General features: G+C 42.3%; 4 protein-coding genes, 1 long non-coding RNA gene and 1 other non-coding gene across 37 annotated transcripts; 2 read left to right on the forward strand and 4 right to left on the reverse strand.

The window, feature by feature from the left end:
• Window positions 1–3,187: 3,187 nt before the first annotated feature.
• Window positions 3,188–99,826, reverse strand: zmynd8 (zinc finger, MYND-type containing 8). Of its 25 annotated transcripts, none has more exons than XM_078236753.1 (21): window positions 99,702–99,786; window positions 84,824–84,900; window positions 76,712–76,857; window positions 54,996–55,139; window positions 54,192–54,305; window positions 52,808–52,900; window positions 47,874–47,961; window positions 42,577–42,632; window positions 41,849–41,926; window positions 39,655–39,770; window positions 37,266–37,756; window positions 36,144–36,293; window positions 35,088–35,240; window positions 30,892–31,443; window positions 27,763–28,131; window positions 26,986–27,182; window positions 22,105–22,185; window positions 21,927–22,005; window positions 18,936–19,175; window positions 18,046–18,203; window positions 3,188–4,178 (listed from the first exon to the last, which is right to left on the reverse strand). In XM_078236753.1, the coding sequence occupies exons 1-21, from the start codon at window positions 99,713–99,715 to the stop codon at window positions 4,077–4,079; spliced, it is 3,498 nt and encodes a 1,165-aa protein (XP_078092879.1). In that variant the 5' UTR covers window positions 99,716–99,786; the 3' UTR covers window positions 3,188–4,076. The 25 variants fall into 25 exon arrangements, with proteins under 25 accessions (XP_078092879.1, XP_078092878.1, XP_078092875.1 ...); XM_078236752.1 differs by having other exon boundaries at window positions 42,577–42,647; XM_078236749.1 differs by having other exon boundaries at window positions 47,877–47,961; window positions 54,996–55,214.
• A 10,776-nt stretch (window positions 99,827–110,602) lies between these two features.
• LOC144508774 (U2 spliceosomal RNA) lies at window positions 110,603–110,785 on the reverse strand. The gene has a single exon (XR_013500338.1). It is a non-coding gene; the product is annotated as a U2 spliceosomal RNA (small nuclear RNA).
• Window positions 110,786–150,545: 39,760 nt separating this feature from the next.
• LOC144508604 (translocating chain-associated membrane protein 1-like 1) lies at window positions 150,546–212,248 on the forward strand. Its single transcript, XM_078236783.1, has 11 exons — window positions 150,546–150,881; window positions 185,438–185,501; window positions 192,024–192,142; window positions 194,240–194,356; window positions 194,446–194,504; window positions 197,454–197,538; window positions 201,003–201,073; window positions 202,552–202,656; window positions 205,308–205,451; window positions 205,817–205,974; window positions 208,738–212,248. The coding sequence occupies exons 1-11, from the start codon at window positions 150,762–150,764 to the stop codon at window positions 208,809–208,811; spliced, it is 1,116 nt and encodes a 371-aa protein (XP_078092909.1). The 5' UTR covers window positions 150,546–150,761; the 3' UTR covers window positions 208,812–212,248.
• LOC144508605 (uncharacterized) lies at window positions 199,007–219,740 on the reverse strand. Its single transcript, XR_013500306.1, has 3 exons — window positions 219,649–219,740; window positions 201,732–201,829; window positions 199,007–199,340 (listed from the first exon to the last, which is right to left on the reverse strand). It is a non-coding gene; the product is annotated as an uncharacterized LOC144508605 (long non-coding RNA).
• LOC144508603 (nuclear receptor coactivator 3-like) lies at window positions 219,655–430,632 on the forward strand. Of its 8 annotated transcripts, none has more exons than XM_078236776.1 (23): window positions 219,655–220,771; window positions 291,772–291,892; window positions 348,699–348,774; window positions 374,780–374,887; window positions 378,559–378,731; window positions 382,619–382,719; window positions 382,980–383,154; window positions 386,375–386,560; window positions 391,114–391,218; window positions 392,740–392,880; window positions 394,751–394,898; window positions 397,422–398,733; window positions 402,587–402,758; window positions 405,340–405,540; window positions 408,434–408,664; window positions 412,887–413,016; window positions 414,103–414,274; window positions 415,585–415,890; window positions 417,772–417,873; window positions 418,946–419,147; window positions 421,550–421,724; window positions 422,564–422,750; window positions 424,573–430,632. In XM_078236776.1, the coding sequence occupies exons 4-23, from the start codon at window positions 374,799–374,801 to the stop codon at window positions 424,582–424,584; spliced, it is 4,320 nt and encodes a 1,439-aa protein (XP_078092902.1). In that variant the 5' UTR covers window positions 219,655–220,771; window positions 291,772–291,892; window positions 348,699–348,774; window positions 374,780–374,798; the 3' UTR covers window positions 424,585–430,632. The 8 variants fall into 8 exon arrangements, with proteins under 8 accessions (XP_078092902.1, XP_078092900.1, XP_078092906.1 ...); XM_078236774.1 differs by lacking the exon at window positions 219,655–220,771 and adding an exon at window positions 224,759–224,873; XM_078236779.1 differs by lacking the exon at window positions 219,655–220,771 and adding an exon at window positions 224,888–224,905.
• Window positions 430,633–441,018: 10,386 nt separating this feature from the next.
• On the reverse strand, window positions 441,019–444,939 carry ocstamp (osteoclast stimulatory transmembrane protein). Its single transcript, XM_078236078.1, has 2 exons — window positions 443,908–444,939; window positions 441,019–441,618 (listed from the first exon to the last, which is right to left on the reverse strand). The coding sequence occupies exons 1-2, from the start codon at window positions 444,937–444,939 to the stop codon at window positions 441,019–441,021; spliced, it is 1,632 nt and encodes a 543-aa protein (XP_078092204.1).
• Window positions 444,940–576,716: the final 131,777 nt, after the last annotated feature.

The raw sequence follows: 576,716 nt of genomic DNA on the forward strand, positions 1-576,716 counted from the left end.
TTCAATTGTGCAAGGTTTGGTAAGACCACATCTGGAATACAGTGCGCAGTTTGTGCTTGCAAATTGGAACCGCATAAAATCTGGTGTGATGATGTTGGGGCTCAAACCCAATGTCAACATGCTGGTTTCACGTCTCCTGGTAGGTGGGCGGATGCCAGAATCTGATGATCACCCGCCATTTAAAAACAAGTTTCCAGAGGTCCTGGGAACCCAATTGAAATAATCTTGAAAAATGAAAGTCCTGTAAAAATTGAGAAATGCACTCTTCTTAAAAGATTTTACTGGTCACCTGTCCCCATCCCACCTCTGTATAAACTGGAAGTGCGCGTGTTGAAGGTGGGATAGAGCCATGTTTGAAATTTTAACTTCTCACCTGACCCAAACACACCCACACTTGGCATCCAGAAACCTGAAATTAAAACAGAAAACGGCAAAAACATTCAGCAGGCCAGGGAGCAGCAGTGGAAGGAGAAAAGGAGTTAATGTTTCAGGAATGGATAAAAAGGTCATTGACCAGAATCGTTAGCTCAGGTGGGATTTTCCTCCCTCTCTGATGTGTGTTTTGCGGTGGTGGGAAGCGGCATGCCACTCACAAGTGGAGGGATCTTCTAGTCCTGCCTTTGTCAATGGGGTTTTTATTGAAAGCATCCTTCACTGCTGGGAAACCCGTGGTGCCATCTGCAGGACCACAAGGTCCTGCCAGCGTGGATGGCAGTAAAATTTTGGGGCATTTTTCTCTCTCCACATATGCTGCCTCTCCTGTTGATTCTTCCTTACAAATATTCATCCGTCCCTGTTTAGTTACCATCCTAGTTTGCAACTGGCTATTAATGTACAGCAGCTGAAATGGTACATTTAATACTTCTGAACCTTAGAGATCGGTGGCACTTTTCTTTCACTAAAAAGGATAGGATTCAACTTAAAAACTTTTCTTCCCATCCATTTTTTCCATTTGTCCATTTTCTGTGTTCTAGACACAACTGGTGAATGATAGACATTTCATTTCCTCCATATCATAATCCATTATAAATATCCAACGAGCTTTTCGTTGGGTGGCACGGTAACACAGTGGTTAGCACTGCTGCTTCCAGGGTCCCGGGTTCGATTCCCGGCTTGGGTCACTGTCTGTGTGGAGTTTGCACATTCTCCTCGTGTCTGCGTGGATTTCCTCCGGGTGCTCCGGTTTCCTCCCACAGTCCAAAGATGTGCGGGTTAGGTTGATTGGCCAGGTTAAAAATTGCCCCTTAGAGTCCTGGGATGTGTAGGTTAGAGGGATTAGCGGGTAAATATGTGGGGGTAGGGCCTGGGCGGGATTGTGGTCGGTGCAGACTCGATGGGCCGAATGGCCTCCTTCTGCACTGTAGGGTTTCTATGATTTTCATAACAAGAAAATCTTTGTCCAATTCAACTATAAACAAGTCAACCATTCCTATATGGGGCGGCACAGTGGTCAGCACTGCTGCTTCACAGCGCCAGGGACCCAGGTTCGATTCCCGGCTTGGGTCACTGTCTGTGTGGAGTCTGCACGTTCTCCCCGTGTCTGTGGGAGTCCCCTCCAGGTGCTCCAGTTTCCTCCCACATTCTAAAAGACGTGCTGGTTAGGTGCATTGACCCAAATAGGCGCCGAACTGTGGTGACTAGGGAAATTACACAGTAACTTCATTGCAGCCTTACTTGCGACTAATAAATCAACTTTAAAACTTTATTCATGGAAGATGCAGTCTCATGAAATATAGAATTGGTGATAAAATAGCCCATTTTCACTCAATCCACTAAACTGCACCTGCACCCCCTCCCCCTGCCATACTCCAAAACATTAGGACAGCACAGTGGCACAGTGGTTAGCACTGTTGCTTCACAGTGCCTGGTACCTGGGTTCAATTCCATCCTCAGGAAACTAGCTATGTGGAGTTTGCATATTCTCCCTGTATTTGCGTGGGTTTCCTCCCACAGTCCAAATATACACAGGTTAGATAGAATGGCCATGCTAAATTGCCACTTAGTGTCAGAGAGATTTGTAGGGTAAATACGTGGGGTTACGAGGATAAGGCCTGGGTGGAATTGTTGTCGGTGTAATCTCGATGGCCAGAATAGCCTTTTTCTGCACTGTAGGAATTCTATGATTAGAGAGCAAAGCAATACATTATTTTACTTGCATAATTTATGCAAATGTATTATGGTAAAATTATGAAATATTTGTGATGCAATTATATTTACAAGATTTGAAAAGAACTGCTTTAGATTCAGTACTTTTTTTTTTAGAGCAACAGCCCCACCATCTGTTAAGAAAGTGACATTACAAACTTAACTGCCATTTTTGCTATGAGCCTTTAATTTTCTTTTTTATCATAGAATCCCTACAGTGCTGAAGTGGCCATTCAACCCATCGAGTTTGCACTGACTCTCTGACAGACTATCTTACCCAGGCCCTCTCCCTCTGTCTATCGCTGTAACCCCACACATCTACCATAGCTAATCCATCCAACCTACACGTCTTGGGACACTAAAGGGCAATTAAGCATTGCCAATCCACCCAACCTGTACACCTTTGGACTGTGGGAGGAAACCGGAGCACCCGGAGGAAACCCACGCAGACACAGGGAGAACGCACAAACTCCACATAGGCAGGCACCCAAGGTCGGAATTGAACCCAGGTCCCTGGAGCTGTGAGGCAGCAGTGCTAACCACTGTGCCACCATTTCGAAGAACTTTTTTTTTTTTTTTACAGACAACTGACTTATGTCCACTTGATGGTAGCACAAGCCAAGTGTCAAATAATACAAGTTTTCCTGAGCTCCACAGAGAGTTAAATGCCTCTCAACTCCAGTGGCAAAATGGGCCAGTGTCCAATTCTGGGTCAGGAACAGGACGGCCTGGCTCAGTTTGTATTGGGATGGAAGTGAGGGACAGGGGTGGAGGGGTGCAGCACAGAACTGAACGCACGCCCAGCCCCAATGCCGGCTCCGACACATTTGAAAATCCAGCCCACGGTTTTCACTCTGCATGGAACAGCAAGAAGCCCACACGTTTAAAAAGCCAGGAACACAAAACCAATTCTCCAATCTGTTCACCAGTCCAGCATTGACGCACTTTTCTACCGTGGCATCAGGTATTTATAGATTCACAAAATACCTACGAGGCAGCAATAGAAAAGAGATACCAGCCATTGATTTTTTTTTCTATTTTTAATATAAACTTTGTACAAAGAAATGTGAAAAAATACCTCCGTATGCTAAAAGCAATTTTGTTTCACAAGTTAGGCTGGCAAGTCATGTCCTCAAAAAACAATGGTAAATTTACTATAGTGTCAATTTTTTTCTATTTTTTATTTTAACAACATTTACCCATCAGGACTGGTTGAAAACTGTACAAACTGCTTATTTTATAAACCAGAATGAAAAATAAAAAAAACAAAAATATACACATCAGAAAAGCACTGGAATCATTCTGAACACAAAGGATCATCTCATATACACACAAACTCCTTGTGTTCAAATGTCACACATACCAAGAGCAAACAATTGCTAGCTAACAAGTGGAGAAGAGGGAAAAAAAATGAGCAGCGAGATTTACCTCCCCACTTTGTACTCCTTCATTAGAAATGCCAAGACTTACCTCCCATTTCATGCTTTTTACGTCACTGGGTTTCACAGACTCCTACATATAAATATTATATGCTGTGGTCCAACTACTCAAGGCTTTTTTTGTGTTGCATGCTGTGCACATTCCCCAATTCACTACATTTTCAGAAACTAGAGTCTAGAATCGTCCATTAAACCACATTAAAGGAAAATACAAAGGGGATGAAGATTTAGAATTGACAACTTCCTTTAAAAGGCTTGCAGAATGTGATCATATTCCGAAGACTTCAGCTTGAAACTTTTTTTGTTGTTTTTTTTAATGCTAGGCAAGAATGTAGTGTCACAGAAACTCTGTATATTATGTACAAAGCAGATACACAATTAATTTATCCACTCAGGACTGGCGAGCTAGGGCAGTATTCACAAGGTCCCCATGCAAAGTTTTGCTCCATTACGCTGCCTTCTTCAAAAGTCCTTCCATAAGGAATGTGGCTTTCAGGCTCTGCGGGTTTGGACAGGCAGTGTGGTCTGGGTGCACGGGACTTCTGGCTGCACAGTGACTGCTCCAACTGCTGGATTCACCACGACTGGCATATTCTGTGGGTGGAAGACAAAACAGAATTGAAGTGTATGGGAGTTAATCCTGGACTTAAATAGTTAGTGCATTCCACAACTTGGCAACATTTTAAAAAAATACAATCAGGACCATTTGTGTGGAGACATCAGGAATGTGCTTGCTCCAGCTCATTGATCTCCAGCAATTACAGCTCAAAGTGGGTGCCAGCAATGTTACCTGCTATTGCCCCAAATCTCCCACATGCTGTGCTGCAACGCTAGATAGACCTCACTCTGTACGCGGGTGCACCAGCTATTGGCCAATCAATCGGCACGGTGGCCCAGTGGTTAGCACTGCTGCCTCACAGCGCCAGTGATCCAGGTTCAATTCCCAGCTTGGGTCACTGTCTGTGCGGAGTCTGCATGTTCTCCCCGTGTCTGCGGGGGATTTCTTGGGTGCTCCGGTTTCCTCACACAGTCCGAAAGACGTGCTGGTTAGGTGCATTGGCCATGCTAAATTCTCCCTCAGTGTACCCGAACAGGCGTTGGAGAGTGGCAACTGGGGGATTTTCACAGTAACTTCATTGCAGTGTTATTGTAAGCTTACTTGTGGCAATAATAAATAAACTTTACTTTAATCAGAAGGCAAAGACGGGCACTACAATCAGATAAAACATTGAAATACAACGGTGGATATGGTAACTGCCAAAACAAACAAATCACATTACATGTGCCAGTTTCACATTAAAATAAAACCTATTGGGAAAGTCAATAACCTAAATCTGAAAGGTGTAGAAACATCCCAGACTTTAAAGTATGTAGTGTGCACTCCCCTTTCTTACCCAGTTCTCCCACAACAGATAGAAATAAATTAATCACTTTGATATGCAGAAGCAAATGTCAATATTATTTTGACAAGATTCAAGGAAAAGCAAATTGCAGTAGCCAGAGCTATGCAGTTATATCCCTTACTAAAATTACACTCCAAACTAATGATGGACATGGCTTAAAGGCTAAAAGACATAGATCATTCGATTAGTATGTGCTTAAAACTGGCACTTTTAAAATCTCAGCCTAGTCCAAGTTAAAATTTCAAAATAAATTAAAATACAATTGATATTTCATTTAAAACATCAAATGAAGTGATAAGTGAAAAATGTGACTAAAATCTTCCACCTATTCATTGTCATAATATGTAACTGAAACCCAGTGACGTAAAAAGCATGATATGGGAGGTAAGTCTTGGCTACAGCATAGCTGACTTCCTCCTAATATGACTGCAGACTGTGGAAGGATAGCACAGTAAACGGGCAGCACGGTGGCACAGTGGTTAGCACTGCTGCCTCACAGCACCAGGAACCCGGGTTCAATTCCAGCCATGAGTAACTGTCTGTGTGCACATTCTCCCCATGTCTGCATGGGCTTCCTCCAGATGCTCCCACAGTCCAAAGATGTGCAGGTTAGGTCGATTGGTCATGCTAAATTGCCCCTTAAGAGTCCCAAGATATATAGGTTAGGGGGATTGGCGGGGTAAATACATGGGGCTATGGCTATAGGGCCGGGTGGGATGCTCTGTTGGAATGTTGGTGCAAACTCAATGGGCCGAATGGCCTCCTTCTGCACTGTTGGGATTCTATGAAATGTAAACCATTTTTCTGCCACGTCTTAATTTGACTGCAAGAGGAAGGACAGTGCCCTGTATATCTGTGATGTGGAGATGCCGATGTTGGACTGGGGTAGGCGCAGTAAGTAGTCTCACAACACCAGGTTAAAGCCCAACAGATGTATTTGGTAGCACAAGCTTTCGGAGCGCTGCTCCTTCATCCTGATGAAGGGGCAGCGCTCTGAAAGCTCGTGCTACCAAATAAACCTGTTGGGCTTTAACTTGGTGTTGTGGGATTTCTTACTCTCTATCTCTGTGGCAGTAAATTTTAAACCTCAGTTATTCCGCACAAAATGGTACACTAAGTGGAGCATTAAGTGTGATGCAAATAGCCCCAGCATTGTATTTCTTGTTTGCATTGTTCTTAAATTGGCAAAAGCAAAATTCTGCTTTGAGCATAAGCCCACCCCACACCCCCACCCCAACAGCCCCAAAACCAGCTAGAAACTTGAGGCAGATAAAAATTATTCCTTTTGCATTCACCCCACCCTCTAAAGCAACATGCAAATATCCACTATCACTACAAACAAAAGCCATTGAAGGCAAGGAGAGCCTCTCTCCTACATATCAACTGGACACACTCAGAAATCAGGAAATTAAGGATATCAATATAAAAAGAGAAAATTACAAAAATGAAAATGAATCTGAAGTTACTGTGCAAGCTCGGAGTGCCATCCTCTTCATTTCTTATTTCCCCCCTCCACACAAACCGTACACCCTCCAAAGTTGGGTTAACTACCATGATTACGATCTTCCTCAAATGGAAATAGCTTGAACATAGAAAATGGAAGCAGGAATAGGCCATTCGGCCCTTTGAGCCTGCTCCGCCATTCATTTTGATCATGACTAATCATTCCCTCTTCCAAATCATTAATATACAACGTGAACAATTGGGGTCCTAGCACAGATCCCTGCGGAACCCCATTAGTCACTGACTGCCAATCAGAAAAAGACCCATTTATGCCAACCCTTTGCTTCCTATCAGCTAACCAGCTTTCTATACATCTCAAGACATTACCTGCAATCCCATATGCTTTACTTTACACAGTATCTGTATGTGAGACCTTGTCGAAAGCCTTCTGAAAGTCTAAATAAACTGCATCCACTGGTTCTCCTCGGTCAACTCTACTAGTTACATCCTCAAAAAATTCCAATAGATTCATCAAGCATGATTTCCCTTTTGTAAATTCATGCCGACTTTGAGTGATTATACCACTGCCTTCCAAATGCCGAGTTATAAAATCCTTGATAACAGACTCTAGCAACTTCCCCAGTACCGACATTAGTCTCACTGGTCTATAGTTCCTTGCTTTCATTCTACCTCCCTTTTTGAATAGTGGGCTTACATTGGCTTCCAATCTGTAGGAACCAGTCCAGAGTCCAAAGAATTTTGAAAAATAACACCGATGGATCTACCATTTCCAGAGACACTTCCTTTAGTACTCTGGGATGAAGATTATCAAGACCTGGAGATTTATCCACCTTCAATCCCATCAATTTCCCAAAACCATTTCTCTACTAATGCTGATTTCCTTCAGCTCCTCACTAAAACTTGTTTCTCTCGAAACTTCTGATACATGTCTTCCTTTGTGAAGGCTGAAGCAATGAATAAAGTACAAATTTAATTCCTCGGCCATTTCTTTATTCCTTGTTACTGTCTGTAAGGGGCCTACGTTCGTTTTTGACAATCTTTTTCTCTTTACATACCTATAGAATCTTTTACAGTCAGTTTTTATGTTCCCCACTAGCTTATTTTCATACTCTATTTTTCCCTTCTTAATCAATCCCTTGGTCCTCCATTGTTGAATTTTAAACTGCTGCTAATCCTCAGGCCTATTGCTTTTTCTTGCCAATTTGTATGCTTCTCCCTGGAATCTGATACAATCTCTAATTTCCCTTGTAAGCCATGGTTTGGTCACAATTCCCTTTCCACTCTTGTGCCAAATAGCAATAAACAACTTCTGGAGTTCACCTATTCGTTCCTTTCAGTAATGTTTCCCAGTCCATCATGGCCAATTCATATTTCATACCATCATAGTTATCTTTATTGAGATTCAGGACCTGGTCTCAGAATTATCTACATCACTATCCACCTTGACAAAGAATTCTACAATATTATGATCACTCGTCCCCAAGGGTTCTCTCACAACTAGATTGCCAACTAATCTTTTCTCATTGCACAACACCCAGTCCAAGATGGCCTTCTCCCTTGTTGGTTCCTCAACGTATTGCTCCAGGAAACCATCCCATATGCACTCCAGAAATTCTCCTCTATTGTACTGTGACTAATTTAACTCTCCCGAACTATGCAGATTAAAGTCGCCTATAATCACAGATGTTGCTTTAACATGTGCATTTCTGATTTCCTGTCCGATGCTTTTCACAACATTGCCACTACATCTACCCTCATCCTAAGACAAGGATAAAACTGCACAAATATCTTTTCTTCTCAAGTTTGTTTCACTATCATTTCCACTTCTCAAATACTGATGCAAAGCAAATAGACCAAGGAGGTAATAGCACTAATTAGTAGCCAAAAGGCCATGATGAGCTTTGGATGCAAACGGGGTAATAGGATCACTGCATCGGAAATACATCTTATCTATAAGGCATCAGTCTGTAAGCAAAATAAGGGCAGGAAGGAAGAGAGAAAGGGAGTGAGCAAGTGTCAGGGAACATGTACAGGGAAAATTGAGACTCATTCACAATGCAGCACCCTCACTTACAACTAATGCTCTCCGTAAGCTTCATAGCTCAGCAGCAACCCGAAAATCCCTGCTTAAGCATGCAAAAGTCTGTCCCTTTACATTACCATGTGTGCAATCACGCCAAATAAATCATCCATGCACTCCAAAAATAAATGAGAAGGTGCATAGCTTAAAACATGCTCAGCATAGGAAACAAAGTGAAAGAAAATAAATGACACATTCTTCCACTCAGCAACCCAAAATGACAATCATTTCTCTCTCCACAAAGCAGCTGAATGTTACCAGCACTTTTTCTGTTCAGATTTCCAGCATTTGCTTTTTCAAATTCCCCTGTTTCTCTCAAAACTCAAATAAATGTACTTTATTTTCAATTTAAGATGAATCCTGCCACATGGCATTACTTCCAATGCTACTTTTCACTTTAGAAGAATCACTAAGATGATATTTCCCTATCACATCCCCATGTGAGGTATTGTAGACCAGAGCGTGGGGCATATTGAAGTAGTATGTGTGCCAAGAATTGCTTGTTTTGGAACTATTTGGCTTACCTAAAGACGAATTTCAACTGTGTCGGTAAACTGAATCCTCTGGACATTCTCTGCGCAGAAAGAGAGTTCTACAGTGACACCCGAACACCACTAATCATCAACAATAGGTGCAATCTGCAATAGGTGTTAGCATTCATGTCGAGAGGGCTAGAATACATAGAACATAGAACATAGAACATTACAGCGCAGAACAGGCCCTTCGGCCCACGATGTTGCACCGACCAGTTAAAAAAAAAACTGTGACCCTCCAACCTAAACCAATTTCTTTTCGTCCATGAACCTATCTACGGATCTCTTAAACGCCCCCAAACTAGGCGCATTTACTACTGATGCTGGCAGGGCATTCCAATCCCTCACCACCCTCTGGGTAAAGAACCTACCCCTGACATCGGTTCTATAACTACCCCCCCTCAATTTAAAGCCATGCCCCCTCGTGCTGGATTTCTCCATCAGAGGAAAAAGGCTATCACTATCCACCCTATCTAAACCTCTAATCATCTTATATGTTTCAATAAGATCCCCTCTTAGCCGCCGCCTTTCCAGCGAAAACAATCCCAAATCCCTCAGCCTCTCCTCATAGGATCTCCCCTCCATACCAGGCAACATCCTGGTAAACCTCCTCTGCACCCTCTCCAAAGCCTCCACATCCTTCCTGTAATGTGGGGACCAGAACTGCACACAGTACTCCAAGTGCGGCCGCACCAGAGTTGTGTACAAGAGCAGGGATGTACTTCTGAGGCTGTATAAGACCATAAGACCATAAGACATAGGAGCGGAAGTAAGGCCATTCGGCCCATCGAGTCCACTCCACCATTCAATCATGGTTGATTTCAACTCCATTTACCCGCTCTCTCCCCATAGATAAGACCATAAGGCTCTGGTCAGACCCCATTTGGAGTATTGTGAGCAGTTTTGCACACCATATCTAAGGAAGGATATGCTGGTCTTGGAAAGGGTCCAGAGGAGGTTCACAAGAATGATCCCTGGAATGAAGAGCTTGTCGTATGAGAAACGGTTGAGGACTCTGGGTCTGTACTTGTTGGAGTTTAGAAGGATGAGGGGGGATCTTATTGAAACTTACAGGATACTGCGAGGCCTGGATAGAGAGGATGTGGAGAGGATGCTTCCACTAGTAGGAAAAACTAGAACCGGAGGGCACAACCTCAGGCTAAAGGGACCGTCCTTTAAAACACAGATGAGGAGGAATTTCTTCAGCCAGAGAGTGGTTAACCTGTGGAACTCTTTGCGCAGAAGGCTGTGGAGGCCAGGTCATTGAGTGTCTTTAAGACAGAGATAGATAGATTCTTGATTGATAAAGGGATCAGGGGTTATGGGGAAAAGGGAGGAGAATGGGGATGAGAAAAAAATCAGCCATGATTGAATGGCGGAGCTGACTCGATGGGACAAATGGCCTAATTCTGCTCCTATGTCTTATGGTCTAATGCCTCAGAGTCGAACTTTAAGTGCACTTTTGAGCAAAGAAATATTAAAATGGGAAAAGTAGCAGCATCTAAATCACTCTTGCCAAACAGAGCTTGGCTCCTAACTGCAATGTTTTACTACTGAGGTGGTGATGAGAATGCTGCAAAAATGTGCAGGAGAATAGGTGCACGAACAGCCGGATGTTGGCATCCCTCAGAACTCCACTGACAGTTTCACAATAATAAAGCCCTGCCTTTGCTTCTACTGTCTTGGATTTAAACAAAGCACAATTAGGAAGAAAGTACATTAGAAAAGGGAATAGCGAAATAGTTTTCACTCAAATCAAAGCTTGCAGAAAGAGAAGTTTTCTTTCATGTTGAAAGGAAACAATATTGCCAGCCCCATGTTAACAGTTTGTATAACGATTATAATTATTAACTTTTAATGAGCGTTAATGGAAAATGGTTCTCAACTAAGCATTAAACGCAATTTTACTTCTAACTAATTTGGTGGAAAAGTCAGGAGGGTGCACAATTGATTTACTGCACTCACATTACCCTCCAAGTAGTCAGGTTGGTATGATGGGTTGCATAGTTTGCCAGAACACTGAGTATGTTTAAATGAGCCCATTAGAAGGCAGGAAGGATCTGCATCGCCTGAAAGTTCACAAAAAGCTGGAACAGCGACTGGATGGGTAGTGAGGTTTTACTGAATTATTCCAAGATACAAGGATGTTGTGTCGAACCAAAGGAAAACTGTGCTGTTTGAATATCACTGCCCAGTCTGACTTAGTCTGTTTGAACCCTCAGCCAGTGGGGTATATTGAAATAGAATTAAATAGGTGATATTGGCTGGGATTCCCTGGGCCCACTGGCCCCTCGTGGGAATCTCGACGGCTCATTGAATCAGGTGGCGGGCCTAAATGGGGATTCCCGTTGGACAGCAAACCTGTCGCGATGCACCCCCCGGCCCCAACGAAGGCTCCTGCCCAGCCATTGATTATGCAAGACTGCTCATTGTAGTGCTCTTAGCAGGCTGGCAGCCCGATTCAGCAGCCTCCTGACTTCCACCAGACACCCAGTGGACTTCCCACTAGGGGGGAAGCTTTGGTGCAGGTCCTGACAAACTTGGACTAGGTGTCTTGTACACCAAGGGGTGAGAGTCAAGGAGTGCTGTGCCCATGTTTCCCTCTACCACTTCCAGACTGCAGAGAGAGGGTCCCACAAGGAAGCTGGGGGTTGGGTGGGCTTGGACTGGGGCAGAAGTCCAAGTGGCGGAAGTGGCCTTGGATCTCCCCCCGGGATGGGAGTCTAGTGGCTGCACTTGTCTCATAACCCAGAACTGCTGAGTTTTGATGGTCAATTTCACTGGGGAGTACCCTTTTAAGTTGTCAGTATCTGGTGTCTACATCCTTTGAAGTGGTTAGATTGACAGGTATGGTTAATTTATCTAGCAAAGAGCATGGTTGTTTTTCTTTCCCTTCATGGTTGAATGCATCTCAAGTGCAGCCTTTGTTCCTAACCAGAATGTTTCTAAACAGCCTTGGATCGTTTACAAGGTTTAACTTCCTCTTTTCTAAGCACAATGTTTACAAAGCACTCTAGATGCATCAAAGCACTTCAAAGGGGTTTCATTGCAGCTGTGAGAAAGCAAGGGGATCTCCTGTAATCCAGACAGGTCATTTCTATAAGTGCACTTTAAAGAGGGCTTTTAACACTGGGGCCAATCCTTATTGTGGAATGGATTGCTGTGGCGCTTTTGAAGGCTTCCAGGTGTCCAAGGGGCATGGATATCAAAGTGACCAGGGCACTTCAAAGGCTTTAAAGGACAGAGACAATAATGAATATCTTATTCTAGAATGGTGTCTGAAATCACCATCCTGAAGTGATATCCAGGATAACAAAGTCAAGTGCAGCCACTAGCCCCCCCATCCTGGTGGAAAGTCACAAGGTCAACAAGGTCACGAGGTCACCCAACCCCAGGTCCCTTGGGGGACCTTCCCACTGCAGCCTGGTAACGGCAGAGAGGCACAACATTTACCTACCTGGAGTACAAGGCACCAGGTCAGGGCGTCACAGCCAGGGACAGTGCAAGGTTGGCACTGAAGGTCCTGATGGAGGTCGTGAGGGGGCATCATCTAGCAGTGTCTAACTGTGAGGGGGTTTGAGTTACCCTCATGCCTACGTGACGGGGGTTACCCGTTTTTGCAGTGGTGGGGTGGAGGAGAACCCTTCTGAGCTGAGAGGTTGGGGTTCTGCCCTTGCCAGCCGGTGGGGGGGTGGGGGGGGAGCCTGTCTGTCAACACAGAGATTGGGGCGCCCTTTCTCTGTAAAGCTGGCCTGGCCGCTATGATTCCTGGTATGGATAAATTGAAATGGTTAAGGTGGGCGAATACCACCTGACAGACACTGCTAATGCCAGCATGAAACATTTCGGTTTACTGCTGGTGTGAGTACTTCGAGTGCAAATGGGAGAATTGCACCCATCATGTTACACTCTCCATTTGCCAATGTCTGTTTAGCTCAACCAGCTCCTATCTGCAGTGTCAGTACAAAGAACAAAGTACTACAGAGAGAACCTTAAAAGCACTATTCTATGAGTATCCATAAAAACAGGTTTGAATGTTTTGCTATTATTTAGGAGAGCAGTTTTCACGTAGGATAAAGTGCATTTAAATCAATGAACTTTCTTCTTCAGCTAGAAACTCACTTTTTGGACCGCTGGAAATTTAGAAATTCTGTAAAAACTTTAGCAAGTTTATTTTAATTCTGCTTTTTCATTTTGATTAACAACCATGATTTCCTGATTCTCCTGCTGTTCATGTTTCTTCATTCGTCGAATAGCTACCTAATTAGACTCTTAAATCAGACAGTAGAATCATGGAATCTCTACAGTGCAGGAGGCCATTCAGCCCATCGGGTCTGCACCAACTCTTGAACAGAAGCCCTATTCCCGTAACCCCACATAGTTACCCCGCTAATCCCCTAACCTACATATCTTGGAACACTAAGGGGCAATTTAGCATGGCCAAACCATCTAACCAACACATCTTTGGAGCGTGGGAGGAAACCGGAGCACCCAGAGGAAATCCACACAGGCACGGGGAAAACGTGCAAATGCCACACTGACAGTCACCCAAGGTTAGAATCGAACCCGGGTCCCTGGCCCTGTGAGGCAGGAGTACTTACCACTGTGCCACCGTGCTGCCCATATTGCTATATGCTCTCAACAATAATTGCTAATATTTCATTTTTCTCTAGAAGAGTGTGTGATTGTCTTCAAAGTCTGCAGATCTTCATGCTTGTCATATCACTCTGAAGTGGCCTTGATGATTTTGATTTGCCCTTCAGAATCTACAGCAGAATTGGACTGCAAAGTTACTATTTTGTTTGAAACTATATACCATTAATAAATCTCCTGTGACTCAGCTCCAGGTTAGTTGCAGGAAATGGCGTGGGGGCCATTTTCAACTCATCACTGGATTATAAAATTGGCATCGCAGTTTGGGCACCAGTAACAGATCAGCCAATTTTCTTTCCTGTTGAAAATTACTCCTGTATGTTTTTTTTTTAAAGCTATGTTTATTGCAACAAGCCGCAATTATAGTGGATCTGGGTGACACAGCAGACTTCAGTGGTGGAAGTATTTAAAAGCAGCAATTTCATGGCCCAAAATGGAAATGGACGCCCTGAGTCAAACTTCATTCCAATGAAAATAACACAATCAAGTGTTACCTCTTGGTGGTATCACCGTGGCACCAGGAAATAGGCAGGACCAGTAAGAAAATATACAGAATTTACTGCTCCACACAATTTATGCTTCTTTCTTTACATATGGAGAACTCAGGCTTGGGGAAGGGGAAGAGAAATCAATGATGCAGAGTGTTAATACACTGTCCTTGACTTTTAGAACCTAGCTGTATTCCAGCTCAGACTGCAAGAACAAAATATTCATAGAATCAGAGAATCCCTATAGTGCAGGAGGCCATTCGGCCCATCGAGTCTGCACCGACCACAATCCCACCCAGGCCCTATTCCCATAACTCCACATATTTACCCTGCTAATCCCCCTGACACAAAGGTCAATTTAGCATGGCCAATTAACCTAACCTGCACATCTTTGGACTGTGGGAGGAAACCGGAGCACCCGGAGGAAACCCATGCAGACACGGGGAGAATGTGCAAACTCCACACAGACAGCGAGCCGAGGCCGGAATTGAACCCGGGTCCCTGACACTGTGAGGCAGCAGTGCTAACCACTGTGCCGCCCGTATTATTTTTCTCTTTCTGCTATAAGGTCCATATTTATCTGTCAGTGGCAACTGTACAGTGCTCAACATTTTCTTACATCAGTCGCTGAAAGTAAGCATGCAGGTACAGCAGGCAGTAAAGAAAGCAAATGGTATGTTGGCCTTCATAGTGAGAGGACTTGAGTGTAGGAATAGGGATGTTTTACTGCAATTGTACAGGGCATTGGTGAGGCCACACTTGGAGTATTGTATGCAGTTTTGGTGTCCTTACCAGAGGAAAGATGTCCTTGCTATAGAAAGAGTTCAGCGAAGGTTTACCAGGCTGATCCTGGGATGATAGCAGGTCTGTCATATTAGGCAAGACTAAGTCAGTTAGGATTACATTCATTGGAGTTTAGAAGAGTGAGAGGGGATCTCATAGAAACTTAGAAAATTCTAACAGGGTTAGACAGGGTAGATTCAGAAAGAATGTTCTTGATGGTGGGGGGAGTCCAGAATTAGGGGTCATAGTTTGAGGATAAGGGTTAAACCTTTTAGAACTGAGGTGAGGAGAAATTTTCTTCACCCAGAGTGGTGAATGTGTGGAATTCGCTACCACAGAAAGTGGTTGAGGCCAAAACAGTGTGTGATTTCAAGAAGAAATTAGATATAGCTCTTGGGGCTAAAGGGACCAAGGGGTATGCGGGGGGGGGGGGGGGGGGGGGGGGATCAGGATATCGAATTTGATGATCAGCCATGATCAAAATGAATGGCAGAGCAGGCTCAAAGGGCCAAATCGCCTACTCCTGCTTCTATTTTCTATGTTTCTGTTCATGACGCTGACAGCTTTTTACTGAGTTTTTGAGCGTACAATAACTACTGAGCCAATTCAGTGTGGGGCCCTCTATAGGACATCTGTGTGCAAGGCAGACAACAATGTGTCACTGCTTATTGAGGCAAAGAGAGCCCTTCAGTGTAAATTCATGCGCAGAAGGCAAAATAAAGAGGAATAAAGATAGATGGGATAGAGTGATAAAAGGGGCAGAACAACAACTCATTTTTACAGTGTTTGTAACATATTAAGACATCCCAGAGTGCTTCACAGGAGCATTAAAAAGCAAAGTCTGACACCAAACTAGGCAAAGTGAAACCAGGGCAGATGGCCATAAGCTTTATCAAAGAGGTAGGTCTTAAGGATTGTCTTAAAGGAGAAAAGAGAGGTAGAAAGGTTAAGTTTAGGAAGACTTAGAAGGAAAAAAATGTAATTTTTAAAATAACCTCCAACTATAATTACAATTACGTTTGTATATTTTCAGTGCCAGAGAGATTCATAAATTGCACTTAATCGCACGCACTAACTTTTGTTAGCAAATTTAGTGTGCATCTTGTGGGATGAGCACCACAACACAACTTCACGCCCCTCGAGTTTTAATGCCAAGCCTACCAGTGAGTTATTAATGTAGCAAAGCTTTTAGAGAAACAGGGCAACTGGGGCAGCAATTCCAGATTTCACCATGTTACTGCACATGTCCAGATGCTGGAATTTGTTGCCCAATTTATTGCGTAATAATGGTGAGCATTGATCATCACACTGTTAGCATCTCAAATCAAGGCCACTAATTTAAAGTAAGCCCAACTTGACACAGAGAGGCCAAACGATAGCTACTGCGGAAAATAAGGAAAAATATTCCCTACCAGTGCCATGCGGGAAACACGAGAGATCAGGAAAGACAAATATTACAGGTAGAGTAGAGGGAGTTTAACCCTGCAACTTGTCCCTGACACTGGTAAGGACAACAAATGGTTGCGTTCCTCAGGACAAAATTCCTTAATTGCAATTATTACAAAATCAACCAAAAAAGATATCCATATCTTCTGATCAATCAGTTATGACAGAAAGGGCAGGTGGCCAGCTGAAAATTAGTACAGCTCAGTTGATTTGCCTACGAACCTTTCCTCCTGCTCTGTTGGCAAGCTCCAGGCTTCCGCTTTGATGAGATGATTGAAACCGGAAACTTACCAGTTGGAGAATATTTGCATCGCTATACATAAGAACTGCTTTATATTGGTTATTTGACAATTTGAAAGTGACTCAGCTAGCTAGGGTAGTTCTACTGGAGGTACAAGTGCAAAGTCCAAAGGTGAAGGCAGGATTAGACTCAGCTGATAGATCCCTGATGATACAGTCGTGTAGTTTTCTGACCTTCACTTGCGTAGTTTACATATGTATAATGACCACTTAATCAAGGCATTGTAGAGATCTGAGCAAACAAACTACAGCAGGGAAGCAATAACTTCAAGAGAAGAAGGGAAGAGACAAAAACTGACTGGGCCAAGGAAAAGAACGCAGATATAGAATCCAAGTGAAATCTAGCCACTGCTCGCCATATAGGCCGGAATTTACCAGCCGTTCACACCGGCAGGGTACTCCGGTCCCATCGGCAGCACACTTCCACCCACAGGTTTCCTGCCGGTGTGGCGTGTCATGGCGGGACCGGACAATCCGCTGCTAGCAAACAGGGGCCACGGCTCACCAGCAGGAAACACGCAGCTGGGAGGCCGGAGAGTCTCGCCCATAGGGCAGGATTTTGCGGGCCTCGCTCATCCCGAAACTGTAAAATCCCACCCGAGGTCAACGGATCTTTCCATGGTCCGCCCCTTGCCCACTCCAATTCCTGTGGCGGGCAGGACGGTAAAATTCCTGCCATAATGTCAGAATTTAGTCCATTTCTAAAGTAATGCTTGAGAAGACCCATGCGCTGATTAAGCAATTTGGCCTTTGTCTGTCTAAACTGGAGTTGAATGAAGATTCGCATCAAGTTTCGACAAGTTGAGTCCTTGAGATTGAGGACAGGTATTACTATCTTGTTCAAAACTCATAAGAGCTAATCAGCTTAAATGCAACTGTGTCAATTTGGAAAGTTAACATTGCAGCATTGGCTTCCATGTGAATCCATGTAACAGAAAAGATTGTGACAGGCAAATAAAGTAGTGATGGTTTTAAGACTGCAATGCAAAACAAGATGATCAGAAGTACGTGATGCTGATAAAAAAAAAATCAGAAAATCATTTCAAAATGGTCCATAGATTTTATATCTCCAGCTACCCTCTAACAGGAAGTTAAACTGAACTAGCATTGCCATTGTTGATTACTAGTGAATTCGGTTTAGTCGTACACTGGTCCATAAAAATGATAGGTTTTGCCAAGTAAAAACTGCGGTTGTTTCACTTAACTGAGTGGCAAATAGTTTTGAAAATAAAAATGACATTCAATGAATACCATGAGTTCTACAGGCCTGAAGAAAGGTTCTGTAGACTAAAGTAACTGGGCACTACTTACTGTAACATTTTCCTTGCTTTTATCTGTGCTGGGGTCCTTGTCATTTTGGCCGGTTTTGTTCTCCGATGGTGACTGCTGGACCGCAGGAGCTTGCTGTGCATTCTTATTTAACGTATCGGAGCTCACTTCTGATTCAGTTTCCTGCTGAGTTGCAGTGGCTACAATCAAAAGGTAAATCTGTTAAAGCTGAACTAATGTGCCGACTTCACAATTTAAAGGCAACCCCGGTGAGGTGCCAACTGTTTTATTTAAGTTTGTTCCCATCTTACAGACTGAGCATCAACAGCAAAGAGTGAATAGAGCAGGGTACTTATTTTATAATGGATAAGATGTATTCAATGAAAGATTATTGTCCAGTATTCTTTGTACTTGGGGCTTTACAGACAACACAATCTTCTATGCCTTAGGCTGCTTGCACTTTAAAAGCAATGCATCCCCATTTATATTATTGAAACTATTGCAATAATGATGGCAGAGAAAGAATTCTGCACTTGTACGTTTTCGAGAAGGAGTTAGATATAGCTCTTGGGGTGAAGGGGATCAAAGGATATGGGGAAAAGGCAGGATCAGGTTATTGAATTGGATGATCAGCCATGATCATAATGAATGGTGGAGCAGGCTCGAAGGGCCGAATGGCCTACTCCTGCTCCTATTTTCCAATGTTTCCCTTTTTAAAATCAGATTCCATGTAACATTGTGGCAAAAATAATACACAATTCTTGACCTGCTTCAAAAGGATCAAGGCATGTTGATTTTTTTTTGTTGAATATATTTTCTTGAAAAAGGTATATGCTGCATCTATATTCAGTGTTAAAGTGAGGCAATTCAGGCAGAATGCAATGTCAAGGCTGAAAAACTCAAGTCTGTCTCTAAGTTATGACATTAAGTACCTGACTGAGTACAAGACTTCATGTGCTCTGGCCAGTGTGCCTGCTGGCAAGGGTAGTCACAGTAACTGGTGTTCCAGCAACAGTAGAAGATGGCCTCCTTCCTGCAGTTTGCACACCACTGCTTCTTCTTGGTTTCATCAACAGCCTGCTGCTTCTCTGCCTCCATCTGCTTTTTCATCTCTGTAACCATACGATCCTTTTCCTGTTCAAGACTCTGACGCATCTCTGCCATCGTTAGCTCTAAGACACACAACCAGAAACTATTTTGAGAAAATGATCACAGTTCATTTGCCAACAATGGATTAAAGGAGAACAGTATTTTTTTTTAAGAAATACAACATTTTAAGATTCTGAGACAAAGCGAGATACTAAAACCTTTAATGGCATCTCAATGCTCCAGCTTTCTGCATTTGTGCTTTCAAGTTGCTTATCAAAAGCAACCTGGAATATAAATGTTGGACAGAACTTCCCCTTCAAAGAGAAATGAAACTCTTCTGTACACCAGTCGCAAGCTATGTTACAGTTCTTGACTAGAGACGTTTCTGTACAAATTCTGATCCTGAACTATCCTCTGACTAAAATAGAAGAATACAAAGGGTATAGATAGCTCTGGAAAGTGCATAATGTTTTAGCAAAGTGTAAAGAAGTTGCACACTTGTAATAACAGCACTACACAGATATCATGGCATGGGGTGGCATGGCTAAAGTTTACTCCAAATTAATTTCATTTAGATTGAGGCTTGGCTTTTTATGGTCCGAACTTAAAGAGTTGATGTGTCATGAGCCTGGGAGCCCATCTATCACAGAACATTAACTGTATCCCTGAGGTAGACTTGAAATCCTTTGAAAAAATTTATTCACTAGGCTTAAAACAATCAAAAGTAATCTAGTTTTACAAGATTACACCCATTATTCCCAGTCCACTTGGTTACAATGATTCATAAAACAAAATGGAAAGCACCTGCCTGTATCACACTGCAGGAGGTGAGGAAAGAAGATGTGGCATATTAAAATCAATCTCTACATTGCAAAATTATAGAAAGGAGATTTACACTGACTCTCTACAAAAGCTGCTGCTAATTTCAATGTATTTTATATAAAGGAGGTGCCTGGCAGAGGCTAGATACTTCCCAATAGAGAAGGAAATCCATTTCTTAATCCTCCCTCACCTTCTGTTGGCCAAGTTTGGAAGGAGACTGACAGTGTAGGCTATCTACCTGGGCCTATCTCCCCAAGGGTGTTGCACAATGTAAAAAACCCAAGCAAACAGGAAGGAAGAAAACATGATGGGCGGAACTTTCCCATCCCACCTGCCACGGGAATCATAGTGAGTGGGACACAGACCATGCAAAGCTCCGTTGACCTCGGGTGGGATTTTCTGGCCTTGGGGTGAGCGCGGCTGGAAAATTCCACCCAGTAGCTTTTCAATTGAGAAATAAAAATCAAGCAGCTGATCCATGATGCCAACTGTTAGGAAAATAAAGATAGTTTTGTGGGATATATGTAATGATAAACTTAAGAAATAAGGTATAATTTTAAGCAGGTTTAATTTAATGTGCTGCCCCTGGAAGAGATCTATAGTTAGATTTATGCTGGACAGAAGTGTTTGTATGTGTTTGTATGGATTGGTTAAGTTCCAACTGTGATTCTATTGTGCTTAGAGAGAGTTATGGCATGAAGAATAAATATAATAACAGCAGCATTGCTTAGCAACAGGAGGCCCACTACCCAGAGGGGAGAGATTTCTTTTTTTCTTTAGTTTTAGCTAGAAGCCAGAGCAGTTGGAGACAGATCACTGAGGAGTGAGCAGCTCTCAACTCTGCCAGGAGAAGCTGGACAGAATAAGGGACGATGCAGGCTTCCTAAGAAACAAAATACAGTTCAGGCAGCAAGGGAACTGGGACAGAAAGAAGGTTTCAGACAACTGAAGTTAAGTGAACAGAGAATAAAATATTGTCCCGAAGAAGTCAAGGAAGAGTAAACAAAGTACTCGGAGTTAAAGAGACAATTTCATTAACTAGATTTAAGGTGGGGAGCAGATATCAGAGACAGCTAAAATGTTTAATAGCATTTTAATAAGAGTCTGGAAATTGAAAGTCAAAGCAATTGTAAACTGTTTGAGCAGCAGTCAAGACAAAGAAATCCTAAAGGGTTTGGTGCAAGTCCGAGACCGGATTCGTTGTTAAAAATGGAGCAGAAGCTTTGTTTAAAAGTATAATTTGAAAAACCTGGCCTGGATTTCGGAATGCAACCTGCTAATGGAAAGCATTATTATGAGACAAGATTTTTAAAGTGTGTTTTGGGAGTGAAGTTTGAAAACTCTTGTATGACAATCATTTGGTGGGATTCTGAGGAGAAATCTGCAGACACTAACTTGGGTTCAGAGCAGAGCATGTTTGACCACAGCCAGTCTATGTGCTTTAAAAAGGATTTTGTGCCTTAATGCGACCATTGTAGCTTCAAATGCACTTTATCATCCGTGTTAATCTTAAAACCTGTGTCCATTTGTGTATTATAGTCAATTTTTTCACGTTTAATAAGTATTCTTTGTTGAAACTAATTAGTCGTCCTAGGACTCTTCACGTTGATAAAAAAAATAAAAGTTACGATCTTTTGAGCCAGGGTTCCATTCGAAGATCTTCCCGATCAGTTAGAACATCAACTGGGATTGTTACACAACAAATTAATCATTTACCCAGTTATCTTTTTGGAGGGAAATCTTATTCTCAAAAATAACCTTGAATCTCAAAATAGCCCATAACTTGCTAGTCCCAACCTTGCATGTGCCATTAGGGAAGGACACTAAACCAAGGCCTCAAGGTATCTCATGAGCAACCAGTTCACTTTGGGTTCCTAATTTCAGATGGTGTAGCTAATAAATATGTTTCTGCATAACACTGGCCATGATAATGAAGTATAGCGTAGAAAAGGTAAAAGAAAATAATACTTTTTCAACAGAGAAAAAGGAGCAGGCTGACTCATGACATTTACCAAGATTATGTTTCATCTCAGCTAGTTCCTGCTGATGCAACCACTGCAGTTTATCAATTTCAATTTTCATTCGTCGTATCTGCCAGATGACAAAATAAACAGTCAATTCACATCAGTTGGCTGTTGACTTTGAACATTATTTAACAGTGAGACTTCAATTTGAACATAAATGACTAACCTCTGCTATTGTGCTTCCAGAACTATTTCTGGAAAGATCATTGTAGATTTCAGTCATTGTTCCTTTTATCGCTTCCATCATCTAAACAGTAACAGTTGTATGGATTAATAATGAAAACTAGGCTCTTTGATACCGACCACTTTGCATTATCAGATTTTCTGACATGAAATTTTGTCCGATCACAAATAAAGTATTGTTCATTATCTTCAACAGGAGTTCAGATTTTACAACTCGTGTCAATTCTGCTCTCTTGACAGCTGGGCATCCCTTAACATTTATACCTTACAGCAATCATTCTTGTGCAAACCTGCCAGATACAGAGGCCAGCAAAGAAAGCTCTGTAGCTAAAGTAGACTCTTGGTAAGAAATTATTTTTCATGTAAAGACTCATACTTTTCACATATTTAACAAGAAGCAAAAACACATGGACAATGTGTGTGGGTAAACAGAGTCCATCAAGGAGAAAATCTGTTTAAGTACTTCCGACAAGTAATAAAACAACCTTGATTTTACTGTTTTGAAGATACATTGCTACATTGAGAACTATAAATCCAGCTAAAATGTATGCCCTCTTTCCATTTTACACCTAGTCATACCAACTGACACAAGAACAGCTTCTTCCCTGCTGCCATCAGACTTTTGAATGGATCTACCGTGCATTAAGTTGAATTTTCTCTACACCCTAGCTATAAATGTAACACTACATTCTGCACTCTTTCGTTTCCTTCTCTATGAATGGTATGCTTTGTCTGTATAGCGTGCAAGAAACAAAACTTTTCACTCTATGCTAACACATGTGATAATAATAAATCAAATCAAATCAATCCGCCTTTGCTTGTAGTGTATGTTAACAGTCTACAGTATGATTTTATACCAATTTCGTGGTGCGTGCCCAATGGTTTAAAAAAAAGTTCATTGTTTGCCCTGTTAAACCTGATTATTTGATTATTTCAGGTATAAAATCATCTTTCAGTTGTCAGCCTGGGGTAATTAATAATGGAAAACAAGGGAAAGGTGTAAGCATTGAACAGGTATTTTGAATCTGTCTTCACTGTAGAAGACGCAAAAAAAACGCAAGAGTTTAGGGCGGCACAGTAGTTGGCACTGCTACCTCACAGTGCCAGGGACCTCGGTTCGATTCCGGCCTTGGGCGACTATCTTTGCATGTTCTCCTGTGGGTTTCCTCCGGGTGCTCCAGTTTCCTCCCACACTCCAAAGATGTGCGGGTTAGGTTAATTGGCCATGCTAAATTGCCCCTTAGTGTCAGGGGGATTAGTGGGGTATATACATAGGGTTACAGGGATAGAGCCTGGGTGGGATTGTTGTTGGTGCAGGCTCGATGGGCTGAATGGCCTCCTTCTGCACTGTAGGGAATCTATGATTCGATGAAGAATACTTGAAAATCATGAGGTTGAAAAGAGGAATGTAAAAATTCACAATCACCAAGAAAAACTCTTTTAACGAAAAGCTGACAAGACCCTGGGCCTGATGGCCTGCACCAGCATGTTTTAAAATGGCCTCAGAGATAGTAGATGGTAATTATTGTGATCTTCCAAAATTGGAAATTCATAAACATAACACTGTTTTTCAAGAAAGGAGGAAGGCAGAAAGCAAGTAACTACAGGCCAGTTAGCTTCATATCTGTGTTAGAGAAAATGCTAGAATCCCTTATTAAGGATGTAATAGCAATTTAGTAAAATTATACAACAATCAGGGAAGATCATGTTTGACTAATTTGGTGGAATTCTTTGAGAACATTACATGTGAAGTGGACAATGGGGAACCTGTGGATCTGGTGTATCTGGGTTTCCAGAAGGCATTTGACAAGGTGCCGCACCAAAGACTGCTACATAAGATAAAGGTGCACGGTGTTACAGGTAATGTATTAGCATGGATAGAGGGTTGGTTAACTAACAGAAAGCGAAGAGTGGGGGTAAATGAGTGTTTTTCTGGTTGGCGATCAGTGACTAGTGGTGTGCCTCAGGGATCAGTGTTGGGACTGCAATTGTTTACGATTTACATAGATGATTTGGAGTTGGAGACCAAGTGTGGTGTGTCAAAATTCACAGATGACACTAAGATGGGTGGCAGAGCAAAGTGTGCAGAGGGAGCTAACAGTCTGCAAAGGGATGTAGATAGTCTAAGTGAGTGGGCGAGGGTCTGGCAGATGGAGTACAATGTTGGTAAATGTGAGGTCATCCATTTTGGTAGGAATAACAGCAAAATTGACTGTTATTTAAATGGTAAAAAATTGCCGCATGCTGCTGTGCAGAGGGACCTGGGTGTCCTTGTGCAGGAATCTCAAGGAGTTGGTTTGCAGGTAATTAAGGCGGCAAATGGAATTTTGTCCTTCATTGCTGGAGGGATGGAGTTTAAAAACAGCAAGATTATGTTGCAGCTGTATAAGGTGCTGGTGAGGCCACATCTGGAGTACTGTGTACAGTTTTGGTCTCCTTACTTGAGAAAGGATATACTGGCACTGGAGGGGGTGCAGAGGAGATTCACTGGGTTGATTCCAGAGTTGAGAGGGTTGGCTTATGAGGAGAGACTGAGTGGACTGGGGCTATACTCATTGGAATTCAGAAGACTGAGGGAAGATCTTATAGAAACATATAAGATTATGAAGGGAATAGATAAGACAGAAGCAGGGAAGTTGTTTCCACTGGCGGGTGAAACTAGAACTAGGGAGTATAGCCTCAAAATAAGGGGGAGCAGATTTAGGACTGAGTTGAGGAGGAACTTCTTCACACAAAGGATTGTGAATCTGTGGAATTCCCTGCCCAATGAAGCAGTTGAGGCTACCTCATTGAATGTTTTTAAGGCAAGGATAGATAAATTTTTGAACAGTAAAGGAATTAAGGGTTATGGTGAGCGGGTGGGTAAGTAGAGCTGAGTCCACAAAAAGATCATAGAATCATAGTACAGTGCAGAAAGAGGCTATTCGGCCCATCGAGTCTGCACCAGACACAATCCCACCCAGGCCCTATCCCCATATCCCTACATATTTACCCACCAATCCCTCTAACCTATGCATCCTGGGACATGAAGGGGCAATTTAGAATGGCCAATCAACCTGCCCGCACATCTTTGGACAGTGGGAGGAAACCGGAGCACCCGGAGGAAACCCACGCAGACACAGGGAGAATGTGCAAACTCCACACAGACAGTGACCCGAGCCGGGATTCGAACCCAGGTCCCTGGAGCTATGAATCAGCAGTGCTAACCACTGTGCTACCGTGCCGCCCTGATCAGCCATGATCTTATTGAATGGCGGAGCAGGCTCGAGGGGCCAGATAGCCTACTCCTGCTCCTAGTTCTTATGTTCTTATAAGACTTTGTGAAAGGAATATGGTGTATAACTATTTTATTAGAGCTCTTTGAGGAAGTGACAAGCAACATGGATAATGGGGAACCTGTAGATGTAGTACACTTGGATTTCCAAAAACCATTCAAAAGATGCCGCATCAAAGATTACTATTTAAAGCTCATAGTGTAGGGGGTAATGTATCAGCATGGATAGAGGATTGGTTAGTTAACAGGAAGCAGACAGTAGGGATTTTCAGGCTGGCAAGCTGTACTTAGTGGAGTGTCACAGAGATCTGTACTGGGGCCTCAACTATATAACCTATATCAATGACTTAGATGAAGGGATCAAATGTATGGTAACTAAATTTGCTGATGACACAAAGATGAGTCGGACAGTATATTGTCAAGAGGGACGTAAGGGGTCGAGAAAGGAGTTTAGAAAGATTGAGTGGGCAAAAATTTGGCAGATGAAATATAATATGAGAAAATGTGCACTTGTCCACTTTGACAAGAAGAATAGAAAATATTATTTAAACGGAGAAAGACTGCAAAGCTCTATAGTACAGAGATGTGGGTGCCTTGGTACATGAGTCACAAAAAGTTAGCATGCATGTACAGCAAGGTGATTAGGAAGGCAAAAGGAATATTATCATTTATTGCAAGGGGAAAATCAAGTATTCAAGTCGGGAAATGCTGCTACAGCTGTACAGAGCCTTGTTAAGGCCACATCTTAAGTAGCGTGTGCAGTTTTGGTCCCCTTACTTAAAAAAGGATACAAATGCATTAGAAACAGTTCAGACAAGGTTCACTCGACTGATTCCTGGGATGAACGGATTAGCATATGAGGAAATGTTGAGCAGATTTGGCCTATACCCATTGGAGTTTAGAAGAACAAGAAGCGATTTTATTGAAACATAAAAAATCCCGAGGGGACTCGATAGAGTAGATGCTGAGAAGATGTTTCCTCTTGCGGGATAGTCTAGAACCAGAGGGCATAGTTTTAAAAATAGGTATCTCCCATTAAAGGCTGAGATTAGGAGAATTTATTTTCCCCAGTGGGTCATCATTCTGTGAAATTTTCTTCCCCATTGAGGAGTGCAGGCTGGGTCACTGAATATATTAAAGGCTGAGGTATATTGATTCTTGACCGAGAGAGCCAAGGATTATGGGGGGCAGACAGCTAAGTGGAGTTGAGGCAATAATCGGATCAATAATCACAAATTTATTGAATGGCAGAGCAGACTTGAGGGGCTAAATGGCCTGTTCCTCCTCCTAATCCTTGGGTTCTCCCGTAAGACATGACAAAATTTAGGCTATGAAAGAACAAAGGAAAATCAGGGATGATCATATGAAAACTTTTTAAATTTCCTGTGGTTGGGAATCTAAGGACTATAGGACATGAGCACAATGGGAGATTTGGGACAAACAGCAAGGGGCATAAATAGATTTGGCTGGAGAACAGTCAGATGGGACTTCGAATCACATGAAGAATATGCACGGATTGCTTCCATGTTGTAATTTCTAAGCAATTCTATTCAGCAAACCTATTCAGTTAAAGTGAGTAACAAAACATACCTTGTTTGTATATTTAGTAAGATCAGCAGCAACATCAGCAGACGGAGTAGCTATAGGCAAATCAGTACTGTAGACTGAATTGGAAGCGGAGTTTACAGTTGTTGAACCGCTGCCTGCCGCAGATGTCGAAGAACTGCTTGTAACCAAAGTGATGGAGGACGTTGAAGTTGCCAAAGTTGCCTCTTTCTGCTGCACAGCTGTAATTAGAAAGTTAAAGTGGGTATGAGGCTTGAGTCGCTGTCCTCAAATCTGGTGCATGCATACATGATTAAAGTTATAGAATTCTAAAAACTCAACACCTAACCAAGGCACCCCTCTGGTACAAAATCAGCTCAGGCCATTTCAGATGCCACAGTAATTGTGAATGTAAAGGCTGTACTTTCATGTTTGTTACAGAACAGAAAAATAACAGAAGGCTGTCATTCCTGTGATGAGAAGGGAGACTGGCAGATTTCAATGAGCTGTATTGTGTATTGTTGGCACCTCCAGTCTTTTGGGACTTTAGTTTCTACCAAAAGCTGGTGGTACAACCCTAAGTCATCTAAGGCAATGTCAATGAGCTTAGCTCCCATTGCAGATTCCTTTCAGTTTCTTAAAATGGCACTGCTGTGCATCAATCTGAACTGGGTTACTACGACTGGCCACCCTAAGACTTGATTTACCTCCCTTAATACAAAAGCAAATTTTAAATTAAATTTTCAATAGTAATAAAACAACCAACCTAATTCTGTGTTGGACTCTGCTAGAATTAGAGTTAGATACTCAAAATATTTATACCTTTCACAGCCAACCTGGTCTGGTATCGTGTTCCTGTGGTTTGAGACTGCTGTTGCTGCGGTGCTTGCACTTGCTGCTGCTGTCTTTGTACCTTCTGCATGTGCCATTTCTGGGAGGAGGTCTGAAACTTTGTCGAGGGATTCCACACCACTGCACGCTGAACAGCTGGAACAGTTTCCTTTGGCAATAGAGGCCGTTGTTTTTTAACTGGACTATTGCTAACAGCAACAGCTGGAACTGTGGCAGTAGACACAACACTGGCAGACGTTGTAATACTGGCTGAAGGGGTCTGGCTTGGGAGACTGGGGACTGAAGAAGCAACCTCACCTTTTGGTTGACTGGACACAGTTGAAGTGGGTGATGCTTTACCTATATACATAATTAGCAATATTATACTTTCCCTTAACTGTTGAACAGGATAATCAGCAGTTAGATCCACATCTCTCTGATTATCTTTATCAAATTCTCTAAAAGGAAGGCAGGAAAGTTAGCACGGGGGGGCACTGTTTTTGTCTAAAGTACCCCCCCACCCATCCCACCAACTAGTTTATATTGAAAATATGTACTCTTCAAAAATCTGGTTTGAATTTTTTCTGAACCAACAGGTTTGAAGTCAAGTCTCGAGCCACGGCTACTGCAGTTTAAAGGGGTCCAAATCAAGACTCACAAGAAAACTCTATGTTCCTGCACCCTGAAGCAGGTTCACAGAATCAGAGAATTCTTACAGCACACGAGGCAGCCACTTGGCCTTGTGGCCGGAATTTTGCTGTCCACAGGAATTGGAGCGGGCGAGGGGCGGACAATGGGAAGGTCTGTTGACCTTGGGCAGGATTTTACGGTTTTGGGACGAGCGAGGCCGTAAAACCCCGCCCATCGTGTCTGCAGTAGCTCTCTGAATGAACATTTCACTTCGTGCCATTTTCCTGCCTTCTCCCCATAATCCTGCACATTCTTCATTTTCAGATAACAGTCTAATGCCGTTTTGAATGCCTCAGTTGAACCTGCCTCCATCAAAATCTCAGCCAGTGCCTTCCTCCTGCCTTCTCCCCATAATCCTGCACATTCTTCATTTTTGAAAAACAGTCTAGCTCCCGTCTGAATGCCTCGATTGATTCTGCCTCCACCACACTCTCAGGCAATGTATTCCAGACCATAACCACTCACTGTGTGAAAAAGATTTCTTATATTGTTTTTGCTTCTTTTAACAAGTACTTTAAATCTGTGTCCTCTCATTCTCAATCCTTCCATGAGTAGGAACAGTTCCTCCCCATCTACTCTGCCCACTCCCCTAATGATTTTGAATACCTCTATCAAATCTCCAGTCAGCCTTCATTTTCTCAGGAAAACATTCCAACTTCCTCAAAATACCCTTACAGCTGAAGTTTCTCATTCCTAGAACCATTCTTGTGAATATTTTCTGCACTCTCTCCAATGCTTTCACCTCCATGCTAAGTGCAGCACCAAGAACTGAACGCAATACTCTAGTTGAGACTGAAATAGTGTCATATGCAATTTCAACATAACATCCTTACTCTTGTAATCCAAGCCCCTAGTAATAAAGCCCAGGACACAATGCTTTACTAACCGCACTCTCAACCTGTCCTACCACCTTCAATGACTTATGCGCATCTACACCCAGGTCCCTCCGCTTCCCTTTAGAATTGCACCATTTATTTTATATTGTTTCCCCACATTGTTCCTACCAAAATGAATCACGTCACATTTCTCTGCATTAAATATAAGCCACCCATTCCATCAACTTGTATATGCCCTTTTGAAGTTCCTCACAGTTCACAATGCTTCCAAGTTTCATATCATCTGCAAATTTTGAAACTGTGCCTTGCACACCAAGATCTAGGAGGGTTTGTGGCAAAGGTTAGCATCCCTGGCTCTGAGCCAGAACCTCCAGGTTCAATTGCCACCCCAGGACTTGATGGCCAAGGAAGGTGCATTCATAATGCGGCCAAACAGGTTGAGTATCAACTTGCAAAATCTTTCCAACATGCCACTGGCTGGCAATAAGAGCAGGAGAGACTGCTGATCAGCCACGCTTGATGCAGAGTGGTACCCCTCAAGCAATGAAGCTCCAGCGACAAGCTAGCGACCTGTTCCAGGTAAAACTCACAACGGAAACAGATGAAAGTCTGTCTTGTGCAGGAAGAGAAACAATACCAAGATCTAGCTCACTAATATACATCAGGAAAAGCAAGGGCCCTAACAACTGACTTCTGGGGAATCTCACTACAAACCTTTCACCAGCCCTGAAAAACATCCATTGACCACTCCTCTTTGTCTCACATCAGTCAATTTTGTATCCTAGTTTCTAATGGCCCTTTTTTTTCCCGCCATGAGTTATAATTTTCCTCACAAGTCTGTGAAGCAGCACTGTATGAAATACCTTTTGGAAGTCCATGTACACAACATCAGCAGCATTGTCCTCATCATCCCACTCTATTACCACTTCAAATCCCCAGTAATTTAGTTAAACATGACTTTCCCTTTTAAAAAATCCATACTGGCTTTCCTTTCTAAATGCTAAGTACTTGAACACAGAGCGTTTTAGTTCAACTGCAAAAATTAACATTTAAAGCAAAGATTCCAGACTATATTTCTGAAAGAAAATCTTTTTCACTTAGGAGGTGGAAAATACTTTGAATAAGAAAATGCATCCTTCCCAAGATTGTGGTATTTCTTCATTTCAAAGCATTATACCATGGGAATGAAATCTACACCAACAAATTTAATATCGCATTCAGCCATTCTGAAGTTTCCACTATGGTGCCACTTTCCAGACAGTCTGAATATACAAAGATCATTACTTGGTAATTTGAAATTTAAAATAAAATACACTCCAAATCTCAATGTGTTTCCACTTTTGTTAATTACAGTCGGATGATCCCATTGCATCTCCTACATGTTAATCATGTTACAGATGGCTTTAAATGGTTCTATAAACCAAACTAGTTGGCTTTCCAAAGTGGAAATTTTGAACAGGTCTCATCCATGGCATTTTAATATTAAAAGCTACCCAAAGTCTAGCCTTGAAATAGTAAGCATACCATTACTGGTCACCCACCAGATAAGAGAAAACGTTACAATATAAAGAAAACAAAAGTTTAAGATACGTACATTCTGTATTTGATGGAGCTGGTGATTCCTTCAAAGTCGGCGTTGGGGTTTGATCCTTTTTGCTCTTCTCCCCTTTCTTGCTTTCTCGTACAGCCTCCTTACTTTCATCTCCCAGATCTATAACCAGTTCATTCTCAGAATCAGAATCAGAGTCCAGTCCCAAGTGCACTGTTGGCGAGTCAGTCTCATCTTTATTCCCTAGTTTCTCTTTTACTGCCTGATGCAGATTTTTCATTTTCTCAACAAGTTCTTTGTCAGGGTCCCCGTTTGCCTTTTCCTGTCCAGATGCCTCACTTTTACCCACAGCAGAACTCGGACTGGTTTCTTGCTTTACTTCACCATGAGCCACTACCTGTTTCGGCTTCTTTTTCACAAAGGGTGAGTCCTTCTCGCTCCTGGCACCTTCCTTTTCCTCTCCCTCTTCTTGTCCGTTATTTAGTTTGGGCCCTTCGTCACTGGCATATTCGCTTTCAGAGGTGTCCGATTTTTCTGAATCCTCAGAGTCACTATGTTCGGCTCCTGCATCAACATCTTCCGCGATTTCATTTATTCCTTGGGACAACAACACATCCAATTTTCATACAGTACTAAAATCAACATCTGGAATAATGTCAATCAAGTCTCAAAATAAATGCCTACAAACTTCAAATGCTGATCAGAAACATTGCAATAGATGAATATCCCTACACATGTTCTAATGTCCTTTAGGGAAGGAAAATCTGCCATCCTTCCCTGGTCTGGGTTCCAGATTTCAGATCCACACCAATGTGGTTGACTCTTAAATGCCCTCTGAAATGCATGACATTTAGGGATAAGAAATCAATGCTGGGCCCAGCCATTCCATGAATGAAAAAAAAATATTGGGAACATTTCCTACTCACTAATGTACAATGCAATAATGTGCAACATGTCAAAACTAGTCAATGGAACGCAATGATATGATGTGTACAACAAAAATGGCATGATTTTACCCTGTTAAAAGCAAATTACTCCAGATGCTGGAATCTGAAACAAAAACAGAAAATGCTGGAAAATCTCAGCAGGTCTGACAGCATCTGTGGAGAGAGAATAGAGCCAATGTTTCAAGTCTGGATGACCCTTCTCTGTGCTTGGTAATGCTTATAAAGAGCAGCACAATTTAAATATTGCCAATTAAATTTATTTCACTTCAAAATCTGCAAAGGAGGGTGCAAAAGAGAGGAAAGAGCAAATCTCTAAATCAGGAGATGAAATGGCATTACATCATAAGAATTTGCAACAGCCAAGTAAGTGGCTAAAATCAGATTACCTACACAACCACTCCCCATTAAAATCCCTCCAGCCTTTCTGCTTTTGTTTAACCATAACATATCCCAAACTTTGTGTAATGGCTTTATTCAGTTCCAGATTTGTCCCGCCTGTGGCTTTCAGGGCAGAATCAATGTTGATATGTACTAACAGACTATTGATTATCACATCTTGATGTCAATATGTACCAATAGACAATTGATTATAACCTTACAGCAATTACCATCACCATCGAATAATAATCAAAATTTTATCAGTGAATATAATCTAACACAGATTAAGTTGTGTTTGTAGGCGTTGGGGGAGCATCATAACTAACCATAAGGAATATAGCTAATGGGGTAACAAATGAGAATTTAATGCATGAAAGAATAGATTCTACAATTAAAGAAAGCAGAAAACTGTGAGGGACTCAGACCTCACACTGTAGATTGTTAAATATTTATCAGTATGCTTATGACTATTTCTAAATTGTTTTTAAAAAACTGAACAAAGATCCTTAAAACGGCTGAAACTGTATCTGTCTGCGACCCCAGAACAAAAGTAGCCACTTTGCAGTTTTGGAAATCTCACACCTCGTTATCTCTAATGAGCTACTAATAATCACCTGGGGACAGCATAGCCCAACTTCAAAGGGAGCTACATTGAAGGCCTTTAGTATTTGGTAATCCAGGCTGGCCAGCAGAGACGGAATGTCTCCTAAGACAATGACCGCTCAAACATTCCTTTTAACCCATAATGGCTAAGACATGTTCAGCCTGGAACAGAGAACCAATTTCCAAACACTCGATAAACATCTTTGGTGAAGACAATATTGCCTTGCAAAGCTGAAAAGCTCAGTCTGTTGTTTAACATCTGACCCAGGTTGGACACCTGGCTCCATCTACCCTGTTTGAGTTGGACGTTCTGCACCATCACCTACAAGACTGATTCAGAACTGCATTTCTATCTCATCATGCTAAGTCAAAACCACCACGAAAGTGAATTCTACAACATCAGATTTCAGCCTGCTGACTTCTTTGAAGGAATACCTCATTAGACTTTGATTCTAGACTCTGGAACCCATGTCAAACAACAATTATTTCCTCTGTGGTCTCCAAACTGTAAATCTTTCTTTTCCCTATCCCCCTCATTATTGTCGGAAGGTGAGGGAGATGCTGTGAACCCCATTTTCAGTACATGCAAATAAACTAACCCATCAAATTCATCCTATCTTGAGTTTGCTGTGGGGTTATCAATTCAAAATTGGTTCGCACCAAAACCAAGGGTTTGGGAAATATGCCAGCACTTACAAAGAGGGAAATGAAATAAAACACATTTCTGTTTATGGAAAATCTCAGCAGGTCTGATAGCATCTGTGGGGAGAGAATAGAGTCAACGTTTCGTGATGAAGGGTCATCTAGACTTGAAACGTGGGCGCCATTCTCTCCTCACAGATGCTGTCAGACGTGCTAAGATTTTCCAGCATTTTCTGGTTGTGTTTCAGATTCCAGCATCCACTGTATTTTGCTTTTATTTTTCTGTTTATGGACGTGTGGTGCAAGAAAAAAATTAGTGTTGTTTAAATTTTGATCGCAATAAGACAAATATTGAAGACAGCCCTTTCAACAAGTTAAGACTCCAGTGTTCAAATGAATGAGGGGCTGTGTTGCATACAAATATTTCCAGTTCATCTCCTGAAGGTATGGCTTCTTGTTGTGCAAATACCCACTGGCGATGCAAATATTTCAGCTTTTCTGTTAGGTTAACGTATATGTGCTTCAGCAAGCTGTTTGGTCATGGAAGGATCATTTTGTTTTTCTCATCACATGTCATACCTTTGCAGCAGTTGTCACTGGACATTATCAGGAGCAGGAACTCCAGCTACCTTTTCCCAAGGTGGGATAAGTGTAGCCCTGGTTCAAATCAGTTAATAGCACCAACTGCTGACTAAAATATACATTTTCTGGGCTGCATGGCTTTATACCCAGTACTGTACTGTAACATTAATGTGATTGGATGTTACATGAGAATAGGGCACATAATGCTCATGGTAAAACATGCTGAATGTTTTATTCAACTAGCTATCAATAAACCTTCAGCACACATTAAATACATTTGCACTGAACAGATTACAAATAAAACAGGCAAGAGTAAATTTGCAACTGAAATGGAAATGAAAATATTTTTAAGTTACATCTTAAGGCTGGCAATTTAAGGGGCAGCATGGTGGCACAGTGGTTAGCTCTGCTGCCTCACAGCACCAGGGACCCGGGTTCAATTCCAGCCTTGGGTCACTGGCTGTGTGGAGTTTGCACATTCTCCCCATGTCTGCGTGGGTTTCCTCCGGATGCTCCGGTTTCCTCCCAAGGTCCAAAGATGTGTGGGCCATGGTAAATTGCCCCTAGTGTCAGGGGGATTAGCAAGGTAAATGAGGGTTACGGGAATAGGGCCTGGGTTGGATTGTGGTCGGTACAGACTCGAAGGGCCGAATGGTCTCCTTCTGCACTGTGGGGATTCTATGATTCTATGAACTTCAGTAGTGGAGTGCTGGGCAGCCATCCATAATGAGAGCAAGTACAAATCCTTGACTCAGAAATCATTCCTCTGGAACTTCCTTTCAGTGCATGGATTTCGACAGTTCATGTTTAGAATGTTAAACCATTCATTAGTGCGCATTTCCCCATTTTGACAAAAAGGTGTGGGGAAATACTAACGCCACATACCTCAACCAATTAAACAGGATGGTGAGCAAAATACTGACTCTCATACCTTCCTAACCAATAACTGTGGAAGGAGATATTTTCAAAACTCATGAAGTCCAGGCTATGTGCTTACTGTCCTTCCTCCCTCCCCCTAACTCCCAGACAAAAAAAAAGCAAATTTACTAACGCTTTCTTGAAATGGACAAAATTTGATTAAATCCTCACCTAGTTGTGCTTTACAACTTTCTATCGTCTTGTCGAGGTTAAGTAGGAAGCTGCTCCGAACCGGTTGCTTCTTTGGCGAGGTGAGGAGCACCGGAGTTGACTGTAACACAGCTTCGCTGAGCTCTTTTAGATCCATCTCTGCTTTACTGCGATCTATTGCAGTGAAAAGAAAGAGCAAAACATTAGTGAGGAGGCAGGATCAATTTTGTGTTCGTGACATCTGAAAAGACAGATAGGTGAGCAAAGTCAATACGCTACAATGGCACAATACATTAAGGTACCAAAATGATGCACATTAGGGATATTATGAACACAAGGAGCTTGCTAACTGACACAAAAGTGAAATGCTGTGGATGCTTGAAATTGGAAATAAAAACAGAAAATGCTGGAAATACTCTGCAGGTCTGGCAGCATCATTGGAGAGAGAAACGCAAGGTCTCTGACTTTCAGCAGAATCCTGATGTACTGATGAAAGGTCACAGACCTGAAGCATTAACTCTGCTTCTCTCTCTCTCCACAAACACTGCCTGACCTGTTGAGTTTGCCAACCATGAGAGTGCTTAAACCAATAAAAAGAACCCAAACAAAAACTGGCGTCTCATTACTGGAATGGAAATGAAAAGCAATGGTGCTGAAGACATAAAACAAGCAAATTTGCAAAACAATAGATAAAGGGAGAAGGTAAGTTTCCACATTGAACTGAACCAATATATGCTCGATATATAAAAATCTTTCTGGCTTGGTGTACTTTATGACTTCCAAAATACAATAAAAATTCTATGAAATAACTGGGGCTGTGTGCTATTGGGAACTAATTTACTAAATCATAACATTGGTCTCTATGTTAAAAAGGACAATATATCTATATCCCTCCCAAAGAAATTGCACTCCTTGCTCCACTTCCTCCTTCACCACTTTCCAGGGCATGCCGCACACCCTTGGACAATCTCATCAAACATGCATACACACCCCTCCCGCCCAGCCTCTTTGTCTCACTGCACTTTGACCAAAAACACCACAAAACCAATGGAAGAACATTTTGTGGTCACAACTAACCAAGGTTTAGGTTAAGGATGCTGCCCGTAGGAGGGGTTTTCAAAGTCCTTTCTGCTTTAGCAGCAATGGGAGTGGAGGACTGAGGAGAGAAGGGTTTTGGGCTGCCCGACACACTGCCAGCTTGACTCGTCTTCACAGATCCAGGAGAAGCTGAAAGAGGAAACAAACTGGATCAATGTGGAACTGGCGGAGAATTCCAGGTTTTGAACAAAGTTTGCAACCTGCGCCACAACTGAGCATAAAGTCAGTATGAGGATAAATGTCTGTTACCCAATAACTGCACACAGTGTACAGTCAGTCAATGAGCAGAATATTCTGTTTAACCACCGAATATGGAATCCATCAAACCTATGAGGGACCCCCGCATAACTCTTGACTTCCTTCAACCTCACAAGATAAATTCCATATTCAATGACAAGCCATCAAATATCCCCACATTTCCTTTTGTTCATTTAGAATAACAATGATGCATTAGTCTCTTAATTAAGTTTCTGAACCAAATTCTCAAGATGTTTGGCAACTCTGCTAACAAAACAGAAGGCCCTGCTACTTAAAAGGTGATCTTTTAGATGTTGGCAACACTGGCATATCCTCTTCAATACAGTATTCACCATTCAAATGAAAGTGACGTGAAAAAGTACTATTTAAAACCTAAGAGCATCTATTTTTAAAGCTTTTCACTTCACTACGGCTGCACAAGCTCTCTGGAATGCCTGCTAACACTGGCCAGCATGAATTATTCCTGCTTCCCAATGATATTAAGAGGGATGCAGTCACATATATCACAATTCACTACATGAATAACACCATTGTGACTTTTGTTCAGGTATCACCCCCTCTGCTGTACTATAAATGTCTGCAAAACAGAAGAGGCCTTCTTCAATGAAGGACAACCAAGAGCAGGCTTACTACCAAGCTGTATTATGCAAATAGAATGAACTGTATAGAAATGAGCTTACGTCAATGAAATCCCACATGCTGGGGCCAAAGAAGTTAAATCCCTCCCATCGGGTGCTTTCACGTAGCTTTAGCAAAAAAAAGCCAATTTATGTCCTCGCCTCTCCCTCTTCCCCTCCCTCACCCACTCACCCGGGGAGACAGTTAAGTTGGGGGGAATCATACCTGTGCTCCTGTCAATAAAATCCATGGACTCCTCACTTGCACTGAAGTGACTGGAAGCTGCTTTCATACTCTTTTCTGCAGGTTCAGTTTCTAGATCAGAACCAGTGTGCACCGAAGAGTTTGTACTCATGGGCGAGCGGGGCATGTCCGTTAGTGAAATTCTCCGACTGGGACCGCTGATTAACATGGACTTGCTGAGGACTATTTTCGGCGATGCTGTCATGTCAAAGTTTAATTTCATTTTCTCATATTTATCAGGTTTGGCAGTCCCAGCTGCTGGATTCTGGGGATCTTTTAACATCTGGAATTGGTTGTTGGGAGTGTATGGTGACCGGAAAGGTGCATAATTGAATACCCCAAACTTTTTACGAATGTTCTCCACATAAACCTCCATTTCTTGCATTGCACTGTTGAAGATGCTTTTTGTCTTTTTCACAGAGAAGGGAATTTCTTTTGACATGAGGTAGCAGTTGTTTATTGGAACCCATGCCCTGCATTTCGAAGAGAAAATGTATTTATTAAAATGTGAAATTAAAATACTTTGCTTTGCTGCAAGGACTAATGTTGTTCCTGTATTATTTCCGGTTTTATCAGCTCCACCTCCAAATAACAAAAATATCTTACTTATGAAAGCATAAAGATGACCTTCTCACAGATCACTATCCGCATTTACTTTTGATTCAACTGCCGAAGTATGCGGAAAAATCCTGCAGGCAGATCCTGCGAGCAACTGTATCATTTTCTCCCACCTGCTACCCTCACGCTCCAAATGGTTAAACTACTCAGTCCCCAAAAACAAGAGATTGTTTATAAGCTGCTTGTATAAGATGATCTTGTTGGCTCATTCTGCCAGTTGCTCGGTGTGGCGAGCTGGTACAAGATCAGGTGAGAGGCCAAAAAATTGGCGAGGGAGGAGGATGGGGGCGCCTGTGCAATAGTGCCCCTATAGCTCAGCAACCAGCTTCTCGGTGAGATTAGGCTCCACCCCACCCCTTACTGGCACAAATCGCACCTTGGCACTTTTTTTTGGACGAAGTGCCATAAGATTGCATTTTTCAACTCTCCGAAAAAAAACGAGTCAGAAACTCTCCCATTTTCTCGCTCACTCAGCACTTGGAATTATTTTGGTAAGGTCGCCCCCATTGATTTTTTTTTAAAAAAAGGAGCACCTGGCCACTGTTGTAAGTTGACATATTGGCCTTGGTTTTCTGAGTATAAAGCCAACAGCAACCCATTAGGTGGGTGCGTTCCTTACAGTTACAACCAGCTACTTGGTATATTGGCATGATAACAATGTAGCAGGGAGAAAGTTTTTAAAATGCTGTTAAACTAATAGCTTCTTGTGCGGTGCCCTTAAATTTATTTGTTCCAGTGGTTACCAGCACAAGTAACAGTTCTGTAATGAATGGCGCTTTACCAGAATGCTGTGTTCTCGCCAGGATACAACCCAAATTTAGAAAAAAAATGATATAAAATATACTGCTATTTATTTTCCCCCATTTTAAGTGAGCACAGTACAAATATTTCACAATCCTAGCCTTAACATTTCACTGAAATTATGGATCAAACTACTAACAAATACTGAAGCTCCAGATGAGCATTTCATGGCATACACAGTGTTGCATTCTGTAGCTTTCCGCTACAGCTATGAACGTTTTATTAAATGGGGACGCTGTCCACCAAGGGAACCAGCTAAATCATTGCTTCTGGTATAAACTGGTACAAAGAACAGTACAGTACAGGAACAGGCCCTTCGGCCCTCCAAGCCTGCGTTGATCACGTTGTACTATCTAGACCAACTACTTGTATCCCTCTATTCCCTGTCTGTTCATGTGTCTATCCAGATTAAATGTCGCTCACATATCTGCCTCAATCACCCCACTTGGCAGTGCATTCCAGGCCCCCACCACCCTCTGTGTAAAAAAACTTCCCCCGCACATCTCTATTGAACCTTTCCACCCTTACCTTGAACTTGTGCCCCCTTGTAATTGTAATTTCTGCCCTGGGAAAAAGATTCCAACTGTTCACCCTATCTATACCCCTCAAAATTTTATAAACTTCTATCAGGTCGCCCCCTCAGCCTCCATCTTTCCAGGAAGAACAATCCCAGTTTATTCAATCTCTTTTCATAGCTTATACCCTCCATACCAGGCAACATCCTGGTAAACCTTTTCTGTACTCTCTCCAAAGCCTCCATGTCCTTCTGGTAGTGTGGTGACCAGAATTGGACACAGTATTCCAAATGTGGCCTAACCAACGTTTTATACAACTGTAACATAATTTCCCAACTTTTGTACTTGATGCCCCATCCGATGAAGGCAAACATGGTACATAGGAATCTTGTTTAAACAAAAAAAACAAATTATCACAATTAAAGATTAATTCTCACCTGTCATGCTGCCCAAAGAAACGTGCATCAACTTGTCCATCCTTGTCCCGCAGAGCTTTTGCAGGCCAAAAGGGAAAGCCTTTAAGCTTAGCCCAGACAAGTGGGTGTGGGTTACTCTGTATATAAAAAAAGGAACAAGCAACAGGATGGATCTATAAATCTTGCCACACAAGAACAGAAAAATCATTTGAAGATCTCCGCAGTGCTGAACAGAAATTAGAACAGGAGTGTTGCTCATTTTCAATGCAAACAATCCCAACGGAAACAGATTAAGAACAGCAATCATTACATAACTTGTCAACGGAATACAGCAGCATCACAAAGTGCCTGTGCACCATCATTGCCCATCTTCGAGCATGGATAGTACTTTGAGAAGCAATTCAATCAACACACCCAGTATATTTACTGAGAACTGGGAACAATTTACTGGCTCTCGTCTTGAATTCAGAGTTGCTATACTTCATGGTGAGAGGGAACTGAAGTATGTGGCCCTGTTGTATTCAATCTAAATTACCGCAACAAAGTGATTGGTCTCAAAAGTGGGGTGGGAGGAAGGGGATTGGAAATTAAGCACAGCCAGCTTTTGCTTTGAAAATATTATTGGAATACTGATAAAGGTCAACTGCAAAACTCAATATTGTACTTTTTTGAAATAGACACTATATATTTTGAACACAAGGTGGCAGTATATCACAATTTCACAGTGCAGCAGCACTTCAAGAAGCAATCACCCTTTGCCTATCCCACTAGACAAAAGACAAATGACTAAATTTGCTGAAGATGGAGATTTGAAGAAGATAAATGATAGGCACAGTCTTCATGGAAGGCGGGGAATAGAAAGTAGGAAATTCACAAGCCTTGAACAAAGTTAGAAATTGGAACGCTAGCAAAAAAAGGATAATGGTTATATAGGGCAGAATCTGTGCCCTTACCTGTGAGAAGTTTGGTGGACCCATGGAGGCCTTCCCACCCTGCCAACAGTTGAGGCCCTTAAGTGGCCAATTAATGTCCATATCAGGGCCTTACCCTGATGCCGCTGGCATTAACCCAACAAATGGCTGGAGGGCTCACAAAGCAGGGAGCATGACAACCAAACCCTGGCTTATTTGCTCAATGCCGCCTGGGGATGGTGCGCGGGGGGGGGGGGGGGGGGGGTCACAAGGATGAGGTCTCTTGCTCAAATGGCACTCAATGCCATCAGGATGTTGGGGCGAGTTGTTGAAAGACAGTCCCTGTCCCTTGCTGTGAAACCCGCTCCCACCATTTTACAGAAAGCAACATAAACATCAGGACATACAAATAGGATTACGGTAGGACCAAAATATCAAGGAAACTTCCCAAATGTTAAATTAAAAACCTTAAATAGAGAAATTTGACATTCCACAAATATAAAATTAGTTTTTTGTTTATAAATAGAGTGGATTTTCAGCAATAATTGTTGCTTAGTATGCCATTAGAAGCCCAATTACACATCTCAACAAGGCATAACTTTAATCAGGCTGTGCACAGTGAGATTAAAAACTGACAGTTCGGATAAATTCAAAAGATTTTTATGGATTTCCATCTTCAAGGTCACACTCCAATGAAAAGCAAAGAATCACTGACACATACTTTCAAATTTCCACATTTAACAACACATGCGGGTGCCGGAAATGGCTGCCAGTTTCTCAATTGTAATGATGGCAAATGCCGACAATTCCACTATTATAACTACAAAATCCAGATCAATGTGTTATTGTGTGGGATATGTGAACTTCACATAATGCGTTCTGTTGAAAAGCTGACAGGCGTAACTGTTCTACCTTTCTGAATCAATTAAGACTGTTCTTCAGAAAATCCACAGGCCAATTGGAGATCAAACCGGTTTTAAGTGCAACTTCTGAAGTCAGCTGGCAGGCATGTTCAGCTGCTGGCAAGTTGTTGACTCGGTTGTGGAACTGGCTTTCTTTTCTTTTAATGCCGAAAGCCAAAGTGCACTTGGCTGCATTTTCAAACACACATGCCTGATGACTAAGATATAGCTGAATATTTCAGGGTCCTAAAAATAACTAGTACTTAACTGACAGTCAAGATTCTTAAGAACTTAGAAAACAAAAACAGAGAATTAAGCTAAAGCTCAAGTTATCAGCATTCTGCTACCATGAACACTTCGTGGAGTTTGTTATTTACAGTTTATCAGGAAACTTCAACTTACACAAGGCTCACAGAACCAGTTGTCTCTTTTCTGGCATGCTGCCAAGTAACATTCTGGACAAACTTCAATCTCATTCATCTATTTTTTTTTTAAAAAGAAAAGCATAATATGTTGGAATTACTGACTTTAATATAACCAAAGGTACAATAGACACATAAATGCGAAAAATCTGAAAGACAGAAAATGAGCAGTGTCTGAAAGAGAGAGAAGAGAACTAGATTCTTGATAAGAATCTAATAAAAAAAGGTTAGTCTAACCTTTCTCTTTCAGATGCTTAAAAGACCTGAACGATATGCCTAGCTTAAGTTTATTTATTAGTGTCACAAGTAGGCTTGTATTAACACTGCAATGAAGTTACTGTGAAAATCCTCCAGTCACCACACTCCGGCGCCTGTTCGGGTACACTGAGGGAGAATTTAGCATGGCCAATGCACCTAACCAGCACGTCTTTCGGACTGTGGGAGGAAACCAGAGCACCCGGAGGAAACCCACGCAGACACGGGAAGAATGTGCAGACTGCACACAGACAGTCACCCACCCGGGAATCAAATCCAACACTGTGAGGCAGCAGTGCTGACCACTGTGCTACCATGCTGCCCACTTATTTTGATTTCATGTTTAATACAGTATGCTTTAATACAGAGTAACACATCCTTCTGCACTGTTTTTATTACAATACTGAGGCAGAAGCTGTGTTAAGGCTATACAGCCGTCTTGTTCATACTTACTTCATGTTCGCAGATTTTAATGATCACCTTTGCTGTTGCCGTTAGTTTGTGATTGGCTGTAATACAAAAACCTATTATTGACTTTAAAAACAGAACACTGGATTGCTAACATTTCATCCAATAACAATGTTAATCTAACAACAGTGTATTGCACATTTCTACTAGTTTACTTGGCTAAGTGGCAGCACACTTGTCTCTGAATCAGAAGGTCACATCTCAAGGCCTGGCCTCGAGTCCAATCTATATGGACACTTCAGTGCAGGATTGACAGGGTGCTACATTGTCAGGAATGCCAACTTTTAGATGAGATCAACGACTTTTCTACCCGTTTGAGTAAACAAAAAATATCCCGTGGCACTTTTTCAAGGATCAGTAAGGAGGTCTCCAAATGTTTTCCTTCTTCTGGGCTGCATTATGGTGTTGAAGTTTTTCCATCATTCCTCAGACTCAGTGGTAAGAGTACCATAAAAAGACAAATTACATTTTCAAAATTACATGCGTCATAGATTAGAAATGCACACGACTAATTTACATTGCTTCCATAAAAGTACAGCTAGAAGCAAACATGGAAAACATAGCAGATTCATCAAAAACTCCTGACTTTATTGACACCCTTAAGATATCAGTGTCCATATGATTACACCAGGGCAGCAGTTTTATTGAACTGCCACTTTCAAGTAAAGTAGTTTATTTATTAGTCACAAGTAGGCTTACTTACACTGTAATGAAGTTACTGTGAAAATGCCCTAGTTGCCACACTCCGGCACCTGTTCAGGTACACTGAGGGAGAATTTAGCTTGGCCAATTCACCTAACCAGCACATTTTTTGGATTGCGGGAGGAAACCAGAGCACCCGGAGGAAACCCACGCATAGGGAGAACGTGCAAACCCGAGCCAGGAATCAAACCCAGGTCCCTGGCGCTGTGAGGCAGCAGTGCTAACCACTGTGCCACCATGCCGCCCCCAAGGAATTAAAGGAGAAAAATATAGTTCATCAGCTTAGGTGAGTTTATCTTTCAAATAGTTGAGATATATAGGGCACAAAGTTCCTTAATTTGATCCCCAATCTACATTGTTAGTTTCTCAGGGCAACACTGAATTAAACTGAACATTCCTGTGCAAAAAGAAGAAAAGAGTTTACATCCACTCAGTCATTAACCATTAATTCTTAACCCTTATTGGAAAGTGCATGTGGGGGAATTGGTGAGGACAGGATCAGATAAAGCATATTTTGCCTCTTGCAATTAATTATTCTTTATTCAACCTTTGCTGACAAGAGCAGTATTTATGGCCCATCCCTCATTGCCTTTGAGAAGGTGGTGGTGAACTGCCTTCTTGAACTGCTGTTGTCCATGTGTTGAAGGTGTTCCCACAAAACTGGTAGGTAGGGAGCTCGAAGAGTTTGACTCTGCATCAGTGAAGAAATGGGAAAATATATGCCCAAGTTAGCATGATGGGTGGATTGGAGAAGGACTTGGAAAAGATAGTGCTCTCGTGCTATTGCTGCCCTATTTCTTCTATGTGGTGGAAGTCATGGAGGTGCTGCTAAGAAGCATAGGTGAGCTGCTGCAGTAGATCCTGTAAGTAATACACTTCGCCAGTGGAGGAAATTCATTGATGGAGGGGCTCAATCAAGCAGGTTGATTTATCTTGGGTAGTGACCAGCTTCAAGAGTTATTGGAGCAGCAGGAGCATTCCATCACACTCCTCACTTACAGGCAAAGGAGAACTTGCATTCATAGTTTCTTCTTAGCTGTACAGAGTCTTTCAGAAGTTGGAAGGTGAGCCACTTGCCACAGAATAGCTAGTGATAGCATTAATATCATTGGTCCAGTTCAGTTTCTGGTCAACAGTGAACTCCAGCACATTGACCTTTGGAGACTTAGTGGTGGCTATGGTATTGAATGTCATGGGAGGCCCGCCTATGGATTCTGTCATTGAAAATGTCCGTTGTCTGTGATGCACACATTACTTGCCACCTATCAGCCAAGTCTTGCTGCTCACGGACATAGACTAGTTCTTCAGATAATGAAGCAAAGTGGAGCTGAACACTGCTTTCATCAGCAACCTGATGTTATGACGGAGGACGGATTATTAATGAAGCTGAAAATAGTTGGGCCTAGGGTGTTGCCCTGAGAAACATCCAGAACAGTGATTTGAGCTGAAAGGCTTTCATAACTACAGTAAGAAGTCTCACAACACCAGGTTAAAGTCCAACAGGTTTATTTGGTAGCACAAGCCACTAGCTTTCAGAACGCTGCCCCTTCATCAGGTAATTGCTGACCTGATTCACTTACCTGATGAAGGGGCAGCACTCCGAAAGCTAGTGGCTTGTGCTACCAAATAAACTTGTTGGACTTTAACCTGGCGTTGTGAGACTTCTTAGTGTGTTTATCCCAGTCCAATGCAGGCATCTCCACATCAAGGCTTTCATAACCACAGCCTGCTCTCTTTGTGCCAGATGAGACAACAGCCACTGGAGAGTTACCCCCCTCTCCCTATTGTCATTGACTTCAGATTTCTTTGGCCCCCATGGTACCAGACTCGTCAAAAGCCACTTAGCTGTCAAGGGCAATGACTCTGGAATACAGCTGTGTCCCTGGTTGGACCAAGTTTGTATTAAGGGTTAGAGCAGAGTGGTTCTGGCAGAACACAACCTGGGCACTGAGCACACTGCTGGTGAAAAATTGCCAATTGATAGCATTGTTAATGACTTCTTCCATCACTTTGTTAATAATTGGGAGTAAGCTGATGGGGAAGTAACTGGTTATGACGGATTTGTCCTGCTTGAGCAGACAGGACATACCTGAACAATTTGTCGTACTGTTAGGCAGACACCAGTACTGTAGGTGTACTGAGATAGATCATCTATAAGTCCTGCTAGTTCTGGAGGACAGGTCTTCAGCACCACAATTGGTATACTGTCAGGTCTGTTTCTTTTGTTACGTCCAGAGTTAATGTCACATGAAGCTAACCCAATTGGCTGAAGACTTGTATCTGTGAGCTTAGGAACCAAAGTTCAAACATGATTAGCTTGGCAAAATATCAGAAGTATCTGGCAAGGAGTCAACTTGGCATGGAAGGGAAACATGGATCGGAAGAAAAATAGGTTGACTGTACATCTGTTATCTAACAAAGTGACCCACATTTTAAACCAACATAGTTCCCCTTCAGTCAAAGAACTGTATTCATAACAGTAAAGTATACACTTGCTGGTATCTCTCACAGTCCATTTGCAGTTTCTGTGACCATAGAATCTCTACAGTGCAGAAGGAGGCCGTTCGGCCCATTGAGCCTGCACTGACAATAATCCCACCCAGGCCCTATCCTCGTAACCCCACGTATTTATCCTGCTAGTCCTCCTGACAGTAAGGGGCAATTTAGCATGGCCAATCAATCTAACCTGCACATCTTTGGACTGTGGGAGGAAACCAGAGCACCCGGAGGAAACCCATGCAGGCATGGGGAGAATGTGGAAATTCCACACAGACAGTGAACCAAGGCCGGAATTGAATCCAGGTCCTGGAGCTGTGAGGCAGCGGTGCTCACCACTGTGCCACCGTGCTGCCCTGTAATGAAGTCACTGCGAAAATCCTCTAGTCGCCACTCCGGCACCTGTTCAGGTACATGGAGGGAAAATTTAGCATGGCCATTGCACGTAACCAGCATGACTTTGGGACTGTGGGAGGAAACCGGAGCACCCAAATGAAACTCACGCAGACATGGAGAGAACGTGTAGATTCCGCACAGACGGTGACCCACACCGGGAATCGAACGGGGCCCCTGGCGCTGTGAGGCAGCTGTGCTAACCACTGTGCCACCCTGGGGTGATGCAGCTCTTTACTAGTTCAGTGGGTAAATGTTTTAGATGTGTAGCATGCCCAAAACATTCCAGACTTAACCTTTAGTTTGTACCAAGGTAGCAGATCTCAACTAGAGCACTAGTCAGGCACTATAAAACTAGGGGCGGCACGGTAGCACAGTGGTTAGCACTGCTGCTTCACAGCTCCAGGGACCTGGGTTCGATTCCCGACTTGGGTCACTGTCTGTGCGGAGTCTGCACATTCTCCTCGTGTCTGCGTGGGTTTCCTCCGGATGTTCCGGTTTCCTCCCACAGTCCAAAGATGTGCGGGTTAGGTTGATTGGCCATGCTAAAATTGCCCCTTAGTGTCCTGAGATGTGTAGGTTAGAAGGATTAGCGGGTAAATAGGGATATGAGGGTAGGGTCTGGGTGGGATTGTGGTCGGTGCAGACTCGATGGGCCAAATGGCCTCTTTCTGCACTGTAGGGTTTCTATGATTTCTAGTGTCTTCATTTTCACTTGTCAATAGAGGCTAATGGAGAGAAAAAGAAACAGCAAGTGTTCCATTCCCGATCACACTTCAGTTTTCCCTGCTAGACAATAGCCACGTGTGGACAGTGAGCAGGGACAAGGTTGGGCTTAACTGCAATGCCTTCCAATGCTGAATAGCATAATCTTCACTGTCCTTTCTCTCTCACTCATTCAGAGAAGAACCCAGAGGTTTCCCAACACCAAATAAGGAGAAAATAGTCTGTAGCAGTCAATGAATTAATATTTTGAGCATAATTTCTCCTATGGTCACATCAGCAGAACTCACTCCTTTGGTTTGGACATATTTCATACCTCATGGAGACTGGAGTGGATAAGCTACATACAATACAGTATCATAGGAGGATGTTGTTTAATAAACCAATAACCAAGCTCAGAAACGCACTTTCGATGGTGTACATTTAGGGGTCTATAAGGTAAAGTTTTTATACAAATCCACAACAGTAGTTCAAATTGAGGTAATATCTGGGATGAAAACTCCACAATATTAGAGGAAATTATACACAACATGTATAGCTACAACTACCAGAGTTTTATTAGAAAGGTGGCACAAGAACAATGGAGGGCAGGAAAGTTCCAGATGTGGTGTTCGCTTCACATATAAAAATCACATATATTCAGCCATTTTTAACAAAGTGATTTTCTGCACCTTATTTTGTGGTCATCTTTAGTTCAGTTTATGCAAATGCCAAAAGGCAAAAGGGTCAAATCTTTGAGTATATGCAACTGTAAACTTATGTTCACTTTATGATGCTGAACTTCTCAACATTACTATAGTTTTTTCAAACTTATAATTATGAATTATACCACCAATCATATAAAACCAGGGTGTCCTTTTACTACAAGTGCCCATGAAGAACTGAAGACTAGAGTAGCTTTTAGCAGTACACATTGCTTAAAATGTTAGAGGGGAGCATGTTTCCTAGTAGCACATTAAAATATTTACCACCGTTATATATGATGCAGTTGTGCAATATCCACTTGACATCAGCAAGGAAAGCCTCAGTGCAACCGTACATCTTCTTCTTGACATTCTGAAAAAAAAACAGCAATACTCACTAGTGGCAAAAAAAATGGAGGAAAAACTTGCATTTATATAGCACTGTTCACAAACATCAGCCATCCCAAAGCAATTTACAGGCAATGAAGTACTTTTGAAGTGAAGTCACTGTTGTAATATAGGAATGTGACAGCCAATATGTCCACAGCAAACTCCCATAACCAGCATGATGATAATGACCAGGTAATCTGTTTTTGTGATGTTGATTGAGGGACAAATATTGGCCAGGGCAATGAAGATAGCTCTCCTGCTCTTCTTTAAAATAATGCTGTGGGACCTTTTACATCCACCCAAGAAGGCAGATGGGGCCTTGGTTTAACATCTCATCTGAAAAATGGTATCTCTGATACTCGGTCAGTACTGCACTGGAGCATCAGCCTAGAATTTTGTGCTCAAGCCCTGGAGTGGGACTTGAATCTGGTACCTTGCAACTCAGAGGCATATGTGTCGTTTTGTATCATATGACCACCACCTTGGAGAGTTCATACAATATAAACCATCTTTGATAAGAACGAGAATAAGGCCTGGGTGGGATTGTGGTCGGTGCAGGCTCAATGAGTTGAATGGCCTCCTTCTGCACTATAGGGATTCTATGATTTGGCCTCTATGTGCTGTAGCATTTCTATGGTCTCTTCTAATATAGCTGATGTTGACAGATTGATCGAGCAGTTGATCAACAAGAACATACTTCAAATTAGCTGGGGGATTTTACCAGCTAAGAGCACAGATTTGGATAGTTACCCAGATTTTCATATCGGAAAGTGAGGCAATCCAGCCTGTGTCAAAAAAAAATGAAGCAATTTGTCTCAAGATTCTGCATTCCAAATTCTTCAAAGGGCAATAACAGCTATCATCACTCGCAACTAATAAATTAGTAAATATTTTATAAATGTCACAATTACATAAATGGTTACAAATGAGCTTCATTCACACAAACCAAAACCCAATTTAACTTGAAACCTTGTTAAATTCAATGGTTTGTCTCTCGAAAAGTAGTTTGCTTGATGGAGACGGGATGCAAATATTCCAACATGCGTGGTTCTACCCCAGAAAGCCAGTTGAAGGATACAACTCGAGCCAACCTTTACACACACGATTATATATATTTTCATGGACTGATTTTACACTTATTTATGGAGTTACAATTTGTAAACATGCACTTCCTAACCCCAATCACCATAGTTTTAGACTGTATCTACTTATAGGGTTTGTGTAAATCCCCAGTTGCTGCCTGAAATAAGTCTGCAAAGGCAGAAGACCCTTCACCAAAATTCCTTTATTTACAAACTCCAACAGCAGTGCACAGAGTGCTAGCAGTTAGCAGTCTACCTCCGGGGGTGTCAGAGGAACTGACACTCCCAGTTAAGTACAAAGCAAAGACTCCCTGATTGGCCCATCATAGAACCATAGAAAATTACAGCTCAGAAACAGGCCCTTTGGCCCTTCTTATCTGTGCCGAACCATTTTTTGCCTAGTTCCACTGACCTGCACTTGGACCATATCCCTCCACACCCCTCTCATCCATGAACCCGTCCAAGTTTTTCTTAAATGTTAAAAGTGACCCCGCATTTACCACTTTATCCGGTAGCTCATTCCACACTCCCACCACTCTCTGCGTGAAGAAGCCCCCCCTAATAATAGAACCAATTGAATCAATTGGATCCTTAAATCAGGGAGTCCATACTCCAGTAGGCCAACCTCAATGGCCTGATCGAAGTCATTACACTGCCCACTGCCTAACTACAATTAATACAGAATTAACATGCTAGGTAAAGAAGAAAATCAAATTTGAGAGAAGTCAGTGAAGTGACCTTCGATTGATGAGCAATATTGGAGAACTTTAATCAAACTAAAAGCAGCCTCCATTCATTTTTAGTGTAATTTTATTTTAATCGTCAGGGATGTTTCAGTGCCCACTGGACAAGATATAGATGTTCAGGGAAAATTTGGTTATGCAGTCAGCAGAACTTCCATGCTTCTTTACATGTGGGATAGAGGAGCAAAATGATCTCGGGGTAGTAATGTAGGTACAGAAATAAAACTAAGTAATGGAGTAAATTTCTGGATGGATAGAAGTGAGAAGTTTCCTTTAAATGTTTAAACTTTGGTCAGACATACTTAAAATACAGTACTGCATACATTCCAGTTCTTCATATTACCAAAAGGATTTAGACATATTGAGGAAGGTGCAGAAAAGACTTACAAGGATGATGTCAGAAAAGAGATTATAACCATCAGGAAAAATTAAAATAAGCAAAATTCTGCAGATGCTGAAATCGGAAACAAGAAGAGAATGTTGGAAAAACTCAGCAAGTCTGGCAGCATCTGTAAGGGGAGAAAGCAGAGTTAACGTTTTGAGTCCTTTTGACTCTTCGTCAGAATTAAAGAAAGGAGCAATGTTTTAGATGTTAAAGTGTAGCTGTGAAAGATTGCAACAAAATGTCGCCACTTTTAAGAACAAAAGACACGCGACCTGGTGTTGTAGTGTGGGTTGCGGATGGTGTTGCATTAAGACAATACATAGGATATTTTTTTTAAAGGTGGAGACGGGTCACAATCCAGAGCTGCCAAATTTAATGTTGAGTCCCGAGGGCTGAACGTGCCCAACTGGTAGATGAGATGCTGCTCCTCCAGCTTGCACTGGGCTTCGCTGGAGCACTGCAGCAGGCCAATGATGGACATGTGGGCAGGAGAGCATGATAACGAATTAAAATGGTAAGCAACAAGAAGGTTGGGGGTCATGCTTGCGGACGGAGCGAAGGCGTTCCGTAAAGTGATCACCCAGTCTGCGTTTAGCCTCCCCAATGTAGAGACGGCCACATTGGCAGCAGCAACTACAACAGACCAAATTGAAGGAAGATTAAACTGCCTGGGGCTCTTGTCAATAGAAGAGAAGGCCAAGGAGGTCTTTAAAATCATGAAGGAACTTAATACACTGATCATAGAGAAGATGTTTCACTTGTGGGGAGTTCAAAATTTGGGGTAAAATAACCTAGTCAAAAAAAAGGACTTACATATATACAGCACCTAGCTCTATAAAATATATAATAAAAAAGCCGATTTTTTAAAAAAAAGATGTGGACCTTGCAGATGTTGATGTTCAGAGAGACTTGGGTGTGGCACAGTGATTGGGGTGGCATGGTGGCACAGTAGTTAGCTCTGCTGCCTCACAGCACCAGGGACCCGGGTTCAATTCCCAGCTTGGAAATCTGTGCGGAGTTTGCACGTTCTCCCCATGTCTGCGTGGGTTTCCTCCAGGTGCTCCGGTTTCCTCCCACAGTCCAAAGATGTGCAGGTTAGGTGAATCAACCATGCCAAATTCACCCGAACAGGTGCCGGAGTGTGGCGACTAGGGGATTTTCACAGTACTTTCATTGCAGCATTATTGGAAGCCTTCTTGTGACTAATAAATAAACTTTGCTTTAACATGGGACTGCAAGTACAATAAGCAATTAGGAAGGTAAATGGCACATTACTCTTTAGTACAAGGCGATTGGAGTACAAGAATAAAGGACTGGGCAGGGTGAGACCACACCTGAAGGTGTGTGTGCAGTTTTGGTCTCCATATTCAAGGAAAGGATGCTATTGGATTGAAAGCAGTAGAACAAAGACTCACTAGCCTGGTCCCTGGAGTAAGAGAGTCATTCTATGACGGCAAGTTGAATACTTTGGGCCTGTATTGTCTGCAGTTTAGAAGAATCAGAGGTGATTTCATGGAAACATACAAGGCTTCAAAGAGGCTTTCCTGGGTAGGCACAGAGGTTGCTCCACTGTCTAGGAAACCTAAAACACAGGAGCACAGTCTCAGGATAAGGGAACAATCATTTAGGACTGAGGTGAGGAGAAATTGCAGAGGATTGTGAATCTTTGGAGTTCTCAGGATTGTGGATGCTCCAATGTTGAATATGTTGAATGCTGGGATAGACAGACTTTTGGTCTCTCAGGAGTTCAATGGATATGGGGAGCAGGTAGGAAAGTGGAGCTGAAGCCACAAGTCAGCCAAAAAAGATTTCACCAAAAGCGGCTAAAAAAAAGTGCAACTAAAACAGGTGCAGAGAATCAAAATGTTTCAACTTTCACATGAAAATTAAAAATCAGTAAAGGCTGAAAAAAAGCACCATAACATTAGGACACCTGGCCTTGACAGATAATTGAGGAAGAAATGCTACCATGTTTATGAATGTACATTATTGTCATATTCAAACCCTGCCACTGGATGGCACCGGATAGAAGCAAAGTAAACTGTTAAAAATAAAATATACAAATGTACAGAATTTTGAAGCAAGGGTGCGGTTTTAGATAAAACCTGCATGAACATAAAAATTAAAATCGGGGTGGGGGGAAAGAGGGAGGGGGCAGTGGGACAATTAGACAAATAGGAGGAATAAACAAAACAGACGAAGAATCTGGCAGCACAATGGCACAGTGGTTAGCACTGCTGCCTCACAGCGCCGGGGACCCGGGTTCAATTCCAGCTTCGGGTGACTGTTTGTGTCGAGTTTACACGTTCTCCCCGTGTCTGCGTGGGTTTCCTCCGGTTGCTGCGGCTTCCTTCCACACTCCAAAGATGTGCGGGTTAGGTGGGTTGGCCATGCTAAGTTGCCCCATAGTGTCAGAGGGACTAGCAGGGTAAATGCGTAGGGTTACAGGGATAGGGCCTGGGTGGGATTGTTGTCGGTGCAGACTCAATGGGCCGAATGACCTCCTTCTGCACTGTAGGGATTCTATGATTCTAACAACCGAAGATGAACAGAACACCGACAAGAGAGCTACTGTCCAGTAGCAACACAAACCAAAAAAGTCTCACACTCCAGACTTACCTTTTCAAGTGTGCAAATGTCCATTGGATGAAAGATATATTCGGCATAATCAGGATGTTGTTCCAATGAAACTGGTTTCTGGAAGGGCTCAGTCTGTTAAAAGGCAGCACAGAATTTTAAGAAGCAATCAGGGAAATGGTCAGTGACAAAATACATGCTCAGATAAAATATTTAAAAATAGATAAGTTTCAGTTTCCTTTCAAAACAAGAGTTTGGTTTCATTTCCTCATAAAAACTGCAACATAACTGCTCCACAATTAAGGCAAATGATGAGTCATGGCATGACAAATCCCACAAATTACTACATTTAGCACAGTTTGCTGCCCAAGTGGTGCAATGTTCTAAATGGATCGGAGTAACAATAAATAATTGCCCTAACAAGAGTTGATAGTTCCATCATATAGAGGGTAAGATGACGGAGGCAGTATTAGCGCACAGTGCCGAGTATCATGGAGCAGGGATATTTATATACAGCTTTACGTTCCCCAAGCCACATGCAATGAGTGACGCCATACAATTAATGCAGCATCTCCCATTCGCAGCAAGACAGGAGTAAGACAAGAAATACAAATAAAATTGCAGTAGATAATCTCGGCTGGATGAGCCATGGTGACTCCATAGGAGACCAACTGAAAAAGCCACTGACAGGAGGCTTGGAACTGGCCATGTACCAATTCTCTTGATCAAAGGCACAGAAAAGGGTCCAGCAAAAAAAAAACTGGCAGATAAACATGTGAAAAGGGAAACCAAAATCACCCCAAGATATCATTGATCTCTGAAAACGTGGCATTTCTCTCAGTTTCCATTTGCAGCTTTGTGTGCGAGGAAGAAGCTGAGAGACATTTCACACTGTTTTTAGCTCTGCAACAGAGCTCCTGCCACGTTCGACAGCTGGAGATGGAGCTATTAAACAAAGCATGAAAAGAGGCCCACAGAGGTAGCAGATCTTCGTGCAAGTACTGCTGTCTCATGAAGGCACACTAAATATTGAAGTGTCTCATGTTTCGAGTGACTGGCAATTCTGACTTCTTTCTCGACACGAGCATCGAATAACCATGCCGATTATGTAGCTGTTGCAGCTTTTGACTTTTGCAAACCATTCTATTGACTATCAATGCACAAACATAAAGAGCGGCTTCAATTTGTCTTAATTCCAAATAAATATAAGGTGCGGTATGATTCATAATATTTAGCTGCATAAAGGTGAATTTTGGCCACACGTTTGGTTTTTCCCCCGCCCCTCCTATGGAACGTCATCTCACGACCATTTAAGAGCCTCAGCCAATTCAATCAGCTCAACTGGCATCAGCAGCACGTCACATGGGGAAGTCACGAGGGAGAAACAACACAGAGAGGAGCTCACAGCATTGCCATTTTTACTTACTCCTGGCTGCTTCATCTTCTGTAGTGCAAATTTCAGCAGATAAGACAACTGATCTATAGTGAGCATGGTCATAGCTTTACTCTGAGTCTCAATACATTCAGCAACCGTGATTTTCTGTGAAGCAAACAGATTTAAAATGATTTTTTTTTTAAAAAAACAAATCTGCTTACATTTAATTTGTTTTGGGGTACAAACTTCCAATCAGCTGCAGAACCACCTCAGCAGAATAAGAACACATCAACACTGGTCAAATGCAGCCTTCCAGGAAGCGCAATCTTAATCTTCAGACAGACGTTATTTTTATTCATGAATTGCACAACGGACTGAATGGCAAGGATACCAAACAAGGCCAAAGCCAGCAGATTTAACACCAAGATTTTGCATTAACCCTTTGAAAAACTTCTTGAATTATATATTTTCCAACTTTTAAAGCTACTGATTATAAAAGTGCAATTAGAGAAATTAATAAAACTACAAAACCATCAGCTTAGGAAAAGTAAATTGGAGAATTCTTTGATTAAAAGTCTATTTTTATTGCTCAAAGGGTTAATGATGTACATATGTTTTACCAAGGTTATAGAATGCTAATCACATTCTTAGCAACTCAGTCAGTTCCCTGTATCCATACCAGTTTGTGTTATTGATGAACCTTACCCCAGGAATAGTGGCTACATGCGTCTTTTAACCAGATTTATAACATATAATCAATATAAAAATCCCACTTTTTTAAAAAAATAAAAGAATGAATTTGAATGAATTCATGCCCATTTCCCTCACCATAGTTTTAACTATCTTTTACCATACCTCACATTCTGGACAGAACCAGTCCCCTTCCGGTTCAGCGTTCAGTTTTAAACACTTTGCATGGTAGACACGAGGACAGAGCTCGCAGCACAGAACCTGGCCCTCCCGGTGGCACACCCAGCAATAGAAGTCATTTCGACCATCCTGTGGTACAACATGAAGAAGGTCTTTGGTGAATGGCTGCTTCATAGAAGCAAAGGGACCACGTCTAAGTGTCAACTGAAATGGCAGGCAAGAGAAACAGGCTTGGTTTCAAAATGGGATGATCAGCAATTGTTAGGGTGCAAAAAAAATACCAGTTCTGTTAGGCTTCTCATCCCAAACACCAGATGGTTAAGGATGCAACAGTAACAACTGTCTAGTGACACAAGTTTGCCAGAATAGTATAAGATATTCAGGAGATGACAAATTAGTGACAAGCTTGTTTTTTTTATAAAAAAAGAAGCAAGTCGGTGATTCAGGCAATTGTGCTTTATACTTCCAAGACATGCATTTAATTTTCCATACATTAGTCTTGCAAGAAAAAGATTACAAAATAGAAAAAAAGTATTAAAAGTTGCAGATATTTGCACTATTAAGACAGAGAAAAAGCACAGAAGGCTATGTCCAATTGTATTTATTAATTTTAGCGTTCAGGAAAACTTGAGGAAAAAATTTGTAGATTTTTTTGTGAAAATGTAACAGAAACCCTTCCATCTGAATAAGCAATTTGATACCTAACAAGTACCGGTATTCTAATTACACTACATCAAGGTTAAGACATCTCACATCTACTGCATTTAACAATACTAAAAATATTTAAACCAACTAGATTTACTTAGCAATACTGTACCAATATTAGCAATGCATACTAACATGTACGTTCTATACAACATTACTTATGTCCTATTATCAGCAGTCATCAAAGCTACCACCATTTTGTTTTTTTTTAAAGAAACAGGTTTTCTGGTGATCTTCCTAGAAAACACCTGCTGGTCTTCAGCGCATGTTAATTATGGTTCCCCCTTCCAATTTTTGTTCATCTGGCAGCCAACCATTACTACACATACTATTAACCCCATTCAATTTAGTAGAGCTCAATGAGCTGTCAGTCAGATTCTCCGAGGCTCACAATTATTCTGCCATTTTAACAGCAATAATAAGTTAATATTGATCAAGCAAATAATCATACCAGAAAACCTAGTATCTAAATAGGGCATTTGAAAAACATTGCTCAAAATTCAAGACAGTACATTCAATGATATTATCCCAGAAGCTAGGGAGGTCTAGTGGTTCATTTGTAATATCCCTACCTCTGGGCCAGAAGATACAGGTTCAAGTCCCACTGTGGGACTTGATGACCATGGAAGGTGTGTGCAGAATGTGGCCAAATGGGTTCATTAGGAGCCTGTAAATTCTTCCACTATGCCTGATAGCAGGCATTCAAGAGCAGGAGAATTTTCTGGTCAGCTATACTGCAGAAGGCAACAGCAAGCCACTGCAGTACTTTGGCCAAGCATAATCATGGACCAATCTAATGGAAGCCCATAGTTGCCAACCACCCTATTGGGGCATGGTACCTGAAGAAGAGGATTCCAGAAGCCAACTGTAACCTCTAACATGCCACTGTCTATGCACGCACACCCACCGCCCCCCCCCCCAAACACCCACTCCAGCTACAAACTCACTACACAAGCCTCCCCCTGCTCTCTAAGTCCGAACCACGACTTTGCCTTTCTATTTGATCCTGAACTGAGCTTTAATTCAAGACACTTCTGTTCCCAATTTTAAAAAATTATTCTACCAGAACTCATGGCTATTTACTTGTCTTTCCCCTGGTAATAATCATCTTCACAATTCCACTACAGGTGGAGCCATGGTCAAAAACATATTATTTTTAATCTCCCCATCCCCACCCACAACTGAAATTATAAGTTAGTGTGCAGGAATGTTGTCGCACTGTTAGAGCTTCTGAACTTTATTGTATTTAGTTGGTGGTTCCAGTGCACTTGAAAATGCTCACTGTATAAACTCAAAAAAAGTTACTGAAGTATGAGAAATATTAAATATCCAATTAAGAGTAATTTCCAGAAAACACAACCGTGGTTGGCAAGAATGTAAACTAATTGAAGTTTTTTGAAATACAAACATGTCTGGTTTCCCAATTGTCATAATTTAACACCAGATGTGTTAAATTAACAAAACTGAAGAACACAGGCTTAACTTTCTTTGCAAGAACAGGGGAGAGTTAAAAGGAAGAGAAGAGGAAAGAGAAAGTTTTGTTTTATTAAATATATAATTATGCTATCGTCTGGCTCAGTTACAAAAGCAACAGAAAAACAGTTCTGCCATTTCAGGCTTAATAAAAACTAAATTTAGTCTGAATTATAAATTAATTGCTTTATATTGGCTGTAGTAAACCATGACTCTCCTATTTTCCCCAAACTTTCACTCTGCCTTTTTGTGTCGAAGTCCCATATTAAAGACATTGAAACTACATTTTAAATTGTTTTTCTCTCAACAACAATAATGCTCATGTAGTGTTCAAAAGGAAGGTACCGTGGTCTGCATAAAGAAATAACCTTTCCCAGCATGGAAAGAGAGGTTGATAAGTGTACAAGTGAAGGTGACAATTCTTATACATGGTGTACAAAGTAGGAAAACAACAAGGTGTGAGTGCTTGGGAAGCATTTTGGGGTTTTGCATGACAAAAGGGGGATAAGGAGAGTTGCAATTGCCTGTGTCACTGGTTCTCAGTCATCATCAAGTAACACCGTCCTTGGTGGTCGATGCTGTGTTGAGGGTATGGTCTCCGTTACCTTCCTGCCCTTCTTTCTTCTTCCATGCCTTCTTCATGCCCAGGGCTCTTCCCTTCTTGCAAGAGGTGCTGCCCCTCATCATCAAAGGTTCCAAAATCTGACAGTCATTTCCAGCTCGAGCCTTCTTTTTGGGCAGGTGACAGTCCAATGTCCTTGGCAGAGTTATTCCTTGCTCTTCTGCCCCTGCAATACTAGGGGGTTGACAATCCCCATTCAAGGACTAAGTACTAAAGCAAACCCCTCTTACACCTGTGCAGTATTAAGGCCAACCCCTTACCAAGTGCCCATTCTCCTTTGCTTTGCTGATTCTCCAATGGGTTGAGGTGATTCCCTGAACAGCCAAAACTGGCTTCCCCCACGGCGAATCCACCTGCCTTCAGCTGGTCAGTTTCTGAAGGCATCTGGCACTTTAAAAAGAATGATGCTGAAACTCTTGCATGTGCTAATTGGCCTTCAATTGGTGGAAGATTGGGACAAGATTTTAAATTTAAAAACTGTCTATATTGGTTTATGTTTGAAAGAAAAGCAACTCAAGAGCTATGTACCAAATCTCTTGATTTTTTAGACAGTGAGGTTAGCATTACTGTCCATATTTAATAAGCCAAACTTTTAAATTACCATGAGAATTGTTTACACTAAAAGAAATGCTGCAGTTACAGGCATATGTTTATAAGTAGATCTTCATGGATATGTAGAAACACGTGATGCAGATGATTGGGCTAGATCAGTGGAGGAAATCTTTTAGCCATATTTCTAACATGGAGAATGCTAAGGAAAATTCTGAAGTGAGAATTGGAACTACTCAACACCAAACAGATCCAGCTGATGAGTCACACAACTCCAGCTTTCCTCCCTATTTGGACTAAGCAAAATGGGTGCTCACACGAGTTTGCACAACCCTGTCCCATTCATTGTATTTATTGCAAGATATACAAGTTGCAATTACACAACAAATTCTGGGGCAATGACAAACCTGAACAGCAAAGCGTAGAGACAAGGTGAAAAGGCAGATACTCGGGTGAAACTAAAATGTATGTGGAATGACTAATTCTGCAAAACAGGTGTGACCAGATTAAAGCATTAATTTAATAGTCAGCCTTACAAACCATTTCAAAATGCTAATTTCACGTCTGTTCATCCTTTGGATTCACTAAAAAGATTTTGGTGTGTTTACTATTAAAAGCTCAGGTGGAGGTCATTCATGACGTTAAACAAGCCCTATTTTGTCTCAATATTTTGAAGCGATCAATAGAAAATGGTTTGTTTTGGAAATGTTTAATAATAAATTAATTTGCATACAGTCAGCAAAATGGACAGACAACTGGAGCTTGCTGGCAGACAGTCTCAGTAGATCCAGCAAATTGGAACTATTGCTCTTGTGCAAGTACCAGCATCTGTAGAGTATTCAAGTAGTTCAACTCAGCACAAACCAAGGATCAATCCTCAGACTACTTGGTTTGTGTGTTTTGGCTACATCAAGCAGCACATATATTCAGAAGAGTCAAGGTCACTTCATTTTTGTTGAGGCACTTGAGAGTGCATCTCAGATCTCAGTTGATAATTATATTGTCCACTGGGGAACAGACAAAAGGAAAGACTTGCATTTGTATTGCACCTCATCATGTCCAGAAGCATCAGTTATCCAGCTCAGCGAGTTTATCCTCACTTGGTTCCACTTTGACCTGTATGATTATAGCCAGAGCATCTGCATCAATGACTTTTCTTCCCAGCCTCAGACAGCGTGGGAGGCCCCAAGAATCCATTCTTGGCTCCCTCTTCTTCCTCAGTTACATGCTGTCCATAGTGATATTGAGGTCAACTTCCACATATATATTGGTGGAACTCAGTTGTACTTCCCACCATTTCTCTTCACCCCACTAATGCCTCTTTGGTCTAACATCCAGTCTACATGCTTCTGTTGCCACAAGCTCTGCCATGGACTTCAACTTCCTCTCTGATCACCTAGCTCAGGCTCCATGAGACATTTATAATCTTGTCATCCTATTTGAACAAAGGGGAGCTTCCAATCCAAATGTTTTCCATCACAAAACCTGCCTATTTCCACCTCTTTGTCTGCCTCCTCCTATATTTCAACCCATCCACTGCTGAAACCCTGATCCATGTCTAAGCCACCTTCAGATTGGGCTATTGCAATGCTTTATTGAGCACTATTCCATCTTCCAACTACTGTAAACTTCAACTGATCTATGCCACTATCTTATTTCACACCAGGTTCTGCTCACCTATCATCTCTCTCTACTCATTACATCGAATTCCAGAGCTCTTGGACGGGATTTTCCAGCCACATTCGCCCTGAAACCGGAAAATCCCGCCCGAGGTTAACAGACCTTTCCATGGTCCACCCCTCGTCCCCGATGATTCCCATGATGGGCAGGATAGCAAAATTCGCCCTCTTATGTTTCAAACACAACATTCAGCACCATTTGCAACTCCTCAGATACAAAGCAGTCTGTTTCACATGCATCAAATCTGAACAACTTCATGTTCCGCTAATAAGTGGCAAGTGTGGTGCCAAACAAGTGCCAGCCAGTGACTGTTGCCAACAAGATAGAGAATCTAACCATCTCCTCTTGACATTCAACAATATTGCCATATCTGAATCCTCCACTATCAACATCCTGGGGTTATGATTGACCAGAAACTGAACTGGATCAATCATATAAATACTGTGGCAACAAGAGCAGCTTAGAAGTAGGGAATTATGAAGCAAGTAACTCACTTCCTGATTCCCCAAAGCCTGTACATCATCTACAAGGCAAAACTTAGGTGTGTGATGGGATACTCTTCACTATTCTGGGTGAGTACTGTTCCAGCAACACTCCAGAGGCTTAATACCATCCAAGATAAAACAGCCCGCTTGATCAGCACCCCATCTACTACCCTAAACATTCCTTCCCTCCACCATCGGTGCAGTGTGTAACATCTACAAGAAGCACTGCAGCAACTCACCAAGGTTTTTGAGACAGCCATTTCCAAACCCATAATTTCTATCACCTAGAAAGACAAGGACAGCAGATTCATGGGAACACCACCACCTGCAATTTCCCCTCCAAATCACTCACAATCCTGACTTGGAACTATATCACTGTCCCAGCAAAATCCCTCGATAGTACTGTGGGTATGGGTGTACCTACACTGCATGGACTGTAGTTTTTCAAGGTGGCAGCTCATCACCATCTTCTCAGCAATTAGAGATGGATAATAAGTGTTGGCCTAGCCACATTAGACATTCCCATCAAAAAACATTTAAAACTTGAATATCCTGTGTGTTAGCTACATAAGCCTCACCATTCCTTATTTCCATAACCATCTCTAAACCATTTCATAAACTCCAGCCTCTTGTGCCTAACCCCACCCACTATCAGCAGCTTTGTCTTCTGCAAAGATACCAAGAACAGGAATTCCATAACTAAATCCTTCAGCCTCCCTCTCCTCCTTCATGACACTCCCTAAAACCTATTGATAATATGTCCTGTTTTGGCTTGACATCAATTTTTTCTCTTCACTCTTTTGTGAGGCATATTGAAACATTCTACTATATTAAAGGTATTATACATGTGCAAGTTATTGATAATGAAATGGCTGTTGATATCTTCAATGTTGGCTCTCTGGTAGCAAGTTTGCCCAGGCTAGAAGATGACAGATTCAAATGCCGATCTCAGTGGCACTAAGGTAACAGTGCCTCAGTATTACACTGATTCAGTCATGCACTTTCAGTCATTAAACCGAGGGCCCATATGACCACTCAGAAACATATAAAAGATCATTAGTGTCTCAATTTGAAGACCAGAGGAGCTCTTCCAAGTTCCAGGTCAATATTCATCCCTTGAATAACATAAAATCAGATAATATGATTGTTCATTGACTGCCACAGATTGGCTGCCACATCTCCTACATTGGCTGTAATGCACTTTGGGCAGCTGAGGTCATGAAAGACACTATGACAAATGCAAGCTCTTTCTTCCTTCCAGTAAGTATCACAAAACATATTGGGTGGTTAGTGGATTAGGTGTTTTATAAAAAGCTCAAAAATATATGTAACACTAGAAAAAGTGCAATATTATTTACATGCCAATTATGTGTTGATCTGCTATTTTTAATTATTAAGATATTTATATGATTTTGTCAAATAGAGAAAATTCTGATTGTTTCTTCCAACTTGTGTTTGTATGATTGATAGTGAACAGAGCTCACAGATGGATAGCAATAAAGAATACATTATGGTTTGATGTATTTTTAGTTTGATAGTAACTAAACTCAAATGACATTGTATCCAAACTAGAACTAATTCATCCTAAATCGACCAGAATATTTTAAAAATAAGTTAAAATGGAACAAAGGCAGCTGAAGCCAAAAAAAGTTTCTTTTCTTGTGCCTCCATTTTGCCTTTCAGCTAAGCATGATAACATACAGATCCTGCACTGTTTTTGTTTAACTGTATCCTGACCACAATGTTAAACATTTACCAAGTAAAAATATTAAACACCAGAAATACAGCTACAATATAGTTCCTGGAATGTATTATTAAAAATATACCATTCGCAGCAAAGCTGGAGATGGCAGATAACCAAACAAAGGGGAAAATGTTTAAGATTTTATTGGGGGGGGGTGGGTGAGGAAAATCTCATGATTGCATGATAGCTCATTGAACAACCCAATTATTTCAAAACTACTACAGAATTGGCTAAGATGCAGGTACAACACTTGGGTCTTGAGTTTAAAACATAAAGGCAAAACTGACATTGTTATTGCCCAGAGCAAGACAGAACAATGATTTGATGGAGAAACCTATAAATGCTCTATTGTTATCAGGATCACAATCCCGATGAAACCACAGTCACAGATGAATCTCTGCAACTTATCTAGGACATGACAATAAATTCAGAAGAAAACCTAATTGGAGACAAATCATTAGAAGTACAAAATAATAGTATTAAGAAGGCACTTGTAACCACATGTAAGGCAAGTGAAAAAAAACAACAAAAGCAGCTGAAGTAAGTGCAATATTTAGCACAGAAGAGGGAGAAAATAATGCCAGATATGAAGCCCAAGAAATTTAGGAACGCGTCTGAAATAGACCGCAAATGTTGTGGTCAAACAGCCTGTCTTGCTTAGATTTGAAACAGACCATTTCTCAGTCAAGTGTCTAAAGTCCAGAAATTGGGCCAAAGGCAAACAGTAGCAACATATTTCAGAGGAAGCTATTTGTGACCCAGATAAAGATCACATTCCCTCACAAGTTGTCGTTGGATCTGTAAAAGCCCAATATATCAACATGCCCTTAAACAAGCAAGTTAGATTTCAGCTAAACTGTGAACATTCTGAGAATACCTGAAACAGTTTTGTGATTCAAGCAACAGAGAACTTAAGGATTCTAACAATCCACTGCACTTGCTCAGCAAAGTCATAGACCAAGAGGTCCAGTGCTATCAGCCCCCACTCCTCCTTGCCCTAATTTGTGAAAAAACAAATAGTATATGTATCAAAATAGTGGCAAATGCATCTATACCTGTCCGAGGTGCTAGAACCATTCAACATATCAAACCTTGACAGTGAAGCACAAGGTCAAAGCTCATCAAAAGCTCAGAAAGTAAGATGCACTGGCCAGGCTAAAAGGCACTTTGCAGCGTCAAACGGTTCCCAACCACACAGAGGGTGGAATTTTTTTGCTCCCACCAACAGTGGGAATCGTGGCGGGCGGGGGAGCAAGATTTGCCAGGAGCCTAAAAATTCAAATTCCCAACATCGGGAAATTAATTTGGAATCTTATTTCCCCAACTATCACGGCAGTTCAAAGGTGGATCGAAATGTCCCACGGAGCTAGTCAGGAACATCACTTACAGCTCATGTAGGCCTACTCGGCCCATCGAGTCTGTACCGATCACAACCCCACACAGGTCCCATTCCCGCAACCCCACAAATTTACCCTGCTAATCCCCCTGACACTAGGGTCAACTTAGCATAGCCAATCAACCTAACCCACACATCTTGGGAGGAAACCAGAGCACCCGGAGGAAACGCAGACACGGGGAGAATGTGCAAACTCCACACAGACAGTGACCCAAGGCCGGAATTGAACCTGGGACCCTGGCACTGTGAGGCAGCAGTGCTAACCACTGTGCCGCCGTGCCGCCCAGAGTGGAACTTTTCCAGAGTGGAAAATTCCCAGTCACTGGCAAGGAAACTACTTCCAACTATAAAACAACAGGTCAAGAAGCATTTTAAATCAGTTTTGAGATGGAAAATTTAGTGTCTCAATGATTGGGTCTCTTCAAATGGTGGTAGTGTAAAAGATAATGAAGAAATGTGCGTCAATCCAAAATAATTTGAAGCCCTTGAACATTATTGTTGCTTACATGGAACCAATGATGATGTTCAGCCTGAACTAGCCAAAGCTTAATTGTTAATGTGCTTTGATGCTAAGAATGGGCTTTGTCATGAATATATATGTATGTATGTAGAGGGTCACGGTATAAAAATAAGGGTCACTCATTTAAGATAGATGAGGAGAATTTTTTCTCTCAGTATATCGTGAGTCTCTGGAACTCTCCTCCTCAAAAGGCACTGGAAGCAGAGTCTTTGAATATTTTAAGGCAGAGCTCGATAGTTTCTTGATTAACAAGGATGTGAAAGATTGTCGGCAGGAATGTGGAGTTGAAGTTACCAGCAGATCAGCCATGATCTTATTGAATGTTGGAACAGGCTTGAGGGGCAGAGTGGCCTTCTGCTGCTCCTAATTTGTATAAGAAAATGAGAGACTCTGAACCAGCTTTTTAGCGCTGTTTGGAAGTTATAAGGGCTTATGTCTTTTTCAATCTCACAGCTCCTGAGAAATGTCAAAGATGACTTCATGAACCACAGCTAAGGATAAAAAGAACTGCCAAAATAGTAGAGGAGATTTAGTCTATGATTCGGATAAATAGAACATAAGAAGGAAATGAGGCCAATAGAAGCAACATATTTGAGTCATGTTTGTCTGAAAATGAACAAAACTAGCTCCACTGACACTGAAGTGCAGCTCAAGGTAATTTCTCTAAGCAACAAATTTGATTCATTATTAGTTATCAGGGCAACCACCTCTCTTTCAGCCAAGTGAAGAAAGTCTATGTCACACAAATGTGTCACCATAAAAGAAGCAAGATGAACATCATCTCAACCATTAGCTTATGTTTTAACAACTCTAACTGAAACAGAAATAAATATCAGATTCGCAGAAGTTAGAGCACAAATTGGAAAAGAAAATAATGGAAAATGATCAATTTGGAACTAATTTGATATTTTTTTAAATCGGTATGCTCAAAAGATAACCAAGAATCAAGGTCCAATTTTAAAATTAAAAATTTGATTTTGTCTGAAAGAGGCAAAAATACATTTCCTGCTGATATACTCACTAGATGTACTCAACTTATGACTATCAATGCTAACACCAAGCAAGGTCATGTCAACTGACATACATTTGGGAGCCAAAATTTAAAAAAAGCAATACGCTATAATATTTACTTCTAAGCACAAAAGAAATTAAAATTCAGCAGGTTACTGGAGGAGATGATGCATCACACAATAGACCACCATTTACTTCAAGGGAATTCCAACAAATTTGGAGACCAATACATGTTCAGCAATGTCATCTGTTAACTGAAAAAATCCAGAGGAGAATGGTAAGGCAGAGAATAATATTGATTTATGATGCATTGCACACAGGCCCAGCATAATGCATACCAAGTGAATATCAAACAGCCCATCAGTTTAAGAGTATGAGAAGGAAGAATTCCAAGGAGAAATTAGATGTAACTCTTGGGCTAAAGGGATGGGGGGGGGGGGGGGGGGGGGGGGTGGAGAGGCAGGATCAGGATATTGAATTTGACAAACAACCATGATCAAAATGAATGGTGGAGCAGGCGCAAAGGGCCGAATGGCCTTCTCCTGCTTCTATTTTCTATGTATGTTTCTATGTAGTACTGCCCAGTGAACCAAGACATGGTGCAAGCCAACTTCTGAATCAGAAACTAGTAAATGCTGTTGGAGAATGTCCACTATAGAGTTCTACAAGAACAAAACAGTTCATTTTCATTAAGTATAAAAGCAAAGTTGTTTGAACTCAAGGCATTGGCAGAATTGCAGCAGCAAATAATTAATGCAAGATCCTAAAATATAACAATTGATGATGGAAAGATCTACAGCAGAAATCAAAGACACCTGCACAAGAGAAGACATATTTTTTGAAGCCAAGAGTGTCCAGTCATGCATACACAAGTAATGCTACATTAGCCAGTTTACTAGAAGTAACCTACAACCATAGAGCATAATCAACAAAACATTGAACAGTTCAGCACGTGGGATCTTCAATTGAAAATATTTCCATTATGTTCATTGGAAGCTGGCTTTCGATTTCAAATGGTTGTTGCTTGGCATGTGTGCATGTGTGAAGCCAGTATAGGTCAATGAGTGCAGGGGTGATAGGAAAACAGAACGGAGTGAGGAAAATGGGACATTGCGCAAGTTGAGGCGTGGGCAGCAGAACTTTGGATGACCTTGAGTTTATAGATGGGAGAACGTGGGAGACCAGCCAGGAGTGTGTTGGAATAGTTGAGTGTAGAGGTAAGAAAGGGATGGATGAAGGTTTCGACAACAGAAGAGCGAAGACAGGGGCAATGTCGAGCAAAGCACATCTCAGAAAAAAATATGACAGCAAGGTTACAAAAAGACTGGTTTAATCTGAGACTGTCACCAGAGAGAGGGGTGAAGTTGGGGGAATTGAATTAATGCTGAAACTGTTAATACTTTATAGTTGCTATTGATCTTGTTTATACAGTGCTCTTATTTAAAAACTTATCTTCTTCAGGCTAAAGAAATGTTGGGATTCGTGTAAATTTGTATCCATAATTCAAGTACAGGAAGTTCCCCATTTCCGATGACCCAGAGATCTATGTATGAACAGTCAAACAATCTACTTAAATCCAAATCCTTTCCAGTTTGTTACTGACTCAATTTATCACTAATATTTAAATGTCCAAAAATATATTTATTGCAAAGAAAATGTTCTATATTTTACATCATTTTGGAAATAATTTAGCAATAATAGATGATTAACCGCAGCAGATATCGCATATTTTGCTCTAAGAAATATTCTATATTTCAAGTTCCTTGTGCAACAGAATACCTGAGACTATTAAAAGGACAATGTCTCTCTGTACTCTGGATTGTTCTAGAATCAATTAATCAGATTGTTCCCTCATTCCATTGTACACAACCCCTCCTTCTTAACTGTATCCTTTACTCTGACCGACCGCAGGCGATGGGAGTCACAATAAGAACAATGAGTTTTGAACATTTTTTGATTTGATTTATTATTGTCACATGTATACAGTGAAAAGTATTGTTTCTTGGGTGCAATACAGACAAAGCAAACCATATACAGAGAAAGGAAAGGAGAGAGTGCAGAATGTAGTGTTACAGTCATAGCTAGGGTGTAGAGAAAGGTGAACTTAATGCAAGGTAGGTCCGTTCAAAACTCTGATGGCAGCAGGGAAGAAGCTGTTTTTGAGTCGGCTATTCGTGTCCTCAGACTTTTGTATCTTTTTCGCCAATGGAAGAAGGTGGAAGAGAGTATGTCCGGGGTGCGTGGGGTCCTTGATTATGCTGGCTGCTTTTCTGAGGCAGCAGGAAGTGTAGGCAGAGTCAATGGATGGGAGGCTGGTTTGCGTGATGGACTGGGTTTCGTTCATGACCCTTTGAAGTTTTTTGCAGTGTTGGGACAGACCAGGAGCCAAACGAAGCTGTGATACATCCAGAAAGATGCATCTGTAAAAGTTAGTAAGCGTTGTAGCAAACATGCCAAATTTCCTTCGCCTTAACATGTTCAATGATGATAGAATACACAACCCTCTGCAGTAAAGAATTCCAGATTCACAACCCTCTAAGTGAAGAGGAAAGGGCAGTCCATGTCACGTTGTTCAGGCCTCGACACATGTAGGCATTGAGTACTTCATTACCTGAAGTGCTGTGAAAGAGGTTTAACACTGTCCATTCATCACTGAACAGCCACACATCTGACCTTATGATGGAAGGAAGATCATTGATGAAGCAGCTGAAAATAGTTGGGCCTTGGAAACAGCCCTGAGCAATTCCTACAGTGATATTCTGGGAGTGAGAAGATTATCCTCCAATAATAACAATCATTTCCTGATGTCAATTGTGCAATTAATAGAATTGGCTGAAGACTGGACTGTGCATTGCTGGTATCGGTCAATGAACTGATAAACCACAAACCGATAGCCATTCTCTGGGGTTCCAGGTTCAAACCTCACGACGGTAGATGTTTAAACTCAAATTTGAATTCTAAAATAAACCTCCTGTGGCAGGCAAGGTTCAGCTGATTATTCTGGAGTCCGGGCAGCGGAGCATCAGACTTCCAAACAGCGTGTCCAGGGGTCCAGTCTCTGTCTGGTCGCTGTTTTGCATGCAAGTTATTCAATTCCCCTGAAGTCACAAACAATTGGAAACACAGGAGCAGGCTGATAAGGATCACCCTTTTGGCTCATCTAGCTGCTGATGATTGTGATTAATTGTCCACCACTGGATCTCCCATCTTCCATAAACCCAAATTCACCCAAATTCTGCTGCCCATTATCCTAGCTCACACCAAGTCCTGTTCACCTATAATCCATGCGCTGACTGACCTATATTGATTCCTGATTGAGCAGAGTCTCAAATTTAAAATTCTCATCCAGTTTTCAAATTCCTTCATAGGATCACACAATCATAGAAAGCTTATGGCACAGAAATAGGCCACTTGGTTCCATGGTACTGCACCTCCCCAACTCCTCCAGCCATTCAAGAAATCTGTACTCCTCCAGTTTTGGCCTTTTGAAAATTCCCAACTTAAATCACTTCACCTTTGGCTAAGCTCTGAATTTCCTCTTGCTTAAGCTGCACCCGACAACCTAGCTATTTAACAAAAGATTTTAGTCAAATCCCAAATTTTCTCTGCTAGTGTGACATCCAAAAAAGAAAATGTCAGTATTTTGGCCATTTGATCAAAGCTGTCAACCTACTTGAGGGAGAAGTGAAGGACAGAAGAAAGAGGCCTAGGTGTAATTGGATGTTGAACATCACAGAGTAGTTGCAGGCAAACTAGTGGATATGTGAGGATGGAACAAAACAAACGAGCAAGGCACACCAGGCCAGCCCGAGAGCAACTGCAGCAACACTCACAGGAAATGTCTCAGGACATTTTACTCCATTAACAAATATTAGAAGTTCAAGTTATTGCTATTTGGCAGAACTTGGGGCTGATCTGTTGGCTGTGGGATCACCCTGTCCGTAGCATGCTGTTTCTGCTGCTCAACTTGCATGTAGTCTTGCATTGTGGCTTCACAAAATTGGTACCTCATTTTCAGATGCATCTGATATTGAGCTTGGTACATTCTACATCTCACACTAAGTCAAGATTAAGGTCAAGGTCAACAACTTGGTGGTGATGGAGGACTGAAGGATGTGCTGGGCCATGAGGTTACAAAGATGTGGTATACGATTTTGCAGCTGATGATCCATGGGGTCACATGGATGTCTAATTGTGACATTAGATTTGGTGTTATATCTATCCCATTTAGCATGCTGGTAATGCCACACAAGATGACAGTGTCCTCAGTGTGAAGATAATGTGGGAGAAATTTGTTCACATAGTGGCACTAAGCAAATGTAGGTCAATTCGCCAGAGGCAGACATTGCCCTGGATTGCTATCCGCGTGACTTGTGGTACTGCCTGCCCTGGAAAATCAATGCAAGTCTGCCTAGAAGTGGGACTGCATGATTGAATTTCGTTTTTGGTAATATTCATGAAGGGAGAAATGGCACCAAGAACTCCATGTTCTTCTTTAAGTAGTGCAATGGGATCTTCTGGTACCAATTTAAAACAACTGGATTAGCAGACGGAACCTTAGCTCGTCCATTCATCCAAAAATATTGCATTGCCCAAAATGCAGCACTCTTTCAATAGTACATTATCGTGTCAACCGAGAGCCAAGGACAGCAAGGGAATAATGTACAAAGTGGAAACCCAGAAGCAAGCTGTGAAACTGAATTCAGTAATCTGGTTAATTGTGTGTCTGTGACAGAAAACAAAAATGACCACAAAAGCCATGAGATGGTGGCTGAAAGCTCACTAACGTCCTCCAGGGAATTGAATCTGACAACCTTTTGAACATGTATCACAGCCCAACACTATACGGTTGAATCAGTGCCCCGAGAGCAACAAATATTGTCTTGCCAGCATCATCGAGGGTTGGTAACCACAAGAATGAAAAGCGACATGTAGGAAAAAAGTCTTTTTACATGCAACTTGTGATCAGAATGCACTGCTTGAAAGAGGGGTGGAAAAATATTCAATAGTAACTTTCAAAAAGGGAATTAAATAAATATTTGAAGGAAGAATAATTATCAAGTTATTGAGAAAGACCAGATGAGTGGAGCTATTGCATTGGCTATGAAGCCAATTAAAAGCTCGAACAAAGAGCCTGCACAGAAATGATGGACTGAATGGCCTCTTTCTGTGATAATGGTCTTATTATTGTCAAGAATAAGACAAGATACATCTTGGTTGAAGTTGTGTGGTTCACTTACTATACATAACAAAATGAAAACCAAACAACAATCTTAAAAAGTGACAAGAAATCACAAGTTCAACTGATTCTTGCATCAGTTTGTTCAAAGGATAACATTTAGGTCCCAAGCAGAAGATAACGGGCAAACAAAATGCTTACTCCTCCAAGTTTTCGTCAAGACCCTGAGCAAAGTGAATGTTCACCTAATTAAAGTTTCTCATCACAGGAATACAGCAACAATTTTCGCCGTGCAAGATAATAGTTTCGATATTTCATTGTCTGATGATTAAAGTGTAGATGAGATCAGATAAAGGGCTACAGCCTTATTCTTGGGAGTCTGTACAGTCAAACTGTAGGATTGTTCATGAGACCCGAACAGAAGAGATTATGGGGTGGATTTTATGGCCTCCTCCATGCCATCAGGTGTGTTTCTGGTGGACGAGGGTGGGGTGTGGTGTGGTACATAAAATGTATCGGTAGCCTTCCCACTCCACCTGGTCCCCATAATATGGGGGTGGATAAGGCTGTTCTTAGACTTGTTGAGGTCCTCGAGTACAGACTCTAATGAAAGTATGTTTGGCAACATTAATGGTCTGTTTCTCTATCAGCATGTCTGATTAAACTTAAGAGAATTTATTAGTGTCAGGTGGTAAGTGATTGGTGAGTGAATGTTATGCAAAGGGATTATGGATAGATTAAATAAGTGGGCAAAAACTGAACAGATGGAGGATAATCTGAGGTTGTCCCCTTTGGTGGGAAGAATAGGAAAGCAGCATGTTATTTAAATGGAGAAAGATTGCAGAATGTTATGGTGCAGGGGGATCTAGTTATCCTTGTGCATTCATTATAAAAAGCCAACAGTAAAGTACAGCAAATAATTAGGAAGGTAAATGGAATACTATCTTTTATTGCAAAGGAGATGAAGTATAAAAGTAGGGATGTCATGCTGCAACTGTGCAGGACATTGATGAAACCACACCGAAAGGATTGCATACAGTTTTGGTCTCCTTACGCAAGATATGCTTGTATTGGAAGTCTTCCAAAAAATGAGTCATTAGATTGACTTCTGGGATGAAGGGGTTGTCTTGTGGGGAAATGTTGAGCTGGTTAGGTCCACACTCATTGTGGAGGTTAGAAGAACGAGGGGAGATCTTATTGAAATATGTAAAATTCTGAGGGAGCATGGCGGGGTAGATGCTGAGAGGGTGTATCCTCTCATCGGGGAATCTAGAACTTATGGCTCAAGTTTCAAAACAAGGGAGAGAGGTGAAGAGGAATTTCTTCTCTCAGAGGGTTGGTAATCTTTGGAATTCTCTAACCCAGAAAAGGGGTAGAGATCGAGTCACTGAATATATTCAAGGTCGAGCTAGATTTTTGATCCACAAGGAAATCAAGGATTATCAAGGGGCAGGAAAATGGAGTTAAGGCCACAGTCAGATCAACTATGGTCTTATTGAATGGCAGAGCAGCTCAAAGGGCCAAATGCCCTACTCCTATTCCCATTTTTGATGTTCATTCTTTGATTTGTTCCAGTTGCCTCTATCAAAATCTACTGTTGCAATCTGCTGATTGATTTCCCTGGGGTGGAGTTGAGTGCTGAAGACAATGTTTTCCAAATTTAAGATCACCTGTTTGCGGCCATTAGCTTCAGTAGGATCTCTGTTGAAATCCTCTAAAGCCATATTACAAACATCAAATCTCAAGCTCTTCCTGGATTTTGTGTCTTAGTACCATATTTGATGGTACATTTCCCCACAAAATTACAGCAGGAATAGGTGTGATATTTTCCAGAAGGACATCAGTACAAGGATTTTGTAATTTTGAAGCCAAAGTGGTCTGCCATACATATTAAATGAACAAAGATGATGACAAAATATTTCCATAAAAATTGGGTTGAAACTTTGTGCTAAAATGTTAAGTTGGAGATTTCTAAGTTTGGAGACATTTTACCAAAAATATTTGTTGTGCAAGATACTTAAAGTATGGATAAAATTTAACAAAGTAGCTTCGTCAAATAGTTCAGTGGATATTGAGCAACATTGGTCAATGTTCCACATTTGATCTCAGATTTAAAGAAAAATGTTTATGTTGGATCTCAGCCATGGCAACAAATTTATCTATCAGCCTTGATTCTGTTGTAGGAGTCTTACTGGAGTTAGAACGTTGAGGATACAAGGCAGACTCCTCTAGAACACAATCTAGGAAAATACTTCAGTGCAGTACTGGGGAAGTTTGTCAGTATTGCCTTCTTTCAGATGGGATGCTAAATTGGGGCTCTGACTGCCTGTTCAGTTGGAAGTAAAATATTCCATGTCACTATTCAAAGAGCAGCACAGGCGTTCTCCAACTGACCCAAGTGCCTAGCCAATATTTATTTCTCAAAAGATGCCACTAAACAAAAACAGTATTGCCACTTATCTCACGGCTGTTCATAGGACCTGACTACGTGTATACTGACTGACACATTTTCCCACATTACATAGAAACATAGAAGATAAGAGCAGGAGGAGGCCATTTGGCCCTTCGAGCCTGCTCCGCCATTCATTACGATCATGGCTGATCATCCAATTAAATAGCCTAATCCTGCTTTTTCCCCATAACCTTTGATCCCATTCGCCCCAAGTGCTATATCCAGCCGCCTCTTGAATACATTCAATGTTTTGGCATCAACTACTTCTTGTGGTAATGAGTTCCACAGGCTCTACACTCTTTGGGTGAAGAAATGTCTCCTCACCTCCGTCCTAAATGGTCTACCCTGAATCCTCAGATTGTGACCCCTGGTTCTGGACTTCCCCATCATTGGGAATATCCTCCTTGCATTTATATAATGCCAAAGAGCTTCATAACCATAAGCAAGTTCTTCATTTTTGATTTACCTCAGCTCCCCTGGGCTAGCAGGTGGGAAAAAAAATACTAAAGCCTACCATTCATCCTTGCTTAGCAGATATAATGTGACCAGTTCTGTAAAGTGTCCGTGCATGGATAGCTGACCACAAATGACAGATGATGGCATCCTATTAATACTCAATCTCTCAGGCCACACTTGCGGAATAAGTATTTCAGCAAGTTACAGTACAGGTAAAAAATTTGGCAAGGAGGTAAAAGAATCTAGTTGGTTTTTTTGTCACCGCGGGGCATTTAATTTTCACAGACATCACTGGACCAGAAATCTGAATAGAATCAAAGCTAAGAAGCTTAAATAAGATATTATAGAATGTCTAATGAAAGTGGAAATGAAGAAAAATGAATATAGGAACCCTGAAATAATTAATTCTTAAAATTTGTATATACAAATTTAGGTACAATAGCCAGACTCTGAAGTTTGAACAGAAAGCATGTCATTGAGATTACACTAATCAAGAATTAAACAGCCCAAAAGTGAAACAAGTCTCAAACAGCCACTAAGTTTTATTGCTGTTTAGTTGATGTGAAACTGTAAATTACAGTTGCTACAGATAAGATTTAGATTCAAAATTTGCAGGAGAAAATGATTACATTATGAATATGGCATCACATCCAGATCAAATCAGTAAATTACGCCAATGATGACTACTGGCTAATAGTAACAGAGTGATACTTCAGTGATTTTCTTTTTAAAGTGATAAGCATAGATTTGGAACAAATAAAGTCATCTTTGGTCTTATATCTCAAGCTCCAGGATTTCAGGCTAATACTGATACTGGATATGACCCCTTTTATTAATCAGAGGGGCAAATATATAGTTTAAGTTGTAATCACATTTCAGCAACAGGTTTCAGAAAAGCACCTGTGAAATATGATGCACAAACTAGCAGACTGGAATTATATTTGTGACCAGATCTAAATGATCAGCCACAAAGAAGCTTTGTATAGATAGCTTTGTGCAGAGTCCCGTTCTCCAACTATTAATTTTTATCCGCTCTTCTCTCATAACCAAGGACATCTCCATGAAAAAGTGCTAAGATTCTAGTCCACCCATCCAAATGAACCAACCAAGAACTTTTAATATGCAATTTTGCACTCAGATGCAGCCGGTTCAAAACTACTGGCATGAGTGTGCTTCATCACAGGGCCTCATACTGGTTAACTTGAGCATCAGATCAGAATAGGACACCCAAGCTTTGTGTTACTACCATGGCTTTTGGGTGAGCATTATCAGTGGAGTCTCAGTCTCAATTTAGAAAGAAACTAATTAATTGATGGACCACCTTCCAACATGTCACATGCATAGTGTTGTGTCTAAAGAACACAAACGGGTATGATAAACAGGTACAGCTTAGGAAATACTGAGAAAATTACCTCGCACCTTTACAAAAAGCAAGAAGATTAATGATTGCAGAACTAATAGCTAAAACAATTACAAGGACTGGTAAGCATGCCACTCTGACTTTTTAATGACAAGCAGAGGACAAAACATTACTAAATGTTAAACGTAACCAATTTAAAGCTGCATTACGCCATTTTGTAAAACAGTATCTTTTACCAGAATTAGACCAAAGAAAATTAATTAGATTTAGATTTGAAAGCCAATTAACAAGAACACAGCTGCCCAAATACCAAGGTATTTTGGAAGTCACTTGTGAGTCATTCAACAATGAAGAATAATGAGGTTCAACACACTGTATGTCTAAGGTCTTAGCTGCATCGTTATCAGACTATTTTTATATCTGTTTAAAGTATTTTATTTAAAAATGATATCTAGTATTACAGACTTAAAAAGTCAGTCGTACTTTGATATTCATAATCAATTTCTATTGCATTGATTTTTGTGAAAACACTGAAAAACTTGTTGCGGGCGACAAAATGAAGCAATTTAGCTGGCAACTGATCTTTGCAGAATTGCTCTTTTCTGACTTGTTGAAAGCTACAGGAACTTGTACCTTTTCCTTTATCACTCACAGGATCTTTAACATCTAAGTGACTCAGGGTTACAATTAAATCAAACTTTGATTTGTCAAGGCGAGACAAGCTAATAAACATTACTTTCACTAATCAAATGCCATTGCAGCAAAGCTATCAAAACACAAAAAACATTTATTGACACAAAGAATGGCTACAATTTTTCTAAACTTTGGGGATTATAAATCTACTGACATTTGAAGAGTTTAAATGTTACTGTGATAATTGCAGCATTTAAATAAATGAATAAATGAATACATTTTTGGGGCTTGAGTACTTACAATAAAGTCGGCTGTAAATTTAGATATTACAGTGCCAGAACCTACAGTATATTGTAAACTAGCAGCAGCCAATTTAATATTGCTTTAAAAACACTCATAATAATTATCAACTAGATAATTCAGATGTCATGGCTAGTTTCTAATTATGGAAAGTATTATGGAGAATACCAAGTTCAATACTAAGCTGAAAGATTGATGACAAAATTTCAATCTTTGTAAGAAGTGTACAGAACATGGGAGTCAATGTGGTGAATCATGAATTCAATACAAAGTGGTGGAAATGTCTGCAAAAACTTTAAAGTTAATTAGAAAAGGGGGTGCGTGCTTTCAGCCAGAATAGAGAAATGTTATTCACTGAGGAAAGAAGGAAGAGGCTATGAAAACCAGCATATGGTCCTGCAATTTTTCTGATCGTGGATTATCTATCCTCTTCCTTTTCTGTTGAAAAAGTTTCCTGCTTGTGTTTCTAGCCTTTGAAAATTTCAGCAAGTGACCTGCTCTTAAATTGGCAACTTTAGGGAGAAATTGCTGCACTTATTGAGTAATTAACAAACCCTTAAGGAGTAGAACAGTAGCTACAGTGCTCTTTTCACTAGATTTTATTTTAAATGGTTATTAATGACAATAAGAATAGTTAACAAATCCAAACGTGCAGCTAGATTATGCTGATGAATGCATTACATTTCTGATTTAATCATTTAATTTGTTGTGGTGAATAAACTCTCAAAACGTGCAATTGCTACAAAGACCTTTAAAGGAGAAATTTGCCAAGTCTCTGAGCAAAAGGGAATTTGTAGTTCTAGCAGGCAAGAGCTATTTAACTGTGGCTCTGATAAGTTATTAGCCACTATGATCTCCTAGAGCTTTGCTTGATCACTTTAGGGAATCTATCCTGTTAACCCACTCCTAGGACAATGGGTGGTTTAGGTGATTGAATGGCATACTAAATTTAAAATTAGGATTGATGGGCGTAGGTGGTCTTTTCTCATTCTTCTTCTCGTATGCATGTTCAAAATATTGTTTACGTTTTCTTCACCAATTTCAAAAGATCAACCATGAAATAACATTGGGATAATGCAGCTTGATTTTAAACATACCAAATGTCAAAACAAAGGCAGACTCTGGTGTTACTATACCTGCTCTTTACTCGAATTAGCTAAGCCAGGTTTTTTCTTCTTTTTAATAGGACTCAATGATTCATCTTGTGGGGAGTGCCCATTTGAGGATGGTTGAGGGCTAAGTTGCTTTCTTTTCAGTCCTGCACGTTCTGCAGAACCAGGATCTGAAAAATAAACTTAAATCATTACATACCAAGAAAATGGCGTACACTAGGACAAAGATATCTGTGCTGACAAACTTAGTGATATCCATTGTCACTAAGGAAAAGCAGCATCAGAAACTTGGTGAGAATCATACTTTTGAATGGTTTCTTTGTGGAGCCCTATTAAAGTCTCTTTAAATGTCCCATGTATTTTTGTACAACATGCGAACGGAAAACCATACAGGGCTTCTCACTTTCCTCTCACATCTTAAGATGCTAGCAGACGTATAAAACAAAGCTCAGGACACTCAAACAGTGGCAAGATCATTAGTGGAACATAGGAGCATTTAATTATTCACTTACTATTTCCCTTGTGCACAATAATATCTTGCTTGAATATCGCTAACTACAGTCATGGTTTCAAATATCCAGAGATGCAAGCGAAAAATTAATAAGTTACAAAGTGAAGTTAAACAATTTATTTTCACCTGAAGGGCAACAGATTGTGGACTAAGTTACCATGGAAGGTCAATGCAATGGTGTGGGCAACAGAAATAAGTTCAAAGGGCAGTTATATGACTAGAGAAAGGAATATCAAGAGAAGATCTAAAGAAGGTTGACCTTCAGAGAAAGGATGTGTTTATTTGGCCGAATTCCTTTTCCCGTTTGTAAACATTGAACTTGTGAAACGGTTGTCAACATTGGTCTTGATTTTGTGGTCAGTGGGAAACAAACTTGACAACATTTGTTATGCTTACAAATTTGTGAGCTTTTGAAATGGTAATCTACTGTTACTGCTGATACAGAATGGCACTCTCTACAGGGGATCTAGGACCTGTGCAAACAGGGCAAGCAATAGTGACTCTTTTCAACAAACCAAATTGATGAATCCTTACTGAGTCTAAACCAGGAAATGCAAGTTAGATTATTTAATGCGTTGTAAAATCGGTCATTGAAAGCAAAATATGTGAAAGAAAGATTGGACTTGAAAGAAGAACTAAAAGAGATGGAACGGAAACATTATCCAGCAATAATTGAAGGAATGAGAGCCCCAACCTGGAAAAAGTAAATTTAGAGGTGTTAGAGGAGTTTGTAGTCGTTAATTAAGAGCCATGCAATTAAAAATTCACAAACACCTGAATGGATAAGCCCTAAGTTTATACATGGTGTTTAAAGTACTGCAACTTTGCATTCAATGAGTGGAATTCTCCCATCTGGGACTAGGTCCTGTGACAGGGGCAGGGACAAGGAGTATTTCCTGCAATGGCCAATGGAAAACCACACCATATCTTCTATCCCCAGTGGAATTAATTACGTACTCGGGGGCAAATCCTGACTTTTACACGCCACATTGATTCAGGCACGTTTAGACTGGCACGTTTTTCCACTGGTGTCGTGGAGAATCATGCACAGAGAGAAGTTTCCAGTCAGGCTTTCATGTGCATCCAATTAGTGGGATGCAAATCGATTTCCCATTAGTCTCCAGGGAGATTCCCAATCTGCCATGCAGGCAGCATCGAAAGATCCCTCTTTAATTTCACATGGCATGAAATTGATTTTTGGATCTCCCGTCATATTGTACCACCCCCAACCTTGCCCGCCATTGATCCCAGTAGGGAGAATTCTGCCCAATGTGTCTGAATGCTAAGTTTATTGGTGAGGTACTGTTACGACAAAGCTGATAGGGGAGCTAGGAGAATTGGACAGCAACCTCCTGATTTTGCTTTGAATTGCACATGTGCTTGCAATTTCTGTCGAATTTACTCCTCAATAATGATGAGCATTGGTAATCTCACGTTTATTCCTACTGTAAAATCCAAGCCATGTGATTGATGTTCCAATAGACCTCCTAGTTAAGTCTCTCTTTTAGAATGCAATTAAACAATTAATAATGTGATTTAAACAGTGAGAGGGCATGCACCCAGAGAGCATTGTCTGGTTGCAAGAAAATGGTCCCAAGTAGCCCAAAGCATTCCCTCCTGAGGGTACTCATTTTACTCCTCAGCAAACCCAACAATGACTCAGCCAAATTTAGCAACTAATCCTGTTGTGGATCCCACCACACTGTAGGTCAGCATTTAAAACAGTCTGGGTCTTTGCTTTAAGTGTCTAAATCCATATTTAGGGAATTTTTGTGAATGTGAGGAAAAATGGCTTTCTATTTTGGGACAATAAACTATATTGGAGAGTGTTCATTGGGTCTAAAAACTACAATCCTCATTAAAGCAAAAAGTACTTCAATGTACCCATGGCCAGGCCAATGCTCATTACACAATTTATATGGCAATCTGTTTATACAAGACATAGAAAGTTTTAAATAGATCTCTTCTAAATAAATGCTGAAAACCACGCATTTTGTATCAAATTAGTGTCTTTTCTAACATTACCAATGCTAATGGCCAGTGGCGGAAAGAGCTTATTTAATTGGAGCAGCGTGTGCAGTTCTTGTCACCACGTTACAGGAAGGACATAACTGCTCTGGAGAGAGGACAGACGAGAATGTTGCCAGGGTTAGAAAAGTGTCACTACAAGGAGATTGGATAGCTTGGGATTATTTTCCTTACAACAAAGAAGGCTGAGGGGTGACTTGATCGAGGTGTACAAAATTATGAGGGGAAGAGATAGAGTGGACAGGATAAAATTGTTTCCCTTGGTGGAGAATTCTAGAAAAGGGAACATAGATTCAAGGTAGAGGGGACATGAGGAAGCACTTTTTTTTTTTTACGCAGAGGGTAGTGGGTATCTGGAATTCGCTGCCCGAGTTGGTGTTGGAGTCAGAGACCCTGAACCTGGATCTGCACCTTAGGTGCAATAAGCTACAAGGATATGGACTGGGTGGAGGAAGGTGGGATTAGACAGGGCACCTGGGTGTCCTCGGGCTGGCATGGACAAAATGGGCCAAATAGCCTCCTTCTGCACAATAAATTTTCCATGGTTCTAATATCAACTGCTATGATAAAACATGTTCAAAATCTTGCAATTCTCTCACCATCCTATTATGTATAAGCATTTTAATCCATACCACTTACAGCTCAACGTGACTGCAATTTTGCTTGAGGGAAAAAATCCTCAAACATATGGTATACCAATACAAAGTGCTAGGTGATGGATTTGGCAGAAGGGATAAAGAGAAACTATATGGATTTAATAGCATAGTTCTTTACAGCATGCAAGGACAGAGGGTCTTGGAGATTCACCATAGATTTTTGAAGGCAGCAGTGCATATTGAAATGGTATTTGACAAAACATATCGTATCTTCGACTTCATAAACACAGTAATCAAGTTTTATAGAAGAGTTATGTCAAACTTTTATAAAGCACTGGTTAGGTCACAACTAGAGTATTTCATCCAGTTCTGTTCACCACCCTTTTAGGAGGGATGTGATGGTCTTTGAGAGGGTGCGGAGAAGATTCACAGAATAGTTCCAGGAATGGGGGACTTTAGCCACAGGGTTAGGTTTGAGAAGCCTAGGAGATTGAGGAGAGATTTTATAGAGGTGCTGCAAGATTATGACAGGTTTAGATGAAGTAGACAAAAAAACTGTTCCTATTTGCTGACAATACAAAGATTAGTGGACACACATTTAAGGTTATGGCAAGAAATGCAAGGGGTGGTGTGTGTGTGTGTGTGCGCGTCTGGATGAGAGACAGAATTTTTGTGTACTTCAGTGACAATGATCTGGAAGCCATGATGTAGAGATGCCAGTGTTGGACTGGGGAGGGCACACTAAGAAGTCTCACAACAATGAAGTCTCACAACACCAGGTTAAAGTCCAACAGGTTTATTGGAATCACGAGCTTTCGGAGTGCTGCCCCTTCATCACTCACCTGATGAAGGAGTAGCGCCCTGAAAGCTTATGATTCCAAATAAACCTGTTGGACTCTAACCTGGTGTTGTGAAACTTCTTACAATGACCTGGAACTCATTGCCTACGATGATAGTGAAATCGGAGACAACTAATAATTGCAAAAGGAAATTGAATGGGCACTTGAGGGAAATAAACATGAAGAACTTCAGGGATAGAGAGGGGAATGCGCTTGATGGGAATTGCTCTATAGAGAGTTGGCAGAGATTTAATGGGCTAAATGGCCTCCTATTGTATCGCAATGACTCCACAAATCTATGACAAGTGAAACCAGTGACTTAGTTTAATGACCACTCATCTTTGGAACTGGGTTTAATCCAACCCAGAAATGAATGGTTAACTGACAACAGCACTGTCTCAAAGTGAAATGGATTGGTCAATTCTAAATCCAGTTTTTAGTCAAATATCATTGTATAAAATGGAAGAATTCCTTGGAAAGTAATGGGTCTTTAGCATCTGTTGAAGCCCTTTATGTGAGCAATACAATTAGATCAAAGTGTTTCATCTTAAGAATTTTCTTCAAGACCAACATTGCTTGGTTCATATAGAGTGCATCCCATCTTCCCAACTGAAAAGAGAAAATCTCCATCTTAAACCCCAATTATTTTAAAAAGGATCTGCCCGACTTTTGTGTACATGTGGCTTAGAAGTGCACCCACTGAAGAAAAATGGGTGTAACAGTTTCCTTCCTGCCAATATCTTTACTCGTGTTAAATGGCTAGATGACAGTTTCCATAAACAGACAGAATGACTGTAAAATGGAAATTTTTGTCTTTATTCTCCACTGTATTCAGATCAATAGGACACAAGATTTAATAACTAATCCCAATCACTGAGTGTTTCTCACTGAACAAGATTTAGAAGTAGACCATGCTCCTATCACGAGGTCAGTTAGCTCATTTGGCTAGATGCATAGTTCAGAATAATGCCAAAATTGTGGAGTTCAATTCCCATTCTGCCTGAAGTAGACTTGTGGCCTGCCTCCTTGCCCTGCCCTGCAGCAAAAATCATGGCTTATGCTGTGATTCATCAATCCTCGAATAATCAAGAATGCTATCTGGAGAAGAAATTATGATGTCTCCTATCATCTCAGAGAATGAATACATTGCAGCAAAACTATAGAAACTGCTATACAGTACACTTCTGTAATTGGTATCGGGGGAAATGGAAACCATCCACAAGGGGCTAGCATATCGTGTCAAAGTGAAAACACACAGGACATTCTGCTCAAAATGTGTGGCATTCTGGATCCAGAGCCCAGGTGCATTCTTGCCAGAACAGTGAACAACTGAAAATATTGCTTTGTCTTTTCAAAACAGCGCTATCAATCACTGGACACCATTATCTGAAGAATTATCCTATGAAATGTTGGTAAGATGTTTCAAAACACAGCAGCTGGATCTCAGTTGAAGCCCTTGGCACGAACAATAGAATTCACATTTTAGATCAAAGCACCTTCATCTTAATTATTTTCTTGATTCGCAACCTTGCTTGGTGCATCCTGTCTTCCAAACTGAAATGCAACAAAGCAGCAGCCTCCAGTTAAACCTGAGCTCTGTTAAACTATAGAAAATTAAAGACAAATGAGTCAAAATGCCAAAATTAATTCCACATAAACACTTCTCACCTTACAGGATACATAGTCTTATTTTGTTCCCAATTAAAAATACTAAAATGCATGCTGTGGATTAATCTTTATTATATATCCAGTGATTTACAAATGTAATGGGTATAAATAGGATGAGAAGACATGACGGAATATGAAACAGATCAAGTACAAATAATGCCCTTTTTTGAAGTCTGGAACTTTCTTAAAGCTTGTAGCGAGGTGTGTGAATCATTTCGAAGGCCAAATTTGAATGTCACTAAACAACCACCACAGCCTTAAATATTCTATTGCTGTAACTTCAGTGTTCAGATTTTGTATAAATAAACTTTCCATTTCCACGGCCAAAACTTACAGTAGGTAGCCTGGCTTTGTTTCATGTAGTTAGTACTTTCAGGCATTCAGCTGTTAAACATTCCAAAAATATCAGGGAAGTGAAGATAAGACGTTGAAATGGACCCTCAAATCTGCATTCAGAGAGCAAATTGGCCTGAATGGCATTCACAATTGAAAGGAAAAAAGCAACTTCAGGGGAAGATACTGATTGGAATTTGCCGACCTCGCCCGCAGCTGGGATCAACCGGTCCTGTTGCAGTGAACGGAGATTTGGCTGAACATCAAATTCTCCGTTCTTGCTGGCAGCAGTAGCTGGGCGCGCGAGACTGGGGAATTCTGACCACTATGTATTAGAAATGCTAAACACTTGCTCCAAGAGGTGACTCAATATATTTTTTTCAAAACAAAAACAAGGTCTCCAAACATTCCCAGTTTAAGTTAAAGTGGCCCACTCTAATATTCCAGATAATTCCAATCTATTCCATGTTATTCAACACAAGAAGAATGTACAGTCATGATAAACTAATTTTTAAAAAATATGTATTATTGGACCATGGGATGTGGGCATCAACAAGACCAGCATTTACTGAGAGTCTTAATTGAACCATTGCAGCCCGTATCATATAATCATAGAATTCCTACGTGCTGATAAAGGCCATTTGGTCCATTGAGCCTGCAAAGCTAAGAATCTCACCCAGGCCCTATCCCCGTAACCTCACATATTTACCCTGCAAATCTCTCTGACACCAAGGGGCAATTTAACATGGCCAATCACCAAACCCGCACATCTTTGAACTGAGGGAGAACACCGGAGCACTGGAGGAAACCCACGCAGACATGGGAGAATGTGCAAACACTACACAGTCACCCAAGGCTGGTATTGAACCTCGGTCCTGGTGCTGTAAGGCAGCAGTGATAACCACCGTGCCACCATACCGCCTCATATGGTGCAGGTACACCCATGGTAGAGTGCCGTTATGTAGGGAGCTCCAGGATTTTAGTCCAGCAACGATGAAGGACTGAAATATATTGCTAAGCCAGGATAGTTTGTGGTTTGAACCGAAAATGATGATGCTATTTCGATGTACATGTTGGCCTTGTTCTTTGAGGTAGTGGAGGTCATAGGGCTGGAGGCAACTGTTCAAGAAGCCTTGACAAATTGCTGCAGCACATTATAGATGGGACGTGCTGCAGCCATTGTGCATCAGTGACATTCAATCTTAAGAATGGAAGCAGCAGTAGACCATAGAACAGCTCTTGTCCCCTCCCCAGCCTATCTGATATTCAATAAGATCATGGCTAATTTTCTATCTAATCTTGCACTTTCCTCCCTGTTCCACGTACCCCTTGATCCCCAAAAACTATCAGTCTCAAGTCGTGGACATATTCAATGATGGAATATGTCAACTCATTGGAGTAGATTGAAAGCAGGCTATTTGACCCAATGGGGGGGCAATCTTACTGTTGCGCCATGCTGACCGATGGGCGGGATGAGCCAGTAAGATCATGAAAGAGCCGAAAAATCAGATTCCCGCCCAATTTCTCACCTCTCTTACTCGCACCGGATATCTGGCGAGGTCAGCCTCGTGCCCATTTCCAGCACGAGGCTTAATAATTTATTTAAATTTAAATCGATTTAGCATTGATTTAATGAGCCTGGGATGTTATTGTCCAGGCTCACTTGCCTCTCTGGCCTTGCTGGGAGATTCTGTCCAGCAAGAATCATAGCTGGTCCCAACAAAAAGGGACAGGTCAGGATGGCCTCACTGGTAGAACCGAAGGCCATTGAGGCCCCCCCCCCCCCCCGCCCCCCGAGTGGTCAGGGGCAAGAGTGGGGTGCCCCTTGGGAAGTGCCAGGCACCCTGAGAGTACCAAGTTGGCAAAGGCAGAGGTGAGCAGGGCCAGACTGGGGAACCCACTGCTACTCAACATTCGGGTTTGGTGGTGGGAGAGAGAGGGACCCGCTGCCACTCTGCATTCAGGATTGGTGGGGGGACGGATCTTAAGATCGACCCCAAAGTATCAGCACTTGCTGACAAATGGATAGCCAGCCTAATTCTACTTTCCAGCTCTTGGTCCATTGTTGTGCAGATAATGAGACTTAAGTGCACACCAAAGTATCCATCATTGTAGATGAAGAGGACAGACGCAAGATGCAAAGATTTTTTCTTTTACTCACCTCTTGATCTGGTTGAGATCTCCATCTCCTCCTCCTCTTCCTCCTCCTGCTCCTGTTTAGGCGGGTCTTCAGCCAAACTACATAAAGGAAGAACAAAAGAAGATACTTAATGAAGAATACTGCAAAAGAAACATGTTTTGAAAAATCAATTCAACCCATTGCATCTGTGCCAGTTCTTTATGAGAGCAACTCAATTTGTTCCATTCCCCTGCACTTTCCCCAAAGCCCTGCAAATTTTCTCTCGTCAAGCATTTATCCAATTTGTATTTGAAAGCCAGAATTGAATCTGCCTTCACCTCACTCTCAGACAATACATTCAAGATCCTAACCATTTGCTGCGGAAAAAAATTTCCTCATGGCGCCTCTGGTTCTTTTGCCAATTACCATTAGTCGGTGTCCTTTCGCCAACAAAAACAGTTTCTCCTATCTATTTTGTGCTCTATACGCACCCCTCTGGATTTTGATCACCATACCTCATTGAACACCACACTGCGAACAAATATTTGAGGAAGTATCCTTTTTATTTGAAACTGCTACCCTAAATCTACTTGACCTGGTGCCTGTAGCAAATATGGTCTATGCCAAGAAACAATATATCCATCCATTAGCTTCCATAGTTTCTTAGCCCTTTCCCCAAAAGGGACGTTTCAGCTCCTCCTTGCTCAGCCTCTCCCCAACAAAATGTAATACTTAACATTATCGTATTGTTGCACTTTGAGGAAATCTTCCAGTTTCAGGATAAGAATTTTGTTGATTTCAACGTGAAGTAGTTACAGTAAATTACAAAGGAAATTGCTCATCTAATTCACCTATCTGATCACACACCTGACAAGGGGGAGGCAGTGGTATTATCACTAGACTATTAATCCAGAAACCCAGCTAATGTTCTGGGGACCCGGGTTCGAATCCCACCATGGCAGGTGGTGGAATTTGAATTCAATAAAACAAATCTGGAATTAAGAATCTACTGATGACCATGAAACCATTGTAGATTGTTGGAAAAACCCATCTGGTTCACTAATGTCCTTTAGGGAAGGAAATCTGCTGACCTTACCTGGTCTGGCCTACGTGTGACTCTAGAGCCCCGGCAATGTGGTTGACTCTCAACTGCCCTCAGGCAATAAATGCAGGCCAGCCAGCAACACCCATGCCCCACAGATGAATTTTTTTTTAAATGATTAGTAGTCTGGTTACCAAATAGAGTGAACTAACTTTACTTCTAATGCATTGGAAAATATTACATTTGTCCATTTCCAATAGTGTGCTCAGCATTAACAGAAAACAGAAGTTCCTTAGTTTATCTGCAAATACTTGTTTTTACTGAAATTTGTCTTCTAGTTTTCACGGTGCCACTGTGATTAGTACTGCTGCCTCACAGGGACCCGAGATCAATTCCACCCTTGGATGACTGTGTGTGGAGCTTGCACATTCTCCCTGTATCTGCGTGGGTTTCCTCTGGGTGCTCCGGTTTCCTCCTACATTCAAAAGGTGTGAAGGTTAGATGCATTGGGCATGCTAAATTGCCCGTTAGTATCAGGGGGACTAGCTGGTGTAAATACGTGGGGTTATGGGGTAGGGCCTAGGTGGGATTGTGGTCAGTGCAGACTCGATGGTCTGAATGGCCTCCTTCTGCACTGTAGGATTCTATGACTCTCAGTATCAGTCAATACCTGAAAAAAATCAACCTTGAAATTGTTTGTTATGCTGTAGATAAGAGGAGAAAAAAAGGTTCATGGTTACCAAAGCCAGACAATTTTTTTTCCACATTTAAACTTGTATTAAGAATTGTGCAATGCAACCAGCCAAATAAATTAACAAATCAAGTTCAATACGCTTATGACCCTAGCAGCACTCATTTATTTCCCACATAAGAGTTCATCCACTTCTTTTCACTTTACCCACCAATGATGAATGGATCACTGATTTACTGCAAAAGTTTGAGATACTGCTTACAAGGTGGACTCCACACCTCAAAATTATGAGTATAGGGCAAAATTGAATGGATAACACACAATTCAGGTCAGTAAATAACTTAAGTACTTCACAAGATTTAAATGCTTTGAATGGGCTTTTGTGAATGGAGATTTTTTTAACATAGTAATATTTAGTCATATAGGGGAGAATTCTTCTGTCCCACCCACCACGGGAATCATAGCGGGTGGGGAGCAGACCACGCAAAGGTCCGTTGACCTCGGGTGGAATTTTCCAGTTTTGGGGCTAGCACGGCTGGAAAATCCCACCCATAGTTTTTATTTCATCTCAGCATGGCTCATGAGGTCTACCCATGGTGAAAACTGGGTGAGTTGGCATAGAGTGTGAAAGAGAAAAAGGTGAGATTGGTAGTCATAAGTTAGCAACAGAGGCTAGAAAGGAGCCACGGGGATGGGATTATTGGAGTAGATGTAGGCAATTAAGCCATCCCCCCCCCCCTCACCCCCCATCCTATTTCCCTTGATATCATTAGTATCCAGAAATCTAATCGATTTCTCTCTTGAACATGCTTAATATTTGAGCTTCCACAGCCCTCTGGGATACAGAATTCCAAAGATTCATCACCCTCTGAAGAAATTCCTCTTCGTCTCAGTCTTGAGTGGCACCACCCTTTTCAGTAGGTTTGATAACAAAAGATAAGTTTCTTCTAAGTTAGTTATTTATTAGTGTCACAAGTAGGCTTACATTTACACTGTAATGAAGTTACTGTGAAAATCCCCTAGTCGCCTCACTCCAGCGCCTGTTTGGGTACACCGAGGGAGAATTTAGCATGGCCAATGCACCTAACCAGCAGGACTGTGGGAGGAAACCGGAGCACTCGGAGGAAACCCCTGCAGATACAGGAGAATCTGCTGACTCTGCACAGTGACTCAATCCGGGAATTGAACCCGGTCCCTGGTGCTGTGAGTGCTAACTACTGTGCCACCAGTTATCTTAAGAATCACCTCCTTCAACACTCTGGGACGAAGCTCATCAGGTCCAGGGAATTTATCAATCTTCAAACAAATTAATTTTGAGTACTACCTCTTTATTAATACTAATTTATTTCAATTTCTCACTTTCACAAGTCACTTAAATCCCTGGTATTTCTGAAAGATTTTCTGCAGGACTGCACAACATAATGGTTTTGTTTCTCCATCATTTCCCACTTCACTATTATAAATTCTCCTGTCTCCACCTGTAATGGAACCACATTTGGCCTTGCTAACCTTTTCCTTTTCACAAACCTAAACAGGCTTTTATAATCCATTTTTATGTTTCCCACTAGCTTGTATTCATATTCTCTTTTCCTTTCATCACTTCCTTGGTTCTCCTTTACTAAATTCTAAATTGTTCCCCGCCCGCTACAATTCCCGTAGTGGGAGGGACAAAAAAATTCCCCCCTATATGGCTAAATATCAGTACGTCAAAAAATCTCCATTCACAATGGAGCTATCATTGTGGTCAATGGGCATGAAGTTAACATGCATGGGCAAGGGGTGGTGAGTATGTGGGATCAAGGCTCCATGACCTAATGTTTTAAAAAGCAACTGGGATGAAGTCCCAGAAAAAGGTGGGCCTTGTACACAGTCCGCTGCTGCACTGGACAGCCTTGTGGCCAGCTCTAAACTGCATCTGGGGGCATTGGACCAAACACCACCCTGCATCCATTCTGCAAGAAAGAAGCTCCCACCATTCACAGTACTTTCTCTCCGCTGAGGCGATGCAGCACTTGGAAGCAAAAATCCAAGCCCAAGTCTCCCAAAGTCCTATAAAGGTGCACTAGGTATCAGATTTTAACAGTTGTGCTGTTCACTGCCCAATTACATCTAAGAAGAAAGAGACTAGAGGTCAAGAGTAGCTAATTAGCATTTCTACCTAGTTGCCATGGGGAGGATGATAGGGGAAGATCAAGTTACAGGCTTCCCTGCAAAATCAATCAATATCACAGACAGCAGTTCTGTGTGGTCAGCAAAGAAATGATGCTTAGTGCACTATTAGAGCCAGATGCAGGAGGAAGATGGTCTCCAGGTGAAGTGACACATCCTGCATTCATCTGACGATTCATTCTCACCTAGGCAGGGAAATAAGAATCATTGAAACCTTTTTTAAAATTCATTTGTGGGACATGAGTGCTGCTGGCTGGCCAGCATTTACTGCTTATCTCTAGTTGCCCAAGGGCAGATGAGAGTCAACCACATTGCTGTACATTTGGATCTGTAAGCCAGACCAGGTAAGCATGATGTGGAGATGCCGGCGTTGGACTGGGGTAAACACAGTAAGAAGTCTCACAACACCAGGTTAAAGTCCAACAGGTTTATTTGGTAGCAAAAGCCACTAGCTTTCAGAGCGCTCGCTGCTCTTTTGTCAGGTAAGTGGGAGTTCTGTTCACAAACAGGGCATATAAAGACACAAACTCAATTTACAAAATAATGGTTGGAATGCGAGTCTTTACAGGTAATCAAGTCTTAAAGGTACAGACAATGTGAGTGGAGAGAGGGTTGAGCACAGGTTAAAGAGATGTGTATTGTCTCCAACCAGCACAGTTAGTGAGATTTTGCAAGCCGTGGGGGTTGCAGATAGTGCGACATGAACCCAAGATCCCGGTTGAGGCCGTCCTCATGTGTGCGCAACTTAGCTATCAGTCTCTGCTCAGCGACTCTGCGTCGTCGTGTGTCGTGAAGGCCGCCTTGGAGAATGCTTACCCAAAGATCAGAGGCCGAATGCTCGCTGAAGTGTTCCCCAACAGGAAGAGAGCACTCTTGCTTGGTGATTGTCGAGCGGTGTTCATTCATCCATTGTCGTAGCATCTGCATGGTCTCCCCAATGTACCATGCCTCAGGACATCCTTTCCTGCAGCATATCAGGTCGTCAACGTTGGCAGAGTTGTAAGAGTATGTACAGTGTACCTGGTGGATGGTGTTCTCACGTGAGATGATGGCATCCGTGTTGATGATCCGGCACATCTTGCAGAGGTTGCTGTGGCAGGGTTGTGTGGTGTTGTGGTCACTGTTCTCGTGAAGGCTGGGTAGTTTGCTGCGGACAATGGTCTGTTTGAGGTTGTGCAGTTGTTTGAAGGCAAGAAGGGGGGATGGCCTTGGCAAGATGTTCGTCTTCATCAATGACATGTTGAAGGCTCCGGAGAAGATGTCGTAGCTTCTCCGCTCCAGGGAAGTACTGGACGACAAACACGGGACACACCGGACAGAGTACCCTTCGTCGTCCAGTACTTACCCGGAGCAGAGAAGCTACGACATCTTCTCCGGAGCCTTCAACATGTCATTGATGAAGACGAACATCTTGCCAAGGCCATCCCCACATCTTGCCTTCAAAAATCCGCACAACCTCAAACAGACCATTGTCCGCAGCAAACTACCCAGCCTTCAGGAGAACAGTGACCACAACACCACACAACCCTGCCACAGCAACCTCTGCAAGATGTGCCGGATCATCGACACGGATGCCATCATCTCACGTGAGAACTCGGTACATACTGTTGCAACTTGGCCAACTTTGTCTACCTGATACGCTGCAGGAAAGGATGTCCCAAGGCATGGTACATTGGGGAGACCATGCAGACACTATGACAACGGATGAATGAACGCCGCTCGACAATCACCAGGCAAGAGTGTTCTCTTCCTGTTGGGGAACACTTCAGCGGTCACGGGCATTCGGCCTCTGATCTTCGGATAAGCGTTCTCCAAGGTGGCCTTCACGACACACGACAACGCAGAGTTGCTGAGCAGAGACTGATAGCCAAGTTCCACACACGAGGACGGCCTCAACCGGGATCTTGGGTTCATGTCACACTATCTGCAACCCCCACAACTTGCCTGGGCTTGCAAAATCTCACTAACTGTCCTGGTTGGAGATAATACACATCTCTTTAACCTGTGCTTAACCTTCTCTCCACTCATATTGGATTACCTGTAAAGACTCACATTCCAACCATTATTTGGTAAATTGAGTTTGTGTCTTTATATGCCGTTTGTGAACAGAACTCCCACTTAACTGACGGAGGAGCAGCACTCCGAACGCTAGTGGCTTTTGCTACCAAATAAACCTGTTGGACTTTAACCTGGTGTTGTGAGACTTCAGAGCAGGCAAGGACAGCAGACTTCCTTCTCGAAAGGATATTAGCGAATCAGGTGGGTTTTTCCGGCAATTGACAATGATTTCACGGTCATCGGTAGATTCTTAATTCCAGATATTTTTCATTGAATTCAAATTCCAACATCTGCCGTGGTAATATTTGAACCCAGGTCCTCAGAACATTAAACCAAAAGAGAAAATGCTGGAAAATCTCAGCAGGTCTGGCAGTGTCTGTAAGGAGAGAAAAGAGCTGACATTTCGAGTCCATATGACCCTTTGTCCCCAAAACATTAGCTGAATTTGTGGATTAATAGTCCAGCGATAATACCACTAGGCCATCACCTCTCAGTGAAACAGGGAGATGGGTACCCTTTGGAAGCTGAGAGCAACTTTGGACTGCTTGCTACAAAGGTTGTGATTCCATGGAGTATGTGATGTGTGGCAAGTATCTAAAGAGGAATATTCCTCTCTTTAAAGTAAAGGGTGACTACGGAAAAGTATTTTGTCAATAGTGCCTTTAGCCATTGTACACTAAAAGTTTTAAAATGTGAAATCTTGTGATGTCATTCTTTCAGTAAGTAACTGGAAGTTTGAATCCCTTTTTTAGAAAGTGATCAGTCTCTACCAAGATAACAACAAAATGCTGACACTCATTTTAAGGCTCACATACAAAGAATGACCATTTGGCCAAATGCTATTGAATTCATACTTCAGCATGAGCTAGTGCCCACAGGAGCAAGAAGAATGTTTCAGGGTGGTGGGAGGTGAAAGTAGACAGACAATGATTAAATAACAACCTGCAAAAATAGCAATTGCTTGGTGCTTATGCAGCAGGCTGCATTAGTGCTCAGTGCACTTGTTTACTTTTCTTGTATCTGTTCTTCTCACAACTGGAGTCTTCCATTGATTTTTCTCCCCAATCACAATGCTTTATAAATGATTCAAGTCTGTTATAAATACATCAACATAATAAATCGCCCCACTGGCAAAACCGAAATAACTATCTGTTGCTCTCTGGTTTTTCAGTTACCTTCAACTCGTGATATTTGACATGCCAAATGAGTTATAACATATCTCGTACATCTGCTGTATGAAGAATTGTGTGTAATTTTATTCTACAAAATGATGTAATGGAATACTTAAAACATTTATGGGCTACACAATAAAACAAACAATTCAGTCCATAATGGAGAAGCAGAAGAGACTTGCAAAGCAGTTTATAGGATTGCAAACAATATAAAATTAGCCAGACCCAGGAAACAAAACTTGCAGTTTATATCTGGGGTGGTGGAGGCAGGTGTTGCACTCAGAATGTGGACCTTGATTTAACCCACAATACTCCCTCATTTTAGTACCATGTACACAATTGTATGTTACATGCCCTACGTTGAATGGTTAGCACGGCACATGAATTATGTAAATCAACTGAATCTCAAATTATGGTCTAAACCCATTCTGACTGTCATTTGATTTGACAACACAGCAAATATAATTTTTTAAAAGGAATAAGTAGAAAACCTTCCATTACTTACCCTGCACAGACTACTTCCTTTTGCATCAAAACCGAGGTCTACGTTCATATTATAGAGGTTTGTGATGATAGCAAATAGATTACAACATCATGCAACCAGATGAATTCATTACAAAGATACTCTGTAGCAGACGATTGCTGGCTATTTACCACCGAACAATAATAGCATCAATACCTTATGTGCCTGCACAAACTCAGAAGGAAAGTGTATTCAAGGATTCATCTAAAATGCCTCAACAAAAAGAATGGCTTTATACAGGTCACCTTGCCTGCACTATCCACACAACCATATAAAATTCCCAATTAATAAGAAAATATTCCTTTGGTTTTAGAAATACTGAAGCTTAAGAATATAAATACTCATAACTAAATTGTTGTAGAATTAATTTCCCCCAGATTTCCCCCAGAATTAATTTTCCCCCAGAAAACATACAGAGATCCTGAATGCAGTCAGAAAGCTCAGTTTGCCCTGCGTACACCATTATCAACCATTTAATTGTTCTGTACACAATGTTTACAATATGTAGAGTCTAAAAATGGAACCTGGCACCGTCCGTCTGCTCCTATCTGTGTCTAAAATGGTGGCACTCTTCATAATCACTCTGGCAATTGTCAAGCCTGCAATCCTGCATAACAGAACCATTTAGGACATAATTAAGTCTATTAAATCAACAGAAAGTAACTGCATCAGACTGCACTGCAAGGCAGCCACTGAACTAAATGGAACCAATGCTTTTAATTCAGGAACTATTCCACAAAGAAGAAATACAAATACAAAACCAAACCTACATTACATTTGTATTAAATGCCATTTAGAATCCCAATGTTATTTATAGAAAATATTTTGATTGTAAACGGAATACGTGTAAAATTAATCTTTTTCATTACAGCTCTAAAAATGTAGCCCAGATCCTGACAACACGGCCATGACTCTCATTCAGTGGGCTTGAAATATTTAAAGAAAAAGCAGCTCTATTGTAGGTGCAGCAATGGCAGACTTGCTCAGACCGGTTTGAACCAGCTTTTTACCTTGGGCATGACATTTGCTTCTCCTAGACACTGAATTACATCAGTATTTTTATCAATTCAATTTTTTTTTGTGTTTTTGCTATAGTTATTGTAACAACAAAATAATGTAGCATAGAGCTGACAACACATCACTAAAGGAAGGTCCTGGGCACAAGAAGTTAATGCACTGGGCTCTCTGTTCTTGTCTCACAGCCTGAACAGCAGATCCCATCAGCATCAAATACAACATTGTTAACAAAAACTGCAGAAATTGCTTCCTTTTAGCCATGTAGGGTATGTTACATAAACGACAGCGAGTATCATACCTTCTTTTAAACACTAAAAACATATAAAGTTCTTCAGCTTGGCTGAATTTACCTTGTTTTGGTGGAACAAAGATGGAGGAAATTTCCAGAAGGCCTTTCTGAGTCCGGCTACAGCAATTGTCAATCTTTAACCTATTCTGTGCTGCTATTGGTTAAACACTACATGGTAGGATATGATTGGTTTGCAGCGAAAAGCTGTATAGCTGCTGCTACCTTGTTACGGACAGCATCTTTCTGCATTGCAGCCTAGATTGTAAGAGGAAAACATGCATACATAACATGCAGACAGACAAATACATGAGACGGATATTGAGGAGGGGGGGATTTAAAAGGCTGCCAAAAAAATTAAGCTCTTTTCAGTCCTCCACAGCCCTGCTTTGATGTGGCATTTGCAATGATGATTCTCATTACACTTTGTTGTTGCATGTAGGCCCTGCTAGTGCAGCCATTTTTACACTTTGTTAGAAATATTGAAAGGCAAAATAAGATTTGGGTAGGTCCAGTCAAAGAATCTTATTCTTGGTCAACTCGTGGTACAGGAGTTGATGTCATCATTTCAAAAGTTCTTTCTTCTGCAGCAAATTAAATGAGGCACGGGGGAGGAAAAGAGAAATAAGGCACATGAAAATGAAGCCAATTGCGACGTTTAACCTACTTAGGCAAGATATTTAATCTAGAGCTTCAGGCCCTGTAGCTGAGAGTGAACATTCAAGGTATTTTAAGTTTGAACACTGCAAGTTAGAGTAACCCAAAGTAACCATGCCAGTGTAAAAATGGTTTCTACCATTCTTTCAATAAATAAAAGTTTAGGCACTTGATAAATGAGCAAAGGAAACCATTCAAAAATCAAAAACTCTTTGATGCGGACTAACAACTTATTTAAATGACCTGTCCCTCCCAGGAGATTTTAACCAAATTCCTTTCATAGTATCTCAAAGAAAAGAAAAAGTGGTGGCTGCCGTGCACTATGAAGTCCACAAGCTTAAAAACTCACTGGCCAGGCGGTTTTGGGTGCACGATTTATTTTTCTTTGAATTTGCTTCACGTCCCCTCCCCCACTCTGCTGCAGACTGCCTGCTCAGCCTCCACTTGAATTTGGCTCGTATTTACCAAAGAGCTGTTTAGCACGTACTCCTTACTATTGTCTGGCTTCTGACCCAGTCACACAGACATAGATCAGGCCTCAAAAAGTGCAGAATTCCTCTTTTCCTCAGGCCCTCCCTTCCTTCTTCAATCTATAGGTTTTTTTAAAAACACAAGATTTATCACCACCTCCTGACCTTTCTGTTGGCCTACAGTGTGGGCTAAGCCCTCAAGTTTCATGATTTGTAAAGGAACAACTCTGTACACCAATAGTGCAGGCTTATCGGTTGGCATACTGGCCACCACGTTACAACTGTTAACCAGGCATCAGTGTATTATTGTAGCCTGGGAGATTTCTATTGCTACTGAGGCACAGAAAATTCTACAGATCATGCACACATTGATACGTGGCATTACATTTCCTCAAACACACTTTTGTGTAACATGAGTTCCTGCAATTGAAAATTTTTCAAATATTAAAAAGAGAACACACACACATTACAACACAAGTTTTTCACAATAGTTTGCAGTGGTGGTGGGGGAGTGTGGAGAAGAGAGATGGACAATCAAAATGTGAAGCAATTTCAGTGAAACCAAAAGCCTGGTCTAAGTTAACATTTTTCCAAGAAACTTTTGAAGTTGGGGACAGAGATAGCAATGCAACATAGTTCTTTGAGGGAATCTTCAGGATTAGGACACTGAAAGTTCCAATGCTGAAAGTTCCAACTCAAGGTGCAGAGGAATCGGAAAGGAATATTAATTCAGAGTTTGAGTGACAGAAGGTGAGGCATAAAGATCTCAGAAGATTGTATGGCTGAAGAAGGTTACAGAGAGAGGGGGGAGGGTGGAAGACGACAGAGGGATTTGAAGACAAAGGTGATCATTTTAAAATGAAAGTGTTCACAGGCAAGAAGCCGATGTATCTCAGGGTGATAGAGTGAATGGGGTTTGATGCATTTAGAATATAGACAGAGTTTTGGATGAATTCAAGTTTATGGTGATAGGACATGGGAAGGGCAGCCACGAGAGCATTGGAACCAAACAGCTGAGGTAACAAAGCCATGGTTGAGAGTTTCAGATGTGCTGAGGCAGGAGAGAGGCAAGTGATGTCACTGAGGTGGAAAGAATGAGGCTTGGTGCTGGAGTGGATATGTGGTTGGAAGCTCATCTCAAATTCAAATTGGATGGTGATGTTGCAATTGGTCTGGCTCAGTCTCCATAATGAGGGAGAGGGTTGTAATCAGTGGCTAAAATATTGAGATTTCGCAGGAATCAAAGGCAATGCTTTTATCCTTCCCAAAATTTAGTTGAGATAAATTTCTGCTCATCCACAACAATATCCAGACAAGTGGCAAGTAACATTTGTATCACACCAGGTGCCAGATAATGACTACCTCCCATGAGAGAGAATCTAACCATCACCCCTTTATATTCAATAACATTACCTACCCTCAATTGGACTAGCCATACAAATGCTGTTGCCACATGAGCAGGTCAGAGGCTAGGAATCCTGTAACTCACCTCCTGACTCCTAAAGCCTGTCCACCTTCTACAAGACACAAGTTGGAGTGTGGTGGAATACTCTCCAGTTGCCTGGATGATTGCAGCTCCAACAACACTTAGGAAGCTTGACACCATCCATGCCCACTTGATTGGCACTCCATCCACGAACATTCACTCCCTTCACCACTGACGTACAGTGGCAGCAGTGTGTACCATCTACAAGACACACTGCAGGAACTCACCAAGGATCCTTAGGCAGCACCTTCCAAAACCAACGACCACTACCATCTAGAAGGACAAAGGCAACAGACATATGGGAACACTATCACCTGGGAGTTCTCTTCCAAGCCACACTCTATCCTGATTTGGAACCATATTGCCATTCTCTCATTGTCACTGGGTCAAAATCCTGGAATGTTCTCCCTAACAGTACTGTGGGCGCACCTACACCACATGGACTGGAGGAGTTTAAGAAGGTAGCTCACCACCACCTTCAAGGGCAATTAAATGCTAGCCTAGCCAACAATGCCTGCAACACAATAATGTATTTAAAAAAGACAATGGTGAGATTAATCAAGTCAAAAGTTGCAAACAAGTCAAAAAGAACTATTCTTGAATGTCCACCATAGCCACATTCTCATAGGAAGCCACATGTGATTTTGCTCATGGTCATTTCAGTATTATGGCTGTTGATCAGAAACACTGAGTTGCCAGAAAGATGGCGTACATGTGAGAGATGTTACTCAGGACTTTGAGGCAGGAGATCCAAGCTGTGAGTAGAATTAAAAGCTTACTGAAAGGACTCAAACAAAAGTATAATGATGGAACTACACATGACGTCAGCAGCCCAGTAACTTGCCGAATAATTCGAAGCAAGAGCCTGCAGCCTTGCACTGTTACAGCAAATAATTTTATTGTATTCTCAAACTGCTATTGTCCAGTTCTAGTGATTGGATAGCAATCAAGTTAAGGATCGCTATTTGATGGTATACAGTGGCCTAATATAGCACCCTCACTGATGGCCCAGCTGAGATTAACTAACTCAGCAGACATCGGAAATAGAACCCATCTGGACCCTGCTTGTCTGAACGGCTCAGCACCCCAAACAATATATTAACTCACTGGCCACAGCAAGAGCCTACAGTTTTGAAAAAGGAAAGTGAAACCAGTATCGGGCAAGTGAAAAAATCTACAACCTTCTGAGATATGAGTCAATGCTTTATCAACCGCCAAAATTATTTACAGTAATCTTAAACATTGGGGGGGGGGGGAAGAAATATACCAGTAACTGGTTCACATTTTAATGTTCATTAAATTAAACATTTTCTTTATGCACAGCAGTTACGATTGAAGAAACCAAAAAAAACTAGGCACTGGCAAATCTTAGCTATTTATGCCACTTGGTTATAAAATCAATTATACAACTGAATGCGAGCATATATTTTAACTGACATACAGAAAGAATAGGACAGACCCAACTGAGAGGGGCAATTTCAGCACCCATTCACTCAACTGGCAGACATTTACAGCATCTTCCTTCCTTCAGCATTACACTATCAAAATGCTTAAAGCTCGCTTTGGCTCTTGGCTGATAATTATGCACATTTTAAGAACCAATAAGCATTAAAGAGAGAGGCTGGAAATGCAGTGCACATTGGCTGCACAGTGCCATAAAGTGACTCGCTACGTGATTGTCTCCACGATTCCCAACACCATTAACTCCTGATTACAGCTGCATTGCTGCAGGCACTGACATTTTTTAACAATCGTCTGTGCTTCTGCCCCCGCACAGGGGCAGCAAGGGGAAATCAGGAAGAGTGCCCTAACGTCTAATTCATTGCTACATATGCTTCCCTGCGTAGCTAAATGTAAAAAGGACTAGATAAAAATGAAGAACAAGAATATGGTTTTTGTAAAGGCACCCACTGTTCTGTATTTTAATGCTTTACGTTAGAATAAAAATAGTTTTAAGTGATTGTTGCAGTACAGTATTTAATTCAAATCAATTGGAAGAGGGCTGCAAAAAGCAGATTTCCTTGACATCTTGTATTCCTTCTGCACTCACACTTGCAGAACACTATGGTAACAAGTTAACTCTTTTTCTTCCCAGGCTACCCAAAATCCATTTGAACTGGGCTGTTCTCATTGTCGAGTGAAATAAAGCAGATTCAACAATTTAAAGCACTGAAGGTAACTATTACCAATTTATAGTGCCACTCTGTCCACCTGGCAACTATAGATCAAATCACAATACATAAGATATCAAATGTGATAGTTTCAGCCAGGTTGCCTGGGAAGAAGAGAAATTCTGCATTGTGTGATGTAGAGAAGCAATGGCAACATTCAGGGTGGATGGTTACAGGCCAGAACTTCCTACCCTCCCAATCAAGGAGAAAACCTTACTGATGCAGGATGCCACAGGGACAAGATCCTCAAGCATTCAAATTAACTACAGCTAATAGAGAGAAAATAAAACAGGAAAAAATAGTGCATTAATACAGTTTGCATTCACAAATAGAATAAATAATGTTCATAATTACTAAACAAAGCCATTGTGTCACTGAACACTAAAAATAGATGCATACACATCTGTATACCTCATTCTTGTGCTGTTGATTGCACATGTATGGATCTCAGTGTGTCTTTTCTGCACAAAGGTATTCATCACATACACAGGTACAAACAGCCTCCTTCTCTGAAAGCCTGGTTGTGGCTGTATACATCACATACTACACTATAATCAATCAGTCTCTAATTTAATCTCAAAATTACAGTGCATAAGTTATTTTCCAAGCTCACCCACTTACCCCTCCCCCATGAAAATTGCCATTTTGTTTTGCCACGCTAAAAGGGATATACTGAAATATATGCTTACAGAAGCAGATTTGCATTTAATTCTGTGACAGCGCAATCTGTATCCTACCTTCTTAGTGACGATGCTGATCTTGTTTGCAATTCAAACTAGCTAATGCCTGCTTTGACTCCCTGTAGGGCAGCAGCCTGCTTCTTCTATTTGCCCACCAACAGGCATGTGACTCAGCTACACAATAGGGCAAGCACCTTCAGTTAAAGAGAAGCTAGGCCACTATAATTGATTAGTGAGGATCAGAACAGTATGAACCAAAAGTCAATTCACCCTTCTTTAGGAATGTATTTAAAATACAGCTGATCACACTTTAAACAGAATCACTACTGAACAGGATGGCAGTAACATGTGACCAAGGGAAGCAAAAAGTAAAAACTACCATTGCAACTACTGAAAGTACTTGGTTTGCTAGTTTTTTAAAACAGCCAGATCATAAAAGTACATGTAAATAATCTTTAACACTTTAAAAGTACCTTAAAGAAACTGTTTGGTACTTACCTCTGTGGTTGCATTGTACTGTAACACAGGGTTAAGTCAATACTTAAAAAAACATGGTGGACAGTAACTCAGTACTCAGAGAAGGGCTTGGCACATAAGCTTGATGATCTGTCAGTCTCCAAAGTACCTCAACTGCAATTGGACACTCTAATTTACCACCATATAAAACTGAAGCTGATTGGCTAGAACACTTCCTGAATGGTTACTTCTGCAGAGCATTTGCAGACAGAAGCCATTCTGTGAAAAGAATTTGAATTCAAAGCTTGGCTCAGTTTCAGCAGTAGAGAGCAAAGATATCAAAGAAACCAAATATCAAGCTGTTGCTCTATTCTAAGCAGCTAGGATAATTACTGAATAGCCTACTTTCCTGTGGCAGCAGTACATTTTCAACAAATTACCTTATTGTTGTCCTTTTCCCTGAATGTAAAATGTGGAGCCATTGCATGTAAACAAGACAATTTCCCTGTGTCGGTCTAATGACTGGGATTCTTCAAGTGTTAAACATCAGAATATATAGAGTCATCTATGAAATAAGGCCATCGTTTTCTGCTGCTGTTTTTAAAATTGTTTTATTAAAACAAAATAATACACTTGAAGATCCACAATGAACAACAACTTGAATTTATATAGCTCTTGCATATAGAGAAATACTTCAAAACACTGCTTCACTGAAGTTAAATAAGAAAGACCCCACAGCCCACAGAGCCTGCTATTCAATACGAGCATGACTGATCTTGGGCTTCACTGTATTATCCCACCCAGTCCTCATATTCCTGAACTCCCTGTGAGACTCAAATATCAGTATATCCCAGCCTCCATTGTATTCAACAATGGAGCATCCAATAGCTCTAAAAGATTCATACCCTTTGAAGAAATGTTTTCTCACCCCAGTCCTAAATGATTGGCCCCTCATCCTGAGATGGTGCCTCTGTGTTTTAGATTCCCTGACCTGTAGAAACAATCTCTTAGCATCCACATATCAAGACTTCAGAATTTTGTAGGTTTCAGTGAGATTACTTCTCATTCTTCTAAACTCCAGAGAATACAAGACCAATCTATTCAGCGTCTCATCATAGGACAACCCACTAATCTCAGAGAAAAATTTAATGAACCTTCACTGTACCACCTCCAATGCAAGAATGTCCATTTTAAAATAATTTATGGCAAGTCAGCATCACTGGCTCGGCCAGCATTTATTGTCCATCCCTAGTTGCCCTTCAGAAAGATGTGATGAGCTACCTTCTTGAATCATCATAATTCCTGAGGTGGAGGTACACCCACAATGCTGCTGGGAAGGGAGTTCCAGGATTTTAACCCAGCAACAGTAAAGGAACGGCAATGTAGTTCCAAGTCAGGATGGTGAGTGGCTTGGGGGGGAATTTCCAGGCGGTGACGTTTCTATATCTGCTGCCCTTGTCTTCTGGAGGTAGTGGTTGTGGGTTTGGCAGATGTTGTATAAGGAGCCTTGGTGCACTCCTGCAGTGCATTTTGTAGATGTTATACATTGCTCACTGCGCATCAGTGGTGAGGGATGTGAATGTTTGTGGAAGGGATGCCAACCAAGCCTCTGACCTGTTCTTTGTTCTGGACTTTAACCTGGTGTTGTTAAACTTCTTACTGTGTTTACCCCAGTTCTGGACTTTAACCTGGTGTTGTTAAACTTCTTACTGTGTTTACCCCAGTCCAACACCGGCATCTCCACATCTGTTCTTTGTAGCCACAGTACTCATATGGTTAGTTCACATGAGTCTCTGGTTAATGATAAGCCCCCAGGATACTGATAGTGGGGATGGTAATGCTATTGAATATCAAGGGCTGGTAGATCTAAATCATTTAACCCTATCGCTGAAATTCTACTGCCTTGCCCGCCATGGAATGAGAGCGGGCGAGGGTTGGACAATGGAAATATCCGTTGACCTCGGGTGGGAATTTCTGGCTTCGCTTGAGCGAGGCCGTAAAATTCCGCCAACATGTCCTAACTTATCTGTCCTATTACAGATGCTTTGTGCATTCAGGTAAAGAATCTTTAATTTCATTTTTTACCTCTATTCTCTGCAATGACTTTATTCACTGACGAACATTTTTTGTTAAAATCTCTGTCCCTGCCTACCCCACTCTGATCATCTTTACCCACATCACTGTGCTGTTCCAATGTTACAACATTTCTCTTTGGATTTCTAAGTCTCCCCTCAACCAAAGCCTCCCCCACCTGAGTTAGTTTAAACCCTTGTCCACAGCCCTTCTTCCCACACCATGCTTTGAGCCACTCATTTAATTCTCTAATCTGTTTAACCCTATGCCAATTGGCAGGTTGCTTAGGTAACAATCCAGACATGATTACATTTGATTTTCTGCATTTTACTTTGGACCTTAACTCTTCCAGTTCTCTTAGCAGAACCTCATACCTGGCTCTAGCTATGTCATTGGTTCCCACATGGACCACGACAACTGGATCCACCTCTTCGCACTCCAAGTATCTCTCTAACGTGAGGTGATGTCCTTAACTTTGGCACCAGGCAGGCAACACAAGCTTCAGAGCTCCCTGCTGTGGCTGTAGAGATACTGAGGTAAAGAAAGACACATAAATGCCGAAAAGTTTTACCAAAAATGTGAGTTAAGGACAGCCTTGAAGGAAAAGATTGAGACTAGGATTTTCTGGTCCTGCTGCATGGCTGGCATCATCACGGGTGGAATGGGAAAATTTGGAGGGGGCCACACATCAAACTTTCCTGTCCCAGAAGCACCATTACTGGTGGAGATGGAAAATCCCACTCTGGGCTGGTGGGGCGCAGAGATTTAAGAACATAATTCCAGAGTATAAGTGCTGAAAACAGCTATGATGGGAGAAAGGGAAGATGATGTACAAGAAACAAGGGTCATAGGAACACAAGGCTCAGGAGGAGCTTACAGTGATAGGGAGGGGTCAAGGCTCTGAAGGGATGTAAGCATGAGAATAAAATATTTTTGTTTAAGGCTCTGTAAAACCAAGTGCCAAACAGGTTGGTATGAACAGAGCTGATGCATGAAACAGGACATGGTACAAGATGGAATAGAATAGAATCATAAAATCCTTACAGTGCAGAAGGAGGCCATTCAGCCCATCAAGCCTGCATTGACAACAATCCCATCCAGGCCTTATCCCTGTAATCCCACATATTTAACCTGCTAATCCCCCAACACTTTAGCAATTTAGCATGGTCGATTAACCTAGCCCGCACATTTTTGGAGTGTGGGAGGAAACCCACGGAAACATGGGGCGAACATGCAAACTCCATACAGTCACCCAAGGCTGGAATTGTATCTGGGTCCTTGACACTGTGAGGCAGCAGTGTTAACCACTGTGCCATTGTGCCACCCAAATATGATGTGGAAAGAGGATTAATGATCCAATTAGTGGGAAAACGGCATCATCATGTTGTTGATTGCACCTGGCACCTTTTACTGTATCTGGAATAAAAAATAGTTTCAAATACACCAAGGAATTACATACAATTCACAGCACAAAAAGTAGAATGGTGTTGATGCTCCTCACAAGCCTTCTCCCACTCTATTTATCTCATCTTACATCAGCAACATATCCCTTAGCAACAGATTGGGCCTTGGTTTGGTGTGGTGGAGAAAGAGAGTGCAATCAGGAGGGTTGGAGCAAGAAACAAGGGGTTGGTGGCAGGAGGAAGAGAATGGCAATTAGGAGTGGGTGAAAGATCAGGACCTGGTGAGGGAGAGGAAAGGAATGGCAGTTGGAAGGATGGAGACCAAGGAATTGAAGAATGTTCAAGGGAAGGCCACAGAAGTGGGGAGAGAGCCTGTGATTGGTTTGGACAAGGCTAGGAAAGTTTCCTTAGTTTGACAAGGTGGGGAGGGAGTACTCCTACTTTTCTTGACGCATAAAGAGTTCTATCAAAAGGATTTAACTCTGGATAAATCAACTCCTGCCTCCTTTTTACTGCCGGATTTCCCAAGCCTGAGAAACCTAGCCAGCAAGTGCAACGTTTAAATCAGGTCTCCATTTTCACTGTGGGAGACTATTTAAGTATGTTAATGAAGTGTTCCACCTATCGAGGGTGGGACACAAGTTTGGTAAGCTCCCTGCCACCTTAAAGATGGCAATTAAACGTCACACTCAATTTTGGTTGTGATTGCATTACTCATTTTAATTTTTAAATTAATGTTTTTCTTTTGGATTATTGTTCAATTTTTTAATGATTCTGATAAATCTCCTCTGTTCCGTTCCAAGTCCTTAGCATACTTCCTAAAGTGTGGTAGACAGAATTGGAAACAATACTCAAGTTGAAGCCTATTCAGTGATTTATGAAAGTTTAGAAGTTCTACCTTCTTACAAATGGGTTAAGTAATAATCTTGTTTTAAGCGGTGAATTTCCACTTTGAATCAGTTTCCTGCTAATCCACCAGTACCCATCACCCACACCAACCGCCCTCCCCCCACCTCCCCCCCCACCTCCCCCCAGCCGAAATGGGACCATTTCCTGTCAGGCTGGTCAAATCAATGGGAAATTCACAGTAGGGGATTTTCACAGTAACTTCATTGCAGTGTGAATGTAAGCCTACTTGTGACTCAATGTTAACAAAACGAAGGAAATTGTCATCGACTTCAGGAAGCATAAAGAAGAACATGCCCCTGTCTACATCAATGGGGATGAAGTAGAAAGGGTTGAGAGCTTCAAGTTTTTAGGTGTCCAGATCGCCAACAACCTTCCTGGGACCCCATGCCGACATTATAGTTAAGAAAGCTCACCAACACGTTTACTTTCTCAGAAGACTAAGAAAATTTGGCATGTCAGCTACAACTCTCACCAACTTTTACAGATGCACCATAGAAAGCATTCTTTCTGGTTGTATCACAGCTTGGTATGGCCCCTGCTCTGCCCAAGACCGCAAGGAACTACAAAAGATCGTGAATGTAGCCCAATCCATCACACAAACCAGCCTCCTATCCATTGACTCTGTCTACACTTCCCGCTGCCTCGGCAAAGCAGCCAGCATAATTAAGGACCCCACACACCCTGGACATTCTCACTTTCACCTTCTTCCTTCGGGAAAAAGATACAAAAGTCTGAGGTCACGTACCAACTGACTCAAGAACGGCTTCTTCCCTGCTGCTGTCAGACTTTTGAATGGACTTACATTGCATTAAGTTGATCTTTCTCTACACCCTAGCTATAACTGTAACACTACATCCTACACTCTCATTTCCTTCTCGATGAACGGTATGTTTTGTTGGTATAGCGCGCAAGAAACAATACTTTTCACTGTATGCTAATGCATGTGACAATAATAAATCAAATCAAATCAAAAAAATAAACTTTAACTTTTACTTTAAATTCATTCAGATTATAATGAGGCCTGCAGTTCTTTAAATTACAATCAAAACTTAACCATTGAAAACTGTGCTTGAGTTAAAATCAGGATCAAAGTCATGTGTTGCTAAATGCAATAGGTATCTGGTACCTTCCTATGCCATGTCTCGAATATAAATGATCAACTTTGGTGGTACAATTATGTTAATCCTTCTTTCTACCGTTAACAAAGACAAATATCCAAAAACTACAACTATAGCAGAATGACAGGCACCTTACATAGCTCTGCCATTTCCCATTCTTCTTCACATCATAAGATATCGAGATTTTTTATCAAATGAAAAGCTGAATAAACTATGCCAAGAATCAAACCCACAGCCTTCTAACCTCAGGGCCATGCTGAATCAACAGAATTTTTTTAAAAAGAGGGTAACTTATGAATACACATGATTCAATACATAGAATATGTGGCACTATTAAATTTTACTGGAATAAATTACACAGTGCATGAGTTTTTTTGATTTGTTCTGTGGTTGTTGCCATGACAATAATAAGAAGGACTGTTTTCACATTCATTTAGGTCTTGTGTGCTTAACACACTCATTGGCAGCACTGTGGTTGCTAAGGGAACATTTGTTTACCTTGGGATTTATTGTACAACATGGATAATTTTTTCACTTTAAGAATTCAGCATTTTCAGCACAGAAGGAAGATGTTAAAATCAAGCGATGGTGGAGTTAAACAGAACTGGTCCTGCTTTCAAATTGAAAAAATAATCCATTTTAAGTGGAATGTTCATGTAAGGCATAACAATCTTTGTTTAAGCTAACCCCACCCCCCCCCCCCCTCCCCCTTCTTCCCACCAAAGCATTTCCTCTGGCAAGGGAATTCAAAACACCAAGGGGGTCTAATCTTAAAATTACAACTCTACCAATTAGGAGTGAAATCAGGAAGCTTTTTTTTCAATACAATGGTTAGGGGAACTTGAATTCACTTCCTTAAAAGGCTGTGAATTCTGGGGCATTTGAAATTTTCAAAATTAAGATCTTTTAATTTACTAATTTAAGTTTAAATAGATAGCTGAAAAGTGAGTAAATTGAGTCGAGGTGCAGTCATGTTCTAACTGTACAGGCAAACAGCGTCAAGGGAATGTTTCACTCCTATTCCTATATTCACCGCAACACACCCAGCTGATCACTTACAGATTCCCAGCAGCAGTGAATGCCTCAACTGTTAGGAGTGTAAGAAATGTGTTCTCCAACAGTTCAATGGTTTTAAGCAATAAGTAGCTGAATCATTTAGACCAGGAAAATGTCAGAATCAATCTCTATTCTCTGCTGAATTAGTTGATCTCATTTCGGCAATGGTATTACAAAGTTACAAAGTATTTACAAGAACCAGCTCTATAACAGGTGTTTATGCGCCTCATGAGCCTTCATCCTCCTTCATCTAATCCCTACTGTTGTTTTCAGTGTCCCAACGTTATGGAAGAGAAAATGGAGTAGGATTTCTGGTCTTGTTTATCATACTTAAACTCTGGCGAGGACTGCACACATTTGGACATTAGGCAAGGACAGGAATGGAATTAAGCTGTACCAGGTATCAAAATTGGTGTTGAGTAATTATGTAGCAAATAGGCTGCCTCTAGTAACTTAAGATGTGTACAAAACAAAGTATTTAATTATTTAAATTGCTTACGGTAACTGTATTCAGAATAACCTGTCAGGCATTTGAATCAAATGGATACTCATTCTGTGAAACTATTTGTGGCATCATTAATTATGGCAGTAAAATTGAACTAAATAAGCTCAAATGCAGTCCTTTTTATACCATTTGAAATCATGCTGAAATAGTCCCAAGCTATGCAATTATCAAGTGTGGCTTCAGCATGGAATGAAGACTGCTGTAAACATGTTTCTTTGGTGAGACTTTTAAGGCCCCACTGGGGCTGGGAATGGTGATGAATGGACACAGAATTATACACTGATGGCATGTGTGCCATTCTTCAGCTTCATCCTGCCCCGTGATTATTTTCCTGGAGGCACAATGGGGGTGCTGTGCAACAGAAGAGAGGCTGTTGCCCACACTTTGTGGGCTTCTAACATCCATTTGAGACTGGTGCCAGGGTTCAGAGCCTGCAGAAAAAATCTTGTTCCTTGTCTTAATTAACTTCTGTTCCTTCCAACTGTATCTTGCATGCTTTCTGAAGTTGGCATTGACAATAGCAGAGGAAGTCATATTCTGACGGACTCCAAGCTGAGACTGCAATTCACAGTATGTGTGCTATATTTTGAGATACTTTCATAGATTATTGTTTCTGAACCAGAATGAGTCTTCTGCAAATGGTACTGAGTTTGGTTCAACAATACTGTCTCAAGTACACTGGCACTACTGAAAGAGGATTTCCTGACTGAGAACTAGTGCCAATCTCCAGTTGACTTAGGAAAGAACAAAATAAATAGGAGTAGGAGAAAGACATTTCTCCAGCTAATGCGATGGTTAGGAATACCATCAGCATCTAGGAACTGCAGCAGTTCAAGGAGAAGGTCCACAGTTACTCTCAGAGCAACTAGCATTGTTCAATGAATACAACTTTCCAGTATACAACCCCAGAAAGTAATTTGCAAAAAGGTTTGGTGCCAATGAACTAGCACTGAGGAAAGGAAAAAGGTTGTCAGATGATAAATACTGTTATGTCTTCAGTGACTCGACATTCTGAATAATATGGGGGATATGGCACAATTCCTTACCCAAAACCAAATTGGGAAGTTACACGATTGCCTTTAGGTGCAAGCATTTCATACAACGATCGTAAACATTTATTTATTGTGAATGGCTAGTGTTTATTGCACAGTATTTATAGACTTTGGCAGATACTGATACAGACTTGCTGACCCAGTAATGGAACCACTTAACCTGTTTTGAAGCAATGTAATTCCCCAGCAAGTCAAAAATGTGTCACATAACAAAAATCCAGCTGGGACACCTGGCCTCCACAGAATATATAATCTAAATTTGCCTGATAAACTTGTCTTTTTTTTATTTGTATCTGTATGGTTGTCAAAATAGAATGGGATTAATTGCTCACAGTTTTTCATGGGTGGTAGATGTATATACCAGCAATATGTAAAATGGCATAAGACGTTCCACAGCTCTTTCAATCACACATTTATGTTGTCACATTCTAAGCATAACAGCCCGATGGTGCGCCAAACTGCCACTGAACTATCTTCACTTATCAAGTGCAGCTTAATTCTTGTCTCCAAAGTCAAAATAAGGATAAGGACAATATATTGGTCTTATTGCTCTTAAAGCACTAGCACAGGAATAGACATCCTATGTGACTTTTAGTAAGTCTCAGGTGACTGCACTGTTGGATTCACTGAATAAAGTGTGTAGGAGCAGGTGAAGATAGCAAGGAAGGCAAAGGAAAGAACGAATCAGAGAGCCAGCTCAAGCCCTAGCTCTACCGAAGAGGAGATACAAATATTTTTCAGCGACCCAGTTTTTAAAAGAATGAGTGAATCACCAATTAATGCATGATTTAAATTGTCTTTAAGGATGCTTCCAAAGCATGTCAAATTGCATGATGTTGTCCAGCACACACGTGCTGTTCTCACACATGATATTAACAATCTGCAGTTAGCCCTAGAGCATGTGGTCACTTCAATATTTGTGCTGCTGAATGAACCCTGACTGCTCTCCCTCAATTTTGCTAATCCCTGAAAGGAATGCCGATGTTCTGAGCTGTAGCAGCCTTGCTACAACAGGCAGTGTTGTCTGAGGTTTGCAGGCCCACTTGCAGCAGCCTTAAAAAGTCAAAGAGTCTAAGCCAGCTTCCATGCTGAAGACTTTATGTTGTTCAAAGATTATCAACTCTGACAGAGGGTAATGATTTCTCTACAGGAATGTTCCCTTCTGTTTGCTCTCTCCCAGCTGCAGCTTTGTTTACTACTTCCTCCTCCTCCTCAAAGTGGGAGGCAATCAGAAAGAGCACAGAATAAACTACAGCTCCAGAAGCTTCTACGCTTCAGAACCAACAAGACGCGCTTTCAAGTCCTTTAATTTCAGAAAACACAGATGCTAGTGCAAGAAAAATGTTTCCAAAAGAGCTATCAGCTTGCACATGATCATCCCTTTAAAAAGTATTTCAAATGGCTGCCCCGATCATTGCACTGCCTGTGGTTAGTGGGCAGGAGCACTAAGTTGTGCTAGTCATAATGATGTCACTTGACACCAGTTTCAATTTATTCATTTGGTTCTTGCCTGTTTCAAACCGGAGTTCGGGCCTTCAGGATAAATGTCTCCACCCCTGAAAATCTGATTAGCTGTAAACGTATATGTGAGCAAGTCAAACAGCCATTTTGTCCTCTGCCTGTTGCAGCTCTATGTCAGAGTGCGAATGGGGCAAAGAGTCACAAATTATCCTAATTCTGTCTCAGATCACAAATATTTTGCCAGAGATGCTATTAAACTTCCAAACCTGTACTTGCGATGAAAAGGTGTAGAACCTAGCTCTTTACCAGACTTCCTCTGCATCTTTAACAGCTTCAGTTTCACTATACAAAAGCTTTGAAAGGGTATACGAAGGAGGAAAACAATTAATCAGGGTTCCTGCTGGAACATGTTACTGGTAGTAATTAACTGCGTGCAAGACTCATTCATGGAATCAGTTTTAATAGTCTCAATGCATTTCGTAACGTATGTCAGTGTGATGGGGATGAGTAAAGGAATTAAATACTAAAAATTCTAAAACCTTCCAGAAAGCAATTACTTTCATAGCACTCCCTGTAGACCAGGAGGAACAAAGAAACCTTCAGCCTCTCTTCTGTCAATTGCGGCCTCTCTCAAGCCACTGCTTTGATTGGCAACAACCCCCAACCCCCATTCTGAAGTGAACCCCACCAACATAGCTGATCAATTCCCTAATCTCAACTAAATGAGGCCTGTCCTAAGATTGCATTTACTAAGGGCTGTCACCAAGGTTGTCTGGCTGAAGCTTTGTTTGTTCTCCCAACAGATTGCTAGGTAGCCTTTCAAACTGGCCAGATTTTTATTTTTATTTTTATACTTTTCCAATTCAATCAAATCAAGTCCAATTCAGAGTCTCAACAAGTTGAGACATTTCCGATCCAAGCTGACAAGACAGGGTATGCAACCCTTTACCCTGTCTTGGGCCTGATCTACATGAGCCAAGCTGATTGGAGTAGGCAGACGTCTCCGCCCCCCCCCCAAGGCTTGATCTCATTTGCATCTTAGCCAAAAGGCCGAGATGCCGCTTTTAAAAATTGCTGCATATGAAAATGAAGCTTAAATGCAACCCAATGGCCACCACCAAGTGCAGCATCACCAGACCACACTTGATCTTAGCCAAAAGGCCAGATTTTGTTTTTGTACTTTTCCAATTCAATCGAATCAAATCCAATTCAGAGTCTCAACAAGTTGAGACATTTCCGATCCAGGCTGACAAGACAGGGCAAGCGATCAAATTACCCTGTCCTGGGCCTGATCGACATGAGCCAAGCTGATTGGAGGAGGGGGAGGTTTCCTCCTCCAAGGCTTGAGCTCATTTGCATCTTAGCCAAAAGGTCGAGATGCCACTTTTAAAAATTGCTTCATATGAAACATATGAAGCTTCAATGTAACCTAATGACCTCAACCAAGTGCAGCATCCAATCCATACTACACTTGATCTTAGCCAAAAGGCCGAGAAACTGATAAGAACAGATACTACACTTGATCTTAGCCAAAAGGCCGAGATACTGGATGGAAAGCAGAACAACCAAAACATAATAAGGTCCTGCTGTTAAATTTAGCAGCATCTCCTCATTCCTGCACCCTCCAAGTCATCGTGAGGTTATCATGTTGTTACAATAGTGAGTGCTCTTCTGGAGAGTCAAGGTTTATTTATGAAAATGAAGCTTAAATGCAACCCAATAGTGAGTGCTCTTCTGGAGAGTCAAGGTTTATTTATGAAAATGAAGCTTAAATGCAACCCAATGGCCACCACCAAGTGCAGCATCACCAGACCACACTTGATCTTGGGCAAATCTGATTTATTGTTGATGCAATGCTGAATAAGTTTTCTTTTGCACCTACTCAGATATCTAGATGCATACAGCTCCAACAACAGTCAAGAAACTTGACACCATCCAGAACAAAGCAGTTCACTTGATTGACATCCCATCCACCACTCTAAACATTCACAATCCAGGCACGTGGTGGCTGCAATATATGCACCATATACAAGATGCACTGGAACAACTCAACAAGACTTTTTCAACAGCATCTGCCAAAGATGTGACCTTTACCACCTAGAAAAGTATGGGCAGCAGGCACAAGAGAACAGCACCACCTCCAAAATCACCTCCAAGTCATACAGCAGCCTGACATGGGTAAATGTACTGGTTCCTTCATCACTGTTGGATCAAAATTCTGGAACTTCCAACCTAACAGCACTATTGGAGTACTTTCACCACATGGACTGCAGTGGTTCAAGAAGACACATCACTACCACCTTCTCCAAGGCAATTATGGATGGTAATATATGCTGGCCTTGCAGCAACACCCACATCCTATGCATGAACAAAACAAAACTCTTGCTATACATGACCTAAAAATATTGATGGATATTATGGTAAATGCCTCATTTTCAACTAATCTACTTATATATAGAAAAGCATGGACGCATGCCCTTTTACTGAAAATAAGTTGAAAAATCCTTGGTATCTACCCAATTCAATGTTTTATTCAAATACCATGAGACTTTAATAAATGTTTTTAAAAGTTCTGTTATTTTGAAGAAGTGAAGATTTACTGATATTTGGGCAAATCTGATTGATTAAAATGGGACAGTTTTATTGACCCTTTTGTTCTGTTGGACCTCTTATTCTGTCCTTCTTGAATCTTTAAAATTTCTAACAACTTTAGCATGGTTCATACTAGACCAACATACACAAACATGTTAATCAGGAGTATTGCAAAAAGGAAAATTTTGTGTGGAGCATTGTCAGAATAAACAGGAAGCATAATGCTAAATAATTATCTGGAAACCAGGGAAGTCATTAAGAAAGAGCTAACCATAAATAGTAACTGTGTGGGCTGAAAGGTCACTTTCCATTGTACTCAGTTGTTTTCTGCAGCTCAGTAATGGGGCTGGTAGTGCTGATAACTACATGCAGTCCACCCAAGATTCTAAAACGTAGGCTTCTGTGCCTGAATACACATTATGAAAAGGGCTTTCGATCAAACACGTACGAGGGCACTATTAAATTCATTCCAAAGGACCATCCACTGATGTTTCCTTCAGTTAAGGCTGGTAATTACTTACAAAAACAAAAAAAATGTTCCTGGTATATTTTTGGAAATAATAATTAGTTATTTGTCTTCCCTCACTTAAGGAAACATAATGGATGAGCCTGAGCCAATGCACTCACGATCGAAGGATGGATTGAAAAAATATTTTGAGACTTTTGATACAACAGGCAGCTTCAACAGTATAGAGAAATGTGGGGACTCTACCTCCAGGCAAATCAAGCTATCTTTCCAAAGAGTTAACTGATAGCTTTGTTACCTCCATTTGCAAATGAGAAAATTACAAAAATAAGTTTTCTCCGTCCATTTTTTCTCTCAGTAATTTTCTACTCTCCGATTATCGAAAGAGGACTTTGGCCACAGAATTGGGTTCTGTACCTCTACTGATGCAAGAGTGCTACAGACACTTTGAACTCTTAAAAATAATTGTCTGGGATGCATCTGGCCACTTCTGGCTCAGACTGTATTTTTTGTCCTATTTGACAGAGTGCTAGTTTGGATCGTGCATATGCCAGAAGCTTCCAGAGTTGGTGGATTGTGACATCAAAAGCCTCCAATGCTGATTTAATGGACAATCTGACTTTCACTACACAGGTTCAGTTTACACCCTCTCATAATCATTGCAGGAAGCAACACTAGGCATACCTAAAAATGAGGTGCCAGCCTGGTGAAGCTGCAGTACAAGAATACTTGCAAGCTAAACAGCGAAAGCAGCATGCAATAGACAGAGCTAAACAAACCCTCAACGAACAGATCAGATGTAAGGTCTGCCACATGCTCCATTTGTGAATATTGATGTACAATTAAACAACTAACTGGAGGAGGAGGCTCCATATATATCTCCATCCTCAATGATGGAGGAGCGCAGCACTTCTGTGCAAAAGACAAAACTAGAGCACTTGCAACAATTTTCATGAAGAAGTGCCGAGTGGATGATCCATCTCAGCCTCCTTCAGATGTTGCAGTGTCATAGATGCCAATCTTCAGTCAATTTGATTCACTCCACGTGATATCATGAAATGGCTGAAGGCACTGAATACTGAAAAGTCTATGGGCCCTGACAACATTCCATTAACAGTACTGATTACTTGTGCTCCAGAACTTGCCATGCCCCTCACCAAGCTGTTCCAGTACAGCTACAACATTGACGTTTACCCGGCAATGTGGAAAATTACCCAGGTATGTCCTGTCCACAAAAGCAGGACAATTCCAATCCGGCTAGTTAATGCCCCATCAATCTCCTTTCAATCATCAGTGAAGTGATGGAATAGGTCATGCAAAGTACTATCATACGGCACTTATTTAGCAATAACCTAGTAAATGATGTTCGGTTCCACCAGCCTTGGCTCAAATGTGGGCAAAAGAGCTGAACTTTAGAGGTGAGGTGAGAGTGACTGCCCTTGACATCAAGGCAGCATTCGACCAAGTATGGAATGAAGGAGCCCTAGCAATACTGGAGTCAGTGGGAATCAAGAGGAAAATTCTCCACTGGTAGTTGTTTGGAGATCAGTCATTTCAGTCTAAGGACATCCATGTGGGAGATCCTCAGGGTAGTGTGCTAGGCCCAACCATCTTCAGTTGTTTCATCAATGACATTCCCTCCATCATAGTGTCAGAAGTGGGAATGTTCGCTGATAATTGCACAATGTTTAACATGATTCACGACTCCTCAATAACTGAAGCAGTAACTGTGCCCATATCGAGCAATACCCGAACAATTTTCAGTCTTGGGCAGATAAAAGTTAAAGTTTATTTTATAATTTATTTATTAGTCACAAGTAAGGCTTACATTAACACTGCAATGAAGTTACTGTGAAATTCCCCTAGTCGCCACAGTGTGGCGCTTGTTCAGGTCAACTCACTGGCCAGCACGTCTTTCAAATGTGGGAGGAAACTGGAGCATGCGGAGGAAACCCACGCAGACATGGGGAGAATGTGCAAACTCCACACAGACAGTGACCCAAGCCGGGAATCGGACCTGGGACCCTGGCGCTGTGAAGCAGTAGAGCTAGCCACTGTGCTAGTATTATTCACACCACGTAAGTGACAGGCAATGACCATCTCCAACAAGAAATAATCTAACCATCTGCCCTTGACATTCAATGGGATTATCATTGATGAATCCCCACTATCAACATCATGGGGGTTACCAGTGATCAGAAAATGAACTGGACTAGTCATATAAATACTGTAGCGATAAGAGCAGGTCAGAAGTTGGGAATTCTGTGGAGAGAAACTCACCCCCTGACTCCTCAAATTCTTTCCACTGTTGACAAGGCACAAGTCAGGAGTGTTATGAAATATTGTCCACTTGCCTTGACAAGTGTAGCTTCAGCAGCACTCAAGAAGCACAACATCATCCAGGACAAAGAAGCCTGCTTGATGGGTACCTTTTCCACCATCTTCAACATCCATTTGCTCCACCAGTGCGTACCATTTATAAGATGCACTGCAACAACTCACCAAGGCTCCTTTGACAGCACCTTCCAAACCCACAACATCTTCGCCAAAAAGGATAAGAGCAGCACATGGATATGGAAACACCACTACTTGCAAGTTCCCCTCCAATCCACACAACTGACTTGGAACTATATCACATTCTTTCACTGTTGCTGGGTCAAATCCTGAAAGTCCATCTCTAACAGCACTGTGGATGTACCTACACCACATAGACTGCAGCTGTTTAAGAAGGTAGCTCACCACCAACTTCTCAAGGGCAATTAAGGATCGCAATAAAAATCTTGACCTATCCAGCGTGGATTTAAAAAAACTCACACCTTCCCCCGCCAGTAGTATTACCTAAAGGACTAGCCATCCAACTTCCAGGTAAAATGCTTTTAGCTTATTGTTGCTACTACAGAGTTAGTGGAAGCAATGTATTATGTTATAGGAAGAGCTTTGCTAACTTGTTAGTGTGTGAGATCTCATCCCCTCCCTAATCCAAGGCAATTAGGTCAATATAGCACTGATGCCACCTTCTCCAACTGTCTCAGCATAGACCAGGGACTGAACTTGCAACTTGTCTGATCTATATGACTTGGCGCTTTGGTAACATATTATAGGAACTCAGTTTAAACTTAAATGGGCCATTCAATAAGTTATATAAAGGTCTAACTTCCTCCAGTTGAAGCTAATTCCTCTGTAACCCGGCATTTGGAAAAGTAATTTTAAATTAAAAGTGCGGAACTGAAGGATGATGTTGAAATGAAGAGACACATCCTATTTGCACCTCTCTCTTATTTCACCTTCATTCTGCAGTCAGACATTGATAAATTATATTCCAAAGGAAACGCACAAATGGAATCTTTGCATATTTTCACTGCTACATAAAAACGCAGTCTTTATTGCTACTCGCTCAACAACTATTTCAGTTGATCATAAGACATACGTACATATTCCTAGGAGCAGGAGTAGGCCACTTGGCCCTTCAAGTCTGCTCCATTCAATAAGATCATGGGTGATCAGCTTGTAACTTCAACCCCACATTCCTGCCTACTGATTAACCTTTCACACCCTTGTTAATCAAGAATCTATCTCATTCTAGGCTATTCATGATGGCCTGCCCTCTCAAGCTTGAGGTGTGGTGATCCTCAGGTTAAATCACCACCAGTCAGCTCTCCCCCTCAAAAGGGACAGCAGCCTATGGCCCTCAGGGACTATGGCAACTTTACTTACCCTTCAGAATCTTAAAGGCTTCGATCAAGTCGCCTCATACTCTTCTAAATTCTAGTGAATATAAACCTAACTTCTTCAATCTTTCCTCATATGATAACCCGCCCATTTCTGGAATTGGTCCAATAAACTTTCTCTGAACAGTTTCTAACACTTTTGCGTCTTTTCTTAAATAAGGAAACCAATACTGTACACAATATTCCAGATGTAGTCTCATCAATGCCCTGAACAATTCAAGCATAACCTCCCTACTTTCCCCTCACAATAAACAATAACATGCTATTAGCATTCCCAATTAAGTGCTGTACCCGTGTACTAGTCTTTTTAAAGCATGAGGACACCCAGATCCCTCTGCACCTCAGGAATCCGCAATTTGTCATCATTTAGATAATAAGGTTCTTTGGTATTCTTCCTGCTTCACATTTTCCCACATTGTACTCTATTTGCTAGATTTTTACCCACTCACTTAACCTATTTGTGCCCTTGCGTGCTCTTCGCAATTTATATTCCTAACTGTCTTTGTTTCGTCAGCAAATTTATCAACCATACCTTCAGTCCCTTCGTCCAAGTCATTTATATAAATTATAAAATGTTGAGGCCCCAGTACTGATCCCTGTGGCACACCACTTGTCATATCCTACCAACTAGAAAAAGGCCCATTTATGCCAACACTCCGTTTTCTGTTAGTAATCAATCTTCAATCCATGCCAATATGTTACCCCTTTACCATGAGCTTTTATTTTACTCAATAACTTTTAATGTGGCACCTTATCAAATACCTTCTGGAAATCTATGCACAATACATCCACTGGTTCCCCTTTATCCATAGTACATGTGACTCCTTCAAAGAGCTCCAATAAATTGGTTAAACATGATTTTCCTTTCATAAAACCATGTTGACTCTGTCTGGTTGCCTCAAATTTTTCCAAGTGCCTTGTAACATCTTTATTTTTCCTATGACAGATGATATGCTAACTGGTCGAAAGTGTCCTGCTTTCTGTCTCCCTCCCTTTTTGAATAAAGGTAGTACATATACTATTTTCCAATCTAATGGAACCTTTTCCGAATCTAGGGAATTTTGGAAAATTAAAACAAATGCGTTACTTATCTCATTATCCATTTCTTAGGGTGAAGTCCATCTGGACCAGAGGATTTGTCAGCCCGCAGATGCAACAATTTGCTCAATACCATTTCCCCGGTGACTGTAATTTTCCTGAGTTTCTCCTTCCCTTCCACTTCCTGATTTACAGCTATTTCTGGGATATTACTGGTGTCCTCTATAGTAAAGCCAGACGAAAATTACCTGTTTAATTCATCTGCCTTGACCCTACTTTCCATTACCAATTCCCAGCTTTCTATTTGACCAATACTCACTTTGTTAACTCTTTCATCGTTTAAATATCAATGGAAACTTTTACTATCCACCTTTATATTACTGGCTAAATTTTTCTCATACTCTAATTTTTCTTTCCTTGTCAGTCTTTTTATATTCTTTCCAACCTTCTGACCTGCCAGTCATATATGCACAAATATATGCTTTTTCTTTAAGTGTAATACTGTTAGCCAGACCCAATGAGTTTTTTTTAGCATTCTCTGTTGTTTCAGATTCCAGCATCCACAATATTTTGCTTCTTTAAGAATCTAGTTACTTGATTACAAATGTGACACTCAAGCAGATAAACACACAAGCTGGTCATTTTCTGGCCTTGTGAGCCATCCGTAAACATTCAAGTGGCTACAAGACTAGATGCCTTGTGCCATCCCATGGTCATGTTGCACCACAAGCCAACTACTCAACCCACATCCGACAAAGCAAGAGAGGGACTGCTGACCAGAAGTCAGAGATCAGTGGGCAAAGAGATTGAGTGTTTTAAATGTGGCAAGTTTGCCCAAGGCAAATCAATGTGGTCTTCCAGCGTATTGGGTTAGTCTGGGACAGGTAGCTATTGACGTCACTGACTAATTTGTACAAGATCTAGGCCTCCACACACTTGAAGAAAGTCAAGGGGCTGTGGCAATTCGAGATTGGACACCTTAATGGTTTGGCTCCAAACTCCACTGAATGGAGAAAACAGTTGCAAAGAGCATGTCACAATTCCAGGGGTGTGACAGTCCAGGAAAGGATGCACAGTACAAAGAAAGAAGTAAGGGAAAAAGAACAGCATTTAAGCCACAGCCAAAGTCTCGGAAAAAAGTAGAGAGAAAACTCACCACTCATCCTGCAAAATGAATTTTAAAGAACAGTTGAAACCTATTATGAAAATGTAACTGCTTCATACCAAAGTATTTGCAACGATACCAACGATACAAGTCCAGTGATTTATTTCTCTATCTTAAGACATTACTGGATAGGATTTTCACTGCAGGCTTTGTGACTCCAACATCAGGGTCAGATAGTGACCAGGATCCTGCAATGTGTGGGGAACATTCAAGATTAATGAACTATGGCTGCTCTGAACTCTGTGACCTGACAAAAAAGATCTGAGCAAATGATATTGGCAGCATAGTTCCCCTAGATGGTTACCTCTTAATTGTTTAGTTATTTCAAGGTCTTACAATCATACTTCAGTGTTAAAATTGCCTCTGTCAGTGCTGTTGATGATTCAAGGAAGATTCTAAATCCGAAAACAACCAAACTATTTAAATAAGTGATCTGGCTGAGGCAACTACTGCTGCTATGAGGCAACAACAACCTAACTATTAGTCGTAGGTTGGGAGATTATCCAAGTTTACAACATGATACGACATTATGTCAAGATGCTTAGTGCTGTTAGGAGACTGTAAAATCTACTGTTTCACAAAATCAATAGATCATAGATGAATATCTGTTCAACTGCTGCAAAGTTTGCATACTTTTCAAGTTGATGTGGTCCTTTCCACAGGTTGTTTTGCAATAAAAAATAAAGCTCATTAAGTAAGATTAAAAGCATAGCCAATTTCACAACTGAAAAAGTGGCCAAAGCAAGTTATTTTCTGTGTAAACTAGCCCATTGATTTTAACTATTGCAGGAACTGAGCAGTCATCTTGTACCTAGTGTTTTTTTTCACAAAGGGCATTTTAAATGAATATTGACAGACTTTCATAAGCTCGGGATCTTCAGTTTCTCCAAAGTAGGAAAAGAAAATAAGCAAGTTAGTCAACCATTGTGTAGTCTTTTTGATTTGATTTATTATTGTCATATGTATTAGCATGCAGTGAAAAGTATTGTTTCTTGCGCGCTATACAGAGAGAGCATACCGTTCATAGAGAAGGAAATGAGAGGGTACAGAATGTAGTGTTACAGTCATGGCTAGGGTGTCGAGAAAGATCAACTTAATGCAAGGTAGGGTCCATTCAAAAGCCTAATGACAGCAGGGAAGAAGCTGTTTTGAGTCAGTTGGTACATGAGGTCAGATTTTTGCATCTTTTTCCCGAAGGAAGAAGGTAAAAGAGAGAATGTCCGGTGTGCGTGGGGTCTTTAATTATGCTGGCTGCTTTGCCGAGGCAGCGGGAAGTGTAGACAGAGTCAATGGATGGGAGGCTGGTTTGCATGATGGATTGGGCTATATTCACAATCTTTTGTAGTTTCCTGCGGTCTTGGGCAGAGCAGGAGCCATACCAAGCTGTGATACAACCAGAAAGAATGCTTTCTATGGTGCATATGTAAAAGTTGGTGAGAGTAGTAGCTGACATGCCAAATTTCCTTAGTCTTCTGAGAAAGTAGACGCATTGGTGGGCTTTCTTAACAATCGTACTGGCATGGGGGAACCATGACAGGTTGTTGGTGACCTGGGCAGCTGAAAACCTGAAGCTCTCAACCCTTTCTACTTTGTCCTAAACATCTCCTAGCTCTCAGCCCTAGAGAACTGGCCTACTCCATTAGTCACCAAGAAGTAAGGTGCCATTTGGGAAAGGGGATATTTTTAAAGTATATTTTTCTCTAAATCAGTTCCTTGTGTCATACACCCAACTTTAATACCACACATTAGGAGATTTCCTGACTTCTCCTCTGTGACTAACAATAGGCAGTGCATGTGAACAACTCAGTAAACTTTATGCCCAATTTTGTTTTGGTCAGTAGACAGTTCTAGCTGAAACTGGCACTCAATGTTGAATAGCTTAAGAATTAACCCATGTAGGCTGCTCCCTAATATCCTATGTGACAGAGCCAACTGTATGCTTTTCCCACTAATATCACTGACAAACTGATGTAACGATTGACAGGTGTCTGCCTATAAACAGAACTACTCTGATTACAGAAGACACAAGTGGGTATACTAAAGGAAAATGAAGAAAAAAAGTTTTAATGTGCTTCCAATTCTTTTGTTTCTGAAGAGATTAGTTTGTAGAATGAGCATCTTTACATTTGGCAATGAAGATTTTTTAAAAATAGTCTGACTATGAGTATCAGTTTACATTGAAGTTGAGAAAAGAAAAGAGTACTTAACAAGTACTTAACATCTCTTTGGATGGATAGATCCATTTCACTCCTCCATGGAGGACTGGACACAATGGGGGGAATTTTCCCATCTCACCCACCATGGGAATCGTAGTGGGCGTGGGGGGCTGGGGATGGGAATCGTAGCGGGCGTGGTGGGCTGGGGTTGGGGGTGGGGGGCGGGACGGTGGACCATGTAAAGTTCCGTTGACCTAGGGTGGAATTTTCCAGTTTTGGGGAAGCGCAGCTGGAAAATCCTGCCCAAGATGTAAAATGCCTTGGGTATCACTTCCAAGTGAAAGAAAAAGGGAAGGAGGCAAAGTGCAAGGCAATTTTCCTGAGTGTGCATGGAACCCAAACTTATAGTCTGATTCACAGTCTCACAGCCCCAAGCATGCCCAACACCAAATCATTCAGTGAGTCCATGGAATTGTTGAAATCACATTTTCAGCTTAAACCATCAGTCATATTCCACAGACTATGCTTCATGAAATCGATGTCTAGTCCTTTGTTTTAGAGACATTGAGGGAGAGATTATTGGGTAACCACTCCCCTGAATTTTGTAGGTATAAGGAGGCTGAGTGTTGTTTTGTCATAGGAGAGGCCCGAAATGTTAACTCTGTTTTCCTCCACAGATGTTGCCAGACTTCCTGAATTTATCCAGTACTTTCTGTTTTTATTTCACACCTCACTTCACATGTCCTTGCTTCATGGGCATATCACCTTAATCATACCGATAGGAAAAAAACTTAGGCGAATGGAAACCAGCAGAATGTGACAACTCTGCGCATGGGCAACAGTCAACAAAATGTCTCGTGGGCGCCACTCAGAATCCTAATGGGCCACATGTGCCCCCCCCTCCCCTGCGGACTACAGGTTGTCCACCACTATATTAACAAATACACAACCACTCAATGATGCAGCACAATGGAACACCAAACTCATATGACTCAAAACCACTGATGTAGGCATGTCAAAATGGAAAGCTATTAAATATTTATTTTGAAATTATTTAATTGTCAAAGCCTAGACATGGAAAGAGAGTCTGGATGCAATCATTTATTTCTTAAGAAATTTCATCTACAGTGTGAATTCATCCGTGTTGTAAAAACAATAGAAGGAAGGGTCCAGAAATTTTACTAACCATAAAAGTATTTTAAGAGAACTCTGTCTTCCATTGTATCAATGAGATTTTTGCCATTGTGCTATAGAGTCATAGAGTCATAGAGGTTTACAGCATGGAAACAGGCCCTTCGGCCCAACTTGTCCATGCCGCCTTTATTTTTTTTAAAACCCCAAAGCTAATCCCAATTGCCCGCATTTGGCCCATATCCCTCTATACCCATCGTACCCATGTAGCTATCTAAATGCTTTTTAAAAGATAAAATTGTACCCGCCTCTACTACTACCTCTGGTAGCTTGTTCCAGACACTCACCACACTCTGTGTGAAAAAATTTCCCCTCTGAACACTTTTGTATCTTTCCCCTCTCACCTTAAACCTATGCCCTCTAGTTTTAGACTCCCCTACCTTTGGGAAAAGATATTGACTATCTACCTTGTCTCTGCCCCTCATTATGTTATAGACCTCTATAAGGTCACCCCTCAGCCTCCTAGCAGGATGTGCTATTGAATTTCAAGACTGTTATGACTGGTCCCCAGGTGAGATCCCCTAAATTTGTCATCCTGGACCAGATCCCCCAACTTGTTAAATTCTGAATAGGGTACCCCCAAATTGTTATGCCCCTGGGTGAGGAGGGATGAACTATCTCCTTTTGTTTATTCAACTCCCTAGATTGGTCACAATAAGATCCCTTCCCTTCCAGATACTTTTTCCCAGTTCCAATGTATTAATTTTTTGAAAGGAGCCAACTTAACCAACATTTCTTGAATTAAGGAAAAAAGTGAGTTTATTAGCTACTAAACACGAGGAATATAATAAACACATGCACATATACTCACACAGATTAGAAACCAACCTAACCCGCACATTTTGTATATTCCTGGAAGCCAAAAATTTACAAACCAGTCTAGGATATAACTTACAGGATATAATTCCTGCTTAGCTGATAATCAGCTTCCATTATCTCCACAGGAGATGGCAGCTCACGTTTGCATGGCTTCTTCCTTTCAAATGTCTCTCTCTGAACAGGGTGTGATTCTCTCTCTCATCCACACCAAAGCAATTCAGTCAGTGGCCAAATTTAATTCTCAGAATGTACATCCTCAGCCATCTTTGACTTGTTTGTCCATTTTTTTAAAACATGTGTTTTATTTAAAAGTTCAATATGCCCATACATCATTTGGGGCTTTTCTCCATCACCATGACTAGACTCTTTACTATGTCCAAGTAGAAATGTGCAACTAGGAGAATTTGGCAAAAACAAATTACCCCAAACTACAAGAACTACTAATTGCACCTGGTCACAATTTACTATTTCCTTTGTAATCATGTTCCTACTCTTTACCCTCACACAATCAGTAATGGAACTAATTTATTTACAGCAATACCTTTAAGTCATAATTAAGTCATGGTGATGGAGAAAAGCCCCAAATGATGTATGGGCATATTGAACTTTTAAATAAAACACATGTTTTAAAAAAATGGACAAACAAGTCAAAGATGGCTGAGGATGTACATTCTGAGAATTAAATTTGGCCACTGACTGAATTGCTTTGGTGTGGATGAGAGAGAGAATGGACAGTTAAAGTGAATAGCAACATTCCATTAATTAGAAAATAAGTTATTAAAGCAATAAGGATAAACAAAAGGATAAATTGGCTTTTCAAAGCAAGGCACATATCCATCTGGTCTGACCTATCAGTTTTAAAATGGCAAAATATTTTGTGGTTAAAACGGTTGTTCAAAATAATGATTTTCGTTAGTATATTTGTATAATTTAGCAAAACGTGTATTTTCAACATCATAGTAAAGAAATCTTTCTTTCATGCTTAGGTTCAAAAGAATTTCCTAACCACACAGTTGTCAGTCAGATGTTCATATGCCGAATAGAGCTGGATTTTGTACCTGGCCAACAACTGTTGATCAAATCACCACACTGCCTATGCATATTAAACAAGCTTTTACCTGTTAGGACAAATATACCATAAATGATTGGCATGCTCAGCAGTAAACCACATTCTTTCATTCCTGCGTACATTCCTGGAGAGTTATTGAAAATCAGAGAAATTGGAGTAAAGTAACTAGCCCTTATCTAGCCTCCTTCCCAGTTGTTCATTTTCATAAAGCATTATCAGAGGATATTTCTGAGAATGGAATGTTTTTTTTATTATTCATTTTTCTATAGAAAATGCATTGTTGCACCCAATATTACATCCTGTGACAAAATTAGTTTTGATAGTTATTAAAATAGCCATGCCTGTAATGTGTACCGCAATGTGTTTTCAATGCTGTCCTTTCTTTTCTGGGACCTACAAGTTGAGCTCAGACTGCTGAGAGGAAAGCATCGAACAGTCCACCTTTTCTCAATGGCCCCACTCTCACCTTTAAGTAAGAATGTTGTAGGTTCAAAACTGATAACAAAAAATAGTACTGAGGAACTACAGTATTATTTCATCTTCTAGGAGATATATTAAATCAAGACCCAATCTCCCTTCTTAGGTGGACAAATAATAATCCACGGCACCATTTAAAAAATAGTGGAATTCCTCTGGCCTACAGGAACATTTATTCCTCAAACAACACCACTAAAATACATTAAATGATCACACCTTACTTCTATTTTGGTTCTTAAGTAGTCATACATTAGAGCCCCCATAAAATTTGAAACAGGTTGGGGAAGGGCAGGCAGATGGAAAGCAGCCCAGGTGCTGAATTTTGCCTTGCCTTTTTATTAGCTGGTGGAGGAGAACAGATTTTCACTCCATCTGACGAAGGGGCAGCACTCCGAAAGCTTATGGTATTTGCTACCAAATAAACCTGTTGTACTTTAACCTGGTGTTGTGAGACTTCTTACGGAGGGGATAAAATCCAGCCCATAGAATAGCATAGCAGAAAGCCATTGACCCATTGGGGTGATGGGTGCTTGAAACTCACAGCCTGAAAAAGTGGCAGATTCAGAAATCCCGATCATATTAAAAAGCACTTGGATATGCATTTGACGTGTCGTAGCCAACAGGGCTATGAAATAAGAACAGAACGTTGAAATTAGGCTGGATAGCTCTTTGTAGGCCAGCATGGACTGATAAATCAAATGACCTCCATCTGTGGCTTAAATATTTCTATGTTTCTATATATTCTTTCATCCCTGGAATCATTCTTTTAATCTATTTTGTGCTATCCTCGAAAACTTCATGTCCCTCCTAAAATTGTTCATAGAATCATAGAATCCCTACAGCGCAGAAAAAGGCCATTGGCCCATCAAGTCTGCATCAACAACAATCCCACCCAAGCTCTATCCTTGTAACCCCATACATTTAGCCTGCTAATCCCCCTGACATAGAGGGGCAATTTAGCATAACCAATCAACCTAACATCTTTGGACTCTGGGAGGAAACCAGAGCACCTGGAGGAAACCCATGGAGACATAGGGAGAACATACAAACGCCACACAGACAGTCGCCCGAAGCCGGAATTGAACCCCGGTCCCTGGAGCTGTGAGGCAGCAGTGTTAACCACTGTGCCACCCTTCTCCCTAAAGCAGAGAATGCTAAGAGAATGTTTAATATAAGTGTTTAAACTCATAAAGGGTTAGATAGAGTAAATGAAGAAAACTGCTTCCATTGGCTTTAATTTTAAGATTAAAGCACAGCTTTAATTTCATTGGCCAATGGAGTACAGGTAACATATGAACTTGAAACAGTGCTTTGCCCAATATGGTGACTGAAACAGAGTTAATAATTTTCAAAAGGGAATTGTATCGATTTTGAAGGATGAAAATTTGTGGGATATGGGGAAAAGTGGATTGAACAACTGGATTGTTCTTCAAAACAGCCAACACAGACTTGATCGTTGATGACTTCCTTCTATGCAGTACTATTTGATGGGCTGGATTTTATGTTCCCCTGCCAGTGGGTTTGGAGGCAAAGGGATTTGTAAAATCCATGGTGTGGACAGTCTGTTTGCCCACCCGCAGCATCTCAAACTGTATGGAAGGTGGTGGAGCCATCAGCCATCCTGGCCTCCCTTAGCCTAATTGAGGCCAATTAAGAACCTTATCCAGCTCTGCCACTATTGCACACAATACTCCAGCTGGGGCCCAACTAGAGTTTTTTTTTTACATGGTTAACATAATTTCCTGGTTTTTGCATTGCCTTTATTTATAAAGCCACAAATCACATATTTTTATTGACTGTTTTGTCAATCTGTCCTCCTTCTTCAAAGATCTGCGCACAAACACCCCCATCTCTTTGTTCTTGCACTTCCTTTAAATGTTTTGCTTTAGCTAATTGTATTATCTTTCCTCATTCTTCCCATCGAACTATGTCATCTCACGTTTCGCTGCATCAAGTTTCATCTGCCATGTGTCCAGCCATTCACCAACCTGTCCATGTCCTCTCAAAGTTTATTTACCATCTTCCTCACTGTTTATAGCATTTCCAAGTTTCATGTCATCTGGAAATTTTGAAATTGTATCTTGTACCGCCAAGAGATTCAAAATATGAAATAAAACCAGAAAATAATGCTGGAAATACTCAGCAGATCAGGCTGCATCTGTAAGTTCATCTAGCGGGTGCCACAAGGTCTAAAATCTGCTGGCATAATATCACATTACAATTCTCTCAATGGTGGCTGAATGATAGTTTGTTTTCCTGCTGGTAGGAGGTACAAACGCCATTTACATTCATTTCTATCTCATGAATGCTCATCAAAACAGCTGCCCACCTGCATCCCACTATGCCATTCAATCTTGCATTATGCTAGTGGACTTTTACATCAAACTCAATTGCTAATGAGTGGTGTGCACAAGGCAGTACCCAGTTCACCAGAGACTTCAGGATGAGTGCAACAACTCGCTGCCATTGTGCTGCGCTGCTCCTGATGTGCTGTTCACCACTGTGCCAGGGCAGACCGATTCCAGCCTCCATCTCCATGCCAAGCTGGTCTTCATGGACAGCACCATGCTACTGGACCCATGAACCTCATGGGTCCAGTTATTAAAGCAATACCGTGCCTGGGGTTCAGGACCGAGTGGAGGGAGGTTGGACCCCGACAAGGCTGCATGAAAAGCTCACAAACAAGGAGTCAAAGGGATACCACATTATTTAGTGGAAGGGGATGTACAAAGACTCCAGTTTTGGGTCGATGTCCAAGTGGGGCATGGGTGCCTCACAGATGATGGGCTTGGGAGGGGAGAGTGGTTAAATCAAGGAACAGACATCTTCTTGAGGCTGCTAGCCTTTTCCTTCTGGGTTGCTGACATCCTGTGTGCTCTGGTGATAACACGTGGGCTGGAGAGAGTGATGCGAGTGCGCTAGACTTAAACTATGGCACCAGGATCTTCAAAGCCACCAGCTGACGGTGGCGGGTGGACAAATTAGCTGCCGGTCTGCCAGGTGACTCCAAGGAAATGCACTTGTACATAATTGATGAGGTTCCGAGTGCAGAATCTGGCGCAGGATCCCGCCATTCTGTTCAGCAGGGCAGGCTTCGTCAGAGTTGTGCACCACTGAAACCATAGAAGAGTTAGAAACCATAGAAACCCTACAGTGCAGAAAGAGGCCATTTGGCCCATCGAGTTTGCACCGATCACAATCCTACCCAGACCCTACCCCTATATCCCTACATATTTACCTGCTAATCCCTCTAACCTACACATCTCAGGACACTAAGGGGCAAATTTAGCATGGCCAATCAACCTAACCCACACATCTTTGGACTGTGGGAGGAAACCGGAGCACCCGGAGGAAACCCACTGCACTTAGTCTCAAAATGGGAGAAGTCTGCCCAAAATTGTAAGGCCTCCGTTTGGTCAGTAAATTTTTAAGTTTTATTTTATGTAAGGGAATTTTTGAAAGTTTCCACTGTGGCCGGTATGAGTCATGCAGAGAAGTCCCAGGTTCAATTTTTTGTCATTGTTGACTTAGCTGAATTTAACTGTGGCTACAGCAAGAATATTTTTATTGTCTTTAGCGATGCTGCACTGTGGATGAATACCATTCTGACCAAGTTCCTGTTTCTGACAAGTACTTGAAAATGTCCACATGCGCATGTCAGGTTAGGATTCAGTACTGCTGCCACCCTATGGATGACAGCTGGCATTCAGTATCTGTGCTTCCAGGTGAATGGTGGCCATTCAGTGGAGTGGTGGAATTCAGTGTTGGTGAAGAATGAAATCAGAAGGAAACATTTTGTACAGTTATTTTTTAACTACTTCCCCTTTAGAAGTATATTTCACTTACACATTCAAATGTTATCCTGTTAATTAAGGAAATATCTAAAAGCATAGTAAACAAAAATCATACACACAACAGGCTTAGAATTTAATATAAAAATTTCTAAAAGTTACACAACTTTCATCCTTCTCCAATTGCACAAGCATTCTATTTTACCAACATTGAAAGCACCACCTTATGAATAATAACAGGATGTGTCAGGATAATGATGAAGTGTTACAATGCTGAAACTGGTCTTCATGACCAGCTGGATTGTGCTCTACAAAGCTGAAAAGTACAATACCACAGATGGCATCATAACTGGAAGCCAGGCTAGAAATGTTTTGTTACAAAAGCCCCAGGTGAGATTCCCCAAAAGTTGTTGATTGGGCAATTTGCCACCTTCCGGCTGGAACATTCCCCTGCAGAGGACATTTGAACGCTACCCCTGGACTCTCAGCCAGTCATGGCAAGAAAATGGCAGCATACAAACCAGCCCCGTGGTTTACTGAGGGAGAGCTCAGACGCTGCTGGACGCCGTGGAGGAGAAGCTGGCCATCCTGTAGCCTCCAGAGGGAAGATGACCCAGGAGCAGGGACTCCAATGCAGCCTCGGATGCAGTGGCTGTGGCAGTCAGTGCCCACGGTCTGACAAAGAGGACCAGCGGCCAACGCTGGAAGAGGATGAATGACCTCATTCAGGTTGCAAGGATGAGTGTCCATCTGTCTCTTCCTGGTATCGCTTCCGTCCGTCATTCCTGGAATGTTCACCTTGACCCACTCCCTGATACCCCGTGGCTGTCCAGAACCCAACCCCCAGCATCCTCCTCAAATCCCTCAGTGGGAGAGGAGAACTGAGCTCAGCGGAGGGGGCAGGAAAGTTAACATCACCCTCATTGTAGACTGGCTGTCTCTGCATATACATGAGCACAGACAAAGGGGATGTTTCACTTCATCTATCAACAAGACACAGCGGAATGTCCTTGCTAACAGCGCTGAAACTGTGATTAAGGCATTATTAAATGACTATTGTCTGAACGGACATTGCATCCATCCACCACTAAAGCTGATGACATTACCGATGGGATGCAAATAAACAGGTATTGTCTCGGGCCTACCTCTTTGCATCATATGTAAATAATTTACCGGTGTGCATGACTAGAAACAATTATCTTTACTAGAAGTTGTGCCCTATAAAAAAACTGACTGTACACAATTGAAGAGGGCAAACTGAAGGAGCCTTATGAATTCTTCAGTTCTCCTCCTTATCGATAAGAAGGGGATAAAGTATCCATCACTCGCGAACGCTGTGTCTGAAGATCTTTTTAGCTCCGACACTCCGGCACCCCCATACATACCTCCTGCCTGTCAAGGCATGGTGCCAAGCTACGCCACCCATTCACACTCCCCCTGCACTACCCCGGGCTCACCAGTCATCAAGCTGTCAATCATTCCCTTATGTCTCCACAGAAGAAGATGGCGCATAATCAAAGGGAACGAGTGGTGGAACCCCCACACTCTGGCTCCTGACTCTCTTCGAAGAGCAAGCAATGGAGCTCTCTGGGGAGGTACCTGAGAGGGCTGTGAGTGACTGTCAGGTTGGCATGAGTCACAGAAGTGAGGATCCACAAAACATTCATCCATTTAGACCATTCGCAAGTAAGTTAAAAGCTGCCCAGATACTCATCCTTTCCTTGCACTTGCGCAGAGCATGGGCAGAGGGATTCCAGAGGTTGGTTCTCTGAGTATGGACCATGGCTGCAGGCTTCGAGACCATGGCCCAGTCTCAGAGGGCAACTGCAGAGCAGCTCCAGAGCTTGGTCCAAACTCAAAGGGCTATCATTGAAAAGTCACAAACCATGGTGCAGACCCTGTTGGGTAGCACCAGGTAATGCAGAGGCTTCTGGAGCTCACTTCCTGACAGCACATCTCTCGAGCAGCTGGCTGAATTGGGTGCCACAGCTGTATCCAAAAGTTGGCCAGTGCACTGCAGGGCACCAAAAGCCATGGGGTGTGAAACACAGCTGACCACCTCCATCTCTGATGTACATCCTGGGAGGTAACTTAGACGTAGCTGGAAGCCACGGAAGATTAACAAGTTTTAGGGTCACCAAGAGGGCATAGGTGAAGATGGAACTTTAGTTAAGAGTAGAATGCACTATAAATAAAAGCAATTTAAAATTATTGCACTCCAGAGCAACGACTCCTCAGTCTGTGACCCATTCTTAATTAACACTTCAGCGGTCACGGGCATTCGGCCTCTGATCTTTGGGTAAGCGTTCTCCAAGGCGGCCTTCACGACACACGACAATGCAGAGTCGCTGAGCAGAGACTGATAGCCAAGTTCCGCACACATGAGGGGGCCTCAACCGGGATCTTGGGTTCATGTCACACAATCTGTAACCCCCATGACTTGCCTGGCCTTGCAAAATCTCACTAACTGTCCTGGCTGGAGACAATACACATCTCTTTAACCTGTGCTTAACCTTCTCTCCACTCACATTGTCTGTACCTTTAAGATTTGATTACCTGTAAAGACTCACATTCCAACCATTATTTTGTAAATTGAGTTTGTGTCTTTATATGCCCTGATTGTGAACTGAAATCCCACTCACCTGATGAAGGGGCAGCGCTCTGAAAGCTAGTGGCTTTTGCTACCAAATAAACCTGTTGGACTTTAACCTGGTGTTGTGAGACTTCTTACTGTGTTTACCCCAGTCCAACGCCGGCATCTCCACATCGTGACCCATCTTCCACAGGGAGCTTCGTACCCCCACCCATAGAGGCCTGGAGTGTCGTACAATGCTGCCCAACAAAGAGCTATCCAGCCTAATTTCAACGTTCAGTTCTTACTTCATAGTTCTGTTGGCTATGACACTTTAAATGTATATCCAAGTAATTGCAGTTTGGACTGAGGTGGGCACAGTAAGTAGTCTCACAACACCAGGTTAAAGTCCAACAGGTTTATTTGGTAGCACGGGCTTTTGGAGCGCTGCTCCTTCATCAGGCCCCACCCCTTTGGCCCGACTCACCTGATGAAGGAGCAACACTCCAAAAGCTTGTGCTACCAAATAAACCTGTTGGACTTTAACCTGGTGTTGCAGTTTGGAGAGAAGATGTTGGAACAGCACAGGTGGAAGATTTCCTTGTAGAATCCAGAGGAACACCCCAGCTTCACCTGACCCAAAAAGAAACCTTAAAAAATATAAAGTTAAACTTACGTGGGCCGCTTTCAGTTCCCAACTAGCTTCCATTGCCCAGAAAGTCACTACTGCTCCTCAGCCAAGCCCAAGGTAATGGGGGCGATTCTCCCAAAAAAATTCTAAGTGTCGAATTTGGGCAGAAACTGGAGTAAATCCTACTGGTTTTTTTCAGTGTGAATTTCAAAACGTATCTCCCACACTGTGCACTGCAGAGTGCACTAGCATGAACCAATCCAAAAATCAGGGGGTGGAGCCTATTCCCACTTGCGAGGTCATCAGCATAGCGCTGAGTGGGCCTCATACTCACTGCCGGTCTCCTGATCACTGGCTAGCTCGATCGCTGGCTAGCCCCGCATCACCAGCTGTGCGATCTCCCCCCCACAGCCCAATCGTTGGCCCCCCAAATATGCCCAGGCCAGCCTCAAACCCCCCGCCCCCAGCCCGCCTTGAGGTTCCCAGCCCCACACGATCCCGACCTCCCGATCCACCCCTCATACCCCCCCACCCCCCACACAGTCCCAACATTCTCCATGCAATCCCAACCCCCCCCAGCAGGCTGACCCATCCCCCCCACCCCGATGGCCAGCCCCAATCGCTGGCTTCCCGCTGTAACTCAGCCCGATTGCAGCCGGACCCCCACCCCCACTGATCACCCCCCCCCCATCAGACCCCACCAGCATTAGGCCCTGCCCCTTGGCACTACCTGATTCCTGATGGGCTGTGCCAAGATGTTGCCTGGGCATTGACACTTTGCCCCTTGGGTAGTGCCAGGGAGCCCAGGCTGGCACTGTCAAGGTGACAATGCCCAAGGGGCACCCCCTCAGTGCCCAACTCTCGGGGGGAGGCCTTGATTACCCCCCCATTCACTCCAGCAGGGTCGGGCCGTCAGCTCCCCACAAGGGGAGTTACACTAAGCCCTGCTGGAGTGAACCACTCCTGGAAGTGGGTGAGGACGATATCAGGTCCGGAAATTTCAGTCTTGGGCCGGCTAATAGGATGCAAATAATATTTAAATACTTATTTGAATACATTATACAGCTCCGCACCGATTTCTGGCACAGAGCTGACGGCGCTGGAAATCCGGCGCTGGGTGACACACAGAAGCCGTGGCATCCAGCCTTTGTAATGGCTTCCGCTCGAGTCTCCTAGCCCGCTGTGCTACAAATGCAATGCAACGTGATGGGAGAATCGCCCCCAATATTTTCAATCTGGCCCAATGATGGCATCAGATCCTGATCTGAAAATTGCAATCAACCAGACTCCCCCCCCCTGCCCCCGCTAGCCCTGATTATCATCATTTATGCTAACTTGAAATAGGGTTTTATGTCTTGTTAAAGCCTGCGTTACTTTTAAGAAAATGACAGTTTCAATAAGCTTACTTTAAATATACAACATACTCCTTCAATCTGAACATTAATTTGCTTTCTGAGAAAGAGTGTACAAATATTTCTTATTTGAGATTTTCCATCTAAAGCGGTCATCAAGTGCCTCTGGTTACTCATTAGCAAATTTTCTCACTAGGTAATTAGGTCACACTGCTGGATGATACACTCTAAACTGCAAGCAATCTATCTTTACATTTAAATTTCAAAGTATGAATTGTTCCTAATAACAAAACAGGCATTTTCTTTGCATTAATGGCCTCTGCACTCTGCTCGGAGACAAAATTAATTTGAAATGCATGAGGAATAATTGACTTTGTGCAATAGAGTGATTCGGCTGATAGCCAATTGACTGGCCTTTTGATATCTCTCTCCACGTTTATTTTCATTAAGTAAGTGAAAATAAAAATCAGCTGAACTATAAAATGGATTGCCAATATATTACCAGTCTTGCACAATTGCATTGTGTTAAAATTACCTCCATAGTATTTTTCCCTTATGTTGCAGCCAAAAGAAGTCTTCTGACAGAATTTAAAAGCTAGAGCAATATTTTTCAATTCTTTGAAAACTACATGTAAAGTAGAGAACAAGACAATGCAAATCTTTTCTGGGTTGGGTTGAATGGTGACAAAGGAAGGCCATTGTCTGTGATCTTTTGAACATGCTTCACAGGAAATCCAAACATGGAAACTGCAGTTGCAAATAGATGAGAACATGTAGATACAGTTTAATATACCATATTTCACTATTGAAACATTGCAATGACTGAAAATATTTCACACTTTTTAAATTAGTGTCACAAGTAGGCTTACATTAACACTGCAATGAAGTTACTATGAACATCCCCTCGTCGCCGCACTCCAGCACCTGTTCGAGTACACTGAGGGAGAATTTAGCATGGCCAATGTGCCTAACCAGCAGGTCTTTCAGACTTGTGGGAGGAAACCGGAGCACCTGGAGGAAACCCACGAAGACACAAGGAGAAGTCCGCACAGACAATGACTCTAGCCGGGAATTGAATCCGGGTCCCTGGCGCTGTGAGGCAGCAGCGCTACCCACTGTGCTACCCCTGAATCTGCTTGTGCCAACAGTGAAGCTGGGAAGGTGACACCTCAAAATGGCATATTTAATAGTCCACAAAATCAAAACATAACCATCAAAGATCAATTGATACAGTTCCCTTTTTTTATTGCAACAAAAACAATCAACTTAGACATATAAAACAGAAGATTCTGTTTGGTGGTGACAAATCCATGAATTGGAAGTAAAATGGTGCATTCGACTGAGTGTAATTTCCTGTTTTAAGTTAGAACTGTAACCCTTGCCAACACAAGATGATCACCAACAGTGCTTCTACACATGCACACTTGTCAGTGCATGTGCCAAATTCAATGACCTAATTTGAGGAGACATCAATTCACCCTAATACACAGTGAAAGCTTCCTTTCAGCAATCTTCAAACTTTAAATAATGAATCTTATTTTAATGTCCATGAAAGGGAGATATACAAGATGAGTTTGGACACTCTGAATTCAATCCTAAAACTATTCCTAATTTGGCACTCCCATAATCAGTAGCTTTCCTCAGTGAGGCCACAGAATGACTGGTGTAATGTTATACTGATGCAGTAGGGGGTTTTCCTTGGCTGGAGCAGAGGCATTCTGTTGAAAGAGTATAAGGAACTTTATTCTTTATCGTACAGTGCTATACTTGATCTACAAAGACTTCACAACTGTTGCCTGCCATGGGTAGAGTAGAAAAGAACCTCCGTTGAAAGTAATTTCTTCTTCCTCCTCTTCCTTAGGTTCCTTTGGTTGCTTGTGCCAAGTATCATTCCCCAACAGTGCAGAAAGCTCTCTGTTTCCAACGTTTTGCTATAACTAGTCTACGGGGAAAGAAAAACAATAGCATGCGTACACCCAGGCTCCAATTTGAACTTCCTGTCTACTTGGTGGAGGAAAATTTGCTGAACTTGGTTGTGGAGTCCCTACTTCTGTTCAATACCTGGCCTAGATGACCACTTGTGTATGGAAAATTCACAGAAATATTGCATCAGTCAAATTATACAGCATGTCAGCGTTCTTCACAAAAGTTTTATTAGTTAGTTTTTGCTATCCTTATTTAGGGCTGTTTCTTTTTACAAAAATACATAAATTTAAATTAAAGATTTAGGAGTACTCCTCTGAATATTTCCTTTAAACTATTTGTATTTACCATAATAAATAAATCGAACAAAAATACAATTTAAGAACTTTTATTTTTATACATACAGAAGAGTTTCAATAGCAGATGCGTTGGTTGTAATTTATCAAAATTCACCGGACTCTGGGGAAGTGCCGACTGATTGGAAAACAGCTAATGTGACACCACTGTTTAAAAAAGGAGGTAGACAAAAGGCGGATAACTACAGGCCAGTTAGCTTAACATCCGTAGTTGGGAAATTGCTGGAATCCATCATTAAAGAAGAAATAGCAGAACACCTGGAAAAAAATGGTTCGATCAAGCAGACGCAGCATGGATTCATGAAGGGAAAGTCGTGTTTGACGAATTTACTGGATTTTTATGAAGATGTAACGAGTGCAGTTGACAGAGGGGAACCGGTGGATGTGGTGTTTTTAGATTTCCAGAAGGCGTTCGATAAGGTGCCTCACAAAAGGTTGCTGCAGAAGATTAAGGTACACGGAATTGGGGGTAAAGTGTTAGCGTGGATTGAGGATTGGCTATCTAACAGGAAGCAGAGAGTTGGAATAAATGGGTGCTTTTCTGGTTGGCAGTTGGTGACTAGTGGCGTGCCGCAGGGATCGGTGCTGGGGCCTCAACTGTTTACCATATACATAGACGATCTGGAGGAGGGGACCGAGTGTAGGGTAACAAAGTTTGCGGATGACACAAAGATGAGTGGGAAAGCAAATTGCATGGAGGATGCAGAAAGTCTGCAGAGAGATTTGGATAGGCTAAGTGAGTGGGCGAGGATCTGGCAGATGGAGTATAACATTGACAAGTGTGAGGTTATCCACTTTGGAAGGAATAATAGTAAAATGGACTATTATTTAAATGGTGAAAAATTACAACATGCTACTGTGCAGAGGGACCTGGGGGTCCTTGTGCATGAATCGCAAAAACTCAGTTTGCAGATGCAGCAGGTGATCAAGAAGGCAAATGGAATGTTGGCATTTATCGCGAGGGGGATGGAGTATAAAAGCAGGGAGGTCTTGCTGCAATTGTACAAGGTACTGGTGAGGCCGCAACTAGAGTACTGTGTGCAATTTTGGTCCCCTTATTTGCGGAAGGACATGTTGGCCTTGGAGGGAGTACAGAGAAGGTTCACCAGGTTGATACCGGAGATGAGGGGGTTAGCTTATGAGGAGAGATTGAGTAGATTGGGCCTGTACTCGTTGGAGTTTAGAAGGCTGAGGGGAGATCTTATAGAGACATATAAGATAATGAAGGGGCTAGACAGGGTAGAGGCAGAGAGATTCTTTCCATTTAGAAAGGAAACAAGAACTAGAGCACACAGCCTCAAAATAAGGAGGAGTCAGTTTAGAACAGAGTTGAGGAGGAACTTCTTCTCTCAGAGGATAGTGAATCTCTGGAATTCTCTGCCCATTGAAGCAGTGGAGGCTACCTCGTTAAATATGTTTAAGTCACAGGTAGATAGATTTCTGATCAATAAGGGAATTAAGGGTTATGGGGAGCGGGTGGGTAAGTGGAACTAAACCACTATCAGATCAGCCATGATCTTATTGAATGGCGGGGCAGGCTTGAGGGGCTAGATGGCCTACTCCTGCTCCTATTTCTTATGTTCTTATGTTCTTAATAGGTAGTTTAAGTGACTGCTTTGATTTCTGTGCTGTTCATGTGCCAGAATGTTTATTGTCACCAAACAGTCCAAAAACAACAGGTTGTATCCATATGGCAACTTTAACATAGCAAATTATCCCAAGGCCACACAAAGAGCTATTATGACAGGTGACCAAAGCTTGGTCGAATTTTAAAGCAAATGGCCTCATGAAATTGTGTCTGGCTCATTTCTTTTTCATAAAATTATAGAATCCCTATAGTGCAGAAGGAGACCATTCGGCCCATTAGGCCTGCACTGACAACAATACCACCCAGGCCCTATTCCCATAACCTCACACATTTACCCTGCTAATTCCCCGACACTAAGGATGGGATTTTCCAGCCACACTTGCCCCAAGGCCAGAAATTCCCACCCGAGGTCAACAGACCTTTGCATGGTCTACCTTGCTTGCTACGATTCCCACGATTGGGGTGGGAATTTTGGAGCTTTCGGTAGCTGAAGGTATGGCCACCAAAGGTGCAGCAAAGAAAGTCACAAATTTTCTTTAGAGTACAAGGTACGAAAACTATGGAGTTTCAGCAAACAATCAGTTACCTTAAGATATGTTTATAAAGCTTAAGGAAAGCATAAATATGAGCAAAATTTGTGGTTTATTTACAAGATTATTTGTTTTTCTTCATTAGTCATATGAATCATATAAATGACAGGCAGAAAGAAAGCAAGTAATCCAGTCTGTCCCATTCACCTATGCTGTAAACTAAGCAAAACAACCTCCAATAGTCCTCACTCACCATGCACCATCTTGGGAGAGGCAAAAAATATATAAATGTAGGTCAATTTGGTGGACAAAGAATTCTGGGAAAATCCTCTCCAACCCTCAGTGGCAATCAAAAACAAATTTGTTTTTTGTCAATTCTCAGGATGTAGGCATTGCCTGGAAGGCCAGCATTTACTGTCCATCCCTAGTTGCCCTAAGAAAGTGACAGACTACCTTCCTGAAACACATTGCCGTGATTTATTACAACTTAGTGCTACATATAGTCAGACATATCAGGTTTCCTTTGTGAACCAACTAGGATTTTATGACACCCCAATTGTTTTAAAAAGCGTTTTTTTTCACAGATCCCAGCTTTTTATTTACGGATTTTTTAACTGAATACAAATTCTCAAACTGCCATCGTTCAGATTAAACTCACGTTCTCTGAATTACCAGTCAAGTAGCATAACCACTACATTACTGACCCAGGAGATAGCACAGTAAGAAGTCTCACAACACCAGGTTAAAGTCCAGACAGACATAGCAACAGAATGTTACCCAACACCCCACCTAGCTGCAGAGCTAACAGCTCTCTCCAGGAACTGACCTAGCTACCTTTGAATGTTTGAGACAATTTTGCATCCACTAAATTAGCTGGCAAAGGTAAATAGTACCCTTGGAAAAATTGCTGACATTTGACTTAATTTTACATTGTAGGAATGGTCCCTCTTTTAAATAATCTGTCCACATATAAACAGTTTACTCCCTTCATCGAACTGTCATCATTCTTCCTCAAAGTTTCTGACACCTGCACAGATCTTCATGTTATTTGAAAACTTGCTGATGGTACTTTCAATGTCTTCATCTAGAATATTGTTGTACCAGATCAGATTGCAAAGAAAAACGGCTCCAGCATCAATTTCTACATAATTCCATTCATAACTGTTTCATATGGATCTCCTACCATTAATAAAAATTGTGATAATCAACAAAATTGCATTTTTTCTGGTTGTATCACAGCTTGGTCTCGCTCTATCCAAGACCGCAAGAAAGTACAAAGGGTCGTGAACGAAGCCCAATCCATCTCTCAAACCGCCTCCCACCCATTGACACTGTCTACAATTCCTGCTGCCTCAGAAACGCAGCCAGCATAATTAAGGACCCCACGCAACCCAGACATTCTCTCTTCCACCTTCTTCCATCGAGAAAAAGATACAAAAATCTGAGGACATGTACTGACTGACTCAAGAACAGCTTCTTCCCTGCTGCCATCAGACTTTTGAATGGACCTACCTCACGTTAAGTTGATCTTTCTCTATACCCTAGCTATGACTGTAACACTACATTCTGCACTCTCCTTTCCTTCTCTATGAACGGTATGCTTTGTCTGTATAATGCGCAAGAAACAATACTTTTCACTATGTACTAATACATGTGACAATAATAAATCAAATCAAAAATCAAATTAAAAAATTCCATCATGATTATGATAAAGAACATGAACAAGAACTACTCTTATTAAAAGACTGGAGGGGAATAAAATCAAAGGATAGAGAAAAGGAATCAAATATTAAAAATTAGGAATGTTAACAGGCAACAATTCAGATGTAATATTGAAAACAATTTTAGTTGTGGCAACACAATTTGTTCATGAGTTTCAGAAGCTGGCATTTAATGGCCAATGTCTGACAAGTTGATTTCTGTTATCCTGTTTTTTTCTGTCTGATTTATTCTTGGGATTAAAAATCAACAGCAGAAATGTTTGCTTCTCAGGAAGCCCAGGCAATATTGGAAACCATTTCTCATAACTTTTTTTTAAGATATCCATATTGTAATGTCGGTGAAGAACAGTAGAGGGCAGACAGGCAGCCAAAGCACATTCATGCTCCTGCCTGTGCTGCTCTGGAAACATCCACAAGGGACATCAGTGACAAATACACCTTGATCATTCACTCACTGATGTTTCCACTTTGTGAAAAGCACCTGACCTTTATTTGGTGTCTTTCCAAGACAGCATGACCACTGTAATGCAGCATTTATGTAATACTCTTCAATATTCTGGTATTTTCATTTCTAATGATGTTTTTATATTTTCACAACTATTCACAAAGTAATTTTACAATATATTTTGACTCCTATCAATATAGAAAGATCTTCAAAATGTTGCTGATTTATGAAGAAAAGCAAAAAGTTATTCCCTGCAGCTCAATTTGATTCTTGGCTCTGCATTTTTTTTTGATCTAGCTAAAAGCATATTGAGAAGTAACAAGTAAATTATTTCCCCTGGAAGTGCCATAAGAGCAATAGGCAGTGACAGGCTCTCATTGCTAACAGTTGGAGTGATCAAACACTGTTATTCAACTCCAAATTTTCAGGTAAACATTCAAGGCTTGTCACTGTCAGTTTGTTAAGTGAGTGAAGTAAAATTCGAACGCATTGAAAATTAGAACGCTATTTGAATGGGCTTTGAATCACATTCGGGAGCAGAGGGACTTGTGTCAATCTTGTATGAAACGCTAGTTAGACCTCAGCTGGAATATTGCATATAGTTTTCAGAATCACAGAATCTTACAGTGCAGAAGGAGGCCAATCGGCCCATCAAGTCTGCACCGATCACAATCCCACCCAGGCCCTATCCCTATAACCCCATGCATTTACCCTAGCTAGCCTCCTGACACTAAGGGACAATTTAGCATGGCCAATCCACCCAACCTGCACATCTTTGGACTGGCCACCACATTTTAGGAAGGATGTGGAGGCATTGGAGAGAGCAGAAGAGACTTACAAAAATGGTTCTCAAAGATGAGAAACTTCTGTTGTGAAGATGGATTAGAGAAGTTGAGACTTATTTCCTTGGAGAAAAGAAAACTGAGCGGAAATTTGATGAAGTATTCTAAATCATGAGGGGCCTTGACAGAGCAGACAGGAGAAAACGGTTCCCACTCATGAAAGGCTCAAGAATGAGAAGGCACAAATTTAAAATATTTGATAAAAGAAGCACAAGCAATATGAGGAAAACTCTTTTCACACAGTGAGTGGTTAGTGTCTGGAGTGCACTGCCTGGCAGTGTGGTGGAGGCAGGTTCAATTGAGACATTCAAGATGGAATTAAATGATTATCTGAAAAATGCACAGGGTTACAGGGATAAGTCAGGAGAATGGCATGAGATAAAATGATCATTCAGAGAACTGGTGTAGGTATGATGGGCTGAATAGCCTTCTTCTGCACTGTAATAACTCTGCAATTATATTGTGATTTAAGTGACTGCTACACTCAAAACTTACATTATAGGCAACGTGTTTACATTATATGATTTAATATTATGACCTAATAGTACCTGCTCCTACTTTCCAGTTACTAGAACTTATTGATTTACCTGCCCACAATTTTTCAAACATAATTTTGAAAAATGCACCATGCTGTTATTCCTCCTAATGGAGAAATTGAACTCAATAAAAGATTTTGCTTGGAAAATATCTGGAATTTGACATGATTGACTTAAAGATTGAAAATTAGTTATAAAAACATAATTTTGAAACAATTATAAATTTCTAACCAGGAATAAAGAAGATTCATGAATCCTGTCCATTTCCTGTCTCATAAAAGTAAGGTATAATATGTTACATGCTCAGATGTGACCTGCACTTGAGTCATGGACACTCAGGTTTGTCACAGATGCAGAGTTGATGTCTGACGCAGCACTGACTGAAGTGGAGTTGTGTAATTGATGCTTTATATTTCAGCAGCTTTTCCTGATGTAATGCAGAACAGCATTGCTGGATATTCTGGAAATGTCTGGCGTTTCTCAATTGGAATCCAGGGTGAGCAGCCTCTGGTTTCTAAAAAAAAGCAAAAAAGGATAAAATTATATCTTTGGCAAAATAAGTAAAAAGGTAATTAACATAATATGTTAAAATCCATCATAAAGATTCAGAAACAACATAAGCATGTTTAGTTAAAAAATATATCATTAAATAAATGCTTGATGGGATCCAGAATGAAGTTAGTGGCATTGTGGATAATCAACTCCATTGCCGAATTAATATTAATGTATCCAATGGACTTTGGCCACAATGATTAAATACCGATCAGGCCAATTCAATCATTATAATTGACCAATCAGATCAAGATTGACATATGCTGATAAAGCCTCCAATCTCTTTCTATCAATTAATTTAGCAATAGCAGAATTTTTTGTTAAATGGTAGCTGAGGCAGCTACGTTCGCCACATTTAAGACTTACCTTGATAGACATATGAACAAACGGGGAATAGAGGGATCTAAGCGTTTGGTCTGGATAGGTAAACATGATCAGCACAGGCTTGGAGGGCCGAAAGGCCTGTTCCTGTGCTGTGTTTTTCTTTGTTCTTTGTTCTAAATGTTAGTCCAACAACACATGATTTGCACAGCAGCACCTTAAAAGTTTTGAGTAGTATGTCTAAAATGCTAAGTGCTTATTGAAGTATCATCAGCTGATGATTTACACATTTATGCATTCTGCTCACCAGACAATACTCCTTTTTGAAGTGAACTTCCTCCACAATGTGATGGGAGAAGTAAGTCAGAAACATTGGGGCTCAAGTAGGTGGGTGGGGGGAGGCAGTGCATCAAGACTCAAGTGAGTGAATAGTGAGCACTATCAGCCCGTAACAAATTCAAGAGATAAGTCCAGAGAGGCAGAGCTTTAGGACACAGATGGGTGCAGGCAGTGGAGGATTAGAACTCAAATGCTAAAGGTAGAGGATAGGGACTAGGGGGAGAGAGTGAAAGTGAAAGGCCTATGCACTGAGATCAGAGATTGGTAAAGGCGAGGCAGGGTTTCCAGGATTTAGCCTGCAAGCAATTCTGAACTTATATTAGAAGATGCTAATCTTTGTATTTACAACAATCATCAACTGGACGTTCAGGTGGACAATCATATCCAGCTTCCTCTTGATGTCACTACCATCATGAATGTCAATCTTCAGTCAATTCATTTCACTCTTCAGGATCAGAGTAGTGCACTGGCCACACCAAAGACTATGAGCTTGGAAAATATTCTGATTGTCATGTTGAACATATGCTTCAGAATTAGCCATGTCCCTAGCCAAGCTGTTTCTGTATTACTACAAAATTGGCATCTACCCCACAATATGGGATAATTGCCCAGGTCTGTTCTGCCCACAAAAAAGGAAAAATCTAACCCAGCCAATTAACAACCAAAATCGGCCTACTCACAATTATCAGTAAAGTGATGAAAGGAGTAATCAGCAGTGTTATCATGCGGTATTTACTCAAAAATTAACTGTTCATTGATGCTCAGTTTTGTTTCTACAAAAGAAGGGCTCTTGACCTCATTGATAGCCCTGGCTAAACATGGCCACAAGAACTGAATTCCAGAAATAACATGAGCGTTAACTTGCTTGACACCAAGGCAGCTTTTGACCAAGTGTGGTACTAGGGAGTCCTAGTAAAATTTAAGTTAGTAGGATCTGGGGGAAGACTCTCCAGTGGCCATCATCGTACCAAGGCCCAACCATCTCAACTGCTTCATCTCTGACCTTCCCTTCGTAAGGTCTGAGTGTTTGCTTAGAGGTCTGATTGTTTGCTTAGCTCCATTCTCAATCTCTTCAATAATGAAACAGTGTAATACCTTAATGTGCGCGGCAGCAAATTGCCAAATCTTAACAGCAGCACCTCCCAAACGCGTAACCTCCATTATTTAGAAGGACGCAGGTGCTTCGGAACATTATTACAATCAAATTCCCCTCCATATCACGCATCACCCCGACTTGGAAACACCTTTCATCGTTGCTGGGTAAAAAACATGTAACTTCCCACCAACAGCTTTGGAGGTACAACAACTTTACCTCAGGGACTGTAAACCCTCATAAAGGACCAGCACCACATTTTCAGGGCAACCAGGGATGGGCAACATATCCTGACCTTATCAGTGACATCAACATCCTCAAAATGAATTTTAAAAATATAAGCAAGTAATACAACAGCACTGTACCTTCCAGTATTTAAGTAAAAATAAGTTGTTTGAAAGAATGGTTAAAGAACTAAATTCTACGGATCATTGGAAATGAAAGGAACCACACAGGTACTTATACGATTAAATGATCGTTGACAACATTTATCACTGAAATTAAACTCCATGGTACTATTACAACCCCGTTGTATATAACCCTAAAAACCTACCAATGAGTGGCTTAAAGTGAGGACAATCTTAGTAGGCATCCATTCTGTAAAAGTAATCAATTGAAAATGCGCATATTTTCCCCTAACATTCATATGACCAGCACCGGGCATGGCTGCCATGAAATGAGGAAAGGCCTTCCTTACCCCCGAGTAATTTTATGTTCCAAGCTGCCCCCTGAAAAACCGTGGGAGGGGCCAAAAAATTCTCGGCTGAAGTCTCCAAAGCAGGACTGATGGCCTATGCAAAACTAGCTACAAAGTCTCAGCAGCCCTGTTGTAGTTGCACTTCTATTTCTGGTATGCCGATAGAATTTCACAGCCTGGGATTTGGAAGAAGCTATTCTTAGTTGAGTTCCATCCTTGGTGATTAATTAGTAAATCACACACCTAGATCTGTTATGACACATGTACAAATTGACAGCAGTATTGATTTGAACATTATATGTCACCCTGTAAGGCTGTGACGTGGAGACAAAGACAAAAAGCTTTTACAGTTTTAGTTTCAACAATCCCCGGGACTGTGCTAATGGCAATTTAAGCAACAGGTTATGGCAACTTGCTCAATTTTTCCTCCCTATTAGGAATACTCCACTTGGTACTTGTCACTTTGATAGCTCAGCCAAGACTGGGAAGTCTGTGAAAGGAGATGTCACTGGCACGTTCTCCAGCCAAGCTATTCTGGGCTGCAGTATGTTTATACAACAAGTAATGTTACACTCGTAGGCTACTTACACCATTGAATTCATTTATGTCACACCTTTAAATGTACAAAAATTCCTGAAAATAAATGACTGAGCAAATTGAAAAATGCAACATTTTTAAAAGAGCTTTTAAAGACCCTTTTAAAGAGATTTTAAACACCGAGCCCAGTTTTTTAAAGCAGACATATAGCCGTGTAATTATTTTCTCTCCAAACCATGCCAGTGCATCTTTCAGATGGCACAAATGTGTGAGGATAGTACAAAATAAGACTTTACAACATAAAAGTTTATTTTTGTTCAACAGTGTAATGACTCGGGAAGCTCGACTGGAAATGAACATAGTTTATTACAGAGTGCAAAATAAAACACGACTGTGGTATACACACACTAGTCCCTGCCTGCGACTACGTTTAGCAGGTTCAGTCCTGGGCCTGCCTTATAAAAAGATCAGGTAATAAGTTCTAGCTGGGCAGGCCACTACCTGTTACCAGGGGAACACATTCTCAATGAGCCCCACAGGGAGATCAATCAGTGATTCACCATGGATCTCATGGGGGTAATTACATCCCTCTCCCCCCTTCCGAGTTTGAGGGCTCCCCATTGCTCCCATGATGATGGGACTTTCTCCATCTCTTTGCCCGTGATCTCATCTCCAAGGCTTGTGGGGTATGGTTGGGAAGGAGGAGTGGGTGGGGGAAGGGTGGGGGGGGGAAGGGTGGGGGGACCGTGTAATGGATAGATGAATGCCTCTTCCACAAAGAGTGTCGAAGAGCCACCACAGGGGGCTCATTCTCATTGGCAACCTCTGACTGGATGTCCACCACTTCTGTCTTCATGTCTGAGCCAGAGTCTTCATTGTCCAGATGATGCTCTTGAATTTTTAAGAGGGTGGAATTTTCCACCTACGGACTGATGTGAAGGACACCAAAGTGGCATGTCCATAGAAACAGTTGTCTCTGCGGAGAGTTCCCTGTTACGGAGGTGATCTACATGCTTCTTGAAGGTCTTCTCCCTGGTTTTTACCTTATAAGACACAAGTCCTGTTTTTTCAAGAATAACTCCTGGAATCCACGGAGAGATGTCACTTAAACTCCTCACATTGTATCTCCTGGTTCGAAGTAACTATCCAGTTTCTGACCATCATGGACCCTTCTCTGGGTTTCGCGTTCTCTTCGACAGGGTGTAATCCATCCTTGTCAACTCTGTACCCAAAGTACGTTATCTCGTTAACCTGGAACACATTTTTCCCTTTTTAATTGGGTGCCAGCATCAGAAAAAAGCTGTAAACCCTCCTCCAAACTTTACAAATGTTCCTTTGCAGTAATTCCTGAGATTAAAATGTCATCCAGACAGACTGCCACTCTGGACACCCCTTGAAGGATGTTCTCCATCACTCTTTGAAAAATTACGCAGCCAAATACACCCAAAAGGGCAAAGGACTATACTCGTATAGTCCTTTCTGAGTATTTATGGTGACATATTTCCTGGATGATACCTAAGGTTCAATTGGATGTAGGCGTGGCTCATGTTTAATTTGGAAAATATGTGATTCTCAATGAGCTTGGCATACAAATCTTCTTATGCGTGGCATAGGATATCTGTGTAAGCAGGAAGCTCGGTTTACCATCAACTTATAATCCCCATAGAGATGGACCAAATTGTCAGGTTTTAAAACTGGAACTACTGGCATGCCCATTCAGCAGATTGTATAGGGCATAAAATGTCATGTTCCTCTAGATGTTCCAATTCATCCTCTACTTTGGCATGACCGGTCATGCCTTGAAGTATTTTGGTCGGGCCTCTGGCTCCACATAGATCTAGGTCCTTGTTCCTTTAATCTTCCCGAGGCCTTCTTGGAACACTTTGGGACACGTCCCAATAACTTTGTATAAATTGCCAGTACCCATTTTAAAGATCTGTTGTCAATCTAGGCAAATTTTCCATAGCCAATCCCTTCCCAAAAGACTGGTCATTGCAGCACTATTAGGCAGACTATCTGTTGCCCGTGCGTAACTGGGTTTACAGTGGTCCCAGCAATATGTAAGGGCTCCGTGGTTTATGTGGCCAGTGTATCTTTGGTGTCCCACAGGCTTAAAGAGAAGATACCCAATCGGAGTCACCTAAAGGTTTGCTCCCCAATAATAGATACGGCGGCTCCTATGTCGACCTCTATGTCTAGGGGGTGGCCATTTAACTTGGTTTAATCTTGATTGGAGCTACTTGGGTGCAGTGATGCAATTTAGCTGCATCAATTCCTCATTCTTGGGCTGATTTATTTATAAAGCCCCGCCCTAACGTGGCTTCACCCTTCAGCCTGGGCGGTACGCATTTTGCCTGTTTCAGTAGCCATGTCTGGGGCAGACCCTATGACTACAAGTGCAGCACAGATGTGCTCACTCCTCACTGTATTGTGGAGAGACGTCCCATCTAGTTCTGGAATCTCACGGCCGCCGACTCCAATCACCCTTTCTTGGCAAGAAATGGGAGAAATGAGCGTTATCCACTGGGGACTTGGCTCTGCGGCAGCGGGGGGTTGCACAAGCCTGTGGACAGTACTGTTTATGGACCCCTGAAGCTCCTGGGTCCCTTTTTATGCATTTTTGCGTAAAATCTGAGGTCCAGATTTGGTTCGGCCAATAGTTTCCTTTGGGTCGCAATATTATTAATTCCACATACGAAATGATCCCTTAATAATTCCCAAAGTGCTAACTCCTGCTCATAGTGTTCCACCAGTTTCTGCAATCTCATCAAGAATTCAGTGACTGGTTCCCCAGGGAGTCTAGTTTCTGCATTAAACCTGTAGTGTTGCAATATAACAGACAGTTTAGGGTCGAGGTGGTCGATATGATATCGTATCTACTAATTTGTCAAAGGATTTTGAATCCGGGACTGCTGGGTAGGTTCGACATTTTATGGTGCTGAAAGTCGGGACCCCGCAAGTGGTCATGAGGATGGCTTTGTTCGTTCCAGTTATCCCCTTCTATCCCGTTTGCCCAGAAGGAATATTGTATTTTTTCAGTGTTATGGGACCAATTGCTCCACAGCAGCATTATAAGTTTCCAGTTTCCCAAACTGCAGCATTTTCCATATCTCCCCTTCACTGTCTGACCGGATTTGTTGAAAGGCAAAGCAGTTCGAAATATTTTGTTCCTCATTGCCAATGTAAGGAATCCCGACTGGAAAGAAACCTAGTTCATTACAGAATGCAAAATAAAGTCGCTACCATGTTATACACACAGTAGTCCCTGTCTGGGACTATGTTCAGCAAGCCCAGTCCTGGGCCTGCCTTATAAAAGGCTCAGGTAATAAGTTCCAGCAGGGTAGGCCATTGCCTGTTACCAGGGGAACTCATACTCAGTGAGCCTCACAGGGAGATCAATCAGTGATTCCCCATGGACCACGTGGGGGTCATCACAAAAATAAATGAGTAGTCCCTGGTTAAATTATCACTTACAGATTGAGTTATTTACTTTTTAAGTATTCAGTAATTGTTCAGTGTAGCATCCATTAGCAATCAGAAAGTCCAATTTTTCACATCAGGTCACATTGCCCTAGATATTTTTGGTATCACAAGTCAAATCAGTTCTCACAAAATAGAAAGTTACATGTTTCAGCAAATAAAATAGTTACTTCTATGGAAATAAAGACAAAGTTTCACAATTTCATCTTGTACAATCATTTTGCAATACTGTTGCTATTAGCACAGATGTCAAAGTAAAATGGCTAAGTAAAACAAAGGATATGCTCCATCTGTCTGCAAAAGACATGGTTGTGTGTGTGAATATATGTAACTTCCAGCACGCGTACATGAGCCGCACTGACCTCAACTGATATTCTTAAATTGGTTCTGAGTTTCATCCTTAGCACCTCCAGGATTGTTATCAAGTGTTGTCCAATTGTGGAATCACAACTAATGCTGGACACTATGTTTTTGAATTTTTCAAGCACAGGCTGGTTGAGAACAGTCAGTACTTTGCCAGTTGTGAACAGCCAAAGGGAAGAGCTGTTTGAAATGATTCACTAGTCATTGGAATGTATGGCCTACATACCTGGCATTACACTGGCACTGAAATTCCTGTAATCCCCCGCATATATCCTGCTAATCCCCCGGACATATACATCGTGGGACATTAAGGGACAATTAGCATGGCCAGTCCATCTAACTTGCACAGAAGCCGGCATGATGTCATTTGTATCCTGTTAATGGGATATAAATTAAAGCTTGACCACATATCTCTCCCCCCCCCCCCCCCCCCTCCACCCCCCACCATGCCAGATTCTGCGCAGCACTGGCAGATGAAACACATTCAGAACAACGTGGTACGCTGATGTCGGGATTCATCTGAATCACACCTTGGGCTGCCTCTGGATTTTGGGATGGAGGACATCTGCAACTCTGGAATGTGGATCAACACAGCAGTGGGTTGGGATTGCATCTGGAACTGAACCTTCCAGATTAGGTGTATTGGAGGGGGTCCATCTTCCAGCCTCAGAATGTTCCTCGAACTGCATTTTTATTTTTAGGAGGTCTACCTTCTTTCTTCAATAGTGGGTCAGTGATCTTGGACGCCCTTTTAATATGGCACCCAGACATGATGCCGGACTATGTGCCATTCAGGCTTGTCCCGTCACTGAATGCAGTGGGAAACATGGGTGCATAATTAATGAGGTCAGAAGATTTGGCATGTTTTCCCACTGGTCAACACAGTGGGAAACACTCCACGTTTCTGAACCCGCCATGGCACTTAGTGTCAAAATGGAAGAATTCCACCCATAATGTCCAGCATTAGATTCAATTTTGTGATTGAACAACACTTGCTAAACAATCTAGATTTTGCTAAGAATTACACTGACAATCAATTTAAGATTATCAGTTAGGCTCGCAGTGTGGCTCACGTAAGTGTGCTAGAAGTTGCATACAGTCATGCACAGGGTGTTGTTCTTGGCTGACAGAAGGAATATGTCTGTGCAGTGTGCCTTTTTCAACCAAACAAAAGCTTAAGGCAACAGCCATTCCCTGGTCTATTCCCTATGGAAAAATCTTAATCAATCAGAGTTGAGCCGCCCGGTTTGAATTTGAACAAAACTTGGCAGTTAACTGTTCCCTGATGCATTCTCCACAGCAATGTCTCTACCAATGAGTCCACTTGCCGACCTGTCAACACTATGTTCTGATGCAGTATAAATTGTTGTTCCATTTACAATTGGTGTTGGGACAGCACTGCTGCCTCACAGCACCAGGGACCCAGGTTTGATTCCTGGCTTGGGTCACTATCTGTGCGGAGTCTGCATGTTCTCCCCATATCTGCATGGGTTTCCTGTGGGTGCTCCAGTTTCCTCCCACAGTCTGAAAGACATGCTGGTTAGATGCATTGGCCATACTAAATTCTCCCTCAGTGTATCCGAACAGATGCCAGAGTGTAGCGACTAGGGGATTTTCACAGTAACTTAACTTAATAGCAATGTTGATGTAAGCCTACTTGTCACACTAATAAGTAACTAAAATACACTTTTTGCAAACTGTCCTGATGAGTACAAGATAAAAAGTTCCAACAACATGTCTGGTTTTTCAGCAATACTCGAATTCTGTACTCCCAAATGACTAAAGGGCATAGTTTAATTTAAATGCAAGTTGTTTTAAAAAAAAAGTAAAAGTAGTATGGGCGGCACGGTTGCACAGTGGTTAGCACTGCTGCTTCACAGCTCCAGGGACCTGGGTTCGAATCCTGGCTCGGGTCGCTGTCTGTTTGGAGTTTGCACATTCTCCCTGTGTCTGCGTGGGTTTCCTCCGGGTGCCCCGGTTTCCTCCCACAGTCCAAAGATTTGCGGGCTAGGTTGATTGGCCATTCTAAATTGCCCCTTAGTGTCCCAGGGTGCATAGGTTAGAGGGGTTAGTGGGTAAATATGTAGGGATATGTGGATAGGGCCTGGGTGGGATTGTGGTTGGTGCAGACTCGATGGGCCGAATGGCCTCTTTCTGCACTGTAGGATTCTATGATTCTAGTGGATTGACTTTTGAATGAAATTTGTTCAGTTTGACTTAAGTTAGGGGATAAATAGGGGGGTTTTCCGCAGTAACTTCATTGCAGTGTTAATGTAAGCCTACTTGTGACAATAAATAAACTTAAAGAGATCCGTAGATAGGTTCATGGACGAAAAGAAATTGGTTTAGGTTGGAGGGTCACAGTTTTTTTTTAACTGGTCGGTGCAACATCGTGGGCCGAAGGGCCTGTTCTGCGCTGTAATGTTCTATGTTCTATGTAAAGTTAAACTTAATTTTATTTGAAAAAAGGGAGTGTCAAATTGAACAGAATAAAAACAAACATGGCTACAAAAAGAAAAGTCATGGGCATAATCTCATTGCTTTACATTGAATGTGGATGCCATAAATACCTATTAAATAAGATAGGCGCTTCCATCGGCAGCAAGAGGCAAACAACACCTTTCCTTGGTTGACAGTTGACACTTCAGCTGTTGGAGGTCCGCGCACGCGCAGAGGAGCGAGCTGTTATCTCGTTTCTCCCTCCTCCCCGCCTCCCCCCTTCGCGGCTGGGATCTCACCCCCCCCCCCTGATTGGCTGCCACAGGATTGAAACCGGCCGATCCGGTTGGCTGAGCCCCCTGTCAATCAGCGGAGGGGACGGGTCAACGGACCGTTGGTGAAGGGGGCGGGGCAGAGGCCGAGTGGCGCTCGGATTGGCCGGCCCGCCTGTCAATCTACGTGCGTGTGGGCGCAAGGAATGGGCGGGGCGTCAGCGTCGTGCGGTTGTGGGGAGTCGGGCAGCGAAGGAGGCGGCGGTTTGTCTTAACGTCCAGGAGCTTGGGGAGGGGGGAATGTTTATTTCTTTTTAATTCGGAGCCCTGGGTTTTTTTTTACCCACCCCCCCTCCCCTTTCAAAGTTTTGCCTTGTTTACCTTTTTGAGTTTGAAGAGAGAGAGGGAATTACAAAAAAAAAGTAATTTGAGTCGTCAGCCATCATGGGCCTGAGGAAGAAAAGCAAGAACCCTGCCGTCTTCAGTCATGAGTTCGTGATCCAGAACCATGCGGATATCGTGTCGTGCGTCGCAATGGTGATTCTGCTGGGGCTGATGTTCGAGGTAAAGGAGGGCTTGTGAAGAGGGTCAGATTTGAACAGCGGGATTCAGGTGGGGGTGCAGTATGGTCATCTCAGTTGAAATGGGCCAGTTGTGTGTGTGTGTATGTGTGTATATATATACACACACTCCCCAACATCTGCACGGTTTGGAGGGGGATTCACAAGAGGGGGTCTCTCTCACACACGCATTCATCCTCAAGGTCCTCTCTTGTAACCTGCTGTTCAGCACCAAGTGATGGCCACTCTGGTTGAACTTCATAACTGTATTTTGAACATGGGAAACTGTGTGTGTGTTACAGGTTGCATGTTTTATTGTCAATCAGCTTGAGTCGTACTCTTTACTGGCGTTTCAGCTTCAAAATTTAACTTCTGATCAATTCAGAATGTTCACTATAAAGAGTAGCATGGTGGTCAGCACAGCTGCCTCACAGTGCCAGGAACCAGCATTCGATTCCGGGCTTGGATCACTGCCTGTGTAGAGTCTGCATGTTTTCCCTGTGTTTGCATGGGTTTCATCCAGGTGCTCCAGTTTCCTCCCACAGTCTGAAAGATGTGCTGGTTAGGAGCATTGGCTGTGCTAAATTCTCCTTTAGTGTACCCAAACAGGTGGTGACTAGGGGATTTTATTATTGTCGCAAGTAGGCTTACATTAACACTGCAATGAAGTTACTGTGAAAATTCCCTGGTCGCCACTCTGGTTGGTGCCTGTTCTGGCACACTTGGACAGAATTTCACAGTAACGTCATTGCAGTGTTAATGTAAACCTACTTGTGATAAACTAAACTAAAGTGTTCAATGAAACTGAAGAATGCTCTATTATAATGAGCTTCTGTGTTTTTAGCTGTAAAAGTAAATAGTTTTACAACAAAGCATTTACATAGACAATTTGTCCCTTATTGAAGTTATATCATCTAATTTGTCGAGCGTTGTTGATAATGACAGCTTACAATTGCTCACAGGTTGTAAGTTTTCATATGTCTGCAACTCTTGTGAGAATATTTGCAACGCAACTGCCAACATATTGGCAGACAACCTCAGGGACGATTCCCTTTATGTTTTCTTCAGTAAGCTTGATAGAAATTGCTTCAAGCTGTACTGTGCCATTGTGAGTCATATTTTGTCATGGGTATCATGCCCTGAATATATCAGTTGAGATGCCAGACTTTTGACTATTAGTCTTTAGGCAATACTTGTGTCATTTGAATTTCTACCCAGGAACATTTGTCAGCATTTAGTTTATCATATAAGACTACCTGGAAGATATTCTGTTAGGCATTTAGTGCCCAGCCCACCTTTGCTGTGCTTTTATGATCATTGTCCCTGTGGTTGGCATCTTTGCTCCATTTAATTTTTGCAATTTTAATAAAACCACCCAGATGGATGAACTTTTAGTTTTCTATTGTAGTAGCTGAGAGATTAATCTTAGTGCCCTGTTTTATCCTGTCAGCTCTACATGAAAATAAACAATTATTGATCAATATTAGTTGACGTTTATACCGAATTTATTGGATCTAATTGTAGAGTTTTGCTTGTTAGAAACCACATTATGATTTGAATAGACAGTAATTGCAACCTAATCGGGGAATTCAGAATGCAATGGAAATCTTAATTTACAAATTAAGTTTAATGGTAGAAGGATCCTCTTGAAGTTATGCTAACTCTTAATATTTTATTTTGGGAGGTGGGAAGGAGGTGAGTAGTTTGTTAGGAATTGTTTCATATATTAGGTCATTGTCCTGAAACTCCTTTTCTAATAGCACTGTGGATGTATCTACACCACTTGAACTGCAATCAGCCAAGAAGGCAGCTCACCATCAACTGCTTAAGGGCAACTAGGGATGAGTAATATATGTGGCTTTGCCACTGACACACTCCTGTCAAGAAGAATTAAAATAAATACTAAAAAGCACAAACATTTTTGAAAAGAGATGCTAATATGTCATGTTCTTGCTCTTCTCATTTCTCAACTCACGTGGGTTATGGGGTGGCCACAGTTGAATGCTGATTGTCAACTTGGTTCAATGAATTATCTTTGAATAAGAAGGTCATGATCCTGAAGCTCTTTAACTTGAAGAATTTTTAACATGCAAGTGTGTGTGCTCTGACGAAGGGTCATCTAGACTAGAAACGTTGGCTCTACTCTCGCTCCTCAGATGCTGTCAGACCTGCTGAGATTTTCCAGCATTTTTCTGTTTTTGTTTCAGATTCCAGCATAAATATTTTGCATTATCTTGTGTGTGCATGATACTTTTACTGCGAAGAGCAGGGAGTTCTGCCAACATTTACCATCTGTCAGTTAACACACCAAAACAAATTAACTGGTCATTTGTTTATTTGCTTTTTCTGGAACCTTTATTGTGCGCACATCAGCTGTTGTGATTACCTAAAAACTTATGAAGTAACTTAATGACTGTAAAGTGGTTTTCGTATAAAATTCAAGTTCTCCATATAAATGCATATTCATTTTTGTTTGTAAATGGGCTACTTGAATTACTTACTATCAGGTGCTCACTTTTAATGAATGCATCTTAGTTATTTTAGTTCCTTGAGTTTTAAATCAATAGGAAGTTCAAAAATAGAGTCTATTCTAAGAGACAGGATGTGGGAAGTAGTCTTTGTAGCAATGTAGCACGGGTAGTTCCCAACACGCAAACTTCTTTTTGAGGATGTTATAAGATAAAATAATGGCATTTCCAATGATCTAACTCTTGATAAAGCCCTGTGTGAAAACTCAAATAACTTGAACTATAGAACTAGAATGATCATAGTACACCTAACTGCTGTGTAGTTTATTGGGGGGGATGAATTCTTGTTAAGTGAAGTCTAGCTTGAACTTGCATTGTTCATAGATTGTCTGGCTAAAATTTGTTGATGACATAAAGTACGGAGAGCAATAAAGTAAAGAATATAGATGCAGGCAAAGATTTGAATTGACTTTAAAATGAGTTAGACAAGTGGTACGTGTATATGCAAGGACACAAGCAATTGAGGGATGACTAAGAAAATTAGATTCGAAACTCGATCCACTTTTAGTTAAACACACCTACATTCAAATTCACTTGTGCCGGATTTTTCTCTCCTACTGGTGTTTTAGAATCATACACTACCCATTTCTGCTGATAATTGCAAACAGACTATGTTGATTGTATGTGCTGTAATTAGTATCTGGAGACTTGGTTTAGGCATTGCTGGCATGGCCAGCATTATTGTCCATTCCTGTTGGTTTGTGGAAAGTTTTTTTTTCAAAAATGCCCTTTTTGAACCTCTGCAGTCTTTGGTGAAATTGCTCTTTCAGTATTGTTGGGTAGGGAGTTCCAGCATTTTGATACAGCAGTGATGAAAGAATGGTGATATATTTCGAAGTCCGGATGGTATCTAACTTAAGGAACTGTCGCTATACCAGCTGCACATAGCCTATGTGGAGTTTGGGTGACTGCTGACGATGCTGTGGTAGGCTGTTGCAATGCAACAGGTGGTAGTAGTATCGCCTAGCAATGCTAGTGGTACTGGCATTGTGAGGTTAGTGGATGGGGTTCAGTTTTTTGACACTTGTTGCAACTGTATGTTGAAAATGTTCCACTACGTTTCTGACTAGTGCCTTGTAGATGGAAGGCTTTGGGAGTCCAGAAGTAGATTATTCACTGCAACATTCATAGTCTCTGCCCCACAGTATTTTAGTGGCTGGTCTGGTTGAGATTCTGTTGGATGTTGTTAATGGGGGATGCAGTGCTGGCAATATCATTAAAAATCAAGGGGAAATGGTATAGCTATTGGAGAAAGTTGCTTCTTGTGTCTATCATGGTCATAGTGACTCAGTTAATTAAAAACATAATACTTTGTATTAGTGGGACCATATTTGCTGTGTTCAGTTTGATCACTGCACAATAAGATATGCTGAGATTGGGAATGGTGCAAGTTCTGCACCATATTATGATCACAAAGGGCATGATTTATGAAATTTATATTAGGTCAAGGTTTGAATTTAAGAATGGAGACAATAAGTATATTATTTTGAAGCAGAAATTTGTGAAGTAAGTAGAAAGGGTCGAGAGCTTCAAGTTTTTAGGTGTCCAGATCACCAACCTGTCGTGGTCCCCCATGCCGACACTATAGTTAAGAAAGCCCACCAATGCCTCTACTTTCTCAGAAGACTAAGGAAATTTGGCATGTCAGCTACGACTACTCTCTCCAACTTTTACAGATGCACCATAGAAAGCATTCTTTCTGGTTGTATCATAGCTTGGTATGGCTCCTGCTCTGCCCAAGACTGCAAGGCACAACACAAATTTGTGAATGTAGCCCAATCCATCACGCAAACCAGCCTCCCATCCATTGACTCTGTCTACACTTCCCGCTGCCTCGGTAAAGCAGCCAGCATAATTAAGGACCCCACGCACCCTGGACACGCACTCTTCCACCTTCCTTCAGGAAAAAGATACAAATGTCTGAGGTCACGTACCAACCGAGTCAAGAACAGCTTCTTCCCTGCTGCATCAGACTTTTGAATGGACTTAGCTTGCATTAAGTTGATCTTTCTCTACACCCTAGCTATGACTATAACACTACATTCTGCACTCTCTCGTTCCCTTCTCTATGAACAGTATACTTTGCCTTTATAGCGCGCAAGAAACAATACTTTTCACTATATGTTAATACATGTGATAATAATAAATCAAATCAAAACATAAGTATGATCTTTTCTCAAAATGTCAATAAAACTTGCATTTTCTTCAATTTCTGGCAGTTGTTGCTCCTGCCTCAGTCTCTTATGATTTCCCCACTCTTTTCACTTTCTCACGTTATTTACTACGTTTTTTTCAGTTTATTCCATTCTGTTTGATTTCCTTCAAATTCCTGCTTTTTTTCCTGTGATTTGTCATTCATTTGTCTTCCACAGCATAAGCATAAAAAGCTATTTTCACAATTAAAAATACTTATTCATGTCAACAAAAATAAATCTTTGTATAACAAGAATTGTCTAGAATGTTGCCATGGTTCCTGAACTCATGAACCTGCCTCAACATCGTCAATCCCTTTTTAATGGCTACCTGTTGTATATTAGGGTCAACTTGCAAAATCAGACTTTAATGATTCACAACTTACAACACAGTAAAGGAATAGCCGGAAGTGCCGAGAATACTTTCCTCATCACTGATTCCAATATTTATAATGTGCAGCATTTTTGGAAACTTTTGGGTTGGACATGTGGAGTTTATAATGTTTTTTTACAGACATTTATTAGATGTAGGGACCATAATCTACATTTTGCCTGTGAATATTAGCGTGCAGCTTTTGATTAGAAAACTTCCAGTGGAAACTGGAATAACCATATTTATGTATTCTAATACTGTCGGCATAAATAAGCTAACTTCTGATTATCCACTCTTTATGACCAATCTACTTTACAATTTAAACTATAGAATGATATCATGGATCATATTTAAAATGCTGCTGTCTAACTCACTATACTGTACTGATGTTTTTCAAATAAGATATTGCTTCTCAAAATTGTTGTGGAATTTTTAGTGGGCAATTCAGATATATGTATTAGTAACTCTAGATAAAAGACTTGGGATCTGTTCTTTGTATAGAAAGATTTGGAATATTGCCAATTGAATCCACTTTTAAGAAGGGCAAAATGTAGGTTATAGCAGATTGTCTTATTTATTCTGGAAAGTTGACCTATTTTGCATTTTCTTTTGAACACCTTGTGCAACTATAACGATGGAGAAGGAAATATCCTCCAGGGAATTATTTTATAACTGTTGTCTTAGTGACCACACAAAAGAGCAAATTAGAAGATGTGAGTTCTTGCTGTGCACGGAGAAGTCAGTAGGATTCGCTCCCCTGTAATGATGATTGGTGATATCTGCTGGAAAATGTGTGCCTGTTGAATGCTTTATATGGTTAAGTAGGCTGCTGAAGTTTATTGTTTCGGTTGATAAAATGTTGCATTCTGGTGAGATGCTGATGTTTATGAAATGATACCCCAGCTAGAACGGGGCACTTGTGGTGGTGGAAATATGACCAGTAGTTTTTGCAAGTTACCTGTTGCATTGTGTAGTGACTTTGCAGGCTCCATTTTAGGGCACTGCTCACAGTCTTGACACTGCAATTTCAACATAAAATTAAAATTGCTTTTGAATATTGAGGTGAAATCTTTGGCTCTCAAGTGTTCAATTTTCATCTGTTAATGTGTAGAGCATTATCCAGATTCACACACAAGCTGTGGAACATTTTTCAATTTGAGTCTTAATTTATATCTGGGAAGATGATATTAAAGATACAGAATGTATTTTTCTCCAGTTGTCCAGAAAATGAAGAAAGAGTTGCCATGTCACTAAATTTGGTATTTCCATGCTGGGTTCACCTATCAACGTTACATTTTCTGAGAAGTTAAAAGTTGGGTTGCCATTTGTGAGAAACGGTGAAGTGCATGTTTTCAATTGGCTTGTGCAAATTCTGTTTTTCCCTTATCCACTGCAGGTAGTTGAAATGTGTTCCCTCCTCATTACAGTTACTAAAGATATCTCTGTACATGATGTCTATTTATATAACTATGTCTTGAATAGAATTACCTGAAAGGGTTTAAAAATTGTTGATGTTTTATGCACAAACATTTCACTCACTTGAAGTGTTCACCACTGGCCTTGCTTGTTGTTGATCCTTGGCCATGGTCCGCCACTGCTGAAAGGACTGGAGGTTATAGATTTCCTTTTTAATGAATAAAAACTTCCTTACTTTGAAATCTGATGAATTTAATGACATGGGATTCAGCCTTGGTGCATGCTCTTTCCACGTATGATGTACACAGATTGCCCCATGCAGGTAGCCATAGTAAGCCACCTTACTAAAGGTTGAACTAGGGTACTGATAGCTTGAGAAAGTCTTATGAACTCAAGTCTTAGGATTCTGAGAGCTCCTGACCAAAAATGTTGTTAGAGGCATTTGAAAAACCAATGCCGCTGTACAGGGAAACACTATTTTCTTGTAAAGTTTTGATTTTCTTTAATGCTTTATGATGACTGGGTGGCACAGTGGTTGGCATTGCTGCCTTACAGATCCAGGGACCTGGGTTGGGTCACTGTCTGTGTGGAGTTTGCATGTTCTCCCCGTGTCTGTGGGTTTCCTCCCACAGTCCAAAGATGTCTGGGTTAGGTGCATTGGCTGTGCTAAATTGCCACTTAGTGTCCCGGGGTACATAGGTTAGAGGGATGAGGGGGGGTAAATATGTGGGGATATGGGGATACGGCCTAGGTGGGATTGTTGTTGGTGCAGACTCGATGGGCTGAATGACCTCCTTCTGCACTGAATGATGACCCTATTTCCAATATTCGATCTACTGGTGGAACCAGGATGGCAGCCAAAAGGATTTTCATTCTATTTTGAGTCATTTGATTAGTTTTTATTGGTAGATTTGCAGGCTACTCATCCTTGATTTATCTTGTTTGTGCTCAGTAAGTCGTGATTGGAAGTATCACCCCTCCCCTGGTTTGTGGTTGATTTGTGTGTTTTTTACCTGTTAAATTGTGCATAACTATAAATTAAGAAAGCACAAATCCGATGCAAACATTGACACGTACTTTGCCTATCCCTTGACAAACCCATATTAGGTGCAACGTTTTGCATTATTAAGTCCGCAGTGTTAGCAGTAGATGTTTCCAAGTCACAGGCAAAGCCACATTCTGCCCTGCCTACTGAAACAGCATAATGTCTTCCATATTGGCCATCTATATTGCCTCTTCGAGTGAGCTTGGTAGCTCATGCCACATTTATGGGTAATTTTGCCCAATATCTGGTTTACCCCTAAACTTCACTATAAGAGTTTTAATGCATGTATTGAATTCCCTTCCTAACAATACTGGGTGCCCTACAACACATGGACTGCAGTAGTTCAAGAAGGCAGCTCATCTTCTGGGGGGAAATTAGGGATGGACAGTACATCCTGTCTTAGCCAGCAACGCCCACATCCCATGAATTTTAAAAAAAATTCTGACTGACCGAGATGAAAAAATAGTTTAAAGTAGAGGCCATATTGTTTAATGTTTTTTCATGAGCATTACAGAAGTTCTTGTAAAGTGCTTTTTCAAATGCCTTTCTTACAATTTTGACTTCTACATCAAAGTTTACAGTTTCAAAGAATGAGGAAGACTTTTTACAATATTTCACCAACTGTTCTTGGTGTCATAATGAGATTGCAGCTGCTAATATGTGCTGTGTGCCGAGTGATGCTTCCCTAGACTGTGTCCAAGATACTGACAGATGCAACACAAGACTTCATATTGTGTCCATTGCTGTCTAGAAGGATGTGAAGTCATGGGATGTCTGCCGCAGTAACTTTTTTTCAAAAACACCTCTAATGATTTCATTGCATGATCTCTTGGTGATGTGAGTAATGGAGAGTTGAAAGGTACAAGGTTGAGTCATGGGTCTGATAGATTATTTGGGGCAGAAGTTGCTACATTTGATCTTGTCGTCTGCTTGGAGAGGAAATCTCTTCTAGGATTTCACTTCTAGTCATTATCCAGGAAAATGTTCATGATTGTCCCATGGGTTTGTTGTTTAAGCATTCTGTTGATTGAGGGTGTGAAGACAGCTGGCTAAAGTAAACTGTGCAATAGGGTTAAGGGAAAGTCAGTAGAGATGCAATAGTAGACATTTGTGAAGATATTTCGTAACACTCAGCAAAGATACATTCCAGTGAGGACTAAGCGAAGGACGTAAATGTACAATTCTGCAAAAATTAGTGGATGTTTGGAAAGAATTTAAAAACCGGTTAAGAATGACTAAGACTAATGAGAGAGGAATTAGAGTATGAGCAAAAGCTATCTAGAAATATTAAAAATAGGTAGTTAAGAGTTTCTACAGATATTTAAAATGGAAAGAGTAATAAAGTGAATGTTGGCCCTCTATAGAGGGAGTCTGGGGAATTAATAATGGAAAATAAGGAAATAGCAGATGAATTGAACAAATATTTTGCATATGTTTTCATTGTAGTGGATGCTAAGAACATCCCAGAAATAAGTGTTTATCAAGAGGCAAAATAGGAGAAACTTAAAATAACATCCGAGGTATGTTCTTTACTCAGAGAGTGGTTGGGGTGTGGATGGACTGCCTGCAGTGATAGTGGAGTCAGACACTTTAGGAACATATAAGCGGTTATTGGATAGGTACATGGAGCACACCAGGATGATAGGGAGTGGGATAGCTTGATCTTGGTTTCAGATAAAGCTCGGCACAACATTGTGGGCCGAAGGGCCTGTTCTGTGCTGTACTGTTCTATGTTCTATAATCGCCAGGGAAAGAAATACTGAGAAAATTATTAGAACTAAAATCCAACAAGTCACCAGCTCCTGATTGACTTCATCCTAGAGTCTGAAAAGAAGTGACTGCTGAGATAGTCGATGCATTGGTTTCAATTTTCCAAAACTCTAGATTCTGGAAAGGTCCCATCGGATTGGAAAATAGCAAATGTGACTCTTCTATTCAAGAAAGGAGGAAATTACAGGCTGGTTAGCTTAATCTGTCATTTGGAAAATTCAACAATTTGCTTATTAAGGACATTATGGTGGGGTATTTAGAAAATTTCGATAGTGAGCAGAGTCATCAAGGATTAGGGACAGAGAAATCATGTTCAACCTTTTTGAGGAAGTAACCAGCAGGGTGGGCAAGAGGAATCTGTGGATGTGGTGAACTTTCATTTCCACAGTTTGGTCTCCTTTTCTTTAAGAAAGGACATAATTGCATTCAAAGCAGTTCAGATCAACTGATAGGATGAAGGGGTTATCTTGGGAGGAAAGATTGGATAGGTCGGGTCTATATCCATTGGAGTCTAGAAGAATGAATGGCAATCTCAATGAAACATAAGATCCTGAGAGGACTTGATAGGATGGATGCTATCTCCAATGAAGGAGACCTGGAGTTATGGGACACCATTTAAAAATAAGGGGTCTCCCATTTAAGACAGATGGTATTTTTCTGATGGTTGAGAATCTGTGGAATTCTCTTTCCCAGAGAGCAGTGTAGGCAGGGTAATTGAATATTTTTAAGGCTGAGTTAAATGCTTGATTGTCGAAAGTTGATGGGTTTAGTGGGTAAGAAAGAAAGTGGAATTCAGGCCATGGTCAGATCAGCCATGATCTTATTGAGTGGTTGAATAGGTTCGAGGGGCTGAATGGCTTGCTCCTGCTCACGATTTGTATGTATGTCAAAACTGTTATGTGAAAATCAGATTAAGTAAAAAAAAATTAACTCTGGGTAGAGACTTGCGTTCAAAATAAATATGACGTACAACTCCTAATTTTCGTTTGGTAGTAGATAACTTGAGTATTATGCTCTTGAAGCCTTTCACCTTGCACCTCATCAGGGCAGATTTGCAAGAATATCAATTGTAATGGGGACAATAATTTACAGTGCATGAGTGCTGATTGGTTGGCAAGTTGACCCTGATTGGTAGAGGTGTTGCCTTAGTGAATGCACCAGAGGCAGTTGACTGGTTTGAGTTGAAGCAAAAGCTTGCCAGGCAAGTTGGGTGTGGTGAAGGCACTTCCATGGGGACTGAGCCAGGGAATGCTGTCCATAAGACCATAAGACATAGGAGCGGAAGTAAGGCCATTCGGCCCATCGAGTCCACTCCACCATTCAATCATGGTTGATTTCAACTCCATTTACCCGCTCTCTCCCCATAGCCCTTAATTCCTCGAGAAATCAAGAATTTATCAATTTCTGTCTTGAAGACGCTCAACGTCTCGGCCTCCACAGCCCTCTGTGGCAATGAATTCCACAGACCCACCACTCTCTGGCTGAAGAAATTTCTCCTCATCTCTGTTCTAAAGTGACTCCCTTTTATTCTAAGGCTGTGCCCCCGCGTCCTAGTCTCCCCTGTTAATGGAAACAACTTCCCTACGTCCATCCTATCTAAGCCGTTCATTATCTTGTAAGTTTCTATCAGATCTCCCCTCAACCTCCTAAACTCCAATGAATATAATCCCACGATCCTCAGACGTTCATCGTATGTCAGGCCTACCATTCCTGGGATCATCCGTGTGAATCTCCGCTGGACCCGCTCCAGTGCCAGTATGTCCTTCCTGAGGTGTGGGGCCCAAAATTGCTCACAGTACTCCAAATGGGGCCTAACCAGTGCTTTATAAAGCCTCAGAAGTACATCCCTGCTTTTGTATTCCAAGCCTCTTGAGATAAATGACAACATTACATTTGCTTTCTTAATTACGGACTCAACCTGCAAGTTTACCTTTAGAGAATCCTGGACTAGGACTCCCAAGTCCCTTTGCACTTTAGCATTTGTTTAATTGAAAAAGATGCAGTGTGTGAATGTGCGCTTTATAATAGAACTTATCCATTTGTTTCTTTCAGTTTTAATATCAAATTTTAGACAGCTGTTTGTAAATGTGGACTGCAGTAATACTATTAGAACTCTGTCCTTTCACCTCCGTTGTTTGGATTAAAATCCAGTCAAGTCTGAAAAGCTTGAGGTTTTTATCACTGGGCTGCGTGGATCCTAAGAAAGTTGAGCAGTCATTCTTCTTCTTGCTAAGATTCCTGGGTCGTCTTCTAATGTCATAGAAATTGCAACACAATGCACGGAATGCTTGTGCAGGTTATTTTTTCCCTTCCTTTTACTCCCATAGTGAAACACCAAGCACCATCACTGTTCCCCCAATACCCCCAAGGAAAAAAATAATAATCCTCTTGTCCTGCTCCATAATCTATTTTTAAATACAAGCAATCCATTCCATGTTTGTGTGATAAACCACTTAACCTTTGCTCTTGTGCTTTATGCTAATGAAGTCTCTTGTTTCTGATTGTTTGCTGGTAACAATTAGCTACATAATTGCAACAAAGGGTTTGCATGCAACTTGTCCAAAAGAAACCAGTGGATTGTAAAGTCATAATTAGGATTCAAAAACAGCCATGTCAAGCTCATTTAAAAAAAAAGTTAATGCATCTCGTGATTGAATTACAGTCTGGGCCTCACTCCTTGGTGTCCTTAATGTGTACTGTTGCAGGAACAAAATGCTATAAGAAAGCCCCCATTGGTGTGAAATTATGGTTTTGATACTTTCTGGAATCTGCACCTTCATGGAACCTAACATGCTGGTTAGAAATCACAACATATTTTTGATATCCTCAAAGGTTATTAACTAAAAGTTCCATAAATAAACATTGAAAGCAAATGATCTTGGGTGCCAAATACATGCTGTAATCAAATCTTGGGCTGAGGTGATGATTATAAATAACCCGAGTCTTGCTCGGTCGCTTGATATAGTTTGACCCGCCCTATTAAATTGATATGCTTGTGATTCACTCTCAGGTATCCAGTTTTCTACTTTAGCGTAGAGGACTAGATGTCATAAAATGAGTTTTTTTAGCTTGTGTAATTGCGCCAGTACTTTTCCAAATTTCTTCTGTCCAGCTTGAAATAACCTCAAAATGAAGCCAGTGTGTAACTGAATATGAGCGGCAGGATTCAGCAGCTGTCACACGACGAACATATGCGCACAATTTAAATAGAGATGGGAGGAAATCAGTGCTAGCAGTGATTTCTGATCTAGTGTTTATATCAATATTGACATTACCATACCATTTTCTGGCTCTAATGCCCTATTCCTGAGGATATTCAGTTCACTGCCTTTCTCTTCTTCTGTTCCCTTCCAGACAGTGATATCTCCCTCCCTAATAGGAACTCAAGATGATCATGTGTTTTAAACAAAAACATTCCACAGATAAACCGTAATATTTGTTTGGCTTCAGTGGTAATGCTTCAGCCCCTGTTTTAAAAGATTGAGAGTTGAAGTTGCACTTCACAATCTAGGCTGACACTCCAGTATAATACTGAAGTGTATTATTGTGGGAGGTGCTGGTTCTTTGAAAGGTGTTAAAGCAAGCCATTTTCTACTGTAAGAAGTCTCACCACACCAGGTTACTTACTGTGCCTACCCCAGTCCAACACCGGCATCTCCGCATCAATTTCTACTGTGAAAGATTGCATGGCACAATAAAGATTAGGGATTTTCCAATGTATAAATTCCATCTGAAGACAATCAAAATCATTTAAATGGCCATTTGACTTGATGTTCAGATATCCTGTGGTGTTTTTGCTACGTAACCCTGCATTTCTGAATAGTTTGTATATGAAGTGTTTTGAAACGCTGAATGATTAGTTTTGGATTTCTCTATCAATTAGCTGCCACAGACAAGGTGGACCAAGCAGCCCTATTCTGTGTTTTTGTTTCCTATACTTTGGCACTAAAAGTGCAAATCTTTCTGCTTATGAAATTGTCCATTTGTAAATCTTGGCAAGCCTCAGTTGTTGAATATTTGTATACCTGTCCTGTTTACTATACATTTTAAACCAAATGAAAACTTCTTTATACTTGGGAATTTGAGTGCGAAATGATCATTACACAGGTATTGAGTTTTGATAGTGGGATCATATAAGGCCAATCATGCTTTACAGTATCAGATACAATGTAATGGGTAGTCCAACTGGCGCAATTTATCTGGTCATAAGCTTTTTATTCTCCAGATTGCAATTATAGGTATGTATGTGTATATTATGCATCTAAGACTCTTTAATATAAATCATACAAATTCCTGTGTCATACTTAAACCCCAATAACATTAACTTTCATGTACAACAAATTCACTGCACGATGGTAAGTGAATCTTGACATCTGTGTAGTAGGTGGGAACAAAAAACTGACCAGAGTTCAGAATGGCAATGGCAACCATTAATTTTTTTTTAAAAAGCCTTTGAAAGTGGAATAAATTTATAAGCATTTAAATTCTAGTCCATTTTTAAGAGTGTCTAATGAATAAATGCAAGTCAGTGAAGAGTTTATAAAAGATGCCGTAACACTGAATTTTCAAAAATACATTTTAAGGTGCCAGTAAATTGTTAATAAAAGTTGTTTTTAAAAGTTCCCTTGACTCCTTCCCACAAGCGAAGTACATGGTCACATTGGAACAAGGCTGTGTCACATGCACATGTAGGTGAAAAAACAGACTATTTAGCCTGTCTCCTTGCACTTTTGGTCATTTTTTCTGTTCTCAGTTCTCAGAGCGGTGTCTTTGATGTATCTTTGACCTGACTTATTTCATGACTGGTGTCCTTTAACCTGCAGATTGAACCTACTAAGTTCAGGTTGTATTCCTCAGCTACCCACTGGACAAACATTTTTAAAAGATGTATGTGACTTGCCGTTTTAAAAAAAAAATCCTTTCTTATGTAGGTTCTATTGACATTGGGATCTTGGGATGTCGTCATCGGAAAGGCCAGCCTTTATTGCCCATTCCTAATTTTCCTTAAGCAGATGGTGGTGAGCTGCCTTCTTGAATCGCTTCCGACTATGTAGTGTAGATTGACCACAGTGCAAAGTTCCAAGTCCAAGCACAATTCCAAGTCAGGGTAATGTGTATTTTGGAGGGGGCTGGCAGGTGATGTGCCCGTGCTTCTCTGCCATTGTCCTTCTGGGTGGTAGAGAATACAGGTTTGCAAGGTGCTATCAAAGAAGTTTTGATGAGATGCTGCAGTGCATCTTTTATATGGTATATTGTCCACTGGTGGTGGAGGAAATGAATCATTATGGTGGTGGATAGGGTACCTATCTAGTGAGCTGCTTTGTCCTGGATGTTGTTGATCATCTTGAGTGTGATTAGAGTCATTCAGACAAGTGGACAGCATTCCATCACATGCTTGACTTGTGCCTTTGTAGATGGTGGACAGGATTTGGAGAATCAGGAGGTCAGTTACTCGCTTTGGAATTCCCAGCCTCTGACCTGCCCTTGTAACTAGCGTGTTGCACTCATCAGCAAACATTTGGACTTCTAATCTTCCGTGCAACGCAAGCTGGCTGAACCTGGGACACTATTCTGAGGAATGCCTGTAGCAGTGCCTTGGCCTTTGGATGATTAGTCTCAAATAACCACAACCTTTGTGTGAGGTATAACTCCAACTTTGGAGAATCTTCTCCATGGTTCTCATTGAATTCAATCTTGTCAGGGCTTCTGATGCCACACTTGGTCAAATACTATCATGGTGTCAAGGGTGGTCAGTCTCACCTCACCTCTTGGAATTCAGCTCTTTTATCCATGTTTGGACAAAGGCGGGTGAGGTCTGGAGAAGATGGTGGAACCTAAACTGAGCGTCATTGAGCAGGTTGTTGCTGAGTAAATGCTGCTTGCTAGCACTGTCAGTGACACCTTTGATTACTTTTGAGAGTTGACTGGAACGGTAATTGGGCAGATTGGATTTGTCCTGCTTTCTGCTGTCAGGACATACCTGGGCAATTTGCCATATTGTCGGGTCGAGGCTACGCAATTGGATAATGAATACTTCATTCAAATAAAATTGAGGCAGGAAAAGTACTGTTCAAACATTGAAAATATTGTCACGCTCTCTTAATGGCACAGGGGAAATGTATTTCTTGTATAAGAGTACAAGAAATAGGAGCAGGGGTAGAACATTATGGCCTATCAAACCTGGTAAGGAGTCTAACAACAGGTTAAAGTCCAACAGGTTTATTTGGTAGCAAACGCCACTAGCTTTTGGAGCGCTGCTCCTTCGTCAGGTGAGTGGGAGATCTGATGTTTGCTGTTTATGAGCAGATCTCCCACTCACCTGACAAAGGAGCAGCGCTCCGAAAGCTAGTGGCGTTTGCTACCAAATAAACCTGTTGGACTTTAACCTGGTGTTGTTAGACTCCTTACTGTGTTTACCCCAGTCCAACGCCGGCATCCCCACATCATGACTATCAAACCTGCTCAGCCATTCAATGTGACCATGGCTGAACTTGGGCTTTAATTCCATTTCTCCCACCCACTCACCACGGGCGCAATCTTCCCCCAAAAATTCTAAACGTCTGAAAACGGGAGTGTTCCCCACTTTTTTTGAGCAAGTTTGGCACTGCAATTTTCCCACCTTCTGTCAGTTTTTCTGACAACGGAGATTTGCAGTGGAGGGGGGTTGGTGGAGGAGCCTAAGTCCACCAGCGAAGCCGGCGGCAGAGCACTCAGATGCTGTTGCACAGGGCACCCCAATCTATGTGAACTGGGAGACCTTTCTGGGCATGAAGCTGATCTTGCCAGTAAACAGGGCTGGGAAGCTTGCATGAGGCCAAATGGCATGAACCAGATTTTTGGCCTTGCATGCAATGTTACCAGCTTGCCTTGCTGGTCAACTGGTGTGGCAAGCTGGTAAGATCATGCTCCATATCCCTGAGAGTCCAGAAATCTGTCTATCCCAGCCTCATGTTTTCAACACTGGAACATCCACGACTCTCTGGGATAGGAAATTCCAAAGATTTACAGCACTTTGTGTGAAGAAATTTCTCCTCATCTTGGTCCTAAATGATTTGGTCCCCTATCCTGAGACCGGGCCCCTATCATAACATATCCCCTCAGAATTTTGTAGGTTTCAATTGATATTGCCTCTTGTTCTTCTAAACCTCAGAGAATACAAGTCCAATTTATTTTGCCTTCCATCACAGGACAGTCCCTTCATCCAAGGGACCAATCTAGCGAACCTTCACTGTGTGGCATCTAATGAAAGTATATCCTTTCTTCAATAAGGAGAGAAAACTACACACACTACTCCAGACGTGTACCCTGTACAATTGTAGCATGATCTCTTTATTCTTGCACTCCAGGGCCCTTGGAATAAAGGCTAACATGCCATTTGCCTTCCTAATTGCTTGCTGTATCAACATGCTAACGTTTCTGCATTCCTTGGACAAACACACCCAAGTCTCACTTACAAGTTTGTCACCTTCTTAAAAAAAATTCTGCTTTTCTATCCTCTTGATCGAAGTGAATAAACTTCACCTATTCATCTGCCATCTTGTTGCCTACTCATTTAACCCATCCATATGACTTTGCAGTGTGGCCTCCCCACAGGTTACCTTCCCATGTGGCTTGGTATCATCAGCAAACTTAAATATTCTCAAACCTAAATGACTTTTATCTAAGTCATTAATATAGATTGTAAATAGTTGAGGTCCCAGCACTGATTCTTGGCACCATGCCACTATTCACTGCCTGCTAACTTGGAAAAAGTCCTGTTTATGTCCACTCTCTGCTTTCTATCCATTATTTGATCTGTTAACCATACTGAAATACTTCCCCCAACTCGATGAGCACTTATCTTGTATATTAACCTTTTGTTTGGCACCTTATTGAATGCCGTTTGGAAACCTAATTATGCTACATCTACAGGTCCCCCTTTTATCTGCCCTACTGCATCCTCAAAAAATTCTAATAAAATAGGATTTTCCCTTAGTAAATGTATATGTTGATTTATACTGGTCATGCAATTTACATGTACAATCTATGATTTTTGGTTTCAACTGTTCAATTGATAGGTTGCTACAGTGAATTCACACCCCTGAGCGATTGAAGAAAGCATGGCCAAGAGCTCTTGCTTCTACTCGCTATCCAGTTGTCTTTGCCAGGAAATATATATGTATCAACAGGATCAGGCTTGACTATTGTTTTCCCATTTCCCATTGAAACAATCTATCTAAATTTACATGTGCAAATTAAGTATTTGAATGATGTACATGTGTCCTTGGGACCTTCAAGAGGAGGTGTGGAAACTGAAAAAGGATTGCATTTATGCTGTAATGAACAAGGTTCATTACAGCAACTGAACAACGAGGAACACTACAGACAGTTACCCGCAGATCCGACCAAAGAACACATCCGTCAACTCAGCAGACTGATCAAGACCTTTTGATCCGGACCTTCAGAGCACCCTCCGTGCTCTCATCCCACGTACTCCCCGTGTTGAAGATCTCTACTGCCTCCCGAAGATACACAAGGCAAACACACCTGGCCGTCCCATCGTTTCGGGCAATGGGACCCTGTGCAAGAACCTCTCTGGCTACGTTGAGGGCATCCTGAAACCCATTGTACAAAGAACATAGAAAGCCACAGCACAAACAGGCCCTTCGGCCCACAAGTTGCGCTGATCATATCCCTACCTCTAGGCCTATCTATAGCCCTCAATCCCATTAAATCCCATGTACTCATCCAGAAGTCTCTTAAAAGACCCCAACGAGTTTGCCTCCACCACCACCGACGTCAGCCGATTCCACTCACCCACCACCCTCTGAGTGAAAAACTTACCCCTGACATCTCCTCTGTACCTACCCCCCAGCACCTTAAACCTGTGTCCTCTCGTACCAACCATTTCAGCCCTTGGAAATAGCCTCTGAGAGTCTACCCTATCCAGACCTCTCAACATCTTGTAAACCTCTATCAGGTCACCTCTCATCCTTCGTCTCTCCAGGGAGAAGAGACCAAGCTCCCTCAACCTATCCTCATAAGGCATGCCCCCCAATCCAGGCAACATCCTTGTAAATCTTCTCTGCACCCTTTCAATGGCTTCAACATCTTTCCTGTAATGAGGTGACCAGAACTGCGCGCAGTACTCCAAGTGGGGTCTAACCAGGGTCCTATAAAGCTGCAGCATTATCTCCCGACTCCTAAACTCAATCCCTCGATTAATGAAGGCTAGTACGCCGTACGCCTTCTTGACCGCATCCTCCACCTGCGAGGCCGATTTAAGAGTCCTATGGACCCGGACCCCAAGGTCCTTCTGATCCTCTACACTGCTAAGAATGGTACCCTTCATATTATACTGCTGCTTCATCCCATTGGATCTGCCAAAATGGATCACCACACACTTATCCGGGTTGAAGTCCATCTGCCACTTCTCCGCCCAGTCTTGCATTCTATCTATGTCTCGCTGCAACTTCTGACATCCCTCCAAACTATCCACAACACCACCTACCTTGGTGTCGTCAGCAAACTTACCAACCCATCCCTCCACTTCCTCATCCAGGTCATTTATGAAAATGACAAACAGCAAGGGTCCCAGAACAGATCCCTGGGGCACTCCACTGGTCACTGACCTCCATGCAGAGAAAGACCCCTCCACAGCCACTCTCTGCCTTCTGCAGGCAAGCCAGTTCTGGATCCACAAGGCAACAGCCCCTTGGATCCCATGCCCTCTCACTTTCTCAAGAAGTCTTGCATGGGGGACCTTATCGAACGCCTTGCTGAAGTCCATATAGACCACATCCACCGCTCTTCCTTCGTCAATGTGTTTGGTCACATTTTTAAAGAACTCAACCAGGCTCAAAAGAACCCTCAGCTTTTGTCGCGACACTACGGACTTCCGACAGAAACTCAGCACATATGGAGCAGTTGAACCAGGAGCACTCCTCGTCACAATGGATGTCTCGGCACTCTACACCAGCATCCCCCACGACGATGGCATTGCTGCAACTGCCTCAGTACTTGATGCCGACAACTGCCAATCTCCAGATGCAATTTTACAACTCATCCGCTTCATCCTGGACCACAATGTCTTCACCTTCAACAACCAGTTCTTCATCCAGACACACGGAACAGTCATGGGGACCAAATTTGCACCTCAATATGCCAACATCTTCATGTACAGGTTCGAACAAGGTCTCTTCACCGCACAGGACCTTCAACTGATGCTATACACTAGATACATCGATGACATTTTCTTCCTTTGGACTCGTGGTGAAACAACTATATGATGACATCAAGTTCCATCCCACCATTAGACTCACCATGGACTACTCTCTGGAATCGGTTGCAATCTTGGACACGCATCTCCATCAAGGACGATCACCTCAGCACTTCACTGTACCGCAAGCCCATGGATAACCTCACGATGCTCCACTTCTCCAGCTTCCACCCTAAACAGGTTAAAGAAGCCATCCCCTACGGACAAGCCCTCCGTATACACAGGATCTGCTCGGATGAGGAGGATCACAAGAAACACCTCCAGACGCTGAAAGATGCCCTCATAAGAACAGGATATGGCGCTCGACTCATCGATCGACAGTTCCAACCCACCACAGTGAAAAACCGCACCGACCTCCTCAGAAGACGAACACTGGACAGGGCAGACAGAGTACCCTTCGTCGTCCAATACTTCCCCGGAGCGGAGAAGCTACGACATCTTCTCTGGAGCCTTCAACATGTCATTGATGAAGACTAACATCTCGCCAAGGCCATCCCCACACCTCCACTTCTTGCCGTCAAACAACCGCACAACCTCAGACCATTGTCCGCAGCAAACTACCCAGCCTTCAGGAGAACAGTGACCACGATACCACACAACCCTGCCACAGCAACCTCGACGTGCTGGATCATCGAGACGGATGCCATCATCTCACATGAGAACACCATCCACCAGGTACACGGTACATACTCTTGCAACTCGGCCAACGTTGTCTACCTGATATGCTGCAGGAAAGGATGTCTCGAGGCATGGTACATTGGGGAAACCATGCAGACGCTACGACAACAGATGAATGAACACCGCTCGACAATCACCAGGCAGGAGTGTTCTCTTCCTGTTGGGGAACACTTCAGCGGTCACGGGCATTTGGTCTCTGATCTTCGGGTAAGCGTTCTCCAAGGCGGCCTTCACGACACATGACAACGCAGAGTCGCTGAGCAAAGACTGATAGCCAGGTTCCGCACACATGAGGACGGCCTCAACCGGGATCTTGGGTTCATGTCACACTATCTGTAACCCCCACGACTTGCCTGGGCCTGCAAAATCTCACTAACTGTCCTGGCTGGAGACAATACACACCTCTTTAACCTGTGCTTAACCCCCTCTCCACTCACATTGTCTGTACCTTAAAGACTTGATTACCTGTAAAAACTCGCATTCCAATCATTATCTTGTAAATTGAGTTTGTGTCTTTATATGCCCTGTTTGTGAACAGAACTCCCACTCACCTGATGAAGGAGCAGTGCTCCGAAAGCTAATGGCTTGTGCTACCAAATAAATCTGTTGGACTTTAACCTGGTGTTGTGAGACTTCTTACTGTGTTTACCCCAGTCCAACGCCGACATCTCCACGTAATGAACAAAGCCATTAGAATGTTCAAGCCTGTGATTATTACCAAAATAGAGAATGTTTATTTGGGAAGGGAGGGCAAGAGCGAGAGAGCACAATCCTCCCAACAACTCATTTCCCCAACCTCCACCTACACCGCATGTGGCAGAGTCTGCAGATCATGCATTGGACTTATCAGCCCTTTCTGAACCGTCGAAGCAAGTCACCCTTGATCCCAAGGGCCTCCCTAAGATGAAGATTATTTCAATAGAATGAGTTAATTTTACAACAATCTGATGGAAAATATTACTCAATTTGTCTCTGTAGTTATTAACTGATGGAGGGTTGCCTATTTGTAGGTATGAACTTTCAATTGCCAGAGAGGCACTTGAGGGATCTCTCTGGGAGGTGAAAAGGGCCAAATGAAATAATTACTTTTGGTAAACTCCATCTCATCCCTTAATGAGTGTACACAGCTTCCATGAGGAGAGAATTTTACCGTGGGAATGAGCACAGCTTTTGTGTATCCTGTATGACGGTAATGGCAAACATTGTAAAACATATATAGATAATAGAGGTATCTGATTTTATGCTGATGTAGCTATTGCAAAAGGGAGTATGGTGACATCAAGGCTGTAAATGCAATCTGACATACAGGTGAGCTTGCAGCAACCAATTTGAAGCAAGATTGTAACTATTGTCCTTGCAAATGTTTCCAAGCTTGGTGACATTTTTGGAAATTATGGCTGGCAATGGTGTAAGAAAGTGTGATGTTGGATTGGCTGCTTGTCATACATCCTCTTGACTTTGCAATTGAGGAGTGTTTATAGCAGGTAACTGATCCAATATTCTCTGCTTCACATCTGCATTGAAGTTGAAACTTCCAGTGGATGTTCTTCAACTTTTACCTTTTCTGTGTGACGCTAATTCTGATATTACATTGCTTGTTTGTATCTCTGCTTTCCTCCTTTATTCGGTTCTTTTTATCAATGTCATGTCTATCTTACTAAACTCTGCACCAATTGCAAAAATACACTTTTTGGGAGCAAAAATGTCCATTTTGACAATTGAAAGTTATTAAGTCTGCACTGACTCTGACAGAGCATCTTGCCCAGGCCCTCTGCCCTGCCCTAACCCTGTAACCCCACACACCTCCCATGGCTGATCCATCTAACCTACACAGCTTGGGACACAAAGGGGCAATTTAGCATGGCCAATCCACCTAACCTGCACATCTTTGGACTGTGGGAGGAAACTGGAGTACCTGGAGGAAACCCATGCAGACACTAGAAGAATGTGCAAACTCGACACAGTCACCCAAGACCAGAATTGAGCCCAGGTCTCTGGAGCTGTGAGGCAGCAGTGCTAACCACTGTGCCACCTTCTCAAGGGCAATTGGGGATGGGTAATAAATGCTGGCCTAGTCTGTAATGCCCGCATCCTGTAAAATAATACATTAACAAAAATCTCAATCTTATGGCCAGGACTCCTCGTTTATTTACACTGCCACAATCTGACAAACTACCAGGAGAACAAAAGCTATATAGATTTGTTGTTTCTTGTTGAAGAAACTTGTGGATAATCTTTTGAAGGGTAATCAATTATTTCTTCAGCTGGATCAAAGAACTAAAGTGCAAACTATGACTAGTATGATTAACTCTCGAGGCCACTGTATCATCATGTCAGATTCCAACTGAACTGTTATGGTGCATTTAAGATCCACAGTGGTGCCACTTAATTATCTAAAAGATTAGAAATTACAGTACAGGGATCGAATTGACTTCAATGGAGTGATTAAACTATCACCCTTTTGAAAACAAAATCTATATATAATGGGCCATTATTTTCTGTAGGAGTGAATCCAATGGCATCAGCCATGAGATAGATGTGTCCTTGCCCATTTAAATCTGACTGTTTTGTGTAGCATGTTGCTGGAAGTGAAAACTAAAAACAACTGAGGGAAACGGGGTGTCTGGGACCTGAGCAAACAGGACAAGCAACTGTTTTTCTTCACCAGTTAGAATGGAGGTTTGTGAGATAAACAGTCTGAATTGAGAAGAACGTGTGAACTTGCCCACCCAATTCAACGTGAAATCGGAAAGAGAAACAGATTGAGGGGGAGGGAAAAGTTGGAGACAGAAATGAGAAATAATTTATTTAATTTTATATTTGTAAGTACTCCAAACTTAACTCCGCACTTGTAATTAATTTTTGATGCTTAAGTTCATTGGCAGTAATTAACAATGAGAACATTATTAAAAGAATCTCTTGACCAGTCAGTTGCTGCTTAACTCAGCATGTACGGACCTCAAAAGGCTCCACAATAGGCTCCTTGGCTCTTTTTTTTAAAGTGTGTTTTGAATGAGTTTAAAATCTTGCTTCATATATCACTTCAGACCAACATAACTTAGTGTGCAGAGTTTAGAATTTACTGCAAGTATACCAGCTTTCTGCTGCTCAGTGCCTTTCAATAGGGAGCCAGAGCAGGATGTTATTTTCACAAAGCTAATGACCAAGCAGTGCAACTTTTAGATTTGTGCTTTTAATTGTGTCTGCCTCGGCAAGAAAGTACAGTAGCAATAAATAAGTGTATAAAGAACAAAAATATGAAGGTATAAAATACCTTTATAAAATACTTCATAAAATACCAGCTGGAGTGTGGTGTTCAGTTCTGGCTATCATTCTTTTGGAAAGTTGTCAACCCCTTTGAGAAGATGCAGAGGTGATTTAGTAGGTTAATAACATTAGAAATGGGAGCTAGACAATGTCATACAGTTTCCTGAGGATGTATTACAATTCAGCAAGTTCAGAGTTGATGTTTTGCATCAACTCGTGTTCCTGCCCTATCCAGTGTCCTTTTGTTACTAGGTATGAACAGATAGGTAGAAAAGCTGGCATTCTCCTTCCAACGGCAAAGGTTGTGAGAAGATTCAAGGAGAGATGTTCAGTTTTGAAAGACCAAATAAGGAAAAACTGTCCCTATGACAGATGGTTGGTGACCAGATGACACAGATTTGAGGAAATTTGTAAAAGAATCAAAATCAGGCAAGGTTTATTCCGGTGTGCTATTATGACCTGATTTGCACTGTCTGAAGGGATGGCAGAAGCAGATGGAATAGTGACATTTAAAAGAGAATTAGATAAACACTCGAGGGGAAAACTTGAGGACTTTTGGGAAAGAGTAGGGGAACGTGACTAACTGGATAGCTCTATCAAAGAGCTGGCACAAAAGGCTAAATGGCTTCCTTGTGTGCCAAATCTATAAATTCCTGTTGCTGAAATATCATTAAGTTAAATATGCTTTTGAGCATAGCCTGATGTGACTCTAGATTGCTTGTTCATGTGGTGAATTAAGTAGCTTGAGATAAGCCTTGACGTTTGGGTTTCAGGCGCCTGTTTGGTATAAAATGTACTACATTTTGTTCTGCAGCCATGCACTGTTCATTGCTGCATATTTTATTTGGTATCAACAGCAGGATCATGCAACATGTTTATGTTTGCACTCATCATGCAAGTTAAATTCCGAAAGATCACTATTTCAGTATTTAATGCCCCCTTTTCCTGTCAGGTTGTGGTGAATAAACTCTAATTGGATATGACTACATTATTGTATGATACATTGTTATTACTGAGGAAAAACTAGTTTGATGACTGATTTAAGTGTTCCCACATAAGTTATGCAATACTTGAGCTCCTCTTTCAGTGTCTATCAGAAAATCACTGCTGTATATTCTTTAAAGCTTAGTGTAATCCAGTTGTGAAGGTCTAGTGCAGTAGCAAGGAGGATAGCTGATGTACGTAGGTGAGATGACATCCAAATAATTGTGTGTGTCACTGGAAGCACTCTGCAGGTCTCTGTCTAGGGAGAAACTGAATTAACATTTCAGATTGAGCATTCATCAAAACTTTCTTTGTTACTGTTTTTTAGGTTGTGTCCCTAAAAGTCCCTTTTTAATTCTGCGGATGCAAGATCTACTTTCCTTCCTTGAACTCTCCTCTTCCATCCATAAGTTGTACACCTGGAAAATGGTATCATGAACATGGAATCTGTTTTCAAATATGTGCCAGTGATGCTGAGTTTTATATCTTTTTTTTTCTGCTGTACCTTCCAGTTGCTGTCAGCATCAGGTTTTGGATCTGCCAGCACTAAGATTAAAGCCTTTATGTTCACCCCCATGTCAGAGACTCCATATCGTAGGCTCTGATCTTACCCCCTCCTTTCCAATTGAACCAAATGGCATGCAATCTTGATGCTCAACTACTTCATCCTCCACTGAGCTTGAAGAACTGCACCAAGAATGAGAGTATCCCTAGAGTGCAGAGGCTGTTCGGCCCATCAAGTCTGCACTCACTTTCCAAAAGAGCATCATACCTGACAGGAAAGGGAGGCATTAAATAGTGATTTTGCATGACTTATGTAAAAATAAACATGCTGCACGATCCTGCTATTGACACAAATAAAACATGTAGCTTCCAAAAGTCAAGAACACCACTTATTATCACAAATGTTATTTCTTCATTGGAGATTGGATTCCCACTATGCTGTGAGCCAATTGGATATCTCTAAATCTTGCATGCTCAAACTTAAATATCTTTCCCTATCAATCATTAAGTAGCAGCAAATATATATTAACAACTTATGTTTACGTAGCACCTTTTAATGTAGAAAGATACCCAAGGTGCTTAACGAGATTGTTAAAAATTTGCATTTATATGCTGCTTTTCATGACCACCACCCTTCACAAAGTGCTTAGCAATTAGCAATCTCACAATTGAGGAAACTTGGCACCTTAATTGTCAATGTCTTCTCTCTCAGGTGGATGACTTCAACATCCACCTGAGAGAGAGAATAACTTATCCAAAAGATGAAATCTCTGTGCAGTGCTCCCTTTGTCCTGCCCTGGTGTAGCCGCTTAGATAGTGTGCCCAAAATCACCACCATCTGACTCAGGCTAGAGTGCTATCAACAGAGCCACAGCTGACATTAAAATTTGACAGTCACACGAGAGATCCGAAGGGATCACGAGAACACATATTGTACTGTACACAATATAGAACAACTTGGACACAGCAGTTTAACATCTCATTACCCTCTTCAAATCCAATATTGCTCCAGTTTAAAAAAAGTCCAGGAAATAATCATCCCAGTAGAATTTTTTTCAGTTTGTTCATGTTATATTTAATGCTGCTTATCGATTGCTTGCCTGAACAAGTTTTCAAAACTAAACATAGAATTGAAGTACATAAAATATTCTCAAGTGATAATTCCAATCAATAGTGATTAGATAAAGATGCTATTTGACAAGTAATAGCGTAGATTCTGTGTTTCTGTACCTTTTTAAGATACAATGGCATGCTATTGGGAAACACTTTGAAATGGGCTGACATTCCAAACAGTATCTATGGTGCCTGCTGATATTCTGTTTTATAGTTGGGGTCCACAGACACCTGGGCATTTGTAGAGACTTTGCAGGGGATCTGCAACATAATGTGAACAGCACCTTTTTCTACTGTAGTGGAGGGGGTTGGGCATCCACCATTGACCATCCCATTTATTGGCAGTGTCCTGATGATACATGCCACACTATTGGTAGTGTGCCAGCAATATTGCAACATGGACAGACTGATAGACAGAGTGGGAGGGGAATAAAAGTACTAAAACGCTCAGCAGCTGTGCAGTGAATAGATTGGGATTGCAGGGTTACATCTGAAATGGTGCCAGTCTTCCCAACAGGAACCACTCCAAGAGCAGCAAGGAGGTGTTATGCAGCAAAGTATTCAACAGACATGTTACTGAAACTGAAGGGTTCCCTTTCAGCTGAAGGAAAGTGAAACATTTGCACATCAAACAGATCAATGTTCACTATAGTTGATTTCATGCAAATTCCTTTAGGGCATTCGGAAATATAAATGTGCAAAGCATTTATAATAGTATAATTCATATTGGCGTCTACGATCATTAATTCATTTGAAAAGGGACCTTGCAACCAAAGAGGTTTGAGAACCACTGGCATAGTTCACCATCCAAATGACTCTTGAATCAAAAGGTTGTGTGGTTTCAATGTGAATAGAGTATCTCTTGTAGTCATTTTAAGTTGAAGAACAAGCTTGGAATCCATACTTGATTGAAAGCTGCAGCAACATATTTACCAGGTTAATTTTCTATATTTGTCACCAATTGAAGGAGTTGATTGATCTGAAGAATGGTAATTTTGTCATTTAGCGCTTGCCTCACTTTTTTAGAAAAAGTTCTTGACATGTTAACACCCATTAGCTTGAATTTAATGTCAAAGTTACTGCATCACAAGCTGACAAAACCTTTCTTTCAAAAGGTATGGACATGGAAGATTTTCCCTATTTTTGGCAATTACCTTGAATATTCTAATATTGGCAGAAGTCCACATTAACCAACAATATCTTGCATGATAAGGGTGGCAAGGTGGCACAGTGGTTAGCACTGCTGCCTCACAGCGCCAGGGACCCAGGTTCAATTTCAGCCTTGGTCACTGTGGAGTTTGCATTTTCTCCCCGTGTCTGCGTGGGTTTTCTCTGGGTGCACCCGTTTCCTCCCACAGTCCAAAGGTGTGTGGGTTAGGTTGATTGGCCATGCTAAGATTGAACCTAGTGTCAGGGGGATTAGCAGGGTAAATGTGTGGGGTTATGGGATAGGACCTGGGGTGGGGACTGTGGTCAGTACAGACTTGATGGGCTGAATGGCCTCCTTCTGTACTGTCGGAATCCTATAACACGAGGTTATACCTAAATTTCCACCAAAGTTGGTTCTTTTACATGTTTTCTTGCAAAGGTCACGTGCCATTCCACTTATCAGTTTTAAAAGAGCTCCAGTATACAAATTTAAGAGTACTAATCTGGTTATAATCCCTTTCAATTCTTTGGTAGCTTTACTTTTGATAGAATCAAGGATCCAATGAAAGCACTATACAATTATTCGCCTGTAGAGCGAAAGCTCTTGGCTTCTGATAACCTTGTTTTGTGTGTAGGTTGACATGAGCCATTCTAATTTTGCTAGTCATTGGGGCTGTAACTTTTTCATTAGAATAATTCCAACAGGGTTAACTTCACAGCGAAATTGTCACAGGATATTGTCGGTTAGCATTTGGAGAAGCCTGCACGTTTTCTCTCTGCATTAGTGTTTTGATCCCTTGTAAAGGATATGCAACTGAGATACATTGCAGTTCCTTCACTATTAATTAGTACTGGAGAAGCATGTATGGATTGGAATATAATTAATAATAAAAAAAGATATTTGAACACAGTTGTTTTTGAAGTAAAGATACTGCTTAACCTTCCAAATCTGTATTTGGAATCTTTGTCATCAATGGGCAACTTTCTGATGTAAACTTTTATATCTGTTCAATTCTGAGAGATAATACTGTAGTCTAAATATGTGGATACCTGCTGATTAAAAAGAATGGGACCAGTTTTCTCATTTGTGGAAAGGTGTGGAAAAACCTTAAAAGGGCTGAAATACAATGGTGAGGCAGTTATGTCTCGGTTGTATAGAGCCCAATCTTAAGCACCTAGAGCAAAATAAATTGACTTGAGGGAGTATTAGAGTAGATTTGCCAGAATTACACTAGAGTTTAAGGCATAACATTATATAGCTAAACTCCACAACCTTGGCTTTAATTGCCTTGAATTTAGATTTGTTTTAAAATGTTTAAAATTACCAAAATATTCAATTGGATGCAGAAAAACTGGTTTTTGGATATAGATAAAGGGGCTGTAATCTTAAAATTGGAGCTAGGCAATTCAGGAGTGACATCAAGAATCATTTTTTTCAGAGAATAATGGGACTATGGGATTTGCTCCAAAGAGCTGTCGGTACTTTGTCAATTTGAAATATGAATAGGACAGGATGACTGGATAGAGCCAGCATTATTGAAGCTATATGTATGACTCAACCATTAATGTTAGATTGTTGCTAGACCTTGGATAGATTTGATGCTTCATTTAATTATGAAAGAGAACCACAGGTATTGTCTTATTACGTTGAGAGCCATGGATGGGTGTTCGCACATTTGAATATTTATTGAAGATTAGTTACTGAAGTAATTTTGTGACAAATGGGTTTAAATATCTTTAAAATTAGGCGGTGGCTTTGCATGTGATGTCAATTCATACCTGGAATTTCTAAGTGTTAAATTCTGCGGCTAGCAATGAGAATTTCCAGGTAGCATATGATGCATACCAGCAAGCCAGAGTATTCTGCAAGTGTTTTCTCTCCGACTCCTTGGCACAGTAAGAAGTTTCACAACACCAGGTTAAAGTCCAGCAGGTTTATTTGGTGCTACCCCATGTCCAACGCCGGCATCTCCACATCATGACTCCTTGGGTAATGCAATCATTCATCCAGATATCAGGCAGTAAAAACATTTGTTTGAAGAGAATGGGAGGTGAATCAGTGATGCTGAACTTGAGTCTGTAGTGTAAAATGCAAAAATATATTTACATTGAAGCATGAACTTATCTTTTATGGTTGTTCGCCGACTTAGTGTATTTCCAACTTTTTGTATTTTTAAATTTCCAATTTGCATCACTTGCAGTTGTATTTTACATTTGTACATCGACTGTCGGCTGTTTTTTCTGCTTTTTCTCCTGGTGCTAGTAAAACTCCACCCTGCAATTCTCTCAAACTGGTATGTTCTTACAATACACGCATTGTTATTCTTGTAATTCCTCCCCATAAGAAAAAATACAACCATTGTTATGGTTCCCATGTGACTTGATGGACAGTTTTTAGTTGCAAAGTTATTGGTCCCATATTTGCCTCCCTTAAATGGGACAACAGTTGTAGTGTTACAACTGGCTACAGTGGGGGAAAATCAGCTGTAATCCTTGCTACTTAAACTCTGTTCTTGATAATGGATGTGTGTTAGAACATAGAACATTACAGCAGACAATTGGATGGATTGGATGGGTGTGTTGGATCTTTAGGAAATGATTGGGTTCCACTCTGGCCTCCAAGCACTGTTCTGGACTTGCCTATAAAGTACTATTACTTGTATAATTGCACGCTGTGAGACTCAGCACTTTCAAAAAAGAGAAGACCTGAGAAAAAAACTGCAATTTTCTGTTGCTTTTTCCTACACTTTTGATTTTCCTTTTGATTCTTCAGTACTTTACCTGACTAGAAGTTCTTGATGTGTGAGCCTAATTAATGATTTGAAGCTATTCCACCACTATGGCATCACAGCTGAGCTCAATACTGCCTTCACCTGATAGCCAAATGTATGCCTCAGTAGATGCTATTGATATTAGCTGTGGAGCCTGAATTGCATTTTCTTATCTGGGAGCTGTTGAAGCCAGTTGCAGTATCCCATAATTTTCTACCTGAACATGACTAATTCAGCAGTCACCTCTTTATCAAAACTTAGATTTTTGTGGGTTGTATGGCTGTACTATCTCGGTGACTTAATATAATGAGCCATTGAAGAAGCCACTTTTTTTATTAAGCATTTTATTAAATAGCATATATATATATAATAGCAAATAGCATATATATAATAGCAAACACAGACCAATTTCTCTAAATTGCATCTAATTCAACTTGCCATTAATTTAAAAACGCTTTAATCATGAATTAAATCTTTTAATAATATCAGTAGATTCATATTTCTCCATGACTACTAACTGGTGACATTTGCGGTAAAAATTAAGTACCCTGCTTATGTTGCCTGTGAGTGTCTCAAAACCCCAATGGATAATTGAAACACTGGTTCTTAGTGGTGTATATTTGTTTGGAATTATGTGAGGAACCAGTCCAATTGTAGTGTAAACAATTGACAGAGTGAAAAACACACGACAAAGACTGGTGTACACTATGACACATCTATTAATAACCAAACATACTGTTTTATCTGAAATTGTTCCCAAAATATTTTCAAGTTCTATGAACTCAAACACCCGCTTTCCCAAACAACATCCAATTTAATGAAGTCAAAGCCAGCTATTATTTACCACAAAATGCAGCTTCGATGACCAAGTCTAGAAAAACGTCTTTTCCTAGCAAAGGCATGAAACTCTTTCTTTTGGAGGAGAATATCTACAATCTGCTGTGGCTCTAAATATTACATGGAACAGGTCTCTGTAGCTCTGGTCATAGATGGGACTGGTCTCTCTGAAGATTAGATGGGGATGGCCACTGTTGGATGGAAAACTAACCTGTTTTTGCAGTGAAGGTGCTCGTTATACCGTCAAGTCTCTTTGATATTCCATCTTATGGGTTTGACTGTCCACATCTCTCAAATTCCTTGCCTTTAGAAGTTATGATTTGCATAGTCCCACTGATTTCTGGGAAAGTTTTTCTGAGGCAATTTGCACCTCAATTTCTCTAAATGCTTTCTGATCTTGTTAATGGGCAAATTGGATCTCATTCTTTGAGATGCCTGCTAATCTTGTTACTTGTCTGTTATTTTGTTTTCATAAATTCACTTAACTTCCCAAATTCTGAACATAATGGTGAATTGTTGATTTCTTTGTGGAGGCATTCTCCGACTACCAGTTTGTCCAATATTTGTAAATGGTTTGCATGGGAGTAAATCATAGAATCCCTACAGTGCAGAAGGCGGCCATTCGGCCCATCGAGTATGCACTGACCGCAATCCCACCCAGGCGCTATCCCCTGAACCCTACATGTTTACTAGTCCCCCTGACAATAGGCAATTTAGCATGGCCAGTCAACCTAACCCGCACATCTTTGGACTGTGGGAGGAAACTCACGCAGACACAGGGGTAATGTGCAAACTCCAAACACAGACAGTGACCCAAGCCGGGAATCGAACCCGGGCCCTTGGTACTGTGAGACAGCAGTGCTAACCATTGTGCTATCGTGCCACCCCAAATCTCTGGTTCAAATGCTATTAATGTTGTCTGAACATTTGTGTAATTGCTTTTTCATCAATCCTACATTAAAACACCAGCTTTTAAAGTGAAGGGCAATATTTTGCATTGTGGTTAACCAAATTTATGTTTAGTCTGCAGCAGCCTTTCATCAATCTGAGGACCATTACCAGCTGAAATACCATGCACAAAACTAAAGATTATTTGATTACTGTTGATAAAATAGAGTAGATATATTCTGTGTATATTGCGATACCCTAACGAATATTCAAAATCTGAACTTAGAAATTTAAAAAGTATTGTGGAAGGACATAATTTCTGGTAAAGTATGTGTTCCATAAAACTAGTTGCGATATCCTTTGATTTTTAATTGTTGTCATTGGTTCATTGAAAATAAAATTGTTCTTGGGATACAGATGTCACACATCAGGCTCGCATTTATTGCAAATTCCCAGTTGCTGTTAGTGTTAATAGGTTGCCACCTCCTTGAATTTCTGCAGTCCTTGTGGTGATGTCTTTCTCACAATGCTATCAGATCGGGTGTTCCTTTCACCAAGCAATAAATAAAGAGCCCTTAATTTTTGGGGGAATGACGGGGTAAACGTGTAGGGTTACAAGGATAGGGTGGGGGATAGGGCCTGGGTAATATATTCTGTCATCAGTGCAGGCTCGATAGGCTGAAAGAGTCGGTGCAGGCTCGATAGGCTGAAAGAATCCCTACGCTGCAGAAGGAGGCCAGTGATTCTATATGTACATGTCAGAAAGGTTTGCATTTTGCTATATCTGCTCCATCTGAAGTGAATTATTTTAGTTTGTTTTGCAACTTTGGCTTTAGAATGGTCAAAATGTAGCATTGGCATCATCCAAATTCTTTTTCAATGCCATATCCTTTTCAGTTTGCTACCCACACTTTCTATACTCATGTTCTATCTGTTCTTGATACCGTGATGTTGCTGCCAATTAGTTCTGGTTGAATCTATCCTGCCTTATTGGCCAGCACATGCTTCAAAACTCGTTCTAAAACTCACCAAAAGAGAAAATGCTGGAAAACCTCAGCAGGTCTGGCAGCATCTGTAAGGAGAGAAAAGAGCTGATGTTTCGAATCCAGATGACCCTTGGTCAAAGCTTTAACAAAGGGTCATCTGGACTCGAAACATCAGTTCTTTTCTGTCCTTACAGAAATTGCTGGACCTGCTGAGATTTCCAGCATTTTCTCTTTTTTGGTTTCAGATTCCAGCATCCGCAGTAATTTGCTTTTATCGTTCCAATACTCTTACTGATTTGAAAACCTGCCTTGTTCTCTATTCTTGTAACCACATAGCTTCGACCCAGTTTCTTATTTCTTCCCAAAATCATCTTTGAAGATTGATCCTTGCATTCCAGACTGAAAAATTAGTTGACTAGTGTTAGCTGTGGTAGGCTCCCACCCTGAATATCTAAAAGTTCTATCTCTTAAGTCATTTTCACCCAGGCTTTCCCTTCCTCGAATTCTGATTCGGATGTATCCATGAAGGAAAACATGATGTAAAAGTTTGTCTACTATGTAATGTCTTAACGTTCTCTGAAATTAATCAGTCTAGTGCTCAAAAGTAGTGAATTAACTATTTGCGCAAATACGTACGTAATGCTCAAAATTGTTTGCATATTGCAGCTAATGTGCTTCACTGGTCTCACCAGAGTATGAAAGTCACTGAAGTACCAGATGGCCATAGGCTGCTCTCCTCCTTTTTGAGAGAGAGAGCTGACTGGTCATCATTTAACCGGAGAGTCACTAAACCTTAGGCGAGGGGCAAGGTTGAGGAGGCAGGGCCTTCATGAATAACCTCAGCTAGTATGGGAATAGAACCTGCGTTGTTGGCGTCACTGCATCATGAATCAGCCACCCAGTCAACTAAATATAAATAGCCTTTCTAAATAACCGTTTTTTAGAATAAAAATGTGCTGTTCTTATATTTGCGATTAACTGTCCTGCATCTTGTTTGCAAAATTAAATGCAATCGGTTTGTTCTATGTTTGCTTGCACCTGAAAACTGAAAGCAATTTCAATATGTTATTTGACTTTTGGAGGAAGTACCCATTATGTGACCATTCCTAAGTTCTTGTTTAGTGATTAATGCATAGACTGGCAATGTAGCCAAGCTGGAACATGATTCGGTACTTAAAATGTAACCAAGGAAATATAAGAGGAACATTTCTGCCCAAAATCAAACACAGACATTTAAGATTTGCAAATTTTCTTAACCAATAATCCTAAAACAGGGCAGTAACATCAAACATTGAGAAATGGAAACTAATAACTTTGCAACTAAAGGGGAAATATTGTTTTGTCCTTATCTTTGAATCACTGTTTTTCATCTGCTCCCCTGACTTTGAAAGCTGTTTCTTGTATAGATCAATTATTATCACCACCTTCCAGTTTGTAACCACCTTCACGGATGACCATAACCAGTTGTACCTTGAATTTATCTCTTTTGATGGCCCTCTCTTTATTCCTTTCTCCTTGGCTGGACATTTCTTTTTGCTCTGCTCACTGAATAGACTCTGAATCATTTGTAGAGGCTCTTTCCTGTTTACGAAGAGGAAATTGTGGGCACTGAAATCCACATGATGAAAAAAAAAATTAGACTTTGTTACTACAGTTTGAAAAAGGAAACTGTGTTGGAACGCAAAATGGAAACCAACAATTTGTTTTTTATGGAGACCTTCAATTTCATTGTTCAGTTGTATATTTTGTTTTAAATGCATATAAAATGGGTGAAGTCTAAACTCTTTGTATTTGCCTACAGGTCACAGCCAAGTTTGCCATCATGTTCATCACCGTACAGTACAATGTTACATACATCAATATAGGTAAGAGAGAGCTATTTAGCGTTAAAGTGAGTGTGGGGAAACATGCTTTGGGCCGTAGTCTTCTGCATCTCAAAATGGGGAAATTCTGAAGTAATGAGCAGCAACTATTAAGTTAGTGAACTTCATTGGATGAAATCCTTTAATGAATCACAATTTCTTTTATGGGAGGCAAGAACCAGTAAGCACTGAAAAAACAACTAATCAAAATTTTATTTGAAGAGGTTTTGAGCTAACCCAGTTTATGTTCATACTTCTAATGACAGGTTTTACATACATACACTAAGTGCATGCACTGAAATTATAAATCTCACTCCAGTTGTCTCTACACCGCAATGTCTGCAACAGTTATTTCCCCCAGAGACCTATTCTGGTGTCAAGGGCCTGCGACTTGGTCTTCAATGGCTTGGCTGGAAATCTTTTTGCATTTATTCTTTGTTATATTTATTTGAATACTTTTGGTCCTTCAGTTATCCGTGTGACTTTTTGTTTGTTTCTCTTCTGAAAACCTGCTTATGTCCTCTGATCTCACTCAGTTGCTTCTCCCACCCTGGCTCTGAGGGATATTTATACACAGCACACACACAACTAATCTTTACTGTGTGGTTTTGTGAAGTATGGTGTAATTATTGACAAGTTTGGATCATGTTTTTGAATTTTGTAATTTGGGTTTTGCCAAGCAATTTTATTGTTTGAACATCCATGACCATGCTTACACTAAGTTGAAGGATGTCTAGGACCAGGACATTATATTAAAACAAGAAGGTGTTTTGTTCTTGAAATGAATGTTGCAGGTCAGTTTGCAACAGAGAAGAGTCTGAACAGGTCTGTTAACAAGCTTGAAGGAGTGGGAAACAAGATGCTCTGAGACTTTTGGGCCAAAAAAATCAGCATTTTAAGAACTTCTTGCATTTATAGAGGGCCAAATGTAAGACTTGGAAAGTATAAATTGCTTGTATCATACAAATAATACGAAGTTTTAACAATTGAGAGATTTATACTTGGACTGTTCAATACTTTTAAGTAGTTTTAACTTGGCCCACTGCAGTTGTTGTGGAAATTGTAAATCAAAGATAATATATGAACATACAAATTAGGAGCAGGTGTCGATCAGTCAATTCTGTGAGCCTGCTCCGCCATTCAATCAGGGCATGGCTGGTCTAATTTTAACCTCAGCTTCACATTCCTGCCCTGAACTTCCATCCCTTTGCTTATCAAGAATCTATCTACTTCAGCCTTAGAGATATTCAAAGACTGCCTCAACCACTTTTTTGAGGAAGAGAATTGCGAAATCTCAACTCCAGAGGGAAAAAGAGACTCCTCGTCACTCAAGTGGGCAACCCTTATTTTGAAACAGTGATGCTCAGTCCTAGATTCCCCTACAAGAGGAAACATCATTTCCACGTCCACCATGTCAATACCCCTCAGGATCATCTTTGTTTCAATCAAGTCACCTCATATAGAATCCCTACAGTGCAGGAGAAGGCCCAGCAAACCTGCACCAACAACAGTCCCACCCAACCTTATCCTCAAAACCTAATGCATTATACCTACTAATCCCCATGACACTAAGGGGCAATTTAGCATGGCCAATCAATTTAACCTGCATATCTTTGGACCGTGGGAGGAAACTGGAGCACCTGGAGGAAATCCACGTAGACACAGGGAGAACGTGTAAGCTCGATACAGACAGTGACCCGAGGCCGGAATTGAACCCGGGTCCCTGGTGCTGTGAAGCAGCAGCGCTAACCACTGTGCCACCGTACCGCCTCTGTTGCTCTTCTAAAGTTTAGGCTTTCCTCAATACAATCCACCATTCCAAATATTAGTCCAGTAAACCTTCTATGAACTGTTTCCAATATATTTACGTATTTCCTTCAATAAGGAGACCAGTACTGTCCGCAGTACTCCAGATGTGGTCTCACCATTGCCCTGTATGACTGATGCATAACCCTTCTACTTTGGTATTCAATTCCCCTTGCAATAAACAATAACATTCTATCAGTGTTGCTCATTACTTGCTGCACTGCATACTAACTTTTGTGATTGCTCAGGTCGTAATCCAAAAATTCCCTTTAGAGGTTCAGTTGTTTAATTTAGTGCCTAGCTTCTCTTGCACTCTACGCAGAACCTCCTTTCCTAGTTTTTACTATGTTGTCGATACCGACATGAACCACAAGTGAATGCTCCAAGTTGTTGTTCAGCTGTGAGCAAATATTCCAAACCCTCGCACCAGGCAGGCAATGCAGTCGGCTGGACTCTTGCTCTTTGCTGCAGAAAGCACAATCCCCTACTATCACTACATGCCTTTTTCTTCCGACACCTGAATGGCTTCCTGTATCATGGTGCCATGATCAGCTTGCTCATTCACCATAAAGCTCCCATTTTCATCCAGATAAGCTGAGAGAACTTCAAACCTATTGAACAATTAGAGGCTGACACCCCTGCTCTCTCGGTCCGCTTACCTGCCTCACCTGAGGTCACACCCTTCTGTCCCTGATCATTGACCAAACCAGAAGATCCGATCCCAAAACATCCTATCCCAAGTGGCGTGACTGCCTTCTGGCACAAAGCATCCACTTAACTTGCCACCCCCTCCCTGATGTATCAGTGTCTGCAACTCAGCCTCCAGTTCAATGACTGAGCTACAAACACTGCAGATGTGTTTGTCCTGGATCACACTAGCATCCAGGAGCTCCCATGTGCAGCAGCCTTGACACATCACCCGTTCTGCCATTCTTGATGTTTTTTAATTGAGCTTAATTTTATTGTCAAAAGTATGCTTACATTAATACTGTAATGAAGTTGCTGTATTATTTCATTCACTTATTTGTCTCTTTTTAATATATTTTATTAACATTATCAACAGCTTGTCGACTGTTTTAAACCTTAGGATTGGAACAGACCAACTTAACAGCTCAGCAGATTCTTGCCAAATAGCTAGCTCCTTTCCCTGTAGTAGAGTAAGAACCAACTTCTTTTTGGGATGAGAAAGGTAGAAAAAGCTGAAGGAAACAGACCAACCTCCTCCCTTCGAACTCGCCCACTCCGAACTCTTGGATATGCAATCAGTTCCTCAGCTGCACTTGTTTTCCTTGCTGCAAACCTCCAATTGTCAGTCAGAAAAAAATTACCTCATTAGATGTGGCAGAATAAATTGACCCAGATTAGAGATAAAACATTGAGTTTCAACAGAGAAATATTTCAGGAAGTATATCACAGTGATGTTGTATGTGAGTCTTTTGATCTATTAGTTTTATTGAGCTGTTCAACATGCTTGCTAGTACCCTGGCTGCAGCTTGCATTTGTTTATGTTTAAGTTTTTTCAACTATGAAATACTCAGATTTCATTATTCAGCTCTGGAAATTTCCATGTAGTTTACTAGTAGATTTTCAAGATATTTATGGATATAGGTCAGAGTGGGTCAGTCAAGCGGGGAGTGGTAGAAGTAGAGAGACATGTTTAAATGTGGAATGTGAGGCCAAGGAGCAGAGCAGCTGGCAGCTGTAGTGGAATGGAGCAAAACATAAGGCCCATGTTCAAGCAGGCATGGAGCAAAGTTAGTGTCTTGTTACTTGTAAATTGAGCATGGCATAACCGAGGTCTCTGGGAGAACGAAAGCGTGTTTGTATGGAGCAAGGGGAGAGTAGCAGGGCGCTGTGTTTAATACAAGACATGTTTATGTTAATCGTACATTAACTGTAGGCAGATGGTGGACATTAACTAGGAGTTCACTTATGCCCATAAAAATAGTCTTAAACTGTGATGGTGAGGTTAGGAGTTGCTTGTTTATAATGTGTAACCCTTTAAACAAATGCTCATAAGAGCGTATAAAACATTGTCTTCAGTTATATCCTTCACCAACTCTCATTCTGGAACATGGTTTGGTAGCAGAGGATGGTTGGTTAAAGGCGAAGTCTTAAGAAAGATCTTCAGAAAATTATCACAGTAGCTACTGTGAAAAATAGCATGCAAATTGTCGGGATGATTTCTCTCTGATCTTGTATTCTGAACCACGTGACCAGTGGAAGAATTGAGTGGATGTGCACAAGTATTACGTCCCTACCAAAGACAAAAGAAGGTGTCATCTTGGTATTGTTAATTCCTGTAAGTAGTAAAATCAGGAAGGCTTTGTATGCCCATCAGTTGGATAGTTGAGAAGATTTGGACCTTGTATTAGTTCTTGGATGAAATTTTACAAGAAAGATGGTTTGTTAAATGCTTATGGGATATAGTCAGACTGATTCACACATGACAGGCTCCTGGTTCTAACTGGTGTTCAGATCTCTGGGATGGAGGCCCTATTGAATCAGATGCCTGCTACCTTTAAAATTCCTGGGGAATCTCCTTGTCTTCGTGGAACAAATGGGACATTCCATGATGATGCAGAATAGGACAGATTTTGAAATGGTCCGGATGGTGGACTCTGGAGTCAACACAATGGAAGGGTTAAAGACAGCAGATTGAGGATGCAAGCACTTTTAGTTGATCTGGCCAATAGAGCAGAAGACCAAACTGGAACATTCCAGAAATACTCAAACAGTTGGTGTGTGCTCCAAAGATGACAAAGTATCATACAGTGAGCTGTCCAAAGAGAAGAGGAAGGATCCTTGAAATAAAGTCAAAATATTGTGGATGCTAGAAATCTGAAATAAAACAGAAGTGCTGGAAAAATTCAGCAATCTGACAGTATCTGTGGAGAAACACAATGTTTTGCATCCTATAGATTCTTCTTTGAGCCTACTGCTGTTTCTTGGTTAGTAGTTAGTGTACCTGTTTGCCACATGCTCTATTTGTTGAGTATTGGTTTGTTGATAAATGGCTAAAATTTAATTACAAATTTGGGTGAATATCATTTCTCAGATGGGATACTTGAGAGGCTCAAGACTTGCATGTAGATTATACTTCTGGATACTTTGTTTATGCTTGCAGTGATTGATCAAGATTATATTTTCCATTTATTTTTACGTATGCAAGTTATCAGAAATGTTGTTCCAAACTTTTGAGGCATAGCATCAATTCTGAAAATCAAAAATGCTTTGAATTTCAAGCTTAGTATGGTTCCCTGACTATTATGATCTACGTTGTGCGTTTACAATCCTGACGTAAAACAACAGCATATCCTTTGATGTACCACAGTCAACACCACAGGCAGTCCCTTAGTTAACTATTTAAAAAAACTCATTCATTTAAAGACCAGTTATTTTTCATAATTAAGCTATTTTATACATTTGAGAATCAATCAAATCACATTTCCAAATGTAACTACCCTTCTGTCTCTCTAGGTGAGATTGCTACATGGAAAGATTTGTATTTTTATAGTGCTTTTGATGACCACCTGATGTCTTGAAGCACTTTACCTTGGCAAAGTGATAGTCTTCCCACCTTTGAGTCAGATGATAGTGGATCTGAATCCCACTTGAGAGACTTGAGCACATAATCTAGGCTAACATTTTAGTGCTCTACTGCAGGAGTTCTGTACTTGCCTTCAGATGAGACGTCTGTTCTGAGACTGTAAAATTATGATGTGGAGATGCCGGCGTTGGACTTGGGTAAACACAGTAAGAAGTCTCACAACACCAGGTTGAAGTCCAACAGATTTATTTGGTAGCGCAAGCCACTAGCTTTCGGAGCGCTGCTCCTTCAAACAGGGCATATAAAGACACAAACTCAATTTACAAAATAATGGTTGGAATGTGTATTCCAACCATTATTTTGTAAATTGAGTTTGTCTTTATATGCCCTGTTTGTGAACAGAACTCCCACTTGCCTGATGAAGGAGCAGCGCTCTGAAAGCTAGTGGCTTGCACTACTAAATAAACCTGTTGGACTTTAACCTGGTGTTGTGAGACTTCTTGCTGTAAAATAACCCATAGCATGCTATGTAGAAGAAATGCTTCCTGATAAAGATTTGTTCTTCAACCAACGTCACAAAAACAGATTGTCTTAGCATTATCACTTTGCTATTTATGCTTGTTGTGCACAGTTTGGCTACATTGCAACATTTCCTTTATTACAGCAATGACAATACTTCAAAAGTACTTAATTGGCATATAAAACTTTGGGCCTTCCTAATAAGGCTACAAATGACACTAAGTAAACGTCCTTTCTTTAGATGTAGCTTGTTACCAATGCAGCCATAACTGCAGTAAGAACAGAATGTGAGTCTCCTATTTAGGATTACTGTTATGACCTTAAATAGATATTACTTCCTGACAAAGCACTGATGCAACAAGCTAATATCATTTCAGAACTGTTATTAAATGTTGAGGCTCCTTGCTTGTTTTGTATATTAAGAGAATTCGGTTTCGGTATAGGGGTGAGTGCACCAAAATCATGGCACTCCTGATTTTCTGATGATTTAAAGTCAAGAAAAACTACACCTTAAATTGACACCCTGACCTCTGTTCTCGACACCTGTCACCTGTGGCTGTGTCAGGAGCAAGGTCTAGCATTTTTGCATTTATGATATTTATTGTAAAGTGTTACCTATGTATACTTGATGTTTATTTTCCACTCTACAGATGAGGGAACTGATTCCATCAGCTTCTACGAGTATGGCTTTAAAGACTTGGCCACCATATTTTTTTATATGTTGATAGCTATCATTCTACATGCTGTGATACAAGAGTATATTCTGGATGTAAGTGAAAAGCTTTTCTTTGCATATTTGTTTATAGTTCCCGGGGGGGGGGGGGGGGGGAGACTTGACCTTTTTGCTTTTTGCATGAGTGGCAGAGGCTGTGAACCTGAGAGTTGGCAGTGAGAAGATTGCCAGGGAGCATCAGATGACCCAGGTCACACGGCATGAAGCTACTTAAAATGAAACTCGACTGTTAGCTAGAATTACTTAAAATTAGGCAATTTAAGACTGGGCTTAACTGTATTAAGTCATGTACCTAGAACCCCTAATTCTAATGCGAGGCGCTCAGGCTTGTCATGCCTCAGCCTCATCAGTGCTGTCTGTCCGGGAGATACGTTCAAGGAGCTGAGAACCTCTCCCAACTCCAGGGGCCAGCAGTTAGAGTGGACGGCCTTCCTTATGACTGTTTAGTCCCAGTTTCTGTACAAGGGTCATCATTCTCTTTGTTATCGGCTGTGGCGCAGTGGGTGTCTCTCAACTGGGTTCAAAGGGCTCAAGTCCTATGCTAGAAATTTTAGCCCACTATCCAGGCTGAAACTCTTAGTAAAAGCAAAACACTGTGGATGCTGGAAATCTGAAATGCAAAGAGAAAATGCTGGATAAACTCAGCAGTTCTGGCAGCATCTGTGGAGAGAGAAACCCTGTCAATGTTTTGAGTCTAAATGACCCAAGGTCATTTACACTTGAAACATCAATTCCTCCTCCTCCTCCATTGCCAGGCCTGTTAAGTTTATCCAGCATTTTCTGTTTTTATTTTTGAAATTCTTGGTGCCTTACTGAGGGAGCATTCCACTGTCAAATGAAATTTTAAACATGCTTCTCAGGTGGATATAAGAGTACATGGCAGCCCTCGCAAGTGTTCTCCACAATGCACCTGTTATTATTTATCTTCACTGAGAAACTGATTATCTGGCCAGTATTACAGTGCTATTCATGTGTGCATGCAGAGTGCCTTACAACAGTAACTACACTTCAAAAAGTATTAAACTGGCTATAAAATACTTTGGGACATCCTGAGATCACTTTATAAAGGCAATTTTTTTTTGTGTATTCAATGCCCTTTTGTTCTCATGTTTGTCCATCATGCTAAAAGTGAATATTACATGCATATTTATTCCTCTGGTAATTGATAGATAGTAAACCTGAGGTGCTGGAAGAAAAATAATAGCCCTGTAGGGCTCCAACAGCTGTTTCTCGTATATATGTATATCTATAGTATATATTACTGTATAAAATAAGTCATTAAATTGCCCAGATTTCCTGTACTCAAAAGGAAAAGCCCAACCCAGTCAATAATTGGATAAAAGCAAATTACTGCGGATGCTGGAATCTGAAACCAAAAGAGAAAATGCTGGAAAATCTCAGCAGGTCTGGCAGCATCTGTAAGGAGAGAAAAGAGCTGATGTTTCGAGTCCAGATGACCCTTTGTCAAAGCTTTGTCGAGTCTGGACTCAAAACGTCAGCTCTTTTCTCTCCTTACAGATGCTACCAGACCTGCTGAGATTTTCCAGCATTTTCTCTTTTGGTCCCAGTCGATAATTGGATGACTTCAGCAACAGATTTCTTTTCCTTGGCTGCCGCTCATAGTCGGTATGGTTGGAAATTGATATAACAACTCGGGCCATTTACACAATATATCAAACTCAACCAGATCGGGCATCAGCTATAGGATTATTAATTTACATGACTCATGCAACTGTTTAGGTTTAGCCATTGCATATCTGTGATCTGCAACCACCTAGTTGTTGCCGCTACGAACAAAGAACTCAAAGGTGAACTAGATATTTCAGTTTTGCTGGATTGCTTCCAAAATGAGAGAGATACAGTTTCCATTAGTTGCTGATGGATTGACAATGGGGAGCACCTGAACTGTAGATTGAATGCACAAACCCAAGCTATATCGGCTCAGATGCAGTAGCATTACCATGTAATCAAAAGTACAAGAACTGTAGATATTCAGAAAGTATCTCTTTCATTTTTCCTACTAGGTTGGAGAATTGCATTGCTTTTAACCTGCATCTTAACCAACCAGGTTTACATTTTTAACTTGAGGTTGTAGAATAAATCTCTTAAATGTCATCCTTTTCATTTTTCCAGAAAATAAACAGACGGCTGCATTTGTCCAAAACGAAGCACAGTAAATTCAATGAATCTGGCCAGCTGGCTTTCTTCTATTTGTTCTCCTTTATCTGGGGAGGAAGCATCCTGACTGGAGTAAGAATGTATCAAATATTTCATGCTAGAGTTTATGCTCAATTATAATGGTTCAAATTTACTGATTTTTCTTTCCTTTTCCACCCCAGGAAAAATTTACAACAGATCCTACTCTTTTATGGGAAAGATATCCACATGCTCATATGTTGTAAGCACATCTTCCTCATCTTTAAATGGAAAGCAAATGATATAAGAATTGCTATTGTTGTTATGAAAGAAGAAAAATTGTATTAAAAGTCAACAGGACTTTTATTTCAGTTTAACTTTAAGGCTATATCCAGCCATTTCAGTGGCGTGAACGTCACAGTTTGCTGCTGTTTATGCTGGGGCTTGTTGCAGCATATCCACATGATAACAAAAACCAAGCCGCAGTTGGTGAACACTTCTGTTTTCACTTTGTGCTGCCAAAATGCAGCAAATACACCTTCCCTGATCCCCGAGTACAGTGTTCCCAAACTGGTTTCCTTAGAACCACCCAAGGGTTCCCCAGTAGGTATGGCTGTCTTAAGTTTGCGAAAAGCTGTCCTGGTTTGTCTAATGGAAGGTAGTTGTTCATTTTGTTGGCTGCTGATAGATGCACTAGACAACCTATCAGCAGCCAATGCAGTGAGAAGCCAGCCTCTGACTGGAAATGCTGGAAATAAGGTCAAAGTGAGATAGCAAGAGCGAAGCAGCATCACTCCGCCCATTAAAAAGGAAGAAAAGGTAAGGCTTAGGTACTTGTTGAGTAAGAGAACGTTTACATTATAAATGTATACCAGAACGAATTGGAATGTCTTTTAACTGTTTGTTTGTAGTGTATTTGCACTTAAACCACATAAGATTCATTGTTTTGTGTAACAAGTCTGGAATACAATATGAATGTTTCTTAGGGGTTCCGTCTGTACTCTTGGGAGGTCGAAGGGTTCCGTGGCTGGAAAAGCCTAGTAAATGACAAAGCCATTTGTTGCAGCACTTAAGCCATTTAGGTCAGATTTATAAATACCAGCCTTGATATTGTGATTGTACTAGGCAAGGTTATCTGAGAAGAGCAGTAGCTGAATTATCCAAGATAGAGCAGCTCCTACTGAGTGCAAAAATTTTCTTCATTGAGAAATTGGTGAATACCTGTATTTATTTTTCCTCTTCCATTTGTTAACCTGTCCTGAATTAACAAATGAAAAATAAGCATTCTTTTTTAACTTGGGAATTTCACACTGCATGTTCATCTAGTGATTGTTGCTGAAAGGTGCATGCATGGACATTAATTGAAAATTGTAGCAATGGTACTACCCACAGCTAAATGGCCTGTTGATTCCTTGTGGTCTTGGTGAATACATGAACATCACTTGGATGAAATGCTGGAGGGCTATGGGTGCCAATAGAATTGCACTTCAGTGAGAATTAGCATTTTTTTTGGAGATGAGGATAAGGAAAGTATTAAATAAACCTTGAGCAAACAAGAAAAGTAGTGTGTAAACCAGAATATGTCGTTACTTAATTTGATATGTATATCTGGAATTCAGGATTCTCATATGCAACTCCATGTTCAAGTACTTGCATTTCCTTCGTGTTCCAGATCTTTTTTTGCTCCTTTCAATAGATTTTTTTTCCCCCTGAAACCTTGGTTGAAGGACTCATTCATGGACACCATCTAACAGGTGTTTCAACTGAGAGGAAATGAATCTTTTGAAAATTTTGATTTAATATCATTGTAGCTGAACTTTACATATGTTATGTGCTGGGACCTTATTTCACTCTGAACACTTCCATGCCTTAAGTCTTTATAGACCTTTTAAATCTTTAACTTTATTTCCCTTACACTATTTTTGTTACCTTATTATAGCTTTTTTGGTTAGATCCAAGTACAGCTGCCTGCATTTTCTAATTTACAGCAATTAGTAGACAATCCCTCACAGCAGTTTCTTACCAACCAATGAATTTAGTTTTCCTGTGATGTCACTTTTTTTTTCAACAAGACCTGACTGCAAGATACTCTTCCCAGATTGCTTCATTGCTATGTTGACTGCAAGGCACTCTTCCTCGTGTGGAAGTGTCCTGTGTGGAACGAAAAAGCAAAACAGTTGTCTTATTGGATTCACAGTCCTAAACTGAGCTATCTGATCTGAGTTAGGAAGGCAATAGTGGTGCCATATTGGCATCACTCAGCTAAGAAAGGGAAAAAAGCACCCAACAGCACTATCTAATCATTCTGGGTAGGTGTGCCTGTGGCAACTTTGGTGAGGGTGGCACAGTGGTTAGCACAGCTGCCTCAGTGCCAGGGACCCGGGTTCAATTCCAGCCTTAGGTGACTGTGTGGTGTTTGCATGTGCTTCCTGCGTCCACGTGGGTTTTCTCTGGGTGCTCTGGTTTCCTCCCACAGTCCAAAGGTGTGCAGGTTAGATGGATTGGCCATGATAAATTGCCCCATTCGTGTCCCAGGATGTGTAGGTTAGGGGGATTCGTGGGATTTGAATGTTGGAGTTTGCTCAAGGAGCTGAATTCATGTGGCAAGATAGCACAGTGGTTAGCACTGCTGCCTCACAGCACCAGGGACCAGGGTTTGATTCCTGGTTGGGGTCACTGTCCGTGCAGAGTCTGCACGTTCACCCCGTGGCTGTGTGGATTTTCTCTCTCAGTCCAGTTTCCTCCCACAGTCTGAAAGACGTACTAGTTAGGTGCATTGGCCATGCTAAATTCTCCCTCCGTGTACCTGAACAGGCACCAGAGTGTAGCGACTAGGGGATTTTCACAGTAACTTCATTGCAGTGGTAAGGTAAACCTACTTGTGACACACATACACACATATATATATAATAAGTGAATTGCCTACTCTTGTTTGAGTGCTAGAATCAAGACTTTCAAGGGAGTGAATGAGAAAACAAACTTGAGGAGGAATAATCAGATTGTATACATATTCTGTTTGAAAGTGTGGTTGCCTCAAAATACATTTTCATTTGAAGAACTTCTGACCATTTTGAATCATGGTAGTCTGGAGGATTATGGGCGCAGAATTCTTTGTTTTTAAAACCAGATATATATTTTGCAAAACTGAAATGTGTGTAATTGTTGATTATATAACTGCTGTACTGTACACTCAACGTATTATTTGGTCCAGCTTTCAGGTGAAATTTTTCTACATTTGCCAGATTGCCTATTGGCTCCACGCATTACCAGAGCTCTATTTTCAGAAAGTTAGAAAGGTAATTGCATATCAGTTTGTTATTTACACTATCAAAAATGATCTAAATGTGTAAAACCAGATTTGTCAATAGAATTTTCATAGTGCAAGAAAAGCATGCCATAAGTGGAAACTCCATGTTGGAGTGGCTCAGTAACCTTTACGCTCATGGTGTTTGGATGTCTGAGGAACTGATCCTCCTTTAATGTTCAAAAGGAATGTTAAATTGTATGCCAATCCTACTGATCCCTCTGTCCAATTCATTGCTGGTGTGTAAACTCTTCCTCCCGTGATAAATATTGTCGAACCCACAAATGTATTAAAAAAAACTATCAGTGGTACGACTGCTTCTGAAGTCATGTTGCCATTTTGCTGCTTATCCAGAAATTTTAATACGACTTTCTTGGCAAGACTACTTCCCTTGTTCAGTGCACCATGATTATCCATTCTTGATAGTCTCAACTTCCACCTTATTAATTTACTTCTGTCCCTCAATTCATTTGACTCCTCTGCCCTTTATCTTCACCCATGACATCAACTTCTGACTCATAGCCAGCCCCTTGACCTCGCCATCTCATGCACTGTGGTGAATATTTATGACCACTTTGTCTCCTTTATCGTCCTTATCTCGCTGCCTATTTTATACTCTACTATTGTTAACCTCACAGTAAACAAAACTATTTTCCCAAGTCTGTCAATAATTTGATCGCCAAACTCCAATATCTCTCCCTCTATGGCTTTCAACAATCAATGCTGCTGTTGATCTGCAAAAAGATTATTTCTTTTCTGCCTTAAGTACCTTCCTCTTCCTTAAGATGTCAGATTTCACATGTATTCTGATGACATCAGATTTACCGCGACTTTATTTTTAAGTCAGTGAACTTCTGTTAATTATCAAGACTATTTAATTATAACTTCACAACCATGCCCCTGCTCTTCCATTACCCCACTCAATGCTGCTGTTGGTGCTTCTTCCACAGTGTCTTGCTTGCAAGTATCCTGCTTTCTCCATTAAAGTCAGAATTTTTATCACCTTGGCTGCCTGCATCTTATCTGACATTCCCATCCTCCATGCTGCAATCTTACCCCATCATACCTCTGCACCGTAGTCAGCTTTGTGCTCATCCCATGTCCTTCGATTATCTCACTCAGCTCTTTTTTGTACTTTGCTCATTCAGTTACCATGATCCTGTTCCTTGAAACTCCTTCTCAACCCTTTCTATCACCCTTGCCAAAAGAAAAAGCCAGAAAGTTTTGAGCAAGCTCTCAGCCACTTCTCCTCAGCTTCAAACAATGGCTTGGTATCTACTCCTTTCTGAAGTATGGGCCATTTTTGTACAGCACTACATAAATACATATTTCTGATTTAACTTCATAATAGAACGTAAATAATGTTGTGCAACAGAACAAGCTCATTATGGAAATACAGGAGCAATACAATGGCGACCATGTCTTTGGGGCATGTGAGATTTATCATTAGTGTTGTACTGTTATGCAACATGCCTCTCAATGGCCTGAGTCTGACACTTAAGGCTAAGATGAATTTGATAGGTTTCGTTTACAAAACATATAAGGCAGATATAGCTGATGAAGAAACTGAGGAGCTTGGCAGTGCAGCGACTGGAAGCAATTATTTGACTGCTCATTTATCCAGGATTTACTGTTTGCTACAGCTGGGTTGCATTGATGGCTGTTGCTGCTCAGCTCAGCTTCTATTCCACAAGGTTTGTTGTATATCCATGCTGTAGTCCAGAAGATAGTGGCGATGAACTAGAGGTTTCATGGTTATTAACCGATCATCATACAGCTCCTGGTAATCGTGACCTGTAATCCATTTAGAGAGAAATCAAACCCATATGTACTGGTTGCCCAATGAAAAGTTAGTGACACAGATCCTTATGCAGGTGATAAAGTGAGTTTGAGTTGACTCCAAGTTGGCTTAACTGTCAATGGAACAATCTGTCTTTTTTGGTAGACCAGCTACCACATTACCTGACCCACGTAAGTATCAGTACTCCCAAGCCCACTGTTTATAATCAGTGATATAGCTTCCTTATAGAGCTAGAGAGGTAGACTTCTTGGGACTGTGGTTTATCACTTTTGCCTCCAGATAAGGCCAATACTATCATGGATAGTGTTCCTGGCTGGACAAGCAACTTTACGAGAGCTTTATGCTGAGAAGCCAATGTGGATTTAGCCATTGCAGTGCAGAAGGTGGCTGTTTGGCCCATTGAATCTGCACCAACTCACCAATAAAACATCCTATTCATCAAACCTGGGTTCCTGATGCTGTGAGACAGTAGTGCTAGTCACTGTGCTTTCGCTCTCCACCCCTCCACCCCCCAAAATCCACAATTGATGATTTCTAAGCCTTTGCACCCAAACTCTGAATTTGGTGTATAGGATAGGATATATCCCTGTGTCAAGAATGTGATGCACTGTGTGGCAAACAAACTGAAGTTGCCTAATTTGATATTTTAGTCATTTAGTTTGGAGATGCTGAACAAGAATGGTTTTCCCTGTCTGCCAGATGCCCAATTGATTAAGAAAAACAATAGACACTGGTTTGAAATTAATTTGCATATAAATTTCACATTTTTTCTTCTGTATTTGAGTGAAATATAACCCACTAATACATGTGCAAGTGAACTTGTAATAAATGAATGTTGCTTGTATTATGTTTTATTCATTGAACCAAAATATTCTGCTGACCACTTTTTTTTCTCCACTTAAAAGGAGTGTTGGTGACTTGATCTGGCGATATCTCTGAATGCTTCCAGAATATAGCTAGTTAAATAATGACTGAAAGATCAAGTGTAGGATCAAGCCTGATTTAATGTCTGTTTAATGTCTGTTCTGGTCAGCTTGGATCTAAAATATCCTTTTTGGGTGGGGGGGTGGGTGGCAGCATGAATTGGATTCCATTTGAATTAGTTTTTGGAGTAAGCAAGGAGATGGATTAAGTGCTTGCCCAGTCCACTCTGCACATTAGCTTTGTAACCCTGAGAAAGGAATAAAATTAATTTTTTTTAAAAATGGTGGTTTTAAAGTTCATCAGTTTTAAGCAGGATTGTATAGGATGATTTTGAATGCAAGGAAATGATGTGTGGGATCCTTATTTAATGTATCATTTATTTTGCTACTAAATTATCTTTTGATTTTTGTGTATCCTTTCTGAAGTCCTTCCACACCATTCCTCAAGTATGAGATCAGGCAGGCAAATAACTGAGCAATCTGCTCTGAAGCTTCCACTCATCCAGTTCTTCTTTTTTTTTAACTACGAGGTGTGGTTGAAGTGACGCTCCTGACTTCTCCCTGCCTGTAGGAAAGCACCTGGGTCCCTATTCAGCTTCATCTTCTGATGACAGGGAACAAACCCTCCAGGGAATTCTGAGGCAAATCTGCACCTGCTTCATGGCACACATGGTGTCTTTTCAACTTCTTAATTTCTGTTCCTCATGTGTTTCAAATTGTTGAATCTTGCAGGAGGATATCGCTCGACAGCTGTACTACATTTGCCTTTACATATTCCATGTCACTGGTGCCTATATATTAAAGTAAGTTTTTTAAGCACGTGCCTGACAGTTATTTTTAAATTAGATACAATGATCAAATTTTGGTATTTCTGACTCGCAGAATTTTTATTATTTGCCTAAGCGACCTCCTCCACCCTGTTGTAGTATAATGGGTAATTGAGATTCCCCTGAACAAGAAACACATTGATTCACTGTCCAGGAGTGCAAACAGCCCCTTGTTTATGACCTTCCCTGCATTTTGTTTCTTTCTGGAGTTATTCCTAAACTCAAAATATCTGTTTTTTTTTAAAGGAAGCAGAATGTAAAGCAAGCCACTTGTTGATCAATGCACTCCTCTTTCCCTTTCTTCCAGTAATTTCTCGTATCTGTTGCCACTGGCTCTCTGCTTCCTTTTACACATTGTTCTCCTTGCATTCTATTCCTTTTCAATTTTTTGATGCTAAAGAATATAACTAACTTAAAAATTGCAAAAGAAGTGGTACACAATGAAAGCGGCTGGCAGACCATTGTGCACTGCTATTCATTGTGAATCCCTCATTGCTCCCTGTGACGGGGCCTACTAATACTTTTGAAAATTTATCTGGATAGCGTGAACAGGGATGATTGAAATTACTGTATTGTGAGAATAAAATAACATCACTTTGCAGCCTGCAGGCTGGGCCTTCATATTCTAACTTACCCCTGATCATTCTGATTGTTGCTTGGGTAACTCGTTTAGTCCAACTTGGGTCACTAACAAATCTTCTCATTCTCCATTCTTTTTGCTTCAGAGTCAGTCTGAAAATACAATAAATTTGTCAGTTGGGCTGTATGTTATTTTGAGAGTCAGCTATGATTAAGGAGATGGATTTATTTCCCCATTAACTTGTTAAACATATTGCTTACTTGCTAGGATACAATACAATGAATTTGCACAATCAATTTTTGCTTAAAATATATTGAGCCAAATGTCAAATCAGCCGGGATGTAGTAAAGAAAGTTCTCAACTAGTTTTTAGGATAATGTGACCAATGTTTGACATTTGTCTGATCAAAACAGTGAACTTGTTTAGAAGCCTTGCATGGTACGAAGTTATACTTTCGACATTTGTTAGATACTGGCAATCCACTCACGAGAAGTGCTTACTGAGAGACGGTGTAGGTTTTTGTGATGCTATTGATGACATTGAACAAATGGACAGTGGGAACTTTTCAAACAATTACTCCCTTTTTGTAATTTTATTTCATGCACTACTTTTGTCCCCTCTTAACTGTGTTTCCTGAGAATGAACCTTACCATGTCAAATCTTTTGGTAAACTTTCACACGTAATGTGCTCGCGACAACTTTAAATTTGAGATTTCTGATTCCTGTGATGACCGGTTGAATTAAATACATTATGTGGATGTGACTATTTTAAGGTGCGTATTCTGTTTAGATTAAAAGTAACATTCCAATATGACATTTAGAAGTAAACAGCGTTCTTGTATCTTATTTAAGTTTGATTTTGTTTTCCTTACAGTCTTCACCGACTGGGCTTGATTCTCTTGGTGCCACATTACCTGGTAGAGCTCTTGTTTCATGCATCACGATTATTCTACTTCAGTGATGAAAACAAACAGAAGGGGTAAGCATAGTTATGTAAACTTTTTCTTTGAGGAATATGAACAATTTGGAGTACGCCAGATTTTTTTCTCATTTTGCCATGCTCACTCCATGACACAGCAAATAGAGAAGTTATTACGTCCCTCCTTCAATCTATGTCAGCTAATCTCAGTGAGGGCAAGAATAGTGGCCAAAGAAAGAGATTTGAAGGAAATGAGAAAAATGCTAGCCCACAGTCCAAAGATGTGCAGGTTAGGTTGATTGGCTATGCTAAAATTGCCCCTTAGTGTCCTCAATTGCATAGATTAGAGGGATTGGCGGGTAAATATATAGGGATAAGGGGGGTAGGGCCTGGGTGGGATTGTGGTCGGTGCAGACTCGATGGGCCGAACGGCCTCTTTCTGCACTGTAGGGTTTCTATGATTTCTATGAAAATATGAAATGACTATGGACACTAAAAAGCATAGTTAAGTGGGTGCAAATACTTAAAAGATGGAGAGGAAAATCTAATTGTGCATCAAAAATGTATAATGGGAGATATTTATTTCTGTTTTTGCAAATGAAGTAGGAATGCAGGTGTAATAGAGGATGCAGAGCAGTTGTTCATGATGACTTGCAAATGGAATTACTACTGTAAAATTGGGACAAAAATTACTTGAGAACCGAATAGCATGCACACTCTACTGTTGCAGGTGAAGGAAGATTTGAAAAACTCTTAGTACATTATTTTCAAATCTCCTTGGATATGCAAATTGTGCAGGGGTTACTGGATGACGGGCAATATAGCATTTCTGCTCTAGAAAAGAAATGATCAGCAGGACTTGATGATATAACATTGCAGTAATAGTATAATCTGCATTTTGTCTTTATAAATTTTGACAGACATGCTATGTATTTCCAGCTTTTAAAAAAAAATTGACCTAATTAGTTATGAGCTGGTTGACAGAAAATAAAGGGTTTCAATGAATGGATGTCGAGGAGGCTTTTCCAAACTGAGCCACAAAACCCCTGGTGACCTCAAGGCCATCAGGGAGCCGCAAGCATTCTCAATGTCTACACCCTTTTTCACCATGAAATAGGTGCAAACGCAGAAATCAAATGTAAACACATCTTTTCCAGCCATATCTATGCATAGATTAACCTGGCATGTTCTCTCATTAAAAATTTATAAATTTTGCCCTTTTTTATTTTTAATGGGAACAATGATGCTGGAAAGCAGAATGGGACACATCTCTGTGCCTCTCTGTCTCACATTCTCTCACACTCGCCTCTCTCACTCTCCCCTCCCTCACATGCACAAAGTTATCACATCCTCATGCGCACAAAGACACTCGCATCCTTTCCTGAGGCCCCGCTGCCTGTAGGCCACATGCATCCTCTCCTCGCCGTCACCACCCAGCTTCTGACTGATTTGCCTCACTGTTGGCCGTGCACTATTTTGCAGTTTCTTGTGCTCCAAGAGGTCTTGCTTTAGCCCATTTGGTTTCTCTGATTTTTACATTTTGCACGTTCAAACCAGCATTTAACAGTCGTGTGGTGGTTGCCAACTTCGCAGACTCCCTGAAGACGCTCCATGGACCCTTGGGAGTTTACAGAATTAAGTGAACATACTTGTCTATTTTTATTCTTGATATATATGTTGCTGCTGTCGTCAAAGTAAAAACTGAGGAAGACTGTTGTTTCGGTAGTTTCAGTTAAGTTAATGGAATAAACAGCCTTGCAGTGAATAAAATGTAATTGGAAAGGTCTGTGGTCATACATTTTGGGCGGGGAAAATAAAGAATAGTAATAGTCATGAATGACTAGAGAAAATGAATAGGTATGAATATAAATTCCTTGGAATTGAGTGTAGTTAAACAAAGCTACTAAAAATCAATAGCATTTTGTGTTTTATAATTGGGACGTAAAGTACAAGGACAAAGTGAGAATGATTAATGTGTTCCTTACATGCAAGTACTTCATGCAATTTTGGATGCTCTATTAGTGAAAGGGTGCAAAGCCACATGGTCGATCTAATGTAGATTCACCAAGCTGATCCTGAGGATGGAGTACTAAGTTCTAAAGAGGGGCTTGATACACTTAGGACAAATATTCAAGAGGTGGTTGGATATTGCACTTGGGGCGAATGGGATCAAAGGTTATGGGGAAAAAGCAGGATTTGGCTATTGAGTTGGATGATCAGCCATGATCGTAACGAATGGCAGAGCAGGCTCGAAGGGCCAACTGGCCTCCTGCTCCTATCTTCTATGTTTCTGTGACAATTATCAGTGGAGCAGAAAAAGCTTGAGAGCAAGTTCATTGCAGATATTAAAAATCATGACAGATTTAAATTGAATAAATATGGAAAATCTTTTGTTGCTTGTGGAGTCAGAGTCTGAAAAGCTGCCATCAGTTTCTAATTGAGTGAGGAGTGAAATAAAGAAATTATTTTACAGCTGTTGGAGCATGAGGTGCTTTGCTGTGCAAATGCTGAGACTGACAAGTACAGTACTCTAAAACATTATGTTCTCTTGGTTTGAATGCTACAAATAACTGATGATCACTGGAACTTTAGGATACATCTTGTATAACAATTTGCTTAAGTACCAGAGAAAGGTAACATCAGCATCATCACCTTGTTCGTCAGCAAGGTTTAGCAGTTATTACAAAAATAATGTTTTGTGTTCTCCTTAGCTTCACTCTCTGGGCTCTACTTTTCGTAATGGCTCGCCTCCTCACTTTGACTCTGTCTGTCCTCACATTTGGCTTTGGCCTTGCAAGAGCAGAGAACCAAGACTTCTCAGTAGCAAATGGGAATTTCAACACATTGACTGTCAGGTAGGCAACTGAAGTGGCTTAGCGACTCTTAACATTCGATAAACATTGTACCTATTGTCAGAGTGAGGATACATTTGCAATGTTGTTTTAATGTTCAAGGTACGGAACCTGAAGATTAGTTCGTAATATGAATTGCTGATATTTTAGTGTTAAGCAAATGGCTGAGTGACGTTTTGTTAGCTTCTTTCAGGGTGAGACTGCTTTTTTATTAGAAAAAATACAATTTTGGTGCCGTTTCAGTTTTGTTCATGCCCCAATGTTTTTTAATGAAACGACTTTCTAGATTAGTTATTTTTGTGCAAGTGTTTTAGTTTGAATAAGTATATAACTCACTGACCTGTGGATTTCCTTTTATGTTTGCGTAGAATCAGTTGCTTAGCAGCTATTTGTCTAACACAAGCATGGATGATGTGGAAGTTTATTAACTTCCAACTGAAGAAGTGGAGGGAACACACTCAGAATCAGATCCCCAGAAAGAAAGTAACTAATACCAAGAACAAGCCTTCAAAAAAGGAGCACAAGGGTCAGTATTGAAACCTAAAAATCTTGTTTGTTTTTCTTTTTCCTGCATCCTCCATTCCATGACTTGACCTTCTAAACAAAAAGCACACTCGGCATTTTGTTAAATTTACTAACATGATTCTTGGACTCTGGGACAATCTTGACAGAAATTCAGTCTCGTGGTGAAACTTCTGTGGGAGATTGCAGTAATCCCAGAAAAAACAGTATATATGATTTCATCTTTACAAAAACAAACAACACCTATACCTAAAATGTGTTGCAGATCATATGTTACCATTCATAAGATGTCACAGACAAGGCTTTATTGTAGCTATCCCTGCAGCTGTCGCATTTTTGAGGCCAATAACGATTAGAGGAACAGCAACTTAGTTCAAGAGCTAGCTTTTAGAGAACAAGCAAAGATAAATGGGTAAGAACTAGGTAGAGGTAGGAAGGCTTCACTTACACACATTTCCTGTAGTGTGCGTGTAATGCTGTTTGAGCGACATTATGGGGAGCACTTCTATTTAAACGTTACAAAAAATAAACCCTAATGTGTCTCATTCATTGTCTGTGTACAAGCCTGTGGTACCTCATCTTGTAGGCATCAGTAATGGAGTCAGCCTGGCAACCATGTCCTTTTATATACTCTGGTACTTCCTGATCACCTCTGTGTAATATGAAACTGTGTTCCATTCCTGACTACACTTAATGCCTTTAAAAAAAAAATCTGCATGTTACCAGAATTATTTGTGTTAAATATCCTGCCCCTCATTTTAAAAAAAAACTTTTTTTTACGATGACTTATACCTTTGACGATCTAGAGGGGGGGAAATGCAGACTCTTAGGTAGACAATGCTGTGGACAACTACCTGCGCAGCTCGTGTGCAATACCTCCTATCATTGAAGATTGCACTCGGGGAACCAAAGTAGTGTCTGTAGTGCAGTGGCGCCAAGGAAAGAAATTAGTCCCTCTGCAATTATAATTTAAATGGCCAAACTTGTGAAATGATTTTAATGAACAGCAACTCCATTAACTCCTTTTCAATTGCTCCATTTTTTTTTTGTGGTCGCAAATGTCTTCTAGTAATGGTAATTCCTTTGTTGTTCTGAACTGCTTAACCTATTACCACTGTACAGCAGAGTTATACTTTCTGTTTAGTGAATTAACCTGTAATAACTACAATATTAATGCCAGTTAGAAAGAGGTTTCAAAGAGAAACCTGTCCAATAATTCAACTTGATTCTTACAAATAGTTGACTGTTCGTGAAGCAAATATCAAACGCTCTGGAAAAAAATAATTTAAATCTTCAACAGTTGACTCCAGTTCCCTGTCTGTGGATTTAGAATCCTTGATTACTTGCATCTAAATTCGGAGGGATTTTTTTTTTACATGCCGTCCCGATAAATTTCAGCCATTGTGTAGTAATGTTATGCTTCTGAATGGTATTTTGTCATCCCTAGATGGATTTCTGTGATGAAAAACAGTACTTTTGTACTTTCCTGGTGAACTTGATACTTTTCAGTCACTGTTTCTGAAGCCTACATAAAATAAACAACATTGGCTGAACAATAGGAAGCAGAGCAATGATCAATGGATATTTTTCAGGCTGGAGGAGGATTTGTAGTGGTATTCCCTAGGGGTTGGTATTGGGACCGTTGCTCTTCCTGATATACATTAATGATCTCGATCTTAGTGTGCAGGGGACAATTTCAAAGTTAGCTGAGGACATTTGGAAGCATACACTGTGAAGAGGACAATGTAGTACTTGATAAGGACATAGACAAGTTGGTGGAGAGGGCAGATAGGTGGCTGATGAAGTTTAGTGCAGAGAAGGATGCATTTTGGTATAAAATAAGGGGTAAAGTTAAAACTGGTGCAAGAGCAAAGGGATCTGGTGTGTATGTGCACAGCTCATTGGAAGTGGCAGGGCAGGTGGAGAGGGCAGTTAATAAAGCATACAGTATTCTGGTCTTTAGGGACACAGAGTACAAGAGCAAAGAGCTTATGCTGAACTTATATGAAGCACTAGTTAGGCCTAAGCTGGAATATTGTGTGCAGTTGTGGGTGCCATACTATAGGAAGGATGTGAACACATTGACGAGAGTGCAGAAGAGATTTACAAGAATGGTTCCAAGGATGAGAAACTTCTGTTTTGAGGATAGATTGGAGAGGTTGGGACTGTTCCCCTTGATGAGAAGAAGGCTAAGAAGGGATTTGATCGAGATCAAAGAAATCAAGAAGGGGCTGGACAAAGTGGATGGGTAGAAACTGTTCTGCTTGTAATAGGATCAAGAATGAGAATGCGTAGATTAAAGTAATTTGCAAAATATCAAATGTGATGAGAAAAAAACTTCTTGCATAAGTGGTTTGGATCTGGAATGCATGGCCTGGAAATGTGGTGGAAGAAGGGTCAATTGGGGCATTAGATGATGTGCAGGGGTATGGGGGAAAGGCAAGGGAATGGCTCCAAGTTATTCTAGTTTGGACAGCTGGTGCAGCTGGGATGGACTCCTTCTGCACTAACAATTCTGTGAAAATGACTGCCTCTAGGCTGTTGAGGTGTTTGCATGTAGGGGTGCAGTATGACTTCCAGTTTTTCATGGAGGGAAGTTCCCCGAGAATCAAATCAACTAAATGATCAAATAGAGAAGTTCTGATACGATCTTGGGTTGCCAGGTTTTAAGCCTGTCCCATCTCTAAATAAGAATATGGATCTAATGTGTGTGTATTTTTGCACCATGTTTTTATTACCTGACTGTATTTTTATAATGTGTTCGCAGGTAATGCATCTAATGGAACAGTGAAGACAGAAAGTGGAACCTCACCACGTGCAAGGAAAGCAAAAGCTTCATGAAGCTGAATTTTTAAAAAAGGGAAATCTGAGGAGAAAAAAAACTGATCACAAATCTATTCTCACCCCAAACCACTCTACTTTCATCACTTTCTATCGATCAGAGTTGAGCAAAAAAGGTGATGGCTGACCCTGTTGAGAGGCTCTCCTTACAGTCTTATGAATGGGAGTGAGATTTGAAACACTCGTCTTGCTGTCCCATACTGGTCAACTTTTGGAACAAGTAGTAAATGCTCAGCTCTGAGGTACATGCCTGCAGTTTTTTGCTCTTGTTAATTTGGATGGAGGCTTGAAGACACCTAAATGATGGAAAAGTGGCTGTGGTACTTGGGGTGAGATAGAAATCAGCCAGTCGGATGCCTTTACCAAAGGCTGTTGTGGGCCCTTTTACCAGGGCAATAGGCATGAATTTTGTAGTTCCTAACCTGTTCAAAATTAAATATGAAGATTGTCTTATTACCTGGGGACTGGGCCTATCACAGCTACACAGATTTATTCTTGCATTATCTCTGCCCTGTCGAAGTGAGTCTTTTGTGATGCTTAGATTTCAATAAATACAAGAATTTCCCCCAGATCCACTTGTATGTGAATACAAGTTCAAATGTAACATGTGACATAGTTCTTCATGCTGCATTTCCTAAAACTCCTGAAAACTTCACCCTGGCTGGTGTGTGACAGTCTCCATTGTTGCACTAAAGACATGTTGACTTGAATTAATCATTATGTCCCTGCAGATAACAATGGCACATAATTGGAGAGCTGTCCATGCCATAAATACAGGCTTTGGCTCCAATATGTCTTTTGGTAGGTTGGTTAAATATGTAATTGATCTCTTGCTGTAGAGTTCCTACAGCTTGCCCAAACCATTGGGTGAGGATCTTTTTATTTATTTGGTGTGTCCCCCCACCTCTTTCCCCCCCCCCCCCCCCCTCTCCCGGATTGTTACATGCTGCCATTTCTAGCCCGACTTCTATGTGGGGTTTTGTTTTACTCTTGTGACTTTGAGAAAGTGTGTGTTTGTGTTTGACCTCCAACTTTTATCCCTCCCCCTTTATTCAAGTGTCCTTGATGTGAAATGTATAAAATGACGAGCCAAAAACAAACATGTTACAATTATACAGTAACACGGCAAAATGTTTCTTCAAGGGGAGGTTATTTCTTTTTAGATTTATGTTAAATGAGAAAATCGGTCCGTTTCTGCCTGTGTGCGTTCTCAATCATTTTGGTTGCTTCAAGCCTAAGTCAGCCTAGTGCTTTGCCCATAGATGCATGATGGGGACTGTGCCTTAACTTTGACAAATGTTGTCTACTTCTGTAGTTTTAACATGAAAAGGTATCAGATTTTAATCATTTATGCCTGGTCCACTTCACTGTTGATTTTTTTTTTCCATCTCAGACAGAAATGACTTGTGTTTTTAAACGTTGTTTATTTTAATCAAAGAAGAAATCGTTTTGCTGTTCTAAGTGGTTCTGGAACCAACTTGTCTTAATGACAATTGTCACCAATAGTATTTTACATGACAGTTAAATATTTTAAACCAGATTATCTTGTGCTTTATCCCCCTAATATTTCCTAAGAGGCAATTAAATGGTTTTACAGGCTGATACTCACTGGGCATTCTCCCAAGTTAGATTCTTTCTTTAGGGGTATCTCATGGTGTTTCATAATTAAAGAGTTATTTACAGAATATGCTTTTGGGTGACAGCTCCTGTTCAGGTCATGTGCATCATCAAATATTTCTTGAGACCAATTCCCCACTCTGTGACAAAGCTGTGCAATGGGATGATACCTCCTATTAGCTTGTACTTAGTTTCCACCATGTGCTCTAATCAGATTTTGGTCAAGCTAATCCCATTATGAAAAACGTTATACATCTGCTAAAGACCAATTGGCCTTTCTCAGAATCCCTTGTATACGTACATTTGAAAACCATAGTGTATTTGTGTGTCAAACCTACCAAATAAGCATGTAGACATACAGGCTTACTTTCCCGACTATCTGTACCAAATCACCACGTGTAAACATCCTCACATTGAATCGCCTTATATACAAGCCTATGCTGATTCATTTGTACTGAATCAGTGCATATATACTTTATATCATTTTATCAAACCACGTGTTGTCTACAGACGTGTTGACCATGTGCCATATTACTGGGTATGTATGTACAGAAAAATACATACATGCACCAAGTAAACTTCTTCGCACTTCCATCTATCTTTATTGAATCACCATGTACACAACCATTTATTTGTACAAAATCAACTTGTGTACACACTTGTACAATGAACCACTGAGTAGAATAAACATAGCTGTTTTGTCTTTCTGTGCAAATAGGAAGCTGTATGGTTCTTGTAAATTTCTATGAACAATTCCATGAATTGTTTCTTAAAACAAAATTTGAGGTGAATCCCACTATTACATACTGATTAACACAATGTGTTGGTGCCTAAATTGGAGCACAGTCCAAGCTTCTCTCATCCCTGCCTGCTGCTGTGAATGTTGCATGTAGAATCAACATACAGGGAGGTAAAATACTTGATAAAATGCTGTTAGACTATCTCATGCTCTTGCATTTTGTGGAGGATAAAATTTCACATTCTGACGGTTATACCACTTTTTCAGCCTAATTGTAGTACCCCGGCTCTGTGACAATGAACAGGGGCTATCTAATTGTTTATGTTGCAACATTTGTATGTAGACATTTGTTGTGTTTAGACTGAGGGAAAAAAAATTGACTGCTGCAGTGCTTAATCAGTACTATAGGGAGACAGGACATCCTGTGTGACTGACAGGATGGGCAGAGCTGACCAGAATATTGATCTTATCTATGAGGAAATACTGAAACTCCAATGAGATATCAAAAAGCAGTCATTTCCCAGTCTATTTTCTTACAGATATGCACAAATAATTTTTTTTTTAAAAAGGGCATTATAAGTGAACAGCAGCTTAAACTTTATTATGTTGTGACATGAGACATGACCACTTAGCCGGTTACAGTTAAAATGAGAATAGTCCTGAATGTCAGAAGCCTTTCTAAACTCAAGTCATGTAAATGTAGTTTTGTTTTTCTAATATTTTGTGAATCAATGTAACTGTAACAGCTTCTTGTTCCCACTCCATTTGCTTTTGTGTTCTGATGAATTTGTGGTCAGGGCAGTGGGAGCCTTTTTTAAAAATTCCTCTACTGGTACAACAGAAGATAGTTCAAGGTGATTTTTATTTAACTTTACATTTTGTCATTTTATTATATTCAGTTGTGGGTTGTAGAACACAGTACCGTGTTTTTGAGTTGCTATTCCAAACATGCCTTCACTTGCCAAGCTCTTGTGTAAGTATATGTTTGGTGGCAAGGTCTTGTAAGTTCAACATAAGTTTTGAATCTGATGTTATGAAACCACTATTTCTGTAATCTGGAAAATAAACTTGTTGCCTCATCTGTGACATTTTAAATTGCTGATGATCTTTGATAATTTGATATTTGAAATGCCAGATGTGCTGTGTGTACTTTGCCGACTGGATGGTTCGGTTAAGTGATTTGTTTTGAAGGAAAACTACTTAAACAGATATAACAAACATCTACATTGATGTACAACACAGACAAATACCAGTTATGTATAGACATATTCAATTCACGTAATTTGCAGATAAAAGAATGCAGATAAATGCAGCAATCTAATGAAAAGAGATGCACAGCCACTGATGGAAATATTGACACAATTTGTGTAACCAACTCGGAATTAGAATTGCATTGTCCTGTGCAAGAAATTTAGGCCAGGCATTGAATAGAAGAATTTGGTTTTGCAACTGATGGGGTGCCCACAGTTTGCTATGTTTGTTCCTGAAGCTGTTGTTTGAATGTTACAGTAATCGTCCAAAAGAGACAATTTGGCAGTTTCTCACTTCCAGTTACCTTGAATGGTGACCAAATTAACTACTTCAGCAATGGGCCAACAACGATGATATGCGTTTATTATTCATTGCAGCCTATTTGCTTTGGAAATAACCTTGTCATAAGTTTTAACTGTTAGATTTTCACAGCAATGAACCATGATAATTCTGAAATTAATTCTGAAAATACTCAAGCAGCTGTGAGGAGAGAAATAGTTAATATTGAGTCCAATATGACTTTGAATAATTCTTTATCTGCAAAAGACTACTGCGTGATTAAAGGGTGGCACAGTGGTTAGCATTGCTGCCTCAAAGTGCCAGAGACCCAGGTTCAATTCCTGGTCTTGGGTGACTGTGTGGAGTTTGCACATTCTCCCCATGTCTGCATGGATTTCCTCCAGATGCTCCGGTTTCCTCCCAAAGTCCAAAGGTGTGCTGGTTAGGTGGATTGGCCAGGTTAAATTGCCCCTTAGTATCAGGGGGATTAGCAGGGTAAATACGTGGGGTGGGTGCAGGTTCGATGGGCCTGTAGGGATTCTATGAAAAATAAATATCTTAAGAGCTTTTGTCCAAGGTTGCCCTTACGATAAAATGAGAAGCTGTATATATTTTGCCATTCAGTTCACTTTCTCTTTTGAAAGGATTTAAGGGTCCCTCTGAAGTTCTTCACTAACTATCCTGCTTCCTCCCTCCTGCTCTGAATTAGTGTGTATGGCTATCTATGTGAAATTTTAAACTGCACTGCATTAAAAGGGCTAGGTTGGTGGAGTGGGGGAAAAGTGGTAGTTTTTGCAATTAAGATTTCCAGTCCTCCTCTACTATCCAATGAGGATATAATCTCAGCTGTCACTGAGGGGCCAGTGTGCTGTTGAAGATGCTGTCTTCTCGATGGAAATAACTCTATCCGCCCCCTTAGGTGGATATAAAAGTTGTGACACCAATGGAGTTATTTGTTTTATTGTAGCCAATATTTATCCCTTAACCAATGTCACTAAACATTATCTAGTAATTTTCTCATATTGGCTGCCATATTTCCTACATTGGAACGGTGACTGCAGTTCAAAAATGATTATCTGTAAAGCACTTTGGGATGTACTATAGTTGTGATGAGCCCAATATAAAAGCACCTTTTAAATCCAGTCCAGGCTGCTTAGTAGACACAATTGAAATTTGCAGAAACCTGTGTGGAAGTTTTCTTATGGAAGTTCTGGATGCACACTGCAACAATGCCGCAATTCTAGCAAAGCTACGATGAATAACAGGTTCAGTAGCCATTCCAAAGAACAGTCACATTGGACTCGCAGTTAACTCTCTCGCTTTCCACAGATGTTGCTCCAGCAGCTGCAGTATTTTTGCTTTTACATTAACTGGCAGGGACCAGCAACAAATAAATTACAGGCTGCTTCTTGAAAGGGGAAGCCAGAAACCTCAGAGGATGGACAGATTCTTTGTGCATCAGTTAAGACGGTGGGTACGGAAATTGCAAACCCAGATCCCAAAGGCAACTGAGACAGCCCATTGCAAACTTCAGTAGGCAATACTCTTCTCCCAAGTTCTTGGCATCAGTGTCCAGGACAACAATCCTTAATTCCAGGGGGCACCAAGACAATCGGAGAGTGGGCAACCATATATGAACGTAGAACTTATCAGCAGGAGTAGACCATTCGTGATATACATGCAGTAATGGCTGGTGGGCAATGATGGCATGCGGGATTAGAGAGAGTAAAGGTGGTAAATGTAGCACAACTATTTTGGGGCTGCTTTTGGCCTATTGGATCCTCCTTTATCTCTGTTGGAGTTGCTAAGAATTGCACCAGGCCACTCGGATTCTATGGACACCATCCAGTGGTTAGTGTTAAATACTACACAAACTCGTAAAAGCATAACTGCAGCATTACTCACACGGTGCAAGTGTCATTTTTGACTCGGAGGTTAGGTGTGGAAGTGAGTAGTGGTATCTCCATTGAAATAATTTTGAAGAAACGTAATTTTAAAAAACTGAACAAGGGACACAACCGTGAAGTGTTTGTTTTAAAATTCCGAACCATGTGGAACATAAATTAACACTTATGTTACCATAGACATTAGAAAGAAACATTTTAAACAAATACCATACTGGATCCAGTGTCCTTTAATTTCTACAAGGGGTTTCTTGGGGTTCCGTTATAATTTCATGAGGCAATTTGCAAAATAAAAACAAAACAGCGTAAACAAATTCTAGACTGGGATCTACAATACTTTTAGGTTTCTGCAAGCCTGGCTCGTGACAAATTATATCTCGAGCTTCCGCAAATTAACTGGTGATCAGGAACAGAACCTTTAGTTGATCTCTCAGGATCGTTGAGGTGAGTTGCAGTGCACTTTCCTGTGATTGAATGCCGAAGCCTGAGATCAGCCCTGAAGGGATACTTCTGCTCACTGTTTCACAACAGGCGGCAATCTTGTGCCATCCCGACTACACACTGGTTATAGTTTAACTCTTAATGTTACAAATTTGGAATTATATTAGCATTAAGTCAGGAGAGACGTGAAATTACTGCTAAAACTCAATTTATTGCAGGATCTTACTGGAGCAGAGCGTGCGCCATGTCGACTCAACTTTGCCCCATATCTTTCTGGAAGTATAAATCGATTATGGTTTGGTGAGGGAAACACAACATCTCGGATGCCTCCGTGAACTGTGGGAACTGATCATAACCAGTGAGACTTGACAGAGAAAGTAATGATGTGGAGTGAATTAGTCAAACTGGATTTTTTAAAAATAGAGGAAAAGAAAAATAATGGGGGGAAGTGTAGGGGTGCGATGCCGTTTGTTCAAATGGCAAGAATGCAAGTCAACCAGCAGGTTCTTAACATTTGCAACTCATCCTTTACTTACGCTTTTATCAGCAAGATTCAATCTTTATTCACCTATGGAACAGTGCTTGCTGCACGGATAATATATCGGCGCAGTTGCAACAAGTAAAGAGATATGAACATAGGAACAGGTGGTGGCATATGCTCCTTCGAGTCTGTTCTGCAGTCCAATGAAATCGTGACTAACCTGTGACCTATTTCTCTGTATTTGCCCCCCCCCCCCCCACTCCCAATCCTTTAATACCTTAGAAAGCAGAAATTTATTGATCTCGGATTTAAAACCAATAATTGGCTAAGCATCGACGGCCCTTTGCAGAATAGTTCAGATTTTGTAACTGCACTTCATGTAGAAGGATTTCCTAACTTTACTCCTCAAAGGCATGGTTCTAATTTTAGGATATGCCATGCCTTCTCCGACCCATATAAATAGTTTCTCTTTTCCGACCCTAGTTGTTGTTTCTCGTAATATCTTGACATTTGATTTGATTCATGTGACAAATCAAAAAAGTGGTTAAAATCATCCCATAATCTTCCAAATTACATTTTAATCTGTATAGATGGTCTCCGAAAGGCTCTTTGGACTTGCTTTTATCTTTTTACCATTTATAAAGTACTCTTATCTATCCTTGTGTCCAAAATGGATAACCTCACACTTGTTTATACAGTATTAAATTGTTTACTATGCTGCCTATCTTTGTGTCGTCTGAAAACTTGTGTATATTTGGCTTTCAATCCTAAAATATTAGTTTTTTAAAAAGTAGTCAATTGAAGCCCCAACATATCCCTGTTGAGTACAAGTCACATCCTGTCATTTAGCATAGCTGCCCATTACTCTGTCGCCTTCGACCAGCCCAAGAGGTTGCCCTCAATTCCATGAGCTTCAAGTTTAACTAAAACTCTTTGGGAGACTTTTATTAAATGCTTTTTCTGGAAGTCTATACAAATGATAGTCAGAGATATTGTCCTTTCCACTACCCCAAAAGATTCAATCAGGTTTGTCAGGCATGATCTACCTGCCCGTCACATATTCCTGCTGGCACTCTCTCATTAAAAAAAAAGCATATTCAGTCACGATTAATTATAGATTCTAGCAATTTTCTGACAGGAGATGTTTGGCTAACCGATTTATAATTTCATGGATTCCTCTCTTAAATAGTGGAGTGATGCGCAATTTTGCGATCTAAAAAGAACGGTTCCTGAATTGAGAGAACTCTGGAAGAATACAGGGCACATTCTCACCTATTCCTTTTGATACCCTTAAATGAAAACCATTATTTTTTAAATTACTGTTAATGAAGATGGCATTAGTCTGGACTGGATTCATACTCGAGTGTCAGGGTAATTCATCAAGGGACTTTTTAGATGCAGGGCTGAAAAAGATTTGACTGAAAGAACAGTAGGGTGGTGTTACCAGTACAAAGGGTTAAAATGTATTCTTTTATCTCTGATACCAAAGTTTGAATGAGGGCATGATCATTTTTCCCCTCTGCTCAGTATAAAGACGCAACCTCCTTAATATAGAGTCATAGAGGTTTACAGCATGGAAACGGGCTCTTCGGCCCAACTTGTCCATGCCGCCCTTTTTTTTAAAAATCCCTAAGCTAATGCCAATTGCCCGCATTTGGCCCATATCCCTCTATACCCATTGTACCTATGTAACTATCTAGATGCTTTCTAAAAGATAAAATTGTACCCACACTCACCACCCTCCGCGGGAAACAATTGCCCCTCTGGACACCTCCATATCTCTCCTCTCCCACTCCAAACCCACGCCCTCCAGTTCTAGACCCACCCCCGGGAAAAGACATTGACTATCCACCCTGTCAATGCCCCTCACCATTCCATAGACCTCCACAAGATATATATTTTCCATGTCTGCTTCTACTTACCTTGATCTGCCATTGAAAGCTTTACCGGACCATTTCAACTCAGTCTTGGTTGGCCTTCCACCTTCCAACTTTAATAAACGTAAGCACATCCAAAATGTTACTCCAGTATCCTTAATGGAACCATCCCATTCACTCACCATTTCTAGGTTTACTGACCTATATTGGCTCCCTGTTTCTAAACACCTCAGTTTTTAAATTCTCATCCTTGTGCTCAATTCCCTTCACTTCCCACGCCCCCTCCCCGTCTCTATAACCTTCTCCAATTCATAAGAACTCTACGTTTTGCCAATTCTTCAACCCTAAACAATGGAATTCCCCCCTCATCTCTCTTTCCATAAAAACCTTTTCTCTTTGACTAAGCTTTTTGTCAGCTTTTTTTTTTGTCTTGATTAAACGCATGTGAAACACTTCTGGGTGTTTTTACTACGTGAAAGATGTTTAAGAAATATAAAGTAATAAAGTTTATTTATTAGTCACAAGTAAAGCTTACATTAATACTGCAATGATGTTACTATGAAATTCCCCTAGTCGCCACACTCCTACTCCTGCACCTGTTCGGGCCAATGCACCTAACCAGCACATCTTTCGGACTGAGAGGAACCCCATGCAGACACGGGGAGAACGTGCAAACTCCACACAGACAGTGATCCAAGCCAGGAATCGAACCCGGGTCCCTGGCGCTGTGAAGCAGTCGTGCTAACCACTGTGATCAAGTTATGTTATACATTGCACTGATTTACGTGGACAATTAAAGGGGTTGATGTTTTGAGAGAATGAAGAGGAGCTTCAAATCTCCAAATGCTAAAACTATTCAAAATAATTCTGTGACATTCCTTTGCTCTGGGCTGGAGTTGCAACAAGTGTAGACGAGCTAAATTGTGTAATATGATTTTAGCTTATTAAATAATCTCTGATCTCTAGAGTATATTGTTGCTTCTGTCGATGTACGGCCCAAACTGCTTTGCACCAAAAGAAAAGGGTAAAATAGGAAAGGAACAATTTGCATTAACATATTTCATGACCAGATCGTTTCCCAGAAAATGAAGTATTTTGGAAAAAATTGTCCGTGTTGTACAAAGGACATAACTGCAATGTTAGAGCTCTGAAATGAAATGAGTTTGCAGTCTCAAATGCAGGGTAAGGGATAAATTTATAATACGAGTATCTTAATTCCGTGCAAATTACACTAAAATATTGGTAAGTATGGTTGCTATGATGAATGGAAATATTCATACTGGTGCAGTAGTTTTACTGTTGATTTCTCTGGGCTACCCAAATTACAGAAATATCATGGCCCTGGACATTATTCGCTTCGCCCCTCACTTTAACGTGCAGCCGTTCGTCATACCTTCATATATCTATTCTTAAATACTGTGAAGTGAGCATTCTTAGTATTTTCCACTCGAGAAAAGCGGAGCAATAGATGTGAATGGCGGTAGCAGCGGGCTGAAATTCAGATTCACGTTCGGCTCCCGACCCTTTGTCTCCCATTGTTAAATAGCTGCGGATTGCTTATTAATGGATGCTAGGCTAGCCCATACTGCTCAGCGGCTGGGAAACTGCTCTATCTGCGCTTGCCTTTGAAACAAGTTTCACTTTCACCGAGCACTTAAGATGAGAATCCATTCGCGGGAGGGTCTCTTCCAACCAGCAGGGCAACGAATGGACACTGCATCATCGAGGTACAATAAATAGGAAAGGAAAAGTGTTTCACTTGCCAAGTGGCAAAAGTGACACACACTCTAATTTTAGAGTCCTCCTCCGAAATCTGCAGTTCTTGTGCTGACTACCTCCCTTCGACATGGAATGTAATTTGAACATGTTTATCACTCTCCCCCCCCCCCCCCCCAAATTGCATTACTAGAGAAAAGACTGTTTCTTACGTCTGACGGTACATACGATGGTCTGGCGGTGTGGTCTCTCCAACCCCTTGATTTCTCAAGAGTATAATCGGAATATATAATGTATTTCGATGCTGGGAAGAGACTGAGAGAGGCGGAAACCTAAGCGACTCCACAGGGCTGATTTTTAAAAAAAGCCTCGGGTTAAAAATCTTTGAAGAAAGCTATGAAAACCGGTCAATGCAGCAGAGGGCGTTTGTGTGTGTGTATATGTATGCTCTTTAAATCCAGATCAATGAACCCTCCCTCGCCCATTCCTTCACCAGTAACTTGTGTGTTGTTTTCGAATTAAGCATTGGTACCTGCGGTTTACACGCCCTTATTAAGGTAGTGCTGACACTTGGGTGTTCTCCGCACCTCCCCCAGCTGCAGACACCGCCGCCCACATTCTTCCAGAGCCCAATGCGCATTTTTACAAGGCGCTGCACGTACGCACAAGCATTTAAAAAAAAATACAGGTTGTGAACTGCACGATGGGATATTACCATAACAAAATAATTGGTACGAAATTAACCCTGTTAACATCGGTATTTCAATTGCAAACCGAAATGCACACAACTCGATTAAGAGTTGGTGTAGATTTAGCGACACTGTCTTTAATCTCAAGGTCAGGTTTTTGTTTTATTTACCTGCGAAGATTTAAGCACGACCTTAAATAAACTTCTGGCATTCTGTGGGGAGCGCAAAATGATACTTTATTCAATGGTGGTGCAGATTAGAAAGGACACAGCATGTGGGAGCGCACATTTCTTTAAAAAAGTGAAAAGCCAATTGAATAATGCAGTGGACAAACTACCTTTTGAAATTTAGATGTATCTTTAGTTGAATGAAATAATTATAGTGACATTCAGTTCTGAACCACACCACTTGCTGGCAATTAAAGTAGTCCCAATCGTTTAGCATTTGAAAATCCACGCATGGCAAGTGGGAACATTGTGAAAAGGAGGTTGCAGCGAAGCTAAAAATATGCCTGTTTGCATTCCCGAATCAGAGGCAGGGGGTTAATGGGCACGGTGAAGGCAGGAGAAGCAGGGGTGGTTCAGCAAAGGGAAGCAAGGAACTGACGGAGAAATAAAGGAAAATAGAGATGCCTGTCCCCATTCTAAATGTAGTGAGACCTGTTTCCATAGAACTACATTTGCATGGTGGTGCAGTGGCGAGCATCCCTGCCTCTGAGCTAGAAGCTCCAGATTCGAGTCCCAACAAGGACGGAGAGTTCATAATGTAACCAAGCAGATTATGTAGAAATCTGCAAATCCTTCCAACCTGTGCCAGTGGGGCGGAGAGATTCCTGTCAGCCATGTGATGGAAAAAAAATTGGTGCCTCTACTGACACTATTCATAGCTCCAGACTACATTACAAAAAAGTGCACATTGCCACAGCAACGTGGACTCCCAGTGAACTACCGCCACCACACTTAATCGGTATGTATGTATAGGGCACATTAAATAAATTGCTTAAACTAGTCTAAACTAGGTCTGATTTTTTTTCATCTTGGTGGTTCGGCTATTTTTTTTCTTCTCACGGGATATGGGCGTTGCAGGCTCTGGCTTTCATTTTTTGTATATTTTTTGCTCTGTAATTCCTGAGGAATGCTGTTCATTACACTCTTCAGTGGACAACATCAACTGTGCTGACTCACAACCTTCTTGCCACATTTCAGAAGTAAACCATCTGACATTTGTGTTATCAGATCATCAACATAAATGTGCTGCAAATTTAATTACTGAATTTCGACTACTACAGTAACAGCGGAAAACAGCTGGCGTTCCCACCAACAGAGTGATCTCTGTCTCAGTTATTCCACTAATAAATTTGAAAATTCGGTAACAATGCACCAGAGATTACGTGAGATATTGGGGACTAATGCATTCCTTTTTAAAAAATCAACTTGGGTATTAGCTTAAATGTAGTTCTGTTTTGAATTGGTAGGATGTTTCATCAGTAAATTCGTGTTTGAGGCGAGGGGTGGGTTGGAAGCAAATGACACTTAACTCCATGAGTGAGATTTTAATCCACTAACACCCATTCACTTTCAGAATTACAATTGGGGTCATATGGGATGAGTGATTGATGAGGTTAGAAGTCAGTGAGTTGGTATATTGTCATCTATACAGTTCCCAAGATGTGCATTTCATTAACACCAGACATATATTTATTTCCCTGTAATTTTTAAAATATTTATAGTGTAATTATGTTGTTAGATCCATGATTCATTGAAGGAAACCAGCAATATTAGGACATCATGATTTATTTATCATAGAAACCCTACAGTGCAGAAGGAGGCCATTCGGCCCATCGGGTCTGCACCGACCACAATCCCACCCAGGCCCTACCCCCACACATTTACCCACTAATCTACGCATCCCAGGATTCTAAGGGGCAATTTTTAACCTGGCCAATCAACCTAACCTGCACATCTTTGGATGTGGGAGGAAACCGGAGCACCCGGAGGAAACCCACGCAGACACGAGGAGAATGTGCAAACTCCACACAGACAGTGACCCGAGCTGGGAATCGAACCCGGGACCCTGGAGCTGTGAAGCAGCAGTGCTAACCACTGTGCTACCGTGCCGCCCATATACATATACTTATGTTCAGAAATATAATTTGAGCATTGCAAGATCAAAATAACAATGAATAGTCAATCACTTACACATATGTCTTGACAGTAATATATGTAATCAAACTAAACTCTGTTTTTGAAGTAATAGTTTTACTCCTGTTAGCTCCACAATGCCTTCTTGAAGGGAAAATCATGATTAATGAGTTCTTAATTTAGATTTGTTGGAATCTGTCCTTTATTATTGAGTCATGAAGACAACAAATCTAACACTAACTTGTAATCTTTATTTGATTCAAATTCTTTTTTCTCAAATAGGTTACTTCTGGCCTGGAGAGCAAAAGTTTGTTTGAAGGTTCTTTTAATTATCTTTTGCAATCATATGGACTCTCAAATGTGTCCTGTATACATGATTATACTACTGCTGTACTGAATACCTTGTATCCATGATAACCTGATCATCTGTATGCCTGAACTTTTGATCCGTAGAATTGATGCCACTGTCATACTTACAAAGACTGTGGTTATTCTCTGCCCATAATATTCCAGATAACTGATGGGATTATCCCAATTCTCAAAACCATATGTATTGTATATATTCTGTTAATAGAAATAGATACACAGAACATGCAATGTACTGAATACTTTCTCTATACCAAATTTCCTATACTGATTGCCAATGGACGGTATATAGAGCAAAGTCCTGAATTCCAGGTAAATTCTTTGTACTGTCACTGCATTGAATGCCTCATCTGCCTAAATTTCTTGTCCTAATACGCTGCCCAAAAAGCAATAAACGTATCCAATATTTTGACCTGAGCATACCCAACTCTTTTAAATAAACCCCCTTCCATAAATGAGGGAGAAGGGATTAGATATACGGGAGCAGACTGAGAGAAAGAGCAGTCCACACAAGCTATCAGCTCTGATGAAGGGTCATCAAGACTCGTAACATCGGCTCTATTCTCTCTCCACAGATGCTGTCAGACCTGCTGAGATTTTCCAACATTTTCTGTTTTTGTTTCAGATTCCAGCATCTGCAGTGATTTGCCTTCATCATAGATTCAATAATGTTCTTTATGAAATGCTAACAATAAATGCACCACATATTTAAGTTACCTATATTTAAAACTTTGCTCATTTTTGTCCTGCACACTTTAAATGTGAAAGCCAGGCTTTTCTCCAGATAGACGTTGGTTGCTTGTGATTCATTTCAAAGCGTATTGCTTTATTGCATATTTGCAGTTTTATTTTCCCTGCTGGGGGTATGCAGCAGTTACTTGCCATTAAATGCAGTGCAGGGCAGCACGGTGGCACAGTGGTTAGCATTGCTGCCTCACAGTGCCAGGGACCTGGATTCGATTCCCAGATGGGTCACTGTCTGTGTGGAGTCTGCACGTTCTCCCCATGTCTGCGTGGGTTTCCTCCGGGTGCTCTGGTTTCCTCCCACAGTCCGAAAGACGTGCTGGTTACTTGCATTGACCATGCTAAATTCTCCCTCAGTGTACCTGAACAGGTGCTGGAGTGTGGCGACGAGGGAATTTTCACAGTAACATCATTGCAGTGTTAATATAAACCTACTTGTGATTAATAAGTAAATAAACCTTTTCACATTTTTGTCCTGCACACATAAAATATCAAAACCAGATTTTTCTCCAGTTAGAAATTGGTAGCTTGTGATTCAATTCAAAGCATTTTGCTTAACTGCAAATTTGCAGTTTTATTTTCCCTGTTGGGGGATGCAGCAGATTACTTGCAATTAAATGATTTGATTTATTATTGTCACATGTATTGGGATACAGTGAAAAGTATTGTTTCTTGCTGACTACACAGACAGAACATATTGTTCATAGAGTACATAGTGAAGAAGGAAGGGAGAGGTGGGGTGTAGAGAAAGATCAACTTAATATATGGTGGGTCAGCTCAAAAGTTTGATGGCAGCAGGGAAGAAGCGTTCGTGAGTCAGATAGTACGTGATCTCAGACTTTTGTATCTTTTTCCCGACAGAAGAAAGATGAGCTTCATAGATGGTTGGTCAAAAATGCAGTGCGGGTTACATTCTTTCCCTTTACTGCGGTAAAGCCAAGCACTTTCGTGCCAGCCAGCCTGCCTAACTCGCTGCCAGCAGCAGCTATGGGATTTTCACAGTCACTTTATTGCAGTGTTAATGTCAGCCTACTTGGGCAACTTGCATACTTTTCAATGTGCAAAATTCTGCACATTCTATCCGTGTCTGCGTGGGTTTCCTCCGGGTGCTCCAGTTTCCTCCCACAGTCCGGAACAGGCACCGGAGTGTGGCGACTAGGGGATTTTCACAGTAACTTCATTGCAGTGTTAATATGAGCCTACTTTGATACTAATAAATGAACTTAAATGTGTTGGTTAGGTGCATTGGCCATGCTAAATTCTCCTTCAGCGTACCTGAACATACCTGTGGCGCCTGGAGAATTTTCACAGTAACTTCATTGCAGTGTTAATGTGAGCCTGACTTGTGACTAATAAATGAACTTTACTTTTCACAGTAACTTCATTGCACTGTTAATGTGAGCCTACTTGTGCCACTAATAAATAAAATTAAACTTAAATGCGTTGGTTAGGTGCATTGGCTATGCTAAATTCTCCCTCAGCATGCCCAAACAGGCGCCGGACTGGTGGATTTTCCACAGTAACTTCATTGCAGTGTTAATGCAGTGACTTGTCACACTAATAAATAAACAAGGGACTGGTCAGGGTCACTTGAGCAGCGGATGGACTACAACTCCCAGACGGCCCCGCGGCGGCGAGCATGCGCACTGAGGCCGGGTGGCCCTCCCTCCTCCTCCCCCCTCCTCCCCCCTCCCCGCTCCCTGGGAGTGATCGAGATTTAAATAAACAAGGAGCAACATGGCGGCGCTTTTACTCGGCTTATTTAGGGAAACGAAGGTCAGGATACTGGAATGTTCCTCCGAGTAACAGCCAGCGCGGTGAGTGGGTGATTAAATAACCGGGGGGTGAGGTAAATTGTGTGTGTTTATTTATTTATAAAGTGATTTATTTATTATTTTAATTCCTCCCCCCCACCCCCCCCTCTTTGTGGAGAAACCCCCCCACCGGGGCCCGCCTTCAGCGCCGTCCGTCCCGGGCTGAAGTTCACCTGAGAGCCTCAAACTAACCTGTTAACATGGAGGGGGGGGGAGAGGGTGGATGGAAAGGCTTGTCCAGCACCCCCCCCACCCGCTCCCGATGGGGGCCCGCCCCGCCTCGGCGCTTGCCAAAATCTCGCTTCGGGACAACTTAATGACTGAGGCCGAACTTGGAGAGCCCGCCGTCCGCCCGCCCGCCAGCCACCCTCACTCCACTGGCCGCCCGCCCTGTCAGTCAAACCGTCGCCATGGCATTGTGTCCCCCCCCTTCCCCCTTGTCAACGACAGTTTGGGTTTTTGGGGGGTGGGGAGGGAGATGGATTTATTCAATCCCGACGTCAATTTTTTTTTCTCCAAATGGTATTTCTTCCTGTGCAAGATGCCTGGAATGTCATCCTCCCCTCTTGTCAGTCCTTCTGTATGCCTGTAATGCACACTTTATTTCTATGCAAGATTCCTAATGTCACCCTCCCCTTTTGTCAGGCCTACTGTATGCCTGTAATGCACACTTTATTTCTATGCAAGATTCCTAATGTCACCCTCCCCTTTTGTCAGTCCTTCTGTATACCTCTATTACACACTTTCTTTCAATGCAAGATTCCTAATGTCACCCTCCTCTCTTGTCAGTCCTCCTGTATGCCTGTAATACACACTTTCCTCCTATGCAAGATTCCTAATGTCACCCTCCTCTCTTGTCAGTCCTTCTGTATGCCTGTAATACACACTTTCTTCCTATGCAAGATTCCTAATGTCACTCCTCTCTTGTCAGTCCTCCTGTATGCCTGTAATACACACTTTCTTCCTATGCAAGATTCCTAATGTCACCCTCCTCTCTTGTCAGTCCTTCTGTATGCCTCTAATACACTTTCTTTCTATGCGAGATGCCTAGAATGTCACCCTCTTTTCTTGTCAGTCCTTCTGTATGCCTGTAATGCACACTTTCTTTCTATGCAAGATTCCTAATGCCACCCTTAACTCTTGTCCGTCTATATGCCTGTAATACACGTTTTCTTCCTCTGCAAGATTCCTAATGTCACCCTCTCCACTTGTCAGTCCGTCTAAGTTCTTTTTACTGTGAAAATCCCCTAGTTGCTACACTCCAGCGCCTGTTCGGGTATACTGAGGGAGAATTTAGCATGGCCGGTAGCACGTCTTTCAGTCTATGGGAGGAAACCAGAACACACGGAGGAAACCCACGCAGACACGGGGAGAATGTGCAAACTCCACACAGGCAGTGACCCAAGCCAGGAATTGAATCTGGTATCCCTGGCACTGAAGCAGCAGTGCCAACCACTGTGCCACTGCCAATGCCTGTAATACATACTTTCTTCCTCTGCAAAATTCCTACTGTCACCCCTCCTCTTGTCAGTCCGGCTGTATGCCTGTAATACACACTTTTTCTATGCAAGATTCCTAATGTCACCCTTCCCCCTCTCCTGTATGCCTGTAATACACACTTCCTTCCTCTGCAAGATTCCTAATGTCACCCCCTCCTCTTGTATGCCTGTAATACACACTTTCTTTCTATGTGAGATTTCTAATGTCACCCTCTCCTCTTTTCAGTCCTCCTGTGATACACACACTGGGGAAAAAATTGTGGGCAGGGCTTCTCCATTAAATGCTTCGCCACCACGATTTAAAACCCATTTTTAAAAAGATATTTGGATGCCTGCAACCGCCTTGTAAGTCGTTTTATGAATGCTTGTTAAAATTGAGAGGCTATAACTAGGCAGCCTTTATTTCAGTACACTTGCCAGTTTTCACCTTTTTTCTTTGCAATCTATTACTCATTTGTAAAGTCTTACGTTCGCATGATTTGTAGATGCGTTTTTTTTTCCTGCTAAGGCTTTCTTTCTTTTCCCTTTTACTGTCATAAATGTGACCCGTGTTGGGTGTGATTCCAGTACCTTATTGTCTTTATCCTGAAATGGTTATCCTTCGGGATACTTAGTGGGAGAGTGAGTATTAAAGAGGAAGGGGTGGCGTTGGCCCCCAAAGGTAAAAAAAGTGTTCACATCTGCCCCCCTCTATGCTTTTTGAATAGGGTTGTTAGATAATGAGTGGGATGTCTGTTTTTATTCATTTTATTCATGCTATCCTGACTCCCATGCAGCAGAAGTTAACCACCTATTACCACTTCTGCCCTGGCTGAGATTGTTTAACCCCTGAATAAATCAGAAATTGAACCTAGGGTGCTCCTAATCAATAACAGTGTGGTTCACTTGCCCCATTGCAGACTCAGGAAAACAGATGAGGTGCACTTTAAATATATTCCCATCAATGGAGTAAATCGTTGTGGAGCATAGGTTTTCAAATTAGCCCCCACTGTCTGAGGGGATCCCAGGAAATCTCCAAGGTCATCAAATTTCTGTCAATCGTTTCAGATTTCTGTATTTCTCTCTCTGTTGGTCTACTAGCACCACATTTCCATTTTGTATATAATACTTAAATCTTTTAATGTTTCTTCGGGTCATTAGGATGAGAGTATGCCAATATTTGTTAGTGATCTTCCACAAGGAAAAGTTTGAAAATCAGTTTTATGGTAGAATATTAACACTATCCAAAATATTGCACGTGATCATTCAGAATGGCTTTTGGTCGAATCTTGTATTTTCTGAATGTTTAGAATTGTTACCAAGCATGGAGCCTGAAAGCTGATGTGGAAAATGAACAAATTCAATTTCTGGTCCTGCAGTTGAAGTGGCTTTGTGCTAGCCAACAGAAAAAAAAACATCTTGCATTAAATGATGCACATACGCTTAAAACACGTACGACATAACTTGATCGCTATTTTTGGAAGACTTGCTCAGAAGGTCGCGAGTATGAATTGTTACATGCTGTTTGTAATTTTTTTTTCAACCTGTGAATTCATTGCGTTCTGACGATTGGCTTCGGTTGTTAATTTCTGGCGGTTGCGGGTTTATAAATACCACAGTGCCCGAATGTGTTTTTTTATTTAAATCGGTGATTATACCTGCGGTTTGTGCATTAGAAGAGCGCAACGTTGTTTGTTGAACAGGATAATTCAATGTGACAGCTCCTTGATGGCTTGCTTCTAATTGTGGATGTGCAGGCAGCAGTCGGATAGGCTCGTGTGTTGTCGTCGAGTCTGGTGACAGCGTGCAGGGGGATTTCTGCCATTGGCTTGTTTGCTGATAGCACTCGTAAGCCGCTATCATTGGTGTGTCTGCTGAGACCCTGTTGATAGACAGCTGCTAACGTACTGGTGGGTCTGACATCTACATCTTGTTTGGATGCCATTATTGGCAGGCCTGTTAGAGGAGCCTGGAGCTACTTTCCATAAAATACTAAAGCTAAATGTTTGATATTCTGGAGTGCACCGTATTTTCCGTGCATACTGTTTAAAATCCTCCTCTGGCATTAAGCATCCTCTCTGGTTTGGCCAGTTTATTTAAAGGTACTGAACTATTTTACACTTGGGATTAAAAGCCTTTTTAGATGACGATAAGGTCCGCGATGGCGTTCATTTGCACTGAGTACTATTTCTCTGGCTGTTTTCTTTATACTGAGAAGTGAAAGGGAAAACGAGAGGTATAAAACACAATGCGAGTTCAGACATCAGATGAATACCCGATTAAGACTTGATACGAATGTTTATGAAATTTGCGTGCCGAAGAGTGCCGAAATTCGGAATGCAGCACTTAACCTGTCCTTGATTGGAACCATTTGCTTTCCTTTCTGCAGGACACTTGCTGATTTTTCCATAGCTGACATTAAAGAAAAATGACATGTTGTAACATTTTTACTACTAGCAGGGGAAAAATCGTTTCCATGTCTCAGGTGTCAGCAGTGCATTTATTAAATGTCTGAACAGAACTATAAAACACTTTTATTACAATTTTTGATACTTCCATGGCTGGTACTGCAGATGGCCTGGGTGTGTGTGTTTCTTTTTAATGGTGGCTGCTAAAACACTTTGCAGAAAGGCGCTCTCCCTCTCTCCAGCCCGACTTAGCTTCGTGTTTGGTTGTACATTTGTGCGCCAGGCTAAGGGGTCGTCGGGTGTCAATTTTCTTATTTTCTTCAGATTGTGTTAAAGACTCTGGGTCAAACCACCAACTGACTGCAACTTCCATACAGTTTTTACGTCAGTCCGGAACAGCCAAGGATGTTGTTATAGCAACACCACCAGATGACCTCGCGTAGTGTTCAGTTTGACTGCAGTTACTATCAGAAGCGGTTAGGAAGAGCTAGCTGGGTTACAGTATCCACAGCCACGTGGGTGCTGGAAAAATATTTCTGATCAGCACTGACCTGTTTCTTTATTCTTCAGATTTGTAGAAATATATTCTATTTATAAGATAGGAGGGTGTTCACATCGATGAATATTGGCGTCCTCTTGTAGTTTGGTTTCTAGGTACAGTTTTGCAAAACAAAGAAGATTTTAAAAATAACAATGCAGCAATAACGGTCATGTTTTTTTCAAGAATATTTTTATTGCTGTTATATCTGAAAGATTTTACAAAACAATTACGCCTAGGTCTGTCTGAGGTATTAAAACTTAATGTTTAGCCTCTTGACTGATGAATATTGCTTTTATTTTCCATATGCAGTTTGTAGTCGCTATGCCATGACATTTAATTTAACCCTTTAAGGAATACAACAGTTCTTCACCAAAATGGAACCAGGTTCTAGTTTGTCAGAAAATAGTAAAATAAGCAGTATTTGGTATATTTAATATCATAGTAGGCATTTTAACATATAAAAAAACATTGTGGCTGTTAAAACTAAATGAGCACCTGGTGACTTAACTTTTGTCTTTATCTCATCTCTTTCCTCCCCCCCCTTCCCCCTTTTGTAACCTTTTCTTATGTTTCCATTTTTGGGTTGCTTCGCTCTTGTGCACTGCCCATGGCATTCAAAATATAGCAAGCCTGTGAAATGGTTGATATGTACTCCACATATGCACAAGTGTGGCTGAATTTCTGCAGTGGGCGACAGTCAATGTAGTAAGAGAGTTGTTTTACTGAGTTGCTTATTTGTTACTGCTATTTATAACAAAATTGTTGTTTGAAAAGAAGAAGCAAAGTGTACATGGTAACTGTACATGTTGAATTTTGGAATGTATAAACAGTAAGGTTAAAAAACGTAGAATCAAAAACCATGTTTTGTATCAGTTAAGCAGTTTGTGTGTTTTATGGGGCTGCTATGCTTTGGTTATGTGAATATGATGAAATATGTTAAAAACACGTGTGTTTGAACACATTTCCTGAACACTAAAGATCAGCTATTCAGTTTCTGAAATGACGGGGATTATTGGTTCTGAAATAATTAGAATCATAGAATCAGATGTTGCAGGAGGCCACTTGGCCCATTGTACCTGTGCCAACTCATTGAAAGAATTATCAGTTAATCCCACTCCTCTGCACTTGCCCCATAGCCTTCCAAGTGTTTTCTTTTTTTCTTATACACTCTACATATTCAATTTATTTTGCAAATTACTGTTGAATCTACTTCCACAACAACCTTTTGAGATAATGTATTCCAGATCCTAACATTGTTTTCAATAATTTACTTTATCTTGACTGTTTCTCCATCTCTATCCAAATTAGCAACTGAATAGCATTTTGAAGACGTAAATATTTGTCATAAATTATGGTAAATTGATATTTTTAGAAAGAAGGGCATAAATTCTTAAATTTAAGTTGTATTTATATCAATTTAAACTGATGTCATTTAATAAATTGTAGTTCAATGAATCCAATTATGGTTTAATTTACTTTGGACTGAAGTTATAGGTGCAGTCCTCACATCCTGTGTTCACATTCATTATCCATTTTTTTCCTCCTCGTCACAGTTTTGTGACTGAAGGGGTGGGGAGGTGCCCATAGCCTGCAGTAAATGTTGCTTCGTGACTGTTGCTGTCTCATTTTTGTTAATTTCCTCTATCAAAATACAAAGTGCTAACTAATTTAATAGATTTAAATGTATTATATCCTGAATTCCAAACTATTAAAAATACAAGCTTGTATAATGAGAGAGTAATTTGAAGTATACAGATCACATTTTTGGACTACGCCGCATGTTTCACAACACTAATGCAGGTCGAATACAATTTCAGTTAGTTTTTACAGGTGGCCAGAACTTTTGTAAAAGGTGGAGGCATCTAATGACACAGCGCTGTGTGTACAAGAATTGCATTTCACTTTGCAGTCAGAGATCCTGAAAACATAACATGGAACTAGATGCCATGTTTTAGATCAGGTAATGAGATGCATGCTGATGTTGGGTATGTGTAGTTTTTTTTCAGTATTTGAGTTTTGCATAGGCCATTGTAGGTCTTGTTGAGAAATATTTAATCTGCTTTGCTGTGTAAATAGCTGACAGTGTAAAGAAAACTGCATGGAAAAGTGCTGCTTCAGCGAAATTGGGCTTGAACATTTGCGATAGGATTGATATGCATCAAAAAAAATACAAGAGTTGTCCTCATCTGCAAAATCTACTAAATGATCAAAACTACTATTAGCCAAATGGCTAAAAGTAATTTACTTAATTTCTATGATTATCACTCAAGGTTGATCATTTTTGTAGTCCTTATTGTTAATCTGAAGTGTAGGGTTTTTCTAACTGCAGTAAAACGGGAAGGTTTTTAAGGTTGGATTAAGTGTCCATTTTGGGGAAACTGCTAATTTATTTTGTATGATGTCTGACACTGGTCAATTCTATTTTTCAAATAAAATTTGTGAGGGAGGCAATGAACATTCACCATTAAGTGCATGAAAACTCACCAGCTCAAGAGAATAGAGGCTAAATGCATGGTAAAAGTCAGCATCAGACCATTACAGAAAAGTTCCCTTTCTCACACTCCTCCCCAAAAGAAATGTTACTGAATCATTGTAATATTTCACTTCCTCTTGAATGAGACTTTCTGACTAGCACTTCTGAACGCATCTGTTCCGTGACATCGTATATGACTGTGACAAGATAAACTTTCCCTCCTCACCCTCCCTGACCTGCCTGCAGTCTTTGCCATGATTGATCTCACCACCCTCCTCCAATACCACTCCACTGTCATCTGGCTGGCTGTGACTGTTCCCACATGGTTCCATTCGTATCTCCCTACTTGTAGCCAGAGAGTCACCTGCAATGGCTTCTCTTCACGCTCCTGCACCATTACCTCTGTGTCCCCCAAGGATCCATCCATGGCCCTCTCTTGTTTCTGAATTACATGCTGCCCCTTGGCAACATCATCCGAAGGCTTGGTGTTAGTTTTACAACACCCAGCTCTATCCCACCACCACCACTCTTGACTCTTCCATTGTTTCTAAATTATCAGATTTCTTAGTTAGCAGGTCGCTTATCTGGCATATGATATGGATGAGCAGACATTTCCTCCAATTAAATATTGGGGAAACGGAAACCATTGTTTTGGTCCAAACTCCATTCCCTAGCTACCAATTCCATTCCTCTCCCTGGCAACAATCTTGAGATTAAGCCAATCTGTTCGCAATCTTGGTGACGCATTTGATCCTCAGATGAGCTTCCGACCTCGCATTTGTGTCATCACCAAGATCACCTATTTTCACCTCCATGAAGTCGCTTGATATAGTACCTGTCTTATCATCCATGCCTTTAGCACTAGACTTGACTTTTCCAATACATTCCTGGCTGGTCTCTCACTTCTACCCTCTGTAAACTTGAGGCCATCCAAAACACTGCTGTTCCTATCTTGTCTTGTTCACCTGACTTCCATTGGGTCCCAGTGATGCAACGTCTTGATTTTAGAATTTTCATCCTTAGTTTTACATCCTTCCATGGCCTTGTCCCTCATCTCTCTCATCTCCTCCAGCGCAGCAGCCCTTGTGAGATACCCGTGCTCCTCTAATTCTGGCCTTTGTGCATTCCAGTTATAATTGCTCCACCTTTGGTGGCCATAACCTCTGTTACCTAGGCCTCTAGCTTTGGAATTCCTTCCATACAACTCACTTTGTCGACTTTGCTTTTCTCCTTTAATTCACTTCATAAAGCCCACCTCTTGGACCAAGCTTTCGGACATCTCGCTTAATACCTCTTGATGTGGTTTATGTCATAATGTTTCATGATACTCTGGTGAAAGACCATGGGATGTTTTGTTATGTTACATTAGAAGTGCTTGTACATTAAAAATGCTATGTAAATATAGGCTGTTGGGACTGGGTGTTCTCCACTCGCATTAAAGAGGCAAAGTGGTCAATCCATAATTAGTATCAGTGTGAATCTATTTCAGTTTTACACCAACATTAAACTTGTGAATGCTAAATGGGTATTGATGCCCAAACTGACTCCCAACATGGATTGAGATGACCCTCCCTAAGGATTCTAATTATTCCTCCTTGTGGGGTCAGGCTGACACCTGAGTGTGAATTTTAAAAAAAGTTTTGGGCCCTTTTTTAAATATGTTAAAATATACATCTTTATTTGAAATATGCATTTCTGTTCTAACTCCAGCAGTAACACTGCAGTTATGTAAAAGCTTGTGTCTTTATGTCTGAATGCAAACTTTGAACACAAACTTAAAGTTTGTGTCTTTATGTGCCCTTTTTGTGAACAGATCTCCCACTCACCTGATGAAGGAGCAGCGCTCCGAAAGCTAGTGGCGTTTGCTACCAAATAAACCTGTTGGACTTTAACCTGGTGTTGTGGGACTTCTTACTGTTATGTAAAAGCACCATTCAACACTGGTTTTGGCTCTCAGATGTGGGTTTAAATCTAGCCCAGATGAGTGGTGTTGGAATCCTTTTCATTTGCTGGTTGTAAGGTCTCGGGATGTGGCTGATGCTGGCAAGGTTGCATTTAACTGCTCATCTCTCGCACCCTGAAACATAGTGGTTCATCTCCTTGAATTGTTGCAGTCCTCAGACTGATAGTGCTTCCATAATGCTAATAAGCATGACAATTTCAGGTCATTTGCCCAGCAGCAGTGACAATATATGTCCAAGTCAGGATAATTGTATGACTTGAGGACCTTTTTAGAAGTATTTTTTTCTATGAAATTATTACCCTAGTTTTTCTCATTGCAGGGGAAAGGGGTGCTGTGGAAGTAATCTAAGTGAGTTCCTGCAGTGCATCCTGTTGATTTTGCATATAGCAGATGCAATGTGCATATAACGGAAGATGTAGATATTGAAACCAATTGAGTGACTTGCTGTGTCTTGTTAACCCGTTTGAGTGTTGTTACGATTGTACTCGCCCATGCAAAGGTAGCCTGGAAGATGAGTTTATAGAGTTTTTGGGACATTTTCTTGGAGCAGCATATTGTAGAGCCAAATACAGCTAGACCCGGTAATGTCCAATGAACTTTGATTCATGGCCTCATAGTGAAATAGCCTTCAGGCAATGATCATAACTTGGTTGAATTTCACGTTAAATTTTGAGGGTGAGGAGAGGGAGTCAAAGACTATTGTTTTAAAGGGTATGAAGACAGCTGGCTAAAGTGAACTGGAAAATTAGGTTAAAGGTTAAAGTAGAGATGCGGTGGTAGACTTTTGAGGAAATATTCGATAACACTCAAAAAGATGCATTCCTGCGAGAAAGAAAGGCTTTTGGAGAAGAATGCACCATCCATACCTAACTAAGGAAGTTAGGAACTCAGGAAGATGGTATCAAATCGAAGGGAAAAAGCATACAATTCTGCAAAGATCAATGGTAGGTCAGAAAATTGGATATAATTTATAAAACCAGTAAACAATGACTTAAAAATCAGGGAGAAATTACAAGATGAGAGAAAGCTAACTAGAAATATTAAAACTGCTCATAAGAGTTTCTCCAAGTATTTAAAAGAAAAAGAGTCACTAAAGGGAGTATTGGCCGTCTAGAGAGTGAGCCTGAGGATGGAATAATGGGAAATGAGGAAATGGCGAGAGCATGAGCAGATATTTTGGGCAAGTCGTCACTGGAGAAGATGCAAATAAACCTCAGACATGCTTGTAAATCAAGAAGGCGGCACGGTAGCACAGTGGTTAGCACTGCTGCTTCACAGCTCCAGGGTCCCGGGTTCGATTCCCGTCTCGGGTCACTGTCTGTGTGGAGTTTGCAGAGGGCGGCACAGTAGCACAGTGGTTAGCACTGCTGCTTCACAGCTCCAGGGTCCCTGGTTCGATTCCTGGCTCGGGTCACTGTCTGTGTGGAGTTTGCACATTCTCCTCGTGTCTGCATGGGTTTCCTCCAGGTGCTCTGGTTTCCTCCCACAGTCGAAAGATGTGCGGGTTAGGTTGATTGGCCAGGTTAAAAAAAATTGCCCCTTAGAGTCCTGGGATGCGTAGGTTAGAGGGATTTGCGGGTAAAATATGTGGGGGTAGGGCCTGGGTGGGATTGTGGTCAGTGCAGACTCGATGGGCCGAATGGCCTCCTTCTGCACTGTAGGGTTTCTATGATTTCTATGAAAGGGTAGGAGGACCTGATGGCCTGCATTCTAGGGTCTTAAAAGGAGTGTTGGCTGCAATAGTAGATATATTGGTTGGAATTTTCCAAAATTCCCTGCATTCTGCGAAAGTCCCATCAGATTGGAAAGCTGTAAATGTAACTCTCCTATTCGAGAAAAGAAGGAAGCAGAGCCAGGTGGTTAAAACATGGTAAGAGCAGAGTGCAACTTTACATCCCCTCGGGAAATCTAAGCAGCTGTTTGGGTGAGTACGGTTGGATAGGTACCTACTACTAATATTGGTTATAATTGTTAAAATATTCTATGATTCATTGTTTGTAAGAAATATATTCTGTAATAATAGAGTGGAGAAGAAAGGCCTTGGTTGATATTGTTTGATATTAAAAGGACTTGAGGGGGAAGACCATGGCAGGAGAGCTCCAAGCTGTGGTCTGTTCTTACTCCATGTGAGAGACCAGGAACATTTCCAGTTCCCAGGACCAGTATGTGTGGAGGAAGTGTCTCCAGCTGCAGCTCATGGCAGCCTAAGGTTTGGAGCTGGAGCAGAGTCTGGGGACACTGGAGCATCCGCATGGCGGAGAGTATCATGGATAGCTTGTGTAGAGAGGTGGTCACACTGCAGGCTCAGACTCCACAGGCAGGAAGGGAATGGGTGAGCCCAGGATGAACAGGAAGGCTGGACAGGCAGTGCAGGAATCTCCTGTGGCTATCTCCCTGCAAAACAGATGTACCATTTTGGATACTGTTGAGGGGAATAGCCTCTCTGTGGATAATAGCAGCAGCCAAATTTGCAGCACCATGGTTGGCTCTGCTGCACAGGGGAGGAGCAAAAGAAGTAGAAATGCAATAGTCATAGGAGATTGTTGTGAGGGGAGTATCATAGAATCCTACAGTGCAGAAAGAGGCCATTGCGCCCATCGAGTCTGCACCAACCACCATCCCACCCAGGCCCTATCCCTATATCCCTACATATTTACCCAATAATCCCTCTAACCTATGCATCCCGGGACACTAAGGGGCAATTGAAAATGGTCAATCAACCTAGCCCGCACATCTTTGGACTGTGGAAGGAAACCGGAGCACCCGGTGGAAACCCATGCAGACACAGGGAGAATGTGCAAACTCCACACAGACAGTGACCCAAGCCGAGATTCGAACCCAGGTCCCTGGAGCTGTGAAGCAGCAGTGCTAACCACTGTGCTACCGTGCTGCCTGGGGTCTGTAGAGGGGTCTTCAGAGTAGATAGACGTTTCTGTGATTGCAAACGACACTCCAGGATGGTATGTTGCCTCCCTGGTGCTAAGGTCAAGCATGTCTCAGCGGTTGCAGGACATTCAGAAGAGGGAGGGTGAACAGTCGGTTGTCATTGGGACAAACAACGTAGGTCTTTTAAAAAAAGGGGATAATGCTCTAAAAGCAGAATTATAGGGACTTGGGAAGCAAGTTTAAACAGTAGGAACTCAAAGTTCGTTGTCTCAGGATTATTACCAGTGCTATGCGCTAGTCAGAGTAGAAACAGCAGGATATAACAGCCGGGGGAAAGTTTCAGATTCCTGGGATATTCAGACCGGTTCTGGGGAAGGTGGGACCTGTGCAAACTGGACGAGTTACACCTGGGCAGGACCAGGACTGATGTCCTTGGGTTGGCGGGGGCTGCTTGCTCAAGTGGTTTTCTGAACCAATGCATTGAGGAACCAGCAAGGGAACAGGCCATCTTGGACTGGGTATTGTGCAATGAGAAAGGATTAGTTGGCAATCTAGTTGTGAGAGAACCCTTGGGGATGAGTGACCATGATGATATAGAATTCCTTATCAAGGTGAATAGTGAGGTAGCTGATTCTGAGACCGGGGTCCTGACTCTCAGTAAAGGTAACTATGATGAATGATATGAGGCATGAGTTGGCTATGGTGGACTAGGAAACATTACTAAAAGTAAGGACAGTGAACAGGCTATGGCAGACATACAAGGAACGAATAGATGAACTCAAAGTTGTATATTCCTATTTGGCACTAGTGGCAAGGGAACTGTGGCCAAACCATGGCTTAAAAGGCAAATTAGAGATAGTACTAGATTCAAAGAAAAAGCACAAATTGGCAAGAAAAAGCAATAGACCTGAGGATTGGGAGAAGTTAAAAATTCGGCAAAGGTGGACCAAGGGATTGATTAAAGGGAAAAATAGAGTATGAAAGTAAACTAGTGAGGAACGTAAAACCTGACTGCAAAAATTTCTATGGATATGCAAAGGGAAGAAGATAGACAGAAATGCATGTAGGCCCCTTACAGTCAGAAACGGGGGAATTCATAACGGGGAACAAAGAAATGGATGAGGAACTAAATGCATACTTTGTTTCTGTCTTCACAAAAAGGAAGACACAAATGTAGCGGAAATATATAATGCACAGGATGAAGGAATTGAATTGATTTCTAAATTTTGGTGATGAGAATAGATGGTGAAGAGAACATAAGGAGTCTGCAGATAGATAGCTATAGACAGGTTAAGTGAATAGGCAAAGATTTAGCGGATGGATGGGAAAATGTGAATTCTTTGCAGGCGGAATAGAAAACAGCATGTTATTTAAATGGAGTGAGGTTGCAGAACTCGGTAGAACAGAGGGATTTGGGTACCCTGGTACATGAATTGCAAAAAGTTGGTATATAAATGATTATGAAGGCAAATGGAATATTGGGATTCATTGCAAGGGGATGGAATATAAAATAGCATAAGTTTTGTTACAGTTGGTGAGACCACATCTTGCGTCCTGTTGTGCTTTTGATCTCCCGACTTAAGAAATGATACAAATGCATTTGAAGCAGTTCAGAGAATGTTCACTCAACTGATGGGATGAAGGGTTAGACAGGTTGGGTCCATATCCATTGGGGTTTAGAAGAATGAGAGGTGATCTTATTGAAACATTATTGATCCTGAAGGGACTTGTTTGGTTGGGTGAGGCTCTCCCATTCAAGATGGAGATGATAAATATTTTCTGAGGGTCAAAGTATGAAATTCTCTTGTGCAGAGAGCAGTGGGGGCAGGGTCAATTAATATTTTGAAGACTGAGAAAGATCCTTGATTAACAAGGGAATCAAATGGCATAAGGGGTAGACATTAAAGTAGAGTTGGGAACAACTATGATGTCAAATAGCAGAGCAGGCTTGAGGGACTGAATGAGCTATTCCTCCTATTTTGTAAGTTTGCATCTATATTGATATGTGAATGACGCGTATGGCATTTATATGTATATTCGTGGGCAAGTGACAAGAATGGCATTATATGGACGCTGGAGAGATTTTGAGGACTCGGAAGGTGCAAGATACTGATGAATTAGCGAGTGCCGCTTTAAGGTTTAGGCTATTGTACTTTACTAAACAAGAAAATTATGGAGGTGTTTAACAGTGCTATGCTTGGCCATATTGTATCTGATGCTGATACTAGATGCCTGAAGTGGTGTGTTTTGGTCCCTGCACAAAATCTAATGAGTGCAGAACAAAATGGGGAAAAAGCAAAGCAAAAATCCAACATTTTACATAAAATTCAATTCAGAAAATATTGTTCATGTGGCAGATTTTGTAGCTTTGCTTATATTTATGTTGAATTGTTTCCTCTGATTTCACTGTAATGCTTCAGCTGCAATAAAGATATTACCCAAGAAGCATTTTACTATACAGTGTTGCTAGACTCTGGGATTGTACGTGGCATAAAAAGCTTTTTCACTCTGAAACCATAATGACTGAGTCGCTAAAGTACTGAAGGATGTATTTATTCTAGTCAGGCTGAGTTCACTTACAGAGTTTGGGTTGCTTTTTGAGTTAATGTAAAGCAGATTAACATCTTCTATTCTGTCAGCCAGAGTGATGACACATGAACTGTTCAGAATAGTTGATTAAAATGAAATTATTTAAAACCCATTAAATAGAACTGAAAATAAATTCTAGTACTTTTGCGTACAGTTCAGTCAAGACTTCTCTAATGCCTCCCTTTATGTTGTGGATTGGCTACATGTAATGAAGCGCTGATCAAGAGCCTGTGGCTGAGATGTACAAAGGTGATCATTGATCAACTTGCCCTTCAACTTTTCCCTCTTCTTCAGAAAGACTTTTTTTGTTTCGAATCTATGTGACTGTCTTGTTTCTTCCATCATGTTCACTGGTCTAAAATTGGAAACTAAATTATGCTTAGCTACATTTGGTACAAGGTTATAATACATACACATGGTGACACTGGCTCTGCAAAAGTGAACCACATCTATAGATAGTATGTTGATCACACTTTGAACCAACTTTGGGCTCTCCATAGTTGGTGATCATATCAAGAGAGAAATTAAAATTGTTCAGTTTTAGAGTTGATATTTGGAGGTCCCGCATTTGTTTTATTCTTGACAGACAGAATGGAAATTTCCATTCATCTCCATAACTTCAGCCGACTTCATTTTACTGCTTGTATCTTAACTCACCCAAGTCCCATTCACCTTGTCTACATTGGCTCCCAATCAATCAATGTCTTGATTTTAAAAATTCCTCCATGGCTTTGCATCCCCCTATCTATATAAGCACTCCTTAACCTAATGTATCCTTTATCAGTGGCACAGTTTGTTTATAATGCTTCAGTGAAGATTCTTGGAATGTTTTATGTTAAACATGCTGTATAAATACATATTATTGAAGGCATAGATTTAAAAAAAATACACATTGGTCTTTCTGTCTTTTAGCACATTCTTGTCGCTCTGTGAAGTCATAGGAAAAAGATAGCAGAGAGTTGTTTTCTTATTTCTAATGTACAGAAAAATTCTATCTGTACCATCTTATTATCTGGCATAGCTGTGTCAGAATTACACTGCTTGTGTTGCCATGTTCATGTCCAACCAAAACCATAGGAAGTATTCTCTGTACACAAATTATTTACTCTTTGTAAATTTACTACTAAAAATGTTTGACAGAACTAGCTTTCATAGTTTGTGGCTAGTTCTTCAGTAATGCAGAACTCAATGCAGATTTTTCAATATTTATACTGAGCATCATATCAGACTACCAAGCCCTGTGGTGATCTGGAAGTGGTGACGAGAACAATGAAAGATGCTGCTGGTGGCTGTGGTGATGCTCACTCTCCGCAGATCTGGGTAGAAGTGGAGCCTGTATCTACCTAAGACAACGGATGAATGAACACCGCTCGACAATCACCAGGCAAGACTGTTCTCTTCCTGTGGGGGAGCACTTCAGCAGTCACGGGCATTCAGCCTTGGATCTTCAGGTAAGCGTTCTCCAAGGCGGCCTTCACGACACACGACAGCGCAGAGTCACTGAGCAGAAACTGATAGCCAAGTTTCGCACACATGAGGACGGTCTAAACCGGGATGTTGGATTTATGTCACATTATCAGTAACCCCCACAGCTTGACTCCTGGACTTGCACAATTTCACAAGCTGTACTGTCTGGAGACAATACACATCTCTTTAACCTGTGTTGAATGCTCCCTCCACCCACATTGTCTGTGCATTTAAGACCTGGCTGGCTGTAGAGATTTGCATTCTAATCAGTATTCTGTAATTTGATTTCTGTGTCTGTGCCCTGTTTGAGAACAGAGACCACTCCATCTGACGAAGGAGCATTGCTCCGAAAGCTTATGGTATTTGCTACCAAATAAACCTGTTGGACTTTAACCTGGTGTTGTGAGACTGCTTACTGTGCTTACCCCAGTCCAACGCCGGCATCTCCACATCATGTCTACCTAAGACAACAGAGTAGACTTTTTAGTTAGTGTTGCTCACCCCTATCCAGGGAAGAGAAAAAACAGCAACACTAAACACAGCCTGCCCTCCCTGCACCTGGTTGGTCACCAATCACTGTAGCTGAAGCATAAACAAACTCAAAGAACAACTAACTACCAGATGACACTTGGCACATGGAATGTCAAAATACTTCTAGATAATAATACAAGACCAGAACAGCCTTCATAGCCAGAACACTAGGAAGGTACTAAATTGACAAAATCACTCTAAATGAAATAAGGTTTGCAGATGTGTTTCATCTTGAGCACTTAGATGTAAGCTACACATTGTACTGGATCGGCAAATCCAAGGGCCAGCCTCGACAGTCAGGTGTGGGCTTTGCCATTCATTCTGGATCGGCACGTAAGCTCAACTCACTTCCCAAGGGTATCAACGACAGATTCATGGTACTTCATATTGATCTTTTTAGAAATCAGTATGTGGTACTCATCAGTGTCCATGCACCAATAATAGCACAAATTGATGAGGTCTATGTTCTACAGTCGGCAGGATCATCGGAGTACCACTGAACTCCTCGCCCTCTGTGACTTCTATGCTCATGTTGGTACAGACTTTAATTCGTGGAGGGGAGCACTAGGACACCACAACATTGGTCGTGATAAACTTCAGTGGCTAACTTTTTCTCTATGCACAGCAAGTTTGATCTTATCACAAATGCAATCGTTCAACAAGCTTACAAACTGAAAACAACATGGATGCAGCCCAGATCTAAACATTGGCACATGTAGGACCACATTATTGTACAACAGAGAGACTTAATGGGTGTGCATTTTATCTGCTGCTTTGGAGGTTCTAAATGTTAGTCAGAACATCAGCTTGAGGGGAACATCATGTCCTTGGGAGATAACACCTAAAGCACTGTGAGACATAGTCTAACCACAAAAGAAGCTTGATGTAACTAGCCTAAAAGATTCTGTCAAGAAACATGAACTAAGACCAAAATTACAGTATCCCAGAAGATAACTTAGACATTAAAGATTCCTAAAATAAATTGTGATGTCACTTCTGGTCGCAGCATCTGAATCCTTGAATTCATCAAACACAAGCCCCAAGATTAGTTTGATGAGAATAACCAAGATCAAGCCAAGTTATGAAGTGCACGATGCTCACAAATCCTGCATATCGAATAAAAGATCACCAGCAATAAATGTCAGATACCATCATGTAGAATGCCAAACTGAGAGGAAGGATCAACAATGGGAGATCAAGGCTGCAGAATTTCAGGAAGCTGCTAATAAGGGCCACTTTATAAAATCTCTGATCTGTCTATGGCCACAAAGCCACAGTAAAACACCTGTACATTCACCAAACAGCAATCAGTTCCTAACAAACAGGCATGAGATTCTCACTGGGCAGAGCACTTTAATTTTTCTCCTGAACCAAGAATCCTCAGTGTGCGACAAGGCCATTGAATCACTTCCTTGGCATCACATTCTGTCAAGCTTGCCCTCGAGCCAAGGTCAGTAAGGTAATGAAGCAACTCTGAGTAAGTCTCTGGAAGACGATGGCATTCCAAGTGAAGTATTCCAAGTATAGCGCCGCTCACATGCTTAACTCACTGGCTCCTTATGTTTGATCTGGAACTATGGCATTGTGTTCCAAGATTGAAAATATGCTTTCATAACTCACCTGTGCAAACGGTAAGGAAGCAAGTCCATCTGTGCCAATCATCATCATATTTCCGTTTTCTCCACAATGGGAAAATGTTTTTGAAATACTTATTCCAACCAGAATTGTTACTATCCTGCACTGGTCTCTGAATACTCCATCGCGATCGACAGGTCGATCCTGGAGGCTCAGAGTTGATTATCATTGGCTGCCAAGCCCTTGCCAAAAATGCGCGGAACTCTGGCTTCTTGCGATGAGCGAATCAGCTCATTGCCAAATTGCAGGTGCCAAAACCTGGACTAAGCTGGGTGAAGACAAATGATGAGCAAGGAGCCAAGGACCTTCAAGAGGACAGAACCCTACCATTTTTGCCAGGAATGGGAAAGCAAATTTCTCTTTATGAACATCCAAGGCAAGACCATTTATCTCATTTGTCAGAGTGTAGCCTAGAGTAAAAGAGGTAATTTGGAACGGCATCACAAGACAATGCATGCAAAATTTGAAGAAAATATCCCCTTAAACAGCGCCATTCGAAGAAAGTTGGGGAGTTAAATGTTGCAAACTCGACAGTCACTCATCAAAACCCTGTGACTAAAGGCAAGACCAGTAAAAAAAAAAGTGTCTTTTCGCATACACCATCTGATGGCAAAGCGTAAGAAACTGTTCACTGATGGCGAAGTTATCAAGGAGACTATGATGGTTGCTGCCAACACCTTGTTCAAAGACTTCAGAAACAAAGATGAAATTTATGACAGCCATCAAAAGCATGCTGCTTGGTGCTTTAGCAGTAGCTAGAGGAGTGGAATTGTCCGAGAATTTGTCTCGGCAAATAGACTTATCAGACTGTGAATGTTTCTTATTACAGTTTGATGAGTCAGTGGACATATTGGATACGGCCCAGCTGATTTTGTTTGTTTGTTTCTCTCTGCATGGCATTCAAAGATGCAACAAAAAAGGACTTCCTCACTCTTTTGCCACATGGGAGAATAAGAGGCAGGGATATCCACAACAAATTTAAAAGGTATGTGATTGAGAAAAACATTCTCATCAAGAAACTGGTTTTCAATTCACAACTGATGGTGCACCATCAGTGCTGGGTGTCAACATGCAGGCTTTGTTGCACTTTGCAAAAATGATCTTGAATTTCCCTCCTTTGTCAGTTACCACAGTTATCCACCAACAAGCGCTAGTGAGCAAGACTTTTCTTGAGTAATGACAATCGTCGTCAAGATCATCAACTCAATTCATGCCAGAGCTCTGGAGCATCGCTTGTTCAAATTGTTACTTGAGCTTGATGGCACCTACAAAGAGCTAATCCTTCATGCAGATATGAGGTGGTTAAGTCAAGGAGAAGTTCTCCAGAGATTTTTAGAACTGCTCCCTGAAATTGTCACCTTTTGTCAAATCAAGAAATGAGGTGTATAGCAAGTTGTTAGATAATGTGTGGTTGCGAGACTTGACAATACTTATGGACATAAGTAAAAAAAATTGAATGAGTTGAACCATGAACTGCAGGTGAGGGACAGCGATATGATCAGTGCACTGAATGTGTTCAAGGTGAAACTGGGCCTATGGTCCTCCCAGTTACCCAAATCTGGAGAAAATCCAACAACAGGTCAAACAGAAAATGTTCCATCCAGACAAATGGAAAAGGAATTCAGCAGACAATTTCAGGCGTTAGACAAGATGACAAATCATTGTTTGTCTCAAATCCTTTTCTTCAAATGGACATTGGAAATCTGACAGGAAAATTTCAGATGTTTGAAAAAAGCCGAGGACTTGATATGGAAATACTCATCATGCAAAATGACGTCGAACTGAAAGCTAGGTTAAGGGACTAAGACTTTTGGGGACATGTAAATTCTTTTGACATCGTGTGCACTCGAGGTGAAGGCCTACTTTGGTTCCACATACTTTTTGCAAGATGGCTTTTTCCCAGATAAAAATCATCAAGTCCAAGTATAGCACTTGTCTCACAGATACCCATGTGATGGACTGTGTGAGACTGGCCATCTCAAACTACGACCCAGACTTCTCAGCACTCAGCGTGCAAGCGCATGTGTCACACTAAGGATAGGTGAGTGTTCTGCGCAAGTACATTTTGGGTTTTAGTGAAGTCGCATTTTTAAGAGTAGATCTCTGGCTGCATTTTGATGCTAAAAGCGATCTTGTGCTCAAAAAAGGTTGAAGACCACTGCCTTACAGACTTGGTGTACCTGGAATTAGTGTGGCTTTTGTGCTGGATGAGAAGTGTTCTATTTTTATAGCACCCGCATTACATAGATATGTCTCAAAGCTTTTCACATAATGAGTTGCTTTGCAGTGACTTTTGTTGTGTAAGTAAATTTGGCAGCCCTTGCATCAGCAACATACTGTACTGAACTTGATGACCAACTAATTTGGTTTGTAATGCTGTTGTTGAAAACAGTGTGCTGGCCAGGGATACAACCATGAAACTTAACCTGTAGGAGTAGGTAGACTCTGTTTAATTTATAAAAAATAGTTATTGGGATGTGTGTTGCTGGTAAAGCAGGTATTGTACATCCTTAGTTGATCTGTGTTTGATACAATTGACTGACTTGTGAGATTACTTTTGAAGGCTAGTTGAGAGTCAACCACATTGGTGTGGGACTGATCGGTTAGACTGGGTAAGGACAACAGATTTTTTTTCTTTGAAGGACTTTAGTGAACCATTTGGGATTTAAAAGCAACCCAATAACTTTATGGTCATGTACTGATAATAGCTTTTTATTTCTTGATAAGTGGTTGAATTTCCATGATGAAAGAGCAAGTGGTTATGACCAGTAAATTGAAATATGTTAGTGGCAAAGGATATTGGAAGTGTTACAGATGTAGATGAGAAGAGACTAGACAAGGGGAGAAAAAATAGATTCAAGATTGGAAGAAATCAGTCCAATAGGGCAAGCTGAAGTGATGGGTCAAATAGAGCAGTCCTCTCTTTCTCAATCCGAGGAAGAAGGTAGAAATGTGTTGTTTGGTGTTGTGGTTTAGGAGATTGGAAGCTGTTGGAAGAAGATCAGCAGGAAAAGAAGTTAGTAACCATCCTGGAGATAATGGCTTGATCATTGAATCATAGAATCCCTGCAGTGCAGAAGGAGGCCTTCGGCTGATCGAGTTTGCGCCAACCACAATCCCACCTAGGCCCTATTCCTGTAACACCACATATTTATGCTGCTAATCCCCTGATACTAAGTGTCAATTTAGCATGGCCAATCAACCTAACCCGCATATCTTTGGATGGTGAGGTTAACAATCCAGGAATTTAGGAGGAAGTTTTGGAGAGTTGACATTTGGCCTCTGCTGATACAGATTTGTTTGCTAGACGATCACAGCAACATCCTTGTCAGCAGGTTAGATGACTGTTAGATTTGGCCCTGAGGGAATGGAGTGTATCACATTACGAGGCAGATAGGTTAGAGCAGTGGTGGGCAACCTGCTGCCCAGGCACCACATGTGGCCCATCAGGGCAGCCCACGAGACATTTCGTTGGCTGTTGCCTACGCACAGAGTTACCACATTCTGCTGGTTTCCATCCGTGTAGTTTTCTTCCAACCGGTATGACTGAGGTGATATGTTCAAAAGGCAAAGGCATGGGAGGTGCAAAATAAAAACACAAAATGCTGGATAAACTCAGGAAGCCTGGCAGCATCTTGGGAGAGAAACAGAGTTAATGTTTTGGGTCTAGATGACTCTCCTACAGAAGTGTGCTGATTGCACACAACGTTAACTGCGAGGGCCGTGCACTCCCTCTGCACCCAATCAAGCATAATATTTATTTTGTTTCTACCACTTGAAGTTGATAGTTCTACTGAAATATGAATGAAGAAGAATTTTCTGTAACGTACAAAATATTTGGTGTATATTAAACGTATTTAATCTTATTCAAGGGTCATAGTCAGTGAACATTCCAATCTTGCTGCCCACTGAGCTGACACTCACTAGCCTCGTATGCCCATCTCTGGGTTAGAATGAATGACTGGAGCAAAAAAATTGAGATGGCTGATGTCACCCAGAGTTCTCATTGAAAAGATTGAGATGTGGTTCAGGTGGAGGGCAAATACTGGAGGATCTAACTATCACTCCTTGATGTTTAATTACATTACCATCGCCAAAACACCCCACTTAACATCCTGGGGTTACCAGTGACCAGATATTTAACTGGACCAGCCATGTAAATGCCATGGCTACAATAGCCATGTGATTGGGAATTCCATGGTGTGTATCTCACCTCCTAATTCCTCAAAGTTTGTGCATTATTTACAAGGTGCAAGCCTAATGGAATACTCCACCACTGTAGCTCCAACAATACTTGACACCATCTTGGACAATTGATTGATATCCCATCCACCATGTTAAACATGGTCATCAAGTTAAACGATGCTGAATTGGAACCACATCACTGTTGCTGGGTCAAAAGCCTGATATTACCTCCTTAACAGCTCTGTGGGTGCACCTACACCATGTAGACTGTGGCGGTTCAAGAAGTCCGCTCATCTCCTTGTGGCAGTTAGGAATGGGCAACAAATGCTGGCCTTGCCAGCTCTCATCTCATGAAAGAAAAACAAAACCTGCCATGAAATTTGAATTCCTGTTCCTCGAGTATAAAGTTTTCCATGGCCTAGCCTCATCTGCAATCTGTTCCACCCTATGACTTTGATTAATGCTTTTACTATTGACTGCTGCCATCCATATTCCCATCTCTTGTTTTTTTGCTTCATTATTGGCAGCAGAATCTTCAGCCATCTTGATGATCCCACTCTGGATCTCCACCTAAATCTCTCAAAAGATTTACCAGGCTGATTCCTGGGATGGCAGATCTGTCATATGAGGAGAGACTAAGCCAGTTAGGATTATATTCACGAGTTTAGAAGACGTGAGAGGGGATCTCATACAAACTTATAAAATTCTAACCGGGTTATTCAGGGTAGATTCAGAATATTCCCAATGGTGGGGGAGTCCCAAACAAGGGGTCATAGACTCTATGATGAGCGGTAAATCTTTTAGAACTCAGGTGAGGAGAAATTTCTTCACCCAGAGGGTGATCAATGTGTGGAATTCACTACCACAAAGTAGCTGAGGCCAAAACGTTGTCAGATTTCAAAAAGGAATTAGATATAGCTCTTGGGGCTAACGGGCTCAAGGGGAAGGGGGGGAAATCACAATATTGAATGTGATGATCAAAATGAATGGCGAAGCAGGCTCGAAGGGCCGAACAGCCTAATCCTGCTTCCTGTTTCTATGCAAGTCTGCTTCTGTCTCGACCTGGCCAATATTTACATGAAAGCAGATTATTTGGTCATGATCATGTTGCTGTTTCTTGAAGCTTATTGTATACAAATTGGCTGCTACTTATCTTGTATTACAGTGGTGGCTACAATTCAAAAGTACTGCTGATTGTAAAGTGCTTTGAGATGAGCTGAGGTTAACTTTTAAAGACCATCGCAAAGTTTTTCTTCAGTCTTATCACTAATTCTGCTTCTCTTCCTGATTTGCAGTCTATTTAATCTCAACTATTCATTAAGGCATCCTTTACATTTTAAAGTTCCATATAAAAACACTTTGTCTGTTTCTGTTAAAGATAGGAGGTTTTGTGTATATACACCATATTAACTGCACTAGGCCCCACAACGCATACTTTGCAAATTCTTGAGTATAGCTTAAGTCCCAGGGGGCTTCTTAAACTATGCTGAAGTGCTAACTTAAGTTTGATTTTAAAAAAACACAAGTGCTTTGAATATGCCGGAATGAATATAGAATTGTTTAGCAATAATCTGCTATTCGCATATATTACCATTTGTTTGTCCAGTCCATGATTTATAAAAGGTTAAATCAGCTTGTAACAAAAGCTGAAAAGCACTTGCTAATCTGTTACCAGCGGGAATTGTCAATGATCATTGTGTTGTCTCATTAACAGATGGAACAAAAAGCTTTAGCAGAAGTCCTAGAGATTGGCATGGTAAAAAGACCTGAAGATTTGTCGGTTTATCAGGACTGGACTGTAATTTGACTAATGAATTCAGTATGTGTGTACCCATTTTTTTTCTGGGCCTCACATTATCTTATGCTTTCTAAATTTATGGTGAAGCCCACTAAAAGGATAGCTGGCCCTATTAGTTGAGATGTACATTTTTTAAAAATTGGAATATTAGTCCATGGAGTCAAAAATGTAGTTTGTTAGGGATTTGAAGCTTTTTGTAGGATTTTTCAAAAATCATGAATGGCAGACCAAATGGAGGTTTGCAAATGCCTGCAGCCAGTAGAAGGGTCATTGGCAGTATTATGAATGTATTGTTCTTTTACACTGTTAGAATGTGGGATTTAGTTCTTTCATGTTCTAATTGCTTTGCTCAGCATTGAGCAGTCGAGCAGAGGGGGTGAGGTAGGTTCCTTGAAGAGGAATAAATTATATTTCAGTTTTAAATGAGTCAGTTTGGCTTATTTTCCTTTTTTTATGATTATGCATTTACATTTTCAAAACTGGATGTGTTCCTGAAAATCCTGTGAGCTGAAACAGCAATATCTTTCCTGAGATCTATGAACTCTATTGTAATCATTTTAAAATGGCTTCTGTTCTGCATAGTACTTTGGATTGGGTGTAAACTAATCTCACTCCTCTTTCAAATGTATTTTTGTTGATTAACAATTACGTAGTCAGCATGATTTAAGAGTTAGACCAAGTAAATGTCTTAATTGACTTAATACTCCTAGATTCAACTTGTAACTAAGTTATTTTTTAATCTAATTTCTAAATTGTGTTTTTAACCCAAAGGAAGCCCAGTAAACATTTGTTTGTTGGATGAATTATTTTTTAAATATGTTTAAATTTAGGGAATTCTGGTGATTGTTTTCTTTCCATGCTTCTCCATCATTCATCTGCATTAAAACAAGCTTTTTTTCGCCACAACTAACAAGTTATTAGAAATAAATGCATTAGCAATCATTCAACACTTGAATTGTGCAGTGTTGTTTAAATTACACTTGGCTGGTGCTTTTGGAGCATAAAGAGATGCTGCTTAAGAGCAAATCCTGTCAGTTGCAAAAATTGTGTCTTTCTCTAATAGCTATTCCCTCAGTTTCAAATTGGCCTCAAATGACCTGATGACTTTCTACTTATCCAAAACAAGTGGTCACTTGCATTGCAAAGCACTAGTTATGCATTGGCCTAGCATATGCCAGTACCTTCAGAAGTGCAAGGTAGGAAATTGGAAGGGTGGGGGCAGTGAAAGAAAGGGGGAGAATGGGTTCTGTGAGAACCCCCCCCCCCCCAAACTGACACAGTTCTGAACAAGAAAGCTTTAATCTGACTCTTGATATAGCACAAATTGCCACTTGTCGATAGTAGGTGTCTTAGGGTAAAAAAAACAATAGCTGAATTTGTTGTGATTGTATTGTTCTCCCTGGTTACCTGCTACATGGGTTCTTTACAGGCAGACTGTAGCTGATGAAATGTAGTGTTGCTATAGTAACAGACTGCTAAGTGCAGCCTCAAGGTCGGTCAGTTATGACAGTGATCAGTCTGCTCAATGTGCAGGATTGTACTCGCTACATTTGAAAGGTTATTGGAATTATTCTGTGCCGGTCTCCTTGTGCACTAATACTTCAATTCAAATTGTTGATGAAAATATGAAGTGATTTCTTTCTCTTTGATTTTTTTGGTTACCAGTTTCCAGATATTTATTTTAACAGAGGTGGGAAAGGGAGAAAATTGTGTGCTTATCTATACTTTATGTACTATTAAAAAAAAACCTAGTTTTTAAAGTCTGATTTCTTAATGGTATTTAAAAGATAATCTGAATTTGAGGTGACCCTAAAATCACATTAAAAGTCTACTTGTTTCAAATGAACTTTCCTTACGTAGATAAAGCCAAATATATATTTAACTTGGAATGGGCTTGGGGTGAAAAGGAAATGTGTGTGAATTTAGACATCAGCCTTTGAATACTTGACAGAATCCCATTCAGATATGGTTTCAGTTGGCCTTTTGATGAATTTGGTGCTTTCTTTCATTTTGTTTTAGTGGTTGTTTTGAGGAATGTTGAAGCTTTGTTGCTGGTCTCTCACCTCTAGCCTGGATTGTGTTTTGCCAACGCTGAACATGTAAGCAGCTAAGCTATAAAATAATGATGTAGGTTATATCCAAAGTCTATTTTATAAAAAAAATGGATAAAAGCAAATTACTGCAGATGCTGGAATCTGAAACAAAAAGAGAAAATGCTGGAAAATCTCAGCATGGCTGCAGGGTCATCTGGACTCGATGTCAGCTCTTTTCTCCTACTGATGCTGCCAGACCTGCTGAGATTTTCCAGCATTTTCTCTTTTGGGTTCTATAAAATCTGGATTGTGATAAATTGGCTTTTACTAATTAAATAAAATTCTAGCTGCAGGTATGTCGTCCTTTTTGCAAAACTTCTGCTGGACAAAATGGATCCTTGTATTAGGAATGATCATTGAGAACAAAGATGTCAGAGGCTAGGTGGCAGGCAGGAGAAGGGACTTTGAATGTAATTTGCATGGTCAGTCAAATTCAAATGCTTTGGTAATTACATTATCTGCATTTTCCAAGAATTTTCTTTTGTTCACTTGTTTGGAATTTGCACATTTGTCCTTAATTGTACTTAGAAAAAATTATGGACTAAGCTTTATGGGCTGAACCTTGCAATTTCTTATGTCCTAGGAACGCAGAAGTGGAAAATCTTCTTTCAGATTTTCTGGTAATTCTTGCTGCGTGAAGTCTGAGGCAAAATGTTGCAACTCCATAAAAGTTTCTTCGACTGTATGTATGTTCTTCTGCCTGGGGTATTGAATCACAGAATTATTTTGGTCAGAAGGAAGCCATTCAGCCCATCGTGTCTGCACAGCACTCCAAATGAGCAACTTGCCGAGAGCCATTCCCCCACCTTCTCCATGTAACCATTCTTTATGTTCTTCCTTTTCAGATAGCAGTTTAAATCCTTCTTGAATGTTTCAATTGAACCTGCTTCCACCACACACTCAGGCAGTGCTTTCCAAACGCTAAATACTCATTGTGTGAAAATAGTTTTTCTCCTCTCTCATTTTTGCTTTTTATTATTTTAAATCAGTGCCCTTATATTCTCAATTCTTTCAGGTGTGGACCATTTCTCCCTATTTACTCTGTCCAGACCCCTCATGATTTTGAATACCTTTATCAAATCTCCTCTTGTTCTTTTGTTTCTTTAAGGAAAATCATCCTAATTTTGTCAATTTATCTTCATAACTGAAGTTCCTCATCCTTGGAACCATTCTTGTGAATCTTTTGTGCATCCTTTCTAAAGTGCGCTGTCCACTAAATGCAGTAGTTTAGCTGAGGTCGGAACAGTGACTTACACCGATTCAACATGACCTCCTTTTTCTTGTATTCTATGCCCATTTTAATAAGGCTAGGATAAAGTATGCTTTATTAACTATGATTTCTGTATATTTAGGTTCCTCCACTCTTGTACTGCCTTGAGTTGTACCTTTCATTTTATATTGTTTCTCCATGTTCTTCCTACCAAACTGAACCACTTCATATTTCTCTGCATTGAACTTTATCTGCCGAGGAGAGGTGGTGGTATAATGGCATTGTCACTGGACGAGTAACCCAGAGACCCATGGCAGAGGGTGAAATTTGAATTCAATAAAAAAAATCTGGAATTAAAAGTCTAACAATGACCATGAAATCATTGTCGATTGTAGTAAAAGCCCATCTGATTCACTAATGTCCTTTAGGGCAGGAAATTTGCCATGCTTGCATGGTTTGGCCTACTTGTGACTCCAGATCCACAGCAATGTGGTTGACTCTCAAATGCCCTCCGAAAAGGAAGGTAGTTATGGATGGGCAATAAATGCCAGCTTAGCCATTGATGCCCACAGCTCGCAAATGAATTTAAAAAACTATCTGCCCATTCCACCAACTTGTCTATGTCCTTTTGAAGTTCTGTCCGCCTTGGTTCAAAATGCTTCAAAGTTTTGTATCATCCACAAAGTTTGAAGTTGTGTCCTGTATATCAAGGTCTCGATCATTAATATATATGACCTGTTGTTCTACCATTTACACAAGAACAAAGTGTAAGGATGTTTGTGTATCTGGTAGTTTTCTTTTTCTAATGCTAGCGTCCCCTCTATCATGTAGTTAGTATTCATTTATCATTGTCTCCAATGTGCTAGCTTAGCCTTGGCTGACCAAAGGTAAGAGTATTTCAAGACCATGATATCAAATCCAAGACCAAGGTATGGTTCAGCAGGCAGCAATGATGTGATTCTTGAGCTTCATAGACTTGGGCAACCTAAGCAAGTGCAAAGCACTGGAGAAGTACCATGAGCGGTATCTTTGCACAATCCTCAAAATCAGGTGGCACGAAAGGCAGTCCAACAGCAGTATCCTCTCCCAAAGCAATATTTCCAGCTTCGAGGCATTAATGGTTCTCAATTAGGTTCACTGATTTGAACATGCTGCTCATAGAATTTTTAGTGTGGCAAGAGATTCCCAGGATGACAGCAGAAATGCTTTCGGGATGTCCTCGGAGTATCGATGAGGAGGTCAAACGCTCCTGATGAATCCTCGGCCTGTGACTGACCAAAATGCCAATAGTTCATTTGGGAAAGCACTGAACATCAATAGTCTTCATCGCGAACACACATAGGTGAAGTGAAGGCATTTGAGAGCATGGACAAACCTACAAACAACTGATCTACTAATCCTTAATGCACCACCTGCCCTGCATGTGGCAAAATCTGCAGATCATGCATTGGACTTCCCAGCCACCTCAGAACCCATCAAATCAGAGTGGAATCAAGTAATTCTTGATCCCAGGGGACTGCCTGAAAAAGAATTAATGTTAGTCCCACTGTACCCCAGATTCATGAACTGTTTGTTGGCTTTGCAGTGCTGAACCAAATGATAAAATTAGTATTCGGGTTATAATTCTGACCTTGAGTCAAACATCCGATTCTGTTGTTACTTAGGGTAATATCTAATAACACTGCAAACAATTGAGGAACTGTTATCTTGTTTTTGTGGGAGATGGAATTGAAGGATATGATGTAAATGTGCTGTTCCTATTGTGAAGAAATGAAATATAATAATGGGATTCTTTTTGTTATGGTATACAAGGTTTAAAAGCAGGATTCACTGACCAAATGGTCCAGCTTTTTTTTTCCCAGAGGTGGATTTTTTGAATTTTCTATTTGTGGGCTAACACTATAATTACTGTAAATGTGTAGGTCTTGAACCTGTCAATTGACCCAATGCCAGCCAGCTCAATGAATAGAAAGAGTTTCTATTCGCTAATTGTCTTAGACACTCGGCAGCGTGTTTTGCCCAGACCCTGGTGGTTCACACTTGCAAGCAGCAGGGGTGAAGTGAAAGATGGATCCTGAATGCCATGGCTGCTGATTCCAGTTCAGGATCCCCAGAATTCATCAGAGAAGAGATACTGTGTTCATGTGGGTGGCGGAGAGGATTCTTCAGGTTCTCAACAACCACTTCAGGTGCATGGACAGATCTGGAGTGCCCTGCAGTGCAATGCAATGATTGCCATGAGGGAAAGTCTGAACCTTGACAGGAAGAAGAGCTGGATCATCCTGAGCTGTGAATGTTGAAGCCACAGATGGTGTGTGTTAGAGTTGAGTATTGTTTTGAGAGGTCAGGATTGTCAGAGGGTGCGGTGGAGGTTTCCACTGACCATATGCCCCCACAAGGGCATGAAAAAGGGTCAGACATGCTTTTGATAACTTGAGTGCAAAAACAACTTTATAAACTTCAAAGCATAACAATTAATTTACCTTTTCTCTCAGTTTTGAATTTTAATTTGCAAAAGAAAAAATTGTTGCTGAGCTCATTTTGAATTATTTGCAACAGTTTTTAGCTTTTTATTTATCCCTGGGATGTGGGGATCACTGGCTGGGCCAGCATTTGTTGCTCATCCCTAATTATCTTTGAAGTGAGTGGCTTGCTAAATCATTAGGGAATCACACGTGGTCAGACCAGTTAAGGACAGCAGATTTCTTTCCAAAAGGGATATCTGAGCCAGATGGGTTTTTAATGACATTTGATAATGGTTTCATGGCCATTGTTAGACTTTTATTGAATTCAAAATTCACCACCTGCAATGGTGAGATTGGAACCCAGGTCCCCATGGCATTACCCTAGGTCTCTGAATTACAAGTCCATTGACAATATCAGTATGCCACTACCTCCTCAATGCTTCAGTAAGAAGTCTCACAACACCAGGTTAAAGTCCAACAGGTTTATTTGGTATCACGAGCTTTCGGAGCACTGCTCCATCATCAGGTGAGTGGAGAGTTGGGTTCACAAACAGGGTATAAATAGACACAGACTCCATTGCAAGATAATGGTTGGAATGCGAGTCTTAGCAGATAATCAAGTCTTTACAGGTGCAGACAATGAGAGTGGAGAGAGGGTTAAGCACAGGTTAAAGAGGTGTGAATTGTCTCAAGCCAGGACAGTTAGTAAGATTTTGCAAGCCCAGGCCAAATGGTGGGGGTCACAGATAGTGTGACATGAGGCCGTCCTCATATGTGCGGAACTTGGCAATGGAGTCTGTGTCTATACATGCCCTGTTTCTGAACCCGACTCTTCACTTACCTGATGAAGGAGCCAGCACCGAAAGCTCGTGATACCAAATAAACCTGTTGGACTTTAACTTGGTGTTGTGAGACTTCTTACTGTGCTTACCCCAGTCCAACGCTGGCATCTCCACATCATCCTTAATGCTTCAACAAACTAATATTTAATTAAAAACAATTAATGGGGATAGCTACCCTATCCCTTCTCATGTATCCTGTGTTACTCTGGTGCCTAGATAAACTTTTGGTTGGCTGCACACACCTGATCTGTGGATCAATTTTTTTATCTGAAAGGAGGAAAGCAGTGGATCAGATGTCTGGAAGAAGGCTCATGCAGTTGTGTTTAGTCTCTGCTAAACAGGTGTTGGCACCTGGTTTGGAGCTGCTGCTGGCCATGTGCCAGGTTGGGCTTCTGGTGTGGAGCACGGAGAAATAATGGGTGTAGGCACTTGCTATACTGCACTGTCAATGCCCAATCCACTCTTCTACCTGATCTGTAGTCTTTCGGTTTCTACCTGAGCCATGGTGCTGTAATAGCTGAGGAATCCCATTATATGATTTTGATTGGTCCTTCATGAGCTCCATCATGCCCTGCAAAGGCAAACAGGAAAACATTGTTTTTGGTGTTTTATCACGTGTTGACATTGTTGGGATGTCACAACCGGTGAATCTGCAGTTGGACCAAATTGGTACTCATTTTTGCGGGCGTGGTTTGCAACTTGATCGTCGATCAAACAGTGCTATTTCCACTTCAGAGTCTTGAGTGTGATGATGTCAGGGTGGGAAAGGAAGGAGATTCAGCATGTTGTATGCCTTACCTTTTCAATTCTGGTTAAGTCATTAAACTGCTTGTGGCATTGCTCTTCTGTCCTGCAGGCAACGAGGTGGCAGTGAGTGCCTCCGCCACCTCTTTCCGTGCCTGTCTTTTAAAGTTGTCAGACCCATCTTCCCTTAATCTCATTGAGAGCCCTAAAGATATCTTCTGTAGAATTGTAGCCCCCTTTTCTGTCTGACTGAACATCTCGCTGTGTAGTTATCTGAGAGAGGATTTTAGTTTAAACAATGGAAACTCTTTGGACTCAAAATATTTGAAAAAGAGTTGTCAGCCATTTAGTTTAAACTCCCCAGCTTCAGTAAAGAATTATATTTTTCCTCATTTTCCTACATTTCCCTGGGGGCTCATTAATTGCATTTAAACCGTACTAGTTTTTTACACCTGCTGCTTGTATTCCATGCACAGGAAATTTCAGTGTAAAATGGCTGTGGCACTGGCCATAAATTTCACTGTAATTAGCTGATTTTGCCACCACAGGAAATTCTGCGCCTCAGTGTGTGACTGCTGTACTCGAAAATACATTTGTGATTGCTTCACTGGCTGAGAGCTTCCTTGATCTCTGCAAAGAATCTGCTGGAATTTCAAAGGAAATACATTTGTGTATCTTCTAGTTATTTTTATTCGACTGTTCACCTTTCTATTGTGTATGTGGATGTTTAACTCAAACTCTAAATCAAGAGCTTAGAAATTGTAGTCGGGATTTTTGTCCGAGTATTGTCCTCCCGCCACCTTGTGAATTTCCATGCTGGGATGGCTTTCTATATTATTTTTGCTTGCTTGACTCTGACAAATTCTGTATTTTTCACCTTTTTACTTTTTAGAAATTTAAATCATTCCATTTGTGCTCAGCGTGTTGCATTTGTATTATGTTTATTGTTTTGAAATAAAACCATGAATTTGCAGTTTTAAAAAAAATTGCAGACGTTGGAGATCTGCATAAAAATAAGATGAGCCAGTTTGTAGTATATCACAATTTGCAGCTTATTTTGGTCACAATTTAGAATCCATTGTCTCAACCAGGCTCATTATCCAGAATCAGCAGGGATGTTGACCTCATTTCAGAGAGCCAGCAAATAATCTTGCCCTTTTGAAGTGAAGGCAATTCTACTCACGGAGACCATACCTCTGCTTGTCAGAATGCAAAACGAAACAGTGAAGAATCCCATGTTTGGGGACTGTCAAAGTTTGGCTAAAGGACACTGAGGTACTGTTCTTTGCCTGGAGCTTGAAGCTAAAATGCTGGGGATCAGTTTTTAAAGTTCGTTGTTAGAAGGAAAGATGATTTGGTGATGGCAGGGGTGCATGGTCCATTTACCACTCCCTAATTTTTTTCAAGGAGAGAAATTACTAAACAAATAAAAATTTCCTATAGTTGTAATTTTTATTTGGCCTTGTCGCAAGTGTTTCAGCTTGTCTTCGTAAAGGTTGGCGATTGTATGCTTCTTCACATGCAGAGATGCACTGAACATTGGAGATCACATTTGAGTCTCCTAGGTTACCTTATTGTATAATTAGATATTGGGAATTACATAAAACCACTGTTGGAGTGAGCAGCATGCTATATCTGTGAGAATATATAAGGCTAACCCAAAACTAGTAACCTTAAATGATGTGAATTGACCTTGAATCTGCTAGCCCATGTTTGAGTGGGCACCAAATGGAAATGTTCCTGGAAAATCAAGAAGCGTGCAAAAATAGTTAGGATTATTGTATGAAGGGTTTCTGCCCAAAAAGATCAACAATGCAGGAAAGTCAGGAGCTTCCTGGGAGAACCTTAAAACTGATTATCACCATAGATTGCAGGGTGCAAACTGCTGGTTTTACTTCCATGAATTATTACTTGTAAGTAAATCTGCAAAGTAGTTTGGGTGTGCAAACTGAGTATGAATGAGGATGGGGAAGTGGATATATGGTTAAGAGTGGAGGGAGGGGTGGAGAATATAGATGAGTTTCTCACGTGAAAAGAGTAGGGGGGTAGTGATTGGAGTAAAAGGCTGGTCGGAAGAGAAGGGGGAAATGGGAAGTTAAAGGGCTAAGCTCTGTGACGGGGATTTGGAAGAAATGCAAGTAACTGAGGATTGGAATGAAATGGAGCTTCCTAACGCTACAATTCCCTTCACCTTCATTCATCTGGAGCTTAGAGTCGTTAGTAACATCACAAACTATCTTCCACTGGAAATAAAAATGACAGAAGAAAAGCATTAAAAGAAATGCAGCAATAGCACACAAGAACATAAGAACTAGGATAAGGAGTAGGCCATCTGGCCCCTTGAGCCTGCTCCACCATTCAATAAGATCATGGCTGATCTTTTCATGGACTCAGCTCCACTTACCCATCCGCTCACCATAACCCATAATTCCTTTGCTTTTCAAAAATCTATCCAACTTTGCCGTACAAATGTTCAATGAGGTAGCCTCAACTGCTTCACTGGGCAGGGAATTCCACAGATTCACAACCCTTTGTGTGAAGAAGTTCCTCCTCAACTCAGTCCTAAATCTGCCCCCACTTATTTTGAGGCTATGTCCCCTAGTTCTAGTTTCACCCGCCAGTTTCTCCCTGCTTCTATCTTGTCTATTCCCTTCTTAATTTTTAAGATCCCCCTCATTCTTCTCAATTCCAATGAGTATAGCCTCAGTCTACTCAGTCTCTCCTCATAAGCCAACCCTCTCAACTCTGGAATCACCCTAGTGAATCTCCTCTGCACCTCCTCCAGTGTCAGTATATCCTTTCTCAAGTAAGGAGACCAAAATTGTACACCAGGTGTGGCCTCACCAGCACCTTATACAGCTGCAACATAGCCTCCCTTCTTTTAAACTCCACCCTCTAGCAATGAAGGACAAAATTCCATTTGCCGCCTTAATTACCTGCTGCACCTGCAAAACAACTTTTTGCGATTCATACACAAGGACACCCAGGTCCTTCTGCACAGCAGCATGCTACAATTTTTTTACCCTTTAAATAATAGTCCATTTTGCTGTTATTCCTACCAAAATGGATGACCTCAAATGGCAATGTACAAACCTGAAAGACAGATAAGAAAGTGACCATAGTTTTTGGCTTACCATGTGCAGCGTCTCAGGAAATCAACTAACATATGTTATAATTCTGCGAAAGTGCTTATCTGCCATGTTGATAACTTCACACCAAACAGTTTTTTGTCATTTAACAACTTGCACAATTCTAGAAGCTCTACGTCAACCTTGTTTTTTGGTTCATCCTCCATTGAAATCTAACGAGAATAGATGTACTTTAATTATGGTACATTTTCAGACCTTTAAGGACTCCAGTCTAGTCTATATTTGAATATACTTTTTTATTTGGAACTGTAGGATAGTCCATGAAGTTTAATTAAGTTGAATATTAAAGTAACAATACCATTTTTTGCTGTGAGAAGATGTTGCCCTCTCCTATTTCCAAGTACAAAATTGAAGGGATAAATGAAGTGAACATTTTTTAAAAGTATGAATTACAGAAGAGGTGCCATTGTGTTTGCCCGGCTGTGACAATGGAAGTTTTCATTTCCATTTTAAATGCGTTGTCCCCAACCTGGATTAAATCATCCATATTAAGTATTCTTGATCAAAAGAATTTGCCTTTTTCCCTTTGTCTAACTCTCTCTGTATTGTACTGTAATAACCTTGAGAAATAAATACCTGCTGTTGTAACATGCTGTAAAAAGTCAATTTTAGTCACAACCCAGGTACTCTGAAGAATGAGTAGTCAGTATCTTTAATTTACACACTGCTTTGTTTCTGACAGTGGGTTAACAGAGCAACATCAAATTAATGCACAACTGCAAGCCAGGAACGCTGAATGCTCCAGTGAGCTTTTGACATCACTGTGTATGAATTAAGCAAGTGGATTCAAAACTTGTCACGGAAAAAATATAGGCTTGCTAATTAATTCAACTAGCAACTTGATGTGTTTTTCCAGCATTTGGTGTAAACTTTTCCTATGCCTGATTTGAGCAATTGAGAATGGATCAAGAAGGGTAAATTTTAAGAGAGAAGTGCAACCCATTAAAAATCAGTGGCTGGTTGTGTTAGAACTGCCTACCCTGCTCTTGAGTTAGGTAGGAAGACTGATCAGAGTTCCTGTTGCTGATTGTTATCCATTGAGTTCCTGCGGGAATTTCAGATGTATGGGTGTTAGATGAAGATCTAACGTGGTTTGACCATGATGCCCTGCTTTCCCACAATCACTTATTGGTATTTATTTGAAGCACATTGGTTAATTGGCACTTATAGAACACTTTTAGAACACTTTGCAAAGAGTTGATGGTTTCAGAGGTGGGTGGGTGCAGTGTAAATGTTCCTAGCATTTTAATCCCATTCCCTTTTTGGTCTGGTGGGGGAAGGGGAAGATAAATGGAATCCCAAGAAGCAGCTTAATGAACTTGGCCTTGGCATACGTTTTACCAATTCTGAATGCGAAAGAAAATTCAAGGCTTGGTTTTGCAAACTGGTTTCTCTATCAAATAGAAATTAATGTATTCATCAAAACCTAGGGTCCCTACTAGCCCTCACATTTCCGTTTTGCAACAAAAATGTGGGCATGTTACATCCATTTGTGAAGTGCTTTTTTACAAGTTTCATTTGATAGCTTTGCTTGATTTAATACGTACATCTGAAGTTTCAGGATTTATTTGCAAAAATAGGTTCAAACTAATATCCTAATTCAAATAAATATTTAATGAATATTTTGTAGATTACACAAAGTGCCTAATTAAAGTTTTTGCATGTGTGTAGTGGATGGATGTACATTGTTTTAGTAGATTATGCTACAGTACTGCTGCCATCATTTTTGAAAAGCATGATGGGCATTGAATTCTTTGTACTTCATCCATCTGAATTGGATACCATCAGCCATATATGTATAGGGATAAAATCATTCTTGAATGAAACAAATCAGGTTGCATTCCCTCTGTCCCTCCACCATTTGAATTCAATGGAAAAGAAAATTTGAGTGGCCTCAGTACTTTGTACTAGCGGCTATTGCTGATGTCGGTCTTGGATGCATGTCGGCAGGTCTTACGGTTGTAGAAAAGTGGGTGACTGGTATCACAGTTGAATCTAGTGTTGTAGAGTATGGCATAGATTGTGTGCTGTACACAATCAGATACGACTGTTGGCATTGTTAGAGCAAAATATTTTGAAAGAAACTCTCTGTTGAGACATCCAAAATGACATTGGATTATTTCAACTCATTACTCCCAGGGCTTTAATGAGCACAACTGGAGCTGCCTCAGTAGAGCTCTCTTGCCTCGCTCACTCAAAATTACATGAATTCTTTTGCATCCAAAGTCAAATACAGTTGTTATGTTCCTTGACCAGAAAGCTTTTGGTACGATCTGGTAAGGGACCAGTAAACTTTTGTTTAAAGAAGCCAAAGTTTCACATCCAAGACTGCATGGTTTCTGAATAAACAAAATAAACTTTTACGATACAAAATCGGAAAAGTAAAACAATTTATACGAATTAACAGGAAAACTGTGTCCACTGCACAATAAATGGCAAATGTAACCAAGACGGATCCCACCCAGACATCAGTGTTCACTGAGTTACACGGTCTCATTAAATTTTGTCTCCCTTATGGGAAATTGCAAATCTTCACTCTTCCCTTTGAAGATCTAGCCTTGGAATTCTCTCCAAAGGTTGCTTCAACTAGGACTGGTTGAACAATGGCTCCTCTTGCAAGGTTTCAATTTTGTCTCCTGAGACACTGTTAGCCCGAATTCCGGAATCTGCATGCCAGCACCAATTCGCATGCACAACTTCAGCTCTTCAGCTGCACTGAACGGAACACTACACTCCAGAGGGTTACCTTTGCTCCAGCAGCCCATGGCATGAGATCACCATCCTCTGCTGCTTTCTCAGATCTCCTGGGTGTCTTGCGAGACCTCAGTACTTGAAGCCTGCCAACTGCAGCCCATTTTACTATTTTGAGCCTCTTTCTTTGCTCTTCTTTTGTAATTCCTATCAGTAGTTGGTGTTCTCTCATTCTCACAAGTGTGCTTACCCTGTCTCCTTTCCCTGTTATCGGGGGCCTGTAGTTTCTGCTCCCCCCCACCCCACCAATTAATAATTAAGTAAGATTGGATTCCCGACACAGTTAAACGTGCATATCATAGTACATATTTGTGGATAGATCCCCTAAGCGGAGCTTTGTGATAGCTATGGGGTCCATTCCCACATGATGCGTGTCATGACATTGTGACTTGTATGTGTAATCTTTTATTTCATTGGCTGGTCAAATCTATACTGAGCTTTTTTGAAAGCACATTTTAAAACCAGTAAAGACACTGAATTAAGATAGCTGCCAGAAGTCACCTGACATTTCTGGTATTACAAATTGATCAGCTTCTTTAAGTTTCCAATGTGGGCAACAATTAAGACATGTTGAGGCAAACCTCCCATGGTATTTCATACGTGATGTCAAGAATTGGTTCAGAAACAAATTGAAGCTTTCAAATAGTGCAAGCCAGTTCTGTTTCTATAAAGCCACCTTTAAGGGAGAGACAGAGAGTCTACTGGGAGAATAGACATATAGCGAGTGTTGACCTTCCTAGCTCATCACAGGGATGAAAGGTCTATTCAGAAGTGATGGCTGGGACTTTAAAGACGTTAATCACTACGTCATAACACAATAGCCACAGTCTGCCCAGGCATGAGCTAGTCAATTACCTTCTGTGGAATACTCATTATGGGGAGAGAAGTCATGTAACCAGAATCAGCATTTTGAAATATATTTTGTGTAATTACAGCACCCCGATTATTTTTGGGGAGTCTGGAGTGGCAACGTCTTTCTATCACTCACCTGTTTGCAAATTTGGAGGCCTACCTCTGTTACATTTTGGAATCCACCACAGGAGAATTTCAATCACGAGGAACCTCGGGTGCGATAGCATCAATGTTTTGCTTTGGTTGCAAAGAGACTACCTCCAGAAATTACAGTTTACATTGACTTAAACCCCATTAGAATTTCAGGATGAAAACAATTGCCTCACCCTCAAGCACTGCTGAAGGACTTGTAAATATCTTTACCTGGGTAGGTTTTTGTCTCGACGAAAACTGACCCCATTGTGTTCAAGAAAGCCCGTTAGATGCTGAGTTCTTTGCAATTGGCATGTAAATGGTTAAGTACAGCCATTGCCTATTTAATTCCTTCATCCTTGTAAATTACAAAAAACCCCGTTACAGTTAATTGAATTTTGGGAAAGAAAGGCCGAGGCTGACGTGTCCTCGCCGGTGTAGACACTATGCAACCCAGTATGTCGACAAACATGGCCTATGTCAAAAACAACTGGTTCATATGCCAAATTTGGGAAGCACAGTGGCACAATGGTTACCACTTCTGCCTCTCAGCTCCAGGGGCCTGGGTTCAATACCACCGTTGGATGACTGCCTGTGTGGAATTTGTACATTCTCCCTGTGTCTGTGTGGGTTTCCTCCGGGTGCTCCAGTTTCCTCCCACAGTCCAAAGATGTGCAGATTGGGTGGATTAGCCATGGTATATACACGGTGTAACGGGGATGGGGGGGGGGGGAGGATTGGTGGTGGCGGAGAGGGCCTGGGTAAGATTCTTTGTCAGAGTTGGTGTAGACTTGATGGGTCAAATGGCTCATTCTGCATTGTAGGGATTCTATGAAATGAAAACATAGTAAACCAGCAGTAGAATGTGCTGGAAAATCATAGATCTGTCAGCACCTGTGCAGAGTGAAAAAGAATTAATGTTTTAAACCCAATATAACTCTTCAAAGTACCTAAAAAGTCATATTGGATTCGTAATGTAACTCTGTTTCTGTCTCCACAAATGCTGACATGACCTGCTGGTATATTTTTATTTCAGATCTCCAGCATCCACTGTATTTTGCTTTTATTACAGTAAGCCAATAAATATGTGAAAAAGTCTTATTCAATTTGTTCAGACCTTACAATGACCTGACCTTGGGAAAAGATCGGAGCTTTGCATTGAAAAATATTTTTGAGTTAGCTCCAGAAAAACTTATACCTTGTCCTCAAATGATCCAGCCACCAATGCTACAGGTTATCTACATGTAGCCCAACCTCTTTGCCAGTGCAGCACTTCTTTCCCACATGATTGGACCAGCAAATTGCCTATCTTGATTTGTAAGGCTGGGTAAACAAATGTTTCTCCAGCAAAATATTGGCAAAGTTGGCACCACTCTCGTTTTGGCTTCTGTCAGCATTTCTTTTGCTTATGGAATATCAATGTTACCTGGTTGCTGTTGCAAGCTGACTGTTTAGAAGTGTGGAATTTCAGCATAATGCTGTCACTCCCCGGACCCTTTCCAAAACTGCTTGTTCCTTTCAGTTGCCAGAATCCTTTATCTATACATTCATCACCTCAAAACTTGACTTCCTCAGTGCTTTTTTAGCTGACATCTCTACATAAGTTCTCAAGATTTTGCCAACTAAGTCCAATACACACTCATTGTATTCTCATGTGTCAGCTTTATTCCCCCCCCCCAAAAAAAAAAAAATATTCTTTGTTTCAAGTATCCCCATGGCTCATTCATCCTACTTTAATGATTTGCCTTGTATCCTATGCTGCTCCAACACTAACCAGCTTGCTCCTTTCAATTCTCTATTTTTGATGCTTATCCCCCCAAGGTACTGGAATAATAAGACAGAGTTGACCTTTGGCCCAAAGTGTTAAATCTTTCTGTCCATAGATGCTGTATGACTACTAGAATCATAGAAACCCTACAGTGCAGAAGGAGGCCATTCGTCCCACATTGAGCCTGTGCTGACAACTATCCCACCCAGGTCCTATCCTCGTAACTCAACATTTACCCTAATCGCCATGACACTAAGGAGCAATTTATCATGGCCAATCAACCTAACCCGCACATCTTTGGACTGTGGGAGGAAACTGGAGCACCCGGAGGAGATCCCAGGCAGACATGGGGAGAACGTGCAAACTCCACGCAGACAGTCGCCCGAGGCTGGAATTGAACCTGGGTTTCTGGCGCTGTGAGGCAGCATTGCTAATCACTCTGCCACCGTGTATTTCCAGCATTTTTTCTTTTTGTTTCTCTTTCCAATTTTCAATATCTGCACTATTTTGCTTTTGTAAATGTATTATTGGGCTCGGTGACCTGCTCTTTTTTCTTCCTGTGATTGCTATGTAATATGAGGACTGCTTTATAAATACATACTGTTCTTATTGCTGCTGCCTACAGAGTCATGTAGGACGACAGTGCTCTTCTGCTTGAAGTTAAATTATTTTTGGCTGCAAAGTGAAAACACAATTGTACTTTAAGTGTTCTGCTGGCAAGCATCTTCACCCTTTTTCCTCCTTTAGATCTAAATTACAAAGCAAACCCCAAAGCTGATTTTTGTCGTTTTTCTTTTTATATAAAATCTATTACAATTATTTATTGTAAAGAAAATAATCTGCTTTCAGGACAAGGAGGATGGATACTTAAAAATATTTAAGCTTGGTTCAACCTTCCATATTAGAAACTGTAGTTCACTAATATAGTATTTTAGGCTAACCTTCATGGGGTTGGGGTTGGGGGGTGGGGGGGGGGGAGGGGGAGCGGAGAGAATGTTTGAGTGCTGTAGGAACTATAAAAAACCATGGGACAAAATGGGGAGCTTTGCATGAGTATTTCTCTCCCAACTCATTTTATGTTCCAAAATAGCAAGTAGCATTCTTGCAGCATAAAGGCATAAGTGGGACTTGGGGTGGAGCAGAGGGACTGAGAACTGCAGTTCTGTTGTAATCGTGGGGTGGAGCAGAGGGAATGAGTGTGCAGGATCATAAGGCAGGAGCAAACCATTAATGACAACTTTCCACACACTCACCTTCTTCATTTAAAGGCATTTCCACCCCTTCATTGGTTCATTGCGTTAATTATAACCCTCTCCATATGGCAATGAGTCATGATGCTTTACAGGCTGACTTTTGAAGCCCTGCTTTTGTTTGGAGTATTCTATTTTAGTCGAAAGTCCTTTGAAGCGCCTGTTTCATATGTTTTTCATTCCCAGAATTCAACATAGATGAAACATTAATTACGCAAAAGAGGAGGATCTATCCTGACCTAAATATCGTTTGATGCTGTCCATGAGTCAGCTGACTAAAATCTGTGCTATAGTGTTGTGTCAGAAAAAGAGTTAAAGTTTCGAGAGCTGTGCAGTGTTTTCTATTGAACTGAGGGTACGTGCCAGTGTTGCAGTCTTCACTGTTTCAAAGTTACCAGGGGAATAGTGTCGAGAACAAAATGTTCCTGGTATCATGTTTGTAAGCTGTTTATACTTACAGATTTTGTCATCAGTTTAAAAGATAAGTGTTTCTGCTGAAAGGTGCAAGGAAAGAAAATTCCAACATTTAAGAGTATGGTGGACCCATGATTTGAGTGCATGTAAATTGCTGGCAGGATTGTGGTGATTCATGCCATATGAAGTTTCTCTGGCCTACCTCACAGCTGTATTAAATCACCAGAGTCCATGATGAAGATAATTCACTCCAGCTTTTAAAATTAAAACCATATTTGTTTTGTGCAGTGGTTGGAAAATGCAAATTTAAGTTTAATCAAATAAATGGACATGTGTGTACAAAGATTCTGGTTCAAAACCGAATGAGAAAACACACTTTTTTAAAGCAGCATATGTTGTCAGGTTTAAAAAATGGCAGCTTTTAACAAGATTGTATGTGAAATCGTGTTCTAGTAATGGGAACTGAAAATTGTTTGATTAATTTTGGTTGCTTTTACAGATGCAGCTTAGTTAGAAGGCAGTACTGAAAAAAAGATAGATTTCTATTTGACTCTTGCTATAAAGGGAAGACATGTTGCCAAAGCTTTTCATCTTGCACTCATCAGGGCAAGCACAAGAATGCAAAATTTCAAACAATCATAACAATTTGTACTACAGTAGAAAAGGATGCTGACTGGTTGGCAAGTAAACTCTGGCCAAAGTGTCACCATGGAGGAAGCAATAGGAACTGTATGTTCCTTAAGCTCCTGGGTAATTCAAAGAAGGCGCATGGCTTGAACATATTCCTTTTGTTTGCAAAGACTGGTCCCTGCACATAAATGTATTTTGCTTCTAGAAAGTGTAGATGAACCATGTTACGAGTGTGATTATCTTAAATTGGTTGTTTGTGTAGCCATCAGAACACCAATTTCTATTTGTAAGTTTTTCTGTGAATGGAAGTAACTGTCAGCTGTTAAGATTTATAGTAACTCATTAAAATATCAAGAAGTGCAAAATATAAAAACCAAGAGACGATTGTAAACTTATAAGAAAGAAAGCTTTAACGAAGGGTTGTCTGGACCTGAAGCATCAGCTCTTTTCTCTCCTTACAGATGCTGCCAGTCCTGCTGAGATTTTCCAGCATTTTCTCTTTTTGTTATAAGAAAGAAAGACTGGCATTTATATCTTGTCTTTCATGATCTCAGGATGTCGAAAGGATTTTGCAACTAGTTAAACTTGTGAACTATGGTCACTGTTGTAATGTTGGAAGCTTGGAAGCCATTGTAAGATCTCAGTTGTATTCAGTATTGGATGCTACATATTAGGAAGGGTACTGAGGCCTTCTAGCGAGAGCAATAACAACTATATTTGAGGTGTTTTTATTGTGGGGATCCATCCCCTAGGCAATTCATAGGAGCATGATAAATACTGCATGACAAGGAGAAGTTAGGGAAAACGTCCAAAATGGACAGTGTTGTAGCTGTCACAGATATGCGTCAAGAAGTTTATTTGTGGGTCAAATGACACCAGGCTTGAGAGCACTCTCGTTGAGCCTCAGACAATTGCTAGGGGGAGAGATGAAATCAATGACTTGGGAACAGAACTTGTAGTGGGCAGTGGAAATGAGGATTCATGATACATAGCTGGAGTAATTTTCTGCTCATCTGTCACAGGATGTTGGATAAGCTGCACGATTGGTGGTGTACGGGAGAGCTGGGTGTCATCAGTCTACATGTGGAAACTGCCACTATTTTTGGATGATGCCACCAAATGATAGTACAAATGGGGGTTGGCAACGATAGACCCATGAGGGACAGCAGAGATAATAAACTAGGAACATGAAGAAAATATTACTAGTGATTCTCTGGATTCAACAAATTGCATTCCATGCCCGATGGAATTTTAACTCCTGAATACTTGGGAGTGTTACTGAATACTTGGGCAGCACAGTGGTTAGCACTGCTGCCTCAGGCATCTGGATTCGACTGCAGCCTTGGGTGACTGTGTCTGTGAGGAGTTTGTACGTTCTCCCCGTTTCTGTGCAGGTTTGCTCCGGATGCGCTGGTTCCCCCCCCCCCACAGTCCAAAGATGTGTAGGTTAGATGGATTAACCATAGAAATGGTGTGGGGTTACGGGGATAGGGTGGGGGAGGGGGCTGGGCCTGGGTAAGATGCTCTTTCTGAGGGTCAGTGCAGACTCAGTGGGCCAAATGGCCGCCTCCTGCGCGTTGGGATTCTACGATTCTATTCTATGTTGCACCAAAGGATTTCAATAATATTGAAATATCTGGATGTGATGACACCGTCCAAAACTCAAAGCAATTTGGGGGCCGTGGCAACAATACCGAATGCTGGAAAATGCAGAAGAGGTCCAGGTAAGTACATTTTTGAACCAGCTAACTTCTTCAGGCATTTTCTTTTACAAAAGGTACCAAGGTGGTTAATGTACTAAATGGCAGTTGTTCACCTAAGTGATTGGATAACAAGCAATTTGTTAGCTTGTATAGGCAATCGGAAAATGCCTTGCACCCATTTGTATGAGGATTTAATTTGAGGTGGAGAAAGCTGTGTAGTTTTAGTGCAAGAAGGGTGCTGAGGTACTGAGACTTTTAAACAGTGAGTTGTGAAAGAAATCATACAAACCCTACAGTGCAGAAAGAGGCCATTTGGCCCATCGAGTCTGTACCGACTACAATCCGACTACTACCGACTACTAAAGCTTGATGCTCTAAGCCAGAAATGTTGGAGGACCAGTTAGAAGATTTGTTATTTTAAACCAAATAAGACAACCTACTCATATGTAGGAAAGTGTGATTTGTTCTTTGCTTTGAATAATTATGCAAAGGTGAGTTGTACTGATTGAAATACATGGATATAATCATAAACTCTTGCACTCTATGTTCACTTATTGAAATATAGCCACTTAACATTTTATATCAATCCCTCTTAATCGGGACCTTGATTTCATCTGAGTCATGGGCTATTTTGTGCAGTCAGGGGTTTGCAGTGCACGCTGTTTGAGTAGCTGGAAGTCTTCAGGCAAGTTATTATTCATACCATAATTTTAAACCAAGCTTTTTTTTTAAAAAAAAGAGGGAAAGTTGAATGAGATTACTAGAAATAAATTTTACGAATAGTCTGGGCTACAGGAATTTCAAAACCATTAGGTTAATGAATAATGAGGAATTGTGTTTCTGAATTTTAAATTGATAACATTCCTTGGTTGGAAGGGATTTATCTATTTGAACATGTTATGCTATTCAGCCTGCTTTTCCTGAGACTGCAACAGCAAGTGACCTTGGTTGGTTGCATTAAATATCTATATTTAAAAGTTTGTGTGTACACTACTCGCACAGGTTAAAAGTTCATTACCATTGAGCAATGTTTCTGAGTAATACTGTTAGAAGTTCTTACCAATTGGCAGGTAGGGTTTTTTAAAAACCTAAATGACATTATAGTCATGAAAAACAGAGGTTTTAGTTTAAGTTGAATCTTGGATCATGTCTGATGTAATGCTGGTCCTGGTAGAAATTGCCCCTTGATCCAGAGGTTAGAGATTGTAAGTAATTCATTTACAGGTGTTTGTGGCTGTGTCGGTTTCGCACATTATCAGAAGCTAAATAGGCAAAAACTGCTGCGTAGAAAAGTGGTTGTTGGAATTTAGCTATTTATCTTTGCATGTGAGTTTTGAGAGTGGAATCCCCATGTATGTTGATGATTTTTGACTCTGGTTTGGATGGTGGAATTAGATATTCAGTGAATCTAGGCCAATTTAGAGTCTTAGCATAGTACCAGAGCTCTGATTATTTAATTTCTGAGCAACTTAGTTTTGGTTTAGCAGAATGAAATGTAAAAAGACTCATGATTGCATTGCTGTGTAGATTTATTATTGAAGTCACAAGGGGAAAGATGCAAAGGAGTTGAATACATTGACATTTTTTGATACCTATTATTACCTGCTCCCTTTTTTTTTGTGCCTTCATTGAAGCATTGGAAGTGGAAGGAGAGAAATTGATTATTTGGAAATACTGGATACGACTTTGTTGTTTTTCAGTGGACAGCAAGTAGAATTTTCCAGTCAATTGTAGTGACTTCGTTTTTGAATAAAAGTTTCAATTAAATTAATTCAGTTTTTCCAAAAATAATTTAGTTTCTGCAATGGTCTGGGATGAATAATTTGAATTGATTTGTCAGTTTAACTTGAGTTTGGACTCCTTACATGGCTGTTAAAGGAATAAAAGCTTTCAGAATTTATACATTGTCCAGCATAAATTGTTACAGGTGTGAGGAATTTGGGGGAATTTGTGTTTCTTTATATACTGCAATAGGGCAAAGTAGAATTATATTGTACTTGGTGTAACTTCAAATCAATGCGTAACAGTTTTAATGCATTTGTTAGTTTCCTGAATTATTCTGTCACTGAATGCAGTCAAAATTTCTTAATCTTATCTGGGAAGAGGCAGTGTAAATTGCATGCTGAGAAAAAAAATAGTTTTATTCTGATGAGATTTGCTTTAAATATGTTGCATAAAACTCTCCTTTCGAGTATTAAAATCTTTATTCACAGCATTGCTTATCTGCAAAAAATCTCCATTTGTCCAAAAAAAGCAGGACAAATCCAACCCAGCCATCTACTGCCCTTTGGTCTACTCTCGGTCATCGGCAAAGTGGTGGAAGGGGTCATTCACAGTGTTATCAGGTGGCGCTTAGTGAGCAATTTATTGCTCACTGGCGCTAATAAACCAATGAGCAATTTATTGCTCACTGGTGCTAAGTTTGGGTTCTGCCACGCCCACTCAGCTCCTGATCTCATTGCAGCCTTGGTTCACACTTGGGCAACAGAGCTGAAATTGAGAGGTAAGAATAATTGGCCTTGACCGAATGTGGCATCAAGGGTCCTAGCAAAACTGAAGTTAATGGGAATCGAGGTGTGTGAGCTCGCCACTGGTTGGAGTCCAACCTTGCACAAAGGAGGGTGGTGTGGTTGTTGGAGGCCAGTCATCTCCGTCTTAGGACATTGCTGCAGACGTTCTTCAATCCTAGTCTAAACCATCTTCAGCTGCTCCACCAATGACCTCTCCTCTGATACAAGGTTAAAGTGTGGATGTTCATTCACGATTGAACAGTGTTCAGTCCTTTTGTAAGTTCTTAGATAATGAAGTCTGTGCCTGCTTTCAGCAAGACCTGGGCAACACTTGAACTTGTGCTGACAAGTGGCAAGTAACATTTGCGCCACACAAGTGCCAGGCAATGACCATCTTCAACAAGTGAACAACCATCTTTTGCCATTCAGTCACATTCTCATCATTGAATTCCTGTGCCATCAGTATGTCACCATTGACCATTTAATCAAACCAACGATATAAACACTGTCGGTACTAGAGCACGCCAGAGGTGTTTATTAACTCCCTTCCTGACTCCCCATATCCTGTCCACCATCTAGAGTGTGATGGAACCTTGGGACAGTTTTTTTAGACTGGTCCTAATTAAAAAGGGAAACTGAACATTCATGTTGCTATGGGTCTGGAGTCATGTGTAGGTAAGAGCAAATGGTATCTTTCACTAAAGAACCATATGGATTTTTATGATCAACTACAATGGTTTCAGGGCCACCATTAGACTCTTCGAGATTTTTTAATTGAAGTCATCTGCCATAGGCCTCCTAGGTGATTACTAGTCCAGTGACAATACCACTACACCAACACCTCCCTGTAGCAGATAAAGTTCAATGTAAAGAAATATGAGTGGTTCGTTTTGGATTCAAATTTCACTATCTCAAACCTCAAACTCAAAATCTCAAACCAGATCATTACCCTAGGTCTCTGTATTACTAGTCAAGTGACAATAACACTGAGCCCCCATCGCTGCCCAGCGCTAGGCCATTGGCGCCTGGCATCATGCCATCACCTCCCCATGTTAAGGAAACTGTGAGTGACCATGACATTGGAAACCAAACTTCTGGTTGAAGCTAGTTAAAAGGAACCATTAAGAGTTCAGATGTGGAATTTGACAAATCCATTGGTGCAACACTGGCAAGCTGAAGAAGACAGAGGCTAGATCCAGAGGTTGAGAATAATCAATACATCATTACAGAAACAATTGCAGAAACGAAGGTAATATTGATTGATCTACACCCTTCCACAGAGGGAGGAGGTTCTGCAGACATGTTTCATTTTGATTAAGACCATGCCTGTGGAACTTGGGTTGATTATGTGTTGCTGTCTGCTTGGGATCCTGAAGATGAGGAGCTGAAATTCTTATAAGGAAGAGAGAATTTTGAAAATGTTTGTGACTGAGTTTGACTTGTATGCTGAGCATTCTGCTGAGGTAATTTGTAAAATCTGTCCAAGTTGTTATCTGCCAATTAATGTGCAATTTACAGTTTATAATCGACTGCAATTTGCCAGTTAATTCATGTTTAACTAATGTTGACTGGGTTTTAAAGTATAGGTGATTAACTGAGGTAGTAGTTAGTATTTGCTTTGTTTGACTTTTTCATTGTAAAAATTCTAATTCGGAGCATGGAATCTGTGGCTTCATCTTTTAGTGACTAACTGGGATTTTGATTTTTTTTTAAAGTACTGGTCTCTACTGTGATCATAACACAAGATCATGTCCAATTCTGGGCAACACTTTTGAGGAAGGATATCTGAAAGCTTTGGAGGGGTGGAGAATAGATTTACAGACAGAGTAGAATCATGGAATAGTACAGCAAAGGAGGCCATTTGGCCCATTGAGTACGCACTGGCTGTTTTGTAGAGCAGTCCAGTTTGTTTCATTGCCCTGTTCTTTCCACTTATCCCTATTCAATTGTTTATCCAGTTCATTTTGAAAGCTACTATTGGATTGAATCTGTTTCTACCATCCTGTTAGGTAGTGCCACTGCTTACTGTTAGGATAAAGAGCAACTGTTCTCATTGCTGGAAGGGTCACAATCCAGAGGATACCAATTGAAGATGATTGGCAAAAGGAACAACAGAGACATGAGAATTTCAGCAAGTGGTTAGGATCTAGAATACACTGTGGTGGATGCAAATACTGCCTGAGCTTTCAAAAGGAAGTTGGGTATGAATCTTTAAGAAAAAGATTGCAGAACCACATGGAAAGGGTGGATGAGTGAGACTAGCTGAGTTGCTCTTGCAGAGAGTCAGCACAGAAATGAATTGGGTGAATGGCCTCCTGTGCTATAACCATTCTGATTCTATGAAGTCAAAAATGCGATGGAATGCTCTCCAATTGCCTAGATGAGTCCAACTCCAACATTGAAAGAAGCTCAACACCATCCAAGACAAAGCAGCCAGTTTGATCAATGCCTTAAGTATTCATTTCCTCCGTCACCAGTGCACAGTGGCAAAAGTGTGAATCAAGGCTTGTTAAACAGCAATTCCAAACCCCTGGTATATGGAAGCTATTCATTTGAACTGGGATTTTTAATTGGGAAGGAAACTGGGAAGGTGCAGAATTCTGGAGATTTGTGAGGTACATACATGTATGATAGGTATACATCTTTTGTTAATCCAGTTTGTATGTATGTTTTAAGACTTCACTACAGAAACCATTCTGCAGATTTCAATAATTCCTAATTTAGTGTGGTGTTAACAAGTTTACCTGTACAGGCAACGGTAAGATCTAATTTCAACTTACTTGAATTATGCAGCTGGTCATTGATACAATTTAAAATGAGAAGGGAGACTGGTGTACTAGATTAATCTAACTTTCAAAATTCATAGTGAGATAGCTTTGCAAAACAATGAAAACCATGGCAACTTCAACTCATCTGTTTGCGTATGCGTAAAGTTCAATTTGTGAATTAAGGGTGTTGTCATACTTAATTTCCTGCAATTAGGTTTCCTGCAATTTTTGCTTTCTGCATCCTCGATCCATGTGGTACTCGAGGAGTTAATTACTTGGCGTAAGTTGAAGTTCAGTTAGTATAACCTCTCTTTCTGATTGGATGTTGAAAGGTGAAAATAAAAGCACTGTAAACTTTTGACCCTTCATTTGTACGTTCTGCACAACGCCCACCATTGGTGAATTGGAGAATGCTTTCACTAAGTTAACTGACGAACAGTGTGACATGTAACATGTCACATTTTGAAGCCCTTCCCTGAATTTCAGGCGCTGGAAAAGCAACTCTTCCAAGTACCCATTTAGCAGCATGTTTACAACTCAAAACTATGCAGACTCCATACATGATACTTCCAAAATTTAAAGCTGTACTGTGTACTGAACCACAGTTTGGCCTGCAGTCTTCAAAAGCAGCTCATTTTGGCACAAGCACTGCATGGCTTAAAAACTGCCTCTACTAGCTCCTGTTTGCAGATGTCAAATACTTAGAAGCAACAAACAAGGCATACCACTTTTTTTAATGCAGTTGCAATAACATGTGTTCTCAGGTTGGCAAACAGCAGAGAACTTGCTCCAACAGGACATTGAGTTTACTTTGGGTTATTCACAGACTTTAGTGAAGGCTTTTTATTGATTTTTTTTCATATCAAAAGTTAAAAAGACAAACATCAAGAAGTTTTAAAATACATAATACATTTTCTAACCGTAACAGAAGTAGTGATTGCACATTTGAAATCAATTTTTCCAATTGCAGTCATTTTTTTGCCAAAGCATTAAGTACATTGGTTGTAATTGGCCTGAATCTGCACCATCAAGTGATTTAAGAACATTTTGAAGATTTCTTTTGCTGAGGTTATAAATCCCTCCCTTATTTCCTTCCCTTTACTGATTTCTTTATACGTTTCACCTCCTGCGGACGAGGGGGCACCCCATCTAAATGACTTCCGCTCTTCTGTTAATATTGCATTTGAGCCAGCCTCGACAAAATGCACTACCTGGAAAATTGTCAGGAAGTAATGTCATGTTACTATAATAGAGACATTGGTAAAAGCCTGAAACCAGGTCCGTTGTTACCCTGGGGAATGACATTCCATGTGAGAGACATCAGAATAGGAGAAATTAAGAATTCAAATATGGCTATTGGTGGAAATAGGTGGTGCGTTGTGGGAAATATGGCACTAGTCTAAAGGATGAGTTAGTCTGTTAAAAGCTTGGTTTGCTTGTGTCTCAGTAAATTTGGTTCAATTATGCTTTATGAAGTTTTTTTAAAAAAAGTACTTATTGCACAATTTTCTGTATCTACTCTAATTGCAAACAGATAAATATGTATGTATATTAAAAGCATTTTTAGGTATCTGCAATGATTTAGTTTCAAATGAGCAGTACCTTGGTTTTTAATTTAAAGAAGAAACATCCAGTTTAGTTGGAATTTCAGGAAGTGAAAAGGGTTGCAGTACAGCTTTTGCTACATCAAAGAACCATTCGTTCAACAACTCTGGTTTTATGTATTTGAGTAGGGCTAGAACAAAGCTTCAGAGCTTAAAACACGCTGTTATTTTAACGAGCCACTGGTTACAGTCCAAGTTTTGAGCTGTTACTGACCCTACTTCTCTCACTCTGCCAGAATTATACTTTCCACTCCCTTTGCGCATACACATACCCAAAAAGATAAAAGCTGAATATAGTGGATTTCTAAATACAGAAGAATTGATTTATTTCAGCTAAAATTAGTAAGCATATTGAGTGGGATTCTTTGATCTTGTTCGTGGTGAACCCATTGCGAGCGGGAACGGAAAATTTGATGTCCCAGCCAAAACCCCATTCACTTTCAGCAGTACTGGAAAATCATATCCCTGCCCTCAACAAGGAAAGACTTCGGCCAAGGGATTTCACAGTTCGGTGGGGAAAGGTTAAGGTTGGTAGTGTTTGTGGTCCTATCAACAGGCAAGGATTTCAAGAGTTTGAAGAGTTTACTGCGGAGTTTAGTTTGAGAGAAAAAGGAACACTAAGAGATGTTAGTAAATTACATATTCTCTGTTTGTCTCATTACTTCATTTTATTCCCAATGGGATAAACCACTCCCCAACAAATTAGATGAGACAATATTTTACAGTTAGATACATTGACTAACTTGGAGATGTTTTAATCTCCACATTATTGTGCTCCACTGTTATTGTAAGCTGTTCTGACATGCAGCATTCGGGCATGCTGACTTGGTCCAACCAAGATCATCAGTAGAGTAGCCCATATAGCGTGGAGTAGTAGAAGTTTGTAATTTTAGGTGTGTATGTGTGTGTGTACATGTCTATGTATGCACGTGGGGCAGGCACGATAGGCTGAATGGCCTCTTTCTGTGCTGGTCAATCCATGATATGTCTATCTTGAGGGTGATGAATAGTTGGGTCATTCTACTTTTAGCAAAAGTGCTGTGATATTTGTCCACTTGGGATGAGGATTGGAAGTTTCTGACGCCTGTTTCTAATGTTTGAAATGAGTCGCATGAGCTTCAGACAAATGATATTAAGTTGTTCCAATTCAAAACGATTATGTAGCAACTCCCCTTTGTATCGTGGAAGCGTGAAAACTTGTTGCCAAAATCTGAGTTTTAAACTGGCCAAATTATTAATCACAGAAGGCGCACACAGTTTGACGTTTTTTTAATCCCATCTCCCTCCCACCAGTGCCTGTCACTGTCCTTTCAGATGTGGAGCAGAAGGATCAGAAAATTGATTGCCATTCAAAGGAATCTCCCCAAGTGAAAACATCATAAACTGGTCTGACAGGTATTCAGGCACCCACTTGCTTATTGATATTAAATATCATTGCACAGATTATCACATTACCATTGCTCAAGCAGCCCTGTTTCAACAAATGGTTGTTCACTCAATGCTTAATCTTCTGCAACGGTGTCTCAGGAAATTCTGTGTTTAGAAGAAGCAGCATGAAAATATTGCCCGCTTGTTTTCTTGCAGAGGTCTGGATTAATGGATGCAGCTTTTTGTATAACTGAACAATTGACACTTTAGCTGCATCACTTTTTTAAAAGAAGAGGATGAACTTTGGCACAGAGTGGATCATTCTTCAAACCATGTGTTTGCTTGACTTTGAGAAGTATTGAGTCCTAAACGAACTACGTTAAAGATATTCAAACATAGCTGCAACATTGCCTATAACAGTGAGGCAAATGATTAGATCTGATCTCAGTTGTCCAAGCATTTCAAAGTTATTAAACATTTATAGACCATCCAGCCCAGCAGATCCATGCTGGTGTTGATGCTCCACACCTGCCTTCCCACACTCCAAGAAATCTTAGCAACTTTCATTTCTACTTCTTTGTCACTTTTGTGTATTCCTCCCCTTAAGTTTATCTATTGTATCTAAATGATACTATTTGTCTGAACTACTTCTTGTGATAGTGGGTTCCACGTTCCAACCACTGTCTTGGTACGAGTTTCTCCTAAATTTCTTAAGATTTATAAGCGACTGTCATATTTATTTCCCCCAGTTCTGGCCCTGCAAGTAAAAAGGTCATCTTTATGTTTATCTTATCAAAATTCTTTCATAATCTTAAAGACTTCTATCAGGTCTTTGCTTTTCTAGGGAAAAGAGCTCAGCCTATTCGATCTTTCCCAGTGCATGTGACACTGTTCTGATATAGTTTAAATCATTTTGCACCTATGTCCTTTCTATAGTATAGAAACCAGAACTGTTCACATTACTCCAAATAAGGTTCGATTCACTTATCTGCTTTTTAATTTTATTCCTCAATGTATTGTCTTTTAAAATGAATTTATTAACCTGTGTTGCTATTTTCATTGATTTGTTTATTTGTACCCAGCCCAATCCCTCCTCTTCTACCCCATTTAGACACTTATTTTCCAAGCAGTACGTGGCCTCATTATTTTTCCTACCTAAAACAACTACTTGTGCTTATCCATGTTGAAGTTAATTTGCCTATCATGCACCTATTTTGCAACTTTAATCATATCTTCCTGTATTGTGGCATGAAGTGGGTGTGATTTGAGTGCAAATTGTTTATTAAGTGATGAACAACAGTGGTCCCAACACCAGTCGCTGTGGGAACACCACTTTTTCTTATTCATTCGTGGGACATGGGTGTCGCTGGCTGGCAGCATTTATTGCCCATCCCTAGGTTGCCCTTGAGAAGGTGATGGTGAGTTGCTTCTTGAATCGCTGCAGTCCACATGCTGTGGATTGACCCACAATGCCGTTAGGGAGAGAATTCCAGGATTTTGACCCAGCGACTGCAAAGGAACGGCGTTGTATTTCCAAGTCAGGATGGTAAGTGGTTTGGAAGGAACTTGCAGGTGATGGTGTTCCCATGTATCTGCTGCCCTTGTCCTTCTAGGTGGAAGTGGTTGTGGGTTTGGAAGGTGCTGTCGAAGGATCTTTGGTGAATTGCTACAGTGCATCTTATGGATGTTACACACTGCTGCTATTGAGCATCGGCGGTGGAGGGGGTGGATGTTTGTAGATGTGGTGCCAATCATTTCCCACCATTTGCAAATCCAACCAACTTCCTTTAATTCCTATTCTGTTTTGTTGCCAGCACCAGGTTAAGTAGGATAATACCATCTGTGCTATTTTCTTTATACCAGCACGATCCTAATTCCTTCAGATGTTTTATCTTGCACGGCCTTTTTGCGCTGTTTGGTAACTTTTGTATGGCATTTTCTTTGAATGTTTTTAGAAGAAATCTCTCTTAATTTGTGTCTCGTTAGCAATCATTAGTTTAGCACTGCAGGCCACTTTATTGTTGAATGACAATTTTGACTGTTTGACCTGGGTGTGTGACTGGAACAGGGTGTTGTAGGAGAGCAGTGGGATGATCCAAGAGATCAAGAAAAATACATTTTGCTGAAGGACTTGAGGAAGAAAGTGAAATAAACAAAATTATAAAATAACATTTTAAAATTGTGATGAATTTTTGTTAAACATTAGATATTGAAATTTTGTTCTTGTGCATTTTTTTAAATATCAGGGTTTTTGGGATAACTTGTGTGTTTGTATGTTTTGCTCATGCAGATTTAGTTCAATACATCTAACCTGTCAGCAATACAGAACCAAACGACCTCAGCACAAGTTGGAATTTGCAACACTGCTAGCTTTGTTACGTGTTTAAGGTCAATCATTTAGTAACAGCTTATTCAGTCCTGTCTGGAGACAGGATTCTTTCTGGGCGTTCAGAAGTGATTGGTACAAAAGCAGAACATTATATTAAATTGGGTCAGCAGAACCTGTAATTTTTGTTGAAATAGAAGCCAGTAATTTCATGTTGTTAATACACCCTTGCTGTCTTAGGCTTGAAGTAAGACATTGCATTGGGAGTTACTAAGTAAGAACACGTCTGTGCATGCATATGAGAACTTTTTTTTAAAAAGGTGGCAGAGTAGTGCAATTTACTTCAGTTATGGAATTGCTGATTGTTTAATAGGATGAGCGTTAATCCCTACAGCCTTTTTTGAGACTTGCAGAATTTGTAATACCATGTGATTTTAAGTGAGGAAACTAAATTTTCTTTGGGGTGACCTATGCCACCATTTTGAGACATTGTAGTAATGAGAATAGAAATGTTCTTATTTCTTATCTCCTATTTTTCTTCAGCCTTAAAGCTGAAAAGGGCCTTGGAGGAAAAGTTTGAGGCATATTGCCCGGGATTTTGTGGGCGCAAATGGCAACAAGTATGCAAAATCCCACAAGAGGCCAATAGTGACATTGTCCCCCGTCCCCCCCCAGTTGCCAATGATGGAATTACGTTCCCACTCAGGAAGGACAAGAACCTTATTTAAATATATTATTATTTTGTTAGTTGGCTTGCCACCACATTGAGGTTTTCCCATCACACCGGTGAGGTTTACAACAGGTCTGGAGCACGATGAAGCAGACAAAGAGACCATGCCGGTGAGTACAGCCCCCAGGGGGGAGAGAGACATGCCCTGCCCAGTGCCGGGGTGCAGTACACTTCCTCTGGGGTGTGTGGGGGCTGTTCTCAGGAGGAGAGGGGTGGGGTCCTCCATATGCGAGGGGAAGGATTCTGTATTTTTATTTGGAGTGCTGGAGATCAAGGTGCCCTTTAAAAGGCATATAACAGAATGGTTTTCAATCTCCGGAAAACTGACATTGATGGCTGTTTCAGGTCCCGCCACACCAGCATGATGGCATGGGATATGCCTTCGGGATTTATTTTCTTCTAAGCGCTGAACAATATAGCAAGAAAAGCCACACCAATTTTCTCGTTGGTCCAGCACTTAGAAGAAAAAAACAGAAAATTCTGCCCATCAACTTTTGCAGTTGTTGTACCAGTGTGAATTTTCTATTTCTCAAAGTGGATTGCTTTTTAAGGTCCATTTGAGTGTAGTAATTATATTCTCTTCTGTTTTGAGGTGACTTGTCAACTGGCTGAGAAATGACCTTACTTCAAATAAGTTTTGGAAATGGCACCACTGAAATTCACTAGGACAAGAGAGGAACGTATGTTAATAATTGGCCGTTTGTGCTGTTCTTAATTGGTAGAATTCAATAACATCACATGCTCGAGCACCTCAATTTCCCTGGCTCATTTGCTGTTGTGTATTCTGTTTGCAATGTTGTACAGGGTAGTCATTTCAAGAGCAGAGTGAATCATCAGTTTTATCATTTCTGGGATACTTTAACAAAAAAAATTGGTTTAGTTATGGAAAAAGAACTACCCTTGGTGATCACAGAATAGAGGTTCTGAATGGCGAGACCTCAAACTCCTTTGTTTAAAAATAAACGATACTTATATCTTTGGACGGATGAAGCTGGCATTTAAAAACATTAAAACATATACATCTTGCTGTAAAGGAAGATATCTGAAGAAGGCATCTTAAATTTCCACTCCCGTCGCATCATGAGTACATTACAGAAACTACACAATTGATATCACTTCATGACGTCAGTGCAGAAGAAAATTTGCAGAAAATGCCTGCTGGGCATTTTAAACGCAAAATAGAAGAGCAAGAGGAGTTGCAGGGAATGTTCTATCTTGTTATAACATTTAAGAGTAAACCCATTCTGTTATATGCTCATTGCTTCTTCTCAGCTTGCAGTGGTAAAGAGGATTAATTTTTAAATGCTAAGATCGGCCCTTCCGCCTTTTGGGTTTGAATTGAGTAGCTAACCCAGGCTTTTGGTAAAGGTGGGTGGGTGAGTGAGGATGGATGGGTGGATTACACACACTGTCCCTGGATCGTGCAGTTCGTAGTTGCCTATTAAGATTGTCTGTTACTGCACGATCCAATTTGTCTTAGCGTGTGGATTATTGACATCACTTTTACTGTAAGTATCCAATCCAGTTACTGATCTAATGTTCAATCTTATTGCCCATCCAAATACAGGACTGACTATTCTTATGTTAAGTGTGTGTGTGGTCTCATTCCGTGTCTCGGGGATTCCATTCACAGGGACCCAGGATGTGCCAATGGATATTGTCGCCTGGAGCTGCTACTAAGATGGCTGGTGAAGGACATGGAAAATATCATACTGGTCCAGTAACTGTACTGTTTTTGGGCTGGGATTGAGATGCTGTTATTGATGAGATTTACTTTGCATCTAACATGGTCATTGGCTGGCTAAATTCAGCGGAGATTGGAATTGAATTTTGTTCCTACTTTCCATTCTTGTTCAGTACTGAAATCACTGACACCTTGAGCATCAAATGTAATTGAAAGAAAAAACTTAGAATGGGTGACTGAACTCCACAGCAGAAAATTTTGCTCATATTTTTGAAAATTTGTTCTATACAATAGCATGTTTGTCTATAATTAGCTCTAAATTTTGGACAAATGACTCATACTTCATATTTGATAGTTTAATTTGCGTTTGAGGCAAGTTACTGAAATATGGGATATGGCTGGCTGGTTTTGCATCATTTTTTAATGACTAAATGATTTTGATTTGAATAATAGTTGAGTGTCTTGATTAACAGAGGATATTTTTGAAGAAAGAGAATCTTAGAAGTAAGGTATGTGTCATACCTGGTATGATGCATTGAAGTATGTGTACATTACCTTTTATTAAGCAACCTTAAAATGCAGCATTATCTTAATGGCTCAGTAAATCTAGAAATTAAAACATAGCGCTTGAATATGTGGTCACCTCCTAAATCCCTGACCATTTTCTCTCATAGCTCCATGTTTGAACATCTTTGATCAGGTTTCCATCCCTCGCTACTATAACACCAAAGCAGCCTTAATCAAAGTCACAAATGAGGCATTCTGTGACTGTGACCATGGTGCATTATTTCTTCTTATCCTCCTTGACCTCCACAACTTTTCCAGGGTTGACCACACTATCCTCTTCCAATGCCTCTCTGCTATTGTCCAGCTGAATAAGACTGTTCTTGCCTGGTTCCACACTCACCAATTCAGTCACAGGCAGAAAATCTCCTGCAAATGTTTCTCTTTCCACCTCTGCACTGTTGCAGTTGGAGTCCCAAGGATCCTTGTGGCCCCTCTATTTGCATGTTCCATATGTATTTTGATGACATCCAGTTCTATTTTACCGACTAAGCAATCTCTGCACTGCCACTGTGCTGTCCGACCTATTGTCTGACATCTAGCCTTGAATGTGATGAACATTCATCCAGTTGAAAATTGGAAAGTCCAATGCTATTGTCTCCAGGCCATACCACATATTCTATTACCTAGTCTTTGATTCTACTCACTCCCTAGCCACTGTCTTGGGCCGAAGCAGAACATTCCCAACCTTAGCATCCTATTTGATTCTAAGTTGAGTTTCTGACCCCACATCCTCTTCATCACAAAGACATTTTAATTCCACTTTTTGTTAAATGGCTCGATTCCAGCCTTGCCTCAGCCTAGCTGTTGTAGAAACTCCCATTTATGTCTTTCTTTCCTCCCAAGTCAACTATTCCAGTGCCTTTCTTTGAGGCATCCCATTTTGGGATGCAAACTTGAGATTACCCAATGCTCAGCTGCTTGAATCCTACCTACATCTGGTCCATTCATCCATCAGCAATGGGCCGAATGGCCTCCGGCACTGTAGAGACTCTATGATGTATTTGCTGATCTGCATTAGCCCCCGGTCCACTAACGCTTCACAGCATTGAAATTTTCATCTTCATGTTTGGATCCTTCCATAACCCTGGGTAAAGGATCAACACCAACATGAGAGAGTTTGTGCAATTCTATGAATAACCTATTCCATTTGCTGTTGAAGCTCACAAATAAAGAACAACAGTTTGAAGGGTGACAAGTTCTGTGGACTTGTACCTTGATGGAAGAAATGGGAAGGAAATAGGCAAATGTAAAAATTGGAGTACTCTTTTGGTCAGGCAATGACTGTAACAGGGCGCTATTGTTCTAATTTGAAATGAAGTGGAATGACTTAACATTTAACAGGCATGTCATTTCAAGGAATGTGCACGCTTTATCAAGAATTACCATTTTATCCCCCATAATTAGTTTCTCTTTGTGTTGTGATGGCTTGCAATGATATGTCTGGTGATGGAAATTTGGAACTCTGACTCAATAGCTGAATACAGAAGTCAAACATGGCGGCCATGTTGATGTTTGACCAGTTAATCTGATTTACGAGTGGTTAGCCAAAAAATAAATTTTGGCATATGACTTAATTTTGTTACTCTTGCTCTCCTTATAATGATGCTGAGTTTAAAATCCCAGATAATCCACTGAGATGACTCCTCAGTTTAAGATACTGATACATTAACCTCTAGTTCCCTACCCCCCAATTGTACCAGGGCCTACAGAGAATGTACACAAAAGCCGAGGTATGTAAGCCATTAATACAACACATGAAACTAAAGTATCTACACTATCAAATAATTAATATTGAAAGTCCTAGCACTGTTTCCAGTTCACTCCGAGAAGTTGTATAAACTGCTTTGTTTAAGCTCGATCCTTAATTAACATTTTAAAATATTCTTTTGATCGCGCCCCTTCAAAAAAGGTACTTGAAAAATAATTGTCACAAGTTATTTATACTATATGTAACAAATAACCCATCTGGGCTCTCTTCACTTTGTAAAAACAACTAACCATTATAGCCAGTCTCTAATGCTATAGCTCTAATTTTTGTATGATTCCCAAAGCTAGCGTTAGTGAGGCTAAAGTCAATTATCTTTGTAATATGATCTGCATATCTCCATAGTAATTGTGTTGATGCACAGTTTAGCACAAATTACCTAACATGTTGCCCAAAATAATCAGTAGGCTTTTGTGTCTATTTCATCAAAAAAGTTCCATACTACACTGAAGGCCAACATTGCATTTTGTCTTTTGCTACTGAGTGTTTGCAAAAGGAAGAGATTGTTAAGCTCTACTCTGTTGTTTGACTTTTGAATAATTAATTTTTAATTGTAGGCATGTTATTCACAGATTCAAATAGAGACATTTGGGTCAGCCGTAATGCTGTTGGTAATACTCTTGCCGCTAATTCAGACAGTGCCACTCGAGAGACACGAGTACAAATATCAAGACTGACACTCCCTGGGAGTACTGAGGGAGGGACTGCTGCACTGTCTGAAGTGCTGCCTTTTGGATGACGCATTAAACCAAGTTCCCATCTGTTTTCTCAAGGGTGAAGAGTTATCCTCAGTGCCATGGCCAATATTTATGTAACAAAAATGTACATCGAAGTACAGATTATCTGGTTATCACTTTGCTGTTTGTGATGGTTTGTTGTATACGTAGTGGCTGCCACGTTTCTGACATTCCAGCAGTGACTACATGTCACAAGTACTTAATTGGATGCTTTGGAACATCCTGATGTGAAAGTCTCTGCCCACAATTAAGCTGAGGTAACTTTTTGGAAGTAAATTTTTGTTTGCAGCTCAGTGACACAAATGGCAACTCTTGCCTGTTTTAACCGGTCGTTACAAGCCTTAAACAAACGAAAATGAGTTTCAGCACAGCTGGCTGCTGAATAATATTCCCTGAACGGTGCTTTAATCTTGCCCTCAAAAATGCCCCTTATTGCATTGATTATTTTGCCATCATATGGTAATGTGCTTTTCTTAAGGGCGGGAGCGGATTAACTGGTAAGTGGAGAAGAGGCAGTAAAAAGACTTGGAGGGTATGATTGAAATAATAGTATGAGTTAAAATAGTGTAAGATTTGCCTCTCTTTTCTCATCACCCTCATTTCTTTAATATGTATTTGTAATATTTAAGAGCTGCTTTTTGTTTAATTGCTGCTCTTAATATTTTAAGTGACTTTTATCACTGCACACAATTTGTGATTCCATAGCTCTAAAAGGATTAGTATCTCTGTAGTAATTTTGTTAAAAAGCCATTAATCAAATTGGGTATGCATTCTATAGCTAAAGCTTCAATTGTTTTATTTAATCTTTTAAAATAAAATGCACGAAAAAGTGCAGCGTCTATGGCAAGTTGAAAGAAAAATATAGAGCTCAACTCGGGTATTGGGAGAAATATATTAAAATCCTAAGGATTCTCGAAGCACACAGCAGAATTGTCTTTGTCCCCATAAAATTTGGAGATTCTTGCTGTCAGTAATCACCATTTTTAAATTAAAATGTTAGAATTAAGGCTAATACTTTTTTCTGTCAGACAGTTATCTGACAATGGACTCCTTTTTGGTATAAACTAATTCCACATTAAGGAGATTCATTTTCTTGCTTTCTGTCTCGTACCTAGTTTATAGTTGCAAAAATAATTGAGTTTCAAACTTTTCTTAAAATTGGTACTGTATTGAGGCTGCAGTGCCTAACCATTGCGCCACCGTGCTGCCTCAATACAGTACTGTGGCACTGTGGTTAGCACCGCTGCCTCTGTGTCAGGGACCCAGGTTCAATTCCGGCCTTGGGTGACTGTCTGTGTGGGTTTCCTCCCACCGCCCAAAGATGTGCATGTTTGTGGATTGGCCATGCTAAAGTGTCTCCAGATGTGTAGGTTAGGGGGATTACTGGGGTATATGTGTTGGGCTACGGGGATAGGGCAAGAGGTGGGCCTGATTAAGATACTTTGTCGAAGAGTTGGTGCAAACTCAATGGGCCAAATGGCCGCCTCCTGCACTCTAGGGGTTCTATGATTATATTATAGTAGCTGAAGAGGGAAGCCATAGCAAGTGTGTACATGCATGCAAAACTTAAACATACTTTCTTTATTTAATCTCTGCACTATAATTGAAGGCACTTGAGTAAAGAGCTGCTGTTGTAGGAGTTACTGAAGCCAGCCAAAAACTTCCATATACTTTTCATAGACTGTATATTGTATTGTATTAGCAGTTGACACAGTTGAAAAGGTCAGCTATTGCGATGCAAGATTTTCTGAAACAGTATTTGAAATTAGCAACGTTTTAGGGCCTCAATCTGGCATACCCCTTCTAAAATTTATATTTCACATGAGACCAATTGCATAGAGAGTGACTTGTTTCTGAAGTAGTACTATATTCGCACAAATATATAGAGACCACCCTGATACAATAGTGAAGGGAATCATAGAGCATAAAATTAGAATGGTTTCTGCAGCAGTTGGTAATTTTGAAATGTTGTGACATGGTTTTGAGAAATCATTTCAGAAAAGTGGCTGTGACAAGAACAGGGCCGCTTTGGCTTCTTGCGCCGAAAGTGGTTCATGGTGAACGTGACGCTAGATACTCAGTCTGGGTGCTAACGCGGACAAATAAATAAATTGGTGATGCCTCCCCCAAGTATATTTCAAATAATACAGTGAAGAATGTTGTGAAATATTTTATGTGGCAAGTTCTTTCTGCAGCCTTTCTTTCCACTTTGAGCTCCTTCTCATGTATTTGCGTTGCAGCAAAAGGCATCCACTAATATACAGATAAATTACAAATAGCATTTAATTTCATAGTTTTATGAAGCAAGTTCAAATTGAAAATGCATGTGCATTGGTGGTGAGCTTGGAAGGAGTTTCTTCATGATTTTAAAGAATGATTTGAGGCAGGAAATGTTGTGGCTTACAAATTCATTTAAGAATGAAGGAAAGCAAAGGTGATACAAAATCAAAAATACCAAGACTTCAGTCAAATCGGATTTAAATCAAAGTGTGACCCCTTGATTTTCAGCATTTACTGTTGCAAATAAAATGATCTTAGCAGAATTCCCTTTTGAATTTTGATTCCCTCAAGTGGAAACCTCTTGTTTAACAATGATATCGATCTGTCAATATTGCTCGATTTGCTGATCATCTGCTGCAAACATTCCTAAAGAAGGTTGAAAGAAAATTTAAGTGCAGACTTTTTCAAAATGAAAGTTCCTTGAAACGAGTCAATGTAGGGTGCTTAATATGTTTGCAATGTAAATTATAAATCTGGTGTTCTTGCCCATGCAAAGTTAGAAGGATCCACATTATGAAGACTGTTTATGACCTTGAATCAAATGCTGTTTAAAAATAACCCCATGAACAAACCACCCAAGAAGGAAGAAATCTAACGAAGGGCCTAATGAAGCTTGCATATCTCATTTCACCATTTAGATCCATGGATAGGCTCTCTCAATGTCCGTTTCTGTCTTGGTGCCAAGCCACTTTGCATTTCCGAGTTCTCAGGATGCCCTGATTTTAGCTGGGAATGAGCAGATGTTTTTGTGATGATAGCTAATGCTGTTCAAACATAAGGTCACATTTGAACAACACAGGTAAAATTTGCTTTTTTAAATAATTATATACCAGGTGTAATGCAGAGGGTGGACGAGGTCTTGTGGCACAGCGGAGAGCATTCCTGCTACTCTATGGATTCTATTCTATGGATACTGAACCTGAAGTTCCAGGTTTAAATCCTTCTTCAGCTGGCCAAGGAAGGTATATTTATAATGCAGCCGAACACATTTGAGTATCAACCTGTAAATCCTTCCAACATACACCCATTGCAGGCGGTAAGAGCAGGACCGAATGTATATTTGCTAAATTTGCTGATGGCACAAAGATAGATAGGAAAATAAGCTTTGAACAGGAGATAAGGAGCCTGCAAAGGAAATATAGATAGGCTAAGTGAGTAGGGAAGAAATGGCAGATGAAGTATAATGTGGAAAAATGTGAATTTGTTCATTTTGGCAGGGTCAAGGGTGACAGTGTGGCTGCAGGACATCCTTCTTAGAGAGGTTGAACAGCCAGATATTGATCGTCATTGGTAGCAACTACATTGATAGGAAGAGTGTTGAGGTCCTAAAAACAGATTTTAGAGGGTTAGGAAGGAAATTAAAAAGCAGGACTACAAGAGCAATAATCTCAGGATTATTCTCCCAGTGCCAAGTGATAGCAAGCATGGGAATTGGAGGATTGATTGATTGAACATGTGGCTGGAGAGTTGGTGTAGGTGGGCAGCATCAGATTTCGGAGGCATTGGGACCGATTCCGGGCTCAGGTGGAATCTGGTACAAGATGGAAGGGTCATCCTCGCAGGGAGATTTTCTCATACTGATGAGGGGGGGTTCGCAAACTAGCTTGTTAGTGGGATGGGAACCTGAGGGTAGCTCAAATAGGAAGTAAAGTTTAACAGAACTAGAAAAGTAGCGAAGTGAAGTTAGAAGGCAAGCATCAACTAAGCTTGGAATGTGGAATAATATCAAAAGAGCACTCTACGTGAATGCACGCAGCATTTGCAACAAGGTGGATGATTTAAAGACGCAAATCGAGGTAAATGGATATGACCTAAATGCCATTACGGGAACATCATTGCAGGGTGACCAAGACTGGGAATTGAATGTTCAAGGATATTAGACATTTTAGAAGGCGAAAAGGAGATGGTGCTGATAAGACGTTGCCAAAAATGGATGGGATCAGTCCATTAGTAAGGGAGGATCTCAGAATTCAAGAACAAAATGGTGAGTGGAACTAAAACAGCAAGGGACAGCAACATTGATAGGAGTTGTTTATAGGCCACTAAACAGTAGTGGTAGTGTTGGGCATTGTATTAATCAGGAAATTAGAGAAGCAGGTAGCAATGGTAATGCAGTAATCATGGGTGACCTCAATCTGCATATAGACGAGGTAAATCTCATGAGCATGAACTGTGGAAGATGTTTGTGGAGCATGTTAGGAATAATTTTCTAGAGCAGTATGTTAAGAAACTGATTAGAGAACAGACTATTTTTAATCTAGTATTGTGTACCTTTAAGGATGAGTGACCATAACATGGTAGAATTTGACATGTTTGAAAGTGAGCTAGTTCGATTTGAAGTACGTGTGTTAAATTTGAACAAAGGAAATTATGATGGTATAAGGGCAAATTGGCTAAGATGGATTGGGAAAAGACATTAAAAGATATGATGGTACATAGGCAATGGATAGTGTTTAAATAATTATTATATGCTTCACAGCAACTATACTTTCTGTCAAGGCACAAAGACCCAAAAAGAGTCAGTCAGCTGAAGGACGTTGAGGAAAAGGCTTCTAAAGTTGCCTCTTCTAGTAGCAAACCTGAGGATTGAGAGCATTTTAGAAGAAAGCAAAGGAGGTCCAAGAAACTTATAAGAAAAGGTTGTGAATTCCACTGATTCATGATCCTTTGAGAGAAATAGTTTCTCCTCATCTCTGTTTTAAATCTGCTATCCCTTATTCTAAAACTATGACCTCTTGTTCTAGATTGCCCCAAAAGAGGAAGTATCCACTCTACAATCTAAAGGAGAATGAGAAATTGAAGGAAATTAGTATTTGTTAGAAAATTGTATTGAAGAAATTAATGGGACTGAAGGTTAAGTCCCTGGCACCAGCATATTCTACATCCCAGAGGATTGAAAGAGATAGTTTTAAAGTTTTTATTTATTAGTCACAGGTAGGCTTCGATTCACACTGCAATGAAGTTACTGTGAAAATCCCCTAGTTGCCACACTCGGGTGCCTGTTCGGGTACAATGAGGGAGAATTTAGCATGGCCAATTCGCCTAACCTGCACGTTTTTGGACTGTGGGAGGAAACTGGAGCACCTGGAGGAAACCCACGCAGACACAGGGAGAACGAGCAGATTCCGCGCAGACAGTGACCCAAGCCGGGAATTGAACCTGGGTCCCTAGAGCCTTGAGGCAGCAGTGCTAGCCACTGTGCCGCCCTATTGGATGCATTGGTGATTGTCTTCCAAAATTCTATAAATTCTGGAACAGTTCCTGCAGATTGGAAGGTAGCAAATGTCACCCTGCTCTTTAAGAAGGGAGGGAAAGAGAAAACGGAATGACATTAGCAGTAGGGAAGATGCTGGAATCTAGTGTAAGGGATGTGATAAATCGACAGGTGGATAATAATCTCATTGGGTATAGTCAACATGGATTTATGAACGTGAAATCATTTTTGACAAACCTGTTGGAATTTTTGAGAATGTCACTAACAGAATTGATAAAGGCGAGCCAATAGATGTAGTAAACTTGGATTTCCAGAAGGCTTTTGATGAAGTCCCTCATAGGATATCGGTCAGCAAAATTGAAGCACATGGTATCAGACGTAATATACTGGCATGGATTAAGGATTGGCTAACAGGCAGAAAACAGTAGGAATAATCGGGTCATTCTCACGTTGGTAGGCTGTGACTAGTGGGGTATACAAGGATCCATACTCAGTCCCCAGCTATTTACAATATATATATGTATATGAATGATTTGGATGTGGGAATCAAAGGGGTGGTCACATGGTAGGTGTGGATCAGATCAGTGCATGGGGTTCGATCCTTGTTCTGGCTAGGGTGGATTTAAGGACCTACCTCATCACCATACCTGTGTCACTGTGGGTCCGTGTTCTGACAGAGAGCTAAAGAATAATAATTTGGAGGGTTCTTTCCATTCTGCAGGGCATCACCCCTTCCTTCAATTAAAAAAAAATACAGTCCCCTCTATGTATTCGTTTTCTGAAATGGGGATTTCGCAAACAATGAAAAATAGATCATTGCTAAAGCAACAATATTATTAATGGAGGAAGAACAATCTCTGAATGTAAACAAATCATAAACATGAGGATTGGGTTATGAAAGCATTGATCTTGGAGCTGTTTGCACTGGGTCACATATTTAACGACAACAGTACTGCTCGCCAGTGCATTCTAATGTTCTTTACTGTCAAATCTCTGCAATGGTGCCACTTTTTTGGTTCCAACTACGTTGATATCACATTGATTTTAAGTCCTCTGATGTGTAAAATTAAACCAACTAGCTGGATTGTGGGGTATATTTTCCTTAAAAAAAAGTCATCAGTTATGAGGTTCAGTTGTGACAGAACATAATTGTCCCAGTACGTTACAGCGCAAACTTTGATATTTTTCTGAAACCAAAAATAAATTGTTCCAGCTGTGATGAGAATGTTATGAGACTAAAGATGTCAAAGTCAGGTTTTAATATGAAGCTCGTCTTCCTAGGAAAGATTTCCTTATTTGATAACAATGTCCTTTGTATGACTTGCTGTGAAATGATGAGAACCTGTCTGGAGACTAAAAGTTCATAATTGTATTGGATTTTTATCTTCCAGAATGCAATAGCCGTTAGGACTGCTCAGCACTCAAGAAGTTCATGAATTTAATGGAAACTGAATTTTGCATAAGGTAGATCCCCACTAACCGTAACACTGACCTGATTTCTGGGATGATAAGGTAGGTGTTGTATTCATTGAACTTGATTATTGCACTAGTTATCAATTATTTATACATGCCAAAAATTCCTACTCCTGCCTTGTGTGCACCTTTGAATGCAGTTACAAACCTGAAATCCTCCGTAGATAAATTCTTCCATTTAAAAAAAAAATTATAAATATTTTTGATAAAATAGAAAAGGGCAGAATCCAATATGACAGAACCAATTTTCCCTCATCTCCAACTTAAAATCTTTCCAACAGATTTTGTTGCAATTGTCTTAGTTCGATGACAGTTCAATATGATGCCATCTTGCCCCTCAAGCAGAAGTTGGCAGAGTAAGATGACTGGCCTGAACTCCTAACTTTTCAAACATCTAACTTCCAAGCTGAGACGAACATTTTAGTGATCAGTTTTGATTTCCTTGAGAAATTGTAGGGTTCATCACCCTTTCATTAAGTTCTCCACATACCTCCAATTGCACTGGCTGATAGACTTCTAGATAACATCAACATGAACCTGCCATCAGCAGGTTCATATACTGAAGAATGTAAAGATAACTAAAATGTTTAACTTTACTAGTTACAGTACAACTCTTCTTTAGAGCTGTAAAATGATCTAATTATTATCTTCCAATGAATCTCCCAAATGTATTCTGAATGATTATATCAGAAATGAATTGTCTGTCTTCAAAGTAATTTCAGCCAGCACTTTTAACTATTTACATTGCTCTCATTATTGCAATTATGCTGGTATGTTGTAAATATGAGACTGAAGTTTAATACCTGCATTCAAGCCACTTTGTACTTTGTATAGATTTGAAGGACAGATACTTGACTTGTTCCTCACCATGTGTAATTGTGTATATTCTTGATTTGAATTGGCACTAATGACCAGTACACTAAACTCATCCATGTAAATAACCTTCTCAATGGATTGCTTGTTTGGATGGATGGTAGTGTAGTTTACATCTATTTCTGTGCTGGTTTTGGGTAGTTATTCTCTTATTCTTTCATCCCTCCTCCTCCTCTGCACCTACCCTCCCTTTAAGAAGCCTTCCATGCACAACTGAAGACAAATGGAATCCTGTCACAATCAATCATTCTATATATTCTACTTATTATCATCTTGGTCTCATGTAAATTTTGATGATCAGACTTTTTTTAAAAAACAAAAATGACAAGTAATTTTCTTGCAAGCAATTGATAAGGGGGAATGTGTTCAAGATAGGTCTTGTGATTCAGGTGATGTTTGGAAGGCAGTTAAGTGAAACTCCAGGTTTTTGTTGTTCTCCAAGCTATTTGATTCAAGTCCAGCCTTGTACTCACTGCCAGATAATTGTTCTATATTTAAAAATCTGAGTTCATGCTTGGATGAGTAACTTAAACATGACGTTTGTAATTGCTTGTGCTTTCCCCTTTGGATTGCTATGGAACAAAGTATTATAGTTTGTAATGTGCTAGCACTGCACTGATATTTCATGTGAACATATTAGTACAGTTATAAAAAGCAAACTGATTGTTAGACATCTGAAATAAGAAGAGAAAATGTTGGATATATGAAGCAGATCAGTGCTGACTGGGAAAGATTTGGTAACTTAGGTAATGCTTTGAAAGACCAAACTTGATATGTTCACCTATCCTGATTGGTTGGCCAGCTTTTATTTCAGCATTTTCTGTTTCGATTATCAATACATACCGCAGTTTAAATTGCTTTCTAAATGAACTTTTTTGTTTAAAGACTCTAAGGCTCTTTTAAATGAATGGTTATTGTTGAAGTAATGCACACTTGAGTTTCTGAAAGATGTATAATCGCTATGGTAATATCTTTTAAATGAGATTGTGCTTTTAAATCTTCAATCTCTGCAAGTATTCATGTTAGTTACAAAATTAAGATAGGATGTTATGCTTAATTGTGTTTTCATTTTGCCTCTACAAAAACTTGAAAGAATCGGCCATATTTGGAGTCGAACAGCTTAAATTAGTGCATTACCTCTCTCTGTTTTCTTGTGACCAGCCAATAACCTGAAATAAGAATATTCAAAAGAAACTCTTTGAATTTGTATAGTGCCTCCCTTGCCTTTGAGAGTTGGCAAAGTGTTACATAGACAATTACTTTAAGTTGTTTCTTGGTGGGCAAATCAATACTTGTATGATATACTGCCTGGTTACCTTTTCTGGAAAGTGACTACTTTCGCTAAGTGACTATGGGACGGCACAGTGGTTAGCTCCAGGGACCCAGGTTCGATTCCTGGCTTGGGTAACTGTCTGTGTGAAGTTTGCACATTCTCGCTATCTCTGCATGGGTTTCCTCCGGGTGCTCCGGTTTCCTCCCACAAAGATGTGCGGGTTAGGTTGATTGGCCATGCTAAATTGCCCCTTAGTGTCCCGGGATGTGTAGGTTGGAGGGATTAGCGGGGTAAATGTGTGGGGTTGTGGGGATAAGGCCTGGAGTGGGATTGTTGCTGGTGCAGACTCAATGGGCCAAATGGCCCCCCTTCTGCACTGTAGGGTTTCTATGCACAGAGCAACATGGGAGTAGGCCATTCAGCCCCCTTGAGCCTGCGCAACCATTTAATTAGGTCATGACTGATCTTCTCTTCAGCACCATTTTCCTGCACACTCCCTGCATCCCTTGATATCTAGAAGTCTCTCGACCCCTGCTTTGAACATACTCAGTGACTAAGCTTCCACAACCTAAACTGGCAGATACTACCTACGATGAACCTAGGAACAGCTCCTGCCTCTCAAATGGGAATGAATCTGAAGATGCACTGGCCACAAAGGCTGTACAGCAATTTGTGGTTCACTGGATGATGCAGGCATACATGCTGTCACACATTATGTGGAACTACAGTATAGTTGCTGTAGTGTGTCTGATATACCAGATACTAGTATTGCATATATCTTGGGAAGATTTCTATACAGCATACGTCCTTTGTGTTCAGGAGGATTGTAGACATGGTGACACGGTAGCACAGTGGTTAGCACTGCTGCTTCACAGCTCCAGGGTCCCGGGTTTGATTCCCGGCTCGGGTCATTGTCTGTGTGGAGTTTGCACATTCTCCTCGTGTCTGCGTGGGTTTCCTCCGGGTGCTCCGGTTTCCTCCCACAGTCCAAAAGATGTGCGGGTTAGGTTGATTGGCCAGGTTAAAAAAAAATTGCCCCTTAGAGTCCTGGGATGTGTAGGTTAGAGGGATTAGCGGGTAAAATATGTGGGGGTAGGGCCTGGGTGGGATTGTGGTCGGTGCAGACTCGATGGGCCGAATGGCCTCCTTCTGCGCTGTAGGGTTTCTATGTTTCTATGTGACGAATGTAGTCAAAAAAAATCTATGGAATACAGGTTACATTAGTTTTATCCAGACAATTTGGGTAAAATTTGCCAATTGGGAAATTTTAAATGCAAGCGTTTTGTTAAGCTCATTTCATGTTTCTATAATCTATAATGCTGGTTTAAAACATTTGCCTAGAAATCAACCCTGCTCACAAAACGGCATATCCTCCAGATAGAATTAATGAGGCTGGAGAGTTGCAATTGATTGGGGAAACATTTGAGGACGATCTTCACAATGTTGTAGTTTCTTAGATGCACAGGCATAATAAGCACATTTTAAAATTTTACCTTTTGAGGATGTTGAATATATTAAGAAGTGGACTATTGTATACCAGCCAAATTAATAAATGATTTGGTATTGATTTTTCAAATTTTTATTCAATGATTTTAAAGTCAGGTTCACATGGTTGGATGACTAAAACACTCTAACAAAAATGCTTAACTTTTGTGATTTAATTTTTGACTATTAAAATTACAGCAGGTTTCCCCTCTCAATCAGTCCACATTTTTAATGCAGAGAAGGAAAACCTATTGTACCGATTGCAGTGATTCATAGAATATTTAACCTTGGAACCTTGGACTGTTGCCTAACCAGTGCAAGTTCAAGCACAATTTGTGCCCCATCAGGCTCAAAGTGGAAACTTGCCCCCAAAAGTCAATCTGGCTTTTGGAGACAGGATTGTACAGGCAAACAATAAGTTGTAAAGGGAGAGCGCTTCTGCTCCAGACTTGGAGAACAGAATGCCGAGAGCTTATTCTGTTGAAGTTAAATGAGACGATCAGCTGAAGTTGGATTGCACTGTTCAGTTTTTAAATCGTGTATCAATATGTGAGCATAAGTAATACCATGTGCAATAAATGACTGACCATATCTGTAACAATGTTAACATTTCATTTTACAAAAGAATAAAGGTTTTCACAAATCAAATTATGCCTTTCCTAGTGTTAACTCAGTCTGCTGCCAGTGGTATTGAAGAAAAACGAGCAAAAGACAAAACCGTGGCATCTGGATTGTAAATGGTCTTATTGTTGCTCCTGGATCTTTCTTTTACGGCAGTTGATTCACACTGCTCTATATTTATTTGTATAATAACAAGATGATTGACCGCTTGCAAGAGTGATTCATGCTGATGAACCATTTATCTAAACATTGTAAAATTAGATTGTATGTTCTCAAGTTGCTTACTTTTCTATCCTTTGCTTCTTGCTTCTTTCTTTCTTCTGTTCTTCTCACTGATCGTTTCAGCTTTCAATCTGATTTTTTCCGTTTTATTTCAAATCCCCATGAATTCAATATGATACTTTATTCCATTTTGCTACTTGCATTTATTTCTTTTGTATGTTTCAAGTTGCTTTATTTTGGGCTTCCTTAATCTGTCAGCAAAATTGCATGCCGCTGTTGTAGCGCTGTGAATCCGGAATTGCTGTTTAGCATTGGACTCCCTGAAGAGTATGAAAACTTCTCATGGCTCCTCGAAAATGAAAACCTCTTAGGATCAAATCAGAGAACTTGGTTTTGATTCTCATTTACCTTTGGGATAGCCTTTCCTCTCCATTGAACTGTGTAAGTTTGCAGAACTGTACAACTTTGCATCACAGAAAGGATTGATTGTATATGTGCCAATTCTTTGCGAGAGCATTCCAAAGTAAATCCCTTTTCCTTGCTTTTCCCCATACGTCCATCTCGCTCTCTTCCTCTAAAATGTGTTCGCACAAATCTTTGAAGGTGGCAAGAAAAGTTGAAAGTTTTTTTTAAGAACACATGGGAATCCTTGGTTTTATTAATCGAGGCATTGAGTACAAAAGCAGGGAAGTTATACTAAACCTTTATAAAGCTGGTTAGGTTTACTTTTTTTTCCAGTTCTGTACGCCAGACTTGAGGAAGGATGTCAAAATGTCTTCAAGATTGTGCAGAGGATAACTACTAAAACGCTACTGGGGTGAGAGACAGCAGTCATATGGGGAGATTGGAGTTGACTCCTTAGAGCAGAGGTTGAGAGGTAATAGATATTTATTATGAAGCATTTTGGCATTGTTAGTTATCAAAAACCGTTTCCAGTCGTGCAGGGCCAGTAATCAGAGGACATAGATTGGAGGGATATTGACAAGAACAAAAGACAACATAAAGGAATATGTTCTTTATATGATCTGATATGCACTACATGAAAGGGTGGTGCAAGCCGGTTTTAAACCTTTCAAAAGGGGTTTGGATAGCTTGAAAAGGAGAAATTTGCAGGACAAGTAGCAAAGATTAGAGAGCCAAATTACAGCCCCTTACATTCTCTAAGATTTCATGGCCATAATTTTAACTCCCCTCCTGGGCGAAAACCTACCAAATGGCAGTAAGTATGAGGAAAACAACTTTTTCCCCAAACTACTGCCATATCTCAAAGTTGAACTGCTCTTTTGAGCAGGCAGCCCACCCTAAGTCATAAGTCATTAAATACGTAGATCAGGATCCATTGCTGTGAGGGTGATTGTGTGATAGAAGAGGGCTGCAAAGTTTCAAATTTTTATATTGGATTTCCTTGTGAGCCAGGATGGGCAAGGGTGTAGGTTCATGATTGTGTTCTTCACCTGACTATCTTCCACACACGTCTAACAACCAAATAGTGCATTTAGGTGGGTTTCTGATTTAATTTATGGAACCAAGTCCCTGCAGTTAAGAGCGACTGAATCTCCTGCTTCTGGGTGCACTGGCTGTCCCCTGATGGATTCTGTGTTCTGTATCAGCTCCTCCTTTAAAATCATGGGCTTTTGAGTTGATGAATAACTTGCTGCCTAAAGAAATTTTGTTTCACCACTTTCATCATTTATTAACTCTTATTAAAATGGATGACCCTTGTCATTGGCTTCCTAGCTGGTGTAAACAGCCCTATCATGCAACCAAAATAATTCCTACTTTAAAAAAAATCCAATTAAATTTTCCATTAATTAATGGTACTGTAGCAGTATCTCAATCACTTCGCTAGTAATTGCTTTAAAAACTGAAGTGAACTGACATTTATAGAGGTAGGATAGACATTAAAAGGCTTGAACTTTGGGATGGACTCTCAAAAAAATGTTTTGGTCTCTCCCAATATCTGAATCAAGTATTAAAGAAGGTGTGCTCATTGGATTTTAAGTGCTAAAATTGTCAGTGCTTTTTATTTTGGGGTTATTTTGACAGTACAATAGTATAGATCCAAAGATGTGCGGGTTATGTTGATTGGCCATGCTAAAAAAATTGCCCTTAGTGTCCTGAGATGCGTAGGTTAGAGGGATTAGTGGGTAAATATGTAGGGATATGGGGGTAGGGCCTGGGTGGGTTTGTGGTCGGTGCAGACTCGATGGGCCGAATGGCCTTTCTGTACTGTAGGGTTTCTATGTTTCTGTTTGCCACATATAAAACACTGTTATACAGGACAAGCAGTCTTTGTCAATTACACACCATTCTTTTTAGTAACTAATTTGTAGAACATGCATGTATGTAAAATAAGAAACAACACAAGGCGCATTAAGTGCAAACTGGGCAACTTAAGTTTGAAACACCAACATTTTTGTTAATTTGTTTCAGTCTTCATTATTATGCAGATAATTAGCTAAATCATTTTATACTAATCTGAGAAACTTGTGAATTATTTGTGTGCCAAAGTTAGTAACCACCCATTTGCCTTGTGGATGTCTGCATATACAATATAAGCAGCATGTTGAATCAATTGTAGATCATGCCTACAGCCACACAAAAAGAAAAAAATCCTTTTCGATAGGGTCAAAGTGTATTCAGCATTGTGTTGTTCTCTTGATTGGCTGTTTCAGTTTCTAAAAAACTCTAAACTTTTGACCTTCGCGGAATGGAGCTATGTAGAATGCAGAGTAGTTGGCAAGAGCTAAAATGCTCTTTTCCTGTAGTGGGGTTATGTGGAGTTCTGGAAATGACTTTGCTGCATATTCACTTTCATTTATCAAAGAGAAGGGCGACGATTAGAAAATACAGGGTTTACTCTGTCTAATTTTTAAAAAATGCTTTATATAAGTACAAGGAACCCTTCATGTGCCTCTGGGCAAAAGTGTTTTATTCTCCAGTGCATTGTTTCTCATCAGTGCAGTACTCTTAACATAATTAGTTTAAATTACCAAAGCTTCACATAACCAGGAATGCACTATATTTGGATATATTTAAAAATCCCATTCCAGGGGCTCTTAAGTATTATCTCTTGCTCTGCTACTGTCTGAAATGTTCTGCAAGAGCATGTTCTCCGACTAGGCAGGACTTTCTACTGAAGTTAATCTAAATTAGGATACAAATCTTTTTTTTACATTTGCACATAGTTTCATTTGGATTGAAAACTGTATCAAACAGGGATTTAATGCAATTAACAAAAAAAAGTGATCAATTAGGAGGTGTGCAAAAATAGCCTTTGATCCCCTCTACTTATTTTCTCTCTCTCTCTCTCCACACCCCTATATGGTGTTCCCCACAATTGTCGTCATAACCTTATAATTTTGTGCTGGGTTGTTGTCCGGTTTCATTCTGATAACCTCACCAGTGCTTCATTTAGGTTAGGTCAGGAGCATGATTTTAGACCTCCTTCCAGCCTTGGTCCAAACATTGACAAAAGTGTTGAATTTCAGAGCTGAGGTGAGATTCATCAATGCAGCATTAGATTGAGTGTGGCATCAAGGAGCCAAATAAAACTGAAGTCAATGCAGATCGGGTGGGAAGCGAAGGAAGGGAAGAAGTTACTTTCCACTGGTTGGAGTCTTGCCTTGCATAAAGCAAGATGGTTGTGATTGGTGGGAGACCAATCACCTCAGTCCAGGACATTGATGCAAGAGTTTCTCCGGTTAATGCCTTTGGCCAAACCATCTTCAGCTGCTGCTTTAACAGTCTTTCCTCCATTGTGAGGTCAGAAGTGTGATGTTTGTTGATGATTCCATAAATCTTCAGTAGCATTGGTGACTCCTCAGTTATTGAAGCAGTATGTACCTATCTGCAGCAAGACCTGGACAACATTGAGGCTTGGGCTGACATGTGGCATTTAGCATATGTGTCACAAGTGCCAGAAAGTACCATCACTGAATTCCCACACCATCAACATTCTGGGGTCGTCATTGGCTAGAAATTTAATTGGATGAGCCGCATAAATACTGTGTTTACAAGAACAGGTCGAATGCTTTAGGGTATTCTGTGGCACGCCCTGACTCCCAAAAGCCTTTTTATATATTCAAGGTATGTCAGGAGTATGTTGGACTACTCCCCAGGTGCCTGCAAGAGTGCCACTGCATCATGCTCAAGAAGGTTGACAAAGCAGTCTGCTTGATCTGCACTCCATCCACCACCTTAAATGTTCACTTCGCCCACTGCCTGCACATTGGGGCTGCCGAAGTATCTGCAAGATGCACTTCGGCTCACCAAGGCTTCTTTGAGAGCACATTTCAAGCCCACAGCCACTTTCATCTCCAAGATACACTGCATCCTGACTTGAAAATATTTTGCCATTCCTCCATTGTTGCTGGATCAAAATTTTGGAACTCCCGACCTAACAACACTGCAGGTATATCTTTTCCATATGGACTGCAGCAGTTCAAGCATCAGCACTTTTTCTAGGTCAGTGAATGACCATCCCATGACATCCCATGAATGAATATTTAAAATAAAGCCTTGTTCACGTGGTTATTTATGGTTAGACCTAAACAGTGAGTTACAGTTTATTTAAGCATGGAAGTCATCACAGTTGAGTTCAATAATAGCAAAATACAGATGATGCTGCTAACCTGAAATAAAAATAATTGCTGGAAAAACTCAGCAGGTCTGGCAGCATCTGTGGAGAGAGAAACGGAGCTGCAGGTTGGTAGTAAAATATGGTGGGAAAAAAAGTGTTGAAAGGGGGGAGGGAGATGTAGAACAAAAGGGAAAATCTGGGATGGGGTGGAAGACAGGAGAGATTAAATAATCAGAAGTCATGGCAAAGGGAGAGGGGTAATAGTTGGAGTAAAGAAACAAAGCACATGCCCAGAGTGAAAGTTATTGGCAGCTGAGTTCAATCCTGTTGTCGTCTAATGTTCATATATGAGCACTTGTAGAAAATGTAGCTGGATAACATTTGGGAATAAGGACCTTAGGACTCTCGTACCTAGGACATTATGGGAAATTGTTGCATTGTTACCGTCAACTAGATAAGATTAACAAATTGAACCTAGATTGGGGTTTGAACCTAGTTTCTTGCTGATCCGAATCCCTCAGTCGAGAGTCCATTGTTGATTGATTATGTTTAGATTGCGAAACAAAGCAACGTTTGAATTCAATCTAACATGCAGTAGATCTGAACCACAAACTAGCCAAAGCCTCTGCCAGGTTCTTTTTAATGATTCACCTGAAGAGACATGCCAGAGTCATTCGGGTAGAAACTTGCTGTACGTTCCAAATCTTTTCTCTCTTTCATGTCCTTTTTCTTTACAAAGTTCTCATAATTTTGTGTTCTGTTTCTTGATTAGCATTCCTGTAGATTGAGAATCCTCAATTCTGGATAATAACCCAGGTTCATAACTTAGTTTATTGAGCTGATTGGTTGGTGAGGTAATGGACAAACAAGATGACATGCAATTGAAAATTGGTAAAGGTTTTTAAACAAGTGCAGCAGCAGCATGTCCGGTCATGGTTAAAAACTGGAGGCAAGGAGTGCACCAAGGCCAAGACCTGCTCTTCCAGAGCTGATCTCCAGTTCCCCATTGGCCGCATCCACCTGTTGCTGCTGTGCAAAGGACCATTTGTCAAGGAGGTGAGTGCTGGGGCCCCTGTTTATTTGGCTGCTGTGCTGGTGTACCTGACCATCAAGATCTTTGAGTTGGCTGGCATCGTGGCTGGGGACAACCAAGAGCCATGTCATTTCTCACCACTTGCACCTCACCCTCTGCAATGACGAGGAGCTCAATAAGCTGCTGGGAAGGGACACCTTTGCCCTGGGTGGGGTCCTGTTCAACATCCTGACTGGGCTGCTGCTCAAGAAAACCGGGCACCCCAGCCAAGTTTATACCTGAAGGAGAGGGGTGCAAACTGAGAAGAAAGATCAGGAAAAATTCAAGTTCTTTTACAATTGTCCCTTATCTTTGAGTGCTTGTTTGAGTTAGATTCCAAAATGCGTTTTGGCACCTCAACCCAGGAATGAGTAGCTGCAATTGTAGAGAATTACCATTCCACCATCCTCTGCAGGACATATTTTCTTAGGAAGTTGTGAACATATTAAATAACACCGGGAAGAAGTTTACCCATTTGCTTATTGTGAAATATGAAAAATGAGAATAAAGAATGGATTTATGATTTTTGCAACACATAAATTGATGAATTTTCCATTATCACTTAGTAGGATAAAATATTTGTTTTCATAGTATTAAGTCAATCAGTAAGTTCCACAGTCATACTTTTTGGCATAGTACAGTCAGTAAATGCAAATTTCATCAGCAGAAATGTGACCTTTAAATGTGCCTCCTTTATGATTAAGAATTTAAAACACTGGGCTAATTTGTGACTGAAAATATTGACTTAGAAAAGATTGTGAACAACTTCTGCTTGGTAAGTGTTACTTTTCGCCATATCTCAGCTGATGAATCAGTACTCCTCCGTATTAAACATCACTTGGAGCAATCACCGAGGGTGGCAAGGTGCATAATGTACTCTGGTTGAGGGACTTAAATGTGTAGCACTACACAGATTGAGCTGGCAGGGTCCTGAAGGACATAGCTGATAGATTTGATCTATGCTAGGCGATGAAGGAACCAACAAGAGGGACAAACGTACTTGACCTCATCCTCAATATCCTGCCTGCTGCAGATGCATCTGTCTGTGACCATATCTGTGACCACCACATAGTTCTTGTGAAGATGAAGTCTCGTCTTCACATTGAGGATACCCGCCATTGTGTTGTTTAGCATTACCACTGTGCTAAATGGTACAGACTTCAAATAGATCTCGTAACTCAAAGACTGGGCATCCATGAAGTGCTGTGGGCCACCAGCAGCAGCAGAATTGTAGTCTACCACAACCTGTATCATGTCCCAGCATATCCCCCACTCTACCATTACCACCAAGTCAGGGGATCAACTCTGGTTCAATGAAGAGTGCAGGGGGGCATGCCAGTAGCAAAATCCAGCATATCTGAAAATGAGGTGTGAGCTTGCTGAAGCTACAACACAGGACTACTCACATGCCAAACAGCATAAGCAGCAAATAATAGATCTAAACAATTCCACAACCAATGGATCAGATCCAAGATCTGCAGTTCTGCCACATCCAGTCATGAATGGTGGAGGACAACTGAACAACTCACTGGAGCAGGGGCTGCTCAAATAGCCCCATCCTTAGTGGATAAGGAGCTCAGCACATCAGTGCAAAAGGTAAGGCTGAAATGTTCTCAACAATCTTCTGCCAGAAGTGTGGAATGGATGTTCCATCTTGGCCTCCCCCAGTCTTCACCTAATCTGATGCACTCCATTTGAAATCAAGAAACGGTGAAGGCACTGGATTACTACAAAGGCAATCGGCCCTGACAATATTCTAGCAATAATGCTGAAGACTTGTACCCCAGAACTTGCAGTGCCCTTAGCCAAGCTATCCAGTGGAGCTACAATGCTGGCACCTACCAGGCATTGTAGAAAATTGCCCAGGCATGTCCTGTACTCAAAAAAACAGGATAAATCCAAACCAGCCAATTACCTCATCAGTTTACTCTTGATTATCAGTAAAGTGATGGAAGGGGTCATCAAGCTATCAAGCAGCACTTACTCGACAGTAACCTGCTCACTGACAGTCATTTGGGTCTTGCCAGGGTCACTCATGTATGGCATCATGGAGCCCTGGCAAAACTGTAGTCAGTGGCAATAGGAGGAAAATCCTTTGCTAGTTGGAGTCATACCTAGCACAAAGGAAAATGGTTTTGGTGATTGGAGATCAATTATCTCAGATTCAGGACATCACTGCAGGGTTGTGTTCTAGGCCCAACCATCTTCAGCTGCTTCAATCAGTGACCTTCCATCATAAGGTCGGAAGTGGGGATGTTTGCTGATGACTGCACACTATTCAGCACCATTCGTGACTTCAGATACTGAAGCAGTCTATGTCCAAATGCAGCAAGACCTACACAATAGCCAGGCTGACGAGTGGCAAGTAAGATTTGTGTCACACAAGTGCCAGGCAATGACCGTCTCCTACAAGAGAGGATCTGACCATCGCCCCTTAACTTTCAATGGCATTACCATTGCTGAATCCTCCACAATTAACATCCTGGCGGTTACCGTTGACCAGAAACTAAACTGGACTAGCCATATAAATACTGTGGCTACAAGAGCAGCTCAAAAGGCCAAACATCCTGCGGGGACTAACTTGTCTCCTGACTCCCCATAGCCTGTCCACCATCTACAAGGCACGAGTTAGGAGTGTGATGGAATACTCTCCACTTGCCTGGATGAGTGCAGCTCTGACAACACTGAAGAAGCTCAATGCTATCCAGAACAGTGCATCCCGCTTGATATTGATTTGAGTTGTTCATGTGTATTGGGATATTGTGAAAAGTATTGTTCCTTGCGCGTTATTACAGACAAAACATACCATTCACAGAGTACATAGGGGCGAAGGAAAGGATAGGGTGTAGAATACAATCAGCTTAATGCATGATAGGACCAGATGGCAAGCATGTTCTTGAGTGATCCCAGACTTTTGCATCTTTTTCTGACAGAAGAAAGTGGAAGAGAGTATGTCTGATGTGTGTGGGATTCGTGATTATGCTGGCTGCTTTCCTGAGGCAGCAGGAAGTGTTGATGGAATCAATGGACAGGAGGCTGGTTTGCTGTAATTTTTTGTGATCTTGTTCAGAGCAGAAACCACACCAAGCTGTGATGCAACCAGAAAGAATGCTTTCTATGGTGCATCTGTAGAAATTGGTGAGAGTTGTAGTGGACATCCCGAATTTAGCCTTCTGACAAAGTAGAGGGATTGGTGAGCTTTCTTAACTATAGCGTTGGTGTGGAGAATTGCTACCCTTCCGCAAATATCTAATTTCTCCACCACCCACAAACGGTGGCAGAAGTATGCATCATCTACAAGATGCACACGGGAACTCAGCAAAGCTTCCGAGGCAGCGCCTTCCAAACCTACAAACACTACCATCTACAAGGACAAAAGCAGCACATACGTGGGAGCATCACCACCTGGAGGTTCTCCTCCAAGACACTCCCATTCTGACTTGGAAATATATTGCCATTCCTTCACTGCCGCTGGGTCAAAATCCTGGAACTCTCTGCATAACAACATTGTGGCTGTACCTACAGCAGATGGACTGCATCAGTTCAAGAGGACAATAAATGCTGGCATAGACAGAGATGCCCACATCCCGTAAATGAATTTAAAAAATGCCCCCCTCAGCAGTGTAAGGTTTCTCCTACATGGTCTCATAAAACCTCATATGAAATAATGTACAGGAATGTTGTTATTGTAGATGTTAGGTCCACTTCTAAAACATTTATAATAACTCCAGCCCAACTATCAATTAGTTAACTAATTAGTTGGATCATACCTTCTAAAGACATAGTTAAGGATCCTTGGCTCAACCTCTCCCAGATCTCTATCCACTACCTGCATTGTCAGATCCCTTTAATGACATCTATTATTTGATGAGTTGCATTTTCCTCTAGCTATTGTCTTTCACTCCAGCATGGAGTCCATACTTTTTCCACCAGTTCCATCCCCTTTCTTGACCAGTGCCTCAAGCAGATCTGGACTGGTCAGTGTCAGCATATTATTTTCCTCTGAGCTGAGGTACTTGCCTCAAGTCCTGCCAAATCAAAAGACTGCCGACTTGCATCTTTCTAACGCCACTTGCCGCCTCTTCTATCTCAGCTCATTACTGCTGAAACTTGCATCTATGGAATGAATTTTTTAAAAGTATCGCAGAAACTAGTACTTCGATATCTCTGAAGAGGCACTAAATACCCCCATGTCGCATGCAGAGAGCTTACAAAGGCCATCTTCTTTTCATAATGCAGGCTGGCCAGCCGGAGTCTACTCAGCTGCCAGGAAAAAGGACCCTGCAAACTTCCTTTCAATTCTTAATGGTTGAGATATTGAACCTAGATGAGGAATACACATCACTTGTCAAAGATAATGTGGACAGTTTGGAGTCATGTGCCATTGACTTGTTGCTTGTGTAACGCGTAATATTGCCTTGCTGTACTGCAAAATCTCAGCTTGCTATTTTACATCTAACTAGCAGCATCACAGAAAAAATGGCTCTATCCAGATTGAATAGCTGGCCCCATCTGCACTGTTCTGCTGGAACTTCTGTACCATAGCCTACAGGACTGACTCATCTCTGTCTGCCTCTCATTGTGTGAAGTGAACACTACCAGAAAAGTGAATTATGCAGCATTAGTTTTGAGCCTGCCGACTTCTGCAAAGGAATACCTCTTTGGACTTTGATGCTGGACTCTCGGACCCTTGTGTAACACCATTTCTTTTCTCTGTGGTCTCTGCACTGTAAATCTTTCTTTATCCATATTTTACTGTATGACTGCAAAGGGAGCAATGTTGCAATATCCCCTCCCACATTTGAGTGTGTGCAAATAAATAATCCTTTGTGTTCATCTTGTCTTGAGTTTGCTGTAGCCTTATTAATAGAAATTGAATCACCCCAAAACTGAAGAGTTGGGGAAAATGCCACCTCCTATAAAAGGGGAAGCAAACCAAAACAGTTTCTGTTTATGAACAGTTGCTGAGAGGAGAAATTAGTGCTGTTTAATTCAACAATATGTCCGCAATAATATAACTCATTTTATTGGACAAGTCTTAACCATCCGAGTAACTGTTTTCTCACTTGCCTGCATAGATTTATTTAATGGTTATACTTCATTTTGTTTTAATAACTAAAATATTCCTATAGGTTTAATGTTCTGCAATGTAAGTGCAGAAATACTTCTGTAACCTCCCCATACCTTGCATTATTGCATTGTTGTAGCCATGATGTTCGACTATAATTCATACAAGATTAACATCTGTATTACCTTACTTAATGATAATTAGTAGACATCAAAGTTTGGTTTAAATCCTTGGGTTCTTCCTTTGATAGCATAGATTTTACATTATCACCTACTCCATTATTGGATAAATATCAATTTTTAATTTTAGAGTACAAAGGAGCATCTTGAGCATGAGCTAATCTGAGACGGGCATGATTTTAGAGTTGAGGGATCATGCTTGATGAATTTAAAATATTTCTTTGAAAAGTTGACAGACCTAGTAGATAGATGAGACACAGCAGACGTTATCTACAGGAATTCAGGAAGACGTGTGACACTGTTCCCTACCTAAAAGCATGTTCTGTCTATAACTGACTCCATTATCATGTCCGCAAGCAGCATGGCTTTAAGATGAAGACTAAAATCAAACTACCAAGCCATTGTCTTTATCAGCCTGTTGTATGATGCCGGATCCTGGGTTTGATATCGATGCCACATCATTGCTCTGGAATACTTGAACACATGAGAACTCGATGGCAGGAGAAAATGAGTAAGAAGTTTAACAACACCAGGTTAAAGTCCAACAGGTTTATTTGGTAGCAAAAGCCACACAAGCTTTCGGAGCTCTAAGCCCCTTCTTCAGGTGAGTGGGAATTCTGTTCACAAACAGAGCATATAAAGACACAAACTCAATTTACATGAATAATGGTTGGAATGCGAATACTTACAACTAATCAAGTCTTTAAGAAACAAAACAATGCGAGTGGAGAGAACATCAAGACAGGCTAAAAAGATGTGTATTGTCTCCAGACAAGACAGCCAGTGAAACTCTGCAGGTCGAGGCAACTGTGGGGGTTACAAATAGTGTGACGTGAACCCACTATCCCGGTTGAGGCCGTCCTCGTGTGTGCGGAACTTGGCTATCAGTTTCTGCTCAGCGACTCTGCGCTGTCGTGTGTCGCGAAGGCCACCTTGGAGAACGCTTACCCGAATATCAGAGGCCGAATGCCCGTGACCGCTGAAGTGCTCCCCAACAGGAAGAGAACAGTCTTGCCTGGTGATTGTCGAGCGGTGTTCATTCATCCGTTGTCGCCTGTTCCTGACCATTGACCAATCCAAAGCTCTGCCTACCCTAAGGTCTACTATGACTGCCTCCTGGAACAAATTGCTCAGTCAATTCTCCTTCTCCCTGATACCATGCAATGTCTACAACTCAGACTCCAGCTCAGCAACTTGGAGCTGAAATTGCCTAAGTTCAAGCATTTTCTCTGTAAATATGGTTGTCCCGGATTGTGATGCATTCCCACATGCTGCAATAACAGCACACCACCAGCCCTGCCATTTCTGTCCGACCTTACTTATTTAATTAGTCGCTTAGTTAATAGTTTACACGGAGTAATAGAAAGTTGACTTACCTGTCTTAAAGATGAGGAAGGAAAGTCACCAACCACTAGAATCTGAAATTCACACCCGAACAATTTTCTCAACTCCTCACTTAATCTACATCTCATGCAGGTATAGTCACGTGTCCCATAGGCATAGTGTTTAAGCTGGAGTTGGGTTCCTTCAGACATATTTTGTCCGGACAAACCAACATACAAGTTGAAATACTGTGCCATGTGCATGCAACACCTATATTCCTAGCTGGAATGGCTTGCAAAGTGAAAGGTATCATTGAACACAACAGATGTACTATATAAAATCAAATTAGAGCTAGCTTGGGTGATTTAGTGTTATTTATGTCGCACAGTTTCTGTGTTCCACCCACAGCACTCCTGGAACTCAAGTTAAATTTTTGCTTGCTTTTGTTTCCCAGTGTGTGTCTCCTTTCCCATTCTATCTCCTTTCTTTCTGTCTGTCTGTCTCTCTCTCTCCCCTTCCCACTTTGTCGCTTTCTCTCTCTCTTGCGCGCTCTCTCTCTCTCTCTCTCCAGAGACTAGACTCCTTCCTGACAGTCTGCAGGGACTTACAGTATACCTCGCAGTGTACCATGGAAGGAGGGGTGGGGTTGGGGTGATATGAAGGAGCTGACAGTGGTAGTGGGGGTACATATATGAAGCTGGGGGTGGAGTCTGGGTGCTGATTTCTCTGCCCCGATTTTTCGGTTCAGCACTTGACTGGCAGCCGGCCTGCTGGCTCTCCCCACAGCCTGAGTCTCTGGTGATTGTGGTGGCAGCTCCATCATCCGAACATGGCAGCTGGCCCCGAGTTTAACTCGGGCAGGGCCATAATGTAGATGATATAAAGCTGATAATGGCGACGCAAATCAAAGGAAAAATGCCCTAAAGAGCAAACAACTTTAAGTGGAGTGACTTAAGGTGAAGGTTTGTTGTATGATAAAAATGCATTAATATCGTTTTTAATTTATCCCTGGTGGTCCTGCATAGAGATGATTTTGGTTTACCTTTCTGAAGAAAAAAGTTGAGACAATACGTTAATTGTCCAATATGCATTTTGCCAATCTCTCCTGTATAAGTTTCCAAACATCTTATTGTTTTGGCCAGGATCTGCATATATAAAGCAGAACTTCATGTGGCCTCCTGCCCACCAAAGTAATATATTTGCATTTTAACAGTAAACCAGTCTGGCTAGGTTTTTTCCCTTTATACTGAATTACACACTTTAGCCAACAAAATAACTGCTGGTATGCAAATTAAAATATTTCACTAGTGTGGAATAGTGCATTTTTTTAAAAAAATGACTATTATAAGTTAAGATTCTATAATTTTAAACTGATAAATTCATTTTTAAAGTTCAGCTTCAAGTGAAGACAATCTAAAAGAGATTTATTTAAAGCCTTGTTGTATTCAAATTTTTAACTCCTCCAGTTGTAGCCCATGAAATATGATAAGATGGACAGAAATATTTGGACTGAGAGTGTCTCTTTCAAAATACTTCTGAATCTTGTGTGGCTTGGAGGAGATGTGCTACATGGATATGGTGCTCAGCTATACAGAGCAATGTTTGGTAATCCTGGTTAAAGCTGCAAGTGAGCCCTACCTTGTCTGAACATGTTATTTCTTAAATTAGGTGATAAGCTATTGCGCCTCCTTAAATGACTGACAACCAACAATTGGATAGATGCCATCATCATGACTCTCATAGCCACTAAAGTGGTTCAAAATCTCTCATTCGTTGGGAGTGCTTAAAGGGCGCACAATGCAGTAACCATTGGGGAAGATATGATAAAGTTCTGAACGTTTGGAAGACCAGATCAAGCTACTAATTGTCATTGTCAGTTGTCCCTCAGTTTCAGGATGATGTCTTCTCAGGGTTGTGCATTTCACAGGTCCTCATGTGAGCAGGCCAATTCTTGACACACATCTTCGAGCACACGAGTCAGGACGACCATGAAATGGTGAGATCTGAGGTACAGGATTTGCTTTCCTTTTCTGCCGTTGCTCTGTTTCATCTTTATTACTTTGTGACTTAAAGCGTGATGCAGCTGTTGCCATTTTTGAACAATTGGCTGCAAGCACCTCCCAGTAATTAATGTCAATGTTGCTGCGCTTCAAGGAGAGCTTCAGAGAGTCTTTGGGATATTTTCTTTGTCCTTCCCTGGAAGACTGGCATTTTGAGAGTTGAAATTAAGAGACTTGGCGGGGGAGCCTCTTTCCGACCATTGAAACACAGCGTCTGGTCCATCAAAGTTGATTTTACAGGAATTTTGCCTGACTGCTTGTGGAGCTGGCTGGTCAGTGGTACAAGATCATGATAGATACTTAAGCCAGAGTATAATTGAAGATGCTGTACATTATGAAGGGCATCCTCTTAACTACATAACACTGCATTCCCCCAACCCAAATGATGTGTTGTTGCTAAGATAACAAATCTGTTGCATTCTGAGGCGACAGAAATAAATTTTACAACCAACAGAAGGAAGTAAATACCATTCTGCAAATACTATTGTCACAGTTTGTGAAATTTGAGCTTTTTATATTTAAAAAATATCAATTATATTCTTTAATTAGGTGAAAGCACTCGAACCATCGGCACACCACAATTTGAGGTATTACATGCAACTCTTCTCTACTGCTGTATATGTTATTAAAAGGTGACTGCTTTTTTTGAGACACTAGTTTAGCTCATTAGATTAATTTATGAAGTGTAAGTGTCAGGTGTTGCATGTTAAAACTTTTTATAGATCGGTCAATTCAAGTGGATCATGGTCATTTACTCCAGACCCACAAATCATTTATTAATAACCTATGTATGACTCTAGACTAAAAAATGTTACATGCTAAAATTGGTGAACAGATATGCATGCAAGTGGCAAAGGACTGTTTAAAATCTGAATATTTTTGGCAATAGCTTCAACATTGTTCGTATAAGACGTTACAAGGGTAAAAGATCTTTAGTAAAAGCAAAATACTGTGGATACTGGAAATCTGAAACAAAAACAGAAAACTCAGCAGGTCTGGCAGTATCTGTGGAGGGAGAAAAAGAGTTAACATTTTTTTCTGCCTCCACAGTTGCTGTGCCAGAATTGAGATTTTCCAGCATTGTTTTGTAAAAGCAGACTTTACTGTAGTTTTTCTTGGTTCCGAATGCTCCTCCAACTAAAAACCAACTTGTGTATTCTTGTGAAACAATACCTGAGGCAACAATTTGAAATCAAAAGATACATGCGGTCTATAATGTTGCTCACAATGTTCACGCAAAATACTTTTGGTCCAAGAGCCTTAATTGCTGGAGAATAACTATTGTAAGTTGTGTTCATCTGTATATCTCAATGGCAATTATCTTGTAAATAAATGCAGGCATTTCAAAGACATAAACTTAAAATATGAACACTAAGCCAAAAAGAGAGTTATAAGGAGAGGTAGCCAAGATCAAAAAGTTGGATCTTAGAGGAAAGAGAAGAACAGAGGGGCTTGGGGAGGAATTCCTGAGTGAAAGATCTATGCAGCTGAACGCAGGACTGCCAAAGGTATGGGTGGTAATGCACAGAAAGTTTAGGGCAGGGGTTGCCATGTTGGTGACTAGAGGTAGGGAGGCATAATTGCATAGATGGACTAAACACGATTACGTAATTTGAGGCATGAGGAGGAATCTGGAAGCAATGTTGGTCAATAAGGACAAAGGTGATAAGTAGAGTGGGATTTAGTATGGGTGAAATGAGAGTTGAGGATAGGAGGCTGGCAGTAGAACATTGAAATACCCTGTTTGGAGGTGAACAAGGCACAGGTGAGGATTTCAGTGACCTATTGACTGGGGCATGCCAGAAGTCAGCAATGTTACACATAAAGTAGACAGCCTTTGTGGTGGAGAGGATAAAGGATTGGAAGCTAACTTGGTTCTGCGAGGGGCAGGTACTGTGCAGTGGATGGAGTTGGTAGCAAGGATTTGGAATCTGTGGCGGGCAGGGCGATATCATTCTATTGCCATTTCCCCAGTATTTAGGTGAAAAAAAAACACAGCTGATCCAGTACTGGATGTTTAGGCAAACAGACTGGTGTCAGAAGCAGTGGAGAGGTAGAGCTGGGTAGCATTAGCCTACGTGCAAAAGTTGATCCAGTGTCTGAGGATGATATTGTTGAAGACAGCATCTCATTGAGGAAGATTAGAAGCCAAGCCTAGATCCTTGGATACTTCACTGAGTATTGGGAAGAGAAGCCATTGACGGGAGATGCCTTTGTTCTGATTGGAACGGCAAGAGTAAGAGATGATAGTCCCATCAAGCTGAACAATGGAGCAGAGACTTGAAGATTGTGATTGAATCATGTTGAAGGCTGTGGAGATTCCAAGGAGCATAAGGCAGCACAATCAAAACACTTGTCTCTTTACTATATCCACTCTCACTCTCTTTAGCTGTGGCATCATGCAATATTTTGTCATTTAATCTCCCCAGGCCTTCACCCTATCACAGACCTTTTCCTGCTGGCTCCCCCCTCCCACTGGCTTAAAAACTCGACCCTTTTCAGTTTGGATGAATGAAAGGTCATTGACCTGAGGCGTTAATTCTGTTTCTCTCCATGAATGCTGCTTTATCTGCTGAATGTTTTCAGCATTTTTGTTCTCATTGCAATCAAAATTGTATTGATATTCTTGCATCAAGAAACATTTTCACATTTGTAAGCCTGTGCAAAGCAGTTGTATAATTTGAATATATTAAAAAATCAACTTTAATGAGCTTTGTTAATTTTTTTAATATTAAGTGATCTTGAAGCTACTCACATTTCTGTGGGTGTTAACACTGGAATGCAGACTGTGTGGGATTTAAGTTTTAACCAAACCTATAAGAACCATATTTCAGTCAGATACTGGAATTATTTTTAAAATAAAGTATTTGTGACATTTTTCTCCAACCCTTGGTATGAGAGATCAACATATTTAAAAACAGCAGCAAACGCATTTATGGAACTGAATATTGTGCCCTTTTTAGCTTGTTGTGCCATCTTCAATGTTTGAATATTGCTGCAATCTTTTCTCTTGCCTTTTACTGACTGTTACAGTGAGCAGTACTCAGATTTCACATAAGTGTTGCCTATGGTATTCAGTAACTGAGAACAAGAATGTACAAAGCTGAGTTTTGCTTTAGTGTTTGTGCTTTTTAAGAGTAGGCGGTTTTAAAAATGCAAATGTGAAAACATCAAGAAAAACAGGAAATGTTTCACGTTTTGTTCCCAGCCCTCAAACCACCATGGGTGACACTGAATTCAGATCATCTGCTGTAACTTGATTTCCTTTGACTGTATTAGCAGTATATGATTCAGTAAGGCAAAGGCATTGCTATAAAGAATCATTTTTTGAAGTGATTAAACTGAGTCTCATTTTCCTGTTATCTACCACTATGCTAGACATACAATGGAGTTGGGTTGGGATCGGTTAGCCCAGTTGGCTGAATGGCTAGTTTGCAATGTGGAGTGACACCAACAGTGCGGATTCAAATCCTGTACCGGCTGAGGTTATTCATGAAGTCATATGGACTCAACCTTGCCCCTCGCTTGAGGTGTGGTGATCCTTGGGTTAAATCGCCACCAGCCTATGGTCACCTGGGACTATGGCAACTTTACTGGACTATTTAAAAGTACAGTAAATCTGGGTGGAAGGACGAATTTAAAAAGGGAAAAAAACATGCTTATAACCACAGGATATCTTAAAGCACTTACCAGCCAATGAAGTACTTTTGAAATGTAATCACTGTTGTAATGTTGGAAAATGTGGCAGCCAGTTTGTACACAGTACGGTCTCATACACAGCTGTGAGATAAACAGCCAACATCTCTTTTTGGATCAGTATTGATTGAGGAAAAAATGTGGGCCTAGGGCATAAGGAAGATTTACCTGCCCTTCTTGATAAAATAGTAAGAAGTCTCACAACACTAGGTTAAAGTCCAACAGGTTTATTTGGTAACAAAAGGAACTAGTTTTTGGAGCGCTGCTCCTTTGTCAGGTAAGTGGGAGTTCTGTTCACAAATGGCATATAAAGACACAAACTCAATTTACAAAATAATGGTTGGAATGTGAGTCTTTACAGGTAATCGAGTCTTAAAGGTACAGACAATGTGAGTGGAGAGAGGGTTAAGCACGGGTTAAAGAGATGTGTATTCAAAAAAAAAGAGATGTGTATTGTCTCCAGCCAGGACAGTTAATGAGATTTTGCAAGCCCAGGCAAGTCGTGGGGGTAACAGATAGTGTGACATGAACCCAAGATCCCGGTTGAGGCTGTCCTCATGTGCGGAACTTGGCTATCAGTCTCTGCTCAGCGACTCTGCGTTGTTGTGTGTCGCGAAGGCTGCCTTGGAGAACGCTTACCCGAAGATCAGAGGCCAAATGCCCGTGACCGCTGAAGTGTTCCCCAACAGGAAGAGAACAGTCTTGTCTGGTGATTGTCGAGCGGTGTTCGTTCATCCGTTGTCATAGCGTCTGCATGGTCTCCCCAATGTACCATGCCTCGGGACATCCATTCCTGCAGCGTATCAAGTAGACAACGTTGGCCGAGTTGCAAGAGTATGTTCCATGTACCTGGTGGATGGTGTTTTCACATGAGATGATGGCACGTCTTGCAGAGGTTGCTGTGGCAGGGTTGTGTGGTGTCGTGGTCACTGTTCTCCTGAAGGCTGGGTAGTTTGCTGCAGACAATGGTCTGAGGTTGTGCGGTTGTTTGAAGGCAAGAAGTGGGGGTGTGGGGATGGTCTTGGGCGAGATGTTAGTCTTCATCAATGACATGTTGAAGGCTCCGGAGAAGATGTCATAGCTTCTCCGCTCTGGGGAAGTACTGGACGATGAAGGGTACTCTGTCTGTCGTGTCCCGTGTTTGTCTTCTGAGGAGGTCGGTGCGGTTTTTCGCTGTGGCGCGTCGGAACTGTCGATCGATGAGTCGAGCACTATATCCTGTTCTTATGAGGGCATCTTTCAGCGTCTGGAGGTGTCTGTTGCGATCCTCCTCATCTGAGCAGATTCTGTGATACGGAGATGACATTTTCTTCCTTTGGACTCATGGTGAACAATCACTGAAACAACTATATGATGACATCAACAAGTTTCATCCCACCATTAGACTAGCCATGGACTACTCTCCGGAATCGGTTGCATTCTTGGACACGCATCTCCATCAAGGACGATGACCTCAGCACTTCACTGTACCGCAAGCCCATGGATAACCTCATGATGCTCCACTTCTCCGGCTTCTACCCTAAACACGTTAAAGAAGTCATCCCCTACCCATTGAAGTGTAGCAGTAACCTCATGGCCTTCCAGGCTATTTATAGAGTCTCAGAAGCTCTACAGTGTGGAAGGAAGCCATTCGGCCCATCAAGTCTGCTTCAATTCCATGGCCGTTTACTATGGCCCATCCACCTTGTCTGCAAATCTTTGGACTGTGGGAGGGAATCGGAGCACCCAGAGGAAATCAACGCAGCCATGGGGAGAACATGCAAACTCACACAGACAGTCACCCGAACTGGAATTGAACCTGGGTTCTTGGCGCTGTGAGGCAGCAGTGCCGCCCGTGGTGACCAGCAGGTAGTTGTACGTTTTTCCTCACCTTGTGTTACCTCTTAAAAATCACAATGCATCCTGTGGAATGTGTGTAACTGTGCTTGTGCTGGCTGGGTTGCTATCCTTCACCTACAGTGACAGAAGGGGAACGCAAGTCAGAATGCTAGCTTTAAGACACACTTCAAACAAAGTTTGCATTGAAAGATATTATGCATGATGATTGTGTGTAAATTTATGAGTGAGAGAGAAAAGGAATAAGAATTAAGAGCAGAGGGATACTGGTCCTGAACTTGTGTGAGGCCTGCTTCTTCCCCTTTCACTGGGCTCCTTCATTGTGTTATGCTAGTATATTATCCTTCAGGAGAATGGAGCCCTTGGTGATTGAGGCCTTTTATTTGGATCTGATGAACAAACAAAAAGTAGCCTTTAATTGCTGTAAGTTGAAAGAATATGTACTCAGTGACTCACCTTGTAGGTTGCCCTGGATATCAAAAAGTGACTGCATCAAGCAGCTAAGTTGCTTTACAGTGAAATTATATCTGAAATCCTCAAAAGTGTAGTAAGACATTTAGCAGCAAGATACAACTTAAATGTCCCTCCTGGTGGTACTTTGAACCTGATGGCTGAAATTGTGTAGTCTTTCTTTGGCTAATTCCTACTGTGCAGCCTTTTGCAGCTGCAATAACAAGTAGCAAATAATGCAGTATTGAGTTCAAACTGGGCAATTCACTTGCACCTATTTGATGCGGAATATTGTCCACTTTACCAGCCATGAAATGGGACTGTAATGTTTCACTGCTTCAACATCCCCCACAAATTTATTTTATGCTTCTATATTGGATTGGTCTTATGTTTTGCTCAAACTTAATTTCATCTCTCTCTCTACCCCTCCTTGTATATACAGCGGCAATTTGATTGTCGATTTAATGCCTCAATTGATAGTTGAGGCAATGCCAACAAACAGCATTTCTTCGCTGCTGCATTGGAGGATCAGCCCAAAACATGTGCTCTGGTATGAGGTTTTAAGTTGCCAACCTCTGAACCAGAAGGTGAGTTTATCAGCTCAGTTTATCAACTGAGCCAAGGTTGGCAATTCCATGCTCACTTGTGCTATTGTAGTTACTGCTAGCTCCTTTCAGAGTATAAGGGTGCTTGAGATAACCCAACTTCTCAATAACATTCCTGATCCTTTTTACTTAAGAAACAGCTGTGAAATGTGTGATATCTTATGGGAGATACTGGGATAGGAAGGCTCGGGAGCATATAGATAGGCTTCAGACGAAATGGTCCTAAGGACTCCCGAACCCATGAACTTTCGCATGTATCGTGAACAAGTGGACAGTTGCTAATACCAATCATAGTTTAGATGCAATGTTAAGTTTCAGCTTCACATTGACTAAATTGGATTCTGGCCAGAAATCAGTATTAGCTCCTGATTCAAACCTCCTTCTTAACTGCTCAGTTTGCTTAACCATTGGTCCAGTAACTGCATTTGCCCTGCATCTAAGCATCAAACTCCATCCAGTAGAAAAATAATTTTCCATGATTTATTATATCATTATTTTCAACACCATTAGAGATTCCCTTGTGAGCTTTGTTTTAAATGAGAGTCCTCCGAATTAAAGCCCCTCATCCCTGGGATGATCCAATTAATTTCTCCTGCATCCTAACTAATATCTTGACATCCTCCCCTGTAAGGAGACCAAATTTGAACACAGTCCTCCTATTATTTGCAAATTTATTATTCATATAGATTAAGCATGTCCTTTTTGCTCTTGTATCCAATATTTCTACTTTTGAAATCTGAGATCCCAATTTAAAAAAAAACATTTCGACTTTGTCTTCTCACTTCGTGTATTTAAATGCCTAAGCCCCTTCTGCTCTTTTATCCATTTCTCTTAAATGTGCTTCCCTTCATCTTCCCCAAATGGAATAAAGTTATATCTTGCACTTACTTGTCCAGCCCAGTAACTAAACTATATCTTCATAAAATTGCTTAGTCACCTTCATAATTTAAACGTGCTCCTTTTTTTGTTATCTATACTTTTTGATATAGTGCATCCTGTGCTAATGGCCGATCATTTATTTATTGCATATATTTCAAGAACAGCAATGGTTCCAGCACTGGAGAATGATGTGACTTGCATTCCTCTAGTCTGAAAACCATCCACTAACCACTGTTTGTTTTTTTACGATCACATTCCAAAAAGCATGTAAAAAACATGCGCTGTATTTCCTTTATCAGAATACTTCATTACATCTTTATAGGACTTCAAATCATCAGATGCAATTTGTCTTTTTACCAATTAAGCCTGTCCTTAACCTGTATCTTTTAAATACTTTATCATCTGGAAGCTTAACTGTGAGCAATATGGGCAGCACGGTGGCATAATGGTTAGTACTGCTGCCTCACAGCACTAGGGACCCGGGTTCAATTTCCAGCTTGGGTCACTGTCTGTGCGGATTTGCACGTTCTCTCCGTGTCTGTGTGAGTTTCCTCCCACAGTCCAAAAGACGTGCTGGTTATATACATTGGCCATGCTAAATTCTTCCTCTGTGTATCAGAACAGTGTGGTAACTAGGGGATTTTTACTAACTCCATTGCAGTGTTAAAGTAAGCCTACTTGTGACACTAATAAATAAACTTAAACTTATGTAGGCCCATAATTAGCTTGCTTATCCCCTCCCCCCTCATTTTGTACACAGCAGTCCTCTGGCATAACTTCTATATCTATGGATGTTTGAAAGATTTGGTGTTAGACCCATTATAAATGGCTTTTCTAAGTTCCTTCAATGTTTTTGTTTAATTGTTTTGAATCTGCCTTTATCATCTCTTTGAAAATTTCCTATTCTGATCCCTTTTAACTCAATTTCAATTAGCTTTTCACATTTAGTTTCCTGCATCTTTTAAGAGTCATAGAACATAGAAAGCCACAGCACAAACAGGCCCTTCGGCCCACAGGTTGCGCCGATCACATCCCCACCTCTAGGCCTATCTATAGCCCTCAATCCCATTAAATCCCATGTACTCATCCAGAAGTCTCTTAAAAGACCCCAACGAGTTTGCCTCCACCACCACCGACGTCAGCCGATTCCACTCACCCACCACCCTCTGAGTGAAAAACTTACCCCTGACATCTCCTCTGTACCTACCCCCCAGCACCTTAAACCTGTGTCCTCTCGTAGCAACCATTTCAGCCCTTGGAAATAGCCTCTGAGAGTCTACCCTATCCAGACCTCTCAACATCTTGTAAACCTCTATCAGGTCACCTCTCATCCTTCGTCTCTCCAGGGAGAAGAGACCAAGCTCCCTCAACCTATCCTCATAAGGCATGCCCCCCAATCCAGGCAACATCCTTGTAAATCTCCTCTGCACCCTTTCAATGGCTTCAACATCTTTCCTGTAATGAGGTGACCAGAACTGCGCGCAGTACTCCAAGTGGGGTCTAACCAGGGTCCTATAAAGCTGCAGCATTATCTCCCGACTCCTAAACTCAATCCCTCGATTAATGAAGGCCAGTACGCCGTACGCCTTCTTGACCGCATCCTCCACCTGCGAGGCCGATTTAAGAGTCCTATGGACCTGGACCCCAAGGTCCTTCTGATCCTCTACACTGCGAAGAATGGTACCCTTCATATTATATTGCTGCTTCATCCCATTGGATCTGCCAAAATGGATCACCACACACTTATCCGGGTTGAAGTCCATCTGCCACTTCTCCGCCCAGTCTTGCATTCTATCTATGTCTCGCTGCAACTTCTGACATCCCTCCAAACTATCCACAACACCACCTACCTTGGTGTCGTCAGCAAACTTACCAACCCATCCCTCCACTTCCTCATCCAGGTCATTTATGAAAATGACAAACAGCAAGGGTCCCAGAACAGATCCCTGGGGCACTCCACTGGTCACTGACCGCCATGCAGAGAAAGACCCCTCCACAGCCACTCTCTGCCTTCTGCAGGCAAGCCAGTTCTGGATCCACAAGGCAACAGCCCCTTGGATCCCATGCCCTCTCACTTTCTCAAGAAGTCTTGCATGGGGGACCTTATCGAACGCCTTGCTGAAGTCCATATAGACCACATCCACCGCTCTTCCTTCGTCAATGTGTTTGGTCACATTTTCAAAGAACTCAACCAGGCTCGTAAGGCACGACCTGCCCTTGACAAAGCCGTGCTGACTACTTTTGATCATACTAAACTTCTCTAGATGATCATAAATCCTGTCTCTCAGGATCCTCTCCATCAACTTACCAACCACTGAGGTTAGACTCACCGGTCGGTAATTTCCCGGGCTGTCCCTGTTCCCTTTCTTGAATATAGGGACCACATCTGCAATCCTCCAATCCTCCGGAACCTCTCCCGTCTCCATCGACGATGCAAAGATCATCGCCAAAGGCTCCGCAATCTCCTCCCTCGCCTCCCACAGTAACCTGGGGTACATCCCATCCGGTCCCGGCGACTTACCAACCTTGATGCCATTCAATAGTTCCAACACATCCTCTTTCTTTATGTCCACATGCTCGATCCTTTCTGTCCACCGCAAACCAGCAGTACAACCACCCAGATCCCTTTCCACCGTGAATACCGAGGTAAAGTATTCATTAAGCAGCTCCGCCATTTCTAACGGTTCCGCACAAACTTTTCCCCCTTCACCTTTTAAGGGTCCTATGCCTTCACATCTCATCCTTTTACTCTTGACATATTTGTAGAAAGCCTTGGGGTTCTCCTTAATCTTACCCGCCAAGGCCTTCTCATGACCCCTTCTCGCTCTCCTAATTTCCTTCTTAAGCTCCTTCCTACATCCCGTATACTCCTCTAAATCCTTAACACCTCCTAGCTCTCTCAACCTTCTGTACGCCTCTCTTTTCTTATTCACCAGGTTCATCACAACCTTCGTGCACCACGGTTCCCGTACCCTACCAACACCCCCCTGTCTCATCGGAACGTTGTCATGCAGAGCTCCAGACAAACATTCCTTGAAAATCCTCCACTTTCCTTCGGTACTTTTCCCCAAGAATGCCTCCTTCCAATTTTTCCTTTTCAATTTTTGCCCTGTTAAGACCCAGGCCAGAATCTCCAAGGTATTTTATGGAGTTAGCCTTGACCCTAAGTTTTACATTTGATTTTGGCATTGGTGAGCATAAGCTGTTTAACTCCAGGTATGATTCAAGTGATTCTCTCAGAAGCTTTTGACAAACAAAGTTTATTTAAGAACACAGTTAGAATATAACAAAAAGAATTAGCATAACTTTTCGGCTAGCTACCTCTGTTGTTCCAAGGTAAAGCAACATCCCACAAACATACTCACTTCTTCAGACATAGCACAAAAACAAGTATGCTCACGTGATGCTTTCAGCTTTGTAATACCTATGGACAGCGAACCCCACAGCAGTTTCCAGAGAAGGATATATCCTCAAACAGCAAAGCCTCAGAGATTTAAAACCAGTCTCTGGCAGCTTCCACAAATAGCTTCCCAGACAACAGAATCTCCAATTCCAGAGAGGGGGAAAAACATTGCTGTCTCTCTCAGCTTCAAGTAACTTCTGAAAACGGAAACTGCATTGCTGTGAAAAATAGCTATCCCCAGTCATATCACCTCACCTGTCAATTATCCTAAATCAAGCTCAAGATCCTGCAATCCCAGGGGAACATTAAAACCACAGAACACTGCATTAGTTCAGATTAAAACAACCATGATGTCACTTATACTGCTTCAGAAACAATAACAACACAGTACTGATTAAATCCCAGGGACTGCTGAAACGTCTTGCAGAGAAACATGATTAAAATACATTTCTTATTGTCACACACCAAAGCTTCCTATGTTATGTTCACTGTTTTCTAGGTGTTCTGTTATTATTGTGTTATTTGCTTGCTTTGCTTCATTTTCCAGAAGTGGATCCAGTACTGCCTCTTTCCTTGTCAGACTAAAACTATACTGAATGCAAAGCGATCCTAGCCAAATTGTAGGATCCCACCTTCCTCTATGTCTCTTGTATTATGCACCTTCTTCTCCATACTCATGTTGTGTTTTTCTTTCCTTGCATTATTGGGACAATCTCTGAAGTATACCCCAATATTAAACAGTATCACTTTCCATTTTCTGCACCAGGCATCCTACGAGCTATTCTCTTGTCATCTGAGTTATCTTTGAGTAGGTATCATAGAATCCTACAGTGCAGAAGGAGGTCATTCGGCCCACTGAGTCTGCACCAACCACAATCCCACCCAAGCCCGATCCCCATAACCCCATGCATTTATCCTAGCTAGCCCCCCTGACACCAATTAATTTAGCATGGCCAATCTACCTAACCCTCACATTTTTGGACTTTGGGAGGAAGCCGGAACACACGGAGGAAACCCACGCAGACACTGGGAGAATGTGCAAACTCCACACAGACAGTGACCCAAGCCGAGATTCGAACCCAGGATCCTGGCGCTATGAGTCAGCAGTGCTAACCACTGTGTCACCGTGTCGTCCAAGGTATGGTTTCTCATATTTCTGCTATGTCCCTTTTCACTCATTCCATCAGGTCAAAGATAAGCAAGGAAACCACCTGCTGGTTCCACACCCCCACCCCTTCCCTCAGTCAGTACTTCTCCATGTTGAACACCACTTGGAAGAAGCACTGGGGGTGGCAAGGATGCAGAATGTATTCTGGGTAGGGACTTCAATGTTAATGACCAAGAGTGGCTCAGTAGTAGTAGTACAGACTGAGTTGTCCTGATATACATAGCTGTTAGACTAGGTCTTGTGGCAGTTGTGATGCGGTCAACAAGAGGGAAAAACATACTTGACCTCATCCCACCAACCTGCCAGCCGCAGCTGCATCTTTCCCCGATAGTATTCGGACGAGTGACCACTGCACTGTCCTTGTGGAGACAATGTCCCCTCTTCACATTGAGGATATTCTCTTCCCCCCCCCCCCCCCCCCCCCCCCTGCCCATTACCACCAAGCCAGCGGATCAACCCTGGTTCAATGAAGAGTGCAGGAGGGCATGCCAGGAGCAGCAGGCACACCTAAGCATGAAGTGTGAACCCTGTGAAGCTACGATGCAAGACTACTTATGTGCAAAATAGCATAAGCAACAAGCGAAAGGCAGAGCTCAGGGATTCCACAGACAATAGCTCAGATCTAAACTCTACAGTCCCCTCACGTCCAGTCATGGATGGTGATGGGCAATTAAACAACTCACTGGAGGAGAAGGCTACACAATTAATGCCACCCTCAATAACAGGGGAGCCCAGCACCTAAGTGCAAGAAAAGGGTTGAAATATTTGCAACAATCTTCAGCCTAAAATGCAAAGTGGCTGATCCATCTCTGCCTTCTCCAGAGATTTCCAGCAACACAGGTGCGAGTCTTTAACCAATTCAATTCATTCCGTGTGATATCATAAGGTCAGAAGTGGGGATGTTCGCTGATGATTGCACCATTTGCAACTCTTAGGAAACTAAAACAGTTAATGTCCAAATATAGCAAGACTTGGATGATAAATGGCAAGTAACATTTACGCCATACAAGTGTCAGGCCATGATCATCTCTAACAAGAGCGAATCTAACCATTGCCGCGTGACATTCAATGGCACTACCATTGCTGAATCCCCCTCTATCAACATCCTGGGGGTTAACATTGAACAGAAACTGATCTGGACTAGCCGCATAAAAGCTATGGCAGCAAGAGCAAATCATGGGCAGGAATCCCATGGCAAGTAACTCACTTCCTGACACTCCAAACCCTGTTCACTATCAACTAGGCACAGGTCAGGAGTGCGATGGAACGCACACCCCCTTGCCTAGATGAGTTCTTGAGTGTTGCCTGGATGCTGCAGCTCCAGCAACACTCAAGCAGCTTGACACCATCCAGGACAAAGCAGCCTGGTTGATTGGCACCCCATCCACAAACATTCACTCCTACCACCAACACACAATGGCAGCAATGTGTACCGTCTACAAGACGCACTGCAGGAATTCACCAAGACTCCATAGACAGCACTTTCCAAACCCATGACCAATACCATCTCGAAGGGCAAGGAAAGTAGTAGATACATGGGAACATCACCCAGAAAGGATATTATTAAACTAGAAAGAATGCAGAAAAGATTTACTAGGATACACTGGGACTTGATGGATTGAGTTATAAGGAGAGGTTGGATAGACTGGGACTTTTTTCTCTGGAGCGTAGGAGGCTGTGGGGTGATCTTAGAGGTCTATAAAATAATGAGGGGCACAGATCAGCTAGATAGTCATCTTTTCCCAAAGGTAGGGGAGTCTAAAACTAGAGGGCATAGGTTTAAGGTGAGAGGGGAGAGATACAAAAGTGTCCAGAGGGGCAATTCTTTCACACCTGGAAACCTGCTGGTGAGTGGAGAGCAGATTTCCACTCCATCTGACGAAGGAGCAGCGCTCCGCAAGCTAATGGTATTTGCTACCAAATAAACCTGTTGGACTTTAACCTGGTGTTGTTAAAACTGTTACTGTGTTTACCCCAGTCCAATGCCGGCATCGCCACACTAGGAAATAGATTGCCATTGCTTCACTGTTGCTGGGTCAAAATCCTGGAACTGTCTCCCTAACAGCACTGTGGGTGTACCTACACCACATGGGCTGCAGCAGTTTAAGAAGGCCGCTCACAACCACCACCTCCTGGGCAATTAGGCTTGGGCAATAAATACTGGCTGAGACACCCACATCCCAAGAATAAATTTTAAAACATTTTATTGCTGAGAAATTGAGTCATGCTACAAGTGGGCAGTAACATATTAAATGTTTCATTTAGTGGACACGGTATCAGCCTTGGCTGTTAATTACATCTCTTGAAACCAAAAGCCTGTCTGTACTCTTCTTCCAGCTTCCCTCATCCTTGTACTTAGATGAGTTGAAAAGAAAGCTGTTTAATAACACTGTTGGTGAGCATTGAACTTATTACTGTCCATTACAGTGGGGAAAGCAAAACTGAGAATTGATTTGGAGAAAACCAGTTTGGTTTCTTGGAACTTAATTTTGGGAGTACTCCATTTCAGTCATGTAACTGTAACCTATTTCCGTACAGGGTTGGAATACTGAATTTTTTTACACAAGTATTTCCCAATATTTAAAATTTGTCACTAAATTGAAGTTCTGTAATTCGCCTGCTGCAGTGTTACTAAAAACAACTATTTTGTGCTGGAGTACGAGGAAATATAAAAATTGATATTACAATGTGGCCAGTTTTCCAGTATGTGGTATGCCTAAATGTTGTAGGTCAGATCTGCAAATGCCGGTGAAGTAGATTTTAGCAATTTAACTTTTTGTTTTAAGAAATCCAGTTCAGCATGCTTACAAATCCATTGTATTATTTGAAATTTTCTAAACTAATTCAATAACAGGTTCACGAAGGGACAATTCTTCAGTCATGATCAAATTGAATGACTGAACAGGCTTGAGAGTTTCAATTGCCTACGCCTGTTGCGAGGAGCCTCTCTTGCCAAATATGGAGTGCATACTATATCCCTATAGGGTTGCACCTCACTTATTGATATCCATAGAACAGAGGCTTAGGAATTTATAATTATTTGGTGAGCTATTATCATAATCTAGTTTCATGGGTTATATTAATATTTTGGAGGTGTGACTGTTGGTTTTAGGAATGCATTCTTTCAAGTTAAGGATTAAGTATTAAATGTAAGTATTAAATGGAAACATCTGATTGGAAAAACTGACCAGTATTGAAGTAAATTTAATTCAAATAGACCTGGAATAACTACAGTTCAAAGTGTTTATTTAATAAGGTCAGAATTTGAAGGGAGTAAACTTAAAAAAAATGGATGTTCTATTTTTGGACTTTTGATAGAGACATTAGGTCTGTAATTATTTTTAATAAAATGAAGATTATTCATGATGTTCCAGATAAAATAAGAACATGTTTATAAATGTGGGAGTTCCTTGGTGGAGTATGGAGAGAGAGTAATTATAGCGATTAGTCATGTGAGGGCAGCAGAGCGGTGAAGGTGATTGGTGGTTGCAGGTCACATTTGCATAAGAGCAGTCACTGCGACCAGAGGGTGGTTTGTGGAGGAGCTGCTGTGAAGGGACAGTTAAACCCCAAACACTACTACAGTGTTTCCCTCCCTACCTCCTCCTCTAAGCAAAAAAAAAGTCAGCAGGAGGACCACAAACAAGGGAGAGGTGAGTTGAGATTCTTTTATCCTTTTACCTGTATAAGGGCAATATGGCAGCTAGGGCAGTGGCATGCTCCTTGTGCCAGATGTGGGCAATTAGGGAGCAATCTAGTCTCCCTGACAACTTTGTCTGCAGGAAGTGTGTCCAGTTGCAGCTCCTCACAGACCGCATTGTTCGGTTGGAGCGGCAGGTGGATGCACCGCAGAGCATACAGGAGCATACATTGTCTATCTGATATGCTGCAGGATAGGATGTCCCGAGGCATGGTACATTGGGGAAACTATGCAGACGCTGCGACAACGGATGAATGAACACCGCTCGACAATCACCAGGCAAGACTGTTCTCTTCCTGTTGGGGAGCACTTCAGCGGTCACGGGCATTCAGCCTCTGATATTTGGGTAAGCGTTCTCCAAGGCGGCCTTCACGACACACGACGGCGCAGAGTCGCCGAGCAGAAACTGATAGCCAAGTTCCGCACACACGAGGACGGCCTCAACCGGGATATTGGGTTCATGTCACACTATTTGTAACCCCCACAGCCTGCCTGGACCTGCCGAGTTTCACTGGCTGTCTTGTCTGGAGACAATACACATCTTTTTAGCCTGTATTGATGCTCTCTCCACTCACGTTGTTTGTATCTTAAAGACTTGATTAGCTGTAAGTATTTGCATTCCAACCATTATTCACGTAAATTGAGTCTGTGTCTTTATATTGCCTGTTTGTGAACAGAATTCCCACTCGCCTGAAGAAGGGGCTTGGAGCTCCGAAAGCTTGTGTGGCTTTTGCTACCAAATAAACCTGTTGGACTTTAACCTGGTGGTGTTAAACTTCTTACTGAGCATACAGGAGGCAGAGTGTGTGATAGACACTAGTTACAGGGAGGCTGTCACACCACAGATTCAGACCGGTAGATGGGTGACCGCCAGGAGAGGCAGGCAGGTAGTGCAGGAGTCTCCTGTGCCTATTCCCCTCCAAACAGGTATATCGTTTTGGATGCTGTTGAGGGGGACAGCCTGTCAGGGGGAGATACCAGCAGCAGCCAGGCCTGTGACACCACAGCTGGTTCTGCTGTGGGACAGGGTCGGGCAAAGAGCAAGCAAGCAGTAGTAATAGGGGACTCGCTAGTTAGAGGCACAGACAGGCGTTTCTGTGGCCGCAATCGAGACTCCAGGATGGTGTGTTGCCTCCCATGGGGCCTTGGAGGGAGTGCAGAGAAGGTTCACCAGGTTGATACTGGAGATGAGGGGTGTAGATTATGAGGAGGGATTGAGCAGATTAGGTTTGTACTCGTTGGAGTTTAGAAGGCTGAGGGGTGATCTCATAGAGGCATATAAGATAATGAAGGGGCTGGATAGGGTAGAAGTGGAGAGATTCTTTCCACTTAGAAAGGAAACCAGAACTAGAGGGCACAGCCTCAAAATAAAGGGGGGGTCAGTTGAGGACAGAGTTGAGGAGGAACTTCTTCTCTCAGAGGGTGGTGAATCTCTGGAATTCTCTGCCCACTGAAGTGGTGGAGGCTACCTCGTTGAATATGTTTAAGTCACGGATAGATGGATTTCTGATCGGTAGGGGAATTAAGGGTTATGGGGAGCAGGCGGGTAAGTGGAACTGATTCACTTCAGATCAGCCATGATCTTATTGAATGGCGGGGCAGGCTTGAGGGGCTAGATGGCCTACTCCTGCTCCTATTTCTTATGTTCTTATATTCTCCCTGGTGCCAGGGTCAAGGATGTCTCTGAGCGATTGCAGGACATTCTTCAGGGGGAGGGCGAGCAGCCAGAGGTCGTTGTACATATTGGTATCAACGACATAGGTAGGAAAAGGGATGAGGTCCTGAAATGTGAATATAGAGAGTTAGGCAGAAGGCTAAAGTGCAGGACCTTGAAGGTAGTAATTTCAGGACTACTACCGCTGCCATGTGCTAGTGAGTATGAATAGGAGGATTAGGCAGATGAATGCTTGGCTTGAGAGCTGGTGCAGGGGCAGGGATTAGAGTTTTGGATCATTGGGATGTTTTCTGGGGAAGGGCTGACCTGTTCAAGAGGGATGGGTTACATCTGAACTGGAGGGGGACTAACACCCTGGCGGGGGGATTTGCTCGAGCCACTCGGGAGGGTTTAAACTAGTTTGGCAGGGGGGTGGGATCCAAAGCAATAGGGAGACAAGAGAAGTGTGAGGACAGCACAGAAGTTAAAGAGAGCACATTAAGTAGTAAAGGCAATGTCAGTAATCCTAGTACCAGACAGATCAGGCAAAAGCAAGACAGAGAGCAAGAGAAGTCCAGATTAAACTGCATTTATTTCAATGCAAGAGGCTTGATGGGCAAGACAGATGAACTCAGGGCATGGATGGGTACGTGGAACTGGGATATTATAACAATTACTGAAACATGGCCAAGGGAGGGGCAGGACTGGCAGCTCAATGTTCCAGGGTACAGATGCTATAGGAAAGATAGAACAGGAGGTAAAAGAGGAGGGGGAGTTGCACTTTTGATTAGGGAAAGCATCATGGCCGTACTGAGGGGATATATCCAAGGGTTCGGCCACTGAGTCTATATGGGTAGAACTGAGAAATAAGAAGGGGGAAATCACTTTGATAGGGTTGTACTATAGGTCCCCAAATAGTCGGTGGGAAATTGAGGAGCAAATATGTAAGGAGATTACAGATAGCTCCAAGAAAAATAGGGTGGTAATAGTCGGAGATTTTAACTTTCCCAACATTGACTAGGACAGCCATAGTATTAAAGGGTTGGATGGAGAGAAATTTGTTGAGTGTATTCAGGAGGAATTTCTCATTCAGTATGTGGATGGCCCGACTAGAGAGGGGGCAAAACTTGACCTCCTCTTGGGAAATAAGGAAGGGCAGTGACAGAAGTGTTAGTGAGGGAACACTTTGGGACCAGTGAGCATAATTCTATTAGTTTTAAGATAGCTATGGAGAATGATAGGTCTGGCCCAAAAGTTAAAATTCTAAATTGGGGCAAGGCAAATTTTGATGATACCAGGCAGGAACTTTCAAAAATTAATTGGGGGAGTCTGTGGGAAGGCAAAGGGACGTCTGGTAAGTGGCACGCTTTCAAAAGTGTGTTAACCAGCGTTCAGGGTAAACACATTCCTCTTAGAGTGAAGGACAAGGCTGGCAGAAGTAGGGAACCCTGGATGGCGCGGAATATTTGAGGCCCTGGTCAAGAAAAAGAAAGAGGCACATGACATGCATAGGCAGCTGGGATCAAGTGAATCCCTTGAAGAGTATAGGGAGTGTAGGAGTAGAGTTAAGAGAGAAATCAGGAGGGCAAAAAGAGGACGTGAGATTGTTTTGGTAGATAAGGCAAAGGAGAATCCAAAGATCTTCTACAAATACATAAAGGGCAAAAGAGTAACAAGGGAGAGAGTAGGGCCTCTTAAGAATCAACAAGGTAATCTATGTGCGGATCCACAAGAGATGGGTGAGATCCTAAATGAATATTTCTCATCAGTATTTACTGTTGAGAAAAGCATGGATGTTAGGGAACTTGGGGAAATAAATAGTGATGTCTGGGGGAGTGTACATATTACAGAGGAGGAGGTGCTGGAAGTCTTAAAGCGCATCAAGATAGATAAATCCCCGTGACCTGATGAAGTGTATCCCAGACATTATGGGAGGCTAGGGAGGAAATTGCGGGTCCCCTCGCCGAGATATTTGAATCATCAATAGTCACGGGTGAGGTGCCTGAAGATTGGAGAGTGGCAACTGTTGTTCCTTTGTTTAAAAAGGGCTGCAGGGAAAAGCCTGGGAACTACAGGCCAGTGTGCCTCACATCTGTGGTGGGTAAATTGTTGGAAGGTATTTTGAGAGACAGGATCTACAGGTATTTAGAGACGCAAGGACTGATTAGGGACAGTCATCATGGCTTTGTGAGTGGAAAATCATGTCTCACAAATTTAATTGAGTTTTTTGAAGGGGTAACCAAGAAGGTAGATGAGGGCAGTGCAGTTGATGTTGTCTACATGGACTTTAGCAAGGCACCGCATGGTAGGTTGTTGCATAAGGTTAAATCTCATGGGATCCAGGGCGAGGTATCTAAATGGATACAAAATTGGCTTCTTGACAGAAGCCAGAGGGTGGTTGTAGAGAGTTGTTTTTCAAACTGGAGGCCTGTGACCAGCGGTGTGCCTCCGGGATCAGTGCTGGGTCCACTGTTATTTGTCATTTATATTAATGATTTGGATGAGAATATAGGAGGCATGGTTAGTAAGTTTGCAGATGACACCAAGATTGGTGGCATAGTGTCAGTGAAGAAAGTTATCTCCAATTGCAATGGGATCTTGATCAATTGGGCCAGTGGGCTGACAAATGGCAGATGGAGTTTAATTTAGGCAAATGCGAGGTGATGCATTTTGGTAGATTGAACCAGGGCAAGACTGACTCAGTTAATGGTAGGGTGTTGGGGAGAGTTACAGAACAAAGAGATCTAGGGGTACATGTTCATAGCTCCTTGAAAGTGGAGTCACAGACGGACAGAGTGGTGAAGAAGGTATTCAGCATGCTTGGTTTCATTGGTCAGAACATTGAATACAGGAGTTGGGACGTCTCGTTGAAGTTGTACAAGACATTGGTAAGGCCACACTTGGAATACTGTGTGCAGTTCTGGTCTCCCTATTATAAAAAGGATATTATTAAACTAGAAAGAGTGCAGAAAAGATTTATTAGGATGCTACCGGGACTTGATGGATTGAGTTATAAGGAGAGGCTGGTTAGACTGGGACTTTTTTCTCTGGAGCATAGGAGGCTGAGGGATGATCTTAAAGAGGTCTACAAAATAATGAGGGGCACAGGTCAGCTAGATAGTTAGTGTCTTTTCCCAAAGGTAGGGGAGTCTAAAACTAGAGGGCATAGGTTTAAGGTGAGAGGGGAGAGATACAAAAGTGTCCAGAGGGGCAATTTTTTCACAGACAGGGTGGTGAGTATCTGGAACAAGCTGCCAGAGGTAGTAGTAGAGGCGGGGTACAATGTTGTCTTTTAAAAAGCATTTAGATAGTTACATGGGTACGATAGGTATAGAGGGATGTGGGCCAAATGCAGGCAATTGGGATTAGCTTGGGGGTTTTAAAAAAGAAAGGGTGGCATGGACAAGTTGGGCCGAAGGGCCTGTTTCCATGCTTTAAACCTCTGACTCTATGACTCTGAGTCACAGAATCAAAAGTGTTGTTTTCAAGTGAACGATAAGTTATTTTACATTTCTGTTTGGAACATCCCAAGTCTGCCAGGCTGTCATGTAGATGAGCTGTGGTCTCTAAGATGTTCCTTTTTAATTTGTGTGAGAGTTTGTACAGAGAAGCAGGCAGTTAGCGGTTCAGTTTGGAGATGGAGTCCATCAGAGAAAAGGCTGGAAGATTTGCCGAGCTTGGGCTAGATGAAAGAATCTGTACTAGCCCTCATAGAAAAACATGTAGTTAGCTTGGGATCGGGCAGAGAGAAATTCTTTTTCAGGAGCTGTAAAACACCTGTGGTTAGCACTGCTGCCAGACAGTGGCAGGTTTCTGGGTTCAATTCCAGTATTGAATTACTATCTGTGTGGAGTTTGCACATTCTCCCCGTGTCCGCATGTGTTTGGTGGCACAGTGGTTAGCACTGCTGCTTCGTGGTGCCAGGGACTTGTGTTCGATTCCCGGCTAGGATCACTGTGCGGAGTCTGCACATTCTCCCCATGTCTGCATGGGTTCCTTCCGGGTGCCCCAGTTTCCTCCCACAGTCCGAAAGACATGCTGGTTAGGTGCATTGGCCATGCTAAATTCTTCCACAGTGTACCCAAACGGGCGCCGGAGTGTGAGGATTTTCACAACTTCATTGCAGTGTTAATGTAAGCTACTTGTGACTAATAAATAAAATTTACTTACCTCTGGGTATTCTGGTTCCCTCCCACAGTCCAAAGATGTGCAGATTCGGTGGACTGACCATGCTAAATTTCTCAATGTCCCAAGATGTGTAGTTTAGGGGGATTAACCACAGCTTTGATCTTTGGATCCTCGCTGTCCACGGGGATGGTGCCAGAGGACTGGAGAATGGCGAATGTTGTTCCTCTGTTTAAGAAAGGGAATAGAAATTACCCTGGTAATTATAGACCGGTTAGTCTTACTTCGGTGGTTGGTAAATTGATGGAAAAGGTCCTTAGAGATGGGATTTACGACCATTTAGAAAGATGCGGATTAATCCGGGATAGTCAGCACGGATTCGTGAAGGGCAAACCGTGCCTCACAAATTTGATAGAATTTTTTGAGGAGGTAACTAAGTGTGTTGATGAAGGTAGGGCAGTTGATGTCATATACATGGATTTTAGTAAGGCGTTTGATAAGGTCCCCCATGGTCGGCTTATGATGAAAGTGAGGAGGTATGGGATAGAGGGAAAGTTGGCCGATTGGATAGGTAATTGGCTGTCTGATCGAAGACAGAGGGTGGTGGTCGATGGAAAATTTTCGGATTGGAGGCAGGTTGCTAGCGGAGTGCCGCAGGGATCAGTGCTTGGTCCTCTGCTCTTTGTGATTTTTATTAATGATTTAGAGGAGGGGGCTGAAGGGTGGATCAGTAAATTTGCTGATGACACCAAGATTGGTGGAGTAGTGGATGAGGTGGAGGGCTGTTGTAGGCTGCAAAGAGACATAGGATGCAAAGCTGGGCTGAAAAATGGCAAATGGAGTTTAACCCTGATAAATGTGAGGTGATTCATTTTGGTAGGACTAATTTAAATGTGGATTACAGGGTCAAAGGTAGGGTTCTGAAGACTGTGGAGGAACAGAGAGATCTTGGGGTCCATATCCACAGATCTCTAAAGGTTGCCACTCAAGTGGATAGAGCTGTGAAGAAGGCCTATAGTGTGTTAGCTTTTATTAACAGGGAGTTGGAGTTTAAGAGCCGTGGGGTTATGCTGCAACTGTACAGGACCTTGGTGAGACCACATTTGGAATATTGTGTGCAGTTCTGGTCACCTCACTATCAGAAGGATGTGGAAGCGCTGGAAAGAGTGCAAAGGAGATTTACCAGGATGCTGCCTGGTTTGGAGGGTAGGTCTTATGAGGAAAGGTTGAGGAAGCTAGGGCTGTTCTCTCCACATCATGTTCTCTCTGGAGCAGAGGAGGCTGAGGGGAGACTTAATAGAGGTTTATAAAATGATGAAGGGGATAGATAGAGTGAACGTTCAAAGACTATTTCCTCGGGTGGATGGAGCTATTACAAGGGGGCATAACTATAGGGTTCGTGGTGGGAGATACAGGAAGGATATCAGAGGTAGGTTCTTTACGCAGAGAGTGGTTGGGGTGTGGAATGGACTGCCTGCAGTGATAGTGGAGTCAGACACTTTAGGAACATTTAAGCGGTTATTGGATAGGTACATGGAGCACACCAGGATGATAGGGAGTGGGATAGCTTAATCTTGGTTTCAGATAAAGCTCGGCACAACATCGTGGGCCGAAGGGCCTGTTCTGTGCTGTACTGTTCTATGTTCTATGTAAATGTGTGGGGTTATGGAGATAGGGCAGAGGAGAGGCTAAGATACTTTGTCAGAGAGTTGGTGCAGATTCGTTGGGCTGAATGGCCTCCTTCTGCACTGAAGGATTCTATGTTCAGGGGAATATAGCTGTTAGAAATCAGTGGTGTTTTAAATTTTCTGTTTAAGCCACAACACAGAAACTGCGAGTGAAGCTCAGGCTCCAGCTGAAAAGTTTCAGACCTTACAAATCAACTGTGGAAAAGTTTGGAGTTGGTTCCAAGAAAATGGATAACCTTAAAGAATCTGAAGTAGTCAAAGACTCGGGTGAAAAACTGGAAAACAAAGATCCTGTTGAGGTTTTAGTCCGAAGTGTCAGACTGTGATTGTATCGTTGTGCTGTGGTTGGCTGAGTGTTTATTTAGTGCTTTGTTTGTTTTTAATGTACATAGTAAAGTTAGTTTATCCTTTAAAAACATGAAAGCTTGTGGTGTAATTTCTTTCAGTTAATCATGGGGGGATGCGATTTTATGAGAAAAATTCTAAGCCCAGAATGAGCTTGATAATGGGAGAGTTTCGGATCAGTTTTTTTCTTTGGCGACACCAAATGTCAAATCTTATGCACTTTGTGAGTGAAAAAATGCTGAAATCCATTTTTGCCAGTAAGGGGAATGGGTGAAGCCTAAATCACCAGAAAGTGCCATTGCGCATGTGCAGGCCTCTGATTTGAGAGCGGCGAAGACCTGTCATACAGCCTCTGCTAGATGTAGCCAGCCTCCGTGGCCTAAACCCAGCACCCCTCCGTGCCACCGTGGCGCCCTGTGGCTGTTCGTGATCCCCGGCTGGATCGAGCCAGGAATGCAGAGTGGTAGCGTCCCACCGATCACTATGCAGAGTGCTACGCGGCACTCCCAAGGGCACACCCCTCTTTCCCTGACCTCCCGGGGGGGGGCCTGAATGTGGGAGGCTTGCTAATTTCATTTAAGTTGTATTTAAAATCAGTTTACATAATTTATTCAGCATCATGCCGAAACAGACGTGAGGCTGATCGCACCAGTTATCTGGTGCCGATAAGATTGTGAGAGGCGGGAAATCGAGCGTGAACCTGATTTCTCGGTTCTTTCGCGATTTTACCAGCTTGTCCCACCCATCAGCTAGCAGGGCGCAATGGTAAGATCGCCTCCTGGGTGTGCAAATTTCTCTTCAAATGTTAACAGTCTCTGAGGCGATTGTAACACTATTCAGTTATCAATAGACCCACAGGAAACTGTGTAACCGACAGGTATTGCATTGCCAAAACTGCTGTAGTTGTTTGAATTTGCTTCAGTCTTCATTTGTCCGTCAACTACGGTGCAGTTCAAACAGGCCCGTTTACTCCGGTTTTGTTTTCTATGCGCCACCTTCAATTTGTATGCATCAAATGTGGTCCCTTTTCAGTGTTCTTAAGATGAATTTACAGCAACATCCTTTTGCCACTGAGGAGTGGTATTTAAATAAATTAGCTGGCAGAATGAGTTGGTATTCATTCAGATTCGAATTTCCACCTCCAGCACCTGCTAGGTTCAGACCTGAACTACAAATCTCGTGCTGCAATATGAATCCTGTTCAGGCCCCAAAAGGCTGATTTAAGTCAGGTCTGCAAGGGGGAAAAAATGTACTTAAACAGTCAAGGATTTTCAATTGCTTGTCATTTTTGGGGATGAAGTAACAAATGATTTTAAAAGAAAAAAAATAATTGATTAGTTTGGTGCATGTGTATCTTGGAAGTAATGGTGTTGTTTCCAAAGTAAACTTGGAAGTGAATTGCTCTGAGTTACATTGATAATGGCAGTATGAATGCATCCTTATAAAAATGTAAAGATTCCTATTGTTAAAATTGCATTTATATCAGATTGATGATTTATCATAATGGGAATTGACATTACTGTATCATTACATTGTATTCTTTACATTATTGTGTGCGCAATGGCCTCTTGGAGTGGGAATCTTTATGTGGCATTGTTAAAAATCAATTATTCTATGAATTATATTCATTTTATAAGTACACTCCACTTCAGTTACAATTGTAGGTTGCTAAAACATGAAAATGCATTAGTATAGAACTTTGGGAATACTGAGAAATGCATTAAAGAGTAGATTAGATCACTTCTGGGCCATATAACAGTGTAATAGAACTGCATACCAGTAATGAAGGCAACTTCCCAGATGCACAAAGGAAGTAGTGGTTCTAGTAACAGTTAAAGAGTCTCTGTCATTTTCTGAGTTTTTACTTCCTTTTGAGGTTTTTGTTTTAGTAGTAATTCTTTTCTCAACTGATCAGTGTACCCGATAACAATTCTGTCACAGAAATAATGCCTTGTGACCTTTTGAGGAAAGTTTGAAGACGTACAGTAGAAATTTGTGATTGTCCCATTAATAATGCAAAAAGATAGAACATTTGTAAATGTTTCATTAAAAGAAATCCAAATAGTTAATTTTTGGTCAGACCTGAGGAACATTCTTACTTCAATGATTATTGAATGATACTGTTAAAATGCATTTTAGCATCAACTATTTCACATTTCATTGAACAACACTTGTGCTTTACACTTAAGGTGATGCGTGATGTGAATCTTTAAGTGTTAATTTTATTTCTTTTAGCAACCGACATATTGCAGTGCATAGTCTCAAATGCTGAAACTGTATTTGATTGCGTAATAGCTTAATAGTCTTTTGCGATCACGGAAACTTGCTTTACTTTTGGAATTGCTATTGATGTCATAAAAGTGGTGTATGAATTGCGTATATAGGTGCGGTTTACCATTTTTGCTTTACTGTACCTTGTTGGCCTCTTGCTTACTTTCTGAAAGTTCACTATCATTCAAGTAAAATCTGATTCTCCCTGAATTTGCTCAGGTGTTTGGGCTGCCAGTTCTTCCCCTCACTGCCCTTGTGAACATCTCCATTCTCAAATAGCAAACACTGTTGAAAAGTTGTGAATAGTCAATCACGGTCTGCCCCCTCGACAGATCCTAACCACTGCAAAAGATGCAACAGTCAAGCCCAATAAAAACAGAAAATGCTGCAGAAGCTTGGCAGGCCTGACAGCATCTATGGAGAGAGAATAGAGTCAATGTTTGGATGTCAATGTCCGAGCCGAAGGCAAAGAAAATCGGACAAGATTTATACCGTGAAGGTGGGGGAGCAAGACCCACCCCTCCGTTACACTCATTAAATTATTGTTCATCAGGAATAAGTCAGCTCTGACTCGCTGGTTCTGAAATCTTATGTCTTACTAAGAATTACACTGAAAATTGAATTCTGTTACATTTTGTGACATGAATGCAACTTGCCTTTAGTTTGGCACCAATTTCTATCCTAAAGATCACAGGGGCAAGATAGTATAATGGTCCTGTTACTGGATTAATAATCCCGAGGCCTACACTAATGACCTGGAGACGCAAGTTCAAATCCCACAATGAAAAGTTTGTTTATTAGTCACAACTAAGGCTTAAATTAACACTGCAATGAAGTTATTGTGAAATTCCCCTAGTCGCCACAGTCTGGTGCCTGTTCAGGTCAATGCACCTAACCAGCACGTCTTTCAGAATGTGGGAGGAAACCGGAGCAGACATTGGGAGAACGTGCAAACTCCACACACACACTGACCTGAGCCGGAAATCGAACCCGGGTCCCTGGCGCTGTGAGGCAGCAGTGCTAACCATTGTGCTATCGTGCCGCCCCAGCAGCTTGGGGCTTTAAATTCAATTAACTAAATCTGGAATAAATTATATCAGTGATGGTGACCATGAAGCTCCCGGCTTGTCACAAAATTTGGCTCAGTAGCTTTCTTTCGTGAAGGAAATCTGTCATTCTTACCCGAGGACCCCACTTATGTGACTACAGGCCCACAACAATGTGGTTGACTCTTAACTATCCTCGAAAATCACCTAGCAAGCCATTCGTTTGAGAAGAAGTCAGCTCAGCATCACCTTCTCAAGGACAGTTGAGCAGTAAACGCTGGCCTCACCAGCGATGCTCACATCCCTCGAATGAATATAACAAATGACTTGTATTCTGATGGAAATGAATAAGATCTACTTTAATGGTTCCCAAAGGATACAGCATTGTGAATTCATCTAGTCTGCGACTAAGTCTGACTTTACAAAGTCAAACATTTGCATGAGCCTGCACCCTTGTCCAGTAACACAGTGAAAATTAAGAACTGGACCAAAGGATTGTCTGGATCATTCAGAAGTCTAGTCCGTTAATGTTCATAAAAAGAAAACACAAGATAAAACTTATTTTGATAAATTAAATGTTATGTTGGTGGGTGGGGTAGGGTGTGGTGGTGGTGGCAGCAGTGAGAAGCAGGGGAACATGGATGTGAGATGGTTTCATTTTTCATTGCAATGTTATTCATAACAATCTCTACAGGAACCATTTGAATATGCTGGACTGCAACTATCATCTGCATCTAGAGTGATTGCTGATTACCAGCAAATAATTGTGAAAATGACACATTAAACTATTTTTTAAGATGTAAAAATCATGTCTTTTAAAAATGTAGCATCTGTTTGATTTGCATATATTTTAAATCAAAAGCTCCAAACTGCCGCATTACTGTCTCTCACAGATAACAGTAGTTACATCGTCCTCCAAAAATAGTACATGTGGAATAATTGAAATGGAAAATGTGTCTGGATTTTTTTACAGTATAGTCTGTAAAGAGTGTGATTTTTAATAATTCTGCATGCAAGCAGAGATTGATATAAATAGAAGGAGATGGTTCATTCTGTTGCAGAGTTGCTGCAGATTCTTTCAAATACCAGGTCTCTTGTTTTTTTTTACACTCGTACCGCCCTCATAGTAAAAAAACCTCAAGATATGCACAGTATGACGCTTGCAGCTTTCAGTTACAGTAATTAAATAGAAACATCAAAAATAATGCAATCGGAGCAACATTCTTTGGGAGCACTGCATGCTGAAGAGCAGCTTGGTACATTCTTTCGGAGAAGGAGGTTGGGAATTTTTCAGCAGTCATTACGATTAGTGCAAATAATTCTGCCAATACAGGAAGGGAAATGCATTGGCTGCTGACTGGGCAAAGATCACGTGAACTAAGTGAAACAAGCTGATGAGTTTTGTTGATTTGTTTCCTGTTTTCTGTTTTCCCTGGGAGTAAGCTGAGTGCTCTGAATTTTGAAAGGTTTTCAGCTCAGTTTCAGTAGAGTGTACTTTGGCTAATTTTTAGGAGGAGTGGGAAGTGGATAATTACTTTAGTTAACTGGTTAGTAGTTAGACTTTTACCGGAGTACGATCTTGGCAACTTGCCCACTTTTAGCAATCCTATTGGTTAAAGGTGAGCATCATTTCTTTTTTCTGTAATATCTGTTCACTGTTTACGCTGACTTCCTCTACATAGAAAAGCTTATTACTGGAAGTGCTGTGATAGTGACTCTGCTTCTCGGGTGTGTGGGTGTAATTATTTCAGTTTTGCTTGCCAAAGAATATTTTTAGACATCTAAGATTAAAAGTTTTTTTGTTGAAGCAGTTTTGGTGTCTGAGTTTAGAGTGAAATGAAGGTTGGAAATGTGTTATGAAGATATGCGGGACTGTGCAAGCTAAACCTGTAATTTTCAGAAGTGATAAATGACTTGTGGATCATTTGAGGAATTTTCCTCTGTATGGATAGCAGCATAGATACATAAGTTGATATTTTATTGACATTTTATTACATGTAAAGATGCTGTTAGTTTAGTTTTATTTATTGATGTCGTATCCAGTTTTGTATCCCTTGTATCTGTCAGTTCAATCTTTTCGCTCAACTGATCTAAAACAAGCTTTGTCAAGACTAAAAAGTGACAAAACAAAACTCTGAAGTATGCAAACTGTGATGAACGAGTCTGACTAGATGCTGTATGTAACCCTGTATGGTTTTGATTGTTGGGTGGGTTGAAAGATCCTTTTGCATTCCTACCTCTATCAATAAATGCATAGCATTTTGACCAGAGTATTTTTAGAAGTGATTTGAGAGCATATTACTTCTCCCTGACATTATTCAAGTCTCTCTTTTTGTCAGAATTCTGAGAGAGGGAATCTGTGCTAAATGGAGTGGGGCGGATTCACCATTGTTAACTGTCATCCTTAAAAAGGAGTATATAGCTCCAAGTCTCATCTTTGCATAAGAAACACAGAAGCACTTTTTCAAATAAAGAAAAAACTTGGTTAAAATGACAAAGAATTGGTAGTGATTTTAAAGCAGCAATTTTACTGATCATAAATCACGCTCTTCCAGTTTTCAGATCACTAAAATTGGATAGAATTGCAGCTGTATAAATTGCAGTTTGCTCTCAAATATCTATTATAGGGTGGTAGTGAGTGTGTAGTATCACAGCAACAAAAATATTTCCCCTCTTTTTCTAGTCCTTCCTGCCATATGACCTGATTATACCTGTATTTATTCTGAATAAAAGCAGTTGCACTTCCTCCTCCATTTAACTCGCAAACTGCCACTATCTTTGGAAAGCTGACTGTGGCAAATCTTGTAGCACCGTAAATGTTTCTTAAGCATGAAAAAATTGTTATATAGTAAATTGGCATTCCGTATCTATCCAAGTATCTGAATTGCATTCTTGTAAACTCCCACTCAATTGAGTAAATACATAAAATGTGTTTTAATTTTTTTTCATTGGTAATTCCCAGGTCATGCATTACTGTTGCCCATGAGAACTGACTGGTACTGGTGACAATCCTGTATCAATGTCAATCTGAAATGGACCTGCAAGAGGTGCACGAGAATGACATTGTTATTCCAGCCAGCAATTTACTTTGGCAGCAAAGCTAAGATTGGAAACTTACTGCTGAGAGTAATTTTTAGGAACATAGGGGCATATTGGATGGTTTTATAATCAGGTCACAGATATCACACAGATATTAACACAGATATCAGAAGGGCATATTTTGCACAGAGGGTGGTGGGGGCCTGGAATGCGTTGCTGCCAGGCAAGGTGGTGGAGGCGGGCACACTGGGAACGTTTAAGACTTATCTAGATAGCCATATGAATGGAGTGGGAATGGAGGGATACAAAAGAATGGTCTAGTTTGGACCAGGGAGCGGCACGGGCTTGGAGGGCCGAAGGGCCTGTTCCTGTGCTGTATTGTTCTTTGTTCTTTGTTCTTTGTCACATGGCAGGGAAGGCGAGAGAGAGGAAATATTTTTGATCTTCTACAAAAATCCACAGTCACCTGTCACCGTTAGTATAAATAAAAATTGCTCCAACTGTGAAGGATTGAACGTAGAAACCTACAACCTCCTGTTCTGTGGTGCATTGTCTCAAAATGTTGAAACTCTTGAAGTTTTAAAATCGAATGAAGAGCACAATAGTTCCTAATTTAAACATTTTTTTTGAATAACAGCCTCCATATGATAGCAGCACCGCCCATGAGGTCAAAGAAACATACAGCCTGTTCGTGACAGTCACTGTGCAATGTGGATTGTTAGCTTTGTGTAAAAAAAAATTCTATGGGATCATGTCGGTCATTCATAATTTAGACATGCCCATGGTAATTTGTCTTTCTAATTGGGCTGAACATCCACGGCTTTTCAAAATCCTACAAGGCTTTTGCAGTAGATCAGTTCTAAAGTACAACAGTACGATAAAACTTTTGAGAGATTTTGTTTAAATTTCTGAAGATAACGATGAGTTGTTGAATAGTTGCATTACTCCACCACCTTTTGAGAAGTACTCGGGTTACCTAATTGCCCATTCCACTTAATGCACCAAAATCTGGTGCTGTAATGAGGAAGGAAAGTAACTACTGAGTTCACTTCTTAAAGTCCTATTAGTCAAACACTGTTCATTTTTTATCAGTTCAAACAGATGCTTCCTCAAATTGGTGTAGAATGTACACATTCTGCAGCTGCATGCATATACCAATGCTTATATTTGTATGTATAATAAATATGTTTAAACACTTACTACTCCACCTGGAGTAAAAAGGTATCTGAAGATTCTTCAAGAGCACCTGTTAGATGTCAACTTTTGGAGATCATAGAGATCACATTGATTAAGAACCTGTATTTTAATCTTCGAGGCTATCTGGAGTGTGGTTTGAACTCTTCAACTTCTGACCCTGAGGCAGGAATGCTGCCATTTAACCAAGTTGGCCAAATCCCAGGAACCTTTCGCACTCAGCTGCTAATTGCCTCTCAGATTCCAGCGATGGAATTTCACCAGGAAGAATTGCAAGGTAGTTAGACGATAGTATGCACAGGTTATTGGAAAGGGTAAAGAACTGTGATAGGCACTGGGTTTTGAGACATTATAAGGAATAATAGGCTGACATAGGAGTTGTAGTCCATACACAACATTTAATTCGTATGACTGGGGAAGAATATCTATAATAAATTGGTGTTTACTGGCAAAATAGTAAAATTCCTCACAGAACCTATATTTTCAGTCTTGCTTTGAGTTATTTATTTAAAAGCTCAATAATATTTAGTGTCTGTTTTACAGTTGAGCCATATTGGGTGGGTAATCCTGCAATGTCGACTTGTTGATGACACCCAAGGCCAGGACTGCTTTCATGGCCAGGTCACATTCAAACATTCATGACGCATTGTCACGTTATTCACGCTACTTATTTGCAGCTCGCCACTGGGTCGCTAAGAGTAATGGCAATGCTGCTGCTACTTAATGGAAGTCTATGCACTAAGAGAGCACCGTTTATTTACAGGCAAACTTGGGGGTCGTTCCTTCATGTTGCAATCAGAAAATAACTCCAGTCAGGATCCTTGCATTTTCAGATAAAGCTGTGGAGGTGGTGGTGGAAGACATTAGCAGCAGGAAGGTAGTGCTTTTTCCTCGTGTTGAGTGGTGGTGCCCAGAAACAGCATAACAGCAATAGGGAGTGGTGGCTGCCACTATTAGATGAGTCCAATGACTTAACAAGAGCTACAAAAGTAAGATATCCATTCACACCTCACAGTCCTGGTAATTGTTTGGGATTTTTTGCTTCTCAAGTCCAATTTTCCCCTCTTGTCCATGCAGAAATAGCAGGAAACAATGATGTGGATAGTGAAACCTGTTGACATTTCATTGTGCCTTTATTAATGGTTTTCCAGTTTCTGCCAGTTAATGAAACTACAATATGGTTAGCTGGTAATATGGTTATATTTATTGTTTTTCTTCAGTGGAGTTAGATTATTCTTTGTTGCATTATTGGTAATCCTGTAGATGGTACATTTTCAGTAACTTGAATGTGAATTTTGTTTTTGGTGTAGGAGAAGTCCCAATGATTTTTTGTTTAATATATTGCATATTTGCGCTGCGCCGACCATTCATGACTGGTATCACAATCGGACATTTTCCTTCAATTTTGCTTTGAAATTTGAGAATTTCACCAATTGTTGTTTAATGGTTATTGATCATTTTAGATCTGTATTTTGAATTTCACGTTGCCATCCAAGCATAGCAAATGAATGATTTCTGTGTGCCGAAAACCATGTACTCTTACTGTTTTATTTGGAGGAGTTGTATACTGACTCCAGAATCTTATCATTGATGTTTTGTCACGAGTCTGGGAGGATCAGTGGTAAAACCCTGTTCTGTATTATCAGAATACTCAGTAACCTCTGATCGAAGATCATGTTGTGATTTATTTTGAGGTTGTTGATTGGTAATCACCACCCTGCTTTGCATGAAATTAAAAAAAAAAAAAATAGAAACATTTAAATTACTTTGGAGTCTCTCTTCAAATAAAAAAAAACAAAAAAAACTCCCCCTCCCCAGAAGTGCACAATACACATAGTTTATGAAAGATTAACTGGTCTTAACACACAAATATTATATAGTATAAATTATGCTATAAATAGATTGAGGCTGAAAGTTGCACTTGTCACAGAAGTTGTTTTAGTAATGCTATTTGCTACTTTTGAAGATGCATTAAAATAATTAGTTCAGCATCCTCTTTTCATGGATGGCACAGTGGTTAGCCTGCTGTCTCGCAGCTCCAGGGACCTGGGTTCGATTTCCGTCTTGGGTCACTGTCTGTGTGGAGTTTGCACGTTCTCCCCATGTCAGTCTGGGTTTCCTCTGGGTGCTCTGGTTTCCTCCCACAGTCCAAAGATGTGCACGTTAGGTGGATTGGACATGCTAAATTGACCCTTAGTGTCCCAGGATGCGCAGGTTAGAGGGATTAGGAGGGTAAGTATGTGGGGTTATGGGGCCTGGGTGGGATTGTTGTCGGTGCAGACTCGGTAGGCCAATGGCCTCCTCCTGCAATGTAGGATTCTATGATCGATAATCATCAGTGTAAACATCAAGTTAATGCAGCGAAAATTTCATCCCAAACCCCACTTATCTCAAATCTTCAGTGAATTTACATTATATAAAACGTTGAGGGGGAAAGGTGATTTTTTTTTTTGTATTTACCCCCTCACCACCTTGTCCTCTAACTGTTGATTTATAATGTTTACATGAGACAATGATTTGTTATCTCTCTCACTCCCTCCTCCTTGCATATTTACAACAGCAACCACAAGCATATGCACTTCTATAGCATAAGCAAAAACAGTAAGCATATACCTAGGGTATGAGAAATTAGTTATAAAGATGGATTTTAAGAGTTTTTAAAAACATGGTGAGGCAGAAAGGTAGAGGAAGAGCAGATCGGGACCGAGGCAACTGAAGGATCTGACAACAGAGGGTTGTGGAATAAGGATTGGAGCTTGTGAGAGGCAATATAGAGCTAAAAGAGATTCCTGACCTAGCAAAGGGTGAAGCCAGCGAGGATTTCAATTTAATGCAGTGAATGCTATGCGATTAAATTTAATTAGCAAGGATAGAAGTTGATGAGGAAGCAGGACTCCATATAGGCAGGAAAAAGATGGCAAAGTTTACAATAAGTTGATGTTCATGGAGGATGAGATGCCAACGAGGGTAGAATTGGTGTAATTAAAACTGGGAAATGGCAGAGTTTTGATTGGAGGTAGTGGGATTAGATGGAAACGAACAGTTTTGTGGAAATTGTTCTTTTCCAATGGGTCGAATTTGGGATTTAAAGCTCAGCTTTGCTAAACTTAGCCTGCTTCAAGTTGAACAATTAGGTGGAACGAAGATGGAATTATCAAAGAAACAGAGTTTTTACGGAAGGCAAGAATGGTAGTTTCAAACTTCCAACTGTTGGGACAATGAAAATTAGTTCAGCATTCTCTTTCCATCAGTGTGACCGTCAGGTTTATGCTGCGAAAACTTCATCCCAAACCTCACTGTTAGCTCAAATTTTAGAATCATACAATAGAATCATCCAATCTCTGCAGTGCTGAAGGAGGTCATTCGGCCCATCGAGCCTGCACTGACAGTAATCCCACCCAGGCCCTATCCTCGTAACCCCATGTATTTATCCTGCTAGTCCCCCTGACACTAAGGGTCAATTTAGCATGGCCAATCAGCCTAACCCGCACATCTTTGGATTGTGGGAGGAAACCAAAGCATCCGGAGGAAACCCAAGGCCGGAATTGAACCCGGGTTCCTGGCACTGAGAGGCTGCAGTGCTAACCACTGTGCCACCGTGCTGCCCATTTTCTTCAGTGGCTTTACATTAAGTAAAATATTGAGAGGGCAAAAATGTTTTTTTTTTCTTTTATTTCCCCTTGCACCTTGGCTTGTAAATTCTTTACCTGTTTGTGACATGAGGTGTCAAGATGCTTTGAATACATCTGCAGGCGGAAAACCAGGTCCCTCGATACATCTGTTACTGACACAATGTCGTGCAGGATTTGTCCAACTTAAAAAAAAATCCAATTTAAGCCCCAGGCTCCAGACAGCATAATAGGTCTGTGTGGGAGAAAACTTCATAGCAAATCAAGAATTGAATAATCTATATATGTTATTATAAATATTGATATTAACATTACACTGACTTGAGTGAAGGAGGAAAATGACAAGCCAAATATGTGAAGAAATTATTTGAGCAATTTGGCAGATTTTGTGGCACATATTGATTTGTGAATGCCATCTTTTGAAGGGGAAAAATGAAAGCCCTTTATTGCTTGGTTTTCTGCTGATTCCTCATTTCTCCTTTGTTCTCTTTTATACTGTGGCTGAAAATTTACAATAGTGCTTGACCTAGTGAGGCCCTTGTTTTTCTGGACCTGCTGTCTGAGGTAGTAATAATTCAAGTCCTTTCAACAAAATAAAGGTTTATTGTAGAAAATTAAGTGAATAAGATACGTTGTGCATATCTCTTGTCTTAATATTTGACAAAAATTGTTGAGCTTATTGCTAGATTTTCACACTTAGTATTGAGCAAGTGAGTTTGGGGGAAAAAAAAGAAAATGTGAATTGTTACTCATTGCCAATTTAGTTGTTAAATATAATTTAAGTGCAGTATTAAAGTAAATAATAAAAAACAGAAATAGGCCATTTAGCCCCTCATGCTTGTTTTACCATTCAGTTACCTGACTTCTGTTTACTTGCCATTGTTCTATATCCTACACTACACTTACCTAACAAAAACCTATCCATTTCAGTTGTGAAAATACTAATTGACCTAGCATCCATAGTCTAGAAGGACAGTGTTCCAGCCTTTTCTCTACCCTTTGGGAGAATCTGCTTCCTAGGGGGAATGTGCAGTTGGGACCATGATCAGATCAGTCATGATCTTAATGAGTGACAGAGCAGGCTCAAGGGGTCAAATTGCTTACTCCAGCTCTTAACTAATGCATTTGTATATAAGTTTTTGCCCTAGCTTGATGATTTTTATGTATGCGAGTACCTAATTCCATATACTGCTCCATACCTAGATTCTCACCACTCAGAAGGTATTCTGATTTGTCTTAGCCTTTGAATGCAGGATGAATAAAGAATGGCTGGCTTTCCTCTGAAGCTAAAAGGACTCCGATGGAGTTTCACAAACTAACCTTCCGAATCAACAAGCAGGATACATTGGCAATTTATCGTTATTTTAAGGATGGCATTAGCCAGTTTAAAATAACTACATTAAGCATCAGGTGACTATTATCCCATAGTGTAATTTCAAGGCCATTGTTATGAGAAATGAAATTGCTAGCTTATTACTAATGGGAATAATACGCTTGAAGAAAGAATATTAGGCCATTTATCTTTAGAGGTAAAATTTCTGACTAAAAGTGCACCCACAGTGAGGTGGATATTCTGATGTATCAGCTAAGTTTGTAATATATATTGCCACTAAATTTCCATGGATCAAGCAGTTGAAGCATAGCATTTGCTTGTGTGTTGGCAGAAAATTAGTGAAAGTCAGTCATGATGGAGCTCTCCTCTGAAGACTGGATTATGCCAGTTTCCTATGGGGGGGGGGGGGGGGGGGGGAGAATGGAGATATTTGGATGCCATTATTGACAGCATACCCACTGTTCCTCCTCTTCTGCCCCGTGTTTACTAGATGCTGGCAAGGTACAGGTGTAATTTGGCAGCAGAGGTGTTCCCGACCAGATGATTTGATTTGGACATTCCACGATTACTGTTTGTACAGAGCGAATTGGTTTCACGCAGAGAAGTCCAATTTTACACATTACTGAAACGCACGTGGTCTTCAAGTCTCCCTTCCCTTTTTCCTCCAAATTTAACATGTACTCAAGATGTTTTATGCTGGTACAGAGTCCTATGTGTTTTAGTCAAATGCCCTGATCTCTCCAGAAATTCCAGCCTAGCACATAAATCTCAAATTCCACTTTGCCCCAAGGATGTTTGGGGCCCTTTAGTACATGGGACTCAAAACAGATCTTTATTTTTTGGAATGACCTTGGCCTGTTCCATATTTTCAAAATGAAAATGGAAACAATGTTTCGTCTGGCAGATGAGATAGCTGTGGAGATTTATACTAGAATTTTCCTCCTTTGTTTGAAAATAGGTCAATAGTGCGCCTACATATGATGAAACTCGTGTTGCTTATGGCAAAATATAGTATTCCTACTCCCTCGCAGACCCATGTTTTGTACAAGTGATATAGCTACTGAAATATACACTAGTCAGCTATCTCACTTTAGCTTCCAACTGAATTACTGCAGGAACCGTTAATAAATGTTGCTTTGAATGTCTCCATGTCCTTGAAACTGTTTCTCATCACACTAAATTGCAGATGTCTACCCCTTTCCACAACCCTGCCAAACAAAAAGGTGCAAAAGTTCGCAATGATTTGTATTATTACTTGGCAGGAAAATTACTTTAGGATATGATTTTTTTTCTGCTTTTAACCAGCCTTTTGTACCAATGGAGAAACAATCGCTGCAAAAATTATGATCGAAGGTCTTTCTGCGAACTTTTTAACATGTGCATGAGTAAAGTTGATAATATTGCAATTCCCCCTGATGAGAGAGTACTTATCAATGATCCAACTAATATCAGGAAACTCTGGTTATTGTATCACTCCATATGTATATTAGGCAGCCAAGTAACATCAGATTTAAACAAGAAACTAGTTTCAGGAGTTTCTTTTGCATGGGCTTAAACAAGTTGAATTCAAAGTGAAATCTTCCGCTCCTGTATTAAAATTGAAAATAAAATTTTATCTGAGACTTAGGTTAGTTTTCTCTTTGTTAGTTGCAGGATTTGACAGCAATCAGTGAGGATAACATCTGATTTTGTGATGTAGTTTCCCAGCTGTAATGTTAATTGGAAATGCACCACCCCTTTGTGCCAAAAATAAATCATTCTGTAACGAGGAACATGTTGAAACATGGACGACCATAGCACCCTACTATGATGCACAAGAAGTTACTGCTCATAATGGGAGCGAAGGTGTTGGATTGAACTTGTTTCAGTTTTTTCACTCATACCTCTGCTGAAATGAGTGTTTCTTTCAGTCATTGGAAGACAATGAAGACCTTGTTAGGTCACATGTCTACAGATACCAGACTTCTGAATAAGTTCACATTGGCTCCATTTTGTAGCGAAAAGTTTAATGTCTCTTGTTTTTCAGATATGACACATGATGATTGATCGCACTATTGCAAGAAGTTGCAGGATCATCCAGATGTTTACAGATTGAAGCTGAGGTACATGGTGACTAATGCTTGTGAAATTTGGGGCACTTTCCCTGCTGGTCAGCACGTAAGAACAATGAAATTTATTTCACAATCATAAAATACTCTTTCAGTCGTTTTGGAGACATGCTGTATCCTTGGAGAAGTTTATCCAACAGTATAATGGATATGCAGCCAAATGATAGTTTTCATATTTATTTAAACATGTAGTGTCTGAATAGTAAGAAATAATAATTAGGTTTGTTTAGATCATCTACCCAATCCTACTTCTGATTTGATTTGATTTATTATTGTCACGTGTATTAACATAGTGAAAAGTATTGTTTCTTGCGCTCTATACAGACAAAACATACCGTTCATAGAGAAGGAAATGAGAGAGTGCAGAATGTAGTGTTACAGTCATAGCTAGGGTATGGCGAGAGATCAACTTAATGCAAAGTAAGTCCATTCAAAAGTCTGACAGCAACAGGGAAGAAGCTGTTCTTGAGTCGGTTGGTACGCCACCTCAGACTTTTGTATCTTTTTCCTGAAGGAAGAAGGTGGAAGAGAGAATGTCCTGGGTGCTTGGGGTCTTTAATTATGCTGGCTGCTTTGCCTAGGCAGCGGGAAGTGTAGACAGAGTCAGTGGATGGGAGGCTGGCTTGTGTTGTTTAGATGCTACTGATGAACAATTTTGATTGGGAAAATAGCAGATTGGATTAGGAGCTTTGTTAATATAAAACAGATGAATTAAATATTAGGAAGGCCAAAGCCATCATCTTGAACTGTTTCTTAGCTATCTCCTTCTCTGCTGATTGTCCATCATTGTATTAAGCTACCTGTGAACTCATTATCCTGTTTGACCCTGCTGAGCTTCTGACCCACATCCTTTCTATCACAAAGATCATCTACCTTCACCTGTACAACATCACCCATCTCAACTTGTATTTTTAAAATTCCTTCTTGGGATGAAAGTGTGACTGGTAAGGTTAGCATTAGTTTCTCGTCCTAATTGGCCTTGAGGAGGTGGCGGTGAGCTGCTGTCTTGAACCACTGCAGTGTACTTGGTGTAAGCACGCCACAATGTTGTTAGGAAAGAGGTTCCAGGCATTTGACCCCATGACAGTGATGGAACAGCAGTATAGTTCCAAGTCAATATAGTGCATGGCTTGGAGAGGAACTTGTGTGTGATGGTGTTCCCAGGCATCAGCTTCCATTGTCCTTCTAGATGGTTGTAGTCATGGATTCAAAAGGTGTTGTTGAAGGAGGTTTGGTGCAGTGAATTTTGTAAATGACACACATTGCTGCTGCTGCTGTCTGCTGGTGGTGCAGGGTGTGAATGCGTAAGGTAGTGGAAAGGGTGCCAATCAGACAGGCTACTTTGTCTTGGGTCTTGTTGAACTTCCTGAGTGTTGTTGGGGCCGCACTCATTCAATCAAGTGCATGATTGACTTCTGTAAGTGATGGAAAATGTTATCAACATGCTATCAAGCAGCACCTACTCAACAATGTTCTACTTGCTGATGCTCAGTTTGGGTTCTGCCAAGGCCTCTCAGCTCCTGACCAAACAAAAGTGCTAAACTCCAGAGCTGGGATGAGAATCATTGCCCTTGACATCAAGGTAAAATTTAACCGAGTGTGGCATCAAAGAACCCTAGCAAAACTGAAGTCCGTGCAAATCGGGGAAAATTCCTCTTGGCACAAGCTCCCAGATGTTAGTAAGAAGGACTTTGCAGGGTCAACTGGCCCGGGTTTATTATTTTGGCAGCATTGAATGGCTTGCTAGGCAATTTCACAGGGCAGTTAAGAGTCAACCATACTTCTGTGGGTCTGAAGTCACATGTAGGTCAGACCAGGTAAGGACGGCGCATTTCCTCTCCAAAAGGACATTTATATGGTTTATTTATTAGTGTCACAAGTAGGCTTGCATTAACACTGCAGTGAAGTTACTGTAAAAATCACCTAGTCGCCATACTCCACAGGTTTGGGTACACTGAGAGAGAATTTAGCATGGCCAATGCACCTAACCAGCACGTCTTTCAGACTGTGGAAGGAAACCAGAGCACCTGGAGGAAACCCACACAGGCACCGGAATCAAACCTGGGTTCCTGGTGCTGTGAGGTAGCAGTGCTAACCACCGTGCCACAATGAATGAGATTTTTTGTAAATTAAGTTTTTATTAATGCTTTTGTGACCTCCAGACTGAACTTTTCCAATTAATATTTTGCCAATTTTGAATCCTTCACCCTCTAAAACTTTAGGCTCATCCCAAACTCAGCTATTCTTAGCTGAACCAAGTCGTGTTGTGCCCTGTGCATGATGGCCTACATGGGGTTTTCTTCTAGCAACTCCTGGATTTAAAAATTCACATCATTGTGTTGAAATTCCGCCATGACCTTCCTCCTGGTTGTCTCTCTAACCCCTTGAGCCCTCCACAAACTAGGTTTCACCAGCTCTTGTCACCGTAGGCGTTCTCACTTCATGTGCTCTACAATTGGCATCCATGCCATGAGCTGTATTGATCCGAAGCTCTGGAGTAACCTTCCTAAGCCTTAAGACTCCCCTTAAAATCTAACTCATTAACCAAGCTTTTAGCCACCCATCCTCATATCTTCATTCTTTTTTACTTGGGGTAAATTCTTGTTTGTTTATGCTTCTTTGAAGTACTATGGTATGTTTTCCTGAATTAAATGTGAATTGTTGTAAAGAAAGTAATATAAATTGATTGGTAGTCTTTATAGGCACTGTATAGTCTATGCCAATGGAGCAATAGAAAATACTAAACTATTCTGAGTTGGGTCCTGCCAACCAGATTGGTGAATGTTCCTTTCAGTATACATATTTTATATTTTTATGCCATGAATGAGTCAAAGAGCTACAGATTGGCAAAATATATTCTTAATCTTCTATGTCCAACTTTGCATGTGCCTAACAAAATATTTGGTATAAAATTACAACTCTCAAGGATCTTTATCGATACGCGTATTTGCTGACAAAATTGCTGTTCAGCAGCTTTATTACATAAAAATAGCCAACTGATGCAGGGAATTAGTTTGTGCAGGCACTGAACAGGGTAGAGATAACACATTCAATGGTAGCCCATGCCTGCAATCACTTCACATTTGCTGGTATAAAAATTGTTGCTGAGAACCTGTAATGCTTCCAAAGGCTACAGGAAAGTGAGTTTCCTATGGCTTGAGAATCTGAATTGAAGGTTGTATGTGCAGTTTGTTTCCATTTGCAATATTAAGTAAAAGCAAAGGGTGCAGTAGAACTTTTACTTGAGAGTAAATTCCCCTCCTTGGAGAAATGGTGCTTTTTCTCAATCTAAAGAGCGCTTGTATAAATGTTTGAGGATTGTACACATTGAAGAAAGCAATTCATTCATTTTATTCCCCAAAGAAACTGAAGCAGCATAATACAGAAGCCTGAAAAATACAACCATTCAATGAACTTTCAATTGATTGATTGAAGCCTTATGCAGTGACCACTCATCTTAACAGCAGAATGTTACCACCCACTCATGTCATCTCCATGTTTTCTCCTCTTCTGGAGGTGTTGCTTTATACTTGAGTAAGGTTGTTCAAATAGTAAAGACTAATTTATGTCATGTTTATTGCATAGTAATGTGGGAAATGTACTATTTTTATGACATTGAATTGTGATTCCATCTGCTATTGCGTAACTATAACTGAGTGGGCTTGATTAGTTTATTTTCTTTTACTTGCAAATTTATGTTTACCTTTTAGATTTCTTAAACCTAGAGTATATGGTGATCAACAGGTAGCAGGTTGAAAGTAAATACGGCAGCACAGTAGCACAATGTTTGGCACTGCAGCCTCAGCGCCAGGGACCCAGGTTCGATTCCGGTCTTGGGTGAACGTCTGTGTGGAGTTTGCACATTTCCCTGTGTCCTCTGTGTCTGCGTGGTGCTCCGGTTTCCTCCCACAATCCAAAGATGTGCAGGTTAAATGGATTGGCCATGCTAAATTGTCCCTTAGTGTCCAAAGATGTGGAGGTTAGGTGGATTAACTATTGTAAATGTGCAGGGTTATGGGGATAGGACAGGGTGGGGAGCTGGGTAAAATGCTCTTTCAGACAGTCAGTGTAGACTCACTGGGCCAAATGTCATCCTCCTGCACTGTTGGTATTCTGTGGTTCTATGTCGTTAATAAGAATGTTTAATGAAGCTGTTGTGGGGGGTATTGTTAGGGATACAAATATCAGCTTTGAATTGAATTTGGTTTTCAGCCCCTTGCTGAAGCCCCCATGCCTACCCGGTACTTTGCTGTATTCAAGCCACCAAATGTCAGTTGGGTTACCAAGTCATCTTGACCTCTTTCTCCTACTCCTAATGCATCTATTCCTCCAAGCTGCTTTCTCAATTCTACCTCTCTTGACTCTCCCAAAACTTCATTGCTGTTTCCCAAACGCCAGATAAAAGTTCTCACCTTTCTTCCATCTGCATGAACAACTTTGTGATGCTTTCAGTTTCCACCTCTGGTCCATTTGCTTTCTCTTCTCAGAATTCACTACATTCTTGTGTTTCCCAAACATCTCTATTCCTACCCATATTCAGTTTCTTGACTTTGCCATGTCCTGTGGCCTGTCTACTCCTGTGGTTTTCATCACTGACAAAGCTGCCTGACCACTTCTTTGTTTTATTCAGCTCCATGCGATACCCTCTTTCAGCTCCATTTCCTTCTGCAATTACCCTAGAAAAAACACATTGTTTAAGATTGGATTCTTCTCCACCATAATACCCCGATGGTGTTGATTTACATATGCATTCCCTCCTCTCCATTTAAATGGCTTTATCTCTAGCAAAGCCTTCATCCATCTGTTGTTATTCTGGTATGGCTTTCATCTTTTCAGTCTCAAGTCCAAGCGAGATGAGTGTGAGCGCATGTGATTCACAGTTGGGTTAGTCAGCCATTACTCTATCCACCTTAGTTTGCTTCTGCCAAAACTCTCTGTTGCTGCAGGCCTACCTCAGAAAACCAAAGGCTGGACTTTTCCTCTACTGCCATTTGCTTCCGCTGACATTATCCCGTTGCCTCCTTCATCTCACAATAAGTTTAAAGTTTATTTATTGGTGTCACAGTAGGCTTACATGAACACTACAAAGAAATCACTGTGAAAATTCCCCAGTGGAAGGAGCTTGGCACTTCCTTCTTCACCAAAATGGAGACCATCCATTGGGCTGCCTCTGCTGATTCCCCCCCCCCCCCCCCCCCCCCCCACACCAAACTAAGCTCTCCCATGTTCCTCCTCTTAACCTTCTCAAAATGAATCTTGTCCATCTCCTGCTCCTTCACCACAATTCTCATTGAAATCATAGAAACCCTACAGTGCAGAAGGAGGCCATTCGGCCCATCGAGTCTGCACCGACCACAATCCCACCCAGGCCCTACCCCCACATATTTTACCCGCTAATCCCTCTAACCTATGCATCCCAGGACTCTAAGGGGCAATTTTTTTTAACCTGGCCAATCAACCTAACACGCACATCTTTGGACTGTGCGAGGAAACCGGAGCACCCGGAGGAAACCCACGCAGACACGAGGAGAATGTGCAAACTCCACACAGACAGTGACCCAAGCCGGGAATCGAACCCTGGAGCTGTGAAGCAGCAGTGCTAACCACTGTGCTACCGTGCCGCCCATTGAGCTCCTAAATGGTCATCTAACCTTGCTACTGAATATTGTGGCAGAGATTATGAGTGGATCCCTCTCCGCAGGCATTTTTCATCCCCCTCTTCAAAACATCAGCGCCCCCTTCAAAAATACTTTCGTTCTTCATAGCTCCCATTCATTTCCAATCTCCCTTTCTTTCGAAGCTTCATGAACATTCCATTGTCTTCCACTCTGTGCTCCTGCAGCTTCCTGTTTGCATCTCTAATCGGATTCAAATCGGCTCTAATGGAAGTCAATGAAAATATTCTCCCTGAATGCTCTCCACTTTTTTGAAGATTTTATGGGCATACCTGTACCAATGGTTTTAATTTCATCCCCCAAGGAACCATGCTTGGCCACTTCCTCTTTCTCTGCTGATATGGAGTTTTCATACAACGGATACACCAGCTCTTCTACTTCACCACCGCTCTCAACCTCTTTATTGCCCCTATTCTATCAGACTCTGATATCTAGTCTCAAATAAGCAGTAATTTCCTGCTGCTGAACATTGGGAAAACAGATGCCCCTCATCTTCAGTCCTTGCAGCAAAATACATACCTTTATCATTGAATCCAATCCCTCCCTGGCCACCATCTTTGACTGAACTAGACTGTTTGCAACCTTGTCCTGTTCATTTTTCAACCCTCTATCTTATTCATCACAAAGACTGCTTGCTAGGATCTGTGCAATATAACCCTCCTCTCCCTTACACAGTCCAGTTGCTACCAAAACCTTGATGTGCCTTGGTCACCAGATTCCAAAACTCAGCTCTCCATAAGTTTCAGTTGATTCAGACATTTGATGCATGTATCCTATCTGGCACTGTTTTCTGCTTGCTTATTTTGCCACTCCACAAAACAAAAACTGTGTTTGGCTTCAGGTCACCCAATGCCTTAAATTTAAAATTCTCTTTCTTGTGTATAAATTCCTCCTGTATCCACTTGTCCATTGCCCTTTATTTTGCTAACCTATTGCCCCACAGTCCAAGCCTCAAAGTAAAATTCAAATGTCCTTCTCTAGAACATTATCTTTGTGCTCATGAAGGGACGGGATGATGAGGGGCTAGTGGTGGGAGGTGTATCAGAGGATAGGACATTCTCTCTCCTATCTTTCCTGGGGGAATCAATGTCTTTTTAAGGCTTTCTGCTCCATGGAGGACAAAGTGATTCAGTGTTGGGATAGGATCATAACATTTCTTCTTGAAATCCACTGGAAGTTGTGGGTTTGGTGTCCACTCCATTCAATTTCTGTTCACGACAGGGTTGGAACATTGAGATTTGGATTAGTTTTCCTGTCTTTAAGCGTTTTCTGCGCATTTGAGGGGAGATTGGATTCCAGCAAACTGAGTCTGTGATTAATGGGACCTGGGTCAAAAATTAAACAGGACAACAAATGTTGCAAACAGACCAATTAAACCATAAGACACAGGAGCAGAATTAGGCCACTCGGCCCATCGAGTCTTTCGCCATTCAATCATGGCTGATATTTTTCTCATCCCCATTCTCCTGCCTTTTCCCCATTACCCCGATCCCCTTATTAATTAGTTCAGACAAAGAGAGTGGCCAGGGAGTCAATGGTGAGGGTATGGATTTCGTGGCAGGGACTGAAGATGATGGGCATCTGTCTTCCCAACATTGAGCAGCAAGAAATTACTCAGTGTTTCTCAGACACTAGATGTCTGATAGTCCGACATGATAGAGGCACTAAAGAGATCAAGAGGTGGTGAATTAGAAGAGTTGGGTGTAAATATTTACATATGGAAGCAGACTTCATATCAGCAAAGGAAGTGTCCAATAATGGTTTATTATCGCGAAAGCTTTTGTCTTTATTTCATGAGGGTACATTATTTTTTGTATGGTGCTATATTTCTGCTTGGTGTTGGGAAGGGAGGCAGCACTAATATTATAGATTAGTATTGTTTGCATTGCACCCTGTCTTTTCCCTGGAAATGCCAATGGACCCAATTCAATCCAGTGCACAGTGTTAACTGCTTAAGGTTTCCCATTAATATTTGGTAGAGGCATTTAGGTCATCTATTTTTGGCTATTGTGTATGTGCACTTGCTGCTGAAAGGAAAGGGATGGTCTATATAGATATTTGTCTTGATACTTTAAGTTATGTTGGACTTTGTAAGCTCTGTTTATAGGCTGAATTCTACATGGTTTGTCCCCAGAATTTCATGATGGCTGTTCAGCATGTGCAGTATACTTTCTTTCACCTCTGCTTATTAGTTCAGCTTTCCGATACTTGTTCAAAATGCAGTGGATGCAGGATTGTGCATTTATTTGTTTATTTTTCCAGATTTAAATAGTCTTTACTTGCAGGGTTCTCTGTAAGATTTATAGACTGCCTCTAACAGACACAGCTTTTGTAAAATTATTTTTGTTCCGATAATGTGCCTATTGCATTCTGACAGCAGAGGTTGTTTTACAGTACTATCATTTAATTTGTCAGTTGCTGGGAGGCTGCGACCATGATTGTTTTTACTTTAAAGAAAGGGGCTCTGGTTGATTATTAAAGGATCAGTTGGTGCCAGTATGTAATATTTGACTGCCCATTGTTCTCAGTGACTCTAAGAATGTTCTAGTCACTGTTATTAGCACTTTACCAGTTGATATTCTGTAGTGTGCATCTGTCGTTTAGTCTGATGTAGCTTCTTCACAGCAGATTTACACGGGGGTAGATGATGAAACTAGTGTAGTAGAGTGAAAGGGGAGGTAAAGGGGAAGGCAAATTTGAGGTGAGAGAGAAGGAGAGCAGGAGGGGAGAAACTGGAAAAGGGTGAAGATATTGAGAAGAGGGGAGCTGGAGGAGGAGGGAAAAGGAGTGCAGGAAAGAGGAATTCAGATCAGCAAGAGTAAGGTATTGAGACGAGAGGAAAAAATGCAGCCATTGAGGGGAGTGGTTAGGGAATTGGATCGGCAGTGCAGTTGGGGAACTGACTGTAAAATGGAGAATGAAACTGGATAAGAGTATCCTATGGAGGCTATTTTAGCAGCAGGGTGTTGGCAGGGAAATGGATTGCCAGCCAACAGGTGAATTGGAATAGGAAATGCAACTAGTGGATAGGGAAGGGGAGTGTGTTCACCTTGGTGCTCATTAGGAGGGGAGGGAAGGAATTCATTAATCTAACCAGTTGGAAGAATACTTATGTATTGGTGGGAATTTATGGTTTCTCATTTTAATCTGCCAATCATTTTGATCAGATTCAGGAAAATCCATTAGGATTTCAGACTGTTTGCACTGTCTTATAGCCATTTTCCTCAGATATTTATGAGAGTTCTTCATTTCTGTCTCATTTTGAGAGGTGTAATGGAGTCGTCTTTTTGCTGTGGTTGGTGAATATTGGGGCTTACGTGGTCGGGCAAGTGTCAAATAATTAATGTTTGGCTCTATCTCATACCAGCTTGGTGCTACTTTCTACTGTTTTTTACACACCTTTGACACTTCAGTTCACTTGTATGTCTTTACTTGGAATCTGCTTCTGCTACTCTGCTGCTGTTTTTAAGCCTAATTAGAAGTATGTTGCTTTATACCTTCAAGTGTTGGCTTTCAATGTTTTTCTACTTCATTTAGTTGTTCTGTTCTGGAAAGCCAATTGGTGAAGGATCGTATTGGAGCCAGTCTTTATTCAATCTTACATTTATTTAGAGTGTAACATGACAAGTCATGTGGTCGACTCTCAACTGCCCTTGGGCAACTAGGGATGGGTAATAAATGCTGTAAGAAGTCTCACAACACCAGGTTAAAGTCCAACAGGTTTATTTGGTAGCAAAAGCCACTAGCTTTCGGAGCGCTGCCCCTTCGTCAGGTAAGTGGGAGTTCTGTTCACAAACAGGGCATATAAAGACACAAACTCAATTTACAAAATAATGGTTGGGATGCGAGTCTTTACAGGTAATCAAGTCTTAAAGGTACAGACAATGTGAGTGGAGAGAGTGTTAAGCACAGGTTAAAGAGATGTGTATTGTCTCCAGACAGGACAGTTAGTGAGATTTTTCAAGCCCAGGCAAGTCGTGGGGGTTACAGATAGTGTGACATGAACCCAAGATCCCGGTTGAGGCTGTCCTCATGTGTGTGGAACTTGGCTATCAGTTTCTGCTCAGCGACTCTGCATTGTCGTGTGTCGTGATTCAATTGCCCTGTTTGTGAACAGAACTCCCACTTACCTGATGAAGGGGCAGCGCTCCGAAAGCTAGTGGCTTTTGCTACCAAATAAACCTGTTGGATTTAACTTGGTGTTGTGAGATTTCTTACTGTGTTTATCCCAGTCCAACGCTGGCATCTCCACATCATAATAAATGCTGGTCAGCCAGCGACGCCCATGCCCCATGAATGAATATAAAAAAAACCTGCATATAACTTAAACACAATTGATATGCAATCAACATTGGTTTCCTACTTTGTTCCACCTTTAAACATTGAATAAATTGAATTTCTTTAACCAATCGCGATTGCACCTCTCTCAATTTTTCTACATTGCATTTCATTCAAAGGATTTAGGTGTTGTACCTGGTCATGTGTTTATCATCACTGTTGCCTTTGATCCTTTATTCCATAGCCACTGTCATATTCTGGAATTAATATACATGATTTATTTAGAGATTAGTTTGGGATGTCACAATGTAATGTGGTACCCTATTGTTTTGCTTTTAATTTGTCACTAAATTGTACATTGACTATGCCACCTTCTGCTTCAGTACTTGTAGAATACTGAGACAAATCACCTTTCTAAATATGTAATGGATAAATAAAAAAAATGGCAGTCTATACATCACATTTTGTAGGGTGTGGAGAAACAATCTTATAAAGGAAGTCAGTGATCTGAAGTCTGATGTTTACACATGATCTCTATTTGATATCAACTATAGTTTTGCGCAGCTATCATTATCTGGATTTCTATGGGGAAATAGTTAAGGGATGTTATGAAGGCTCCAATCTGTGCTCCACACTGCAGATGATTATATATTGCAACCAGGGAACATTTATAATTTTAAGAAACAACATATCTTGTACACCTTGCAGTATGTGATTTGAGAGCAGCATTGAAGAGGCACAGGAGTAGGTTGCTTACTCATGCACTTAACTGATGAATAGCAAGTGGCTTTCGGGCGCAGAAAGACAGGAAGATAATAACATCTTAACATGAAAAATTATTCTTGCAAAAATTCTGGCACTGTGGCCCCCACCATAAATTCTGTTCCCTACTCACTGATTCAATTGCCCTATTGTTACTCTTGCAGTCTTTTAAAAATTCATTCGTGAGATGAGAGCTTCATTGGCTAGGCCTGTATTTATTGCCAATCCCTAATTGCCCTTGAGAAGGCGGTGGTGAGCTACCACCTTGAATTGTTGCAGTTCATGTAGTCCAGATACCCCCACATTGCTATTAGGAAAATTCCAAGATTTTGATCCCGTGCAATGAAGGAATGATGATATATTTCCAAGTCAAGTTGGTGAGTGGCTTGGTGGTATTCCTATGTATCTGTTCTTGTCCTTCTAGAAGATAGCTAACGGTTGTGGGTTTGGAAGGTGCTGTTGAAGGAGCCTTAGTGGTTCCTGCATTTGACTATTGTAGACGGATATGCACTGTCAATGTGTGAAGGGAGTGAATGATTGTGGAAGGAGTGCCAATCAGGCAGGCTGCTTTCTCATGGATGGTATCAAGCTCCTTGAGTTGTTGGAACTGCACTCATCCTGGCAAGTTGAGGTGTTCCATCACGCTCCTGACTTATGCCTTGTGCAAATTGTGAACAGGCTTTGGGGAGTCAGGAAGTGTGTTACTCACTACATGATTCTTAGCTTCTGATCTATTCTAACCACAGTAATTGTATGGCTGGTTTCTAGTCAATGGTAATCCCCAGGATGTTGAAAGCAGGGGATTCAGCAATGGTAATGCCATTGGATATCATGGGGCAAAGGTTATATTCTCTCTTGGGGATGGTGATTGCCTGACACTCGTATGGTGAGATTGTTGCTCGTCACTTGTCAGCCCAACCTGGATATTGTCCAGGTCTTGCTGCATTTGGACATGGACTGCTTTAGTATCTTGAGGAGTCGTGAATGGTGCTGACCTCATAATGAAAAGAAGGTTATTGACAAAGATGGTTGGTCCTTGGGCACTACCCTGAGGAACTCCTGTTGTCCTGGAACAGAGATGATCGACCTCCTACAACCACAACCATCTTCCTTTGCACCAGGAAGACCCCAACCTGTGGAGAGTTCCACATAATCGTCATTTAATTCAATTTTGCTCGGGCTCTTTGATGCCACACTTGGTCCAAAGCAGCCTTAATGTCAAGGGTAGTCCCGCTCAGCTCGCCTGAAGAATTCAACTGTGTTCTTGTACATGGTTGAACTAAGATTGCAATCAGGTCAGGAGCTGAGTGACCTGCAGATTGACCTCGGCAGCAGAAATGACATGGCAAATTCAGCCCTGTTGACCCTGTAAAGTCCTCCTTACGAATCTGAGGGCTTGTTGCACAGAATCATACTTTACAGATAATGTCCCAGACCCAGCAGAGGTGGCAACACGGTATACAATCATTCAAAAGTCTGATGGCAGCAGGGAAGAAGCTGTTCTTGAGTCGGTTGGTACGTGTTCTCAGACTCTTGTATCTTTTTCACGAAGGAAGAAGGTGGAAGAGAGTATGTCTGGGTGCGCGGGGTCCTTGATTATGCTGGCTGTTTTTCCGAGGCAGCGGGAAGTGTAGAGTCAGTGGATGGGAGGCTGGTTTGCGTGATGTACTGGGCTACATTCACAACCCTTACTATACTATATTAGTACTATATTATATTAGTACTATGCTAATGCAATTTTTTTTACTGTTGGAACAGATGCCTTCATTATCAGTGTTTATAGTTTTATCAACAATTTAAAGGTTTAAATTATAAGTGAATCATTCTTTGCATTTTAAGTCTTTACAAACTTTTAAGTTTGCAAATAAGTTTTGAGGTCTTTCACAATCTGTTTTAATAGAAGCCCCAAGTAACCTCCATTTGCAACATATTAGTATATAAATAACTCTTACCAGAGTTGGGAAAAATTAGCACTGCAGTAATTATGATTTTGAGTTTGATTGATACAGGTCATTAATGCAGCATTTTTAATTAGTGGTTTGCATGAAGAACCTGTGGTTATTTTTCTGAGCCATGCTGTTCTTTTATACTGTGCTGTAAAAACCATGCTGCTAATCCACATCTGCCATGTTTAGTGTTAGTGTTTCTCACGTAAGGAGCAGTAATTAAAGTTCCATGACCTTATTTTGTATAAATGGCTTTGGAATTAAAACATTAAATCTGAATTACAGTTATAAATGTTCAGCTAATTAGGTGTCTAATAAGCAGAAAATAACATCCTAATAGTCAAATTAAAACATAGTTTTAAAATAAAATAAAGGTGTTCTAATTAGAAATTATATTGGGGATTGAAGGCCTGTGTGAAGTCTTCTCTTTCACTTTTAGAGGCTGGATTAGATCCAACCTAAAAGAGGGAGATTGGTTAGTCAAAAGGTTTTTAAAATTTGCATTTTATAGCTGGGTGATGCAGTGTGTCAGTACCAAGTATTGGGAGATTGATGCTCAGATTCTGTTATCAGCTGACTGTTAGGCTTGGAGCTCTTCCTCGGATGAAAGGACATGTATTACCTTCCAGATATCAATTGACACTGGTGTTTTCTGCTGTAGCCATATCACTGTTTTTAACATGAAGAGATGAATGTGGAATAATTCTTTAATGGGGATAAATAATTCACTATATATGTCTATACTATTTGCAGAGCTACTTATGTGATGATAATGTAAGCTTGTGTTACCAAAATTAGTTTAATAGGATGTTTTTATTTTGATTATTAGATGTAAATTTTTAGTTTACCGTTCCATCTTGTGCCAGGGACCATTTCTAAATTGAACTTGCAACAGGAATTTGGACGAGGGAGGTACATGATATCTTGTGCATGGTAGTCCTGTTTCTTTCTGGAGCAAGCTGCTTGGTCTTCTATTAGCATATCCTTTGTTGGTACAGGGGAGGTTGGAACTTGCCAAATGGGGAATTATGAGCACAAGACCTGTATCCTATTATTACATTGTGTAGTGATTTAGAGCACCAATGGTACTGCCTTGGCACATCTTAAAAATTACATTGCCAGGTTCACTGGGGATTGATCTCATGAATGGACTAGGCAGAAAGATTAACAAAAGAATAAAAAGAACTGACTCTGGATAACAGGTGTAATTCCTAGGCTGCTTGCTAAACCAGAGAGGGACAGAGGCACCTTACAAAGAAAGCCTGTGATCTAAGCACATTAACTATTAGCATGCTGAATGAGTAGCAACTATGTAATTTACATCACATTATTATTACTTTTCACTATTTCCCTGATGCACTAATATCATTCTGTAGAATTAGCATAACTAGTAACAAGTACTGTAAACATTAAGACTACCTAATATGAGGAACCTACGCATTTCTTATCAAGTGGATTGTGTATTCAATATTGATAATAGCACATTAGCTGTTTGTGCATTTTGATTTTGGGAATTGGCATCCATTGGGCACAATACTGTATAAATCTGGGGAAGAGTTTACACAGTAAAAAGTTTAACAACACCAGGTTAAAGTCCAACAGGTTTATTTGGTAGCAAAAGCCACACAAGCTTTCGGAGTTCCAAGCCCCTCCTTCAGGTGAGTGGGAATTCTGTTCACAAACAGGGCATATAAAGACACAGACTCAATTTACATGAATAATGGTTGGAATGCGAATACTTACAGCTAATCAAGTCTTTAAGATATAAACAATGTGAGTGGAGAGAGCATCAAGACAATCACCAGGTAAGACTGTTCTCTTGCTGTTGGGGAGCACTTCAGCGGTCACGGGCATTCGGCCTCTGATATTCGGGTAAGCGTCCTCCAAGGCGGCCTTCACGACACACGACGGCGCAGAGTCGCTGAGCAGAAACTGATAGCCAAGTTCTGCACACACGAGGACAGCCTCAACCGGGATATTGGGTTCATGTCACACTATTTGTAACCCCCACAGCTTGCCTGGACCTGCCGAGTTTCACTGGCTGTCTTGTCTGGAGACAATACACATCTTTTTAGCCTGTCTTGATGCTCTCTCCACTCACATTGTTTTGTTTCTTAAAGACTTGATTAGTTGTAAGTATTCGCATTCCAACCATTATTCATGTAAATTGAGTCTGTGTCTTTATATTCCCTGTTTGTGAACAGGATTCCCACTCACCTGAAGAAGGGGCTTGGAGCTCCGAAAGCTTGTGTGGCTTTTGCTACCAAATAAACCTGTTGGACTTTAACCTGGTGTTGTGAGACTTCTTACTGGGATTCAATGACCAGGAAGCAAAACTTACCTTGAGGACTGAAGGAAGTTATGACTCACTCAGCACTTGCTGTTGGGCAAGCAGTAACAGTGTGACAGTAGTCAAAAGGTAGAGCTGGCTATTATATGCTTCAGTGTGCAAGCTACCAGATCGCATGTTTCTGTTATCCAATGTTTGCGACTGGAAATGTTTTAGCTACTTGTCAGTTGTTCTATTGGATGTGCCATTAGGAGCCAACCATCTCTATCAAGACTCAATATGGAAGGGCAAAGCATAATTACTTGCCAATGAATCTGAAAATGGAGTGGCGAGGCAGATTTTTATTCTGGGATCGGTTGGTTTGAAAGTCAATTTAACCAGACATTACCCAACAGTCCACATATTGGCTAAAGTCGTAACTGATCGGTATGATTTTGAAACTTGAAATGTTTTAAGAACACAAATAAAAAGTCAAGGATGTGAAAAGGTTAACTTCTCCATCTCCTATTTTATTTTATCCAAACTTGCATCCAACTGCCTCTTCTCCAGTTTTGGTGATTTCCCCTATGTAGCCGACAGATTATGCCAAATATTTATTACCCCTTCGAGTGAAGATTTATTTTTAAATTATTTTAAATAAGTTAAACTTTTGTTCTCATTTTACTGACATTGACAGAACAGTATTCTGGTTCACATTATCATAACAGTACATGCAACGCTTGATCCTTTCTGGATGATGTTGTAAGATTTTCTAATCCATCCCATTCTTTCTATCCTCATGATCATTGTTCCTGCTCTTTTCACTCTTTCAAATGCATTTATTCCCCCATTGAAGTGTGGCAACTGGAATAGCATGCAGTAGGCAAAGAGCGGTTGAATTAAGATGCAGTATAAAGTTTCAGCAGAACTTCTGTATTCTCTGCTGCATTGATCTGGTTGTGTATTCAAAACATTCTGCTTCCTTTTTTAATTACTTCTCCACACCCGATTTAACTTTCGGATGGGGTGCCTAAGCCATTTGAGGCCTACAAGCAAGCTGCTTGCTTCAAATAGTAGGGGGTTAGAGGGGCGAGGGTGCAGAGAAATTGTGTGGGGGAGGGGGGGGCAGCATCACCTCCTTGATTTTTATGGACCCTGAAGGCAGACTCTATTGCCTTTACACTGTAAGTGAGAAATCTGTTATCACCCTCGGGACTTTTTCAGAATCTCTCTTCGTTGTATATTGCTGTAACTCTTTTTCCTAAAATGTAATGCTTTGCATTTGTCAAAGTCTGATTTACTCTTTACTGGTACAGATGTAAAGCAGAGCTAAATTCTTCTACAAGATGATAACTGCATTCACTGTTCTTGTTGCACTCCCTGTTTTAGTAATGTTTGCAAAAGTAACACACTTGAGATCGGTTGCTTCATCCAGGAAATGTATGTCAATAAGACATATATCAAAGGTCCAAACACTGACCTCTGTAATACTTGACATTATCACGCCTCTTCTGGCCCGACTGTATACCTCTTTGTGTATGTTTGCCTATTTGATCAAAATTCTTATCCAGTCATGCAATTCTACTTTGAATTATCATGTAGTCTTTGATTTAGGCCCTTATTTTAGTTTCTGGGAAACTTTTAATAAACTACATCATAGCCCCTTCCAATATCTTGTTGCTTGTTTGATTGACCTCGTTTTTCTGAAAATGCTACAAGAACTTTTCTTCTTAACTTCATGCTGTTACTTATTAAGCTATTATTATACAAGAACCCTAGTTACTTATTAAGCTATTGTTTCATAGATATGTCTCCAATCTACAGCATTGTATAGTTTCCATTATTTTACCCGCTTCTTATGTAAAATTTAGTGGATCTATATTGAAACTGTCAAATTATTGAATAACCAATTGCCACACTTGCATAGGATTAACTCAGTTTGTATCTAATTACTGCACTGAACATTTTCCTTTGTAACAAAAAAAAATTTTTCAAGTTAAGGTCTGTGTGTTCATAATTTTAAACCAGAAAGTAAAATTCAAGAATGGCTAAACTAAGTGAACAAATTATTTTAAACTGATTAAATGTGAGATTTGAATGTTATTTTGCTTTTGTTTTAGTTGTTTTAGTCAATGAAAATCTACCAGTGCTGTAGGAAAATAAAAGTTCAACTTCCGCCCCTTGTTAACAGGAAGTACTGCTTAACTATCACAGCAAGCCTTCTAAGTTACCAAGCAGCAAAATGGAGGGGGGGGGAGCAATTCTTTCCAGCAAATCGGAAAAATTACTGTTAACGAGCCAACAATCGTTCAGATTTTATGAATATGTGATTAATGCTGTATTTGTTGCTTGTTGAAAGAATAATGAGTGATTGTGCAGGGACATTTTACCCTTTTTGATATATATTTTTATAGACATAGATTTTATTTTTTTAATTTTGTAAATAGATTTTGTGTAATGTGGCTCTGCTGGCGACTTCATCAAGAGAGCTGATGCTGACTCATTACTGACCTTGGGGGTTTCTGGAAATAAAGATTGACTGTCCAGGCATGGGTTTTTTAAAGCCAAATGCTACGTTACTAATCCTGTTTCAGCAGCACCAGATGGATACTTAGCCCATGAACTTCGGTGTACAAGAGAAAAGTATCAAGATGATGGCACTGACAGGAATATAGTTTCAGAAGGAGAAGTATTCCTCAAGCTTTGTGGACTTCTTGGTATGATGTAAAATATTTGGGTAGAACTGCAGAAGCTCTTGTGTTTATGCAAGACCAGAGATCAGTCTCTAGCTTTTTGGTGCTATCACAGCCATAGTCTTGTAGAAGGCCTGGCAAGATATCTATTCATTGTGGGGAGTGTATACCTTGATATAGTGGCATTCATCTTCATCCTATTCATGGGTGAGTATGGCTATGTCCACCCCTGTGATTCCTCCCCTAATCATCTGTGTGATGAAATTTGTTTTCATAGAATCATACAGTGGTTGCAGCACTGAAGGAGGCCATTTGCCTCCTCGTGTCCATGCTGGCTCTCTGTCAGAATAGTAAGAAGTCTAACAACACCAGGTTAAAGTCCAACAGGTTTGATTTTAATCTGGTGTTGTTAGACTTACTGTGTTTACCCCAGTCCAATGCCAGCATCTCCACATCTCTGTAAGAATAACTTACCGAGTCGCGCATTCCTGTCATTTCCCAACACCCTGCATTTTTTATCTTAAGGTAATCGTGCAATTCTCAAATTTCATGACTCTTAAATTCATGACTTTATGCAGGCAATTTAAACATGGAAAACTATGGATGAAATTCAATTAAAAAAATTCTGAGTGTTGAATTTGGAGGAAAACTGGAGTAATTCATGCTGTTTTTTTCAGTGTGAGTTCAGACTAGAATCTCCCACGCTCTGTGCAATGCAGAGGCCACCAGTGCGAGTATCATTAAATTTCAGGAGCGGGGCCTATTCCCGCATGGGAGGCTGAAACCAGTGGGCCTCTGCGCATGCGCAGTGGCCTGAATTGTCAGCTCAATCAATGGCCAGCCCGGGACACTCGCAATGCTGCCCCACCCTCTTGGCCCAATCGTGGCCACCCATACTGTGTGTCCGGTGTCCCCCCCCCCCCCCCCCCGTGCCCTGATCTCCAGTGCCCCACCGGTCCCTAGGCAAAGTAGCAGCGGGACCCCCTAAGCCCTGCCCCTTGGCATTGTCCCATGCCTGATGGGCAGTGCTAAGGTACCCCTGGGCATGGGCACTTTGCTCCTTGGGCAGCGCCCAGGCCCTGATTGCCCCCTTCCCTCCAGCACATCGGGCCGATGATTCCCCAAAAGTGGGGAGCTAGTGTAATCCCCGCTAGAGTGAAACACTCTGGCGGGGTGGGACAGGCAAGCGGGCCTGGGAAATTCTTTTAATACTGCTGGGGGGGACAGCCCGCCTGGGGGAAGCAGCAGAGGCCGTGTCTCCGCAGTGGAGTCCAGCCCTGTAACTCAGACGGCTAAGGAAAAGAGGAGGAAGGCGGTATTAATCGGGGACTCGATGGTGAAGGGGACAGACAGGCGTTTCTGCGGAGGTAGGCGGGATTCTCGCATGGTGGTCTGCCTCCCTGGGGCCGGGATCCAGGATGTCGCTAGTCACGTCCCGGAAATCCTGAGGTGGGAGGGAGAGGAGCCTGAGGTAGCGGTACATATTGGTACCGCTGATGTGGGTAGGAAGGGAGAAGGGGTCATGAAAAGGGAGTACAGGGAATTAGGGAGACAGCTGAGAAAGAGGAAAGCAAAGGTAGTAATCTCAGGATTACTGCCTGTGCCACAGGAAGGTGAGGGCAGGAATGGAGTGAGGTGGAGGATGAATGTGTGGCTGAGGGACTGGTGCAGGGGGCAGGGATTCAGGTTCCTGGACCATTGGGACCTCTTTAGGGGCAGGGGTGATCTGTATACAAGAAACAGGTGGAACTTGAATCACACGGGGACCAATATCCTGGCCGGTAGGTTGGCTAAGGCTACTGGGGAGAATTTAAACTAGATAGGTTGGGGGGAGGGGAGCTAGAAGAGTTGACTAGGATCAAGGAACTAATTGATGGGGGGGAGGATGCAGGGGTAAGGGGAATTACAAAATTAATGGTAGAGGAGAGGGTGCAAGTGAATGAAGGCGGTAATTTAGATAAGGGAGTAGAGGGAGACTGTGTTCGCGACTCATCAAAGCGGGTTCAGATAAAAGCTGGAATAAGGACACTTTGCCTGAATGCACGAAGCATTCATAGAACATAGAACATAGAACATTACAGCGCAGAACAGGCCCTTCGGCCCACGATGTTGCACCGACCAGTTAAAAAAAAAACTGTGACCCTCCAACCTAAACCAATTTCTTTTCGTCCATGAACCTATCTACGGATCTCTTAAACGCCCCCAAACTAGGCGCATTTACTACTGATGCTGGCAGGGCATTCCAATCCCTCACCACCCTCTGGGTAAAGAACCTACCCCTGACATCGGTTCTATAACTACCCCCCCTCAATTTAAAGCCATGCCCCCTCGTGCTGGATTTCTCCATCAGAGGAAAAAGGCTATCACTATCCACCCTATCTAAACCTCTAATCATCTTATATGTTTCAATAAGATCCCCTCTTAGCCGCCGCCTTTCCAGCGAAAACAATCCCAAATCCCTCAGCCTCTCCTCATAGGATCTCCCCTCCATACCAGGCAACATCCTGGTAAACCTCCTCTGCACCCTCTCCAAAGCCTCCACATCCTTCCTGTAATGTGGGGACCAGAACTGCACACAGTACTCCAAGTGCGGCCGCACCAGAGTTGTGTACAGTTGCAACATAACGCTACGACTCCTAAATTCAATCCCCCTACCAATAAACGCCAAGACACCATATGCCTTCTTAACAACCTTATCTACTTGATTCCCAACTTTCAGGGATCTATGCACACATACACCTAGATCCCTCTGCTCCTCCACACTATTCAAAGTCCTCCCGTTAGCCCTATACTCAACACATCTGTTATTCCTACCAAAGTGAATTACCTCACACTTCTCCGCATTAAACTCCATCCGCCACCTCTCGGCCCAACTTTGCAACCTGTCTAAGTCTTCCTGCAAACTACGACACCCTTCCTCACTGTCTACCACACCACCGACTTTGGTGTCATCAGCAAATTTGCTAATCCACCCAACTATACCCTCATCCAGATCATTAATAAATATTACAAACAGCAGTGGCCCCAAAACAGATCCCTGAGGTACACCACTTGTAACCGCACTCCATGATGAATATTTACTATCAACCACCACCCTCTGTTTCCTATCCGCTAGCCAATTCCTGATCCAATTTCCTAGATCACCCCCAATCCCATACATCTGCATTTTCTGCAGAAGCCTACCATGGTGAACCTTATCAAACGCCTTACTAAAATCCATATATACCACGTCCACTGCCCTGCCCCCATCCACCTCCTTGGTCACTTTCTCAAAAAACTCAATAAGGTTAGTAAGGCACGACCTACCTGCCACAAAACCATGCTGACTATCACCTATCAATTAATTACTCTCCAAATAACTATAAATCCTATCCCTTATAATTTTTTCCAACATCTTGCCGACAACAGAAGTGAGACTCACCGGTCTATAATTCCCGGGGAAGTCTCTGTTCCCCTTCTTAAACAATGGGACAACATTCGCTAACCTCCAATCTTCTGGTACTATACCAGAGGCCAACGACGACCTGAAGATCAGAGCCAGAGGCTCTGCAATCACTTCTCTTGCCTCCCAGAGAATCCTTGGATAAATCCCATCCGGACCAGGGGATTTATCTATTTTCAGACCCTCCAGAATATCCTGCACATCCTCCTTATCAACTGTAATACTGTCTATTCTACTCCCTTGCAACCCAGTGTCCTCCTCAGCTATATTCATGTCCCCTTGCGTGAACACCGAAGAGAAATATTGGTTCAATGCTTCACCAATCTCCTCCGGTTCCACACATAACTTCCCTCTGCCATCTATAACTGGCCCTAAACTTGCCCTAACCAACCTTCTGTTCTTGACATACCTATAGAACGCCTTAGGATTCTCTTTAACCCTATCCGCCAAAGTCTTCTCATGTCCCCTTTTAGCCCTTCTAAGCTCGCTCTTCAACTCCCTCTTAGCCAATCTAAAGCTTTCTAGTGCACTACCCGAGTGCTCACGTCTCATCCGAACATAAGCCTCCTTTTTCTTTTTAACCAACAAAGAAACTTTTTTGGTGCACCACGGTTCCCTAGCCCTACCAATTCCTCCTTGCCTGACAGGGACATACCTATCACAGACTCGCAGTAGCTGCTCCTTGAAAAAACTCCACATGTCGGACGTTCCCAGTCCCTGTAATCTCCTAGTCCAACCTATGTTTCCTAATTCTCTCCTAATAGCCTCATAATTACCCTTCCCCCAGCTAAAACCACTGGCCCGAGGTTCATGCCTATCCCTTTCCATCACTAAGGTGAACGTAACCGAATTGTGGTCACTATCACCAAAATGCACACCAACTTCCAAGTCTAGCACCTGGTCTGGCTCATTTCCCAGCACCAGATCCAATATAGCCTCACCTCTAGTTGGCCTGTCTACATACTGAGTCAAAAAACCTTCCTGCACGCTTTGAACAAGGTGAATGAGTTGATGGTGCAAATCAGCACAAGTGGGTACGATCTGGTGGCCATTACAGAAACATGGCTGAAAGGTGACCAGGACTGGGAGATGAATATCCAGGGGTATCAGGCATTTAGGAAGAATAGACAGGAAGGAAAAGGTGGTGGGGTCGCGCTATTAATAAGAGATAATATCAGGGTAGTACTGAGGGATGACATAGGCTCTGAGGAACAAAACGTGGAATCATTATGGGTAGAGATGAGGAATAGTAGAGGGAGAAAGACACTAGTAGGTGTGGTATATAGGCCCCCAAATAATAATGTTGAGGTAGGGAGGGCTGTAAACAAGCAGATAAGGGATGCGTGTAAAAACGGAACGGCAATAATCATGGGGGACTTCAACATGCACATTGACTGGCAGACTCAAGTCGGTAAGGGTGGAATGGAGGAAGAGTTCTTAGAATGCTGTCGGGATAGTTTCCTTGAACAGCATGTTACGGAACCGACGAGGGAACGAGCTATTTTGGATCTGGTATTGTGTAACGAGGTAGGTAGAATTAAGGATCTTATTGTGAAGGACCCTCTTGGGTCTAGTGACCACAATATGGTCGAATTTCTGATTCAGATGGAAGAGGAGAAAGTTTGGTCTCAAACCAGTGTCCTCTGTTTGAACAGAGGGAAATATGATAGGATGAGGGATGAATTGGCTAAGGTAGACTGGGAGAGCAGGCTGGCAGGTAGGATAGCTGAGGAACAGTGGAGGATTTTTAAGGAGATCCTTTTCAGTTCTCAGCAAAAATATATTCCAGCAAAAAACAAGGATTGTAAGAAAAGGGAGAACCAGCCGTGGATAACGAAGGAAATAAAGGAGAGTATTAAAATAAAAACAGCTGCGTACAGAGTGGCCAAAAATAGTGGAGAAACAAGTGATTGGGAAAAATTTAAGAAACAACAAAGAGAGACTAAGAAAGCGATAAAGAAAGGAAGGATAGACTATGAAGCTAGGCTAGCAATTAATATAAAAAATGATAGTAAAAGTTTTTATAAATATATAAAAAGGAATAGAGTGGCTAGAGTGAATGTTGGACCCTTGGAGGACGAGAGGGGGGAGTTAATAGTGGGAAATGAGGATATGGCTGAGTCTTTAAATACGTTTTTTGTGTCGGTCTTCACGGTGGAGGACACAAATAGTTTGCCAAATATTAACGATAGAGGGTTGGCAGCAGGAGAAATACTTAATACGATTAATGTTACCAGAGAGGCAGTGCTGGGTAGACTAATGGGACTGAAGGTGGACAAGTCCCCGGGTCCGGATGGAATGCATCCCAGGGTATTGAAAGAAATGTCAGAGGTAATAGTGGATGCGTTAGTGATTATTTATCAAAACTCGTTGCATTCTGGGGTAGTGCCGGTTGATTGGAAAACGGCTAATGTTACGCCGCTGTTTAAAAAAGGAAGGAGACAAAAGGCGGGTAACTATAGGCCGGTCAGCTTAACGTCTGTAGTAGGGAAAATGCTGGAATCCATTATTAAAGAGGAGATAGCAGGGCATCTGGATAGAAATGGTTCGATCAATCAGACGCAGCATGGATTCATGAGGGGAAAGTCGTGCTTGACGAACATGTTGGATTTTTATGAAGATGTGACGAGGGCGGTTGATGGAGGAGAACCGGTGGATGCGGTGTTTTTGGATTTCCAAAAGGCGTTTGATAAGGTGCCCCATAAAAGGCTGCTGAAGAAGATTAGGGCACACGGAGTTGGGGGTAGTGTGTTAAAGTGGATTGGGGACTGGCTATCCGACAGGAAGCAAAGAGTCGGAATAAATGGGTGTTTTTCCGGTTGGAGGAAGGTAACTAGTGGCGTGCCGCAGGGATCGGTACTCGGGCCGCAACTGTTTACCATTTATATAGATGATCTGGAGGAGGGGACGGAGTGTAGGGTAACGAAGTTTGCAGACGACACAAAGATAAGTGGAAAAGTGAATCGTGTGGAGGACGGAGAAGATCTGCAGAGAGATTTGGACAGGCTGAGTGAGTGGGCGAGGATATGGCAAATGGAGTATAACGTTGATAAATGCGAGGTTATACACTTTGGAGGAAATAATAACAAATGGGATTACTATCTCAATGGAAACAAATTAAAACATGCTACCGTGCAAAGGGACCTGGGGGTCCTTGTGCATGAGACGCAAAAGCCCAGTCTGCAGGTACAACAGGTGATCAAGAAGGCAAATGGGATGTTGGCCTATATTGCGAGGGGGATAGAATATAAAAGCAGGGATGTCTTGATGCACCTGTACAGGGCATTGGTGAGGCCGCAGCTGGAATACTGTGTGCAGTATTGGTCCCCTTATATGAGGAAGGACATATTGGCATTGGAGGGAGTGCAGAGAAGGTTCACCAGGTTGATACCGGAGATGAGGGGTTTGGATTATGAGGAGAGGCTGAGGAGATTGGGTTTGTACTCGTTGGAGTTTAGAAGGATGAGGGGGGATCTTATGGAGACTTATAAGATAATGCGGGGGCTGGATAGGGTGGAGGCGGAGAGATTCTTTCCACTTAGTAAGGAAGTTAAAACTAGAGGACACAGCCTCAAAATAAAGGGGGGTCGGTTTAAGACAGAGTTGAGGAGGAACTTCTTCTCCCAGAGGGTGGTGAATCTCTGGAATTCTCTGCCCACTGAGGTGGTGGAGGCTACCTCGCTGAATATGTTTAAAGCGCGGATGGACGGATTCCTGATCGGTAAGGGAATTAAGGGTTATGGGGATCAGGCGGGTAAGTGGTACTGATCCACGTCAGATCAGCCATGATCTTATTGAATGGCGGGGCAGGCTCGAGGGGCTAGATGGCCTACTCCTGCTCCTATTTCTTATGTTCTTATGTTCTTATATATCATTTAAATGCTAACCGCCCCGACGTGGAGCAGACTGCATCAGCAATCCAGTGCTGGGGGACACTAGCGGGGCGCGAAAGCCCCACCCCCCCGTGCGATTCTCCCGGCCCATTGCCCATAAATGGGAGAATCGCCCCCCCCATGTTCAACTTTCCCACATGAATTCTAAATGTTAAACGCGTTCTGTGAATTGTGACTGTTGGCAACCTTGGAACAATGAAAATTATTTTGACTTTAACACTTTGTTTTGAATTGGTTATCTTTGGTAGTTTCTCAGAGTATTTTCTAAGGGTGCATCAGCATTGTAAGTTTAGTGTCAGTTTGAAGTGATTTTAACATCACACCAATGCCAGATTTGAATATAGTTCAAATTGGCTGTTACGGTCAGAAATGACTCCCAAAGGAGCACAATGAAATCTTTCCCTAATCCCTGGAGAATCTCACTGTTTCCCTTGGTGTCAGGTTAGACTTCGACCATGAATTCAGGCCATATTTAAATTGCTGGAATCTTGTTGCAGCAGTTCAGACTGAAATCTCTATGCATGTTTTTTGTACATATGTATTTGCACAGAGAAGTTTGATTATTTCCAGCATTAAATCAGATAGCCTGCAATGCACATCTCATATATCACCTGTCAGAGTTGTTTATGCAAATTGGGTAAGAACTGGAACGAAGTAACTGTGTCATCTTTAATGTCAACCAACTATTTCTTTCAAAATTGAAAGGAAATAAGGGTCACGTGCAGGACAAATGGAAAATGACGCACTTAAAGATTGCTGCAGAGGTGGCACAAAAGTGAAGCATAGGCCCTAGTCATTTTGTGGCCAGGATTAAGCTTGGCAGTCTTAGTTCTTGATTAAAGTTAATCATATTGGTGCATTGGATATCTGCTCTTCTGGTACTTGCAGGACCTGACATAAAGCTACTTGACGTGTGTTTTTCGAATTCGACAGCAAATCAGCAATTTTAAAAGAATAAGAAAGATTCATCTAATCAGTGGCCACTTCTAAAGAAAGACCGTATCTGAGTTGAGCCCTTACCTCTTCACTTCTGTCTCACAGTCGCTGATATGTGTTTAAGATGAGCGGACCCGGAGAAAACGCACTGGATCCGGTGAATTCTGAATCAAGGAAACGAAAACTTTCATCCTTCGATGCTCAGGGATCAAGGTATATAAAGAGCTGTAATTAATATATCTTGTGAGTCTGACCTAACTGACAGTGACAGTATCATAATTAGGGTTGCCAACCTTCAAGGATTGCTCTGGAGTTTCCAGGAATTGAAGATCAATCTTCAGGACACTGCTGTGTGTAATCCTGGGGGAAAATGGGGGCATTAAAAAACGATTTTTATTTTAATCAATTTCTTTGAACAATTCTCTTTACCAGATATAAAAATGGGAGGAAAGGCTGTTTGGCTGACAATCAAGCATCATTCCGTTGGGTAATGAGCCATCTTGCTTTCCAATTGGCGTAGGAAAGCAGTGCATACCAAGAATGGATATTTTGTCTGAATAATTGCTGGAGCGTGGGGTCAACTCATGTGATGAAACCTCTAGGAAAACATTTAATCACTGTTGGCAATCCTAAATATAATTGTCAATTTTCCTTCCTCCCTATTTGTGCCCATCTGAAATGAGTCTTGGAAGATAGGTGGCATAAGCACCAGGGCTTCTGTTTGGGGATCGCTTGCAACTGTTTGTGAATGGGTCAGTTTGGAGAAGAAATTTGACCGTCGCCTCCTTTTTATATATTTTCCTCTGTGGGAAATTCGCTCTTGGGTTACCCAGGCTTATCCCAAAACATAAACATTTTTAATCAGAGTCCAGAATGTCACCACCTTTCAAGCTGATTTTAGATAACAGAAAATTACCTTTTTAAAAAAAAAACCCATACAGAATAACCTGCCAGTTACACTGGTGCACAATAGGCAGTTTTTGCTTCAGATTCTTGGTGCGTATGCTGGAACAATTTAAGAATGTATTTTGTTTTGGTGTAATCAATTGGCAGATGATTTCTTGGGAATCATCACTGGTGTAAACGGTGGCCTGGATTCTCCAACTTCGTCCGCGGCTGGGATTCTCCTGTCCTGCTGCTGTGAATGGAGATTTGGCTCAGCGCCAAATTCTTCGTTCTCGCTGGTGGCGGTGGCGGGGGCGTACAACATTGGAGAATTGCAGCTGATATCTTGGCAGGCGTTGTCTCATGGCAGTGTTGGGAAAAATGGCTGTGAAGTCTTGATCTGATTTTCTCCACTGTCCAAACTATTGATTGACTCAGTTGCCATGTGAATTTTCAGACAAGTACTGCATAAAGAAAAACAACTGTCTTATATGTGTATTTTGGACATAACCAGCAGTATAAATGGAACCTGTCATAACCCAGACTAATCTGTTCAGTACCAAGTGTTGGTACAAACAATGTGTTGTTTTCAGCTGCATCAAACATTTCTGAGATTTTCTGCTTTGCAACACAGTTTCCTATCTAGCAAAACGCTCTCTCACAGGCAACAATCAGAATAAATTTTAAATTTAAAGGTCTTTTTCATTCTTCCCCTTGTGAATCTGCTTAAATTCAAAGGTCCGTATCCCATTGAAACCATTAAGTGCTGCCATCTGTGGGAAATTCTGCAATACTACAAAATCGTTTTTTTTCCCCCAATATATCTCAATTTAAAAAATCAGAATTTCTTGGAAGGCTTGGTTGATGACACATGCTGTAAATTACGGCGCTTCACATGCCAATCTTTCCATTGAGAACTGACGCTGAAATTTCCTGGAAAAGCCGTTTGAATGCACCACCGTGAGCTTAGCGTGGGACCAGAATCTCAGAAGCGGCCCATTTTCATCTGTGAATTAATTAAACAGATCAATATTGGCATGATCCAAATTCTGAATTTCAAATCCTTTTGCTGTGCTAAACTTGATCACTTGCAAAAAGATTATTTGAATTGCGGACACATTTAACTGCCATTTTCAATTTTCTAGATCATTGTAAATTGGAGGGGTTCTTTTGATGAGTTACTTAGAAGATGACTTTAATCGTAGCTACTTGAGACATCTCAGATTAAACAAACCCTCATTTGTATCAACAACATGTCTAGCACTTAAACCCAAGTGTCAGTGCTGAAATGTTTTAGTGGGCTTTTGATGATCAATGGAGTTATTTAAATCAGTCACCGCTTCTTTAGAATGTTGAATCAATCTTGCTGGCACATGATCAATTCTGAATTCCTTCTCTGAATTCTCTAGACTTTTGCCAACCTTGTTGAACATTGGTCAAATACTTTATGCCTCTGATTGTTGCCGTAGCTGCCTGTTCTGTCAGCTGAGAGCTGGGCTTCTCCTCAGCTGGTCAGTAATTGTTGAAGAGTCTACATCCAGGCCATACTCCCCTGCTGTTTCCAGGCTCTGAGATAATAGATTTATCTCCTGTCCTCTCTGGCCACTTCCTAAGACTCCTCCGTGCCTCGCCTGTATTTCCATTCTGTTGACATCACTCTAATTTCCCCTGTGTTCATCCTTGTGCGCACCTTAGATAACGTTCCAAAGCCTGTTATTCTGATCTATCCTTTCAACTTATCCTGTTATTTTTTTAACTCTGCTTCTCTTGTTTTCACCTGGCCATGGCACTTTTCATTTCCCTTCTCTCTGGTACCACATCTCCCATGATCCAGCATTATGCCACACTTTACACTTTCCTCCTGAGGACCTAAACTTGAAACTCCTCTCCCTTACCTCCCCAACCCCTTGAATCATCTCACAGTTTCTTCCTTCATGTCCCATACCTGACCCAACGTGGGACGTGTCAGTGGTTCTCCAGTGCGGAAACTCAAGTAACCTCAATCTGCGCAGCAGTCACTTCACCCTGCACTGACTCGAAGTTCATCTCTCTGGTTTCTCATGAATCATATTCACTTCTTCCTGTGCCATTTGTATGACCTTGCTGTCAGATTCACAAGCATCCTCAGCCATACTTTACAGGAACCTGAATCAGAGATATTGAGAATAACCTTACAGCAATCTATTGCTAATTTGGTTGTAAACTGTTGAGAAGTACAGGAGCCATCTGTCTTGAGGTACATATTGGTGTGCCTTGTCTTTATTTTTTTTTGATTGGCACCAGCTCCTCCAACTTATCTGAAAGTTGGGACTTCATACAATTGGGCTTATTGTACCAATGTCAATCCAGAATGATGGTATGCCAACATGGTCCACCACTGGAGTGTGCCTGTTTGATTTATTGATGCCATAATAAATAGATAAGTACAAGTTCCAACTACAGTGCCAAAGTGATTACCACAACAATATAAGGCACTACTGTTTACTTAATACATTGAAGATACTTCAGTGCTACATTTGCCTCCTCCAAGAAATATCAAGTCAGTTCTTCATTCTCAGCCCTGTTTGAAAGAAGCTCGTGTTGGTGATAAGCCTACTTTACTCTAGTGCCAATTCTTTAACCCTGAAGGTCTAACAGAACAATGTGGTACTCGTAAGTTTGCTCAGGTATACTATGGCATTTGATGCTAACGGACCCTCTCAATTGAGCACTTTGTTTAAAAGTCCTATTCTAGAAAATATTATTTTGGTATACTAAATTGACTGTTCTTGATTGCTAACATGGAGTACAGTACTTACAACATTTTGCACTGAGAGTAACTTAATGTACATTCTATCAAGAAGTCATTGATTTTACAGCAAAAATAAATTAGCAGAATATATGGATTGCGGCAAAAGCAAATTGGTCCTGTATTCTGGCAGGAAATAGACTGTTATAAGATTATATGTTGGTAATCTTTATTAGAGTATTCACCATCCTGCATAACTTGTGTTTGACAGTGTGAATTGTAGCATTGAAAAGCGCCGTCGTGAGCAAGAGAGCAAATACATCGAGGAGCTGGCTGAACTAATCTCTGCCAACCTAAGTGACATTGATAACTTCAATGTCAAACCTGATAAATGTGCAATCTTGAAAGAAACTGTGAGGCAGATTCGTCAGATAAAGGAGCAAGGTAATCTGGTACATTATAGCCCTCTACAAAGTATTACTGAGGGAAATATCCAATGAACTGAGTCACTGTCAAATTTTGTTTGGTAATGCTCCTCTGAAACACTTTAGGATGCTTTACTACATTTACAATGCTATATAAATGCAAGTAGCTGTTGTTATAAACTTTCCTTGAATTACCTTTGAAGTACAGTGCCTTCAAAGTTAGGAATTAATAGTAAAGCCCACAAGAATAATTGGTGCTTTCTGACACTAAAATATCAGACAACTCCTGTACCATTCCCATAAATATTCTCTTATTAGTCTCCGAAAATCTCTTCTCACTGCGATAGTCTTTATGGTCTCTCTCTCTCTCTCTCTCGAAACAAAATTGTTAATTCATGCCCAGTAATAGACACCTTAATACTGAATGAGTGCCATCATTAAGAAACAATTTGTACTTCTATCAGCATTATAAAAACATGGGTCCTCAGTTACTACAGTGATGGGTCCTGCAAACCGCTGTTGGGTTTGCAATTGCAGCTAACTGTACAAAATCAGATTCCTGCCTGTTCAACCATCATTGGCAGGTCTGCAAAAGGTTTTGATTTGGTCTGATGGCTGGAACAAAAATAAACTGAGCTTGGTCTCTGTTTAACTACATTCTGAGATGTTGAGCTACAGATAAAACTTACTTGCAAATTTAAGAACCTAAGAAACAGAAAAACGAGTAGGCCACCCGGCCCCTCGAGCCTTCTAGACTATTCGGATGGCTGATCTGAATGTGGCCTGAACTCTCTTTTCCTTCCCGCCTGCACTCCCACTCCAGTAACCCTTGACTCCCATGTCAGTCAATAATCTGTCGGTATCAGCCTTGAATATATTCAATGCTCCAGATACCACTGCACTCTGGAGTAGAGAATTCCAAAGACTAACAACCACCAAGAGACCAAACTCCTCCCCGCCGCCTCAGAATCTTGTGTTTCAAATGATCACCTCACATTCTTTTAAACTCCAATGAGTATAGATTCAACCTGAGCTCAACCTTTCCTCATGAGACAACCCCTTCATCCTAGCAATCAGCCTAGTGAGCCTTCTGTGAAGGGTTCCAATGTAAGTATATCCCGCTTTAAATAAAGTGACGAGAACCTTACTCTAGGTGTGGTGTTACCAGTGCCCAGTAATCATAGAAATCATAGAAACCCTACAGTGCAGAAGGAGGCCATTCGGCCCATCGAGTCTGCACCGACCACAATCCCACCCAGGCCCTACCCCCACATATTTACCCGCTAATCCCTCTAACCTACACATCCCAGGACTCTAAGGGGCAATTTTTAACCTGGCCAATCAACCTAACCCGCACATCTTTGGACTGTGGGAGGAAACCGGAGCACCCGGAGGAAACCCACGCAGACACGAGGAGAATGTGCAAACTCCACACAGACAGTGACCCGAGCCGGGAATCGAACCCGGGACCCTGGAGCTGTGAAGCAGCAGTGCTAACCACTGTGCAACCGTGCCGCCCACAAGTACAGTTGCAGCAAGACTTCCCTACATTTTATACTCTATCCCCTTTGCAATGAAGGTCAACATTCTGTTTTTCTTCCTAATTACATTCTTCAACAACAAGCTGACTTTTTGTGATTCATTTACATGGCACCAAGATCCCTATGTACTGCAGCATTATGTAGTCTGTTTCTATTTTAAAAAATCTGCTTTTCTAATCTTCCTTCCAAAGTATACAACCTCACATTATACGCCATCTGCCAAACTTCTGCCCATTCACTTATCCTATCTCGAACCCTTTACACTCTTTGTATCCTCCTTGCAGCTTGCTTTCCTACCTATCTTCATATCATCAGCAAATTTGGCTACAATACAATTGGCCCCTTCATCCATATTATAGATCATAATAGTTGAGGTCCAAACACTGATCCCTGTGGCACTACCCAAATTACTGTTGCTGTCTTGAAAATAACCCATTTATTTCAAACCCTGTTCGTTAGCCAGTCTTCTATCCATGCTAATATATAACCCCCAGCACCATAAGCTCTCATCTTGTGTAGTAAGCAACTCTCTACTGCACCTTTTCAAATGTGTTTTGGAAATCTAACTACACTACATCTACTGGTTATTATTCACCCTGCTTGTTACATCCTCAAAGAACTCCAGTAAGTTTGAGCATTGCTTTAAAAAAAACATGCTGTTGAAGCTTTTCGTGTCGCATTCATCAGGACAGTCCATAAGAATACCAGTTACCTGCCAAGCTTTTGTTCATATTCAAACCAGGCAGGTTGACTCCAGTCAAGGCATTGTCATGGGGAGTGAATGCAAAAAATGAGCTTGACAGTTAATTGTTTCCTGGTGCATTCGTCATGGCAAAATCTCTACCAATCAGAGTCCACTTGCCAACCAGTCAGTACCCTCTTCTCATGTAGTATACATTGTTGTTCTCTTTACTGTTTGCATTCTTGCAGACTGTCCTGACAAGTGCAAGACAAAAGGCTTTAACAGCTTGTCTCTTTTAAGCATTACTCAAGTTCTATACTATCAAACAACAATCTAATTTGTCAAATACAATTTCTCTTTTACAAAACCATGTTGACTACCAGATTTTATTATTTTTTTAAAATGTCCTGAAACTACCTTGTTAAGAATGGATTCTAACATTTTCCCAATGACAGATGTTAGGCTAACTGGCAATTGTCTCTCTGCTTTCTGTCACCCTCCTTTCTTGAATAAAAGTGTTACATTTGCAGCTTTCTAATTTTAATAATGTCTTCAGTATTGTGGATCCCCCCCCGCACCTTTTCAAGAATTGCATTGTAACTACCTAATTTTAATTTGTCATTTGTCAGTTCGGTCCCAGAGCAAAGACATTGAAATCCTGTTCCAGTTAGATGAGCTGTAATTTGGACTACTGTCATTCAACTTGAATGAAATTGGTGGAGAAAAGAGGAACATATGTGTTCATCCTGCAGAGGAAATATTCAATTTTTTTAGATTTTAAACTCTATTAATGCTAGTTCTTTTTGTCAATCGTAAGCTTTGATGAAATATTTAGTCCTATATTACTTGTTTTCTTCTGTGGTTTATTATTTATATTTGAGCTAAAACGAAACATTGGTAGCTTTTTCTGAATTTCTCCAATTTACCAGAGTTTCGGGGATTCAGTCTTGTTCCAGATAGTCCAATATGACTCCGTTCCAAGGAAGAGTCATGTTTGACTCAAATTTTATCTCTGTTACTCCCTCCGTAGATGTTGCCAGACCTGCTTAGTTTTTTCAGCACCGTTTTTATGCCGTTAAATTCTCATCCTTGACTTTAAATACCCTGCGCCGTCTCTGCAATTTTCTCCAAAGTTATATCATCCTCTGAAGTATTCATTGCCCTGACTGCAACCAGTTGTGATTATTTCCCCTTCGTTCACTCATTACAGCATGAGTGACAGAACCTTCAGTGCCTGGCCTTTTGTTCTAGAATTCTCTCCCTAAACATCTCTACCTCTCCTCTTTCCTAAAATTCCATCATTTCCGTTGCCCCCCCCTCCTAATCTTTCCATTCTTGGCTAAGTGCCCCTCTTTTCCTCATGCCTATCCAGGAAGCTCATATAGATTTTCTTCTGTTAAAAGGTAGTATGTAAATACAACTTGCTGTTGAGCTTGGTAAATTTTTTAAATTGTCAAGCTCAGACATCGATGTAATGGAATTGTGATCAAGAAATTCGGCTGACACTTTAACAAATTAAAAAAAAACCTACCCTTAGGAACTCCACTTACAACTCCAATTTCAAAAACATTCCCCCATGTTCCTTCTCAAACAATGGACATGTAACAGTGAAACTTGAAAGCAGCTTTTCTATTTGTTTTTTTTGGTCTCTGTGCAATTAGAGATGATTGTTTTTCTTCATAGGAAAAGCATCTTCAAATGAAGATGATGTGCAGAAAGCGGACGTATCTTCGACAGGGCAAGGAGTCATTGACAAGGATTCATTGGGTCCTCTCTTACTCAAGGTAAGCTTCAAAGGTGCAGCAAATTTTATCTGAGTTTCTACCACTTATGCACTTTGTTTTTGAATTGGAAGAAATTTTAATTATCCATGTAGGCTTTGGTTAGAAAGGTTTTTTTTCTCTTCTCTGAATGCTACTGGACATGCATCTTTTAAAATATACATCTTCACTTAGTGCTCTGAAATGAACCCTGTGGTGAATACTGATAAATATTCCTACAGAGATTTTACATAGCAAGACATGTTTTTCTTTGTGGTTTGTAGGCCTTGGATGGCTTTCTGTTTGTGGTCAATCGAGATGGAAACATAGTGTTCGTATCTGAAAACGTTACCCAGTACCTTCAGTACAAACAGGAGGAGCTTATGAGTACCAGCGTGTATAACATTCTTCATCAAGAGGACCGTGATGAATTCCTTCGAAATTTGCCAAAATCTACAGGTAGAGCAGCGATTTTAAATTTTACGAAGTTCTGGTGTGTGGGTGTGCGTGTGTGCAGAGATGAGGAATTTTTAAGATGACCTAGTAATACTTCACAATACACCACCACCCTCCCCAAACCAACCAACCAACCCCAAGGACCAGTGGATTGACGTCCTTGGGCAGCATTCGAAACAAATGCTTAGTTCAAGATGAATTTCAATATTGCAACAAAAATTTGATCCTCCAAATCAATATTCCCATCTCTTTGGAAGACTCAGTTAATTATGCATTCTATAACTGATGGCAGCATGGTAATTGAGACAATTGTAAATACACTCTCTCTTGTCCCTGGATATTAAAAAAAAACGTAAAGAGCTGTCTCGTGCCTTGTGATCCAGGGAATTAAGTGTGTAAATCAGTCTGCAGTTCTCCAATGTTCTCTTACCTGTGACTTGATTTGGTAACCAAATCTTTGCTGCTTGGTGCATGGATGGAAAGGATTTAGAGTCATAGAGGTTTACAGCATGGAAACAGGCCCTTCGGCCCAACTTGTCCATGCTGTCCTTTTTTTTTCTTAAACCCCGAAGCATAGAGTCATAGAGGTCACAGCATGGATCCAACCAAACTGTTTGACAGATAAATAAATCCAAGCTGTAAGTACTACTATGTTCTTCAGAAAAGCAGTCCACAACAAATCAATTTAACTTCAACATAACCAATCCCACAATGGAAAAGTACACAACCAAACAAAGTGAAATAACTCATATCTTTGACAAATCAAGCTACCCAGGGTTAGAAGCACCAGCTGTTCAGAGCAAGAAGTGGCTGGAATCTAATTGCCGACGTTGTGACAGTTAAGGTAGAACAATAGGTGGTCCCCTTCAAACTTCCTTCTATGTCCTGTAATATTTAAGACCTTTCACAAGATTCAATAAGAGCTGTTGTCATTGTGACCGTCACTAGGAATGATATGTTGGTTCATGGGCCTTCTTAACTTGGCACCATTTGACCCTGTTTGCATTTTCTGCGGACAGGGTCCGAAGCAGAACAACATGGTGCTTCTTGGAGACTCCATTTGACAGCTTGAATTTTTGTGGGAACTAGCCTCAGCTTCAGCAATGGATACCTTAATAGCATCTAAAAAGCTTTCAGCTTAATAGTCTATAATGGTAGCTGTCAGGAAGAGGTGCATTTGTGTCAAGGGCATGACTAAAATCCATTGGGGTGTGGCCTTCAACTATTTTAATTCACAGTTGCTGCTTGCTGAGGCTTTCAAGCTCACTCACTGAGACTTCCTGTGCTTTCCTTTGGCAGAAAGCTATTTTGAAAAACAGCTAATCGTATCCAGACTTTAAAAGGCACACAGTGACACATTTAATCTGTCAATTAACGCCTACCTTGGTTTTAACTTACCAGTTGAAATAAGATTTTTGCTGACTCGTTTCATCCCATGATTTCTTGTGGCTTTCCTACTTTGTGTTTTTAAAAAAAAAACTTGATCCAGCAATACAGAACCTGGCAACTGGGTTGGAGGAAGAGATTGCGACCTAATATGACAAGAGTAGTGGGGTGTCAAGTCCCAGCAGGAGTTTGGGATTAGAGTTTAGTGGATAGAAAATGATCACTGATTGCTGTGGCTGTGATTAGCAGAAAAGAGGCTCAAAGCTTCTTTGAGGGGCTGAGGAACAGTCCAATTCCTCTCTCTGATCCACCAAAAATAAACATGAAGTCCCACAGTTGCTGGCCTCTAATATTTTGTGCTCCCACGGTAAACTTAACCTGTATACAGAAGCTCATGGGCTGGGAGTGTGGCGGTTGGAAGAACAATGTCATATTATCAATTTTAATGTGGTTTAGCCTTTACGTACAAACTGCTGCTCTATCTGGCCATTCCGATTTCAAACTTGTCGATGGTGGGGCAGTAAAGTTTATTTATTAGTGTCACAAGTAGTCTTACATTAACACTGCAATGAAGTTACTGTGAAAATCCCCTTGTTGCCACACTCCGGCACCTGTTCGGGTACACTTAGCACGGCCAGTTCACCGAACCTGCACATCTTTGCATTGTGGGAGGAAACCAGAGCACCCGGAGGAAACCCACGCATACACGGGGAGAATGTGCAAACTCCACACAGAAAGTGACCCAAGCCAGGAATCGAACCCGGCTCCCAGGCGATGTGAGGCAGCACTGTGCCATCGTGCCGCCAATGATGTACTGGCAATGTCATTGGGGTAATGATCCAGACACCCAGCCTAATTTTCTGGGGGTGCGGGTTCAAATCGCACAACAGTAGAAAATTAATAAAGTCTGGAATTGAGAGAGTTTCATGGTCATCATTGCTGAGGTATATCAACGATTATTATAACAATCCATCTGATTCACTAATGCCCTGTAGGAAAGAAAGTCTACCTTTGGGTGTTCAGGCCTTTTTATTTTTACATGTGACTCAGACCCACAGCAATGCGTTTCACTCTCTGAAATGACCTCGTAAGCCACTCTGTTCAAGGGCAATTAGGGATGGGGAATAGACACTGGCCTTGTCAGTGGAGGCCACACCCCATGAAAGAATACATTTAAAAAATGCTCCGAGGTAGTGCATTATTTGCCTTCATGTTCCCTTGGTACTGCAGTGAAACACCTGGTGAGTGGTAAATGCTCGTACTTTTAGTGTGAATGACTGGCATCTGAAGAAATAAGACTGGATAAAAAGGTTTGTTTTTAAAAATGTTAGAGGAATTAAGTTATTCCAGCAGAAAAAGACAGCAAAGCAGAAAGTCAAAATTTTTCAAAGAACAAAACCAGTTTTGTATTTTTTTTTCTTTTTCCGATTGAATTTTCTTTATATTGGCACACATTGAATCAAACATTTTAAGATTAATTGTTTCTGTATTTGTAAACTTAGTTGTAAGCATTTCAGGAACACCTCCAAAAAGGTGCAGAAGCAAAAATTCGAGCGTATGAAATTATTAATGCTCATGATCAGAGATACTTGAGAAGTGTGCAGTACTACTTTGTAGGTTTATTGGGGATGTGTTGGCGCAACCAGGTATTGGAGTTGGGTTGTTTCTGGAGTAGCCTGAAAACTGAAACAGATAATCCCCGTTCATGGTTTGCCTGTTAACAACTTTGCAGATACCAATGAATGCATGTCCAGAATTTACAGATTGTATGTTTTGATTTGTTGACCATAAAGATTGCTGTATTATTACTGATGATCTGTGTTGATTTATTCCTCAGTGAATGGGGTTTCTTGGAACGAAACACAGAGACAGAAGAGCCATACGTTTAACTGTCGTATGTTAGTTCAGATGCCATATGATTCTTTAGATGAGTCGAATGGAAACCACGAACCACGTCAGAAATATGAAACTATGCAGTGCTTTGCACTTTCTCAGCCAAAGGCTATGACTGAAGAAGGCGAAGGTAAACTTCTAATATAATTAAGACTTGTATTTAAAAGCTGAAGTGATTGGTTTTTATTAAAGTAGGTCACTTAACAAATTGGCTGCAATGTATCAAAAGTTCATGTGTTTTATTTTCTCATTCATGGAATGTAGGCATCACTGGCAAGGCCACCATTTATGCACGTCCCTTATTGCCTTTGAGAAGATTGTGGTGAGCTGTGAGCTGCTACAGTCCATTTGTTGAAGGTGTACCCACAGTGTTGTTAGCAGGGAACTCCAGGATTTTCCAACAATGATGAAAGAACCAAGTCAAGATGATCTGTGCCTTGGAGGGGAATGTGCAGAGGGTGATGTTCCTATGTGCCTTTTGCTCTTGTCTTTCTAGGTGTTAGAGGTTTGATAGGTGCTGTTGAAGAAGCCATGACAAATTGCTGAAGTGCATCTTGTAGATGGTATGCATTATAGTCATGGTGCACTGGTGGTGGTTGGGGTACCGAGTAAATAGGCTGTTTTGACCTGGATGTTGTCAAGTGTCTGGAGTGCTGAAGGAGCTGCATTCAACGAGGCAAGTGGCGAGTATTCCATCACGTTCCTCACTTGTGCTTTGGTCATAGAAAAGCTTTCTGGGGATGGCCAGGAGGTACGTTACTTTCAGCAGAATTCCCACACTCTGACCTACTCTTGTAGCCACAGTATTAATGTGACTGGTCCAGTTTTATTTCTGGTCAAGTTGAGCTTCCCAGGCTATCAGTGGTAAATGAATCTATGATTGTAATATTGCTTAATGTCAAAGGGAGTTGGGTTATATCTGCTTGTTGGAGATGGTGATTGTTTGGCACTTGTGTGGTTATGAATGTTACTTCCTACTTTATCATTGAGCCTGAAAGTTCAAATCAAAGTTATCGAAGGCTTTCTGCATGTGAACATGGACTGCTTAGTTATCTGAGGAGTGGCAAATGGAATGAACACTGGTGTTACAACGTGAAGGGAACTGGGGTAAAGTTAGTGCATAGCTCTCTGATTGCAAGATATTTTAAAAAGTTACCATTTTCCTGTGGTCAATGTGGAATATATTCTTAAACTACCCAGTAAATAATTCAGGTGGATCTGCTTCAGTATTCATAGTATTAATAACTTCAATTGAGTCATCTATTTTCTTTCTTTCCCAGAGGACAAGCAACTTTGCTCACATTTCCTCATAACTTAGACTCCTGGAACCCAGAGTCATCATGGCCACTTGCTTTTGTGCACCTGTAACTGTTGCGTGTCAAGCAAGTGAAAAACAAGCAACTTAGTCTGTGGCACAGAATAATATTGCTTGCTGTTGTAAAATACTTTGTTCATTTTAAAGCCATTCTTTTAAAGCTTCAACAGCTGGAAGTTTGAGAATTCTATGCTCACTATACTAGCCATTTAAAGATATCACCTTGTTGGGGGGGGTTTAAACTAGTATGGCAGGGGGGTGGGGATCAAAATATTAGGTCTACAAGTGTAGAGGCTGGGGACGAGCTTGGGGCTGGGACAAGGCTGGCAAAGAAGAAGAGCACTCTGGGGGAGGATGACCTCACTGGGCCTGGAGGTCTGGAGTGCTTATACTTCAATGCAAGGAGCGTAGCAGGTAAGACAGACCAACTTAGGGCCTTAATGCTCACGAGGAATTTGGATGTGGTTGCGGTGACAGAGACTTGGTTGAAAGAGGGACAGGACTGGCAGCTGAATATTCCGGGGTACAAGTGTTTTAGGTGAGACAGGAGGGGCCAAAAGAGGTGGGGGAGTAGCAGTATTAGTTGGAGAGCATATTACAGCGGTACAGAGGGAGGACAATTCAGAGGGGTTGAGTAACGAGTCACTCTGGGTGGAGCTCAGAAACAGGAAGGGCGCAGTCACTATGTTGGGGGTATACTACAGGCCCCCCAACAGCCCAAGGGAAGTGGAAGAACGGATATGTCAGGAGATACTGGATAGGTGCAGGAAAAATAGGGTTGTTGTAGTGGGAGACTTCAATTTCCCTGGTATAGACTGGAAATCACTGAGAGCTGGGACTCTGAATGGGGAGGAATTTGTAAAATGCGTACAGGAGGGTTCTTTGGGACAATATGTAGATAGCCCGACTAGAGAGGGGGCTATACTGGACCTAGTACTGGGGAATGAGCCCGGTCAGGTCTTCAAAGTTTCGGATGGGGAACATGTGGCAAATAGTGACCACAATTCTGTTAGCTTTAGGATAGTGATGGAAAAGGATGAGTGGTGTCCCAAGGGTAAGGTGTTGGATTGGGGGAAGGCTAACTTTAGTGGGATTAGGCAGAAATTGGCAGCTCGTGATTGGGAGAGGCTGTTTGAGGGTAAATCCACATCTGGCATGTGGGAGTATTTTAAGGAACAGTTGTTAGGACAGGCATGTGCCTGTAAAAAAGGATAGGAAGGATAGGATTCGAGAACCGTGGATAACCAGGGAAATTGAGGGACTGGTCAAAAAGAAAAGAGAGGCGTATGTTAGGTCCAGGCAGCTAAAAACGGAGGGAGCTCTGGAGGAGTACAAAGAAAGTAGGAAAGAACTCAAACGGGGAATTAGAAGGGCAAAAAGGGGTCACGAAATGTCCTTGGCAGACAGGATTAAGGAGAATCCCAAGGCATTTTATTCATAGGTTAGGAACAAAAGGGTTGTCAGGGAAAAAATCGGACCTCTCTGACAAAAGTGGGGAATTATGCTTGGAGCCCAAAGAAGTAGGGGAGATCCTAAATGAATACTTTGCGTCGGTATTCACAAAGGAGAGGGATGTGTTGACTGGGAGTGTCTCGGAGGGGAGTGTTGAACCGTTGGAGAAAATCTCCATTACAAGGGAGGAAGTGTTAGGTTTGTTAGAGAATATAAAGACTGACAAATCCCCAGGGCCTGATGGAATCTATCCAAGGCTGCTCAGGGAGACGAGAGATGAAATCGCTGGGCCTCTGACGCAAATCTATGTCTCGTCACTGGACACAGGTGAGGTCCCAGAGGATTGGAGGATAGCTAATGTGGTCCCGTTATTTAAGAAGGGTAGGAAGGATAACCCGGGTAATTGTAGGCCGATGAGCTTGACGTCCGTGGTGGGGAAGTTGTTGGAGAAGATTCTTAGAGATAGGATGTATGCGCATTTAGAAAGGAATAAACTCATTAACGATAGTCAGCATGGTTTTGTGAGAGGGAGGTCACGCCTCACTAACCTGGTGGAGTTTTTTGAAGAAGTGACTAGAATGGTTGATGAGGGAAGGGCCGTGGATGTCGTCTATATGGACTTTAGTAAAGCGTTTGACAAAGTCCCTCATGATAGGCTGGTGAAAAAGGTTGGATCTCATGGGATAAAGGGGCAGGTGGCTAGATGGGTGGAGAACTGGCTTGGTCACAGAAGACAGAGGGTGGTAGTGGAAGGGTCTTTTTCTGGCTGGAGGCCTGTGACTAGTGGTGTTCCGCAGGGCTCTGTATTGGGACCTCTGCTGTTTGTGATTTATATAAACGATCTGGAAGAAGGTGTAACTGGGGTGATCAGTAAGTTTGCAGACGACACAAAATTGGCAGGACTTGCAGATAGTGAGGAGCATTGTCAGAGGCTACAGAAGGATATAGATAGGCTGGAAATTTGGGCAAAGAAATGGCAGATGGAGTTCAATCCTGATAAATGCGAAGTGATGCATTTTGGTAGAAATAATGTAGGGAGGAGCTATACAATAAATGGCAGAACCATAAAGGGTGTAGATACGCAGAGGGACCTGGGTGTGCAAGTCCACAGATCCTTGAAGGTGACGTCACAGGTGGAGAAGGTGGTGAAGAAGGCATATGGCATGCTTGCCTTTATAGAATGGGGCATAGAGTATAAAAGTTGGGGTCTGATGTTGCAGATGTATAGAACGTTGGTTCGGCTGCATTTGGAATACTGCGTCCAGTTCTGGTCGCCACACTACCAGAAGGACGTGGAGGCTTTGGGGAGAGTACAGAGGAGGTTTACCAGGATGTTGCCTGGCATGGAGGGGCTTAGTTATGAGGAGAGATTGGGTAAACTGGGGTTGTTCTCCCTGGAAAGACGGAGGATGAGGGGAGACTTAATAGAGGTGTATAAAATTATGAAAGGCATAGATAGAGTGAACGGTGGGAAGCTTTTCCCCAGGTCGGTGGTGACGTTCACGAGGGGTCATAGGTTCAAGGTGAAGGGGGGAGATTTAACACAGATATCAGAAGGACATATTTTACACAGAGGGTGGTGGGGGCCTGGAATGCGCTGCCAGGCAAGGTGGTGGAGGCGGACACACTGGGAACGTTTAAGACTTATCTAGACAGCCATATGAACGGAATGGGAATGGAGGGATACAAAAGAATGGTCTAGTTTGGACCAGGGAGCGGCACGGGCTTGGAGGGCCGAAGGGCCTGTTCCTGTGCTGTATTGTTCTTTGTTCTGAAAGATATAGTTGAAGCAATGTCTAATTTGCTCATAAAATTGCTTTCCGTTCGTCATAATTTTGCAACAATGATTAATCCTGTTTATGTTAACCATTGTAACCTGGAAATTAGAAATGAAAAATCTGGTTTTCCTCTTTCAGATCTGCAGTCCTGTATGATTTGTGTAGCAAGACGGATTGCACCAGTGGAGAGATCGCCATTTCCCTCCAGTCCTGAAAGCTTTGTCACAAGGCACGATATGACAGGTGAGCACTCCGAGAAACCACCCCGATTAAAGGACAAGGTCTGTTTGAGCTGTAAAATTTTCTTAAGTCCATTCATGTGCCATTTTAAATTAGTTACAGAAAAATGCTTTGTTTATTTTAAAGCCATTCTTTTAAAGCTTCAACAGCTGGAAGTTCGAGAATTCTATGCTCACTATATTGGCCATTTAAAAGATATCATCTTGTGAAAGATATAGTTGAAGCAATGTCTAATTTACTCATAAAATTGCTTTCTGTTAGTCACAATTTTGCAACAATGATTAATCCTGTTTATGTAAAATAGTTCAGAATGTATTTATAAATTGTCTCGACCACTTGGCTTTTTTCCATTTTCCACCATTTATATTCTTACATTTTAGTCCGTTTCTGAATAGCAAACCTTATTTTGAGTTTTCTGAATTTGGTGTTCAAGTTACTTAGCTTTGTCTCTGGGATTCAAGAGCATTATCTGAAACTGGCTATTGACTAGATGAAAACAAGTATCAAGGTTATTTGTTCAGGTATCTGAGGCCCAGAGTGTAATGTTGAGAATTTTGGGTATCGGTTTCCTCTTTTCCTGCTAATTATTCAAACCAAAACTGACAGTGCACGTTGTTAGTGTTCAGGTCTTCCATAAGCTGAATTTCAAACCCTACTGTTACCTGCATTCACCATCACAATTTGTCCAATTCCATCCTGAACTCTTACCACTGTTGCTGAAATACTGGTTTGGCAGTTTTAGGCTTGATATGTCCCAGTGATCACCTTAGGGCTGTACTCTTCGAATCATGCAGAATTCTGTCACAACTATTCTGTCCCGTTCTAATCCCTCACTCCTGTCAGTCAGTTTTCCTTTTCCAAAGCTCCTTTGGCTTCTTGGCCCTCAATAGTTGTCTCTGCAAGTTTCAATTCCATGGTCTTGCAAGCAAATCTGTTGTTCAAACTCTGTTCTACTGTGTGTTCCCCATACTTATCCACTTCAGTATTGATTTATTTACCTCACTCACATTCTGGAGTTCTGCTTGTACACTTGTCTACCTCGTAACCTCAAAGGACAAAGAAAATTACAGCACAGGAACCTTCTCTCCACCTTCAGAAGTATCCTCAAAACTTATCTCTTTATCAGTAATTTGAATCATTTTTCATATAATTCACTCTGTTCTGCTTAGATCATGCGACCTATCCCACCCCAAAATCCATTATACAACTTGGGAACATTTGAAAACATAAAAGATATAAACTCCCAAGTTGATACCTCTATTTCAATGTCTAAGTGAATCTTTATCAATCACCTTGAATACTGAACAAGATTGTCAGAATGCTTAAACCAATTTATCGATGGTTGAAAGGTGCTTTGCAAATTCCAGAATTCTGGTTAGCTTGGGATTATACCTGATTCTAAGCTAAACGCACTGTAAATGCACATTGTTCTTTGGCAGATTCCTTGGCTTACTTTATTGTTACCAATTCTAACAATTGAACTGATTCTATGTTAATTTCTTTTCCTCTTGTACCTATTTTCAGGCAAGATTACTTCAATAGATCCAAGTTCTCTGCGTGCCTCAATGAAGCCAGGCTGGGAAGATCTTGTAAGAAGATGCATACAGAGGTTCTTTCACCATAATGATGGGCAACCATGGTCTCTGAAAAGACATTATCAAGAAGGTGAAGTATTTCAAAATGACATTGGCTTAGAAAAGAAGTTGCTGATGAATTATGAGGAATAGATATTTTTGAAGTAGAATTGAGATTTGAGTGTGATGTGGAGATTAATGAAAGAAAATCACTCAAAAATGAAATATAGCTCAAAGATGTTATAGTTTTACAAACTATTTATGCACTGATTTATTTCCTCCTTCATTCGTCGGATACGGGCTTCAATGGACCAAGATTTTTTTACCCATCCCTAATTGCCCTTGAGAAGGTGGTGAGCTGCCTTCTTGAACTGATGCAGTCCCTGTGATGTAGGTAAACCCACAGCACTGTTAGCAAGGGAGTTCCAGGGTTTTGATCCATCGACAGTGAAGGAGTGGCGATATATTTCCAAGTCAATAGCGACGGGTGGCATGGAGGGAAACCTCAGGGTGGTGGTTTTTCCATGTGTGTGCTGCCCTTGCTAGGTGGTAGCAATCGTGGGTTTGGAAGGTGCTATCTAAGGAGCCTTGGTGAGTTCCTGCAATGCACTTTGTAAATGGTACACAATGCTGCTACCATGCATTGGTAGTAAAGGAAATGAACGTTTGTGGATGGGGTGCCATTCAAGAGGGCTATTTTGTCCTGGATGCTGTCACATCTCAAGTATTTTTGGTCACTCATTCAGGCAACTGGAGAGTATTCCATTACAGACCTGACTTGTGTCTTGCAGATGGGACAGGCTATGGGGATTCGGGGTGAGTTCCTCACGGCAGGATTCCTAGCCTCTGACCTGCTCTTGTAGCTACAGTATTTGTATGGCCAGTTCAGTTCAGTGTCTGGTCAATGGTAGCCCCCAGGATGTTGATAGTGGAGGATTTAGCAATGTTGATGCCATTGAATGTCAAGGAGTAATGGTTAGATTCTGTCTTGGGGAAGACGGTCATTGCCTGGCACTTCTGTGGCACAAATGTTACTTGCCACTTGTCAGTGTAAGCTTGGATATTGTCCAGTTCTTGCTGCATTTGGACATGAACTGCTTCAGTGTCTGAGGAGTCACAAATGATGCTGATCATTGTGCAATCATCCGTGAACATCCCCACTTCTGATCTTGTGATGGGAGGAAGGTCACTGATGAAGCAGCTGAAGATATTTGGGCCTAGGTCTCTACCCTGAGGAACTCCTGCAGTGATGTCCTGGAACTGAGATGATTGACCTTCAACAATTGGAACCATCTTCCTTTGTGTTATGTTTGACTCCAACCACTGGTGGGTTTTCCCCTGATTTCCATTGACTCCAGTTTTGCTGGGGCTCCTCGATTTCACAATCGGGCACTGCTGCCTTGATGTCAAGCACGGTCACCTTCGGCTTACCTCTGGGCTTAGATCTTTCAGCCATGTTTGAACCAGGACTGTAATGAAGTCAGGTGCTGAGTGATCCTGGTAGATTAATACTGTGTTCTGACCCTTCCTATGTCTCAGCCCGTTGGCTTGCATGCAGTGGCTTGCACAATGAGCTCACCTAATTCTTTAATTGTTCCTTGAGTGCCTAAAGGCCACCAGGTCCACCCATTTCAGAGTTTGCTACCCTTTTGGTGATTTTCTTAAAAGCAGAAATAAGTTTAAACTATTAGAGCAAGCAAGCAGTTAGCTTCAGCTTCCCAATTTTAATTATCCCCTCCCTCTACCTCAGGTCTTTATTGTTGTATTTTGTCTATTCTTCTGGTCTTAACATTTGTTGAGAAAACACAAGATTTTCTCAATACAAAGCAAAATGTGTAATAGCAACATGTAAAGATTCTGAAAGTTCTATTGCTGCATTTTTGACTCTGCTGCTACTAAATATAATTGGCTTATTGACCTAGTAGATTATGTTCTTTTAACTTTTTTCCTTTCCTACTTAGCCTTGACTCAAGGCCAAGCTGAGAGTCCCCTTTATCGATTTTCCTTGTCGGATGGCACTATAGTCACTGCACAAACCAAGACCAAACTTTTACGCAACCCAGCATCCAATGAATCCCTTGGCTTTGGCTCTACACATTTGCTGCAAAGGTACAGGAACTTGTTGATATCTGCAACTGTTTTTTTTTACAATATCTTGGAAGTGCAGCTTTCTTTAAAATGTTTGTATTATAGCTGCCTATCAGCTCCTCCATATATTTGAGCAGGTAGATTCGTAAGGACATAGTGTGTAACCCATTGTCTTTCTGCTATATTTTTCTGTCTCTGCGGCACAGCATTTAATAACTGCCATATCTGTGTGTGAATTCTACTCTTTCACAGCTCACTAGATTCAGGTTTGCACAAGTTGACTTTACTTTCTGTGACCCCTCACTACTTGACTGAACTCATCACCTCCAATGAAGGCCTATATGAGGTCCAGAGCCTGCAGTGTGAGAAGCGATGTCCTATCTCACCATGGCTATTATACATTTTAAAAATTCTTTCAAGGCATGTCAGCTGGCTATGCCAGCTTTTATTGCCATTCCCTATTGCGCTTGAGAAGGTGATGATCTGCCTTCTTGAACAGTTGCAGTCCATGTGGCCTAAGTACACCCAAAGCGTTGTTAGGGAGGGAGTTCCAGGATTTTGACGTAGCAACAGTGAAGGAGTGACGATATATTTCCAAGTCAGAATGATGAGTGGCTTGAAGGGGACCTTTCAGGTGGTGGTATTCCTATGTGTCTGCTGCCCTTCTTCTAGATGCTAGTGATCATGGGTTTGGATGGTGCTGTCTAAGGAGCCTTGATGAGTTCCTGCAGCGCATCTTGTAGCAGGTACACACTGCTGCTGCTGTGCATCTGTGGTGGAGGGAGTGAATGTTTGTAGATGGGGTGCTAATCAAGTGGGCTGCCTTGTCCTGGATACTGTCAAGTTTCTTTAGTGTTTTTGGAGATGCACTCATCCAGGAAAGTGGAGGGTATTCCATTACACTCAACTTGTGTCTTGTCGATGGTGGACAGGCTTTGGGGAGTCAGGAGGTGAATTACTCACCTGCAGGATTCCTAGCCTCTGACTTGCTCTTGTCGATACAATGTTTACATAGTCCATTTAAGTTTCTGGTCAGTGGTAACCCCCAGCATGCCATTTTGTTTTTTGCCTGAATCAATTTGTCAGTTGGTAATTTTATTTAAGATTAAAATTCCAAATTTGCTTTTTTGTGACTTTCCAATATGAAAGATATTCCATCACAGCCAATGTAGAGTTTGTACAGGGATGGACCAGTTAAATCTGCAAAATTAGTGCAGATTTCTTTCAATCATGGAACCAAACAATGCAGAAAGACCAGTTGCAACACTGAAGCTCGTGCTTTGGGCCAATTTATTTTTAAAATATTTAGTAAATATTGAGCTTCTTTGCTTTTGTCTTCACTTGAAAAATAGTTTCTGCTTTCTGGAAATTTGGCATTAGCTGTCGAGGTTTCAAAGGAGCTGAGTAGAGTTTTGTATTTCTGTTTATCTAAGTGTACGTGGATTACTTCTGCCCATTCTTAGTTGTGTCATGTGGGCAGGGGGTTCAACAGTATAAGGGCCATAATCATTTGTGTTTATTGGCTGTTCGACTTTGAAAGTTTCAACTAAGTTGACAGTTGCTACAATAGAATACAGCGTATTAACTAAGTCAACAAACAATTCTATGAGTCATATTTTTCACTTTTAGTTTGTGGCAGCTTTGAGGAGTCAGAGATATTAATAGAACTGAACAGAGTATGGAGATCTTGAAAGTGGAAATTTGACATTCATTTCAAAGCGAATGGAGTATAAAAATAGGCAAGTCTTGTTAAAACTATGAGGCATTAGTTAGCCCACATCTGAAATACTGTGAACAGTTTTGGTTCCCCTTTATCTAAGGACCCCTTATCTAAGGAAAGCTACACTGGCATTGGAGGTAGTCCAGAGAAGGTTCACTCTGATCCCAGGTATGGACGGATTTTCTTATGAGGGGACATGTAAGATAGCTTGGGAGTTAACTCATTAGAGTTTAGAAGAATGAGAGGTGACCTTTTTGAGACAGAGAATTCTCAGGGGGCTTGACAGGGTTGATGCTGAGAGGTTGTTTCCCTTTGTGGGAGAGTCTACGATCAGAGGGTGTAATCTCAGAGTAAAGGGTCACCCATTTAAGACAAAGATGAGGATGAATTTCTGCTCTGATTGTAGGGAATCTGTGGAATTCTTTACCGCAGAGGGCTGTGGAGGCTGGGTGGTGAAGTATGTTCGAGGCTGAGATAGACCGATTTTTAATCGGTGAAGGAATCGAGGGCTATGGGGATAGGGTGGGAAAGTTGGGTTGAGGCTTATCATATCAGATTAGTCGTGATCTCAGTGAATGGCAGAACAAACTTGATGGGCCAAATGGCCTATTTCTGCTCCTACATGTTATGATAAGGGAATGGGGTAAGGCATGTCTAGGTTTTTATTGATTGAAATGACCAGAATGTGGTATTGTGGTGTGTTTTACTGAATACGATGCTATAATTATGAACAATGTCATTATTGGGCTTTTACCTTCCCAGTAAAGGAAATTCTTGATTTCTAATGTTGAATCTAACCCCTAGTAACCTTGTTCTACTTACAGGGAGCAGAACGGTTGCAGATTGAACCAAACCAACATGGGGCAAGAAATGATGAAAACACTTGCTACAGCGAGCACAAACTCTTCAGGCAATATGAGCTTGCCATCAGGGGCAGCAGGACAGGGAATGCCAGTGCAAAATAATATGACCTATGGTGCAAATAATTTGAATGACCCCAGTTCTATGGGGCAAATGGGGAGGTTTGGCGCAGGAAGCGGGACTGCTGGTGCAATGAACCATGGGCCTGGTATGCAGACGCCTAACTTGCAGGGGAACAACTATGCACTCACCATGAACAGTCCCCCACACAGTAGCCCTGGGGTGAGTACAACCCAACAGAATTTAATGCTTTCACCGAGGCATCGGGCAAGTCCACGGATGGGACCCAGCCCGTATTCTACAACTGGTGGCATGCAATCGCCAGTGGGACATATAAATACCACAGGAAGTAGCACCTTCTCTAGTAGCTCCCTTAATGCACTTCAAGCCATAAGTGAAGGATTAGGAGTTTCACTCCTGTCATCACTATCATCACCTGGTCAAAAAATGGAAACCTCCCCAAATGTGAACTTGCTCCAGCAATCAAAGATGGGTAGCATGGATCTAAAAGATTCCCCTGGCCTTTTTGGGGAACACAACCAAGTTGAGAGCACAGTGAGTCGACCAGAAAGCAGAGATGCTCATAGCGAACAGAAGAACATCAAGGAAGGAAATCTGAACCTTTTTGGTAACAGTGACAACATCGAGGGCCAGAGAAGATTCCATGAGAACAAAAACCACACCAAACTTTTGCAGTTACTGACCTCTCCCTCGGATGACATGGGACTGACTTCTTTAACAAGCTCCAACTTGGATTCTAGTGTTAAAGACTCCTCTCCAGGTATCACAAGTCCGACAGGGGTCTCCTCAACCTCCGCTGCAGCTGGTGGGAACTCTGCAACCACATTGCATGGCTCTTCTTTACAAGAGAAACACAAAATATTACACAAGCTGCTGAAGAATGGAAACTCTCCTGCTGAAGTAGCCAAGCTGACTGCAGAGGCTACGGGCAAAGAGTCTTGTCAGGACTCAGGCAGTGTGACACCAGTGGGAGATGTTGTGATCAAGCAAGAGCAGATGAGCCCGAAGAAGAAGGAAAATAATGCACTACTGCGATACCTGTTAGATAAAGATGATCCAAAAGAACTCACTTTAAAGGATATTAAGCCTAAAATTGAAGGAATGGACAAAATGGATCCTTGTAATGGAGCAAAAATTTCAGGTTCAATACTGGTGAAAGATGAAGTGCGCATCAAGACTGAACCAACTGACCAGGTGAATGAAAGATAATTTAATTTTACTCAAATGTCTGTGATGTAGAATTTCATTTTTTAAAAGCCTATAATGTGTTTTATTAATAGAAATAGTAGAAATAGTTTACTTATTGGATTGTAAGTAATGCTTGATGTTGGCTGTGCCAATGTCCTAAGAACCCTGGTTTTCGTGCTGTGTACGCAGAATTGACAAATAGGCTGTCTTCTCGTTCTCTCTCTCTTTCGTGCACACACTTGTGCACGCACGCATGCACACACACACACATGCTGTTATATTAAAAGTTCAAGAATCACCCTTGGGGAAATTAGGTTAATGCAACATTTCCTTGTGTTCTGAAAGAGGCCTATTCTTATGGGAAAATATGCCTGTTCCAGAGGCTGAATGAAGGAGGCATACCCTTCCTGGCAGGATCCAAGGGATCCATAAGCTCAGGTGGTCACCTGTATTTCAGCAAACCGTTCAGGCTGTGTAACATTTAAATGACCCTAAAAGTTTAGATGGGTGAAGGAGGAGCAGCAGGCAGATAGGTCGTTAGTGCAATTTTGCATCATTCTCCCCTTCAATTTCAGGACCGTACTGTTCCTCTAACCTGCACTTTTTCTTTATTCTTTCATGGGATATTGACATCACTGGCAAGGCCAGCATGTGTTGCCCATCCCTAATTTCCCTTGAACTGAGTGGCATTTGAGAGTTAATTGCATTGCTGTGGGTCTGGAGTCGCGTGATAAAGACAGCGAGATTTCTGAGGGATGATTTCTAATTGGATTCAACAATCAATAATTTTGTGGTCATTTTTGAGATGAGTTTATTTTCATAATTCTAGATTTATTAATTGAATTTTATTTTCACGAGCTGCAGTGGGATTTGAACCCATGCCCACCAGAACATTTGAAAGCAAAATACTGCAGATGCTAGAAATCTGAAATAAAACAGAAAATGCTGGAAAAGCTCAAGTCTGGCAGCATCTGTGGAAGGAGAAGCAGAGTTAATGCTTCGAATCTAAATGACTCGAGCATCATTTATACTTGAAATGTTAACTGGTTTTGATTTGAATTGATTTTAGTTATGTAGGCACATCCGTGACTATTCTGGTGACAGGGCCTCATTTCAAATGACCTACTTCCAGTTAAAGCTGCACAGATTTTAGATAAAATTGTTTATGGAAGGTTTCTTCGCTTGAATTTTTTCTAAACAAAGCAAAAGTTATATTTAGCTACCCTAAATATTTTTGCATCAGTCTTCACTGTAGAAGATATTGCAAATATCCTTAAGATATCAGATGGGCTGATTTTAAATAACGTGGTAGAATCTACAGTATTTTGCTTTTAAATGTTCTGGGGGCATGGGTTCAAATCCCATTGCAGCTGGTGAAATTAATATTCAATTAATAAAACTAGAATTATGAAAATAAGCTAGTCCCAAAAATGATGACCACAAAATTGTCATCGATTGTTGTATCTAAAAATCCCAATCACAAGGGATAGTGTATTAGAGAAACTCGAGGGCAGACAAATCGCCAGGACCTGATGAACTGCCCGCTAGGGTTTTAGTGGAAGTAGCTGCAGAGATAGTAGACCCATTGGTTGAACTTTTTCGTAACTCGCTAGATTCCGGGAGGGTGCTAGAGGATTGGAAAACAGCCAATCTGACTCCCTTGTTCAAAAAGAGAGAAAGGCAGAAGGCAGGGAACTATAGGCCAGTTAGTTTAACGTCTATTATTGGCAAGACACAAGTCAATAATCAAAGAAGAAATAGCTAATTATTTAGGAAAGCTGAATGTCATCAAACACAGTCAACATGCTTTTTTGCAAGGTAATTCATGCTTGACAAATTTGTTTGAATTCTTCGAGGGTACAATAGGGAGAGTAAATCCTGTAGGGTGTAGTGCATTTAGATTTCCAAAAGACATTTGACAAGGTTTCACATAAGAGACTGGTGCATAAAATAAAAATCCATGGAATTGGAGGAAGTGTGTTAGCATGGATTGGAAACTGGCTGTCACATAGAAAACAGAGAGTTGAAATAAATGGGTCCTTTTTAGAGTGCAAAGATGTAACTAGTGTAGTACTGCAGGGATCAGTTACTGGCCCGCACATTGGAAGGAGTAATTTGACAAGGAAGTATACTATGAAAGGGCTGACACTGGGAAGTTCCGAAGAACAAAGGGACCGTGGCGTGTTTGTCCATAGATCTCTGAAGGCGGAAAGGCAGGTTAGCAGATGGTGACAAAGGCAGATGGCACACTCGCCTTTATCAATCGGGGTATAGATTACAAAAGCAGAGAGGTCATGATGGAGTTGTATAGAACTTTGGTGAGGCCACAGCTGGAGTACTGTGTGCAGATCTGGTCGCCACATTATAGGAAGGATGTGATCGCACTAGAAGAGGTGCAGAGGAGATTCACCAGGATGCTGCCCTGGGATGCAACATTTAAGTTATAAAGAGAGGTTGGATAGGCTTGGGTTGTTTTCTCTGGAACAGAGAAGGCTGAAGGGCGACCTGATTGAGGGGCATGGACAGGGTGGATAGGGAGCAGCTGTTCCCCTTAGTTGAAGGGTCAGTCACGAGGCGCCACAAGTTAAAAGTGAAGGGTGGAAGGTTTTGGGGGGATTTGAGGAAAAGGTTTTTTACCCAGAGGCTGGTGATGGTCTGGAATGCACTGCCTAGGAGGGTGGTGGAGGTGGGATGCCTCACATCCTTTAAAAAGTACCTGAATGAGTATTTGGCACACCATAACATTCAAGGCTATGGGCCAAGTGCTGGCAAGTGGGATTAGATGGGCAGGTCAGGACCTTCCATGCGTCGGTGCAGACTTGATGGGCTGAAGGGCCTCTTCTGCACTGTAGTATTCTGTGAATTGTTCACTCTTATGAGGATATTGTGATTCTGAAACAGGATATAGATAGATTAGGTGACTGGGCAAAAACCTGGCAAATGGAGTTTAATGTGGGGAAATGAGAGGTCATGCATTTTGGTCGGAAGAATCAAAAGGCAGATTATTATCTAAATGGAGACAGACTGCAGGTGAGTGAAAGTACGGGGATCTAGGTGTTCTAGTGCATGAATCACTAAAAACTAGCAAACAGGTCCAACAAGTCGCTAAGAAGGCAAACAGCATTTGGCCTTTATTGTAAAGGGGATGGAGTTTAAAAATAGGGAGGTTTTGTTGCAATTGTGCAGGCCTCACCTGGAATGCTACGATCAGTTTTGGTCCCCTTATCTAAAAAAGGTTATAGTAATATTGGAGGCAGTACAAAGGTGATTGGCCAGGCTAATTCCTGGGATGAAAAGTTTGTCCTATCAAGGGGGAGACTAAATAGTCTGGGTCTGTATTCCTTGGAGTTTGGCAGAATGAGGGGTGATCTGATTCGAAGATCCTGAGGGGACTTGACCAGGTAAATGGTGAGATGTTTTCACTAGTGGGGGAGTCTCGAACAAGGGGGACATAGCTTCAAGATAAAGGGCTGGTCATCAAAAACTGAGATGTGTAGAAATTTCTTCTCGCAGAGGGTGGCGAATCTCTGGAATTCTTTGCCCCAGTGGGTGGTGGAGGCCGGATCATCAGAAGTATTTAAAGTGGAGGCGGATAAATATTTGATAGATCGAGGAGTAGAGGGCTATGGGGAAATGGAACAGAAAAGGAGTTGCGACCGGCATAGATCAGCCATGATTGTACTGAATGGTGCGGTAGGCTTGAAGGGCCTAGTGGCCTATTCCTGCGGCTGCTTCTTGTGTTCTTCGTGGCTTGAGTAAACGAGCAGTTACTGTGATTATTTGATATAAATTTGTACTCATTCAGTTAGGATGGGCCTTAAACTTCTAATACTGATTTTTCTTTTATTTTATATTTCAGACAAGCAATGAATTGGACACTTTAGATGATATTTTGGGTGATTTGCCCCAGTATTACCCGGAGTCTGGGAATAGCAACACTATGATGAACAAACAAGCAATGTTTCAGGATGTCATGGTGTTTGAAAGAGGACACTCACCTTCCCCAGGAACACCGAAGCAAATCCGTGGCAGTAAGTTGGTTCTGTTAACTCATGGTGGAATCGTTCTTCTGTATTAGGCGAAGAAAACTCTGCCACCTGCTGTCTAAAACTGTTAATGTATCTAGCTTTTTAACATGCAAGAAACTTTTAGTCTTGAGCCTTAAATTATAAACAAAGTGCATCATATCAGAGAGCTGGCCTACAAAATCCTGTACTACCTGAGAGATTTTGAGGATTGGAGTGATGACCTTCTCAGTGGCAGGGAACTTGCCTGGCTTTCCTACCTTAATTTCTCCCTCAATGCTGGAAAGAAGCACATTTTGAGAGATACACAAAGCCCCGAAACTATCCCTTCAGGGTGAAACAACATGGAGCAGATGAATGTCCTTCTTTTCTTCCTGGACTGAGATTGGCATGGAGTTCTTTTGATTGCAGTTTCTAAACAATTTCCAAAATTCCCCAAATCTATGGGTCCACCTGTTGCTGAAAACCTCTTTCTCTCACAGCAAGGATTTGTCAGTGCTAGGGTATTACTAGAACCTGCAGTACAGACTTTGATTTGATTTATTATTGTCACATCTATTAACATACAGTGAAAAGTATTGTTTCTTGCGCGCTATACAGACAAAACATACTGTTCATAGAGAAGGAAACGAGAGAGTGCAGAATGTAGTGTTACAGTCATAGCTAGGGTATAGAGAAAGATCAACTTAATGCAAGGTAGGTCCATTCAAAATTCTGACAGCAGCAGGGAAGAAGCTGTTCTTGAGTTGGTTGGTACGTGACCTCAGACTTTTGTATCTTTTTCCCGATGGAAGAAGGTGGAAGAGAGAATGTCAGGGGTGCGTGGGGTCCTTAATTATGCTGGCTGCTTTCCCGAAGCTACTCATTGCATGCATAAATGTGCTTCAGATACATTTTACCTGCCTAGCACTCGGGCAAAGGTTGGGAGGCAGCGATTAAAAATCAGCTGATGAATGCAATGCATTTTCTTCCTGATTTTAGTTCTGAAGTTTGACGCTTGGATGAGAACTTTATGTAGTCTTGGCAATTAATTTGGAAATAATTGGGTTCACCAGGAAATAATTACGTTGATGAATGGAATTTTGAATTTATACTAATCATAGTCATTGACATTTACAGCATGGAAACAGGTCCTTCAGCCCAACTTGTTCATGCCGCCCAGTTTTTACCATTAAGCTAGTCCAAACTGCCCGTGGTTTGGCCCATATCCCTCTATACCAATCTTACCCATGTAACCATATACTGTTTCACTACTTGCTTTTATTTCATGAAATTAATGAAAAGTAATATTTGAGTTTATTTTCAAGACTATAACAGTCGAGTGGATTTGCTTTTGATTTTGCTTTTTTTTATGGGATGGGATTGAATTGCATGTTTGATATTGTATATTTCATGAAATCAAATATTGATTACTTATTCAGCAGGATATGAATTATTAAGGTCATATTCACAGAACTCCTTTGAAAAAGGAAGGTGTCACGTTGAGACTCATTATATCATGTTATAAATTTGCAAGCATTTGTGTAATGTCTTTTATGTCCTCAGGACATCCCAAAGCATTTCACATCCACTGAGTTACTTTCAGATGTAATAACTGTTGTTTTATGGGTAAATGCAACAGCCGACTTGGGCACAGATGCCAATGGGATAAACAATCAGTTACTTTCTTTTGGTGATTAAAGTTAAAAGTTGGTTAGGAAATTAAATCATTATGAAGTGCAGTGCTTAAGTTGCACTCACCTCTACAGGATTTTTACAGCTAACTGGGGAAAATGCAATTTATGCACCATGTTTTCTCATAGTTGGAATGCCGTTCAGCATACCTTCTTAAGTAAGAACAACCATCAATCTTGATAATTTTTTCATATTTTAATGTTTTGTTCCTTTTAACAGGGGGATGTTAATGACTTGTTTAGGAAATGGGTTGGAGACATTACTGAATCAACTGATGTAACAAAACTGAATTGTTACACAGTTGAAGTTAAACCAATTAATTACCATCAATATTCACTAGCTTCTCTGTCATTTTCTACAATGATGCTGTTACTTTTTAAATTTAGGAAGAATATTTTAAATAATGTAATATTTAGGGTTTTCTCTATTTCTGTTTTGTCCAGAATATTTTTTTCATTAAGAATAAAGACTAATTTCAAAAGTCTTCAGTCTAACCCTTTTAATCGGCAGAAAGTTTATTTATTAGTGTCACAAGTAGGCTTACATTCACACTGCAATGAAGCTACTGTAAAAATCCCCTAGTCGCCACAGTCCGGTGCCTGTTTGGGTACACCTGAGGGAGAATTTATCATGACCAATTCACCTAACCTGCGCATTTTTGGACTGTGGGGGGGAAACTGGAGCACCCGGAGGAAACCCATGCAGACACGGGGAGAATGTGCAAACTCCACACAGTGACCCAAGCCGGGAATTGAACCTGGGTCCCTGGCGCTGAGGCAGCAGTGCTAACCACTGTGCTACCGTGCCGCCCTACTTGAGTGGAGAAATTATTCTGTATGTATTTACATTTTGTTTTGAATTCTTATTGGGATACCCCCTGCTAACATTGTAACTTTTTATGTCAATTTATTAGCTTTAGGCAGTCCACCACCTATGCAATCCTCGAGACCCCGGTTTAGCCGAGCAATGTCGTTGGATATTAACAGCCAGGGCCAGCCCAATGTAGGACTTGGTCCTCCTCTGAGGAACAGCAGCCCATATGCAATGATGGCAAAGCAAGCAATGATGGCAAACCGGATGGGAGGCAGCCAAGAAAGTTTTGTGGGGAGTGCAGGTATGTTTCCACTTGGTCAAATTTATGAAAAACATGCAAGTACACAGGGAAAAAGCTGATTAGGAACTTGACGCTGCTTCCATTTTTCACCTTTTTTTTGCTGTCTTGCCCAGAAAGAAGAAATTTCATATTGTGTACCAAAAACATAAATGAGTTGTTGAAGGATGTGTTGACATTCGACATAGTATAAAGATGAAACCTTGTTCAGACATTGCTCACGGTCACTTTCTTGACCTCAGGAGATTTCAAAGTGCTTCAAAGTCAATGAAGTAACATTTGAAATGTACCACTGTTCTAATTTAAGAATAGCAGCCCCTAACTTAGCAAGTTCTCTGAAACCGCAATGCAAAAATGATCATTTGATCTGTTTTTGTGATATTGATTGAATGATAAATACTGGCCAGGCCACTGGGGATAAAATCCCTTACTCGTATTGAAATTAGTGCCATGGGATCTTCGATGCAGATTGAGAGAGCAGACGATTAAACATTTCATCCTAAGGGCAGATCGGTATTCCACAATTCTTGGTTAAATCTTTGAGAGCTCGTGGAGAATGTTATGCAAACTTCACCTTCAAGCTTTTATCCATTAAAGAACATTATATTAGGTACAATGCACTGTTAGAAGAAGTAGTAAATTGTCTGTGGCAGGAGTGGGTTTGATGGAATTGAATGGCATTTGTCCATTCCATACTTTCTGTTCTTACCAATTCAAAAATAAAACTTTTTATTCTGCCCGTTAATTTTAAGAACTTTGATGTACATTCATGATCCTTTGTGGATTTTTTGAGGATCGATATTTTAGTAATTTATGCCCATGCTCCTTTCAATAATTGAGCAGCACTTCAAAACTTACATTGACAACAAGGCAACAGGGAATCTGTGCATGTTCACCACTCAACTTAAAATAGTCTTTTCAAAAGCATAGACGCTTGACTGGGGCCTGCTTTGATTTGCAAGACCAATGATCATCTTTTTTGTGGCCTTGCATACTTGGTCTATCATCTGTTAAGGCATGTATGTGTATTCAATACGGGGTTATTCTGTTCTCTCATTGACTTAAAATTATGGAATGTGAGGTGTTTTCCGTTTCCTTTTACAAGGTCACACTTTATGCATTAAACTTTAATATGTGCTGAAACTGCTAGCCATCAATGCCCTCCTTCAACCCTTTCTGGTCTGAGTTATTGTCTGTGATAGTATCGACAACAAATTTTAATATTCCTTCAATTCCTAAATTCAGATTATTTATAAGTATCATAGTTTTGAGCAGCCCCAACAAAAGCTGTTGTTGGAACACCAGGAGGGGTTCTCCGGCCGCGCTCACCTAAAACCAGAAGTCACCCCCGATGGGAGAATTCTGGTCATAGTATCTTTCACGAAGTATTGCCCTTTTACCCTCAACCTCTGCCTTTCAACTATGAATCTATCAATTGGCCGTACTCCTCCTAATTCCACATGCTTTGCAATAAGGCTTTGGTGCGTTGTCAGAGATGTTTTTTGAATGAAACTTTGTCTTGGCCCCCTTTTGTCTGTTGAGATGGATGTAAAAGAAAAGAAGCAAGCAGTTCTTCCAGCATCCTGGACACCATTTCCCCCTCAACTGATAACCCTGAGGAATAGAGTATCCTCACATCCTCCCTCTTCCCCCCCCCCCCCCCCCCCACCCCGTCCAAATCTCCTGCCCCTCACCATAAACTCATGTCCCCTCGTGACTGACGCCTCAACTAAGGGGAACAGCTGCTTCTTATCCACTCTGTCCATGTCTCTCATAACCTTGTACACCTCGATCAGGTGGCCCCTCAGTCTTCTCTGCTCCAACGAAAACAACCCAAGCCTTCACAATCTCTCTCCATAACTTAAATGCTCCATCCCAGGCAGCATCCTGGTGAATCTCCTCTGCACCCATTCCACTGCAATCATATCCTTCTGATAATGTGATGATTAGAACTGCACACAGTACTCCACCTGTGGCCTCACCAAAGTTCTATACAACTCCAACATGACTTCCCTGCTTTTGTAATCTATGCCTCGATTGATAAAGGCAAGTGTCCCACGTGCCTTTTTCACCACTCTACTAACATGCCCTTCCACTTTCAGAGATCTGTGAACAAACATGCCAATGTCCCTTTGTTCCACAGAACTTCCGTGTGTCCTACCATTCATTGAGTACTTTCTTGTCAAATTACTCCTTCCAAAGTGTATCACCTCACTTTTAGGGTTAAATTCCATCTGCCACTTATCTGCCCATTTGACTATTCCGTCTATATCATCTTGTAGCCCAAGACACTCCACCTCACTTAACCACCCATCCAATCTTTGTGTCATCTGCAAACTTACTAATCCTACTCCCCACATAGTCATCAATGTCATTTATATAAATAACGAATAATGGGTGTTATTTGTTTTTGTGGGAATCTCTTATTTCATTGAGATGATGGCCGTGTAATAGCTTAGTTTATTTATTAGTGTCACAAGTAGGCTTGCATTAGCACTGCAATGAAGTTACTGTGAAAATCCGCTAGTCGCCACACTCCAGTGCCTGTTTGGGTACACTGAGGGAGAATTTAGCATGGTCAATGCACCTAACCAGCTCGTCTTTCAGACTGTGGGAGTAGACCAGAACACCGGAGGAAGCCCATGCAGACACGAGAAGAACGTGCAGACTGCACACAGTGACCCAAGCTGGGACCCAAGTGGGTCCCTGGAACTGAGAGGCAGCTATGCTAACCGTCGTGCCACTGTACCGTCCATACATATAAGTAGATATTGTGTACAATAAATAAAATATTTATATAAATGTGCAGTGCATTCTGTACTGGACATATTTCAACTTTGCAAATGTAATTATGGAAGGAACACTAGTCTATTTAAATCTTATTGCTGTTCATCAGGTTCACATGGCGGTATGAGCATTGCTCAGCAAACAGCCATGGCAACAGGGGAGTGGGGATTGCCAAACTCTACTGGGAACACAGGACCTAACTCTATGATCAGACCAAGCTCCGACTATAGCTCATCCCTGCAAAGAGCTATGGTGGGTAACGCCTCCCTTGGTATGCAGATGCGATCTAATGGACAATCTGGTGCAAGAACATTGCTTCAACAACAGATGATGGGACTGAGTAAGTTTTTCTACTCTTTCATTTCTTCCTGCCTCTCACCTCGCAACCTTCAGTCAAAAGCCGGGAGAGTTATAATGGGGAACAAAGAAATGGCAGAAAAGTTGAACACATTCTTTAGTTCTGTCTTCACAAAAGAGGGCACAATAACCTCCCTGAAATGTTCAGGAACCAAGGGTATAGTGAGAGAGCAGAATTGAAGGAAATGAGTGTTAGCAAGGAAATGGTGCTGGGGAAATTAATAGGCTGACAAATCACCAGGGCCTGATAATTTACATCCTAAAATATTGAAATAAGTGACCCTGGATATATTGGATGCATTGGTGGTCATCTTCCAAAATTCTATAGACTCTAGAGCAGTTCCTACAGATTGGAGGGTGGTAAATGTAATCCTACTATTTAAAAAAGGAGAATTACAGCCAAGTTAGCGGGGAAGATGCTAGAGTCTTTATAAAAGACAAGCTAATAGAACTCTTGGAAAGCATTAGCAGGATTGAACAAAGCCAGCATGGGTTTATGAAGGCAAATCATGCTGAACAAATCAACTGGAGTTTTTTTTGAGGATGGAGCTACTAGAATAGATAAGGGTGAACCAGTGGTTGTGGTGTCTTTGGACTTTCAGCGGGCTTTTGATAAAGTCCCTGATAGTGGGCAAAATTGAAGCACGTGAGATAGGGGGTAATGTATTGGCATGGATCGTGAATTGGATCACAGGCAGGAAACAGAGTGGGGAATAAATGGGTCTTTTTCTGAGTGGCAGACAGTGACCAGTGGGATACTGCAGGGATTAGTGTTTGGGCCCCAGCTATATACAATATATTTAAGTGACTTGGATGAGGGAACCAAATGTAACATTTCCATGTTTGCTAACGGCACAAAATTGGGTGGAATTGTGAGGAGGATACAAGGAGGCTTCAAATTGATTTAGACAAGTTGGAGTGAGAGGGCAAACACAAAGCAGATGCATTACGACGCGGCTAAATGTGCACTTATCCACTTGGTTTGAAAAGCAGAAAGGAAGATTATCAGCTAAATGGTAATATATTGGTAAGTGTGGATGTACAGAGAGATCTGGATGTCCTTGGACATCAGTCAACGAAAGTAGAGAGGTAGGTGGAGCGAGCAATTAGGAAGGTAATTGATATGTTGGCCATCATTACAAGAGCATTTTAGTTCAGAAGTGGAGATGTCTTACTGCCTTGATACAGGGCCTTTGTAAAACCACACCTGGAGCATTGCGTGCAATTTTGGTCTCCCTACCTAAGAAAGAATATACTTGCTTCAGAGGGAGCACAGCAGAGATTCACTAGGCTGATATCGCGGTTGGCGGGACTCTCTTATGAGGAGAGACTGGTTTGACTGGACCTGTATTCACTGGAATTTAGATGGATGAGAGGAGTTCTGACTGAAATGTTTAAAATTCTAACTGGTTGATTAGACCAGATACAGGGAGGATGTTTTCTTTGGTTGGGGAATCTAGAACCAGGGAACACAGTCTAAGGATATGGGATAGACCATTTTGTTTTAAGTTTATTTATTAGTGTCACAAGTAGACTTACATTAACACTGCAATGAAGTTACTGTGAAATTCCCCTCGTCGCCACACTCTGGCATCTGTTCGGGTACGCTGAGAGAGAATTTAGCATGGCCAATGCACCTAACCAGCACATCTTTAGGACTGAGATGAAGCAAAGTTTCTTCACTCCAAGAGTAGTGACCCTGTGGAATTCTCCACCACAGAAGGCTGTGGAGGCCAAGTCACTGAATGTATTTAAGAAAGAGAGATTTTTTTAGATTCTAATGGCATCAAGGGGTATGGTGAGAGTGTGCAAATGGGGCATTGAGATAGAGGATCAGCCATGATCATATTGAATGGTGGAACAGGCTTGAAGGGCTGAATGGGCTACTGCTCCTTGTTTCTGTTTCAATGTTTCGAAAACCATTTGTCAGAAATGAATGCATCACAATTTCTGAATTCCACACTTTGATTGAAGGATAGGCCAAAGCTTATTTAAGTTTAGTCTGGTTTCTAAAGTTGGTTCTTTGTTACATTACTCACTTTTGCTCACTCATTTTCCTATCCTTTAATGGTTGTGCACATTTATAACATTTCCATGGCAGGAGCAGGAGGCTCACTTGTCACTCCCACTTCCTTCCTCTTAAGAATTATTTGAGACAATGAGAATGCTACAATCTAATGTTTCTTTGTAAAGAAAATCTATAAAATATTTTCCATAGATAATTAACTATGAACATAGAACATAGAACATTACAGCGCAGAACAGGCCCTTCGGCCCACGATGTTGCACCGACCAGTTAAAAAAAAAAACTGTGACCCTCCAACCTAAACCAATTTCTTTTCGTCCATGAACCTATCTACGGATCTCTTAAACGCCCCCAAACTAGGCGCATTTACTACTGATGCTGGCAGGGCATTCCAATCCCTCACCACCCTCTGGGTAAAGAACCTACCCCTGACATCGGTTCTATAACTACCCCCCCTCAATTTAAAGCCATGCCCCCTCGTGCTGGATTTCTCCATCAGAGGAAAAAGGCTATCACTATCCACCCTATCTAAACCTCTAATCATCTTATATGTTTCAATAAGATCCCCTCTTAGCCGCCGCCTTTCCAGCGAAAACAATCCCAAATCCCTCAGCCTCTCCTCATAGGATCTCCCCTCCATACCAGGCAACATCCTGGTAAACCTCCTCTGCACCCTCTCCAAAGCCTCCACATCCTTCCTGTAATGTGGGGACCAGAACTGCACACAGTACTCCAAGTGCGGCCGCACCAGAGTTGTGTACAGTTGCAACATAACGCTACGACTCCTAAATTCAATCCCCCTACCAATAAACGCCAAGACACCATATGCCTTCTTAACAACCTTATCTACTTGATTCCCAACTTTCAGGGATCTATGCACACATACACCTAGATCCCTCTGCTCCTCCACACTATTCAAAGTCCTCCCGTTAGCCCTATACTCAACACATCTGTTATTCCTACCAAAGTGAATTACCTCACACTTCTCCGCATTAAACTCCATCCGCCACCTCTCGGCCCAACTTTGCAACCTGTCTAAGTCTTCCTGCAAACTACGACACCCTTCCTCACTGTCTACCACACCACCGACTTTGGTGTCATCAGCAAATTTGCTAATCCACCCAACTATACCCTCATCCAGATCATTAATAAATATTACAAACAGCAGTGGCCCCAAAACAGATCCCTGAGGTACACCACTTGTAACCGCACTCCATGATGAATATTTACTATCAACCACCACCCTCTGTTTCCTATCCGCTAGCCAATTCCTGATCCAATTTCCTAGATCACCCCCAATCCCATACATCTGCATTTTCTGCAGAAGCCTACCATGGTGAACCTTATCAAACGCCTTACTAAAATCCATATATACCACGTCCACTGCCTTGCCCCCATCCACCTCCTTGGTCACTTTCTCAAAAAACTCAATAAGGTTAGTAAGGCACGACCTACCTGCCACAAAACCATGCTGACTATCACCTATCAATTCATTACTCTCCAAATAACTATAAATCCTATCCCTTATAATTTTTTCCAACATCTTGCCGACAACAGAAGTGAGACTCACCGGTCTATAATTCCCGGGGAAGTCTCTGTTCCCCTTCTTAAACAATGGGACAACATTTGCTAACCTCCAATCTTCTGGTACTATACCAGAGGCCAACGACGACCTGAAGATCAGAGCCAGAGGCTCTGCAATCACTTCTCTTGCCTCCCAGAGAATCCTTGGATAAATCCCATCCGGACCAGGGGATTTATCTATTTTCAGACCCTCCAGAATATCCTGCACATCCTCCTTATCAACTGTAATACTGTCTATTCTACTCCCCTGCAACCCAGTGTCCTCCTCAGCTATATTCATGTCCCCTTGCGTGAACACCGAAGAGAAATATTGGTTCAATGCTTCACCAATCTCCTCCGGTTCCACACGTATGAGAGTGAGGAAAGCAAATTGGAGAAGGATCTGAACTGTTTTTAAGCACCTGTTTCCAATAGGCTTGAGTTGTATTGGTAGAGGAAGAGGAGCAGATCATATCCACCCTCTTGACTGGAAGTTAAAATTGTGATTGGGTGGAGGAGTAGGATGAAGACATGTTCATTTTTAATTTTACTGTACTGCATCCAGATTTTTTAAATCTGCAATGTAATTTTTTTCATAAATATTCTCATTACCTAGGACCTACAGAAATGGATATGGGCCTTGGAGGTCCGCAGTTTGGACAACAACAAGGTCCAGCCAATCCAACTGCATCGTGGTCAGAAGGTGTCCTTCAGATGGAACAAGGAGCCTCAGGCAACCAGAGCAGGTCAGCTTGTGAACGGTCCTGCTGCTTGTTTTTTGTTTCAGAAAAAATTCACTTTTAGAGTAAATATTCATATTAGATTCAGCTTGGTCTTTAATTTTTGATATCATCTTTTGTGTTGATTTCAAGCATTCCCAGGTCAGTTGTAGCACTAGTTGAGAGCAGAGTTAATTTTACCCAGTGTTATACGAGCAACCCCTATTTTGACATTTTAATTTTGTATATTTGCTACCATTCTGGTCTCTCTGATAATTAGTGGCGAACTACAGGCCACTTGCTGTGATATGTGCACACTGGGGACTGTTTTGAGAATCACCAAACTCTACTTTCAACTCCCTTCGTGATTGGCCGATTGTCATGCCACCATTTGGATAAGTTCCAACACACTGTTCCACCCTTTATTCATTTTGTGTCAATTGAAGTTGAACAAGCTATCCCAAGGTCAGTTTCTTTGGCTTCAGGTGCAGTGTAAACACTAAAGATATGTTGCAATCTATTCAAGTGTTGAGTAAGAACAATCTGGAACCATTGCCCTAACTTTCTCTCCTTCCTCCTTGGCAAGCTTCAGGCATCTACTGAATAGCTCCTTCAGATTGAATGGCTGAGTTTGGGAAATATAGCCAGGGAACTGAGCTGATGGCTTGGTGTCCTGTGGAACAGTGTGCAACTCTGCCTACTGGCCAATTTTCTTTGTTTCTATTTTCAAAGTGCCTTTTCTAAAGGGAGGTTATTCCAGCAAATGAAGCTACATGTGGATCTCCTTAGAGATACTCACTCCAATGTGATGAAAGCATGGCTGCAGAATTACTATTAGAATGCTCTCATAAAGAGCCGACATAAACACAATAGGTCCAGTGAGTTTCTATGCCATGAACTTCTCTGACCCAAGTACCTGAGCTGCTAATGTGGTAAAACTAGAAAAGCTAATTTGTGATTCACTAATGGTCTAAGGTGGTCAGAATCTCTGGGTTTGTATGCATTAAAACAGCCATGTATGCTGTTCTCTCCTTCCTCTGCCCAAGTTTGCAGTCAATCTATACTGTTTGTACCTACAATAATGTATTTGGCTGTAAATATGGTCTATTACAGGCAGCCATTTGGAAGCTCCCTGGATGATCTTCTTTGCCCTCCCACTACAGCAGAAGCTCAGAATGATGAGAAAGCGCTACTGGATCAATTAGACACCCTGCTGAGCAATGCTGATGAAATGGGTCTTGAAGAAATTGACAGGGCGTTAGGAATTCCAGATCTTATTAGTCAGGTACCGCAGTCAAACTTTCCAGTTTCGTGTTTTTCTTTAATTGACATGAGGCAGTAACAGTAAATGATATGAGAGCTGGGGAATGATAAATAACAGTTTGTACATTGTGCTGCCTTTGAACAGCCTTATTTTGGGGGACTTCATGACTTTACACTGATGGTGCAGGTTGCACCAACAGTGTAAAGCAGTCTCAATAAAGCACTTTGATAGCACAATGCACCAGTATGGCACTGTTAATTTACAGAGAGAACTCTGTGGAGGATATTTATTTACTGTGCATGTGCACAGAAAGAGATAAATTGTTAAAACAAATTAGCAAGTAGTTCAAGGTTCCTTGTGCAATTGCTTCTTCCTATGTTCATTGTCTGGCAACATAGATCATAACCTAAACACAGGTATTCCTTGCTTCAACTGCATTTTGCATTTCCTACATCTTCTCCCCACTTCTTCAGGCTTAATGTTGTCTTGGTACCAATTTCAATTTGGCTGCTGCTCTGTTCTTTGTAGACTTGGCCTGTTGGCCCTGTGTCTGTGTCGTGAGTTATACAAACAGGTATTGGCAGAAAAGTAGAGCTGATGGTGGGAGTTTAAGTAAGGAAATTAAGTAATCCCATTTTATCAGTGTAACAGTTCCTTTCTAGATAATTTCACTGAAGTTCAATGGCCAAATTTCTGGGTTGATGGGGAGTGATGTAGGAATAGCAAAAGCATTAATTTCCTAAAAGGATCTAAAGGATGATGTACAGTGGTAATGCTGATTGGCCTTCTTGACTGCTTCTCGTTTAAATGTCCTTAAGGTTTTAAATATTAAAGCTTAAAATTATATCTCATAAGTATTTGAAGGATACCTCCAGTCTGATTACTTGGGATATGCATCCAGCTTCTCAATTACAATGCATGCACATTTGAGTTGATAAATCTAAATGGTATACAATTTGTTGCCGCAGTTCCTCATTAAAAAAAAAACTTCCAATTACTTCCCGGATGTTCTTTGGCAGGTTGTCAAGAGCAAGTATGAGTATGTCTATACACTTAAATTTGATAATATTAGTGCCATAGCGAAGTATATTTAAAAATCAGGCTCATCAAACTTGCTTTCAGTTGCAAGATCGTGGTAGCTTTGGGTGGGATGCTCTTTCAGAGTGAGGTGCAGACTTGATGGGCTGAATGGCCTCCTTCTGATCTGCAGGGGTTCTATGGTTCTGTGGAATTTGTTAAAGATAATGGAGATGAAAAATTTGGATACTGTCGGCTTCAGTTAAAGTTTTACAGAATGAATCAGATTAGTCCTTATTATTTTTGCTGCTTAGGCTCAACCTCTTGAGGCACACTCAGAACTGTTCTCGGGGCAGGATGCAACCATGATGTTGGAACAAAAAACTACATATGGTCAACCATTTCCATCCCAGCCTGGTCCAGTACAGGGATGTTATCCTTCCATGCAGGGCCAGCAACCTGGCTTTAACCCCATGATGAATCAAATGGGTCAACAAGGCAGCTTTCCCCTTGCCAACATTCATGCAAGAGCAAACTTTGCCCGGCATCGCATGATGAATGCTTCTGCTCCCAAACAACTTAGATTACAACTTCAGCAGAGGTTACAAGGCCCACAGCAGGTAAGAGCAGTTATGTATTGCATTGTCCATGTTGAACATGTGTTTTCATTTAGACCTCAAGTTTAATTCTTGATCATGTGGATGAAGGAAGTGGGTTAGAACTTGCATGCTGGTGATCTGAATCTGCACCAGAACAGGTAGGCCTAAGGCTGAATATTATTGGGCTGGGTATATTGGATTAGTGAACTGTGGACAACTTCTAGGCATCTCCAGCGAACCTTCAGATAGATATTGGGAGAGCGATTGAAAGGGGTTGGTGAGGGGTGTGATCAGGAAAGATCTCAAGTGGTAGTAGCTAAAATAAAAACAAAATAATTATAACTGCTGGAAAAAGCAGAAAGTGCTAGAAATATTCAACAGCTCCAGTAGCATCTGTGGAGATTGAAACAGACCTTTCGAGTCTAATATGACTCTTCAAAACTGACGGTAGATAGAAATGTAATGGTTTCAAACCATTGAAAGCTGAGAAGAGGAGGAAGAATAATAGGGAGGCCTGAAATGGGGTGCAAGAGCTTAAAGGGCAAAGATTTCATGGAAGTAAAGACAAAGGGAGTGGTAATGGTTGTAGTAAAGTACCAAAGCATTTGGCCAGAGTGAGCATGAATGGCATTTCTGTCTAAGCAAAAAAAACATGATCCAGACCAGCAGATGGCAAAAGATTTTAGGTATCCACATATACACAGTAGAACATGGAAACCCGCGTTTCCCGATTCTCTCCAGATTTTCCGACTGCGTTGCTGTTTTCTCCGATAGCGAACGCAAGCTGAAAATCACCCTAGAAAACCCTTTTGCTGGAGGGCAGTTCAGAGGGAATAGGTGGTGTGCGTCAACATTTTAAATAGTTTATTGGTGTGCCATGACATATAACAGGTTGGAAACCATTGATCTAGGTAACTGGAGATCCTCATCGCTGGAACCATGCTTGTGAATCTTTTCTGTACTCTCTTTAATGCCTTTACATTCTTCTGGAATCTGAAGTGGTGACGCTTATTTTGAAATTGAAACCCCTATTTCTGCAGTTCTTCATTTGGCCTTCAATGGCCAAATGGAGAATATGACGTGGAGATGCCAGCGTTGGACTGGGGTAAACAAGTGGAGAACTGCAGAAATAGGGATTTCAGTGTGAAGTATCTTGCCTGTGAACATTTTTAACATGACCTGTTCAGAAGATATTTAAATATTTAGTAACTTATGATCAGGGAGAGGAAATATAGGGGTTGTGTGCCCACACTGCGGCGTTCTCCATGCCTGCATCCAGTCAATGACAGAGTCAGAAGTCTGATGCAAGGAGCAAATAATGCCAGAGTAAATATACAGAGAACTGCAATCTTCACAGCCAGTTACAGTAGTGTGATTTTTCTCCACTACTGGTACGGTTCTCTCTCTCAAACCTGGATGTTATTGTGAGGCCCTGTTGTTTGCTGGCATTGGTGGATTTCAATAGGTTCATTAAAATCAATGTCCTTAAAACATTAGATTTATCGTGTTCTCTGCAACTGAATAGCAGGACACAGTTTTGTGCCCATAATTCCATAAGCATTCTCTTCCCCTGTAGTTGTTATGACTTGTGCGATTAGACAGAGTTAGGGAGTGAAAACCTATATCTCCTTATGAAGCAAAATCTACTGTTTGCTTTCTTGATTTTAAGCTACCCGGTCACTTTGAATAGCATTCCTACAGTTGAATACTGTGACATTTCCTGCTCTTGATGATTGAGCTGAGCTCAGTTAATCATGTCACCAATCAATCTTGTTATAAATTATGGCTTTTCCTACTGCGTAGAAAATGTAAGGGACATAAGAGACTTATGCTACATTGATGTGGGATGCTTTTTATATTTGAATCAGATTTATAAAGACATTTGAAATTTGTGTTTTGTAGCTTATGAATCCAAACCGTCCGTCCCTTGGAGTAAAGCTAGAAAATCCTAATGCAGTCAATCCAGCTCTCCGACAAGGCTTACCGCAGCAAATGGTGGCACAGGTGTGTGGCCAGTGTTTTCATCCTTTATTTAAAAAATATTCATATGTGCTTGATGTGTAAAATAAGTGGTCTCCCTCCGTAGGCCAATTTCTTAAGTTGTATGGGGTGTGTGAATGACAGTTCCTGTGAAGTGGGAATAGCTTTTCTAAAGTTGAGAGCATGTAATATATATGCTTTATTTGATGAGGCTGTGATATAATGAATCTGCTGAATATGCTTCTAACCAAAGCTCCCTCTAGTTTATTTTTCAGAGTGCGCTTATTTACACGCGTGGGTGCTTTTAATTGTTTTGCATAGCCACCTATGTGCGGTAATTTAAGGGGCTGATTTATGTGCAAACTGAACAGGGACTTTCGGGTTGCTGAACAGCCATGCAGCCTACAGTGAACATTGCTTCTAACCTACCCTAAGTAATTGCTGCAACCCTATTATGGACTTCTGTTCTCTGGCTTGTCATGAAGACCAAGAATAGTTTTGGATCAAAAAAGTGTAATTTGCTTCTAACCTACCCTAAGTAATTGCTGCAACCCTATTATGGACTTCTGTTCTCTGGCTTGTCATGAAGACCAAGAATAGTTTTGGATCAAAAAAGTGTAATTTGCAGTAACTGGATATTATTGTTAAGCAGGGAATATGAGAATGATGGAAAGATGAGAAAGATTGCTGCAATTACTGAAGTATAATGGTACCACCATGTGCAGGAAATGAAGCAGCTAATTCTTTTAGTCCAGGCTTGGGAGAACTCATGCTGCGCAGACACTTAAAAAAAAAAAAAATTATATATATCTGGACAAGTGCATTAGTTCACATTATTCACATTATCATTGTACCAGGAAGAAGCTGATCAGGACTGTCCTAGAGACCGTCTGAACTATCCTTGGAGCTAATTTTGGGCCAGTTCTATGATGATCACATGCTTCTTTCACAAAGGGCAATCATTCAATGCTCAATCGATCATATAACTTTAAACAAATATTGATCACATTCAAATCCTGTTGACAAGATCTGTAGGTTATTGTGAGCTGTTTGTGCCTTTGGCACTAATTTGTAGGGTTTTTTTTTCAATGCACAGATAATGGCCCAGCGACATCGAGAGCTCCTGAGTCAACGCCATAGGCAGATGGTGCAACGGGCCATGATTATGCGACAGCAGCAGCAGCAAGGCTTCAGCCCTCCACCCAATGTAACCGCTCCCACTGGCATGGAAGGTGCATTGGGAGGGCCTCAGATAACCCCAGCATCACCACAGCAATTCACCTACCATCCAAGTTATGGTATGTAATTGAAGATAGCAAAGTCTTTTCATTTGTTTTACCTTTCAGTTATACTTTATCTCAAAAACTTTTGTCATTTATCCTCCTTGTTCCCCCCCCAGCTCCCCATAAATATGTCTGACTGTGTTTTACAGCTTAATGTTGGACATTCTGGTATCAGACTATCCATGGAATGATGAAAATGTGGGAAAACAGATGGTTGGAGTCTGGTTGTCAAATTCAGTCATTCACACCGTTCACTGATAATTGCATATTTGAAGTCCACCTACTACTGAAACCCCCCTCCATTCCTTCGTTACTTCCAAACTCAACAATTCCAGTGTTCTCTGGCTGGCCATGAGCCAACCATCCTGTGTAAATCCAAATCCTAACTCAGAGCAAGTCCCGTCCCCTCCAGCACCCCTGTGCTAACTGAACTACATTGAAGTATTGGCAAAGCAGAAGCCAATGTAAAATTCTCAGCCTTGTGTTCAAATTTCCCCCATAGCCTCACCCTCCCCTATCTCTGCAACCTCCTCCAGCCCTACAAGTTTCCAAGTTGTTGGTACTCCTCCAAAACTGACACCTCACACGTACTTGATTTTCCCAGCTCTATTAGTGACTGTGCCTTCAATTGTTTAGGCTTGTGAGTCTTTGGAACACCCTGCCACAGAGTCCTTGTGAATATTTAGGGCTGAGATAGATTTTTGATCAATAAGGGAATCAGGGGTTACGGGGAAAGGGCAGGAAAGTGGACGTGACACATGTCAGATCAGCCATGATCCTGTTGAATGGCGGAGCAGGCTCAAGGGACCGAACGGCCTACTCCTATTCCTATTTTTCATGGTCTTATGGCTCTAAGATTTAGAATCCACATAGTCATAGAGTCATAGAGGTTTAGAGCATGGAAACAGGCCCTTTGGCCCAACTTGTCCATGCCGCCCCTTTTTTATGTCTCTCTCTACTGGCCTTTTTTAAAGTCGCTCTTTAAAACTTACCTCTGATCAAGTTTTCAATCTGTGTTAGTATCAGATTTGCCTGATAATGTGGTGAAGTACCTTGCAACATTTCACTGTGTTAAAAACACTATACAAGTGCAAGCTGTTGGTGAAGTTATTTTGTATCCCTTATCCTTAAACAGTTTCTAAACTTTGCTGCTGTCCCAGCTCCTGTGCTTAATTTCAATGGAAAAATTTCGAATCTGATTTCAAAAAATCATTATCTATTGACAGCTGACACATTTATTGTTCTAAAACATTCTCTTTGCTAATTTTTATAAATCTTCTACCGATTTACCACTATAGATATTTCAGGAATAATTTTACATTTCTTTTGACTTGAAGTGTATTTATTTCAACAATGCTTTCATTTCTCCTTCTCTAACATCCCTTCAATTGTTTGATTAGTTTAACTTCACTTTTTATCAATGCATTTTTCCCCGTTACTATGCTTGTGTCTCTGCATTTTGTTGACCATATTTCAGTAAACAACTGTTGAAACTTTGTAATATTTAATCCCTGATTAAGACATTAAGGAATGCCTAGAGTGAAATACTTCAAATAGTTGGTAAATTATGGACAAAGTACTCTTGATTTTCACATGACCTGACAGAGACCAAATGGTGAATCTTTAGCCGTACTGAACAGCCGGGCCATTAAATGAGATAGAGTCATAGAATACAGTTCCGACAGTGCAGAAGGAGGCCATTCAACTCATCAAGTCTGCACAAAGTCTCTGACAACATATCTCACCCCAGGCCCTCTGCCCTGCCCTATCCCTGTAACCCCACACATTTACCATGGCTAATCCAGCTAACTCACACATTTTTGGACTGTGGGAGGAAACCGGAGCACCTGGAGGACACAGGAGGAATGTGCAAACTCCACACAGACAGTCACCCAAAACTGGAATTGAACTCGGGTCCCTGGCGTTGTGAGGCAGCAGTGCTAACCATTGTGCCACTGCACTGCCCCTATTGCAACTAGCTTCAGCGTCTCTATTCAAGAGAGAAAAATCCACCTGTCTCTCATTACCAATCATTATTGAGCAATCACATACTGGAAATTGTGCTTATGTGGGCATTTGGGAAAAACTGAATCCATCTCAGTGGTGATCCCGGCTCCCCCCACCCCCTATTAACTAGCCTGTTGACGTTTATTGTCATGGCAAGCAAAAGAGTTTTCGTGTTGACAAGATGCAAAAGAGCTACCATTGCCTGGAGAATGTTACCCTAGTAAGAGGTAACATGGAAAAAAAAATCTATCAATTTTATGCTAGAATTACAATGAAACATCCTTGTCAAATGGGTGTTTATAAATAGTGAGTTGATAAATTAAAATAGTTATTTAAATTTGGCCCCAATTTGTTTTGGCGGTTGTAATAGTTGCATTAGTTGTGGATTAACTGTAGCTTTCTCTGTACAGGAATGAATCAGCAACCTGATCCAACATTTGGCAGGGCTCCCAGCCCCCATAATGCACTCATGTCAAGAATGGGGCTTTCACAGAATCCCATGATGCAGCACCCTCAGGCAGCTTCTGTCTACCAAACAACCACTGACATGAAGGGCTGGTCCACAGGAAACATGGGTGGAAATAGGTATGTAATAATGGAGCTGGTATTAGTTCATTCTCATGAGCTCTGAAGAACCATTAGGTCTTTTCCACCTTGAAAAAAGATATCAGAGGGAACCTTGTGTTGTAGCGTTGGTTCCAACCAGATAGTATATTGTTTAAACTGCCAGCCTATATCTATGTTGTTACAGAACTGTTCTCACAGGGCAAATTTTAAATGTGCATGTGTTCTATGTGTATGGGTGGCAGCATTGTCGTTGTATAAATTTATGACAATTAGATTTTTTTAAAATCCACATAGCTAAGGGATTCTCTTTAAGACTGGTTTGACCCCACACTGGATTAACATTTCATGCAATCAAAGCTATACACGTTTACTCTTTCTTATGAGTTTCATGCTGCTTACCTTTGGTGTTGGATTAACCCCTGGCTTGAAACGTATATTATAACTTTAGAGTCGCTGTGAAGCAGAAATTACATTGCAATGTTGCTGAATGTAATTTGTATATCCTGATAGCTAATAGAGTAGAGACAATAAAGCTGGAACAATACTTATGAGAAATGTCAAAGCAACAAGCTGTGAAGGACTGATGTCAGTAATTATTTCTTTACACAGAAGGTGATCAAAAGTTGCAAAAGTAACTAGTGCAAGCTTATTGGGCTCACCTCCGAAATTGCAAGATGTTGTGATAGGAAGAGGTAGGGCCTGTATTTTGGAAAGATGAAACCAGAAGTGTTGCAAGGCCTTTGTTATTGTGTTACGCACACTTCAATTCCTTGAATAGCATGCTGTGCCCGGATTGAGATTACAAAGGAGCATGACGGTTTATTTTATTGATTTTGTATTTGTCTTTTTATTTGTAGTACATTTCCGCAGCAGTCTCCACAGCAATTTGGGCAGCAGACAAATGCCAGCACGTACAACAGTTTGATGAATATGAACGCCAACATGCCAGTAAATGCCAGTGGCAGCAGTATGGGCCAGATGCCAGGGCAAATTGGCATGACCCAAATGTCTGTATCAGGGATGTCAACCATGGGTCCAGAACAGGTGGGGCTAAAGTAAACAAGAAACTTGTGCTACTTTAAAGTTTTTCATGATTTTGCAATGTCCCAAAGCACTTCACAACCAATGCAGTAGCATGGTCACTGTTGTAATGCAAGAACATAAGCAGGAGTGGGTCACGTGGCCTCTTGAGCCTTCAGTGGCTGATCCTCAACTTCATTTTCCACCCTGTTCCCTACCCCTTGATTTTTCTTCAGTGCCTAAAATTCTCTTGATCTCGGACTTGGAGATTCTTAATGATGGAACATCTGCAACCCTCTGTGTTAGAGAGTTTCAAAGGTCCACAACCCTCTGAGCGGGTTTATCCCCATCTCATTTCTAAGTGGCCAGTCCTTTATCTTGAGAATATGATCCCTAGTTCTAAAATCTCCTGCCAGGGGGAATAGCCCCTTAACATCCACTTTATCAAGATCTCTAAGAATTTTATACATTTCACCTCTCTGTTTTCTAAACTCCAAAGAACACAGGCCTGTTCTAATCAATCACTCTTCATCAGACAGCTCTCATTCCAGGAATTCATTTTGTGAAACTTTGGTCCACTCCCTCTAACGCAAATATGGCATAAAACTGTACGTAGTATTCTCGGTGTGGTATCGCCAAAACCCCATATAATTCCAACAAGGCTTCCTGATTTTTAAAATTTCCTTGCAATAAAGTACCATTTGCCCTCCTAATTGCTTGTTATACCTCCATGTTAACTTATCTGTAATTCATGTACGTGGACCCACAAATTTTTCTGACTATCAGAAGTTTAAAAAAAGCCGTGTTTCCATTCTTCATACCAGAGCGAATAATTTTACACTTTCCCATATTATACACCCATCTGTCACCTTCTTGCCCATCATTTAGTCTGCATCCCTTTGCAGCTGCTTTGCATCCTCCTTGCAACGTACTTTCCCATCTAGTATTCATCTTGGCGATTTGTGCATTCTCCGCAGCCAAGTTATTGATAAAGATTGTAAAAGAGTTGAGGTCCAATCGTCATGGCATCCCACTAGTGCCCGCAATCCTGAAAATGACCCGTTTATTCTCACTCCTGCTTGCTGCCAATTGACCAATCCTCAATCCAAACTAACATATTAATCGGAATCCTATAAACTCTCCTCTTGTGTGACACCATGTAAGAATGTCTTCTGGTTATCCAAATATACTGTATCCATGGTTTCTTCTTATCTACTCTGCTATTAATACCCTCAGAAGGTGTAGGAAAAGGCAACAGCCAATTTCAACACAACTGAATAAAAATGTTGTCCTCCTCATCCCCGTATTGCTTGTCCAAACCCTTACAGTATCAGCAACTAATTGGAACAGTGTTTCTTTGTCTTGTCTTGTCCAAAATTTTCATAATCTTGTTCACCTCTATCAAATCTCATTTGATCTAAGAGCAGGCCCAGCCTCTCCAACCTAATCTGGCTGATATGGAAAATAGAAATGCTACAGTGGTATAACAGTGTTCTGATGAGATTGTTTGTCACAGTTAATTCATTTCTATGCTTGCCAACTCACGTTTTTTATTAAAATGCACGGGGAGAAGCCATGGGCAGGTAAGTGTAGAAACATGTTATTGGGGCAAAATGGGAGAATCTAGGCTCTGTGCCTCTGACTTGGAAGAGCTTGATCCTGTCATGAAATCCAAAGTGCATTGTGTCCTCCAACACAGTCACCTCTCCCTTGGAGCATAAAAAACAATGATTGTGTAAGCCGTTTGACTTAATTGTAAGGTTTTATATTGAATCAGACTGGAGTAAATGTCAGACTCTCAAAATGTTCTTAATTCCCTTTCTTTTCTCTCCTTTCCCTGAAACAGAAATATTGCTGACAACTCAGGACGGCTGATCATCAATCCAAAAATGGTTAACTTGGGTCCACATGGCTTTTGAGAGCAATGCACTGTGAGAATATACAACAAAAGACACTTACACAGATGGAAATGGCACCACCTTGTGTGCAGCTGGGGATTGGTGCAGCCCAAATAGAACCACTGTGCCAGCCTGCTAAGTTGTACATTTCTTAACAAAAAGAGAACGGTTTCTCGGTTTTTATTAGATGTGTTTGTTTTATCAAAAAGAAGACTCTTAGCAGCAGTACACCGCTGGGTCGAAAACTCGAATCGTTTAGGATTTGCTTTGGTTTTTAATTGTCCTTTAATGTCATCTGGTTGCTACCTTTTCCCTTGCCAAATCTTGCATCTTACTCTAATACAGTACCGAGCCTTGTTTTCTTTTTTTTTGGCAGTATTGTGAAATGTCACTTGTAATGTGATCGTCACATTTACAAACTTTTGGGGGAAGAAAAAGGTGACTGCTAAGTGTCAGCATAGGACTGTGTGCTTGTCAATGCACTTTAGAGAGGGCTGAAGTAGTCTAGGATCGCTGCAGTGTTTCATGATCAGTATAGCCATATCTGCACATTAGCAAATTCTTGTTTTTGTTTTCCAAATCATCTTTGCGATAAATATCCCATTGGTATTTTGCAGTGGAACGTAACTGTATGACCAACCTCCAACTTTTAAAATCTGCGTATGCAATGCCAAGCAATAATTTTGTTTATTTAAAAATATTGCAGATAAAATTTCGAATGGGGTTAATATATAAGGTGTGTGCTGTTCGCTCAAAAGCAAGGTACTGCAGCATAAAACTCCTGGAAGCTGGCTCCTGTGAATATATCTTGTAAATAATGAATACAATATTATATTATATATACACTTTTATAGGTCACATTTTCTGATTTTTTTTTTGCACAGCATTGGTGAGGCTAAATATTTGACAGATTCTTATTTCTGTTCATTTGCCTTTTAGCACCAGTTCAGGTTGTCAGTCCTGTTTGCACCAGACCTTGACAACTGAGCCAATCTGTAAAAATGTGCAAGATCTTTAGACTTTTCCATGTTGATCACCCAGATTTTATCCTGTGCTGCCAATCTAGCTTTTAACTTTTAAAAAAGTTTATTTTTCTCTCTTCTCCCCCTCCCCATCATTATATCTATAAAAAGAGGTGCTTCTGAAAAGCGCAACTGCATCAATCTTACCTGAAAATCAAAGCTTAAATTGGTCAAACAGTAACTGATCAAAAGTTTGAAAAGTGATTTATTTCTCACAAGTATTCAATTTAGTTTATATTGAGACAGAATTACCCATCAAGTGCTGCTTGGACATCCTCACCTCTGTGAGAGGAAGAGAGGGGTCGCCTGTAAATTGCTGAGCAATAACTCATAGTGTCTATGTTTGGTGATGGATGATGTAAGGATCCTTGTGAAGGTAGAACTTTGGCTTTCCACTGCTTTGACAAGTATAGGGGGAATGGAATGGGATTTGCATCATTCAGGATGAGATTCGACTCTGGTGACAAGGTTTCAAGTGATATTGCATCAAACATCAGCTTACATTACATGGTTGTACTCCAAAGGAATAATATTCTACCTAATTTCCTTACTTTGAGTGTAAATTATTGATTGTGAGATTCCGAATGTGCAAGGTCTATGATGACCTGATGAATGAGTGACAGGACTGAGCATTATGCAATTCATCGTGATGGCGTTTAATTCAGTGGATAACATTTTTTATGTTTAGCTGTAAAACTAAATTTTGATTGCTTTTGATTTTGTGTGGACAATGATATACTGGGACTTTTGTTTTGGAAAGAAGGAAGAAAATTCTGCTCCGATTGATCTGGAAGTAACTGCTACCAGTTAATGCCGCTGATTTCAGGGTGTGTTCAGATTTGTTGAAACAAAAAAGATTTCTAGATTGCTGTGTCTTTTCCAAAGTTTGTTAGAAATATAAAATTAAGGCTGTAGTTGAGCGAAGCCAATTGAACGATAGATTTTAGACTGACAACGAAGCATAAAGGTAACATGCTCATCACAGGGAAGTGGAATCATTTTGCACATCTAAGCTAGCTTGTAGTCTTTATTCCATAAATGCTGATTGTTCTAGTTAATGAGAGTTTATTTTTCCTTCTACTTCCCCTGTTTGCTGCTGCTCACATTTCTTTCTACTCAAACATTGATTTGCTGGAGTTTATAGTGTTTCACATGGTTGGACATGTCTGCTGGTGCATTTTTTTGTGTGAAAAAGAATGTGTACCCCAAGATGACACAAAATCATGGCTAGCATTTTAATGCAAAATTAGTTACTGCCACTGAGAACTTCTTCCCCCTCCCCCCCCAAAACAATATAGCAATTTAAGTGGAGACTTCTCTCCCCACCTCTCCCTCCCCCCCCCCCCCCCCCCCGCCGCCGATGACTGAAGTCAAATGTTCAGATGGTACAGAAATCTATGCAACAATTCAACTGAAGTGCAAGGTTTCTGTGCTGCTAATGCAGTTTGAGTCGGGCCACAAATGCACTTCTGCCTCTGTAGACTCGTTATTTTTTAAATCAATGTGTACAAAGTTACTGGAACTACCTTAGATAAAGACAATGTCAAGCCTGGTTAACTTTGTTATTGTAACTTGCATTTGTAGGCAAGCAAATCCTGGGTGATTGGAATAGAAAAAAAATTGCTGCTCTTGGCAGCTTTTTTGAATATTATCTTGAATTGAACCTACCTTAGTTGAAGCAAATGGGTATGTTTTGTGCAACTAAAGGCCTGAGGCCTTGTCTGATCATATTGATCACTTAACATAGTTTAAAAGAAAACAACTAGTTGCTGTCAACAGCAGCAGATACATTCCACATCGACTGATTTTTTTTTTTGGTGATGTCCCAACCCCACAAGAAACAAAGCAAACGTTTGATTTAATTTTAGTGTATTACTGACTGCATGTTGGCTGTTCTTAAACTGAAAGAAGCTTTGCTTTATTAGGAGAGGTTTAAGTAACAGATTCTGAATTTTGTTTTAGTTTTGGAAGAATCCCTTCTTAATATGTTTAGGCTTTTTTAAAAAATTAAATGAAAACCGTGTAGATGCAGACTTCTTTCAGTCATTAATTGCTGCATTTTGCACACAGGACAGACATTTGGCAGCCTTTTGACTGGTGCTCCCTGGTGTACAAATGAGCCAAAACAAAATTTGGCCGTCTGAAGCCAACCATGCATAGATGGAGCTGAGTAATCCATAAAACAGAGGCATTACAGTTCAGCTGTTGCTCTGGCCAAGTTGAAAGCAGAAAAATGGCTGAGTGCCTGTTGTTTCCACTCAGTTGGAAACAGAGTCTCGTTCTTGAAGTAAATGAAAAAGATTTTTTTTTGGAGCGGGGAATGAAAACTTGCCTTATTTATATGTGGGTAGTTCAGAGTGGATGTTTTCAAGATTGAAAGCTTAATCGTGGTATACACGGGCAACCTTTTACTGTGGGTGGGCTGGGGTGTGGGGGTGGGGGGGGGAGGCATCAGTTACTTTGGTTGCTAAGTGATGAAAGCATTCAGGTTTGCAGCTCATCCATATAGAGGTCGAAACTAACCAAAAAAAAAAGAAACAAATGATTAAATTAGCCTGATAGTGTAAGGGATCATGGTGATAACCCAGTAACCTGACGTTAGTGTGAAGAACCATATAGAAAACTATATGTTTCATTTATATTTAGTTGCTCTTTTCTGCATCCTGAGGGGGAAGTAAATACTATACCTGTACTCAGTGAAGAGTGTCCTTATGAATATAACCAATTAAAGTGCATATTTTATTCACTATTATTTACCATTTCCACTTTGCTTCCTCTGTTAAATCTAGGCATAATAATATAGCTGATCTCCCCATGTTCCCTATACTGAATGTTGTGACCATTAAGCAGAATTTATTCCCTGTTTCAAACCGCAGCCCACTGTTTGAACATTCCTCACTGGCAAAGAATGCCCGGTTACAGCTGGTGACCTGGTACCTGGAGCGATATGGGTATTTCATTCTCAACAGGAAGGTGAATTGCAGAACTACCTGTCTGATTGGAGAATTTGTTCCTTTTGTACTGGATCATGGTGCATGGCACAAGTTAAATTGCTTGCATCACAGCAGGGAAGATTATTAATTAGATGAGTTCCCACGTTACAAAAATGAGTTGGTTTTTCCATGATTTAAAAAAAAAAGGACTTTTTTAGAACCTGTATGAGATACTTGCATTTGATATAAGTTTCTACAGCTTATTACTACAAGCTGACTTTAAAAGAAAAATATTGCAATGGATAGTTCTAATAAAGGGTTTTTGTACAGAGCTATTTAGGAATGGGACAAACTCGAATTAACTGCCGATTGTCTCAACTTGATCCCTTTTTTCTTAAGGTGAGCAATTTTTACAAAAGATCAGTGCACAAACTCCTATTAGAGCACCTGTTTGTGGCTTCAGAGTGGAAAATGCCCATGTTTCCAAGAGTGCAAGCTATCGGTATTCTCATTTGCTCATGAAATGTAATGTCTGCTTTGCTCCAGAAATTAGCAGAACTTTAGAGTCCTCAGCAGGTTCATCTAGGGAATAAGTGAAACATGCCAACCAGAAGGGCTCCTGAGTTTAACCTTTATCAGATAGGAGGGGGCTGAGGGGAAGAAAGGCACATTGCAGTTGTCCTCAATGGCTCTGAGTTGGGGAGGAAGAAAGTGACTCTCATTCTTACTCCTGATCCTCCTGGAGTTCGTCTATAAGTGGATATCCGAAATATTGGAGCAAGGTTGGCTAGAAGCCAACTAGGAGCAAGTATCCTGATGAGGCAGATTGCAGATGAGTAATAGTTGCATGGATCAGGTACCCAAGGCATCCAGTGCCTGTTGAACAATACGCCACCATGGAGTCAGTTACCTTCTAGAAGGAAGGAAGGCTTACTTCATGGAACTGGCATATATTTTAATGAAAATTTTATGCGACTCTGGAGTGTTTGTGAATTGGCGTCATTCTTTGAGTCTGAACACTGACAGTACTAATGTCCACAATGGATTTGGAAACTAAAAGGGCTGGGCTGCATCTCCAATCTCCAGATTTTCCTATTAGCCCCACCTCCCCCACTACCCGCTTCCCTGACTGTAAGTGATCATTTTGCCTAATAATGCTTCACATCACAAATGAGTTCAGAGCACTGTGAATAAAATGGAATTATATTTTAATGCAGAAAATGATTGTTTTGAATTCCTGTATAATAATTATGTGCGATCTGAACTGGGTGCTCTTGGAGTTTGGGATTTCTAGGTAAAATGTGTGAGATTAGACCATAGATTTTTTTTAAAATTTGTTTTTTTATTCTTAGATTGCTTACAACTATAGAAATCTGAGATCATGTATATTCAAGCTCTTTCCTTACTGATAACACCAAATTGTACATTAATATGGTTAATGTATAGGTTTACCCAGTGGAGCAAACTATTTATTATTTAAATAAGGAATAATTCAATGCAGGTATTATAATGAGTCACTTTTTTCTTTCTATTTTTCCCATTAGCCTCAATCTAATTTTTGTGTTTTTAATTTTATGTATCAAGTTCTGTTGGTGGTAGACACCGGTTTAAAAAAAAACTTAAAATAATAAAATAATTTTATCATGCTGTAAAAGCAATATTTGAAAGGCCAACTGGAGGAGACCTACAGTATTGGAAAAGTAGTGAGGATTTAATTTAGCTCAGTCTAAAGATAGCTAATACCGCTATTTGTATCCCAATGTTACATTTCATGCAAAGCAAGTATGATAGAAAATTTGTTTAAAAAACACAAAATAATTAAAAAAGATAAGGTTGTTAGCAGATATTGCTTTTATTGATTTATTTGCCTCTTGATGTTAATGTTGTAAATAAAGATTTCTATTTAAAATGTCTTTGGCGATTTGTTACTGTATCTTGCTATTCCGCTGTTTGGAAACAGATGTTGTAAGAAAGCATTCTGTAAAAGTTGTACATTAAATACACATAAGCCATGTCTGAATAAATTTTCATGATATTAAAGTGTGTGAATGTGAATGTTAAAAGAAACATGCAGTTGTATCACGTTGTGTATCATTTTATTTAGTGTTAATGTTTTAAATAATCATCTAACACATTGTTTGGTCAGCAAGAAAGGTGTGCCAGAATTTTACTGCTTCGCCTGCCCGAGGCTCGTAAGATCCCGCCCGAGACCAACAGAGAATGTCGTTCTGCGAGTAGGGCGGGCGAGGCGGTAAAACACCAGCCGTGGTCTCGGATTAGAAACAGCAAATGCTGGAAACGTCCAGCAGGTCAGACAGCATTTGAGGAGAAAGAAACAGAGTTAATGCTCATGACCTTTCATCAGAACTGAGAAAAGTAAGAAAAATGCAAAAGGTTTTAAACAAATGAAAAGCAGAGGGTAGCTGAGAAAAAGTGCAAAAGGAAAGATCTGTTGCAGCAGAGAAGGTCAGTGATTGAGTAGTGAACCACTGTGTCACAAAAAGAACAATCCCTTTGGGGAGGCAGGTGGGGCAAGATGTGTTTGGCAGTGGCATTACACTGGAGATAACGGAAATGGTACATTGGATCATCAAGATGGATGTGACAGCGAGAGAAATTAGTAGAATGGAATGCAGTTCTGACTGGAACAGGGTGTGAGGAAGTTGTGGAAGTTAGTGGGCTTATAGTGAATAGTTAATAGCTGATCCTCCAAAATGGAGTCTGAGAAGTCGAGGAAGAGAAAGTTGGAGATGGATTATGAGAAAGTCAGAGAAGGTGTGAAATTGGCAGCAAAGTTAATGAAATCTCCAAATACAGGGAGAGAGCAGGAAACAGCGGCAGTACAGTCATCAAAGTACAGGGGAAAATGACAAAAGAGGGCTAAATAGGGCTGTTCCACATAAAAGCTGCATTGTCTTAAGGCACTTAGAATATCAGTATGATTGGACAATTTTATCATATGAAAAGAAAAATAAAATTGACAAATGATTTAGTTTTTTGAGGAAGCAGCTAGTAAAGTAGTTAAAGGAGAATCAGTAGTTGGTAGTATACCTGAATTTCCAAAAGGCAACTGATCTGGTGCCACCTAAACCCTCATCTTGCTCATTAACCCTTTATGGTGTATGGGTAATATATTGGCATGGATAGAGCATTGATTTACAGGAAGCAAGGAGTCGCCATAAGTGGGACACTTTCAAGTTGGCATGTTGTGATTAGTGGAGTGCCACAAGCTTTGCTGCTGGGGCCTTAGCTATTTACAATCTATATTAATGACTTAGATGAAGAGACAGAGAGTAACGTATCTATGTTTGCTGATGATACCAAGCTATGTGGACAGGTAAGCTGTGGGGAGGAGACAGAGGCTCCAAGGAAATATAGACAGATTAAGCAAGTGGGCAATAACATGACAGATATTGTATGATGGAGGGAATTGGGAGGTCATTGTAGGTGACGGGAATAGAAAAATTCCCATGAGTGGAAAGATGGTTAAGCACAGGTTAAAGAGGTGTGAATTGTCTCCAGCAGAACAGTTAGTGAGATTTTGCAAGCCCAGGCAAGTCGTGGGGGTAACAAATAGTGTAACAAGATCCCGATTGAGGCAGTCCTCATGTGTGCGGAACTTGGCTCATCAGTTTCTGCTCGGCAATTCTGACGTGTGTCGTGAAGGCCGCCTTGGAGAACGCTTACCCGAAGATCAGAGGTTGAACGCCCATAATAGCGCTGGAAAGCCATGGAAATTTTTGGGCACTTGCCTGAGTTGAAAAATTGGGGTGCAATCCGGATGAGCAGCAGCCTTCGGCCTTCAGCGGGACAATCCCCGCAGGCCCCAGCACGACGCAGGAGCACACTAGCCGTGCCCCCTTATGACGGGGCCAGACTGGGAATGTCTAGCCTTTGAAACAGCATTTTCAAATTGAAGACAGAGAGGTCAAAAGGATTTCCTGTTATCATAAAGGTATATTGAAATATTTAATCTGCTACTTTTATTTCTTTTAAGCAGTTAATTCTATTGTTATTGGCTCATTTAAAGTGTAATTTTTATTTTATGATTGAAGGGGAGTATTTAATATGTATAAATGAACATGGGTTTTGTTCTAAATCTGAAATTACTATTTAAATCTGAATTAAATTATTATATACTTTACAGGTGGCATGCTTAAGTGTTTGTATGTTTTAATTTGGAATGTGAGAGCTGAAAATGTAATTGAGAAGAAGAGAAGCCAGAACTTCTTGGACCATGATTTGATACCTTATTGCATGAGTTCACATTTTGGGCCATAGAAAATCTAAATCACCATGGCTGAAATTTTACCGCCCCATCTGCCACGGGAATCGGAATGGGTGAGGGGTGGAGCATGGGAAGGTCCATTGACCTTGGGCCAAATTTTACAGTTTCAGGATGAGTGAGGCCATAAAATCCCACCCCATGTGTTTATCATTGGTATTCTTCTGCCTTGTTTACTTCATTTATTATCTCATATAAAACTACTGTTTTGATAAAGCATTTGCATAATTTCATATTTAAATATTTTGTTTCAATAAAGCATTAGTAAAGTTTAATGGAAAACATTTATTAACAAAAAAAGTTATATAAAAATTTAATACCATGTCAACATTTAACTAAACATTTTGCTTGGGGCATTTCGTTTAATTGCCCCATCTTTTCAAATTTCTTGCAATAAAATATATTTTTTCTCTTCTACCACAACGATCAATAAAATATTTTTTACATTAACGCAACGGTTCTGTTGCCTCTGTAAACAAGGAGGTGAGGGATGGATGGGTGTAAGGAGAGGAGGGGGGAGGGTTTGGACATATTAATTGTACGTTTTACACGTAGCCTGACTCTTCTCTTATCAACTTCGCGCCAACGTCAAAGCCTCCAAAAGAACTTCGGTGATTTTAAGAAGTCAAGCTAAAAGTGTGATGTACCCGCAGTGGTGGAACCTGACTCCAGATTTTCAATCTGCATTGGATTCTGCAATATCTATGTTCACATCGGCATACAGGAGACTTGCACTTGTCATGTTAAGGAATACACTTCTCTAAAGCATTTGAAATAGCAAAGTTGCATACTTCCAACTGAGTGTAGAACTTAGTTTAACCTATTTAAGAGTCTTCTAAGGAAAACATTGTATCAGAGACACTCTTAAAATTGGGATAAACGACACCGCTCAAAATACATAGCAAAATCTAAATGGACCTCAGCTGCAACTTATTGCAGACATTGCAAATCCACTCTGATATATATGAACGTACTTTTTAATGGAATTAACAGTATGTAATGACAAAGTTGTAAAATAATTTTTTTAATCTTTCACTTTCTGTGCATTACATATATTTTAAACATCTTTTAAACACATTTACAAAAAAATTAACCCAGCCAAACAATGTCCGCACCCTCGCTGCACCTGGAGCAGAAAAAGAGTGTGCAAATAAGTAAGCGTAAATACTCACCTATCATCAGGCAAGAAAGCAAAGTTAGGGAGAGACTTCAGTGGCGTTCTTCAATCCCGACAGCTTGACAAAGCAGAATTGGAGGTTTAAACTTAGCACGCTTTCAGTGCGCATGTCCATGCACTGTCCCGACACACACACGCGTGACACACAATCCCTTCAAGTCGGGATTTGGGTCAGAAGTTATGTCTAATATTTCCTACAAGGTGTGCATCTTGTAAATGTTAATGTTCAGAGAGAGACTTGGCTGTGCTCATAAAGGAACACAAAGTTAGCATTTAGGTACAAAAAACAATTAGGAAGACAAGTGGCATGTTAGCGTTTATTGCAAGGAAATTGGGAGTACAGGAATAAAGAAGCTTCACTGCAATTGTATAGGGCTTTGGTGAAACCAGATATGGAATACTGTGCATATTCATATTGTGTCTCCATATCTAAGGAAGGATATACTTGCATTGGTGGTGGTTAAGCAAAGATTCACTCGATTGGTTCCTGGGATGAGAGGGTTGTCCTATGAGAATAAATTATGTCTATATCCTCTGACATTTTAGATGAATGAGAGATGATCTCGTGGAAACAAAAGACAGGGTGGACAAAGTTTTCCCACTGGCTGGGGAATGTAAAACACAGGATAAAGTTTCAGGATAAGGGGATAATCGTTTAGGAGTGAGATGAGAAATGGTTTTATGCAGAAGTTGAATCTTTGGAATCCTCTATCCCAGAAAGTTGTGGATGCTCCACTAGTGAATATACTTGATGCTGGATTAGATAGACTTTTGATCTCTCAGGGAAGTGAGAGATATGGGGAATGAGTGGAAAAGTGCAGTTGATGTCCCAGACCTGCCATGAATGTAAAGCATAGCAGAGAAGGCTTGAAGGGCCAAATGGCTTACTCCTGTTCCTATCCCTTGTGTTCTTGCACATAACACAAAAGGCATAGCTAGGACGCATGCAAGTACTCATAGCAATACCTTTTATTTGGAGGAAGTGAATGGAATTAATGTGAGAACAAGGTCAACATTCATAGCTTCTTCAACAGCACCTGCAATCTCTAGGGCAAGGGCAATGGGAATATGAGAACAGCTCTGCCATTGGAACTGTGAGTGTCCCTTCATCGTTTCTGGATCAGAATCCTGGGACTTCCTATGTGATACCATGGTGGGAGTGACATTACCATATGGACTGCAGCAGCGCAAGAAGCGGCTGATCACCATTGCCTCAAGCACAATAAATGCTGATCCTGTCAGTGATACCCAAATTCCATGAACAAATAAACAATGGGACAAAGGTGAGGACATGTTGACTAGTTCCAATAGAGCAAGATAAAAAGTTACATTAAGAGCAAAGTGAACAAAACATTGAAAAAGATAAATTGAAATATGGGAACAATGAGGAGAGCGACGGCAAACAGATGAATGGGAAATGGTATAAACTTTTAAAATCATAGTTTTAAACCAAAATGCATCATTTCTGAAATTGGTTGACAGAAACCAATGGGGAGGAGTTCGTTAGGTGTGTTCAGGAGGGTTTCCTGACACAGCATGTGGACAAGCCTACAAAAGGAGAGGCTGTACTTGATCTGACACTGACCAATGAGCCTGGACAGGTGTCAGATCTCTCAGTGGGAGAGCATCTTGGGGATAGCGATCATAACTCTATCTCCTTTATGCTTGCATTGGAAAAAGAGAGGATCAGGCAAGCTGGGAAAGCGTTTATATGGAGTAAGAGGAAAAATGAAGTCATAAGGCAGCAAATTAGAGGAGTAAATTGGAAGGAGGTATTCTCGGGGGAAATCTACTGAAGAGAGGTGGCAGTTTTTCAAGGAATGTCTGTCTAGGGTTCTACAGGACAATGTTCTGAGCAGACAGGGAGGAGTTGGTAGGTTAAAGGAAGCGTGGTGCACGAAAGCTGTGCGGGACCTAGTCGAGAAGAAAAGGAAAGCGTACAAAAGGTTCAGAGAGCTTGGCGAAGATAGGGATCTAGATGAGTATATGGCTTGTGGGAAGGGACTAAAGAAGGAAATTAGGAGAGCCAGAAGGGGTCACGAGAAGGCCTTAGAACCATAGAAAATTACTGCTCAGAAACAGGCCTTTTGGCCCTTCTTGTCTGTGCTGAACCATTTTATGCCTAGTCCCACTGACCTGCACTTGGACCATATCCCTCCACACCCCTCTCATCCATGAACCCGTCCAAGTTTTTCTTAAATGTTAAAAGTGACCCCGCATTTACCACTTTATCCGGCAGCTCATTCCACACTCCCATCACTCTCTGCGTGAAGAAGCCCCCCCTAATATTCCCTTTAAACTTTTCTCCTTTCACCCTTAACCCATGCCCTCTGGTTTTTTTCTCCCCTGGCCTCAGCGGAAAAAGCCTGCTTGCATTCACTCTATCTATACCCATCAAAATCTTATACACCTCTATCAAATCTCCCCTCAATCTTCTACGCTCCAGGGAATAAAGTCCCAACCTATTCAATCTCTCTCTGTAACTCAGCTTCTCAAGTCCCGGCAACATCCTTGTGAACCTTCTCTGCACTCTTTCAATCTTATTTACATCCTTCCTGTAACTAGGTGACCAAAACTGTACACAATACTCCAAATTCGGCCTCACCAATGCCTTATATAACCTTACCATAACACTCCAACTTTTATACTTGATACTCCGATTTATAAAGGCCAAGTAGAATTGGCAAGTAGAATTAAGGAAAACCCTAAGGTGTTCTATAAATATGTGAAGAGTAAAAGGATGAGACGTGAAGGAATAGGGCCTATAAAAGGTGAAGGTGGGAAAATCTGTACGGAACCAGTAGAAATGGCAGAGGTGCTTAATGAGTATTTTGCCTCGGTTTTCACAGAGGAGAAGGACATGGCTGGATGTACTGTGGGCTTGCGGTGGACTGAAAAGATTGAGTATGTGGACTTTAACAAAGAGGTTGTGCTGGAATCTTTGAATGGCATCAAGATAGATAAGTCGCCGGGTCCGGATGGGATGTACCCCAGGTTACTGTGGGAGGCGAGGGAAGAGATTGCAGAGCCTCTGGCGATGATCTTTGCGTCGTCGATGGAGACGAGAGAGGTGCTGGAGGATTGCGGTTGTGGTTCCTATTTTCAAGAAGGGGAATAGGGATAGCCCAGGAAATTACCGACCGGTGAGTCTAACCTCAGTGGTTGGTAAGCTGATGGAGAAGATCCTGAGGGACAGGATTTATGAGCATTTAGAGAGGTTTAGTATGCTCAAGAATACGCAGCATAGCTTTGTCAAAGGCAGATCGTGCCTTATGAGCCTGGTGGAGTTCTTCGAAAATGTGACTAAACACATTGACGAAGGGAAAGTGGTAGATGTGGTTTATATGGATTTTAGCAAGGCGTTCGATAAGGTCCCCCATGCAAGGCTTCTCGAAAAAGTGAGAGGGCATGGGATCCAAGGGGCTGCTGCCCTGTGGATCCAGAACTGGCTTGCCCAAAGGAGGCAGAGAGTGTGTATAGATGGGTCTTTTTCTAATTGGAGGTCGGTCACTAGTGGTGTGCCCCAGGGATTTGTTCTGGGACCCTTGCTTTTTGTCATTTTCATAAATGGCCTGGATGAGGAAATGGAGGGATGGGTTGGTAAGTTTGCCGACGACACGAAGGTTGGTGGGGTTGTGGATAGTCTGGAGGGATGTCAGAAGTTACAGAGGGACATAGATAGGATGCAAGACTGGGTGGAGAAGTGGCAGATGGACTTCAACCCAGATAAATGCGTAGTGGTCCATTTTGGCAGGTCGAATGGGATGAAGGAGTACAATATAAAGGGAAAGACTCTTAGTACGGTAGAGGATCAGAAGGACCTTGGGGTCCGAGTCCATAGGACTCTAAAATCGGCCCCGCAGGTGGAGGAGGTGGTTAAGAAGGCGTATGGTGTGCTGGCCTTTATCAATCGAGGGATTGAGTTTAGGAGTCCGGGGATGATGATGCAGCTATATAAGACCCTCGTCAGACCCCACTTGGAGTACTGTGCTCAGTTCTGGTTGCCTCATTACAGGAAGGATGTGGAAAAGATTGAAAGGGTGCAGAGGAGATTTACAAGGATGTTGCCTGGATTGAGTGGCATGCCTTATGAGGATAGGCTGAGGGAGCTCGGTCTTTTCTCCTTGGAGAGACATAGGATGAGAGGAGACCAAATAGAGGTGTATAAGATGTTGAGAGGCATAGATCGGGTGGACTCTCAGAGGCTTTTTCCCAGGGTGGAAATGGCTGCTCCGAGAGGACACAGGTTTAAGGTGCTGGGGGGTAGGTACAGGGGAAATGTTAGGGGGAAGTTTTTCACACAGAGGGTGGTGGGCGAATGGAATCGGCTGCCATCAGTGGTGGTGGAGGCAAACTCAATAGGGTCTTTTAAGAGACTCCTGGATGAGTACATGGTACTTAATAGGATGGAAGATTATAGGTAGGCCTAAAAGGTAGGGATATGTTCGGCACAACTTGTGGGGCCGAAGGGCCTGTTTTGTGCTGTAGTTATCTATGTTTCTATGTTTTTAAACCAAACCACTGCAATGCATCTATTATTTTATTGTTTGAAATGTAAACATACAAACACGTCAGGAAAATATATAGATAATTAAATGCAACAGTCTCTGTACTGGGAAGTGGAGACAGTCATGAAAATTCTAAGCACAAATCTAATGTTAATTGTTACAAATGATGTGATCACATAATATACAAAAAGATGGACATCGCCAAGGAATAGTTTGCTTGACATTTACAATATGAAAATACGTCACATTTCAGGAGGAAAAAAACATTACAGGGCAACTGAACTCTGATAAGTATGACATATCCATCTCAAGGCTAAACTGTGTAAAATTACACCATGTGTTTAATGTAAAATAACTATAAATTTGGGGTGGAATTTTCCCGTCCTGTCCGCCATGGGAATTGTAGCGGGCGGGCGCAGACCAGGCAAAGGTCCGTTGACCTCGGATGGGAATTTCCGGCCTAGGAGTGAGCATGGTCGGAAAATCCGCCCATGGTGTGTTTGTGTAAATTGGGAACAATTTATTATAAAATGCAGCTTTGTTGATGCAGAATAAAATCATTTTCAAATAATTGTCCAGTTGAAGAATTCTTCCGGGGAAGGGTGTTTTAGAGTAAAGGATACATGGACTTGCACACATTTGTCATGTGGTCATGTGTGTGTGTTGAGGGGGGGGGGGGCAATTTAATGGGAAACCTGGAAATTCAGAGGATGAGCAACCCTTAGTGCAACCCACCCTTATTTTGGGGGGAGTTATAATTCGCCCCATTGAGGGAAAATTCCACCCCTCCTGTTTCCAATTACCAAATGTGCTCATTTGAAATCGTTAAAATATTTGGCCTTAAATGGGAAATAAAAATCATTACGAAGTGTTTTCAGCTTCTAGAGTGGGAGGTACCCCTGACAGGTAATGAGGGATAAGAAAGATGCCAGCCGTTCTAAAAGGACACAAAGGAGCAAGGGCCATCAGTTTATTCCTCAGCGTATTTTCATAAGCAAAAAGACAAAGCATATGTTTTTTCCTACTACCTCAGTTAGCAGTAAAGCCCCTGGCATGACTGACATTCAGTTCAAGTGAAGTTAAATTTGTAAATATTTTTATATTAGCCAAAAAGAAACAACCTTTGTAGCAATGATCAAGACCTTTGCTGTGTCATTGAATCACAGTAAGAGTTTTAACAACACCAGGTTAAAGTCCAACAGGTTTATTTGGTAGCAAATACCATTAGCTTTCGGAGCGCTGCTCCTTCGAGCTGCTCCTTAGCGCTCCGAAAGCTAATGGTATTTGCTACCAAATAAACCTGTTGGACTTTAACCTGGTGTTGTTAAAACTCTTACTGTGTTTATCCCAGTCCAATGCCGGCATCTCCACATCATTGAATCACTACAATGCAGGAGGCCATTCGGCCCATCAAGTCTGCACCGACCACAATCCCACCCAGGCCCTATCCTGTTAACCCCATATATTTACCCTGCCATTCCCCCTGACACTATGGGGCAATTTAGCGTAGCCAAACCACCTAACCTGCACATCTTTGGGCTGCGGGAGGAAACTGGAGCACCTGGAGGAAACCCACGCGGACACGAAGAACATGCAAACTCCACACACACAATCACCTGAGGTTGTAATTGAACACAGGTTCTTGCCACTGTGAGATAGTAGTGCTAACCACTGTGCCACCATGCCATCATGTAGCAAAAGGCAACCCAGATCACAGAGCCAGGGTCGTGCAGATTGAGGAAAGAATCAGGTTAAAAAAACTGAATTCAAACTAATGGTATAATATGAGGGCAAAAATTTGAGCCAGAGGGAGAGAGAGGGAGACTACTTAACAATGGAAGAGGAGTAGAGTTATACTGGGTTTTTAGCTGAGCTAGATCCACAGCAAGTTAACTGGTAACATCTTCATTAGAATACTCTTGGTTTATCCTTTAATATTAAAAGATAAACCTTGGTTATTTTTCCGAGGTTTCTGAGGAATTTCTTCAGCCAGAGAGTGCTGAATATGTGGAAGGCTGTGGAGGCCAGGTCATTGAGTGTCTTTACGACAGAGATAGATAGGTTCTTGATTAATAAGGGGATCGGGGTTATGGGGAAAAGGCAGGAGAATGGGGATGAGAAAAATATCAGCCATGATTGAATGGCGGAACAGAGTCGATGGGCCGAGTGGCCTAATTCTGCTCCTGTGCTTTATGGTCTTATGGCCATTCTGCATCCTGAGCCCATTATAAAGTTGATCTGGGACATTTCCACATCAGTTACATCACAAGAGTGACTTGGTGGCAAAGACAAGAGATCTTCATCGGAGGTAAAGCCTTGACAGTTTATAAAAAGACTCCTTTTCATTGGAAGTATGCGGCAGGAATGTACAGGAGGGGAATCGATTGGTTTGAATGAGAAGCTCCCCCCTCCCCAACAATTTTTCACCTTTAGTAGCCCATTGGTCAGTAGGAATTTCTGATCTTGCTTTTAAAAATTGTTTTCCTCTTCATCGCTCCCTTCCTTCTCCCAATAAACTGCCACCGCTGTTCCGCAACTCGCCATTTCGAGAGTTGCAGGTTCAGTCCCAGGTTGAGTTGTTCTTTCATTTCCCGTCCCTCCTTGTGCGAATCTGCCCACTCCCCCATGCTCAGCACACCTCCTCTCCCTGGCATCTCCCGCCGAAGGCCCGGCTGAGATTAAGGATTCTCCGTTACCGCCGTTTCCGCATTTCTTCAGAATCTTCTGGTACAAATAACAGATTCTTTCTTCCTCCTGCTTCTGGAAAAAGGAGGCCGCGATTTTTCTGCGGATGCGCACTGCATAAGCATCCAACGCTACCATGATATAAGTAATGATGAACATGCCGCTGATAAAGAATATTACCCTCACATCTGGAGGAGCTGGCTTCTTTACGCAGTTGGCGGGTATCAGGTCATAAATCCAGGGGAGCGTTTTGTTAATGTTCACCAATGATATCTTTTTGGGAAGATTAAGTTTTTCATCAATATTAACTATTTTACCAAAAACGTTCAAAATTTCTTTTGCAGCATTTGTAACTTCTGAAATTCCAGGGACATTAGCTTCTATCTGAAAAGAAAAACATTGCCATTCTTTTATAAGTTATATCTTTCATATATATTATATATTCTGCCATTATCAAACCTGTTTAGGCGTAAGGGTGACCTTAGGAAGTTTTCTGCATTGACACTGAAGAAAGTAACTATTTGTATAAGTTATGCAGCCAATATTGTCGAATTGCACCGATTTCAAAGGATGCCTTTAGCCAAAAGAAAACAGAGGGTGGTGGTTGATGGGAAATATTCATCCTGGAGTTCAGTTACTAGTGGTGTACCGCAAGGATCTGTTTTGGGGCCACTGCTGTTTGTTATTTTTATTAATGACCTGGATGAGGGCGTGGAAGGATGGATTAGTAAATTTGCGGATGACACTAAAGTCGGTGGAGTTGTAGACAGTGCGGAGGGAAGTGGCAGGTTACAGAGGGACATAGATAAGCTGCAGAGCTGGGCTGAGAGATGGAAAATGGAGTTTAATGCGGAAAAGTGTGAGGTGATTCACTTTGGAAGGAGTAACAGGAATACAGAGTACTGGGCCAATGGTAAGATACTTGGTAGTGTGGATGAACAGAGGGATCTGGGCGTCCATGTGCATAGATCCCTGAAAGTTGGCACCCAGGTTGATAGGGTTGTTAAGAAGGCGTACGGTGTGTTAGCTTTTGTTGGTATAGGGATTGAGTTTCGGAGCCAGGAGGTCATGCTGCAACTGTACAAAACTCTGGTGCGGCCCCATTTGGAGTATTGCGTACAGTTCTGGTCGCCGTATTATAGGAAAGATGTGGAAGTGTTGGAAAGGGTGCAGAGGAGATTTACCAGGATGTTGCCTGGTATGGTGGGAAAATCGTATGAGGAAAGGCTGAGGGGCTTGAGGTTGTTTTCGTTAGAGAGAAGAAGGTTAAGAGGTGACTTAATAGAGGCATACAAGATGATCAGAGGATTAGATAGGGTGGATAGTGAGAGCCTTTTTCCTCGGATGGTGATGGCTGGCACGAGGGGACATAGCTTTAAATTGAGGGGTGAGAGATATAGGAGAGATGTTAGATGTAGGTTCTTTACTCAGAGAGTAGTAAGGGCGTGGAATGCCCTGCCTGCAGCAGTAGTGGACTCGTCAACATTAAGAGCATTCAAATGGTTATTGGATAAACATATAGATGATATTGGAATAGTGTAGGTTAGATGGGCTTTAGATTGGTTCCACTGGTCGGCGCAACATCGAGGGCTGAAGGGCCTGTACTCTGCTGTAACGTTCTATGTTCTATGTTCTATGAACGTGAATCACTGAACATGCGGATTTAAACTTTAATCGGACCTGCTGGTAGGTCGACGATTGTGTACTTTAACAGCGTTGTGTCAGGAAAATGTCAGAGAAATCCAAGACCTTGGAATATATTCTATGGTTATGTTGTGGAAATATATTTTAAACAGTGGGAATATATGAGTAAGATAATGAAGGCAGGGACAGAGTGATGGTGTGAACAGAACTAATGCATTTGTTTTTTTTTGATGTGTTTGGCAAATAGATGTTCACCTAATGCAATTTAGTAACCATGAGAGATGGAACATGAATAGATTATTCAAAGGAAGATATGCAAGGTCTGAAGGTAAAGGCGGATACGAGGAAAACCTTTTTACCCAGAGGATGGTGACAGTCTGGAATGTGCTGCCTGGGAGGGTGGTAGAGTTGGGTTGCCTCACATCCTTTAAAAAGTACCTGGATGAGCACTTGGCACGCCATAACATTCAAGGCTATGGGCCAAGTGCTGGCAGATGGGATTAGGTGGGAAGTCGGGTGTTTCTTGCGTGTTAGTGCAGACTCGATGGAACCGGTAGAATCCCACTCAATATCTCTTAGTAGTCACTTTTCTTAGGGGAGACATGGTTCACTTTCTCAGACCCAAAATAAGTCTGTGTGAAGTTGCTGCCTTGCACTCAGATGAGGGTGATTGTTGAGAGAGTGCTCCTGATCTAAGGTGGTGAGGCTTGAGTTATAATCCACTCCGAGGTGCACCAAAGAAATGCCTAACTGTGTAAAACAAAGAACTGTTATATTCACCTACATAACACCAGTCATTTCCCATAATAATGTATTTTGAGAAGTTTCTGAGTTATATTGTGCCATATGTAAGGAGAGCTTTCTTTCTTATTGGCAAAAGTAAAAGGGAACAATATTTGATTGTCAATCACTTGCTGAAATGCAAATCAGACCTGCTTACACCCCAGACCATGCCACATAAACCAAAAGTGGTTACAACTTTAATATAACACGTGAAAGTAAAGTCTGTTGCCGCGGCCCTCAACTCACCAGAAGTTTGAGATCAAGGAACACAGATAAGCGCGGTGCATTCTCTGTCCACGCTGTAAGGCTGCCAGTGAGGTGGAAGATGCCATAATCTGCTGCTATAACTGCAGCAGACAGTACTAAATATATAGTGACCATTGTCAGGCGTATCAGACACTTCTTCCTTTCTTTTTGGGATAGTTTTAGTCCTGTTGTTTTTGTTAGCTTTCCAGCAGCAGCCAGAAACATGTCACAATTGACTGGATTGCTTTTGGCCAGTTCCTCCAGCTTTCTCGTCAGGTAACTGTTGTCAAAATCTAGATCGGTCAGGTAGCGAGCAAGGTACCAGAGTGATGCCCCAATCAGATTAAAGAAGAGGATGGTAGCAAGAGCTCTGTTAACCAACAACGTGGCTCGATCCATCCACACTTGTACACTGTCAAAATCTCCTTTTACTTGCTGACTAACATTTGTCAAAGTACTTCTAATGTGGGTGTAGTTTATTTCTGGGTGGTAGTTTACTGTTAAGCCCAGGGATTTCAAAATTTTATCTATGTTACCTAGTTCCAAGGCAGACATTGCTTGAGGTACTAGTTGCGTAGAGTTTAAGATATTTTCCGTTGCACTCTCCAGGATACACTGAGATATTTCCAATAACATCTTGATATTCCAGACTATGTTTGGGATGACGTTTGCTCCAAGGAGCAAACATATTCCGGATAGAAGCAATTTCCGACCCTGCTTGGTGCCCAGTGTGGGTATTATCAAGGTAAATGTGCAGCGGGCAGGATGCACCAGAAACACAAGCAGCAGAACGACAGAGGCAAAGGTGCCTGAGACTATACTGGATAGGTCCTCTTTATATTGGAGTGTGTGTGACAACCAATGATACAGAAGTCCCCCAGCAGCACCAGCGATACTCAAACAGAACAGAAACAAAATGAAAAGCTCTTTAATGTTGCATGGGGTAGGCTTGGAATAGATGGACCAACCATAACTCAACTGGCGTCGCACCCCAACCAAACCAGTGCGCAAAATGTTTAAACAGGCAGACATCTTGTAGACACTGCAGAGAGAAAAAAAAGTTTATTTATTGGTGTCACAAGTAGGCTTACATTAACACTGCTGTGAAGTTACTGTGAAAATCCCCTAGTTGTCACACTCCGACGCCTGTTCGGGTAACACTGAGGGAGAATTTAGCTTAGCCAATGCCCCTAACCAGCACATGTCTCAGACTGTGGGAGGAAACCGGAGCACTCGGAGGAAACCCACGCAGACATGGAGAGAATGTGCGGACTCCACACAGATGGTGACCCAAGCCGGGAATCGAACCTGAGTCCCTGCTGCTGTGAGACAGCAGTGCTAACCACTGTGCCAGCCACATTGATAAAACACATTTAGCGCGATTTTACCACCTCGTTTGGGCAAGATCATAAAATCCCGGCCAAGACCAATGGAGATTTCCGTTCTCCAAGCTGGAGTGGGCAAGGCAGTAAAATTCCTGCCATTATTTCTGGTTGTATTTGGGTGTTGCTCCATATTAGCATTGTAATAAATATTTGGGTTTGAACAGCAGAAATATCAGCTACTGTTCAGTCCAGTGATGGGCAATCTAGGCAAGTGAATTGGCCTCCTTCATCCCAGAGGGCAGCAAGATAGAAACCAGGCTTGCTCACTAACCATGACCCCTTGAATGAGACTGAATGCATTCAATACACGCCAAATATTTCACCGTGAGCTATAGAACTGTCATCAACTTCAAAATGGTAAAAGCAAAATAAATATTTACGCTTTGATTGGGCGTGGAGTGAGTGCACTGCTCTCACATGCAGTGCTATGGGCAATCAGCACGCACCTCACTTCACTTGCCCTTCTTAGGGGTATCACTTTATTCATACCGGTAGGAAAACCACTACACGGATGGATGCCAGTGGAATTCAGCAACCCTGCATGTGGGCAACGGTCTACAAAATGTCGCACTCAGAATGACATTGCTCGCATGCATAGATAGGCTGCCGTGTTTCAGACATTCCAACGGTGGCTACACTACTTAATTGGTTGTAAAACACTCCAGGACGTCCTGAGGGTGACAACTGTGCTTTACAAATGCAAGTCTTTCCTTTCTTTCACGTACATATCGTAGCCTGAAAATAACAGTGAAATTTTTCAATTAGAAAGGTTTGTGTACTGTACTTCTGTTAAAGGTTTTCAGTACTTGGGGAATGTTCTGGTGAGCTGCAGCTGAGTTTAAACACACATTGCTTTCTGGTAGCAAATTGATTATGTTATCTAAGATAAACGCAGAATACTGCGGATTCTGCAATCTGAAACAATAACAGCAAAATGCTGGAAAATCTCAGACTCGAAACATCATCTAGACTCGAAACGTTGGCTCTATTCTCTCTCCACAGATGCTGTCGGACCTGCTGAGATTTTCCAGCATTTTTCTGTTGTTATTTTATCTGTCTGTTTACACATTGTGGACTCACTGAATGCTCACAATTATATTGCATTTTTTTCTGTGAATCTACGTTACCCTCATAACAGCAAGTAAAACATCATTTCAAAGAAATTAATTGCATGTGAAGCACATTTGAGATGTTTCTGAAGGATGTTTTGGGTGATATATAAATGCAAGATGCCAGCCGAATTTCAGTGACAACAATCTTGCATGAAGATTTTTTCGTTCAATTAACTAACTAACCAAGTCCAATTCCATAATCTAGGTTGGCATTCCAGTGACATACTGAGGCAATGGAGCACTTTCACCCTGGCTGTCTTTTAGATCAGACATTAGGTGGACGCAAATAAATGGGCGGCACGGTGGCACAGTGGTTACGGGCGACATGGTGGCACAGTAGTTAACCACTGCTGCCTCACAGAGCCAGAGACCCAGGTTCGATTCCCTGCTTGGGTCACAATCTGTGCAGAGTCTGCACGTTCTCCCCGTGACTGCGTGGGTTTCCTCCGGGTGCTCCGGTTTCCTCCCACAGTCCAAAAGACGTGCTGGTTAGGTGCATTGGCCGTGCTAAATTCTCCTTCAGTGTACCCGAACGGGCGCTGGAACGTGGCGACTGGGGGATTTTCACAGTAACTTCATTATGGTGTAAGCTGACTTGTGACACAAATAAATAAAATAAAAGATCTTGTGGCACTATTTGAAGAAAAGCTGGGGAGTTCTTCGCAGAGACCTGACCAACATTTATTCCTCAATTTGCATCATTGTTGGATCTTTCTGTGTATAAATTGGCTACTGTGTTTCTGAGACTAAACTTTGGGGGGTCGTATGGGGGGGAAGTACTTAATTGCTTATAAAGTGCTTTGGGACAAACTGAGGACATAAAAGATGCTATTGAAATTATTTCCTTTATATGCTGACCTGCATTGTGTAGCTTATAAAGTATGATACTGTATGATTTCAATCCTTAGGCTTGCTAGTTCAGTGGAGATAGCAAAATAAATGCAATTACCCATAGCTAAATTAACACACAGGACTTTTATATGATGCGTATTAAGTGATCATTAACTAATATCACACACACTAATTCCTAGGCTTGTTTTTATATTAGACTGCCTTCTTTACATCCCTATAGTGTAGAGGGAGGCCATTTGGCCCATTGAGTCTGCACTGACTCTCTGACAGAGCATCCCACCCAGCCCCATCCCCCCTGCCCTATCCCCGTAACCTGCTCATTTACCATGGCTAATCCAGCTAACCTACACTTATCTTTTGGACACTAGGGGGCAATTTAACATGGCCAATCCACCGAACCTGCACATCTTTGGACTGTGCGAGGAAACCCACCCAGACATGGGGAGAACATGCAAACTCTGTCTGTCAACCAATCTTCTATCCATGCCAGTACCTTGCCTCTAACACCATTGGCTCTTAGCTTACAGCCTCCTGTGAGGCACCTTAGCTTATTTAACAGCCTCCTGGGACGGCACGGTGGTTAGCACTGCTGCCTCTTCAGGGCCTCGGGTTCAATTCCCGGCTTGGATCACTGTCTGTGTGCAGTTTGAACATTCTCCCCGTGTCCGCGTGGGTTTCCTCTGGGTGCTCCGGTTTCCTCCCACAGTCCAAAGATGTGCAGGTCAGGTGCATTGGCCATGCTAAATTGCCCCGTAGTGTCGGGGGAACTAGCTGGGGTAAATGCATGGGGTTGTGGAGATAGGGCCTGGGTGGGATTGTGATCGGTGCAGACTCGATGGGCCAAATGGCCTCCTTCCGCACTGTAAGGATTCTATGATTCTACCTTGTCAAAGGCTTTCTGGAAATCCAAATAAATCACGTCCACTGTCTCTTCTTTGTCTAATTTCTTTGTTACCTCCTCAAAGAATTCTAACAGATTTGTCAGATATGACCTCCCTTTGACGAAGCCATGCTGACTCAGCCCTATTTTACCATGCATTTCCAAGTCCTCCGGAATTCCATCCTTAATAATGGAGTCCAAGATCTGACCCACGACTGAGGTCAGGCTAACTGGCCTATAATTTCCCATCTCCTGCCTCCCTCCTTTCTTAAACAGTGGTGTTACATTAGCCTTTTGCCAGTCCTCTGGGACCTTCCCTGACTCCAGTGATTCTAGAAAGATCACCACCAATGCCTCCTCAGCTACCTCCTTCAGAACCGTGGGGTGTAGTCCATCTGTTCCAGGTGATTTATCCACCTTCAGACCTTCAGTACATCCACTGGTTCCCCTATATCGACAGTTCATGATCATTATGTAGTCACCATGTCACGAATGTCAGAAAGGTGGCAGCCAATTTTTGCAGAATTACTATTTGTATTACAGATATTTATGAGTCTTCATGCTTCTGAATTGCATCTTTAAACGATTAATAATTAATCCATTTTTAATTTTTAAGGATAGCACGAAATAAAAATGATTATTCAATAGAGGCTAAAAAGCATTTCCTACATACCAGTCTCTCTCCAAGTGGTAGCGCAGGCAATGTCTTCTCTCTGTGAGCTGCAGCTATACACACTGGATTGGTGTAATTTGAACAGACATAAAATATATTTAAGAGAAAAACAAAACTATTTTTAGTATAAACAATTCCCTTTTGCTATCTTCCCCCTCCCAGCCCCAAGTGGTGATCACAGATATTGCGTTTCTCAAACCACAAATTTGAATAAGCATAGAAGTGGTTATATTTTATACTTCCAGCTGTTCTCCTTTGAAGAGTAAGTTGTGTTTTTCCACGGTTACAGCCTGTCTAAATTTCCTCATTTATCATTGAGGCTCAGTGATGAAGAATTGGACACCTCCACCCTGAAGTTCTCCTCCCACTATCTGACATGGGGATCTAAGGTCATTGCTTCACTATCGCTGGGTCAACATCCAGGAACACCCTCCTTAAGAGCACTATGATTGACAGTTCTGATGTTTCTTCAAGAGACAACCAATCATGAAGTTTCCCAAATGTCTTTCCCGCTCACGGCAACTGTTCGTGATCCTCTTTGGAAACAGAGTAAATAGGAGCAGGAGTAAACCTTTCAGCCCAACCAGACATTCAATGTGATCATGACTGATCCTCTATCTCAATGTCATACTCCCACAGTACGGCGACATGGTGGTACAGTGGTTAGCACTGCTGCCTCACAACGCCAGGTTCCCAGGTTTGATTCCGGCTTGGAATCTGTATGGAGTCTGCACGTTTTCCCCGTAACTGCCTGGGTTTCCTCCAGGTGCTCCGGTTTCCATTCCAAAGATGTGTGTGTTAGGTGGATTGGCCATGCTAAATTGCCCCTTAGTGTCGGGGGACTAGCTAGGGTAAATGCATGGGGTTATGGGGATAGGGCCTGGGTGGGATTGTGGTCAGTGCAGACTCAATGGGCCAAATGGCCCCCTTCTGCACTGTAGAGATTCTATGATTCAATCTATGATTCCTCCAGCTGCTCTGGTTTCCTCCCACAGTCCGAACGATGTGCTAGTTAGGTGCATTGGCCATGCTAACTTCTCCCTCAGTGCATCTGAACAGGCGCCTGAGTGTGGGGACTAGGGGATTTTCACAGGAGCTTCATTGCAGTATTAATGTAACCTATTTGTGACACTAATAAATAAACTTTAATTTTAAAACTCTCCCAATAATCCTTGATGCGTTTATTGTCTAGAAATCTAATTAGTTTTAAAATACATTCAGTAACTTGACCACAACATTCTGTGGTAGAGAATTCCACAGTTCACCACCCAATGAGTGAAGATGTTTCTCCTCATCTCAGTTCTAAATGTTGGACTTCATATCCTGAGACCATGACCCCCTTATTCTAGAAACCCCAAGCCAGGGAAAACGTCATTCCTGCATCATCTGTCCAGCCCTCTCAGAATTTTATACGTTTCAATGTGATTCTAGCTAGATGGGTGGAGAACTGGCTTAGCCATAGAAGACAGAGGGTAGCAGTGGAGGGATCTTTTTCCGGTTGGAGGTCTGTGACTAGTGGTGTTCATGATGTGGAGATGCCGGCGTTGGACTGCGGTAAACACAGTAAGAAGTTTAACAACACCAGGTTAAAGTCCAACAGGTTTATTTGGTAGCAAAAGCCACAAGCTTTCGGAGCCTTAAGCCCCTTCTTCAGGTGAGTGGGAATTCTGTTCACAAACAGGGCATATAAAGACACAAACTCAATTTACAGAATAATGGTTGGAATGCGAATACTTACAGCTAATCAAGTCTTTAAGATACAAACAATGTGAGTGGAGAGAGCATTAAGACAGGTTAAAGAGATGTGTATTGTCTCCAGACAGGACAGCCAGTGAGACTCTGCAGGCAAGCTGTGGGGATTACAGATAGTGTGACATGAACCCAATATTCTGGTTGAGGCCGTCCTCATGTGTGCGGAACTTGGCTATCCGTTTCTGCTCAGCGACTCTGCGCCATCATGTGTCGTGAAGGCCGCCTTGGAGAATGCTTACCCGAATATGAGAGGCGAATGCCTGTGACCGCTGAAGTGCTCCCCAACAGGAAGAGAACAGTCTTGCCTGGTGATTGTCGAGCGGTGCATTGGTAGTGTGGCAACCAGAACTAGACGCAGTATTCCAAATTTGGCCTAACCAATATTCTATACAGCTGCAACATTATAGCCAACTTTTATATTCTATGCCCTGTCCAATAAAGGCAAGCATGCCATATGCCTTCATGGTACATTGGGGAAACCATGCAGACACCCCCACTTCTTGCCTTCAAACAACCGCACAACCTCAAACAGGCCATTGTCCGCAGCAAACTACCCAGCCTTCAGGAGAACAGTGACCACGACACCACACAACCCTGCCACAGCAACATCTGCAAGACGTGCCGGATCATCGACACAGATGCCATCATCTCACGTGAGAACACCATCCACCAGGTACACAGTACATACTCTTGCAATTCGGCCAATGTTGTCTACCTGATACGCTGCAGGAAAGGATGTCCCGAGGCATGGTACATTGGAGAAACCATGCAGACGCTGCGACAATGGATGAATGAACACCACTCGACAATCACCAGGCAAGACTGTTCTCTTCCTGTTGGGGAGCACTTCAGCGGTCACGGGCATTCGGCCTCTGATATTCGGGTAAGCGTTCTCCAAAGCGGCCTTCACGACACACGATGGCGCAGAGTCGCTGAGCAGAAACTGATAGCCAAGTTCCGCACACATGAGGACGGCCTCAACCGGGATATTGGGTTCATGTCACACTATCTGTAACCCCCACAGCTTGCCTGGACCTGCAGAGTCTCACTGGCTGTCCTGTCTGGAGACAATACACATCTCTTTAACCTGTCTTAATGCTCTCTCCACTCACATTGTTTGTAACTTAAAGAGTTGATTAGTTGTAAGTATTCGCATTCCAACCATTATTCTGTAAATTGAGTTTGTGTCTTTATATGCCCTGTTTGTGAACAGAATTCCCACTCACCTGAAGAAGGGGCTTGGAGCTCCGAAAGCTTGTGGCTTTTGCTACCAAATAAACCTGTTGGACTTTAACCTGGTGTTGTTAAACTTCTTACTAGTGATGTTCCGCAGGGCTCTGTACTGGGACCTCTGCTGTTTGTGATATACATAAATGATTTGGAGGAAGATGTAGCTGGTGTGATCAGTAAGTTTGCAGACGACACAAAGATTGCTGGAGTTGCGGATAGTGATGAACATTGTCAGAGAATACAGCAGGATAGAGATAGGCTGGAACATTGCGCGGAGAAATGGCAGATGGAATTTAATCCAGATAAATGCGAAGTGATGCATTTCGGTAGATCCAATGTTAAGGGGGAGCTATACAATAAATGGCAGAACCATCAGGAGTATAGACACACAGAGGGACCTGGGTGTACAAGTCCACAGATCCTTAAAGGTGGCAGCACAGGTGGAGAGGGTGGTCAAGAAGGCATATGGCATGCTTGCCTTTATTGGACGGGGCATAGAATATAAAAGTTGGCATATGATGTTGCAGCTGTATACAACGTTGGTTAGGCCACATTTGGAATACTGCATCTAGTTCTGGTCGCCACACTACCAGAAGGACGTGGAGGCTTTGGAGAGAGTACAGAAAAGGTTTACCAGGATGTTGCTTGGTATGGACGGTCTTAGCTATGAGGAGAGATTGGGTAAACTGGGGTTGTTCTCCCTGGAAAGACGGAGGATGAGGGGCGACCTAATAGAGGTGTATAAAATTATGAAGGGCATAGATAGGGTGAACAGTGGGAAGCTTTTTCCCAGGTCGGAGGTGACGAACACAAGGGGTCACGGGTTCAAGGTGAGGGGGGGCAAGGTTCAACACAGATGTCAGGGGGACGTATTTTACACAGAGGGTGGTGGGGGCCTGGAATGCACTGCCAAGCAAGGTGATTGAGGCAGACACGCTGGGATCGTTTAAGACTTATCTAGATAACCACATGAACAGACTGGGAATAGAGGGATACAAACGAATGGTCCAGTTGGGCACATGAGCAGCGCAGGCTTGGAGGGCCGAAGGGCCTGTTCCTGTGCTGTATTGTTCTTTGTTCTTTGATTCCATTTCATTCTTCTAAATTCCAAAACCTGGTGTACAGGTACCCTTTGTACATCAATAGGTCTTGTTGCAATGAAGGCCAACATATCATTTGCCTTCCTAATTGCTTGCTGCATCTGCATGCTTACTTTCAATGGCTGGTGTACATGCCCCTTTGTATATCAACATTTCTCAATCTATCACCATTGGAATAACACTGCCATTCTGTTCTTCCTACCAAAGTGAATAACTTTACACTTATCCACATCATCCTATATCTGCCATGTATTTTCCCACTCATCAACTTTTCTAAATCGCTTTAAAGCCTCCTTACTTCCTCCTCGCCACTCACAATTCCACTTAGTTTTGTGTCACCAGCAAATTTGGAAACATTATATTCGATTCCCTCATCCAACTCATTGCGAACAGCTGGGGCCTAATGTGACGATACTGTGCTTTTAAGAAATGTATTTGTGTCATGTTTCTTGTGCAAGATTTTTTTTTAGCTGTCAGTTCCATTTACAGGTGCCAATTTGTCTAACTGGCAGCCTACATGTTGATGCTGCTGAAGCATAATTTATCTTAATTGCTAGAATGTTTGTTTTTAATCCGGGTTAATGCAGATCTGTCATTTTAGTGTTTTCCCCTGGGGTTTTTCAGAGTAGGATTTGATTAGGTTGATTGACAGGAAAGATCACGTGACTGGACAGGCTAGGCTCACAGAGAGAAACACGCTTAGTTGCTGCTTAGGAGCTGTAGAGAGAAGTAGTTCTTTCTCTCTCTGAAGATTGGAGATTGGGATCTGTCAGAAAATAAGCCTCCCTCTTTGAAATTCTGCTGTTTCAAGTTCGATCTTTCTCTGGAGACTGCTGTATGGCAGTCAACAGACAGGTGTCTTTCTGGACCTGTGTCCAGAAGTGTTTAAAGGCTGGAAATCTAGTATTCATGTGAGCTATATATTTTGTGCTAACTGATTCTGAAGAAGGATAAATGTCTGTGGCAATATTGCTTAAATTGGAACTGTAGAGATATCTAGCTGTTAAGAATTTTACCTTGTCATGCTTATGTATTTCAATTGGTAAAAATGATGCTAATTGTTTTTGTTATATTTTAACTGTGTTGGTAAATAAAGTTTGTTTTAGGAAAAGCTTTCGAGTAGGTCAATAGATTCACACCTGGCAAGAAACGCCTTATGCTTGCGCTAATGCCAAAACCAAAAATAGTTGAGGTCTAGGCTAACTTCATAATGTATCTTCTTGTTTCTGATCTGGTCGCTAACACCTTGTATTTATCTCTGTAGTCACTGCTTGCGACTCTGAAAAATAATTACTTATTCTTACTCTCTGTTTCCTGTCTGCTAACCAGTTTATGATCCATGCCAACATATTACCCCCAGTCCCACACGATTTAATTTTGCATGCTGACGTCTTATGTGGGACTTCATCAAAACTTTTCTGAAAATCCAAATACACCACATCTACTGGTTCTCCCTTATCTATTCTACTAGTTACATCCGCAAAAAACCCCAGTAGGTTTGTCAAATATGATTTCGCTTTCATCAGTCCACTCTGACTTTTACTAATCCCATTGATATTTTCTAAATGTCTGTTATCACATCTTTTATAATAGACTCTAACATTTTCCCTACTACTGATGTTAGGCTAACCAGTTTGTAATTCTCCCTCTTTCTTTAAATAGCGGGATAATATTTGCCAGGACTGTTCTAGAATCTACAGATTCTTCCCATCGCCATCCCTGCCAGGCCAAACTCTCACCCCTACCCACCTCACCCTCTGAGACTCCAACATCCAATTGCCCCCAGGTTTGACCAACCTGACCCAACAACCCTTCCCCCACTCTCCCCATTCGGTTCCGGTGACAGTCCCGTCAGATGAGGAACTGCGGCTCCAGATGCTTTGGATTGGAACTATGGACATTCCACAATGTGGAACAAGGGGAACCTGGCTCCTTGAATCCTTGAGGCATGACAATAAACTGAACCTTTATGTTGTCCAGAATCAGCCTTTCTCTCTTCTGAGCTGGGATGCCTGCGTGACCTTCGACCTCCTTCAGACAGCAGAAGGTGTCAAGACTGCCACAGTTGTTAGCGAGTCAGAACAGAATGGTTCTAACTGCTCAAACATTAGAGTATTCAGACTCTGATTTCACCGGTGATCTTTTTGTTCATTATCATTCCAGCTCCGGGTAAGTCTCTGATACACAGGCCAACCTACTGCGCACGATATTACCACGGCACCTTCAGTGGAAGGGGTTCCAGAGAAGATGCAGCAGTCTGAGGGATGTCGACCTCTATCTTCCCCATCATTCCCCTTCCCTCCCCACACCTCCTCATCTCTCCTGTCCTCTCTCCTGCGTACCCCTCCCAATCCCTCCACCGACACTAACCCTTCCCTCCCCTCTCCATCACCATCCCTTCAGCTCTCACCTTTCCCCTTTCCTCATCCAATGCCTCCCACACTCCAGCCCTTGCCTTTCCTCCCTACCCCTCCTTTCCCTAGCCCACTCACCCCACCCCTTCTCACCTCTTCCCTCTCCACCCCTGCCAACACCTTTAGTCACCTCACTGCACCTACACCTCTCCTCCACAGCCCTCCCCTTTCCTACCTCACTCCTTCCCAACGCTCTCCTCCCATCATTACCCCAGCCCAACCCAACCCAACCCAACTCACCCTCTTTACTCTCCAAGCCCTTCTTTATTGAAAGCTTGTGATTCCAAATAAATGAGACGGCACGGTAGCACAGTGATTAGCACTGCTGCCTCACAGCGCCAGGGACCCGGGTTCGATTCCCGGCTTGGGTCACTGTCTGTGTGGAGTCTGCACGTTCTCCCCGTGTCTGCGTGGGTTTCCTCCGGGTGCTCTGGTTTCCTCCCGCATTCTGAAATGACGTGCGAGTTAGGTGCATTGACCCGAATAGCTGCTGGAGTGTGGCGGCTAGGAGAATTTCACAGTAGCTTCATCGCAGTGTTAATGTAAGCCTACTTGTGACTAATAAATAAACTTTAACTTTAACCTGTTGGCTTTAACCTGGTGTTGTGAGACTTCTTACTTTCTTATTGAGTCACCAATGTAAGGGTTAGGATTTATGGGGCGGGACTTTTTAACCTCTGGCCGCCAGCAAGATTTTCTGGCCCCACCGAAGTCGATGGAGATTTAAATGTTTCGCCGTGTCTGCCGCAGGGGAACCAACCGCAACGGGATGGGAACATCCTGGCCTATTTTGTGGGATTTTCTAAGGTTGCACAAAGTAAGAAAGAAAGTAAGTCAGGAAATATTTATCGGTGGATGCCAGGCCTGGGTTTTAGGAGCCTGAGCAGATGCAAGTGGTAGAAGATATTATAATTTCCAAGAGTTGGATTGTGTTTTGGTAAATAACCCCACCCTGTTGCTGGGGTCTTTGATGCTGCCATCTTCTTCTATGGATTTGGTTGCAGCTCAGGCTACGTAGAGGATTTCTATCAATAACTAAATTATCCTTTTCTTTATTATGATATAATTTATTTGATTAAAAAAATCTCATTTCCTTTAACCCTGCCGTGCAGCAATAGCAGCTGATGCTGCATTAAACTGTAACACTGGAGGGCACTGTCACCTTAGAAATCTGAATCAATACAGTATTGCAGCACCCTGACAGCGCGCAAACCAAGCAACTCCCAGACCTGTGTTAGAAAGTAAGCAAGAAAAGTACATGATGCTCAGTCCCAAGCTCCCATCAGCCTCTCCTCTCCACTCGTTCCCCTGTGTCCCACTCTCCGGCCCCCCACTCAAACCAGCCTCCCATCCACTGACTCCGTCCACACTGCCGGTTGCCTTGGAAAAGCAACCAGCATAATCAAGGACTGAACGCACCCTGGACATTTTCTCTTTCACCTTCTTCCGTCGAGAGAATGCGACAGAAGTATGAGATCACGCACCAACCAACTCAAGAACAGCTTCTTCCCTGCTGCCATCAGACTTTTGAATGGACTTATTTTGTATTCAGTTGATCTTTCTCTATATCCTAGCTATGACAGTAACACTACATTCTGCACTCTCTCTTTTCCTTCTCCCCTATGTTTGATTTGATTTGATTTATTTTTGTCACATATAATAGGATACAGTGAAAAGTATTGTTTCTTACGCACTATACAGACAAAACAGGGGTGATTCTCCCAGACTGCCGTGCTGCTCTAGCAATGCAATGGGGAGGAAACATCAGCAGAGGCCATTTCATGAGCTTCCCACTGAACGCCATGGTCTCCGTGCGTCTCCGGGGTCAAGATTTTTAGTGTCATCAGCTCCGCGCCGGAAATCGATGTGGAGCTAATGACGCGGTGGCACAATGGTTAGCGCTTCTGCCTCAGCGCCAGGGACCCGGGATTCGGATTCCCAGCTTGGGCCACTGTCTGTGCAGAGTCTGTACATTCTCTTCATGTCAGCGTGGGTTTCCTCCAGGTGCTCTGCTTTCCTTCCACAGTCCGAAAGACGTGCTGGTTAGGTGCATTGGCCATGCTAAATTCTCCCTCAGTGTATCTGAACAGGCGTCGGAGTGTGGCGACTTGGGGATTTTTGCAGTAACTTCATTGCAGTGTTAGTGTAAGCCTACTTGTGGCACTAATAAATAAACTTTAAACTTTAAACCAAGGCTGAAGATGCAGGAAACATAGGAGGTATGGACAAAAGTGCAACAAAAGAAAACTCAAGGTGCGAATATGAGTATTCAGACTAACACAGCATTTCACTCCCTGTCTAATGGCTATTGAAATTGAGGTGTTTGCTGCTTGATTTCTTACGAGTTATTGATCCACAATATCTAAAGGGCAGATTTTGTTTTTTGATTAGATATTAGATAGGATGAAGCCTGATGGAGAATTCATGCAGTGCTTGAGGTGTTTGTAGCAAAGATTTGATTTTGATTTGATTTATTATTGTCACATGTATTGGTGTACAGTGAAAAGTATTGTTTCTTGTGCATGATGTAGACAAAGCATACCGTTCATAGAGAAGGAAAGGAAAGAGTGCAGAATGTAGTGTTACAGTCATAGCTAGGGTGTAGAGAAAGATCAACTTAATATATGGTAGGTCCATTCAAAAGTCTGATGGCAGCAGGGAAGAAGCTGTTCTTGAGTCGGTCGGTATGTGACCACAGACCTTTGCACCTTTTTCCCGATGGAAGAAGGTGGAAGAGAGTATGTCCGGGATGCATGGGGTCCTTAATTATGCTGGCTGCTTTTCCAAGGCAGTGTAGACGGAGTCAATGGATGGGAGGCTGGTTTGCGTGATGAACTGGGCTTTGTCCACAACCCTTTGTAGTTTCTTGCAGTCTTGGACAGACCAAGCTGTGATACATCCGGAAAGGATGCTTTCTACGGTACATCTGTAACAGTTTGTGAGAGTCGTGCCAAATTTCCTTAGTCTTCTAAGAAAGTAGAGGTGTTGGTGGGCTTTCTTAAAGATCAGCCAGGCATTCGTATCTCTTCCCTTGATAGAAAGGAATGTGCACACATAAGGCTCTAGAATTGGACCTGAATACGCAACCTTCTAATTTAATGAGGTAAGAGTAATGGTAACTGAGCGATGGCTGATCTGGGTGTTTATATGGCCACTGCTGCTAAAGCTGGGGTGATGTATTGGGCTGAAAACTTGATTCAATTCCAGTGGATTTTTTTGATTAATTTCTAAACATTTAAAAAAATTAATTCATAGGATGTGGACGTCGCCGGTTAGGCCAGCATTTATTGCCCATCCCTAATTGCCCTTGAGAAGGTGGTAGTGAGCTGCCTTCTTCAGCCGCCGCAGTCCCTGTGGCGTAGGTAAACCCATGGTGGTGTTCGGGAGGGAGTTCCAGGATTTTGACTCAGTGACAGTGAAGGAACTGCGATATATTTCCAGAGCAGGATGGTGAGTGGCTTGGAGGGAAAGTTCCAGATGGCGGTGATCCCATGCGATTGTGCTTTTGTCCTTCTAGATGGTGTCAGTTTTGGGTTTGGAAGATGCTGCCGAAGGAGCTTGGTGAGTTCTTGCAGTGCATCTTGTCGATGGTGGACTTTTAATTTGATTTGATTTGATTTGATTTCTTATTGTCACATGTATTAGCATACAGTGAAAAGTATTGTTTCTTGTGCGCTATACAGACAAAACATACCGTTCATCGAGGAGGAAAGGAGAGGGTGCAGAATGTAGTGTTACAATCATAGCTAGGGTGTAGAGAAAGATCAACTTAATGCAAGGTAAGTCCATTCAAAAGTCTGACAGCAGCAGGGAAGAAGCTGTTCTTGAGTCAGTTGATACGTGACCTCAGACTTTTGTATCTTTTTCCTGACGGAAGAAGGTGGAAGAGAGAATGTTCGGGGTGTGTGGGGTCCTTAATTATGCTGGCTGCTTTGCCGAGGCAGCGGGAAGTGTAGACAGAGTCAGTGGATGGGAGGCTGGTTTGCGTGATGGATTGGGCTACATTCACAACCTTTTGTAGTTCCTTGCAGGCTTGGGCAGAGCAGGAGCCAGACCAAGCTGTGATACAACCAGAAAGAATACTTTCTATGGTGCGTCTGTAAAAGTTGGTGAGATTTATAGCTGCCATGCCAAATTTCCTTAGTCTTCTGAGAAAGTAGAGGCGTTGGTGGTCTTTCTTAACTATAGTGTCGGCATGGGGGGACCAGGGCAGGTTGTTGGTGATCTGGATACCTAAAAACTTGAAGCTCTCGACCCTTTCTACTTCATCCCCATTGATGTAGACAGGGGCATGTTCTCCTTTATGCTTCCTGAAGTTGATGAAACACAGGATTGTGTTTAATTGCAGACTGGGGTATAGTGCTGTACTAATGCTATTTACTAGGGGGCATAATTATAAGGTTCGTGGTGGAAGATATAGGAGGGATGTACGAGGTAGGTTCTTTACTCAGAGAGTGGTTGGGGTGTGGAATGGACTGCCTGCTGTGGTAGTGGAGTCGGACACTTTAGGAACTTTCAAGTAGTTATTGGATAGGCACATGGAGCACACCAGAATGATAGGGAGTGGGATAGCTTGATCTTGGTTTCGGAAAAGGTTCGGCACAACATCGTGGGCAGAAGGGCCTGTACTGTGCTGTACTGTTCTATGTTCTATGTTCTATGTAATGCACCTGATGCAATGGTTTCAAGGGGGGAAAGAATCTAAATGTGAAGGTTGTAATAAATGAAGTTTTTCACAATGGTGACAAGGGCTCAAACTACTGTTTATGAAAGGGGAATTAATGACCCAAATGGCAAGTGAATAAAGTTGTTAAATGGTCCTTTCTACCCAGGCCTTATCCCTGGAACCCCACCCATCCATTATTATTCATCTCTGCTTTCTCAGTGCCAATACTAGGTTGACACAGGGCGGCACGGTGGCACAGTGGCTGGCATTGCTGCCTCACAGCGCCAGGGACCCGGTTTGATTTCAGCCGCGGGTCACTGTCTGTGTGGAGTTTGCACCTTCTTCCTGTGTCTGCGTGGATTTCCTCCGGGTGTTCCCACAGTCTAAAGATGTGCAGGTTAGGTGGATTGGCCCTAACTCCACCCCGTTAATCTGCCTAACCCACACATCTTTGGGCACTAATTTAGCATGGCCAATCCACCTAATCTGCACATCTTTCAGACTGTGGGAAGAAACCTGCGCAGACATGGGGAGAACGTGCAAACTCCACACAGACAGAAATCATAGAAACCCTACAGTACAGAAAGAGGCCATTCGGCCCATCGAGTCTGCACCGACCACAATCCCACACAGGCCCTACCCCCATATCCCTATATATTTACCCACTAATCCCTCTAACCTACACATCTCAGGACACTAAGGGCAATTTTTAGCATGACCAATCAACCTAACCCGCACATCTTTGGACTGTGGGAGGAAACTGAAGCACCCAGAGGAAACCCATGCAGACACGAGGAGAATGTGCAAACTCCACACAGACAGTGACCCAAGCCGGGAATTGAACCCAGGTTCCTGGCGCTGTGAGGCAGCAGTGCTAACCACTGTGCCACTGTGCCACCCTCTGTCAACTTAGTATTGGCACTGAGAAAGCAGTGATGAATAATAATGGATTCGACTGAGATAGTCTCCTCCTGGGGCGGCACGATGGCACTGCTGGTAAGCCCTGCTGCCTCACAGCGCCAGGGACCCGTGCTCAATTCCTGCCTGAAGGATCCTTGGCGAATTCCTGCAGTATATCTCAGAGATGGTAGACAGGATTGTGTTTAAGTGCGGACTGGGGTGTAGTACTGTCCCTGTAATGCACTTGATGCAATGGTTTCAAGGGGGAAAAGAATGTAAATGTGAAGGTTGTAATAAATGAAGTTTTTCAAAATGGTGACAAGGGCTCAAACTACTGTTTATGAAAGGGGAATGAATGGCAATGTCTGTGTAGAGTTTGCCCGTTCTCCCTGTGTCTGGTGAGTTTCCTCCGGGTGCTCCAGTTTCCTCCCCGATGTGCAGGTCAGGTGGATTGGCCAGGCTAAATTCCACTTTAGTGTCAAAAGATGTGTAGATTAGATGGATTAGCCATGGGAAATGTGTGGGGTTACAGGGATAGGGGGAGGGAGAGGGCTTGGGTAAGATACTCTGTCAGAGAATCAGTGATGACTCGATGGGCCAAATGGCCTCTTCTGCACTGTAGGGATTCTGTGATTCTACTCTTCTACGATTCTACTAGGCGACAGCAGTTTGCAAAAAAAAAAGGCACTCACAAGCCGGCCAGAATTGAGAGAGTTGTTGCCTCTTCAACAGCAGGCTTAATGTACAGTCATGTTTGATCTGTCCTAGCTTTTAAATGTCACCTTTAAGATGCTGGGATGGAAGGCGACTCTGACTTTAACGCAGCTGTCGGTGTTATGTCTTCAGCTGAATAAAAGTTTTTGAGTCGCAGTGGGGAGACTGCGCGGAGAGTTAATAGGACTGCAACCCCATTTAAGAGAATAAAAGTCTGTGACCTGGGTTGGCTCCAAAGGGCACCTTGTGATCTGTATTAGGTCAGTCTGAAGTATTGGAACTGTGCACCGCGACAGCCAGCACTTGTAGATAAATGGCCTATTCATTTCGTATCGAGAAACAATCCCTAAACATAGTTCACTGCGTGGTGAAAGAAAGAAGCATTTGCTGATTCTGACTGCTCCTGGCCTGACCCTGAGTGAGAATGGAATTAAACTGAGGGCTCTGTGATTGTAAAACCGTGCAAAAGACACTCCATTTGTTACAGAATCTGATGAAGTGAAGAGCAGTTCATATGTACAAGGCCATCCTTCACTTCCTTTTGAAATGTATGGAAAGATACAGTTGCATTTTTCCCCCCTACCTCTGCAGTGATTAATGTGCAGCACTGGGACACAAGGTGGTGCTAGAGAGCCACGGCTGGGAGGTGCTCGCACACACATTATCTACCTCGTCTGGGCTTTATCCAGATTGTCTGCTAATTTTGCTCTGCTTTAATACTAATGTTCCGTGAAATACCAGAAAAGGCGTGGGAGTGGTTTACTGTAGTCAGCCAAGTTTTTACGAACAGGAATTCTCACAATATTTAGTCATGGGATAAACTTGTCACTAAGTACACTTCTAGATATTAAAGATATGGGCATAGTGCAGGAAAATAGTGCTGAGGTAGATCAACCATGATCTAGAAGAATCATAGAATCGCTTCATTACAGAAGTAGGCCATTCGGCCCATCGAGCCTGCACCGACAACAATCCCACCCAGGCCCTATCCCTGTAATCCCTTGTATTTACCCTCCTAATCCCCCTGACACTAAGGGGCAATTTAGCATGGCCAATCAACCTAACCCGCACAGCTTTGGAGTGTGGGAGGAAACCGGAGCACCCAGAGGAAACCCACGCAGACACGGGGAGAATGTGCAGACTCCGCACAGACAGTCACCCAAACCAGGAATCGAACCCGGGGTCCCTGGCGCTGTGAGGCAGCAGTGCTAACCACTGTGCCACCGTGTTGCCCTCCAACTAATTGAATGGTGCAGCAGGCTCGAGGGGTCTACTCCTGCTCCTATTCCACTTGTAAAGAGGGACGCACAGGATTCAGAAATCAGAAGATGGAAAGCAAGAAATTTGAAATTGTACTTAGAGTGTTTGAGAAAAATGTACTTTGATCACAGTGTTCTGATTGGAAGTTGTACCTCCAAACAGGGAATAGTTTGAAACCCTGCTACAAAAAGATTCACGCGCCGATAATCTTCCACCTCGCCCGCCGCGGGAACTTTAGGGGGTGAGGCAGAAAATTCGGCGGATCATTTAAGGGTCCGTTGAGCTCAGGAGGGATTTTCCGGTCTTGGGGCGAACGAGGCCAGAGAATTCCAGCCATGATTTCCAACTGGTGAAAGTGGTAAATTCATCAGTGCAACTTCTTTGATAGTTTAAAAAATAAACATGGGGTAAATTCACAGTTGCCTTGACCCTAATAGCTGACTACCGTCACACTCACAATAACTTGCATTTATTTAGGATCTGGAAAACATCCCGAGGAATTTCACCGGGGCAACTACAAGAGAAAATATGAACTGGAGTAGACATTACAAAGGGTGTTGAGTCAAAGAGGGTGAGATTAGGAGGGTGGTGGGTTTCGAGAGGGCTGAGGGAGATTGTGAAGGAGTTCCCGATCGGGTGGCACAGTGGTTAGCACTGGTGCCTCACAGTGCCAGAGTCCCGGTTCAATTCTGGCATCGGGTCACTGTCTGTGTGGAGGTTGTACATTCTCCCCGTGTCTGCGTGGGTTTCCTCCAAGTGCTCCGGTTTCCTCCCACACTCCAAAGATGTGCAGGTTAGGTTGATTGGCCATGTTAAATTGACCCTAGTGTCGGGGTAAATGCATGGGGTTAAGGGAATAGGGCCTGCGTGGGATTGTGGTTGGTACAGACTTGATGGGCCGAATGGCCTCCTTCTGCACTGTAGGGATTCTATAGATTCTATGAAAAGAGGCAAGGCAGCTAAAGACTCTATTAGCAAAGTGTAGCGGAGATGGAGAAAGGCCACAGTTGGAGGAGTAAAGAGTGCTGAAGGGATGAGGTGAGGCCATAGAGTGATTGTGAAGATAGAGATGAAGATTAAACCTGATGCAATGTAGGTCAGAAAGGGGCAGAGAGAGGGAGTTGTTCATAAACAGGATGAGGGTAAAATACAATGTACGCATCTAAATTTTGGATTAGCTGAAACTTGTTCAGAATGAAGGGCTAATGAGGAGAATGTTAGAGAACGTGAATGCGGAGGTGAAAAGGGCATGGATGATGCTTTCAGTGAAGGAGGTAAAGGCAGTAGAATCTTGGTGATGGTTAAGATGTTTGAAACTCATTCCTCAGTTGCTCAGGACTTTTCTGCTATTCCCTAAACCCCGAGTGAGTTAGTTATGGAGGGAAAATGGAGGCAAGGGGAGTTAAGCTGATGGAGGGAATTGAAGACATTAGCTTCTGGGCAGGATTTTCCGGCTATGTTCGCCCCAAAACCGGAAAATCCCACCCGAGATCAACGGACCTTTGCATGGTCCCCCCACCCCCCACCCCCCCCCCCCCCGGCCTGCAATGATTCCCGTTGCGGGTGGGATGGGAAAATTCCGCCCTCTGTCTTTCTGATCTTCAGCCGGAGGAAGGTATCACCGGTCTAATACGTATTGTCCCACAGGCAGCTTGTCAGGACAGGAAGGGTTCTGGGTTCATAAGAAATAGTGAAGAAGGGTGTGGTCCCATCAACATAAATAATATGGAAGCTGTTCTCTGCTGGAGATGTGTGAATTTACATTTAAATTTAAAGATTAATCAGAAAATGTTGGGTTGTTTGATTAAATTGGATTCATCCAATTGCTCAGTGAAGTTATCTCAAGTGTCACTATGTCTGACAGACTGATGAAGTCCAAAGATTTGATCCCTGTAACTTTAACTATTCCAAGTGGTCATTGGTCAGTGAGGGAAGGGTTCAGTCACAATCCCTGCTCCAAGTTACCATCCAGTAACTTTGATAACAGTCCATACCTATGAAGTGAGGACAGGATTGCAGGAGAATCTTCTGACGTTAAGATGAACGCAAAACACTGCGGATGCTGGAATCTGAAACAAAAACAGAAAATGCTGGAAAATCTCAGCAGGTCGGACAGCATCTGTGGAGAGAGAATAGAGCCAATGTTTCGATGCGCTGCTCTGACGAAGGGTCATCTAGATTCAAAACGTTGGCTCTATTCTCTCTCCACAGATGCTGTCAGATCTGCTGAGATCTTCCAGCATTTTTCTGTTTTTGTTGTAGCCTTCTAACACTATCAAGTTTAAGTTTCAAGTTTATTTATTAGTGTCACAAGTAGGTTTACATTAACACTGCAATGAAGTTACTGTGAAAATCCTCTAGTCGCCACACTCCGGCGCCTGTTCAGGTACACTGAGGGAGAATTTAGCACGGCCAATGCACCCTAACCAGCGCGTCTTTCGGACTGTGGGAGGAAACCGAAGCACCGGGAGGAAACCCACGCAGACACGGGGAGAACATGCAGACTCTGCACAGACAGTAACCCAATCTGGGAATCGAACCCAGGTCCCTGGTGCTGTGAGGCAGCAGTGCTAACCACTGTGCCACCGTGCCGCCCCAAGGCTCACATATGAACAATGACTATTTTGTCAAGGTACAAAAGGCATCTCGCACTCTTATACGTTAACCAGCAGAAAGTGGAATGGAATGGGGAAAAAAAAGCTTGGAAGTAAATGCACTGGCAAATAGGCTGGAGTGAACTGCTAATGGATTCCACTGCACTAGTGGACTGATAAAGACTTGATACTTCAGAACATCTGTATGTTTATTGTTTATTAATACAAGACAAAAGATCTTCCATTGTTATTTAACTAATACGAGACTGTGTAATATCCAAAAGGGAGGCTACAAAAGGCTGGAAAGCTATTTTTCATTTGCTGGAAGGACTTTGTCAACAATATATTTGCTGCAGGAAAAGTAACCGATGTGACAACTTAAATGTGTTCAAACAATGCACAGAGTCAATAGATAATTGGTATCACTGACATCTGTCTGATTAAATGAAATTACACTTATGCACTCAACCTTCTCAAATTAATTCCATATTTATTGTTGAAAGTCCCTCAATATTACGAGCGGTGATTTCCTGTTGACATGAGTTGCCCAGTCTTAATTCTCAGTGTGACGACACTTGTTTAGATTTTGATTTGATTTGATTTTTTATTGTCACATGTATTGGTTTACAGTTGTGCCCTGCAATGTTGTGAGCTATCTCTTTGACTTGGTAAATGTTTCTGGGTAGCCCGCGCTGTTCAGCCCGTGGTGAGCCACATGTGATGACATGTCCTGTTGACCCATTGCTCAGGTCAAAGTCAGCCTGTTGTGACTTTTTCAGCCATGATTGATGGCTATCTAAAGCTGACTTGGCTTCAGAGAATCACTCAAGGGCAGATTCCAGTTAACCCGAACAGCCGTCGGAGTGTGGTGGCTAGGGGATTTTCACAGTAACTTCATTTCAGTGTTAACATAAGCCTACTTGTGACAATAACAGTAAATAAACTAAAACTGAGCCAAAACAAGACCATCCCGTGTAGTTTGCTTTGTGCTGTATAGCAGTGATTCCAAATCAGCTTCACCTTGGAGTGTACCCGGCCATAATCAGTGAATTGAACCAAAACAAATTCAGCTTGGCTGTTCAAGTACAATAAACCATCAGAGTTAATATTGCTGCGTACTCCAGATTGTATGCTGTTAAGTATGAACGAATAATACAAAGCTTAAAGAAATAAAAATAATGATAAAATCAATAAGACCGCATTTGATCCAATCATTATCTTTTTATTGATAAAGCAACATAGGGGAAAAACAGTAAAAATTCCAGGAAGGGATGTCAGGAATCCTTGATGTTTTAAACACACACAGCAAAGGGACAAGCCTAATCCATGACGTGTCAAGATTTATTTCTCAGCACAAGTAGATGTAAAAAGGTCGCAAAGAGGAAACACCTATTGACAGAGGTGGCAGCTTGTGCATGAGGGTGATGGTAAGGGTAAGAATGTTTCTTCTGTATCTTGCATAAAGAAAAAGTTTATTTATTTGTCACAAGTTGGCTTACATTAAGACTGCAATGAAGTTACTGTGAAAATCCCCTAGTTGCCACACTCTGGTGCCTGTTTGGGTACACCAGTGGTTCCCAAAGGGTGCGGCGCGCCACACTGGTGCGGCGAGAGAGGATGGCAAGTGTGGCGGGAAGATTCAAGGACAATCAAAGAAACATTTAAACATGGTTTAAACAAGCATTGTTTTATACTTTCTGGATGTCCCATGATCATATTATAAAGTAGTTGTGTTCTATGTTATGAATCAAGCACTGCTAGGAGTTGTTTATTTTGTTTTTGAATGTATTTCTTATCAATACAAAATTCGGTGAGGCGCGAGCAAATTTTTATTCCGAAAGTGCGGCCCAGTGAAAAAAAGTTTGGGAACCACTGAGGGAGAATTTAGCACGACCAATGCACCTAACCTGCACGTCTTTTGGACTGTGGGAGGAAACTGGAGCACCTGGAGAAAACCCACACAGACATGGGGAGAATGTGCAAACTCCACCCAGACAGTGACCCAAGCCGGGAATCGAACCCAGATCCCTGGCACTGTGAGGCAGCAGTGCTAACCACTGTGCCACCGTGCCGCCAGAGACAGGAGAAGTATCTTAGGAAGAAAGAAGGGCACATTTATCTAGCATCATTCATCACCTCAGAGTATTTTTCATGAGGGGGTTCCTTGGCAGTTGAGAAGCCACTGTCGTAACGTAGCAGCAAGCTCCCACAAACAGCAATGAGACAATGACCAGATATTTTAATTTAGCAATGGAGATGGTGGGTGTGTGTGGGGTGCGTGGGGGGAGTTGATGGGTGGGTGTTGAAAGATAAATATTAGCTAGGACACTGGGGATAATTTCCCTGCTCTTCTTCCAAACAGTAACTCATAAAAGAAGGCCTTGGTTTACTGTCTCAGCTGGAGGGTGGCACCTCCAACAGTGCCACACTCTCTCCGTAAAGTGCTGAGGTATCAACCCAGATTAAGTTTGAGATCCTGGAGTGAGGGTATGAACCTACAATGTTCCAACTCTGACACTGATGCCTCCCCGAGCCAAAACTTCCTGCTGGAGATCAGTATGCAAAAAGGCATCGTTTAGTAAGAGTTCACAGGAGTAATAAGAAAGTGAGAAGGGTTTGCATCCCATAATACTGAAGAGGACAGGGGGTAACAAACCATGGAAACACTAACTGTAATTTTCTAAAAATATTTGGAAATGGGAATTATACCGAAGGACTGGAATTTTGTACCAAATGTTTGTTCCTTTCTCCACCCCAACCTATTGCAAAGCTCATCCCCTCGGAGAATGGCTATAATTGTCTAGGGCAGCACAGTGGTTAGCACTGCTGCCTTGCAGCACCCAGGACCTGTGTTCAATTCCTGGCTCGGGTCACTGTCTGTGCGGAGTCTGCACATTTTCCCCATGTCTACATGCGTTTCCTCCAGGTGCTCCGGTTTCCTCCCACAGTCCAAAAGATGTACAGGCTAGGTGCACTGGCCATGCTAAATTGTCCCTCAGTGTACCTGAACAGGCGTCAAAGTGTGGCGACTTGGGGATTTTCACAGTGACTTCATTGCAGCGTTAATGTAAACCTACTTGTGATACTTATAAATAAACTAAACAATTATATATATATAGCTGCAAATACATTGGAAAAAACTTGGCAGTATAGCAGAGGTGATTGTCAGAAAGTGTTTAGTTTTCTGATGGGTACACCGGTGCGACTCCACCAGTCCTTTTCTTATCACACAGGTATGGTGTCTCTCAGTTCTCCGTAGAATCTGCTGAAGCCCATCTTGGGGAAGGTGCTGATGCATCATCCGGTGATGGTAGTGCCCTTCCTTCCCGAAGGTGGCCCTATGGAGGCTAACCCCAGTGAGTATTGCTCCCAAACTATCCTGGATAGTGATATATGAAGTCTATAAATAAACAACAAATGTACGTAGCATTGTTCCAATCTTACTTTAAAAGTCATTTATCTATGTCAAATTTGTGTTAGCATTACATTTAAGGCTACATCATTTTAATTGGTTGTCGCATTAATTTATAAAGTGATAATTTAGCACTTAAAATGACAGGATTCAGACATTTCTTTTCAATATTCCCATATGATCCACAAAATAACATTTATATGTAATATGCAATGTATTATATCATAATGTAATGTACAACAATATTTTTCCATTACTGTACCGGTTTATGGACTGAGTTTTTACAAGGGGGCACAGGGGTTCAAGATGAGAGGGGAAAAATTTAAGGGAGATCTGCGGGGGAAGCTTTTCATGCAGAGAGTGGTGGGTGCCTGGAACGCACTGCTAGAGGAGGTGGTGGAAGCAGGCACATCAGCAACATTCAAGAGGCATCTGGATGGGTACCTGAATAAGGAGGGAATAGAGGGATATGGACTGAGTGAGGGCAGAAGGCTTTTTTTAAAGTTTAGTTAGGGCATCACAATCGACACGGGCTTAGAGAGCAGAAGGGCCTGATCTTGTGCTATACTTTCTTTGTTCTTTGTTCTTTTTGGAATAACTTATTTTTTTAGTCACCTCCTTGTTCTGTCTCTTTTTCATAGATCCAGCATTTTCCCTTTTACATTTCATATGAAGGTTGCAGATGACTCAAATTAGCCATGTTTCAAGAAAATTTTTTAAACTGTTTGCTTGAGGCAACTCTTCTTCTATCCTTCATGAATGTAACATGGTTTTAATTGAAAGTCATTTCACTAATTCATGCACATTCAATCCTGTAGCAGTAGGGTCTGGTACATATGGGGTTAATGTGGGTCTGTACCACCCACATAGTGCTATAATAGGACATATGACCCAGGGCCAGGGTCAGTCTAGAGATGGACAGAGATGTGTAAAGACCCAGGATGGAGTCAGCTCCTTACCTGTTCCCTCTGCTGTATATATGTATATAGTTCTGAGTGGCTAATAAAGGCTTGTTGTTAATATACTCAAGATAAATTAATGGTGTCTGAAGCAGGATTCTTCATAGAGTCCTACAGTGCAGAAGGCAGCCATTCAGCCCATCGAGTCTGCACCGATCACAAACCCACCCCGGCCCTATCCCCATAACGCCATGCATTTACCCCAGCTAGTTCCCCGACACTAAGGGGCAATTTAGCATGGCCTAACCCGCACATCTTTGGACTGTGGGAGGAAACCGGAGCACCCGGAGGAAACCCACGCAGACACAGGGAGAATGTGCAAACTCCACACAGACAGTGACCCAAGCCAGGAATCGAACCCGGGTCCCACACAGACACAGGGTGACTGTCTGTGTGGAGTTTGCATGTTCTCCCCGTGTCTGTGTGGGTTTCCTCCGGGTGCTCTGGTTTCCTCCCACAGTACAAAGATGTGCGGGTTAGGTTGATTGGCCATGCTAAATTGACCCTAGTGTCAGGGGATTAGCAGGGTAAATACATGGGGTTACGGGGATAGGACCTGGGTGGGATTGTGATCGGTGCAGACTCGTTGGGCTGAATGGCCTCCTTCTGCACTGTAGGGATTCTATGAAATTTTGTCTACTTCCGGTATCTCACGACCACCCAATTTTCTCAACAGCAAGGTGACAGCTCTTTTCCATTGCGATGTCCTCACTTGCAATGCTGCTGATTAAATTAAGTTGGCAGCCAGCTGGCACTTGAAGTCATTTCTCTGAGAAGGATGTGGCCACCACTTTTGAAAGTCCACCAAATACAGGGAAAGTGTGGGAAGATCCATTGTTCAGCAGTGAATCGTGGTGACATCTTGGAAGCTTCTAATCTCTTAAATCTGTTCCCACACTTTAAACATCTGGAAAATGGATTGCAATTTCACATTTCCACTGGGATTAATCCCTGGACCAGACCAGGCACAAGATTGGAATCTTTGGAGGAAAAGATTTTTACAACAGCAATGGCAGGGGTCTAAATAAAAAATCAGAATCAGAACAAGTCAATACACTTATTGACTCGATTCGGTTAATTGCAGATGATATTGAATGACAAGCTATCAATGAGTCATTTGCCAAATTTGATGATTTAAAATCCTTTGTTTACTTCTACTGGAGATGCAATAAATATTATGAGAGCCAGATTCAATGAGAGAGTCCAACTGTCCAGGGAATTCCTTTATACATGATTTCCCGAGCTAGCAGGGGATGTGAATCTGAGCTTTTAAGCTCTGAACTCATCTGAGACAGAATCGTGGTGGGTGTTGCAGGTGATTCACTCTCTGACCACCTACAAGGTAAAGATGATCTTACCCTAGACAAGGCAATCCAGCTAGTTAAACTGTCTGAGCTACATGAACAACACAGGACCATCCTAAGGGGAGAGAACACTGCGTGAGACAGAAACCAACCCTCAGTCTATGATACCAGGCCACAGCATTGCAGGGAGCAGCCAAGTCAGGGAAAGCAATTCCTGAACCACCCAGCAGGGTGATCTTGTCAGTGATGTGATATGAGGCCTCCTCACAGGAAAGACCAGTGTCCTGCAAGTACATTCCCAATGCTTCTACTGTAACTGACAGGGAACTTTGATAAACTGTGCACATAAAAACATCCCAAAGGCCTCAAGGTCAGCAAAATGAAAGAGATAGTCATCGACTTCAGGAAGTGTAGTGGAGGACACGCCTCTGTCTACGTCAATGGAGATGAAATGGAAATGGCCAAGAGCTTCAAATTTCTAGGTGTCCAGATCACCAACAACCTGTCCTGGTCCCTCCATGCGGACGCTATTGTTAAGAAGGCCCACCAGCGCCTCTACTTTCTCAGAAGGCTAAGAAAATTCACCTTATCCGCTATGACTCTTACCAATTTCTACAGATGCACCACAGAAAGCATCCTTTCTGGATGCATCACAGCTTGGTATGGCTCCTGCTCTGACCAAGACCGCAAGAAACTACAAAGGGTTGTGAAGGAAGACCAGTCCATCATGCAAACCAGTCTCCCATCCATTGACTCCGTCTACGCTGCCCACTGCCTCGGAAAAACAGCCAGCATAATCGAGGACCCAAGGCCAGAATTGAACCTGGGTCCCTGGCGCTGTGAGGCAGCAGTGCTAACCACTGTGCCACGGTGCCGCATAGTGGCAACAATGCACACCGTTTACAAGATGCACTGCAACAACTCACCTGGGCTGCTTTGATAGCACCATCCAAACCTATGACCTCTACCACCTAGAAGGACAAGGGTAGCAGAAACATGGGAACACCACCATCTGAAGTTCTCCTCCAAACCACATGCCTTCCTGACTTGGAACTATATTGTCGTTTCTTCATTGTCACTGGGTCAAAATCCTGGAATTCCCTCACTAACAGCAATGAAGATTTACCTACACCACATGAAGGTGACTCGCCACCACCTTCTCAAGGGCAACTGGGAATGGACAATAAATGCTATCCTAGCCAGTGATGCCCATGTCCCATGAAAGATTATGTACAATCTACACATTTGGGTATGTGAGGATCGTAGTTGTAATGTTACTGGACCAGTAATCCAGAAGCTGTAGATATGAGTCAACTCCCATCATGGTAGTTGGGGAAATTTAAATTCAATTAGTAAACTTGGAATAAAATGCTAGTCTCGTTAGCAAAGATCACTAGATTATTGTAAAAGTCATCTGGTACACTAATGTCCTTCAGGGCAGGAAACCTGCCATCCTTGTCTGTTTAAAGTTTATTTATTAGTGTCACAATAGGCTTACATTAACACTGCATTGAAGTTACTGTGAAAATCCCCCAGTCGCCACACTCCAGCGCCTGTTCGGGTACACTGAGGGAGAATTTAGCATGGCCAATGCACCTCATCAGCACGTCTTTCGGACTGTGGGAGGAAACTGGAGCACCTGTAGGGAACCCACGCAGGCACAGGGAGAACGTGCAGACTCTGCACAGACAGTGACCCAAGTCGGGAATCAAACCCAGGTCCCCGGCGCTGTGAGGCAGCAGTGCTAACCACTGTGCTACCGTGCCGTCCTGTGATTCTAGACCCACAGCGACATGGTGAACTTCACAGTCGACCAAGCCACTCAATTATATCAAAATGAAGCACAGTGGACTGCAGAGACTGCAGTAGTTCAGGAAGGCAGCTCATCACCACCACCCTCTCAAAGCCGATGTGGCTTGGGCAATAAGTGCCAGCCAGCGATGCTCATTCCTAAAAACAAATAATAACATTTACTGTTAATTTGAAAATGCTTAATTCTATGGGCCTGACTTTACCAAAACTTCATGCCCGAAAACTGGCGCGAAATTGCGGTAAGGTTGGGTGTTGGGCCTTTAACGCGATCTACACCCGAATCCAAGCAGATCGCGCCTTTACCGACACCCGTTTCGGGCGCGGGTCCGGCGCGTGCCCGAATCGGGTGGCGCAACGATTTACATGCATTTGCATGAATTTAAATCGAATTAATGAACCACGCGCCCAACTTTACCGTCAAATCCCACTTTACCGTCTTCTGGCCTGATCCGCGTCCGCGCTGTTACCGACCTGCAAAATAAAAGTCTGAAGTCGCCGCTGCAGCCTCTGAAGAGCAGGGTCAGAGACTGCAGCGGCTCTCTGACCCAGGTCATCCTCTGGTCGGGGCGGGAGGGAGGTGGGAGGTCATCCCCTGGGGGGGGAGAGGGGGGGGGGGGTGGGGAGCGGGTATGATCGATCATCCCCTGGGGGGAGGAGAGGGGGTGTGACGTATCATCCCCCGGTTATGGGGGTTCCGCTGCCTGTCTGCGGCCGATCCCTCCTGGCACCATCACTGGTACACTACCAGCCACAGGTTACTCTTCCCTGCAGGTGCGAGAGAGCGGGAGAGATGGCTGTGGCTGGTAGTGTACCAGTGATGGTGCCAGGAGGGCTCGGCTGCAGACAGGCAGCAGAGCCCCCCCGACCAGAGGATGAGACGTCACACCCCCTCTCCACATCCCCTCCCCAACCCAGGGGATGATACATCACATCCCCTCTCCTCCCGCCCCAGGGGATGATCGGTCACACCCCCTCCCCTCCCACCCCTCAGGGGATGATCCATCACACCCCCCCCCCCCCCCCCCCCCCGGGGATGATCCATCACACCCCCTCTCCGCCCCCCCCCCCCCACCCCAGGGGATGATCCGTCACACCCCCCCCACCCCAGGGATGATCCGTCATACCCCCCCCCCCCGACCAGAGGATGATCGTCAGAGAGCCGCTCTCTCCGCTTTCTGCTTTTTTTTTCGCGCCCGGGCACGCTGTCAGTTTTTTTTCGAACTGCACATGCGCAGTTCAGAGCTCCGATCGGTCTGCCAGCGCTAAGCCCCGCCCACAGCGCGGATCGGGCCGGAGCTGGCAAAACGCGTACCGGCGCGCTGGAAAGAGGATTCCAGGCGCGGATCTATTTGACGCCCAGATCCGGCGCTTAGACCCAAAATGGTAAAATTCCCTCCTATGTCATTGCAACATCCTAATACAGATTATCTTGTAAGATGTTAACACTCATGCCAATACTCTGCAAGCTCACTTTTTGTTGTATTTGTATTTGTGCACTATACAATGACAATAAAGTTGAATTGAATTGAATACCACAGTTATTAGTTTAATCACCGTTATTATCCGTGATGGGAAATAAGTTACACAATACAATAACTACAATGAATTGTATTTGTGAGCAAGCATTTTTCTGTTCTGTCTTGCGGGCATTGTTTTTAAACACACTCGAAGCACATCTAAATGCTGCAGATGACACAATGCGGTTGATGATCTGACTGTTTGTGTGGAGTTTGCACATTCTCCCTGTGTCAGCATCAAACAGACTAGCTGAGAGAGCCGTCTAAACTTTTAAGTCTGGCTGGCATGGTGGCACAGTGGTTCGCACTGCTGCCTCACAGCCGCAGGGACATGGGTTCAATTCCGGCCTTGGGTTCCTGTCTGTGTGAAGTCTGCACATTCTTCCCGTCTCTGCATGGGTTTCCTTCGGGTGCTCCGGTTTCCTCCCACAGTCCAAAGATGTGCAGGTTAGGTGGATTAGCCATGGTAAATTGACCCTTTGTCGGGCGATTAGCAGGGTAAATATGTGGGGTTACGGGGATAGGGCCTGGGTCGGATTGTTGTCGGTGGAGGCTTAATGAGCCGAATGGTCTCTTTCTGCATTGTAGGGATTTCTATGATTCTATGATATATTCCTACTTTGTTTGGATCTATCCTCATAATTCGCTGGTTTGACAGATTCTGAGACTTTGTAGAGAAGGTTTTATGTTCTGGGTAATTTGAGGTGGATTGTTTATTCTGGTGAAGATTTGGCCGAGGTACATATTTCCACACACAAACTACAATCATCTACCTGGTGATTAGAAAGTCAGGCAGTTGACTGACAATTTCCCCTTTTATAGTTGAACATGATATCCTCACTCAGGGTTAGTGAAGTGACAATGTGTTACAGTTACAGTAGACATCAAGATCATTACCAAGTCCCAAAGCACACAGTACGTTGCAGTACATCGAAGAACTGTTGCCAAGGCAGGAAGAATTTTTCACAATTGTGTGAATTCGTATGTGCCTTTCTATAACCATTCCTGTACGTCATTTACAGTACAGTATTACCGAAAGTCAAAGAACCTTGTTCATTAAGTCCATCTGCTTTCAGAAGTTTGTTAAGCAAATGCCAACCCTGGTTCACCAGCGATAAAGTTAACAATAGTCCTTGAGTTACAGAAATGACCTTGACTGTATAATAATGACAACCCCCTTTAATTTTGTGTATTATAGCACACTCCGTAAGTCAGTGAGCTGCAAAGAAAAGCCAAGGGAGTTCAATTTTATTGGAAAAAAGTGGTCGTGTGGGAGGACATAACATGATACATTTTTTAAAGCAGGAGGAATTTGTGCTTTGGCTGTGTTTTTTTTTCGAAGGCATCTTATGATTTGTGAAGAATCCTGATTTGTTTTTAATAAACTTTCTCAAATCAGATTGTGTTGCATTGATTTCAATCAGAGGTGATGTCGATGAATTGAGATTGAGTTTGTACAGATCGCATTGTCCAGATTGAATTAATTTCAATTGAATCAGGTTAATTCGAACTGGATTACACGGGATTCATTTAGATTATTGAGATTCATCTGCTTTTGTTTAGAATGGAATTGATTCAGTTTGATTCAACTCGATCTAAGTGGATTGCTTTGCATGTATGTGACTCGGTGCTGATCCTAGGCTGCTTTGATTCTGTAAATGCCAGAAGCATAAGTTTGAATATTTAGGCCACCTCATCTAAATAATGTTTAGATGTGTCATCCTCATGGACCGGAAGATAAAAAGTTTGGTCTCAGATAGACCTTGGCAAAATCTGGCAACTCATTATGCCAAAGGAATGATTTAAATGTATTTTCCGCTCTTCTCCCATCCTGGCACCACAAGTAGTCTCACAACACCAGGTTAAAATCCAACAGGTTTAGTTGGTAGCACGAGCTTTTGGAGTTGCTCCTTCATCAGGTGAGGGGCAGCGCTCCGAAAGCACGTGCTACCAAATAAACCTGTTGGACTTTAACCTGGTGTTGTGAGACTTCTTACTGTGCTTACCCCAGTCCAACGCCGGCAACTCCACACCCTGGCACCAGGCATTGCCCCCTTGACCAAGAGGGAAGTTTTGTTTCCTAGCCTCTGCCCTGCTGTTCTCAAACTGGACCTGAGTAGGTCAACAATTTGGAATGACTCATCCGCATGGGTGGCACAGAGGTTAGCATTACTAACTCACTGCGCCAGGGACCTGGGTATAATTCCAGCTTGGGTGACTGTCTGTGGAGTTTGCACGTTCTCCCCGTGTCTGCATGGGTTTCCTCCAGGCGCTCCGGTTTCCTTCCACAGTCCAAAAGATGTGTTGGTTAGGTGCATTGGCCATGGTAAATTCTCCCTCAGTGTACCCGCACAGGTGCCAGAGTGTGGCGATTAGGAGATTTTCACAGTAACTTCATTGCAGTGTTAGTGTAAGCCTACTTGTGACACTTAATAAATAAACTTTTCCCCCCACAGTCCAAAGATGTGAAGGTTAGGTGACCATGCTAAACTGCCCCTTAGTGTCCCAAGATATGTAGGCTGGGGGAATTGGTGGGGTAAATAGAACAAACAACAAAGAACAAAGAACAAAGAACAATACAGCACAGGAACAGGCCCTTCGGCCCTCCAAGCCCGCGCCGCTCCCCGGTCCAGGATTGAATCCTGAATCCAGGATCCCCGCCCAATTTTCCAGCCTATCTACATACCAATATCCCTCACAGCTACGATGCTTTGTTCATCACAACCTATTAACTCACCCCCACCCCCCCATTCCAGACCATGTGATCTCCAGGGAGAGGCGAAAACCCAGAGTGAAAACCCCAGGGCCAATATGGGGAAAAAAAATCTGGGAAATTCCTCTCCGACCCCCTGAGGCGATCGAAACGAGTCCAGGAGATCACACTGGCCCTGATCGGAAAATGCTTCCCAACCCTAGTCATTTCCACTTCTGCTTTACGAACACCATCTGAATTCCCTGCCCCCGAGACAAGTTCCCAACTATCCGCAGTCTCGCTCTGTACTGGCACCAGCAAGATGATCATAGAATGAAGCCTTGAAACGAGAAACAAGGAACAATTAGCCCGCGCCGCTCCCTGGTCCAAACTAGACCACTCTTTTGTATCCCTCCATTCCCACTCCGTTCATATAGCTGTCTAGATAAGTCTTAAACGTTCCCAGTGTGTCCGCCTCCACCACCTTGCCCGGCAACACATTCCAGGCCCCCACGACCCTCTGTGTAAAATATGTCCTTCTGATATCTGTGTTAAACCTCCTCCCCTTCACCTTGAACCTATGACCCCTCGTGAACGTCACCACCGACCCGGGGAAAAGCTTCCCACCGTTCACCCTATCTATGCCTTTCATAATTTTATACACCTCTATTAAGTCTTCCCTCATCCTCCGTCTTTCCAAGGAGAACAACCCCAGTTTCCCCAATCTCTCCTCATAACCAAGCCCCTCCATTCCAGGCAACATCCTGGTAAACCTCCTCTGTACTCTCTCCAAAGCCTCCACATCCTTCTGGTAGTGTGGCGACCAGAACTGGACGCAGTATTCCAAATGCGGCCGAACCAACGTTCTATACATCTGCAACATCAGACCCCAACTCTTATACTCTATGCCCCGTCCTATAAAGGCAAGCATGCCATATGCCTTCTTCACCACCTTCTCCACCTGTGACGTCACCTTCAAAGATCAAATGCATGGGGTTGCGGGGATAGGGTGGGTCTGGTGGCTTGGTAAGATGCTGTGTTGGAGAGCCAATGCCGACTTAATGGGCCGAATGGTCTCCTTCTGCAATGTAGGGATTCTGTGATTCTATGATTCTCTCTTCCTGTTCTTCTTGTTTTCCCATAGAAAGATGCTTTACGTCAACTACCATCGAGAAGAATGAGGCAGTGTGTGGCTATTTCAATGGTCACAATACCTGCTTAGAATTGAATCCTCATAGAATCCCTACAGTGCAGAAGGAGGACATTCAGTCCATCAAGTCTGTACCAACACTCTGATGGAGTATCTTACCCAGGCCCTCTCCCCCACCCTATCCCCGCAACCCCACACATTTACCATGGCTAATCCATCTAACCTACACATCTTGGGACACTAAGGGGTAATTTAACATGGCTAATTCACCTATCCTGCATGTCTTTGGACTATGGGAGGAAACTGGAGCACTCGGAGGAAACCCATGTAGACATGGGGAGAACATGCAAACTCCACACAGATGGTCGCCCAAGGCCGGAATCAAACCGGGGTCCCTGGCGCTGTGAGGCAGCAGTGCTAACCACTGCGCCACCGTGCTGCCTCGAAACAGAACTTGAGAAAATTCAGAACCTAATTGCTCTTTCAATCAACATATTAATGAACTGATTAAAACGTAAATAGTTATTTTTCAAGGGGTCATATCTCAGGTAGAATTGTAAAACGAAGCAGCTTTTTAATCATAGAATCCAATCTGTTTTTGACTCTCCCGCCTCCCCACTCTCCCAGTATTTGAATGCGGCAGCAGCTTGTGTTCGACTGCTCACAGGCAGCAGTGTATTTTGTGGACAACCGGCTGGGGTTATACACTTGAGCACCACATTGCGAGACAAAAAAAATAAGTTACAACAAAAATCTCTGTGATCTGTCACCAGGGAAATGGTCGACACATAGAATTGTGGCAGAATGGGAAAAAAATCAATAAGGAATCAGTGTTCACTAAAGCAGCTGTTTATCAGGTGAGATAGTTAAGAGCAGTTAGACGCTGGAGTAAAAAAAACATCAGAGATCAAGAGGAACATTGATCAAAAACAGAGACACAGAAGGCCAAACTCACTAATAAAGGAAGACATATCAGGATAGATCATAGATAATCCCTGATCAGAGGTTCAAGGCCTTAACACTCATTCATTGTGGATTTTCCTCATTTATAACTTTCCAGTTTTATATTATTGGTGACCTGCTTTTAAAGGATGCCCATTCAGATTTACGCAGTCCAGTCAACAAATCCTGTGAGAATTGTGGTTGAGTTTTGGAAGTAGCACTGCCGATAGTCCTATTTTAATTCATATAAAGAATTGCATTCACGGTTAATTTCCCTCAGTAAACACTTAACATTTTTGTTTCTATTCAATTGTATTGGTTGAACACGAACAATTTTTTTCTTTCACTTCCACTTTTATCTTGCTGCAACTTCTGGGCGGCATGGTGGCGCAGCGGTTACCACTGCTGCCTCACAACGCCAGGGACCCGGGTTCAATTCCAGCTTCAGGTCACTGTCTGTGAGGAGTTTGCACGTTCCCCCTGTGTCTGCGTGGGTTTCCTCCGGGTGCTCCAGTTTCCTCCTACACTCCAAAGATGTGCGGGCTAGGTTGATTGGTCAGGCTCAATTAACTCTAGTGTCAGGGGGAGTAGCAGGGTACATATGAGGAGTCAGGGGAATAGGGCCTGGGTGGGATTGTGTTTGGTGCAGATTCGATAGGCCGAATAGCCTCCTGCTGTACCAAATTGATTCTATCTCTATTTAGTTATTAGACTATCATTCTGATGTTGAGGTTACACCTCTCGTGTTGCAATTAAGCTGCACCCTTCTCTGGCCTAGCCATTTAATATTTCTCACAATAGTAGGGAACAGTGGCCATAAAACTGTTCCATATGGAACCCATCCCAATTAATTTGTCCGGGATTGGAACTATCCTCCTGATTCAGCCTGCAGGAATATCAGAGTCATACCCTTTCATGCTGTCAAGATTGGGGAACTCCTTACAGCTACAGTTGGACAGCCATTCCTTTTCATTCTTCAGAATCAATTGTGTGAGCCCCAGTGCTCTTGCCAATTCAAAATAGTTTGTGGAGTGGGTGGCATGGTAGCACAGTGGTGAGAACTGCTGCCTCACAGCGCCAGGGACCCGGGTTCAATTCCGGCCTTGGATGACTGTGTGGAGTGTGCACTTTCCCCCCTGTGTCTGCGTGGGTTTCCTCCGGGTGCTCCGGTTTCCTCCCACAGGTTAGGTGGATTGGTCATGCTAAATTGCCTCATGCATGCTAAATGTCCAAAGATTAGCCATGGTAAATGCACGGGGTTATGGGAATTGGTTGGGGGTTGGGGCTGGCTAGGATCTTTCAGAGATATTGTGTAAACTTAATGGACTGCCACAGTGTAGGGATTCTGTAACATGTAACCTAGATCTGCTTTGTACTTGCCGATTACTTGGTGATTCTAAGTCTAGCTGCTACTCTAACTTGTTTAGTTTATTTGAATGAGCCTTCAGTTGCCTGTCACTTTAACCCATTTGTCTCAGTTGAATACACTCTAGGGCTGCTACTCCAACTCATTGGGTGACTTTTATTACTGAACAACTGATCCCTTAGAGCCCGTGAGAGGTAAGGGCTCCTTTCCTCAGAGTGACGAGTTCCTCTTCCCTTCCAATAATTGATACAACGGTAGCTGGGAAGATTGCTGTTCAGCTTACTTGTCTTCCTGGTTGGAATAGATTACCTGGTGAGAAGAGTTGTGCGAAGGCGTTACACATATTCACGTAAAGAATCAAACAATCCTTCAGTGGAAACTCTTCCCTAAGTCTTCCCATTAGCAACCATGGGAATTAACTGTTTAAAAATGCCAGATTTTGCAAATGCACACTCAGATGATTAGGACTGAATATACATACTAAAACAAGTGTACAAACAAGACATGGTCTCACTGGGTCACTATTTCACTTCAATGATTAATGACAGATTTTTGTGATGAACTATTATTACAGCAGACTTCAGTCCTTGGGTTTGAGGGGGTTCTGGAATCTGATTTCTATTTATTTATTAGTGTGACAGTTAGGCTTACATTAACGTTGCAATGAAGTTACTATGAAAATTGCCTAGTCACCACACTCCGGCGCCTGGTTGGGCACACTGAGGGAGAATTTAGCATGGCCAATGCACCTAACCAGCACGTCTTTTGGACTGTGGGAGGAAGCTGGAGCATCCGGAAGAAACCCACACAGACACAGGGAGAACGTGCAGACTCCGCACAGACGGTGATCCAAGCCAGGAATCGAACCCGGGTCCCTGGCGCTGTGAGGCAGCAGTGCTAACCCACTGTGCCACCATGCCGCCCTATTGTTAAGTGATAAATCTAAAACATTTAACAGTCTTTTCATGTTCAGAATATGTGGCAGAATGATTCTGTCTTTGAGTTTACTGACCAGTGACCACATTTTGAGCCAGGCCCTTGATGAAAGAATGTTACACAGAATTAGACTTGAATCTCTCCTTTTTCTGTGCAGAATTTCCAGTATTTGCGACCTCTGTGTAAGTGTTTACATTTTCCACATTCAAGAAAACTTTTGATTTTTTAAATATTTAACATGATTCACCACTCCTGCCGAGGTTAAAATAATAATTCATATGAGTAAATAATTGCTGAAGAATAGCTTTTTCAAAATCAGCTTTTAGAAGCTTAGCTGAGCTTGATGTTTGACGAACTACAAATGCTACAAGAAGCTGTCTACTTCATTATGCGTGTGTTAAATCTTCCTTGATTTTGCATTAACGCACAAAAAGAGGTCTCTTTAATATTATCTTAATACACCCGATGCTGAATCACTGGCAGAACTACTCAGCTGCTTTCTTTTATGGAGCCGCTGTGGTGGAGATCCACCAGCACATGATTAACATATGGCAAGAACACATTCTGCATCATTAGTTATTTATGAAGTGCCTTTTACTGTTTGTAGTCAAACTTGATAAGAGATTGTTTTGCATGATGACTGCTATAACAATGATTGGGCAGCAAAGCGAAACCTTGTTCTAATTAAGATGAGATGAGGGAATTATTAAAATAAAATAAAGTCTGTATCCTCATTCATTACCTTGCCCTAAGGGGCAATAGGTTGGTGAGGTGAACATAAGGTTTGTGGTGAAAATAAATCTCCAAATGTTTATCATCTACGCATTTGACGGGGCAACCCTTTTTAAAAAAATTAATCAAGATTAAAATGACCCATGGAATAGTTATTTATAGGATGGAATAATTTTTACACTGTATTTACAATACTTGGGTACGGTAGTGGAGTGGTTATGTTTCTGGATTGTTAATCCAAAGACTTGGATGAATAATGCAGAGACTACGCGGCTGAATTTTCCTGCCCTCCATGGGAATCGTAGTGGGCGGGACACGGATCATGCAAAGGTCCGTTGACCTCGAGTGGGATTTTCCGGTCTTGGGGCGAATGCGGCCGGCAAATCCCGCCCTGTGAGTTCAAATCCCACCACAGCAGGTAGAGCATTTGAGTACAGTTTAAATAACCTGGACATTAAAGGCTGGTTAAACTGACCACGTAGCTCTTGGATTGTCAATTGCTGACAGCCTGACTGCCACAGTGATGTCCATCAGGAAAGCAAGCTTAGCTCCTTTATCTGTTCTACATGTGATGTCAGTCCCACACCAGTCTGATTGACTCTTACCTGAAGGCTGTAAGTGTTATGAATATCTGTAATGCCTTCTCACAACTCTTCTCACTAGGTAATTTCTTCCAAGACAAGTGACCTGAACAGTGATCTTTCCAGCCACCCTTGCAATTGACTCTGTCTACACTTCCCACTGTCTCAGAAAAGCAGCCAGCATAATCAAGGACCCCACACACCCTGGACATACTCTCTGCCACCTTCTTCCACCAGGAAAAGATTCAAAAGTCTGAGGTCACGTACCAACCGACTCAAGAACAGCTTCTTCCCTGGTGCTATCTTGAATGGGCCTATCTTGTATTAAGTTGATCTTTCTCTACGCCCTAGCTATGACAGTAACACTGCATTCTGCACTCTCTCCTTTCCTTCTCTATGAACAGTATGCTTTGTCTGTATAGCACACAAGGAACAATACTTTTCACAGTATACTAATACACGTGGCAATAATAAATCAAATCAAATCAAATTGAATCAAATCAAATCATTCAGTTGTTTCAGTTCATCTAGGGATGAGCAATAACTGGCCTTACCTACAGTAATTCCCACTTCCTAAGTTTCTCAGGTTGGAGAAACTTGGTTTGTTCTCACTGGAACGACGGGGGGTTGAGGGGCAACCTGATAGAAGTCTACAAGATTATGAGGGGCATGAGGGGCATGGACAGAGTGGATAGTCAGAAGCTTTATTCCCAGGATGGAAGAGTCAGTTACGAGGGGGCATAGGTTTAAGGTGCGAGGGACAAGGTTTAAAGGAGATGTACGAGGCAGGGGATGGGTGTCTGGAATTCGCTGCTGGGGGAGGTGGTGGAAACAGATACAGTAGTGACTTTTAAGGGATGTCTTGATAAATACATGAATAGAATGGGAATAGAGGGATTGGTCCCCTGAAGGGTAGTGGGCTTTAGTTCAGTCAGGCAGCATGTCAGTGCAGGCTTGGAGGGCCAAAGGGCCTATTCCTGTGCTGTAATTTTCTTTGTCCTTTGTCCTAAGAAGGAATTAAAACAAAATCAAAGACCAATAATTTAAAACTGGTTTCAATAATAGGAAGCTCCTTTTACCATACTTTGATCTTCTCACAGAAGAGCAATGATTGTGATCCAGGGACTTCAGACTTACATACGGGGTGATACAAAAACAGAAAATGCTAGAAAATCTCAGCAGGTCTGACAGCATCTGTGGAGAGAGAATAAAGCCAACGTTTCGAGTCTGGATGACTCCTCATCACGGGGAGTTAGATGCCCTGGAAAATAACTTTAAAATTCAGACTGAACTGATGGAATTAAGATCTCTTTGGCCGCAAAATGTCTACTGTTATATATTCGATGTTTTGACCGGTATTAGTAACAAGACAAAAAGATGATGAGCCTCCACAATGTAGGGTTTTGAACCAATTTAGTACAGATTTATTTAAGAGCTGTGGCCAGATTGAAATTCAACATGGAAGAGAGATAAAAACGCAGCAAATGCCTCTGGTAACATCACAGCGTGTCTTGTGACTAATCGCGCAGAGATGCATTGCTTTACAATACACAACGGTGGCACGCAGTGGTTAGCACTGCTGCCTCACAGCACCAGAGACCCGCGTTCAATTCAGGACTTGGGTGACTGTGTGGCAGTTGCACGTTCTTCCTGTGTCTGTCTGTGTGTGTTTCCTCCGGGTGCTCCCGGTTTCCTCCCGCAGTCCAAAGATGTGCAGGTTGGGTGGATTGCCCCTTAGTGTCCAAGGATGTGAACGTTGTAGGTGGATTGGCCACAGTAAATCCGTGGGGTTATGGGGATAGGTTGGAGGGCAGGGCCTGGGTAAGATGCTCTTTCAGAGACTCGATGGGCCAAATAGCCTCCTTCTGCACTGTACGGTTCTATAACACCTACAAAATAAGTTTGGGCATTCTAGAGCAAGTGCTTAGTGGGCTTAATTGTCCCATAAATAGAAGCAAAATACTGCAAATGCTGGAAATCTGCATTAAAACTGGAAATGCTGGAGAAAAGTCATATTGGAATCAATACGTTGACTGCGTTTCTCTCTCTCCATAGATGCTGCCAGACCTGCTGAGTTTTCCCAGCATTTTCTGTTTGTATTCCATTACTGCCCCTGATCTGGACCTCAAATTGAAAAATGTTACTCGGAGAAGTCATAGATCTCTGGGGAAAATGAAAAGTATCACACTGGCTACGAAGACAAAATCTTGAGGTTTTAAATGAGACAAATAATTGGGGAGAGCCCCAACCCTCAGCATCGACATGTTCCACGTTTGATGAGAACAAATATTGCAAAAGAAAATATAACCTGATAGAGCAAGAATAGTTACACAAGATGGAAAAGGACAAGTATCAGGGAAGGTGATATAGGACCATGCAGATTACATAAAATGATTATATGGCATGCAGATTATATAAAATACCATTTCATAACTACAGCACATAAATAGTAGTGTCAAGCCTCAAACGCAGCTCGAAGCCTGTATGTGTTATTCCTCACTGAGTAACACATGTGCAGAACAGACTACCATTAAATGCCATTAATGACTTGCTGATTAACTCCTTTAATAAGAGCAGGACAGGAATAGAATAAAATCTTGTAAGGCTGAGTAAAGAGACTATTGACCAAAGAGTTTGTAGAGTACTCCCCTTCCTGTCGTGAGTGTCACTCTTACAATAGCACAGGATCTATATAGATTATTAAGTCAAATTGATATCTGGAAATAGGTTATTTTCAGATATAAGGAGGAAGCATTTCATTAAGTTTTATCATAATTTGGAAACTTTGCCTGTTATTGTTCACCTCACTCAGAAGGTTGAACACAATGAGGAGAGCGCAGAACAAGGTAAAGTTTATTTCTAAGTCGCAGGTAAGGCTGCAATGAAGTGACTGTGAAATTCCCCTATTTGCCACACTCCAGCGCCTGTTTGGGTCAATGCACCTAACCAGCATGTCTTTCAGATTGTGGGAGGAAACTGGAGCACCCGGAGGAAACCCACGCAGACATGGGGAGAACGCGCACACTCCACGCAGACAGTCACCCAAGACAGGAATTGAACATGGGTACCTGTTGCTGTGAGGCAGCAGTGCTAACCACTGTGCCACAGCAGTGCAAATCATGCGGAGATATTCTTCGGGAAAGCAGCCTAATGACTTTTATTGTGTCCTGTACTTTCTAATACTAATCTCAGTATTAGAAGCACAGTTTTGTTGCAGCAGTGTAGAATTTGTATCCTTCCTCTCTCTCTCTCTCTCTCGTTCCAAGTTGTCACCATTTGTTGAATCTAGAACAGATGTCTGGTGAGGATTCTGTTTAACAAATAATTAGATCTGGGGCGGCATGGTGGCACAGTGGTTAGCACTGCTGCCTCACAGCGCCAGGGACCCAGGTTCGATTCCTGGCTTGGGTGACTGTCTGCGTGGAGTGTGCACATTCTCCCTGTATCTGAGTGGGTTTCCTCTGGGTGCTCCGGTTTCCTCCCACAGTCCAAAAGACATGCTGGTTAGATGCATCGGCCATGCTAAATTCTCTCCCTCAGTGTACCCGAACAAGAGTGTGGCGACTAGGGGATTTTCACAGTAACTTAATTGCAGTGTTAATGTAACCTACTTGTCACACTAATAATAGATGGAATATTTAGTAGTAATTTTTCTCATGCAGTGTAACAGATGTGAGAGGGGGGATCTCCGAATCTACGACTTCATTCAAACTCGACTGGATAGAACTGTGTATCAGGCACGGGTAATCTGATCTGACAGAACTTGTGCCAGTGTACATCAGGACTTCATGAAATTAAAATGTGTCTCCCCCATACAAAGGTCCTGTTCTTAAGTTTGGAAAGATACTTCCACCTTTACCATTAGGGGACATTTTTTCAAGGAGTGAAAAATGAATGGGAAAGTAGTTATTTTTTTTGTCTAGCTTAAAAAGGTTTGTCTTACTGTTGCAAGATTTATTTTAAATTGTGCTCGTTTCATCTGAAAAGTTCACTGCCGTTATTTATCAAATAAAGCATCAAAGTATTTTTTTTCCAAAGTCTACCAAAGTTGTTTAAAATAAAACGAATGGCTGAACATTTGAGTATTTTTCAGATGTTCTGTCATTCCCAGGGTTGAGAATGTCAACAGAATTGCTTGGGTCATTGAGAAGAGGCTGAGTTGTATTCAGGGCCGGTCTATATAACATTTATGATGGCTTTGAGATTGGAGTATGTTGGACAATAAAAAAAAAGGAAGCAGCAATTTTTCTTTTTATTGCCAATCCCTTAAGGGTCAGGTAATGAGTATTTTTTTGGACTATATATTTTTAAATAATTTATTTTTTTGGCAATTTCTTTTCTCCTCATCGCGGTGAGGGATGCCTTTTGCTCGAGGCTGGAATGCTTTTCCATTTTTGGAGTCAGTGTCAATCATTCCCCCAGATAGGTTTAGCATGGTCACACAAAGAGAAAACTCCCATGACGTTATCCAACAACGTAGCTCAACTGTAACTTTGGAAGGACCCCTTGAAAACGTGCAGTGGGAGTTTTTATGTTTCTTACACTAGTCATCCTTAACACCTCAATAATTACTCTACTGTACTTATCCCTTGACACTCTTAATTACCTGTCAGTGTCGAGCTGTCGTCACTCCACCTGTAAATTCTGTGCCTGCGTGCTTCCCTCCATTTCACCTGGTGAAAGAGCGGTGCTCCAAAAGCTTGTGATTTCAAATAGACCTGTTGGACTATAACCTGGTGTTGTGTGACCTCTTGTCTCTACAATTGGCATTGTCAACACACTAGCAATTTGCATAGAGTTACGGGTAGTTTATTCTCCGTATTAGTGCTCGCTATCAGAGTTAAGATTAGCCAAATGATTATCCTTGTTGGAGTCTGCAGCCTGCAGACTAAGACGATCTTGATTTCTTTCCCTGGGCCAGTATTGGAAACTGAGCCTGGAAGGTAAAGGGTCAGTGTTGTAATTCACTTGCATCCATCTTGAGCTACTTTACCCTGTGGCGGGGGTGGGTAGATCTTAATTTCCAGAAGGGAGACTGGCAAAGGGAACCAGGTACCCGCCATGCGGGAGTGAAGATGCCAGAATCATTAGGGGTGGAGGATGGGGTTGTGGCGGGAGTGGTGGTGGTGGAGACAGCAACAGCACTGATTATTTCGCAAGCAGATGCATTCCAGCTTTTTTAGGAGGCCTCTTTTGCTGTACTGACAATAAACTGGAGTGTTTGTTAGTGCACGCTCTGCTCAGTTGCCTCCTAAAATATCTAGTGGGGTTCCTTAAGCCACTTGGGGCCTCTATTTGCACATGAAAAGAGCCAGCTACCTGGAACAGGTGAACACATCAACTATCCAGTGATAAACCCTGGCATTTGCAGCAGTCATAGAAGGTGGCATGGTGGCACAGTGGTTAGCACTGCTGCCTCACAAAGCCAGGGATCTGGGTTCAATTCTGGCCTTGGGTCACTGTCTGTGTGGAGTTTACACATTCTCCCCGTGTCTGTGTGGGTTCCCTCCTGGTGCTCCGATTTTCTCCCACACTCAAATGATGGGCAGGTTAGGTGGATTGGCCATGCTAAAGGGAGATGAGTGGGATAAATACATGGGGTTACGGGAATAGGGCCTGGGTGGGATTGGTGTTGGCGCAGGCATGATGGGCCGAATGGCCTCCTTCTGAACTGTAGGGGTTCTATGATTCTTTGATTCTATGATTAATCAGTCTGTGGGTCCTCTGCTCCCAGTTTGAGACTGTTAAAGCCACTGATTTGGCTAGGTTAAACTTGGCCACAGTCACTCTGGTTGCAAATGTTTAATTCGTCACAAAGTGCAAAGTTGCTGCATGAATTTCAAATCAATGTCAAATACAAATGGTGCCAAGGTGCTTAGAGTTTGCGCTTGGGAATAGAAACAGATTATCACCTTTTAGCTAAAGGTAAAGAGGTTCTGCATTCCCTGCAACTGGTGTTGCTAATGGTGCTCGTAGACAAATTTGAAAGGTTAGATTCCTATTCGTGAAGAGTAACCAATTGCAGGAGGGAGCCTGGCTTAGAAATAGAATCCTTACAGTGCAGAACGAGGCCATTTGGCCCATCCAGTTTGCACCGACTACAATTCCACCCAGGCCCTATCCCCATAAACCCACGTATTTACCCTCCAATCCCCCTGACCCTAAGGGGCAATTTAACATGGCCAATTCACCTAACCACATCTTTGGTCACTAAGGGACAATTTATCATGGCCAATGCACCTCACCTACAAATCTTTGGACACTAAGGGTCAATTTAGTATGGCCAATCAACCTAACCTGCACCTCTTTGGAATGTGGGAGGAAACCGGAGCACCCGGACGAAACCCACCCAGACATGGGGAGAACGTGTAAGCTGCACACAGACAGTGACCCAAGCCGGGAATTGAACCCGGGACCCTGGCACTGTGAGGCAGCAGTGCTAACCACTGTGCCACCGTGCTGCCCATGGCCAATCCATATCCTCAGCTGGTCCAGAAGAGTCATATTTGACACAATGGGCCCTATTTCACTATTTTGATTCTAAGTGCTGGGAGGACTTGATCCGACTTTTAGACCCGTTCTCAGGCGCCCCCATACTCTGCCTGCAAGAATATCAGCGATTCTAAATAGCGCTGCTGAAGTCTGTGGGTGGGGTTTTATGTGCCCGAAACACGGCAGCTCTGATTGGCGCCTCCAACTGCGCGTGCGCAGAAAAAAAGTGGCAGTGGACCCCTCTTCACTCCACTGAATTCAGGCAGTGGCAGCGGAACCCCCTTCCCCCTCACTGATCTCAGGCAGATGGCAGCTGACGCCCCCTTTCGCTCCACTGATCTCAGGCAGTGTGGCAGCGGAACCCCCCTCCACCCTCCCCCCTCAACCGATCTCAAGCAGAGAGCCATCTGACACTCGGCACTTACCTCCTCATTAACTGGAGCGCCCGAATCGGACTTTTGTGGAGCATGTCTGTTTCGTGCCGATTCTGGATGGGCGAACGCGGCGATAAAGGAGAAAGTGCCGGTAAGGTTGGGCGTGCAGCCCATTAAGTCAATTTAAATGTAAATGCATTTAAATGGCTATCGCGCCCGTTTCAGACACGGTCCTGATTGCGGTCATTTTCGGGCCTTGGTAAAGGGGGAATCGGTGCGGAAGTGGGCGCGGATCGTGCTACTCACCTCACCCCTGACTTTACCAAGTTTTCACGTCCGAAAACAGGTGCAACGCGATGTTAAAATCGGGCCCGATGTTTCTCTTTCCACAAATGCTGCCAGACTTACTGGGTGTGATTTTATGGCGTCGCTCGAGTGAGACCGGAAATTCCTGACCAGGACATTTCCGTTGTCCGTCCCTCGCCCGCTCCGATTCTGTGTTGGGCGGGGCGGTAGAATTCCGGTGACTGAGTTTTCCCAGCCATTTCTGTTCTTATTTTGTATACACCTTTATTTCACGGTGACTTTGGCACCAATCCAATTTTAAAAGTTCTTCCATAGGATATGGGTGCCACTGGCAAGAATTCATTACCCATCCCTAATTATCCTTGAGAAGGTGGTGAGGAGTCACCTTCCTGAACCCCTGCAGTCCATGTGGTGCACATACAGCCACAGTGCTGTTAGGAAGGGAGTTCCAGGATTTAGACCCAATGACAGTGAAAGAACAACAATATAGTCCCAAGTCCGGATAGTGTGTGACTTGAAGGGTATTGCAGGTGGTGATTCTCCCATGCATCAACTGCCCTTGTCCTTCTAGGTGGTAGAGGTCACAGATTGGAAGGTACTGTCAATGTCACTTACCTTGCATTAAGTTGATCTTTCTCTACACCCTAGCTATGACTGCAACGTCACATTTTGCAATCTCTCATTTCCTTCCCCAAGAACGGTATGTTTTGTCTGTGCAGCGTGCAAGAAACAATACTTTTCACTGTATGTTTATACATGTGACACGGGCGGCACGGTAGCACAGTGGTTAGCACTGCTGCTTCACAGCTCCAGGGACCTGGGTTCGATTCCCGGCTTGGGTCACTGTCTGTATGGAGTTTGCACATTCTCCTCGTGTCTGTGTGGGTTTCCTCCGGGTGCTCCGGTTTCCTCCCACAGTCCAAAGATATGCGGGTTAGGCTGATTGGCCATGCTAAAATTGCCCTTAGTGTCCTGAGATGCGTAGGTTAGAGGGATTAGTGGGTAAATGTGAAGGGATATGGGGGTAGGGCCTGGGTGGGATTGTGGTCGGTGCATACGTGATGGGCTGAATGGCCTCTTTCTGTACTGTAGGGATTCTAATTTCTAATTCTAATAATCAATCAAACAATCAATCAATGGAGATATGGTGAGTTGCTGCAGTGTAAGGTGCATGCTGCTGTTACTGTGCATCAGTGGTTGAGGAGTGAATGTTTGAGATGACGATGGGGTGTTGAATATGAAAGCTGCTTTGCTCTGGATGGTGTAGAGCTTCCTGAGTATTGTTGGAGCCACATTCATCCAAGCAAGCAGAAAGTATTCCATCACATTCCTGACTTTTTAGTATCATAGAATCCCTACAGTGCAGAAGGAGGCCATTTGGCTCATCGAGTCTGCACCGACAACAGGCCCTACACCTGTAACCCCACATATTTACCCTGCTAATTCCCCTGACACTGTAGGGAAATGTAGCATGGCCAATCAACCTAACCCGCACACCCTTGGACTGTGGGAGGAAACTGGAGCACCTGGAGGAAACGCATGCAGACACGGGGAGAACGTGCAAACTCTACACAGATAGTGCCCGAGGCTGGAATTGAACCTGGGTCCCTGGCGCTGTGAGGCAGCAGTGCTAACCACCATGCCACCGTGCTGCCCTGATGCCACTTGTGCCTTGTAGCTGGTGGACAGACATCAGGGAGGCAGGAGGTGAGTTGTTTGCAGCAGATTTCCCAGCCTCTGCCCTGCTCTTGTATCTACAGAATTTATACAGCTGGCCCAGTTAGATTTCTCATCAATGGTTGACCCCAGGCTTTGTAAATGGTGGGGGATTCAGCAATGGTTGAGTGTCAATGGGAGATGGTTAGATTCTCTCTTGTTGGAGATGTTCATTGCCTGGCACTCGTGTGATATGAATGTTATTTGCCACTTATCAGCCCAAGACTGAATGTCACCTCGATCTTACTGCATGTGAACACAGACTGCTTTAGAATAGGTTCTTGATTAATAAGAAGATCTGAGGTTATGGGGAAAAGGCAGGAGAATGGGGATTTAAAAAAAACAACCATAATTGAATGGCGGAGCAGACTCGATGGGCTGAGTGGCCTAATTCTGCTGCTATGTCTTATGGTCTTCTGGTCTTAGTGCATGAGGCATCGTGAATTGTACTGTCATCAGTGAACATCTCCACTTCTGACCTTAGGATGGAAGAAAGGATGTCGATGAAGGAGTTGAGGATGTTTGGGCTTGGGACACTACCCCGAGGAACCCTTGCAATGATGCTTCGGAACTGAGATAATTGACTTCTGCCAACCACAGCCATCTTCCTTTGTGTAGATGATAATTCCAACCAGTGGAGAGTTTCCCCCAATTTCCATTGGCTTCACTTTTGTTGGGGCTCCTTGATGCCATACTCGGTCAAATGATGCCTCGATGTCAAAGGCAATAACTCTCACCTCTCTTTGTGAGTTCAGCTCTTTTATCTATGTTTGGACTTAGGCTGTGGTGTGATCGGGAGGCAAATGGCCCTGATGGAACACAAACTGAGCGATGGTGAGCAGATTATTGCTGTGTTAAGTGTTGCTTGATTGTACAATTGACAACACCTTCCATCACTTTGCAAATGATTGACAATTGACCAATGGGGAGGTAATTGGCTGGATTGGATTCGTTCTGCTTTTTGTGGAAAGGACAAATTTGGGCAATTTTCCACATTGCCAGGTAGAGGCCAGTGTTGTAGGTGTACTGGAACAGCTTGGCTACAGCACAACTAGTTCTGGTGCATGGTTAGTTCTGACACAGAAGTCTTCAGTACTATTGCCAGAATGTTGTCAGGGCTCATAGCCTTTGCAATATCTGGAGTGAATCATAAAGACTGGCATCTGTGATACTGGGGATCTCTGGAGAAGCTCGAGGTGGCTCATCTACTCAACACTTCTGGTTGTAGATGGTTGCAAATGCTCCCACCTTAGAGTTAGATATAGCTCTTGGGGCTAAAAGGGCGGCATGGTGGCACAGTGGTTAGCATTGCTGCCTCACAGCTCTAGGGACCCAGGTTCGATTCCCGGCTTGGGTCACTGTCTGTGTGGAATTTGCACGTTCTCCTCGTGTCTGCGTGGGTTTCCTCCGGATGCTCCGGTTTGCTCCCACAGTCCAAAGATGTGCAGGTTAGGTGTATTGGCCATGCCAAATCGCTCCCTAGTGTCCCGGGATGTGTAGGTTAGAAGGGTTAGCGGGGTAAATATGTGGGGCTTCGGGGATAGAGCCTGGGTGGGATTGTTATCGGCGCAAACTCGATGGGCTGAATGGCCTCCTTCTGCACTGTAGGGTTTCTATGGTTTCTTGTGCACTATTGTGCTGGACTCATCCCCATCATTGGGGATGGGGCTATATGTGGAACTTCCTCCCTGGTTAATTACTTAATTGTCCATCACCATTCATGGTAGTGATTGCGGTGCAGATTCGATGGGCCAAAGGGCCTTTTCTGCGCTGTATGCCTCTATGACTCAATGATTATGATTCATGACTGAACATAGAATTGCAGAGCGTAGAAGGTATCCATTATCTGTAGATTGCTTAGCTCTGTCCATCACATACTGCCCTAGCATGTAAGTAGTCATAGCAATATGTAAAAATGCCTCTACTTGCAGTAAATGCAAAGTGTCAAGATGCAACTAATGAGTAGGTGGGAACTTGACTCCATCCCATCATACTTAAGGTTACAGGACTGGACCAGAGAAAATTCTTAGCTTTAATATCACAAGCACAGTAACACATGATGGAAGGTCACTGAGTATCTTTAAGACAGAGGTAGATAGATTCTTGATCAATAAAGGGATCAAGGATTACGGGAAGAAGGCAGGAGAATGGGGATGCGAATCATATCAGCCATGATTGAATGATGGAGATCATGACTCGATGGGCCGAATGGCCTAATTCTGCTCCTATACCCAATGGTCTTATGGAAGATTTGTGCTCATTAATTGTTGTGAAACCTTTGTACTTGCATGAATAATTTTACTACAAGTAACAGATTGAGAAAATATCGTCCCGAGAGTTTACCTATGACAGGATACAAAGGGCAGTTGTGTGCATTCAGTTTCTCTCTGATTCAAAGTTTTGGCTCAACAACTGTGATGAGTCACCACTGTTTCTCTCTCCATATTCACTGTAGTTTCAGCACCTTGAGTTTCGATTTCAGATTTCCAGAATCCGCAGTATTTTAGTCAGGTGATTATACAAAGAAGTCTATTGCCGTGCTGTGTAATTAGTGGTCCTGTGAAACTTCAGTCTTTGGCAATGTACTCTGGTACTCTACTGAGTAATGCACTGACACTTCTTATATGATACTGAGTGTTGCATTGAAGCTTGCATTGGGCTCTATCCTGGCTAATGTGCTAATCCTGTGATACTTCACTGAGTAAAGTATAGACCAGCTAAACACATGTACTGTATCAAACTCTTTAGATGTGGTACAGCACTGTCCAACAATGACACTTACCTGTGTTATGCTATTGCGTTCCAGACTAAGACTTGACACCTTACTGTACAACACTCTCTGATGCACTGCGCTGTGTAACACACTGATAGAGCACTATCAAGAGCCTGTTCCTGGCTCTGTAAGCATTGCTTTTTCACGTTGTCCTAGTTGTCTGAATCTGTAAATGGACCATGGATTTTCCTGATGCACTGAGCTGCTGCCTAATTTGCTCCAACCAAATCGTGCGGCTCCGTGTAATGAAAAAAATAGCTTCTCTTGACTTTAACTGATGGAGCATGAGGCCCTGGGCACTGTCTCGTGTTCAGTGAACGGTACCCGAGCCTTGCTATAACGGATGATGTGCCATTGTGTTAGCGGCTCAGCGCTCTGTCAGATCAGCACTCTGCCGGCTAGTTGGCATGGTAACAGGCCGTTATTTAGTGGAACAAGCCATCCATGTCCATGTCCAGCCATTTGTCCTTGTCTAATTATTATTACTTTTTCACATTTTCTTATCTGCTATGAGTAATGGAGGCGAGTAACATGAAAGGGAAGGTGCAAGGGAAAAAAGAGTGGTGATCCATGCTAAAGGTATTCTATCATATCGAGCAGTGCATCTGTCTTGCTGTACTTTGCTATGGTCAGACAATTTTTTTTTGGCAGCAACAGTTCCTTTTCTGAATAATTTTTTTTTTCATTTTAAGAAAATGACAGGCCCCAAGATACAACCCATGTCTGTGTGGGGGTTTTTTTTTTATGTGCGCGATGACAGTTTTTTTCGCAGCCTGATTGAAGGCTGCTTGTCTGGTGAGCTTCATGTTTTTAACTGTCACAGGCTGTGCTCACAAATTGTCAAGGCTTATCAGTGTCACATGTAACCCTAAGTGTTGCTGACATAATCTGTGTTTGGCTGAGCTACACATTTACCACGAGCAAAAACATAATTTACAACTTTCTTGTTTAACATGATAAACCCATTACTCTTCATATTTTCCCCGCACTTATAATATTTGCAGGTAAATGGTGTAACACACTTTGTTTATGTAACAGTCTATCATTCAACCTGTCCCCTTTTGCAACTGCTTCACATTAGCGGAAATAGTGGTGGATAAAATACAGGATAAAATAAATGAAGTTTCTCCGAATGATGGCAGGCAATGGACTTTTATGTTGTATTTTATAATTTCATCCGCCTAAAAATGCTACCCTTTCAATTCATTTATTGAGCGTATGTAGAACCGGTACCAGCAAATTATTATGGTGCTGATTAAATCCTATTACAAAATAGTTGTGGATTATTTTTTCCATCAGCTGCCTGGGACAGTGAATTGTTTTTTTTTCAGGGTTGATTTTTGTTTTCCCTCGCAGCACTGGTGAACTCTGAACACTGTCACAAGTGCGCCAGGTAATTGTTATCCACTGGCGCTCTAGCTAATGTAAAAAGCACTCCACTCTTTTCAACGAGGTTAATGGCACAGCTTTGGGTCAAGAGACAAAGCAAAATAATTAGGTCATAGGTCAAAATCATGTTCTCGGAATCCGTTTTTGTTATTGGGGGGGGGGGTAAAAAAAAAAGTCAGCTCTTACAAGATGTTGTGGAACCCGCTTTGGAAATGTATTCAAAAGTAAATGTTCCCCCTTACTGCTGGGACAGGATGTCTGTACATCTAGTCTAATACAGTAAGAAGTCTCACAACACCAGGTTAAAGTCCAACAGGTTTATTTGGTAGCAAAGGCCACTAGTTTTAGGAGCGCTCGCTGCTCCTTCGTCATCATCTAGTCTAATCGCAGTTGTTGCTAAAGGCACAGCGGTTAGCATTGCTGCCTCACAGTGCCAGGGAGCCAGGTTCGATTCCTGGCTTGGGTCACTGTCTGTGCGGAGTCTGCACATTCTCCCCATGTGTGCCTGAGTTTCCTTCGGGTGCTCCGGTTTCCTCCCACAGTTAAAAAATTTTTAAAATTCCAATTCAATCAAATCAAGTCCAATTCAGAGTCTCAACAAGTTGAGACATTTCCGATCCAAGCTGACAAGACAGGGCCTGCACTCCTGTCTTGGGCCTGATCTACATGAGCCAAGCTGATTGGAGTAGGTGCAGACTCTCCTCCTCCAAGACTTGATCTCATTTGCATTTTAGCCAAAAGGCCGAGATGCCACTTTTAAAAATTGCCTCAAATGAAGCTTAAATGCAACCTAATGACCTCAACCAAGCGCAGCATCCTATCCATGCTACACTTGATCTTAGCCAAAAGGCCGAGAAGTTTAAAACACTGTAAAAAAGACACAAAAGTCTGAGGTCACATACCAACCGACTCAAGAACAGCTTCTTCCCTCTGCCATCAGACTTTTAAACGGACCTACCTTGCATTAACTTGATCTTTCTCTACATCCTAACAATGACTCTAACACTACATTCTGCACTCTCTCGTTTCCTTCTCTATGAACGGTATGCTCTATCTGTATAGAGCGCAAGAAACAATACTTTTCACTGTATGTTAATGCATGTGACAATAATAAATCAAATCAAATCAAATCAAATCAAGAGACGTGCTGGTTGAGTGCATTGGCCATGCTAAATTCTCCTTCAGTGTACCCGAACAGGTGCCGGAGTGTGGAGACTAGGGGATTTTCACAGTAACTTCATTGCAGTGTTAATGTAAGCCTACTTGTGACACTAATACATAAACTTTAAACAAAAAATAATTTTTGAACTGGATATTATGAACTCTTAACCCTATCAGAACATGTGAACATGAGAAATGGGAGCAGGAGTAGTCCATACATCCCCTTGAGCCTGCTCTACAATTCAATAAGATCATGGCTTGGTCTTAACTACACTTTCCCGTCTGTTTTCCGTAACCCTTAACTACCTTTACCGATCAGATCAGTCTTTCCTCCATAGCCTGGCATCAAAGTCAAAATAGATTGTAATCATCATCACCCAGCATGCCATCAAGCTCACACCCCACATCTCCCACCCCTCCAAATACAAGTTTGTCTCAGAAGCTATAAATGGATGACATTGAGAATAAATTCTTGTTTTGGATCAGGGGTCTGGGAAAATTGAGTTAATTACATGAGAAGCATAAAACGTAGCTGCAGCCTTCAAATAACTCGAACAAGATTGTCGGATTCATTGATACTTAATAGAGATAAAATGAATCGCTGATGTATTGCAGCTTTTGATTTTTAGTGTGTTTTGGTGGTGATTTAGGGTGAATACGAGTACCAATGTTTCTAATCGAATGTAGACATTTTTGGGGTTTGAGATTTCAGATGCTCATCAGTTTTAAAAGATGGACGAATCGTTAAATGGGAGTCTGTTCAGGAACTTGTTTGGTTCCCTACTCTTAGTTCTGTCAATAATTCAAGCACTTCCACTAAATTGAAAGGCGCACTAAGTTTCTCCAGGAGTGGAGACAACCGGACCTGCAAAGGACACCTCTACCTCGGCAGCGGATAAATAGAGAGCAAGGTTCGGGGCCTTCGCTCGCCTTCCGGGAGCGGAGACAGTCGGTCCTTCGGGGAACACCTCTACTGGGGCAGCGAGCTGAGTTTGGAAAAAAATCCAGGAGAGACGTCCCATGAAAACTGTACGTTCATTGGTGCGTGACAAGCTACTGTCAGGGAGTGTATTTAGATATCTTAAACTAGAAAGAGGTATCATTTCTCAAGAAATAGCTCTTTGGATTTCAGGGAGGAACTCCAGCAACAGGGAGGTAAAGTTAAATGAAGTCAAAGTGAAATAAAGTAACAAAGTAAGTAAAGTAAGATAAAGTTAGCGTAAGAGTAGTAAAGCTACCTTACCAGAAATTTATTTTATTTATTCTACTCACAGAAGTGTTTCAGGTAGTTTTAAGAGTTACAGAATGGCAGGTCAGCTGGGCTGAGTGGAGTGTACATCCTGTGGTCTGTGTGGGGTCATGGGTGCATCATGTGCCTCCGACAAACACATCTGTAGGAAGTGTCACCAGCTGCACAGTCTTGAGCCCTGGGTTTCAGAATTTGAGTGGCGGTTGGAGTCACTGTCATGTAGCCACGAGGCAGAGGACTACATGGGTGGGTGGCACGGTGGCACAGTGGTTAGCACCGCTGCCTCACAGTGCCAGGGACCTGGGTTCGATTCCCGACTTGGGTCACTGACTGTGCGGAGTTTGCACATTCTCCCCGTGTCTGCGTGGGTTTCCTCCGGGTGCTCCGGTTTCGTCCCACAGTCCAAAGATGTGCGGGTGAGGTCGATTGGCCAAGATAAATTGACCCTAGTGTCAGGACGATTAGCAGGGTAAATGAGGGTTACGGGAATAGGGCCTGGGTGGGATTGTGGTTGGTACAGATTCGATGGGCTGAATGGCCTCCTTCTGTACTGTAGGGATTCTATGATTTTGGATTCTATGAGTAGCAGGTTTAGGGAGGTGGTCACACTGCAGGTTAGGAGTGTGCAGCCAGAGAGGGAATGGGTGACCACCAGGCAGTCTAAGACAATCAAGCAGGTAGCGTCGAAGCCCCCTGAATAATCCTGCTTGCTAATTGGTTTGCCATTTTGGAAGTTGATCAGGGTGATGACTCCTCAGGGGAGTGCAGTCCGAGCCAAGCCTGTGACATCACAGGCAGCTCAGTTATACAGGTTGGGAGGAAGAATGGAAGGGCATTAGAGAAAGGGATTCCATAGTCAGGGGGGATTGGACAGGTCTTTCTGTGGCAGTAAATGTGCCTCCAGGATGGTGCATTGCCTCCCTGGTGCCGTGATCCAAGGGTACCACAGAACGGCAGCAGGACATCCTTCACAGGAATAGGAGGATTGATCGATTAAATACATGACTGGAGAAATAGTGTAGGAGGGAGGGCATCAGATTTCTCAGGCACTGGGGCCGGTTCTGGGGCAGGAGGGACCGCTGGATGGGTTACATCTTAACAGGACTTGCACTGATATACTTGCGGTGAAATTTGCTACTGCAGTTGGGGTGGGTTTAAACTAGCTTGTTGGGAGTGATGGTAAACTGAGGATGGCCCAAAACTGGAAGGAAATAAAGTTGGTAAGAGGAAGTCGTAGTGGGATTAGAAGCAAGAGAAACAAAGCAAAACGTCGAGTATGCACTGAATGCAGAATTATGCCAAAAAGACAAAATTAAAGGCACTCTATTTGAATGCACGCAGGCCATAAGACCATAAGACATCGGACCAGAATTAGGCCACTCAGCCCATCGAGTCTGCTCCGCCATTCAATCATGGCTGATTTTTTTCTCATCCCCATTTTCCTGCCTTTTCCCCATAACCCCTGATCCCCTTATTGATCAAGAACCTATCTATCTCTATCTTAAAGACACTCAATGACCTGGCCCCCACAGCCTTCTGCGGCAAAGAGTTCCACAGATTCACCACTCTCTGGCTGAAGAAATTCCTCCTCATCTCTGTTTTAAAGGATCGTCCCTTTAGCCTGAGGTTGTGCCCTCTAGTTCTAGTTTTTCCTACTAGTGGAAGCATCCTCTTCACGTCCATTCTATGGCAGCATTTGTAACTAGGTAGATGGTCTAAAGACACAACTAGAGGTAAATGGATAGAGCATTTTACCTGACACTCGAGTCTATAAGTTCCTCCCCTCCTGGTAGCAAGAATTTGGATGTATTGTACACAGCAGAAACAGGACCGTTACAACGACCATTAAGGCACTGACTATCTTGGGATCTGTTGCAGTGCTGTGAGTCTGAGTTGTATGCGCCTGTTCAAAAAGAATTCCAGACAACTGGTGTTTCCAGATTTCATATTTCCAGACTGGAAAAGTTAGAGTACTACTAACAACATTGGCTAGGTGAGTTTGCCCATTCTGTACCAAAGTCATAGCAATCAGGAAAGTCCCATGTTTGATCCAAGGTCAAATTTCATTGAAACTTACAGAATACTGAAAGGTCTGGATAGAGTGGACATGGGGAAGGTGTTTCCATTAGTAGGAGAGACCAGGACCCAAGGGCACAGCCTCAGAGTAAAGGGTGTCCCTTTAGAACCGAGATGAGGAGGAATTTCTTCAGCTAGAAGGTGGTGAATCTATGGAATTCATTGTCACAGAAGGCTGTGGAGGCCAAGTCATTGAGTGTATTTAAAACAGAGATAGACAGGTTCTTGATTGGTAAAGGGATCAAGGATTACGGGGAAAAAGTGGAAGAATGGGGTTAACAAACTTATCCGCCATAATTGAATGGCAGAGCAGACTTGATGGGCCAAATGGCCTAATTCTGTTCCAATATCTTATATCATCACCACTGCATGATGACCAAGACTGGGAACTGAATATTTTAAGTAAGAGTTTTAACAACACCAGGTTAAAGTCCAACAGGTTTATTTGGTAGCAAATACCATTAGCTTTCGGAGCACTGCTCCTTCGTCAGATGGAGTGGAAATCTGCTCTCAAACAGGGCACAGAGACACAAAATCAAGTTAAGGATTGTATAAGATTAAAAGAAAAAACTTACAATGTTGCCAAAAAGAGTTGCAAACCTGAGGATTGGGAGGTTTTTAGAATACAGCAAAGGAAGGTCAAGAAACTGATAAAGAAAGAGAGAACAGAATGTGAAAATAAACTAGCAACAAAACATAATATCAGAGTGTAAAAGCTTCTATAGGTCTGTAAAAATGAAGCATTTGGCTAAGATGAATGTGGGTACATTACAGGCAGAGTCAGGAGAATTCATAATGAGGAATAGAGAAATGGCAGAGAAGGTAAATGATTACTTTGGGCAGAATTTTCCCATCCTGTCCACCACGGGAATCTTAGCAGATGGCACATGGACTATGCAAAGGTCTGTTGACCTTGGGTGGGATTTTCCGGGCCATGGGGCAAGCACGGCTGGAAAATCTTGCCCTTTGTGTCTCTTTTGACTCAGGAAGATACAGGAAACCTCCCAGATGTAGCGATCCAGGGGACTCGGGAGAATGTGGAGTTGAAGGACATTAGTATAAATAAGAAGGTTGTACTGGAGAAATTAATGGGACCAAAGGACCGGATATTATGCATTCCAGAGTGTTGAAAGAGGTTGTCGAAAGAGGAGGCAATATTCTGGCATGGGTTGAGGAGTGGCTAACAGGCAGAAAACAGAGAGTAGGAGTAAATGGGCCATTCTTGTGTTAGCAAGCTGTGGCTAATGGAGTACCACAAAGATCAGTACTTACGCCCCAGCTGTTCACAAGATATATCAATGATTTGGATGTGGAAGCCAAGTGTAATATTTCCATGTTCACGGATGATACAAAGCTAGGTGTTATGAGGAAGATGTAAAGCAGCTACAGGAAGATTTCGACAGACTAAATGCAACAACATAGCAGATGGAATATAACGTGGAAGATTATAAGGTAATCCATTTTGGTGGAAGGAACAGATGTGCAGAGTATTTCCTAAATGGTAAGAAATTAGAATGTATAAATGTACAAAGGGGCCCTGGTGTCCTTGTCCATAAGTCACTGAAGGTTAACATGCAGGTGCAGCAAGCTATTAGGAAGGTTAATGGAATATTAGTTTTATTGCAAGAGGATTTGAGTGCAGGAGTAGTGAAGTTTTTCTTCTTGCAGAAAACCTTGGTTAGACCGCACCTGGAGTACTGTGTGCAATTTTGGTCCCCTTACCTCAGAAAGGTTATTTTTATCCTAGAGGGAGTGTAAGAAAGGTTCACCTGACTTGTTCCAAGGATGGGGAGACTGTCTTATGAAGACAGATTGGGCAACTTGGGCCTTTAAAACACTCTCTAGAGCTTTGAAGAAGGAGAGGCCATCTGTAATAATGCAATTTCAGAGACTTCATTAATGAACAACAAAGGGTTTACTTATAGAGTTCATAGAATCCTACAGTGCAGAAGGAGGCCATTCGGCCCAATGAGTCTGCACCGATCACAATCCCACCCAGGTCCTATCCCCATAACCCATGCCACCTCTATCACTGCGCCACCGTGTGGCACAGTGGTTAGCACTGCTGCCGCGCAGCGCCAGGGACCCGGGTTCAGTTGCAGCCTCATGTCACTGTCTGTGGGGAGTTTGCACGTTCTCCCCATGTCTGCGTGGACTTCCTCCGGGTGCTCCCGTACCCTCCCACAGTCCAAAAATATACGGGTTAGGTTGATTGGCCGTGCTAAATTGACTCTAGTGTCAGGGGGATTAGCCGGGTAAATATGTGAGGCTATGGGAATAAGGCCTGGTTGGGATTGTGGTCAGTGTAGACTTGATGGGCCGAATGGCCTCCTTTTGCATTGTAAGGATTTTATGACTCTATGATTTACTAGGATTTACAAGAGCAGCAATATGTCTGCAGCTAGTTTGGCATACCTCTCCCTAAGAGAGCTCCTACCCCCGGGGCGATTCCTCATCCTGAGTCCTGATTGGTCACACAGGACAGGTGACCTTTATTCTGCTGTGTTGTCCTTAAAGGAACAATCATCACATGCACTAACTGAAAAACCACAAAATAATTCAAGGAATAGACAGGGCAGGTGTGGTGAATCACTGTAACTACATGTGTATGCCTGGACACATCCATGCTGCACCTGGCCCGAGACTCCTCCCTTTCCACCTGAGACTCCTCTCTTTCCACCCAGAGTGAGGTATAAAGGTGATGGTTCCTCCTCCTCGCCTCAGTCTAGGCCAGGTCAGCTACAAGGGTGTGCTCCTGTTCTTTGTGAATAAAAGCCTGTTAATTTCACTCACTCACTGGCGTCTTCGTATCGTGATTGATAGTGCATCAGCAGGCAGGATGTTTCCCTTGCTGTGAGTCTGGAATTCAGGGCCAGAATTTCAAAGTAAGGGAAAAGCCACTTAGGACCAAGATGAGGAGAAAGTTCTTTACATGGAGGATTGTGAACCTTTGGAATTTTTTAACCCAGAGGGCTGTGGAAGCTCAGTCATTGAGTGTGTTTAAGGCAGAGATTGATAGATTTCTGATTAACAAAATGTAAAGGGTTGTGGGGATAGTGTGGGTAAAAGGCATTGAAGTGTCTGGTCAACCATGATTGGATTGAATGGTGGAGCAGGTTCAACGGGCTGAATGGCCTACTCTTGTTCCAATGTGACTTCATATATTGAGATCTGTCCAGCTTACTGAAATACATTGAGCTTAAACTGTGTAGATTTAATTTTTAGCACACAATTGTGGACCTAAAAATACGTTTTCATTTCTTTATAAAGAACTGCAATCTCAACTTTGTTTGAGTGACACTTCTTACCAGTCTGTTTCGAGTGCTTTATTTTCTGTAAGTTTTTATTTTATTGCTCTTCTTCAGAGTTAGCAGAGTAACTGAAGGGGGTGCATTGCTGTTCAATCTCCGAAAACCACTCCCAATTGATGAACAATTGACACTTGCCAATAAACTCCAGCGTATTTGCCAGGAATGAGAAGTGGGCCCACATCTGGAGATAGTGCCAACAACAATAGCCTCAGCAGAGACCAAACAGAGAGAGCATAAAAACCTGGTTTGAATAACAAAAACACTTTCTGATTATCAATGGCCTCCTGGTCTACAAGGATCATCAGAGTCTCCTTGCTGCCAGAGCTCCTTCAAAAAATACTCCAGAGGCACCTAGGCAGAACCAAGCGCAGAGCACGGACTCAATCCAGTGTCTGGTGGCCAAGTATTTCCAAGGCAATTGAAGACACCATTGCAAATTGCCATTGCATTGCACAGAGCCCTTCACTCCCCACAAAATTCCCTGTGGGGCCACGGGAGAGGCTGGGCGCTCACCTGTTTATCTCCAATGGCAAATTGTTCTTTATAGTGATGGACTACTTCTTCAGATGGGTTGAGGTGAAGCAAATGTACACAACTACCACGGAGGCAGTAAGTTAGGCACAAGAACAGATATTCATAAGCCACAGCATCGTGAACAAGATCATGGCCAATAATGACCCACAGTTCTCCAATCAATTCTTTGCACACTCTGCTACAACATCTGGCTTCCACCACCGCACCAGCTCATCGAGGCACACAGGCCAGAATTTTACCAACACACCCACCCTGGAATCGGGGTGGGCAAGGCTTGCAAAACGGCATTCTCTGTTGGTCTCGGGTTGGATCTCACGAGTCTTAGGCAGGTGAGGCAGTAAAAGTCCAGTAACACAGTCAAACGAAAGAACGGTCCATGCAGTAAAAGCCATCCTAAAACAAGAATGGGGACGTCCTCACAGCAGTGCTCACATACCGGTCCACCCCTTTACAAATTAGCCTGTCCCATCCAAATACCTGATGGACAGGAAACTGCACATAACTTCCAATCCTGTCGAAAAACCTCATTAAGAGTTTTAACAACACCAGGTTAAAGTCCAACAGGTTTATTTGGTAGCAAACACCATTAGCTTTCGGAGCGCTGCTCCTTCGTCAGATGGAGTGTAAATGTGCTCTCAAACAGGGCACAGAGACACAAAAATCAAGTTACAGAATACTGATTAGAATGCAAATCCCTACAGCCAGCCAGATCTTAAAGATACAGACAATGTGTGTGGAGGGAGCATTAAGCACAGGTTAAAGAGATGTGTATTGTCTCCAGACAGGACATCCTGCAAGTCCAGGAGGCAAGCTGTGGGGGGTTGCTGATACTGTGACATAAATCCAACATCCCGGTTTAGGCCGTCCTCATGTGTGCGGAACTTGGCTATCAGTTTCTGCTCAGCAACTCTGCGCTGGCGTGTGTCGTGAAGGCCGCCTTGGAGAACGCTTACCTGAAGGTCAGAGGCTGAATGCCCATGACTGCTGAAGTGGAGCAGCGCTCCGAAAGCTAATGGTGTTTGCTACCAAATAAACCTGTTGGACTTTAACCTGGTGTTGTTAAAACTCTTACTGTGTTCACCCCAGTCCAACGCCGGCATCTCCACATCAGAAAAACCTCATACCAGGGTTGGTAACTACACAAACTAGCCTCCCATCCATTGGCTCCACTTCCCGCTGCCTCGGAAAAACAGCCAGCATAATCAAGGACCCCACGCACCCCGGACATTCTCTCTTTCACCTTATTTCATGGGAAAAAGATACAAAAGTCTGAGGACCTGTACCAACAGACTCAAGAACAGCTTCTTCCCTGCTGCCATCAGACTTTTGAAAGGACCTACCTTGCATTAAGTTGATCTTTCTCTACACCCTAGCTATGATGTAACACTACATTCTGCACTCTCTCGTTTCCTTCTCTATGAACGGTATGCTGTATAGCGAGCAAGAAACAATAATTTTCACTGTATGCTAATACATGTGACAATAATAAATCAAATCAGGTAATCTTGGATCAGCAGGGCATCCAAAGAAGACAACAGTCGTACGGGCAGCAGCAAGCTTCCAGTTGCAACACGAAGTACTGCACCAGACACTTGCCACGATTACAGGAAGATGACACGGTCAGGATTAAAGACCTGGAGAAAGAAAGAACTGTCATTAGAAAGGATGAGGACCAACCTCACTCCTGCCTGGTTGGCACCACAGAGGGCACAGCCAGGAGGAACAGGAGGAGTCTCTTCCTCGTCCCAAAGCCATCCATCCGCACTGTGCAATGGAGAGATATCAAGGAACATGCCCAGATGTCAAAACAACCTCCAAACCTACAGGAAAAATCAACAGCAACAGAGTCTACCATTCCTCTGACAGTATTGTGAACGTGATATGGAAGGGTGAAAAGGCCTCCCATCTGCCTGAACCTTTTAATTCAAGGACTTGAAGGGGGAGATAGGAAAATGATCATTTTAAAAATTCATTCATGGGATGTGGGCTTCTCTGGCTGGGCCAGCGTTTATTGCCCATCCTTAACTGCCCTCCAGAAGGTGGTGGTGAGCTGCCTTCTTCACCTACTGCAGTCTCTGTGGTATGAGTACACCCACAGTGCCATTAGCAAAGGAGTTCCAGGATTTTGACCCAGCGACGGTGAAGGAACAGCGATGTAGTTCCAAGTCAGGATGGCGTGTAGCTTGGCTGGGAACTTCCAGGTGGTGGTGTTCCCATGTGTCTGTTACCCTTGTCCTTCTAGATGGAAGTTGCCTTGTGTTTGGAAGGTGCTATCTAAGGAACCTTGGTGAGTTCCTGCAGTGCATCTTGTAGATGGTACACACTATTGCCACTGTGCATTGCAGGTGGAAGGAGTGAATGTTTGTGGATGGGGTGTCAATTAAGTGGGTTGCTTTGTCTTGGATGGTGTCGAGCTTCTTGAGTGTTGTAGGAGCTGCACTCAGCCAGGCTTGTAGATAGTGGACAGGCTTTGGGGAGTCAGGAGGTGAGTTACTCACCATAGGATTCCTGGTATCTGACCTGCTCTTGTAGCCACAGTATTTATATGGCTAGTCCAATTGAGTTTCTGGTCAATGATAAGCCCCAGGATGTTGATCATGGGGGATTCAGCAATGGTAGCGCCATGGAATGTCCAGGGGTGATGGTCAGGCTCTCTCCTGTTGGAGATGGTCATTGCCTGACACTCATGTGATGCAAATGTTACTTGCCACTTCTCAGTCTGATCCTTGATATTATCCAGGTCTTGCTGCAGTTGGACATTGACTGCTTCAGTACCTGAGGAGCCACGAATGGTTCTGAACATTGTGTAGTCACCAGTGAACATCCCCTTTCTGACCTTATGATGGACGGAAGGTCACTGATGAAGCAGCTGAAGATAGCTGGGTCTAGGACATGACCCTGAGGGACTCCTGAAGTGATGTCCTGGAGGTGAGATAATTGACCTCCAACCACCAGAACCATTTTCCTTTGTGTCAGGTATGACTCCCACCAGCAAAGGGTTTTCCCCCTGATTCCCATTGACTTCAGTTTTGCTAGGGCTCCTTGGTGTCACGCATGTAGTCATGACAATGGAAATGCATGATAGTAATAACAATGTCAAACATAAGATCAACTATAATCACTTAAAATACATTCAATAAAGACTTGGAGGAGGTGTAGTATAAAGATCTGGCATATGTAAGCTTAATGTGGGATTGCGCACAGTACTGCCACACAGTGGTGCAAGTGAGCACATGACCTGCTGTCAGGATCAGTTTAATGTTGGCCTGAGCTTTGTGTACTAGCTAGCATGGAGGCAGCTTCGAGCAGTAAATTGTTCGAAGCATCAAAAAAGATTTCCGGTTAACCCATATTTGACGATGAAGCTTTCTTCAGACCCACTGAACTGTAACAAACACCCTACAATAGGGTTAAGATACAGATCGGACATGGCAGAACAGGTTCAAGGAGCTGAAAGACCTACTCCTGTTCCAATGTTTTTATTTATTCATTAGTGTTACAAGTTGGCTTACATTAACACTGCAATGAAGTTACTGAGAAAATCCCCTAGTCACCACTCTCTGGCGCCTGTTCGGGTACACTGAGGGAGAATTTAGCATGGCCAATGCACCTAACCAGCACGTCTTTCGGACTGTGGGAGGAAACTGGAGCACCCGGAGGAAACCCACGCGGACAGTGACCCAAGCCGGGAATTGAACCCGGCTCCCTGGCGCTGTGAGCAGCAGTGCTAACCAAATTATTTTTTTTCTCTCAGAGGGTTGTGACTCTTTGGAACTATCTTCACCAAACGGTGGTGGAAGCAGTCATTTTTGGACAGGATTTTATACACTCCCCACGGCATATTTTGCAGAGGGTACGTACCATTAGATGGTGACTCAAGCCGAGATTCAAACCCAGGTCCCTGGCGCTGTGAGACAGCAGTGCTAACCACCGTGCCATCGTGCCGCCCCAAGAGAGTGATTAGATGGTTTGCATGAGGAAGCCAAATGAAACTGAAAAGTGAGCACATTAATCTAAATCCAGAAATTGAATTACAGCATTTGATTCATTTCCTACTGTAATATGTTTAAAATATTGTTTATGTTCAGGTATGTTATGAACTTTCAATCAATATTCTATATTTTTAAAAAATCATCAAAAAGATGGCTGCTCAATGATCACCTGACTTCTCTTGTGCCTCAAGAGGGAGCAAATAGAATTTTCCAGACTGATAGTGACTTCATACCATTCCCTGGAACTGATTCAAAAAAGTAATTTCTATTTGTTTGGGCCATTCAGATAACTGTCACTAGCTGTCTCAAACTCTCAAAATGTGATGGTCATCACACAAGATGTACATTTGACTTAGCCACCCACCTTATTTGGAAAAGGATTTGACTTGTAACAGGGCACATGTTCAGGCAGCCATGGTGGTTGCCTGTACTTAAAACAGCAAGACGTGGTTCCACAGAGACTTCCCACAGAAAGCTATCAACCGGCTGTTAGGCTTCCTCGGTAATAAACAGCAATACATTTGCAGTGGGAGAAAGACTTTCCCCAAACTGTTCCAACTTCAAATTCATCCAAGAGCCACCCTCTTGAAAGGTCAATGACAAAAGGCTGCACAACTACCCAAAATCCTCTGCCGTGCTAAGCCTTCACTTCAAGAAAAGCACCAACTCATCTAAGAAACTACAGGTCCGCCATGAAAGAGACTGAGACAATCATGAATAGTAGCTGTGTTGTTTTCCCTCATCTGTATCTAACCTGTGTGAGTGAGTCAAATGAGTGGGACTTCACTTTTATTAAACCTCTGGGACAAATGTGCGACAATAAATATCCTTCCATATTTTTAAATTCACAAAATGGTTGCTGTTATTATTATTGAACTTGGGACAATTACTTTGAAGGTAAGAAAGCACAAACTCCTCATATACAAGTACACTGGATCACAGGCCCATAAGATCTGTCTGTGGCAATATTCCCTATCGACAGTTAGGAGAAAATGCATCTTAATATTGATATGAAAAACTGTAAATGGCAAATATTTAAAATAGGAAACAGAAACACAGTTAACATCTTTAAAGTTTATTTATTTATCATAAGTAAGGCTTACATTAACACTGCAATGAAGTTAGTGTGAAATTCCCCTAGCCGCCACACTCCGGTGTCTGTTTTGGGTCAACGCACCTAACCAGCATGTCTTTCAGACTATGGAAGGAAACTGGAGCACCTGGAGGAAACCCACGCAGGCACGGGGAGAACGTGCAAACTCCACACAGCTACACAGACAATGACCCAAGTCGGGAATCGAACCCGGGTCCCCGGCGCTGTGAGGCAGCAGTGCTAGCCACTGTAAGATAAAAAGTATGTTAATGTCTCCATTCTGCTGGAGAGTTTGTAACCATCGTGGACAGCCAGAGCCATCTTGAAATAGGTTTCTGAGTGAGCACGGCTACCTAAAACACTAATCCATCATTCTTTTTTTCGGTTGCCGGCGAACTTGTTTTTCTGTTTTTATTGCATCTTTTAAGTGTTTCTGGAAGAGCTGGAATCTGCCCCTGCTGAAGGGAAGTGATGTTTATGACAGGGTATTACAATCCTCTGGGGACATCATTAGAATAGTATTAACAGGCTGTGCTTGGGAAGGGAGATGGTTTGTTTGTTGTAAGGACAATCTGCGCTGAATGAGTCTAACGCAACACTTTTTATCACCGACCCATTCTCGGAAGAATTGAGCAAAAGATTGTAACTGCGCGATTGCTATCACTGCTTCAAAAAAAAACCCCTTATCTTACAAACTTATTCATTCTTCTTTTCTTGCTGGAGCTGTGTTGTAGATCACTGGGTCATGACCTGCGTATTGTATTCCTAAGCACTACATCATTTCCACCATCTGGCGGCAAGACAATGGAAAGCAAACAATCACTGGAATCTCCCACCTTGTTAAAGCAATTATTTCTCCTGTTCAGAGGCTGACTCCTCAGGGAAAGGTGCAAGAGAGGAGTCTTTAGTTATTGTCTGACAGGTTATTTACACTTTATCATACAAATGGCCATAACATGGTGTCAGGAGCAAGTTCTAACCTGTCTCAGTAATGCATACTTATTCACTCATTCCTCTGTGGAGAATTGAGAACAGTTGTCACGTTCACTCTTTTTCTCAAGGCCCAGTTGCTGGAACATTATAATCAAATAGGCAGTCATAGCCTCATAATGCCACTAACTGTCCACAATGAATTGACCTACTTTGCTGTGGCATTTTCTATCACGCAGAGTAACATTGCTCCTGATGTGATATTGCCGTGTCATGTGTATTTATCTTTTCTTTTTTTGAAATATACGCCACACGCACGCGAAATAGAATCTGGAGAGACATTTGTTATTTCTCTTGAATGTGGTGTTAAAATTAGTAGTGGATCGTATTTGTTTATGCTTGGCAGGTCTGGCCAGTGAGTGTCAGTCGCGACTGGTTTTATTGCCAACGAGCTGAAGTTGTTAGGAGGCAAAAGATGAATGTCAAATGGTTCGTTGTCCACCCTCTGCCAGGGGATCTACCTTACTGTTGTTCGGATTGTTAAAAACCCGCAATGTGTGAACTAAACTATCAGAAGGGTTTTCCAGCAGAGTTCCTCACCATGGCCAATCCCGGTGTTCATGAAGTTTGATGACCTGCTCAAATCTGAGATATTTTAGCGGAGAATAGGCTTCAAGAATTGAAATGAATTCCCTCCGCTGCACTGCTTGTAATGATGACCCTACTCCTGAACTCTACCCTTTGAACCCTACCCTTTGCACCTGAGAGGGCTCCACAAGGGATATCTGTGTATAGCCGACAGCTATCTGTCTGACTTGAATCCTTCTGCATTTGTTAACCTGTTTGCCCATTATTATTTTTAAATTTGCTAATAAAAATATGTTTTTCGCAATGGCGACACTCACCTCCTTTGTGGATTTGACATGTGTCTTTTGTAAGTTAGGAAGGGGTCTCAGGAGTATGCTTCCAGCTGTAGTCTAAATATTTGCAAGGGGTCCCCAGAAGTGTTGTAAATATTTCCAGCTGGTCCCCAAGCCATGTGTCAGTACTTACAAAAAGATGTTTAAACTACTCCCGTGAAACAGGCGATAGCTTGGGTTACTGATTTTGGTTGGACAAATTTCTCCCGGTTTCATTGAAGACTTCCCACCTTCTGTTGCCCCTCTGTCAAATAGCCACTTTCTCTGGGTTGCTTGCAGTTTTCGGGTAATTAATTTTTAATTGATTAAGGCTTCTGGGCACAACTTGGAGGGTTGGCAACTCATTGGCTAACATTTTCTGCATACACACATGGGGGGGGAGGGAATAGAGGGATATGGTGGCACAATGGTTAGCTCTGCTGTCTCACAGTGCCAGATATCTGGGTTTGATTCCTGGCTTGGGTCACTGTCTGTGTGGAGTTCGCACGTTCTCCCCGACTCTGTGTAGGTTTCCTCCGGGTGCTCCAGTTTCCTCCCACAGTCCAAAAGATGTGCGGGTTAGGTTGATTGACCATGCTAAATTGCCCCTTAGTGTTCAAAGATGTGTAGGTTAGGTGGATTAGCCATGGTAAATGTGTGGGGTTACGGGGATAGGACAGGGCAGGGGGTGGGGAGATGGGAGGGTGGACCTGGGTAAGATCTTATTTCAGAGAGTCAGTGAAGACTTGATGGGCCAAATGGCCTCCTTCTGCACTGTAAGGATTCTATGGCTTTATGATTCTATATGGGGGTTAGAGGGGTGGGGGAGAGGGAATACATGGGAAGAGATAATTAGAGTGTGTAAAATAAACATTGGTATGGGTCATTGTTGAGTTGTATGATCTGTCTCTCTGTGCTGTACATCAGTTGACTGTGAATCTGCATCTGGTTCGAAGGTTTTATTTTTTTCCCTGTGAATTATACAAATATTCTTTAACAAATGAGAATTCTCACCTTGTTCCCATGGTAAAGCAAGTGTGATTAACATTCCAAAGTTCAAGAACTGGAGAAAGAAAATGTACATCATGGGGTAAATTTTCCAGTCCCGTCAACCGTGGAACTTGTTGCAGATGGGAAGGAAAATTTGATGGACTAGTTAAAGATCCGTTGACCTCAGGTGGGAATTTCCAGTCTTGGGGCGGGTGCGACCAGAAATTCCCGCCCCCTTGTTAATTTCTAACTGTCATCTTGAAATTCGAATTGCACGTTTTTAATTCTAACTCACTCTATCCCAAATTCGGATTTCTTCCTAATTCCTTTCTCCTGTTTTTAGCCTCCCCTTCCTTAATTCCCTCTGTCTTACAGGTTTATTTGAAATCACAAGCTTTCGGAGCGTTGCTCCTTCTTCAGGTGAAGTTGAGGTGAGAGGGGAGAGATACAAAAGGGTCCAGAGGGGCAATTTTTTCACACAGAGGGTGGTGAGTGTCTGGAACAAGCTGCCAGAGGTAGTAGCAGAGGCGGGTACACTTCTGTCTTTTAAAAAGCGTTTAGACAGTTATATGAGTAAGATGGGTATAGAGGGATATGGGCCAAACGCGGGCAATTGGGACTAGCTTAGGGGTTAAAAAAGGTGCGGCATGGACAAGTTGGGCTGAAGGACCTGTTTCCATGCTGTAAACCTCTATGACTCTAAGTCACCTGACGAAGGAGCAGCGCTCCGAAAGCTTGTGATTTCAAATAAACCTGTTGGACTATAACCTGGTGTTATGTGACCTCTCAGCTTGTCCACTCCAGTCCAACACTGTCATCGCCACATCATGGCCCTCTGTCTTGGGAATATCTTTGTGATATGCCATTTACTCTCTGTCAGAGTTGGTCAAGTGAGATGGAGTGGAACGGCCTCTCCCTATTCTTCCTCCTCAGTTGGTCACAACAATGGTTTTTAAATTTCTTCTCCCCTTGGACGCCTTTTTCAAATCAAAATGTAATCGTTATTACCTAAACAGTTAACACAAGGAGCCAATCATGAAGTTTCCTTGAGTTAAAGAAAGAGCGAGCAAGTTTATTAGCCACTCAACCCAAGAAAAACAAATAATTGACACAAAGTCTCACACAGACACACAGATATCAAAAGTAAGAGACGTTAGAGTCAAAATAATAGTTAAAAAAAGATGTGGTTAAGATCTTTGCTTGTCCTCGAGGTGTAGATTGTTGAATGTTGCAGCCGATTTAAGTTAGCTGGTTCCTTTAAAATCCTGGAGTTGAACTGAAGTCCATGGGTGGCACAGTGGTTAGCACTGCTGCCTCACAGCGCCAGGGACCAGAGTTCAATTCCCGGCTTGGGTCACCGTCTGTGTGGAGCCTGCACGTTCTCCCCGTGTCTGCGTGGATTTCCTCCGGGTGGTCTGGTTTCCTCCCACAGTCCAAAGATGTGCAGGTTAGGTGGATTGGCCATGCTAAATTCTCCCTCAGTGTACCCGAACAGGCGCCGGAGTGTGGTGGCTAGGGGATTTTCACAGTAACTTCATTGCAATGTTAATGTAAACCTACTTGTGACACTGATAAATAAACTTTAAATGTAACTGCATTTGCTGGAGACATGTATGAAATTCCATGAGCAGCAAGTCTGTTCAGGTGGACGTCTTTCAAACAAGAGTAGAGGAGATATCGCTGGTATCCTGGCCAATATTTATCTCAATTTTAACCCTTCAAACGGTGCCACAAAACAAAATCTGGCCATTAGCACATTGCTGGAAGTTTGCTGAGTGCAACTTAGCTGCTGCATTTCTCACTTTACAACAGGGTCGACACTTCAAAAGTACTTCATTGGCTGTAGAGTGCTTTACAATTCTGAAAAGTTATAGGAACACAATGAAAGCAATGGTAAAACTCTGTAAAGTTAATATGCCTGGAGAAAGGCAATGAAGGTCTACTGCTCAATGTAAACAAAACTACTGTTTTGACTTAAGAAATCATCAATGTCTTCATTAACCATCTTGCCTACATCTCTTCTGTCATGCACTCACTTTGTCTCTCTAATACCCCCATTACAAGGATACGGGACAAGTGCAAGAAAATGGGGTTAGCTTGACATTAGTGGTAGTTATTGTTAGTGCAGGCTCGATGGACCAAAGGGCCTTTTCTGCGCTGTATGACTCTATTGCCAGATTTTGACTGTTCCACCCTGTGGTGAACCATTGTTGGTTCCCACTAGGTAGTGCTGAGCCATGGTATGGCCAGTACTATGAGTCTGTATATATGTTACTGTTGGGGTTAGGGTTGGGCTGTTCTACCTGTTAATATAGTTGTTATGGTACACCCCGGTCGGCTCTGCCTCCTGGGAGAGGTACAAAAGTCACTACTCAGCCTGGTGACCCTTTAGTCTGGGATCGTGTACTGTATATGGTAGCTCTGTTATTGTTGGCAATAAAAGCCTTTATTTCCCGAGTACATCACGCCCCTCGTGTGTTATATCGCGCATCACACCCACCACGGGAATCGGAGCGGGCGAGAGGCGGACCATGGAAATGTCCATTGACCTCGGGTGGGATTTTATGGTTTCAGACGAGCGATGCTGTAAAATCCCGCCCGATGACTCTAATTTCCTTTATTTTTGTCCGACTTTAATTCCCTCTCCTCTGCACAGTGTATGGTTGTGGCTGTTTGTCTAATAATCCTTTAGCGACTCCTCCATTCATGACTTATTTTCTGCTGTAGTGTTTCGTCGCGTGAAACTTGTGCTTGTGATTGCGACAGCAGTGTCAGTCCTTTGCCAGTTATCAGTTCAGTTTGAGATGAATATGTATGGCACCTCACCACTGGAAATGGTGGGACATTTGGACTAAAATGAATTAGTTTATTTTGCAACTGGTGTGATTCAAAATATATTTGCTGCGTAAGTCAAAGTGGGAAGTTGGCGGCTTATTTCCTTACAATTCATAGAATCCCTAAAGTGCAGAGGGAGGCTATTCAACCCATCAAACCTGCACCGACAACAATCCCACCCAAGCCCTATCCCCATAACCCCATGTATTTACCCTGCCAATCCCACTGACACCAAGGGGCAATTTAACATGGCCAATCAACCTAATCCGCACATCTTTGTAGTGTGGGAGGAAACCAGAGCACCCGGAGGAAACCCACGCAGACAAGGAGAGAACGCGCAAACTCCAACACAGATAGTTACCCGAGGCCGGAATTGAACCCGGGTCCCTGGCGCTGTGAGGCAGCAGTGCTAACCACTGTGCCACCATGCCGTTGGCTGCACCCCTCATTTATTTTTGCACTTTAGTCATTGCAGGTGTTAAACAGAGAATCGAATGAGCTTCTTTCATAAATGGAAATGTCACGTGTGTAAGAGCTCATAAGAAAGCATTAAAACCACTCACTTGTGCAAAATCTGGCTGCTTGTGTTAAATAGGATCTATTAAAAAGCAGTGCTGACTGAGGTTAACTGGATTACTTTGGTGGACTGAGGAAGGCCTTTTTAGGTGATCCTTAAGCTTGTGACCCACCGTGAATTAGAGAACCACATTTCAGTCCATAATCTATTCATCTTGTATTTGGTTTGGAATTAATAATACATTGCTGAAGGTAATTAACTGTGCTAATCAAAGGTTACATGGTGAACTGGTGAGTGTTTATAAATATGAACATGCTTGCAATCTTTTGAAAAAATCTATTGTATAATTAATTACTACCGCAATATGGCTAATTGAGATTGAGTCCTTTTGCTATTTACAATTAAGCAGCAAGCGTATTAATGGAGGTTTTTTGTCCTTTAGTGCATTACACATTGGCTAAGGGCAAGCTCTAATCATTGTAATAGATAAAAAGGGAGATGTCTGTGATGGGTTGGGTGTTCTTAGAGATGTGAATGCACAGATTTTTTTTTACATGTCTTGGCAAGGCTACTTGTGAACTGATTCCGAAGAAGGTGACTTAAGAATTTCTCACATTGATGTATCTTAAAGGTCACCAGTCAGAGTGTGTTTTCTATCACTGAACACATGCAATAAATATCAAATAAAAGCCAATGTTCCTTCTCTCACCCTTATCTCAGGTTCTGGGGAGCCGCAAGTGTTCAAAACATCAACTATGGTCAGAAATAATTTTGAGTTAGATAAATGCTAAAGAATCGAACATTATTTGCATGTTGCTGGCATGCACAGTAACTGTATCATTGTGGTTGACTTTTAACTGCCCTCTGAAATGGCCCAGCAAGTCAGTCAGTTGGATCAGGCCGCTACTGAAAAGTCGATAAGCAACAAAACCAGATGGATCACCTGGCATCGACCCAGCACCCACCTTAAACAGCAACGGCACACACACAGCTCTGCCAACCCTGCAACATCCTCTTTACTAATATCTGGGGGCTTGTGCCAAAATTGGGAGAGCTGTCCCATAGACCAGTCAAGAAACAGTCTGGCATAGTCATACTCGTGGAATCGTACCTTACGGACATTGTCTTGGACAACACCAATGCCATACCTGGGTACGTCCTGGCCCACCAACAGGATGGACTTACCAGAGATTGCAGCACAGTGGTATACAATCAGCGGGACCTTTCCCCTGGATGTCCTCCAGACATCAGGAAATCTCATTGTATCAGGTCAACCATGGAAAAGGAAACCTGCTGATTACCACCTCTTCTGACTATGGTTCACGAGTACTTGGCCAGGGGGTACTTCTGCATGGCTTGTTTTTCCCCATGGTTGCAAAGGTCTGTAAACAGGGATGTATAACTTCAACCTTGGCAGTTTTCAAGCCCTCCAGAGACAGCTGAAGTGTGGCTGTGATTCTAGTGATTCAATGCTGCACTCTGTCCAATAGAAGCATTCCCTTGCTCTGTGGAGCGTGGTTGAATTTGCACTGACACTTTCCAATTTCTGTCCACTGAAGGCTGAGGGCTGAGGAGATGCTCACTTCGAAGATTTGGGAGACTGAGAGTGAAAGAACTTTTCCAATTTCCTCATTGATCGGATTACTTGAAGCAATCTCAATACACATATCGTTTTGATGTCATCTTCTTTAACCAGATGGTTCTCAATGGCTTGAATCCCCTCACTAATTACCAAGTTAAGGCTCACTACCTCTCCTCTCAACTGGCCTAGCTGTACAGTCAGCTGGCTCAAACCTCTGTCCGTACCAATTAAACAGTTTGACAAAGTCAGCCTGGTCTTTATTTATCAGTTCTAACTTTGCGGTTTTCATGAGCTTGTCACAAAATTCCAGATCATCTCACAGCTATTGAAGAACATTTGAAATGTGGTCACTATTGTAATGCAGAGAAACAGTGGCAATGAGATAACTTATTATGTATGCCCCTATGGACTAAGGGTGCATAAAGAATCATGAGGTAGGCTCGATAACGTGACCACTGGCTCTTTATTTATGGTCTGTGCTCATTCGCAGTCAGGTCTAAGGCTGCCCAACAAGGTCCCACACCGGGGAGGAGTTAAGAGCCCAGGGGCCACCTGACCCATATTCTTAAAGGGGCAGTCCGCACTCCAAACCCCAATATAAAATATATATACATACATCACACAACTGACAAGACAATTTAGTTTTGTGATGTTGGGTGAGGGATAGAGAATGGTCAGAATAGCTGCGATACTCTTTGTAGCCCTCGGTATGCTGCTGAATGAACAAGAACCCACGCATACTTAACAATCACCTGTTTGTTGCTTCATTTGAAACATCCGTTTTAGGGGCCAAGGCTGTGAATGCAGGTGGAAGAGGGAGGGCAGAAGAACAGATGGACCAGGCAATCATAGAATGATACAACACAAAAGGAGACCATTCAGCCCATTGTGCCTGTGCCAGCCCTTTTGTGGAACTTTCCAATTGATCCAGCTCCCCTGCTCTTTCCCGAGAGCCCTGTAAATTCTCCTTGCTCAAATATAGAATCATAGAATCTATATGCAGAAGGAGGCCATTCGGCCCATCGAGCCTGCACCGATAGCAATCCCACCCAAGCCCTATCACCATAACCCCACATATTTACCCTGCTAATCAACCTGACACAAAGGGGCAATTTAGAATCTTAGAAACCCTACAGCACAGAAAGAGGCCATTTGGCCCATCGAGTCTGCACCGACCACAAACCCACCCAGGCCCTACCCCCATATCCCTACATATTTACACACTAATCCCTCTAATTTATGCATCCCAGGACACTAAGCGGCAATTTTTTTTTAGCGTGGCCAATCAACCTGACCCGCACATCTTTGGACTGTGGGAGGAAACCGGAGCACCCGGAGGAAACCCACGCAGACACTAGGAGAATGTGCAAACTCCACACAGACAGTGACCCAAGCCGGGATTCGAACCCAGGTCCTAGCAGCAGTGCTAACCACTGTGCTACCGTGCCGCCACCACTGTGCTAACCTATGCATCCCAGGACACTAAGGGGCAATTTTTTTTTTAGCACGGCCAATCAAGCTAACCTGCACGTCTTTGGAGTGTGGGAGAAAACCAGAGCACCCGGAGGAAACCCACGCAAACACGGGGGAGGGGGGGAGAACGTGCAAACTCCACACAGTCACCCTCGGTTGGAATTGAACCCGGGTCCCTGGTGCTGTGAGGCAGCAGTGCTCACCACTGTGCCACCATGCCGCCCAAATATATATCCATTCCTCTTTTGAATGTTGTTGCTGAATCTGCTTCCATCACTCGTTCAGGGAGTGCTTTCCAGATCACAACAGCACACTCCATATACATTTAAAAAATTCCTCGTGTTGCCTTTGGTTTTTTTTTTGTCAAATACCTTAAATCCGTGTCCTCTGATTACCAAACTTTCTGCAACTGGAAATAGTTTCTCATTATTTACTTTGTCAAAACAATTTATGATTTTAAACAGCCCCATTAAATCACCTCCGATTCTCCTGTCAGGTAAAGAGCAGAGCTAGTGGCTACTGGCATCACTCAAACCAGTCTCCCATCCATTGACTCTGTCTACACTTCCTGCTGCCTCGGCAAAGCAGCCAGCATAATCAAGGACCCCACGCACCCCGGACATTCTCTCTTCCACCTTCTTCCGCCTGGGAAAAGATACAAATGTCTGAGGTCACGTACCAACCGACTCAAGAACAGCTTCTTCCCTGCTGCCGTCAGACTTTTGAATGGACCTACCTCACATTAAGTGGATCTTTCTCTACACCCCAGCTATGATTGTAACACTACATTCTGCACTCTCTCTGTTCCTTCTCTAAGTGCGGTATGCTTTGTCTGTATAGTGTGCAAGAAACAATACTTTTCACTGTGCACTAATACATGTGACAATAATAAATCAAAAAATCAAAAAAAGTGTCACCAAACTAATGTTTTAAAGGTAAAAGCAAAATGTTGCAGATGCTGGATTCTGAAACAAAAACAGAAAGTGCTGGAAAATCTCAACAAGTCTGACAGCATCTGTGGAGAGAGAATAGAACCAACGTTTCGAATCTTCTTCATCCAGATTCTTTACGCAGATGCTGTCAGACCTGCTGAGATTTTCCAGCATTTTCTGTTTTTGTCAATGTTTTAAAGCCTTTGTTTGAGGAATGGAGGACCATGGGTGGAACTTTCCCGTCTTGGGGTGATCGTGGCCGATAAATCCCACCCCAGAGCCTTCCACAGTTTTGAACATGAGTTTGAATAGGAACAAGGTGATTTTTTGATTTCAAAAGCACTAAGAGTGCAGGGATTGGAATAATTGAAGTTTAGAAGGAATAAGAGGAAAGATTATTGGAGCATTGGTCACTGTGGATTCGATAGGTGAGAAGACACATTTATTGAGTAAATTAAGAAACTGTAGATATTAGTTTTTGGGATTGTTCCCTTTCTTCTGTATAATTTTTTTTTGTATTCATTTGTGGGACATAGGCCTTGCTGGCTGGCCAGCATTTATTGCCCACCTGTAGATGCCCTTGTTCAGAGGGAAGTTGAGAGTCAACCACATTGCTGTCACATGTAGGCCAGACGAGGTAAGGATGGCAACTTTCCATCCCTAAAGGGCATTAGTGAACCAATCGACGACGGTTTCATGGTCATCAGTAGATTCTTAATTCCAGATTTTTATTGAATTCAAATTTCACCATCTGCCGTGGCGGGATTTGAACCCAGGTCCCCAGAACATCCACTGAGTTCCTGGATTGATAGTTTAGCGATAATACCACTGCGCCGTCACCTCCCCTACTCCAAATATACTTTTCATGTTTTTGTGGCTTGTTGTTTTTAGAAGTGGAGAAGGTTGTTAATAGATTTGATAAATGTTAACTAGTTCAGGCATGCAGCTTTGCACATTTGTTACTGGAAGTAAACAGGTAAGGGTCTATTAAAGTATTAAATGAGTGATAATGGGCTCTTTGGTCAGACAACAAATAGCATTACTCCAGTCTTTTCAGTGGAGGAAGAAACTGTGAATTTGAATATTGCTGTGCATTCGAATATCGCCACTTTCAAAGGAAGCAGAATGAAGATAAAAGCTCCCATGTAGGGTATTCATTGCTTTTTTTTTTAGTTTATTGACAAATTGGATGTAACACTTGCAAAAGCCTTATAAAATGATCCATCAGGGCTCTCAGCCTCAGGCAATCAATATGGGCAAAGGCCAAGTAGAACAGGCAGTCAGATATTATGATATTATGATACCAGAAGTGATGGTGTTTCAGATTTTGAGAAGCAGATCGAAGTCCAGCTATCATAAAAGCTGAAGAGCAAAATGAATCAATGTCCTCTGTTTACTTCTTAATACACTGTTATCTCCCCGCACTTCCCCAGCATTACCGCAACCCTTTCCTGAAAAATAATTCCCCCAAACAGTTTAACAGCAGTACTCCATTATGTGAGTTGTCCATTTTTTTTACTTGGAGATAAATGGTACGAATTGTTTACTCCCAAGGTACAAATGTATGAAGTGAAAGTACTATGCTTGACAGCACCTAATGCAGTTAGAATGTACAGTTAATTTGATTTTGATTCTTTATACAGTTCCTCTGTCACAAGTATCTACTAGTTAGTGTGAAAAATACAACAGGAAATGGGCCATGGCATGCAAGAAGAGGCGATTGTATTATTTAACTTTGCAGGAAGCAATTTTCTTTAATAAAAAAAAAAAATTCTAATGTAATTTGGTGGTGATTGTGTTTCTTGAGGCTGAAAGTGATCTTTTTTTGCTGATGGTTTTACTTCTTACTTGTACTGACAAGCATTGCCTGCTCATCGCCTCATGTTTATTTTTCATTTCACCACCGCGTACAATTTTTTGAAGGAGGAGGTTGAAATTAGAGAAATGTTTGTGTGAAATGACCCTCGGAATAAATGAATGTCGGTTGTCTGGCGCTGGATAATTCCGGGTTGAGGAAGCTACAATATTATTTTGATGCTGAGATATTCATTTAAAGATGTACCCTTCTCCCACCTCATGGCTAACTGACTCTTTATATCCCAATGATACCTCTACTTTAATTCAGTATTGTGTACTGATGATGCATCTGTTTTGTTCCGTAGTCAATTATTATCTCTGCCGCCAATGATCTGTCCCCTCGTGATTTTGAATATCTCTACCAACTCTCCTCATGATTTCAGATACCTCTACCAACTCTCCTTTTGACTTTCTTTTCTCCAAGAAGAACAGTCCCAACAGGGGGAGGCAATGGCCTAGTGGTATTGCCAGACTAGTAATTCAGAAGCTCAGCTCATGTTCTGGGCACCCAGGTTCGAATCCCACCACAGCAGGTGGTGGATTTTGAATTCAATAAAAGATATCTGGAATTAAGAATCTACTGATGACCGTGAATCCATTGTCGATTGTCGTAAAAACGCATCTGGTTCACTAATATCCTTTAGTGAAGGAAATCTGCCTTCCATACCTGGTCTGGCCTACATGTGACTCCAGAGCCACAGCAATGTGGTTGACTCTCAACTGCCCCGTGAAATGGCCCAGCAAGCCACTCAGTTCAAGGGCAATTAGAGATGGGCAATAAATGCTGACCAGCAGTGATGCCCATGTCCCACGAACGAATAAAGAAAAACTTTTCCAATCTAACTACATAACTGAAATTCTTGTGAATCTCTTCTGCACCTTCTCCAAAGCCTTCAACTTCCTTTCTAAAATGTGGTGCCCAGAACTGGACACAATACTCCAGTTGAGGCTGATCCAATGCTTTATACAAGACTTGCTTGCTTTTGTACTCTATGCCCCTATCGATAAAGCCCAGGATGCTGTATGCTCATTGCCACCTTCTGCGACATGTCCACATATACACCCAGGTCCCTCTGCTCCTCCACCCCCTTTTGAATTGTATCCTTTATTTTAAATTTTCTCTCTGTGATCTTTCCTATGAGAATGAATTACTTTGCCCTTTTCCGCCTGTAATTCGATCCTTTAATTTTCCACCCATTTTACCAATCTGTCTGTGTTCCTTTGGGAATTCAATGCTGTCCTCCTCAACACTTGCACAACAAGAAAGAATGCCAACAACTATTACTTGTATGTAAAGTAGCACCTTTAATGTCGTCAAAATTTCCAAGGTGCTTCCAGGAGCGTTATGAAAGCGAATATGCCATTTAACCACATAAGGAGATATTAGAGAAGATGACCAAAACCATGGCTAAAGAGGTAGGATTTTAGCAGTATCTTAGAGAAAGAAAGAGAGGTAGAGAGGCAGCAAGGAAATTCCGGAGCTTGGTGTCTAGGTTTTGGTGTAGCCACCAATGACGGAGCGATTAAAATTGTGAGACATACAAACATCCAAATTAGCAGCAAGATTAGGCTATTCAGCCCCTCAAGCCTGCTCTGCCGTTCAATAGGATCGTGGCTGATCTGATTGTGGCCTCAACCTCACATTCTGCCTACCCCCAATAATCTTTGACGCCCTTAAGAATGCATCTACCTTATAAATATTCACTGCTCTCTGAGGAAGAGAGTTCCAAAGATTCACAACCCTCTTGAGAGAAAAAAAATTCTCACCTCTGTCTTAAAAGGGGGACTCCTAGGCTGGACTTACCGACCACTCACGCCTGTGGGATCTTCCTGTCTTGCCAAATATTTGATTTGATTTGATTTATTATTGTCACATGAATTAGTATACTGTGAAAAATATTGTTACTTGCGCCCTATGTAGACAAAGCATACCGTTCATAGATAAGGAAACGAGAGAGTGCAGAATGTAGTGTTACAGTCATAGCTAGGGTGTAGAGAAAGATCAACTTAATGCGAGGTAGGTCCAATCAAAAGTCTGACAGCAGCAGGGAAGAAGCTGTTCTTGAGTCGGTTGGTGCATGACTTCAGACTTTTGTATCCTTTTCCCGACGGAAGAAGGTGGAAGAGAGAATATCCCGTGTGTGTGGGATCCTTGACTATGCTGGCTACTTTTCGGAGGCAGCGGGCAATGTAGAGAGAGTCAATGGATGGGAGGCTGGTTTGCGTGATGGACTGGGCTACATTCATGATCTTTTGTAGTTTCTTGCGGTCTTGGACAGAGCAGGAGCCATACCAAGCTGTGATACAACCAGAAAGAATGCTTTCTATGGTGCATCTGTAAAAGTTGCTCCCCGCTGAGGGTTTCACAGCAGCCAGGTGTGCATTCAATGGGAAACCTCCCACCACTGCAAAACACACAGCGGGTTACGTGGTAAATCCCATCCCTCATTTTAAAACTGTGTCCCCTCGTTCTAATTTCTCCCGCAATGTGAAACATTCTTTCAGCATTCGCACTGTCAAGCCCCCTCAGGGTCTTATATCTTTCAATAAGATCACCTCTCAATTTTCTAAACTCCAATAGATACAGGCCCAGCCTGTCCACCCTTTCCTTGCAAGAGAAACGCCCCCCCCCCCCCCCCCGCCCCCCACCCCCCACCCACGCCCGCTCCATCCCTGGTATCAGTGAACCTTCTCTGAACTGCTTCATCATTAGAGACTTTTAGTTTTCATCTTCACCATGGGGGCAGGTATAGGAGAATAACTATTTTATCACAAAAGAAATGATCCCAAATCCCTTGAATTGAGCCAAAATGTTCCCAAAGGGAATGGATGTCAGCGATTAAATGCCTAGGTGTGTGGGCACAACAGTGATCTGGAAATCTGGAGGAGAGGGGGTGTCAGAGGTCATCATGGAAAGACCAGAGGGACATGGGCACCCAGATTGGGGTGGGGGTGGGTGGGCTGATGGGAGTGATGTTGGCCTTTGGGAGAGCTTCCGATAGGGAAAGGGGGTTCATGAGGTCGGGGAACTCCCCTCCCACTCACTTCCCGAGACCTGAGCAGAGTAAACCACACCCACCCACCCCCTCCCAATTCCCTGCCGAATTCCTGACCTCCTCCTACTGTTCTCAGAATTGTGGTGGGGGCAGGAGTGCCCATTAATTAGCACTTAAGGGTCTAAATTGGAGTAGGGACAGGTAGGCTGTAGGCGGTGGTGGCTGAGGTGAGCGGTGCTCCTGTCTGGCTTTGTCATCTTCCCTGCCTGGGTGCTGCTTAGTCACAGAGCCCTAACTGCAGCATGGATTCCTTTCCACCCACCAGCCCCCCTCCACCCCTCTCCCCCACCACCACCCGCTACCCCCCCCTGCTCCCAAACAATCTCCTTCTCCACTGTAAAGGCCAATTTTAGTTGATTGGCCTTCCAGCGTCAAGACCCCACCCTTAATTGGACAGCCACCCTGATTAATTGGCTGCTCTGGGAAAAAATAACATTGAATGATTGTTTTCCCACACTGCGCAAGCATCTCGACCCGATCGGAGACTGACAGCAGTTCTCAGAAGCCTGCAGGGAAATCTCTGGAACTGATGGGTAAAACTCCCTGTTGAATTTCCAGACCTTCCCTGAAGGGGTTACTCTTGTAGAAACTTCAGAGCTCATTACTTGATGACTTTATCACCGCTGGCAGTGTTGGATGTAACAACCTCGCACTTGCCATTAACAGAGTGGAATTAAGTTAATTTGCAATTGACCTGCTGAGTTTTTATCATTGAAAATTTAATTTGAACTGCAAAAAACTACAAATTGATCGACCAACGGCAGTTGGCAGGTTGTTTAACCACTCCTGAACTTGCATATTTCAGACTAATTAGTGTAAAGTATTCCTGCTCAATGACTTTTACTGATATCACTGTTAATCCTGAGTGTAAATTACTGTTGGGGTGGGAGGAGGGGGGTGGGGGGAAGGTGGAGTATTGAGTCAAGTTCTTTTGATTCTGAAATCCTTCCTCACAGGGGCTATTTCCCTGGATGGGTGCTGTTTTGGACAAGATGTATGCAGCGCCCCAGGAGAGTTGGCCTCCTGGGAACCACTTGTCTATCTGAGTCTCTTGCTGCCACTCATCAGTATGATAACAGTGGACCTTGGGACCATGTAGAGGTGAATAATTGGTGCAGAGATTTCTGTTGACAGCGAAGTCTTGGCTTGAAGTGAGCCTGCCCGCCTGGAACGGGCCGTGTTGGGGTCAGACACCCACCCTATTTTATGCTCCATTGAAGTGGACAGGGTCTAAAAACGGACAAGTGACCTGAATCAGCTCCAAGCCCTTTGAGCAGGTTAATTTAAAACTGGGTCTGCGGTTCAGGCACACATCGGGCCTTCAAAGGCCCGTGGCTGATTACAGGAATGTGGAGCAATAGGAGGCAAGTTAGCAGAATTGCTGAAGAATAATTGTTTACTTGCCCTGAGGTTGTTAGAAGAAGTTAATTGAGAATTTTGGCTGCTTTTGATTGCATTTGAAACGAAAGCTGCTTGAGGACTTGGATGAAAATGCTGTACACACATTCTTGACCGAAGACCAGAGAACTCAGTAATTTGTTGGGAAATGTTCCTGCAGGTTGCAGAGGGGTGGACGACAGTGTTACACCTCGTACGTTTCGATTGCAACTGCATACAGTGCGAAGTGTTGCACATGCAGGCATTGAAACCTGGCTACACTATCCAAAGGTCAAATCTTGTCAGACGCAGCAAGAAAGAGCACTGGGCAGCCATGATTCTCACTAATGATAAGGTTGTATGGACTTCAATATGTCTATCCACCATCCATGTCTCTTTAAGCCAGGAAAGCAGGCCAAACTGTCCCCACATCTGACACGCTAACTAGCCTAATTTAGGGTTGTGTTGTTGCAGCTTAAGCCCCATCTTTCTCAGTATCCTGCCTGTAGGAGTTGACTTCGGAGCACTAGGATGGGTAACCGTCCACCCACAGCAATGCCAAGGAAACACTGGGTAGAGGGAAGAGCACCACAGTGATAAGGAAGTCTTGTGCAGCAGTGGGCAGCTTCCCTGCCTCTGAGTCAGAAGTTCTGGGTTCGAATCCCAGCCAAAGACCTGATGGCCAAGGAAGGTGCATCCATAATGTGGCCAAATGGCCATCAACCTGCAAGATCATTGAAACACACACCAATGGCTGGCAGTAAGAGCGGGAGAGATTCCTGGCCAGCCATGCTTGGTGCAGAGTTGCGCCCCTCAAGCTATGAGCCTCTGGTGACAGACTAGTGACCTGGAATAACCTTACTATAAGAACCAATGAAATTCTGTCTTGTGTACTCGTAGGTGCAGGAAGAGAAACAAGAACATTTGCAGTGATAAATAACCATTTGCATACTGTTTATTAATAAATTACAGATCTCGATCACTGTAGATGATTAGGGAATATAATAGTTAGTGGGGGGAATTCTCCCATCCTGCCCATCACAGGAACCATAGCGGGTGGGGGTGGGGTGGACCATGCAAAGGACCATTGACCTCGGGTGGGATTCTCCGGTTTTGGGCCGGAGTATCCCACCCAGTGTGTGAATTCAAGATTTGGGAAGCATGATTGATTGGATAGATTTGCAGTGTATTGATTATGGGGTTGTATGGAAAAAAACTGGAAGGATTTTGCTGTCCTTTGTTAGGGAAATGGGTTGGTCTCCTTATCTGTGGAAGGATGTTCTTGCTCTGGAGGGATTGTCGAGAAGATTTACCATACCGATTCCTGGGATGGGGGGATTGATGTATGAGGAGAGATTCAGTCGGTTAGGATTGTATTTACTGGCGTTCAGAAGAATAAGGGGGGATCTCATAGAAATCTATAAAACTCTAACAGGATTGGACAGGATAGATGCAAGGAGGATGTTCCCAATGGTGGGGGTGTCCAGAACCAGGACTTACAGACTGAGGATACAGGGTAGACCATTTAGGACTGAGATGAGGAGACATTTCCTCACTGAAAGAGTGGTCAGCCTGTGGAATTTGTTAAAACAGAAAGCAGTTGAGGCCAAAACATTGAATGTTTTCAAGAAGCAATTAGATATAGCACTTGAGGCGAAGAGGACAAAGGATATGAGGGGTGAAGGGCAGGACTAGGCTGTAGAGTTGAATGATCAGCCATGATCATAATGAATGATGGAGCAGGCTTGAAGGGCCAAAATGGCCCCTTCCTGCTCCTATTTTCTATGTTCCTATGTTTTTATGATACTGGTTCTGGAAAGGGCTAGATGAATCTCATCAGCGGTTGTCAAATAGGATGTGGTTGTCTCTAAATAGATGGTCCTGCCAAAGAGAGTACTAAACTCGGCTTAAATCTGTGAATGAAAGAGTTTCAACAATCTTCAACAAAGCTGCACAACAGAAAATCCAACTTGTCTTCAAAAGGCCAAAAACACTTAGAGTCATAGAGGTTTACAGCATGGAAACAGGCCCTTCGGCCCAACTTGTCCATGCCGCCCTTTTTTTTAAAAACCCCTAAACTAATCCCAATTGCCCGCATTTGGCCCATATCCCTCTATATCCATCGTACCCATGTAACTATCTAAATGCTTTTTAAATGATAAAATTGTACCCACCTCTACTACTACCTCTGGCAGCTTGTTCCAGATACTCACCATCCTCTGTGTGAAAAAATTGCCCCTCTGGACCCTTTTGTATCTCTCCCCTCTCACCTTAAACCTATGCCCTCTAGTTTTAGACTCCCCTACCTTTGGGAAAAGATATTGACTATCTACCTTGTCTATGCCCCTCATTATTTTATAGACCTCTATAAGGTCATCCCTCAGCCTCCTACGCTCCAGAGAAAAAAGTCCCAGTCTATTCAACCTCTCCTTATAACTCAATCCATCAAGTCCCGGTAGCATCCTAGTAAATCTTTTCTGTACTCTTTCTAGTTTAATAATATCCTTTCTATAATAGGGTGACCAAAATTGCACACAGTATTCCAAGTGTGACCTTACCAATGTCTTGTACAACTTCAACAAGATGTCCCAACTCCTGTATTCAATGTTCTGACTGATGACACCAAGCATGCCAAATGCCTTCTTCACCACTCTGTCCACCTGTGACTCCACTTTCAAGGAGCTATGAACGTGTACCCCTAGATCTCTTTGTTCTGTAACTCTCCCCAATGCCCTACCATTAACTGAGTAAGTCCTGCCCTGGTTCAATCTACCAAAATGCATCACCTCGCATTTGTCTAAATTAAACTCTATCTGCCATTCGTCAGCCCACCGGCCCAATTGATCAAGATCCCATTGCAATTGGAGATAACCTTCTTCACTGTCCATTATGCCACCAATCTTGGTTTCATCTGCAAACTTACTAACCATGCCTCCTATATTCTCATCCAAATCATTAATATAAATGACAAATAACAGTGGGCCCAGCACTGATCCCTGAGGCACACCGCTGGTCACAGGCCTCCAGTTTGAAAAACAAGTCTCTACAATCACCCTCTGGCTTCTGTCAAGAAGCCAATTTTGTATCCATTTAGATACCTCACCCTGGATCCCGTGAGATTTAACTTTATGCAACAACCTACCATGCGGTACCTTGTCAAAGGCCTTGCTAAAGTCCATGTAGACAACATCAACTGCACTGCCCTCATCTACCTTCTTGGTTACCCCTTCAAAAAACTCAATTAAATTTGTGAGACATGATTTTCCACTCACAAAGCCATGCTTTGACTTGACTTGATAAGTGCAGCTTCAAGAAAATTTGAAGTTATTACACCAGTTTTTTTTCAAATAGCCATTTTCTTCAAACACAGAACTATCTGAAATCTTTGGCACTGTTTGCAAATTGTCGGAACCTTTATTTACTACAGTTTGCAGATCTGTCCCTTGCACCACGTGACTTACCTCTCAATGTGAAGTCCAGTGTAAAAGAGGGATGCCTGGTTAATAGGTGGCGGCTAATAGGCAGAATTGGATTTAAGGGCTATCTTTTGAGGATTCTGCACTGGTTTCTAGTTTGCTGCTGAATACTTATACTTTTTTTTTCTGTGCTTTAATTGGCGTTAAACTGGGGCTCTATCTACTCTCTCAGGTGGATGTGAAAGATCCAGTGAGACTATTCATTGACCTTAACAAACTCCATTAAACTAGATTATGTGATCATTTACTTGTGGGGCCTTGCTGTGCGGAGATTGGCTGGTATGTTTCACGTACAACAATAGTGACTTTGCTTCAGAATATCTCAGTGGCCGTGAAACACTTAGGAAATATCTTGAGGTCATGAACTGTAAAGCGATGTCTTCCCTTTTGCATTTATATGTATTCTTCCAGTGTGATGGTACTTCATATTTTTTTCATTTTCAGCGATTCAACACATGTCACGGTGGCATTTCCCTGAGGAATCCCCTTTTTATCTGTATGAAGAAGAACAGAAAAGTGCAAGAATACAAAGCTACACTTAATAAGCAGCCGAGGAGTCACCCAACCACAACTGCCCAACATTCTGCCGTACAGAGTAGGGTCTGATTTCAATCCTACTGTAGGTAAGGAAACCGTGTTTCCCTCAGAGGGAAGATGGACATGCTACCCACTTGTCCCATGTTAGTGCCACTTGCCTGCCCCACATTTAGAAGTTTTCATTGCCAAAAGCACTGCCTTGCCACAGTCAAAGTCACAACAGCACTCAACTTCTACGTTGGCTTCGTTCAGGCTGTGCTGGGGAAAGCATAAGCAACATCAGTCAAACGTCTGTCCACTGATGCATAGAGCAAGTGATGGATGTGTTGTTTATGCGGGTTGCCCAGTTCATTACCTTTCCTATGGACCTATGTACCTATACCTAGTGCAGCAGTGTAAGAAGGCTGTTAACAGTCTCGAGGAGCATCCAAGCTGAATTTGATCCTGTTCTCACACGGGCACGACTCCCCCCCCCCCCCCCCCCCCACCACGGCGTGCTACACGGTGGCGGCGGACGCCTGCTATTGGCCAGCGGCAGGATCTTCTGATCCAGCCGCTGTCAACTGGCTTTCCCGTGGTTTGCACCTCCTGCCATCAGCAAACCCATGGTGGAGGTTTGTCGTCGGCAGGACTGGAAGATCCCGCTGGCAGGAAGGTGGCATGGTGGCACAGTGGTTGGCACTGCTCCCTCACACTGCCAGGAATCTAGGTTCGATTCCCGGCTTGGTTCACCGTCTGTGCGTAGTCTGCACATTCTCCCTGTGTCTGCGTGGGTTTTCTCCGGGTTCTCCAGTTTCGTCCCACAGTCAAAAGACGTGTTGGTTAGGTGCATTGGCCATGCTAAATTCTCCCTCAGTGTACCCGAACAGGCGCCGGAGTGTGGCGACTAGGGGATTTTCACAGTAACTTCATTGCAGCTTTGATGTGAGCTGACTTGTAACTAATAAGTAAATAATTAAAATGAATTAAATTCCGGGTGAGATCACGATGTCTACTCATGCACATTCCAACAGGATTTACTGGATAGTGATCTGGGACTCTGACTGATATCTTTTCTTCCCCATCGTAGCTGGGACAGGTGTTTGTCTGCTTATTCCTGCAATAGCTGAGTTCAGCTAATTGAGCGCAGACTACCTCTGGGAGGGAAATGGTGATGTACAGCTTCTTGGAACTGAGACAGTATGTGAAACGAGCCCTGGTTCCTCTGAGACTGTCTTCCTTTTCCTCTGTTGGATTTTGTACCTCTCATCTGTGGACCTGTATTCCCATTAAGGGGATTAAGGTTTAGCGTCTTTGGACTAATGTTCCAGGGACATGAATTCAAATCCCACCATGTTAGCGGGGGAATTTAAATTCAATTAATTAAAATAAATCTCAGTTTTGATGATCATGATGCCACTGGATTGCCATAAAAACACATCTGGCTCACTAACGTTCTTCAGGGGCAGGAGATTGCCATTCTCACCTAGTCTGACTCCAGCCCTGTGGCAATGTGGTTGCCTCTTCCTCTGCAACGGCCCAACAAGCCACTCCGTTCTATCAAACCGCTACAGAAAAGTTGTGGTTCAAGAAGTTTACACACCCTCATCTTCAGAAGGGCAATTAGGGATGGGCAAGAAATGCTAACCTCACCAGTGTGCTCACATCGGTGGCACGGTGGCATGGTGGTTGGCACTGCTGCCTCACAGTGCCAGAGACCCAGGCTCAATTGCCAGCTTGGGTCACTGTCTGTGCAGAGTCAGCACGCTCTCCCCGTGTCTGCGTGGGTTTCCTCTGGGTGCTCCAGTTTCCTCCCACAGCCCGAAAGACGTGCTGGTTAGGTGCATTGGCCATGCTAAATTCTCCCTCAGTGTACCCGAACAGGTGCTGGAGTGTGGCAACTAGGGGATTTTCACAGAAACTTCATTGCAGTGTTATGTAAGCCTACTCGTGACACGAATAAATGAATTAACTTTCAAAATCCCATGCATAAATAAAATAAAAGTCCTTGTGCTCAAATTTCCTCTGGGATCATTTCCTGTTCTTCAGTAGGATTATGTTCCTGACCCTTGCTGGCGTTATGTTATTGAGCTTTGGCACTGGGTCATCTGGACTCTAAATGTCAGCTCTTTTCTTTCCTTACAGATGCTGCCAAACCTGCTGAGATTTTCCAGCATTTTCTCTTTTGGTTATGTTATTGTTTCCTGGGGCGGTACGGTAGCACAGCGGTTAGCACTGCTGCTTCACATGGCCAGGGACCTGGGTTTGATTCCTGACTTGGTCACTGTCTGTGTGGAGTCTGCACGTTCTCCCCGTGTCTGCATGGGTTTCCTCCGGGTGCTCTGGTTTCCTCCCACATTCTGAAAGACGTGCTGGTTAGGTGCATTGTCCTGAACAGGCGCCAGACTGTGGCGACTAGGGGAATTTCACAGTAACTTCATTGCAGTGTTAATGTAAGCCTTACTTGTGACTAAGAAATAAACTTTATCTTTAACTGATTGGAACCTGTTTCCTTAACACTACATTCTGCACCCTCTCCCTTCCCTCGTCCCTGGTATGCTTTGTCTGTACAGTGGGCAAGAAACAATGCTTTTCACTGTATCCCAATACATGTGACAATAATAAATCAAATCAAATTTTCTGTGCCAGATTATATTTTTCTTTCCTGATTTGAGTACATCCCTTTTATTGAAAGGCGTTCCTGTTACCCTCTGCTATGTTTACACTGAATTTCAGTTAATGCAAAGCCATAACGTGCTTTTGGGCAGGTCCTAATAATGATTAGACAGCTCAGAGACTGACTAAGGTTACTGCACGTGCAGATAAAGTGGTCCAGATCAAATGTTAATATTCATGTTCAATTGCACAGAGGCTGCTCTTACATTGTCTATCCATGTTGAGTCAAATATATAAAAACACTGAACTTTTTACAAGCCTGACCCAATCCTTTTGGATGATCAAATCTATCGTCTAAGCGACGTTTTTCCACATGCTGCTGCATATAAATAACGTCTCTTTTCATTTTATTCTCTGAAACTCAGTTGTACAGCAGCTGTGCTCGAACCACACAACCATCTAACCAAAGATCATCTTTTTTTTGCTTCAAAGGTTGTGCTTCATGTAACATTCATCTTAGTGACTCAGTGCAGAATTACTGAACCTGCTTATGGCAAGTCCAATGAAAGCATCAATATATCTTTGTTTTGTACTTTAAATGTCATGGTTCTTGTTAATGTGATGAACGAACTTTAGAAAGAAATATTAGATGAGTGTAGATCTTTAACTGGAGTCTGCTGCCTTTGATTAAGTATTCCATTTGTTAGAACAACTTCAAAGAAATATTTAAAGCACACCTGCTTCACAGTCAGTCAAATATATATCCTAATTTTCTTAAGGTATATATTCTATCACTTGCTTTTATTCCTTCAGTGCAGTGGGAAACACTGAGATGGCTGAGGGCTATGATATTGAGCTGCTATATGACAGATTTGCAAGTGCCTTATGGAGTGTTGTAGAAATGGGGGTGTGGAGTATGAAGGAGTGCTTGCAAGTGATGTAAGGTGAGGTGGTAGCACTATCGGCGCGGCATGGTGGCGCAATGGTTAGCACTGCCGCCTCACAGCGCCAGAGACCCAGGTCCAATTCCTGCCTTGGGTGACTGTCTGTGTAGAGTCTGCACATTCTCCCCATGTCTGTGTGGGTTTCCTCCGGGTGCTCCGGTTTCCTCCCACAGTCCAAAGATGTGCGGATTGGATGGATTGGCCATGATAAATCACCCATTAGTGTCAGGGGGGACTAGGAGGGTAAATATGTGGGGTCATGGGGATGGTGGGATTGTTGTTGGTGTAGACTCGATGGGCCGAATGGCCTCCTTCTGCACTGCAGGGAGTCTATGATTCTATTATAGGAAAGTGTCAAGGGGTGCAATATCCATGGGTTCAATATTTCAGATGACCTCAGGGCTAAGATTGTGGGGTATGCTAAAACCTGTTACAGGAAAGACTGCAATATTTTAGAAGTAGTGATAAACCGCAGAACACGGTGGCACAGTGGTTAGGACTGCTGCCTCGCAGCACCAGGGACCCAGGTTCGTATCCCGACTCGGGTCATTCTCAATGTGGAGTTTGCACGTTCTCCCCGTGTCTGGGTGGGTTTCCTCCTGGTGCTCCGGTTTCCTCCCACACTCCCAAGATGTGTGGGTTAGGTTAATTGCTAAATTGCCCCTGAGTGTCAGGGGAATGAGCAGGGTGAATATGGGCGGGGTTATGGAGATAGGGCCTGATTGTTGTCGGTGCAGACTTGATGGGCCGAATGGCCTGCTTCTGCACTGCAGGGGACTCGATGACTCTGTTCCACGATTCACGGTGTGCATTGGAGCATCGGAAAGTGGAGTCAGGAGTTTGAGTGCAGAAAATCTGGCAGGATAGTGTGGAATATGGGGTATATCTGGTTGGGGGGGGGGGGTGGGTGGGTACAGGGTGAGCCTGCAAAAGGATGTAGTGCGGAGTTGAACCATGCTGAAGGCTAAGAGTTTTCAATGTCTGGTTTCATTGCACCATTAAAAAGTTGCCGAGACATTGAACGTTTATGTCTTATCGCCGGCTCACACTGGAACTGAAAATTCATTATCTTCCTCCTTGCTAATTATTCACTGTGCATAATTTGCGTAAGTTCAGTGCACTAGCCTTCATTAACAATGCATGACTTAATTAGTGATTTGATCAAAGTTGAAGATTGACGTTCAGATGTTGAGGCTGTGGCTGCGTGATAATAGAAATACGTTCTATTAGTCTTTGGTTAAGCACGGTGCTTGTCCAACTCCTGCTGCTAACCAAATGGCTGCTTGATGAGATGGAGTTTGTTGTAAATACATTAAGACATAGATTCCAATCAGTGGCCAAACAATGAGAAAATGTTTCACTTTAACTGCTTTCTTTAATTGTACTGTGTCACCCAGGCAATGGCTGCAGTGACAGTGAAATTATAAGGCTTACTCAGTTTAACCGCTTCATTACCAATGATGCTTCGGAGATACTTTGACTGGAATTCTCCGGCCATTCACGACGGTGGAATTCTTCAGCCAGCAGCGCACCCCTGCCCATAGGTTTCCTGCTGGCAGGGGGTGACGTCAATGGGAATTCCCATTGACAGCAGCGGGAGCAGAGAATCGCACCGCTAGCAAACAACACGCCATCTCCTGCTGGCGGGAAACACGTGGCTGGGAGGCCGGAGCATCTTGCCCTTTGTGCCTTTAGGGGTCGTACACGGGATTGTCTACTGGTGAGGAATTTAGGAAAAATAACACAAGAAGCTATGTATTAAATCAATGGCAAAATATCAGTCCAGTCTTGGTACTTCTGATTTGATAGAGGTGTTCAAAATCATAACATAAGAACTAGGAGCAGGGAGTAGGCCATCTGGCCCCTCGAGCCTGCTCTGTCATTCAATAAGATCATGGCTGATCTTTTTGTGGACTCAGCTCCACTTACCCGCCCGCTCACCATAACCCTTAATTCCTTTACTGTTCAAAAATTTATCTATCCTTGCCTTAAAAACATTCAATGAGGTAGCCTGAACTGCTTCACTGGGCAGGGAATTCCACAGATTCACAACCCTTTGTGTGAAGAAGTTCCTCCTCAACTCAGTCCTAAATCTGCTTCCCCTTATTTTGAAGCCATGCCCCCTGGTTCTAGTTTCACCTGCCAGTGGAAACAACTTCCCTGCTTCTATCTTATCTATTCCCTTCATAATCTTATATGTTTCTCTAAGATCCCCCTCATTCTTCTGAATTCTAATGAGTATAGCCCCAGTCTATTCAAATAGCCCCAGTCTACTCGGGGCTACTCATGAGGGGGCTCATGTAGATAGACAGAGTAGATAGGGAGAAACTGCTCCCGCTTGTAAAAAGGATCAAGAATGAGAGGTAACAGATTTAAAGTGATTTGCAAAAGAAGCAAATGCGATGCAAGAAAAAACTTTTTCACCCAATAACTGGTTCGGGTCTGGAAAAGAAAAGTTTATTTATTGGTCACAAGTAGGCTTACATTAACACTACAATGAAGTCATTGTGAAAATCCCCTAGTCGCCACACTCCGGTGCCTGTTCAAGTACACTGAGGGAAAATTTAGCATGGCCAATGCACCTAACCAGCACATCTTTCAGACTGTGGGAGGAAACTGGAGCACCCGGAGGAAACCCACACAGACACTGTGCAGACTCCGCACAGACAGTGATCCAAGCCGGGAATCGAACCCAGGTCCCTGGTGCTGTGAGGCAGCAGTGCTAACCACTGTGCCACCATGAATGCACTGCCTGGTGGTGGAGGCAGGTTCAATCGAGGCATTCAAGAGGGCACTAGATGGTTATTTGAATGGAAACAATGTGTAGGAGTACAGGGAAAAGCACTAAGTCATGATGCTCATTTGGAGAGCCATTGCAGACACGATGGGCCAAATGGCCTCCTCCTGCGCAGTAACAATTCCATGATACAGTCTGTTTGTAAAATGATTTGCCGCCGTGTTTTCACCAAGGCAAAAGTGACACCTGATAGGTGGGGGAGTGACATTGATTTATAATGCATGTTTGATACAGCAGACCATGCCCACTGTTTTCAAATCTACAATTTCAAATCTTTTTGTATAAAACTACATGAGAATATGATCTTGATGGTTCCCTTTCTTTTGGGACTGTGTGCAGATGTCATTTGAACACTTTACTTTTATCATTGCCTGGTAATGAGTCCTTTGTGGGTAAGCCTTCTCCGTATTTGATTATATTTTGATGCACCATTTTGTTCACCAAGTTTGTTTCTGGGCATGGATTTTTTTTCTTGAAAGATGGAGGCTGAGGGGAAACCTGATAGAAGTCTAAAAATGATGAGAGGCACAGACAGGGTGGATAGTCAGAGGCTTCTTCCTAGGGTGGAAGCGTCAATTACAAGGGGGCACAGGTTCAAGGTGAGAGGGGGAAAGTTTAAGGGAGATGTGCAGGGGGAAGTTTATCACGCAAAGAGTGGTGGGTGCCTGGAACGAGCTGCCAGAGGAGATGGTGGAAGCAGGCACATTGGCAACAGTTGAGAGGCATCTGAATGGGTACCTGAATAGGGAGAGAATAGAGGGATACGGACAGAGTGAGGGCGGAAGGTTTTTTTTTTAGTTTAGTTAAGGCATCATGATCGGCACTGGCTTGGAGGGCCAAAGGACCTGTTCCTGTGATGTACTTTTCTTTGTTCTTTTTCACCTTTTAACTCTGCTCGACTTCCCAGTCAGGAATATTACATCAAACAGGCAGATAGCCTTGTCTTCCCAGGGTGCACAATGAGAGAATTACCCTGTATTGTGCCACGCTGAACTTCCCACATCCTCCTATGGCTTCTCTGAGCAAGACTGTCAATTTGACAGCAGTTAGTGGGGAAATATAGATACTGTCGTATTGTGAACGCCCAAGTCAACTTTCCTGGACTCAGGGCCCAGTGGCGCTGGTCAGGGCATGCCGCTTGTTTGCCTGATACAGACTCCCGAAGCACGTTGCACAGTAAACACTGAGACAGCCAGTGTTGTTGTATGTATAGTCAGTAATGATAGAATCACCCAGTAATGGAAAGAGTCAGTCCTACTTTATAAAGCAGTCAGCGCTCTTGTATAATAAATGGCCAGTAAGCCTGTTATACATATTCAGTCTCCCCTGTTATATTTTCAGACAGTAATATGCAAATGCAATCCAATGTATCCTGTTACAGATACAGCCAGGGGCTGCATTGTTAGCCACATTATAAGCGTATTTGGTAAAGATATAACAAATTCTGTTTTAAATAATTTAATAATGTGTGCTGACCTTACACCTGGAAACAGTACAGTAAGGAAAATCTGTAATGTCAAGGGAATCTGTAATTGTTTTAAAGACTGCTTGAAAAGGGATTTTTAAGCGTTTACATCAATTGTTTGAATTTATTTATTAGTGTCACAAGTAGGCTTACATTAACACTGCAATGAAGTTACTGTGAAAATCCCCAAGTTGCCACAGCCCTACACTGTGGGAGAATTTAACATGGCCAATGTACCTAACCAGCATGTTTTTCAGACTATGGGAGAAAACCAGAGCACCCGGAGGAAACCCACGCAGACACGGGGAGAACATGCAGATTCTGCACAGACAGTGACCCAAGCCGGGAATCGAACCTGGATCCCTGGTGCTGTGAGGAAGCAGTGCTAACCACTGTGCCACTCCTAAAGAGATAAACTGTAATTTTCTTGGACAATAAGATATACTGGTCTGTGAGACTACTGGTGCTGGACCTGGAAGCAGTACCAGCAGGAAGGAAGTTAAGAAGGACACCATGTGGGTAGCAGACAGAGAGAAGAGCTACAAACAGAGGAGCTGGGGGCTTAAGGCAATCAGCGCATAGATACAAAGAGAAAGCAGACAGCGGCAGAAGGAGCGACACGGAGAATTCTTGTGAGCAGAAGAAGCGAATCACTCTCAGGAAGAGATCAGTTTCTCTGGCAGAAAAGAAGGTAGGAGTCTTGGAGGTATTGTGCAAGCTGGCTAAAAAGGTCTAAAAGACCCAGAAAGCAATGTGAATAGCTCAGAGATGCTGAAGAGCTTGCTTGGTCTTTTCCCAAACCGTGAACTTGGATGATATTGGTTGGTCAATTGAAAAGGAACTCTGGAATGCTACACCATCAGGACTCTCATATCCAGGGGGAAGAGAAGGTTCATGTAATTGTGGCTGTCTGATAATAATCATAGCTGTGAAACTGGAAGGTGAAAGCTGTTGTCTGATAGGACACCTAAGCTACCCTCCATGAATGAAGAACACATTGTGGAAACGTGTAGCTATGTAGTGCCACATTTGTGTGGGGAGTGTTTGTGGTTGTATAAGTCAGATCTTTGTTGTGTTGATTATTAACCATGAAATTTACCTCTTTTATTTGAAGCATCATCTGACTGTAATTTCTGTTGGGTCTAATTTGTGTTGAAGTTAAAAGCTACATTATGGAACCTGATTGGCAATCTCTTCATTCGGTAAATTTGGTTATTTTAGTTCAAGGTTTCCCTGGGAAAATTGTAACAAAAGTTATGATTGATCTTTCTACTGCCAGTAAGAATCTTCACAGAGCCAATCCTTGACGCTGGTCAGGTGGTGGGAGCAACTTTAAAATTTCCCTGGAAAGAATGGGTCTAGCGCAAAGCTTAAAATAAATGTCTTTGTGATTAATGGAGTTGTTTTTCTTAGGAAATTTTACATTGAATCACAGAATCATTACAGTGCAGAAGGAGGCCATTTGGCCCATTGAGTCTGCACAGACCACAACCCCATCCAAGCCCTATCCCCATAACTCCACTTATTTACCCTAGCTAGTCCCCCTGACACTAAGGGGCAATTTAGCACGGCCAATCAACCTAACCCGCACATCTTTGGACTGTGAGAGGAAACCGGAGCACCCGGAGGAAACCCATGTAGACACGGGGAGAACGTGCAAACTCCACACAGTTACCCGAGGCCGGAATTGAACCCTGGTCCTTGCCGCTGTGAGGCAGCAGTGCTAACCACTGTGCCACCTTGTCATCCTGTGTGCCACCGTGTTGCCCCTATATCAATTACCTCATAGAAATTGGATGAAAGTGCTTTGGATTTGTTGAAATCCAACAAAGCACAGAGTGATGATGAGGTCATTGCAATGTTATCTCATGTCTCTGATGCTAGAAATTGCAATTATGATAGCTTGCACTGATTCAGCTGTGCCACTGTGGAATGAGGTGGAGATGCTGGCATTGGACTGGGATGGGCACAGTAAGAAGTCTCACAACACCAGGTTAAAATCCAACAGGTTTATTTGGTAGCACGAGCTTCACTCACCTGTGGAATGAGTTCCGTGAGGGCATTTGTTTCAGCGGAACTGAAATCCAAATCATTGCCTGATATAAATGTGCATGAGGCCCATATTTTATTTTTTTCTCTTTGTCAGTGTGTTGTTTATTTAATGTGTGATTGTTGTGCGTGTAATACAGCTGGTATGGCCTGAGTGGGGATGAAACTGGAGCTTGGTGTGTGAAATTTAGCCTTACAGTTTTGATCGTATTTGCACTATAATTGAAAAGTTGCTATTCATTTTAGTTTGGGTGATCCAGGAATAAAATTGTCTGTTAGCTGTGTAAGGAGAGGTGTATCACTCAGCAAATCTTTGAAGTTTATTTATTAGTGTCGTAAGTAGGCTTACATTAACATTGCAATTAAGTTACTGTGAAAGTCCCCTAGTCGCCACATTCTGGCACATGTTCGGGTACACTGAGGGAGAATTTAGCATGGCCAATGCACTTAACCAGCACATCTGGGCGGCATGATGGCAAAGTGGTTAGCACTGCTGCCTCACAGCTCCAGGGACCTGGGTTCGATTCCCGGCTTGGGTCACTGTCTGTGTGGAATTTGTATGTTTTCCCCGTGTCTGCATGGGTTTCCTCCGGGTGCTCAGATTTCCTCCCACAGTCCAAAAATTTGCGGGTTAGGTTGTTTGGCCATGCTAAATTGCCCCTTAGTGTCCCGGGATGTGTAGGTTAGAAGGATTAGCGGGGTGAATGTGAGGGATTGTGGGGATAGAGCCTGGGTTGGGATTATCGTAGGTGTAGACTCGTTGGGCCGAACGGCCTCCTTCTGCACGAAAGAGTTCCTATGGTTTCTATGATCTTTCGGAGTGTGAGAGGAAATCGGAGCACTCAGAGGAAACCCACGCAGACGTGGGGAGAACGTCCAGACTCTGCACAGACAGTGACCCAAGCCAGGATTCAGACACAGGTCCCTGGCGCGTGAGGCAGCAGTGCCACCGAAACCTTCACAGGGATCCCCAGTAAAGTGCGACCTTATTTAAAGAGACTGTAATTGCGGTCCTCTTCTTGCAGCAATCTAAAACCGCTTGTTATTACAAATTATTTATCTTCCCCCGTCCCACTGCAGTAAATGAAGGAAGGCAATAAGGTTTCTCCTGCTCTGGCCTCCACGAAGTACGAAGAACGACTGCCCTGGTCCCTGTGCGAGTCTATAATAATGAGGCTTGATCATACTGAGGTTTCCCATTTGGAGTCACTGTGTGGCACTCACAGCAATGGCCCTAAGCTGTGAGACAGTTTCAGCTCTTACACAGTTAATGCACAATTTTATATATCACAGTTTGGAGAAAAATGACAATTTCAGCAATTTTGGCACCAGCTTTTCCATGATACATAAACAGCCTTTCCCTAGTTCTCTTGCAGGTTTGCTTAACAGAAAGAAAATTCATCATAGTCACTCCATGTTATCTGTGAGTATTAATTGTTCAATTTTTTCTCCTTTTTTTTCCCCGGGTGCTGCTTTTTTTTTTGGTACAATTTAATCTCTTGCTGTGAACAGAAAGTGCTGTACTGTTACAACAGTTTTGTCATTTTTGCTGTCATGAGGCTGACGCTTGGGTGACAGGTAGCAGATGTGTGGAAGATGGATGCTGTTCCGAGCAAGGATACAGATTAACTGCAAACAAACTGGGTAATAAATGGGAGATGTAGTGTGGGTTTGATGAGGACTCGTGTGCATGCCGTGATGTATGTGAAGGCAAGCTGCTAGCAATTTGTATCTGAGAAACGAGTCATCTGTCAAAAAAGGAATGGGAGAACATGTCGCATCTGAGTGCTACAGATTGCGCTGGGATAGCAAGATGAATTGTGCCAACAGGATGGTCATGTGATTGCCATGTGCTGGGTATCTGCAAATCAGATTAAACATGATCGTTAGGGCTTCATGGAACACCCTGGGTTACCCGATAATGGAACAAGCAGAGGCCTTTGCCTTTTATTCACACTTTTTGGAGCACTGAAGGAATTTCCTCTCAACTATATGATAAATGTGGTCCTGTGATTTCTAAGATTAAGTTTAAGGTTATTTATTAGTGTTACAAGTAGGCTGACATTAACACTGCAATGAAGTCACTGTGAAAATCCCCAATCACCTCACTCTGGCGCCTGTTCAGGTTTTTTATTGGATTTGATTTGATTTATTATTGTCACATGTATTAGTACACAGTGAAAAGTATTGTTTCTTGCGCACTATACAGAGAAAACATACCGCACATAGAGAAGGAAAGGAGAGGGTGGAAAATGTAGTGTTACATGGGGTGTAGAGAAAGATCCACTTAATGTGAGGTAGGTCCATTCAAAAGTCTGATGGCAGCAGGAAAGAAGCTGTTTTCTGAGTCGGTTGGTATGTGACCTCAGACTTTTGTATCTTTTTCCCGACAGTCGAAGGTGGAAGAGAGTATTTCCGGGATGCATGAGGCCCTTGATTATGCTGGCTGCTTTGCCGAGGCAGAGGGAAGTGTAGGCAGAGTCAATGGATGGGAGGCTGGTCTGCGTGATGGATTGGGCTACATTTACGACCTGTACATTGAGGGAGAATTTAGCATGGCCAATGCACCTAACCAGCATGTCTTTTGGACTGTGGGAGGAAACGGGAGCACCCGGAGGAAACATGTGCAGACACGAGGAGAACGCACAGACAGTGACTCAAGCAGGCAGCATGGTGGCACAGTGGTCAGCGCTGCTGCCTCACAGCGCCAGGGATCCAGGTTCAATTCCGGCCTTGGGTCACTGTCTGTGTGGAGTTTGCACATTCTTCCTGTGTCTGCGTGAGTTTCCTCCGGGTGCTCCATTTTCCTCCCATAGTCCAAAGATGTGCAGGTTAAGTTGATTGGCCATGCTAAATCGCCCCTTAGTATCAGGGCGGAATTAGCAGGGTAAATATGAAGGGTTACGGGAATAGAGCCTGGCTGGGATTGTGGTCGGTGCAGACTCGATGGGCCGAATGGCCTCCTTCTGCAATGTAGGGATTCTATGATTCTCTGATTCTAAGCCAGGAATTGAACCCTGGTCCCTGGCGCTGTGAGGCAGCAGTGCTTACTACTGTGTCACCATGCCACCCCCATGAAGATTCAATTCTGAATATTGTACCCCCACTGATTCCCCCATCCCCACCACACCCTCCCTCCCACCATCTCCCCAGGGCCAGTAGGATGGTTAGCAAGGGGCTAAAGAGGATAAATGGAGGTGTGACACAGGCCAGCCTTGACATTGTTGTAATAGTGGGGCAGCCGTCCTGCTGTTCCGAATATGGCCGATGCCAACATTTTGGGACTGCTTCTGATACCACATACATCACATTGGATCCTGGATGTTGCTGAGAATTCCTCCTTTACAATGAAAGTGTGAGTTGGGAAATTGAATCCTGTGCGTCTGCTCAGGCTCAGTAGTCATGTAAAAACACCACCATCAAACTGAGATTATAAAGCAACAATTATGGTATCTTGCAACATATCTAATTTCTGAATCCCTTTGGAATTCATAAATGCTTCTGAAGCAAGAGATTGCAGATTCTGTGTTTTGTAATTTAAAAAAAATCTCGCATGAAAGACTTTGCGAGGATTATAAACGGATTTCTTAAATTAAATTTCACCGAAGGTGCTCTCATGATGGTCCATGGATTTAGAAAGTAAGACCCTGGGCAAACTTTAATGCAAAGGCTTCACTGTGTGGCTAATTGCATTGGGGTCATTATAGGGTGCTTCAATTGGCTTCACCACCCCTGGGTTCACAGAGGAGAATATTGGCTAATCGTAACCCTTGTGGAGGTAGGTATGTCTGGGGGAAATTCTAGCTAGGGACTGGGCTGGCATTGGATTCCTCCCATGGGCCTGTGCTTACTGTCAAGCTTTCCAGCAAAGCAAGTATCATAATGATTTGATAGGATTGTCCTGTGTTGATAAATGTGTTGTAGCTTCATCTAGAATTCCTTTGAGGCAGGTGAATCATGGGGCCAAATGTTACTCACTCAAAACCCATTTATCTGCACAGAGTTAAAGTCAGGCCTGAATAAGTAACATCAAAGCAGAGGAACAGGTTACCTCTACATCGCTGGTGTCTCACACATGGGGTAGAATTTTCAGTTTTCTTTCAAAATCTTAGCTCAGGCGAGTAAAATGGTGAGCAACCCATTGGCTTTCCCTGCCATGTTTTCCAACACTTTGAGGCAAAAAGTGCTGGAGGTGGGTCCCGCGCTCTAACGGGCTTTCAGAGCTTGCCCCTCTGGCAACGTTAGCCTTCCACAGATCTTTATGAGGCCTTTTATAAAGGATCGTTTTTCTGATCTAACAGAATGAAAAGTACCCCCCCCGCCAAAACGTACGAGAACCACACCCCTGCCCACCTCCAAGCATAAAGGGAACAACTTCCAATGGACACATGGAATCCTCCCACAGGAACAGCACCACCACCCACCCCCCCCGCCCCCCCACCCCCATCATGGACACAAAGAATCCCATCCTCACGGGCCTCCCCAGAGGATGCCCCCAGGCACTGCCCAGGCACTGCACCCCCCCCCCCCCCCCCATCCCCTCCTCAGGTTGTGCTTACATTTGTGCCACAGCGGGTTCTCTTTGCCTGGTTCATTTTGCTCCAGACCTGTTGTGAACTGTGCTGACGTGACACCATGTTGGCAAGGGGGGGATCCAAATGTGGGGGCCAGTACAATGGGAAAGCCCACCGATTATATTAAAATGGCATGAATCCTGCTTTTAATCATGTGATTTTGCAACCCCACCACCATTTAAGCCCACGGCAGATGGGGGTGCAAACTCCCAAGCCATGGTGTGGTCCATACTGAAATCATGGGTCAGTTAAGGACATGTGGTTCCAGCCTGAGGCAGTCCCAAAATGTTGGCATCGGCCATATTCGGAACAGCAGGACGGCTGCCCCACTATTACAACAATGTCAAGGCTGGCCTGTGTCACACCTCCATTTATCCTCTTTAGCCCCTTGCTACCCATCCTACTGGCCCTGGGGAGATGGTGGGAGGGAGGGTGTGGTGGGGATGGGGGAATCAGTGGGGGAACAATATTCAGAATTGAATCTTCATGGGGGTGGCATGGTGACACAGTAGTGAGCACTGCTGCCTCACAGCGCCAGGGACCAGGGTTCAATTCCTGGCTTAGAATCAGAGAATCATAGAATCCCTACATTGCAGAAGGAGGCCATTCAGCCCATCGAGTCTGCACCGACCACAATCCCACCCAGGCCCTATTCCCGTAACCCCACATATTTACCCTGCTAATCCCCCTGACACTAGGGTCAATTTAGCATGGCCAATCAACCTAACCCGCACATCTTTGGACTGTGGGAGGAAATCGGAGCACCCGGAGGAAACCCATGCAGACACGGGGAGAAAGTGCAAACTCCACACAGACAGTGTCCAAGGCCAGAATCGAACCCGGGTCCCTGGCGCTGTGAGGCAGCAGTGCTAACCACTGTGCCACCGTGCCACCCAAAACAGACACAGCTACCGCATTGTCATAGAGCTTGGCTCTATTTTCTGAGGTGTGGTAATAACTTATCACACTGAAAAACACTTCACCTCAAAATCAAGACAACGATTTCTGTAATAGAACTACAGTATGTTGATGATGCACAAGTTTGTGCTCACTCTGAAGAAGAACTACATTTGATAATAGACTGATTCACCAAAGCCAATGAGAGTGTGGGACATGCCCTAAACATCAGAGAGACTGAAGGTCTCTACTGAACTCATATCAAATCTACTGCCTTAATCAAGATTCATGGTGAAATGTTGAAAAATGCCCCTCAGTTTCCATTCTTTGGAAGCTATGTATCCCAAAAAACTGACATTGATGCAAGGAACATTACTGGGTATAATGTGCTACCTCTGCCTGTGATAGTTGGTGTACTCAGGTTTTTGAGAATCGTGATATCAGAAATGGGCCAAACGTGGGCAATTGGGGCTAGCTTAGTAGTTAAAAAAAAGGGTGGCACGGACAACTTGAGCCGAAGGGCCTGTTTCCATGCTGTAAACCTCTATGACTCTGTGACTCTATGACCTGACACTAAACTCAAAGTTTAGTGGCTGTCCCCATGATTTCTACAGTGCTGAAATATGGACAACTTATAGATGCCATTTCAAGGCCCTGCAACAAAACATGAACAATGTCTTCTTTGTATGCTTGGAAGGGGGTGGGGGAGGGGAGGGAGGAGGGCAGGGTGGGGCGGGGGGGGGGGGGGTGGGGTTCCCCGTGTGGCTGTGGAGGTTTGTTTGGGGGAATCTCTGGTTGCACATTTCATTCTGTTAGATCGGAATACAGATCCTTTCGGAAATGTCTTGGAAATTAGGTGGGAGAACAAAAAACAAATGTTCTACAAGACACAAAGTATAGAGACCATGGATAATCTCATATCAGCTGAGCTGGTCAAAATACTCAAGTCAAGATTGCCCAAACTGGTGCCCAAATCAGAACTATGCAAGGGTGCCCATTCGAGCACGGAGCCCATGGAAACATTTCAATGATAATCTCAGAACCACCATGAAGGTTTGTTCTGGGAACATTAACACATGGGAAGCAGATACCCAATCGTGACCAAAATGGTGATCCATTGTCAAAAACAGCCTCCAATCAACACTGAGAGAGAACAGCGAGAGCGATGGAGTCTGCTCAGGCCACCAATCCATCATCGCCCTCCAGCAGCTGGCAACTGATGTCCTCGCTGTGGGAGAGCTTGCAAGGTTAAAATAGGGCACATCAGCTAATCATAACCAAAACTGGCACCTCACTTTCACCCATAAGAAAGAATCATCCTCCACGCAAGGGATCGCCCGACATGATATACTTACTCTGCATTTCGGCATCAGTTATTGTTTGGAGATCCAATCAATTGTTTTGGATCACAATACTAGCCTAGACCCTGGGATCAGAGTTTCAGTTTTGATATTTTGTGTCACCTGGAATATTTAATTATGATGCTACTGATTTTAACAGGTTTGATACGGTTGTTACTTGAGCTGGATAACTGGCAACAAAGAGGTGACACATTGTGTAATGTGTGAGGAATATAAAGTGACTGATTGAACCCATCGCTACATGGGTTCCATCCCATGTACTGAAGGCTTGTTGCAAAATCTTTCAGACAGATGTTCATTCCTTGGCATCTGTGTCATGAGTGAGTGGCACGTGATCCTCATGTGTTGACATGATGCCCACGTGACAGCCTGTTAACAACCGACGTCGGGTTGTTAAATGAATACAGAAGTGAGCTGGAGTCGTGTTCCTGACAGGAGGACACTGTGGAGTACTCACCAAGTGATTATACTTGAATCTCTTGCTGGTTGATTTTCAAAGGATTAGAGTTGAAATTTTATTTATTATTGTCACAAGTAGCCTTACGTTAATGCTGCAATGAAGTTACTGTGAAAATCCTCTAGTTGCCACACTCCGGCGCCTGTTTGGGTACACTGAAGGAGAACTTAGCATGGCCAATGTACCTAGCCAGCATGTCTTTTGGACTGCGAGAGGAAACCGGAGCACCCGGAGAAAGCCCACACAAGCTCCGCACAGACAGTGACCCAAGCCGGGAATCGAACCCAGGTCCCTGGCACTGTGAGGCAGCAGTGCCAACCACTGTGCCACCGTGCCGCCCCCTGAACATTTTTGGTCAAGCAATATGATGCAGTGAGACATTCTCCACTCCCAAGTGAAGGCGGGATAAGGAAAGGGAGAAAGAAAACTTCAGAGGGTTTTCCATTTGCAGAATTCTTCCATGATGGGGGCTGGGGGTGCGCGGGGTGGGGCGGGGGGGTGGGGGCGGGGGGCATGGGAACAGATCTGGAGAGGAATAGTCCTGCTCTAGAAATTATCACTGAGGCTAAGCAATAATGTCGGAATCAGGAAGAATCACACATCGAGAGTTGGCGCGGGGGTGCAGCCACAGTAACAAGCTTGTATGTTTGACTCTGGGATGTGACGTGATGACTGTATCACTTACAACACACACAGGCTTCAATTAATAATCCAGTCTTCGTCACAAAGTATGATTTCAGATGACAACAGCACGATATCAGCTCAGTGAAGTAAAAGATAGCAACAGGATTTCAAGTTCTTGATAATGAAGAGCTTCCATTACCCAGTGTACTTTCTCACCTGGTGGTTTTACTGATAATCCCTGCTATCCACTCTGTTTGCAACTGGAAACCTAAGACTCGTGTGTCAGCTATAACTGATGACCAGGAACCTCTACTGTGAAAAATACTTCTCTTAGATGGCTGGCTATTTGAAACTCCCAAAAGGAGCTGTGTGTTAGTGTGGCCTGTCTGTTTGACAGAATATTACAAGAGCGTCAACACTGTTTCACAGAATATTTATCTGACTACGTTACTAATGGAAATAAATTCATTCACTTTCCCTCTTCTTCTCCCTACACTTGCAGTCATTTTGATATTAAGTGTCTACTAACTAGAAGTTTCCTCAATGCCGACCTGCTGGGGAGACAGATAAATGTATCAGGGAACCACCAGTTACTATCTGGTAAAGGAAATGTACAAATACACATTTACAGCACACCGAGTGAAGATCATTGTAAAAGGAAACACAGAAACTCGAGAAGCCTCTCATTGTAAGATTAATGTATGGTAGCATGTTAAATGGCCTCCTCCTGCTCCGATCTTCTATGTTTCTTGTAATAACTCTATGGAGGCGAAAAGTCCTGCCACCAAGTTACTTTATTTACACCATACATCTGTACACAGCCAGCTCTCCAGTTGCTCCCTGCTGAATGCAGGCTGGGAGTCTGACGCACCTGCTTTAAATAGGGAGCATGAGGCTCCCTGATTTAACCATCAATTAAGACTAAGGTAGCTCTTTCGGGTACCAACGTAATAAACGAACTCAAATTAACTTAGGGACAAAGTAAAAGGGGCGGCTCCCCAAAAGGAAGGGGGGAACAGCCCGAACCAAAATCAAAGTCGAAAGGAAACTTAAAACGTCAAACCAAAAGGTGATTATCGGGGTCGATAATACACCCCAGCCCCTGCGGCGCCCAGCGGTCGCGGAAGGCGTCAACCGCGCCCGTGGACACCGCATGCTCCCTCTCCAGAGACACCTGGCCGCGAATGTAGCCGCGGTAGAGGGGCAGACAGTCGGGATGGACGGCCCCGTCGATCGCCCGCTGCCTGGACCTATTGATGGCGTGTCTCGCCAGGCCCAGGAGCAGGTTCACGAGGAGGTCGGCATCCCGACCCGCCCCTCTCCGCACCAGGTGCCCGTAGATCAGGAGCATGGGACTGAAGTGCAAACAAAACATCAGTAAAAGGTGTTTGGGGAAACCAAAAAGGGTGTGCAGCCTAAAACACAGAACGTCGACATGGTCCACGGACTCCACGAGGCCACAGAAAGGGCAGTCTCGGGAGCCCGTGTACCGGAAAAACCTACGGTTGCACGGCACTGCTGCGTGCAGCACCCTCCACCCCAGGTCCCCGAGATAATTGGGGGAGGTCCCTCCGTAGAGGGACCTCCACTGGGGACCTCCGCCACCCGGCGGCAACAAGGCCCACCAAGGTGTATCCGGGCGACGGGCGAGGACGCAGTAGTGAAAGGTGTGCAGCAGCAGCCCGTACAGGAAACGCCTCCGCGCGGTGGAAAAGGGCACGGGGGGCATTTCCGCGAGGTGGCACAGGCAGTGGGGCACCTGACCCGGGGGGGGAGGTCTAGGCTTCGGGCCAATGTGAAATTCCGTCCGAGCAGGGGAACGCTCGGGCGGGATCCCACCGCACGCCTGCGCCGCCTCTAGACCGCGTGCGCACTCGGGGCTGAGCACGACCGTCCTAAGGTCTTGGATGGCTTTGGCCGCGTGCCGGACGGTCACCCCCGCGCGCTCAGCCAGCACGTCGGGGCTCATCCAGCCCGCTCCTCCGCCATCCAGCACGTCCCCGATCCTGGTCACCCCGGCGTCCACGGCCCTCCTCTCCGCCAGCCACCTGAAGTCGTAAGGCTGGAGGTGCGGATTCCTGAGCAGCGGCTCTCGCACGAGAGCCGCTACTCCTGACGGGGGAGAGCTGCGTCGCGAGGCGACCGTGTTCCAGACCGTGAGGAGGTCCTGGTAAAAGACGGGCAACTCCCGCAGAGAGGTGGGAATACGCCCCGGGTTGATGTGCAGGAGCTGCACGTCGTAATTGAGGCCGTGCAAGTGGCGGAAAAAATACGTCGCCATCGCACGCCATCGTGGAGGAGGCTCGACGTAAAGGTATCGCTGCAGGGTCTGGAGGCGGAAGGTCGCTAGCTGCGTGCGGAGGCACACCAGACCTTGTCCGCCCTCCTCAATCGGGAGATGCAGCACCTCGGCAGTGACCCAGTGCAGTCTGTTGTCCCAGAAAAACCGCACGAGGGCTTTCTGCATATCGGTGACAAAGCCAGGGGGAGGGGTCAAAGTGACCAGCCGGTACCACAGCATGGAGGCGACCAGCTGGTTTATGACGAGAACTCGCGCCCTGTAGGACAGCACTCGGAGCAGTCCTGTCCAGCGACCCAGGTGGGCGGAGACTTTGGCCTCCAACTCCCGCCAGTTCGCCGGCCAGGATTCCTCGGCTGGGCAGAGATGGACCCCCAGGTAGAGGAGGTTGGTCCTGCTCCAGGTGAAAGGCCTGAGCTCCTCCGGAAGGGGGTCCGTCTCCCACGGACCGACCAGGAGTCCGGAGCACTTGGCCCAGTTGATCCTGGCGGAGGACGCGGCGGAGTACACCGCCTGGCATTCTCGCATCCTCCGCAGGTCAGCCGGGTCCGTGAACACGAGGAGCACGTCGTCGGCGTAAGCAGACAGGACCACCCCTACGTCCGGGCCGCGCAGAGTCAAACCCGACAACCTCCTCCGCAAGAGGCGCAGGAATGGCTCCACGTATACAGAATAAAGTTGGCCGGACAAGGGGCAGCCCTGCCGTACTCCTCTCCCAAAGCGAAGGGGCGCCGTCAGGGACCCGTTAACCTTAATCAGACACTCTGCGGCAGAGTAGAGTAATCGGATCCGGGCGACAAACTGCGTCCCGAACCCGAATGCCCGCAGAGTCCCGAGCAAATACTCGTGCTCCACCCTGTCGAACGCCTTCTCCTGATCTAAGGACAAGAAGGCGCTCGACAGACCAGCCCTCTGGGAATGGTGGATCAGGTCCCGGACCAGATGGAGGTTATCGTGAATCGATCGGCCCGGGACCGTGTAGGACTGGTCGGGGTGGATCATGTGGTCCAGCACGGACCCAAGGCGTGAAGCTAAAGACCTGGCAAAGATTTTATAATCCGTGCTGAGGAGGGAGACCGGGCGCCAGTTTTTAAGGCACCGGAGATCCCCCTTCTTTGGCAGCAGGGCAATGACGGCCCTGCGCCACGAAAGGGGCATCTCCCCGGTGGCGTTGCTCTCCTCCAGGACCCCCGCGTAGTCGCCCCCCAGGACGTCCCAGAACGCCCTGAAGAACTCTACCGTCAGCCCGTCCAGCCCCGGGGCCTTGCCCCGACCGAGGCCATTGAGGGCGCCGGTCAGCTCGGCCATGGCGATGGGGGCCTCGAGCCTGCCGACGCCCTCCGGGCTGACTTGCGGAAGGTCCTCCCACAGAAGTCTGCGGGCATCCTCGCTGGACGGATCCGGAGAGAAGAGGGAGGTGTAATAATCCCGGGCGATGGCCCGGATGCCCTCTGGATCCGAGACGGGGGAACCGTCGTCGGCCAGCAGCGTAAGGAGCTGCTGACGGTTAGCCCGCCCTTTTTCCAGCGAGTAGAAGAAGGGGGAGCCGCGGTCCAGGTCCACCTGGAACTGGAGCCGCGACCTCACGTACGCGCCGCGGGACCCGACCAGTTGCAGGTCCCGCAGCGCGCCCTTCTTCTCCCTGTACTCTAGCCGCAGGGCCGGGTCCGCGTCGGGCTGACTGAGACGTGCCTCCAGATCGAAAAGCTCCTTCTCCAACTCCTCGAGCCTGGATTTCCGCCTCCTCGTCGACCCCCTCGCGTACTCCTGACAGAAGGTCCGGACGTGAGTCTTGCCCACGTCCCACCATAGCCTCAAGGAGGGGAAGCCTCCCCGCTTCCTTCTCCAGCCGGCCCAGAATCGACGGAACGAGTCCAGGAAGCGCTCGTCCTCCAGCAGCGTGTTGTTGAAGTGCCAGTACGCGGACCCCCCCCCGGACGCGAGACGGAGCAAACTCCGCCCACACCAGGTGGTGGTCCGTGCACGGCACCTGCCGTATGGAGGCCGACGGCACGCCGGACACGTGCGCCCTCGAAATGTAAAGGCGGTCGATTCTGGACGCTCCGCCTCCAGGCTTCACGAAACTGAAAGCTCTGGAGCCAGGATGGAGATGTCTCCAGGCGTCCACCAAGTCGTGGGTCCCGAGCAGGTCCCGCAACTTCACCATTGCCGGGGTGCGCTGCCAGAAGCCGGCGCGGTCCCGTGCCTCGAGGGTGCAGTTGAAATCCCCCCCGAGGATGATGCATTCGCCCCCAGCGATGGTGTCGAGGTGAGCGGACACTTTCTCGTAGAAAGTCGTTTGCTGCGGTCCGGCGCCCGGGGCGTAGACGTTCAGCAAGTGAATGACCACGCCCCCCACACGGACCGTCAAGTGCAGCAACCGGCCTGGCACCGGCTCCTTGACCCCCAAGATCTCCGGCTGAAAATTCGGGGCCAACAAGATAGCCACCCCGCTAGAAGCGAGAGTGAGGTGGCTCATGTAGACCCCCCCTCGCCACTCCAGGAGCCATCGGGCTTCGTCTCCCGGAATGGTACGGGTTTCTTGCAGGAAGCACACCGCATACTTCCCGTCGCGGAGGACCGAGAAGTTCTGGAACCTGCGGAGTGGCTCGCTGCTGCCGTTGACGTTGAGGCTGGCTATAATTACCTTCATGTCAGTAGCATTGTGCCACCGTCACCACTTATCTAAGTGCGTGGGGGGCGCTGGCGCAAGACGCGCCAGCCCGTCGAGGAACTCCCGTACCCGACGCCGCTCTCTTTCAGTCAGGTCCGACGCGGCCTGGGAGCAGGCCCGCGTGGACCGGACGAGCAGCGCCAGGTCCGACCAACGGTCGAGGGCCAGTCGGACGCTGTCAGGGCGACCAGAATGGTCCTCGATGAAAGCCCTGAGTTCCCCAGAGGGGATGAGGGGCGACTCGGTGTGGGGCACGAGGGAGTCCCCCGCCTCGCTACAGGTGGACCCTGAAATGATCCCCGTGCCCACCACCGAGCAGCTTACCTCCTCGGGGCCGTCGCCCTTCGACTCCGAGTCCCCCGCCGCAGGGCGTGTGGCGGGCGGCACGGAGCCACCGACTAGTCCTGATTCCCCCCCGGTCCCACCCCCAGGATCGGCGGAGGAGGAGTTCCCCCCGGGCTCTCGACCCTGGGTTTGTGGGTCCGTGGGCGGCGGCGGCTCCGTCCCCCCCCCCGTCCCGAACGCCTGGACACCCCCCAAGCCCGGAGAACCCTCCGGATTCATGTTGGGGGTGCCCAGCATCAAAGGCTGGGACAGAGAGGGGGAGATATATTCCTCGCCACCGCCGCCCAGGGACCCGAAAATTGGGGTGCTGCTCCAGTCCCCCGGCAAGCTGTAAAAGAAGGACGGGTCGAATTCGACCGGGCTGAACGGAGCCGCGAGGGCCCCGCTCACACCCGGCCTCGGGGAGACCCGTCCGGGGGACTGCAGCAGCACGTGTTTTGTTTTCAGTTTCTTCTTGCCCCCGGTCTGGGGACAAGGTGTAAAACCAGGTGGGGGCGTGGCAGGCGATGACATGAACGGGGGGCGGGGCCCACAAACTTCGAACCCCACGGCTCCCGAGGGGCAGCGCCTCTTCTTGTTGTTGCGCCCGTGGGTGGGAGACGCTGCCCGCCCCTCTTAACCTTGCCACGCCCCTTTATTCTCCCCATCACGTCCCCCGATGGTGTCTGTGCCGGCTCGGGGTCGCGTACCCCCCCACACCCGGACCCGGGAGCACGCGCACCCACGACGCCGGGCCCAGCACAGGACGCTGAGGCGCCCACGGGCCCGGGAGATGGTTTGGGAGGGGGGCCGGAGGTGGATGTGTTCCCCGAGCCGGCAGCCGGTGTGACTGGGGTGGAGGGGGTCGGGGTCACGTTCCCCCCCTTTTTCTTCCCTTTCCTCAGGGTCTTCTGGCCTCGCGGAGGCTCCACTCCCTCCCCGCCGGCAGCCAAGGTGGCGGCTGCTGCCGGCGTGGTCTCCCCTTGCGGGGGGCCAGGTGGTGCTTGCTTGGGGGGGAGAGGGGGCTGCGGCGCCAGCTGCGGCCGCCTTGGATTGGGGGTCGGCGGCCGCCTTGGAGGCGGGGCAGTTCTTTTTAATATGCCCCGCCTCCTTGCAGGCATGGCACCGCATGCCGTCCGCGGACCAGAAGACCCGGTAAGTAGCCCCATCGAAGGGGACATTGAAGCCCCCTTCCAGGCACTCCTCCCGGGGCAGGCGGACATAAACCTGGCGCCGGAAGGAGTACACGTGCCGGAGGGCCTGGTCACGAAGACCGAGCGGGACTGGCGCCACCTCGGACCTGACCTCCCCCAGTAGATGGAGTTGGGGGAGGAGGAGCTCCACGGGGATGAAGGGCGGGACGTTCGAGATGACGACTCGATGGGCGGTGGCCTCCAGGGGGTCCACCGCCAAGAACGTCCCGCCCACCGTGAGCCCCTTTTCCAGGGCGAGGTGGACCGCCCGCTCGGCCTTCAGGAAGAATACGGCCTTGCCGTACATCTTTGAGGCTGCGACAATGGCTGAGGGGCCGACAACCCCAGCCATTGCCCGAACGCACGCCTCGATGGTCATGTCGGGGTGGGCGTAGCACTTTACCCCAAGTTGTTTCGTGATCAATTTGAATGGTGGCAGGGCCTTGGGAGCGGCGGGGGCTCTGGCTGCCGCCACACCTGCATAGGTGGGCCTGGAGGGCCCTGCCACCGGCGACGGTGTCGTGGTCGCCATGATGTAATCACTGATGCTACGCCCACCCCGAGACTGCTCAGATGTACAGCAGGGCGTATTGTGACTTAAAATGTCCGTTGGGCAGGGGGGGTGCAGTGAGGGTTGGGTGAGGGGCCTCCCTGTCCTTTACGTGAGGCACAGGGAGGGGGGGTAGAGAGGGAAGGGAGTATGGGTGTGGGGGGGGGGGGGGTCTGGTGTCTCTGCCCTGGTAGTGGGGGACAGAGAGGGAACGAGGGGTGGGTGAGGGTTCAGGCACTCTCTCCTCAGATATCAGAGAGGGAGAGAGAGGGGGACGGAGGGGCAGGTGGGAGGACGAAGGACAGGGCACCGAGGAGGGCTGGTGCCCCAGTCAGGAGGAAGGAGGGGGGGGGGGGGGGGGTGCCGGTGTTGGGGCAGCAGCAGCAGAGGGTGGGGGGGGGGGGACTTCTCCTCTTCAGCCCTGTTGGGCCAGCAATAAAGTCCAAGTTGTTTTCACCCCTCACCTCTGTAAAACGATGTTCCTGTATTCTTTCCCCCCCCCTCCCTTTGAGGCACAGACCTCGGATGAATGGGGACACCAGCCCCACAACTCAGTCCTTTGATGTAATTTCCTCCCCTTTGGGTGTTGTCCTTCCTCCTGTAGATGAAGGCTGGAACCTGAGCCTCCAGGCCCAAGGCCTCTGGTCTTCTTTGGGCCTTTCTTTCTCTTTCTCTCCCTCTCCTCTCCCAAGAAGAGAGCACGTGCCAGTGGCTGGAGGTTTTGGGGCAATGGCTCTTCCTTCCTCCTTCAGGTTGAACACTCCACAAAAGCAAAAGTCCCGTCACCAAGTCACTTTCTTTCTTTCTTTCTTCACACCATACATCTGCACACAGCCAGCTCTCCAGTTACTCCCTGCTGAATGCAGGCTGGGAGTCTGACACACCTGCTTTAAATAGGGAGCATGAGGCTCCCTGATTTAACCATCAATTAAGACTAAGGTAGTTCATACTCCAGCAAGCCAGCCTCATTAGCCTGGCTGAAGTCATCACATTTCTATAGGCTATTGATTGGACGATCAGCCGTGATCATGATGAATGGCAGAGCAGGCTCGAAGGGCCAAATGGCCTCCTCCTGCTCCTATCTTCTATGTTTCTGTGTTTCTATGAAACTGTGATTAGAGAATTAGTTACCTTTTTGGGGGACAGGTAGTAGCAGAGGTTTTGATTCCGCAGCCTAGTGTCAGATAACACTCAAATATAAAATTTGTCATATTGCCTTCACTGATAAACAAGCCAATCTTTATCAATCATGGTTCAGAGCCCATTGTCTGTAGTATTTTGGAGTGAACAAACCAGAGAACCTTTGTTCCATTGTAATGCCTTTACAATGCACCACATCAATTTGCTTTCATTAAATGAAAGAGCATGTAAGGTGAGATGCTTCCAGATCTGCATTACTATCAATCCTTGCCAGCTTTGCTACTGTATTAAAAGCAGGCCATTCTTCTCAGAACCAGACTCTCTCAATAGTCATAGAATCCCTACAGTGCAGAAGGAGGCCATTTGGTCCATTGAGTTTGCACCGACCACAATCTCACCCAGGTTCTATTCCTGTAACCCCACATATTTACCCTGCTAATCCCCTGACGCTAGGGTCAATTTAGCATGGAAATCAACCTAACCCGCACATCTTTGGATTGTGGGAGGAAACCGGAGCATCCGGAGGAAACCCATGCAGATTAGGAGAGAAAGTGCAAACTCCAGACAGACAATGACCCGAGGCCGGAATTGAACCTGGGTCCCTGGCGCTGTGAGGCAGCAGTGCTAATCACTCTGCCACTGTTCCACCCCATTGATTAGTGTATGGTTTTGAGAGGTAAATGGAATGGAGATGATATGCATCATAAAAGAGGAAATCGCTGATTATAATATGCTTCTTAGAATTTTATATGTGGTAGGTCCACATTACATAATTTTCCAGTAACTGATTTGTCTGGTTCCTTGATGATCTGTGTATTTGAGTTAATGATGGGTGCATCGTTGTCAGCTGCGGCTCAGTTGGTGGTACTTTTGCCTCTGAAATACAAGGTTCCAAGTTTAAGACCTATTTCAGGACTTGAGCACAAAATCAAGGTCAAGAAAATGGCATGTGGAATATAATGTGAATAAGAGTGAAGTTATCTACTTTGGTGGAAAAAGCAAAAAGGCAGAGTATTTCTTAAATGCTGACAGGTTGGGAAGTATTGCTGTCCAAAGGGTGTCCTTAAGGGTTCACAAGGCAATAAAAGCTAGCATGCATGTATAGCAAGCAATTCAGAACACAAATTGTATGTTGGCCTTCATTGCAAGGGGATTTTTGAGTACAGAAGTAAAGATGTCTTGCTGAAGTTGTATAGAGCCTTGGTGAGATTGCATCTGGAGTATTGTACTTGGTTTTGGTCTCCTTATCTAAGAAAAGATATACTTGCCAGAGAGGGAATGCAACCGATGTTCACCAAACTAGTCCCTGGGAGTGGGATCTTCATATGAGGAGAGATTGAGGAAACTGGGCCTGTATTCTCTACAGGTTCAAATGAGAGGTGATCTCATTGAAACTTAGAAAATTCTTATTGGGCATGGCAGAATAGATGTGGATAAGATGTTTCTCCTAGCTGGTGAGTCTAGAATCAAGGGACACAGTCTTGGAGCAAGGAGTGTAAATTCGTAAGATATAGGGCCCGATTTTACCATTTTCATTCTAAGTGCTGAATCTAGGTGCAATTCAGATCCGACTTGGAAATCTGCTTTCAGGCGCCCCGATACGCACTTAGCCTGAAAAGAAATCGCGACCCTGAGCCCGCCCGAAACGATCGGAGCTCTGAACTGCGCATGCGCAGTAAGGAGAAAAAATTTGAAAATCACGCCACTGGCACATCGTTCCCGGGCCTCAAAAAGCGGATAAAGTGGCCCAGGAGTGATGGTCCCCACAGACATCACCCCCACCCCTAAAACATAACTTTCCCCCTTATACACCCATCCCCCCCCGCTACCAAGACCGATCGCGACTCTCTGCCCCCTTCCCCACCACTGATTGCCCGCAGAGTGGCAGTGGACCCCCCTCACCCCCACCAGGGATCCATCTGGCCTCCCTCCCAGTATATTTCACATACTCACATCTAAGTACTTTGACAGTTTCACTCATTAAGTGCACGTTCATCTACCACCTATTTGCCCACGCCACCAGCTTGCCTATGTTCTTTTGAAGTTCTACACAGTCCTCTTCACAGGTTACAAGACTTCCAAGTTTTGTGTCTTTCGCAAACTTTGAAATTGTCCTCTGCATGCCAAGATCTGTATCATTAATATATGTAGATCAGGTAAAGCAAGGGTCCCAATACTGATCCCTGGGGAACATCATTACAATCCTTCCTCCCGCCCAAAAATAATCCATTGACCTGACTCTCTGCTTCCTATTATTCAGCCAATTTTGTATTCATGTTGCTACTGTCTCTTTTATTCCATGAGCCATAGCTTTTCTCACAAGTCTGTTGTGTGGCACTGTATCAAATGCCATCTGATAGTCCAGGTACACCACATCAATAGCATTACCTAGATTGTCCCTTTCTGTTACCTCCTTAAAAAATTCCAGCAAGTTATTTAAACATGATTTCCCCTTTAGAAATCCAAGCTGTCTCTTCCGCATCAGCTCACATTTTTCCATCTGACTGCTAACTCTATCCTGAATAATTGTTTCTCGGAGCTTGCCCACCATAGATGTTGAACTGACTGGCCTGTAATCGCTGGGGGTATTCTTACAACCTTTTTGAACAAAGTTGAGTTAAGGTCATCTTCACAATTCTTCCAGAGATATCCTTAATTAACAGAGCTACCCCACCACCTTTTCCTAGTTTCCTATGCTTTTGAAATGTCAAACACCCTTCAATATTGATTTCCCAATCCATTGGGCGGCACGGTGGCACAGTTGTTGACACTGCTGCCTCACACGCCAGGGACCCAGGTTCAATTCCTGGCTTAGGTCACTGTCTGTGCAGAGGCTGCATGTTCTCCCCATGTCTGCGTGGGTTTCCTCCGGGTGCTTCAGTTTCCTTCCACAGTCCGAAAGATGTTAGGTGCGTTGGCCGTGCTAAATTCTCCCTCAGTGTCCTGAACAGGCACCGGAGTGTGGTGACTGGGGGATTTTCACAGTAACATCATTGAAGTGTTAATGTAAGGCTACTTGTCACACTAATAAATAAACTTTCAACTTTAAAACTTCCCGGCCTTGGTCACCTTACAATCTAAAACTAAACTTTAGACTTTAAGCCATAGAGATGTAGCTCTGAAATACCCCTGTAGAATATAAACCAAGTGAAAAATTGATTTTCCTTTTTGATTTGATTTATTATTGTTACATGTATCAGTATAGAGTGAAAAGTATTGTTTCTTGCACGCTATACAGACAAAGCATACTGTTCATAGAGAAGGAGAGGAAAAGGTGCAGAATGTAGTCATAGTTAGCGTGGAGAGAAAGATCAACTTAATATGAGGTAGGTCCATTCAAAAGTCTGATGGGAGCAGGGAAGAGGCTGTTCTTGAGTTGGTTGGTATGTTACCTCAGACTTTTGTATCTTTTTCCCGACGGAAGAAGGTGGGAGAGAGAATGTCTGGGGTGCGTGGGGTCCTTGATTATGTTGGCTGCTTTTCCGAGGCAGTGGGAAGAGCAGGCAGAGTCAATGGATGGGAGGCTGGTTTACGTGATGGACTGGTCTACGTTCATAACCCTTTGTAGTTTCTTGCTGTCTTGGGCAGGCAGTCTTTTGGACGGGTCTTTTGTTGTCTGGGGTCCATGCCTTGCTGATTACTGTCCTAGAGAAGAGTGCATACATATTGTTGCCACCTGTCTCCCTATTTGGTGTGTCTGAAGTGAGCTGAGCTACACAGATTCCTCTGTAAAGCAACCCAGATATTTCCCACGTATTCAAAAGGAAAGAACACAACAGAATATATTCCTGCTAATGAGAAAGTTTACTTTTTATATTCTGTGATCTTGCTTTAACTGAATTGGAAAGAAATGAAATGTGATTGTAATGTTTTAATTTAAAACACAGCTATTTTAAACTTCATTACACAAGCATTTGCATTCCTGTTTCCCATATGGAGAGTGCATCTAATGCATGACTGAAAAACACACATGGGTACACGGTTTCATTTCCCATTTATTCCCTGTCATTGACTTATTTAGGTCCATAATGGTTATAATTTATTACCATACATTCCCTGCATGGAGTAAATAAGGGCTGTCTTTTGTAAATTCCCAGGGCGATTAACGGAATAAAAACTGAGTCTATATTAGCATATACCGCACTTGTACATGAGGTAGGCACCACTGATAAATTATACAGCCCATCTTTTAAAAAGGAAAATCTGTCAGATAAAGAGGGATAATGATGAAATTGCCTAGGTGTATTTGTGCAATAATAAAGAATAATTGTAGCTGCTCTCATTGCCATGTTTTGGTGGGATGTTTTTGGCAGTGGCTAAAGATCAAGAAAGACTGAACTTCACACCTGGTTTGGAGCAATTAAAATTTTTGATGGGATTTCTAAGTAGACAGGGTTTCATGTTTGCTGCCAACATATAAAATGGTCCATTAAAAGTGCACAGTGCCCCTTTCTTTGGCTGCAGCTGTCTGTATTTCGGTATGTTTTAAGGAAACATTCATAACCACGTGGTGCTCCATTACTACAGGGCAACAGCCGGCATTTGAGGCCTCACTTTACGCATGTCTCTGTGAAATGCAGTGCAAAGTGGGATCATACGGCAGGTAGATTGCACTGCTAGTGTGGGTGGCTTCTCTAACCCACAAGCTGCAACAATTGTAAATTCTCCTAAGTATGTCCTGGCCTACGTTGGTTGTCCAGCAGCTCTGATAAAGCCAGGGACATAGTGCCGAATTTCTTTTCACATTCATTCGTGGGACATGGCCGACATTTATTGCCCATCCCTAGTTGCCTTGTGAAGGTGGTGGTGAGCTGTCTTCTTGAACCACTGATTCAACTGAATGGCTTGCTAGGTAGGCCAATTCAGAGGGCACTTGAGAGTCAACCACACTGCTGTGGATCTGGAGTCACGTGAAGACCGGGCCAAGTAAGGATAGCAGATTCCCTTCCCTAAAGGACATTAGCAAACCAGGTGGGTTTTTCCGACAATCGACAATGGTTTCATGGCCATTAGTAGATTCTTAATTCCAGATTATTTTTATTGAATTCAAATTCCACCATCTGCCGCAGTGGGATTCGAACCCGGGTCCCCAGAACATTAGCTGAGTCTAGGATTAATAGTCTAGTGATAATACCACTAGGCCAATGCCTCCACTTAAATGCTGCTTTAAGAATGATGCCTGCTTTAGAGTCAAAAAATTTGGCAACACTTGGGAAAGTCGATGCTCCACCCCTTTTTGTTGTGTCCAAAGAGGATAATTTTAAACCTTGTTAAATGGTGGGTTTGGTTTGGAGGCAAGGTTAAAAATCTGAAACGGGGACCCAATGTTTGCGTCCATCTGCCTCCAGTTTGGGAGGAGGGGGAGGGGGTAGAGGCAGGCGTGTGCCGAATCTGGTCTCAGGAGGTGGGTCAGTGAAATCATCATAGAAACCCTACAGTGCAGAAGGAGGCCATTCGGCCCATCGAGTCTGCACCGACCACAATCCCACCCAGGCCCTACGCCCACAGTGGTTGGAATCCATTAAGGAAGCTGCTTACCTTCATTTTAAAAGTGTTTCCATTCTTACCCCATGCTGGCTGAATGTGCACCAGCCTCTAGAAACACTATAGGCGAAAGGAGGTGGGGAGGGCTGGACCCATAAAGTAATTGGCTTTACAGCACAGCTGGAGGGCTAGGAGGATGGACCAACAAGCTTACCCCTCAAAACCTTGTGCCACCCTCAAGCATCATCTCCACCACCCCATGATTGGACAATCTTGAACACCATCTGTACCCACCTCAGGATCTCCAGCCCCTGACAGTGATTTCTTCAAGTGACTACCATCTCCACTATCCCACACACCATGACCTTTTCCCCTAATCGCCATCTCCTCCTCCAAGGCTGGTTGTTGGATGGGAAACCTGGAGAAAATATTTAAAAGACATGATCTGGAGTACCATGTACAGTATTGGTCTCACATCTAGAGTACTGTGTACAGTATTGGTCTCACATTTGGAGTGCTGTATAAAAGTATTGCTCTCACATCTGGAGTACTGCATAATAGCATTGGTCTCGCACCTGGAGTACTGTGTACAGAATTTGTCTCACATCTGGAGTACTGTGTTATAGTATTGGTCTCACATCTGGAGTACTGTATACAGTATTGGTCCCACATCTGGAATTCTGTGTACAGTATTGGTATCACATCTGGAGTAGTGAACAGTATTGAGCTCACATCTGGAGTACTGTGTACACTATTGGTCTCAAATCTGGAGTACTGTGTACAGTTTGGTCTCACATCTGGAGTACTGTGTTACAGAATTGGTTTCACATCTGGAGTAGTGAACAGTATTGATCTCACATCTGGAGTACTGTGTACAGTATTGGTCTCACTTAAGGAAGGATGTCAATGCATTAGAAGCAGTCCGGAGAAGGTTTACTGAACTAATACCAGGAATGGACAGGTTGTCTTCTGAGGAAAGATTGGACAGACACGACTTCAATCTACTGGAGCTTAGAAGAGTAAGAGGTGACTTGATTGAATAAGTTCCTGAGTGGTATTAACAGGGTGGATGTGGAGAGAATGTTTCCTCTTGTGGGTGAATCTAGAACTAGGGTCACTGCTTAAGAATAAGGGGATGCCCATTTAAGACAGAGATGAGGAAATTACTTTTCTCTCAGATGGTCATGAGTCTTTGGAACTCTCCTTCTCAAAAGGCAGGGTCTTTGAATATATTTAAGATGGAGATAGATAGATTCTTGATAAACAAGGTGGGGGGGTGAAAGGTTATTGCGGGTACGTGGGAGGGTGTAATCAGATCAGCCATGATCTTATAGAATGGCAGAGCAGGCTTGAGGGTCCGAGTGGCCTACTCCTACTCCAAACCCATATATTCATATCTCCTGCAGTAATAAACTGCAGAATTTTCAGAAACCTGTTTTTCAGGATTTCCCAGAATTCTGTTCTGAATACACAGCCCCATGAACATCTGGGCCAAAGTGTCTGTCTCTGTGTATGGAAAAAGATAATCGCCAGAATTTTACCGCTCCGCCCGCCACGGGTATTGGAGCCAGCGAGGGATGGACCATGGGAAGGTCCGTTGACCTCGGGCGGGATTTTCCGGACTCAGGTCGAATGGGCCCGTAAAATCCCGCCCATTAAACTATCTGGTCATTATCTGTTTCTGGGATTTCTGTTTCTGGGATCAAATTGATATCCTGCATTTCTTAATTGGATTTGGAATGATTTGGGACGCCGTTAGATTGTGAAAGGCAAGTTCTTTCTTTACTTAAAATCGCAGGCAGTACTAACTTCTCAGGAGGCTGGCAGAGTGCCAGTTGTCTTATGGCTGTCTACTAACATTGGGAAGTGTAAAACTGTTCAAGTGAGCAGAATAGGAGAGCACATTTAAAACATTTGGTTGCAATTACATTGCTCCAGATGCGTTGGATCATTCTGAAGTTTGCTCGCTTTGATGTTAAACCCCGGACATGTTCAGGGTAGGTGGGGTGTAGGGAGGGAATGAAACCCCTACAGTGAATTGTATGTGAAGCCCAGGACATCGTAACTTGGCAGGAATCATCACCAAGGATGGCGGGGGGGGGGGGGGGGGGGGGAATACGGGTGGCCTCAGTGCTGATGGGAGAGAGTAAGATCCTGGAGATCCAAGGGAATGGTTAGTGGCCCGAGAGATGGGTGGCTATGTTGTTTGAAAGGACCTGTTGGCAGTGAGAGGGGGAGTAGGCCAGGGCTGATGAGACGCAAGGAACTCTGTGGCAGCCCCGGAGGAAAGTTAAATGTTTTCTTACCTTTGCTTCTTTTCGCCACTTTGGTGCCAGGCCTTCTGCCACGTCTTGCTGTTGGTTTAGCACCATGCTTTCCTGAGTTAAAATGGTGTGGACTGGTGTCCCCTAGTTAAAATAGCGTTGAGATTTCCACTCCATCTGACGAAGGGGCAGCGCTCCGAAAGCTAATGGCATTTGCCACCAAATAAACCTATTGGACTTTAACCTGGTGTTGTTAAAACTCTTACTGTAAAATAGCGTTGGGCAGAAATAAGGTTGTTCTCCTTAATGCAGAGAAGGCTGATTACATCATCAAGATGCACAAAATTCTGAGGGACATAGACAGGGTAGATCGGAAGTAACTTTTCCCATTAGTGGAGGATTCAATAACCAGGGGGCATAGATTTAAGGGAAGGGGACAGGAGATTTAGAGGGGATTTGAGGAAAAACCTTTTCACCCAGACAGTGGGGGGAATCTGGAACTCACTGCCTGAAAGGGGTGGGAGAGGCAGGAACCTTCACAACATTTAAGAAACATTTAGATGGGCACTTGAAATGCCATGGCATACGAGGCTATGAACCAAGTGCTGGAGAATGGGATTGGGATAGATAGGTGCTCGATGGCCAGCGCAGACATGATGGGCTGAAAGGCCTTTTTCTCTGTTGTAAACCTCAATGAGGTTTTACTCACTGGTTCGATAGGATTGGAGGTGGGCTGCTGTTCTAACAATAGGTGACAGCGTAGCTTAAAGAGGAGAAAACTGCAAACAAACACAGCTACAATTTCCTGTGTCTCTGCCAGGAGTGCGACATGCATTCGACCCCTTCCAGTTGGAAGTTTAACATTATCAGGTTGTTTGCTGACAGCAAGCGGGTATTTAAACAAGAACTGACAGTTTTATCACTTGGACTTTTCCAGCCTGCAGGCGAGGAATGTTGTAGGTGTTTTTTAAAAACTCATGTTCTCTGGATTATTAGTCCAGTGACGTAAACTTTATTTTGCATTACTGTAATCTTCCGACGCTGCAGTGGAAATCTGGACCATACATATCCCAGTGAGAACCACTGGCTTGTGACACATCTGTGACAACTGTAAACATCTGTTGAGAGATACATTAAGGTGCAGAAACTTTACTGAATGCACCATAGGCATGTTGAAGCATTTCAGATGATTTAAAAGTTGCAAAAAGGATGGTCCGACAATACAGCCTGGCCAAAGATTCCAGGATCATAGCTTTAGCCTTTTAGAAACCAATCTTATATTATTTGTGAAGCAGATAATGCTGTCTAACACATTTATGTACAGCAAAGTTCCACAAACATTAAAAATACCGATTAAATAATTGCTTTAGTGATGTGCATTGTGGGATAAATATTAGTCAAGGCACCAGAGACAATTCCTTCAAAATAATGGCAGAGAATCTGCCGGAGGATAGATGGCACCTTGGTTAACACCTGATCTGAAACTTGGCACCTTGACAGCGCAGCTTTCCCTTAGTTTTTGTCGAAAGTTAAAGTTTATTTATTAGTCACAAGTAGGTTTACATTAACACTGCAATGAAGTTACTGTGGAAAATCCCCTAGTCGCCACACTCTGGCACCTGTTCGGGTACATTGAGGGAGAATTTAGCATGGCCTAACCAGCACATCTTTCAGACTGTGGGAGGAAACTGGAGCACCCGGAGGAAACCCATGCATCATGGGGAGAACGTGCAGACTCCGCACAGACAGTGACCCAAGCCAAGAATCGAACCCGGGTCCCTGGCGCTGTGATGCATAACCACTGTGCCACCATACATTTGTGCTATGCTGTGACTAATTTATCTTCGCTTCCTTAAACTGGCCATTGATCTAATTTGGGTTGTCTGCTAATTTGCTATCCAAAATCACATTAAAGGATTCCAAAATAGTTCTTCCTTCAGTACAACTGCATTTCTTTGCCATAAATGTGACGCGTATGTTCTTTGTGGTCTAGCATTTAAACTAATGCAGCTTTTAGATTCTTTTCTGTCTGCTGTGTGTCTATGAGTGGTCCGGCTAATAATCCTGGCATTTCCGGAGCTTCAGAACACCAGGTCCCACTCACTCCTTCCGAAACAAAAACAGGAAATGCTGGTAAATCTCAACCAGCCTGACAGTATCTGTGAAGAGAGAATGGAGCCAACGTTTTGAGTCTGGATGACTCTTCGTCAGATCTCAATGAAAGAACGGCGATATAGTTCCAATCCTGGACGGTGTGTGGCTTTGAGGGTAATTTACAGGTGGTGATGTTTCCATGTATCTGGTGCCCTTGTCCTTCTAGATGGTGGAAGTCGCAAATTTGGAAAGTGCTGTCGAAGGAGCCTTGGTCAGTTGCTGCAGTGAATCTCGTATATGGTGCACACTGCTGAGACTGTGCACCAGTAGTGGAGTGAGAGAATGTTTCAGATGGCGGATGGGGTGTCAATTGAGCAGGCTGCTTTACTCTGGGTGGCATTGAGTGTTGTTGGAACTGCACTCATCCATCAATGTTGCCAACATTCCTTTCCATTTAGTGTGACCAATGAAGCATTTCTTGTATGTGAACAACTTTTAAGGCTGACTTTATAAGTAATCTCTAGAATTGCACACTAACTTTATAAATAACACATTTTCTTCAATAACTATTTCTGCCACAATAGTAAATCCCAATCTAACACTCTTCCCACCATACAATGTTGATTATGGAGATATGGGGAAGCTGTCACTGAGTGAATTACACTCTTGCCTTTGAGGGTTCTAGTTTCTTTCTAGGACTTGACAAGAAAGATGGCAGATTAGTTAGCACTGTTGTCTCACAGCGCCAGGAACCCAGGTTCGATTCCGGCCTTGGGTGACTGCCTGCGTGGAGTTTGCACGTTCTCCCCGTGTCTGCATGGGTTTCCTCTGAGTGCTCCAGTTTCCTCCCAAAGATGGTTAGGTGGATTGGCCATGGTCAATGTGTGGAGTTACGGGGATATGGTGGGGGAGTGGGCCTAGGTAAATGCTCTACCTAGGGTAGAAAGTTGGCGAAAACTCGATGGGCCTTTACACTGTCGGGATTCTGTAGATTCTCAGAATTGAGGTTGATGGGGAAAGTCGTGCTTGACGAACATGTTGGATTTTTATGAAGATGTGACTAGGGCGGTTGATGGAGGAGAACCGGTGGATGCGGTGTTTTTGGATTTCCAAAAGGCGTTTGATAAGGTGCCCCATAAAAGGCTGCTGAAGAAGATTAGGGCACACGGAGTTGGGGGTAGTGTGTTAAAGTGGATTGGGGACTGGCTATCCGACAAGAAGCAAAGAGTCGGAATAAATGGGTGTTTTTCCGGTTGGAGGAAGGTAACTAGTGGCGTGCCGCAGGGATCGGTACTCGGGCCGCAACTATTTACCATTTATATAGATGATCTGGAGGAGGGGACGGAGTGTAGGGTAACGAAGTTTGCAGACGACACAAAGATAAGTGGAAAAGTGAATCGTGTGGAGGACGGAGAAGATCTGCAGAGAGATTTGGACAGGCTGAGTGAGTGGGCGAGGATATGGCAAATGGAGTATAACGTTGATAAATGCGAGGTTATACACTTTGGAGGAAATAATAACAAATGGGATTACTATCTCAATGGAAACAAATTAAAACATGCTACCGTGCAAAGGGACCTGAGAGTCCTTGTGCATGAGACGCAAAAGCCCAGTCTGCAGGTACAACAGGTGATCAAGAAGGCAAATGGGATGTTGGACTATATCGCGAGGGGGATAGAATATAAAAGCAGGGATGTCTTGATGCACCTGTACAGGGCATTGGTGAGGCCGCAGCTGGAATACCGTGTGCAGTATTGGTCCCCTTATATGAGGAAGGATATATTGGCATTGGAGGGAGTGCAGAGAAGGTTCACCAGGTTGATACCGGAGATGAGGGGTTTGGATTATGAGGAGAGGCTGAGGAGATTGGGTTTGTACTCGTTGGAGTTTAGAAGGATGAGGGGGGATCTTATGGAGACTTATAAGATAATGCGGGGGCTGGATAGGGTGGAGGCGGAGAGATGCTTTCCACTTAGTAAGGAAGTTAAAACTAGAGGACACAGCCTCAAAATAAAGGGGGGTCGGTTTAAGACAGAGTTGAGGAGGAACTTCTCCCAGAGGGTGGTGAATCTCTGGAATTCTCTGCCCACTGAGGTGGTGGAGGCTACCTCGCTGAATATGTTTAAAGCGCGGATGGATGGATTCCTGATCGGTAAGGGAATTAAGGGTTATGGGGATCAGGCGGGTAAGTGGTACTGATCCATGTCAGATCAGCCATGATCTTATTGAATGGCGGGGCAGGCTCGAGGGGCTAGATGGCCTACTCCTGCTCCTATTTCTTATGTTCTTATGTTCTACTGAGTGTTGGGCATTAAACTGAGGCCCTGTGTGTTCCCTTGTTTGGGTGTATAAGATCTCATGGCCTTCCTTTGAAGTGAGGCTATCCCCAGTGCCCTGGCTGATATTTATCTTTTAAATACCATCACAATTACTGATCATTATCACATTGCTGTTGTAGGAGCTGGCTGTGTGTAAAATGTCTACAGGAAAAACACAGTTGGACCAGTATCCTTATTTCACCAGTTTTTATTGATGTTCTATTGTAAGGTATACAAGACCAGTCTAGACTACTGTTCTTATTTCCCCATTTTTTTCCCTTCTGGGCATGTTTCTTGTATTACAACAGTGACTAGATTTCAAAAACACTCCATTCACTGTAAAGCACTTAGTAATGTATGGTGGCCAAGAAAGGTGCTATATAAATGCAGGTTTTCTTATTGTTGTCCAAGCTTCTAATTTAGAAATTCAACAAATTGATTTGTGGACTGGATGATAATTGTAGATGGCACTGTGATCCTGTCTGTGTGTCTTGAGTAGATCTTTGTGATTACCTCTTGATATGCTCAAATGCAGCTAAAGGCTGCTCTTTTAACGTCATTGATATTTCTCAAACAAACTGCAGAAGTGCACCATTGCACACCCCTATATATAGTATTATGTAAGCTAAATGATGAGATACGCTTTATATTCTTTGAAGGATTTACTTTAATACCACAACATCAAGAATGTACATTAATTATTTATTAGTGTCACAAGTAGGCTTACATTAACACTGCAGTGAAGTTACTGTGAAAATCTCCTAATTGCCAGACTCTGGTTCCTGTTCGGGTACACTGAGGGAGAATTTAGCATGGCCAATGCACCTAACCAACACGCCTTTTGGACTGTGCGAGGAAACCGGAGCACCCGGAGGAAACCCATGCAGACACGGGGAGAACTTGCAGACTCCGTACAGTAACCCAAACCGAGAATCAAACCCGGGTCCCTGGCACTGTGAGGCAGCAGCGCTAACCATTGTGCCACCATGCCACTAATTAAGCAATAATTAGCGGCACGGTGGTACAATGGTTAGCATTTTACAGTCAAAGAGGGAGACATTCAGATAGATGGCTAAAATCTTTGCAGGTTTTAAGGAATGTCTCAAAGAAGGAAGGAGAGGTGAAGAGGTGGTGGGAGATTTAGGGAGCAAGAAATCAAGATGGCTTAAGGCACAACCAGCAATGGTGGATTGAAGGCAGTGGGTGATTTCCAAGAGGCCAAGAGTGTTTGAATGTGTGGATGGCACTTTAAAATCGAAGTGTTGGTGGACATGTCGGTCAGCGTGAATACTCTTCATATGAGTTACAGACAATTAAAAAGATATTAATTTTCATATTGCAGACACTTTAGCACAGTGACTGTGCCGTTACTGTTTGTATAATGTGATTTCAATACTTTGCAAAGGTAGCTGCAGGCAAAACATTTCCATGCAGACCCCGTATATGAAATGAGATGTATTTACTGTTGTTTCTGAAATTAATGGTGCATTTTTAGTTGTGCAATTTAATTTAATGATGCAATTCATCCAATAAAGACACCATTACAGAGAATATGTACAGACACAATGATGCTACCTCCGTTCTGGATAATGCTCCTGATGTTGGAGGCTCTTTATTTTATCCCAAGTGCTTGTGTGTTTGTTAAATGAAGGTTAAAAGAACGCGTTTTACAAACAAATTATTCATAAGTACAATCACTAGCTGCTGTACAATAAGGCTTGACGTTCTATTTAATCAATAATTTTGGTTCTTTAGTTTTATTCATTCGATTCTTTGCGTTGGATGAACAAACATTTTAGTTTAAATTTTCTTGGTTAGGTCATTTTTCCTCTTTTCTTTCCGATACCCTGATTTTTCTTTTCCCTTTCTGTTATCTTGTCTCGTGATAACCCCCACAAGATCCATGGGGAAATCAATGATTGATCTCCCTGTGGGGCTCAATGAGTATGAGTTCCCTGGTAACAGGCAGTTGGAACTCATTCCTGAGTCTTTTTTATAAGGTAGGCCCAGGACTGGGCCTGCTGAACTGTAGTCCCAGGCGGGGCCTAGTATGTATACACTAAGTTTTACTTGGCATTCTGTAATAAGCTATGTCTCTTTCCAGTCGGGCCTCCTGAGCCATTACATACCTCTTGGGTGGCACGTTGGCACTGTGGTTAGCATTGCTGCCTCACAGTACCAGGGACCAAGGTTCAATTCCCGGCTTGGGTCACTGTCTGTTTGGAGTTTGCACATTCTTCCTGCGTCTGCGTGGGGTTCCTCCGGGAGATCCAGTTTCCTCTCACAGTCCAAAGATGTGCGGGTTAGGTGGATTGGCCGTGCTAAATTGCCCCTTAATGTCAGGGGGACTAGCTAGGGTAAATGCATGGGGTTATGGGGATAGGGCCTGGTGAGATTATGGTCAGTGCAGACCCAATGGGCTGAATGGCCTCCTTCTGCACTGGAGGATTCTATGATCCTTAACCTTTCTCTCTCCTTACTACCTCTACTTAACCTTACCTTGCATAGAATCACAGATATTAACAATGTTGTTGGAGCAAATGAAAACTGACCACACTTCTCTTTATCTTCCACTGCTCCAAATATTTATCCAAATGCCCTGTCTTTTTGTCAGCTCTGACGAAGGGTCATCTAGACTCGAAACGGTGGCTCTATTCTCTCCCCACAGATGCTGTCAGACCTGCTGAGATTTTCCAGCATTTTCTGTTTTTGTTTCAGATTCCAGAATCCGCAATATTTTGCTTTTGTCCTGTCTTCTTGATGTTTTCCTTCTTTTGGCTAGAATAGATTCTTTTTTTCTCAATGGTTACTTTGACAGAATCAATACAGTTTCCTTAAGTTCACTAAATGTATTTTTCAGGAGGTATGGAGCAGTGCAGAAATATAGAATGATAGAATTACACAGTGCAGAAGGAGGCTACACCTTCTTCTTTGAAAGATTATTACCACTCTTGTGTTCAACATAGCTATTTTTCTTCGAGTATAACAACAGCAATAGTTTGCATTTATATAACTCCTTTATGATGTAAAGCATCCCAGGACACTTCGCAGGAGTGTGGTCAAACAAAATTTGATATTTAGCACAGCCGACCAAAAGCTTGATCAAAGTCATGGGTGAGAAGGAGTGTCTTAAATGGGCTAAAAGAGATGGAGAGGATGGGGGAGGGAATTCCAGAGCTTGATGCTTAGTACTGGAGGAATGGCTGTCAATGATGGAATGATGGAAGGATGTGGAGGCTTTGGAGAGGGTACAGAAAAGATTTACCAGGATGTTGCCTGGCATGGAGGGCATTAGCTATGAGGAGAGGTTGGAGAAACGTGGTTTGTTCTCACTGGAACAATGGAGGTTGAGGGACGACCTGATAGAGATCTACAAGATTATGAGGGGCATGGACAGTGTTGATAGTCAGAAGCTTTTTCCCAAGGTGGAAGACTCAATTACTCGGGGGCATAGGTTTAAGATGTGAGGGATAAGGTTTAAAGGAGATGTACGAGGCAATTTTTTTACACAGAGGGTGTTGGGTTCCTGGAACTGCCGGGGGAGGTAGTGGAAGCAGCGGAGGGAGGTAGTGAGGTTTAAGGGGCATCTTGACAAATACATGAATAGGATGGAACTAGAGGGATATGGTCCCCGGAAGAGTATGGGGTTTTAGTCCAGTCGGGCAGCATGATTGGTGCAGGCTTGCGGGGCCGGTGGGCCTGTTCCTGTGCTGTAATTTTCTTTGTTCTTTGATTAGAATCGGTAGTGTTGAAGAAGCTAGAATTAGAGAGGCATCAGTGTCTCGGAGAGTTGCAGGACTATTGGGGGGTGGGGGGGGGGGCAAAGATGGAGGGGGGCAACATCATGGAGGTATTAGAGGGAGGCAGTGGACAGTGGTATTGTCAGTGGAATAGTAATTCAGAGGGCCAGGGTAATGCTCTGGGGACCGGGTTCGAATCTCACCCTGGCCAATGGTGGAATTTGAATTCAATAAAAATCTTGGAATTAAAAATCTAATGAAATCACTGTTGATTATTGTAATTAAAAAAGCCCATCTGGTTCACTAATTAGGGAAGGAAATCTGCCATCCTTACCCGGTCTGGCCGACATGTGACTCCAGACCCACAGCAATGTGGTTGACTCTTAACTACTGAGTGAGACAGTCAGCCCAAGGGGAACAAATACTGGCCTTGGAGTGACACCCACATCCCTTGAAAGAATAAAGGAAAAAGATATTTTGAAAACAAATGCGGGGAATTTAAAATCAAGATGGTGCTTTATTGGGTGTCTATGTAAGTCAGCGAGCAAAGGAATAATCAGAACTTGGTGCGAGTTAGGACTTGGCTATCAGGGTTTTGCAAAGTTAGAATTGAATTGGCCGCTGCGATCCTTTCAGGCTGTGCACTCCAGATCATAACGTGAAAACGCGCAGAGGCAGCTTCATGATTCAGTGCGAAAAATAGTAAAAGTATGATGCGAAAATATGACCAAACATTACAACAGGAAGTCATGCTTTGTAGATGGAAATCTGTGTAGATGGAAAATGTTTCAAACAATGTCACACAAAAAAAATGTGCCGATGTCAGATCTCACAGCCGAGGGATCGCATTTCAAAGAGTCAAGAGTTTTGTTTAAGAGAGGTGGTCACTCCTTCTGTCTCTCGTCTTAGGAAGCAGCCAGGGGTTTAAAAGCAGCTGCAAGCTATGGAGAAACAAATTATCCTCTGACCTCTGTATATGCTCAGCCAGTAACCTAAGCAGGTGCCTATTTACAGCAATTAGGAAAAGGACAGGCTGGATCACACGCAGCTTCACCTGAGCAGAAAAATAATACTTTGTGTCATATATTGTATAACACTTCTGCCCTTATAAAGCATATTATACGACTGCCAACAAGTAATGTTGGTCTGGTAATAAATATCTATCTATCCCTTACTTCCATTGCTGGTGGAGCTTTATAAAAGGAATACAAAAGGGCTGCAGGAAGTCAGATTCTCACAGAGTGAATCATATTATTCCATTGCAGAAGCTGTTTTCTTCCAACAGACTGGCTTTCTATTGTAATTTATTGAATGTCTCTTTCAGTTTTGGAAATTAACTCAACTTACCCTTCAATCTGCTCACATTTATTTCACTATCAGTTTCTTTGTGGATGCTGTGTGTAAAAAACAGGAGGAGACAGCATTCTTGATGTGTTCTGAAGAGTTGTTTGGTTTGAAACTCTTGAGGGCAATGAATTAGGGCGAGCAGATTTGCCGGGACCATCTCCTCTTGTCCAAAACCTGCCAATGCCGATTTAAAACGCACGGGACTCAAGTCCATGTCTGAGAAAGAAACTCTAGGATTTACCAGACCTCAGCTTTGACGATGGGTCCTCCTTACTCGAAACGTTGGCTCTGTTCTCTCTCCATAGATGCTATCAGACCTGCTGAGGTTTTCCAGCATTTTCTGTTTTTGGTCCTGTTTCATTAGCCTCTACCATTGTTTGCTGTTCCTCAGTTGGGAGCGTGTTTGCCGAACTCTGAGTCACAAGGTTCTTTCCACAACTGACGCACAAAATTCAAGGCTGATTCCCCACTTCGCCATTCTGTGCAGTACTGAAGATGTTCTACGCTGTTGGAGGTGCTGTCTTTTGGATGAAACATTAAGCTAAGGCCTTGTCTACCCTCACAGCTGATGGTAAAAATCCCACAGGACTATTTTGACGAAGAGCAGGGGGGGTTTATTCTCGGTGACCTGGACAATATTTATCTCTCAATCAACATCACAAAAACAAATGATCTGATCATTATCACATTACTGTGCACAAGTTGGCAGCCTTGTTCTCTACATTATGACTGTGACCATGCTGCAAATGTTTTCATTAGATGTGAAGCTCTTTGAGAAACTGGGTAGTTATGATGCAGTGTACTGGAAAAATGCAAGTCTATCATTCTTTGTACTCATTCTGCCGAATCTGCTCCTGCTTTGTCTAAGTTTATTAGCTAGTCATGGTCTGACATTTTGTCCTTTCTGGCTTAATCCTCCATCCCATTCATGAAACCTCGGACTCAGTCAGATCAGTATGGCTCTGTGGATGCCCATGGTTCTCTGGTACCTCTGCCAAGTGACCATAGATGATTGTTATTGAGTGGTTTCATCCTGATCTGTCCTTGAATCTGTGCCCCTGTCGACCTTCTCAGATCGAGGTTAAAGATCCCATGGCACTATTCGAAAAGGACTAGTCGAGATTCCCCCAGTGACCAATATTTATCTTTCAACCAAGACCACAGATGAAACATTAAGCTAATGATGTGGGCGAGATTTTGCGGCCGTGCTCGCCCCAAAACCGGAAAATCCCGCCCGAGGTCAACAGATCTTTGCATAAGAACATAAGAATACAAGAACTAGGAGCAGGAGTAGGCCATCTGGCCCCTCGAGCCTGCTCCACCATTCAAAAAGATCATGGCTGATCTTTTCATGGACTCAGCTCCACTTACCCACCCGCTCACCATAACCCTTAATTCCTTTACTGTTCAAAAATTTATCTATCCTTGCCTTAAAAACATTCAATGAGGTAGCCTCAACTGCTTCACTGGGCAGGGAATTCCACGGATTCACAACCCTTTGGGTGAAGAAGTTCCTCCTCAACTCAATCCTAAATCTACTCCCCCTTATTTTGAGGCTATGCCCCCTAGTTCTGGTTCCACCCGTCAGTGAAAACAACCTCCCTGTTTCTATCTTATCTATTCCCTTCATAATTTTATATGTTTCTCTGGTCCGTCCCCGCCCGCTACGATTCCCGTGATGGGCCAGATGTTAAAATACCATGCTGTCTGTCTACCCAACTGATAGTAAAAAACCCACAGGACTATTTCCAAGAGAAGCAGGGGACCTTCCCTCCATTATCGCATTGCTGTTTGTGGGAGTCCGCTGCGTGCAAATCTGATGCCCTATCTCCTACTTTGCAACAGTGACTGAGTTTCAAAGCATTCCATTGGCTGTAAAGTGCTTTGGGACGTTCCGTTGTCATGAAAGGTAGGTGATCTGCCACTATTATCCCAAGGGTATAGCCAGGACTGTTTCCTTCTCATTGATGTTCTTCCCAACTCCCTTGAAAGCAAAATCTAACGCTGGGATATGGTTCATCTTCACTGGTACCTCAGACAAGGAGTCACACTAGATCAGCACAGCTGAGATCTCATCAGCCATTCACGTGTGAGGACTTTTGAGTGCAGATCTGTGAGAAATAGCTGGGAGTAGGAATTTTTGTCTGCTCACTGAGGTGGGATATAATTCCTTCATCGGCACGGACCAGAAAATGATCCTGCCTCATAATGTGTTCACCTGTCTGAGCCATCAGATATTCAAAATTTGTTTATTTTATTTATTAGTGTCACAAGTCGGCTTACATTAACACTGTAATGAAGTTACTGTGAAAATCCACTCGTCGCCACACTCCGGCACCTGTTTGGGTACACTGAGGGAGAATTTAGCATGGTCTTTCAGACTGTGGGAAGAAACCGGAGCACCCGGAGGAAACCCACGCAGACACGGGGAGGACGTGCAAACTCCACACAAGACCGTCACCCCAAGCCGGGCATCGAACCCGGGTCCCTGGCGCCGTGAGGCAGCAGTGCTAACCCACTGTGCCACCGTGTTGTAATCCTATATGTGGCCTCCCTCCAGATTCCCCGAATTCCTGCCAATTTCCGCACCCCTGGATCTCAATCACAGCTCCCCTATGAGTTATTCCACGCAGGCACTGCTAAATTATTCCACTTCCTTAACATATTTTAAAATTTTGATTCCCAGTTTCATAAAATTCAGGCTATTAAACCCTCGGAAAAGAAGTGATAAGCGTGGAAACATTGGCTGGAAATTGCTCCATGCATCCCACAGGCGAAGTCACATTCCCACTTGGATTTTACCCATGGGATAAATATTAACACATGTTCAAACTTCCAGCCATTGAATATTTCTACTTAGCCGCGCCACGCAGCCGTCCAAAGTTTTTCTTTTAAATTAGTATTTTTAATTGAGCAAAAGTGTTGGTGAAAAAAAATCACCATTTACATGTCTGCAAGTTCTTGTCTTTCTGAGCCGGTGACTCTGTTCGGTTTTATTGTCTCTCTGCCTGTCAGTACATATCAGCTTTTACCGTGGTTTTGTTTCTGCTGGTGAATGAAATCTAGATGGACGGGACAATACGGCAGTGCTTATCTCTTTGTTTTACTTCAACGCTGAGAGACTGGAGCCTCAGCTTGGTTTTGAAAAATGACCAGGAGGAGTTCACTTTGAAAATTAAATTGGCGTCTTTTATCGAGGAAGAGATTCGGCAGCCGCTGTGCTTCTGAGACTTGCTGAAGGGGTCAGGGATCGATGGTGGATCTATGATTTTGCAAATTTGTTGAGATCAAGTTTCCTCGTACGCACATTCAGGCCGTTTAAAAAAAAAAACGAAGGAAGTAGTTAGAGCTTCTAATGTTCTGAATTGAATTCCTGATCGACTCTGAGTGGTTGGCAGGTTACTTGGTCAGCATTAATCTGTGCTGAAATGTGCACTAAATGCTGGCACTCCAGTTATTTTTTGCCTTAAATTAACAAGTGCCTTGAGCTGGTCCTTACATAATTGTTCGCATGTTCAAAATAACATGTCCCCCCCCCCCCCCCCCCCCCCCACCCCCCCCCACCCCCCCCCGCCTCGACTGACATGTTAATCTGATGATTCCATTCCTGACCTTGGCATTTCAAAGGAAAGAAAGAATTTGCGAGTGAAAAACAAACAAATTTGAAAGGAAGTTTGAGAGAGGGAGCAACGAAAGATGATGTTAGTTTTGGCCAAATTAAAGGCAGAATGTCCAACCTGAATATCTGAGGCTTTCC

Source organism: Mustelus asterias, chromosome 20, assembly GCF_964213995.1.
Source record: "Mustelus asterias chromosome 20, sMusAst1.hap1.1, whole genome shotgun sequence".
Taxonomy (NCBI): domain Eukaryota; kingdom Metazoa; phylum Chordata; class Chondrichthyes; order Carcharhiniformes; family Triakidae; genus Mustelus; species Mustelus asterias.

Bases quoted from the DNA above. Each gene is read 5' to 3' on its own strand.
- zmynd8 (XM_078236747.1), bottom strand. The intron at 39,771-41,848 runs GTAAGTTGAAGT...TTTTATATACAG, and splicing joins ACTGGTTCTGTGAGCCTTGT to AGTAACCCACACCCACTTGT. The intron at 28,132-30,891 runs GTACGTATCTTA...TTATGTATATAG, and splicing joins AGCTCCATCAAATACAGAAT to GTAAAGCATCACCCACTTCA.
- LOC144508604 (XM_078236783.1), top strand. From the start codon at position 150,762: ATGGGCCTGAGGAAGAAAAGCAAGAACCCTGCCGTCTTCAGTCATGAG. The intron at 185,502-192,023 runs GTAAGAGAGAGC...TCCACTCTACAG, and splicing joins TGTTACATACATCAATATAG to ATGAGGGAACTGATTCCATC. The intron at 197,539-201,002 runs GTAATTGCATAT...TGAATCTTGCAG, and splicing joins ATTTTCAGAAAGTTAGAAAG to GAGGATATCGCTCGACAGCT.
- LOC144508603 (XM_078236776.1), top strand. From the start codon at position 374,799: ATGAGCGGACCCGGAGAAAACGCACTGGATCCGGTGAATTCTGAATCA. The intron at 398,734-402,586 runs GTGAATGAAAGA...TTTATATTTCAG, and splicing joins AGACTGAACCAACTGACCAG to ACAAGCAATGAATTGGACAC. The intron at 417,874-418,945 runs GTGTGTGGCCAG...TTCAATGCACAG, and splicing joins CGCAGCAAATGGTGGCACAG to ATAATGGCCCAGCGACATCG.
- ocstamp (XM_078236078.1), bottom strand. From the start codon at position 444,939: ATGTCTGCCTGTTTAAACATTTTGCGCACTGGTTTGGTTGGGGTGCGA. The intron at 441,619-443,907 runs GTGAGTTGAGGG...TTTTCTTTTCAG, and splicing joins TCCTTGATCTCAAACTTCTG to ATAGAAGCTAATGTCCCTGG.